The following is a 576,716-nucleotide window of genomic DNA, read 5'->3' as shown; positions in this document are numbered from 1 at the left end:
AGCTGGGCGTGGTGGCACACCCCTGTAATCCCAGTTCTTGGGAGGTTGAGACAGGAGAAGCCAAAGTTCAAAGCCAGCCTCAGCAACTTAGTGAGGCTACGAGTGATTTAGATCTGTGTCAAAAGAAAAAAATAAAATATGGCTGGGGGTGTAGCTCTGCAAGAAAGGAAAGCAATCTTTTCTATCAAGGTTACAAGCTCACATAGAGACTGGCAGGCTTCCATTTTGTAACTGTAGCTTAGGTATTCATTTCGTACATGCATCTGTGTTCCATTCCTGGATGTATTGGTTTTATGTTTCTCTTTTTATAAAATCTGCCCAGGGAAAACTAGCCAAACAGATTAGATCATGAAGTCCTACTCCAGCCAATAGGGCTTGGCACTGTGGCCTGTGTGATTATTAAATCAAGCATATCTACCACCTACATCACTAAGTAGCTGAGGCTGATCACGAACCATGATCTTCCTGTCTCAGCCTCCTGAATGCCGGATTACAAGCATGTGCCACCACACCCGGCTTAGCATTATCTTATTTTAAAGGCCGAATAATATTCCATTTTATACATCCAGCCCATTTTCTTTTTTTAAATTTTTTAAACAATTTTTTTATTGAACATAAATGGTATACATTTAAACTATACTTGGTGCCCTCTTCCCCCCGACCCCTATTTTCCCTTACCCCCTCCCACCAATGGTTGTCCATGTTAACCATGTCATATTCATAATTTTACACATATTCAGATCATTAATCAAGATCAGCCTTCCTCCTCTCCTATCTTTCCATTCAAACTTTGCTGATATTTCCCCTCCATTATCTGGAGTCCCACTGGTATCCTCTGTGTTTCCTAGTTTGGGCATATTAGAGGAAATATATGTACCTTCTCCTTCTGTGCTTGGCTGATCTCACTTAACATAATGTTCTCCAGGGCTTTCCATCTTCTTGCAAATGATATAATTTTGTTCTTCTTTATGGCTGAATAGAATTCCATTGTGTGTATTTCCCAAAGTTTTGCTTCTCTGTCTTGGCTATTGTGAATAATGCTTCAATATACACAGAAGTTCTGACAACTTTGAACATACTAATTTCAATTCTATTTTTTTTTTTTTTGGACACTGTGAATTGAAACTAGGGGCCTTCTAACTAGCTATATCTCTAGCCTTCTTTTTAACGTGTGTGTGTGTGTGTGTGTGTGTGTGTGTGTGTGTCGATCTGGGGATGGTACCCAGGAACATTTGACCTCCAAGCTACACCCCCTTCCCTATTTTTTATTCTTTATTTTGAAATAGGGTCTCATTAAGTTATGAAAGGCCTCACTAAGTAGCTGAGGTTGTCCGCAAACCGAGATCCTCCAGTCTCAGCCTCCCAAATTCTGGGATTACAAGCATGTGCCACTACATCTGGATTAACATTTTTATTTTGAAGCAGAGTCTCATTAAGTTGTTGAGGCTTGCTTAAAATCCATGATCCTCCTATCTCAGTCTCCCAAGTTCTAAGATTACAAGTATGCACCACAATGCCTGGTTCTTTTGGACATATACCACAAACTGGGGTTGCTGGAGCATATGGTAATTTATTTTTAGTTTTATAAAGAAAATAAATTTCATATTATTTTTGAAAGTAGCTTACTATGATACCAGGAAGATGGTGACTGAGAGAATCAGCACTTATGAGTCCTGCTGACACTTGATCTCCATTGCCTCAAAAACCAACATTCTACAAAGCCAGAAAATACTATCAGTAGAGGAATAAAAATTATAAATACAAGGGACAGAGAATAATATGATTAAAAGACCGACCAGAGAGTAGAAAATAAACCCACCTGCCTTGCAGCGGCAGGTGCCGCAGCAACACCATCTTGCCTCACAGCACTGGACTCCAGAGACTTTCAAAATGTAAAATAAGGACCTGAAGTGAGCAGCTGCAGATCAATGGGTTGTAAATCATCAGTTCTTCCTGCACAAATACCAGCAACAACTTCGAGCAGCTTAAGCTCATCATGCCCTCCAGGGATCCAGAGCAAAGCTCAACACCAGAAAGGAAACCTGTCAGCTTCTCGACTGAGGGTGCCATGGCAGCACCATTTTGCCAGCAGTGGCAGAGCTCACCACACCCATCAGAGATCCAGATCAAAATCATAAGTGAAACTGTGGTCCCCACAGAGAACTCCCAGTGCTGTTCCCCCTGGAACTCCTGCAGTGCAATAAACTTCCTGGGTCTGAGATTTTGCAGTTCAACCCACTGAAGGAGTAGTGGTGGCTGATATTACCACATCTTCCAGAGATCCAGAGCATCTCTCAATAACACCATAAGAGAAGTCGTTGTTCCCACAGGAAAAAGCCAAGTCCAGCACCCCCAGGGACTCATGCAGCCCTGATAAACTTCCTGGGTCTAAGAGTTTGTGGTACAACCTGGAGAGGTAGGAGTAGAGTCTGCTGTCTGACATAGCAGAGGCTCAGACAGACTCAGGCTCTGATCAGTGAAAAGTGTGGAGGAAGACCTATGCTCCACACTAGACCCAACTAGTAGGATCTCTGGGATCACTACAGACCTCCCAGTCATGGTAAATGGGGAGAAGTCAGACCAGCCCAGACCTAGCCATGGAGAACAGAGATTCCTCTGCTTACCTGCTGACACCTCTAAATTTCTACTACTAAGATTGGATCAGACATAATATCCACAAGGTACCAATACATTAGGAAAACAAGCCTGAGAACCCTGAAAATATGAGAACTAGGAACAGTGAAGAAATAAAGGAAATCATGAATACTGACCTACAAGAAATGCAAGAAGGAGAATTCTGAATTCTGATCTTCAATATGATGAAAGGCCTCAAAGCAAGTGTATAGGAAATGAAAGAGGAAATGGAAACACTAAAAAAGAATCAGAAAGAGGTCTGGAATGAAATAAAAGAGTCAATAAATAAAATGAAGACAGCAATAGAAATTCTTTAATATTAGATGAAAGGGAAAATAGAATATCACTGTTAGAAGACAGTTCATTCAAAACTGAGAGCACAGTCAACAGCATACAGATATCATTACAGCAACAAAACCTAAACATTCAACAATTATCGGATAATGTGAGACATCCTAATTTACAAAGAAAAGGTATTGAAGAAAAGATAGAGGTACAGACCAAGAGTATTCATAATCTTTTCAGAGAAATAATTTCAGAGAATTTTCCAAACATGGAAAGAGACTTGAACTTATGTGTTCAGGAGACATGCAGAACACCGTTAAGACAAGATCAAAGAATGACCTCCCCATGCCATGTAATAATCAAAATGACCAACAAAGAGGCCAAGAAAAGAATCTTAAAAGCAGTGAGAATTTAAAAATGGGAGACATATAGGGGAAAAATAATAGAAGTCACCCCGGACCAAACAACCCAAGTCATGAATGCCAGGAGAGACTGGTATGATGTGATTCAGACCCTGGAAGAAAACAACTTCCAACCAAAACTGCTATATCCAGAAAAGTTATTAATCAAAAGTGATGGAGAATAAAAGTGTTTTAAGATAAGCAGAATCTCAAAAAAATTCATGAATTTAAAGCCGACATAGAGAAAATACTTAAAGAAATAAACCATAAAGAAGAAAATAGAAACAACAGACTTCAGAACCAAAGAGATAAAGTTGATCAGTGGGGCATCTAAGTAAAAAAGAAATAATATTGTAGCAAACAGAAGATAGAACACAAAATGACAGAAAACAAAAATCATATTTCAATAATAACTCTGATGGCAAGGCCAGGTCTGGAGCCAGTGGGCTGGGCCCAGAGCCTGCTGCAGGGCAGGGCCAGGTCTGGAGCCAGTGGGCTGGGCCCTAGGGCCTGCCATGGGACAAGGCCAGGTCTGGAGCCAGCAAGGCTGGGCCTGGAGCCTGTTGTATGGCAGGCCTGGAACTGGAGCCTGCTTCACAGCAAAGGGCCAGCAGGTTTCTTCAGTTGTGTGGCCAGGAAGCACTAGAAGTTGCCGCTGCCTCACCTGATCTCTCAGCAGATTTCCAGATACAAGTGACCTCTATTTTTTTAAAAAATTGGTTGTGAATGGATCATTCTGTCAAAGTTACTCACCTTCTGGCTTTCAGGTTTTCAGTAAGTGGAAATAAGTGTGGAGAAATAGAAGCTCTAATACATTGTTGGTGGGATTGCAAGTTGGTGCAACCACTTTGGAGAACAGTATAGAAGATCCTCAGAAGAAGGAAAATGAATTTACCATATGATCCAGCAATACCACCTCTGGGTATCTACCCACAAGAATGAAAACCAAAATACCAAACTAACGCATGAACAACCATGTTCATAGCTGCACAGTTCATCATTGGCAAACTGTGAAACCAGCCAAGATGTCCTTCAGTGAATGAGTGGACTTCAAAACTATGGGATATGTACACAATGGAATTTTGCCCAGCCATAAGGGAGAACAAAATTATGGCATTTACAGTGAAATGTCACAAAAAATAAGAAATCAGATGCTTTTTTTGGGGGGTGGTACTGGGAATGGAACCCTTCTACCTCTGGGCTACACTCCCAGACCTATTTTATATTTTATTTGGAAACAGGGTCTCTTAAGCCAGCAAGGCTGGCTTCAAACCTGCGCAATCCTCCTGTCTACGCCTCCCAAGCACGGGGATTACAAGCATGAGCCACCACATCCTGCTCAGATTCTTTTCTTAATGTGCAAAATATTAGGGAGAAATAGGTAACAGGAGGAACTCTAGATGAAGAAGGGACTCTATAGAGGAGCAATGAAAGTGACATATATGAGGGGATAAGAGGGAGGATAAGGGAAACTCTTTAAAGCATATGATGTACTTAAACATATCAAAGTCAATCAGGAAGCCAAGCATTGGTAGGAGGGGAGGGGAGGGAATGGGTTAGAGATTGGGTAGGGGCTGATTTGGTGATGTGTGCATGTATATCTCCACAGGTTTTTTTTTTTTATCTCATTGAGATGTATGACTACAATGCACCAATAAAAACCTATTAAAAGCCTGGCATGGTGGTGCATGCTTGTAATCCATGTGCTTGGGAGTTGGAAATAGGAGGATTGCACAGGTTTGAAGCCAGCCTTGCTGGCTTAAGAGACCCTGTTTCCAAATAAAATATAAAATAGGTCTGGGTGTGTAGCTCAGAGGTAGAAAGGTTCCATTCACAATACCACCAAAAAAAAAGAAAACCTATTTAAAAAAATAATAACTCTGAACGTCAAAGGGCTTAACTCACTAATCAAAAGACAGACTGGCAATGGGATTAAAAAACATAAACCAAATATATGCTGCTTAAAAGAAACTCACTTTATAGCCAAACACATTTATAGACTGAAAGTGAAAGGATGGAAAAAGAATTATCATACTAATGGAGATGAAAAATGGGCAGGGGTAGCAACACTGCTATCAAACAAAACAGATTTTAAGCAAAAACACATCAGAAGAGACAAAGTAGGCCACTTCCTTTTATTAAAAGAAACAATCCTCCAAGAAGATATAATGATAGTAAATGTTTATGCCCCAAATGTGGGTGCACCCACATTTGTAAAACAAACCCTTCTGGACATCATATCTCAAATAGACCCAAATACAATAATATTGGGAGACTTCAACATACCTCTCACATCACTAGATTGATCTTCAAGAAAAAAAGGTGAGTAAAGACTCTTTAGAACTAAAGAAAACTATAAACCATATGGACCTAATAGACATATACAGAATATTTCAACCAGGAACAGCAGAATACACATTCTTCTCAGCAGCCCATGGAACCTTCTTCAAAATAGATCGTGTCCTGGGCCACAAAGCAAGCATCAGTAAATTCAAAAGATGTAATATAATTCCCTGCACCTTTTCGGAACACAATGAAATGAAAGTAGAAATCAACAACAGAAAGACCAAAAGAAACTATTTAAATACATGGAGACTGAATGATACAATATTAAATGATGAATGGGTAAGATCAGAAATAAGGGGAGAAATAAAGAAATTTCTGGAATTAAGTGAAAATAGAGACACAACTTACACAAATCTATTGGACACTTTGAAAGCAGCATTAAGAGGAAAGTTTATAGCATTGAGTGCTCACATAAGAAGAGCAGAGAGGTTGGGCATGGTGGCGCATGCTTGTAATCCCCATGCTTGGGAGGCGGAGACAGTAGGATCACGCTGGTTCGAAGGCAGCCGCGCTGGCTTAAGAGAACCTGTTTCCAAATAAAATAGGTCTGGGAGTGTAGCCCAGAGGTAGAAGGATTTCCAGGAACCCCAGCACCACCAAAAAAAAGGAACAGAGAGGCAACAAGTAAACCTAATGACACATCTCAAAGATCTATAAAGACTGCAACAATCTAATCCCAAAGCCAGCAGAAGGCAGGAAATTATTAAAATCAGAGGATAAATAAATAAAATAAAGAACAAAAAAAACAATTCAAAGGATCAACAACCAAAAAAAGCTGGTTCTTTGAAAGATTAATAAGATTGAAAAATCCCTGGCCAACCTAACCAAAGGAAAGAATCAACTCAAATTTTTAAAATCAGAAATGAAAAAGGAGACATCATCACAGAAAATGGGGAAATTCAACAGATTATCAGAAACTATTTTGAAAATTTATAGTCCAATAGACTGGAAAACATAGAAACAATTGATAGATTTCTAAGCACATATAACCTACCTAAATTGAACCAAGAGGATATAGCAAGCTTAAACCAACCAATAGCAAGCAAAGAAATAGAAACAGCAATAAAAATTCTGCCATCAAAGAAAATCCCAGGCCCTGATGGGTTTCCAGCTGAATTCTACAAAACCTTCAGTGAGGAACTAATCCCAATACTTCACAGCTTGTTCCATGAAACTGAAAGAGATGGAATTCTCCCAAATTTCTTCTATGAGGCCAGTATCATGTTAATCCCAAAACCAAACAAAGATACCTCAAGAAAAGAAAATTACAGACCAATATCTTTGATAAAAATGGTGCAAAAATTCTAAACAAAATCCAAGCTATACACATTCAAAACCATATCAAGAGAATTGTACACCATGACCAAGTCAGTTTCATCCCAGAAAAGCAAAGCTGGTTCAACATATGCAATCAATACATGTTATTAACCACATAAATAGAACTGAAGACAAAAGCCACATGATCATAGCAATAGATGCTAAAAAGCATTTCACAAAATCCAACACCAATTCATATTAAAAACACTGCAGAAAATTGGAATACAAGGAATGTATTTCAACATCATTAAGGCAATATACAATAAATCAAAAGCCAACATCATATTGAATAGTGAAAAACTGTAAGAATTTCCTTTAAAATCAAAAACAAGACAAGGATGCCATTATCACCACTCCTTTTCAATATAGTCCATGAGACTCTTGCCACAGCAATAAGATAAAAGAAGGAAATCAAATAAATTAAAATAGAAAGAGAGGAATTAAAACTATTCTTATTTGCAGATGACATGATCCTTTATCTAGAAGACCCAAAGAACTCAATCAAAAGACTAATGGAGCTGATTAACCAATTCAGCAAAGTTGCAGGATACAAAATCAATCTAAAGAAATCAGTTGCTTTTCTATATGCCAACAATGAATTCACAATGAAAGAAATAAACAATTCCATTCACTATAACCTCAAAACCAATAAAATACCTAGGAATAAACCTAACCAAAGACTTAAAAGACCTCTATAATGAAAACTATAAAACATTAAAGAAAGAAATTGAAGAAGACCTTGGAAGATGGAAAGAGCTCCCTTGCTCATGCATAGGCAGAATAAATATTATCAAAATGGCCATTCTGCCAAAACTGATCTATAGATTCAATGAAATTCCTATCAAAATATCAATGACATTCTTCATAGATCTAGAAAAATCAGTCATGAATTTTATATAAAGAAAAAAAGACCCAGAATAGCCAAAGCAATCCTCAGCAATAAGAACCATGCAAGAGGCATCACAATCCCTGACTTCAAATTATACTATAGAGCAATAGTAGTAAAACCAGCATGGCATTACCACAACAGTCATACAGACCAATGGAACAGAATAAAAGACACAGAAACAAACCCACACACCTATAGTCAATTAATCTTTGACAAAGGGGCCAAACTCATATGCTGGAGAAAAGACAGCCTTTTCAACAAATGGTGCTGAGAAAACTGGCTATCCATTTGTAGACAGATGGAACTAAATCCTTGCCTTTCACCATGAACAGTAATCAACTCAAGATTCATCAAAGACTTAGAAATTATACCAGAGACTGTGAAGTTATTAGAGGAGGGCATAGGCTCAACACTACAACATATAGGCACAGGCAGTAACATTCTCAACAAGATCTCCAAAACACAGGAAATTAAGGCAAGAATTAACAAGTGGGATGGCATCAAACTAAAAAGTTTCTGCTCATCCAAGGAAACGATCAAGAACCTAAAGAGAAAGCCTACAGAATGGGAGAAGATCTTTATCAGCCACCACTCTGATAGAGGGCTAATATCCAAAATATACGAAGAGCTCAAAAGACTCTACACTAGCAATACAAGTAATCCAATCAATAAATGGGCAACTGAAATGAATAGACACTTCACAAAAGAAGAGATACAAATGGCCAATAGATACATGAAAAGATGTTCAACATCATTAGCCATCAGGGAGATGCAAATCAAAACTACATTGAGATTCCATCTAACCCCAATCAGAGTGGCAAGCATAAAGAAATCAAATAACAACAAATGCTGGCTAGGATGTGGGGAAAGAGGAAATCTTTTACACTGTTGGTAAGAGTGCAAACTAGTTCAGCTGCTATGGAGATCAGTGTGGAGATTCCTTAGAAAACTGGGAATGGATCCACCATAAGATCGAGTTCTACCACTCCTGGATATCTTTCCAAAGGTGTTGAAATCAGAGAAACTACAATAACATTTGCATACCCATGTTCAGAGCAGCACAATTTGTAATAGCCAAAATATGGAACCAACTTAGGTCTCTATCAACAGATGAATGGATTACAACATTATGGGAAATATACACAATGGAATTCTACTCAGCTATAAAGAACAAAATCATATTATTCGCAAGAAGATGGAAAGACCTGCAGAACATTATGTTAAGTGAGATCAGCCAAGCACAGAAAGCAAAGGGAAATGTGTTTTATCTAATATGCCCAAACTAGGAATACCAGAGAGACTCCAGACAATGGAGGAGAAACTTCAGCAAAGCTAGAATGGAAGAGTAGGAGAGGAAGAAGGCTGAGGTTGATTAATGGAGGAGCTACATTTGAATATGTGTAAAAGTATGAATGTAGCATGTTCAACCTGGACACTCATTGTTGGGAAGGGGAAGGGAAATGAGTGCGGGGAGAGGATACCAAGCATACTCTGAATGTACACCATTTTCAATGTGATCCACTTAAAAATAAGTGGATCTCTTTTTCTCTTCATTCTAATCAACACTAGCTTTTCATTTTTATTTTGATAAAATAAAAATAGATACAAGGTGAGGCAGGTGTGGTGGCACATGCTTGTAAGCCCAGTACTTGGGAGGCTGAGACAGGAGGATTGTGAAAGTTTGAAGCCAGCCTCAGCTACTTAGTAAGACCCTGTTTCCAAATAAAAATATAAATAAAATAGGTCAGGAGTGTGGCCTGAAGGTAGAAGGCCCATCCCCAGTAACACACACACACACACACACACACACACACACACACACACACGTACAAGATAATATCTCATCTTGTTTTCAGTTTGCATTTCCTTAATGACTAGTAATACTGAGCATTTTAAATGTATTTGTTGGGGACAGATTCAAAATGGCGACTGAGGGACACAGCACTTCTCAGTAGTTGAAATAAATAAAGTTCAACTAACGAGAAAGCAGTGTCTCAACCAACAAAATAAATACAGCTCAGAACCAAAACTGACCCAGGAACCTTGGTGAAAGAAAACCAGAAACCTTGAACTGCAGGCGGGGGGGGGGGGGGGGGCTTGAGTTTCGGATCAGCTGCAGCCACAGCTGGGCTGCCAGCAGCCTGCTGCTACACAGGCTACCAGCCCAAACCAGCGCCCCGGGACCTGACTTACACCAACGTGGCAACAAAATCCAAACGCTCGCTTGTTCGGAGACCCAGGAGTTACCTCTGCATCTGACCAACAGCCGCCGGTAAGCCGCCCCGGGGCCCCAAGGCTCCACTCCTCCCAGTGCCCCCTGGGCTGCTACCATCTCCAGCCCAAGCCCAGCCCAGGCCCAGCACCGGCCCAGCTCCAGCCCAGCACCAGCAGGAACCTTCTCAGAGGCTGCAGCCTCAGGCACCAGCACAGCCCCCACCCAGCACTGGTGAAGCACCCTCACAGAGGCTACAGCCTTAGGCCCCAGCACAGACCTGGCCAAGGCCCAAACCTGTGCAGTCCCATCCGGACAACCCGAGGCACAGCCACAAGAAGGCCTGGCCCAACCCAACTACTGCAAAAAAAAAAAAAAATTCAGTAATTTTGACCTGCAAGAGTCTTTCCAACACCCACAAAAGGTGCCATATCGAGCAGCGGACCTAAAATGGATTTTGGGGAATGGCAACACTGGCAGCCCTGTGAACAAAGAGTCTGAAAGTGATCATAGAGCTTTGACATTCCAAACTTTGAGATTAGCCAAACTCCTGAGCTGCACTGTTGGCACAACAGAAGAGGCACCCACAGAGACACTGGGAAACCTGTAGGGTCCCCGACATAGACCTGGTATTTTCCCCAGAGAACCAGATATGGAAGAACTACCAGTCCATCAGAGCTTCTGATTGGGATGCCAGGTAACAGCTCGGGAGCCAGTGGGCATGCAGCGAGTGTCATTAGACACTGCAGCAACTGAGGGTGCCAGAGTCTGCACAGGGGAACACCTTTAACCCCACTGACACAGCAAGGGCGCTTAAGGTGTGAAATTTGCACAGAGCCACTCCATATGTTACTAAATACTAGGAATGTTTCCTTCTCTCTTTTTAAATTTTTTTTATTTTTTATTTTCATTTTTTTTTGTTGCCAATTTTTGTTTTATTGAGTTTTTTCAGTTTTTCAGGTTTTGGGGGGGATTATTCCTTTTTTTAAATTTTTTCCTTTCTTCTTTTTTTACTTTTATTTGGGTTTCTTGTATGTTTGGATCTTTCACTGTATATCACATGGTTGTTAGGTTGTTTTATTTTGTCTTTTGTCTATCCTGTTTACTCTCTTAACCATTGTTGTTCTCTTTTGGTGGTCCATTATTGTGTTGTCGAGGCTGCTGTTTATATTTGATGTATAATAATCTTTCTACCTTATTTTGTTACTTTATCCTTCTGAATGTGAGCCTCCCCCCAACTCCCTCTACAAAAGTCTACAATTCTGACTATCAACTAGCTTCCTTCAAATCTTTTCCCTTGTCCTCCAACTGTAACTCTTTCTTTAACACACAAAGTTTCTCACATTTCCTTACTTAAATATTCTGATAAATACAAGAGTCCTACTACCTAACCTTCTCCCATCCTCAACCTGACTCAACCCCATTATACTTAAATTCCTCCACAACCTAATTATATTCTCTACCTTACCTGATTCCTGCACCCATCACCCTAGCTACTCCACCATCACCCAATCCGTACCACTTCAATGGGAAGACAACAGAAGAACAGGCCTGAGAACGTTGAAAATATGAGAACCAGGAATAGTGGAGAAACAACAGAAGTCATGAATACTGACCTTCAAGAATTGCAAGAAGGGGAGTTCCAAATCTTGATCTACAATATGATGAAAGGATTTAAAACAAGTCTAGAGGAGATGAAAGATGAGTTAGAAACACTAAGAATCAGAAAGAGGTCTGGAATAAAATGAAAGAGTCAATAAGTGAAATGAAGACAGCAATAGAAAGAAATTCTGGAAGATTAGATGAAATGGAAAACAGAATATCAATGTTAGAAGACAGTACATCCAAAACTGAAAACATGGTCAGCGATATACAGAAATCTTTGCAGCAACAAAACCTAAACATCCAGCAAATATGGGATAATATGAAGCTTCCTAACTTACAGATAATAGGCATTGAAGAAGGGATAGAGGTACAGACCAAGGGCATCTGTAATCTCTTCAAAGAAATAATCCCAGAGAATTTTCCAAACATGGAAAGAGACTTGGATCTTCATTTCCAGGAGGCCTACAGAACACCATTGAGAAATGACCAAAGAAGGACCTCCCCACACCACATAATTACCAAAATGACCAACATAGAAGCCAAGGAAGGAATCCTAAAAGCAGTGAGAACAAAAGGACGGGTGACATATAGAGGCAAAACAATAAGAATCACCCCAGACTATACAACCCAGGTCAGGAATGCTAGAAGAGACTTGTACGATGTGATTCAGATCCTGGAAGAAAATAACTTCCAACCAAAACTAATCAATCTAGCAAAACTACTATTCAAAATCAATGGGGAAACAAAAGTGTTTCAGGATATACAGAATCTTAAAAAATTTATGAATTCAAAGCCTACACTGGAGAAAATTCTTAAAGAAACAAACCATAAAGAAGAAAAAAGAAGCAGACTTCAGAAGCAGAGAAGAGAGGAAGTTCATAACTGGGCCTTTTAAGTAAAGAAGAAACACCAAACCACCTAAGAGTAGACAGAACACAAAATGGCAGGAAACAAAAATTATATTTCTTTAATATCTCTTAATGTCAAAAGACTTAACTCACCAATCAAAAGACATAGAGTGGCAATGTGGATTAAGAAACATAATCCAAATATATGCTCTCTGCAAGAAACTCACCTTACAGCCAAAGACATTCAGACTGAAAATGAAAGGATGAAAAAAGATATACTATGCTACTGGAGACCAAAAAAGAGCAGGGGTAGCAACCCTGATATCCAACAAAACAGACTTTAAAACACATCAGAAGAGACAAATCAGGGCACTTCCTTTTACTAAAAGGAACAATACACCAAGAATATATAATGATAGTAAATATTTATGCCCAAAATATGGGTGCAACCACATTTGTAAAACAAACCCTTCTGGACATCAGATCACAAATAGACCCAAATACAATAATTCTGGGAGACTTTAATATGCCTCTCACACCAGTGGATCGATCTTCAAGGCAAAAAATGAGTAAAGACTCTTTAGAACTAAAGAAAACCATAAAACAAATGGACCTAATAGACATTTACAGAATATTTCAGCCAGAAACTACAGAATACACATTCTTCTCAGCAGCCCATGGAACCTTCTCCAAAGTAGACCACATCCTGGGACACAAAGAAAGTGCTAGAAAATTCAAAATATGTAATATAATTCCTTGCATCTTTTCAGACCACAATGGAATGAAAGTAGAAATCAACAACAGGACACTCAAAAGAAAGTATTCAAATACATGGAGATTGAATGATACACTATTGAGTGATGAATGGGTAAGAGCAGAAATTAGGAAAGAAATAAAGAAATTTATGGAAACAAATGAAAACAGAGACACAACCTACCAAAATCTATGGGACACTATGAAGGCAGTATTAAGAGGAAAGTTTATTGCATTGAGTGCCCACATAAGAAGGACAGAGAAACATCAAGTAAAGAACCTAATGACACAACTCAAGGACCTAGAAAGTCTGCAAGAGTCTATTCCCAAGGCCAGCAGAAGGCAAAAAATCATTAAAATTAGAGCAGAAATAAATGATGGAGAACAAAAATACAATTCAAAGAATCAATAAACAAAAAGTTGGTTCTTTGAAAAGATTAATAGAATTGATAAGCCCCTGGCCAACCTAACTAAAAGAAAAAGAGAATCAACTCAAATTATCAAAATTAGAAATGAAAAAGGAGATCTCACCACAGATAGTAAAGAAATTCAAAAGATTATCAGAAACTACTTCAAAAATTTATACTCCAATAGACTTGAAAACATGGAAGAAATTGATAGATTTCTAAGCACAGTTAACCTTCCTACACTCAGCCAAGAGGATATAGCAAGCCTAAACCAACCAATAGCAACCAAAGAAATAGAAATGGCAATAAAAATTCTTCCGCCAAAGAAAAGCCCAGGCCCAGATGGGTTTCCAGCTGAATTCTACAAAACTTTCAGTGAACAACTAATACCAATACTTCATAACTTGTTCCAGGAAATTGAAAGAGATGGAACTCTCCCAAATTCCTTCTATGAGGCCAGTATCACATTAATCCCCAAACCAAATAAAGATACCTCAAGAAAGGAAAACTACAGACCAATATCCTTACTGAACTGTTAAAGTTCTAAAAAAAAAAAAAAACACTAGCTATACACATTTAAAACTATATCAAGAGAATAATACATCATGACCAAGTTGGTTTCATCCCAAAAAAACAAGGCTGGTTCAACATACACAAATCAGTACATGTTATTCACCACATAAATAGAACCAAGAACAAAAACCACATCATCATAGCAATAGATGCTGAAAAAGCATTCAACAAAATCCAACACCCATTTATGTTAAAAACAGTACAGAAAATTGGGATAGAAGGAATGTACTTCAACATCATTAAGGCAATATACTGTAAACCCAAAGCCAACATTATATTGAATGGGGAAAAACTGCAAGAATTTCCGCTAAACGTCAGGAACAAGACAAGGATGCCCACTATCACCACTCCTTTTCAATATAGTCCTTGAGACCCTTGCCGCATCAATAAGACAAGAGAAGGAAATCGAAGGAATCCACATAGGAAGAGAGAAATTAAAATTATCCTTATTCGCAGATGACATGATCCTTTATCTGGAAGACCCAAAGAACTCAACCAAAAGACTTCTGGAGCTGATTGACAAATTCAGCAAAGTTGCAGGATACAAAATCAACCTAAAGAAATCAGTGGCTTTTCTTTACACCAACAATGAATCCACAATGAAAGAAACAAAGAAAACAATTCCATGCACTATAACCTCAAAACCAATTAAATACCTAGGAATAAACCTAACCCAAGATGTAAAAGACCTCTACAACAAAAACTATAAAACATTAAAGAAAGAAACTGAAGAAGACCTTGGAAGATGGAAAGATCTCCCGTGCTCATGGATAGGCAGAATAAATATCATCAAAATGGCCATTCTGCCAAAACTGATCTATAGATTCAATGCAATTCCCATTAAAATACCAGTGGCATTCTTCAGAGACCTAGAAAAATCAATCATGAACTTTATATGAAGAAAGAAAAGACCCAGAATAGCCAAAGCAATTCTCAGCAATAAGAAACATTCAGGAAGCATCACAATCACAGACTTCAAATTATACTATAAAGCAATAGTAGTAAAAACAGCATGATACTGGCACAATAACAGATACACTGACCAGTGGATTAGAATAGAAGATACAGAAACAAACCCACACATCTTTAGTCAATTATTCTTTGACAAAGGGGCCAAACTCATATGCTGGAGAAAAGACAGCCTTTTCAACAAATGGTGCTGGGAGAACTGGCTATCCATTTGTAGAAAGATGAATCTAAACCCCTATATCTCACCATGCACAGGAATCAACTCAAGATGGATCAAAGACTTGGAAATTAGACCTGAGACTGTGAAGTTAGTAGAGGAGAGCATAGGCTCAACACTACAGCATATTGGCACAGGCAGCAACTTTCTCAACAAAACCTCCAAAGCTCAGGAAATTAAAGCAAGGATTAACAAGTGGGATAGCATCAAACTAAAAAGTTTCTTCTCATCAAATGAAACTATCAATAACCTAAAGAGGAAGCCTACAGAATGGGAGAAGATCTTTACCAGCCACCATTTTGATAGGGGGCTAATATCCACAGTATACAAAGAGCTCAAAGGACTCTACACTAGCAAAACAAAAAACCCAATCGGTAAATGGGCACCCGAAATGAATAGACACTTCACAAAAGAAGAGATACAAGGGGCCAATAGATACATGAAAAGATATTCTACATCATTGGCCATCAGGGAGATGCAAATCAAAACTACACTGAGATTCCATCTAACCCCAGTCAGACTGGCAAGCAAAACTCTGGGAATTACACAATGGAATTCTATTCAGCCATAAAGAAGAACAAAATAATACTATTTGCAAGAAGATGGAAAGTCCTGGAGAGCATTATGTTAAGTGAGATCAGTCAAGCACAGAAGGAGAAGGTACATATGTTCCCTCTAATATGCCAAAACTAGGGAATGTAAAGGATACCAGTGGTACTCCAGGTAATGGAGGGGAAATACCAGCAAAGCTTGAATGGAAAGATAGGGGAGGAGGAAGGCTGATCTTGATTGATGAGGGTCTACATTTTAATATGTGTAAAATTATGAATATGGCATGGTTACCCTGGACAATTATTGGTGGGAGGGGGGAAGGGAAAACAAGGGCCGGGGGAGAGGGCACCAAGTATAGTTTAAATGTATACCATTTATGTTCAATAATAAATAAATAATAAATATTAAAAATTAAGACGCTATTCATTTCTGAGACAGAATCTGGCAAATTCCCAGGCTTATCAGGAGTGGCCTGGGAGGGATGCACAGACCTAACAAAGATGGGGCTTTAGTCATCTCAGGCCAAATGAAACCAGAACAGCTTTCTCTGTCTCTATCTCTCTCTGGTACTCCAGATTAAACTCAGAGGCACTCTACCTCAGAGTTACACCCCCAGCCCTATTTTAATTTTTTAATTAAACAAGGTCTTGCTAAGTTGCTGAGGCTGGCTTTGAACCTACAATTCTCCTGTCTCCAGCCTTCCAAGTACAGAGATTACAGACATGCGCCACTATGCCTCTGGCTTTTTGTTTTATATGCTAGGATTCAATGTAATATTTAGTTTGAAATAAAGTTTTAAAACCTTGACACCACATGATTTCCTTATTCCCAAGCAGTCCTCAAAGTTCTGCAGTTACAAGTACAGATGGAAGATGTTACAATGGACTTTCTTCAGTTTACAGTCATCTTTGTCAATAGGAATGTTTCCCAAAGCACATTCTTTGAAACTCTTTTTAATGTTCGTAGAAAGGGGTACTATGAGAATAAGTATGTTTCATAAGTTCTTCATAGAAGGACTTTTAAGAGCATCTGTATGTTTCTACACAACCTGGCGAGATACAAAAAGTACTTTTGTCCATATTTCTTTGCACTTTATCTTGTGTGACCTGATTCACAGCAAGCACCACCTTCTCACACTTTCCCACTATGATCCCAGAGGCTGGGGTTAAAGACATAGAAATTTGGTGGGGGGCTCACACCAGGGGCCATGTATAACTGGGGCATAACCTAGTGTATCCTAATACATCACCTACCAACTTATGGAAGCCAATATCAGATATTACACCTGAATTCATCTCCATCGCTCTTTGCAATATATATTAGCAAGCTTGGTTATATTCTCTTTTAAAGATCTCTATAAAGCAATCATCATTTTCCTTCTCACTGCTACTGGGTTAGTACAAGCTAACCCAGTACAAGTTAGTACAGGAGCTGCCCTGTGTACTCAGGAGGTTTCCAAGACCTCTGGTTCAATCAGACTCTCTCCCAGGAAACAAGCACATGAGGTATCTTCAGTGAGCATGTGAGGCTGAACGAGATGTGCTGTAAAGGTAGCTGGAGCTGCACACAAGGGGAACAGAGGGATGATGCCTGTGGGAGAAGGAGAGGAAAGTGGAACAAGGAGCAAGAAAACCAAATGACCATTGTGGACAGGGAGGAGGGGAAGGTCATCAAGGGATTTTATAATAATTCTGCAGAACTGTTTCATAAAAATAGGTCTCTTCAAAACTTGCAACCAGCATTATTATATTATTATTATTATTATTATTATTATTATTATTAATTATTATTTCTTCTCCTCCTCCTTTGTTGTACTGGGGATTTGTCATACAATGTGACCTTAATTGGAAATAAGGTTGTTGTAAATGTAAGTTAAAATGAGGTCATATTAAGTAAGGTGGACCTCTAATCTGACGTGACTGGTGTCTTCTTAAGAAGATGGCTGTTTTAAGTTGCTGAGACTGGCCTTGAACCTGTGATCATCCTGTTTTAGCCTTCCAAGGACTGGGATTATGGGCATCATGCCTGGCTAGAGGGTGGCTGTTTTAAGACTACATGGAAAAACACCACAGAGAGAAGACAGTTATCTGACTGTAGAGGCAAAGACTGGAGAGATGTATCTAAAATCTAAGGAATGTCCAGGATCCCTGGCAAGAGCAGAAGGTGAGGGCGGGTGGGGAGTGAATCCAGAGCCTTCTAAGCTATACCTCCAGCATTTTTCTGTGTGTGTGTGATACTGGGGGTGGATCCCAGGGTTTTTTCTACCTCCAAATAAATCTTTTCTTCTTTTTTCTCCTTTTAAGTTTATTTTTTTTCTGAGGTATTTTATCACAGGGGCAGAAAGCTAATCCACACAAACTTTAAAAGTATGGTAATTTCATCTGGGCATAGTGGCACATGCTTGTAATCCCAGCGCTTGAGAGGCTGAGACAGGAGGATAGCATAGGTTCGAAGCCAGCTTCCACAATTCAGTGTTAAGTAGGCACAGTAAAGAGGGGAGAGAGAGACCAGGGAGCACAGTGCCAGTTTTATTATGGTATTCTTGGGGATAGGAGCTGGACTGCTCCTGGAGACCTGCAAGTCCCTCTGAGGCTGGAGATGAAACACCTCTCTTCTTAAGGTTTACATCTTGGGGGTGGGACTATGTGTGGGAATGCCGCCCCTCTCGCAACATCGCCTAGCAGAGTCTCCTCCTCCTTCTCTAGGGTTCTGCCCCTGCAGCAAGTGGGGACCCAACTTGTCATCTGGGCCTTTTGGTGATAATGGGAGGAGATTCGAATCTTAAACTACTTCCTGTTGTCATGGGGCGTCGTAAAGGGGCCCCTCGGCCTGGACAGGTTGGGTCCTCCAGAAGTGGGCAGGTGGAAGTATTGCTGCAGTGTGAGTTGGAGGTTACCCTGGGCAGCTTGGTGATGTGTGCTCAAAAAGACTTTAGCAGACAAGGAGTTATGGCAGTATGGCATCCAAAGAGGGAGAGCACCGTAGTATGTAAACAAGTGGACCTGCTAAAATTAAAAAAAAAATCAAAGAGAATTATGCTGAGAAAAACTTAAGTTAGTAGGCCCCAACACTGTGCAAGAGAATTTTTCATGGGACTCTTGTAATGGAGCCCTTTTTAGCCCATTGGGGTCCCCCAGCAGTTTGGCTGTGGTAGGTGTGGTGAGGATCACTCCACTGTGGTTGGAGATGTTTTGGTTGAAGTGACTTGAGGAGGACTTGATCCCCTGGCTTAAGGAGCTTAACAGCAGGGTGTGGCACTGCTTCTTCAATTCCAGGTTGGGAAAGATACTGGTCAGCATGTTCCCTAAGAAGGTGCCTGAGAAAAGACATGTAAGAAAGATAGAAAGACAAAGGAGGGGGATCCGAAGGGAGAGTGTGATTAAGCAGGAAAGGGTCACCATATAGTAATTCAAAGGGGCTCATAAAGGTGGGGCTTCGAGGGCTGGCCCTTACATGGCCCAGAGCTAGTGGCAGGAGTTCAGGCCATGATACTTGCAGCTCTTGGATCTGGTCAGCTGAGGTGGGTGGCTGCAAGTCTCATAAGGCCTTGACCCGGTCAACAGTTAGTCCTCGGGTGTTTGGGGTGAGATGTAGGCCTAGATACTGTACCTCAGGCACTGATAACTGGGCTTTATGTGGGGCCACCCTGTAACCCCTGCTTCCAAGGAAATTAAGGAGAAGGGCAATGTGCCATTTGGACACTTCTAGGGAGGGACTACAAAGTAAAAGATCATCCACATATTGTAACAGAGAACTAGGCTCCAAGGGGCACTGGAGGAGCTCCTGTGCCAGAGCCTGTTCAAAGAGGTGTGGGCTATCTTGAAAACCCTGGGAGAGGGGCAGTCCAGGTAATTTGTTGAGCAACCTGGGTATCAGGCTTCTCCCAAGTGAAGGCAAAAAGGGGGTATGACTCAGGATGCAGAGAAACTGTATAAAACACGTTTTTTAAGTTGAAAACTGAGAAGTGGGTGGTATTGTGGAAATCTGAGATAAAGGGGTATAGAGATTAAAGACAACTGGGTGGATTGGGACCACCACATTATTAATTAAATGGAGATCCTAGACTAAATGATAAGTTCCATTAGGCTTTTTAGCTGGGAGAATGGGGGTATTATAAGGTGAATTAGTAGGGATAAGCAGCTCTTGGGCCAGGAGACAAGAAATAATGGATTTAAGCCCATGTCAGAAAAGGAGGGATATGGGAAACTGGGAGAGGGCAGGGGAAATAATGGGGTTATGTAGGACAATCCGGACCTGGGTGTGCTGGGTTGCCACAACTGGGGTGCTGGTATCCCATACTATAGGGTCAACCAAATCTATTGGAAGGGGAGGATTAGCTTCCCAGTTATCAACTGTAGCTGCAGCCATTAAGAGTATATTAGAGGGAACAGAAGCTGTGGGGAAATTAAATGAAAGTTCAGCCCCAATTTTGGTTAAAAAGTCTCTACCTAAAAGTGGGGTAGAACATGAAGGGATAATCAGGAAGGTTAACCATAAAGGTCTCTAAATGGCATAAAAGGGGGCCTGTAGTACATGGGCAAGAGAGCATGCCATCAATCCCCTGAACCGCGATTTGGAAAGGGAAACTAGGTCCTGAGAAGGAAGGGAAGACAGAGTAGGTAGTTTCTGTATCAATCAAGAAGATTGGCTTACCTGCTACCTGGAGAGTTACCCTGGGCTCAGCTTGAAGCCATAGTATCATGTGATTTTTCTTTTTGATTCCCTCACCCTTGTCATTATAATCCCAGTGGAGATCCTCAGAAGGAACTGCAGCTGTTCCGGTAGGGAGCTGTGGATTGGTTAGGTGAGCCTGATTGGCCCATTCCCTGACAGCCTTAAGAATACCATCTCGTTCATCTGGAGTTAAAGAAGAGGTTAAAATTACATGAGGATCCCACCAAGTTAGATCATATGCTTGTACAATATGTTGGAATTCCTTAATAAAACCAGAAGGACTGGTGGAAAAAGAACCCAGTCTCTTTTGAAGTTCAGCAAGGTCAGGAAGGAAAAAAGGAACATGGACATGGACCACGCCTTCTGCACCAGCCACCTCACAAAGCGGGGCCAAGAGAGAAGGGGGGGTCTCTGGAACAGGTGCGTGACCTACAGGGGTAGGTGAGGGGGAGGTAAGGGTTGGTCCTTTAAGGGAGAAAGGTGGGGGAGAAAGAAGTGGGTTAGAGTGGGAAGCTTCCCTGGAATAAGATGATGATTGTGATGGTAAGTAGAGGTCTTGTGGGTCAGGGTCATCAGGAAATGGGGCCTGCAACTCAGCCGGGTCAGACTCTGGCATCCACGTGTCATCACAGAATGGCGACCTTGAGTTAGCAGAATAGCAGGCCTGTGACCCAGAAAGGCCACCAGGTGGTGCCTGTGAGTTGCCACGTAGTGACCAAGATGGCAGCTGCAGCTGGCGGGAATCCCCAGCCAGCATGACTCGAGTAGTAGAGTCAGGAGGGACGGAAAGGGAAAGCCAAGAATGTATGAACAGAAAGGCCTGTATGTACAGAACCTCTGACCATTTACCTGCCCATTTGCAAGTTTCTGAGATCAGTCAACATTTTAAGATCTAACATACCCATCTCAGGCCACTGAGAACCATTACCCAACTCATAAGTGGTCCAGACTTTTGTACAGAAAAATATGAGCCGCTCGGAGCACAGTTCTCCGGATAAACCTAGAGTCTGGAGATTAACCAGAACACAGCCTAGTGCGGACTGGGAGTCTATTTTTGATGGCTGGCTTTCCCCCATGACTGGTCAGCAGGTGAGGATGAAAACAGGAATTTAGCATCCCAAGATCCTGCCTAACATCTGGAAACAACGTGGTTGTGTTAGAGAAGGACATCTCCATTCCCTTTTCACAACTGTAGGGCAGCCTGGCTACCCCCAGAGAACTTGGACACCAAATATTTGGGTTTATTCAACAACCATAAGCCCAAGTCTGGAAGAGGCTAAAAGCCAGAGCCCACTTGTCCAAGGAAAGTGAAGCTTACCACAGTGTAGTGTAATCAGCCAGTGCTGACTGAATTTGAAGTGCTGAGAGGCTGCAAAACTGGAGGCATGCTGTGGAGCTGTTGGGTGGAATTAGGGTTGGATGAGGTTTAAGATGGCCACCGGGGCTTGGCTGGGTGATATCCAAGATGGTGGCTGGCTCTCTGGGCTGGATAGAAGTCAAGATGGCCACTGGCTGATGCTATGAGGAGCATCTGGCCGGGTGGTAAGATGGCCACCAGCTCCCAGGGAAAGCGTGTGGCTGGGTAAGATGGTTACTGGCTCTCAGGGAGAGCATGCAGCTGGGAAGATGGCCACCAGCTCTCAGGAAGAGTGTGTGGCTGGAAAGATGGCCTCTGGCTCTCAGGCAGAGTGTGTGGCCGGGGAAGATGGCCGCTGGCTCTCCTGGAGAGTGCACGGCTGGCTGGGGAAGATGTGTTGCAGGGGATAGGTTGGGGGGGAAAGGTGCGTGGTGTGTGTGTGTGGAGAAGTAATCCCCCCACACACACTATCACACAGACAGACAAACAGAAAAACCGTGGATTCTTGTCCTAAGCTAAGAATAAGTATTCATCGCTTGGACAGCTGCTGAAGATTTAAAGAAGTTTATTAAAAAGATAGAAATATAGAGATAGTTACAGCCCTGTGCCAGAGAGGGGCACAGGGGGGGCAATTCGAATGAAAATGCCAAAGAACTCCAGTTTACTGAGTTTTTATCCTGTTTAAGTCCAGCAGGTCCCTTTGATTTTTGGAGATCATGTTACACCTTATCGCCAGCCCCTGTTCTGCTTCTGTTATCTCTCCAGCTGGGTTTATGGCCTAAAAGGGGGAAACATCTCTGTCTTCAAACACAGGCCCAGATTTATGGCCGGAGGGGGAGGCATCTCTATCTTCAAACACAGGCCCCCAAACTGTGTTAAATTGTTCTTAGGAATGCAAGGACATGTTGGCTAACCCTGGCTTTCTTAGTAAAGAAGATATCTTTCAAGGTTGGACATCTTTCCCAGTATTGATACATTAATACTTTTTTTCTTTCTTTTTAAACTCTCTTTCTAATACCAGTACATTCCCCCCTCTGTCTAGTAACTTCCTGACATCTGTCAGGCCAAAGGTAGGTACAGAAAATACATTTTTTTTACATGTACACTTTCATAAACATTTAACATGAGCTAATTTTTCATCAATGTCACCCCATTATTATTACATACATACATGTACCCCTAGCAAAGGAATTAGGGCGACGACTCATCGAGCTGCTTCGAAGCTGAACAGGGGCGATGTAAGGGGGCCCCGGCTTAGGGTACATATGTATGAAATTGGCATGGGGAGATCAGATGGGTCCATGTCGCATGTGTCTATGACCAGTCAAAGGCCTCGGTAGATGTCTGCCAGGTTTTGTCTGTCAGAAAGCTTTGATCCTATGAGATAATATTTATGATACAGGTTAATAACATAGCATTTAAATGAGAAATTAAAAATGTTTTGTTGATTTAAGCTGAAACATACAAAAGTGGGATGTATTAAGTTTATTTTGCATGTGAATCCAGAAATTAGTGTTGTGGAAACCTGAAATAGGCTTTGGAATAAAGATTTTAGACGATTTGATGAACACCAGGTCACCTGGACAAAACAGAATTTATCCTTTTCCTCTGGCATTGTTTGAAGTTTATTTAAAACTTATTGGTCAGCTGACAATAGGGTAACATTGGTATCTAGGACTATGTCCCAGTCAGAAAAGATCTAAAAGTTTCCCTTGGCATGAGTGAAACCAAGGTGCCCATTTTCATCTGGACGTGTCTCTAGATTGCTTGTGTGGTGGATTTAACAAGCTTTTGGAATTAATTTCCACGACTTAATTTATTTATCCTTCTTATTTTCCTATCCTGGTCCTTTGTTTTACTTAGGGACAACCTTAGGACAAACCTCACAACATGCTTTCTTAGTTTCACAAAACCTCCTTTCTCTGTATTGACCAACATATAAAGAAATACATCTATAGTCTTTCTAAATCTGCCTTTTGTTGTTACATATAAGCAAACCCAAAAAGAGCATATATTTAATGTTGTTCACATACCAGCAATCAAAAAAAACCATTTAAAAGACTTAAGTGTTACTTTAAACCTCATGAAGTTAATAGCATTTTAAAGCATTGCATTTAGCATTTTTAACTTAATTGAATTATAGATTACATGGAAAATTAAGACATTAGATAAATATCACTAGCACCTTAAAACCTTAATTTTGCAAAAGGAGTAATATTAAAGACAAGGTATATCCTATTTGACCACATACCTTAAAACTGTTGTAAATTACCACAGAAATTCACGACATCATAAAAGCATCCCTAGTGTCTTAAAAGATTGATTTTTTTCAAAGAAAATAACTTTATTTAATCACCTCTCACAGGAGTTTAATTGGACAACTTTTTGAAGTAACCATTTTAGCTAAGACTGATTGAAATAAAAATATCTTTGAGCAATAACTTTAGTGCAACCAGCAAAAGAAAGAAAAAAAACACTTTGTTATCAGAGGAGCTGAATTTTCTGGTGTGGCTAAGAACGTAGAATGGAAGGTCATTTTAAACACCTCTGCAGGCTGAGTAAACAGATGGCTCAGGGATGGTTTGTAAAGACTCCGCACCCTGGCTAAGCTTTTGGTCCTTGGGCCGGGAAGGAAGGACACTGCCTCAGATCTGGCCTCCGGGATTTCACTGCGTGATCACCTAGGGCTCTTTTAGTTAACTCAGGTGGTGGTAAGTGGGAGGACTCACTGGGAACATAGGTCTGAGGACCCCAATTCCCTCCAGAACTGGGGGCGCTCAGCCGTTTAATGGTCCCCCTTTGCACTGTGAGCCAGGCCTCAGAGGGCCTTTATGGCCTCCTGGTTGAGAGCATTTTCTCCAGAGTTGCACTTGCTTTTTCACCTTAAACAGACTTGAGCCTAGGCTTTTGCTAGCAGCCAGAATCCTTAAATGGCTTTTGTCCATCTATCTTTCCCTTTTCAAGTCTCTGTTAAACCAAATTGGCAGCCTGAAGTATTAGTCTGTCTGAGGATGGCCTTCCCTTCTACTGGGTAAAGAATTAATAACGTTAGCATCTATTCTTTTTGAGTAGGTGTTATAGCCTTATATTTAATCCTCATGAAAGAACTGCATGTGGACAGATCAAACCGTGAACTTTTTTTCTCCAGGCGGTCTGCGGCCCGCAGGCAAAACCAATTGGAAACTAATCTGGCAGCACTAAGACCCTGCGGATCCCAGGCTGCTAAAGCTGCACCTGCAATGCACTGGCTTTATCGTGGTTAGGCTCAAGAACTTTTGCCTTTTGCGAGTTGTTCCTTTCTAGCAAGGGGCTGGGGTCTACAAGTGGCACTGCCAGTTCCCCTGTGGGCATATTCTGTCTATCCTCTGATTCCCCATTTGTGGAGGCCGCAAAATAATCATCCCCCACTGCTTTAGCCTCTTTATATACCCTATCTCTTTTTATAGACGTCAGAGTTTGTTCAAGAAGTAATCTAACATCTCTCCAAGTAAGATCATACAACGAACTAAGTAACTTGAATGCCTTTATGTAATGGTCAGGGTCAGTAGTATAATTTCCCAAGTCCTTTTTAATCTCTTTTAATTCTGCTAGCAAGAAAGGCTGATGGACTCGCTTCGACCCGTTTCTCCCCCCTCCTATCTTCACAAGAGGAAACATCCCTCCTTGCCCCTGAGCCTCGGGCACCCCCTGGGTCTCCCGCATATCAGAGTTGCTATCCTGAGGTGGAGGGGCCTTCGTCTGGTTTGATCCCGTGGGCATGAGAGGGGGTCCTGTGGCTCCTATAAGGCCCTCTTCCTGATTGTTCTGTCCCGCTTGTGCCTTAGATTCTGTTTTAGTCAAAGTTGCCACAATAGCCTCAACCTTGCACCTTTTAAGTAGCTCTGGATGTTCCCGTAAGTAGAAAAACAATTGAATATAAGCTATCTCTGTCCATTTACCCTCTTTTCTACAGAATAGGTCCAATTGCCTTAAAATATTGTAATTGAGACTTCCCTGTGGGGGCCACGTGTCTTCGTCCCCTAGCGCATACTGCGGCCATACTTGGGTGCAAAAAAATATGAGAGCTTTCTTCTTTAGCATCTTAGGGTCACACTTCTCCCAATTTTGGAGAACACATGCGAGTGGAGATCCGGATTCCACCTTGGAGTGTTGAGAACCCATCTGAGAGGGAAAAGGGTGTGGTTTAGTGTCCTGTCTGAGCGGAGGTCGTCCCCTCCTCCCCCAGAGTTGTGCACTCAAACCGAAATATCCTGGCGTTTAGGACATGCTTGGAATCTCATTTTAAGACAGAGAAGTGTACGGTGCTTAGAAGGTTGTCCTCCTGACCCTGCACCCTGTGAAAGTGGGGGCCTAGAGGGTGGCCTCATTTCCCATGCTTTGCTGCCCACCGGGAGGGTCTTAAATGGGAAGAGGCTTTGCCACCCTTTCCCCTTGCCCATATTCCCCTGTCCGATCGAGCTGCTTGGCCCATTCTCTGTCCGGATGAAACTTCCTGTCCTAAAGCCATTGGTCCAGCTGTGGACGTCCAGCTGTCCCGTCCGTGGAGAAGCACGGGGCAGTACCTTCCACCAAAAACCGGAATGGATATGGAGATTTAGCCCCCTTACTCCTGTTCCATTTCCCGCACTTTCACAGTGCCCCCCTTTTCCCGATGGGGTGTCTACTGCCATTTTTCACCAAAAAAAAAAAAATGGTCTTATTACTGTGTTTTTCTGTATTCACTTCACTCATTCAAGGCCTAAAATTCCCGTGCCGGCCAGCAGCTGGGCGTTGCCTTTCTTTGAGCTGCCTCCTCCTCGGAGGGCCTTTCCATGCAAATTGAGCTTTCCCTGCCTGTTGAATGTCAAACAATTCCTGCTGAGTGCCTAGCAGACTTGCTTGACTGAAACTTTTCCCTCTTTTTGACCTCTTAAAAAAACTTAACCCTTCATGTTCCGAAATTTAGGACTATTACACGTGGCTCCAGTTGCCAATGGCAACGTTACCTAGATGCTGTCTCTAAAACAAAATGCGCTAGCTTATCTCCCTAGAATCTGTTTCAAACTACAGAAAAAAAAAAAAAAACTACCATCCCCTAGCTTGAGTCTCCTGTTTGGAGAGCTTTCTCAAGGTGGGCCATGGGCATTTTAGATTTAACTTTGTATAGGGATTTTAACAGTGTCCTATCCGTGATGTGGGCATAATAGATGGGCACTCATTGGGCCTGACAAGACAATAGCGGTTTCTGAGAAGCCTCAATAAGGACCAAGCACTGGCCCTGCACCCCCTACATAGGCATAGGCAGCAAAGATCTTACCCCCATAGGGTACGGATCTCAGATCGCATACTGGCCACCACTAAGCCTTGTAGTAGGCCGGGAGGAGGTTCTCAGTCCTCTATCATCCCCTACACTATTTAATGGGAAATTCTCCCTTCCCCTGGAGATTCTGCCGTAGCTAGGCCATGGCAGGGGGGTCTCCATGGTTCCAGAGAGCTCATTGGCGCCGGCAATCCAGTCATCCTCTGAGATCTGGTCCCATTTTAGGGAAGGTTACTGACCTTCAAGATGCAGTGGCTTTAGAACCACCGTCGGCTGGAGTCACCTGCAGCTGTAGATAGCCCCGCGTGGGCGCCAAATATGTTGCAGGGGATAGGTTGGGGGGGAAAGGTGCGTGGTGTGTGTGTGTGGAGAAGTAATCCCCCCCCCACTATCACACAGACAGACAAACAGAAAAACCGTGGATTCTTGTCCTAAGCTAGGAATAAGTATTCATCGCTTGGACAGCTGCTGAAGATTTAAAGAAGTTTATTAAAAAGATAGAAATATAGAGATAGTTACAGCCCTGTGCCAGAGAGGGGCACAGGGGGGCAATTCGAATGAAAATGCCAAAGAACTCCAGTTTACTGAGTTTTTATCCTGTTTAAGTCCAGCAGGTCCCTTTGATTTTTGGAGATCATGTTACACCTTATCGCCAGCCCCTGTTCTGCTTCTGTTATCTCTCCAGCTGGGTTTATGGCCTAAAAGGGGGAAACATCTCTGTCTTCAAACACAGGCCCAGATTTATGGCCGGAGGGGGAGGCATCTCTATCTTCAAACACAGGCCCCCAAACTGTGTTAAATTGTTCTTAGGAATGCAAGGACATGTTGGCTAACCCTGGCTTTCTTAGTAAAGAAGATATCTTTCAAGGTTGGACATCTTTCCCAGTATTGATACATTAATACTTTTTTTCTTTCTTTTTAAACTCTCTTTCTAATACCAGTACAAGATGGACGCTGGCTCTCAGACAGAGCATGTGGCTGGGGAAGATGGCTTCCGGCTCTCACAGAGAGTGTGCAGCCCGATGGCATCGTTATCAGGTGCACAGTACAAAAAAAAAAAAAAAAAAAAAAAAAAAACTGGCTGTCAGGCGCCTACCAGACGCTGAGGCCAGGCTACATGGTGTGTGCCCCCACAGGTCTGACTGAGCAGGTGGGATGGCCAGAGTCTTGGCCTGTGTCGGACAGGGAGTTTAAGAGTCTGGGAAGGGTGGGATGCCCAGCCAGAGGAAGCAGAGGGAACACAGAAAGGCTTATGGTCCCTGGTCTGGGCGGGCACGGGGCAGTGGCAGTTCCAAGGTGGTGGCAGTGTCCGGGTGGCGGCTGTTTCGTGGTGAAGGTCCAATGAAAAATCGGTGGGTGGGGTGGGTGCCGTCCAAGCAGATCCAAGTGCCTTGGGGGGTCCAGGCAGAGGTTTCTGCCAAGGCCACACAGAGTACTCCTCGGTAGCGGCGGTGGCAGGGAAAAAGAAGAAGAAGGAGAAGGAGAAGGAGAAGGAGAAGGAGAAGGAGAAGGAGAAGGAGAAGGAGAAGGAGGAGAAGGAGAAGGAGAAGAGGAGGAAGGGAGAGGGGGAGGGGGAGGGGGAGGAGGAGGAGGAGGAGAAGGAGAAGAAGAAATTTCAAAAATTTAATTAAATTAAAAAAATAGTAATATTCCCAGGGTCAGCACCAGATGTTAGGTAAGCACGGCACCAGATGTTAGGTAGGCACAATAAAGAGGCGAGAGAGACTAGGGAGCATTGTGGTCTTCTTGAGGATAGGGGCTGGACTGCTCCTGGAGACCTGCAAGTCCCCTCTGAGGCTGGAGAGGAAATGCCTCTCTTTTTAAGGTTTACGTCTTGGGGGTGGGACTATGTGTGGGAATGCCGCCCCTCTCGTGACATAGCCTAGCAGAGTCTCCTCCTCCTTCTCTAGGGTTCCTCCCCTGCAGGAAGTGGGGACCCGACATGTCACTTAGTGAGGCTCTCAGCAACTTAGTGAGACCCTATTTCCAAATAAAGTATAAAAATAGGTCTGGGAGTATAGCCCAGAGGTAGAAAAGTGCCTGGGTTCCACCCTCAGTACCAAAAAAAAAAAAAAAAAATTAAAAGAAAGTATGAAAATTTCAACTGGGCACAGTGGTGCAATACCTGTAATCCCAGCACTTGGAGGCTGAGGCAGGAGGACCATAGTTTCAAGATCAGCCTGCAGTAACTGAGTGAGACCTTGTTTATAAAGAATAAAATAGGGCTGGACATGGTGGTGCACCCTTGCAATCCCAGCATTTGGGAGACTGAGATAGGAGGATTGGGTTTGTGGACAGCCTCAGCTACTTAGTGAGGCACTTTGTATCTTAGTGAGACCCTGTTTCAAAAATAAAGAGTAGCTTGGAGGTAGAATGCTCCTGGGTTCAATCCCCAGCAACACACACACACACACACACACACACACACACTAAAACAGGGAGAAATAGGGATAAGAGCAGGAAGGAGACAAAGTATAACTTTTCATCTTCTATAGAGGTCAATGGATAATATCTATTTTTTTTGTGGTACTAGGGTTTCTGAAAGCCCTTCTACCTCCATGCTACACTCCCAGACCATATATATATATATATATTGAAACAGGGTCTCTGTGGCGCACGCTTATAATACCTGCACTTGGGAGGTGGAGACAGGAGGATTGAGCAGGTTCTAATTTTTTTAAATGGAGAAGGGAAAGAAATAACTAAATTCATGATTTCCTAAGGGAACAAAAATTGGGAGGTAGAAGTGTGAGGGCACGTTGTTTTTTATAAGCATTATAGGTATATTATTTAATCAAAAAGTAAAATGTTTTAAAATAAAAAATAAAATTATTTTTATTATCATCTCATCATCATTATTACTGTGGTACTGGGGTTTGGACCCAGGGGCATTCTACCTCCAAGGTATGCCCCCAGCCCTTTTTTATTCTTTATTGTGAAGCAGGAGCTCATTAAGTTGCAGAGGGTCTCACTAAGTAGCCGAGGCTGGCCACGAACCTGCGATCCTCCTGTCTCAGCCTCCCAAGTTCTGGGTTTACAAGTGTGTCACCATGCCAGGTGGAGCCCTTTCATTTCATTTCAGTCCCACACCTAGCAAAACTTTTGGTTGGAAACCACAGCCAGGTCGCACAAGTAGACAGAGTACAACTAAGTAAAAAATGCGAGTTTATGCACTGATGTGCACATTTGTTTTTCATCAATTTTATGTGCACTCGAGAAGAAGCATATGTCAACATGTATATGCTACAAAACTATAGCCATGGAAAATACCATATACTGAAGATCACAAAATTTTGACCTTGATAGAAACACAGGCCCTATTTATATTTATCAGATTCTCTCAAATAACAGATCGCTGCTTTCACTTCTTTCCTCTTTTTGCATTACCAAACTATCTTTCCTCAAGCTGGAGACTCTTCTCTCCTCATCTGGGGGGTGATGGCCATTGGCAATGTCTTCTATTGCCAATGTTGCGATTTCATTCATACAGTGTAAAATAGCAGGGGCAAGGGTTCTGGGGAAATAGCAAATAGTCATGATACAATATTGGAGAAATGTCATTGAACACATTCAGTAGAGACACTAAAAGGTAACACTTTAGGGATGTGATGAAATTGCGAGGCATTCTTGTAATTCCTGTAATTGGGAGGCTGAGACAGGAGGGTCACAGGTTCAAAGCCAGACTCAGCAATTAGTGAGACCCTGTTTCAAAATAAAACAGAGCTAGAGATATAGATCAGAGATAGAATGCCTATAGGTTCAATCTCCAGTAACACACATACACACACATACATACACAATATAATAATAATAATAATAATAATAATAATAATAATAATTTAAAAATGGAATTAAATTCACTCTAGAGACTCTTCAAGACTAATTCCCAAAGGCTTTAAAAACAATATTCAAAAAATTAAACTAACCTTCCAGTAACTTGCCTAATAACCAGAAAATATTTAATATTTTAAAAAAGGAATAAAACATTAAGTGCCAAACAATATAAAATTTACAACATTTATCATCCAACAAAAAATTACTAGAAATACAAGGAAGCCCAAATATGGGACCTATATAACCAGGAGAAAAGTCTGATAGAAATAGACTGGTAAATGAGATATGATATAATTAACAGGCTTGGGTGTTTTGGGGGGTTTTTTGTTGTTGTTGTTTTGTTTGTATGTGTGTGTGTGAGTGTGTAGTGCTGGAGATTGAAGCCAGGAACATTCTACCTTCAAGCTATACCCAAGCCTTATTTGTTATTATTTATTTTGAAATAGGGTCTCACTAAGTTGTGGAGGGCCTCACTAAGTAGCTGAGGCTGGCCATGAACCCATATCCTCCTGTCTCAGCCTCCCAAGTACTAGAATTACAAGTGTGCACCATCGTGTCCAGCTGGGCTAGGGTGTTAAACAGCTATCATAAGTATGAAATATATGGTCAAGGATTTAAAAAGACATACAAAACATGCTTAGGGGAGAAATGGAAGATATTAAAAAAAGAAACAAGTAGAGATAAAAATAAAATTTTAAAACTTCAATGAAAAAAATACTGTATGGTATTAACATACCACACATTGTAGAAGAAAAGATGAGAGAAATCAAAAGCATAATAAGTTTCTTGAAGCACAGATAAAAAAGACTGGGAAAAATGAACAGTGTCAGTGAGCTTTAGTCAGGAAGGTGACTAGCTGTATAACTGGACTATAAAAAGAAGAGAAAGAAGCAAAAAAAAATTTAAAGAAGTTTTGACCCCCAATTTTCCAAACTCCACACACATCAAAAACCCTTGTCCTAAAGTCAGTGAACCCTGAGCAAGGTGGTACACGCTTGTGATCCCAGCGCTTGGGAGGCTGAAACATAAAGATCGCATGGGTTCAAAGCCAGCTTCAGCTACTGATGGAGGCTCTCAGCAACTTAGTAACACTGTTTCCAAATAAGTTATAAAATGGGGCTGGGGGTGTAGCCCAGAGGTAGAAAGCCCCTGGGTTCTACCCCCTGGTACCACAGTCAATGAACAACAAACAGAATAAACAAATAATAATAAAATAATTGCTGTGATAAAATAATCACAGTAATGCATATCAGAATCAAATTTCTGAAACAAGTAATGAATAGAAAGTCTAATAAGCAGTTTGAGGAGAAATACAAAGACAAGAATTGCACATTTTTCCCCAGTGCTATAATTTGGATCTAGAATATCCCCAAGATCCCTGTGTTGAAGGCATGATCCCCAGCCTGTGGTACTATTAGGAGGTCGTTAAACCCTTAGAAAGTAGATCCCAGTTGAAGGAAGTTAGGTGACTGAGGACATACCCTTAGAATATATGGGCACTCTGACTCCTTCCTTTTTCTCTGTCTTGGCTTCCCAGCTGCCATGAAGAGCAGCTTCTTCCTCTACTGTTTCTGCCATGATATACTGAGCCCCTTAGGCAATGCAGCCAAGCCATCAGAGACTGAACTCTCTGAAACCATTAGTGAAAGTAAATCTTTCCTCTGCATACATTCTACCTCAGGTATTTTGTCACAGTAATGAGAAGCTGCCTAACATACTCAGGTATTTTTTTTTTGGTGGTACTGGGGTTCCTGGAAGCCCTTCTACTTCTTGACTACACTCCCAGACCTATTTTATATTTTTGAAACAGGGTCTCTTAAGCCAGTGCAGCTGGCTTCGAACCTGCGCGATCCTCCTGTCTTTGCCTCCCAAGTGCGGGGATTACAAGCGTGTGCCTCCATGCCTGGCTTCATACTCAGGTATTCTATATGCCAGAAAACATTGGAGCAACATGTTTACATCTTTTTTTTTTTTTTGTACCAGGAATGGAACCTAGGGACATTCTACCTCCGAGGTACACCTCCAGCCTTATTTTTTTAAATTTATTTTTATTGGTGCATTGTAATCATACATCACATTGGAATACAAGACTTGAGAGGATATACAAGCACACATCATCCAATTAGCCCTCATCCAGTCCCCATCCCATTCCCTCCCCCTCCCTCGATCCCATGATTGTTTGGTGATTAACTTTGATACATATGTTTATGTACCTCCTGCTTTTTAAAGAGGCTCCATCCTCCTCTATTCCATACCCTCTGATTGGTCACCTTAATTGCTTTGCTATAGGGCCCTTTCTATAGCTCGACCACTTCCTGTTGCCCCTTTCCTCCTAGTTATTGCTGATTAGGGGAAGCATCTGGTTTTAATTTTCTGCGATATTTCTCTGTGCATGCCACATTGCAAATACCGATCCTACTCTTGACGGCCCCAGTTGTGGCCTGGCTACCCAGTGGACTGATCCAGACCTTGCTGGCTCAAGCAGCGGCCTTGCCTCATGCGAGGAGGCCCCGGTTCTGGTCTTGCTGGCCCCGACACTGGCCTAACCCCTCAGCTGGCTCCGATTCCAGCCTCGGAGGCCCCAGCACTGGCCTATCTCACAGCAGGCTCCAATGTTAGCTGATGGCCCTGGCATCAGCCTAACCCCTCGGCAGGCTCCGATCCAGGCCTCGGAGGCCTCAGTAGCTGCCTTGCTTCATGGAAGGCTCCATGCCGGCCGCTGGCCTCGGCACTGGCCTAACCCCTTGGCAGGCTCTGATCCTGGCCTCTGAAACCCCAGCACCGGCCTTGCCTCATGGCAGGCTCTGATCCTGGCCTCACTGGCCCCAGCACTGGCCTAACCCCTCTGCAGGCTCCGATCCCGGCCTCGGAGACCTCAATAGCAGCCTTGCCTCACGGAAGGCTCCGATGCCAGCCTCACTGGCCTCAGCACTGGCCTAACCCCTTGGCAGGCTCCGATCCCGGCCTTGGAGGCCTCAATAGCAGCCTTGCCTCATGGAAGGCTCCGATGCTGGCCTCACTGGCCCCAGTACTGGCCTAACCCTTCAGCAGGCTCCGATCCCGGACTCAGAGGCCTCAATAGCGGCCTTGCCTCATGGAAGGCTCCAATGCCAGCCACTGGCCCCGGCAACGGCCTAACCCCTCATCAGGCTCTGATCCTGGCCTCGGAGGCCCCAGCACTGGCCTTGCCTCACGGCAGGCTCCGACCCCAGCCACGCTGGCCCTGGCACCGGCCTGACCCCTTGGCAGACTCTGATCCCGGCATCGGAAGCCCCAGCACTGACCTTGCCTCACGGCAGGCTCCGATGTTGGCCAATGGCCCCGGCACCGCTCCAGCCTTATTTTTATTATTTATTTTTGAAATAGGGTCTTAGTGAGTTGAAAAGGGTCTCACTAAGTAGCTGAGCCTGTCCTCAAACCGTGATCCTCCTGTCTCAGCCTCCCAAATGCTGAGATTACAAGCGTGCACTGCCACACCTGGCTGGAGCAACACCTTTAAAGCAATTAAAGAAAACACTGTTGGCCGGGCGTGGTGGCGCACACTTGTAATCCCCATGCTTGGGAGGCAGAGACAGGAGGATCGCACAGGTTTGAAGCCAGCCTCTCTGGTTTAAGAGACCCTGTTTCCAAATAAAATATTTAAAAAATAGGTCTGGGAGTGTAGCCCAAAGGTAGAAGGGTTTCCAGGAACCCCAGTACCACAAAAAAACCACAAACAAACAAACAAACAAACAAACAAACAAAAACACTGTTGACTGAGAGTTCTATAATTAATGAAAATGTCTTTCAAAAATGAAGACAAGAGATCTGGAGGAAGATGGTGACCGAGTAAAGCTTCTATCAACACTGCTGACACTCGATCTCCATAGTGGCAAAAATAATGCCTACTGCTATCAATAGAGAAATAAAAGCAATAAATACAAGAGACAGAAAAAAGGAAGAATAGAATAATCTGAGAAGCAGAGAAGAAAGCAGCCCGCCACAGAGGGGGCCACCACACCAATGCCACCGTGCCTTACAGAATCAGACTCCAGGGAAGATAAGGAGCTGAAGCGACCAGATGCAATCCAGGCAGATGTAATTCAGCAGTTCTTTCAGCACAAAGACAAGCTAAAAGTTTCAGCAGCCAAGCCCATCACCATCTCCAGGAATTCAGAGCAGAGCTCAAAGCAGAAGGGAGATGTGCCAGCCTTACTTCCGAGGGCGTGGCAGAGATGCCATATTGCCAGCAAGCCTGTGAGTTAACCACGCCCACGAAGGCTCCAGTGAACGCCAGCTGAGCACCACTACAATTGTAAGTGAAATGGCGGCCCCTACAGGAGAAATCCCAGCATTGCAACCACAAGGACTCAACCAGCTTTCATAAACTCTCTGGGTCTGAGTTCTTGTGGTTCAAGGCAGTACAGGAATAGGGGTGGCAGAAATTGCTGCCCTATAATTGCAGTTCCCTGAAGGAAAGCCCCCAGACCAGCGACCTCAGAGTCTGGCGCAGCTGCGACAAACTCCCTTGTTCTGAGACTTTGCAATACAACTCAGGGAAGGAGTGATGGCAGTGGGGATAACCACAGATAACCCCCCCCCCCCAGAGATCTAGAGTACAATAAGTGAAGTCCTAGTGAATTGGAAAAGAACTCAGAGAAGGCGGGAGTGGAATCTGCTGTTGATCTTATCAGAAGCCCAGACTGACTCAGGCTCAGACCAGTGGAAAGTGTAGGGGGAATCTTACACTTAACTCTAAACCCAGCAAGCAGGATTGCTGAGAACACCACAGACATTCCAATTGTGGGGAACAGGGAGAGGTCATAATAGCCCAGCCTGAGCTGTGTAGAATTGAGACCTCTACATTGAGTTTGGTTTCAGAGGAATACGATGCCAACAGAGGCAGGGAAAGACCTAGGCTCCAGGTCTGTGGAAAGCGTGGAGGGTGACCTTCACTCAATATTAATTCCAACGCCATTGATAGCCTCCATCTGCATAGACTGAAAAGACTCAGAGAATCAGACTCACAGAGGGAAAGGTGACCGTAGCAATCGATATCTACATAGAGAGAGACTGCTGAATTTGTTTGTAGTGTTGCATCAATTCATTGGTGGGATTGTTTGGTTTTTTTTTTTTCATTCTTTATTTTTATGTGTGTATACCTGATTGCTTTTTTGCTTTTTTTTTTTTCTGGAAGGGGTTTGTGGGTCCTTTGTTTTGTTTTTATGATTTTTGTTTTGCTGTGTTGTTTTTGTTTTTTTTTTAACCCTCTTATCAAATCCTCTCCTGCCAAGACTGCCTACTTCCTCTCAGCATCTGCGTGTGTGTGACACATAGTCAATTTGGTGATTAGCCCCGAGAGAGGGCGTCGTCTCTGGCCAAAAACTCCTCCACTTTTAGATATTCTTTCATAACTATTATTCTTTTGATAATGATTCTTATAACTCTCTACACGAATTGCTCCGGTGGTGTAAGATCAGGACTGTGAGAGAAACTGAGTCCATGAAAAACAAACTTTCTGGTAATTTGTCTAAGCCTCTAAACATCCTCGGCTTTGTTCAAATGGTAATAAAATCTAGTTAGAATTTAGATGCAGTGGCAGCATTCCAGTTAGTAATTACAAACGCAGATTTCCCCTCAATCTCTGACCTTCAACCTAATCACTAACTTACAAAAAGAGGCCCTAGAGGGGGAGGCTACCCGATGCCTCTATTTAACTCTTTGTGATCCTGCCCATTACAGGAAGACAAACGTTGGGTCTGACATCAAAGCAACCTAGTTTATGAGCAACTGATACTGCCCAATACAATGGAGCTGAAGGCTAGGAAGATTCTTGACCTTTACACCCAGTATGAGCCCTGCCCAAGATGGGGGAGGCGCCACGTGGCTAAGGAAAAGATATTGCAAAGGGTCTGGGACAGGAATATGGATTATTTATAAGGTGAATAGGTTTCTAATAGGCCTATCGTTTGAGGAAAAGTGTTCTGCAGCTAAGGAAGTATATCTAACAACTAAATCTAAAAACTACATGGTATTTTTGGTGTTTGTCTGCCAAACTGTGTTGTGAGTTCGCTTAAGCTTTCAGATTTTAGAAGGCAAGGTGAGCGAGACCTGGGAGAATTTTATCACATCCACCTGAATCACCACATCTCCCCATGCCTGCCATATGGACTGAGCCCTAAAGATGGAAAGTTCCAAAAAAGTTAAAGAAGATTCCCTGAGAGGCCTCCAAGCCCTGGGCATGCCTGTTTCTTCTGGAAGTTGCCCTTTGGAACTGCCTATCTGCAAGATCCGGGAGAAGATCCGGAGCTAATCTCTTGAAAGCCGAAGGCCAGACTAGTTTTTTTTTAACCTTTGTTTACATGTTATTCACTATTGTTTTACAGTGATTGCATTCACCTCTTTTTCTCTTATTATTAACTTTACTGGTGAAAGGTACAAATTTTTCTGGGTTCTTGTAATAAAGTGTCATTAGCTCAAGAAGCTCTTGTCCATGTCAGATTCTTTCCAGAAGCGCCATAAATAGGAACTTAAAGAAATTTATTTCCTAGAAGGGAAAGAATCGCTGCAGATAAGCGGCTGCAGTATGGTACCCTATCCTCCCCCATCTTTTCTGAGATTTTCAATCGCGAGTGGGATCACCCCAATCTCGACTGAGCCAGTTTGCGGCATTCTCCCAAGCTTCTTCCCTTGTATAAACCTACTCTATCCTCTCTCTCATCTATCTTTATTCTTCTTTTTATTGCTCCCTAGTCCTGTATTGAATCCAATTCATATCACAATACCAGAAACTATACATTGGTTACTAGAATTCTACTACATTGGTACTATCTCTAATCTCTAGTATATAATACATTTACAAACTCATATACTCATACGTATATACTATATTAACAAACTCATATACTCATACTATTGGACCCTATCTGACCTTACCCTATTCTTCCATTTACTCCCTTTCTTCCCTCCTTACTCAACCTTCACTGCTGATCACAACTTGCCCTTGAATATAGCAGCTGACACCTAGTGACTGAAAGAAATCTACCAAAAGCAACAGGTTCAAAACTTCTGAAATCATGGGAAACAAAAGAGCACTAGACTCCCACAACTCCACAATAACAGAACCTGATAACACAGAAATGCAGAGATTTTGAGAAGATCAAATCAAATGTAACTATATAAATAATTCAGGATTTAGAAAAGAATTTAGAGAGAGTCTGAAAGAAATAAAGCTGCAATCATTGAAGTAAAGGCATCAATTAAAACTATAAACAATCAATTAGACTACAAGAAGAATAGATGATCACTCCAAGAATGAATGCATAGTTCATAACATAAAAAAACAATTCATCAAGAGGAATTGACATTGAAGAAATATGGGCCCATTTTAAGAGAGCAAAGAATAATTGAAATAGAGGAGGGAAAAGAAGGTGAAACCAAAGGGATCAACATTATCTTCAAAGAAATAATAGCAGAAAAATTTCCAAACATAGAACATGAGGTCAATAAACAGGTTCAGGAAATGTATAGAACACCCTTTAGACAAGATCTGAGAAAGGGTTCCCCACTCCACATAATAATCAAAATGACCAATGTAGAAGCCAAAGAGAAAATCTTAAAGGCAACAAAAATAAAAGGCCAATTGACATTCAGAGGCAAACAAATTAGAATCACTCCAGATTTCCCAAACCAAGTCATGAAAGCCAAAAGGGCATGGAGTAACACATTCCAAACTCTGAAAGAAAACAACTTCCAGCCAAAAATTTCCTACCCAGCAAAAATATCTTTCAAATTAGATGGGGAAATAAGAAGCTTCCATGACAAACAGAACTGAAGGAATTTATGTTTTCAAAACCAGCACTAAAGAAAATACTCAAAGAGATTAACTCCAAAGAAGAAATAAGTAATACACGCCAGAACCAGAGAAACAAGAACTTTCATCCAGCAGACAACTAACCAAAAAAGAACAAACAGTCTTTAAAACAGAAATAAAATCTTAACATGTTAGGAATCAAAAATCATCTCTCAATAATCACACTGAATGTAAATGGCCTCAATTCCCCAATAAAAAGACAAAAAGTGGCAAAATGGATTAAAAACCAGAACCCATCAATCTGCTGCTTGCAAGAAACACACCTTACAAGTAAAGATAGAAAGAAACTTAAGGTAAAGGGCTGGAGCAAGGTAATCCATGCCAACGGAACTCGAAGGCAAGCTGGAGTAGCAACTATGATATTAGACAAGTTAGACTTCAAGCCCAAGCTAATTAGAAGAGACAAGAAGGTCAAGAGGAAATAACAATAATCAACATTTATGCCCCAAACATAGGTGCAGCTACTTTCATAAAACACTCTGTGACATTAAACTACACATAAATCCAAATACAATAATACTGAGAGACTTCAACACCCCTCTCATACCATTGGACAGATCATCTAGAAAAAAGGTCAGTAAAGATGCCTCAGAATTAAAGAACACCATTAATCAAATGGACCTATTGGACACATATAGATTATTTCACCCAACTACAGTGGAGTACACATTTTTCTCAGCTGCTCATGGAACCTTCTCCAAAATTGATCACATTCTGGAACACAAATGAGCACTAGCAAGTTCAAAAAATGTGACATGCTTCCCTGTGTCTTTTCAGACCATAATGGACTGAAGTTAGAAATCAACTATAAAAAGACCCAGAAAAACCACATGAACATGTGGAGACTGAACACCACACTGCTGAATGAAGAATGGGTCATAGAAGATGTAAGAGGTGAAATCAAGAAATTTCTAGAAATAAATGAAAATAAAGATACAACATATCAAAACCTCTGGGACACTTTGAAGACAATATTAAGAGGAAAATTTATAGCACTGAGTGCTCACATAAGAAAAACAGAAAATCTTCAAATAATGTAATGACACACCTCAAAGCCCTTGAAAAACAAGAACAATGTAATCCCAAAGCCAGTAGAAGACAGGAAATTATTAAAATCAGATCAGAAATTAATGAAGTACAGAATAAAAAATACAGAAAATCAACAAAACCAAAAGCTGGTTTCTCAAAAAAGTTAACATTATCGACAAAACACTAACCAGTCTACCTAAAAAAAAGAGAGAATCAACCCAAATTATGAATATAAGAAATGAAGAAGGAGATATTAATACTGACAGTGTATAAATCCAGAGGATTATCAGAATCTACTTTGAAAAACTATACTCCAACAAAATGGAAAATCTGGAGGAAACTGACAACTTTCTAGATAAATACAACCTTCCTAAACTGAGTCAAGAAGATATAGAACACTTAAACCAACCAATAACAGTCAAAGAGACTGAAACAGCAATAAAGAGCCTACAGTAAAAGAAAAGCCCAGGACCAGATGGTTTCCCAAGTGAATTCTATAAAACCTTTATAGAAGAGCTAATCCCAATACTCCTCAATCTATTTTGTGAAATGGGAAAAAAAAAAACGGAATTCTTCCAAATACATTCTATGAAGCTGATATCACACTAATACCAAAACCAAACAAAGGCAGTTCAAGGAAGAAGAACTACAGGCCTATATCTTTGATGAATTTGAATGCAAAACTGCTAAAAAAAAAAATACTAGCAACACCTATTCAAAAACACATAAAGAAAATCATACACCATGACCAGGTAGGGTTCATCCCAGGGATGCAAAGCTGGTTCAACATATGAAAATCAATCCATGTATTCATCATATAAACAGAACCAAGGACAAATATCACAAAATCATTTCAATAGACACTGAAAAAGCATTTGATAAAATTCAACAGCCATTTATGATAAAAAGCACTGCAGAGAATCGGAATAGAAGGAACATATCTCAACATCATAAAGGCAATCTACATTAAGCCCACAGCCACCATCATACTAAATGGGGAAAAACTTCAAGAATTGCCCCTAAAAAGAGGAACAAGACAAGAATGTCCATTATCACCACGTCTCTTCAATGTAGTACTTGAGACTCTAGCCAGAGCAATAAGGAAAGAGAAGGAAATCAAAGGAGTACAAATAGGAAAAGAAGAACTCAAACTTTCAATATTTGCAGATGACATGATACTATATTTAGAAAACTGAAAAAACTCAACCAAAAGGTTTAAAGAACTGATCAACAAATTCAGCAAAGTATCTGGATACAAAATCAAATCTTAAAAAAATCAGAAACTTTTCTGTAAACCAACCATAAGCCTACTGAAAAAGAAATTCAGAAAACACTTCCACTGAAGATCACCCCCCAAAAATAAAATACTTAGGGATAAACTTAACCAAGGAGGTGAAAGATTTCTACAAAGAAAATTATAAAACATTTAAAAACAAAATCGAAGATCTTAGAAGATGGAAAGATCTTCCATGTTAGGCAGAATAAATATGAAAATGGCCATCCTTTCAAAAGTGATCTACAGATTCAATGCAATTCCCTCTAAACTACCAAGATCATTCCCCACAGACATAGAAAAATCAGTCCTTAAATTTATCTGCAATAACAAAATGCCCAGAATAGCCAAGGTAGTTCTCAGCAACAAAAACCATGCAGAAACTATACTACAAAGCCATTGTAATAAAAAACAGCATGGTACTGGCAAAAAAAAACAAATACATAGACCAATGGAGCATAATAGAAGAACCAGAAACAAGTCCACACACTTTCAGCCAATTGATTTTTGACAAAGGGGCCAAAAACATACACTGGAAAAAAGATAGCCTGTTCAACAAATGGTGTTGGCAAAACTAGTTAACCATATGCAGAAAATTGGAAATTAGTCCCACTTTCTCACCCTGCACAAGAGTCAATTCAAGAGGATCAAAGACTTGGAAATCAAAGCAGAGACTGTGAAGCTCCTTGAAGAGGGCATAGGTCCAACACTGCAACACATAGGTACAGATAAACACTTTCTCAACAAGACCCCAAAGGCACAACAAATTAAAAGGCAAATCAACATGTGGTATTGCATGAAACTGAAGAGCTTCTGTTCAGCAAAGGAAACTTTCAAGAACCTCAATCGAGATCCAACACAATGGGAGAAGATTTTTGCCACCTACCCTCCGAGGACTAATATCTAGAATGTACAGGACTAATATCTAGAATGTACAGAGATCTCAAGAAACTCAACACTAAAAAAGACAAATCATCCAATAACAAAATGGGCAAGCAAACTAAATAGACACTTCACAAAAGAAGAAATTCAAATGGCCAATAAATGCATGAAGAAATGCTCAACATCATTGGCAATCAGAGAGATGCAAATCAAAACTACCCTGAGATTTCACCTAACTCCAACTAGAATGGCAATCGTTCAAAATACAAACAACAACAAATACCGGCAAGGTTGTGGAGAAGTGGGAACTCTAAAACATTGTTGGTGGGATTGAAAATTTGTGCAACCACTTTGGAAAACAGTATGGAGAATCCTCAGAAGAATGGGAACAAATCTACCATTTGATCCAGCAATACTACTTCTGAATATCAACCCAAAAGAAAGGAAACCAAACTACCAAACTAATGCATGTCTATCTATGCACAATTCACCATAGCCAAACTATGGAACCATCCAAGATATCCATCAACAGATGAGTGGATTACAAAACTGTGGGATATGTACACAATGGAATTTTACTCAGCCAATTAAAAAAACTCAATTACATCACTTTCAGAGAAATGGATGGAACTAATGGACATTATGCTAAGTGAGATTAGTCAGTTACAAAAAAATAAGAAATCAGATGTTTTCCCTAATATGTGAAAGCTAAGGAGAAATGGGTCATAGGAGGAACTCTAGATGAAAAAGGAAATCCTACAGAGGAGCAAACAAGACAACCTAAATGAGGGGATGGGAGGAGGAAAGAAGGAAATTCTCTAAAATATGCAATGTACTTAAACATATCGAAGTCAACCACTAAGCCAAGTAAAGGAAGGAGGGATGGGGAGGGAATGGGGTGGGAATTGGGTAGGGGTTAAATCGGTTATGTGTACATGTATGTACACACAGGTTTTTTAACCCAATATGATGTATGAATATAATGCACCAATAAAAAAAATTTTAAAACTTCAAAATTAAAAATAAAGTTTATATGGTGCACTGTATTTCTGCCTAAAACAGATCTTTGCCTTCATTCCAAGGAGTTAAGTATTTAAGTACCAAAAAGAAGCTTTATATCTTATAAAGTAGTGCTCTGCCCTATTCCTGCAAAGTATAGTGCAGTAAAAGTTTCTCAGTGTATATGAATTGATTTTTCTGAAGGAAAAATGCTCATAAACCTTGTCATCTTAAAATGTTATTTTCTCTAAAATAATTACAGAGAAAAATTTAAGGCGACAGGTTATATACAACATTCTTTCTACTTATATATTAGTAATGTGCTCAGTGACAAGATGGGAACTTCTTTGCAGCATTTTCATGAACACTAGTTTAATTTTTTTTTTTTTTGCAGTATTGTTGTGGAACCCAGGAGCATTCTACCTCCAAGCTACACCCCCAGCTATATTTTTTATTCTTTATTTTGAAACAGGGTCTCACTGAGTTTCAAAGGGCCTCACCAAGTAGCTGAGGCTGTCCACAAACTGTGATCCTCCAGTCTCAGCCTCCCAAGTACTGGGATTAGAAGCATGCTCACCACACCCGGCATGAACAAAATAATATATTTTGATCCAACCATATAATTAAATCTAAGTGGCCTAAAGACTCCAGATGTAAATCAGAGATTAGATATAATAAAAAACACAGCTATAGATACTTATATGAATTACTTTAAATATAAAGATATACGCCAGGCGTGGTGGCACACGCTTGTAATCCCCGAGCTTGGGAGGCGGAGACAGGAGGATCGTGCCGGTTCGAAGCCAGCCGCGCTGGCTTACGAGACCCTGTTTCAAAAAAAACAAAAACAAAAAATAGGTCTGGGAGTGTAGCCCGGAGGTAGATGGGCTTCCAGGAACCCCAGTACCACCAAAAATAAATAAATAAATAAATAAATAAATAAATAAATAAATAAATAAATATAAAGATATACACAATGGAATTCTATTCAGTAATAAAGAAGAACAAAATCATGTCATTTGTAAGAAGGCAGAAAGACCTGGAGAACACTATGTTAAGTGAGATTAGCCAAGCACAGAAAGAGAAGGGACTTATGTTTTCTCTAATATGCTCAAGCTAGCCAAGAAGAAAGGGTAGGGAAGACAGAAGGCTAAGGTTGATTAATGGAAAAGCAAGATTAGAATATGTGTATACATGTGAATATAACATTGTTAACTTGGTCACTCAGTATTGGGAGGGAGGGAAAAGGGGAAGAGGGAACCACATATTGTGTGAATATATGCCATTGTCAACATGATCCACATTATGATGTGAGACCATAGTGCACCAATAAAATAAAATTTTTTTAAGTTTTAAAAATTTGTAAAGAAGATGGCGAAGGAGAAAAGCGGGGCTTACGAGCCCCGCTAACAACCAATCTCTATTACCACAAAATCAGCACCTTTCATAGGCAGAAAACACCATCAGCAGAGAAACAAAAAATGTAATTTCAAGGGACAGAGAAAAAGAGGGCTGGAAAAAGAGACACCAGAAACCAGACCGCAGTGCTGCAGTCAGAGCCGCAGCGCAAAGCAGCGGGCACCATTTTCCCTTGCAGCACCAGGCTCCAGAGAGGAAGGGAACTCATAATGGAGCTCAGAGCCAAAGAGGAGATACGCTGGCCTCACGCCCGAGGACGTGGCAGCAGTGCCTTAAGGGCTGGCGGCAGTGGCGAGCTCACCAGATGGCATCAGACCAATGCACTCAACAGCCCAACAGGCTCCAGAGGAGAGCAGTGGACAGCGAGCCGAGGTGAGCCACTGCAGATCAGCCAGGAGGAATTCGGCAGATTTCTCAGTGCAGGGAGCATCTAAAGCTCCCAGAGGCTGGGCTCAGTACACCCTGCAGGGACTCAGAGCGAAGCTCAAAAACAAAAAAGAAATACGCCAGCCTCACGGCCGAGGGCATGACAGCGGTGCCATATTGCTACTGGCAGCAGCAGCAGCGAATTCACCGAGTCCACGACAGCTCCATCTGCGCACTCAACAACAGTGAGTCAAATTGTGGTACCTAGAGGAGAAATCCCAATACTGTACTCCCTGGGACTTGACCCAGTGGGGGAGTGGCGGTGACAGATATATCACACCATAGAAGAACACCCAACCTGGCACCCCCACATGGTCTAAAGCAGCCTTGATTGACTCCCTGGGTCTGAGACTCTGTGATACAACCCAGTAAAGGAGTAGTGGGGACCGAGATACCATAGACTCGAGATCCAGAGCACCTTAAGTGAAGTCGTAGTGATCCAGGGAAGAACCCAGAGAAGGCACAAACTTCTGAAATCATGGCAAAGAGAAATAACAATGGAGCAATGAATGCCCACAACCCCACAACATCAGAACCTGATAAAACAGAAATTCAGAGATTTCTAGAAGATCAAATCAGGAAAATAACTGTAGAAATAATAGAGGTGTTTTGAAAAGAATTCAGAGAGAGCCAAAGAGAGATAAAGGATGCAATTAATGAAGTAAAGGCCTCAATTCAAAGCACAAACAACCAATTAGACCACATGGAAAATAGAATCTCGCTCCTAGAAGATGATCATTCCAAAAATGAACACATAGTTTCTAAATTAGAAAAGAAAATCCAACAGCAGGAATCTGACATTGAAGAAATATGGGCCCATTTTAAGAGAGCTAACCTAAGAATTATTGGAATAGAGGAGAGAAAAGAAGGTGAAACCAAAGGGATCAACAATCTTTTCAAGGAAGTAATAGCAGAAAATTTTCCAAACGTAGAGCAAGAGGTCGATACACAGGTCCAGGAAACTTATAGAACTCCCTTTAGACAGAATCAGAGAAGAGGATCCCCACGCCACATAACTGTCAAAACGACCAATGTGGAAGCCAAGCAGAGAATCTTAAAGGCAACAAAAACAAAGGGCCAAGTGACATTCAGAGGCAAACCAATTAGAATCACTCCAGACTTCCCAAACCAAGTCATGAGAGCCAGAAGGGCTTGGAGTAACATATTCCAAACTCTGAAAGGAAACAACTTCCAGCCAAACATTTCCTACCCAGCAAAACTTTCTATCAAATTAGATGGGAAATGAAAAGCTTTCACGACAAACAGAAACTGAAGGAATTTATGTCTTCAAAACCAGCACTAGAGAAAATACTCAAAGAGATTAACTACAAAGAAGAAATAGTTTACTCAGCCATCAAAAAAAACTCAATTACATCATTTTCAGGGAAATGGATGGAGCTGGAGGACATTATGCTAAGTGAGATTAGTCAGGCACAAAAAATAAGAAATCAGATGCTTTCCCTAATATGTGAGAGTTAGGGAGAAATGGATCATAGGAGGAACTCTTGGAAGAGCATCAGTAACTTTTAACTCTGTTTACATTGTCTTTGGATATACAATATTTTTTTATTTTTTAAGGGAGTTTATTTACCCTTTTGTTGCCTGTGCCATTGAAATCATATCCAAGAAATCACTTCCAATTTCAATGTTGTGAAGTTTTATGACCCAGATTTTCTTCTAAAAGCTGATAGTATTAAGATTTATATTTAGGTCCTTTATCTATTTTGAGTTAATATTTGTATATGTGTTAGGTAAGGGTCCAATTTTATTATTTTTCATTTATTATTATTTTTCAAAAATATTTAGTTAAAAGACTAGTATTTCCTCCACCAAAAGTTCATGGAAACCTTGTCAAAAATAACTTGACAATGTATGGAAGAATTTATCTCTAGGCTTTTATTTAGCTCCAATGGTTTATATATCTGCCTTTAGAACAGTACTACACTGTTTCAATTATTGTAGCTTTATATGGTTTGAAATCAGAAAATATACATCTTCTAGCTTTGTTCTTCTTTGAGACTGTTTTGGGTATCTAGAGCCCATATTCCATATCAGGATAGATTTTTTTTCTGAAAAATAAATAAATAAATGTATGATAGTTTCACCTAAAAAAAAAAAAGAAAAAAAATATTCTCTGGTAAGAAAGAAAGCAAAAAGAAATATTGAAATGTTATCTTTAAGTCATCAAAAGTTTGGTACCAGACAAATGAAACTGTTATGTGAGATTATCAATGTTAATATTGTATAAATTGCTATAATACTAGATGTCAACCACTAAGCCAAGCGTGGGAAGGAGGGATGGGGAGGGAATGGGGTGGGGATCGGGTAGGGGCTAACTGGGCGATGTGTGCATGTATGTCTACAAAAGTATCTTATTTATACCACTATGATGTATGAATACATTGCACCAATAAAAAATAAATTTAAAAAAAAAAAGATTTATATTTAGGTCTTTTATCTATTTTGAGTTAATATTTGTATATGGGATTAGGTAAGGGTCCAATTTTATTCTTTTCCATGTAATATTATTTTTCAACAATATTTAGTTAAAAGATTATTATTTCCACCACCAAATGTTCGTGGAAACCTTGTCAAAAATAACTTGACAATATAGGGAAGAATTTAGCTATAGGCTTTTATTTAGCTCCAATGGTTTATATATCTGCCTTTAGAATAGTACTACACTGTTTCAATTATTGTAGCTGTATATGGTCTGAAATCAGAAAATATATATCTTCTAGCTTTGTTCTTTTTCAAGATCATTTTGGGTATCTAGAGTCCATATTCCATATTAGGATAGATTTTTTTTCTGAAAAATAAATATATAAATATATGATAGTTTCACCTAAAAAAAATAGAAAAAAAAATATTCTCTGGTAAGAAAGTAAAAAGAAATATTGAAATGTTATCTTTAAGTCATCAAAAGCTTGGCATCAGACAAATGAAACTGTTATGTGAGATTATCATTTTTAATTTTGGATAAATTGCTATAATACTAGATGTCAACCACTAAGCCAAGCATGGGAGGGAGGGATGGGGAGGGAATGGGGTGGGGATCGGGTGGGGGCTGACTGGGCGATGTGTGCATGTATGTCTACAAAAGTTTGTATCCCACTATGATGTATGAATACAGTGCACCAATAAAAAATTTAAAAAAAAAAAAAAAAAAAGAAGAAATAGGTAACACACACCAGAACCAGAGAAACAAGATTTTCCATCCAACAGACAACTAAGATTGGTTATCTGTGGAGATTCATTATTTATGTTAGTCTTTTACCTATCTCTAAATTGTATTGTTTGATTTTATTGTTGCTAATTTTTAGGATTTCTAGTTGGAATATTAATATACCTTCAGATATAGCATTTGGAAATATTTTATCCCATTCTATCAGTAACTTTTAACTCTGTTTACATTGTCTTTGGATATACAATATTTTTTTATTTTTTAGGGAGTTTGTATACCCTTTTGTTGCCTGTGCCATTGAAATAATATCCAAGAAATCACTGCCAATTTCAATGTTGTTAGGTTTTATGACCCAGATTTTCTTTTAAAAGTTATAGTATTAAGATATATATTAAGTCTTTTATCTATTTTGAGTTAATATTTGTATATGTGTTAGGTAAGGGTCCAATTTTATTCTTTTTCATGTAATTATTATTTTTCAACAATATTTAGTTAAAAGATTAGTACTTCCTCCACCAAATGTTCGTGGAAACCTTGTCAAAAATAACTTGACAATATATGGAAGAATTTATCTCTAGGCTTTTATTTAACTCCAATGGTTTATATATGTGCCTTTAGAACAGTACTACACTGTTTCAATTATTGTAGCTTTGTATGGTTTGAAATCAGAAAATATACATCTTCTAGCTTTGTTCTTCTTCGAGATTGTTTTGGGTATCTAGAGTCCATATTCCATATCAGGATAGATTTTTTCTGAAAAATAAATAAATAAATGTATGATAGTTTCACCTAAAAAAAAAAAGAAAAAATATTCTCTGGTAAGAAAGAAAGCAAAAAGAAATATTGAAATGTTATCTTTAAGTTATCAAAAGCTTGGTATCAGACAAATGAAACTGTTATGTGAGATTATCATAATTAATATTGGATAAATTGCTATAAAACTAGATGTCAACCACTAAGCCAAGAATGGGAAGGAGGGATGGGAGGGAATGGGGTGGGGATCGGGTAGGGGCTAACTGGGCGATGTGTGCATGTATGTCTACAAAAGTATTTTCTTTATACCATTATGATGTATGAATACATTGCACCAATAAAAATAACTTAAAAAAATTTGTAAAGATACAAATAAGTTAAAGACAAAAATATAATAAAAGACAGCTGGGTGTGGTGGTACATACCTGTAATCCCAGCAATTTGGCAAAAGGATTACAAATTCAAGGCCAGCCTCAGCAACCCAGGGAGACAATGTCTAAAAGTAAAACTTAAAAGGGCTGAGCATGTAGCTCAGTGGTAGAGAACCCCTGGGTTCAGTCCTCAATATCACACACACACACACACACACGCACGCACGCACGCACGCACGCACACACGCACACACGCACGCATGCACACCATATATATATATTATAGTTATATATAACTTAAATAAAATATCTATTATACATAGAAAAAGGCAAACCATATATACATTAATTTTTTAAAAATCATGAAACTAGGCACAATGGTGCATGCCTATAATCCCAGTATTTGGGAGACTGAGTCAGGATTGCAGGTTTGAGGCCCACCTCAGCAACTTAGTGAGACCCTATTTCAAAATGAAAATAAAATAGGACAGGGAATGTAGCTTGGAGGTAGAAGCCCCCTGAGTTCAATCCCCAATACCACAAGTTAATTAAGTAATAGAAAAGAAAGAAATCATGAATGCTTGCTTTGGCAGCACATATGCTAAACATGGAACAACACAGAGATCAGCATGACCCCTGCACAAGGATGACGTGTCAACTTATGAAGTGTTCCCTTTTTTAATGGAACCAACCTAGGCATCTGTCAATGAATGAATGGATTAAAAAACTGTGGGATAGCCGGGCATGGTGGTGCACGCTTGTAATCCCCATGCTTGGGAGCCTGAGACAGGAGGATCGCACGGGTTTGAAGCCAGCCTCAGCTACTTAGTGAGGCTCTCAGCAACTTAGTGAGACCCTGTTTCCAAATAAAATATTAAAAAGGTCTGGGAGTATAGCCCGGAGGTAGAAAGCCTCTGGATTCCATCCCCAGTACCACCAAAAAAAAAAAAAAGAAAAAAAAACCTGTGGGATATATATACAATGGGACTTTATTCCTCCACAAAGAAGAACAAAATTCTGTCATTTTCAGGAAAATGGATGGAACTTGAGAAAATTATGCTAAGTGAGATCAGTCGATCTGAGAAAGTCAAGGGCTGTATGTTTTCTCTCATATGTGGACATTAGAAATGATAAAAACAAAAAAGAGACTTTAGACAAAGAGGAGAGAGACTGGTAGAATAGTGAAGGGATCTGGGGATGGGAGAAAGGAGACTCATGAAGGAAACAGTTCAAATAATGCTATGTACATAAATAGAGCTCTCAACAGCAATTGCAACAATATGTATGGGAAGGGGAGGGAATGGGTAGGATCAGAAGGAAAACACACCAAGTACTATGTGCATGTATGTTTCTATCATTCTGACCTCAGTTTGATGTAATATACAATGCCAATGTGCCAATAAAAGTATATTTTTAAAAAATAAATCATGAGTTGTTATATTAATGTCAAAATATACTTCAGAGCATGGAATAAAGGTAGTAAGAAACATTTTATAATGATAAAGGGGTCAAGTTATTAAAAAGATTTAACAGGTTTAATGACTATGTACCTAAAATTAGAGCTTTAAAATATGTGAGCCCCAAACCAACAGAACTGAAAAAACCAGATCTATACTTCTATTCAACATTTTAGAAATTATTTAATAAAACAAATCAAATAAGTGTATCAAAAGTCTGGGAGAACTCTGAAAAACTTGGCTTTACCTGGGCATGATGGCAAACACCTGTAATCTTAGTACTTGGAAAGCTGAGTCAGGAGGATTGTAGGTTCAAGGACAGCCTCAGCAAGTAGTGAGATTCTCAGCAACCTAGAGAGATCCTGTTTCAAAACAAAACAAAACAAAGGACTGGGGGGATATATCTCAGAGGTAGAATGCTGCTGGGTTCAATCCCCAGTCCTCCCCTACCCCCCAAAAATTAACAAAACTTGCCTTGATATTTATATAGCACTGCGTCCAACTTCAGGAGAATATGCATTATTTTAAAATGCACATTGAAGCTGGGCGTGGTGGTGCACACTTGTAATCCCAGTACTTGGGAGGCTGAGACAGGAGGATTGCACAGGTTCGAAGCCAGCCTTAGCTGCTGAGTGTGGTTCTCAGCAACTTAGTGAGACCTTGTTTCCAAATAAAATATAAAATAGATCTGGGAGTGTAGCCCAGAGGTAGAAGGCTCCTGGGTTCCATCTCCCATGCCACCAAAAATAAAAATTAAAAGTAAAAATAAAATAAAACACACATCGAACATTTACCAAGAGAACAATTTCTAGGCCATGGCACAGGCTTGAAAAAAAGTATAAAGGATTAAAACCTTACAATTTATAATCTCGGACTACAAAGCCTTAAAGTGAAAATAAATAATAGAATGATAGCTGGGAAATCATGAGAAATTAAAAACTTATAGGTCAAAGAAGAAATCTGAAGGGAAATTAGCAAACATTTTGAATGAAATATAATTGAAAATAATCATACCAAAATGTATGATGTGTTTAGTGCACGCTCAGGAATGTTTACAGGACCATGCAGTGCCTCCAGGGCTTTCTCTCTCCCTAGGACAACCACGAGCAATTTTGAGATGTGGCTCCTCTCTCAGCTTGGACCTTTGGTGGACTCCAAAGAACAAAGTTTCTTTCTGAGCCACAACAGACTTAGAGCATGAACCAGAAACAAATCCTTGTTGTCTGAAGCCATGAAGATTTCAAGATCCTTTATTACCACTGCTTAATTTTGCTTTTCTAGAATTATAAATAAGTTTGTGAGACCCTGTTTCAAAATAAAAATAAAATAGGGATGGGGTGTAGCTTGGAGGTAGAATACCTCTGAGTTCCATCCACAGTACCACAATCAATCGACCAATCAATCAAGTAAGTTGGCACCTAAAATTGCTGAGACCACCAAGATGTGAGAAAACCCAAATCACATGAAAACTACTAACAGCTGATAGTAGACCATGCCATCTGAACATATATGCTAGCCAAGTCCACATACACATGTGAGTGTAGAAGTCATCTCAGAAATGAACCTCTAAGCTAGCCTAGTGGTGCACACCTGTAATCCCAATATTTGGAAGGCTGAGAAAGGAGGATCACAGGTTTGAGGACAGCCTCAGCAAGTAATGAGATTCCCATCAACCTAGGGAAACACTGTTTCAAAATAAAAATAAAAAATAGGGCCGGAGGAGTAACTTGGGGGTAGACTGCCTCTGAGGTCAATACCCAGTACCAAAACAAACAAACAAACAAACAAACAAATGAAATAAACCTCGAGCCCAGCTATTTACCAACACTCAATCATTGTGTTGTCTCATCCAAGGCCCAGATATCATGGAGCAAAGAGGTCTTTTTCTAGTCTAGTAGAAGTTTCTTCAAGGCCAGCCATATTCCATCTATTCTGAGAGGTAGCCTTGTATTCTTATGGTAAATGCTTTGCTATATCCCCAGCCCTATTTTTATTTATCTTAGTCAAAAGTAAGGGTTTACTTTAAGGAAGAGACAGGTGTGATGGCACACACCTAGCTATTCCTTATGGTAAAGTTTTAAATTTTGATAAAGTTAGCCCAAACTGGTTTCTATGACTTATAATCAAAGAGTCCTAAGTAGCACAAGTGGCAGTTTGGACCCACCAACAGTGGAATCCACAGAGAGACGAGCATAAGAGGACCCTTGGCCCTGGCTCCCTCTGACACAGGCAGCCCTGAACTGGGCAGCTCTTTGGTGAGGCCGGGAGGTTGGACATGAGCAAGTGGTGAGATGAGTCAGGGAAACTTGAGTTACTACTGTAAATGTGACCTTATTCATCCCCAGAACCTTGAGAGAGGCCTAAGGAAATCTGAATTCAGGGGGATAAATTGAAAAGAATTACAGAAACCTGTGACAATAGCAGGGCAGGCCCAAATCCAGAATGAGGAGAATATATATTATATACATACTATATATATATATATATATATATATATATATATATATATATATATATATATTGTTTTTTTAATAGCCATTTCAGGAAGAAACATAAGACCAACTGATTTTTCTGGCAGTGTGCTATGAAATGGCTAGCCAGGATTAAAAAAATCAATCAAAAACAGTTTTTCAGGAAAGCTTCTTGGTCCCAGAAGAAAGCTCAGGGAAGCCTCTGACCCCACTGCTAATCGGGGAGGGGAGGCAGCCCATGCTCTTGCTCATTCATTAAGCCTGACCTAAGCCTGGTCCTGTGGCCATCCAAGAGCCCATGGTGGATTGATTCTGTGATTAGATGAGGAGAAGAAGAAATCCTAAAAAGCCAGTGAGGGGCCCACACACCAGCCACAAACTCATTCTTAGCCAATGACCCCAGAGCTTCTTGTCCCTATGCTGTAGGCACACATATCCTCATAGAGAAGCAAATATATCCAGACACATGAGCCCTGATAAAAAGCTTCATATATCCTGATAGCAACAACAGATGGAAAACTGAATGGTTATTCCTGAACACTGGCATACTAGGGATCAGGACACAGCCTGTACCACTGATGTCAGGCCAGCCCCTGAGATTTCCGCTGCCTAATGAAATAGAATCAGAAGTTACATGGGTCATTTCCAGACAGTTGCTTTTAGACCCAGTTTGTGGTTTGATATTTCTCCTTTTTCTCAACCATGAGACTGGTAATGTTCCAAACAGATGCTGATCCATTAGCCTGTGCCCCAGGGTGAAAGGAGTACAAGCAGAGCTACGATGGCTTGCAATGAACATGAAGTGTTGTGAGAAATGATTTGGGAGGTCATTGTTTGTTATTCAGCACTAACTTGGCCTCTCCAGACTCTTACAGCCTGCAAGTTCATGAGCACTTGGGCTGAGATAGGGCATTTCTGGTCATCAGGAGGAAATCACAGGCTTCAGGGGATGACAGAGAAAGATCATAAAAAGAACTGGGGCAACCATCAGTAGACCAGAAACAAGATAAATGTAAGATCCTTAGGAAAGAGCACAATATGAGAAATACCCTGGAATAGCAAATCACTCACTTTTATACAAGTAAGAAAACAATGGGCTGATGAGATCTGGTAAATCAGAGGTTATATTAATGAAAGGGTTTGAGGGGATTGGAGATCTTCTTTGTTTCTTTTTTAGCTATGTTCTGAGCCAAAAGGAGAAAAGATCAAATGGTGACAAATTCATATGCATTCCCTGAAACCACTGTTGTTGTTCAATACAGTCTCTTTTTTTTAGTGTTGGCTACTGAATCCAGAACACTTTATCTCTGAGCTATATCCCCAACCATTATTATTATTATCATCATCATCATTACTACTACTACTACTACTACTACTACTATTACTACCACTTATTTAATTTTTAGGGGAGGCACTAGAGATTGAACCTAGAGTCATTCTACCTCCAAGCTTTGCCCCAGCCTGATTTTATTTCTTTACTTGGAAACAGGGTAATCATTAGGCTTCTGAGAGCTTTGCTAAGTTGCCAGGGTTGCCTTTGAACCTGTGATCCTCCTGTCTCAGCCTCCCATGTACTGGGATTACAAGCATATGCCATCATGCCTGGCAGAAGCCTTACTTTTAGCTCACTTTCTGGGACAAAAATTTTGCTCCTGAACCTTTGCTTGGGGGCATCAAAAGGCAAATATTGACAAATTTAGTTAAAGATTTAATTGCCTTTTATTTATGATGCATAAATTAGAGTATACTTCTAAGAATCATAAAAGCCAAATACAGTGTAAGAAGATCCTGTTTGTTTCTGGGGATTAAGTCCAGGGTCATTCTACCTCTGAGCTACACCCTCAGACCTTTTTATTGCTATGTTTCTGAGGCTGTCTTGAACCAGAGATCTTACTGTCTTAGCTTTCCAAAAGCTGGCATTCCAGGCATGTGCCACCATGCCCAGCGAGATTCTGTTTTCATCCTAGATTGCATATGACATGAGAGAAGAGTCCATGTTTGTTTTTTCACGTTAGAAATTCAGTTTTTTCCAGCACCACTTGTTAAAAAGATAAATCTTATCTTATTGGATTACCTTGGAACATATAAAAATATACTGATCATATTTATAGGCTTGTCTCTGAGCTTTCTATTTTGTTCTATTGATATATTCCTATCCTCATGTTAATACTACATTGTCTTGATTACTGAAGCTTTAGAGTATGTCTTAAATCAGGTAGTGTAAGCCCTGTGAATGTATGTTTTCTCAAAGTGGCTTTGACTATTTTAGGCCCTTTATGTTTCTCTATAAATTTTAGTATCTGCTTGCCAACTTCTATTTGGAAAATTGCTAAGATTTTGTGGGGGGGAGGGTCTGGGGATGGAAGCCAGGGGCGTTCTACCTCCAAGATACACCCCCTGCTCTATTTTTTATTCTTTTTATTTGAAACAGGGTCTCACTAAGTTGCAGAGTGCTTCACTAAGTAGCTGAGGCTGTCCGCAAACCGTGATCCTCCAGTCTCAGCCTCCCAAATGCTGGGATTACAAGCATGCACCACCACGCCCAGCTTGCTGAGATTTTTTTAAGGGTTGATGTGAAAGGAATTGAGACTTAACAATATCAAGTCTTTCTAATTCATAAATATGAAATATGTCTCTATTTAATTAAATCTTCTTTAACTTCTTTCAACAATATTTAAGTTTCCAGTGAACAAGTCCTACATTTCTTTTTGTTAGATATAATCCTAAGTGTTTTGAACTTTTGAATAATACTGTAAGTGGAATTGTTTTCTTAATTTCATTTTTTATTGATGCTGTCTTATATAAATAAAATTACCACAGTAGAATAACAATAGATAACAATAATGAATAGTACACTTTAAAAAAAACTAGAAGAAAGGATTTTGAAAGTTTTCATTATAAAGAACTGATAAATTTTTGAGGAGACAGATTTACTTAAACTGATTTAAACATCACACAATGTATATATGTATAACAACATTATATGGTGCCCTATTAACATGTATAGGTTTGTTTTTGTTTGCGGCACTGGGGATTGAACTCAGGAATATTCTACCTCCAAGCTACATTCCCAGCCTTATTTTTTATTCTTTGTTTTGAAATAGAGTCTCACTAAGTTGCAGAAGGCCTCACTAAGTAGCTGAGGCTGGCCACAAACTTGTGATCCTCTTGTCTCAGCCTCCCAATTACTAGGATTACAAACATGTACCATCATACCCAGATTAATATGTATAACTTTATGATTTTATAAATCAGCTTAATAATTTAATAAAATTTGATTTTATATTGACCTTGCATATTCTTGACTTTGCTCTTATACATATAGGTTATTAGTTTTAGTAGTTTTTTATATATTCCTTAAGATTTTTCTATATGTAAGATTATGTTATCAGCAAATAAACTCTTCTTCCCTTCTACTCTCTCTGTCTCTAGTGTCTTTTTATTTCACATTGAGCTAGCCAGAATCTCAGGGAGATCTTGAATAGAAGCCTGGAGAAGCCTGGAGAATGGCCTGCTCACCCAGCTCCTGACACTAAGGGGAGTGCTCCCCCATTCACCATTCAGTACAATGTTAATTGTCAGTTTTCAGAGATGTCCCTTCTCACGTTGAGGAAATTTGTTTTTTTTTTATCATGAATAGGTGTGAATATTATCAAATGCTTTTCTTCTGCATTTGTTGAGATAATATTTTGTCCACCATCTGATTATCATATTATTTGATTATATGCTGATATGCATATCACATTATGCTACATTAATTGACTGATATATTACATTGGTTGATTTTCCAATATTAAGCAACCTTGCACTTCTAGGAAAAACTCCACTTGGTCATGATGTGGAATCACATTTATATGTTGCCTACACCCATTTTATAATAGGCTGTTAAATACTTTTCCTCTATATTCATAAGGAATATTGGTCTATAGTTTGTCATTGTTGTCTTTTGGGGTTTTGTTTGGGGATTGAATCAGAGACATTCTACCTTTGAGTTACACCCTCAGACCTATTTTTTTTTTCATTTTAAAACAAGGTCTCACTAAGTTGTCAGGAGTCTTGTTAAGTTGCTGAGGCTGGCCTTGAACCTGTGATCTATTTCAGCCTCCTAAGTACGGGGATTACAGGTGTGCACCACTGAGCCTGGATCTTTTTTTTTTTCTATGATGTTTTTGAGTATGCATCACTTTTAGTTGGAAACAATATTATGTGTGCTCCTTGAGGTAAGAAATACAACAATGAATAATACAGGCATGATTCCTACCCTTAAGACTTGTTGCAAAAGTCATAAATTGTAAAAGAAAAGGAAATAAGTATATGTTTATTTATTTATTTATTTATTTATTTATTTATTGGTGCTGGAGATGGAACCCAGGGGCTTTCTACTCCCAGACCTATTTTATATTTTATTTGAAAACAGGATCTCACTAAGTTGCCGAGAACCTCCCTTACTAAGTAGCTGAGGCTGTCTTTGAACCTGTGCAATCCACCTGTCTCAGCCTCCCAAGTCCTGGGATTACAAGCATGCACCACTATGTCTGATTAAATATATGTATTTTTAAATGTGCAATTACAATGATGATAAACGCTAGAGAAGAAATAATGATCATATGTGACTTAGAAAGAGATGGAAACCAGGAAAGAGCAGCAGGAATGTATTTAAGGGGATGATAAAGGGAGAAGGGGTGTTGAAGTTTCAGACAGAGGTGACAGGGTGAACAAAGGCCTCAGACAGGAAAATCCTTGCTGTCATAGAGAAACTGCAAGAGGTGTGAGAGGCAGATAAGTAATAAGAATGATAATGAAGAAAAGAGAGTGGTTCAGGAAAGACATTTTAGGCCACTTCCCATAACACTTATTCTGAGTGTTATGGGAAGCCCTCAGTGCATTCAGTAAAAAGTGTAGTCAGCAGAGTAGAGCAGGCTTAATCATTTTCATTTTACAGATCATGTTACTGAAGCTCAGAGACATTGATTCACTCAAGATCACACAGTAAATGGCAGAGGGAAAAAAGATAATTCAACTCTTTGGACTTTATGTTCTGATTGTTCATCTTTTTGATGACCTCCACCAAATGCTGGGAACTCCAACTCAAATTTGTCATGTGTGCTGTTTATGGCCAATTTTCATAAAAGGCACATAGAGAAGAGAGACTGAAACTTGGTTATAACGAGGGCCGGCATCGTCTATGGATTTCATCTATCAATTCTGCCCCCTAACAGAACTAAGTACTTTTCAGGAAAAGAAGTAGATGAGTGAAAGAAGGAATCATTGTAAGAATTAATACTATAATAAAATTTTCTATTTCATGGCAAAATCAATTTTGGTATACCTCTTTAAGGTTTGCCATTCTCTAAAATGGCAACCCAGCATCAACATATGATGGCAGAAATTTAAGCACTGCAGGCATAACTAGATTAAGGATTTGTGTAAGTAGACAGAAACTGGTTGAAGGCAGGTGGAAACATGACTGGAAGAGGAGCTTCTGGGCAGGGAAGGAAGAGGGACTACTATTCAGTACTAAATAAAAGGACAGAAAACTAGGTGTTATATTGAGAAAATTTGGACTTTTTCAAATGCCACAAGGGTGCAAATTAGAGCAGTCACTATGGAGATCAGTGGGGAGATTCCTCAGAAAATTGGAAATGGATCCACCATATGATCCAGCTGTGTCACTCCTTGGTATTTTTCCAAAGGGACTAAAATTAGAATATTATAGTAATAGATGCATATCTATGTTTATAGCAGCACAACAACCTTGGGTCTACCAATAGATCAATGAAATACAAAGTTATGGAATATGCATACAATGGCATTTTACTCAGCAATAAAGAAGAACAAAATAATGTCACTTGCAGGAAAATGAATGGACCTGGAGAACATTGTGTTAAATGAGATCAGCCAGTTACATGAAGTGAAAGGTTATAGGTTTTCTCTCATATGTGGATGCTAGGGAGTAATTGGGGTACCAGAGGGACTTCAGATAATGGAGCAGAAACTGCAGTGGAGCCAGGGAGGTGGTCTAGGGGAAGGGGAGGGGAGAAGGAGGATCAATAAAGGAATCAATTCCACAGACATTATGTACATATGTGAGAATACCAACCAATGTCAATCTCAATATCCTTTGTGGGGAGGGGTAGAGAGGGATATGAGGGAAAGCTCCCCAAGGGCTGTGTGTATGTATGTCTCCATAACTATGAACTACATGATGATATGAGTCTATAAGACACCAATAATAGTATAAAAATGCTACAGGAAAAAAATGCCGCTCGGGTGTCATGAGGGAACTGGAGGAGAAGGACCATTGGTGGCATTCTAAAATGGTGACTTGCTTCTAAGGAGGCTTAGGCAAACAATGGAAAGCTACTGGACTAAAGGTCAGGAAATCTGGGGCTCTGGGAACCCTTCCACCCACTAAATGTGTCAACACAGGCAAGCTCTCTGGTCTCAGTGTTCTCACTTGTAAAGTAAGAGCTTAATAAGAGTTGGTCTCTAAAGTCCCATGCTACCATTCTAGAACACTTGGGGTTCATTTTTCTGATCTATGTACTCAAACTGCATGGCCATGTCTAATTCATCAAACCCAAAAGAAGTTTAACAATTATGTAGTGATCTTGAGGATAACCAACTAATCCAAGTGAAGGGCTGCCAAAATAATTTATTGAGTGCTTTGGATTACCACTAAAGCATGCTCGGATTCTGGCATCACTTTATCTATATATTAAATTTTCATTAAATACAACCTCAGAGCTTCAATATGTTTTTTCTTCCTGCAGAGTTGTCCCAACCCCTGTAACTTATTCCACTGTTAAGAATAAAGCCACCTATTGAGACATTTATGGGAGTTTGAAAATAGAAGTGGCATCTCGATTTCTTTTATTTTCACATCCTTTAAAATAGCTAACATTTATTGCAACCCCTTTAACACACATGCACACATACACACCTACACACACACACACACATTCATCAATACCTAGACCTCTTAACATTTAGTAAAAACTAAGCCTATTAAGGCGTCACCACACAGCATCTGAGAGAGTTCAAAGCCAAAAGACATGCATGAGTAAGGGATCAGTAGGGTGGGGTTATTTGTCTGAAAGACATAGTACTCTAATTAATATTTTAAAAGGTATAGCTTGGGCTCTGAGCAAAAGGAAAGTGTTCAGGGCCCAAAGAAGTAATTGAAGAAGTCAAAGTGTTGCTTGGATGGGAAGATAGTTTCTAATCTTGACTTCAGTGTCACTTTGTATGTTCTTAGATGATGTTACATTGACAACACTCAAGATTGATCTAGTTTAATGTGACTTAAAAACTTTTTCAAACGTCCTATGCACCTAAGCCTTAATTATAGAAGCCTGCCCACTACCAATTTCTGCAAGTTCTTATACATATGACTCAGGGTGGCTTTCATTCTTTGATGCATATAAGCATCTTCTGGCATGTGAGGAGTTATGTACCCACTCATCTGTAGAAACTAAAAGAGCAACATTATCAGGAGAGTGTTCACAGGCACAAATCTAAATACATGCTATAGAAGACAAATGAGATTCCATGCTCTCCTAGACATCTTAAGTATTCTGGGAAGCTTGTCACATGTACATTTTTAAACGAATTGCTTTCTTAATGCTCTGTGTATCACAGTTATAGATTTTTAGAAATTTTACTGATTCTCTTGATGAAGAGTTTAGCAAATGAAGAAATTGAAATTTAATTTCCAAATGGTTTGCCTCTAATTGCCTTTAGTTTTTTTTTTTTCCCCTCAATGTGTCCTGGTGCAATACCACAGAAAGCTTTAGAATCATAAGCTCTAGAAACATAAGCCAGCCACTTAATCACACAATAAGTGAATCACTGGCCTCTGGAGTAGCCAGGGAACCTGACCTGGAAATGCCTTTCCAAAGACTCTACTGGGAAATTCATTTATCTCCAGCTGCTTAAATCACTTCTCATCTAGCGGAAATTTTCAGGATGCTCTTCACAGCTATAAATTTCCAGTTTAGGATAGAAATGGATTGGCTACCACAACTGAACCTTCCAGGAAGTGGAAGAAGTTTTAGATACACTCTTTTCCTAAAACTAAAAGCTTTTCAAGGGCTTCATATTACAGGCTGCTCTCCCCCTACTCAGCAACAGTGCAAAGGTAGCTTATAAAATGCCAAGTAGCACAAGTTATCATTAGGTCAGGCTAGAAGCACAAACCTTAGACCTGGATTCAAATCCAGACTTCCAACTTCAGTTGTAAGCCCTGGGGAAAGTTCTTTATTCCCTGAGCTCTAGTCTCTTCATCTACACAACTGAGGAATCAAACAAGATAATATATAAAAAACATATAGCCTAGTTTTTGGAACACAGTGTACTTATTAAATGTTACCTATTAAAGTTGGGCTTGGTGGCTCAGGCTTGTAGTCCCAGTACTTGAGAAGCTGAGACAGGAGGATCTCAGGTTCTCAGCCAGCCTCAGCTACTTAGGCCCTCCACAACTTAGACCCTGTTTCAAAATAAAGAATAAAAAAATAGGGCTAGGCATATAGCTCAGAGATATAATTCCCCTGGGTTCCAGTCCCAGTTTTGCAAAAATAAATAAATTAATTAAATAAATGGTATCTATTAATGTTGGTGTCACTGCTGTTTTTTTCTAAGTTCTATCTACAAATTGTTCCATATTCCTCATAAGCAATGGAAGACTTTGGCTCTTATCAGTGGAAGGGAATCTTAAAATGTTGGCATCTAACTCTCTTAATTTATAGAGAAAGAAACATATATCTGTACAATAGCTTAGAGGTCACACTCTTGTCCAAGGTCACAAGGAAGTATTGGACCAGAACAGTAAAGTTGAAATCTCTGTATTTCCAGACTAGAGTTCATTGCAGTGCTCAAGTCTGGTAGTTCTTCAGTATATGTGAAATTTTTTGTCTTGATTTCATATTTTACCTGATGATTTATTGCTTTAGTTCTAGCTTCCTGACATGTGAACTTTAGGCAAATCAGCAATGGTCAGGAAAATATCTGAAAACCAGACAAAGTAACTAGACAAAAACCTAACTGGAAGAAAACATTTTGAAAATAGTGCAAAAAAGTGCAAAACTTTTTTTTTATGGTACTGGGGGTAGAACCCAGAGGCTTTCTACCTCCAAGATATACTCCCAGACCTTTTTTATATTTTATTTGGAAACAGTGTCTCACTAAGTTGCTGAAAGCCTCACTAAGTAGCTGAGGCTGGCTTCGGAACCGTGCGATCCTCCTATCTCAGCCCCCCAAGCGCGGGGATTACAAGCGTGCGCCACCACGCCCGGTCAAAACTTTGAATATAAATGCGAAGAAATAGTTCAGAACAATGTATTACTTGATAGTTTTATTTTTAATTTTCTAAAGTAATTTTTTCAGGAAAGGTAAAGTTGAATGTAAAGTCTGATATATACCCTTATACTTGTATGCACATTTATATGGAATAAGTACCCCTTATCTGAAATTTTTGGAACAGATGTATATTTTGGGTTTCTGATGTTTTTGGGTTTTGGAATACTTGCATATATATAACAAGATTTTAGAGCTAGGATCCAAGTCTAAATATGAAATTCATTTCCTGTATGTCTTACTCAAATAGGCTGAAGATAACTTTCTACAATTTTTTGAAACTATTTTATTTAAAGCAACAGTAGTAAAGTATTAAAAATAGTTTTAACAGCCATAGAATCATGAGATGTTAGTGAACTGGGGTGAGGCCTCACACAGTCTGTGCAGCCAGCTCCTCCATTACTGGGAGGCACTTGTAGTCTTCACCTTCTTCACACTTTACAGTCCATGTCTCCAAGCTAATATTAGCTCTTTTCTTGTCCGCTGTAATGCTAAGGATAGAGGCATCTTTTACACAGTCTTCTCCAAATATGTCCTGGAGCATGATCTTCAACCTCTTGCTGTAAACGTGCAGGTCACAAGGAGAAAGTATGTGATAATTTAAGAGTTTTTTTTTTTTTTGCAACTATTCCTGAGACCCGCTGGCCTTGTTCCAGTTTTTTATCTGCTAAAAAGCCCATAACATTGGCTAGTTTTTCCTCCTCTGAAGTTCAAGGTCACTGCCTCTGTGTTCCACCGATTATGAACCTCTATGTGAATATCATCATTACCTTTATATTCCCAAGTCAGTATTGTTTTCCATCTGGCCATTTCGTTCTGCTCTCCCTGGACTAAAATCATATGAGGTGGTTTCCAAGCACAAATAAATTCACCGGTTTGGTAGTAGTCTCTGTGAGCAGAGAAAGAAATGTAACCAACAGACATTTTCAGTGGTAACTTCTGTCCAGACACAGTAGTGATTTCTTTAGGTTCAGACATGCTCTTAAGGTTACTAATGTGTTTGAAAACAAAGGGATTATTGATGATCTGTTTTCAGATTTTGTCATTCATAGCATTTCGGTATGTCTGGTACACTGCCATATGCTTCTTGGCTAAAGATTATGTGTAGTATATTGGAATATCATGTAATTCTGGGTGATTCTGCCATTATTCATCTAGAATCAAGAGCAGCCCCTGGAGACCTTCCAAGTGTGAAGACAGGAATGAGTCCCCTGTCCCCTCTGTGTACAATATCTTGGAATCTTGCTTCTCCCTTTTCTCATTTTTCATGGATATGGGTCCCATATAAAGATTAGATGATAAGAATATCAGGTTTAATATTAGGAATTTCAGCTGCCACTAGTTGTCTATCTTCTTGACTTGAGAAATTGCCCGTATACATGTTTCACACCTGCAATATCAATCACAAACGTAATGACTCCCAGAGCATGGCCTGTGCACTAACACTGAAACTTGATTTCCACAACTTCTTTAACTTCATGAAAGTTGATAGTTTCAATTTTGTCCATATTTTCTTCCAAATGTGTTTCTATATACAGCAAGTTGTCTGCTGATATGTTAGTAACTTTGACATAATCTGAAAAAAGCCATCTATAAATAGCTTTTGTGGCATGAGTCATTATCTTTCTTCCTTTGACTTTGAATTACAGAATAATACATGATCTTCCTAGTTCTTGCCCAACTCCCAGGGGATGGACCAGGAGCTGGTTGCTCTCTTCTGCAGGAATTGTGGACATCCTGGAATTCTGAGGAGAAGCTTGGAACTGGGGACATGTCACTGGGCCTTTTTAAATTGAAAGCATACCCATGAGGAACTAAAAAAGGAAAAACTTTCACTAAGAGACAACTTCTGGCACTCAGGCACCCTTTATACAACATTTTAAGTAATTTTGTTCATAAAACAAAGTTTCATTACATGGAATTTTCATGTCAGTTCTTAAAAACATTGAAAGGTCTTGGAGCATTTCTGACTTGAGATATTTGGATTAGTGATGTTCAAGCTCACATTACAAAAGGAATTTTGGTTCCCTACCCTCCCTACATGTTTCAGCTAGATAAGAATAAAGATTTTGGAAGGGAAAAGGAGAGAGAGAAGAGAGAGAGAGGAGAGAGAGAGAGAGAGAGAGAGAGAGAGAGAGAGAGAGAGAGAGAGAGAGAGAGAGACTGGTATTGTTTTTCCTGGGACAGAAAAGTGTTTATAAGAAAGAGAAGACAGATGCCTCTTGGTTGGGTAATAGACAGTGCCTTCCCATTGTTGGGAGGACTCTGCTGAAGCCCAAAGCAGAAGAGGATATAAAGTAAATTATTTGTGCTTAAGCTGAGCCTTTTGTGTCTTGCTGATAGTTAGAACATGAAGCTGAGAGCTGAGGAGAAGCTAGGACTCCGCACCTTCCTCTCCCGTGCTAGATCAGCACTGGCTCAACTTGGTTCTCTTTTGCCTCTGGCCCCAGCCCTCAGTCAGCAACCCACCTCTGCTCTGGGGGAATGTGGCCCTGAGGCTTTCCTAGTCTATGTTTCCAAAGAAACTTTCTAGATACTTGACAACTATAATAACATGGCTATGGTTACTTGAATTATATTAAGTCAGACTTCTATTGTTATTTACACATGCAAAATGTGCCCACTAGAAGTAATATAAACTGAGACATGTTATATAGAGGAAAAACCGAGCAAGAGTGTAGCTCAGTGACAGAGCACCTGCTCAGCAGCATGAGGACCTGGGTTGCATGAACAGCACCATAAAAAGAATAAATACATGAATAAATAAATCCAATTCCAAAAGTTGATTTAAAAAAAAAACATGTCCTCTTTGCCCATAGTACTTGAATTCTTGCCTTTTCTGATTTGGAACTCCTTTATGTGGTCAATAGATATCTTCATTAAAATTATCATATAGTATTCCACAATATAAAAGTGTCATAATTGCCAGGCGTGGGGGTGCACGCTTGTAATTCCAGCACTTGGGAGGCAGAGACAGGAGGATCACACAGGTTCGAAGCCAACTTCAGTTACTTAGTGAGGCTCTCAGTAACTTAGTGAAACCCTGTTTCCAAATAAAGTATATAAAATAGGTCTTGGAGTATAGCTCGGTGGTAGAAAAGCCCCTGGGTTCTACCCCCAGTACCACCAAAAAATAAAGTGTTATAATATATTTAATCATTCTCTATTTGAGGAAAATATCTGCTTTTTTGATTTATTAGAAATAAAGCTACAATGACCATCCATATTCATTTGTTTTATGAACATATATGGACATTTTGTAAGTGTAAATTTGTAGAGGTGATATTAATAACCTCAAAGATATGCTTACCTTAAATTTGATTGATATTTCTTTTGGGAGGTTGCTGGGGAATGAACCCAAGGGTGTTCTACCTCTAAGCTATATTCACAGTTCTTTTTTATTTTTGAAACAGAGTCTCACTAAGTTACTGAGACTGGCTCTGAACCTGAGATCCTCCTGCCTCAGCCTCCCAAGTACTGGAATTATAGGTACTTGTATTTCCAATTATATCATACCTGGATAGATTGATATTCCTAATTATCATAAAACCAGCTTATTCACACCTCAAAAACTATGTATGGTTTTGCCCTGACAATACAGATATCATTCTATTAAATTTGGGGAGATTTGTGTGTATATGGTTCTAGAATAGAACCAAGGGTTTTGGACATGCTAAGCAAGTGCTCTACTACTGATATAAACTGCCAACCTTATTCTATTGAATTTTCAACAACCCAGTGGGTCATAAGGTGTTTCTCATGCATTTCTTTTACTTTTCCGATTAATTGTCATTTTTGGTTCCATTTGTTAAAATCTTTATTCTGAATTAATCATTTAATTAATGTAAAAGTATATTTTGGTAACTAAAAAGGCATGTCCTTAATTTTTCATTTTTTAACATTCTTTTGTTTTTCAGTGTATTTTCTCTTTGAACTCTAAAATCAGCTTTTTGAGTTTTATGAATTTCTTGTTATATTTTTAACCAAGATTAAATTGAATTAGTATATTAATTTGGAAAGTTGATATATTTTGGAAGCCTTCTTAGCCATCAGCTCTGAGGTAAGGTCACCTCAGTCCAGCTTGGGAGGAACACAAACTGCCCACCCAAGTAGAAATTTGTTTGCACTACAAAAAAGTTTCCAAAGAACAACTGAAACTGATAAGCAGGGACCATAAAAACTTCTTTATTTCTCAGAACTGTTTATCCTTCTTTCCTGATTCATCTATGACTTTCTTATTTTTCCCTGACTCATCTCAAGATTGCTTTGCTGTTTCCTGTGATTAATCGTTTTTTATAATTATTTGGTTAATACCCTCAATGAAAGAAAGACACTGGTAGAAGGAGAACAGAAGATCTCTATCTCCTCCCCACTTGCCCTATGCCTTTAATATTAAATCTGACTCCATTATTCATGTGAGATACTTCTGATCTCATCTCATCAGCACCTTTCCACAATAGAAATCTTTAGAATATTTAGTGTTTCATTCTGACATATTTTTTTCAGTTCTTTTTTATATCTTCAATAAAATCTTACAGCTCTCTTTACACAGACCATGAACAGTTCTTGTTGGTTTACTAGAGGATTAAAAAAAATCTATTTTGCACCTTTAGCAATCTAAAGTATACTAAGAATACTAAAGTATACTAAGTATACTAAAGTATACTAAGTAATCAAACTACACTAAGATTTTATCCCACTCTGGTTGGAATGGCAGTCATCAAGAATACAATTAACAATAAATTCAGTGAGGATCTGGGGGAATAAGAACACTTACATAGTGTTAGTGGGATTGTAAATTAGTACAACCCCTATGGAAATCAACATGGAGGCTCCTCAAAAGATGAGGAATGAAACCTCCACATGACCCATTAATGCTACTCCTCAGTACTTATTCAAAATAATTAAAGCCAGAATACTACAGTGGCACCCATGTTTATAGCAGCACAATTCACAATAGAAAAATTATAGAGCCAGCCTGGATATTCATCAATAGATGAGTGGATAAAGAAAATGTAGTATATATACACAATAGAGTTTTATTCAACCATAAAGAAGAATGAAATACATCATTTTCAGGAAAATGAGTGAAACTTGAGAGGATTATGTTAGGTAAAATAAGCCGAACCCAGAAAATTGGGGTTCATATGTTTTCTCTCATATGTAGCAACTAGAAAGGAAAAATAAAAAAGGGGGACAAAGAAAATCTCATGAAAATAGAAAGACCACCAGTTGAGTAGAAGAAGGAAACAGGCAAAGAAGGGGGGTGGGAGGGATGTGAGAAATAAGAGACCAAGTTATGTTAAATGTGTGTACTAATATGTATCAATGAACCTAGTATTATGTATAATTACAGTGCACCAGTTTTTTTAACAAAGTTTTTTTTAATAAAGGCTATATTGCTTCAAATAATCAACATTGCCATCTCTCTCCCTCTTCAGATAGCCCACATTCTCCCTGGAATGTGTATTTATTACTTTCCAAAATAAATCTTTGTCCATGTCTCTGACTAATTAATGTGTGCTATCACCCCTGACATCTCTGGTGACCAACATAAGGTTTTCAAAGGCATCGACTTTAATGTCCACTGCAATTACAATACCACTGAAAAGCAGATGAATGGCTCTGTTGACTGAATAACCAGATTTGTGAAAGTTGACTCAGTAACTCTGATGGCAGGCTTGGCAACAATGGCATAACAAAAGCTTCAGAAACATAGGAAAAAAAACTATCTACTGATGCTCATGTTCCTGGAGCCATGTTCTTAGCTTCCAACCTGACTGTAAAAAACACAACTCAATAACTGAGGCCAGTTTCTCTCTGTCTCCTTTAGGTCAGTTAGGATGAGACTTCTGATACCTGGCCGGGAAGGGGCAAGAACCCCTTGCCAGCCTGCAACAACTATAGAGGACAGATTTTTGCCCTTCAACAGACTTTAAGATTAAGGGATGGAGGTCTGAGGCGGGGGAATGACGAATAGAAGAAATAAATAGGTAGGAAGGAGCTATAAGGGAGAACAAGGAAAATACTACTTTAATATGAAAGCCTGTAACAAGGCCTTTAGACCCAAAAGTCCCTGAGAAATCTACAATGGACCCCGAGTACTGCTGACCATCCTTAGGGTAGTGTCTGTTCATCAGACAACAGATAAAGTAAAAGAGGACTTTCTTTGGGGAACTACTCAAGAGAGCAATCTCCTCAATATTGCTGGCTGTCCTTGAATTGTTTGGAAGGACAATTGATGATAAGACAGTGCAGGTCAGGACCAGGAACCCACTAAATCACCTTGTGACTATAGAAGTGAGATCATCTTCACATACCTCCTGCCCACTCCTCATGAAAGTCCCCCATAAAAGAAGAGTCCTGCACTCTCAAAGGGTCTCTCTCCTTGAGATGGCCTGCATTTTGAATGTATTTTTCCTCCTTTCCTAAATAAACCTCTGTCCATGTTTCTGAGGAAAAAAAGTCTACATTGCCACTGGAAATGGGATATTTATATATATATTTTATAGAGGAAAGTGTAATAGAAGGAAATGAAAGCAAGAGTTAAAAGCATAGGAGAGACAAGAAAAAGAAAACAAAAGGGGAAAATTAAATGATACAGAAGGAAGAGAGAAGATTGGATTTTTACTGAGGACCCATTATGTAACATGCCCTATGTTGGAAGTTTGCACAAGCACCATCGTTTGTACATTTCCATCCAGGCAGCTCATTTGAGGTGAAGTTTAGAAACCAGCAAAGAAGTGTGGGACAGGAATGGAGAGGGAACGGGTCTGGAAGGCAACCTGGGAACAGCTCCCAAATTCCACTCGCACCAGCTGTGTGATCTTGCTTCAATTACTTAAATTGCATTTCTCATTTATAAAACATGGGTAATAACTGCTTGGGTGATGGTGAGGATCAAGTGAAATCACACAAGCTCTGAAGTGGCTGCCATCTGAGTAGTTCTGCACAGACACCAGTTCCCACCCATGCGTGTCTCTTCTGACCCCACGGTCTTTCTTGCCCCCTGCACCAGGCTGCTGTGGAAATCCCCAAGTCTGCCAGGATGAAACAGAGCCTTAACAGTAATGTGTGATGAGATGTTTATTCCATGAGTGCATAACACACAGGAACACATACCAAAAATTCTTAAGAAACATGTTAGGAAAGACAGTTGTCAGGAGTTTCTATGTGAATCTACAAAAAAGTCACGTACGCCTGGAAAAAAAATTTTACCCATTACAAAAAGATGCATTGTTGAAATGTGGATCCTTATTTAATCCTAAAGCCTCAGTGAGAAACACCCTCTATTCCTACCAAACAATAGTGCCTTGTCTGGGAGACAATGCTGGCTACATAGCCCTGGAAAGCATCAAGTCCCCATGGCGATGGCAAAGGCTCCCTTGCGTGACACTGGAAGGCAAGAGCACCCGCAGACCCTCCCAAGAGGCCCTTCCCAGGGGACAGAACTGGCCCACGTCCTGGCTATGCCTTGTATTTTCCCAGGGGTTTGCACCCTCCAGGGAAATCGTGCTTACAAGATGTGAGAAAAAGAAGGAGTGAGAAAGACAAAAACAAAACCTTATTGAAATGCCCCATATGAATGTTCTCTTCTTGGGAGCATGCACATTTAGTCCCCCACACCTTTTATTCACAAAAGAAATGTGCAAGTCAGCCTGAATTCAAATTTTCTCTCTACGCAGCTGGTAGCTCGTGAGGGAATTTGCTCACCTCTCTGAGCCTCATTTTCTTTTCTGAAAAATGGGGCTAATAACACCGACCTCAGAAAATTGCTGTGAGGATTAAATCACACAAATAAAAAAATGTGCTCAATAAACCCCAGAATCATTCTTTCATCCTCAGGGAATTGCATTCAGAGCCCATGAATGTCTCCAGTTGTGCAAAGTTTCACTTTTCAAGGGGAAATTTGATTTCTGCAACAGCCAAATGTCATGACTGGGCCTAGAAAATAAGGTGTCTAATAATATGGGTGTTCTTTTTTTTTAAAATAGGGGGTCTCTCAAATACTGAGATTTGTTTCCATAAACTAACCGTGACCTCTTGGATCTATACTCAAATTTTATCCAGAAGCCAATTGCTTTTCTCCATCTTTTCTGCTACCTCTAGGTGAAATAAAAGCCATTGTCTTTTTTTTCTATATTTTTTGCAAATAGCCCCCAGATTGCTTTCCCTGCTTCCACTATATTGCCCTAAAAATATTATGAGCAATGGCAGTATCAGTGGAATAAATGTAGCCTGTCTCCAGAGGAATGCCTTGACCACCATTTACTGAATATTCATTTAGCCAACAAATACTTATGGTGCCTTGACTAGATGCCAGAATTGTTCAGGCTCTGGGGATGTAGAAATAAACACAACAGGCTTAAATTCCTCCTCCCCCCGGAGCATATATTCTTGAGGGATGCAATAACCAGTAAGCAAGCACAGAATAGGCCATGCCAGATGGTGATTGGGGAGAAAAATAATACAGATGAGGAGCACAGTGATCAGGCTCTTAGTCTAATGAAAACCAGGGGAGAATTTTTAAGGTAGAAGTGAACATGATCCAATTTACCATTTTGTTATTTTATTGTGGTACTGGGGGTTTAACACAGGGGTGCTCTATCTCCAAGCTCTACTTCTAGCCCTATTTATTTATTTATTTATTTATTTATTTATTTATTTATTTATTTATTTGTGGTACTGGTGTTCCTAGAAACCCTTCTACCTCTGGGATACCCTCCCAGACCTATTTTATATTTTTATTTGGAAACAGGGTCTCTTAAGCCAGCGAGGCTGGCTTCGAACCTACGCGATCCTCCTGTCTTTGCTTCCTAAGTGCGGGGATTACAAGCATGTGCCACCAAGCCCGGCTTATTTTTTATTTTGAAACAGGGTCTCACTAAGTTGCCCGAGGCTGGCCTCAAACCTATGATCCTCTTGACTCAGCCTCCCAAGTACTGGGATTACAAGCAACATACCGGGCTCAATTTACTATTTATTTATTGTGGTACTGGGGATGGAACCCAGGGGCATTCTATCTCTGAGATACACCTCTAGTCCTATATTTATTCTCTATTTTGAAACAGTCTCACTGAGTTGCAAAGGGCCTCACTAAGTAGCTGAGGCTGTACACTAACCATGATCCTCCTGTCTCAGCCTCCCAAATGCTGGGGTGGCAAGCGTGTGCCACCACACCCAGCTTCAATTTACTTTTTAAGTTATAATTTTGGCTACTCTGTGAAGCAGTGATTCTCAAACTGGAGCATGCACAGCATCACCTTGAAGGGCTTATTACAACAAACCCATCCCCAGAGTCTCTGATGGAGCAGGTCAATGTGCAGTGAGTTCCCAGGTGATTCTCATGCTGCTGACCATAGACTACCTGTAAGGAATAGAGAATAGTTTGCAGGAGGGATAATCATAGAGGCAGGGAAACAGGTGACAGGGCTATTGGCAGTAATCCAGGAAGAGGATGTTTATGGCTTTGATTAAATCAGGCAACAGCAAGAGAGAGTGAGAAGTGATTGGATTCTGGATACAATTTGAACATTGATCCAATGGGATTTGCTGAATTATCAGATGTGAAGCATTCATGAAAAAAACAAACGAATAAAAGATTTTTGATTAACCAACTAAATGAAGGGAGTTGCTACTATTGGGTGGAGGTGGGGAAAGAACTGAGGAATTTAGTTTGGGAACATTAAATTTGTTATATCTATTAAAAATACCCCAATGGATATGTCAAGTCAGCCTTTGTTTTAGAGGAATTGGGCATTCAGGGATGAGTTCTGGTCTAGAAATAGAAAAGCTAGGACTCTTAGCATACAGTAGGTGCCATAGAGACTGGCTGAGACCATCACTGAGAAATTAGAGACAGAGAAGAGGGTCCAGGGTTGAACTCTGAGTCAGTCCAAGGGTTGGAAGTCAGGGCAAGGAGAGGGGTTTGCAGTGAAACTCAGAAGTGGTCGGCGGGGCAAGAGGGAAACCTGGGCTGTGTGGTGCCAGCGTGTGAGGGAAAGCAAGGATTTCAGCAAGTTTAGGTTTATGGTCTACAAAGCTACCCTGTCCTCACAGTTGTTATCAGTGTCCACTACTGGCTACCTTGGAATGTGCCAAATTTTGAAGTGATTCTTTATGGATAAATTATTCCATCAAGGAAATATGGTCATTAGGACTGAACTAGCTTGCTTGCTTGCTTCTTTCTTGTCTTTGCAGTACTAGGGATAGAACCCATCTACTTCTGAACCTCTGAGCAACACCCCTGGCCCTATTTTGTATTCTATATTTTGTTTTTTTGTTTTTTAATTTTTTATTGGTGCACTGTATTCATACATCATAGTGGGATACAAAAAAACTTTTGTAGACATACACACACACATCACCCAGTCAACCCCCGCCCGATCCCCACCCCATTCGCCCCCATCCCTCCTTCCCATGTTTGGCTTAGTGGTTGACATCTAGTATTATAGCAATTTATCCAATATTAACGATGATAATCTCACAGAACAGTTTCATTTGTCTGATACCAAGCTTTTGATAACTTAAAGATAACATTTCAATATTTCTTTTTGCTTTCTTTCTTACCAGAGAATATTTTTTTCTTTTTTTTTAGGTGAAACTATCATATATTTATACATTTATTTTTCAGAAAAAATCTATCCTGATATGGAATATGGACTCTAGATACCCAAAACGATCTCGAAAAAGAACAAAGCTAGAAGATATATATTTTCTGATTTCAAACTATATAAAGCTACAATAATTGAAACAGTGTAGTACTGTTCTAAAGGCACATATATAAACCATTGGAGTTAAATAAAAGCCTAGAGATAAATTCTTCCATATATTGTCAAATTATTTTTGACAAAGTTTCCACGAACATTTGGTGGAGGCAATAATTATCTTTTAACTTAATATTGTTGAAAAATAATAATTACATGAAAAAGAATAAAATTGGACCCTTACCAAACACATATACAAATATTAACTCAAAATAGATAAAAGACCTAAATATATATCTTAATACTATAAACTTTTAGAAGAAAATCTGGGTCATAAAACCTCACAACATTTAAATTGGCAGTGATTTCTTGGATATGATTTCAATGGCACAGGCAACAAAAGGGTAAATAAACTCCCTAAAAAAATAAAAAAAAAACATTGTATATCCAAAGACAATGTAAACAGAGTTAAAAGTTACTGATAGGATGGGATAAAATATTTCCAAATGCCATATCTGAAGGTATATTAATATTCCATCTAGAAATCCTAAAAATTAGCAACAATAAAAGCAAAAATACAATTTAGAGATAGGTAAAAGACTAACATAAATAATGAATCTCCACAGATAACCAATCTTAGTTGTCTGTTGCATGGAAAATCTTGTTTCTCTGGTTCTGGTGTGTGTTACCTATTTCTTCTTTGTAGTTAATCTCTTTGAGTGTTTTCTCTAGCGCTGGTCTTGAAGACATAAATTCCTTCAGTTTCTGTTTGTTGTGGAAGCTTCGTATTTCCCCATCTAATTTGATAGAAAGTTTTGTTTTTGTTTTTGTTTTTGGTGGTACTGGGGTTCCTGGAAGCCCTTCTACCTCTGGGCTACACTCCCAGAACTATTTTTACATTTTTATTTGGAAACAGGGTCTCCTAAGCCAGCACGTGCGGCTGGCTTCGAACCTGCATGATCCTCCTGTCTCTGCCTCCCAAGCGCAGGGATTACAAGCGTGCGCCACCATGCCCGGCGTAATTTGATAGAAAGTTTTGCTGGGTAGGAAATTTTTGGCTGGAAGTTGTTTTCTTTCAGAGTTTGGAATATGTTACTCCAAGCCCTTCTGGCTCTCATGACTTGTTTTGGGAAGTCTGGAGTGATTCTAATTGGTTTGCCTCTGAATGTCACTTGGCCCTTTGTTTTTGTTGCCTTTAAGATTCTCTGCTTGGCTTCCACACTGGTCATTTTGACAATTATGTGGCGTGGGAATCCTCTTCTCGGATCCTGTCTAAAGGGAGTTCTATAAGTTTCCTGGACCTTTGTATTGACCTCTTGCTCTATGTTTGGAAAATTTTCTGCTATTACTTCCTCGAAGAGATTGTTGATCCCTTTGGTTTCACCTTCTTTTCCCTCCTCTATTACAATTATTCTTAAGTTAGCTCTCTTAAAATGGGCCCATATTTCTTCAATGTCAGATTCCTGCTGTCGGATATTTTTTTCTAAGTTAGAAACTATGATTTCATTTTTGGAGTGATCATCTTCTTTTTTGTGTGTGTGAGACCTATTTTATTTTTGGAAACAGGGTCTCCTAAGTCAGCGCGGCTGGCTTTGAACCTGCGTGATCCTCTTGTCTCTGCCTCCCAAGCGCGGGATTACAAGCGTGCGCCACCACGCCCGGCCCAGAGTGACCATCTTCTAAGAGCGAGATTCTATTCTCCATGTGGTCGTTTGTACTTTGAATTGAGGCCTTTACTTCATTAATTGCATCCTTTATCTCTTTTTGGCTCTCTCTGAATTCTTTTCAAAACACCTCTATTATTTCTACAGTTATTTTCCTGATTTGATCTTCTAGAAATCTCTGAATTTCTCTTTTATCGGGTTCTGATGTTGTGGGATTGTGGGCATTCATTGCTCCATTGTAATTCCTCTTTGCCATGATTTCTGAAGTTTGTGCCTTCTCTGGGTTCTTCCCTTGGGTCACTATGACTTCACTTAATGTGCTCTGGATCTCGAGTCTGTGGTATCTCAGTCCCCACTACTCCTTTACTGGGTTGTATCTCAGAGTTTCAGACCCAGGGAGTCAATCAAGGCTGCTTTAGACCATGGGGGGTGCCAGGTTGGGTGTTCTCCTATGGTGTGATATCTCTGCCACCGCCACTCCCCCACTGTGTCAAGTCCCTGGGAGTCAGTACTGGGATTTCTCCCCTGGAGCCCGCAATTTAACTCACTGTTCTTCAGTACGCAGATGGAGCTGTCGTGGACTCGGTGAATTCGCTGCTGCTGCCGCCGCCGCCGGTGGCAATATGGCGCTGCTGCCACACCCTCGGCCATGAAGCTGGCGTATTTCTTCTCTGGTTTTGAGTTCCGCTCTGAGTCCCTGCAGCATGTGCTGAGCCCAGCTATTGGAAGCTTTAGATGCTCCCTACGCCGAAAAATCTGCCAAATCCTGCCTAGCTGATCCGCAGTGGCTCACCTTGGCTCGCTGCCCGCCGCTCCTCTCTGGAGCCTGGTGGGCTGTTGAATGTGTTGGTCTGTACCCGTAGCCGTCCGGTGAACTCGCTGCTGCCACTGCCGCCAGCAGTAAGGCGCTGCTGCCGCGTCCTTGGCTGTGAGGCCGGTGTATCTCCTCTTTGGCTCTGAGCTCTGTTCTGAGACCCCTTCCTCTCTGGGGCTGGTGCTGCAAAAGAAGATGGCACCTGCTGCTCTGCGCTGCAGCTCCAGCCACAGCTCTGCAATCTGGTTTCTTTCTGGTGTCCCATTTTTCCAGCCCTCTTTTTCTCTGTCCCTTGTAGTTACATTTTTTGTTTGTTTGTTTGTTTCTCTGGTGATGGTGTTTTCTGGCTATGAAAGGCGCTGATTTTGTGGTAATAGAGATTGGTTGTTAGTGGGTCTCTAAGCCTCGCTTTTCTCAGTCACCATCTTCTGTATTCTATATTTTGAAACAGAGTCTCACTGAGTTGCAAAGGCCCTCACTAAGTAGCTGAGGCTGGCTGAAAATCACAATCCTCCTGTCTCAGCCTCTCAAATGCTGGGATTACAAGTGTGTGCCACCATACCTGGCTTCTTTTCTTCCTTCCTTCCTTCCTTCCTTCCCTCCTTCCTTCCTTCCTTCCTTCTTTCTTTTTTTTCCTTCCTTCTTAAAAACTTTTGAGCTGATTTTATTTATTTATTTTTGTGGTACTGCGGATTGAATCTGGGGCAGTCTACCACTGAACTACAACCTAGTCCTTTTTTATTATTTGTTTTGAAACAGAGTCTTCTTGCTAGGTTGCTGAGAGTCTTGATACATTGCTGAGGTTTTCCTCAAATGTATAATCCTCCTCTCTCAGCCTCCCAAGTATTGGGAGTACTGCTGAGATGATTTTGTTTTGCATCCCCAAAATACAGTCTTGGCTCAATTTAATTACCAAAATAGAATAGATATATTTTCTTTCACCATCAAGCATTCTGCCTCATTGACTCTTCCTTGAAGCAAATTGTTCAATTTTAAGATATTGACCTATAAATCTAAGTAGTTATATGTCTGGTCAGAGTGCTAGAAATTTGTGTGGATATATTTGATAAATGTTTTAGGAGGCACAGAATTTTTCCTGCTCTCTCCTTTTATTCTCTGGCAGTGGTTCTTGGAATTCTCTGGATATTCAGCAGTAAAAAACAAATTGTAACCAGGTGTAGTGGTGCATACCTATAATTCTAGTATTTAGGAAGCTGAGACAGGAGGACTGCGGGTTCAAGGCCAGCCTCAGCAGCTTAGTGAGACACTGCACAAAAGTAAAAAAAAAAAAAAAAAGAGCTGGGGGTGTAACTCAGAGCTAGAACACCCCTGGGTTCAATCCCCAGTACCAAAAATAATAACAACAATAAGAATAAGAAAAAGAAGAATTGTGAAATAAATACTTCAAATTGCCCCTTCAGTTCTGAGCTCTATGGCCTTTACTCTTGTTTTCAAAGTGCAGCAGGTTGGGGGCGCCCTGGCTGTAATGCTAAAAGGTCTGTGGAAGGCTTAGCCACCGGGCAGGGCTGGATTTGGTAGCGGTGGCAGTGAGCAAAAAAAAAACTGTATCTAGAGATCTTTCAGAAGCCTGAAGCTTTGTGGCTCCACCATCAAGGTTGGGATGTGGGTTATGTAGTGAGCTTGGGCTGGCCGAGCCACATAGAGCACAGGAGGGACCCAGCCCCAGAGCCCCCTGCTGCTCTCCCTAATGAGACCACTGAGGCTCACCAACATACTTTTTTAAAATTTTTTATTGGTGCATTATATTCATACATCATATTGGGGTAAAAAACTTGTGTGTACATACCTGTACACATGACTGATATGACCCCTACCCAGTTCCCATCCCGTTCCATCCACATCCCTCCTTCCCTTGCTTGGCTTAGTAATTGACTTCAATATGTTTAAGTATAATGTGTGTTTTAGAGATTTTCCTCTTACCCCCTCCTTTCTCCTCCTTTAGGTTGCCTTGTTTGCTCCTCTATAGGATTTCCTTTTTCAAGAGTTCCTCCTATGACCCATTCTCCCTAACTCTCACATATTAGGGAAAGCATCTGATTTCTTATTTTTTGTGACTGACTAATCTCACTTAGCATAATGTCCTCCAGTTCCATCCATTTCACTGAAAATGATATAATTGAGGTTTTTTTATTGGCTGAGTAAAATTCCACTGTGTACATATCCCACAGTTTTGTAATCCATTCATCTGTGGATGGACATCTTGACTGGTTCCATAGTTTGGCTATGGTGAATTGTGCAGCTATGAACATAGATACACATGGATTACATTGGTAGTTTGGCTTCCTATCTTTTGGATAGATACCCAGAAGTGGTATTGCTGGATCAAATGGTAGGTTTGTTCCCATTCTTCTGAGGATTCTCCATACTGTTTTCCAAAGTGGTTGCACTAATTTGCAGTCCCACCGACAATGTTTTAGAGTTCCCACTTCTCCACATCCTCGCCAGCATCTTTTGTTGTTTGTGTTTTGAATGATTGCCATTCTAGTAGGAGTTAGGTGAAATCTCAGGGTAGTTTTGATTTGCATCTCTCTGATTGCCAGTGATGTTGAGCATTTTTTCATGCATTTATTGGCCATCTGAATGTCTTCTTTTGTGAAGTGTCTATTTAGTTCATTTGCACATTTTGTTATTGGATGCTTTATTTTCTTAGTGTTGAGTTTCTTGAGTTCTCTGTATATTCTAGATATTAGTCCTCTATCAGAGGGGTAGGTGGCAAAAATCTTCTCCAATTGTGTTGGATCTCGATTGAGGTTTTTGATAGTTTCCTTTGCTGAACAGAAGCTCTTCAGTTTCATGCAACCCCACGTATTGATTCACCTTTTAATTTGTTGTGCTTCGGGGTCTTGTTGAGAAAGTATTTATCTGTGCCTATGTGTTGCAGTGTTGGACCTCCTTCAAGGAGCTTCAAGGTCTCTGGTTTGATTTCCAAGTCTTTGATCCATCTTGAATTGACTTTTGTACAGGGTGAGAAAGTGGGATTAATTTCCAATTATCTGCATATGGTTAACCAGTTTTGACAACACCATTTGTTGAACAAGCTATCTTTTTTCCAGTGTATTTTTTGGCCCCTTTGTCAAAAATCAATTGGCTGAAAGTGTGTGGACTTATTTCTGGGTCTTCTATTCTGCTCCATTGGTCTATGTATCTGGTTTTTTTCCAGTACCATGCTGTTTTTATTACAATGGCTTTGTAGTATAGTTTAAAGTCGGGTATTGTGATTCCTTCTGCATGGTTTTTGTTGCTGAGAACTACCTTGGCTATTCTGGGCTTTTTGTTATTGCAGGTAAATTTAAGGACTGATTTTTCTACGTCTGTGAGGAATGATCTTGGTAGTTTAATGGGCATTGCATTAAATCTGTAGATCACTTTTGGAAGGATGCCCATGTTAATGATATTTATTCTGCCAATCCATGAACATGGAAGGTCCTTCCATCTTCTAATATCTTCTTCGATGTCTTTTTTCAGTGTTTTATAATTTTCTTTGTAGAGATCTTTTACCTCCTTGGTCCAGTTTATTCCTAAGTATTTTATTTTTTTGTGGGAGATCCTGATTGGAAGTGTTTTCTGAATTTCTTTTTCAGTGGATTTATGGTTGGTGTACAAGAAAGCTTCTGATTTTTTAAGATTGATTTTGTATCCAGATACTTTGCTGAATTTGTTGATCAGTTCTCTAAGCCTTATGGTTGAATTTGTTCGGTTTTCTAAATATAGTATCATGTCATCTGCAAAATAGTGAAAGTTTGAGTTCTTCTTTTCCTATTTGTACTCCTTTGATTTCCTTTTCTTGCCTTATTGCTCTGGCTAGAGTCTCTAGTACTATATTGAAGAGAAGTGGTGATAATGGACATCCCTGTCTCATTCCTGTTTTTAGGGGGAATTCTTGAAGTTTTTCCCCATTTAATATGATGTCGGTGGTGGGCTTATTGTAGATTGCCTTAATAATGTTGAGATATATTCCTTCTATTCCACTTCTCTGCAGTGTTTTTATCATAAATGTATGTTGAATTTTATCAAATGCTTTTTCAGTGTCTATTGAAATGATTATGTGAGTTTTGTCCTTGGTTCTGTTTATATGATGAATTACATGGATTGATTTTCATATGTTGAACCAGCCTTGCATCCCTGGGATGAACCCTACCTGGTCATGATGTATGATTTTCTTGATGTGGTTTTGAATAGGTTTTGCTAGTATTTTGTTTAATAGTTTTGCATTCAAGTTCATCAGAGGTATAGACCTGTAGTTTTCCTTTCTTGAACTGTCTTTATTCAGTTTGGGTATTAGTGTGATGTTGGCTTCATAGAATGTATTTGGGAGAGTCCCGGTTTTTTCTATTTCATGAAATAGTTAGAGTAGTATTGGGGTTAGCTCTTATATAAAGGTCTTATAGAATTTACTTGGGAAACCATCTGGTCCTGGGCTTTTCTTTGATGGTAAGCTCTTTATTGCTGTTTCAATCTCTGTGATTGTTATTGGTTGGTTTAAGTGTTCTATATCTTCTTGACTCAGTTTGGGAAGGTTGTATTTATCTAAGAATTGTCAATTTCCTCCAGATTTTCCATTTTGTTGGAGTATAGTTTTTCAAAGCAGTTTCTGGTAATCCTCTGGATTTCTACACTGTCAGTAGCAATTTCTCCTTTTCCATCCCTTATCTTCATAATTTGGGTTGATTCTTTTTTTTTTTTTTTTTTTAGTTAGGTTGACTGGTGGTTTATATATCTTGTTACTTTTTTCAAGAAACCAGATTTTGGTTTTGTTGATTTTCTGTATTGTTTTTTTATTCTCTATTTCATTAATTTCTGCTCTAATTTTAATAATTTCCTGTCTTCTACTGGCTTTGGGGTTCAGTTGTTCTTGCTTTTCAAGGGCTTCGAGGTGTGGTGTTAGGTTATTTATTTGAAGATTTTCTGTTTTTCTTATGTGAGCACTCAGTGCTATAAATTTTCCTCTTAATACTGCCTTCAAAGTGTCCCAGAGGTTTTGATATGTTGTATCTTTATTTTCATTTGTTTCTAGAAATTTCTTGATTTCACCTCTTACATCTTCTATGACCCATTCTTCATTCAGAAGTGTGGTGTTGTTTCCACATGTTTATGTTGTTTTCTGGGTCTTCTTATAGTTGATTTCTAGTTTCATTCTTTTATGGTCTGAAATGACACAGGGACGTATGTAACATTTTTTAAAATTTGCTAGTGCTCATTTTGTGTCCCAGGATGTGATCTATTTTGGAGAAGGTTTCATGAGCAGCTGAGAAAAATGTAAACTCCACTGTAGTTGGGTAAAATATTCTATATGTGTCCAACAGGTCCATTTGGAAACAGGGTCTCCTCTTTTGGTTGTACAATAGGTACGTGAACAGCAGCAGAATAGATGGGTACCCAGGCACAGCCTTGGGACATGGGAAAGTATGAAACGTTCCTCTCCTTATTAGTGCCTATTGATTAAAAAACAATGGTGTGTGTGTGTGTGTGTGTGTGTATTTTTGGTGCTACTGGGGTTCCTGGAAGCCCTTCTACCTCCGGGCTACATTCCCAAACCTATTTTATATTTTTATTTGGAAACAGCGTCTCTTAAGCCAGCACGGCTGCCTTCACACCTGAGCTATCCTCCTGTCTCCACCTCCCAAGCATGGGGATTAAAAGCGTGCCCCACCACGCCTGGCCTACAACTGTGGAGATTCCTCTCCGGGACTTGGGAGGGAGAAACCTGAATTAATGACACACAGACAATTGCCTCTCATGCAACTGACAAAATTTATTCTCTAAAACTAAGTTTTTATACCCTTCTCCAGTTAGGTTAATTATCAAATCCTCATGGGAAAGAGTAAATACCAAAATACAATGGGGGGGGGTAAATTGCTAAGGTACAATCATAAGCAATACAAAAAGAACTTGTGAAACATTATAAGTCTTGTGATTAAGATCAGCCCCCTGCTCTCACTGGTGGGCCTTAGAGGGCAGATTCCAGAAAGGACAGGAATCACACCCAGAGTTTTTGGAGGATTCGACCTTTTTGTAGAATCTTCTTTAACTCTTTCGGAACCTTTCGTTCCTCAGGCTTCATCCATGTCCTCCATCATACAACAATGATGTATATTCATCAGAGAATATAATGCTTAGCATAGGATATTATTTTGATATTATATTAGTAGTTAATAATAAACTTCTGATCTTTTCCTTGGTTGCTTGTAAGAGGAAATGTTCCCTTGAAAAAGAAACTGACTATTTGTCACCTTGCCTTGATGCATTAGTTCTTTGTATACTTACTGATGTATTAATTCTGGAAAAATTGTAAGAGTAAAATGTAGCCAAAAAAGAAAGTATAAAATGCTTGCCAAAACCGAAAGTAGAGAGAGCAAAACTGGAAAGTAAATAGAGCAGCTTCACCCTTCATTGAGTCTGTGAGCTGTTTCTCCACTGGACTTCGCCAACTCCTCACCCCACCACTCATGGACCCCGACTCCTGCTAAGGCTGGACCCCAGGAGTAGAGTATTGGAGAAGTGCATTTGGAGGCAAAGAATGCTGCGGCCAAGTGAAAGGTTCAGGCAAAAGCCATATGGCAGAAACAGAAAGGCATAGATCACAGGTGAATTTCCTCTTATATAAAATTTGGGTCATTGGCAGGGGATGTAGCTCAGTGCAGAGCACTTGCCTAGTATGCAGGAGGCCCTGGTTCAATCCCCAACACTGCACCAAAACAAACACACAAAAATTTATTGCACACACAGGTAATAACTGTGCCTTTATGATAGGCTTCAATGATATCATTTATGCTAATTTAAAATCATGAAGCCTGATACTAGCAAGGGTTAAAAAGGCCTGGCCTCTCTGATATTAAGGAGGCTGAGGCAGGAGGATCACCAAGTTTAAGATCAGCATGGGCAATTGAGAAAGATCATGTATCAAACAAAAAACAAAAGGGGAAAATATGTAGCTCTGTGGTAAAGCTGAGGTTTCCCAGTTCCAGGAAAAATACTATTTTTTACTATTATAATCTCGGGGTGTGGAGAGGTGTGGGGGGGAATCACTTACCACAGCAATGCTATTCACTCTCAAGATGACCCCTAGGGGGCGCCCAAGGCCTTCCCTTCTCTATTACTTTTCGGACAATAGAATCTTCAAATTTATATGTAAGACGAAATGGAATGATTCCCAATGGCAACTGAGTCCTTTGTAGCAGGGACTGGAAAACCCAATGTGGTGAGTGTCAAACTTCAATGTGGACAGAATTACTTGAGCTTGTTGAAATGCAGACCCGCAGCTACCCAACCTTCAGAGATTCTAATTAGAGAACTAGCAAGGGGTCAGGGATTCGCCTTCTCCCACCCAGGTGATTCCAGTGTGTGTGTTTCCACACTCTCTAGTGTGAGAGAAATTGAAAAGTAGTAACTGCCCTACAACAAACATTCTCTTCCTCTTTCCTTCCTGGGGCCTTGGAATGAGTTTTGCTTCTCTTTCCGTCTCTCCCAGAGCCAGCCCTGGGCTTTCCTCGGCCGGAGGTGCCAGCAGGATCATCATGGTTCCACAGAACACACATGGGGACTGAGCTGGCTTGGCTAACGTTCACCTGTCTACACCAAATGAGACACAAAGTGGTGCCAGCCAGTCCACATCTGGCCCCAAACCTGCTCTGCTTGGCTGAACAGATTTGACCTACCCAGGGTTTAAATAAAATTTGAATTTGTTTCAAAATTTCAAACTAAGATGACTTCACATCCAAGCTCAGGTTTCCTACTTTTCTCAAACAATACAACCTGACACCTGGCCCTTCGTGCCCACAGAGCGGCCGCCTCCTTTAGAGGGGCATGGACGTTTGCCACTGGATCCTTCATTCTTTATTACCCCATAAGGAATGTGGATTCCCAATAAGGAATCAAAGCCAAGTGTCAGTTGCTATTTCTTCATGCTTACACAGGTGTTCTCCTGAAAGTTAAAGGAAATGAAATCTTTCTTTGGGAAATAAGGACATAGCAAGAGTCTAGCATTTTTCAGAAATAAATTTTGCCCTACTAGGTTCCTGCTTTCTATCTGACCTGACTCTCCTGCTTCTGTGGGTGTCAAGTGTGCTATCGCTGACCTACCTCTTAATCCAGAGGGGGAAAGTTGTCTTTATGTTTTAAAATGATGTGGCATACTATTTGACAGTAAAAGAGAGTGAATTACTAATGCATAAGAAAAAAATGAATTTCGAAAAGTAGGCTGAGCAAAGAAATCAGACACAAAAGCGTAATACTGATCATTTCATTTAGGTGAAATTCTAGAGAGGTAAAAACTAATCTGTACTAAGTAGATCACTGGTTTCCCTGGGCTGAGATTAGCTACAAAGAGCATGGGAAAGAATGTTTCTAGAATGATGGAAATGTTCTTCTACATCTCAATTGCAGTGGGGCTTATGTGCAGAAATACACATTTGTTAAAACCTATTGATCTGTATGTTTAAAAATATTTATTATTTGGTACTGGGGATTGAACTCAGGGGCATTCCACCTCAGGGCTACACTCCCAGTCCTATTTTATTTTATTTTATTATTTTTAAACAAGGTCTATCTAAGTTGCTAAGTTGCTGAGGCTGGCCTCGAACCTGCAACCTTCCTGTCTCAGCCTCTTAAGTACTGGGATTACAAGTGTGTACCACCATGCCCAGCATCAGAGTTATGCATTTTAAATAAAGCATTTTACAATACCAATTACTGGCTTTTTAAAAGTTTTCTAATAGGGCTGCCTGAATAAAGAGATGAAATAAAGCAGGACTTAGAGCTCTTTTCCATAAATCAGCACTGTAAATCTCCCACAGCAGGAAGCAGGACAAGATTCCGGACTTCAGGATTCATAAGCATCGTGAGGAATACTTAAATCTCCTGCAGACATTAATAACATGGCGGAGGCAGCAGGTGCGGCTGACAGTCGTGGTTGCAGAGCAGAGGCAGATGGGGTGGCTCGAGTTCCCAGGGGGCTGTAAAGTGCTCTTAGAGCTGCTCTTCAGGGCCTGTCTCTCTCCGGAGGAGGGAACATCAGTGCTGCCCTGGGACTGGACCTCTAGCCCGAGAGGCACTGGCAGAAAAGCGGGTTTTTCTTCCTTCCCTTCGTCGGTCTCCTCCTCTTCTCCCTTCTCTTCTTATTCCTTCTCTAGTCTCAAACTCAGGAACTTCAGCCTGTAAGAACATTTTGTATACATGGTGGACCACACTCCCTGAAGTCTGGTATCAGCAAATGCAGGCATCGTCCTGGGAGCCTTGCAGGTTTTCCTCCGACATGCAGGGCTTCCGTGTGTAGCCTTGGGCGTGTGCCAGGGGTGGCCACCATCCTGTTTTTCCTTCTATTTCGTGTGTTTCGTAGTCACGGTTGAGGAAAAAAAAAAAACAGTATTGGAAACACAATACTCTGACTTTATGGTGGGATTGGCCTACTTACGAGAAACAGAACGCTGAGTGCATTCAGGACTGAAGTATACTTACATGGGAGAAGGAACAGGTTGCTGTGGGTCCCCGCCAGGTCCTGCTCTGACCACTTCCACGAATGCTCCCTGGTCTCAGCAGCAGCACCAACATTTCTTAAAGGTTTTCCAAAGTACCTGTATCAGCCGGGCATGGTGGTGCACGCCTATGATCCCAGCACTTGGGAGGCTGAAACAACAGGATCACAGGTTCAAAGCCAGCCTCAGCAACTTATCTAGAATTTCAGCAACCTAGGGAGACTTCATTTCAAAAAAATAAAAAGATCTGGAGTGTTGCTTGGAAGTTGAAGCCTCTGGATTCAATCTCCAGTACAAAAACAAAAAAAAACAAAAACAAAAAAAAACCCAATTGTCTGTACCATTGTGCATTCCTACCAGCAGCTGTTCCTTATCTTCAACAGCACATGGTAATGCCAGTTTTTTTTTAAGTTATTCTGATTGGTGTAGTGTTATTTCATTGTGGTTTTATTACTTATTTATTATTTAGTAATACTAGGATTGAGCCCAGGAGCATTATGCCTTGGAGCCACAACACCAATCTTTTTGTTTTGTTTTTGAAACAGGATCTGGTTGGGTTTCTGAGAGTTGTTGGAGTTGGTCTCTGACCTGTGACAGTCCTGTCTCAGCCTCCTAGGTACTGGGATTACAGGCATGAGCCTCCACGCCTGGCTTCATTGTGGATTTCATTTACATTTTCCTAGCAATCAATGGTGTTGAGCATTTTTTTTATGTGCTTATTAGCTCTCCATATATCTCTTTGGCTCATTTTTTTTAAGTTAGGTCATGCAAAATAATCTAAATAAATTAGGTTATTGTCTTCCCTGTTGTTGAGTTTGATAGTTCTTTATATATTCTGGATACAAGATTATGGTCAAATGTTTTCTCCCAGTCTATAGCTTGTCTTTTCATTATTGTTAAAATTTAATTTAATTTCATTTTTTGCGGTATTGGAGATTGAACCCAGGGGCACTCTACCTTTGAGCTACACCTCCAGATCTATTTTTTTTTATTCTTTATTTTGAAACAGGATCTAAATTGTGGAGTGCCTCACTAAGTAGCTGAGGCTGGCTGCGAACCCATGATCCCCCTGTCTCAGCTCTCAAGTATAGGGATTACAAGTGTGTGCCACCCCACTGGCTAGAGCTTGTCTTTTCCTGCTTTTAGTACTATCTCCCACAGAGCAAAAAGTGTACTATTTATTTATTTATTTTGCAGGACTGGAGATTGAACCCAGGGGCATTCTATCTCTGAGCTACACCCACCCCCCAGCCCTATTTTTATTCCGTATTTTGAAACAAGGTCTCACTAAGTTGCTGAAACTGGCCACGAACCTGCAATTCTTCTATCTCAGCCTTTGGAGAACTGGGATTACTAGCGTGCACCACCACGCCCAGCAAAAGTTGTACAGTTGATAAAGTCTATTTTACAATTTTGTTTCTTTTTAATGGCTTGTTCTTTAAATATCCTACCTAAGACCTATTTGTGTAACTCATGGTCACAAACTGTGATTCATTTCAACTTAATTTTTATATATGGTACAAGTAATGATTCAAGCTTTATTTATTTGGAGTTAGGGGCATAGCTCAGTGGGAGAGCACTTACCTCACAGATTCAGTCCTAGATTCAGTCCTCAGCAACACACACACACACACACGCACAAACAGTATTTACTTATGTTTCTTCCAGTTATTCTTTGACTATGTATTTTGGATAATGTCCTTTTCAACCATTACTCGCTAATGTTTTCTCTTTGCTTCCTAAATGTGGCCAACACCAAGATTTTAATGCACATTTTTCTGATCCAGTTTTCATGCACTTGGACATAAATGTGTATCTGTAAACTATATATAGTATATTTAACATGTTTTAAAACTTATCCATCTTGATACATGTAGATCTAATTTGCTCCTTTTATATCTTTTCATTAACTTTTTTTTCCATTGGAGATTGTACCCAGGGGTTGTCTACTTCTGACTAAACCTCAACCCTTTTTGTTTTGAAACAGGGTCTGCTAAGTTGCTGAGACTGACCTCAAACCTACAATCCTCCTGTCTCAGCCTCCCAAGTACTGGGACTACAGGAGTATGCCACCACACTTGGCTTAGTTTATTCCTTTAAATGTCATGTAATGTTGCATCAGATGAGTATGTCACCCTTACTTACTCATCTCTTTATTGACGAATGTTATGGTAGAATCCTTTTTTTTTTTTTTTTTTTTTTTTTTGCAGTTCTGGGGATGAAACCCAGGTGCAGTCTACCTCCAAGCTACACCCCCGGTCCTACTTTTTTTAGTCTTTTTAGTTTTCTTTGAAACAGGGTCTCACTGAGTTGCAAAGGGTTGCTATGTAGCTGAGGTTGTTCGTAAACCACGAGCCTCTAGTCTTCACCTTCTGAATGCTGGGATTACAAGCATGTGCCACCATGCCCGGCTTCCTTTTTTTTTTTTCCTAGTAAAAACACTGCTACAGTAAGCATTTCTGTACATGTTTTTTTGTGCCCACGCAAGAGTTTGTGTAGTATATATAACAAAAAAAAATACAATTGCTAGCTATTAGGATGTAGCTTGTACTAAAATGACTGAACCTATTGAAAATCCCACAACAAAGAGTGATCTGCCACCCTAGAAATTTCACAAGACTCTGAAATTATTGCTAACATTATAGCATAAAATAGTTTCATTGTATTAAAAAAATTGCATTCTGGAGGGCTCACCACCTTTACTGAGTAAAACCACTTCTGCTTATTCAAAAAAAATCACTTGATTATCAGTATGATCTAATTTCATTTTATTGTCAGTTTTTAAATTGGTCTTTTCTCTAAGTCTTCTCTTCACATAATTTTTAAATTATTTTTTGTGTGTGGTACTAGGGGTAGAACCCAGAAGCTTTCTACCTTTGGGCTATACTCCCAGACCTATTTTATACTTTATTTGGAGACACGGTCTCACTAAGTTGCTGAGAGCCTCACTAAGTAGCTGAGGCTGGCTTCGAACCTGTGCGATCCTCCTGTCTCAGCCTCCCAAGCGTGGGGATTACAAGCGTGTGCCACCATGCCCAGCAAGTTTTTAATTTTGATGAAGATATTTTCCCATATTTTCTATATAGAACTTTGTGTATCTTGTGTTTAATTATATTTCAGTCTGAGCTCATAAAGGATATTTTTCTATATTTTTATAATTTCTCCATATGTAATTTTTCAGTTGAGTATTTTCCCAAGGTTAAGGCTATGAGAGAAAATTTTCATCCAGTGACATATACAAATCACAAGTATATAGTTTTATTGGTTTTAGCAAATATGCTCTCGCAGCCCCCACCTCAATCAAAATACAGAGCGTTTAGCTCCCTAGAAACGTTCCATGTTGGCCAGGTGTGGTGGCGCACACTTGTAATCTCAGCATTCAGGAGGCTGAGACCAGAGGATCACAGTTTGCAGACAGCCTCAGCTACTTAGCGAGGCCCTCTGCAATTTAGTGAGACCCAGTTTCAAAATAAAAGAATAAAAAATAGGACAGGGGGTGTAGCTTGAAAGAGGATCGCGGTTCGCAGACAGCCTCAGCTACTTAGTGAGGCCCTCTGCCACTTAATGAGACCCTGTTTCAAAAATAAAGAATAAAAAATAGGGCTGGGGTTATAGCTCTGAGGTAGAATTCCCTGGGTTCTTTCCCATACCTGCAAAATTTAAAAAAAACACACACACACAAAAAAAAAACGGTCCCATGTGCCCTCTCTGCTCAGCCCCTGCCCTGAGCCACCGCTGATCTGGTTTTGTTTCCTCCTATCATAGTTTAGACTTGCCAATCTACAAACTCATCAAATGTGAATAGAATCATAGTGTCTACTCTGTCTGATCTGGCCTTTTCCATTTTAGGATAATAGTTCAAGATTTACTTATATCACTGCATGTGACAGTGGTTCATTGTCTTATTGCTGAGTAGTTCCATTGTATGGATGTATCAGTTTGTCTTGCTAATGGACATTTTTTTTTTTTTTTACCAAAACCTGGTGTCTGCCCCAATTTGCCAAATCAAAGCATGGGGACAGGCCTTTGGGAAGAAGGAATAAGAAATATATTGATTTGCTAGCAAATCGTAGAAACCAGTGAACTTTAGAGTTTGGGAACAAGCCCTGGATCTTCCCCAAACAAAGGAATCAAGTCCTTTTTTAGACTTAGTTCTTCAGGCTCATGCTGGTGTCTTATCAGAAGGGACCCAGTTCATGTCTAAGTCTTTCTTGAGTCAGTTCTTATTCAGATCCATAGGCCAGCGTCATGCTGTGGTGTTTGTGAGAGGGGACACAGTTCATATTCAAGTCTTCCTTGAGTCAGTTTTTATTCAGATCCATAGATGCCTGGTCCCCTTCCTTCCATCAGTATTTGGACAAGAACATGTTTTTTTATAACAAGGGTGAAGGAAATGGGGAGGCCTAATGTTAACTTTGAAACAGAACCTCTTTTAGCTGCCAGAGTTGGAAGCAGGCCCCCATTACAATTTGAGCTGATTCCAATATGGGGCTGTTATGGGTAAATTTTCTATGAGCATTTGCATACAAGGATTTTTTTTTCCCCTGCAGTACTGGTGATAGAACCCAGGGGCACTCTACCTCAGAGCTACACCCCCAGCCCTATTTTTTATTCTTTATTTTTGAAACAGGGTCTCACTAAGTGGCAGAGGGCCTCACTAAGTAGTTGAGGATGTCTGCGAACCGTGATCCTCCTGTCTCAGCCTCCCGAATACTGGGATTACAGGCATGTGCCTCCATGCCCAGCCCCATACATGGATTTCTGTGGACTTAATTTTTCTCTTCCCTTGTTAAAAACCTAGGTGTGGACTTTCAGGGCCGCTGCTTGGGTTTGGGTTCACAGGTGACAGTCAGTAGGCACTGGCAGGATAAAATTGTACTTGCTGAATGATTCTCATTGTGCTCTTCGGTTTTCTCTGCTTCTTGCTTCCCAGCCTCCTTCCAATTCACTTCCATCAAGGCCAACAGATGTAACAGTGACACAGTTCTAGATTGTCAGATTGGAGTCTGAGAGCCCTTCAGCTTGGAAAACTCTTTTATAAGGCAACCATTTTCAACATTTGCTGAAGGAGTAGAACTTATTTTTCAATACACTCTTCTGAAGAGTCTTATATTAAAATGCTTTTTACATAGCCAAGCCTGGTGGCACACACTTGTAATTCCAGCATTTGAGAAGCTGAGACAGGAGGATCGAAGGTTCCCGACCAGCCTCAGCTATTTAGGCCCTCTGTAACTTAGTGAGACACTCTTCTAAAATACAGAAAGATAGAGATACCCAGCCCCTTGAACTTCATCTAAGTGAATGCACATCCTGAATTTTTTATAAAATATCTTATAATTTTTTGTAATGATAACTAACTTTGAGTATGTTATTTAAGATGCAAGATATTATTTCCAGCAAGATATTCTTCCTGAAGATCAGAGAGTTGAACCACAATCTGTGTTTAGCTCCTGAAGTTTCTCTGGAAGAATGATAGTAGTCTCGTCAGCTGGTTCTAACTGACTTGCACCAGACTATCTCTGAAAATCTCTGTTCAGTTCTTGTCTGAGACTTGTAAATCATGGATCCAGCTCAGTTTCAAAGGGACACAGTGATCATCTGGGCTGATTTTCAGTTCAACTTCTCATTTCATTCGTCTTCTCCCTCAGACCCTGCAGGCAGGACCTTTATTATCTCACCAAATGAACTTTATGTTGTAGAGCAAATATGGGGTTCCAAGTGTCATAAATGATAAATCAAGTGCTTGAAACCAGAGCAATCAATAACCTTTTTCAAATACACAATAGAAAAAAATCAATAAGTCTGCTTATTTCTCTCTCCTATGCATTTTTCCTCACCAATCAGCTTTTTGGTCTGTTTAACTATTCATAGAACTTTGCTTGATCTGCAGTGTCAAACACCCTTTTTTTCTGACAGTTCAAATAGAACATTATGAAAGATACTTGTCTGTGTTATCTAATTTCCTGATCGTTCTTATTGTGACATCCTGTAAGAACTGCAAAATCATGGTCACATAGCAATATGATGATGCCATTTCTTAATCATTTCCCCCTCAAAAAATATATTTTTATACAAAGGTAGAAAGCAGTCAGAGGATTATAGAATTTTAAAGTAAGACAAGGCCTTTCAAATAGTATTGAGCCCAACACCTGTATTTTATTTATTTATTTATTTATTTATTTATTTATTTATTTTTGTGGTACAGGGTTCCTGGAAGCCCTTCTACCTCTGAGCTACACTCCCAGACCTATTTTTTATATTTTTATTTGGAAACAGGGTCTCTTAAGCCAGCGCGGCTGGCTTCGAACCTGCGCGATCCTCCTGTCTTCGCCTTCCAAGCGTGGGGATTACAAACGTGCGCCACCATGCCCGGCCAATACCTGTATTTTAAAGCTGAGTAAAATACAGAAGAGACAGTACAAATGTCTAATGCAAGATCCTCCAACATTCTTCAAAATATCATTGTGTCCCAAAAAGCTACAGCAGCTTCTAAACATATCCCAGCTCACTGCTAAGTTTTGGCTTTCTTCTCTCTCACATATCAACAATTAATCCTCAGGCTTTACCTATTCCACCATATTGTAGCCCATCACTGTCTGCAGTTTATTTTATTTTTTATTTATTTTTTATTTTTTTGGTGGTACTGGGGTTCCTGGAAGCCCTTCTACCTCCGGGCTACACTCCCAGACCTATTTTTACATTTTAATTTGGAAACAGGGTCTCCTAAGCCAGCGCACGCGGCTGGCTTTGAACCTGCGTGATCTTCCTGTCTCTGCCTCACAAGCGCGAGGATTACAAGCGTGCGCCACCATGCCCGGCTTGCTGTCTGCAGTTTAAAATCCACACTGCTGCCGGGTGTGATGGCTCACGTTTGTAATCCCAGCGCTTGGGAGGCTGAAACAGGATAATCCCACAGGTTCGAAGCCAGCTTCAGCTACTTAGTGAGGCTCTCAGCAACTTAGTGGGACCCTGTTTCCAAATAAAGTATTTAAAAAATAGGTCTGGGAGTATAGCTCAGAGGTAGACAATCCCCTGGGTTCCACCCCCAGTACCATAAAAAAATAAATAAAAATAAAATAAAATCCACACTGCTGAGCTTGGGGAAAGACATTTATGGGATCAATAATGCCTAGCTTCCTTCATTCTATACCTCCAACAAATGGCAGACCACTTGCAATTATTTTAATAGGCCATGTTCTTTCTGGATTTTAGCTCCACCATGTACTGGTGTCTTCAGCATACATCTGTTTCTGCTCTTCCCGCATCTGTTTACCTACTAGGGTCTCTTTGCCCATTAGTTCTCAGCTAAGTTATCCTACCCCTCAACCCATTCTGACTTGGGCTCCCTTTTATTTTTATTCCTCACAGTACCCACAGTTCCCACGGTAACTCTTTTTCTGTTATTGCACTCAGGACATGGTTGTGACGGTCAGGTAGCTTAAAATCCATATTTGGAGCTTGGGAGGCTGACAGAGGAGCATGACAGGTTCAGGGCCAATGCATGGTAACTTAGCAAGACCCTGTTTCAAAATGAAAAATAAAGCCTGGTGTGGTGGTGCCCGTTTGTAATCCCAGTACATAGAAGGCTGAAACAGGAGGATCACAGGTTTGTGGCCAGCCTCAGCAACTTAGTGAGGTCCTCCGCAACTAGTGACACCCTGTTTTAAAAGAAAGAATAAAAAATTTGTCTGGGGGTGTATCTCAGAGGTAGATATGCCCTTGGGTTAAATCCCTAGTACCACAGAAAATAAATAAACAAATAAAAATAAAAAATAAAATGGGCTGGGGGTGTAGCTCAGAAGTAGATCCCCAGTCAGCGCCCCCACCAAAATCCATATTTGGCCTGTAAGTTCCTTTGATGACAAATTGTATCTTGTGCCCAGCAAATAATAATAATAAAGTTATTATTATATGATAATAAATGTAGTAAAAATATAATAAATAATAATATAGTTATTATGATGACGATGCACTCAATAATGCATAATAGTAACAATAATAACAATAGTTACTTTATATTACTTATTGTGTTAGACACTATATGAATGTATCATCTCCATTATCAATACTGTTTTCGTAAGGCTTAATTTATGTGATCTTATCTAAACCACAGTGCTCACATACTTGATCAAACACAATATGTTGCTATTATTAAGGAATTTGTTAGTTGAGATTACATTTTAAAATGGTAGACTTTGAGGAAGGCAGATTTCCCTCGGCATCACAGTGGGCTTCATCCCTAGTTGAGGCTCCTAGAAAAATACTGACCTCCCCTGAAAAAGAGGAAATTCTGCCAGTTTCCATAAAATATGGTCTCAGAGAATAATTGTTAAATGAACACCATTTAGAAATGATGTCTGGGCCTAATTGGCTGATGGTTTCAAGATGAAAGCTAATCTCACTGTAGTTTCCCAGCACAAGTGGCCTAGAACTGTTAAGAGCATTTCTAAGAACTCATGAAGACAGGCTAGGAGGGGCGTGTTCTCTACCTGCTAGAAGAACACTGCGTGATGTTTGCTTCCCCAGTCGGTGATTACACTTGTTAGTTCTAATAGTAGACTAGACCTCTGGTCTTTGTGCTGAAGGATGATGTAAGTGTGGTAGGAACAATAAGCAGATGGAATTAGGAGAAAAATCCTGGCAGCTTAAACTCTGGGAAGAGAAATAAGAACTTTCTCAGGGGAACTGAATCTTAGGAACATCTTCAGTGTGTCTACTAATGGTAGAAGCGTTCAGGCCAGTGGACGCTATGGAGTAAAAAGAAGGTTCTGTTCCCCTGTATTACAGGTAATCATGACTTTTAGTTTGGCTCCTGTACTTTGAGAGGAATAATTGGGACAAAGGTCTCTGCCAGTGGCTTCTAATGCTGAGGTATGAGTGATCTTCATTGTCTCGACCCTTTAGTAAAATCTAAGCACGCAGAGGATTGCAGTGGCGGGGCCCCAGGCACCAAGGAGAGGGAGTGTGTAAACTTTTGTGTAGCTGTGGCAAAATGCCAGCGATAAATCAGCTGAAAGGAGAAAAGGTTTGTCTTGGCTTCTGCTTCCAGTGTGCCACAACCATGCTGCCTCGACCTGTTGCTGTGGGCCTGTGGCGAGCTGAGTAGCAGGGTGAGGATAATGGGGTGGAAAGAAGCTACTCAGCTCCTGGTGGTCAGGAGCACCGGCCCGAGTACCCCCACCAGGCACGCCCCCAGTGACTTCGCCTCCTTCTACGAGGCCTCCTCACGTTTCTACCATATTGCAATGGGGCCACTGGCTGGTGACCAAACATTGGAAAGCACAGGGGACTCTGGGGGACAAGTAAGATCAACCATAGCAGGCAGTGAAAGCACATGGAAAGAAATGAATAACTGGAAGCAAACAGAGGCTAGGACAGCATTCAGAAGGAAATGAGATACCAGGGCATAATGGTGCAAGCCTATTCCCAGGGCTGGGGAGGCTGAGACAGGAGGATCTAGGTTGGAGGCCAGCCTCAGCAATTTAGTGAGACACTATTTCAAGATAAAAATTAGAGAAATGACCTCAAGTGTAACTTGGAGTTAGAATGCCCCTGGGTTTAATCCCCAGTACCATACACGCATACACACAAAAAAAGGAATTAGGAGTACTGTGTCCTGAGAACCACTGTCCAGAATCACAGAAGGCCTGGGACATCTTACCATTTGAGGAGAAGAACTCAAGTATGATCAAGGACTACCTGGGATGCCCAGAGACCTTGGGGACAGTCTAAGTAGATAAAAACACAGAGAATAAGTTAAGATGACTACTGGACCAAGAAGCAGAACTCTGTATAATATCCTTGTCTCATTCCACTGCAGTGCACACATACAAAAAACAACAACAAAAGCTCTTCCACCAGGAGATGCACAGAGAAAGACAGAGAAGGGAGAGAATATTCCACCACAGGCAGAAAAGAATTCTTTTCTACCCATGATCTTAACTCTCTACTTTATAACCAAAAAACTCTTCCAATCTTTTTCTTCCATAATCAAGGATAATAACGCCTACTATGCAAGATTGTTAAGAGAATTAGAGCTGCCTTTCATAATGTTTAGCATAAGTAGATACTCAATGAATGCTACCTATTATATAAAATAATGCTACCTATTATATAAAATAGAATAAATTTTTCCTTAAAAAAATGTGTTCTTGGGAGACTGAGATAGGAGGATCACAGGTTCAATTCCAATCTCCACAGTGTAGCAAGACCCTGAGCAATGTAGCAAGACCCTATTTCAAAATAAGAAATTAAAATGGCTGTGGGTGCTCAAAGGTAGAATTGTCCCTGACATTTTTTACCAGAAGTAAAAATATGCAACCTGGCTTTTCAAGTAGGAAGGAAGCCAAAGGAATAAGAAACACCTTTCTTTACTTCTTTTTGGAGGTGATTTCTTTCTGCACTTTTGGATGATTAATTAAAATAACAGCAGCAACAACAAAAAGAGTAAATAAAGGAAGAACCAAACACTGTGGGCTGTCGGGAAAATGGATGTAAATGCTGGGATTTGGAGGCTTCTGTCCCAGGTGGGCTCATCATCCTCAAATTCACCAGGCCAGACCACCACGGTTCAAACACTCATTCTTCTTTTTTTTATTTCTGCTCTACTTCCCTCCTTGTTGGAGCGGTAATGCTGGCCAACCTTTTCCATTAGCTTGAGCAGCTATTAAAACTCATCTATTAAAATTCACTTCCCCACAAAGCTAATGAGTAATTCTCTGCCTAAACCTTTTAGGGTTGCGGTAAGGATTAAGTTAAAGTGAGCGTGAGGAAGGTCTGTGCAGGCTGCTTGCTGGGAGGGAGCACAGAGGAGTGGATGGAACATGCCCTCAGAGTCAGAACTCTTCTTGGGTTAAAGTCTTCCGATCGTTTCCTTTGCACCTATTCTTGTTTAAAACAGTACATTCGGGAGGCTGAGACCAGAGGATCGCGGTTCTCGGACAGCCTCAGCTACTTAGTGAGGCCCCTGCAACTCAGTGAGACCCTATTTCAAAATGAAGAATAAAAAAAAACAGGGCAGCCGGGCGTGGTGGCGCACGCTTGTAATCCCCGCGCTTGGGAGGCAGAGACAGGAGGATCGCGCAGGTTCGAAGCTAGCCCCGCGCGCTGGCTTAGGAGACCCTGTTTCCAAATAAAAATGCAAAAAAATAGGTCTGGGAGTGTAGCCCGGAGGTAGAAGGGCTTCCAGGAACCCCAGTACCACCAAAAAAAAAAAAAAAAACAGGGCAGAGGGTGTAGCTCTGAGGTCGAATGCCCCTGGGTTCCATTCCCAGACCTGCAAAAAAGAAGGAAGGAAGGAAGGAAGGAAGGAAGGAAGGAAGGAAGGAAGGAAGGAAGGAAGGAAGGTGAACCAGGTGTGGTGGAACACGCTGTAATCCCAGTACTTGAGAGGCTGAGACAGAAAAAAATTACAGGTTTGAGGCCAGCCTCAGCAACTTAGTGAAGCTTTTTTTTTTTTTTTTTTCAAAATAAAGAATAAAATAGGGCTGGAAGTGTAGTAAGAGGTAGAGCACTCCGGGGTTCAATCCCCAGTATAAAATAATATAATAATAACTAATAATAATAATAAATAACAAAAACAACACTTTTTTGGATGGCTTTCACCCCATTGATTAAATTTTTACTGTACCTGTATTAGTTTATATGTATCAGTCAACATTCATGTGGATCTTAAGAAGCATGATTTTTTTTTTAGTTTAGAAGTAAGGAATCCAGGGGTCCCAGAAGTTAAATCACACAGCCAAAAAGCGATGCAGTCGAGATTTTAAGCTAATTCCACTGACTCCAAAAGTCACGCTACTTAATGTGTTCTTATAAAATGCGATTTTAAACTTTAAAGCGTTATGATGCTGTTGGCAAACATTATTCTACTTTAAAAGGTGGTTTGTTTTGAAAGAGAGTCTCACTAAGTTGTTGAGGGCCTCACTAAATTGCGGAGACTGTCCGTGAACTTGTGATCCTCTTGTCTCAGCCTCGCAAATACTGGGGTTGTAAGGGTACACCACACCCCCAGCTATGTTTATACGTTTTATGAGGGTGATTCGTGTATATGTTGGGTAATGATCAAATCAATGTAATTAGCATAAATGTTTATCATTTCTTTATGGTGAATACATTCAAAATCCTCCTCTGACTCTTTGAGACACACAGTGCATTGCTGCTAACTGTACTCACCCTACTGTGCAATAGAACATCAGAACTTACTCCTCCCACCCACATTGTCCCCATTACCAGCCTCTCAATCCCCTCTCCCCAGCCCCTGATTACCAATACTCTACTCTCAACTTCTATGAGATCACCTTTTTTCTTTTATTAAAACACGTTTTGACGGGCGTGGTGGCGCACACTTGTAATCCCCGCGCTTGGGAGGCGGAGACAGGAGGATCACGCAGGTTCAAAGCCAGTCGCGTGTGCTGGCTTAGGAGACCCTGTTTCCAAATAAAAATGTAAAAATAGGTTTGGAAGTATAGCCCGGAGGTAGAAGGGCTTCCAGGAACCCCAGTACCACAAAAAAAAAAAAAAACAAAAACAAAAAACACCACGTTTTATTATTTTATCTGTATTTGCTTTTATTGGTGCAGTAAAATCTCACATCACAATGTAAGTCATGTTGACAATGACATACATGCACACAAGCACTTGGTGCCCCCAGATCAGCTTTTTAAATTTTTTTATTTTTATTTATTTATTTTGGGATTAGGAATTGAACTCATAAGAATTCTGCCTCTGAGCTACACCCCCAGTTCTATTTTTGTTGTTGTTTTGTTTTGAAATAAGTTTTTGCTAAGTTGTGGAGGGCCTTGCTAACCATGCTGAGGCTGGCTGAGAACCTGAATCCTCCTGTCTCAATCTCCCAAGTACTAGGAATATAAAGATGTGCTGCCATGCTCAGCTCCTATTCCTGTTTACTTATTTATTTATTTATTTATTTATTTATTTATTTATTTTTGTGATGCTGAGGATTGAACCCAAGACTGAAACTATTTTCATTTTTATGTTAAAACTGAGTCTCAGTGGTTGCTAAGGGCCTTTCTGATTTGCTCAGGCTGGCTTCCGACCTGCGATTCTCCCCGTCACCCTCCCAGGTACTGGGATTACAAACATGCGCTACCATGTCCACCTGAGATCAGCTTTTTTACATTCCGTATATGATGAAATCAGGTAATTTTTAAGTCAGAAAATCATTTTATTTCATTTAGTGAGTAACCATCACACACACACATTGTGTGTGGGGGGGTGGAGTGGGGGGGTGTCTGTGTGTGTTTTATAGGAACTGAACCCATTGGCATTCCAACCTCTGAGTGTCATCCCCAACTCTCTTTATATTTTTTATTTGAAACAGGGTCTTGCTAAGTTACCATGTGCTGGTCTCCAACCTGGGATCCTCCTGTATCGGCCTCCCAAGTACTGGGATTGCACGTATGCATCACCATGCCCAGCTTCACACATTGTATTTGACACAGTAGGAAATGAGATTTAATTAGGAGGGAGGACCACAGGGATATGCAAAGTAGAGCACGTTCTAGTGCAATGCTGAGGTGAAGCCAACTCTGGAGGCTCAATCATAAAGTTGTTTTACAGAGGATTTTGGAAGGTTCCAAACAAAGAAGGTTCAATGGGAGAAGTGGGCAGAGTATTAGACATGCTCAGTGGTCTGTTTCAACTCCAAAAAGATGAACAGCAGAAAGAAGAGGACTAATATTTATGAGCAACCATGACATGTCAAGTACAGTCATGTTGCCTAGAGCAGAGCGCCCCACATCCAGTTAGCAGACATTTGTTGTTGTTGTTGTTGTTGTTATTTTGGTACTGGGGATTAAACCCAGGGGCATTCTACCTCTGAGCTACATCCCCAGGCTTTTTATTATTTTTCTTCTTCTTCTTCTTCTTCTTCTTCTTCTTCTTCTTCTTCTTCTTCTTCTTCTTCTTCTTCTTCTTCTTCTTCTTCTTCTTCTTCTTCTTCTTCTTCTTCTTCTTCTTCTTCTTCTTCTCTCTCTCTCTCTCTCTCTCTCTCTCTCTCTCTCTCTCTCTCTCTCTCTCTCTCTCTCTCTCTCTCTCCAGTATTGGGGATTGAACCCAGGAACATTCTACCTCCAAGCTATATCCCCAGCCCTATTTTTTGTTCTTTTTTATTTATTTATTTATTTTTTGGTGGTACTGGGGGTGGAACCCAGAGGCTTCCTACCTCTGGCCTATACTTTCAGACCTATTTTATATTTTATTCGGAAACAGGGTTTCATTAAGTTGCTGAGAGCCTCATTCAGTAGCTGAGGCTGGCTTTGAACCTGTGCCACCCTCCTGTCTCAGCCTCCCAAGCATGGGATTACAAGCGTGGGCCACCATGCCCAGTTTATTCTTTATTTTGAAACAAGTTTTCACTGAGTTGCAAAGGACCTCACTAAGTAGCTGAGGCTGTCCACAAGCCAAGATCCTCCTGTCTCAGCCTCCCGAATGCTGGAATTAAAAGTGTACTCCACCATGCCTGGCTCCCAGCCCTTTCTTTTTTTTTTTTTTTTTTTTTTTTTTTTTTGGTGGTACTGGGGTTCCTGGAAGCCCTTCTACCTCCGGGCTACACTCCCAGACCTATTTTTACATTTGTATTTGGAAACAGGGTCTCCTAAGCCAGCGCGCGGGGCTGGCTTTGAACCTGCGTGATCCTCCTGTCTCTGCCTCCCAAGCGCGGGGATTACAAGCATGCGCCACCACGCCCGGCGCTCCCAGCCCTTTCTAAATGCTTTGCTTTGAAACAGGGCCTTGCTGAGTTGTGGAGAGCCTTATTAAGTGCTAAGTCTGGCCTCAAACCTACAATCCTCCTGTCTCAGCCTCCCAAGTACTGGGATTACAGGCTTGTGCCACTGCACCTAGCTGGTTTTTTTTTAATCACCTCAGGTGCATATTTGTAATAATATCACAAGTTAATCCCAAGTCTTTCACTCTGAAGTGTCACCACCATATTCCTGATTTATCTCCTATTCCAAATTATTTCCAGTAAACTAAATATTTGCCACTGGAGATACTGTTACAGCCAAACACATTTGTCATCCCCCCCATAAGCTATTATAAACACATCATCATGATATCAAAGCAGTTAATTTATCATTGCTTTAAAAAAGCAAATATTATACTGCTATTTTAAGCTATACTTTCAATTTCAGCTGATTTATTTATTTATTATACTTTTCTTATAACTCATCTTTAAGTTTCAAAGTTAATTTAATTGCAAACTCAGACAATACAAATATATGAAGCAAAATATGTTCACCTTCCTCATTGCCCCCATCTCAGCCTTACCACGCTCTCTCCTCTAAATTAACCACCACAACTAATTAGATAGAGATTCTAGATTTTTCTATGTATGGCTAAATAGAAAGATATGTAGGTAGGTAAGTACATGTATAATGCATATAGTTTCACACATACATATAATTTTGTTTCGTGTGTGTGTGTGTGTGTGTGTGTGTGTGTGTGTGTGTGTGTGTGTTATATTGGGGAATTGAGCCTGGGTATTCTTCCTACAAGCTACACCCCAGCCTTTTCTATTTTTCTATTATTTATTTTGAAACAGGATTTCACAAAGTCACTGAGGGCCTTGGCTAAGTTGCTGAGGCTGGCCTCAAACTTTCAATTCTCCTATCTAAGCCTCCCAAGTAATGGGATTACAGATGCGCACCACCACACCTGGCTTATTTCTAATTGTTTCTTATGGATAGATAGATGATAGATAGATAGATAGATAGATAGATAGATAGATATATGATTAGCCAGCAGGACTGAGTTTAGATGATCCCAATTTTGTTGGTGACAACCAAAGCATCAGGAGCCTTCTCTTTATCAGGCCTGGGCAGGGTGTTGACCTTTGCAGTATCAATAGTATCGATGTCACGGAGCTTCTCCGAAGCCCACTTTGTCTAGAGCAGTTGTTCTTGACATCCACAAGGAACACAGTATGTTGTCACCTCCTATCTCCTTCAGAGTGAACTCAGTGATCGGGGTACTTGATGGCACAGGGCCCAGCTTGTCGCTCCTGGGGCTCTCTGCAGGTGTCTGGGCTGCTTCCAGAGTCGCCTTGTCTTGGGCCTCTGAGAGTGGAGGACAGACAGGCCTTTCATCATTGTCTTCTTGGCGTGCAATTCCTTTGCTTTGGAAATGGCAGGCACTTCCTGCTTTGTTTTCAGCACCACCTAGATAAAAATGATCCTCCACTCTCTCCCTCCCCTTCCCTCCCCTTCCCTGCCCTTCTCTTTCCTTTTATTTATTTTTGATACTAGAGATTTAGCCCAGGGGCATTCTACCTCTGAGCTACACCCCCAGCCCTATATTTTTTTGAAACGGGGTCTCTCTAAGTTGCTGAGACTGGTCTCAACCCTGTAATCTTCCTATCTCAGGATCCCCAATCCTGGGATTACAGGAGTGTGCCTCTGCACCTGGCTTTGTACAAATATTTTTTATGAAACTTGCTTTAATCTACCCCCAAAAGCAGGGCCATTCTGGCTTCAGAATAATGTCCTCCGCATCATGTACTACAAAAGAGGAGGTGCACACAGGACAATGAGCACCAAAACGCACTTACTTATCGCACTGTTTTCTCCCTTAATTTGATTGCTGCAAAGCTATCAAAGAAACTGCCTAGAAAATAGGAAGTAAATTTAGTGTAGCTGGAGAGCGGAAAGACATCGAGAGATCAGAGCATCTCTCCTCTGTTTAACATCAAGACAATAGGACATTAGCAGGAATAGCCACGTGGTTCCCTCTTTCTTTGCCTGCTCACTCACAAAACCTCTTCTTTGGTACAAATACAGATGGACAGCCAGTCCACAAAAGATGAACTGATAAATAGAACTGGAAGTGTAGCCTGCATGGAGTTCTGCAGTCAATTTGGGAGGAGATGCTGATGGCTTACCAAATTTTATGAATTATTAAATTCCATGGGTCTCCTCCAAGGTGGTGATATCAAGTCTCCAGCACACTTCTGAATGGTTCCTTCTCTCTGCCAGGAGAGCCCTCGTAGATACTATTTTATCTTTGCTTCTACAGCAGTTCCTCTTTCCATGAATGGAAGTTTCCATAAAATTCAGTGTTCTGCTCAAATCTGCCTACTTCAAATGCACACCATCTCATGGAGAACGCTCTCTTTTTTGCAATCACAGCACAAGTTACCCGTACCAAGCACTTGCCAAATGCGTAAGCATTTGTGAACCATATTGGCATTGTCTAAGGGGATTTCATTTTCACCAGTTTTGCTTCTTCATTCCCTATGATACAAACTTTCTTTGGGCTTTGCTCTATGTTTTAGAAAGTTCAGGCGGTTTCTAGAAGGTTTCCTCAAGAATCAGCTCATAAAAGTATATTCTCAGTAGGGTATACCTGTAATCCCAGTATTTGGAAGGCTGAGACAGGAGGATTGCAGGTTTGAGTACAACTTCAGCACATAGGGAGACTCTCATCAACCTAGAGAGACCCTGTTTCAAAATAAAAATAAAATAAATCTAGAAGTATAGCTCAGAAGTACAATATCCCAGTACCACACAAAAAGTATATTTTCTATCCGTTTAACCAAACAGTTAATGATTATATGTAATATATATATATTATATATATATATATATGATATATATATATATCATATATATATACACACACACATACATACAATTCTAAATGAGTACTATATGACTTAATCTAATTAAGATGGGGTTTCTGTGAAAATCTTTCTTCTGTCAGAGCGCAGTGGTTAAACTGCTGTACTCACATTCCAGCAAGCCCATTTCTTCCCATTGCTTGATAATTTACATTATTAGATACACCATTCCTGTCATCTCTGGATACAAGAACAATTTTATGGTTTTCTATTGTGTAGCTTTTATTTTACTTTTTATTTTTTATTTTTATTTATTTATTTATTTATTTATTTATTTATTTATTTATTTTGGTGGTACTGGGGTTCCTGGAAGCCCTTCTACCTCCGTGCTACACTCCCAGACCTATTTTATATTTTTGAAGCAGGGTCTCTTACGCCAGCGTGGCTGGCTTCGAACCTGCATGATCCTCCTGTCTCCGTCTCCCAAGCACGGGGATTACAAGCGTGCACCACCACGCCCAGCTTTGTGTAGCTTTTTATGTAGCTATATGTAGACACTCTAAGGGGAAAAAACAAATTCTAGATAATTTCTTCTTCAAGTTATGTTCTTATTTATTTAGTTAGTTAGTTTTGCGGGTCTGGGGGTGGAACACAGGGGCATTCGACCTCTGAGCTATTTTTTATTCTTTATTTTGAAACAGGGTCTCACTGAGTTGCAGAGGGCCTCACTAAGTAGCTGAGGCTGTCCGCGAACCGCGATACTCTGGTCTCAGCCTCCCGAATGCTGGGATTACAAGCATTTGCCACCACGCCTGGCTAAGTTATGTTTTTTAAACCTTCTTGCTGAAAATAAATCACAAGCCAGACACAGTGGTACCCATTTATAATCCTGGTACTTGGAAGGCTGAAACAAGAGGATCGAAAGTTTGAGGCAAGCCTCAGCAACTTAGCAAGACCCTGTTTCAGAATAAAACATAAGGAAAGCTAGGGGTATACCTCAGTGGTAGAGTTTCCCTGAGTTCAGTCTCAAGTAAAACCACTAACAACAATAATTGATGATGATGATGATGATGATGATGATGATGATGATGATGATGATGGAGCCAGGTGTGTGGCACACACTTGTAATCCCAGCATTTGGGAGGCTGAGACAGAAGGATCGTGGTTGGAGTACAGCCTCAGCTACTACTTAATGAGGCCATTTGCAACTCAGTGAGATTCTGTTTCAAAATAAAGAATAGAAAATAGGGCTGAGAGTGTAGCTCAGAGGTAGAATGCCCCTCAGTTCTATCCCTAGTGTTGCAGGAGGATAGGTTGGGGGGGGGGGGGGAAGGTGTGTGGTGTGAAATAATCCCCCACCACCACCAAACACACAGAGACACACAGAAAAACAGTGGATTCTTGTCCTAAGCTAAGAATAAGTATTCATCGCTTGGACAGCTGCTGCAGATTTAAAGAAGTTTATTAAAAGGATAGAAATATAGAGATAGTTAAAGCCCTGTGCCGGAGGAGACACAGGGGGGCAATTCGACCGAAAATGCCAACAAATTCCAGTTTCCTGAATTTTTTATATTGTCTAAGTCCAGCAGGTCCCTTTGATTTTTGGAGATCATGTTACACCTTATCGCCAGCCCCGGCTCTGCTTCTGTTATCTCTCCAGCCGAATTTATGGCCTAAAGGGGGAGACATCTCTGTCTCCAAACACAGGCCCAGATTTATGGCCTGGGAGGGAGGCATCTCTGTCTCCAGACACAGGTTTTTACCTTTCATCTTTTCCCCCACAATGTGTTAAATTGTTCTTAGGAATGCAAGGACATGTTGGCTAACCCTGGCTTTCTTAGTAAAGACGATATGTTTCAAGGTTGGACATCTTTCCCAGGACTGATACATTAATACTTTTTAAACTCTCTTCCCAATACCAGTACACTAGTACTTCAGAAAATAACAACAACAACAACAGCAGCAGCAGTAAGATTTATTCCCTCCCAGTTTCTTCAGTGTAAACTTGTACAGTCTCTCTGAAGTAAGAAACCATAATTTTTAAAAACTGTTTAAAAAAGTGAATTGGGGTTTCCAGAGTAGGATGATTAACTGAGTGGGATTTAGGGCTGACATGTAGCGACTGCATGTTGTGAGAGACGTTCTGATTTAATGGGCAGTCCCCTCCTCCCCCGTTGGAACTGGGGAGTAAAGATAGAACTGCTGGGTTCCATCAGCACACAGGTGGCGTGCATTAAATGGAGAGCCTGCTGTCTATCTCAGGGCCTTTGCGTGAACTGCAATACAGTCACAGTTCAAAACCAGGCTTTGGTTCAGCTAATGCAGAATCGTTTTTTCCAGCTTTGATTCCACTTCTTGTGTGTCTGTATGGTACATAAAATACATGAGCTTACAACACACACACACACACACACACATACACACACACACACACACACACACAAACACACACACACACATGCTCTAAATGATTATATAAGACTTAAGATTGAGTTTCTGGACTTCCGGGAAGATGGCGACCAAGAAAAGCGGGGCTTAAGAGCCCTGCTAACAACCAATCTCCATTACCACAAAATCAGCGCCTTTCATAGCCAGAAAACACCATCAGCAGAGAAACAAAAAAATCACCAGGCTCCAGAGAGAAAGTGGTCTGAGAACAGAGCTCATAGCCACAGAGGAGATACACCGGCCTCTCGCCTGAGGACGCGGCAGCAGCGCCATACTGCCGGCGGCAGCGGCGAGTTCACCGGACGGCTACAGCAAGCCGAGGTGAGCTGCTGCGGAACAGCCAGGCGGGATTTTTCAGCGCAGGGAACATCTAAAGCTCCCAGTGGCTGAGCTCAGCACACGCTGCAAGAACTCAGAGTGGAATTCAAAACCAAGAAGAAATAAGCCAGCCTCACGGCCGAGGGTGTAGCAGTGGCGCCATATTGCCACCGGCAGCAGCAGCAGTGAATTCAACGAGTCCAGTACAGCTACATCTGCGAACTCAAGAACAGTGAGTCAAATTGCGGGCCACAGAGGAGAAATCCCAGTACTGTACTTCCTGGGACTTGACCCAGTGGGGGAGTGGCGGTGGCTGAGATATCACACCATAGGAGAATGTGCAACCTGGCACCCCCCCATAGTTTAAAGCAGCCTCTATCGACTCCCTGGGTCGGAGACTCTGTGATACAACCCAGTAAAGGAGTAGTGGGGTCTGAGATACTACAGACTCGAGATCCAGAACACCTTAAGTAAAGTCATAGTGACCCAAGGGAAGAACCCAGAGAAGGCACAAACTTCCGAAATCATGGGAAAGAGGAATAACAATGGAGCAATGAATGCCCACAACCCCACAACATCAGAACCCAATAAAACAGAAAATCAGAGATTTCTAGAACATCAAATCAGGAAAATAACTGTAGAAATAGTAGAGGTGCTTCAAAAAGAACTCAGAGAGAGCCAAAAAGAGATAAAGGATGCAATTAATGAAGTAAAGACCTCAATTCAAAGCACAAACAACCAATTAGACCACATGGAGAACAGAATCTCGCTCTTAGAAGATGATCATTCCAAAAATGAACACATAGTTTCTAATCTAAAAAAAAAAAATATCCAACAGCAGGAATCTGACATTGAAGAAATATGGGCCCATTTTAAGAGAGCTAACCTAAGAATAATTGGAATAGAGGAGGGAAAAGAAAGTGAAACCAAAGGGATCAACAATCTCTTCAAGGAAGTAATAGCAGAAAATTTTCCAAACATAGAGCAAGAGGTTGATACACAGGTCCAGGAAACTTATAGAACTCCCTTTAGACAGGATCGGAGAAGAGGATCCCCACGCCACATAATTGTCAAAATGACCAATGTGGAAGCCAAGCAGAGAATCTTAAAGGCAACAAAAACAAAGGGCCAAGTGACATTCAGAGGCAAACCAATTAGAATCACTCCAGACTTCCCAAACCAAGTCATGAGAGCCAGAAGGGCTTGGAGTAACATATTCCAAACTCTGGAAGAAAACAACTTCCAGCCAAAAATTTCCTACCCAGCAAAACTTTCTATCAAATTAGATGGAAAAATAAGAAGCTTTCACGACAAACAGAAACTGAAGGAATTTATGTCTTCAAAACCGGCGCTAGAGAAAATACTCAAAGAGATTAACTACAAAGAAGAAATAGGTAACACACACCAGAACCAGAGAAACAAGATTTTCCATCCAACAGACAAATAAGATTGGTTATCTGTGGAGATTCATTATTTATGTTAGTCTTTTACCTATCTCTAAATTGTATTGTTTGCCTTCATTGTTAATTTTTAGGATTTCTAGTTGGAATATTAATATACCTTCAGATATAGCATTTGGAAATATTTTATCCAATTCTATTAGTAACTTTTAACTCTGTTTACATTGTCTTTGGATATACAATATTTTTTTTATTTTTAGGGAGTTTGTATACTCTTCTGTTGCCTGTGCCATTGAAATCATATCCAAGAAATCACTGCCAATTTCAATGTTGTGAGGTTTTATGACCCAGATTTTCTCCTAAAAGTTTATAGTCTTAAGATTTATATTTAGGTCTTTTATCTATTTTGAGTTAATACTTGTATATGGGATTAGGTAAGGGTCCAATTTTATTCTTTTCCATGTAAGTATTATTTTTCAACAATATTTAGTTAAAATATTATTATTTCCACCACCAAATGTTCATGGAAACCTTGTCAAAAATAACTTGATAATATAGGGAAGAATTTATCTCTAGGCTTTTATTTAACTCCAGTGGTTTATATATCTGCCTTTAGAACAATACTACACTGTTTCAATTACTGTAGCTTTATATGGTTTGAAATCAGAAAATATATATCTTCTAGCTTTGTTCTTTTTCAAGATCATTTTGGGTATCTAGAATCCATATTCCATATTAGGATAGATTTTTTTCTGAAAAATAAATATATAAATATATGATAGTTTCACCTAAAAAAAATAGAAAAAAAATATTCTCTGGTAAGAAAGAAAGCAAAAAGAAATATTGAAATGTTATCTTTAAGTCATCAAAAGCTTGGAATCAGACAAATGAAACTGTTATGTGAGATTATCATTTTTAATTTTGGATAAATTGCTATAATACTAGATGTCAACCACTAAGCCAAGCATGGGAAGGAAGGATGGGGAGGGGATGGGATGGGGATCGGGTGGGGGCTGACTGGGCGAAGTGTGCATGTATGTCTACAAAAGTTTGTATCCCACTATGATGTATGAATACAGTGCACCAATAAAATAAATAAATAAAGTAAAAAAAAAAAGATTGAGTTTCTGTGATAATCTTTCTTCTGTCAGAGCACGGTTGTTAAACTGCTATCGTCACATTCCAGCATGCCCATTTCTTCTATTGCTTGACAATTTACATTGTTAGATTACATTATTTCAATGTTTTCCTGTCATCATTGGATACAAGAACAATTTTATAGTTTTTTAATGTGTAGCTTTTATGTTGCTATATGTAGGGGGAAGCACATTCTAGATAATTTCTCCTTCACATTATGCTGTTTAAACAAATCATAAGCCAGTGCAGTGGAACAAACCTGTAATTCTAGCTACTTGGCAGGCTGAAGCAGGAGGATCACAAATTCAAGGCCGCCTGGACAACATGGTGAGACCCTGTCTCAAAATTAAAATAATCTTTAAAAAGTGTTAGGTATGTAGCTCAGTGGTAGAGAGATTTGGCCACCAGTACTGCAAAAAATAAAATTAGGTAATAAAATAAATCACAAAAAAGTCGGGCGTGGTGACGCACACTTGTAATCCCAGCATTTGGGAGGCTGAGACTGGAGGATCGCGGTTCACGGTCAGTCTCAGCTACTTGGTGAGGCCCTGTTTCCAAATAAAGAACAAAACATAGGGTTGGGGGTGTAGCTCAGAGCTAGAATGCCCCTGGGTTTCGTCCCCAGTACCATAATAAATAAATTTTAAAAATCACAGAAAAACACTTGTTTCTTTTGTGAAATCATACCACCATTTCACTTTCTCTCTCTCTCTCTCTCTCTCTCTATATATATATATATATATATATATATATATATATATATATCATATATATCATATATATGATAGATATATATGATATATATATGATATATATGATAAATGTATGTATATGTTTATTTATTTTTATTTTTACACATATTTATTCATATTTATTTATTTGTTTATTTTTGTGTGTGTGGCACTGAGGAGTGAATACAGGGATATTCTACTACTGAGCTACACCCCCAGCCCTATTTATTTTCTATTTTGAAATAGGATATCACTTAGTTATTGCACACTGAACCTGCAATCCTCCTCTCAGTTTCCCAGGTACGGAGATCACAGGCGTGCAGCTCCACTATTTATTGGATTATAGTTGACAGGATTTAACAGACTCTATGTATTCAAGGGCTTTAATTTTTCTGGTTTTGAATAAATAAAAGTGACTCCAAAGTTCTCTGGCCTATGAATGCTTGTCATTTTATATGATGCCTTTTTTTTTTTTTTTTTTTTTTTTTTTGGTGGTGGTACTGGGGTTCCTGAAAGCCCTTTTACCTCCGGGCTATACTCCCAAACCTATTTTTATACTTTTTATTTGGAAACAGGGTCTCTTAAGCCAGCATGGTCCTCCTGTCTCCACCTCCTAAGCACTAGGATTACAAGCATGCGCCACCACACCTGGCTCAATTTTGACTTTTGAGGACTTTAAGGCTGGTGTTCATGAAAATCACGTTGTTTAGGGAGAAAATGCAATTAACCAATACTGAGCATTTATGTTTCAACATGACATAATGATTCTCTAATTATTAGTCATTCTGTGTGATAAGACCCATTAGGCTGGTGTCTTGTGTGGGAAGCCATTAAGGTTTTCCCCTAAAAGAATATTTCTGACTTAGCTGACTGTCCTTCTCCCAGAGTCAACAAGGTTTGGGGTTATGGAAAGTTCAAAGTAAAAGGTTTGAAAGAAGATCAGGTGGTGATGTTCAAAATAAAAGGTCTGAGAGAAGATCAGATGGTGATGGCACAAGGGTATTGATTAACCAACCTGTAATGTATGTGCTTTGGATTGGTCTCTATTGTATTCCGGTGGTGATAGCACAAGGATGTTGATTGACCTGTAACTCCCCCCAGGAGTGGAGAGGCCAGGAGAGAGAGAGATGATATTGACCCAGAAGTAGGCGTCGGCCAGTAGGTCGGCCAGTAGAGATATTGACCCAGGAGCAGGAGCCGGCCAGTAGAGATAGTAGGCTGGTGATCCCCCCATGTTAGAATTAATAAAACATTCTTGGAATCAAATTCTTAGAGTTGAATTCTCCATCCTCATGCCTCTTTTCAGAACCCATACTTTTGCTGGCTGGCTCCAGCAGTCTTGGTCTACAAGGGCTGCTATAACAAAAACAGAGTAAACTGGGTAGCTTACACACAATAGTAATTTTTTTCCCTAACAATTCTGAGGACTGGAAAGTCCAAGATCAAATCACCCGTAAATACCTCCGGAAACAGATGGTTCTTTTAACTGTGGACTCAAAAAGAGGGAGGAAAAAGGCATCTCCCTGGGTCTTTTTCATAAAGGTACTAATCCCATTCCTGAGTGTGCTTAATCCCCTCCCAAAGCTTTCATCTTCTAATACCATCACATTGGGGATTAGGTTTCAACATATGAATTTGGGGGCGAGGACAAAAACATTCATTCTGTAGCAGTAAGATAGTAATGCACCCACATGTAGGGCATCTTCATTCCAAAGCTGTGCTTTTCCTCTTGTCACTTGGATGTAAGCGCTACCTCATACAGATGTACAGGTCTGACTACCCCCCTTATCCAAAATGCTTGAAACCAGAATTGTTTGAATTTTGGATGAGTTTTTGTATATAAAAATGATATTTGGGGGGATAGGACCGAGGTATAAACATGAAGCTCATTTATGTTTCATAAATACCCTATCCATATCACCCGAGCATAATTTTTTAATAAATTTTTATTGGTGCATTGTAGTCATATATCTCAATGGGGAAAAAATACTTGTGGAGATATACATGCATACATCACCCAATCAGCCCCTACCCAATCTCTACCCCTTCCCTCCCCCTCACTCCTACCCATGCTTGGCTTCCTGATTGACTTTGATGTGTTTAAGTACATCATGTGCTTTAAAGAGTTTCCCTTATCCATCCTCTTATCCCCCTCAGATAGGTCATCTTCATTGCTCCTCTACAGGGTCCCTTCTTCATCTAGATTTTCTCCTGTTACCCATTTCTCCTTAATATTTTGCACATTAAGAAAAGCATATGATTTTTTGTGACATTTCACTGTAAATGACATAATTTTGTTCTCCCTTATGGCTGAGCAAAATTCCATTGTGTACATATCCCATAGTTTTGAAGTCCACTCATTCACTGGAGAACATCTTGGCTGATTCCACAGTTTGGCAATGATGAACTGTATAGCTATGAACATAGTTGTTCATGCATTAGTTTGGTATTTTTGTTTTCATTCTTTTTAGTAGATATGCAGAGGTGATATTGCTGGATCATATGGTAAGTTCGTTTTCCTTCTTCTAAAGATCTTCTCTACTGTTCTCCAAAATGGTTGCACCAACTTGCAAATCCACCAACAATGTATTAGAGCTTCTATTTCTCCACACTTATTCCCAATTACTGAAAACCTGAAAGCCAGAAGGTGAGTAACTTTGACAGGATGATCCACTCACAACCAATTTTTTTTTTTAAATAGAGGTCACTTGGGTCTGGAAATCTACTGAAAGATTAGGAAAGGCAGAGGCAGCTTCTATTGGTTCCTGGCCACACAGTTAAAGAAACCCATTGGCCCTTTGTTGTGAAGCTGGTACCAGTTCCAGGCCTGCCACACAACAGGCTCCGGGCCTGGCCTCGGTGGCTCGAGACCCAACCTCCGACCTTGCCACCCTGCAGTCTCTGGTTACTGCTGTTGTAGGCATGAGGTTTACAGAAGTTCCTATTTTCTGCCATACATATATATATATATATATATATATATATATATATATATATATATATATATTTAGGAGAAAACAGCACGTGTCATTGCAGAAGCTGGAAGCTGAGTGCCCAATTCCCTAGCATCAGTGGATTTTACCTCCCCACTGAAAGGGGAGGCTCACAGCCTCACCATGGAGAGCGGGATCCACTGCTCCAAGCATACCCTGACCCCCAGCACGGCACAGAGGAGCGCAGCAGCCTAGAGCTGAGGTCTCCCAGGGCCTCTGGCCCAGTGAATCAGTCCAGCGGGAGGGGCTCCCTCCGACTTGCTCCGGACATTTTTCTTACATAGTATGTTGTCCAGAATTCCTGCACATGTGTGGCAAGAGCAGTCTACTTTTGGGGAGATATTTTCAAAAATTTAAGGTAGATTGGATTGGATCTGTCTGCCTCTCCCGAATAATGGCCACCGCCACTACCGCCATTTTGGTCCATCTCCGCAAAACGTTTTTTTACATAGTATGTTGTTCAGAGTTCCTGAACATGTGAGGCAGGAACAGTTTACTTTTGGAGAGATTTCTTCAAAAATTCTAGGTGGATTTGGTTGAATCTCTCTGCCTCTCCTGAATAATGGCCACCACCGCCTTCTTGGTCTCTCCTAGAGTTTGTTGTTGTTAAGTATTTCTGTGCGTGTGTGGCAGGAGCAGTCTGATTTCTGATCTCTTCTGGGATATTCCTCCAAAAATCACTTTTCTTGCAGTGATGGGTGCCGCACTGCCGTCTTGTCTGTAATTCCGCCATTTTCCACTTTCTCTCCTATATTTCAGATAGAAAGTCATGACTGGAAATGTTTCTGTGTGTTGTCCCATTCAGCTATTAAATCAAAATCTGTTGTTCAGGGTTTCTCAAGGGGATGCATATCCTATTCACCTGCTATGGTTGTGGTCGCCGCTGCAGCTGCAACTGCAGCCGCCACCATCTTCCTCCCTCTTCAATATTTTTTAATAAAAGAAAACAGTACGTATCTATTGCAGGAGTTGGGGGAGTTAGGAGCAATGTGTTTTTTCCCCCCGCCAAGAGCGGAGGCTCACAGCTCACCACTGAGAGCGGGTTCTGCTGCTCTGATCGCATCCAGCCCCAGCGCTGCACAGAGGAGCATAGCGGCCATTGGCTCCCAGGACGCATGGTGCTGGCCGATTCGACTATGAAGAGCTCCATCTGACGTGCCCCCAACATTTTTCTTACATAGTATGTTGTCCAGAGTTCCTGAGCATGTGGGACAGGTGCAGTCTTCTTTCGGAGAGATTTCCTCAAAAGTTCAGGGTGGATTAGAATGAATCTACCTGCCTCTCCCCGATACTGGCCATTGGCCCTCCTCCCGAGCATTTTTCTTACATAGTATGTTGTCCTGACCATGTGGAGCATGAGCAGTCCTTTTTGGAGGGAGATTTCTCCAACAGTTCAAGGCTGCCATCTTCCTGGAACTCCTCATAATTTTATATTATAATTTTGTGCAAGAAGAAAAGTATCAAGGCATGGAATTTTCCACATGCAGTATTGTGGTGGTGCTTAAAACGTTTTCTATCAGAGCATTTGGGTTTTGTATTTTCAGATGAGGAACATTCAACCTGCATTAATTTTTAGCAAACCTGGAGCTTAGCACAGTGCCTGGCATACACATATTGGAAAACTAATCTTCTTCCACAATACACACACAAACACACACACACACACACACACACACACACACACTGATGCTCATATGCACACATGGCTGCTTGCACAGTCTCTATAGACTAGAACACTGATCTCAAACTAATCTGCTCTTTCAGATTTTCTATTCCTCTGCTTTATTCCTTTAGAATGAATCATTATCAGTTGGACCATTGCCAAGTATGATTTGCATGTTGGTCTAGGGCAGTTGCTCCCAAACATGGCCATGTGTTAAAAATACCTGGGAAACTTTGTGAAAATTCTTATTTCTGGTCATATCCCACCTCAGATAGCATCTGTAGGATGAGACCCAAGCATTATATTTCTAATGCTTCCCCAGTGGTTCTCATAGGCTGCCAACATTAAGCACTGCAGAGTTGAGATTCTCTTTCAGTAAGTGGAAGAAAATTATGAGCATCGTAAATACAAAGACAGCATCTGGTGTGGTGGGAAGAATGCTTGGATCTAAGCTCCAACTTTATTTCAAGCTGGACAGTGTTCCAGCTCTACCTGTGGCTGTGTAAAAGCCAGCCCCACCCTCCATTCTGCTCAGAAATCCCACAGTGAGGACTGCAAACAGTGGGCAGTGGGCACGGCTTATCTCTGTTCTACAGTGTCTGGGGTCTTTACTGCGAAGACTGGACTCATCTGGAGGCTTCCTGGCTACTGTTTGGGGAGCCCAAGCTGGGGTGAATGGGCCCAGAAGACACTGTGGACTGTGAGGCCTCTCCAAGCAGTGGGGCTTCCTCACAGCACGAGAGTTGGACTTTTTCCACAGGAATATAGAACTTCAAAAGCAAGTGTCTCAGTCAAGGTAGAAGCTGCATGACCTTCTACAACTGAGCCTTGGGAGCCTCATTGCATCACTTCTGAGCACCTTTTTAATGGAAGCAGTTAATGCCTGTCTGGACGCAAGTAGAAGGAATGTAGAGCTCACCTCTGGCTGTCGGGAGTATCTGAGAATTTATGGCCATGTTCTTTTTTTTTTTTTTTGGTGGTGGTGGTGTCATTGGAGATTGCATCCAGGAACATTCTACCTCCTACCTATACCCCTTTCTCTTTCTCTCTCTCTCTCTCTCTCTCTCTCTCTCTCTCTCTCTCTCTCTCCCACACAGACACACAAAAGACACCAGGGGCATTCTACCTCCAAACTACACTCTTAGCCATACTTTATTTTTTTATGTGGAAACTCACTAAGTTGCTGAGAGTATCGCTAAGTTGCTGAGGCTGGCTTCGAACCTGCAATCCACCTATCTCAGCTAAGTACTATGATTACAGGTGTGTACCACCATGCCTGGCTTCATATTCTGTTTTGAAACAGAGTCTCACTAGGTTGCTGAGAATATGGCTAAATTTCTGAGACTGGTCTTGAACCTGTAATCCCCTGTCTCAGCCTCTCAGGTGTGCACCTCCGCCAGGCCTGGCTTATGACCATATTCTAATATTTGCACAGAGAGGTTACATTCAGCCCCAGTTTGCCCCTGGTAATAGTTATCCATTGCTCCAAATAACAAATTGTCATAAAACATAATGGTTTAAGTAAAGACAGGTTTATTATCATATAGCTTCTGTAGGCCAGGGGTCAGGCATGGCTCTGCTGACTTCTGTCCTTCAGGCTCTCCCAACAACTATAATCAAGGCTTCACTGGAAAAGATGCACTTCCAATTTCGTGTGGCTGTTGGTAAGATTCAGTTCTTTGTCACACAGCCCTCCCAATATGGTGGTCTGAAAACTGCAAAGTAATTGAGAGGGTCTCTCTGAAGGTAGAAATCATAGTCTTTTCTAACTTAATCGCACAGTGATTTCCCATCCACTTTGCTGTGTTCTCTCTAGACCTGTCGGAGCAGGTCAATACGTCTGGTCCACACTCTGGGGAGAGAATTAGACAAGAGTACGAATAGCAGGAGGTGGGGATCTTTGGGAACATTTATAAGAGTCAGTCTGCCAAACTTTTCTCTAAAATGGAATATTAACCAGGTCTCACCATACTCTCAAAGTTTTTTTTTTTTTACTAAAATCCAATAATTTGGCATATTCCACAGTGTATTTAAAGAATCATGTCACTGTACAAAGGTAAGTAAGTTTAGGGCTGGGGACGTGGCTCAGTGGTAGAGTGCTTGCCTAGCGTGCAGATTCTATCCCCAACAGCGCACGCGCGCGCGCACACACACACACACACACACACACACACAGAGTACCTTTCAACAGAGAATGTGTTATGAGTCTCCCAGAAAAGTCTTTCCCCTAAGAGGGTGCTAGCTCTCAGTGTGAGCTGGTACATTTGAATGGGGAAAAGAAAATTTAAGTTCTTTTGAATCAGTGAATCCTCTGATTTTCTTTTAATTTACAGCTCTCTAACACTGTTCAAATAAAAAAATGGTCACATTCCTAGGACAAATAGAATTATTTTTATTAAAAGCATTTGCTAATGCTTAGATCTGTCGTATCTTGTACATTTCCAAAGCAAACCAAGCAAAAGGTCAACGTGAATCTTCTTATGAATCAAATCCTGAAATGTTCACATCTTACAAAGGCCAGTCTTTAGATAAAACTGCTGAGAAATTCTTGTTTTTAAAAACAATGCTTTTGAGTTCTTGGCTTGAAAGAATTTTTGATGGCCAGGAAATATTGACTAGTGTATTTATATGTGTGCCTATTTTTAAAAAATAAATGAGTGATTCACTTTTTCGTAATCACATAGTTGTATTTGTACATGTCAAATAAAATTAACAAAGTGTTATATAAGAAAACGTTTAAAACCCTTTGCTTAAATCAGACACAATGGCTTGTAATCTCAGTAGTTGGGAGGCTGAGACAGGAGGATCTCAGGTTTAAGGCCAGCCTCAACACATTAGTGAGACCCTCAGAGACTTAGCTAGGCCCTGTTTGAAAATAAAAGACTTGGGAGAGTAGCTCAGAGGTTGAATGTCTCTGGGTTCAGCGGGGTGTAGTAGGTGGTACGTACCCATAATTCCAGTGCTTGCAAGGCTGAGACAGGAGGATCACAGGTGGCTAACCTCAGCAACTTAGTAAGGCCCTCTACAACTTAGTGAGACCCTGTTTCAAAAGAGAAAGAAAGGAAGAAAAAAGAAAGAGAGAGAGAAAGAAAGAGGAAGAACAAAAGAAAGAAAGAAAGAAAGAAAGAAAGAAAGAAAGAAAGAAAGAAAGAAAGAAAGAAAGAAAGAAAGAGAAAGAGAGAAGAAAAACATAAGACTGGGAGTATAGCTCAGAGGTAGAATGCTCCTGGGTTCCATTTCCAGTAACACACACACACACACACACACACACACACACACACACACACAGTCTCTGGGTTCAATCCCCAGTACAAAAAACGAAAACCTGTACTTATTCGAAAAATTTTATACTTAATAAGATATAAAAACAAAGGCTGAGCCTTTTTCATCCCACCTCCTGTTAGCACAGTCTCTTTTGGTTAGAGCCACCTCAAATCCGCACTGGCCCCTGATTCCTCTGTGGGTTTGAGAACTTGTCTCAGACAATTGCCAAATAAATGATGAAAAAATTGACAGCTTAATGGCTAAATTTGTGGCTTATAAAATGATTAATTTAATAAATGTGGTTTTGAGATCAGTTTAAAATCTTCTCAAACTACCTAATTTCAGAAACTTGAGCTCAGTGACAATAGAATCTTTGGCGGTCTGGACACATCAGCAAAAAAACTTCCAAGTCTCACCCATCTGAATAAAAGTAGAAATGATCTGAAAGATATCAGCATCTTGGAAACTTTGAAAAGGTTGGATTGTCTGAAATGCCTGCACCTACATCCAGAAGGAGTAAAGAGAGAGAATCTCCCAGCTTCTGCCCCAGCTGACCTCCCTGGAATGGCTGGACCAAGTGGACCAGGAAGCCCTAGTGGAGATGCAGAAGTAGGAGGGTAGATGAAGAGCAGGAGGACAAAGAATGAGGTGAGGGAGAGAAGGGGGATGAGGATGGTGAGGAGGAATGGGTTTTAAATGTTCATATATACATATATATTATATTTTTTACACAGTCTTGTTCTTTTTTGGTACTGGACATTGAACTCAGGGCTTTCTACTTCTGCATTACACCTCCCAGCTCTTTATATTTTTATTTTGGAACAGAGTTTTGCTAAGTTGCTGAAGCTGGCCTCAAATCTGCAATCTCCCTGTCTCCACCTTATATTTATTTTTAAATTATATATAAGAACATAAAATTTGGGACTGAGAAGCTGGATGTGGTGGCACACGCCTGTAACACCAGTGCTTGGGATGCTTGAGATAGGAGAATCTCAAGTTCAAGGCCAGTCTCAGACACTTAGGGAGACCCTGTTTTCAAAAAAAAAAAAAAATAGGGCTGCAGGTATAGGTTGAAGGTAGAGTGCCTCTGGGTTTATTCCCTAGACTGACTCTCTCTCTCTCCTCTCTCTCTCTCTCTCTCTCTCTCTCTCTCTCTCTCACACACACACACACACACACACACACACACACACACACACACGAATATTGGGACTGGGAACATGACTCAGTGGTAGAGCCTTTGTTTTACATCTACAGTAAAATAAATAAATAAAAAATAAATAAAGTTAAAATTAAAACTAAGTTGCTGAGGGTCTTGCTACATTGCTGAGGCTGTCGTCAAACCTGTGATCCCTCTGTTTGAGCCTCCTTAGGTACTAGGATTATAGGCTTGTGCCACCACACCTAACTCAAGCTCAGAGTTTTACCCCAGGTGCTCTGTATTTTTCAGAGGTGAGGCTCACAAGGAGGAAGAAATACCAATGGTGAGAAGCATGTTTTAAAGAGGTCTTCCAAATATTATAGCAAAAGAATAAGAGAGAGACCAGCAAAGGAAATGAGATTAGAAACAGTTACATGGATTTTTGTGAGAGGAAGAAGGCAAAAAGCAAAGTCTGTGAAAGAAGGATTCAAAGAATGATTACATATCTCTAGGCTAAGTCCATTATGCAGCTCCCAGAGAGCCCTTCCATTTAATACAGCTCAGCACATTGCCGAGTGAGTGGATGGACCAGGGGGCCGAGAATTCATAAATAAATGAACAGCTTCGCCAAAGAAGCCCTCCGCTGCCTGTGCTTGCAGGTGAAGCGAGCAGACGGCTTTCATAATTTAAAAACGTGATATACTTCACTTCACCAGGCAACGAAGGACAGGGTGGAGCCCAAGGCTCTCATCATGTTAAGACCAGGGTAGATGTTCACAGAGGATAGAGTCAAGGTTCTCTTAAGAAAAGGAGGATGGCCTGGTAACCTCACTGAGTGTGGGAGCAAGTTGGAGGAAAACCTTCAGGTCAGGGTTTAGCCTTGAGCTGTGCATGCTTGCAGATATTTGGAGGAGCTTTTCTGGACTCCTGGACAGCAAGAAACTATAGCTTGAGAAATAACCTTTTTGGTCCTCTAACTCTACCCATTTTAGAGAAACCTGCCTCTCAGAGAACGTTTGTAATAGTCTTTACCCCCAACCAAAACTACCTCCCAAAACCGTTTTCTGCTTCCCAGTATCCTCCCCTCTTTGTTCCCTCCCCCCTCCCCTCCCCCACCCTCCCTTTTCTCTTTTCTCCTTTTTTATACCTTCTATTTAATTTCCCCTTATTATTTCTCCTTCCTATCTTCCTTTCTTTCTGTAATTAATTAAATTACAGTTAATACAAATGATAGTTGACTTAAATGAGATACCAAAAGAGAAAATTGAGCCAGGCGTGGTGCTGCACACTTGTAATCCCAACATTGGGAAGGCTGAGATCAGAAGGATCGCGGTTCGCAGACAGCCTCAGCTACTTAGTGAGGCTCTGCAACTCAGTGAAACCTGGTAATAAAGAATAAAAAACAGGAATAGGGGTGTAACTTGGAGGTAGAATGCCCCTGGGTTCCATCCCCAATACAATAAATAAATAAATAAGAAAGAAAGAAAGAAAGAAAGAAAGAAAGAGAAAATTGTATCCCAGGACTTGGGAGGCTATCATACAAGGATCATGGGTTTGAGGCCAGCCTCAACAACTTAGTGAGACTATTTCAAAATAAGAAATAAAAGCCAGGCGTGGTGGTGCACGCTTGTAATCCCAGCATTCGGAAGGCTGAGACCTGGAGGATCACGGTTCGCAGACAGCCTCAGCTACTTAGTGAGGCCCTCTGCAACTCAGTGAGACCCGGTTTCAAAATAAAGAATAAAAAATAGGGCAGGGGGTATAGGTCAGAGGTCAAATGCCCCTGGATTCCATCCCCAGACCCACAAAATAAATAAATAAATAAATAAAAAGGGCTCAGAAGTAGAATGCCCTAGTGCCTAAATAAAAATAAAAACTATGCTTTAGAGAGGAGCAGTAAATGGGGAAATAATAATTTGCAGAGAAATCATTTGAATGGATCATCTGAGAAAAGTTCTAGAAAATAGGACCAAGGAAAGGAATTGCAGGTAGGAAATACCAGACCAAATGTGCAAAGGAATGGGCTGGCTGTCTAGGGCATCAGCTGCTTAGTGTGGTGAGAGTAAATGATGTGATGGGTACGGGCGGGGGGCGACACTGGAAAACTGACATGGACCAGATTTTGAAAAGGCTTATGCCTGACACTGTCAACGGCAGTTCCCAAATGTGAACACCGCTGCCTCCCTTGTAAACGTGCAAACATTCAAGCTGGCCCACCCTTGTTTCCATCTTACATACATAAATTCATATACTTCTCTCTATGTCTGAGTCATACTGGATGATGCCAGCCATGGTGATTGAGGCTGCCACCTTTAGGTGGTCCTGCCCCTGTGGCTTAACAAAAGTAATGTAATGGTGACACTATTTTAAAATAAAAAATAAAAAATGATTGGAGGTTTAGCTCAGAGGTAGAATGATGTCCCTGGGTTCAATTACCAGTACAAAAAAAGAGAACAAAATGTTGATATAAATCAGATTTAACAACAAATCCCGTTATGACTGGTACCTCTCTGGGTCACATGTTTGTATGTGGGGGACCATAGGAATGAATGTCTGTTTATTGGGGGTGGCCTTTTGACTTATTTATTGCCCCCTGTCATTACAATGAAATATAATGAAATCAAAGAGCAACAGCTCAGTGTATGGAAGAATTTTATACAGGAATTTGATGCAATCAGATTGGCATTCTAGAAAGAAAAATGAAAACAGTAGAGAACAGTAACTTTAGCTGAATTTACATTCAGATTTTAGAGCTGAAGCCTTTATAAGTTATAAATCCTTAAATCATTACAACTACAACAGGAAAGGAAAATATCTTGACACACATTAAAAGTATGAAGGCTTAATATTAGTGAAACTGAGTAAACACCAAAACGGCTTCCAAAAGGAATTCCAAAAGTAATTCCAAAAAATTCCCTACCCATTCATCATCAACAAGGGAGTTGATAGGCATCTGGATGATAGCCTGGATTGACTGCCCAGACCTGTGAATTTTTTTTCTTCCTTCTTTTTTTTTTTTTTTTAATTTATTTTTTATTGGTGCAATGTATTCATACATCATAGTGGTATAAAGAAAATACTTTTGTAGACATACATGCACATATCGCCCAGTTAGCCCCTACCCAATCCCCACCCCATTCCCTCCCCATCCCTCCTTCCCATGCTTGGCTTAGTAGTTGACATCTAGTATTATAGCAATTTATACAATATTAACATTGATAATCTCACATAACAGTTTCATTTGTCTGGTACCAAACTCTTGATGACTTAAAGATAACATTTCAATATTTCTTTTTGCTTTCTTTCTTACCAGAGAATATTTTTTTCTTTTTTTTTTTTAGGTAAAACTATCATACATTTATTAATTTATTTTTCAGAAAAAATCTATCCTGATATGGAATATGGACTCTAGATACCCAAAACAATCTCAAAGAAGAACAAAGCTAGAAGATGTATATTTTCTGATTTCAAACCATATAAAGCTACAATAATTGAAACAGTGTAGTACTGTTCTAAAGGCAGATATATAAACCATTGGAGCTAAATAAAAGCCTAGAGATAAATTCTTCCAAACATTGACAAGTTATTTTTGACAAGGTTTCCATGAAGTTTTGGTGGAGGAAATACTAGTCTTTTAACCAAATATTGTTGAAAAATAATAATAAATGAAAAAGAATAAAATTGGACCGTTACCTAACACATATACAAATATTAACTCAAAATAGATAAAAGACCTAAATATAAATCTTAATACTATAAGCTTTTAGAAGAAAATCTGGGTTATAAAACCTCACAACATTGAAATTGGAAGTGATTTCTTGGATATGATTTCAATTGCACAGGCAACAAAAGGGTAAATAAACTCCCTAAAAAATAAAAAAAATATTGTATATCCAAAGACAATGTAAACAGAGTTAAAAGTATGACCCATTTCTCCCTAACTCTCACATATTAGGGAAAGCATCTGATTTCTTATTTTTTGTGCCTGACTAATCTCACTTAGCATAATGTCCTCCAGTTCCATCCATTTCCCTGAAAATGATGTAATTGAGTTTTTTTTGATGGCTGAGTAAAATTCCATTGTGTACATATCCCACAGTTTTGTAATCCATTCGTCTGTTGATGGACATCTTGGCTGGTTCCATAGTTTGGCTATGGTGAATTGTGCAGCTATGAACATAGATACACATGGATTAGTTTGGTAGTTTGGTTTCTTTTCTTTTGGGTAGATACCCAACAGTGGTATTGCTGGATCAAATGGTAGATTTGTTCCCATTCTTCTGAGGATTCTCCATACTGTTTTCCAAAGTGGTTGCACTAATTTGCAATCCCACCAACAATGTCTTAGAGTTCCCACTTCTCCACATCCTCGCCAGCATCTGTTGTTGTTCGTGTTTTGAATGATGGCCATTCTAGTTGGAGTTAGGTGAAATCTCAGGGTAGTTTTGATTTGCATCTCTCTGATTGCCAGTGATGTTGAGCATTTTTTCATGCATTTATTGGCCATTTGAATTTCTTCTTTTGTGAAGTGTCTATTTAGTTCATTTGCCCATTTTGTTATTGGATGTTTTGTTTTCTTAGTGTTGAGTTTCTTGAGTTCTCTGTATATTCTAGATATTAGTCCTCTATCAGTGGTGTAGGTGGCAAAAATCTTCTCCCATTCTGTTGGCTCTCGATTGAGATTCTTGATAGTTTCCTTTGCTGAACAGAAGCTCTTCAGTTTCATGCAATCCCATGTATTGATTCTCCTTTTAATTTGCTGTGCCTTTGGGGTCTTGTTGAGGAAATGTTTGTCTGTGCCTATGTGTTGTAGTGTTGGACCTATGCCCTCTTCAAGGAGCTTCAAAGTCTCTGGTTTAATTTCCAAGTCTTTGATCCATCGTGAGTTGACTTTTGTACAGGGTGAAAAAGTGGGATTAACATCCAATTTTCTGCATATGGTTAACCAGTTTTGCCAACACCATTTGTTGAAGAGGCTATCTTTTTTCCAGTGTATGTTTTTGGCCTCTTTGTCAAAAATCAATTGGCTGAAAGTGTGTGGACTTGTTTCTGGGTCTTCTATTCTGCTCCACTGGTCTATATATCTGTTCTTTTGCCAGTACCATGCTGTTTTTATTACAATGGCTTTGTAGTATAGTTTAAAGTCAGGTATTGTGATTCCTCCTGCGTGGTTTTTGTTACTGAGAACTACCTTGGCTATTCTGGGCTTTTTGTTATTCCAGATAAATTTAAGGACTGATTTTTCTATGTCTGTGAGGAATGATCTTGGTAGTTTAATGGGCATTGCATTAAATCTGTAGATCACTTTTGGGAGGATGGCCATTTTAATGATATTTATTCTGCCAATCCATGAACATGGAAGGTCTTTCCATCTTCTAAGATCTTCTTCGATTTCTTTTTTCAGTGTTTTATAATTTTCTTTGTAGAGATCTTTTACCTCCTTGGTCAAGTTTATTCCTAGGTATTTTATTTTTTTGTGGGAGATCCTGAGTGGAAGTGTTTTCTGAATTTCTTTTTCAGTGGATTTATGGTTGGTGTACAGGAAAGCTTCTGATTTTTTAAGATTGATTTTGTATCCAGATACTTTGCTGAATTTGTTGATCAGTTCTATAAGCCTTTTGGTTGAGTTTGTTGGGTTTTCTAAATATAGTATCATGTCATCTGCAAATAGTGATAGCTTAAGTTCTTCTTTTCCTATTTGTACTCCTTTGATTTCCTTTTCTTGCCTTATTGCTCTGGCTAGAGTCTCTAGTACTATATTGAAGAGAAGTGGTGATAGTGGACATCCTTGTCTCGTTCCAGTTTTTAGGGGGAATTCTTGAAGTTTTTCCCCATTTAATATGATGTTGGCAGTGGGCTTATTGTAGATTGCCTTAATAATGTTGAGATATGTTCCTTCTATTCCAATTCTCTGCAGTGTTTTTATCATAAATGGATGTTGAATTTTATCAAATGCTTTTTCAGCATCTATTGAGATGATCATGTGGTTTTTGTCTTTGATTCTGTTTATATGATGAATTACATGGATTGATTTTCGTATATTGAACCAGCCTTGCATCCCTGGGATGAACCCTACCTGGTCATGGTGAATGATTTTCTTGATGTGGTTTTGAATGCGTGTTGCTAGTATTTTGTTTAATAGTTTTGCATCCAAGTTCATCAGAGATATAGGCCTGTAGTTTTCCTTCCTTGAACTGTCTTTATTCGGTTTGGGTATTAGTGTGATGTTGGCTTCATAGAATGTATTTGGGAGAGTCCCGGTTTTTTCTATTTCCCGAAATAGTTTGAGTAGTATTGGGATTAGTTCTCCTATAAAGGTTTTATAGAATTCACTTGGGAAACCATCTGGTCCTGGGCTTTTCTTTGATGGTAGGCTCTTTATTGCTATTACAATCTCTTTGATTGTTATTGGTTGGTTTAAGTGTTCTATATCTTCTTGACTCAGTTTAGGAAGGTTGTATTTATCTAGGAAGTTGTCGATTTCCTCCAGATTTTCCATTTTGTTGGAGTATAGTTTTTCAAAGTAGTTTCTGATAATCCTCTGGATTTCTACGCTGTCAGTAGTAATGTCTCCTTTTTCATCCCTTATCTTCATAATTTGGGTTGATTCTCTCTTTTTTTTAGTTAGGTTGGCTAGTGGTTTATCAATCTTGTTAATTTTTTCAAGAAACCAGCTTTTGGTTTTGTTGATTTTCTGTATTGTTTTTTTATTCTCTATTTCGTTAATTTCTGCTCTAATTTTAATAATTTCCCGTCTTCTGCTGGCTTTGGGGTTCAATTGTTCCTGCTTTTCAAGGGCTTTGAGGTGTGTCATAAGGCTATTTATTTGAAGATTTTCTATTTTTCTTATGTGAGCACTCAGTGCTATAAATTTTCCTCTTAATACTGCCTTCAAAGTGTCCCAGAGGTTTTGATATGTTGTTTCTTTATTTTCATTTGTTTCTAGAAATTTCTTGATTTCACCTCTTACATCTTCTATGAACCATTCTTCATTCAGAAGTGTGGTGTTCAGTCTCCACATGTTTATGTTGTTTCTCTGGGTCTTCTTATAGTTGATTTCTAGTTTCATTCCATTATGGTCTGAAATGACACAGGGAAGTATGTAACATTTTTTAAATTTGCTAGTGCTCATTTTGTGTCCCAGGATGTGATCTATTTTGGAGAAGGTTCCATGAGCAGCTGAGAAAAATGTAAACTCTGCTGTAGTTGGGTGAAATATTCTATATGTGTCCAACAGGTCCATTTGGTTAATGGTGTTCTTTAGTTCTGAGACATCTTTACTGACCCTTTGTCTGGACGATCGGTCTAGTATTGTGAGAGGTGTGTTGAAGTCTCCCAGTATTATTGTGTTGGGATTTATGTGTGACTTCATATCACAAAGAGTTTGATTTATGAAAGTAGCTGCCCCTATGTTTGGGGCATAGATGTTGATTATTGTTATTTCCTCTTGCTGGACTATTCCTTTTACCAGTAAGATGTGACCTTCTTTGTCTCTTCTAATAAGTTTGGGTTTGAAGTCTAACTTGTCTGATATCATAGTTGCTAATCCTGCTTGTCTTCGAGTGCCATTAGCATGGATTACCTTGCTCCAGCCCTTTACCTTGAGTTTGTTCCTATCTTTACTTGTAAGGTGTGTTTCTTGTAAGCAGCAGATGGATGGATTCTGGCTTTTAATCCATTTTGCCACTTTATGTCTTTTTATTGGGGAGTTGAGGCCGTTTACATTCAGTGTGATTATAGAGAGATAATTTTTAATTCCCAACATGTTAAGATCTTATTTCTGTTTAAGATACTGTTTATTCTTCTTTGCTTAGTTGCCTGCTGGATGGGACTTCTTGTTTCTTTGGTTCTGGCGTGTATTACCCATTTCCTCTTTGCAGTTAATCTCCTTGAGTATTTTCTCTAGCGCTGGTTTTGAAGACATAAATTCCTTCAGTTGCTGTTTGTCATGGAAGCTTCTTATTTCCCCATCTAATTTGATGGATAGTTTTGCTGGGTAGGAAATTTTTGGCTGGAAGTTGTTTTCTTTCAGAGTTTGGAATATGTTACTCCAAGCCCTTCTGGCTTTCATAACTTGGTTTGGGAAGTCTGGAGTGATTCTAATTGGTTTGCCTCTGTATGTCACGTGGCCTTTTGTTTTTGTTGCCTTTAAGATTCTCTCCTTGGCTTCCACATTAGTCATTTTGACAATTATGTGGCGTGGGGATCCTCTTCTCTGATCCTGTCTAAAGGGAGTTCTATAAGTTTCCTGAACCTGTGTATCGACCTCTTGCTCTATGTTTGGAAAATTTTCTGCTATTACTTCCTTGAAGAGATTGTTGATCCCTTTGGTTTCACCTTCTTTTCCCTCCTCTATTCCAATTATTCTTAGGTTAGCTCTCTTGAAATGGGCCCATATTTCTTCAATGTCAGATTCCTGCTGTCGGGGTTTTTTTTCTAAATTAGAAACTATGCGTTCATTTTTAGAATGATCATCTTCAAGAAGCGAGATTCTATTCTCCATGTGGTCTAATCTGTTGTTTATACTTTGAATTGAGGCCTTTACTTCATTAATTGCATCCTTTATCTCTTATTGACTCTCTCTAAATTCTTTTCGAAAGTCCTCTATTATTTCTAAAGTTATTTTCCTAATTTGATCTTCTAGAGATCTTTGGGTTTCTGTGTTATCAGATTCTGATGGTGTGGGGTTGTTGGCATTCACTGCTCCATTGTTATTTCTCTTTCCCATGATTTTGGAAGTTTGTGCCTTCTCTGGATTCTTCCCTGAGTCACTACAAGTTCACTTAAGATGCTCTGGATCTCGTGTCTGTGGTATCTCAGTCACCACTACTCCTTAACTGGGTTGTATCACAAAGTCTCAGACCCAGGGAGTCAATTAAGGCTGCTTAGACCGTGGGGAGTGCCAAGTTGGGCGTTCTCCAGTGGGGAGTTGTGACTATGGTATGATATCTCTGCCACTGCCACTCCCCCACTGGGCTGCACTGCTAAAATCTCCGACCCAGGGAGACTATCTGCGCAAGTCCCTGGGAGTGCAGTACTGGGATTTCTCCCCTAGGGGCCGCAATTTGACTCACGGTTATTGAGTGCGCTGATGGAGCTGTAGTGAACTCGGTGGATTCGCTGCTGCCGCCACTGGCAATTTGGCACCACTGCCACGGCGTATTTCTTCTCTGGTTTTGAACTCCGCTCTGAGTCCTTGCCAGTTGTGCTGTGCCCGGCCCTTGGGAGCTTTAGATGTTCCCGTTGCCGCCAGCAGTAAGATGCTGCTTCTGCGTCCTAGGCCGCGAGGCCAAAGTACCTCCTTTCTGGATTTGAGCTCTGTTTTGAGTCTCCCTCCTCTCTGGAGCCTGGTGCTGCTAGGGGAGATGTAGGCCGCGCCGCTCTGGCCGCTCTGCGCCGCGGCTCTGGCTGCTCTGCACCGCGGGTCTGGCCACTCCGGCCGCTCCGGCCGTTCCGCGATGCAACTCTGGCTGCTCAGGCTGTTCTGCCCACTCCGCTCCGGCTGTTCTGGCCGCTCTGCTCGGCTACTCTGGCCGCTCCACTCCGCGGCTCCGGCCACTCCGCGCCGCCGCTCCAGCCGCTCCACTCCGCGGCTCCGGCCACTCCGCGCCTCCGCTCCAGCCAATCCGTGCTGTGGCTCTGGCTGCTCCGGCTATTCTGGCCGCTCCGCTTGGCTGTTCTGGCCGCTCTGCTCGGCTGCTCTGAACCGCGGCTTCGGCTGCTCTGCACCGCAGGTCTGGTCACTCCAGCCGCTCTGGCGGTTCTGCTACGCGGCAGGCCGCTCCACTCTGCGGCTCCCCCCAATCCGCGCTGCGGCTCTGGCCGCTCCGCGCCGCGCGGGCGCGGCGCTTCGGGCTGGTTTTTTTTCTGGTGTCTTGTTTTTCCAGCCCTTTTTCTCTGTCCCTTGTAGTTACCGTTTTTATTTTTTTGCTGGTGGTGTTTTCTGGCTCTGAAAGGCGCTGGTTTTGTGGTAGTAGAGTTGGATTGTTAGCGGGACTTGTAAGTGCCGCTTTCCTCCGTCGCCATCTTCCCGGAAGCATCTCTGTGTCGCTTTACCTCAAGAAGTATCCATTTTCTGCCACCTGGTTGGGTCTTCTCTCTGACTCTCCCATCTACCCCCTCGAGAGTTATTTCTCTCCTCATTTCAAACCCCGCAAGTGAACCATTGCCCCTGTGGCTCGGGGCCCCACCTTCAGGCCAACATTCCCTCCTGCCAGGCCATCAGGGAACTTTCCCATGACAATATCATTCCTAAACGGAATTTTGCTGCAAGTTGTAAACTCATAACATTTTCACCTCAAATACAAATATTGTGTTTGTATAATGATATTTGTCAGAATGAATAATGACAGGTGCATAAAAACCTGGTCATCCAGCCCAAAGTGGAGCATTGCCTGTGATCCACTTTATCTCCAGAGTTCCCATGGGGTCAGCCTGGGCTGTTTCAGGCTGGCATTCAATTCCAGCAGTTCCTGCATCATTGACTCCAAGGGCACTTCATAGATATATATTCATACTAGGGATTGAACACAGAAGCACTCTTAAACTCTGAGCTAGACCCCCTACCCCTCATTTTTAACTTTCAAAATAGGGTCTTACTAGATTGCTGAGGCTGGCCTCAAGCCTGTGATCCTCCTGCCTCAGGCTTCTGAATGCTAGGATTACAGGCGTGCACCACCACAAGATCCCAATGGGACTCCTAATGAGCATTCTGTACATGAACCTTCATCAGGTGCCCTCTTTCCCCCAAACTCACTGGCCTAGGAAGTACAGTAGTTGGCTATGACTGCATTAATGGTGAATAACAACTTCAAGATGCTCAGTGGCATATAACAACAGACATTCTTTGCTCATTGGTTTGAAGATCAGTTAACCTCAGCTGGGTTGTGGATCTTGACTGGGTTCACCTGGGCTTGGCTCTAGGCCTCAGCTAGGTTTCAAGTCTGCTCCACTAGTCTTTCATTCTGAAAAGCCTACAGGAGCTACTGTTCCTATGAGGAAACAGAAGAGTTGGAGGATTGGCATAAATCCTAAGACTTCAGCTCAGACCTGAAACTGCCACTACTATTTGTATTTCATTGGCCAAAATGAGTTACAAGGCCAAGCTCAATATCTCTGAAGATTAGATGTATACTCCATGCATACCAACTAAAGAGAAGAATGAACAACTTTGAGTAAAGAATGCTGTCTAAACAAGCATCTTGAGAAATGGGCCGATTTTCCTAAAGCCAAGGAACCTCTTGGTGAAGGGGAGTGGAAGTCAACATCCTTCTTGAAGTTCAAAATTACTAAAGCATGGCCGAGCATGGTGGCACACACTTGTAATCCCCGCACTTGGGAGGCTGAGACAGGAGGATCGCACAGGTTTGAAGCCAGCCTCAGCTACTTAGTGAGGCTCTCAGCAACTTGGTGAGACCTTGTTTCCAAATTAAATATAAAATAGGTCTGGGAGTATAGCCTGGAGATAGAAAGCCCATGGGTTCCAGCCCCAGTACCACAAAAAAAAATTACTAAATCACGGGCCAGATGTTGTGGTGCATGCTTGTAATCCCAGGACATGGGAGGCTGAGACAAGAGGATCACAGGTTCACAGCCAGACTCAGCTACTTAGTGAGGCCCTCCACAAGTTAGTGAGACCCTGTTTTAAAATAAAGAATAAAAAATAATGCTGGGGTGTCACTTGGAGGTAGATGCCCCTGGATTCAATTTCTAGTACCACAAAAAAAATTGCTAAAGCACTTTAGCAATTATTGGGATAGATGGGCAGGGTCCTAACCAAGGGAGGTGCAGGAAGGGTAAGAAAGTCCCCTGATATGAGCATTCATCCTTAGAAAGAGATGGGATTGGTGAAAGCTAATTTTATGCACATGTTTAGATGTTTAGTTTCTACTAGACTGCTACCTGAAAAAGGACAAATGGTCCTCTCTATGTGTGTGAACAATCCCTGAAAGAGATTTGTTGCTAGGGGTGCTGACATATGTGTCACCCTGCACCCCAGCAGAGAGAAAGGCTGGTATAAATGTGGACTTGTACATCATGTATCCACAAGGACATCACTGGGCAATGGAAGACCCACTAAGATTCTGGCAAAATTTCCCTTTCTGCTCTTTTGAAGCAATAATAAGCAAGACTGACTCCTTAGACATAGTGAACACCACACTCCTTGGGTACCTGGCCTTAGCAAAGGGACTTAGCAGCAAAGATGTATGCATGTGCAACAAACACGAGAGTTTTCATCTCAGAGGTGTTGGAATATAAAGTAATCTAAATGATTTTTCATGCCAAGTATAAAGAAGCTAATCATATTGGTTAGGTAGAAATAAACAGGACGTTGTCCCTTCCCTCTAAGATTTTAGTCTTTATGGGAAGATATGTAAAACAAGGATACAAGTTTAGCTATTTAGCCTCTCTTCTGCAATTTTAGGGTATGGTGTATCTTCCCTTTGTGTAATACTTGTTTAGCAGGCCGAATGTGCAAGAGAGCCAGATCTAGCATGCGGTATCATGCCAATGTCAGCACTCCCTAGAGGAGAGAGATTGCAGTGTCTGATGATCTAGCATCAACTCCCATATTGCAACACCACACACAAGCTGGAAGACTTGCCAACTTGTAAGAGAGTACCTGACATTTCAAAATGTATATCTCCGGGCAAAGCTCAGTGCTGAGGACTGACACCAGGTGGAAATAATTGCCCTCATCAGAGTATGCAAGTCACTGTTGTGCTCTGTGGATTAAGTTAGGATTTTAGCATTAGAAAAAGATATGTGAAGATAAAGGTGATGTTAGTGTTAGTTCCCAATTTTCTACATATGGTTAACCAGTTTTGCCAACACCATTTGTTGTTGAACAGGCTATCTTTTTTCCAGTGTATGTTTTTGGCCCCTTTTTAGCAAAGGAAACTGTCAAGAACCTCAATCGAGAGCCAACAGAATGGGAGAAGATTTTTGCCACCTACACCTCTGATAGAGGACAAATATCTAAAATATACAGAGAACTCAAGAAGCTCAACACTAAGAAAACAAAGCATCCAATAATAAAATGGGCAAGAGAACTAAACAGACCACAAAAGAAAAAATTCAAATGGCCAATAAATGCATGAAAAAATGCTCAACGTCACTGGCAATCAGAGAGCTGCAAATCAAAACTAACCTAAGATTTCACCTAACTCCAACTAGACTGGCAATCATTCAAAACAAACAACAGATGCTGGCAAGGATGTGGAGAAGTGGGAACTCTAAAACATTGTTGGTGGGAATGCAAATTAGTGCAACCACTTTGGAAAACATTATGGAGAATCCTCAGAAGAATGGGAACAAATCTACTATTTGATCCAGCAATACCACTTCTGGATATCTACCCAAAAGATAGGAAGCCAAACTACCAAAGTAATGCATGTGCATCTATGTTCATAGCTGCACAATTCACCATAGCCAAACTATGGAACCAGACAAGATGTCCATCAACAGATGAATGGATTACAAAACTGTGGGATATGTACACAATGGAATTTTACTCAGCCAATAAAAAAAACTCAATTACATCATTTTCAGCGAAATGGATGGAACTGGAGGACATTATGCTAAGTGAGATTAGTCAGTCACAAAAAATAAGAAATCAGATGCTTTCCTTAATATGTGAGAGTTAGGGAGAATGGGTCATAGGAGGAACTCTTGAAAAAGGAAATCCTATAGAGGAGCAAACAAGACAATCTAAAGGAGGAGAAAGGAAGGAGGAAGAGGAAAATCTCTAAAACACACAATGTACTTAAACATATCGAAGTCAGCCACTAAGCCAAGCAAGGGAAGGAGGGACGGGGAGGGAATGGGGTGGGAATTGGATAGGGGTTAAATCAGTGATGTGTACAGGTATGTACACACAAGATTTTTTTACCCCAATATGATGTATGAATATAATGCACCAATAAAAAAATTTTAAAAAGACCCCGTTTCAAAATAAAAATAAAATAGGGCCATGGTTATAGCTTGGAGGTAAATGCATGGGGTTCAGTCCCCAGTAAAACAGACAGACAGACAAACAGACACACTTACATACACACACACACACACACACACACACACACACACACACACAGAAATGGCAGAATACTTAAGGTTTATGTATATAAATGTATTGCCTCTGGTTTCTACTGGAAAACACTCATTAGAATCTTGAGAAATTAGATCCCTAAACTGCATATGGATTACTTATTAATGTAGTTATTTAATAAAAATGTAAAAATTATGGGTCTTGGGATTCTTACTGAATCAGTAATCAAATTGCTGTTACTTATGAAAATTATCTGCTTGAAAATTTCTGGAGGCTGCTGTCAGACACCATAAATTACCATGAAAAATTAAGTAACCAAGGGTGTATTCATGGAAATTAATATTTTTAAAATAGAGTTGTGATAAGAAACAATAACCTTTATTTGGGGCACATATACTTTTTCAAAATAAATAATATTTTAGTGCATTTTTATGTTTCTTTTTAATGAGCCAGTACTGATACATTATTATTACTATCTAAAGCCCATAGTTTATAGTAGGGTTAATTCTTTGTGTTGTATAATATGTGGGTTTTGAAAAATTTATAATGGCATATTTCTACCACGATGATGTTATATAGAAAAATCTCACTGCTCTAAATACCCCCTGTGCTCAACACATTCAGGCCTCCCCCACACCCCTGGTAGCTATTGATCTCTTTACTGTATCTGTGGCTTTGCCTTTTCCAGAGTGTTATCCATATAGTTCATTTATATAGTAGCCTTTTTTTTGGGGGGGGGGTACTAGGGATTGAACCTAGGGGCACTCTACCTCTGAGCTGCACTCCCAGTCTTATTTTATTTTATTTTATTTTGAAACAGGATCTTACTAACACATCACATATTCATGACACTGGCCATGAACATGTGATTCTTCTGTCTCAGCTTCCCAAGTCCTGGGTACAAGTAAGGAGACTTTTTGAGTAGGCTTCTTTTACTTAACAATACGCATTTAAATTACTCCATGTCTTTTATGGCTTGATAGCTCATTTCTTCTTAGTGTTGAATAACTTAACTTCTTGTGTGGATGTAACACAATTGTTTATCCATTCACCTACTGAAGGACAGTTTGGTTGCTTCCAGCTTTTAGCAATTTTAGCAATAAACCTGCCATAAGCACTCATGTGCAGGTTTTGTGTGGACATAGCTTTTCAATTAATTTGGATAAATACCTTCAAGAGGGATTTCTGGGTCATACAGTAAAACTATTTTTAGTTTTCTAAGAAACAGTCTTTCAAAGTGTCTGGACTATTTTGCATTCCCACCAGCAGTGAATGAGCAGAGCATTCCAGTTGCTCCACGTTCTTATCAGCATTTGGTGTTGTCAGCATTCTGAATGTGGGTCATTCCAAAGTGCTAGTTTTTGTTAATTAATTAATTAATTTATTTATTTATTTATTTATTTGCAGGTCTGGGGATAGAACCCAGGAGTGTCTGACTTTCGAGCTACACCCCCTGCCCTATTTTTTATTCTTTATTTTGAAACAGGGTCTCTCTGGAGGTATTTCTTTGTTATTTTAAAATTGTATTTCCTTCATGGTATAGGATGCAGAGCAATTTTTAATATGTTTAATTGTCATTTGTAAATATTTATTTATTTATTTATTTATTTATTTTGTAGTGCTTGGGCTCAAAACCAGGGCCTTGTGTATACCTAGGTAACTGCTCTTCTACTGAATAATATCCCCAACTCTATATATCTTCTTTAGTAAGAAAAATCTTCCTTGGTGTTCCGATTTCTTACCCATTTTTAGATTGAGTTGCCTGTTTACTTATTAAATTTTCATGGTTCCTTATGCATTTGCAGTGCTAGTTCCTTATCAGATATATGTTTTGAAAATATTTTCTCCCTATCTCTGGCTTATCTTTTAATTCAACAATATTAATTTCAGAGAAAATGTTCTTTCTCTCCAAATACATTATTTAAATATTAAATGCTTTTAAAAGCATTAGGCATACATCTATCATGTCAACATAAGAAATAATTCAGTTATGGTTATATATAATTACATACATCTCAATCAGACCACATAGTGTCTTTAAATAGGCTATTGTGTCCCAGTCTGTAGGACAGTGCTGTTGAGAAATCTAAACACGCCACACATGCCAGGACAAGAAATAAACACATGACTTTACCATCCTCTCTAGGAGGCTCTATAGCATTAGAAAAAAAAACAAAAACCACTACAAAAGCAAAGTGCTAGTCATTGCCTCGGCGGGGAAGGCAAGGCAGCCAGGAGACTTTGGCTTGTGTTCTGCAGCGAAGACTAGGCCCACTGCTCTTGGGGACAGTGCTTGGTCCATATGTAAAGCGGCCACTGGGCCAGAGGAGGCAGCCAGCGCCTTCTGCCCTCAAAAAATTCAGTCCATCTTTGCCTTTTAAAAATACTTGCCTTGAGCGGGGATCACAAGTGGCGCACACTTGTGATCCCCGCACTTGGGAGGCTGAGACAGGAGGATCGCGCAGATTTGAAGCTTGCCTCAGCTACTTGGTGAGGCTCTCAGCAACTTAGTGAGACCCTGTTTCCAAGTAAAGTATAAAATAGGTCTGGGAGTATTGCCCAGAGGTAGAAAAGCCCCTGGGTTCCACCCCCAGTAACACACACACACACACACACACACACACACACACACACACACTCATCTTTCCCCTTTTCCTAACAACCTCTGTGTAATACTGCAGGTTGTGAGCCACCAGAGTCAGCCAATGTGCCTGGTCAGGACTGGGGCTTAGACGCAGTGCATGGGAGCTGCAGTTTCCTGTTCTGCCAAGGCCACTCCTAGAGAAAATGTTTTAATTTTAACAAAATCCAACTTTTTTTTCATGGATTGTGCTTTGGGAGTTGTATCTAAAATGTCATTGTCAGTCCCCATGTTACCTGGATTTTCTAATAAACATATTTTTGTTGTGATAAAATATACATAATATTTTTCATTTTAATTCATTTTAGATGTATAGTTCAATGGCATTAAGTACACTCACATTGTTAGTCACCTAACAAGTGTATCTTTAATTATTTACTGGAGAGCCAGGCGTGGTGGCACATGCTTTTAATCCAGCACAAAGGGAAGCTGAGACAGGAGGATCACGGGTTCATGGCCAGCTTCAGCTACCATGAGGCCCTCTGCAACTTAGTGAGACCCTAAGAATAAAAAAATAGGACTGGGGCTGTAGCTCAGAGGTAGAATGCCCCTAGGTTCAATCTCCAGTTCCTCGGGGGAAAGAAAACTTAATGGGCTTTAAAAATTCATAAATAAAATAGGTCCATTGTAGCAGGGCATGGTGGTGCACCCCTGTAATCTCAGTACTTGGAAGGTTGAAACAGGAAGATTGCAGATTCAAGGCTATCCTCAGCAACATAGCAAGACTATCAGTAACCTAGTGAGACCTTGTTTCAAAACCAACAATATATAAAGGCTCAGAGGTAGAATGCCTCTGGGTTCAATCCCCAGTACCAACAAATAAATAAACAAACAAACAAAGAAAACAAACAAAACCTCAGAGTGAAATAGGTTCATTTTGGGAATTCTGGTGTTGTTACTGTTTTTCTGGTACTGAGGATTAAACCCAGAAAAATTCTACTTCTGAGCTACACTTCTAGACCTATTTTATTTTGAAACAGTCTCACTAAGTTGCTGAGAGTACTACCATGCCCAGCATAAATAAGTTTATTTTTCCCATATCCTCCTCCTCCTCCTCCTCCTCCTCCTCCTCTTCCTCCTCTGCCTCCTCTTCATCCTCCTCCTCCTCCTTCTGTAGCACTGGGGATTGAACTCAGGGACATTATACTTCTGAGCTACACCTCCAGCCCTATTTTATGTTTTTATTTTAAAATAGGGTCTCACTAAGTTGCAGAGGGTCTCACCAAGTTGCTTAGGCTGGCTATAAACCTGTGATCTTCCTGTCTCAGCCTCCCATATACTGGGATTACAAGCATGCACCACCATGCCCAGCTTCATTTTGTTTTGTTTTGGTTTTTTTGGTACTGGAGATTGAACCCAGGGGCCATTCTACCTTTGAGCAACACTCCCCACCCAGCCAAATTTTTAAAAATTTTGAAAGAGTCTCACTAAGCTGTTGAGAGTCTTGCTAAATTGTTGAGGCTGACCTGGAACCTGGGATCCTCCTGTCTTAGCACAGGCATATGGCACCATGCCAGGCTATGAGACCATTCATTTTGAAACTCAAAAAAATACAGAAGCATAGCCAGGCATGTTGTCACATGTCTATACTCCCTGCTACTTGGGAGGCTGAGACAGGAGGATTGATTGAGCCCATGGTGAGACTCTGTCTCAAAGAAAAACAAGAATAAAAATTCAGAACAGAAAACATTAAATAAAAGTCACCTACAATCCCCCTTCTGAGAGCTATAACTATTTATAATTTGGTGAACAGTTTTACAACATACACATACTTTCATATATATTTTAAAAACATAATTACAATTTTTCACATTGTTTAATATCTACTTTTTCATTTAAAATTACTTTATTTTATACAGTATTTCCATTATCATTAGGTATTTTATATAGCATAACTATAATTATTCAAAGTTATTTCATATTCCATCATAAAGATATAGAGTAATATATATAAGCCAGTTCTCTAATATTTGACCCTTGGGTTGTTTCCATATTCTGTGTAATATATTTTAGTTGTGGTAAATAACTTCACAAATAAACATTTGCTCACATCCTGACTATATTATTCAGATAAATTTTTAGAAATATCATTAGAAGCCAGGCATGGTGGTGCATGCTTGTAAGCCCAGTACTAGGGAGGTTGAGACAGGAGGATCGCAGGTTCATAGTCAGCCTCAGCTACTTAGTGAGGCCCTCTGCAACTCAATGAGACTCTGTTTCAAAATAAAGAATAAAAAAATAGCACTTGGAGTAGAGCTGAGAGGTAGAATGCCCCTGAATTCAATCCTCAGCACCACAAAAAAATAAATAAATAAGAAATATCATTAGAAGGTTAAAAAAAACATGTATATTCTTTAGGATTATTTTTTAACTGTTGACAGATTTCTTTCAAGAAAATGAGGCCAATTTATAAGAATATGGCTCTTTCTTTACACTATCACCAATGCTTGACAATTAATTTAAAAAGAAAAATCAATCCCCACCAAACAAAATGCCTTTATGCAGTTTGCAAGATGAGACACTACAAGGGAAGGACCAAGGAAATAAAACATTGTAAGAAGTCTAAGTGAATTTTAGGTATCTTAATTTTTCTCAGACTTTGTTAAAATGTGCAGGCATGTACCTGTTGGCTCACAGCTATTGACATGATCTCCATGCAGACAGACACTGAGTCACATGCTTACTCATGTCAAACAGCTCACCAGAATTCGTATAAAAAATAAGCGTGATGCTGATGAAGAAGCCCATTTTGATAACCTCAACCTTGGGCAAATTAAGAAGCTTGGCTTGTATACTACATATTGTTAATTAGCAAAAACATAATCCCATGTTGGAGACTGTTCACAGCGCATCCTTTCTGTTTGCACTGATGTGACATTTGCGTGGTGCTATAGTAAAATAAGTGATTTCAGCCAGGCATGGTGGCGCATGCCTGTAATCCCAGTACTTGGGAGGCTGAGACAGAAGGATCACAGGTTCCTGGCCAGCTTCAGCAACTTAGCAAAACCCTCCACAACTTTCTAAATAAAAAATAACATAAGAGCTGGGTGTGGTGGTGCACACTTGTAATCCTAGAATTTGGGAGGTTGAGACAGGAGGATCATAAGTTCACAGCCAACCTCAGCTACTTAGTGACACCCTTTTCAAAATAAAGAATTAAAAATAGGGCTGGAGATGTAGCTCAAAGGTAGCATGCCCATGGGTTCCATGCCCAATACCACATAAATAAATGTTTAAATTAAATTATGTAGTGCTGGGGTGTGGCTCAGAGGCAGAAAGCCCCTAGGCTCAACCCCCAGGACCACACACACACACACACACACACACACACACACACACACACACACACTGACTGCCATGAAATATATGAGATTGTGCCCCTCCTTCTTTAGATTGGACAAACTACACCTAAGCTGGAAATCTTTTTACTTAGAAAAGATTATTATGGAGAAATATGCAAGCTTCTTTCTTATTAACCTGAATCTGAAGTTAGTATTTTTTTTAAATGTTATAAGATCCTCCAAAATTGGAACTACGATTGAAATGAATGACTTGGTAATACTCAAGCACCTGCTTTCCCCTGTCATTTCGCTGCCTGGGGGGCATAGTTGCTGAAGCTGCACCTCTTACCATCCCAAAGGCACCACAGGTGGTCTACAAATGCTGGGTCTAGGAGGCCCCTCCAGAAACAAGGCCTTCATCATTTTGTCATAATGACCAGGGTGTGGTAAAAGGGTGGTGTTTTACTTACCGTATTCAAATCAAAATTCCCCCAATATATCTAAGATTAACATGCCTCATTATGTCGTTCAGCTGCTTGACACTACAACATATTTGAATGTACACACATATTTTTCTCCCATCCTCAGTAGAGCTAAATTATGATATCCCTGCTTGGGAAGCAGCAATTTGCCATTTCTACTACCTCTCATGGAGATTTATACCTCTCCCCTCCTTCTGGTCACATGATCTTGAAGTGAGGTATGGTCATGGGACTTGCCTTGGCCAATAAAACCTAAGTGGAGGTGAATGTGTCTCTCTCACCAGGAAACATTTAAGTGATGAGTACACTCCAGTCTTCTTTTTGCACAGCCACAGCTATAGATGATACAGGGCATTAGTCTGGGATTCCAGAGGGAAAGACCTCCTATTGATGTGCAATGGACAGGTGGCATCAGGAAGAGATACAATTCTGTTTGAAACCATTTAGGGCTAGGGGATGTTTATTATTGCAGCAGAATGTATCCCATTTAACAAATTGTACATAGGACTTGTGCACATGTTCATTATTTACTATACGAGCCCCCAGTCAGAACTTATTTTTTAAAACAGTACTAGAGCTGAGTGTGGTAGTACATACCTGTAATCCCAGTACTTGGGAGACTGAGACTGGAGGATTGCAGGTTTGAGGGCAGCATCAGCCATTTAGTGAGGCCTTCTGCAATTTAGCATCACACAACAAAAAAACAAAACAAAAACAAACAAATGGTACTGGAGAATGAACACAGGTCCTCTCTCATCTAGGCAAGTGCTCTCCCACTGAGCTACATTCCCAGCCCAATCAGAATGTTTCTTATTCTGTAAGTGTGGTCCCAGGCCTAAATATATTTTTCTGCTTCCTTGTCTACCTTCTGTCACTTCTTGTTCCTGCAGAGTGAGGTTGCTCCTTCTGAGCTCCAACCTCTACTAACTCTGCAGACAAATCCTATGTGTAATTTCTGTCTGCCAAACATTTTAGCAGCACTCTTGGATTCCACACAGCTGGTTCCTGCATTTGCTGTAGCAATATAAACTCTACCTCCCCTGTTCTGTTCCCTCCAATAGCCCTGCATGGTCATAGCTCCTGCTGAGCCCTGTGAATGATGCGTTAGAGCCACAGCTGTACCTTCAGGCTGGGTCCTGGCCCTGGAAGGGCTCCTGCAGTGCACACCTAGCATCCTCCTGTGCTTTTGGTCTGGGGCTTGGCTTCTCTTTGCCTGCCCTGTGCTACTAGGTAGCATCTCTTCCAGACTGAACACCAAGTGAGCAGTAAGTGGCTGGGTGGGAGGAATGAGATACCAAGATGATGAACCCAGTAGGGTCTGGTAGGTGTATAGAATTCAGGAGTTAAGATGAAGAAACAGGACTATCTCTCCTCTATGTTTTGGTAGCTTTCCAAGTTAAATATAAATTATGATATGGGTCTTCTGTCCCACTCATTACATTTCTGTTAGGAATATCGATTCTGGTATTCAAAATAGGAGTGTTTAGCTGGGCGTGGTGGTGCACACTTGTAATCCCCGCGCTTGGGAGGCGGAGACAGGAGGATTGCGCTGTTTCGAAGCCAGCCTCACTGGCTTAGGAGACCCTGTTTCCAAATAAAATATAAAATAGATCTGGGAGTGTAGCCCGGAGGTAGAAGGGTTTCCAGGAACCCGAGTACCACCAAAAATAAATAAATAAATAAATAAATAAATAAATAAATAAATAAAATAGGAGTGTTTGTGATAATACAATTTATAATAAAAGAAAAGTCAATACTTAAATGTTCACTGATGAAAGGTGAATAAAAACTACCAATTGCTTGTGTAATTAAATAACAGCATATTATAAAGTATGTAACAATAAGAAAAAGCTCAGTAGATTACCAAGTGAAAAGAGTAGAAATCCAACAATGATAAGTAACCCAAATGATGTTAACATGAAAAAAGTCAGAGTTACTGTGCATGGCAAGTAGACAGTGATATATGGTAAAATATCTATCATGCTGGGCTTCAAAATACTTTTACTTTCTTCATTTATGCATTTTTGTATTTCCAAAATTTTCTATAATAAACACATTTTTAATCACAAAATAATAATAATTTTGATATGGTCTCAGCTATTATACTGAGGTTGGAGATGACTGTGCTGTGTTGTAAGTTTGTGTGTGTGTGTGTGTGTGTGTGTGTGTGTGTGTGTGTGTGTGTGTGTGTTACTGGGCATTGAATTCAGGGTCACTCTACATCCAACCTACACTCCCAGCCTTTTTTTTTTTTTTTTTTTTATGGTACTGGGGATGGAACCCAGGTGGCATTCTACCTCTTAGCTACACCCCCATACCTATTTTATGTTATTTTTTATTTTGAAACAGGGTCTCACTAAGCTGCTGAGTGCCTCATTAAGTTGCTGAGGCTGACCTTGAACCTGTGATCCTCCTGTCTCAGCCTACCAAGTACTAGGACATGTGTCACCATACTTTGCTCCCCAGCCAATTTTATTTTTTTACTTTGAAATAGGGTATCCTTGAGTTGCTGATAGTGTTGCTTAATTACTTTGTCCTGGCCTTGAACTCTTTGATCCTCCTGTCTCAGCCTCCCACATCTTGGGATCACAGGTATGCACCATTGCCCCGGGCTCCAGGTTTTTTCTTTTGTTCTTTCTTTCCTTCTTTCTTTTTCTTTTTCTTTCTTTCCTTTTTTTTTTTTTTTTTTTTTTGTGGTACTGGGGTTTCTGGAAACCCGTCTACCTCCAGGCTACACTCCCTGACCTATTTTTATATTTTTTTTATTTGGAAACAGGGTTTCTTAAGCCAGCAAGGCTGGCTTCAAATCTGCGCGATCCTCCTGTCTCCACCTCCTAAGCGTGGAGATTACAAGCGTGTGCCACCGCACCTGGCCCAGGTGTTTTTTTTTTTTTTTTTTTTTTTTTTTTTTTTTTTTTTTTTACTGATCTCATTCTACTTTTCACAGGAGAATTTAATGAAATCTCTACATACCACAATTACTATACAAAACAAAACAAAATAGGGAACGTTCCAGAAACATTTTTGTGAGGATATTTTATCATTCTAGAAGCAAGATTCATATTTCTGAAATTTCATGGTTTAATATAAACAAACTCTCAGCTGGGCACCGTGGCACAGTTCTATAATCCTAGTACTTGGGAGGTTGAGACAAGAGGATCCCAGGTTTGAGGTCAGCTCAGACTAATTGAGTAAGACCCTAAAAGGCTACAATGTAGCTCAGTGGCATTCTGCTTTTGAGTTCAACACCTAGCACAAAAAAAGAAAAACCTTACCTGTGGACAAATATTTGGAACAATATATCCATTTGGGTTTCTTTTTTTTTTTAAGCCTCCAAAAGTTTTTATTTGAAGAATAAACAAAAAAATAGAAATTGTTAACTTTAAAGTTTGGGGAAACTAGATTTAAGTAAATCAAAAACTGGAAATAACTAAGCTGAGTCTGCCTATAATGGAAGAAAAGAATTGTCCAGCTCAGGCTCCTTTTGCCAGCTTCCTGCAATGAGCACATAGGGCCATTTGGTGCCCTGGACAAGTGTGGCCACCTCCAGTTCCTGGGACTGATCCAAGGCTCCCCAGTTCTAGCCCTGCTTTCCTTCCCTCCTTTCCTCCCCCTTTCCCTCCCTCCCTCCCTTCTTTCTATTTCTTTCTTTTTGTCCCCCACCCCCTGTGGTATGGTACTGGGGATGGAACTTAGAGACATTCTACCTCTGAGCTGTAACTTCAGACTTATTTTATCTTTTTTTAAATTTTTTATTGGTGCACTGTATTCATACATCATAGTGGGATACAAAAAACTTTTGTAGACATACATGCACACATCGCCCAGCCAGCCCCCACCTGATACCCACCCCATTCCCTCCCCATCCCTCCTTCCCATGCTTGGCTTAGTGGTTAACATCTAGTATTATAGCAATTTATCCAAAATTAAAAATGATAATCTCACATAACAGTTTCATTTGTCTGATAGCAAGCTTTTGATAACTTAAAGATAACATTTCAATATTTCTTTTGGCTTTCTTTCTTACCAGAAAATATTTTTTCTTTTTTTTTTAGGTGAAACTATCATATATTTATATATTTCTTTTTTAGAAAAAAATCTATCCTAATATGGAATATGGACTCTAGATACCCAAAACGATCTCAAAAGGGACAAAGCTAGAAGATATATATTTTCTGCTTTCAAACCATATAAAGCTACAATAATTGAAACACTGTAGTACTGTTCTAAAGGCAGATATATAAACCATTGGAGTTAAATAAAAGCCTAGAGATAAATTCTTCCATATATTGTCAAGTTATTTTTGACAAGGTTTCCATGAACATTTGGTGGAGGAAATAATAATCTTTTAACTAAATATTGTTGAAAAATAATAATTACATGAAAAAGAATAAAATTGGACCCTTACCTAATCCCATATACAAATATTAACTCAAAATAGATAAAAGACCTAAATATAAATCTTAATACTATAAACTTTTAGAAGAAAATCTGGGTCATAAAATCTCACAACATTTAAATTGGCAGTGATTTCTTGGATATGATTTCAATGTCACAGGCAACAGAAGAGTATACAAACTCCCTAAAAAAATAAAAAAAATATATTGTATATCCAAAGACAATGTAAACAGAGTTAAAAGTTACTGATAGGATGGGATAAAATATTTCCAAATGCTATATCTGAAGGTATATTTATATTCCAACTAGAAATCCTCAAAATTAACAACAATCAAAGCAAACAATACAATTTAGAGATAGGTAAAAGACTAACATAAATAATAAATCTCCACAGATAACTAATCTTAGTTATCTGTCGGATGGAAAATCTTGTTTCTCTGGTTCTGGTGTGTGTTACCTATTTCTTCTTTGTAGTTAATCTCTTTGAGTATTTTCTCTAGCGCTGGTTTTGAAGACAAATTCCTTCAGTTTCTGTTTGTCATGGAAGCTTCTTATTTCTCCATCTAATTTGATAGAAAGTTTTGCTGGGTAGGAAATTTTTGGCTGGAAGTTGTTTTGTTTCAGAGTTTGGATTATTTAACTCCAAGCCCTTCTCGCTCTCATGACTTGGTTTGGGAAGTCTGGAGTGATTCTAATTGGTTTGCCTTTGAATGTCACTTGGCCCTTTGTTTTTGTTGCCTTTAAGATTCTCTGCTTGGCTTCCAAATTGGTCATTTTGACAATTATGTGGCATGGGGATCCTCTTCTCCAGTCCTGTCTAAAGGGAGTTCTGTTAGTTTCCTGGACCTGTGTATTGACTTCTTGCTCTACATTTGGAAAATTTTCTGCTATTACTTCCTTGAAGAGATTGTTTATCCCTTTGGTTTCACCTTCTTTTCCCTCCTTTATTCCAATTATTCTCAGGTTAGCTCTCTTAAAATGGGCCCATATTTCTTCAATGTCAGATTCCTGCTGTCGGATATTTTTTTCTAGATTAGAAATTATGCATTCATTTTTGGAGTGATCATCTTCTAAGAGTGAGATTCTATTCTCCATGTGGTCTAATTGGTTGTTTGTACTTTGAATTGAGGCCTTTACTTCATTAATTGCATCCTTTATCTCTTTTTGGCTCTCTCTGAATTCTTTTCGAAACACCTCTATTATTTCTACAGTTATTTTCCTGATTTGATCTTCTAGAAATCTCTGAATTCCTGTTTTATCGGGTTCTGATGTTGTGGGGTTGTGGGCATTCATTGCTCCATTCTTATTCCTCTTTCCCATGATTTCGGAGTTTGTGCCTTCTCTGGGTTCTTCCCTTGGGTCACTACGACTTCACTCAAGGTTCTGGATCTCGAGTCTGTGGTATCTCAGTCACCACTACTCCTTTACTGGGTTGTATCGCAAAGTCTCAGACCTAGGGAGTCAATAGAGGCTGCTTTAGACTATGGGGGTGCCAGGTTGCGCGTTCTCCTATGGTGTGATATCTCTGCCACCGCCACTCCCCCACTGGGTCAAGTCCCTGGGAGTGCAGTACTGGGATTTCTCCTTTGGGGCCTGCAATTTGACTCACTGTTGTTGAATACACAGATGGAGCTGTCATGGACTCGGTGAATTCGCTGCTGCTGCCGCTGGTGGCAATATGGCACCGCTGCTGCACCCTCGGCTGTGAGGCTGGCGTATTTCTTCTCTGGTTTTGAGCCCTGCAGGGTGTGCTGAGCCCAGCCACTGGGAGCTTTAGATGCTTCCTGTGCCGAAAAATCTGCCGAATCCCACCGGGCTGTTCCACAGCGGCTCTTCTTGGCTCGCTGTCCGCCAATCTGCTCTGGAGCCTGGTGGGCTGTTCAGCTCGCCGCTCCCGCTGGCAGTAAGGCGCTGCTGCTGCGTCCTTGGCCATGAGGCCTGCGTATGTCCTTTGTGGCTCTGAGCTCTGTTATGAAACCCCCTCTTCTCTGGGGCTGGTGATTTTTTTGTTTCTCTGGTGATGGTGTTTTCTGGCTATGAAAGGCGCTGATTTTGTGGTAATAGAGATTGGTTGTTAGCGGGGCTCTTAGGCACCACTTTTCTCAGTCGCCATCTTCCCGGAAGTCCCCAATCTCTCTTTTTTTTTAATAGGGCCTCACTGGAGAAGAAGAAAATGGCGACTGAGGGACACAGCACTTCTCAGTAGCTAAAACAAATAAAGTTCAACTACTTAGAAGGCAGTGTCTTAATCAACAAAATAAATACATCCCAGGAACCAAACAGATCCAGGTACCTCGGCTGAAACCCTGAACTCGAGATCCACTGGAAAAAAAAAAAAAAGAAGAGGAAGAAAGAAGAACAAAGATTGGGCATCAGACCTACTGCAGATACAACCGGGCCGCTACAGGTGGGCAGCCCAAACTGCACTCCCTAGTCCTGACTGATGCCACCTTGGCAAAATAACCCGAGACTGAAAACGGTCATAAAGCCTCATCTTAAGCAGCAAGCGGTGCCCACGCCAGAATCCTGTGCCCTTGGCGCAGATGCCTGGATCAAGGAAGCCAGGTACCTAAGTGCATCCAGGGAAGCCACGGGTCCTAGCATGCGCCCCAAGTCCAACACTGGCCCTAGACATCTGTCCCATGCCCCAGAACCCAGCACTGTCCTTATGCACCCTGTCTGCACCCCAGGACCCCAGCTAGTTGTCTGTCCCTGCGCCCCCCTCACCCCTAAACTCGGCGCTCACCTTGTGCACCTAGTCCCCACACCCCGCCCAAGCCCAGACACTTACCCTACCAGCCGGCTTGTTTCCCAGGCGGGCGGCCAAAGATCTGTGCACCCTTGAGATTCCCTTGGGCGCCCAGCTTGTATGCACCGCTGGATCCAGAAACCATTGCTGGACATTGCGCTGCAGCCTGCACCCCTGGACCAGTGTGAGCCTACCCTGCATCCCTGCCCACTGCTGGGAGTTTCCGCCCGCCCTGCAGCTGGAGACTCAGTTCTAGTCTAGAGCACAGCCCAGTGCACCCTGGTGGTGCCTAAAACCAGGCACTAGGCATCTGCACCCACTCACACCGGGGTCCAGTAATAGCAGTGCACCCAGCACTCTGGAAACTGGCAGTGCTCTGGCATTAAGTGTGTGTCCAGGGACCAGCAACCCTTTGACCAGGATACATCTTGGGACCACACCAGCTAGCCCAGTTAGAATTTCCAGAGGCACAGGAAAATTCATCGAGACGCAATATCTGCACGGGACCTCAAGGGGTAGTTCCAAGTCTACTTTGGACATCCTCCACTCCTGCTGTAGGGAAGCACAGGACTGAGTCTAGGGTGGTGAGTGCAGAGGCGCTGACTACAAGTTGGAAATACACAGAACCTGGGAATTGTACAGAATTTATTAACAGTGACACCAGACATCCTGACATATAACCCAAAGCACTCAAAGGAAAGAAAGGTGACCAAACACCCAGAGAGTGACTTAAGAAGAGGAAAATAGAGTACAAAGAAAATTAAGAGACATTGGTTTATATTCTGAAAACTACCACAACAATCAGACATTCAAATATTATATGGACCTGACCCCATATTCATAAATAAGTAGGACTGTTTTTTTCTTTTGTTCTTGATGTTCTGTTGTGCTTTTTTTATATTGCTTTTGTTTTGTTATGATTGTTGCTGTTTTGGTTTTTTGTTCCATCCTTCTTTTACCTTTACTTGTTGTTTTGTTATATTGATAGTTGAGTTTGCTTTGTTTTCTGGTTTCACTCAGCCACTAGTTCCTTTTATTTTATTCTTGTCCTTTTTTCCTCTTTCAAACTCTTTCTTTTCTTTTTTCTTTTTCCTTTTTTGGTTGTTTTTTTCTTTCTTTCTTTTATTACATAATAGTTAGGCTTGGTATCTTGTGTTGATATTTCATTTATGTTTGTTTGCTCTTTCCCACACCCCACTTACAAACTTACCCAAACTAACCTATCTACTCTTTTCCCCCAAAACTTTTCCCCATATTATATCTGCTTGTTTAATACTCAAAGTATTTCATATCTCCATACTTACTCTACTAACTACAAGAGTCCTACTAATTAACTCTCTCTCATTCTCAGCAAGATATTACCTTATCATACTTAAAGTCTTTCTCAACCTAAACATATCCTCTACCTAATCCAACTCCTTTCCCCATCACCCCAGCTCCTCCCACATCACACAACCCTCAACATTGGAAAAGCTCTGCTGACCAGCCTATACCTCTAAACTCCTAATACTAAGATTGTCTATACATAATACTCACAAACGATGGGTAGAAATCAGAAAAACAGGACAGAGAACACTATAAATACGAGAAACAGGAATAATGAAGAGACAACAGAAATCATGAATACTGACCTACAAGAAATGCAAGAAGGGGAGATCAGAATCTTGATTTACAATATGATGAAAGGATTTAAAACAAGTCTAGAGGAGGTAAAAGATGAGTTAGAAACACTAAGAAAGAATCAGAAAGCAGTCTGGAATGAAATGAAAGAGTCAATAAGTGAAATGAAGACAGCAATAGAAAGAAATTCTGGAAGATTAGATGAAATGGAAAACAGAATATCACTGTTAGAAAACAGTACATCCAAAACTGAAAACACGGTCAGCGATATACAGAAATCTTTACAGCAACAAAACCTAAACATCCAGCATATATGGGATAATATGAAGCTTCCTAACTTATGGATAATAGACATTGAAGAAGGGATAGAGGTATAGATCAAGGGCATATGTAACCTCTTCAAAGAAATAATCTCAGAGAATTTTCCAAATATGAAAAGAGACTTGGTTCTTCATGTCCAGGAGGTATACAGAACTCCATTGAGACAGGACCAAATAAGGACCTCCCCATGCCACATAATAACCAAAATGACCAAAATAGAGGCCAAGGAAGAAATCCTAAAAGCAGTGAGAACAAAAGGACGGGTGACATATAAGGAAAACAATAAGAATCACCCCAGACTATACAACTCAGGTCAGGAATGCTAGGAGAGATTGGTACGATGTGACTCAGACCCTGGAAGAAAATAACTTCCAACCAAAACTAATCAATCCAGAAAAACTACTATTCAAAATCAATGGTGAAACAAAAGTATTTCAGGATAAACAGAATCTTAAAAAATTTATGAATTCAAAGCCTACACTAGAAAAAAATTCTTAAAGAAATAAACCATAAAGAAGAAAAAAGAGGCAGACTTCAGAACCAGGGAAGAGAGGAATATCATATCTGGGCCATTTAAGAAAAGAAGAAACACCAAACCACCTAAGAGTAGACAGAACACAAAATGGCAGAAAACAAAAATCATATTTTATTAATATCTCTTAACATCAAAGGACTTAACTCACCAATCAAAAGACATAGACTGGCAATGTGGATTAAGAAACATAATCCAAATATATGCTGTCTGCAAGAAACTCACCTTACAGCCAAAGACATTCACAGACTGAAAGTGAAAGGATGGAAAAAGATATACCATGCTATTGGTGACCAAAAAAGATCAGGGGTAGCAACCCTGATATCCAACAAAACAGACTTTAAACTAAAACACATCAAAAGAGACAAATCAGGGCACTTCCTTTTATTAAAAGGAACAATACACCAAGAAGATATAATTATAGTAAATAGGGGACTTCTGGGAAGATGGCGACTGAAAAAAGTGGGGCATAAGAGCCCCGCTAACAACCAATCTCCATTACCACAAAATCAGTGCCTTTTATAGCCAGAAAACACCATCACCAGAGGAAAAAAAAAATCACCAGGCTCCAGAGAGGAAGGGGACTCAGAACGGAGCTCAGAGCCACAGAGGAGATACACCGGCCTCACGCCCAAGGACGCGGAAGCAGTGCCTTACTGCTGGCGGCAGTGGCGAAGTCACCAGACAGCTACAGCGAGCCGAGGTGAGCCACTGTGGAACAGCCAGGTGGGATTTTTTGGCAGAGGGAGCATCTAAAGCTCCCAGTGGCTGAGCTCAGCACACACTACAGGAACTCAGAGCGGAGCTCAAAATCAGAGAAGAAATACGCCAGCCTCATGGCCGAGGGTGCAGCAGCGGCGCCATATTGCCACCGGCAGCAGAAGCAGCAAATTCACCGAGTCCACTACAGCTCCATCTGCATACTCAACAACAGTGAGTCAAATTGTGGGCCCCAGAGGAGAAATCCCAGTACAGCACCCCCAGGGACTTGACCCAGTGGGGGAGTGGCGGTGGCAGAGATATCACACCATAGGAAAACGCCCAACATGGCACCCCCCATAGTCTAAAGCAGCCTCTATCGACACCCTGGGTCTGAGATTCTGTGATACAACCTGGTAAAGGAGTAGTGGGGACTAGGATACCACAGACTTGAGATCCAGAGCACCTTAAGTGAAGTCGTAGTGACCCAAGGGAAGAACCCAGAGAAGGCACAAACTTCCGAAATCATGGGAAAGAGCAATGAATGCCCACAACCCCACAACATCAGAACCCGATAAAACAGGAATTCAGAGATTTCTAGAAGATCAAATCAGGAAAATAACTGTAGAAATAATAGAGGTGTTTTGAAAAGAATTCAGAGAGAGCCAAAAAGAGATAAAGGATGCAATTAATGAAGTAAAGGCCTCAATTCAAAGTACAAACAACCAATTAGACCACATGGAGAATAGAATCTCGCTCTTAGAAGATGATCAATCCAAAAATAAACACATAGTTTCTAATCTAGAAAAAAATATCCAACAGCAGGAATCTGACATTGAAGAAATATGGGCCCATTTTAAGAGAGCTAACCTGAGAATAATTGGAATAAAGGAGGGAAAAGAAGGTGAAACCAAAGGGATAAACAATCTCTTCAAGGAAGTAGTAGCAGAAAATTTTCCAAACGTAGAACAAGAGGTCAATACACAGGTCCAGGAAACTTACAGAACTCCCTTGAGACAGGACCAGAGAAGAGGATCCCCATGCCACATAATTGTCAAAATGACCAATTTGGAAGCCAAGCAGAGAATCTTAAAGGCAACAAAAACAAAGGGCCAAGTGACATTCAGAGGCAAACCAATTAGAATCACTCCAGACTTCCCAAACCAAGTCATGAGAGCGAGAAAGGCTTGGAGTAACATAATCCAAACTCTGAAACAAAACAACTTCCAGCCAAAAATTTCCTACCCAGGAAAACTTTCTATCAAATTAGATGGGGAAATACGAAGCTTCCATGACAAACAGAAACTGAAGGAATTTGTCTTCAAAACCAGCGCTAGAGAAAATACTCAAAGAGATTAACTACAAAGAAGAAATAGGTAACACACACCAGAACCGGAGAAACAAGATTTTCTATCCAACGGATAACTAAGATTAGTTATCTGTGGAGATTTATTATTTATGTTAGTCTTTTACCTATCTCTAAATTGTATTGTTTGCTTTGATTGTTGTTAATTTTGAGGATTTCTAGTTGGAATATAAATATACCTTCAGATATAGCATTTGGAAATATTTTATCCCATCCTATCAGTAACTTTTAACTCTGTTTACATTGTCTTTGGATATACAATATATTTTTTTTATTTTTTTAGGGAGTTTGTATACTCTTCTGTTGCCTGTGACATTGAAATCATATCCAAGAAATCACTACCAATTTAAATGTTGTGAGGTTTTATGACCCAGATTTTCTTCTAAAAGTTTATAGTATTAAGATTTATATTAAGGTCTTTTATCTATTTTGAGTTAATATTTGTTTATGGTGTTAGGTAAGGGTCTAATTTTATTCTTTTTCATGTAATTATTATTTTTTTAACAATATTTAGTTAAAAGATTATTATTTCCCCCACCAAATGTTCGTGGAAACCTTGTCAAAAATAACTTGACGCTGGGCGTGGTGGCGCACGCTTGTAATCCCCGCGCTTGGGAGGCGGAGACAGGAGGATCGCGCAGGTTCGAAGCCAGCCGTGCTGGCGTAAGAGACCCTGTTTCAAAAATATAAAATAGGTTTGGGAGTGTAGCCCAGAGGAAGAAGGGCTTCCAGGAACCCCAGTGCCACCAAAAAAATAAAGAAATAAAAATAAAAATAAAATAACTTGACAATATATGGAAGAGTTTATCTCTAGGCTTTTATTTAACTCCAATGGTTTATATATCTGCCTTTAGAACAGTACTACAGTGTTTCAATTATTGTAGCTTTATATGGTTTGAAAGCAGAAAATATATATCTTCTAGCTTTGTTCTTTTTTGAGATCATTTTGGGTATCTAGAGTCCATATTCCATATTATGATAGATTTTTTCTGAAAAATAAATATATAAATATATGATAGTTTCACCTAAAAAAAAGAAAAAAATATTTTCTGGTAAGAAAGAAAGCCAAAAGAAATATTGAAATGTTATCTTTAAGTTATCAAAAGCTTGGTATCAGACAAAAAAACTGTTATGTGAGATTATCATCGTTAATTTTGAATAAATTGCTTTAATACTAGATGTTAACCACTAAGCCAAGCATGGGAAGGAGGGATGGGGAGGGAATGGGGTGGGTATCAGGTGGGGGCTGGCTGGGCGATGTGTGCATGTATGTCTACAAAAGTTTTTTGTATCCCACTATGATGTATGAATACAGTGCACCAATAAAAAATTAAAAAAAATAATGATAGTAAATATGCCCCAAATGTGGGTGCAACCACATTTGTAAAACAAACCCTTCTGGACATCAGATCACAAATAGACCCAAATACAATAATTCTGGGAGACTTTAATATGCCTCTCACACCACTGGATTGATCTTCAAGGCAAAAGATGAGTAAAGACTCTTTAGAACTAAAGGAAACCATAAAACAAATGGACCTAATAGACATTTACAGAATATTTAAGCCAGGAACTACAGAATACACATTCTTATCAGCAGCCCATGGAACCTTCTCCAAAGTAGACCACATCCTGGGACACAAAGAAAGTGCCAGCAAATTCAAAAGATGTAATATAATTCCTTACATCTTTTCAGACCACACTGGAATGAAAGTAGAAATCAACAACAGGACACTCAAAAGAAAGTATTCAAATACATGGAGATTAAATGATACACTATTGAATGATGAATGGGTAAGAACAGAAATTAGGGAAGAAATAAAAAAATTTATGGAAACAAATGAAAACAGAGATACAACCTACCAAAATCTATGGGACACTATGAAGGCAGTATTAAGAGGAAAGTTTATTGCATTGAGTGCCCACATAAGAAGGACAGAGAACCTCCAAGTAAAGAACCTAATGACACAACTCAAGGACCTAGAAAGACTGCAAAAGTCTATTCCCAAAGCCAGCAGAAGGCAAGAACTTATTAAAATTAGAGCAGAAATAAATGAAATAGAGAACAAAAACAATTCAAAGAAGCAATAAAAAAGCTGGTTCTTTGAAAAGATTAATAGAATTGATAAACCCCTGGCCAACCTGACCAAAAGAAAAAGAGAATCAACTCAAATTATCAAAATTAGAAATGAAAAAGGAGATATCACCACAGATAGTGAAGAAATTCAAAAGATTATCAGAAACTACTTCAAAAATTTATACTCCAATAGACTTGAAAACATGGAAGAAATTGATAGATTTCTAAGCACAGTTAACCTTCCTACACTCAGCCAGGAGGATATAGCAAGCCTAAACCAACCAATAGCAACCAAAGAAAAAGAAATGGCAATAAAAATTCTTCCACCAAGGAAAAGCCCAGGCCCAGATGGGTTTCCAGCTGAATTTTACAAAACCTTCAGTGAACAACTAATATCAATACTTCATAACTTGTTCCAGGAAATTGAAAGAGATGGAACTCTCCCAAATTCCTTCTATGAGGCCAGTATCACATTAATCCCCAAACCAAATAAAGATACCTCAAGAAAGGAAAACTACAGACCAATATCCTTACTGAACATAGATGCAAAAATTCTAAGCAAAATACTAGCTATACGCATTCAAAACTATATCAAGAGAATAATACATCATGACCAAGTTGGTTTCATCCCAGAAAAACAAGGCTGGTTCAACATACTCAAGTCAAGGCATGTTATTCACCACATAAATAGAACCAAGAACAAAAACCACATCATCATAGCAATAGATGCTGAAAAAGCATTCAACAAAATCCAACACCCATTTATGTTAAAAAAAACTGCAGAAAATTGAAATAGAAGGAACGTACCTCAACATCATTAAGGCAATATAACGTAAACCCAAAGCCGACATTGTAATGAATGGGGAAAAACTGCAAGAATTTCCTCTAAAGTCAGGAACAAGACAAGGATGCCCACTATCACCACTCCTTTTCAATATAGTCCTTGAGATCCTTGCCGCATCAATAAGACAAGAGAAGGAAATCGAAGGAATCCACTTAGGAAGAGAGGAATTAAAATTATCCTTATTCACAGATGACATGATCCTTTATCTGGAAGACCCAAAAAAACTCAACCAAAAGACTTCTGGATCTGATTGACAAATTCAGCAAAGTCGCAGGATACAAAATCAACCTAAAGAAATCAGTGGCTTTTTTTTTACGCCAACAATGAATCCACAATGAAAGAAACAGAGAAAACAATTTCATGCACTATAACCTCAAAACCAATAAAATACCTAGGAATAAACCTAACCCAAGATGTAAAAGACCTCTACAACAAAAACTATAAAACATTAAAGAAAGAAACTGAAGAAGACCTTGGAAGGTGGAAAGATCTCCTGTGCTCATGGATAGGCAGAATAAATATCATCAAAATGGCCATTCTACCAAAACTGATCTGTAGATTCAAAATACCAGCAACATTCTTCAGAGACCTAGAAAAATCAATCATGAACTTTATATGGAGAAAGAAAAGACCCAGAATAGCCAGAGCAATTCTCAGCAACAAGAAACATGCAGGAGGCATCACAATCCCAGACTTCAAATTATACTATAGAGCAATAGTAGTAAAAAAAACAGCATGGTACTGGCACAATAACAGATACACTGACCAGTGATTTAGAATAGAAGATACAGAAACAAACCCACACATCTTTAGTCAATTATTCTTTGACAAAGAGGCCAAACTCATATGCTGGAGAAAAGACAGCCTTTTCAACAAATGGTGCTGGGAGAACTGGCTATCCATTTGTAGAAAGATGAATCTAAACCCCTATATGTCACCATGCACAGGAATTAACTCAAGATGGATCAAAGACTTAGAAATTAGACCTGAGACTGTGAAGTTAGTAGAGGAGAGCATAGGCTCAACACTACAGCATATTGGCACAGGCAGTAACTTTCTCAACAAAACCTCCAAAGCTCAGGAAATTAAAGCAAGAATTAAAAAGTGGGATAGCATCAAACCAAAATTTTCCTCTCATCAAAGGAAACCATCAGTAACCTAAAGAGGAAGCCTACAGAATGGGAAAAGATCTTTACCAGCCACCACTCTGATAGGGGGCTAATATCCAGAATATACAAAGAGCTCAAAAGACTCTACACTAGCAGAACAAATAACCCAATCAAGAAATGGGCAAATGAACTAAATAGACACTTCACAAAAGAAGAGATACAAAGGGCCAATAGATACATGAAAAGATGTTCTACATCATTGGCCATCAGGGAGATGCAAATCAAAACTACACTGAGATTCCATCTAACCCCAGTCAGAGTGGCAAGCGTAAAGAAATCAAATAACAACAAATGCTGGCGAGAATGTGGGAAAAGTGGAACTCTTTTACACTGTTGGTGGGAACGCAAACTAGTTCAGTCACTATGGAGATCTGTATGGAGATTCCTAAGAAAGTTAGAAATAGATCCACCATACGATCCAGCTCTACCACTTCTGGATATTTTTCCAAAAGGGTTGAATCCAGAGAACTATAGCAACATATACTCTAGGAATACAAAGAATTTAAAGAATGTTTAGCATCTGCAGAGTGAAGTTTTAAAAATACATATAGAATAAGCTTAAGATATATATATTATATATATATGTAGATAGATACACACATGTATATGTATGTATATATAGATAGATAGATAGATAGATAGATAGATAGATATAGATAGATAGATAGATAGATAGATATAGTGGTGTGTATGTGTGTTATTAGGGATGGAACCCAGAAACATTCTACTTCTGAGCTATACCCCTAGTAGTATTTTTTTCATTTTTTTTATTTTGTTTTTTTTGTTTTTTTGGTGGTACTGGGGTTCCTGGAAGCCCTTCTACGTCCGGGCTACACTCCCAGACCTCTTTTTACATTTTATATTTGGAAACAGGGTCTCCTAAGCCAGCGCGCGCGGCTGGCTTCGAACCTGCGCGATCCTCCTGTCTCTGCCTCCCAAGCGCGGGGATTACAAGCGTGCGCCACCACGCCCGGCCATTTTTTTTTTTTTTTTTTGAAATGGGGTCTCACTAACTTGCAGAGAGCCTCACTAAGTTGCTAAAGCCGGCTGCAAACTTTTAATCCTTCTGTCTCAGCCTCCCAAGTACTGGGATTACAGGTGTGTGCTATCATGCCCATCTAAGATACACTTAAACTATGATGTCTAGTGTATTTGTATTAAAAGAAAGCCTAGAGGATTTTGGATTTTTCTATCAAGCAAACCTTTATCAAGCAGACTTTTCACTGAATTTTCAGTTTTATGAGATTCCCACAAAATAAAATGACTTTCAACTTCTTTAACTTATTTGGGACATTGAGGCATACAGTTTATTAATAGTGATTACCATGATTTGTAGATAGATGCATAGGTTTATAAAAAAATTCTGATATTGTTAAAGCCTGAAGTAGTTCTCCAGGTCTGGTGGCACATACCTAAAATCCCAGCTATTGGAAGGCTGAGACAGGAGGATCACAGGTTCAAGGCTAGCCTCTGCAACTTAGCAAGGCTCTTGGCAACTTAACAAGAACCTATTTCAACATAAAAAATAACAGGTGTTGGAGGTGTAGCTCAAAGGTAGAATAACTAGTACCAAAAAGAAAGAAAAAAAGAAGGTGAAAATAAAGTTGGGGGTATAGCTCAGAGATAGAATGCACCTGGGTTCAATTCCTAGTACAATTTAAAAAAATGACTAGAATAGTTTTTTAATAATGAATAAAATGCAAGACTATAGTTAGAAAAAAATCAATCTTTTTTTTACCTAAAGTGATTCATATTTATGTGTGTGTACATGTATGTAAGAGAATATGGGGTTTGAACCCAGGGGCTTGCACATGCTTGGGAGGCAATCTACTACTAAGCTACATTCCCAGCCCTTTTAAAGCTTTTTTTTTTTTTTTTTTTTTTTTTTTTACTTTGAGACAGGGTTTTTCTAAGTTGCTCAACCTGACCTCAAATGCTTTCACTTCCCAAGGAGCTGCCAACATTATATATATATGGTTTGGTGCTGCGTATTGAACCCAGGGGCATTCTACTTCTAAGATATGCCCCCAGACCTTATTATTTCTTATTTTTGAAACAGTGCCTTGCTAAATTGCTGAGGATGGCCTTGAACCTGTGATTCTCTTACTCAGCCTCCCAAATACTGGGATTACAGGTGTGTACCACCATGCCCAGCTCAATCCATAACTTTTAAACCAGTAGTTGTGGCTTAGCAAAGGTGGAAAAACAAGAATTCTCATGCACTGCTGGTGGGTATAAATTGCTATCAACTTTCTGGAGAAAAATTTGGCACCATTTATCAAAAAAGCCTTAAAAAGTTTCTTTGCTTTGATCTAGCAGTTCTATTCTGTGCAATTTATATTTTTATGGAGATGAGCACTATGATTTATATACAAGGATTGTTTGGTACAGCATCATTTATAATGAAAAAGAATTGGGAATGACATAAATGTCTAATAATACAGTATTGTTTGAACAGATTATCATAAATTCAAACAGTAGAACACTATACAGGCACTAAAGTAATTTCTGAAGCATGTTTAATAAATTAAAAAATATGAGAAAAGCAAAGAACTAAATACCCAAATATCTATTATAAAGGTAGCACAGAACTGGGAACAAACATACATCAATAATGGACTATTTATTAAACTGTAGGGAATCTGTTATAGGATACTACATAGTGTCCAAAAGAACAAGTGGCTGGGTGTGGTCGCACAAATGTGTAATCCTAGTGCTTGGAAGACTGAGCCAGGAGGATCTCATGTTCAATACTAGCCTCAGCAACTTAGCTCAGCAACCTAGCGAGCCCTGTTTCAAAAATTACAAAGGCCTGGGGTTGTAGCTCAGAGGTAGAATGCCCCTGGATTCAACCCCCAGTACCTAAAACAAAAACACAAAGAACAAGTGCATGATATGGACCTATCTCTGATACACTAGATATGGGGAAAGCAAATACAGCCAAGGTTGTAGAGTATGCTACCATTTGTAAACTAAAATAAATTGATTTTGGTGCTTGGGATTAAATCTAAGATCACATACATGCTAGGCAAGTGCTCTACCACTGAGCTACATCCGCAGCACTAAAAGAGATAGTTAGGTCTAAGTTTCTGGGAGGCTGCCAAAAAATTTAGTAATATCAATTCCCTCTGGGGAGGTGAGAGGTGGGTCAGGTGGGAGTGAGACTACTTGTTGTATAAAATTAAATAAAAATTTAAGAAAATAATGAGGGGAAAGGGAGATGAAGACTGCTTACAGGTCTGGAGGACAGAAAGTAGAGACAGGAAGTTGGCTTTCTATTTGTGAGCACTGAGGCTAGGAACAGCCCATTCCTACACAACACCAGCCTTACTTCCCAGTTGGAGTTAGAAATTATGACTGAATTATCCACCTAATGGCTGAAGCCTGTACATATCATTAGCTTTATTACTGTAACTCCATTGTTCTTAATTTTGCCTGCACCTGAGGACATAAAAAATACTAAATATATGCCAATCCCCACTCCAGACCAATTAAATCCAAACATCTGGGGTGAACCCAGCCTCCAGAGATGTTTAAAGGATCCCGGATGAGCCTGATGTGCAGCCATGGGACACAGCACCATTTTATTTTTATTTTTGAGGTCTGATCTTATTTCTTTCACTTAATTCTTATTTCTAACTGGAATCAGAAGTGGAAGCTCTCAGGGAGGATGGCCTGTACTCTTGGCAGCCGGTTCTGGGCATTTTTATTTGGCTTCCTTTATTCTTTTGGTCAAAAGTTGAGCATATTCTGTAGCCTCTTCCTTGTTTTTCTTAGTATGCTGTTTCTTCAGAGCTGTATGCCAGTGTTTGTGTTGCAGGACACATGGAGTAACAAGACCTTGAATCTCGTGTGCTTTGGTCCTTGGGTTTCTTACCTTCCTGGTTTAAGGACTTTCTGATAATATATTGGTGGATATCATCTTCTCTGAAGAAATGGAAGACTGCAGAATCTGCTAGCTGTTTTGGGCCCCGGGCGATGAGGCACAGTGGTATCTGTCAGTCCAGGAATCAATCTCTGTCTGTCTGTCTGTCTCCCTCTCTGACAATAATCAAGTTGATTGGTATCCACAATGCAACCCTGAACAGATGTGCTCTTTCTCTCCAGCTCCTTGGTCTATGACAGGAATGCCCCTTACTCAGCAGCAGGCAAACATGGCCTTGGGCCAAGACACAGAGCTGCGTGGGGAAACCTCGTTTGTCACTCTCTCCACTGATGCGGACCTTAGCCCTTCCACTCTTCATTTGGACCTTCAGCAGCAACATCTGTGGCCATACACCTCTCATAAAAAGTACAAAGTTTGCGTCCATCATCCACTTCCATGAGTTTCTGGCAGCTGGTGGCTGGGAAGAAGATATTCAGCTACGTCTTGGTGCCCACACCATTGTTTTAATCTCGGGCTTTGATCTGATTGAAAATGCAAATCCACGCCAGGCATGGTGGTGCACTCTTGTAATCACCATGCTTGGGAGGTGGAGACAGGCGGATCGAGCAGGTTCGAAGCCAGCCTCGCTGGCTTAAGAGACCCAGTTTCCAAATAAAAATAGAAAAAAATAGGTGTCTGGGAGTGTAGCCTGGAGGTAGAAGGGTTTCTGGGAACCCCAATACCACCAAAAAAGAAAAAAGAAAGAAAAAAGAAAATGCAAATCTGACTGCCAGAGTCCTGCATTTATTATCAGTGGGTTATGGGCTGCCTGAGAAAGATTAAGTAAACACTGATCCAAAAGAGGTGAGTATAATTTCCCTCATCCCAATGCTGGCCTCACTTGCTTGACCTCTGAGCTCCAACCCCAGGCCCAGGGCAGATTATGAAGCCAGGAAAACTGGAAACCAAATATAACCTCTCAGAACTAGTTTGGTTTAAAGGAAGGGGCATCAGGGGGAAAAAATTGTAAGAAAACTTGAGATCTCGTCCCTCTGCCACTTCCTGGCATTCTCCAACCTACACTCCCAGCTCTTTTTAATTTTTGTTTTGAAACAGGGCCTTGCTAGGTTGCTGAGAGCCTTGCTTTGTTGCTGAGACTGTCCTAGAACCTGTGATCCTCCTGTCTCGGTCTCCCAAGTACTGGGATTACAGGCCTGCACCACCACACCTGGTTTCTTAGGTCTCTTTAGCCCACAGTTTTTGCTTTTTGTTTATTGTTGCTGTTGTTGTTTGGTTGTTAGTCTTTTGAGAGTCTCACTATGTTGGCCAGGCTGGCCTTGAATCCTGGGCCTAAGCAGTCGCCCTGCCTCAGCCTCTCAAGTGGCTGGGAGTACCAGGACACACCACTGTATCTGGCAGTGCTGCCTTTGACTCAGTGGTGCTTTCTAAACATTTTCAATGAGCTGCCAAAACTTAATCATGAGAAACACATAAAAATCTGGATTTCAATTCATGGTCAAAATCTCAAAATCCCATGCCTACCTTCTCAGATAGTAATGCTTCCAACAAGCTTGGGTTATTCCCCATTTCTGCATCATCTGGACCATTGTATACTCCCCATTTAATAGCAGGTTTACCTATAGACATTGGAGGGGGCCTCTCATCTAAGACAGCGGGAAGAGAACTGGGTTTAGAACTAAGTGTGGCAGGATGACCAAGGCAAATGATTTATTTCTCATTCTTTATTTCTATGTTTCTGAATTAAATAATCATTTATCCCATTACACACATCTCCCTTTAATGATTTTCATGTAAATTTCAAAAAGGTCAAGATTATCTAGGTGGGGTGTGTGCTTATAATCCCTATACTTAGGAGGCTGAGACAGGATTGCAGGTTTGAGGCCAGCCTCAGCTATTCCAAAATGAAAAATAAAATAGGGCTGGAAGGTGTAGCTCCAAGGTAAATGCCCTTGGGTTCAATTTGCAGTCACATACATATAGAAAAGATTTTTCTTTTTTTAAATTTCTGCATCCAACACCTAGAAGAGCACCTGAGGTGTAATAGATGCTTAATAAATACTTGCTGGATGAATGAAAATTAGATCTTTTTGTTTTTGTGCATCTGTTTTGGTACTGAAAATTGGACCTTCAGGCAATTCTAACTTGTAAGCTACAACTCCAACCCTTTTGCTTTGTTTTATTTTTGTGGCATTAGTGATTGAAACCCAGAGTAATTCTACCTCTGAGGTATGCCCTCGGCCACTAAGTGGCTGAGGGCCTCACTAAAGTGCTAGGCCTGGCCTGAAACCTTTCATCTTTCTGTCTCAGGCTCCCAAATACTGGGACTATAGGTGTGTACCAACCATGCCTGACTCTTATTAATTTTTTTTTGTGGTGCTGGGTATTGAACCTAGGGGCATCTATGTCTGAGCTACACCCCCAGCCCTATTTATTTATTTATTTATTTATTTATTTATTTATTTATTTCAGTACTGGGGATGGAACCCAGGGGCATTCTATCTCCAAGCTATACCCCCAACCCTATTTTTTATACTTTATTTTGAAACAGGGTCTCATGGAGTTGCCAAGAGCCTTGTTAAGTAGCTGAGGCTGGCCTCAAACCGTGATCCTCCTGTCTCAGCCTCCCTGGGATTATAAGCGTGCACCACCACTTCTGGCTTTTTATTTTTAATTTGAAAACAGATTCTTCCTAACTTGCTGAGAGCCTTGCTAAGTTGCTGAGGCTGGCCTCAAACCTGCTATCCTCTTGTTTCAGTCTCCCAAGTACTGGGATTATAGGCATGAGCAACCATGCCCAGCTTATTATTTATTTATTTATTTATTTATTTATTTATTTATTTGTGGTACTGGGGTTCCTGGAAGCCCTTCTACCTCAGGGATACACTCCCATGGGCTACACTCCCAGACCTATTTTTTACTTTTGTATGTGGAAACAGGGTCTCTTAAGCCAGTGAGGCTGGCTCCGAACCAGCGCGATACTCCTGTCTACGCCTCCCAAGTGCAGGGATTACAAGCATGCGCCGCCACGCCTGGCTTATTTTTTAATTTTGAAACAGGGTCGTACTAAGTTGCTGAAGATCTGTCTGGATTGCTGAGGCTGGCCTCAAGGCTGCTCTCCTGTCTCAGCTTCCCTAGTACTGAGATTATAGGTGTGTGCCACCATGCCCAGCTGAAAATTAGATCTACTAATAAAAGTAATCACATTTTTGGCCTCATGGCCTCTCCCCACCCCCTTAGCCAGTGGTATCCACCAAAGTAAAATGTTCTTCAGCAATATACCTCAAAAACCTTGCTCAAATGAGCTCACCAAGGAAAATCTGCCATGACTAAGATACCAAGAAAGCCAGAATGGAACATTGTTCAAAACCCAGGTGAAACATGCACTAATTCCACCTATATCAACTTCTCAGGAAAGCTGATAGTCCTGCTATAAATTCATTTCAGGCCTGTTATACCTTAGAGATCATGACACAAGTACAAGTTCTTAATTGCTCAATGTGTGATAAAGTAATGAATCGCAGCACATGTTGATGCAAAACATGTAAAAGTCCATTATTCTGCTTTATCAGTGATGGAAATAGTCTTCAATGTGTCTTTTCAGATAATTGCTATCCTTGTACATTTTCCTACCTGCTGTTCTAAATTTTATCAAGATGTTAGAAACCTAGTAGCTTTTCAGTTTGGGATAAATACAAAATTCCCCTTCAGACCACAGAATTAAAAATAACTCTCATTTTATTTTTCCTTTCCTTTTCTATTTCGTAGGCCCACCAAAAGCCATTTGAGGCATGGAATCTCCATTAGGTGAGATTGTTAGTGTGAGTTCGTCTTTCAATCCTTGTACACATTTCTAGACATCAGATTACTAGTGAGTCCTTTGGACAATATGAAATGGAGCTAGAGGAGGGTAAGGATGGTGAGGAATTGTGTCTGTTTTCTTTAGCTTAGGCTCAGATGAGGCTCAGTTCATAACTGTTGGTCATCTCCCTTCTATTTAAAATTTGATAATTTGCTCTTCATAATTTGCATTAATTTTGACTTTCAAAGTATCGTATCACTTTAATTTGCATTGTTTTGAGTGTGTGTGTTCTGTTAAAATTTACACCCAACCCCAGTGCTTTACCCCATGTAGCCCTGGTATAGAAGTTGTGATTGTGTTGGCATGCAAACGGAGAACTTGTCACTCTAAGGAAGGAATGAAATGCATGTGTGTATGTGTGTGGGGGGGACTACTTATTCTTTATAGCTTAAACATAATAATTATTGATGCTTGTGGAGCTGGAACAAATGACCTTCACTGAGAAATCACTGACAGTCCAAATAAAAGCAGTAGAAACTTCCACAACCTTTCCAGAAATACATGGTATCAGAAGATCAAACCAAAGAAAATAATGAGGAAAATATAGAAAACATCATTGTGAGGCTCCCTATTTGGCTTAAATTTAGAAGCAAACACTGGCTAGTCATGTTGGTGCACATTTGTAATCCTAGTCCTTTGAAGGCTGAGACATGAGAATCACAGGTTTAAGGCTAGTGTCAGCAATTTAGTGAGGCCCTCTGCAACTCAGTGAGAACTTGTTTCCAAAGAAAAAATAAAACAGGGCTGGGAGCCGGGCGTGGTGGTGCACACTTGTAATTCCAGTACTTGGGAGGCTGAGACAGGAGGATTGCACAGGTTCAAAGCCAGCCTCAGCTATTTAGTGAGGCTCTCAGCAATTTAGTGACCCTTTTCCCAAATAAAATATAAAATAGGTCTAGGAGTGTAGCCAGGAGGTAGAAAGCCCCTGGGGTTCCATCCTCAGTACCACAAAAAAGCAAAACAAAACAAAACAAAAACAACAAAAACAAACAAACAAACAAAGGCTGTGGTTATAGCCTAAAGGTAGAATGCCCCTGGGTTCAATTCCCAATAACACACACACACACACACACACACACACACACACACACACACACAGGGGGAGGGGAGGGAAAGGAGAAGGAGGGGGAGGAAGAGATCTAAGATGGTGATCAAGAAGAAAACACTGGGGGATGGAGATGTAACTCAGAAGTAAAATGCAGGTTTTAAACCTCTGAGATACATGCCTACCCCTATTTTATTTTTTTTAACAAATTTTTTATTGATGGTTTTTTAACAAATTTTTTAACAATTTAAAAAAAATTAAAAACAAATTTAAAACAAATTTAAACAAATTTAAAAAAATTTTAACAAATTTTTTATTTATTATTTTATTTCAACCTGAAAGTGGGATGGCAAAGTGGGATGGTGACCACGAGCGAATGGGGTGTGTGTGTATATGTGTGCAGGGAGGAACCTACAATCCTGTCTCAGTCTCCAAGGACTTGGATTACAGGCATGTACCTCCAAACCCAGCTAATACTATTTTTTCAGTCCTAGGGGCTGAATCCAGGGGTGCCCTTTTGCTGAGCTACATTTCCAACCCTTTTTATTTTTTTATTTATTTTTTTTTTGTGGGTCTGGGGATGGAACCCAGGGGCATTTGACCTCCGAGCTACACCCCCTACCCTGTTTTTTATTCTTTATTTTGAAACAGGGTCTCATTAAGTTGTGGAGGGCCTCACTAAGTAGCTGAGGCTGTCTGTGAACCATGATCCTTTGGCCTCAGTCTCCCGAATGCTGGGATTACAAGCGTGCGCCACCACGCCCGACTTTCCAACCTTTTTTATTTTGAGACAAAATTTCACCAAATTGTCCAGGCTGGAGTTTTTTTTTTTTTTTTTTTTTTTTTTTGTGGTACTGGGGTTCCTGGAAATCCTCCTACCTCTGGGCTACACTCCCAGACCTATTTTTTTTTATACTTTTTTATTTGGAAACAGGGTCTCTAAAGCCAGTGCGGCTGGCTTAGAACCTGTGTGATCCTCCTGTCTCCACCTCCCAAGTGCGGGGATTACAAGCATGTGCCACCATGCCTGGCCCAGGCTGGATTTGAATTTGCTATCTTCCTATCTTAGCCTCCTAAATTGCTGGGATTACAGGCTTGTAAGATTGTACCTGGATTAATTTAAAAATAACTGTGAGCCGGGTGTTGTGGCGCATGCTTGTAATCCCAGCATTCAGGAGGCTGAGACCAGAGGATCATAGTTCGCGGACAGCCTCAGGTACTTAGTGAGGCCCTCTGCAATTTAGTGAGAACGTGCTTCAAAATTAAGAATATGAAATAGGGCAGAGGATGTAGCTCAGAGGTCGAATGCTCCTGGGTTCCATCCCCAGACACACACAGACACACACACACACACACACCTGTGAGCACATATCCATCCATCCATCCATTCATCCATTTACTTTTCTTTCTTTTCTTTTCTTTCTTTTTCTTTCTTCCTTTCCTCCCATCTGGTTAGTGTTTTAGGGCCTTCCAGTCTAGTGGGACATTGGTGGCCTTTAAACTGTGAAGCACTATGCTTCTCATGAGAACACTAACCTTGGCTAGGCATAAAATAGATGGAATAGTCAGAGATCAGCTGGGTGCGTTTTTTGGAGAAAAGGAAAAGGTAAAGGAAAGATGTCACCAAAGTACACTGCTTCATCTAGGATATCTTTTAGGTGCTTTTTAATGTGGACATTTTATGTTTCAAAAGAAAACATTGTGCTTCTCACCAGGTTTTTCATTTTCAACATGATGGCCCTGAAACCTTCCTTTTCCCACACAACTCGGCCTAACATCATAATCTTTTTGCTGTTATGTACATCTTACTCTAGGTGGCGCCATTTACAACTCTCAGGCTTTTCCTGGGTCTTCATCTCTCCTGAGGAGCAAGTCCATTTTATTTCTTGGTCAGACAGCCCTGTAGGCGACTCTGCACAGAGAAGTGCTCATCCTGCTCTGGTTGGATCTGCAATGGTTTAGGCTGATTTTGGGTGACCATACTCCTCTGGGTTACTCCGAATGAAAGGCTTCTTGGAATACTGCTCCCCTGAACTCCACTAGCATTCTATTCTTTATACATTAGCTTAGCAGTGAAAGCTTCTCATTTTGTATTGTTTATTCTTTTATGCATGTGGACTGTCTGCCCAAATAGATTATAAAGTCTTTAAGGGCTTTGTATGCCTCAGGCACCTGGCATAACACACTTCCTGGGACAAGCAGTCTGCCGAGTGTTTAGTGTTTGTCAGCCCTGGAGGGGGAGTCATTCTTTTGTTTATTCATCATTGACTGGTGATCTGCTCTAGGCGAACACTCTTTGGGGTGTCTTGAAAACAGGTCCCTGCTCTCAAGCAGCTCCTAATCAAGTTCAGGGAAGACACATGCTAGGAAGCAACGTGCTAGACTTTGGGAACAGGAGAGGTACCGTATATGACCTGTGTGTTGGATTACCCCTGCAGGCCTGTCCTTCTCCAGGTCCCTGTAGATGAGCTCTGCCTTTTTACTCTCTGATTGCAGAATTACTCCTTGATATAGGAAATATGCCTTTCAGTGTTTTCTTTCATTTTAAATATCCCCATCTCCAAATGCCATAGAAGAGGTAAGAATGTTTCATTTTTTTCTCTGGATTTCTATTTTCTTAGGTTTTTGTGGTTTTCTTTGTAGCTTTCTGGTAATTGCCCTAGATTTTTCAAAATGATTTATCATCTCATTCCCTGTCTGGGGGGTGCTTTTAAGTGATATAGATACATGCTTATTGGAAACCTTTTTTTTTTTTTATTGTACTGGGGATTGAACCTAGGAGTAGCCTACCTCTGAGCTACACCCCTCAGGCCCTTTAAAATTTTTGAAATGGGGTCTTGTTAAGTTTCTGAGGGTCTCTTTGTTTTGCTGAGGCTGGCCTCAAGCCTGTGATTCCCCTCCAGTTTCAGCCTCATAAGTACTGTGAGCCACCATGCCCAGCTCTATTCATTATTTAAGGTGTATCCACATGCTCCCTTTCCTACAGTCTTTTCTAATCCTCCTAAATGGAATTATTTGTTACATTTTATACTTTTATATCATTATTTCTACCCCAAACGTTAATACAAATTGGTTTAGTCTTGTCTTTTATTATAGCTGTTCAGTCTCCTTATGGTTTAAGACTATAAGCCTGTTGAGGGTAAAAGACCACATTGTATTCATCTTAGTATCTCTTTCTGCAACTTTGCCTTAGCTGTTTACACATAGCAGGCAATGAATAAATGTTTGTTGATTTAATGAACTGGGATTGTGTAACATGATCCATGTTTAGTTGCATAATTGAGTATATTCTTTTAAAACACACTCAAAAAAACGTCAGTAGTCTCTTCACAGATTTTGTTTGTTTGACTTAGGTTGTAGGAATATTTACTTGGCAAATTCTCTTCAGATACTCCGAAAGGGTTTTTGGAGAGATCTAGGCCCAGGTTTGGAATGTTCTCTTCCTGTTTCCTTCTTGCTGCCCATATATAGTGTTACCACTGTACAGTGGTAGTCTCCCTTCCCTCCTGATTTCTTCCCAATGCATACCATAGAGTCCTATTGATTTATTGTAACCATTTAAATACATACCTGCTAAGTGCCCAAGTGACAAAACAGACTGAATGTATTTGTAATCTGCTGAAACAGTGTGATTCCTTTATCAACTATCAGGTCAACACAGCCAAAGCATATTATATAGTAGACTGATGGCACATTTTCAAAGATATTTTCAAAAGTCTAAGGATCCTAAGCTAGAAAACCAGAGACTTAAAACTTGCTGTCAGTTTGCTTTCCAGTTTGTGCCTCTCCAATATTCCTATACAGATACATATGTCAGAGGGTACAAACATCACTTTTCCCCTGAAGCAATTTTACATTTCTGCCTTTTGAATTTTAATCTTTAGTTTCTTTAGTCACTTAATTTAAAATTGTAATTTCATAGCATGTCTAGTGGCTTTGTAGGTATTTACATAAAAGGGGTGAGGTTTGCCTTTGGTCTCTTGGCCAAGGTGAAATGTAATCATTTTCTAGGCTAAATATCTATTTAAAAACAGACCCTGAAATGTAGTTTATGTTTTGACGACTTGATCTGAGTCTTGGCTCTCTGTGTGTGTATGCTGGTGTGTGTGTGTGTGTGTGTGTGTGTGTGTGTGTGTAGAGGAGGGGGAGGAAGAAATATGGTAAGTCAAAGGAGGAAGACACACACTTGCAGTTCAAGAACCCTGTGTACGTTCTTGTTCTTGATTTGTAGTGACAGTACAATCTTGACCTTACACTGCAGTCTGGATCAGCAGGTTGCACCAGGGACAACTCAAGAGAAAACATAAAATATGAAACGGCGAATCTCTTCATAAAACACAATTTACTCTGAAGGCCTCAGGATCTAGGGAGGCAGGAAGCAGTAGGACCCTCACCTATCTATTAAACCAAACCCAACCTGAAGGAGCAAGATTTTTTTTTTTTTTTGCTATTCATTAGTAGTGTATTTTAACAAAATATGCAAACAGCATTTTAAAGCCTCAATGAAAGGTGGGAAGCCAAACAGCTAGAAAACAATTTTGCTTCGGCCTTCTTGGTTTCCCCCTTATTTTATTTTCTTTCGATTTATTCCGCACTGTTTTGCATTTGCCCAGAAGTCATCCATAATTCAAGCTCGGCCCAGAAGGGTAAATTCGATTACTTGGCCGTGACACATCCTGTGCCTTTTCGAAAACCTGGAAACGTGTAAAACTAAACAAAAACAACCTTAATGGCACGAAAAGTTGGACCGTATCCGGAGGCTCCGGGAAACTTGTGCAGCCTCGTTTTCCGCTCGGGATTTAGATTTCTATCTCCAGGAGCCCGGAGGGCAGGCTGGGGCGGGCGGCGCGCCGGGGTGCCCTGGGCGCCCGCGGGGCTAGGGTCCCGGCGCGGGTTCCGCGCCGCCATGTTCCGCGCTCCCGGCGGCGGGGGCGGAGCTCGGAGCCGCCCGCCAGGCGCCCGCCGGGACGCCGCGGCCGCGAGCCGGGAAAGGCCTCCGGGGGGCGGGGCCGCCCTAGGCGTCCCGCCCCGCCCCGCCGGCCCCGCCCCGCCGGCCCCGCCCCGCCAGGCCCCGCCCCGCCAGGCCCCGCCCCGCCAGGCCCCGCCCCGCCGGCCCCGCCCCGCCAGGCCCCGCCCCGCTCCGCCGGCCGCTCCAGTTCCGAGCGCGGAGGGCGCGTGTGCGGCGGCGGCTCGGAGGGCGCGAGCGGCAGCGGAGAGCGGCAGCAGCACCGCGGCGGCGCCGCCCAGCGCAGCCCAGCCGCCGCCCGGCCTGGCCGCCCGCGCCGCCCTCTCTGCCGACGCCGCCGGGCGGCCGGGCTCCGCGGCCAGCGCCGCCTCGGGGAGCGCGGGCGGAGGGCGAGCGCGCGGGGCGGCGGCTGCAGCGCGCACCTCGGAAGATGACTCTGGAGTCCATCATGGCGTGCTGCCTGAGCGAGGAGGCCAAGGAGGCCCGGCGGATCAACGACGAGATCGAGCGGCAGCTCCGCAGGGACAAGCGGGACGCCCGGCGGGAGCTCAAGCTGCTGCTGCTGGGTGAGTGGCCGCCCGCCCGCCGGGCCCGGCTGGCCCCCGCTCCGGCCCCCGCTCCGGCCCCCGCTCCGGCTCCCGCTCCCGCTCCGGCTCGGGCTCGGCTCCTGCCGCCCGGCTCCGGCGCCCGGCTCGGCCTGCGGGCTCGGCGGGCCGGGGGCGGCGCTCCGGCCTTTGTGCCCCGCGTCCTGGGCTCGGGGGCGACGGTGGGCCGGGGGCAGGCTCGATTGCACTCTCCAGGGGCGATGACGAGGAAACCGAGTGGTTGGCTCCGAGGAAAGGGGGCTTGTGCCCGGGGCGGGCGGGGGTCGCGGGGGCCGCGCCGGGAGGGCCGCGCGGAGCCGGGCGGGGGTCACGGCGCCGCCCGCACCGGGCCCGCAGGACCAGGACCGGGCCGGGGACCGCGGCTGGGGCTGTTGACAGCCTAGGGTATCTTTTGTTTCCGGAGGCAACCCAGATGTAGGCCTGAATTCACTGTAGTTACGACTGAAAACCAGTGCAGCCTCTCAATTACTCTCCTGGAAACAAATAGAAACCTTTTGTTTAAAACGGACAATTTTAATATCTTTGGAATTTGGGCTCGAAAGAAAACGGAAGCACACACAAAATTTCCCTCTGATCTCCCAAACGAAGGAATGAAAGAAAACCCAGTATTTTTGCTTTAACACTAAGTTAGCAAGAAAATAGCGCTTCTTGAATAGGAATTCTATTGATGATTATTTATGATTGTTCAGAATCTAGCTAGCGATCAGGGGTGAGCTACAAAAGCCAGCTATTGTGGTAGGAAGAAGCAAACTGCTTTGCAGTAACAGGCCTGAAAAATGTCCGTACGAGTGTGCTACATATTTGCGTGTGTAATAAATGCATTTCTCAGACATTTCTGTGAGAAAAGAATACTGTGGGTTCGGAATTGGGAACCACATCTTATCTGGAGCATTCCATCTGCTGGCCAGGGAACCCATTGCCTTTGGGACTGAACTGCTTAGGTACTGGATCATTTAGGAATAATGATCACAGACAGTTAGAAATGGTTAACTCACATGCCATGATTTAGGTCTTTGTTTTGAAACCTGATTAGATAGATGTGCACAAAGAACATAGGCAAAAAACTGAATGAAAGAGGTGGGCTTCAGGGGGCAATGGAGCCAGGGGAGGGGAAAACTGCAATTGGAAAGTGAAGGCCCTTTTTGTTTTTTCTTCCTCAGTTCTCATTTTGCACTACTTCTAATGGCTGAAATCGTGCAGGTGAATGTGTTTTTTGGATTTTCAGGATTGAGAAGAAAATAGCTGAAGAAATATATAGTGTTCAAGTACAAGATGAAAGGGAAAAGCATATGTTTTAGAGAGACTTGCTTTATGACCTGAGTTCCCTTTTGCCTTGTTGACTCTTACTGTTTGGCTGTGAACAGGGCCTTTGAGGTCCCTTTAACCAACCCTATTTGAATGTGACAGTTCTTGGTATTCCAGCAGCTATGAGTTAGAGCTCAGGGGAGTTTGTCAAAGGATCTTGGTTTAAATGTCTAAGAGGAGAAAATCTGTATAGATGCTAAATTACATAGTGTATGTTTAAAATAGCGCACTGCTTTTAAAAATGAACTTGGAGATGATTTTGTAAGGAAAAAATGTAGAGTAAACCAGTTTTACTGCTAAAGCGGACGAAGTGTGGACAGCTTTTTTTCTTTTTCTTGTTACATGTTTGAGCCAGAGTTTAATACAGCCCCACCTCGTCCCTCCAATATGGTCTACTAGAAGTGCTAGAAAAAATGGCATTAACTTAATACCCACATTCATGAGTAACTTTTAAAAATTATATAGCTTTTGGTCAGAAACATGATCCCTGGACAGCATGAAAGAACTGCTACTGCTTCCCCTGCTAGATGTGTTGCTTTTGTAACATAACTACTATAGTTCCTACACTGTTTATATAGTAATGATACGTACTAAATAGAGAAAGAGGGGGACCGAGAGTGTGAGTGTGTGTGTAGGTGTGTGATTTCACAAATTTTGGGGTCTAGGAGGAAAGTGAGGGTTGACTTAAGCAAGGGGGATATGAGATATTGGGGAAAGTTCTGAGGAGTGTCAGGAGAGCTGCTTTGGGAATTGATTAAATTTTTTGGCTCCTTCATTTAAGTGACACTTCTTATGTGTCATTTTGTAGTTTTAAATTTTTGCGACACACACACACACACACACACACACACACACACACACATATCTTTTTTTTTTTGGTTCAATCTAGGGATTGAACCCAGATGCATTCTACCTTGAAGTTACATCCCAGAGTCTCACTACTTGCTGAGACTGTCCTTGACCCTTTGGTCCTCTCATCTCAGTTTCCCAAGTGCTGGTATTACAGGCTTGTACCACCATGCCGGGCTTTAGATTTGCTAATATTTTTTAACAACTTCTGTTTGTTTGTTTTTTTTAAGTACTGGGAATTGAACTCACAATAACTGGAATCCTTAACAAAAATTATTATTTGCCCAGCAAACCTATCATGTTTCTTTTGGCCATATATTTTTCTCCCTGACACACTGATCAACCCTGATCAAAGTCATTTTTTCTGGAACTGAGGATGGAACCCAGGGGCATTGTACCTTCGAGCTATACCCCCCAGCCCTATTTTTTAGTCTTTTTATTTTCATTTTTATTTTTTTGCAGCACTGGGGATGGAACCCAGGGGCATTCTTCCTTTGAGCTACACCCCCAGACCTATATTTTTATTCTTTATTTTGAAGCAGGGTCTCAGTGAGTTGTAAAAAGCCTAAGTAGCTGAGGCTGTCCATAAACCACAGTCCTCCTGTCTCAGCCTCCCAAATGCTGGGATTACAAGTGTATGCCACCATGCTGGGCTAGTCTTTAGTTTTTGAAACAGGGTCTCACTGAGTTGTGATCAAAATCAATTTTTATTTTTTAATTTTTTTTAATTTATTTTTTGGTGGTCCTGGGGGTAGAACCCAGAGGCTTTCTACATCCGGGCTATACTCCCAGATCTTTTTTTTTTTTTTAATTTTATTTGGAAACAGGGTCCCACTAAGTTGCTGAGAGCCTCACAAAGTAGCTGAGGCTGACTTCGAACCTGTGTGATCCTCCTGTCTCAGCCTCCCAAGTGTGGGGATTACAAGCGTGTGCCACCACGCCCGGCCAAAATCAATTTTTAGTATTCTCTTGAGTATAGGTGAACACCAAACATATTTTTCTGATTTCCCCATACAGTTACATGAGATAAACTATAGTGATACAGAATAAGATGGATTGTTTTTAATATGAGGAGAGTAGCTTAGTACTGAAAAGTGTGCGGTGTAGAGCAGTTAGGGACGCGGATGGCTGGGCTACCCCGGCCACTTAGACTGAGTGGAGGCTCCTCCCTCTGCTCTTCAGTGCAGTTCATTAGGAAGAGTGGGCCTGTTAATGGAGAAGAGTGGGTAGGCTCATTGCCTCAGCTAACTTAGTGGCTGTCTAGGGTGGCTGCTCAGAACCCTAGAATGAAAGCCTTCCTTTAAGTAGTCCTAATAACAGCTTCTCCCTGGAAATACCAAAATACGGTGTTGATGTTGCTGCTTTAAGGACTGACAGTTTTACTTATTTATCTATTTATTTATTTTGCTATTCTTTTAGCTTCCAAGTGTTGAATATGTTTCTAAATATCAGGATTTATGTACCTCATTTTCTTTTTTGAAACAAAATACTTATAATTTATATCTGAAAATCAAAGTGGGAACATCCCTCATAAAAATCAAAACTGTAGCTCTGATCATAAAGCCTTTGATAACAAAGCCTTCAGAATAAGATTTTGCACTGAACTATATAGATTCAGTGTCTACCTGTGCTTGTATGTTATTTCTTCAGATGGGAACTTAGGTCCAAATTAAAACCCTTTTGAACAGTGAAATTTTTTTTTGTGAATCTACTCAAATATTTTCAAACATTTAGAAAAGAGAACCAGGAGAACAATTTAGTGTAGCCATTTTGTTTACAAAAAGAGATAGCTTATGTTCAGTTTTCAGAAGTACCTAATAAATGTAGTTATAATATTTATTACAGATGAATTTTTTTAGGACCCAAATCAGCTTTTGCAATTGTGAGGCTACATGCTATGCTAAACTTAGCAGAAAAAAAGGAACATATTTTTTTTCATGATCCAGGCAAACTTATACTTGAAAAGAAATTAACAAAATTTTCCAAGGATGGCTTTGATTCTGACATCCATACCAATTTTTCGTGAAGGGAAGTTATTAGTGCTGCTGATATAATTGGAAATGTTGATTGGGTGTTGTAGAGAGAAAATAAAGAGCTCAAAGGGTATGTCTTAGAAGAGAGAGAAGCCATTTTAAGAAGGTTAGGATTGTTTTCTCACTAAGAAGGTGGAGAGAATCTGTTTCCTCAAGAACCAGGGTATTGACTTGAGAGATATACAGGTATTTGTAGCAACAAATTTAAAGTCATTTCCTGGTTGAAGAGGGAGGCAATGACATTTTTCAAAGGGAAACTTTTATAATAGCTTTTAAGTAATGTTAAGATCTCTGCAGAATTAATCCTAGGGAAGTGTGAAATAGCAAAGAAGGTGAAATGTGTGATTCTTGGTAATTAAATCTGGCAGCAATTGACTACAGTAAACAGCGAACATTTTCCCTTGTTCTGCCGAATGGAGTAACATTAAAGAAAGAGCTGTTCTCAGACCCAAAAATGCTGTTTTTATGAGCAGCTGTTACTAATAAAATTATAGTTAGTTGTTCGAAAATCATCTTTGATTTGTTACCTTACTGATATCTAACACAATAAAATGAAGAAAAGGACCTCTGCTTACTGAGAAAACGAGTTAGCAAACCCTACATCGTCATGAATCAGCTCATTACAAACAAAAATATGTGTAAATATTATGAATGCTCAAGGCCCCAAACAATTTGAAGCATAGCTCTGTGGTTATTCTGTATAGCTGGCCATTATTTCTGAAATCAGCAGTGTAATTTGTTAAGTCTTTATGGTTAGATTAATTTGTTCGATGCTGGAGATAGAACTCTGGGCCTTGTGTATGCGAAGTACTTGCCCTGCCATTGACCTACACCCCTGCTCCTTAATGGTTAGTGTGTGTGTGTGTGTGTGTGTGTGTGTGTGTGTGTGTGTGTGTTATGGTACTTGGGGTTGAACCTAGGACTGCTTTACCATTGGGTGTTACCCCCCTGCTCTTGATATTTTTTTTTTTCTGAAACATGGTCTCACTAAATTTCTGCATGCTGGCCTTTAACCTGCGATCCTCCTGTCTCAGTCTCCCAAGTACTGGAATTATAGTGTAGCTATACAGTACAATAAAGTAATGGGAGTATAGCCTTGGCCACTGCACCCTGCCATAGTTAAAATTTAAAGAACAATTACTATTATTAAAAAATAAAATGGCACAGATGTCTCAAAATCATTTATTCAATAAATCCTTGTCAGTGACTGGAAAGTAAACATTTCTTCTAAATTTTCTTAGCAAGCACACCTTAAGGAACTCTTGTGTACAAAATACTGGTCAAATGGACAGATATAAAGCACCTACTATGTGCAAAACAAATATGCTGTGTGAAACACTTTTTATTTCTTATTTGCTAGGGGGAAGGACCTAGAGCATTTTTTACAGGCTTCATAGCTGTCACTCAGGGACTGATATGACCTTCTGACTGAACCTTCCTGGTTTTGGCGTTTCTGTGGACTCTTCATACAGAGAAAATGACAAAATAGTCTGAAGGCCATCATAGGAGCGTTCCAGGGGTTTATACAAGTGGGGAAAGCAGATGATCTTAGAATTTGAATTCCTAAACTGGGCATGGTGGCACAGGTTTATAATCCCAGTATTTGGGAGGCTGAGGCAGGAGGATTATAGGTTCTTGGCCAGGCTCAGCAATTCAGTGAGACTTTGTTTAAAAATAAAGAATAAAAATAGAGCTGGGGTGTAGCTCAGAAGTAGAATACCCCTGGGTTCAAAAAATTTTTTTGAATTTCTAAATTTATATGCATTATTTTCTTGGGAGTGTGTCATTTTCTTGCCCTTTTTTTTTTTTTTGTAGTACTGGGGTTCCTGGAAGCCCTTATATATCTGGGCTACACTCCCAGACCTATTTTTTTTTTTTTTTGAAACAGGCTCTTAAGCCAGCACGGCTGGCCTGGAACCTGCGCGATCCTCCTGTCTCCGCCTACCAAGCCCGGGGATTACAAGAGTGCGCCACCACGCCCGGCATTTTCTTGCCTTTAATTGTAAGAAACTATGACCACTTGCCTTATGTTTCAGACTGGATTGGAGGTTCCATGAGGGCAAAGATCGGCTCTTGCTTCCTTATTGTATCCCGACATTACACAATGCCTAGTTGATTTCACAGTGATTGTATTGTCAGGGACTAGGAGTGTGTGAGCAGCTGGATTCCCAAAAGAAAGTAATGGGAGGAAGTGAATTTAAACGCCTTGCTTTCTTTTAACGGGTGTCATCCACGTGTTCTCCGTTTTCCACTCCTCTTTGCTGTTTTGTGGGTCACCTGGGGCGCAGTTAAAGGAATTTTGTTTTAGAGATGGAATAGCTTTGGCCTCTTTGCCTGCCTCTTATTTTTTCTCTAGGAAGGATGTTTCAGTTGAACATGCTCATATTGTTTCATATTGAAAAGCCAAGTGCAGTGGACCCAGCCACCCAGTGGAAAGCTGCCAGACACACAGTCCTTTGAAACCTGGAAACTCCATGTACCTTCAGCACAGGATTAGTCTTGGACTGTGAACAATGTGATTGCTTTAGAAATAAAGTAGTTGTTTCAAGAAAGCGTATGATGGGTTGTGGTGAGGTTGGGAACTAAAATGTTATTAATGTCATTATATTCTTGAAACATCACATAAGGTAACAGTAATTGATCCACAAATTAAAGGAAAAGAGGTGGAGCGAGACTTTTTGGCTTTGTTGCAGGAAGTGACTAGTGATGCTTAGAAGTATCCTGTGTATCTCTCTTGACTGTGTTTCCTTTTGGAGAACTGGAATTGTGAATTCATTATCTTTTCCAAGATTGTGGCTTTTTGTTTTTTCTTTTTTTGATTACCACTTACTAATAAATCAAAATAGAATTTGTTTTGAAATGTTTTCCACCATTTTTGTTTCTAATTTACAGTTCCTTTGTTGTAGGGGCACCTTTTACCACCATATATTTTTTGGTGACTTGCAGTTGTCTAGTTGTTTTTAAAGAGAAAAGCTTCAGTGATTTTTGCCTCTCCATGATTCAGGCTTCTCACCTTTTGTTGCAGGTAACCCCCAGGGCCCTTCCATGTAAATACTACTCACTGACTTATTGTCCCATTGCATCTTCCTTAAACAGGACCAAGAGAGATTCCTCATTCTCTGCTTGCACATTTCTTTACGATTTAGAGAACTTCCAAGTTGGTGCTTCTGTCCGACATCATGTGGCGGTGAGCTGGTCAGAGGGGAAGTTGGATGCTTTAATACTTTAAACGAAAGGGATTTGTGAATGTGGGTATAGGAGCCCATCAACTTTCTTTTGCAGTACTTAACTTTAGTTCTGCCAGCAAAATCTGTTGTTGCCAAATGAAATTTTAAATTTATCCTTTTCCAGAGGGCAGGAACTTGAGATTGGTTCATGATTACCAGCAGAGAGTTAGTGAGCCAGTGCTGGGTAATGTAATGGGCCACTGGGTTACAAAATAGGATGCAGCGCATTTGCCGAAAGGGGAGAAGGTCCCATCGGCTGTAGGCATGTGTGGAGTAATAGCGCATCTTCATTTAACGATTTGAATGTGCTGATCTCAGTTACTTATGAGCCTTAATGATATCTTTTTCGGATTGCATTTCCATACAGAGCATCAAGAGGATGGTAGTAACAGCTTCCTTTTCTATACTTTTAACATAGGTTTAGTTTGTTTATTTATTTATTTTACGGTAAAGATGCAATGATACTTTCAAAGCATGTGAATTGGCATTTTAGGACCTACACTTTGCAGAGTGCCTTCAGTATATTATTACATTCTTTCTGCAGATGCAAATGCAATTTTTCTCTTGTCCTGGAGAACTGACCCATTTCCTGTGACTTGTTCTAATAATACAAGATGACTCTGATTCTTGTTCATAGTTTGTCCTTAAAAGAATTCCAGGATATTAAGTGTTTAACTCTCTTGGCTCTCTTATGCGATACATTTTTGAGAATTGATAAACTCTATGATGATTAAAGAACAATGGGAGACTGGTTTTGTGAAAGTTTATTTGACTAAATAATTAAACATGCCTTGTGGCTATAAATTCTGGATTAGTTATGTATATCTTTTCTAAAACCTGTGACTGAGAGTTTGTCTCTTGTTCCTGCCCTACCTCTTTCAGTTTTGCCCCCACAGAGCTAACCTTAGGGTGTTTTTATTTGCTTTTTCCTATGGAAACCCATAGAATAAAGAGATTGGGTGAAATGATCTCATAAGGGCTTTGGAACTTTTTCTGCTTCTCCTCTGCAGCTTTGGCGTCTCGGCCACTTTCTTCCCAAACACATCCCTGTGGTGGTGCACAGAGGCACTGGCCCTGGCTCTGAGTGCCCTGCCGGCAGGCAGCGTTGCAAGTTCTGGGGCGGGGTGCTGTGAGTGAAGCCTTGGCAAGTCTGCCCAGAGCTCCCCTCCTCCTGCCTGGCTTGCTGCTGATAGTTACACTGTCTTCACAGGGAATGGTATCAAAACCCTCCTGTCATATCAGCATGGGTCTCTTGCTTCCTGCAGGAAGCGTGATATCCTGGGAGGCGCTGAGCTGGAGCCAGAGGCTCTGTGTCTGGGCGCTGCTGTCTTCAGGCCTGTCTTTTCTCAGACACCCTTAGCCATCTTCCTTTGACTAACTCTGGTGTTTTTTGTTTGTTTGTCTTACCTGGGCTTTCAGCATTGCTTTTTATTTGCCTACAAATCTCTGCCTGCCAGTCCGGCCTGCTGTCCCATTGAGGCAGGCTGGTTGGCCATGTGAGCCTGGGCACCAAGAGGCCCCATCCACCAAAGCAAACTCATTTGGTGAGCTGCTTTGTATATGGAGCTAGGAAGTCCCTTTCAGGAAAGATTCAGGAGTAAGCATAGGCTCATTTGTTTACTTCTATCTCTGTGCCCATGTTTTCTTGGGGCTTTCATTGAAACCAGAAAAAACATACATGCCATAGATCCAGAGGTAAAGAATTGTTATACTTTTTATTTTTATTTATTTATTTATTTTGCTGTATTGCGGATGGAACCCAGGGGCATTCTACCTCTGAGCGACACCCTCAGCTCTATTTATTTTGAAATCGTCTCACTGAGTTGTAAAGGGCCTCACTAAGTAACTGAGGCTGGCTTCGAACTTACACAATCCTCTTGTCTCAGCCTCTCAAATGCTGGGATTACAAGCATGCGCCACCATGCCAGGCCCACTTTTTTTGTTTTAAAGCATAAGTAAAAGTCTGACCTCTGACCTATCCTTGGCTGGCATGACCCTGGTCAGCGGAATGTTAAGAAAGTCACTTCCCGTGTCCCTTGTTGGCATCTGAAGAAAGGATTGTAGCCAAAGAAGGAATAGCAGGGCTCTCCCCTGAGGTCTGGAGAAATGCTGCAAAGCGAGCGGGATTCTGCTGAAGGTGTCAGGCGGGCTGTTGGCATAGCAGCGCCCCTGCTTTCCTCAGGCCCATTGCCTCTTCCTTATCTTATCAGCATTAGGCTTCTGTACCTTGATCTGAGATTTGGAGCTGGACAGGTGCCGGGGAAAGGAGAGCTCTCTAGGGTGACAGAGTAATGGGGAGTCTGTGGGACTTGGAGGGTAAGGGGGTGCTGTTGCCAGTGGAGGTGGTGTGGTCTTGTCTGCCAGGCTCTGGGAGGAAGGAGAAGGGCACAGGAGAAGTACCATGCCTTTGCCTGGTGTAGTCAGAAGGACCAGGTCAGGGCCACTTCCTCTGCCTGCTCCTCCATGTGCTAGTCTCTTCAGCCTCTCAGTCACACCCACTGTGCGACTCTTCTCCCAGCTGGTGGCTGGGAGATGAGAGGATAGAAGTCCGGGCTGGATGGGAGGGGCCATGTTGCTGCGGGTTAGATAGACCAAGCCTGGAGTCTAGTGCAACAGAGTCCAGAAGAACCACTCACCTATTAGAAACAAAGTTCACAGCACAGCTCCTCCCTGGCTTTTCCCCTCCTGTCAGCTGTTTCAGGTGATCCAAGGCATCTATTGCTGTCTTGAGAACTCTGCTCATCTGGTGGTAGTTTCTGTGATGTCTCTAGAGACATGCTTCTCCAGGGAAACCTGTTTTCAACTGACTAGCTTCTACTACAATGGAGTGCCTTTTAGTTGCCCAGGGCGATAAGTAGATGAGCAATATCATGCCATAGTCTTGCCAGCTTGGTTCATACAAAGGTGGAGAGGCGTGTACTGTAGAAATAACTACAGTTTCTTTTAGCAGAGAAGAGGCACCTTTCAACTGGGCCATCACATCCCAGCCCAGCAGTAGACTTTTTTCTAAGTTTAGAGTATGTGTGAAGACTGAACCCAGGGCCCAAGCAGGCACTGCTACTGAGCTGTACTTTCAGCTATACTTTTTCTTTGTTTTTTTTTTTTTTTTTTTTTTTCAGTACTGAGGGTGGAATACAGGGACATTTTACCTCTGAGCTACACCTTTAGCTCTTATTTTTTATTCTTTATCTTGAAACAGGGTTTCACTGAGTTGCAAAGGGCCTCACTAAGTAGCTGAGATTGTCCACAAACTGCAATCCTCCTGTTTCAGCCTCCCAAATGCTGGAATTACAAGCGTGCACCACCACGCCCGGCTTCAGCTATACCATTTTTTTCCCCCCTAAGATTTTTAAAAGTTCCTGATGCCTAATTACAACCAACATTTAAAATGGAGTTACATTTGTCTACAATATCAACCTAAAATAATTTCTTGACTCAAAATGTGGGCAAATATATTTTGAAGAAGTTGAATAATTTTGAATAATTTGAGAGAACTAGTGGATTTTATCCAAAAAAGAAAAAAATTGATATATGAAATCAGTCTCTTTTTATTAGCAATCACTTCCTGATGGCTCATGAACTAATCAGCTGCCATATGCTGGCTCCATTTGGAGCCAGGCTTGGCTCCTGACACTGAATCTAGAGGGGGCAGGATCTTGCTGTGTTCAAGGGCTGATGGCCTCTGAACATTCTCGTTTCTCCTGTTGTTCCATGGGTCATTTAGGATGTTCTCTAAACCACATTAGAAACAACTAACAGTTTTTTTCTTTCTGGCACTGAGGACTGAACCCAGGGGCACTTTAGTACTATGTTCTATATTCCTTTCCCTTTTAATTCTTTAAAAAATTTTGAGAGTGTCTTGCTAAATTCTTCAGGCTGGCCTGGAATCTGTGTTCCTCCTGCCTCAGCCTCCTGAGTTGGTGGAATTAGAGGTGTGTGTCACTGTGCCCGGCCTGATAAACAATTTCAGACATGTACCACTTTTTGTGGAGACAATTCCTATACATTAACTGTCTTTGGGAGAAGATGCCTATATGTTGCTTTACCAGTTACTGACAAAGTTTGTATTTCTTTATCCATATGATTATTGGCAAAGAATTGCATTTTAGTAGAAATAATAGGACTTCATCTCTTTAGGGAAATCTCATCTCCAAATGTATTTTCAGGAAGAATACCAGCTTTGTCCTTTGAGAAACATTTTCTGAGGGCTTTTGACTCCAGGCCATGCTTGTAGTGGAGATAGAAACTGTCATCTAGAGTTTGTCTAAATCCCTAGAGTCTAGCTGTGAATCCTTGCTCAAATTACATTGTATCTTTTCCAGAGTTAATTAATGTGTTGTACATCCCTAGTCTTGAGTCATGAAGTTGCCTAATTTATTTTTTCTAATAAAAATATTCTTCCTTTATATTATATAATTTATCTTGAAGAGTATGGTCTGCCCTAAATTTATATTTTATTTTGCATTTTGTAATGAAATAAAGAGTACTTGATACACACACATGCACACACACGTAGACTTTTCATTCATTCTCTGGTGGTATGATTGTTTCTAAAATAGAAAAAAAGAGCTGGGTGTGTGCACATGCTTGTAATCCCAGCATTTGGGAGGCTGAGACAGGAGGATCTGGGTTCCCAGCCAGCCTCGGGTACTTAGGCCCTTTGCAACTCAGTGACATCTTGCTTCAAAACAAAAAATAAAAAATAGGGCTGGGGGCGTAGCTCAGAGGTAGAATGTCCCTGGGTTCTATCCTCTGTAACACCCCCCCTCCCCCAAGTAAATGAATAAAACAGAAAAAAGTTTAATAATGAGAAAACTGTTATATTTAATAGTCCAAGTTTGAGTCAAGAAAAAGTCTTAAGTTTTTCTCCACTCAAGAATTTTCTTACATTCTTAAGAAATACATTGCAAGTTTTCATGCTGACTTTTGAAAAATAAAAGGCCCATTCTGTTATTTAATTATATTACTTTTTGTTTTGTTTTGAAAATAACTCTAGTACAATTTTGGAAAGGGTTTAAATAACCCTAAGTTATCCAAAAGTGTCAATCTAACTTAAACCATGATCTTTTTCTTTTCTTTCTTTCTTTTTTTTTTTGTGGTACTGGGGATAGAACAGGGGGCATTCTACCTCTGAGCTACACCCCAGTCCTATTTTTTATTCTTTATTTTGAAACGGGGTCTCATTGAGTTGCAAAGGGCCTCACTAAGTAGCTGAGGCTGTCCTTAAACCATGATCCTCCTGTCTCAGCCTCCTGAATGCTGGGATTACAAGTGTGCGCCACCAGGACCACTCCATCTTTTTCTGAATTCTATTCCTTTCTAGTCTGCTTAATTTTTCTGTTTCTTATGTAGGGGTAATCATGCTATACAATTTAATACTATGTTTTGAGCATTTTCAATGTGGCTATCTAGGGTTCATATTAACATTTGAAAATCTACATGATATTCTATTGAGGATGTATGCTAGTTTGTTCACTCAGTCCTTTTTTGGACATTAGGTTTTACTCAGTGTTTCTATTTGAAAAATAATGCTGTGATGAAGTTCTTGGTGGTTAGCTTCTTAAAACAAATACATGGTTTTGTTGGGATAAATTCGGAGATAATCCTATTTCTAGGTAAGAAGAGAAGAAAAAATTTTGACTCTTGTTTACACATACATACCTAAGACTTTATAAAATGATGGTGTATGATTTGTAACATCATGAGCAATATTAGAGTATCAATAAGTTAGCAAAAAATGGCACAAAATTTTAAAATTTGCATTCATTTGATCACTGGTAAGAATGATCACTTCCCCATATGTTTGTTTTTAGTAGAATTTCTTACTTTGTTAGTTGTCTATTCATTTCTTTTGCCTGTTTATGAGATCCAAACATACAAATGAAACCGGCTAATTGTCATGTTTACTGCAATTAACTTAACCCCAGTCTGTTCTTTTTTTTTGTTTTTGCATTATTTAATACAGAAGTTTTTTTATTATTATCAAGCCAAATCTGTTGATCTTTTGCTATTCTATTTAAAATAAAAACCTTCATCTGCTTTAGATACTCCATGAAAGCCAAATTTACTGCTGTTTTCATAGACAAAACAAGATTGAATGTAGTGTGTTACACCTCACCATTGTATGATTTCCCTTCCTCTGTATTCAGTCTCATTGGTGGCATTCTCCCACCAAGCTGTATCCTCAGCCCTATTTTATTTTTTATTTTGAAACAAGGTCTCACTAAGTTCCTGAGGCTGTCCTTGAATCTGGGATCCTCCTTCCAAGTTCTAGGATTGCAGGTATGTGCCACTGCACCCACCTGATTCTTTTTCTTTCAAAATGAGAATGAGGTGTGCATATAAATTACACCATCACAGTATACAACATAAAATGTTCTATATGTAATTGGCTTTTTTCATTGAGTAATGTGTAGTGGATATCTTGCCTTGTTAATATAATTTTGTTGCATCCTATGTATGATGTTTTAGTGTCCGAATGTTTTTTGTTTTCTTTTGGCAGTGTCTGGACTTAAACATAGGTCCTTGAGCATTTTAGGCAAACCCTACCACTGGGCTATATCCTCAGCCTCCAGTGAACTTTGAGTCGTACAGAAGGTGTGATATTGCCAGCTTACACCAGCTCATAAAAGCCAGTTGTATACATTTTTTTCCTCATCTTTATATTCAGTGACTTTGCTTTGGAAGCTTGAAATTAGCAACACTGACAGTATTTATACCCCTTAAATTGGCAAAAACTGCAATTCAGTATTCCCCTAACTCCCACCCCCTCAGAGAACTAGTTTTTAAATATTTATCAATATACCACTGTTTATACCCTCCCCTGTTGATAAATACTTAGATTCCATTAAGAACATGTTATAACCAGTGCTACAGTGAACATTGTACAGGATACATCTTTGTGTATGAGCCTCCTTGAGGTAAGTTTCTCTGAGTTGGCTTATCAGCCAGTGATAGGCTTGCTCAAGTTTTGATACTACCACTTTACATTTCATTACCACTCGGTATTTCAGAAAGGTTGTATTGGCTTACTTCCCCATGTATAGTTTATAGTTTGGTCCATTTAACCATCAATGGGCCATGCTTTTCTGATGGGCAAAAATAATCTTGTGTTGATTTGTATTTTATTGGGTTTATTTCTTTTATGTAGTCTTTGTTTTTTTCCTAAACAACCTACAGAAAAACTATAACAAAGGCTTAAATTAGGGTATCTTAAAAAACCACTTTAAACTTCCATATTACTAACATGTATTAGTATGAGTTTGATATTTCTATAAGGATGGAAGCTGGGCATGGTGGTGCATGCCTATAGTCCCAGTACTTAAGAGGCTGAGACAGGAGGATAGCAGGTTCAAAAGCAGCCTCAGCAATGGAATAAGACTTTCAGCAATGTAGCAAGACTCTATTTCAAAAGCAAAAAAAGGCTAGGGGTATAGGTTGAAGGATAGTCTACAAATATCGCCCCCTATCCAAAGGCTGAAATCTGCAGGAAAAAAACAAGAACAGATTAGATGATAAGCTTGCATATACAGAAAATTGTACCAAAGCACACAAAAAATTTAAGTCTAATTTCTGTCTGTTTTTCCTTTGTTGCTTGCACTTTTGGTGTCATACATAAGAAACCATCATTAAACCCAGGATCTTGTGATTTGCCTTTGTTTTCTACTAAGAGTTTTGTAATTAGGTATTACATGTAAGTATTTGATCCAGATTGAATCTATTTTTATATCTGGTGTGAAGAGTTCTAACTTCATTCTTTTGCATATGGGTGATCCGTTTGTTCCAGGCTTATTGTGTTATGCTTTCTCAATGTTATTGCATTAAAATTCTCCAATTATTTAGTTTAATATTTGCTTGATTTGAATTAGAAATATTTAGTTTTGCATTTTCTATTTGTTCCTATATAATGTTTCTATATCTTTACAGGTATCTTAAAGTTATGATTTTTATTTTTATTTTTGATCTAGTTTTTTTTTGTGTAGTATTGGGAACTGAACCCAGGAGCATTCTACCTCTGACCTATACCACCACTCTTTTTACTTCTTGTTTTAAAAGTCTTAGTAAGTTTCTGAGAGTCTTGGTAAGTTGCTGAGGCTGGTCTTAAACCTGTGATCCTCCTGTCTCTGCCTCCCAAGTATGGATATTACAGGCATGTGCCACCATGCCTGGCTTTAGATTGTTTAAGATAGTTTAAATTTTTCCAAATGGTTGTAGTATTGTTTTTTCAACATTATTTACCTAGCACGTAATTTTTTTTTCTGGTACTGAGGATTGAACCATGCGGGCTATACCCCTCAGCCCTATTTTTTTTTATTTTTATTATTTTGAAACAGAGTCTCACTAAGTTGTGGAGGGCCTCACTAAGTAGCTGTGATCCTCCTGTCTCAGCCTCCCAAGTACTGGGATAAAAAGCCTGTACCACCATGCCTGGATTATAGTAATTTTTTAAAATTTACTTATTTATTTATTTATTCATTTATTTATATTTTTGCAATTCTAGGGATGGAACACATGGACATTCTACCTTTGAGTTACATCCTCATCCCTATTTTTTTATTCTTTAATTTGAAACAGGTTCTCACTGAGTTGCAAAGGGCCTCACTAAGTAGCTGAGGCTGTCCTCGAACGAAATCCTCCTGTCTCAGCCTCCCAAATGCTGGGATAACAAGTGTGTGCCATCACGCCGGGCTTCTGTCATGTAATTTTGACAGATGGTTTCCTGTACTGTTTTTACTTTTTGGCATTGTAGCTTAATAGGTCATTTTTGTTTTATTGATACATAAACATATATATGAATATATAACAAAAATATATGTATAATAAAATTACAAATGAGTATTATTTATTTTTGTTTTTATTACTTACATTTACTGGTGATCTTATTTATATTATGTGTGATTCTGCCAAGTAATGAGAATTGTGCTAAAAGTTTTCCATTACTTTACTATTGATCGCAGTTTGTCCTATTTCTAGAAATTTTTTCTTTTAATATATGTGTGTACTCTGTTTTGAGATACATTAAAACTCCATGAGAATTAAAACATCATCATCATGACATTACCTTTTTATGTAAGTAAATGATGTTCTATTTTGAATTCAACTCTTTGGGTATTAATATTGTTCCTTTGTTTCTATTTGCTTGATGTATCTCTCCCATTTATTTTCAACTATTTTTTTAATTGATTTTTTTTAATGGTACTGAGGATGGAACCCAGAGGCATTCTACCTCCCAGTGATGCCCTCCAGCCCTTTTCTTTCTTTCTTTCTTTCTTTCTTTCTTTCTTTCTTTCTTTCTTTCTTTCTTTCTTTCTTTCTTTCTTTCTTCTTTCTGTACTGAGGGTGGAATGCAGAGGCTTTCTATCTCCAGGCTATACTCCCAGACCTATTTTATACTTTATTTGGAAACAGGGTCTCACTAAGTTGTTGAGAGCCTCACTTAAGTAGCTGAGGCTGGCTTGGAACCTGTGTGATTCTCCTGTCTCAGCCTCCCCAAGCGTGGGGATTACATAAGTGTGCCACCATGCCCGGCTTCAGCTTTTTTTTTTTCTTTTGGGTACTGGCGCTTGAACCTCTGGGCATTCTACCTCCAAGCTACACCTTTTATATGTTTTTAAAAATTTGAGACAGAGTCTTGCTAAATTTCTGAGGCTGGCCTTGAACCTGTGATTTTTCTATCTCAGCCTCTCAAGTACTGAGATTATAGGTGTATACTACCGTGTCTAGCTGTTTCGTCTATTCTAATTTCTTTAATGTTGCTACTCCGAGAGTTTTGTTCCTTTTTTAATCTAAGCCTGAGAGTCTTTTCCTTAGATATTTTTTTCCTGCTTATATGTGTTGGCACATACAGTTTTCTTTTCCTTTTCATCTGAGTTCTATCCCTCATTCTTTGATTTCTTGCCCTCTCTCGCTGCTCCTCTCTCTTCTTTCATCCATTTTCCCCTCTTTTCTCTCTCGCCTTCCTTTGGCATTTGGTTTGTATTGGGTTTGTTGTGTTTTCTACTCTGGTAATTTGAAAGGTGTGTACTGTACTTTTAATCTTCCTATTTTGGTAGCTTATATAACTTTTCGTAGTAGCATTCAAGTTGTTTCTCAGCTTATCTGCTTCAGAGGAGAAATAATATTCATTGTGTTTTTTCTATACATAGTGGAGAAACTTGTTCACCTATACAGGGGTTGCAGACTTTTTTATGTAAATGTTTTTGGTTTTTCAGGGCATATGGTCTCTGTTACAACTATTCAGCTCTACCATAAACACTTTGTTAATGAATGGGTATGGCTGTGTTCAAATAAAATTTTATTTACAAAAGCAGGCACCCAGCTGGATTTGACATGCCGGCTATAATTTATCAACCCTTGATCTATATTTCTAACATTCTCTGTTTTCCATGATATTTTATTTGCATATTAGGAACTTTTTTGTTCCTGTTGACATTGACAATAACAGGCTTAAAACAATTCTTTTAATCTTAGTGATTAGTAATAACATTAGCATATTTTAACTTACACATTTTTTGTGGTACTGAGGATGGAACTGAGGGCCATTCTACCTCTGAGCTACACTCTCTGCCCTATTTTACTTATTTATTTTTATTTTGAAACAGGGTCTCATAAGTTACTGAGGCTGGCTTAGACAGAACCTGTGATCCTGTCTCACCCCCCCACCCCCAAGTACTGATTACAAGTACTGATTACAAGTGGGTGCCACCAAGCCTGGCTCACATATTTTATGTAACAGTCTTCTCAGAGACAACCATAAATGTATCGAATGCCTCAGCTACTTAGTGAGGCCTCCCACAACTTAGTGAACCATTTCAAAATAAAGAATAAAATGTAGGGCTGGGGGTGTAGCTCAGAGGTTGAATGTACAGAAAAACAAAACAAAACATAAAGTTGTGAATGGCTAAGGACATTTTATTGAAGCCTGTCCCTGTGTCTTGTGGATGGTCATTGAAAGGCTAAATATAAAGAAATCTGAAATTACCTTAGTTTGAGTAGAAAGAGGGTATTTGTGTCAAATGGAACAAGAGGCATCTGGGGTACTTCAGAGACCATTTCCATATTCATCGTGTTAATCCACATTTCCTCTGATCTGCACTCCCCCTTGGTTACAGCTTCTGACTGTTCACACACATCTGCTCTCCTAACCCTGTAGCGCTTTGTCTTCTCCCTCTCCCCTACTCTCCGTCTTCAGCTCTTCTGTCTTTGCACACACAAAGTTCACATTTGATCTTGAGGCCTGTGTGATACTTAAAAGTTTAGAAAATGATTCTCTAGTTGTTCAGAATTTTATACATAGAGTTTGTTTTCACACAAATAAAACTCTAAAACTTAAACCTTTGATTTCATATTGAATACCTGGGATAAAGCAAGGGAATCATTTTGAGCCTAACAAACCTCTTTCAGTATGTTATGTATAGCTGCTACAATACATAACCATGTACCCCTGCTCCTTAAGTTTAGTATGTATGTGCCTGTAGTTAAAACATATAGCACTAATTCTGTGGTTTTTGTTTTTGGAATTGGGAATTGAATGCAGGGGTATTCCACCTCCAGGGTACACTTCCAGCCTTTTTTATTTTTATTTTTTTATGTTGAAACAAAGTCTTGCTAAATTGCTGAGCCTGGTCTCTAACCTATGATTCTTGTCTCAGCCTCCCAAGTACTGGGATTACAGCTGTGCTCTACCACATCTGACTTAATTTTGTGTTTAGATGAATGCTTATTAGATATTTCTTCTTTTTCCTTTTCTTTTTTTTCTTATTTTGATCTTGGTCATTGAATCCAGGGGTGCTCTACTACTCAGTTACCTTCTCAGCCCTTTTTATTGTTTAAAGTTTGAGACAAGACATTGCTAAGTTGCCCAGGCTGGTCTTGAAGTTGTGATCTTCTTGCCTCAGCTTCCCTCGTAGCTGGAATAACAAGTTTGTGCCACTGTACCTGATTCAATTTCTTTGTTTTTGTTTATTTTTCTTCACATATGAGTTGGTTGTTTTATACTTTCAGATAGACTTGTTACAGGTGATCAACTAGTAATTTATTTGTTGAGTTCTGTGTAACTGAGAACACCTTTCTGTGGCATTCACAAATCAACAACTACTTGCATGGATATAGAATGGTTGGATTAATCTCTTTTCTATCCACATGGCCTGCCACATGGTAGATGTTTCTCCATTGTTTCCTGACATCCAAATTTGATGAGAAGTCTGAATATTTTTTTCTTTGTGATTTGATTTGTTTGTTTCTATAACATGGAAGCATAACAACTTTATCAGGTTATGCTTCAGTGTTTTATATTTTTTATTATTTATCTTGAAATACTCTGAACCCATTCCATCTGTATATTTTTCTTTTATTTCAAGGATTTCTGCCAATTAATCATTGGCTATATTATTTTTATTCCACAGGAAATTTTTTTTCTCTCTAGGCATATCAGTCATTTCTAATTGGATTTCTGTTGTTTTCCTACCAAAGCTGTCAACTTCTCTCTTAATGGCTTCATCTCTGTTTTTTTCCTTGTATGACTTGTTCACATCTTCACTCTGCTTCTCTGATTTGGCAGTGTTGGCATAAAAATATCAAGCTACAGTAATTAGATGTTGAATGAATGAAGTGCCTGCAGTATCTTCTTGATGCTTCAAATCCATTTTAAGTTCTGAAATGCTATTTCTCCCCCTCATTTCCTCTCTTACCTCAGATAATTTTTTTTCATTTTCTTCTCTTTGTAATCTTTTTCAACAGCCTACATTTTATTGAATTTTCTTGATATAGTACAAAGCAGTTACAGTATTTTTTCTTTAATTTTCTGGAATAAATCTTTCAAAGGAAACTCTTTTTTGCAGGTTCTGTGCTTTGCTTTCATTTTTGTTCAGGAATGTTCCAGAATTTGTTGGGCTTTACTATTTGTCCAAAAATATTGCAGTGGAATCCCATTGACTTCCTTCCATGTTTGTCTTTGGTCTGTTTGTATCTCCCTTAGCACTTGAGTGAGAATGTTGGAAGATGATGGTAGACTTTCTGTCTTTATTTGCAGTGGGGGCTTTATGGCAGTGGCCACATTGGCCTGTGAACATGCTTTTCCATGTTGTTGCACCTTCTAACTAATTCCTTTTGTTTCTCCTCCTCTGGGTGAGCTGGCCATTTGATGAGAAATAGTTCAGAACAGCCTCACTGTTTGGGGGCTTTTTTTTGTTGTTGTTGTCCTCTGCATCTCTTGGTGTTTTTTCTGTCCCCCCCTCCCTTAGGCCACTTTGCAGAGTAGGTTTGCTTCAGCCCTCAGCCCTTCCAGTTAATGTCAGGCCAGAGGAAAAACTGGATGCACTAGTTGTATAGTTTGACTTTAGCTCCTTCACAACTAGACTAGCCAGGGATGTGTATTTCAATGAGATGTCACTTTTGTCTTCAAGTTGGGGGATGCCAGTGAGTTTGTGAGGGCCTTTGTCCCATGCTTCCCTCAATGCTGCACTGTCTGTATGAGCAGAAGAGCTACATGTTGGCTTCCTGCAGGTTCGTTCTTATTTGGTCCATTTGTGTTACTTCTGGTTGTACCTCCTGTTGTTATAAATGTAGGTGAGGTTTATCTCTCTACTTTTTCTCTTTTTGTTCATTTTGAGGGGTAGAAGTTTTTTTTCTTCTAAAAATTTTTAAATTGATACTTTATTTGTACATACTTATAGGGGCACAATATAATAATTTGATACTTATATTACAGCATGTAATGATCAAGTTAGCTGACTTAGCATTTAACAGCACTTTGCCATCTTTCCAGGAAGTCTGCTTTAGAATCTTGATGATTATAATTAACACAAGTCCTTCATAGAGAGTTATAATTATAGAATTGCAGTGAAGCATGTGCTATAAAGTCCAAGTGTTCATGCCATATTTGATTTGCCTCTGTAACACACGCAATTTGTTGTTAGTCTATCCCCCATATAGTCAGTGGTGGGAATATAATCTCCCAGGAGGAATTAATTCTGTCTTCAGTCATTTATGTTTGTTAGAAAACTTTAATATATTGAGCTGAATCTGTCCTGTAACTAGCTAGCTTCAGGTTCCATCCCTTGGGGACATTGGAACCCACGGGAACACATCTAATTGCCTAAATAATTGAAGTTGGTCACACAATACTCCTGGGACCTTCTTCCTTCTTTATGTGAACTATCACAAGTTTTCCATTATCTCATAAAGTAGGAATCAAGTTTTGTCTCTTATTATCATAGCCCCTCTTCTCTAAAAACAAATAACATTCCCCAAAACAAACACCCATAATGGAACCTAACGCTTTAGGTATGGTTTGGTGAAGTCAGAGTAAATAATGTATTTGCATTTTTTCCTCAACTGAGACAACATGATTAAAAAAATATGTGTCTTTTGTCCAAATAAATCATCCCAAGAAGCATATAACAATTTTGAGTGCAAAGGACTCTTCATAACTTCTCTGCTAGCCCTCTGATTATTCATGTTATTTCATTTTTCTCAATACAGTGCTATATTGCAATTCTGTTTTTGATCTGTGAATATTCACACAATTCTCTACATTTTTCCATTTCTCTTTTTTTTTTTGGTGGTACTGGGGTTCCTGGAAGCCCTTCTACCTCCGGGCTATGCTCCCAGATCTATTTTTACATTTTTATTTGGAAACAGGGTCTCCTAAGCCAGCGCGCATGGCTGGCTTCAAACCTGTGTGATCCTCCTGTCTCTGCCTCCCAAGCGCGGGGATTACTAGCCTGAGCCACCACGCCCACCCGGCCTCCATTTCCCTTTTATCACGTATTTGCATGATATTTTCCCCCCAAATTCCCGAGAGTAATTTTTCTTACTGAATTTCATTCTTATTCTTTGGGAACATCCTTCCAAGGTCAAGTTCATTTAAACTGTATTTCCAAATTCTAGCATTTGTTATCCTATTCAGTTTGTTTGAGGAAATAAATGGGCCTATTACAATAGGACTCATAAAGAATTATGCCAGGTTATTATTATTTTTGTTCATATATCACTAAAGATATAGAAGGCCCAGGATTTCAGGATGGATGCCCATAATTTCATCATTCAGTATAAATCTTCAGTTGATTCCAAATCTTTGGTTATAACTTTGTTAAAAGTATTTTGGTATAGTAATAGGTATAAAACCAAAAGTATTTGACTTCAGGGTTTGTGGTATATTGGTGTAAAGGGAATAGAGAAATCAAGAGAGGGAGGGATACTTGCCCTTCTTGCTGTGGGCTGTTCTCCAGTCGGCAGGGGCATCAGTTTGGCCTGCTTGAGTGGGCCTCTCACACATCCCAGTTTTGGTGGTGGCAGATGGTGGTCCCTGGTATTGCACATTTTTGGTGGGCTCCTTTAACTCTCTCCTTATATCCTGAAGTTCAGGATGCCATTTAGTTTTGAATGGCCATTAATTTATTTTATTTTACTTTTTGGTGGTACTGGGGATGGAACCCAGGGGGCTTCTACCTCTGGGCTAAACTCCCAGACCTATTTTATATTTTATTTGGAAACAGGGTCTCTTAAGCCAGCTGAGGCTGGATTCAAACCTGCATGATCCTCCTGTCTCAGCCTCCCAAGCTCGGGGATTACAAGCGTGAGCAGCCATGCCCGGCTATTGAATGGCCATTATTAAGGAGGGAAGAAGTATTTTCTTTTTCCTTTTCCTTTGTGAATTCTAATTTCTGTGTAGAAGGAAAGGGGAACTTTACAAGAAGCAAGTTTTATCAATTTTACAGGCAAATTCATTTAATCTTCTTCCCCCATCAGAAAAGTGATTCTTAAAGAGAAAATCAACTTATAAATCCACATATTTTATCTTGCAGAATTTGACAACATGCCCCCACATCTTTAACACTAACATTAGCTAGTGTCAGTGTTTAAGTTTCTGTTAGGAAATTGGATAGTTGAGTGAAAGTTGCATTGTTCATTGTTTGTTTATGTAATATAACATAAACTAAGTTCTAGTTGGATGTTGGAGGTGGTGGTAACACCATGGATTTCATCCCCAGTCCCAAACAAACAAATAACAAACTATAACAACAAACCAACCAAAACCTTTAAAGGAGGATTACAGGTTTGTGGCCTGCCTCTGCAACTTAGTGAGACCCTGTTTCAGAATAATAAATAAATAAATAAATAGAATAGAATAGGGGTGGAGTTCAGAAGTGGAACACCCCTGGGTTTAATCTCTAGTACCAAACAACAACAAAACTGTTTTCTTCTAGCAGAAAATCTGAGAAGGGATAATGCCTTCTCTTGCCCGATTTCTCAACAGAGGTTAGCTAAGGATGTTGCCTTTTTCTACAACCTTCAGCAGAGAGATGATTCTGAAGATTTGAGCACGTTACCTCTAGAAAGGTACTTTTTTCCTGTGCTCTCTGTATGGCGAGTCTTCTTTTGGCTTAAGTGCATCTTACTATCATTGTTTTGAGTCTCACCTGGTTGGAAAATGAGCTTATTGCTTGTAATCAGTGCTATCACTAAATTGATTTCTTTATTAACTTGGCAATTTACCAGAATGTTTTCTTTTCTAACTGAATAATTATAGCTAGTTGAAATGCCTGAAGCCATTTTTGTTTTCTTCTCTCTCACCCATGACAACTCTTCCAAAAGATTTTGGCTATCATACCAGTGTTTAAAAATTTTTCTGTGCCTGGTTTCACAATGGGATCAGTGTCTTAAATCCCGTTAGTGTGAACTAAATTTTGTATATCTTTTTGGGGATTTCAAACCTTTGAAAGTCAAACCTGAGGTGTTTTTTTTTTTTTTTTTTTTTTTTTTTGGGTGGGTCTGGGAATGGAACCCAGGGCATTCGACCTCTGAGCCTTGCCCTATTTTTTATTCTTTATTGTGAAACCAGGTCTCACTGAGTTGCAGAGGGCCTCACTAAGTAGCTGAGGCTGTCCGCAAACTTCGATTCTCCAGTCTCACCCTCCCAAATGCTGGGATTACAAGCGTGCGCCACCATGCCTGGCTAAACCCGAGTTTTTAGTATGTGTTGACTGCCAGCGTTAAATTATGGCCCCATTCCAATACAAGCAGAATCTTAGAGGGTGAGATGGATAGAGAAGCAGTCCTGACTTACCAGAATGTTGTTCTAGGAGCTTCCTTTGTTGTAAATGTGCTGCTTGTATAATTTCAATCATCAAGGCTCCCTTTAAGAAAATATGTGGTTGTACCGACATTTGCTTTGAGCAAATGAAGCATAGTTCATATCTGTTGAAGTTGAAATTAATAATGCATGGTTACATGAGCATTTTTCTTTAGCCCTCTTTGTGTGTTCTTGCATACGGATATTTAGAACCCATGGTAAATCAGATGGTGCAGAGGCTGTTTCATTTTTTTTTCTTCTGTCTTCCCTGTTTTCTAGTGGGTGGCTTGCTTCAGTAGGCGAGTGCAGTGAATAAATTTATCAGCATCAGAATCTGTATTTATAAAATTATATTTTTTATTAAAATGAAATATTTGAGTTTAAAAGTTTTCATTTTCAGAAATATTGTTTTTAAAACAAATAACCCCCCCCAACTTTTGGATTGTGTTTTACTGTGTTTTCAAGTATTCTTTTACTTCTGAAAAAGAAAGAGAAGGAAAAATATTAGTACTGATTCTTTTGTTGGTATTTTTTTGCCTTTTAGACTCTATGATGAATAGGCTAGAGGCAAACATCATTTCTTTTGAAACTGTAAAAACATAGTTTCTGTACTATTGCTTTTTAGGTACAAAGCTAGTCTGGTTTCTGAATGTAAAACCAGTCAACAGAATAGCCCTGGACTGTACAGCACGATGGACCTGCTGCATGGGCCAAGTACTCTGGCAGAGCTCAGCAATTGCAGGTCGCAGAGAGTGCTTGGCTCATCTCGCATTCTCATGAAGAATAACATTACACACAGCACTTAATCGCGCTAGAAAAGAACTGAAAAGTACAGGCCAAGGAACATATCCAGTAACCTCATGTGATCTTTTACCCCTCCACGCCAAGGCCATATCTCTGAGGTTAAGAAAATTGCACATTACGTTGCAAAATATTCCACTTGTGAATTAGAAGAGAATTATCAAATATGACTTACTTCAGATTATTTTAAGTTAGTGCACATATGTACACATCTAAATTTCCATAACTTTGCTGTAAATTTACAGCAGGTAGATTTCAGGAACCATAGGCATTATTTTTAAAACTATGATAATTTGAAAATAAAAGCACTCTCCTGCTTTCCATGATGGTCAGGAATGTTTTATTCATGGGATTGCAGATGATATATCTTTTGGCAGTACCTGTACTGACAACAGGGCAGAAAAAGCTCAGTATTACTCCATATTGTTTGGTGAAATTTTTTCCTGTAAGTTTTTATTTTTTAATATGTGTTTTTAGGAGACAAAAGAAAATTTCTTTTTGTTGGTTTGTATTGGTGGAAAAACAGTCCTACTAAATTGGGATCTTATGGGGCAATATATTACTTTTTTATTGACATAATTGCAGGCAGATAAAAATGTGTAATTGGATTTCTTATTATATACACATAATAGATTTGGTTTATATCTTAACTGTTATGTGAAATTAGCTGACAGGTTAGAACAAATTTATGGGAGCAGAACTGGCATAGGTACCTATATATCCTTGTATTTAACAAACCCAACTTCCCCAAACTCCTCAAAATACCTGTTTATGACAGTTTTTCTCTGGTAATAAGCCCAGACATTTAATAAAGGGCATGATTAGCACTCAGGCTCTCAAAGTCTATTTATGACCCTCTGCAGGAAGAAGTTAACATAGCAAGCCTGCTTATAAGATTGACTCTTGGCTGGTATCTGGGAATTTGGGTTCCTGGAGAATTTCTACCACTCCCAGAACTGATCAGTGCAACTCATGGTGCCTAAATTTTTTGTGTAAGCAATGTGGCTCATCCTGAGCACCTGTTTTCCTTTTGGGAGCCTGAAATTTTGGTAGGTGCTAGGCAGATGGTCCCTGTGTGCCTGACTCTTGCTAAACACTTTGAACTTCTAGGTCCAGGTGAACTTTGGTAGACAGCATTACATATGTGTTGTCACAGCTGGCTGTTGGGGACATTATGTATATTTTATGTGATTCCACTGGGAGAGGATCTGTGGAAGTTTACATCTGTTTTTTTTTTTTTTTTGGACTTCTCCCATGCACCTTTTCCCTTTGCTGATTTTGCTTTACTATCATAAATTGTAGCCACATGCAAAGTTCTGTGGGTCTGCTAAGGGGCTTAGCCCCAACCCCACATCACTTTCTGAAGGTTCCCACCTGGTGATTGTGGAGTTGGCATTGTACCCGGACCCATGCCCTCCTGCACCAGACTTGTTGGGAGGAGCATATAGATGACGTTGAAGATATCAAATCACTATCCTAATGGACAGGGGTATTATTATTGTTGTTGTTTTGCTTTTCCCATATGTTTTGTTCACTGACATGAGTCAGACATTGTTTTGCACACAGAAAATCCAGTTATTTACTCTTCAGTCAATTTAAGCCTCATTCTCCACATTGGGTTATCAACCCACTACGGGCCCAGTTGGCCTGAGCTTTTGCAAAAGCCACAGACAGTGAGAAGGCAAGCTAGACACTAACTCCCCACCTTCCTCCATTCTTTGTGCTGACCTCAGGTTACTTTTCTTTAACTCTGTTGATTATAGTTGTCAATAGCTCAGGTGATTATTTCTCATTAGTTGCAAAGTAAAGGCTGGATACCTTCATCTGTCAGTCAAGGGTGTCTGATCTCACCCTCCCTTTCTAGCCTCACTTCCTGTCTGCCGCCACGTGTCTGACACTGGCTAACCTTGGACACCAGCCCTTCTCCTTCACACTGGTCCTCTCCATTCCTTACCACCAGCCCTAGCGCACCTCTTCTTCCCTGTTTACATCCCACTCATGCTTCAAAGCTTATTTCAGATCTTTTCACTGCCTTGGGGCCTCGAGGTGGCATCCCTTTTGTTCTCTTATGTTTGTGTTTGTCATATATCTGTGTTTATTGAGTATGTATGTGCAGGAAGAATAGGTGGTCAGTGGAGAAATGAGAGCTGATGGAGAATGCCAATAGAGGTGCCTTATTCAGCCTGCTTGGGGGGTGAGGGGGCTGAGCAGCCAGGGATGAAGCCTGGGGAGATGCTCTGGGAGACCCTGTCAAGTGGCATTTGTCAAACTTTAATGTGCAATAGAATGCACATTAAATAAACTCTGTTAAAATACAGGTTTAGACTCAGGTCTGGGTAGAGACTTGATTTTCTCTTAAGCTCTTGGATGCTGCTGCTGCTGCTGTTGGTTAAGGGTCCTCATTTTGGAGAACAGGGATACTATAGGGTTGTTCTATTTGAAGCGTGAGGGAGCTCCAGATGGTCATTAGTTGAAGCGCTCTGTGTTAACTCCTGCTACCTTTGGCTTGTCAAATGGCCATCCCTGACTGAGAAGAAGGTCCTTAGGCACCTGCAGTTGGAAGTCAGCTTTGGGCACCTTGGACAAAGGTAGCCCCATTTTAATTATAGTTACTTATACACATCTCTTCCTCTAACCAGATCCCTGGAGGTAGGATATGTAACACAACTTCTTCCCTAGTAGCATTTAGCACACACCTTATGCTTTGGTACTTGCTCAGTAAGTGAGTGGGTTGCCGCTGCTTTCCCCCTTGTCACAGGAGCAGTTTGTGGTGTGATCCAGGAACAAACTCAAGCTTGTCATTCTGAATCTCAGTGCCTGAGATAAAGATTCTACCATAGAAAAGAGCCTCCTTTCTGGTTCTACATCTCTGAAGCTGCCAAAAGTTTTTATCCTCCTGGGCTAGAGTTAGCAGGTACATGAGAGAGTGGGTTGTCATTGAAGAAAGCAAAAAGTATCCCTTCAAGAAGTTCTGAGTTCTATTTAATTTTAAGTGGAAAACAGAGAAGTAAACTCAAGAGAAGGAATTCTGAGGAGAATTTCTTAGTCTTTCTTGAAAGCCCTTTCTCACTCCTTGAGGGATTTCTGTACTTGTGTTTTATGCATTGCTTTTTATTTTGCTGGGTTTCCTATATGCTGGACAAAACTCTGGTTTTCTTTTTTCCTTTTTTTGGGGGGGGGGGACTGGGGATGGAACCCAGGGGCATTCTACCTCCGAGCTATAACCCCAGCCCTATTTTTTATTCTTTATTTTTTTAAATAGGGTCTTACTGAGTTGCAAAGAGCCTTACTAAGTAGTTCCTGAGGCTGTCCTTGAACCATGATCCTCCTGTCTCAGCCTCCCTAATGCTGGGATTACAAGCGTGTGCCACCATGCCCGGCCCAAAACTCTGGTTTTCTAATCATAAACGATTAAATATCTTTGACCAGGTTGCTGAATTTGCCCCACATTAAGAAAATTTATTAGTCCATTGTAATCACACATCATAATAAAGTTGAGAGTGATAGACATACACTCCAGCAGTTGGTGAGCTTTCCCGCCCTCACTGGCTTCCTCCCCTCCCCTTACATTGCTGTTGAAGTTGGCATTGGTAATTTTGTATATGTACATGGTGTCAAGTCAAGTGTTTCCTTCATCAACTCTCCCTCCCTCCATCCACCTTCCTCCCCTACACCCCCTTCTTCACTCCACTGCGGATTCTCCTTTGTCTAGAGTCTTTTGTTATCCCAGTTTCTTCCTAGTTTCCACATATGAGGAAAACATGTAACACTTTATTTTTTGTCACTGGCTGATCTAACTTAGTGTAATATTCTCTAGTTCCATCCATTTTTTCCTGCAAGTAACATAATTTTGTTCTTCTTTGTAGCTGAGTAGAATTCCACTGTGTATATCCTATAATTTCATAATCCATTCATCTGTTGATGGAACACCTGAACTACGTGAACTGGTTTCATAATTTGGCTATTGTGAATTGTGCTGCTATAAACATGGATGGTAAGGGAATGGTTAGTAAAACAGTGGTAAGTTTAAGGGATGGACACTGACAGTTGTCAGTTTTTCTCCATTCTTAATTTCATATATCTCTTCTTATTTTCAGTTTATATAAATTATAGGTTCAGATTCTCAGATAAAGGTATACAATAAGAAGGATTGGGAGAGTAGTGTGGTGGTAATGCTCCCCTGGGTTCAAAACCTAGCACTAAATAAAAAAACATCACTGTCAGCTATAGGAATTCTTCCACAGGCAAGATTGTGGGCTGGCATGATCAGGGACTCTCACAAAGAATGGACAGCATTCTGGTTCATCCTTGAAAAGTAGGCTGGCCTGGAAAGAGCTGCAGGGAGATCAAGGATCTTGATGCCATTATTTTCCTTAGTACCCAAGGTCTGCTTTGGTGCCCAGATGGGGCCTGATGTTAGTGGAAGATACCTGCCAACCAAATGAGAATTCTTGATTCTTTTTCTGCCTTTTTTGGGGGGGCAGGTCTGGAGATGGAACCCAGGGACATTCGACCTCCAAGCTACACCCCCTGCCCTATTTCTTATTCTTTATTTTGAAACCGGGTCTCACTAAGTTGCAGAGGTCTCACTAAGTAGCTGAGGCTGTCCGCAAACCACGATCCTCCAGTCTCAGCCTCCCAAATGCTGGGATTACAAGCGTGTGCCACCACACCCAGCTTTCTGCTTATTTTTTTAATGTTATTCTTTTGTGTTCTTCTCTTTGACTCTGTAAACATGTTATTTTAAATATACATTTATTAATCCTGGGGATTGAACCCAAGGATTTTCTAACTTTGAGCTTCATTCCCATCCCTATTTTATTTTATTATTATTATTTTTGAAACAAGGTCACACTAAGTTGCTGAGGCTAGCTGTGAACCAGGGATCCTGCTGTCTCAGTTTCCCAAGTACTAGGATTACAGGTGTGTGTCACTATGCCTGGTTTATTTTAAATATACTTGTTTTGGTACATTAAAATCTTAAATCTTTTTGAAGTTCAGAGTGATAGGGATATATATGCCCATAGCTGTAAATATTTAAAATATTAATTTCATTGTTGACTGTGCTTCTTTCTGGCCTTAGACCACCAGTATAATCTCTATCTATTCTTTTTGAAAAGTGACCTAGAAGAATAAATGCTAAGGGACCTTTCTCTATTAGAATGCTTGGGGAGGAAATGTGTCTTCTTTAGATTCTTTCTCATCACTCACTGATCAGTTGTGTGGGATGATTGACTGTTCACACCAAAGGAAGGCAAAGCAAAGAGTGCCAGTCATAGGAAAGTTGTATCAAGTTTTTTTTTCCTTCTTCTTCTTTAATATTGACAGGCTTTTATCCTCTTTAGGAATATACAAGTATTATTTTCTGTTATGTTCTTCCACCTGTATTTTATTTGAAACAATATATATCTTTTCTGTTTTTTTTTTTAGACTGGGTCTTGCTCAGGCTTGCTTCAGACTCTGGTCCTCCTTTCTCAGCCTCCTGAGTAGCTGGGATTACAGATGAGTGCCACCATGCCCAACCTTTATTTCAAGCATAGAAAATTGGGATGAAATAAGCATACATTCTCCATCTTAGTGGCGTGAAGAGGTTATGTGACCTTCTAGAGTACAATCTTCCTAATTCGGATCTTAGTCCTAACAGCAGTCTTGTAAAGTTGGTTAAATTTAAGGTCTCAAGCCTTGGTTTATTTATAAACTAAGGAGAATACCTTTTCTAATTGAGTTGTTGGAAAGTATAAATACAATGATGAGGCAAGCACATGAGGGAGACATGATAAATATTTCTATCCTCTGACCTGAGAGTCCAACTCAGTCCATGGCTTCTTAAAAGAGTACAAGCCAGGCGTGGTGGCGCATGCTTGTTATCCCAGTACTTGGAAGAATCACAGGTTTTGCGGCCAGCTTCAGTTACTTAGTGAGGTCCTCCACAACTTAGTGAGACCCTATTTCAAAATAAAGAATAAAATAATAGGGCTGGGGGTGTAGTGCAGAGATAGAATGCCCCTGGGTTCAATTCCCAATACTGCCAAAAAAAAAAAACCCAAAACCAAACAAAGAGGTATAGAAATACAAAGTAAAATTCCTTTTTATAATCTTAAGTGATTGAGAGTACTTTGTGATCATTGATGCCAACTTTTCTAAGAGCATTGTAATCATCCACTGTTTGGGGATATTTCTTGGTGCTGTAACCAACACTTAGAGGCCCTCCTTTCTGTTTCACATCAAAACCCAAGACCCTTGATTCTTAGTGTAGAAATGGTTATTAGTTCATAAATACCTTTATTTAATTTCTTTAGTACATTCTGAAAGAGTTTCTTGTGGTCTGATACTTCATCTCACAAAACTGTTGCAGAGTTTTGAATTTTATTTCTGGTGCTCAGGATTGAATCCAGGGCTCTGCTTCTGCTAATAAGCACATGCCCCACCACTGAGCTCTACCCTGGCTCCTTTGTTTTGTTTTTAATCTTGCTTTTGTTCTGACTGGTGTGTCTGTCCTGATTGGTAGGTATGTACTGTTTGGTTCTAAAATATTTTGAGTCTCACTGGAGATTACATATCCTTAGAAAACATTTCTGTATGAGGATTTTAGGGTGTATTTTTTTTAAGGGAAAAGGTTATTCTAGTAAATTCTATCACATTAAAAGATGAATAGTAAAGAATTTGCTGGTTTTCTGTTTATGATTCTCTCTGAGCAAACATTTAGTTATTTTCTAAAATAGTCTTAAGTTAATGCTAATGGAACTATGTATTATCAGTCCCACACTGCAAGGCCAATCATCAGTGTGTAATCTTAGGAGAATCATGCTTGTTGGTGTAATCCATGTCAGCAGGGTGACACATTATAATTATGTATTCATTTTCGCTTAGTCTTCTAGTCTTGTGCATGTCTCATCAAATAAGATTCTTTATTATAGTCGAGGTTATTTTAGTGGCAACCACTTTTACTTGAATTGACAAAAAATAAAAACAAACAGCACTCCTTATCTTGGGGCCACAGGTCTTCCCTCAGACATAAATGTGGTTCAGCGCCCTCTACACAATCCTTTTTAATGATATGCGTGCAGACATTTAACAGAGCCTTTTGTTTCTCTGTCTCAAGTGTTGGATCATTAGATTTACCCATGTTTTTTTGTGCTTTTCTAAATTCTACTGGCATAGAATTTTGGTTTTGTTTTCCATAGGTCTATATTTGGTTTTGAACACTTGTGTGTACCAAAGGGCCAGTAGTTGTGGTGGTAGATTAGCGACGCTATTTATCATTGCTTTACTTCTCTTAGTTGTCCGTCCGTTCGTTCTTTCTTTCTCTCTTTCTCTCTCCCTCCCCCCCTCTCTTTTCTCTTTCTCTCTTTCTTTCTTTCTTTCTTTCTTTCTTTCTTTCTTTCTTTCTTTCTTTCTTTCTTTCTTTCTTTCATTCATTCATTTCCTTGAACTGGAGATTGAACCCAGGAGCATTCTACCTCCGAGTTATACCCCCAGCCCTATTTTTATTCTTTATTTTGAAACAGGGTCAAACTGTGTTCCCATGGGCCTCACTATGTAGCTGAGGCTAGCTGCAAACCTGGACCCTACCTTTTGTCTCAGCCCCCCAAGTACTGGGTTTACCAATCCTCCTATCTCAGCTTCCAAAGTACTGGAATTAACAAGCATGTGCCAACCACGCCTGGCTTTCTCAGTTGTAATTTAATGTGATATCTCACATTGTGGTCGCTAGTGCCTTAGGTTCTTTAATATATGAACATAATATTAAATGGTTTTCTTAAATATGTTTTGTTCTATATGTTCTACAAGAGCATTTCTCTGTTAATATGTGTTTTTGGTCTTTTCTTTTCTTTCTTTTTTTTTGGTAGTACTGGGGTTCCTGGAAACCCTTCTACCTCCGGGCTACTCTCCCAGACCTATTTTATGTTTTTATTAGGAAACAGGGTCTCTTAAGCCAGGGAGGCTGGCTTCCAACCAGTGTGATCCTCCTGTCTTCGCCTCCAAAGTGCAGGGATTACAAGCGTGCGCCACCATGCCCAGCTGTTTTTGGTATTTTCTAAGCAAGTTCCCCCCTAAGTCTGTCTGTCCCTCAGTATTTCCTTCCTTTTAGGGTATTGTTCTATTTAGCTATATGCCCCCAGATCCCCCACCCCTTGTTTTGAAACTAGGTTTCCCTAAGGTAGCACACATTGCCACAACCTAAGATGTGCCTGTCTCACACCCTTCCAAGTGCTATGGCTACAGTGCCTGCCGCCATGCCTGCCTAAGAGTTTCTTTAGTTGCATTCTAAATCTGTTTTGGCTCAAGGAAGCCTACATACTCATTTATGAAGTGTTACCTTAGATTAGAGTTTTAATAACATTTTTCCTCTACCAGGGAATTATACAGTGTTATAGGAAATTGCTCTTTTCTCATTTTCATTGATTTCCAATTTTCTGTATTTGGTGATTTTTCTGTAGGGTAGTGAATGAAATTTGATTTTAGAGTTGGCTTAGAGCTAAATTAAGTTAACTTGCATTGAACTTTTTTTTTTTACCGATGAATATTTTTTTTATTGGTGCACTGTATTCATACATCATAATGGTATAAAGAAAATACTTTTGTAGACATACATGCACACATCACCCAGTTAGCCCCTACCCGATTCCCACCCTGTTCCTTCCCCATCCCTCCTTCCCATGCTTGGCTTAGTGGTTGACATCTAGTATTATAGCAATTTATCCAATATTAATGATGATAATTTCACATAACAGTTTCATTTGTCTGATACTAAGCTTTTGATGACTTAACGATAACATTTCAATATTTCTTTTTGCTTTCTTTCTTACCAGAGAATATTTTTTCTTTTTTTTAGGTGAAACTATCATACATTTATGTATTTATTTTTCAGAAAAAATCTATCCTAATATGGAATATGGACTCTAGATACCCAAAACAATCTCGAAGAAGAACAAAGCTAGAAGTTGTATATTTTCTGATTTCAAATTATATAAAGCTACAATAATTGAAACAGTGTAGTTTTGTTCTAAAGGCAGATATATAAACCATTGGAGTTAAATCAAAGCCAAGACATAAATTCTTCCATATATTGTTATTTTTGACAAGGTTTTCATGAACATTTGGTGGAGGAAATAATAATCTTTTAACTAAATATTGCTGAAAAATAATAATTACATGAAAAAGAATAAAATTGGACCCTTACCTAACACCATATACAAATATTAACTCAAAATAGATAAAAGACCTAAATATAAGTGTTAAGACTATAAACTTTTAGAAGAAAATCTGGGTCATAAAATCTCACAACATTGAAATTGGCAGTGATTTCTTGGATATGATTTCAGTGTCACAGGCAACAGAAGGGTAAACAAACTCCCTAAAAAATAAAAAAATATTGTATATCCAAAGACAATGTAAACAGAGTTAAAAGTTACTGATAGAATGGGATGAAATATTTCCAAATGCTATATCTGAAGGTATATTAATATTCCAACTAGAAATCCTCAAAATTAGCAACAATAAAAGCAAACAATACAATTTAGAGATAGGTAAAAGACTAACATAAATAATAAATCTCCACAGATAACCAATCTTAGTTGTCTGTTGGATGGAAAATCTTGTTTCTCTGGTTCTGGTGTGTGTTACCTAATTCTTCTTTGTAGTTAATCTCTTTGAGTATTTTCTCTAGTTCTGGTTTTGAAGACAAATTCCTTTAGTTTCTGTTTGTCGTGGAAGCTTCTTATTTCCCCATCTAATTTGATAGAAAGTGTTGCTGGGTAGGAAATTTTTGGCTGGAAGTTGTTTTCTTTCAGAGTTTGGATTATGTTACTCCAAGCCCTTCTGGCTCTCATGACTTGGTTTGGGAAGTCTGGAGTGGTTCTAATTGGTTTGCCTTTGAATGTCACTTGGCCCTTTGTTTTTGTTGCCTTTAAGATTCTCTGCTTGGCTTCCACATTGGTCATTTTGACAATTATGTGGCATGGGGATCCTCTTCTTGGATTCTGTCTAAAGGGAGTTCTATAAGTTTCCTGGACCTGTGTATCGACCTCTTGCTCTATGTTTGGAAAATTTTCTGCTCTTACTTCCTTGAAGAGATTGTTGATCCCTTTAGTTTCACCTTCTTTTCCCTCCTGTATTTCAATTATTCTTAGGTTAGCTCTCTTAAAATGGGCCCATATTTCTTCAATGTCAGATTCCTGCTGTCGGGTTTTTTTTCCTAAATTAGAAACTATGCGTTCATTTTTTGAATGATTATCTTCTAGGAGCGAGATTCTATTCTCCATGTGGTCTAATCGGTTGTTTGTACTTTGAATTGAGACCTTTACTTCATTAATTGCATCCTTTATCTCTTTTTGGCTCTCTCTGAATTCTTTTCAAAACACCTTTATTATTTCTACAGTTATTTTCCTGATTTGATCTTCTAGAAGTCTCTGGATTTCTGTTTTATCAGTTCTGATGTTGTGGGGTTGTGGGCATTCATTGCTTTTTGTTATTCCTCTTTCCCATGATTTCGGAGTTTGTGCCTTCTCTGGGTTCTTCCCTGGGTCACTACGACTTCACTTAAGGTGCTCTGGATCTCGAGTCAGTGGTCTCTCAGTCCCCACTACTCCTTTACTGGGTTGTATCGAAGAGTCTCAGACCCAGGGAGTCAATCAAGGCTGCTTTAGACTATGGGGGGTGCCAGGTTGGCCGTTCTCCTATGGTGTGATATCTCTGCCACCGCCACTCCCCCACTGGGTCAAGTCCCTGGGAGTACAGTACTGGGATTTCTCCTCTAGGGGCCACAATTTGACTCACGGTTGTTGTGTGCGCAGATGGAGCTGTAGTGGACTTGGTGAATTCGCTGCTGCTGCCTCTGCCGCCGTTGGCAATATTGTGCTGCTGCCACGCCCTCGGCTGTGAGGTTGGCGTATTTCTTTTCTGTTTTTGAGCTCCGCTCTGAGTCCCTGCAGGGTGTGCTGTGCCCAGCCTCTGGGAGCTTTAGATGCTCCCTGCGCCGAGAAATCTGCCGAATTCCTCCCGGCTGATCCGCAGCGGCTCACCTCGGCTCTCTGTCTGCCTCTTCTGTCTGGAGCCTGGTGGGCTGTTGACTGCGTTGGTCTGGTGCCATCCGGTGAGTTTGCCGCTGCCGCTGGCAGTAAGGCGCTATTGCCACGTCCTCAGGCGTGAGGCCGGCATATCTCCTTTGTGGCTCTGAGCTCCATTCTGAGTTCCGCTCCTCTCTGGAGTCTGGTGTTGCAAGGGAAAATGGCGCCCGCCGCTTCGCGCCGCCACTTCAGCTGCAGCACTGCGGTCTGGTTTCTTTCTGGAGTCTCGTTTTTCCAGCCCTCTCTTTCTCTGTCCCTTGTAATTACGTTTTTTGTTTCTCTGCTGATGGTGTTTTCTGGCTATGAAAGGCGCTGATTTTGTGGTAATAGAGATTGGTTGTTAGCGGGGCTCGTAAGCCCCACTTTTCTCCGTCGCCATCTTCCCGGAAGTAGTCTGCATTGAATTTTAATGAGCTTCTAATTCAAGACAAAGGTGCTATGTTTAATGTATGTGTAAGGTTTCTACTAAAAGAGCCAGATATTTTAGAGCTTCAGTAAGAACAAATCATTTCTTCATTTTTCTTTTTCATCTATGTATTCTCAGCTCCTAGGACAGTGTTAGGCCCAACATGGAGGCTCAGTAAATATTTGCTGAAATGAATAGCTCCCTGTAGAGTTGCCTGAGTCTTTCCTTTGTCTGGTCACTTGGCAAGAGGATGAAGCCTTTCTACTGATTTTGCCTTTGGAAGCTTAATTCCTTGGTTCTTGTGCTGATTGGCATTATATAATCTTTCCAGTATTGGAGAATATTTTCTGTGACAGCTGACTTCTCAGGGTGAATGAATTTCTCTATCAGCTGTTGAAGTTCTGAGTTTGGGTTTAGAAAAATGCAGAAACATTTGTCCATTAAGCCTAAAGAGAATGTTTAGCAGAAGAGAGGGGAAGTATTTAAATCAGAAAAATTTAGTTGCTATTTCAGTTCCTTCTTAGCCATCCAGGCTAGTTCTAACAGGAGGATGGAGCAAATTCTTTCTTTAGATAATTGGAATTGCATCTTGTAGGCCAATATTTTTATTTATTTATTTATTTATTTATTTATTTTTTTGGTACTGGGGATTGGCCTCTGGGAGTTCTACCTCTAAACTACAGCCACAGCTCTATTTTATTTTTATTTTAAAATAAGATCTTAGTAAGTTGCTGAAGGTCTAAGACTGAGGTTGACTATAAATCTGCAATAATCCTGTCTCAGTTTCCCAAATACTGGGATTACAGGTGTGTACCACCACATCAGGCTGCTGATATTATTTTGCTTGCTGATTCTGTTTGCATTTTAAAAGAGGACAATTCTAAATATGTATAGGTAGTCTTTTTAAGTGCCAAATTCATGGCCCTCCATTACAAATATATCTTTTTCTTCAAGTCTTATTGTAGTAATTCCCTTTTCTTTGCTTTTTCTTTTCTTTTCTTTCTTTTTTTTTTTTTTGTGGTACTGGGGATGGAACCCATGGGGGCATTCTACCTCCAAGCTATGCCCTCAACCCTATTTTTTAGTCTTTTTTATTTTTCAAAACAGGGTCTCATTGAGCTGCAAAAGGCTTCCCTAAGTAGCTGAGGCTGTCCCAGAACCACGGTCCTCAGGTCTGTGCCTCCTGAATGCTGGGATTACATGCATGTGCCACCACGCCTGGCTTGTAGTAATTCTTAAGTGCAGTTGGTAAACACTTTGTTTGGTCTCTGGTTTTATACAATTCAAAATAGTACTGATAATTCTTTTCAACAGTGGTCATATGAATCTCATTAACATTTCAGCTATTTAATTAATATTAGTTAATTAATTTTGTGGTACTGAGGATTGAGCCTAGGGGATCTCTACCACTGAGACACATTCCCATCCCTAGTTTTATTTTGAAATAGGGTCTCACTAAGTTGCCACACGTTGGTCTTGAACCTGCAATCCTCCCCTCTCACTTCCCTGGATTTACAGGTGTGCACCACTTGCCAGGCAACATTTTGATTTAGTTTATCTTATGTGGTCTGTACTTTTTGTTCATATTTGTACAACAGTAGGAAGTAATTTGTTAATAATGGCATTTAGCAGAGAAGTTGAAGACATGGCCACGAAGGGAGTGGTATTTTTTGTGTATTTTCTATAAAATCGTATTCATCTGTTTGCAGTGACAGTCCAAATGTGAGAGTAAGAGGGAGTGTGGAGAACGGGGACATAGTTTCCTTCTCCTGTAAGAATTACTGTGCAGCATTACTACTAATCAAGGGTGCTGTTCAGAGTTAGGCAGCAGTATATACAGCTTGTGATTTGGATAGCATAGAACTCAATTCTCACTTTGAATCTGCTCTGAAAGTAGATGCAGGCGTAAAGGGGCAGGCTGAGAGATGCTTGTGCCTTTTCTGGATTTGGCGGCTGCTCTTGCTGGTGAACTGTGAGTGTATTATCAGTGAGTGGGAATGCCAGAGGCAGCCTGCCACAGGAAGCCAGGCAGCCTGACCCTGCCCTTCCTGCTTAGTAAATGGGCACTAGCTGCTGTACAGGCTTTGGAGGGCTGAGCCTTCTGGTCCTGGGCCCCAGCCAGAGTGTGTGCTTGGGGGATCCAGGGGAGGGAGAGGGGCGGAGCTGGAGGAGAATTGATAGATTGATTCTGCTGGCTGTTGTTAGTGCCTTCAGTTAAAGAAATGCAGCAGTTCTTCCTTTCAGCTGATTCCTTGGCCTAAGTCACCCAGTGCAGTTTATCTTCTTTCTAAGGAAGTCACTAACCATATTTATTAGCAGCATAATGATCATTTACATGAGACTCTGCAAACTCTCCTCTTGGGACACCATTTGAGATAGGACACGGAGGTGCCCAGGGACTGCCTTTGCTCTCAGGGTGCCTGTGATTAATGGCTTGGCATGATTACACTGCATATCTGGGTCTCCAGGGAGGATATAGGCCACTTCCAGCCTTCAGTTGCAGACTCTATTGATGTGGCACATCAGCCTCCTGCTTGGGCACCTTGTGTGGGGAATCAGGTCAGGGCAGCTCCTGACTACAGGAAGCAGGTTCTGTAGTGAGCAAACACCTCATTTTACCTATTTGTATACCTGTACTTACCTGGAGCAATATGGGTGCCTGGCCCTGAAGGAGAAAGGCCACAGAGGGTGGAAGGAGGAGGTAGCTCGGAGACAGAATTTCAGCAGCAAGAAGTAGAGCTCCAGGTTGCACTTCCACTGAGCCTTCAAGAATCTCTGGAGAAGCCAGGATCCGTGGCATGCACCTGTAATCCCAGAGATTAAAACAAAGTACAGGCTTGAATCTGGATTCTGAGAAATATAGAGATTACAGAATTTAATTTTATGTGCATGAGCAAGGGGCCACACCTGCAGCCCCTTTTATTTTATTTACTTATTTTTGTTTTTAAACAGGGTCTCGCTCATGTTGCTGAGGGTCTTGCTACCTTGCTGAGGCTGGCCTTAAACCTGCAGTCCTGTTTCAGTCTCCAGTAGCTGGAATTACAGGCGCACATACATGGTCAGGTGTATGGTGAGTACTTTGTATCCATCAACATCAGTTTTACAGCTCTGTAATAGGGTAATATGAGCTGCGGTTCCACTCCTACCCCAGGTCAAAGATTTAGTCCAGTAAATTATGTCTCACTTATGTAAGTCTGCAGTGAGTTTTATCCATATTGGGGACTTAACAAACCATGAGGCATCTGTTACTGCTGAGAATATTCAAACCAGGCATGGTGGTGCATGCCTGTACTTGGGAGGCTAAGACAGGAGGATCGCAGGTTTGAGGCCAGGCCCAGCAATTTAGCAAGACTCCATCTCTAAATAAAAAATAAAATAGTGCGGAGGGTGTGGGCTTGAAGGTAGAATGCCCCTGAGTTCAATCCCCAGTACTCCCCTACACACACACACACACACACACACACACACACACACACACACACACGAATATTCAAAAGGAGAAAGCTAATTCTAGGCTTAATCCTATGACTATATGTGGACCATATTTAGGCCCAGAATCATAAAGCTGCCAAGATTTAATACAATATGGGAAGGCCTTGGATTTTTTTCAAGTGGGGGTTTTGTCATTATAGGTGGTGAAATTAATTTTTTTGTGTGTACATGTGTTTGATACTATACCCCCAGCCATTTTTACATTTTATTTTGAAATTGGGTCTTGCTAGGTTTTTGGGAGTCTTACTGCATTGCTGAGACTGGTCTTGAACCTGCGATTGATCCTCCTGTCTCAGTTTCCCAAGTACTACATTGCCTAGCTAAGTTACTGTTTTTTTTTTAATTGTGTACTTTTATTGGTACATCATAATGTAAATTATGTTGACAAATGATATACATGCACACAACACTTAATGGCCCCCTTACCTCCCTGTTTCTTCCCTCCCAATACAGAGTATCAAAATTGACATTGATATATCCATGCATATAAACAAAGTTGATGGTAGTATTTTCATGAAAGTCTATGAATGGAAGAAGATCTTTACCAGCTATTCCTCTGACAGAGGGCTAATATCTAGAATATACAAAGAACTTAAAAGACTTTACACTAGAAAAACACATAACTCAACCAGAAATGGGGAACCGAATTGAATATACATTCACAAGAGATACAAATGGCCAGTAGATAAATGAAAAAAATATTCAACATCATTAGCAATCAAGGAGATACAAATCATTTCATCTACCCTTACCATGGTAACAAAAACAAAACAAACAACAAACCATGGTAAGGGTAGGTGAAATGTCCCACAAAGCTAGGAAGAAATACTATCAGATTCGTAGGTTTCTTATAAATAGAAACAAGCAGAATGATAAGGCTGAGTCCTTTAATGAATAATAATATATTCTTGATATCTAGAAATAACTACAGATATTCAGCATATTTGAGTTTTCAGAGCAGCTACATTAATGGAAAATTATAAAATGTTTTCTCACTTTTAAGGATTGTATCATAGACTTTTATACCTAATTAGAACATGATGTTATTAACTCATTTTAATTCTATATAAATTATTTCAAAATGATATTTTACATTTATGTGTTTATAAAGTTAAATTGTACTTTCATTTTTCTTGTTGACAAATTTCATTTTTCTTGTTGACAAATTTCAAGCAATAACATGAATATCTTATGATAAATTATAATTTTCTGCACTTACACTTTTTTCTTATTAGATTAGTACACATAAATTAACAGGGTATATATATGCATTTTTTCTTTGTTTACACTGTAGACAAATGCTAAAATATCTGATACAGTTTTTATATATTTGTCAACTGTTAGTATTTTTTGACAGCTAATTAAAAGTATGAATACTCAAGCTTGCTTGCTTGCTTGCTTGCTTATTTATTTATTTATTTATTTATTTATTTATTTATTTATGGTATTGGGGATGGAACCCAGGGGCATTCTACCTCCAAGTTACACCCTTAGTCCTGTTGTTTATTCTTTATTTTGAAACTGGGTTTCACTGAGTTGCAGAGGGCCTCACTAAGTAGCTGAGGCTGTGGACCGGGATCCTCTGGTCTCAGCCTCCCAAATGCTGGGATTACAAGCGTGCCCCACCATGCCTTGCTGAAATATTTTCTGTTTTGCTTAAAATTTGCTAGGCTTTGAGAAGTCAGATAAATTATTTTCATACCATTTTAAGAGTGTACTTGAACAAAAAAAATTAAAAAATATTTTTAGGCTGATTACCCAAAAAGCCCAAGCGGACTAAAAAATTATCACAAATGTAGAAGTTGGGCGTGGTGGTACAGGCTTGTAATTCCAGTGCTTGGGAGGCTGAGACAGGAGGACCCTCAGCTACTTAGTGATGCTCTCAGCAACTCAGATTCTGTTTCTAAATAAAGTATAAAAAAAGGTCTAGGAGTATAGCCCAGAGGTAGAAAAGCCCCTGGGTTTTACCCTCAGTATTATCCCCATCCCCCCAAAAAATGATCACAAATGTAAATGTTTCTTAGTTGTTTTTTTTTTTTTTCTCAGAATAAAAATTCTGCATATAAGGTGGCATAACATTTGATGACTGTGGTCTTTCCAGCCCTGACTAACTCATACAAATGCCAGAAGCCCAATAGAAAGCTTCACTTTTATTATGGAAATTAAAGTAATTGACTAGCTGGCTCTAATTGTTTCTTGGGTGGCCTTGCTATGTAGAGGGAAATGATAGAAAAAGTGAGGAGAGGTAAAATTAGAGGGAAGGGATTCTGAAAGGAGCTGAATGGCGGTGTCCTGGTGGGATACTGGGGGAGCAGAATCTTCAAATCTTTGGCTAATCCTATCTCCTGGAGTGGTTGGTGTGCTGGTGCTCTTGAGGACTGTGGTGTTTATTGTTGATAATATGACTGACTTTAGACCTTTTCAGATGTCTGTGGCGTGTCCATTCCACAGTGGTTTCTGCCTCTTAGTGTGTCCTGTCTGCAGTGGTGAAAAGCATCTCTGAAAGGAAGAGTACGGCAGAAAACAGGTCGGCTTTGGTGTAGGACCAGTTGAGGCTAAAGTAACCACAAAAGCCACCTGAGCAGCCCAATCCCACCAGCTCCTCCCGCCCTTGCTCTCAAGGATCCTCTGAGGGAACAAGTGATATGTCAATTGCAAATGGCAAATATCCTCAAACTAGAATAGAAGCAGTTTTGCTGCCAAGATCGATTCTTTTGCTTTATGTGGCTTCATTGTGGATACTGGAGTGCAGATGCTGTCTGTAAGCTGAGTGTGTAAGTTGGCCTTGAAATCTGAAATTAATGGGACTCTGTATTTGATACATTTTGAAGGAATTTCATTTGGCATTGAGATAAATGACTCCAGTAAAGATTTTTATTTTGCACATATAAAAAAGGTCAACACAGAGTTATGCAAGGAATGCCTTTTTAGGTCATGTGTGTCCAAGAAAGCAGGCAAATAACATCTCCTCTGAGAGGGAGGAAATGTTTATTAGCATGCTGTCACTGCACTAACTTATGAAACTATTTTGCAGGGAAGCAAGCATGGTTAGTTTACCAATGATTAGTTAGGCAAAATGTTAGATTATAACATCCTGTTATACTTAATTTGTTGTGTCTAAGGACAGAAGATCTGTTAACATTAGATTCGCATATATGTGTGCTCACACATATATGCATATATATGTAAATATATATGTGTGTATACACATGTATATATCTGTGTGTGTATGCACATACACAGGTTTTTGAGAATAATAGAGAGTGTAACAAATCTGGTGTTTTTGGGAAGGAATCAAGAAAAGGATCTAAAGAGACCTTTTTTAATTTTGGTGAAGCTGGAGATCAAACCCAGGAAGAGACTTAATTTTCAATAAAAATCCTGCAATTCTACAAGGCACTGGATACCTGTACAATTAAGGCACTGCTCAGTGGTTGTAATAAATCTTTCCAGCTTTATTATAAGTATACCGTGCACATATGTGGGCATGAAGTTCTTATTACCTTTTGTATGTAACTATCAAACCAGAGTACATGTAAATTTAATAATGATTTTTAAGAAATCTCAGACTTAACTGAGCTCATTTATGAAATTTGAAGATTATTTCCTGAAGAGTATATATATATATTACACTCAAGACCAAAAAGAGTACATAACAGGGGGAAGGTTGTGTTGGTATTAATTTGTACAGATGTGTTGTCAGCTGTAAAACTAGATTAAAAGAAAATTAATAATCATTTATCAAGCAGTGTTTTAGCAGGCTGCTGGTAGCAGAAGTATGCACTATATTTGGCTTCAGCAAGGAGGAAACTGGCTCCGGCTTCTCTGGGGTTCTTTTGCCTCAGGTTCTCAGCATGGTGTTCCTGCCAGGCTTCCAGCTCCACAGCCAGGTGCCCCCAAACCAGACAGGTCTCTCAACAACTTCCTCAAGGCCTTCCAACATGCTGCCACGCCCAGTATCCGTGTTCACTCCCTCCTGGGGCCTCATAACTGCCTCACAGGTCAGCCAGTTGCCTAGAGAATTGTACTACAGTGATGGTCCCACTCAGGGCAGCATGGTGGGGGGAGGGGGAAGGAGAGGGGGAGCAAGGGAGAGATCGAAGGCTGCTGTTCAGAATTAAAGGGGAATGGATGTTGGGTAGGCAACCAGAAGTATCTGCTTTTATAAACAGAAAATAGTGGAAAAGATTGGTTTTTTAAAAATTATAAAATGTGTCTAACAATGATTTTTCCTTTTCTTTTTCTTTTGTGGGTCTGGGGATGGAACCCAGAGGCATTCGACCTCCAAGGTACACCCCCTGCCCTCTTTTTTATTTTGAAACAGGTTCTAAGTTGCGGAGGGCCTCACTAAGTAGCTGAGGCTGTTGTGAACCGTGATCTTCTGGTCTCAACCTCCTTAATGCTGGGATTACAAGTGTGCGCTACCTGGATGAAATACTTGGTTTTCAAGTATACTTTCTTTTTTTCTTTGCAGTGTTGGGGATTGAACCCATGGCCTTGCTCATGCTAGGGAAGTAGTTTACCAACGAGCTACGCCCCTAGCCCTCTCAGTTTACTTTTAAAAGATAACATATTCTAGTTTTTGTAAAGGGATGATACCCTTTGGTAACATATAAGCATTTTAAATCCTAAACAGAGCAGTTATCCAGGAATTCTTAAGTAGATTCTGGCCTAGGGTTGGGATTGATTATCATTTTATCTTTATTTCTAAGAATAATGGAGTTCTAAATGCATAGCTAATAGTCATTGTTGATCATAGGACAACTACTGCTACCCTTGCTAAATCTCATGAAGTAATATCTGGACACAATATTGTACTTTGAAGAAGGTTCTTCCTGTGGATGGAGTAGCAGTTAGTAAATGAGGAAGGTGTTACTGTGTGTTCATTGCCCCTTTAAAGCATGATTTTTTTTGCATTGTTGGGGATCAAACCCAGGGTCTCACACATACTAAGCACTCACTCTACCACTCATTTATACCCCTACCCATAAGGCATGTGAAAAAAACATTTCTTTTGGTGCTACTGGAGATTGAACCCACACTTCTTGTCCTGAAAATGGAACAAGATGGAATTTAAAACCAGATTTTTCTGGCCCTGGATCACATGTTTCTCATATGTTACACTTAAGAAAGATGAGAAATAGCATTTCTGTCCTCTGTTGATGGAAAGATACTGGGTAAAGCCTTGGGTGGGTTCACTGATATGCTCTGAAATGCCTTTGGGTTTAGAAATGCCTTGGGAGTAGAACAGAAGCTGTACTATTTTCCTTATAGCAAAGACTAAAGGAAGTTCTGTCCTGCTCCCCCCAGTTGATTCGTCCCTTGGCAGCCAGGGAGAGCACAGGCAACTGTATTGCTTTCTGCTGAGAACCTGCTGGGGCTTTTCTGCGTCCCTGTGAGTAGTAGAGGACCCATGGCCTGGTAATCTGTCTAGCTGTGTCCCTTTGTTCTCTGACATCATCTCCGTCGGTTCCTTTCTTCAATGACTGCTCCTTTCTCCCTCCTCCTTGCTGTTCCTTGAGCCCATCAGCCTCTCTTCAGGGACTCTGACCTTGAGGTCTGTCTATCCTGGGTTGCTTCTCCCACCTGGAATCAGCGTAGCTCATTCCCTCTTCTCTTGTAAGCCTCGGTGAGAACTTCCCTGACTACCACTCCCCATGGCATGGCCTTTCCATCTCAGTGTTTTATATCCTGTGGATTTATTTTGTCTAATATCTGTCTCCACCCTACTAGAAGTTTCATGAGAGGTTTGTTTTTCTATTTTGTGTATTGCTAGATCCCAAGTACAGTAGTCCTCCCTTAGCCACAGTTTCACTTCCTGCAGTGTTTGTTACCTGTGGTCAACTACTATCTGAAAAATATTAGGTGGAAAATTTCAGAAATACAAAACTTAAAGTTTTAAATAATTTTTAACTTATTTTAATTGTTATATTTTATAATTTCTGTCAATCTTTTACTGTGCTTAGACTATAAATGAAATGTTATCCTAAGCATGTGTGCATAAAAGGAACTATTTAGGGTTTGGTACGATCCATAGTTTTAGGGACCCATTGGAGGGTCTTTTTTATGGTACTGGTTATTGAACTCAGGGCATCGCACATACTAGGCAAACACACACACACACACACACACACACACACACACACACACACACACATATATATATCCTCAGTCTTCCAGTCTTCCACTGGGGTCTTGAAACCTCCGTGAGAGAAGACTGCTATATCTAGAACAAGACCTGCTACAATGTAGAGGCTTAGTAAATCTTGCTGACTGAAGGAATAAGTGAATGACTCATAGACAGTTTAGGACTGTGGTGTTGATTGAACAGGTGGACTGCTGAGAGATGCTCACAAGGACATGGCATTACTTAATTGCAAAACCTTTCGGTACTTCTCTTAAGGTGGTGGTATCCAGTCCTCTTCTGTCATCAAAAGAGTAGACTGGAGTATCTGGATTCATTCAGCCTGTGTTACTCTAATATTCCTCAGAATGTGAGAATTATATAGAATTCTCAACTCTAACAATCTTTTCAGCCTTGCTGACCTTCTGGCATTTCAGAATGCTAGAGACTTCCATGTGCCAAAGACTCTGCAGATCCAGGGGGCACTCAAGACCATTTGGCACTGTTATCGTCTGTGTGGTCCTGCTTGCAGATGATAAGCCCAAAGCTATAAAGCATAACTTCTTATGAAATCAGTGTTGTTTTTTTCTGGCCCAACAGCACAATGACAGACAGAGAGTACATGTGGATAGAAAGGAAGAGCAAATGACCTTCGAGTTTCAGACCAGACTAAAGATGCACATGGTGGTGGTATTTACCAGCATTGCGGCTCTTAGCCCTTTGCACCTTGAATTCTTTGAGGACTTTCCGTCACTCTAGAACTTTTGCTGGTGTGTGTGCTCTATGCCAGGTGTTGTGCCAAATGCTGGGAATGCCCTGGCAAGGAAAAGTAAGATCCACATCCACATGGTACATCCACATCCTACTTCCAAACAAGTAGGGAAAACAGACACGAGAACACACATTATTAATTTAAAAAACATGATCAAAACTCTGAAAAAAAAACCACGCATGCACACACACAATGTAAGAAAGACTACTGGTGGGAGGGCCAGGGAGACCTCTCTTGGAAACTTATACTTAAAAGTTTGACCTCTGAGTAGGCCTAAGAGCTCCTGATTTATTATTTTGTAGTTTCATTAGTAACTGTGACAGCTGGCCCCAGTGCCAAGTCTCTATGTCAGGGTATGCACTATTAAGTTCAGTGGGACTCAAAGGGTACTTGGAGAATGACTGTTTCTGTTAGGCTAATAGTGTTGCTCAGAGCAATAGGATTCTGTCAGATTTGAAGTCTGTGTGCAAATAGCTCCTATGACCAGGACATCCAGCAGCTAGGGAAAAGGTGGTGGTGGCTATAATTTCTATGACTGAAGAACAAATATTGAGTGGAATTTTAAACTATGGCAATGTAGGAATTCTACAAAGTTGCAACAGCAGCGGTGGAGGTGGATTACACTCTTTTTGGTTAAGATGTCTTTCTGACTGCTTCAAACTATCTGATGTAGGTGGGGGAGAGAAGGAAAAAAAGTCTTCATGTTTATATTCAGAAAAATACAAAGTTCATTAAATTTGGAGCGAATGACACTTGATTTTAAAAACTATGCTTGTACTACTCTGGCAACACCCAGTTGATTGCAGTGTTTTATTTGTGAGGGTAACACCTTGTACTTATTAACAGTATGTAATATTTAAATGGCACACAACTGTCCTGCACTCTGTGGATTACAAGATTCGGGATTTCTTTAGTCTCTTCCATTATACAATGATGTGAACTTTCCTATTAGGAAAACCAAAGCAAAACAGAGCTCCACAGGCACCTTCAAATACCTTTTGGAGGAACTTGGGTAGTGTCCATGCCATAGATTGCCATTTTTCTGCTGTAGCATGGGGTTCGCCACTGTGAGTCAACTTTGGCTTTGTAGTTCTCTGCCTTTCTTTCCTCAGCTCTTAAATGTTTGAATCTATATTTGAGGATTGCTCTGTTACGGCCTCAGGAACTTGGTGGATTTGTTGATTACAGTACTAGTGAACTAGGCAGCTGCTGTTTCTGGCTCTGCTCTCTGCCTTGTAAAGCAGAGGTTCTCAAAGTGTGGAGTGGATCCCTCCTCAGAGTACCTGCTACAGATTTATAGGGATACTTCTGTTAAAACTGCAGGTTTCTGGGCCCAAGCCCAAAGCTGCTGAAGAAGCGGCAGCTCTATGATCCCAACGGGGATGGGTAATCACAGCTCACTTCCCACAGGTCCTTGGGTGCATAATTATCACCACTTCCTCCACACATTTGAACATTATTGTGGTAGTTCTGTAATGGCAGAGAGCATTAGAAGCTCACACATGTCCACTCTAGTGCTGTGGCTAGCACTTATAATTTTTATTAACTGAAAATTGACTTACAGCTGGGGTTATTATTTATTTTTCTTTCAAAACTTGACCAGTTTTAATCGTCTGTGGTGGTGCACACCTGTAATCCCACTACTTTGGAAGCTGAGATGGGTTCCAGACCAGCCTTAGCAACTTAGCAAGACTTGCAGTAATATGGTGAGAACTTATTTTTAAACAAAACAAAACAGGGCTGGAGGAGTAGCTCAGAGATAGAATGTCTCTAGATTCAATCCTCAGTACCACCAAAAAACAGCAAACAAACAAACAAACAAAAAACCCCAGTCTTTTTACTAATGATTACTCATAATGTACCTCTCTATTCTCCATGGGCCAAGTAGTAGAGATGCAAAGTTATATAAAGGGAATTTTTGTCAAGGTATTTTAAAAAACATTTTTAAGACAATAAAGGCTTATATATTTGTATAAAGCTTCTAAAGAGAATTAAAAAAATATTCCTTTGGGAATCTTATTTCTTCGGGACTTTGCTGCTTAGGCCCATAAGCTCTGTTAGACATGTCTTAGTAACCAAGAGGTATAGTTCAACTGAGATCCAGAAACTTTCTGCCAATGCTTCATATGGCTAGTTGACCAGATTCATCTACCTGATTTTTCCTTCTCCCAAATTCTACTGGCATATACAGCAAAGATCCAGGATGACTGTGGAGAAGCAGAAAATGGTCTTTGGATAAAAGGTTCCATCTTTCATATCTGTGTCCCCCAGTACTCAATAAAATGCCTGATGCATCTGGGTGTGGTGGTATACCCCTTTAATTCCAGTATTGGGAGGCCGAGACAGGAAGATTGCAGGTTTGAAAACACCCTCAGCAATGTAGCTAGACTCTTAGAAACCTTAGAAAGACCCTGTTTCAAAACAAAATATAAAAAGGGCCGGGGTATAGCTCAGAGGTAGAGTACCTCTAGCTTCCACCCCAGGACCACACACACAAAAGCCTGCTATACCTGCAGTTGTGTGTGTTTTTTTAAATTTAAAAAATTTTTAATTTTATTGCAGACTTTTTCTAGGATAAGGTCAGACTGATTTCCCTGCAGAGTTTACCCCACCATGGGAGTGGAATGGTGTGAATGATCATTTGAGTCACTAATACCTCCTGCTAAACAGGCCAGTGGTGATGATTTTTATCTATAGGTCATTAATTCATTTGCTGTGTTTCCATAAAATATCAGAAAATGAGCGTGGCTGCTAAAAAATAAGCCAAACTCAGTGCCTCAGGCAGGGAAACCTTGAGGGAAAGCAGCCAAGGGCACAGCCTGATGGAAGGAGTCAGGCAGACAGCTCTTTGGGGAGGCCCAGGGCCGTACCAGGCCTCTTAGTGTTCAGGGGAGGAGGCATCCTGCAAGCCGAGAAGGAGAGTGCTGTGCCTACCCAGAGAGGAACTCGGGAGAGAACAAGTGATACAGAATTGCGTTCAAACAAGCCCCTTACAATACTTTTTGGTAGCACGAGGTGCCTACTAATAGGTCAACCTTTAAATAGTGATACAGTTGCTTTCTATGAATATGCTGCTGATGTTTGGCACCCCATAAATATATACAACATAAATGTTACACAGGTTCATACTGTTGTATGGAATTACCTGCCAAGTTTGAAACAAAATGCCTGTTCCTATGTAGGCAGTGTTTGCACAATTTCTTTGTTCCTTTCTGCACAGTACAGCAGTATGCTGGATACCATAAATATTTGAAAAGTTTAAGTGCATTGATATATTGGTGCCAGTGAGAGACTCATGTATGTATTTTACTCTGGTGCTTTAAAAATAACATTTAACTTGACTTTTACCAACTTGTATTGGATTGGTTTACTTTTTTAAGCAGAACTTAAAAAAATTGGATACAGTTAGAGAATTCAGTAATGAGTGCAGCTTTTACTGCCATGCAATGAACATTTGGTGGCATTTTTGTGACTTTGAAACTTTAAGGTTCTGTAAATGCCTCCAAAAAAGCTTTTATTAAGTTTCACACTGCTTTTTAGGGAAGACAATTGTGGATTTGAATAATAATTCTAATTCAGGTGGGTGCTATGGAGCAAACTTGTAGTCCTAGCTACTTTGGAGGTTAAGGCAGGAAAATCTCAAGTTTGAGGCTTGCCTGGGCAACGTATCAAGGCCTTGTCTCAAAATAAAAAAATTAGAAAGGGCCAAGAACGTAACCCAGTGTTATAGCACCCCTGGTTTAATCTCAACTGCAAGAAAAAAAAAAAGTAATTTATGACTTTATTCTTTATTCTGCCAACACCAAGGAAAGGCATAGTGAAAATTTATTTGCTTGTGGACAGTTAACATGATTGGTCCTTAACTTGCCCACTTCTTAGGTAAGAAGATTCATTTAAAATTCAAATTCCCGCTAGGCGCAGGGAGGCTGAGACAGGAGGATCTCAGTTCATAGACAGCCTCAGCTACTTAGTGAGACCCTTTGCAACTCAGTGAGACCCTGTTTCAAAAAAAAAAAAAAATAGGGCTAGAAGTGTAGCTTGGAGTGTATCCCCTGGGTTCTATCCCCAATACTGCTGTTAAAAGAAAGAAAGAAAGAAAAAAAAAAGGTCAGGCAGTTGACTAGCTGTATGGTAGGGGTGTGTGATTATCATCAAGGTAAAACTGACCAGCAGAGGAAAAATCCAGCAGCTTCCTACTTTTCTGTGCAACGGGAAAAACGTTCTGAAGCAACAATGACTATTTGGTTAATAAGTTCTTGAGAAGTGCCCAATAGCTTTTTCTTAAGTGTAGAGATACAAGAAACGACCATGAAATAGGAAAGAAATTAAATTTCAGATCAAGTTAGCAAAATGAGAGGGATATATTAGTCACCTCAGCCCACTGAACTTCTATTGTATAGGAAACAGAATATACCTCCTGGGAATGGATCCATACTTGTGAATTTACTTGATTCACAGGAAATGTCATTTTGGTACCTCAGCATTTACATTACATCTCCTTCATTCCCACTAGCCCTGCAGGGCTGGAGCCATCCCTTGTGTGACTGGACTTTATATTCAGTATCTTTAAACTGCCTGTAGTATCCACAGCCTCTCCTAAAGGAAAAGTTCAGAAGCGAATTTCCAAAAAGGCAAACGTCTTACCATCATGAACAAAAGGAGTGCTTTTATCTCTTTTGGCTCTCTTATTTTTTTTTTTTTCTGTAGTATTAGGGATTAAACTCAGGGGCATTCTACCTCTGAGCTATGCCCCCAGCCCTAATTTTTATTTTGTAAGAGGGTCTCACTAAGCTGTAGAGGACCTCACCAAGTTGCTGAGGCTGGCCTCAAACCTGGATCTTCCTATCTCAGCCTCCCAAGTATTGGGATTACAGGCTTGCACCACTATGCTTGGCAAATTGTATGTATGTATGTTTGTATGTATTTATGTGTGTATGTGTGTATGTAATGTAATGGGGATTGAAGATGGGGTATTCTACTTCTGAAGTACAACCCCAGTCCTATTTTTATTTTTTATTTTGAAACAGAGTCTCACTAAATTGTCAGGGCCTTGCTACACTGATGAGGCTGGCCTGGAACCTGTGTTCCTTTTCTCTCAGCCTTTCATGTACCAGGATTACAGGCATGCACCACCATGTATTTAAAAGGTGGTGTAGGTCCTTTTAGCTCACCACTAACTTTCAAATAGCTATTTTTGTAAGTGTGTAGGAGTCTAGTAATATTCTTTTGGTTAGAAATCATTTTAAGTTTAAATCTGTAATTTAGCATGAATTAAGCATGCAAAAGCAAATGAGATAAACATCTTTAGATTCTAGAGAATAAAATCCATGTAACTATGAGAGGTGGAACTGGAAACATTCCTAGGGTTTGGGGAAGAAGTTTTAAAGACACCAAGTTTCCATGTTTCTGTCTGTGTGTGTATGTTCCATATGTATTCAAATGTGGGAGTATTCCTTTCAGAATTCTAGAATTCATGATTTTGTGATATAGTTATACAATGATTCATATAAAGCATCTTTTTAAAAAATTAGATTTTGGATAAATTGTTAATTAGGGCTTTTTTAAATAGCAAAGTGGTATCTTTTGGCATTGCTTCAATTGTCTGTGGTAAGGTATAGGTTGCATATTGCTGGCCAGTGTTTTGTTTATTTTTCCTGATACTGTGGATTGAACGCAGGGGGAATTCTATCTCTGAGCTACCGTCTCAGCCCTTTATTTAATTTCGAAAGAGAGTCTTGCTAAATTGCAGAGGATCTTGCTAAGTTGCTGAGACTGACTTTGAACCTGAGAACCTCATGTCTCAATCTCCCATGTGCTGGGATTATAGGTGTGTGCCACTGTGCCCTGCTTGCCAAAATATCTTAAATTAATAAGACCTAATTCAGAATTGTAATCAAAGAAGAGGCTTTTTAAAAGAGTTTTCAGAAGCTGGGCGTGGTAGTGCACGCTTGTAATCCCAGCATTTGGGAGGCTGAGACTGGAGGATCATGGTTCTCAGACAGCCTCAGCTAATTAATGAGGCTATTTGCAACCCATCTTCAAAAATAATAAAAAAAGAGGTCTGGGTGTGTACCTCAGAGGTAGATTACTTATGGGTTCCATCCCCAGTAGTATCCCCCCCCCCAAAAAAAAATTCTAGAATCTTAATTATAACAAAATTTTGTAGCAATAGTACCCTTGACCAATTTTTCTGTTGAGTATTGTCTGTCTTCACTTTGTACATTTTTTTTTTTTTTAGTTTTGACTAGATTCTTAATAATGCGTAGGACCTGAATAAATACAGCTCAATGCCTGGTCTTCACTTATTATGACTAATTTGAAACGCTTGGTTCCGGAAATGCAAGGTCTAGTGTTACTCAGCACCAATTTAAAAGTGCCAAGGACTATGCTGTGCGCTTTACATGCGTTGTCTCATTTTGCCTACGCAGCCCCCAGCAAAGGAGGCGGCAGTGTTCCTGTTGTACAGTTTGGGAAACAGAGGTCAGAGAGCTTCAGTAACTGCTGAGGCCCAAGGTTGTACACCCAAGGTTATGCTGCAAGGGAAGGAGCTGCACAGGGCTTAAATTTCATGTCGTTTCAACCCAACACCTTTGCTCCTCTGTGTAGGTAGCACTGCTTCTCCTGTACCTATGTCTATTTAGTGCATTGATTTATCTCCAGGGACAAGCAACTTTTTCTCTCCTAGGGGTTTTAACCAATTTTCTGTTTTGTCACATTGCCAAGTACATAATTTAAGGTTGCATATGTTTTCTTTATAGTTTATCTACATGTGCTTGTTGATTTCCAGCATATGAACATTAACAAAAGTCCAAGAAGCTCCATCATAGCAAGTGTGTGTATAGAGGAAAAAGAGACAGGCTAGCCACGTTAATGAGTATCTTCGCCCACGTTAATGGTATCTTCGCCCAGTGGTTGCACACTTTGGAGCTTTTTGGGCCTCAGAATTCTTTTTATTGGCTTAATTGTTTAGTTTAATAACTCTTCCCTTGTGCTTTGTATCAGTATGCACACCAGATAGTATTGAGGCCATTCAAATGTAGTTTTGATTAACAAACAAACAAACACCAAATGGACATAAATCCCAGCTAGTTCAGGTGATAGCAAATAGTTGTTTCATTTTTTCTTTAAGTGAAAATGAAGCAAACTAAAGTGTGATATAATTTTGAGTATTTAATGGAGGAGTGTAAGATAAGAGAACCCATTTGACTCTGAGGTTTGAGCCAGGTTCACTGATGTGTAGGATGCTGCTTCCTTCTACAGGAGGTGAACATTGCTGAGCTTGGGGCACTGATTTCCTCCCAAGGACTTCCTGAAAGGGGAAATTTTGACTTTTTTGTTTGAATACTCTAAATGCCTGTGAATTGAACAGTGGCCACAGCAATTGGTTCCTGGTTCTGCAGGAAGTAATATTTACATAATCATCATGTTGTAGATGCAGCTAAATGGTGTACTGGTTACTACACAAGTCAAGCAAGACATAATTATGAGTGCAGAAAAAAACCCAGTTACTCGAGGTTTTAAACCTAGCAATGTGGAGGGAGTGGGAGAGTGTATGGTGAGGTGGCCAGAGAGAAAGAGGTAAAGGCAGAGGGACATGCTGGGATGCAACTTTCCTTTTCTTTCATGGCGGGATGTCAAGATACTGTGTAATGCTGGTGAAACAAGGAACAGCTAACCAACTGAAGAGCTAAAAATAGCAAAATCAAGAAAAATGGGCAAATTAGAGGTGAAGTAAGTGTGAATGAGTTATATATGGGGGAGGCAGTAAGTCAATAGATACTGTCAGAGGCTGACAAATCAAGAAGAGATGGAAGCCTATTATTAAGCTGATAACCACAGAAAGACAGTGAAAGCAATAATAATGGAAGGAAGTGGAAATGGGGAGCAAAGGCCCTGAGATTCTTTCCACTTATTACCATGGGGCTGCTTGAGAAAATGAACTGCACATGCATTACTTTTAAAATAATTTGAGAAAAGAGTATTCCAGCAATTGTGGATGTATGGAGTCCTATTATACTCTGTGATTATTAGGCTGCCAGGATCTGCCATTGCCAGTGTACAGGGTGTTAGTTCCCAGAGGATCAGGACAGTGCTGAGTTGGAGTGGGGTAACAAATAACTTATTCCTACAATCCTACTCAGGTATTCAACTGGCTTGTTGGGATCCTTCTTCCGGTGTTGGGATACCAGAGCCATTCTTCAGAGAGGACACCTCTGTTGCCTTTGTTTTCTCTGATCCGAGGACTGGCTGAGCTTGGGGCACTGATTTCCTCCCAAGGACTTCCTGAAAGGGGAAATTTTGACTTTTTTGTTTGAACACTCTAAATGCCTGTGGATTGAACAGTGGCCACAGCAATTGGTTTTTTCAAGAAGGGACTTGGTTTGGTTTTGACCTTGGGAAGCCAGGATTATTGTGTTCATGGCCCCTCCAGGTGGGTAGTCAAGGAAGAATCATGCTGAGGTGTGAGCCTTGATGACTGATAATTTGGTTGTGTGGTCACTTAGCCTGTGGTTGTAGAGGCAGCAGTGCCTGGTGGTGATGGGGAGACCTCTGTGGGGGTAACTGCCAACAGCTCAAGGAAGCACCATGGCTTAGGAGGGCTCCTAAATAGACTCCTGTACATGTGTGTCTCTTTTTATCTCTAGAGAGCTAGAGGGCTTAATTTTTAAACAATCCCATTTTTTTTTTAAATAGAAGAGAGGAGAAGGGGGTGCTGTGGGATCCCCAGAAGTTGAAAAATCCTGCTCAATGATCATAGCTACAGATTTTTCTATCAGATATGATTTGTTGTTGATGTAGTCTAGAACTTGCAAAATGAAATGCCTCTGGGATTCAGGCGGGTCATTTTAGCTGGGAGACATTGTTTGGGTGGGGCTTTGACCAGCTAAAATCTCATGGTTCACTGAATTCCTTACTCAGCTTCGAATGTTGCCTTGTAGGAAGAGCAGGTTTTTAGGGTTGCCAGAGCTTCTAGTTTTTCCAGAAAAACAAAAAAATCTGTTTTTTTAAAAATGTGAAATCTCTTGGATTTTAAATGTTGCTAACTAGTTGAAAAAATTTATACTATGGTACAGAATTTTAAAATAAGCCTGTTCAGTGGATAAAGTTCTTAGTCCTCAAGTTGTTAACATTTGGTTAGGATTCTTTTTTTTTTTTTTTTTAATTGTTTTGGTACTGGGGTTTGAACCTGCAAGCTTTCTACCTCTGAGCGATATCCCCAGGCCTTTTATTTTTTTATTTTGAAATAGGGTCTCTAAGCTGCTGAGGGTCTCATTAAGTTGCTGAGGTTGGCCTTGAACCTGCAATCCTCCTGTTTCACTCTCCTAAGTACTAGGATTATAGGCATGTACCACCTTGCAGGGCTTAAGATTCTTAACTTTTGACCTCTAACTGTTCTCATATCACCATTGAAAATGAACTGAGCATCTACTGAGTTCTTTATATTTTATGTGGTCCCCAAAACATCTAAAGAGGCTTTAAAAAGCATATATAATTTGTGTGAATTAGAAGTAAGTGGGGAAAAAAATCAAAACAGCTCTAGGATAATAAGAGCCAGAATAAAGTGATGTTGTACACACATTTGTAGACATTTCAGTGCACTTCATATGGTGCATTGAGCTTTCTGGCAACTTGTACAACACAGAAAGCTTACCAGTCTTGTAGCCTTCTTGAGACATACTGTGTAACAGAGCCTCAGCTCTCCCTGATGCCAAGATCAGAAGGCCAGCTCTCGGAAGAACACACCAAATCACAAGGGACAAGACCCTCACTGTAGTGCAAGTCTTGTAGAATTGTTCTTCCTATTGCCCTCTAGTAAAAGGCTAATAATAACCGTGTAGCTTAGAAGATGAGATGGCAGAGGTGCTGAGCTACAGGCCAGAGCCTTCTGGCAGTCTGACTTAAGTTGGTTGGGAGGACCCCAGCAGAGGATGTGGGTGGTGGGTAAGAGACAGTAATTAAGGGCCCAGGTCTGGAAACAGAGGGCCTAGCTTGGTCCTGGCACCATCACTCACTGGTGTGAGACTTTGGGTGAGCAGCTTTATTTTCCCAAGCCACAGTTTCCTCATCTGCAGAATGTGACCCCTCTCATAGGAGAGTTGTGAGGCCTGATTTAGTTTGAATAAAGTATCTGTGAATTAGAGACATTGCTAGTAATAGACACTTGTCAAAATAATTTAAATATTATTATCCAAGATTTATTTACAGCAGTTAATTTTTTTTTCTGTTTGACACAATCCATAATGTTATTTTATTTGATTCTTGGTCACCCAAATGTGTCCAGTTAACTGTGTTCAAAGTATATTGCAGCATTCTGTTCCATGAGATGGCCCTTGCAGGGAACGCTTCATTTGTGTTAATCAGGTATAAGCACAGCGTTAGTCAGAGAACCCCTCAGGCCATCTGAGTTCAGAGGGCCTGTCATACTGGGCCTATACTGAACTAAGACCTCATAGACCATGAACCCCTTTATATGTTTGTGGGCTAGATTTTTATAGTTTGAATAATTCCAGACATTGTACAAGAACATTTTAACCTATGTAACAAAATACAGTGAGGATGTACCTGAGTATTTTATATGAATCTTTATTAGAGAGAGTAGAACAGTTAGCCATGCTTTGCAATTTGTAGTAATTAAACCGTACCATGGTAATTTAGGTTGGGCTTTCATAGGCATATTTTATCATCACAGAGTACTCTTGGTTGGCCTGGGGTTATACAGAGGTGTAGTTCTGTGCAGGCAGATTGGGTGCTAGGCACCCTCCCATTCCAGTTGAAAGAGCAAACCTTGGAGCAGAGTACCTGAGTCCCACCATTAGTGGCCACTGTGGCTTTTAGGCAGTTAAGTGGCCTCTTTGTGCCTAGGTTTTGTTAGTCTGTCAATTGTGTTTGATTGTACTAGTTCCTCCTGGATAAAGAGATTACACAAGTGACTGGCACATAGCAGGTGAAGTACGTGTGTGTATGTTTAATCATGGATCTCTCTTGGAACAATCAGTGTTAAAGATTTTAGGAAAGCTGTCTGGTCAGGCTTGGGCATGAGGCCTGCTTTTTCAGAATAGAGTACAGTGGGACTGTGCATGTGGGGATAGGCACTCTTTAACTGTAGGAGAGTCTGTGCCTCTTTAGCCTCTGGCTGTGGAGATGGGTGGTGGGAGAGTCCTTGTTTCAGATTTAGAAATTGGAAGCTCAGAGGCAGCTTCATCTGCAGCTTCTTGGTCTGTGATTAATGGCACGTTCTTTATTCTCTTAAAGTTTTTTTTTTTTCTTCCCCCTGGTCTGTAACCTTTCATTCTTAGTATGTTCTGAATTTTTATCCATGTGGGAAGCACTGGCAGGATGTGATGGTCTGGTGAGTAAGTTAAAGTCTAAAATGTTATTAAAAATTTATGGAGATGGAAATATAACTACTAAATGTTATTGACTTTATTTACATAGGAATCCAAATATTGGTATTTATCCTATGAAAAAATTGAATTTTACCATATTATCTTAAAAGAGCCCAGTGTAGACTTTCATTAACCGTTCAATTATTTTGTTTCCTGGGAATCTTTACTACTGAGCCTGAACTTCCAGATAACACATTCACTGGGTCACCAGCCCTGGCCCTCTAATACCTGGCATCCGTCAGTGTTGCCCTGGATCTCTGTGCCTGTGAACTCTTCCTAGTGAGCCTCTGCGTTTGTGCTGTGGCACTTGCTCATACACGTTAGCCCTCTGCAGGGAGCCCTCAGCACAGTTAGCTGGACCCTGGCCTCCAGGTGGCCACAGGGGACCAGGAGGGAACCTGGCAGCAGAGCCAGGTCTCTGCCCACTTGTGTCTGAAATGGGTGTATGACATCATGACTCTCTTTAGGAGTTTATTTAATATTTTTCTTATTTTTATTTTTTTATTTTTTTTTAAATTTTATTTTATTGGTGCACTGTATTCATACATCATAGTGGGATACAAACTTTTGTAGACATACATGCACACATCGCCCAGTAAGCCCCCACCCGATCCCCACCCCATTCTCTCCCCATCCCTCCCTCCCATGCTTGGCTTAGTGGTTGACATCTAGTATTATAGCAATTTATCCAAAATTAAAAATGATAATCTCACATAACAGTTTCATTTGTCTGATACCAAGCTTTTGATGACTTAAAGATAACATTTCAATATTTCTTTTTGCTTTCTTTCTTACCAGAGAATATATTTTTCTTTTTTTTAGGTGAAACTATCATATATTTATTTTTCAGAAAAAAATCTATCCTGATATGGAATATGGACTCTAGATACCCAAAACAATCTCGAAGCAAAAACAAAGCTAGAAGATGTATATTTTCTGATTTCAAACCATATAAAGCTACAATAATTGAAACAGTGTAGTACTGTTCTAAAGGCAGATATATAGACCATTGGAGTTAAATACAAGCCTAGAGCTAACTTCTTCCCTATATTGTCAAGTTATTTTTGACAAGGTTTCCATGAAGATTTGGTGGTGGAAATAATAATCTTTTAACTAAATATTGTTGAAAAATAATAATTACATGGAAAAGAATAAAATTGGACCCTTACCTAATCCCACATACAAGTATTAACTCAAACTAGATAAAAGACCTAAATATAAATCTTAAGACTATAAACTTTTAGGAGAAAATCTGGGTCATAAAACCTCACAACATTGAAATTGGCAGTGATTTCTTGGATATGATTTCAATGGCACAGGCAACAGAAGAATATACAAACTCCCTAAAAAGTAAAAGAAAATATTGTATATCCAAAGACAATGTAAACAGAGTTAAAAGTTACTAATAGAATTGGATAAAATATTTCCAAATGCTATATCTGAAGGTATATTAATATTCCAACTAGAAATCCTAAAAAATAACAACAATAAAGGCAAACAATACAATTTAGAGATAGGTAAAAGACTAACATAAATAATGAATCTCCACAGATAACCAATCTTAGTTGTCTGTTGGATGGAGAATCTTGTTTCTCTGGTTCTGGTGAGTGTTACCTATTTCTTCTTTGTAGTTAATCTCTTTGAGTATTTTCTCTAGCGCTGGTTTTGAAGACATAAATTCCTTCAGTTTCTGTTTGTCATGGAAGCTTCGTATTTCCCCATCTAATTTGATAGAAAGTTTTGCTGGATAGGAAATTTTTGGCTGGAAGTTGTTTTCTTTCAGAGTTTGGAATATGTTACTCCAAGCCCTTCTGGCTCTCATGACTTGGTTTGGGAAATCTGGAGTGATTCTAATTGGTTTGCCTCTGAATGTCACTTGGCCCTTTGTTTTTGTTGCCTTTAAGATTCTCTGCTTGGCTTGCACATTGGTCATTTTGACAATTATATGGCGTGGGGATCCTCTTCTCGGATCCTGTCTAAAGGGAGTTCTATAAGTTTCCTGGATCTGTGAATCAACCTCTTGCTCTATATTTGGAAAATTTTCTGCTATTACTTCCTTGAAGAGATTGTTGATCCCTTTGGTTTCACTTTCTTTTCCCTCCTCTATTCCAATTATTCTTAGGTTAGCTCTCTTAAGATGGGCCCATATTTCTTCAATGTCAGATTCCTGCTGTTGGATATCTTTTTCTAGATTAGAAACTATGCATTCATTTTTGGATTGCTCATCTTCTAAGAGCGAGATTCTGTTCTCCATGTGGTCTAATCGGTTGTTTGTGCTTTGAATTGAGGCCTTTACTTCATTAATTGCATCCTTTATCTCTTTTTGGCTCTCTCTGAGTTCTTTTCGAAGCACCTCTATTATTTCTACAGTTATTTTCCTGATTTGATCTTCTAGAAATCTCTGATTTTCTGTTTTATCAGGTTCTGATGTTGTGGGGTTGTGCACATTCATTACTTCAGTGTTATTCCTCTTTCCCATGATTTCGGAGGTTTGTGCCTTCTCTGGGTTCTTCCCTTGGGTCACTATGGCTTCACTTAAGGTGCTCTGGATCTCGAGTCTGTATTATCTCAGACCCTACTACTTCTTTACTGGGTTGTATCACAGAGTCTCCGACCCAGGGAGTCGATAGAGGCTGCTTTAAACTATGGGGGGTGCCAGGTTGCACGCTCTCCTATGGTGTGATATCTCTGCCACCACCACTCCCTCACTGGGTCAAGTCCCAGGAGGCACAATACTGGGATTTCTCCTCTGTGGCCCGCAATTTGACTCACTGTTCTTGAGTACGTAGATGTAGCTGTACTGGACTCGGTGAATTCACTGCTGCTGCCGCCGCCGGTGGCAATATGGCGCCTCTGCCACGTCCTCGGCCATGAGGCTGGCGTATTTTTTCTTCTCTGGTTTTGATTTCCACTCTGAATCCCTGCAGCGTGTGCTGAGCTCAGCCACTGGGAGTTTTAAATGCTGTCTGCGCCGAAAGATCCCGCCTGGCTGTTCCGCATCGGCTCACCTCGGCTTGCTGTAGCCGTCCGCTGAGTTCGCCGCTGCCGCCGGCAGTATGGCGCTGCTGCCGCGTCCTCGGGCTCTTGTGTCTCCTCTGTGGCCCTGAGCTCTGTTCTCAGTCCGCTTTCTCTCTGGAGCCTGGTGGTTTTTTTGTTTTTCTGGTGATGGTGTTTTCTGGCTATGAAAGGCGCTCTTTTTGTGGTAATGGAGATTGGTTGTTAGCGGGACTCTTAAGCCCCGCTTTTCTTGGTCGCCATCTTCCCGGAAGTCCCAATATTTTTCTTAAATAAAAAATTTTGGCCATTCTCACCCATTTTTTCTTCACATGAAATTTAGAATAATTTTGTCAACTTCTAAAAAAATTCCGTTGGTAATTTGAATGTGATTGTGCTAAATATATAGATTAATTTTGAGAAAATTTACACTTTCACAACATGGTATGCCTTGCCTTTTTTTTTTCTTTTTTAAATGCCTTCTTTTTTTTTAACCTCAGTGAGTGAAATTTCATACTTTTATTTTTATAGGTCCTACACATTTCCTGTTCAGTTTATTTCTAGATATTTTAGATTTTGCTTTTGATTGCTGTAGTGAATAGACTATTCTTAAATTATATCTTGTAACTGGTGTTGGCTGATTATAGAAAAGCTGTTGATTTTGTACATTCATAAGTATGCTTATGAAGTCTGTTTACTGAATTGCCTGAAAATGGTAACTGATGTCGCCTGTATTTTTTGTGTTCATAAAAAACACAACAATAGGAGAAGAAACTGAGGCTTTTTTAAAATTCTGTTTTAGACTGAAGCACACTCAGGGTCTTTGTTTTTATGTGTTGTTGTATCCCTTGCTCCTACCTCAGGACTTACTATGGAAAATACTTGATATTTGTAGAATATTTCTTCTATCATAGTTTTCAGTTTTTTGTTTCTAAGAAAATTAATTATATCATCCTCAATTTGTAATAATTTTGTTTCCTTATTAGTATTTTCCTCTTCCATTTTAATTTATATCTTATTATTTTGTCTAACTATCGTCATAATTATAGAGGTCCTGAATTTAATGGGCCTCCTTTTAGTCTGTCACCGTTAAGAGTTTAAGATTATCATAATTACTTTTGTTTCTGATTTACTAGATTTATTTTGCATTTGCTACATATATGTTGAGATGATTATTTGTTTCTCCAACTTTGATTTATGTGATAACTTCTATTTTTATATATTCTAATATTAAGTATTCTTGAGTCACTAGACTATTCCCTGTTATAAGAATATATTACTGAGTTTAACTTGCTTATCTTATGACTTGTTTCTACTCATGAACTATATTTTTTATTTTTATTTGTTCTGCAAACATGGTAAAATGTTTGTTTCATTTTTATGTATGAGTTACTTGGTCTTCGAATTTTTGGTAGAACTTATGTATAAAACTTATATACCAGTGGCAGTATTCTATTTATTCTTTCTTATTAATACTGTACAAGCATTTGTAGGAAGAAAGTTTAAAATGTAACAGATAACCAGTAAGGAGGCAAATTACCTAATTTTTACTCTCTAGTGAAAAGCACTTATAGGTGTTTATGTCCTTCTAAACATTTTTCCTTTGCATAAACATGTATATGAATATTAATAAATTACATAGCTTGTTTTAGCAAATGTTATCCTATGTGCTATTTGTAACATTTTTAACATCTTTCTACATAACTATAATAAATCATCATTTTAATGAGTTAGTTGCATAGTATTTCATCATATAAATATATAGTTGTTTTACCTGTTCTCTATAAATGAATATTTTGATTGTTTTCAATTTGGTTTACTATGTAAAATGTTGAGTGATTATTCCTGTATAGACATCTTTGCTTATTTATCTAAGTTTCTTTCTTTTTTGGGCAAATTCTGCAAATGTAGTTATTAGATCAAAATGTAATGAATACTTTTAGTACACATTTTGTCAAATTACCTTCCAGAAGCGTCTAATTTACAAGGTGTGAGGATAGCATTTACCTTTAACTACCATTCATTTATGAAAGGAAATAACTTGGTGATAATTTAGCATGTGGCCATAGGAGGAGTTTAAATAGCTTCTTCAGTGGTGATAGGTGGTTAGGAACTGTGTGGCTGAGGTAGGAGTCCAATTCATGCAATTTGAATTTTCTCTCCTATTTCCATGGTACTTAGTCTTCTGTTTCATAAACTTTTGTCTGTCTGAACTTATTAATATGGTAGCCGCTCATCTTGTGTGGCAGTTGAAATTTAAATTAATTAAAATTAAATACAAATTAAAAATTCAATTCCTCAGTTCCACCACATTTCATATGCTCAATAGGCACATGTGGCTATTTTTATTACAACACGTAGATAAAAGTTAGATAAAGATCATGTGGCTGGGCATACTGGCACATACTTGTAATTCCAGGATCTGAGAGGCTGAAATAGGAGGATTTGCAGGTTCAAGGCTAGCCTCAACAATTTAATGAGATCTTTAGCAATTTAGTAAGACTCTATTTCAAAATAAAAAGGGCTGGAAGTTTTGCTTGTAGGTAAAATACCCCTATTCAATTCTCACTACCCCCCCTCCCCCCCAAAAAAAGATCATGTACATCATTGAGGAAATTTCTATTTGACAAACATGGAATTATTGAAATCTGAAAAATAGTGAGTATAAGCTCCCCCCACCCCAAGCCATATGCTAGCACATTTTAGTAGATGTATATGCTCTAGATTTAGAAAGATAGTTCTGAAAGCACTGTTCAAGAAATGGGGCAATGATGTTAGGCCCAATTTTTAAAAATGAATTTTGGTCACTTGATCCTCTACAGTAGGGATATGACTACACAGTGGAACTCATTCACTGTAAGGTTTGGATGAGTTTGAGTTTGAATGGAGGACTATCCAGAACAAGAATGTCTCTCTGCTTTTGTCTTTACTTTTTCTTTCTTTCTTTCTTTCTTTTTTTCTCTCTGTGTGTATGATCTCTCATCCAAAGGCAATATGTATTCCTAAAGATGTACTTCAGGACTTGCAGCCGAATAGGAGGAGGGCAAACCCTGCTATCACCCCAAGTTTTGACTGTGGCCTTCACTACTGCTTTGGACAGGCTCTTGAGTGTCTCTCTTATTGGTGTGTAATTGGGCCTCTTGATAACTTTTTGATAACACTGGGTGAAGTGGAGAAGAATACTTATGCCCAGGGCAGAGGTGATACAGGTTAGCAATATGTCAACAATCATCGGGTGGAGTAAAGTAGATAATGATTTGTGACTCTCTCTGCTTTTATAACAAAGTTCAAACCTATAGCTCATAGAAGACTTGAATCACGAACCAGAGAGACAAGTACTGGGTCTCTGCATGTATGGAGAGCATACCTGAGACTGAGAGCACACTAATCCTTTTGCCTTATGGTTAGTAGGTGCTCAGTCCATGCCCAATGACGTTAAAGCAGTGCTTTCACAAGTTTAAAGAACTGTCTCAGATTACTTGGAAAATCATTAGGAATGAATTGTCGATGTGGCCTAGAAAGTATGCTGGGATGTTTTCCAGTGTTGCTTAAACTATTGAAAAAACATTTTTGATGTGTGGTATATAAAATTCTTAGTATGTTAGTAAGGCTTATAGTAAACTTATACTGTTACTACATAGGTAACATATATTAGTATAATCTGCGTTTACACATAGTTGTATAATCTTTCTGCTTCCGCTTTTTTTCTCCTTCACTGAAGGAAAGATTTGAACATTTTGTTACATAAGGACAGGGGCCTTATGGACATCTATATTTTATGACTTTTTCTGTTTACAAGTGGACCTTCATTTTATTCTTCAGTATCAGGAAATGGTAAATCGGTAGGCGCATCAGACTAATTGTAGAGGAAGGCAAGAGCTTGGGCAGTAAACAAGCTAATTCCTGAGTTTAAATTGGAAACTTTGATGATTGCATTAACTTTCAGTCCAGCAGAAATTCTTAAATTGCTGCTTTGGGGCCCTGGGTGGTAATTCGGGTGTGTTAGGAAATTACAGGGAATCACAGGAGTGTGAAGTCATTAGGAGCACCACAGTTGTATTTCCCACCTGCAGGTGGCAAGGCCAGAGGGAGCCTCAGGGTTGACAAAGAGGGGGCAGGCTACTTGGCCCATTCTGAAGAAGTTACTGCCTCTCCTGGGGCTTAGGAAATGGTGGCTCTAGGGCATGTGCAGACCAATGGTGATTCTCGAAGAGTACACCTAAATTTCTTCTGGGACAAAATGATTCTTAGCAAATATTTTGAATCACAATGAGCCTTGTGCTCTGCACTCAGGTGTTTGGGGAGCAGAGTGTGTCTACCGTGGTTACACATCCGTAGCTGCGTTTGCTGGGGTTTGCCTTTGCTGGTGCCGTGAATTCATGATCCTCATGCTCACCGGAGGGGATTTCTCATAGAGTCTCCACATTTAGAGGTCAGTCACCCAGTGAACGCTGGCTCTAGGGTTCTTCCTGACTTCTCTTTAAGAGGCCCTGCAGATTAGTGTCTGCTCTGACAAGCAGCATTGTCTTCCCTTTGGATTGGTACACTGATGAAGATTAATTTTGAATGAAATGTAATTGGAGGCCAATTACATCTGATGGCTAGACCTATTAGGACAGAGCAGTGTTGTTGACTGGGAAATGGAAAGCATTTGAGATAGTGTCTGGGAAATATATTAAATGTGTCCAGTGTCACTGCCTTGTCTAATGGCCCAATTTAGATGACGTTTTCCTTTGCTATTGCATTAGATTGTTCCAGATAGACTTTGGAGTCCAAGAGGAAGGAAACTGTATGGTAAATGAACACGTAGACATCTTAATACATTTATTATCATTTGTGTAAAGAATTTGAAACGATTTATAACCTTTAAATTTTTATTCTAGAGAAAAAAGGAGAATTCACCTTTTGAGTTAGTATTTCATTTAGCATGTTAGGACCTGATTTAATCTGAAGTGGGCCTAAAATAATGTATCATGCTAAGCAAACAACATTCTTGGAGTCATTCTGTCTTTTTATCTGCCTTTTTACAGTTTTATTTCTTTAGTTTTGAAATTGAGATATAATTTATATAACATAAGATTTACCATTTATTCAACTGTGTGTGTATGTGGTAGTGGGGGTGGAACGCAGGGGGCCTTTTACCCGTGGGCTACTACATCCCCAGACCTATTTTATATTTTATTTGGAAAAAAGGTCTCACTAAGTCTCTGAGAGCCTCACTAGGTTTCCGAGGCTGGCTTTGAAATTGTGCTTCCTCTATCTCAGCCTCCAAAATACTGGGATTGTAAACCTGTGCCACCATGCCTGGCTCCTCAGTGGTTTTTAAAAGTATACTAATTACTGAATTATAAAGTGCAAAGGCAAAGTATGTAATTCAGTGGTAACCACTGAATTGTATAACCGTCACTGTTGTCTAATTCCAGAATGTCCCATCAGCTCAAGAGGAAATGCATGTGTGCTAGCAGTCATGCCCCGCTCCTCCCTACCCCTGATAACCACTAAATGACTTTCTATGCCTTTGGTCTTGCCTATTCTGAACGTTTCACATGAGTGGAATCAAAGTGTGTGGCTTTTGGTGTCTGCCTACCTTGAAAACTGTAATGTTTTCACCATAAGGTTTGTCTACCCATGGTGTAGAGTGGCTAAAAAGGGGTAACTTTGACTACAGGGAAGGCAGGAACAGAGATCTGCCAATAAGATAAGTAGCTGGACTTTTTTTTTTTTTTTTTTTTTTTTTTGCGGTCCTGGGGATGAAACCCAGGGGCATTTGACCTCTGAGCTACACCCCCTGCTCTATTTTTTTATTCTTTATTTTTGAAACAGGGTCTCACTAAGTTGCAGAGGGCCTCACTAAGTAGCTGAGGCTGTTGGTGAACCGCGATCCTCTGGTCTCAGCCTCCCGAATTCTGGGATTACAAGCGTGTGCCACCACGCCCAGCAAGCAGCTGGATTTTGATGGAAAGGGCTGATGAAATATGGCTGTAGCCTCTCGATTGCACAGATGAAAACACCTAACGCTGTAGCAAGGGACATGGGCCTTTGGTATTGTGACTAGGTTGAACCTGAGGTAAGGAATAGACTCTTTGCCCAACATGGGAAGCTGTTGTCAGATCACCAGGGCTGTCCGTTCACCAGGGACCCAAGGTGGCTTCCCACTCTGCCACACTGGTGTGGTGTCTTTCTTCCTGAGGGGTAGTTAAGGTTGAAAATAATGGCTTACCTTTGCTTCAGATTTCCTGTGAAGGTAAAAGTCCATGTTTTGAAAAGCAGAAAGAATTTTCCTCAGAGTGACTGTGTAAGAGAGGTCCAAGTGGCAGTTGAAGAGTGGCCCCGATCTACACCAGCGAGGGCGCAGGGCCGGACTTGCAGTCGACCGTGGCAGATGCAGTGGTCAAGACTGGGAGCTTGGCCACAGCAAAAGGCTTTTGACCTCTGCTGAGAAAGTATATCCAGCTACTGGACAGGAAGAATCTGGTGGAGAGAGGATGGTGGTGTCTGTAGCCCATCTACTGTGCCAAAGATTAGTGCTGGGAAAAAAGTCCCTTCGAGAAGCAACTTGGTAGTCACAGGCCAAATCACAATTTCATTGCCTCTTCCTCCTTGTGGTTTTATTTAGTGTTGAATTTCCTGACTTTATGGTGAATGAACTCTGTTTTAATGTTTATTAATGCCCTATTTACTTTCCTTTGGGCGAGGTTTTGACTAGAAATAAGATTTATTGTCTCTGCTCTAGTAAACCAAGCCCAAGAGAAATGAGGTTTATTCTTTAGGAGATCATAATTACCCTAAGAAGTTTAAAGTATGCTTTTCAACTTTGTAAAATTCTGTTATGAAGATAAACATATGTAATGAAATATTCTGCATATAAGTAGTAAGTTCCTAATAAAATATAATTTAGATAGGCTTTTATGGTTTGCTAAAATAACATTGCTACAATAGCCTTTTGGAGATGTAATTGACATACAGGAAGCATATGGGATTTTGATGTTTTTATTATTTATATGTACACCTGAAACCATCACTATCATCAAGATAATAAACATGTCATCAAAACCACAAGTCACCTGTGCCCCTTCATAACTGTCCCTTACTCAACCGATCTGATTCCTACAGTACACACTGGTTTGAATGCAGTATTTGACACCAGTGGGACCATGCAGTATGTCCACTTTTGTCTTGCCTTTTTTGACTCAGTAAAATCACTTTGTTGAGATGTATCCATGGTATTGTGTGTATTGAGAGTTTTTTCTCTCTCTCTCACTTTTTTTTTTTTTGCTGAGACATATTCTCTTGTTGGATAATATCACATTATTTTCATCTAGATTTTTTTCATACAGATGATCCTATCATCTGTGAATAAAGGCTTCTTCCTTTTCTTTTTTAAAATTTTTATTGGTGCATTATATTCATATATCATATTGGGGTAAGAAACTTGTGTGTACATACATGTACACACGGCTGCTTCCTTTTCAATCTGCATGCTTGCATTTCTTATTCTTTTCTTATTGCACTGGCTTGAACTTCCCATGTATGCATTGTTAGTTGAAATGATAAGAAAGGTCATCTTCATTATATTCAGTCTTTTCCATTGTGCTGGTATGTTTTCTATAGATCCTCTTTGTCAGGTTGGGGATGTCCTCTTATCTTCCTAGTTTGCTGGGAGTTCTTATGAGGAATAGATGTGGGATCTTTTTAAATGCTTCCTTTGTGTCTGTTGAGATGATCATATGTTGATCATATGTTTTGTCTTTTATTACTTTAAGTGGTGAATTACTAATTCACCACTTTTTTCCCCTTTAGTCTAACTTTTCCTTTCTCTGATGTATTGAGAGTTTAATTTGTCCATTAGTGTCTTAAGGTAGAAATAGGAGAAATAGGGCTTTGATCTGCCACTGACTTACTTTCCTTCTTTTTTTTTTCTTTTTTCTTTTTTCTTTTTTTCTTTTTCTTTTTTGGTGGTACTGAGGTTCCTGGAAACCCTTCTACCTCTGGGCTACACTCCCAGACTTATTTTATACTTTTTATTTGGAAACAGGGTCTCTGACTCCGCCTTTCAAGCACGGGGATTACAAGCGTGCGCCACATGCCCGGCTCTTTCTTTTTTTAAATGTAGGTATTTGGTGCTACTGTTTTCCATGTAAGTGAGCACATTTTGTGTGAATCCTTTTAAACTTATCAAGATGGTTTTGTAGCTCAGAAGATGGTCAATCTTAATATTTCTTGTGCACTTGAAAATATCTATTTTGTTAAACGGAGAAGTGTTCTAAAATGTCAATTAGGCAAAAATGTTTGCTAGTGTTGCTTAAGTCCTCTACATCTTTGAAGGTGTTCTTTTTAATTAATTATTGAAAAAGGGATATTGAAATCTCTAGTATAGTTGGGGGCTTGCTTACCTACTCTTTCTTATATTTTGAAGCTCTGTTATTGGGTACATAAACATTTACAATTGTTATATTCTTTTGATAAGGGGTTATGAAATGATCTTCTATAATATTGATATCTGTATTATATTTAATCTACTCTGATAATATATCCACATTAGTTTTTTTTGACTAGTGTTATATTGTGTCTCTTCCGTCCTTTCACTTTTAAACCATTTATTTATTTATTTATTTTGGTGGCGCTGGGGGTGGAACCCAGAGGCTTTCTACCTCCAGGCTATACTCCCAGACCGTTTTATAGTTTATTTGGAAACAGGGTCTCACTAAGTTGCTGAGAGCCTCACTAAGTAGCAGAGGCTGGATTTGAACCTGTGTGATCCTCCTCCTGTCTCAGCCTCCCAAGCGCTGGGATTACAAGCGTGCGCCACCACGCCCGGCTTCTTTGGCTGTTTTTAAGATCTTCCTTCCATCTTTTCCTTTCTTTTTCTGGGAATGAAACTCAGAAGCATTCTGCTTCTTGGCTACACCAACCCAGTTTTGTTTTATTTTGAAATGGGCCTTGATAAGTTTCTTGAGTCTGGCTTAGAACCTGTGATTCTCCTGTCTTAGCCTCCCAAGTACTGGAATAATAGGTGTGTGCCACCTTGCCTGTGGTAGGATTTTCTTCTTATCACTGGTTTTTGGCAGTTTGAATCTAAACCTCCTGTGTAATTTTGTTTCTTTTGCTTGATGTTGAGGGTCTTAGATCATTGGTAGATTTTTCAGATATCTCTACAGATGCTTTATTTTTATGTGTCTGTCCTCTAGATTTTCAGTATGCTATCTAGCTTGACATTAGTTCCACACATCACTGAGAGTGCTTATTTTCTTCCAGGCGTTTTTTCTCTGTGCCTCATTTTTTATTATTTCCATCGCTGTATTTAAGGATCACATATGTTTTCTTCTTGGTCTCATCTGTTATTATTTCCATCCGTTGTACTTTTTGTTTTAGATACTGTATTTTTAATCACTAGAGGTTTCATTTGGGTCTTTTTTCATATGCTCCTTTCTTTGTTCTTTATGTTCGTGTTTTCCTCTACATTCTTGAGCTGGTAGAACATAATTAGCTTTTTAAAAAACATCCTGTCTGCTAATTCCAACATCCTTGTCTTTTGGGGACTTTAATTTTTTGAGGTTTCTCATGGTTTTAGGCCATCTTTTCTCATTTCCTTATTTATTTAGTAGTTTGGAATAGGATGCCAGACATTGTGAGTCTTACCTTCTTGGTTGTTAGTATTCTTGGATTTCTTTGAATAGTGATGAACTTAGGTCTGTCGTGCTTGTAGTTTTCTTGGGAACAGTCTGATAATGTTTAGGCTTGTTTTGGGCAAGCTTACAGAAGCCTGTATTCAGTGGTTCCATAAGCTTCACTGCTGTTGGGACACCTTTCTGAAAACACAGTGACCCTTTGTGACAGGGTGGGGGATGAGAATCTGTGTGAACTTTGGGCATTGTTCAGACTGTATTTTCCCACGTTTCCTTCCCAGGCCTCATGGAGTTTCACCCCACTCATTCCTTTGTTCTCAGATGACTCCAGAGCTGAAGGTTCAAGTGTGTGTCCCTCTGCGTGCTGCCAGGGCTTTCTCTCTGCACCTCTCTCCTCTCCAGCTCTGCTCTTCAGCTTTCCTGAGTTCCTCCTGTGCTACTCTTTCACCCCAGTGAGAGCACTGGTTGTGTTGGGGAGCCTCTTTGTCATCTTGTGTAGAAACTGCTTCCAAGAAGCAGTTTGGGGTCAGTCATAGGATTTACCTCGCTGTATCTCTGTGCTGCTTACTGTCTAATGTCTTGAAACAATTGTTTTGTTTCATTTGAATTTTTTAAAAGTTGTTTTCCATTGTTTTAAGTGAATGAGTATAAATTAACTCTAATATTGTCAGTTAGGTTGTAAAAAGCATTTACTTTGTTAATTTTAAGTATAAGAATATCACCAGACATTTTTAAAAGGAAGAGCAGTGTGTGTGTGTGTGTGTGTGTGTGTGTGTGTGTGTGTGTGGTCTTGGGGAATGAACCCAGGGCCCTTCTACCTCTGAACTGCATCTTCAGTCTCAGCCTTCCAAGTAGTGGGATTATATGTGTGCAGCACCATACGTGGCTAGGAAAAGAAATTTACACCATTCTTCTGTTTGTTGGAATCTGAACTATGAGTTGCAGATAATAAGACGTACTAAAGTTATTTCATATAGAGAATGGTCTCATGCTTTATGAAATGGTTGTTTGTACAAAATGATTTCGAGGCTTTGTATGCTCATTAGCTTTAAAAGATAGCCATGAAAACTTCAGGAAAGAAAATGAACTCTTAAAAAAAAGTTTCTTATTCCTGCACTTGTTCTAGTGCTAGTGAAGAGAAGGTTCATGTAACGGGCTGAACTGACACAGGATTCTTTATAGTCCTAATTTTTCTAGGTTCTTCCATTTTTACAGAGGATGGAACTGTATGTTTTTATGTTTTATGATCTGGCTGACCTGCCTTTGGGCCCTTGCTGATCCTGGAGCTGCTGCCCCTCCCGTAGCTCCCCTGTGAGCTTGCCTTTCATAAGCAAGCCAGTCAATCCAGAGTCCCACCTGTGGCTGCAGCCTTTAGCCTTCTCACAGGCTGAGCCCTCACCACCTGCTGTAATGTCATTGCAGGGGGAAGGACCAGGCAACTAAGGACAAATCCTACACCCCAGAGTCCACTTCTACATCTCCCTACTCGGCCTTGCCTGTGTCTTCAAGGCTGTGGGTCAAGCTTCCCCTTTTCTCTGCCATGGCCAGCCCTGGTCCTTCACTTGTGGCCTCCATGCTATGGCAGGACCCCTCTTGGGAACCATGGGTCACAAACCAGCTTTTCAATATAGTCATCTCCTGACCTTTTGGCTCCATCATCCCTGAATAAAAACAAAATCTAGGTATATTTTAAAGCATTGGAAAATTGTATTCAAATGTATTAAATTTATTTCTCAGAATAATCAATCCAAATGTATTACGATAAACTTAGGACTTGACTTAGGAAAAGAAAGGGATGTCTGTCATAGTCAACTAATGTCAGTTTATTTGCTATTCTTTTATTTTTGTTTTTGTTTTTTTTTCAGTGCTGGGGATTGAACCCAGGGTCTTGCCTGTGCTAAGCAAATGCTCTACCACTGAGTATAACCAAAGCTTTTTTCAAATTTTTATTTTGAGCTAGAATCTCCCTAAGTTGCCGAGGTTGATTTCAAATTTGCAATGCTCCTGCCTTATCCTCCTAAACAGCTAGGAGTACAGGTATTATACACCATGTCTGGCTAGTCTCTTGCTTTTCCGAGGGCCTTGGAATGGAAGGAAATAGAGAAAATGAAGGAAAAAGATTCACGTAGAAAACAGGATGATTTCATAGAACATGTTAAGTGGAATTAAACTTTTCTTAACCCTGCTAACAATGATGATAATGATAATAAAACCTAAAGTGGCACCCATTTGCTTCTCAAATGTCTACAAGGTTAATAATTAGTATATTCCAACTGAGTCAATAAATTTATTCTTACTTGAAGAAAAAAAGAAAATAAATGGCATTGAATGAAGAGGCAAGGAGCCCACCTTTGCCCTGCTTTTGGACGGGCAGACAGTGCCGCAGTGCCATGTAGCCCCCATGCCTCTCTTGGACAGTTTAGGGCTGAGGCTTGGAAGGGCTGCATGCGCACTGGGCCCAGAATCATGTGTGTTCTTTGGCTCTCAGTCTTGACAGTCTTAGTTTTCAAAAGTTCGCTGTAGAAAATTGACTGGCATATAGTTGGATTTATCAGCAGTTATTCAGAGAGAGATTCCTTCAACTTAAAAAACACAACAACATTTTCTTTTGAGTGTGTATGTGTGTTGCTGGGAATAGAGCCCGTAGAGCATTCTACCATCAAGACTGATTTTATTTTTGACTTGGAAACAGCTTATTTTGCCGAGAGCCTTGCCAAGTTGCTGAGGCTATCCTCGAACCTGGGAGCTTCCATGGTGTGCACCATCATGCTGAACTTTCCTTTGAATAATTTTTAAGTACCAGATATCATGCAGAAAGAGAAAAAGTGATTCCTAGTAATAGAAATAGAAATAGAAATTCCTAGTAATAGAAATAAAAATAAGGAATTAAGTATTCAAGGAAAGAAATATGCTTTGCTGTAATGTTTTGATAAAAACATTCAAAATTGCCAGGTGTGGTATCCCGCGCTTGTAATCCAAGTGCTTGGGAGACTAAGACAAGAAGATCACAGGTTTTTTTAATTTTATTTTTTTTGTGTGTGTGGTACTGGGGATGGAATCCAGGGGCATTCTACCTCTGAGCTCCACATCCGCCCTATTTTTTATTCTTTATTTTGAAACAGGGCCTCACTGAGTTGCAAAGGGCCTCATTAAGTAGCTAAGGCTGTCCGTGAACTGAGATCTTCCTGTCTCAGCCTCGCAAATGCTGAGATTTCAAACGTGTGCCACCCTGCCCAGCTAGGATCACATGTTTGAGGCCAGCTTGAGGTAAGCATCAGCACTTTAGCAAGGCCAGCCCTTAGCCACTTGGTAAACACCTGGTTCAAAATAAGAAAATAAAATAGGCCTGGGGATATAGCTGGGAGGTAGAATAGCCCTCCTGGGTTCAGTTGCTAGTGCCAGTAGATAAAAATAAAACTGACATGCTGTTTCCTCAAAAACCCACATTTGTGCAAATTAAAATTTTTGAATGATACTGTAGAAAGTTTTATCTGCAGAACTATTTTTGCAAAGTTTCGAGTTGCAATGACAATGTTTTTATATCAAGATTTACTTGTATTTTTTTAGAGATTTTGAATATCATACATTCTGTGAGCTAAAACATAAAAAAGATGTATAGCATAAATACAACATGATTAACCTGGACACTCTCTATTGCGGGAGGGAGGGAAAGGGAGGGGGAAAGGCATGAAGCACAATGTAAATGTACACCACTCTCAATATGTTCCATTTATAAAAAAAAAAAGGGCAGGAGATTTTTAAAACTAATAATTTTAGAGATAATTGATTTTTTGAATTAGAATATACCAGAAGGAACAAAATATTTTATTATAGACAAAATTGGAAAACTTAGATGAAGTAATAAGTCTCTGGAATGACAGAATGGTATGAATAGAACAAGCAAAGTTTTACAAAGTAAATTTCTTGTTATATGGAGAAGTGAGATCTCTTTGATGTGTGAAGAATCACCTAGAAAGCTGATTAAACATTGAATTCTGTGAGACTGTCCCTGCAGGATTCCACTGCAAGGTGTTTGTGCACCACACCTTTGAAAAACGACATTGAGGTTTATATTACATGTACAACCAAGTGTTTATTTCTTTTTTATTTCTCTTTTCAGTGAACTATCGTAGTACTTAGCACTGATAATAGTTTGAGTTGGGAGAATGGGGAAATCACAAGCCAGAGGGTTTACAGGGCTTGCAAACTGCCAGTCTGTGGGTTGAAATCGGTTACCGGGTGTTTGGCTTTGCAGAGCTGGTGGCTTCTTTCCTCCTCCTTACAGTTGATTGACCACAATCCTCTGTCCCCACTGTTTCCTGTTGTCCTGGAACTGCTTTCATGGCTTCCTGCATTTGCCTGATTTGCCTGGTTGTTGGTGGCATTAGATTGTCAGTGACCTTAGAGGACCTTGGTGACAGACATCTTGGCCAAAAACTGATGTCCCAGTTAAAAATTATATCCCTTACCTTAGTAAACATTTTCACCTAAGTTGATTTCTTAAACATTTTATCAATTTCATAACCTCTAAATGAAGTCCTAAACTTTTCATATTACTGAATAGACCAAAGTAATTTATAATATTTTGCAATCAGAAAATCATTTATTGTTCTTTTAGCAGTGTATTTTTTTCAGCTTGGGGCTATAGATGTACTTTTCTAGTTTTGTTTTTTTAAGTACCTACCTTAAGTTTTTTAAGGTAGTCTTTTATTTTCTTTGTATTGATAGTAGGATACCACCAAGGCAAAGCCCATAGGATAAAGTAGATTTTTATTTGTTTTGTGGTATTGGGGGTGAAATCCAGGGGCTTTTCTACCTCCGGGCTATACTCACAGACCTATTTTAAACTTTATTTGGAAACAGTCTTACTAGTTGCTGAGAGCCTCACTAAGTAGCTGAAGCTGGCTTCGAACCTGTGTGATCCTCCTGTCTCAGCCTCCCAAGCGATGGGATAGATTTATTCATAAGAGTTTTAATTTCTTAAAACTTAAGTTTTAAGTTCTGGAAATATACATTTTTTTTCTCTATTTTGATACTAGAGTTCAAACTTTGGGGCAATCTACTCTGAGCTACATGCTCAGCCCTTTCTATTTTTTTATTTTTGAAACAGGGTCTTGCTAAATTGCGGAGGCTGGTCTCAAACTTTGGAAGCTTCCTGTCTCAGTCTCTCAAGTACTGGAATTACAGGTGTATGCCACCAAACCCAGCTCCTTAAAGAGAGTTTGAGAAGTAATGAAAACTTAATATCCAGTATTTACTGATAATTTACTGTGTTCCAGATACAATACAATATTTGTTTTTAATCCCCTCCAACAAGTTTAGCAGATAATATTCCTGTTATAAGCATGAGGAAACAGATGCTTGGAAATGTTTGTCTACAGTGCTTTTATAAAGACAAGGGTTGTGTGACAAAATCTGTGAAGGTTACTGTAGAATAATAGTGTAACATTTGATCTTGTAAGAAAGGGCCTATTTAAAATGTGGCTTCAAGATGTCATGTGATGTAAGTTGCCATGAGACGGCTGTGTCATATAGACAGCATGGCTGCAGAAATACTGTTTATGTGGTGTTAAGTGCCTGCCTAGAATAGCCTGTCCTCTTCTCTCACTGCATTCGGCCACTGAGCTCCCAGAGTCTCCTTGCTCCAGCAGGTGCAGAGTGGAACTGCTCCTTGTTCATCCTGCAGTGCTAGTGGCCTGCTGAAAGCCATGTTCGGTAAGAGTGGCTTCATGATGTCTGCAGTCCCCTTGGCCTCACCATTTCAGCTTGCAGACATCTTCCCTTTTTCTCGCTCAGGTTACTCACAAAATCCCATTGCTTCTGTGAATTTGACCTAGTTGGACAAGAACAAGCGAATCCCCCATGCTCCACCAGTGCCCTTGCCATTAAGTGCTTCCTGTGCACAGATGCTGGTGTCCCTTTCCATGCGCAGTGCGGGCTGTTGTATGTTGTGCTCCCTTAGAGACAGGAGCAAGGGCTGTATCTTTTGTGGATTTTTTTTTTTTTTTTTTTTTTTTTTTTTTTTACACAGCCAGCACTTATTTAAATGATTATTTTGTCCCCACCAATACTCACAAAAGAGGCTACAAAGTTAGCTGTCATCTCCATTTTAAGTGAGTGATTCCCAACGCAGTTCCGGTTGCTTGGCCACATTCCTTTCTCAAAACCTTGAGTAAATGATAGCTCCCTGAGTATGACCTTTTGTATCATTTTATTTCTTTCCTTCATTTTTTTTTTTTTTAATGGTGCTGGGGATTAAATCCAGGGACTTTCTACCTCTGAGGTATACCTTCAGCCCTATTTTATTTTTTAATTTTGGAACAGAGTCTCACTAAGTTTCTGAAGCTGGCCATGAACCTGTGATCCTCCTGTCTCTGTCTCCTAAGTACTGGGATTATAAGCATGTACCACTATGCCTGGCTTCATTTCATTTCTATAGAATAATACAGGAATTATAGACTTCTTTTAGCTTCTGTCTTGAAGAAAGTAGAAAGCTGGTCGCTGGGGCCCAGCTGTGCATGGGAAGGGCTCTTCTTCATTGTGGAGTACACACTTTGTATGCAGAGGCAGTGGACCCCTCTGCTTCTATGTCCCAGTGCTGTTTTTCCACTGACAGAATAAAGTGAAAGGGTATTTTCTTTCCTTGCCCTTCATGGGACAACCAGTATTCTGGTTCAGCAACTGCTGCAGATTTCAAACACTCTTTGCTAATGTAAAGTGTGTCATGCCTCACCTTGAACTATTTCAGCTGAAAACTAGAATTCAGAATGCTGAGAAGACTCCACAACTGAGCAGCACTACTCTAAGAGGGTATATTGTCTGCCCCAGGAATACATTCTCATAGAATGTATGGCTTTGAGAGTTACACTGTAAGGAAGATATTTATCTCTGGTGTTTGAAACTACTTTCTCAGCTCTTTGTATGCTTCTAGGACATAAGAAAGGAAATGGGCATTTGTATTGTATTGTATAGGATCATGACAGTCACAGCTGGATGGTGGGTTTTTTTTTTTTTGGTACTATAGATTGAACTCAGGGGCATTCTACCTTCAGGCTACACCTCTTTTTTATTTGTTTGTTTGTTTATTTAGTTCTGTGGATTGAATCCAGGAACATTTTATACTCCCCGTCCTTTAAAAAAATGTTTTATTCTTTTTTTTTAAATATTGAAACAGGATTTTACTGCCTGCTTAGGCTGTCTTTGAACTTGCAATCCTCCTGTCTCATCCTCCCAAGAACTGGGATTACAGGCATGTGCCACCATGCCTGGCTTTGGACCTATTTTTTTTTTTTTTTTTTTGGTGGTGCTAGAGATTGAACCCAGGACATTCTACCTCTGAGCTACACTGCCAGCCTGATTTTTTATTCTTTAATTTTGAAAAGGGTCTTACTAAGTTTTGGAGGGCCTCACTAAGTTGCTGAGGCTGGCCCTGAGCCCAGATCTCTTATCTTGGCCTCCCAAGTACTGGGATTACAAGCATGCACCATCATGTCTAGCATAAAATTCTACAATTAATCAAGAGTTTTTTTTTTTCTAGTACTTACCATTTTTCACCCTCTCTTTGGAGACTCTACATTTCTGCTTTCATTTTGGGTGCTTGTAAGCTTAAGATGGAATGATATTGGATTTCTATATGTGATAGTAAATTTTATAACTTTATAAGGGTGTTGGGAGAATTGTTAGTTAATATACATAAATCACTTTAGAATAAGGCCTGATAAGTTGGAAGATCTTAATACACATTGTTATTACTATTTAATAATGAAAAAAGATAAAATCTGTTATTGAAAAATTACAACGAGAAATAAAAAAAATATTTTACAGGAAGCATGTGATAGGAATAAGCTGTACCCTATTCCTGGACTATGGTTGAGAAATCGCCATGGCAGGACTTACCCACAGAAGAAGGGAACATTACCTCTTGGTCTTGAATGTTAGCCTGTCAATCAGCTGTATGTGATAATGATTTAATTTAAGCTTTTTTAAAGTACTGAGCAAAATTCACCAAATATTATTAATTGCTGTTTTACAGGTTTGTTTTGCTTCTGAGTAGAAATCCAGTATAGTTCTAAGTATACAAGTTTTTAAATGCAGTTGAATAATTTTCATGTTTTTCTCTCATGCCTTAGTAGTGTAGTAAAGAGTCTAGAAACCGTTTTATTTCACTTACTTGGAGCAACTGCTGCAGATTTCAAACATTCTTTGCTAATGTAAAGTGTGTCATGCCTCACCTTAAACTATTTCAGGCTTATTATCTGTTGAGCTAGTAGACCTAGTTTAATAGAAATCATGCAATGGTCAGGAAAAAACTTAATGAGAATTGAGCTTATAGTCAGTCTGCTAATATAGAATTTTCTCTGGACTCCACTATTGCCTTTCTCAGAAGGGCTTTGTTATTATGTTGGTGGTCAACATAGGAATGACTGGTGGCATTTTGTCAGCTTAATGGAAGTGTGGCAAGAATCAAGAGATGCTAATGTCAGGCCTTTTTTTTTTTTTTTTTTTTTACCATCAGCCAGCTGTGTGATCTAGTCTGGTCTCTTAATGTCTGTGTACCTCAGTTTATATGTCTGTAATAAGTTTGAGGTTGAGGATCTTGAGGCCTTTGTGGCTCTGGGATTCTTAATTTTGTCTCAGGAGTTCTAATGCTCTTTGAATGTGGCACACTTTTTTGAGGGCTGATCAGAATTAATTAGGATTTGATGTTGAACCATCCAGGAACTTCTGAGGCATGGGGAAGGCCACAGAGCTGGCATGTTCACTGTGTTATTTAGCCCAATGCTTGAAATCTTTCTCCTCTTTTTTTTCAGGTATCAGGTGCTTCTTAAGCACAAGTTCAGGTTGCAGTGCTCTCTGTTCTTTTGTTCCTTTGGCTGCTGTCTGTAGTGTATTGTAGTTACAGTAACATACCTTTCCTTTCTTGATACTGTGTGACAAGAGGGACGCTTTCCCTTCCCTATAATTCTCTAAACATCATTTGGCCTGTGAGTGAACTGTACAAATTAGGAAGAAAAATGATAAAATATTCTAGACAGGAAGGAAATTTGACTACAGTTCCTGTTTGAGTGGAACCCAGCTGACCCCTGTCTCAGTGATAATATTACCATTTTCTGGTAGATGTCTAAGGCAAGCAAAAGGTGAAACTGGACTTTTTAGGATCATAAACCAAGGTGTTAACATTTAGATCTTTAGTGTGTCCCAAAGACTCATGTATTGGAGGCTGGTCTTTACCTTTAAGAGGTGGGCCCTAGTGGGAAGGCATTATTAGGTTTCTGGAGGCATGCCCTGGCGGAGGGGATATTGGGACCATGATGTGTCCTCCCCCCATCCCTACCCCTCTGCTTCCCTGCTGTTATGTGGTGAACAACTTTGTTCCACCCCACACTTCTGGCTATGATGTTCTGTCTCACTGCAGGCCCCAAAGTAACAGAGCCAACTGACTATGGACTGGAAACTCAAAATCCATGAGACAAAATAAGCCTTTTCTCCTTTAGGTTGATTTATCTCAGGTATTTTGTCAGGACAAGTGATGGAAAGTTGACTAACATACAAGTTGATAAGGAAATGAAACATTTTTTTCATAATGTAGTTTCAAAAGCATCTTAAATCTTTTATGGAAGAAAACATAATGTTTTATGTCATTCAGGTAAGTGGGACATGAGAGATTGGTAAGTTTTTTAATTTGGCAAGAACAGAGATTTAAACATTTGTGAGACTGAAGAAAGAGAAGAGCCTAATAGGTTATTCTTTAGCAGTGCATGTGTGTGTAGGACAGTAAACTCTCAGGGCCAAATTGGGTTTTAAATGAGGGATTGTGCCAGTGGCTCTAGCTGGGCCACTCCTCTGGAGTTCATTGTAGTTGTTACTTGGTTCAGTATCATTGAAGCCAGCTGTATTCGATTTGCTTCCTTCATTTTGATAGCCACAACATTTATTATCTATTCAAACACTGGCAAATTAAATACCATAAGAACATTACTTAACAGAGCAGTCACAGATGAACTATTTTTTCTTTTGTTTTAAGAAAGAAAAGAAGGCCTGCCGCTGGGTTTGGGTGTGCATAGCTTCATTGCACAGTAGTGTTTTGGTGAGGCTTTTCCAGGCCCTTGGAGCCATTTTTAATTCTAGCTCATCCTTTCAGTTGTGTACACTGCAAACTAGCCTGTGTTAGAATCTTTTGTGGGAAAGGTCAAAGGGGGAAACATGCCTTTCCTCCATACAGTGTTTTGTACTCTTATTTGCACCAACTTTTGGGTATTTTAAAGATACTGAACTAGTTTCAAAGCATACTAATCTTTCTATAGCATAAGTACAGAAATAATATCAACATCCAGAGGTGATTTTGTTGAGAGACAGCCAGGAATAATTAGGGGTTCTTGCATTTTGAAGCGCATTAGAACCATCTCCAGCATGTGTGGAAATATATCTGGCTTTGTATTGGCAGGAGCAGGCCCCATTGGCCCATCCCAAATAGGCTAGAATATCTTCCAGATTAGCACTTAAAGGCTTTGCCTTACGTAACCTCTTGGTGCCCATTTCTTTACCTCCAGATTATTAGCAGTAATTTTCTTCTGGTAGGTTTTATTGCGACAATGCAAATGGAATGTAACACAATACAACTTTTATTGGAGTGTAATATTTTGCCTGTATTCTAACTTTAAAACAAGTTTATTTATTTTTTGGTGGTACTGGGGGTGAAACCCAGAGGCTTTCTACCTCCGGGCTGTACTCCCAGACCTAATATGTGTGTGTGTGTGTGTGTGTGCACACACACATATATATGTATATATGTTTGGAAACAGGGTCTCACTAAGTTGCTGAGAGCCTCACTTAAGTAGCTGAGTGAGGCTGGCTTCAAACCTGTGTCATCCTGTCTCTGTCTCCCAAGCCTGGTGATTTGTAAGCATGCGCCACCATGCCCGACTGAAAACAAGTTTTTTGTTTAAATGTATTAAAACCTCCATATCTTTTTTATGGGATTGAACCGATAAATAGTCTATCTCTGAACTATATCTTCAGCTTGATTTTTATTTCTTACTTAGAAACAGGGTCTCACTAATTTTTTTTTTTTCTTTTTTTTGGTGGTACTGGAGTTCCTGGAAGCCCTTCTACCTCCGGCCTACACTCCCAGACCTACTTTTATACTTTTTTATTTGGAAACAGGGTCTCTTAAGCCAGCGCGGCTGGCTTTGAACCTTTGCCATCTTCCTGTCTCCATCTCCCAAGCGCAGGGATTACAGCATGCGCCACCACACCCGGCTTGGGCCTCACTAATTTGCTGGGAGACTTGTTCAGTTGCCGAGGCTGGCTTTGAACCTGTGATCCTTCTGTCTCGGCCTCTCAAGTACTGGGATTACAAGCATATCATGTCATGCCTGGCTTATGTAGTGAGTTAAAGAGGAGAATTGCTCATTTTGATAGGGTTCTCAAAAATATACTTATTTGCTTTCTCTGCTTTTCTCTTTAGATATGTTTTTCATGTTTTCCCAGTCTAATTTCTGTCTTTGGTTAACTATCACTAGCATGAAACCTGATATTTTGTATTCTTTATTAATGGACTTATTTGAAATTTACCCATGAATTGTTAAACTACACATAGAGTGAAACAAATCTTGGTTTAATAGTCAAGTAATGCATTTCTGATTTAGCTTGTAAACAGAATTTGGAAGTCACTAAAAAAGTTAAATACTTAGTGGCTACTTCATATTGAAATTTGAGACTGAAGAATAACTGTATAGAAGCTAATACAGCCAGACATGGTGGTGCATGACTATCTCTGTACTTGAGAGCCTGAGACAATAGGATTATAGGTTTGAGACAAGCACATGCTAATTTAACAAGATTCTGTTTCAAAACAAAAAATAAAAAGGGTTGGGTCAGAGGTAAAATGCCCCTGGGTTCAAACCCTAGTACCACCAAAAAAAAAAAAAAAAAAAGAAAAAAAAAACTTTCTGGCGCCGGGCGTGGTGGCGCACGCTTGTAATCGCTGCGCTTGGGAGGCGGAGACAGGAGGATCGCGCAGGTTCGAAGCCAGCCGTGCTGGCGTAAGAGACCCTGTTTCAAAAAAAAAAAAATATAAAATAGGTCTGGGAGTGTAGCCCAGAGGAAGAAGGGCTTCCAGGAACCCCAGTACCACCAAAAAAAAAAAAAAAAAAAACTTTCTGGCAGGCGTGGTGCCGCACGCTTGTAATCCCCGCGCTTGGGAGGTGGAGACGAGGATCACATAGGTTCAAAACCAGCCACGCTGGCTTTAGAGACTCTGTTTCCAAATAAAAAAGTATAAAAATGGGTCTGGGAGTGAAGCCCAGAGGTAGAAGGGTTTCCAGAAAAAAAAAAAAAAAAAACAACTTTCTGTACTTTAATTTTTAAAAAATTTCTTAACCATTTGAGCATAGAGAATCATAAGGGTAGCTGATGTGACAGGCTGTGGAGTTCATCTACACAGTCTCCTCTTATTAAAGGACTCAATTCTCTGGCACCCAGGTTGAGAGGTTTATTCCAACCATGATGGGGAATGAGTTGGGCTTTACATAGAGAGGCCAACCTGTCTATATGGTAACATTTTAGGTCAATAGCTCAAAAAATAAGCTTTGAGGCTGGGATGCTAATTCATCTTGTATAACTTGTGAAGAGTCTGTGGATGTATTTGGGAACAATGAGTTCAAACATCTACAGCAATGGCTGATATATTAAAATAACTGAATGAAAGTGGACCTGGTTAAAATGGAATATGTTTGACATTCATATTTTATAAATATGCCTTAAAATATACTGTGGTAGAAATATAGAATATTGACCTTAGCCTCTTGGTGCTTTTTTTTTAAAATCTTGACTAAAGATCATAGTTTTTATTGACAACACAGGTTGTTTTTGGTACTGAGGATTAAAACCCAGGGGCAGTCTGCCTCTGAGCTAAACCCCAATTCCTATTTATTTTTTATTCTGAAACAAAGTCTAAGTTGCTGAGGGTCTTGCTAAGTTACCCAGGGTGGTTTTGAACTTGTGATCCTCCTGTCTCAGCCTTCTAAATATTGGGATTACAGAAGTGTACCACTGTGCCCAGCTGACAGCATAGTATTTTTAATAGCTATCAGCATTCTCTTTTATAGATGTACTTGGTTTATTATATGAAGGCCCTATTTATTTAGGTATTTCCAGTTTGTACCTACTGCTTTGTTATTGACTGTTTCTCCTCAGTCATGAGAATATTGTAATGACTGTCCCTGTTTATATATCTTTTCACACTAGTTAACTGGTTCTTCCATAAAATATTTGTTAAAAAATATGGACATGCATGCACATGTTAAAAAATTTCAAGTAGCACAGAGATAAAATGAGAAGCAAAAACTTCTGTCTTCTCATTTCCTCTCTAGAGATAACCCCTTGTAAATGTTTTCTTGTTTATCCATAAGGATGTTTTTGTTTTTAATACCCAGAAGGCAGCCATTGGCATTTCAGTCAATGGACAATAAGGTGCTGGGAATATAGCTGTATGTCCAGTGGAAAAGACTTCTTGAGCAAATGGCTGCAAGGCTGTGTGCATTTCAAGGATGGGATGAGAATACTATGTTCGAATGTGTTTTCCTGCATCAGGTAGTGACAACCATCTGGTGCGGAGGCACAGAAGCAGATCAAGAAAGGACAAGCAGGGAGAAGTGAGCAAGCTTAATGCACTGCAGAGAGGGAATGAGGCAGTCCCTGACATGGAAAGTTCCCTTTTTGTAAGGACTTGAGAGGCTGATGATGAGTTTAAACTGACCAACATATGAATATGAGTTCAATGGAGTCAGTTCTAATTGCCTGCAGAGGAGCAGTTTCAGGAAGGGAACCTAGTGAGGACATTACAGTTTGTAGTTTAAACCAGATATGATGAGGTTGTTTAATAAGGGAAGAGCCAGGGTAAATAGGAAGGTACATCTGTAAGAAATAAAATACAGGAAGAGGTGATCCAGAGAGATTGTATTATACTAGATGGGGTACAGCTTGGCTACTTCTTCCAAGGTTCAAGACCAAAACCAGATTGCAGGGAATTCAAGAGCTGAGCAGAGAGTAGGATTCTGAACCAAGGCCCAGCCTCCTTTGAATCTGAATATGAATGATGTAGAAAATATAGGAAGATTTCCTGCCTGCAAGAATTTGTATGAGTATCTTAATGTTTTTCTTTAAAAATATAATAAGGTTAGATGTGAGATCTAACCTGTCATCCCAGTACTTGGCAGGCCAAGATAGGAGATTGTAGGTTCAAGGCCAAGCTCAGCAACTTGGTGAGGCCCTCTGCAATTTAGTGACCATGTTTCAAAATAAAAAATAAAAAGGGCTGGGAGTATATAGCTCAGGGGCAGAATTTCTCTGGTACAATCCCCAGTAAACCCCCCCACCCAAAAAAAAAAAGCTCCTAGTGCTGAGAGACCTGGTATTGCCCCCACATTGTCCCCTGTAGACAGAGCACTAGCTTCTTTTCCTCTAAGAGACCTGCTGTGGCCAAAGGAGAGATAATGGGCACGGGGGAGGGGGGTAGCCCTGCATCAGCTGCTGTCACCTCCCCCTCGCTCTATCCAGAGGAGGCTTTTAGACTTGCTTGTTTTGGAGGGTCAGTTCTGAGTGACCTTGGGCTCCTGGTTTGCTCTCCCATTTAGTTTGTTCTCTTTGGGGAGCCCTTCTCTAGCCCCAGGCCCAGAAGCATTCCTAAGCCCCTGTCCTGAGAGTCTCAGATTTTGAACCTGTCATGGGAATTCACCTTGCTCCCCTGTGGCCCTGCCCTGCTCTTTCTCATTTCTAGCTGGAGGGACTGAAGCCTCACTTCCTTGCCTGGGCCGAGCTATCTTGGCTTCTGGCCTCAGGGCTATGGCTGTGGCTCAGTGGCATGGTGGTACACACCCCTGTGTCATAGAGTTGGGTAGACCTGGGTTAAAACACCAGCTTTGCCACTCAGTGTTCAGTGGGTTCCATCCCAAGATATTTAACCTCTCGGTGGTACTGTCCTCGTTTTCTATTTTAATACTATGAATTTCCTGTGTGACTGTTATCACAAGAAGATGTCTGCTTCAGGAAACATGGAGGCACTGATTTAAAATGCGGGTTTGAGGTGTATGTGAGATTCTCTTGGGGAGACCCCAGGCACCAGAAAGAGGCCATATTAATTTTGGAGAGGTGTACATCTGTATCACAGCATCATGTGCAGAGGAATAAATTTTGATAGTCAGTATGCATTCCACTTTTTAGTATATTTTTAGGGTGCTGGTAGTTTCTATGTCCAAGCTACACTCCCAGCCATATTTTTTTTAATTTATTTTTTATTTTTTTTATTTTTTTGGTGGTACTGGGGTTCCTGGAAGCCCTTCTACCTCCGGGCTACACTCCCAGACCTATTTTTACATTTTTATATTTGGAAACAGGGTATCCTAAGCCAACGCGCGCGGCTGGCTTCGAACCTGCGCGATCCTCCTGTCTCTGCCTCCCAAGCGCGGGGATTACAAGTGTGTGCCACCACGCCCGGCTCCCAGCCATATTTTATTTTTCTATTTTGAAACAGAGTTTTGCTAAGTTGCTAAGGCTGGTTTCAAACCTCTGATCCCCTGTCTCATGCTCCTAAATACTGGGATTAAAGGCATATGCCACCATGTCTGGCCCATGCATCCCATATTGGATGTATCAGACAAAGCTGTGGGCTTTTTTTTTTTGGTGGTGGTGGTTCTGATTATTGAGCCCAGGGACGCTCTACCTCCAACCAGCACCCCCCAGACATATATATAGTGGTACTGGGGATGGAACCCAGGGGCCTTCTATCTCTGGGCTACACTCCCAGACCCATTTTATATTTTTTATTTGGAAACAGGGTCTCTTAAGCCACCTGAGGCTGGCTTCGAACCTGCGCGATCCTCCTGCTCCGCCTCCTAAGCTCAGGGATTACAAGTGGTGCCACCACGCCTGGCACCTTTTATATTTTTTAATTTTGAAACAAGGTCTCACTAAGTTACCACATACTGGCTTCGAATCTGTGATCTTCCTGTCTGAGCTTCCTGAGTACTTGGATTACAGGTGTGTGCTACCAGGCCTGGTGGAGCTGTGAGTTCTTGATCTGGTGCTGTGCAGTTTGGGCCTCTGTGTGTCCTGAAGTTCTAGGTTTAGGTTGCTGTGGGATTATTTATGCCAAATAGTAATCTCCAAATACTAGCAGCACCTCCCCTCTCCTAACCCCCCTCTGGCTGCAAAGTGAGGAAACAAATTTTTCCTTGAAAGGTTACTATAAGGATGAGTGACATGATTTGGGTCTAGCCATAATGTATACTTGGTAAACACAGTAGTGGTCATCTTTTTTTTTTTTTGTTCTTTGTCTGCTTGTTAGGACCCTGTGCAAAACCTTGCGTCCTAGGGGCCTAAACCAGCATAGCGTACTGGCCCTGGGCTGTCTTCTGGTTCTGTCTAGCCCCTGTAGCTCACCTTCCTGTGTAGTTCCATGTCAGGCCTGAGCTTTCCTTCCCTGTCTGGAAAAGGATCAAGACATTCCTGGCTAATGAGCATCAGTGGTTCATGTCCAGGGTTAGAAGACTAAACTGAAGTCTAGTGGGAGGGAAGATTTGGCCGTGCGCAACTCCTTATCAGCTTAAAATGAGTGGTTTAAGTATTTTATTACAGTGAGGCCCTCTGTGGATTTTAGTGTAAATTCCCATTTTGCTTATTATTCATATATGATGAATATGTTAATTTATTCACAAATATCCTTATTTAATTCAAAACCATCAATTTATGCTTTTTAGAATCATTATGATGGGTACAAGAGATACTCAGAAATGAATGTTAATAACAGTAACTAACATCTCTCTACCACTGCCTTGTGACAGATTATCTGGTAGGCATTTTACATATGTTCGTTCATTAAATCTTCAGTAACAATTTTTAAAGTGTCTTTGTGTCCTCATTTTCCAGAAAATTAAGTTGCTTGAGGCCACACAGGACTCAGGTAGCAGAGCTGGACTGTGAACATTTACCGTGTGGCTCTAATACCTGTGTTCTTGCTTTTGCCATGGACCCACAGTGTTGGCATGGCTGGCAGCTGGCTAGACATCAGCGGTCTCAGGCTCTATCCAAGAACTCTGGAAGGGGCATTTTAGTAGTATTCTCAGTCAAGTTTTAGAAACATCGCTCTGACTCTTACCTTACCGTTACTCCAGCTGTAAGAGCTGTTTAGCATTGGGTAAAATAAGTGGTCATTTAGACACTTGTAAACTATATCATGTGCGCCTTGATCACAACTGGCCTCTTGGCATTTACGTAAATAGGAAGAATACCAACTGAATGGTCCCCAGACTTTCTCATGCCCTATACTTTGGTCTCTTGTTGCATGTCCCCCCCCCCCCCCCAGCCCCCTAACACATACACATGTACACATCCAGGCCTGGTTAACTTTTGCAAGGTATAGTAACTTTAATGAAGTTACTGGCACAGAATAGAGTCGCAGCTGTATCATGACTTTTTCATCTTGTGTTTCTTCCTTTCAGGTTGGGGTCCACCCTAAAGCTGGTGTCCCTGGGAGTGCAGGCCAGTCGTGGCACACTTGCTTGCCATCTGGTGGAAATAACCCCGGCAGGCTAGTCCCTGCCCTCTGCCCATTCCATAAATAAATGTCTTTCTTGTTACATAAGTAATTACGATCCAAGTGTAATCACATAATAGACATAGAAGGAGCAGCCAACCAGCCTCAGGGAGTTGGCCAACTTGAAGGACAAGAATGAGGGAGGTTTTGCCAGGCAGAAAGGTTAGGTAGGGGAAAAGGAAATAGGAAGTAAAAAAAAAGTCTGTAGACCTGAAAGAGGCAGGCTTGTTTTGGGGGAGAAATGGGTGTAGCTGAGGCTGTGAGAGGGCAGCTGAGGCTACATTGTGAATAGCCTTTTTACCTTAATAACAGACTTTTATGATGAGCAGTCATTCTGCTTAGGGTTTTACTTATATTTCATCCTCAAAGCCTTTGAGATAGGCGTGGTCTTCATTCTGCAGCAAGGACAGCTAGTGACACTAATGGGAGAGGGGAGGTAGAGGTTGTTCAGAACCACACAACGAGCAGCAGTGGTTGGGTTTGTCTGAGACCCTGGGGCATCCATTTAGCAGCTATTTAAAAGTCATCATAGCCGGGCGTGGTGGCGCACTCACTTGGGAGGCGAAGACAGGAGGATCACACAGGTTCGAAGCCAGCCTTGCTGGCTTAAGAGACCCTGTTTCCAAACAAAATATAAAATAGGTCTGGGAGTGTAGCCCGGAGGTAGAAGGGTTCCATCCCCAGTACCACCCACCCACCCCCCAAAAAAAAGTCATCATAAATGTACTGTTTACTGTGTAAAGAGGACAGTCAACACAAATATTGAATAGTGCAGGTTTTATGCTGTTGTAGTATTTATCAAGAGGTAGGCTTTTCCAGCAATCCAGTGGTGGTACTGCTGGGCGCATATGTTCAAGTTTTGTTTTGTTGTAGTACTGGGGATTGAACTTAGGAATTCTACCTCTGATCTACAACCTGAGCCCCATTTATTTTTTATTTTTATTTTGAAACAGGGTGTCACTAAGTTGCGGATGGCCTTTCTAAATTTTAGAGGCTGGCTACAAACCTGTGATCCTCCTATCTCAGCCTCCAAAGTACTGAGATACAAGTGTGCTCCACCACACCCAGTGATTTGTGGGGTTTGTATGCCCATTAGGGCTATAACAGGACCTCCCCTTGATTGGGTTTCCTTTGCCTTGGTGTTCTGGGGGTATCTTGAAATGTAGACTCTTTTTTTTTTTTTTTTTTTTTGCTGTGTTGGGGGTTGAACCCAGGGGTATTCTACCTCTGAGCTCCACCCCCAGCTCCTTGATTGATTGATTGATTGATTGGGTCTGGGGATGGAAACCATGGGCATTCGACCTCCGAGCTATACCCCTGCCCTAGTTTTTATTCTTTATTTTGAGACAGGGTCTCACTAAGTTGCAGAAGGCCTCACTAAGTAGCTGAGGCTGTCCATGAACTGCGATCCTCTGGTCTCAGCCTCCTGAATGCTGGGATTACAAGTGTGTGCCACCATGCCTGGCGAAATGTGGACTCTTATGAAGAAAATGCAAGCTGGGCATGGTGGTGCATGCCTATAATTCCAGTATTTGGGAGACTGAGACAAGGGGCGGTTGCAGGTTTGAGGGCATAGTTTGTGATAATTGAGCGAGATCCTGTTTCAAAATAATAAAATAAAATTGGGCTGGGGAGTGTAGTTTGGAGGTAGAATGTTCCTGGGTTCAATCCTCTGTACCCCCCGCCCCCTACACACACAAAGAAAAAAAAAAAGAAATAAAATACAGGATACATAAAATGTCATGGGAAAGAAGTTGGTTCTGCTTCTTCTCAATTCTTTACTGACATGGTGGTTACTCTGCTGTTTAGTTGATGATGGTGTGATAGTATCTTAGTTCAAGAGAAAAATTTCTTTTGTCCAAGGAAAAATACTAATTAAGGATATTTTGTTTGCCTTCAAATTCCTAGGGGCTTTGTTTTCTAAACACACCAGGCTTCATAAAGATATTCTGTTTTCTTTGGCTTTTTATGACACCAGCTAGCACATGGTTGCTGTTTTGGAATTAGTGATGTCTCCTTCTCAGCACCTGGTCCCCTCTCCTCTGCATTAATGTTCTTTTTGACATTTTGTATCAGTTTGCTCTCCTTCTAGCACTTTATTCTGTGAACTCTTCCAGGAATGATTCTTAAGCCATCTCCCTTCACTGACAACAGCAAGACATGCTAGCATCTTCTGTTTGGCCTAAGAAATATATGCAATTCAGGATGTGTGGTAACTTGTGTGAGTGGTGGGAAAATTAGTTATGAGGATGTAAACTTGGGTAATTCACATAGCTTCAGTAGACCTAGGTTTCCTCATTTGTAAATGAGAAGATAGGTCTAGAGTTTTAAGATAAAACCTTTAGGGTTCTCCTAAATGAGGCCTAGTGTTTATGTTTGTAAGGGAATTTCACCACCAGTTCTTGGCCATCTTTATATTTAATAGTTTTTTTTAATACTTTTATAAATTTAACTGTATTACTTATTTTTCTCATTTATAGTTTATTAATAGCTTTAATGAATTGTGAGTGCCAGATTAATTAGATCACATGTAATTAGGACAATCATTTCTTCCCCCTAAGATTTATTTTCCATTCTTGAGTATGCAGATTACCTCTAACATAGGTAATTCAGCAGTTTACAGTGTTTTCTAAGGTAACTCAGCATTTTAAAGCATTTTCTATAGTACAGAAGCCACCTCTGTCTTCCTAATAAACATTTTGCACTTTCTTGAAAAGCTACATGAATTAAACAGAGAGAGCAGTTTGGCCTAGGTTTTGTATGTGATCATAACTCTGGCCAAAGTGACCTAAGACAGTAAATTTAGTTTAGTGGTAACAAGGCTTTGTGGAGTTTAAGAAAATCTGTTTTCTGTTTATTTTCTTATTTTTTTACTTTTTTTCTTATTTTTTTTACTTATTTTCTTACTTTTCGAGTAAAACAGCTTTACAGTCACTTCATATCTGCTTTGAGTGCCAAGTTTTCAAAGCTGGCAAGTCGATTTTCATTAAAATGCTCTTATCTCTTTTGTGAAGGTGCCATATTAAACATGTAATAGAAAGTCAGGCTTATCTGATGGATAGTCCCCAATTAATAGCCCAAGAATCAATTTGTATTTGGCTTTGCAGTATGTTTTTGTACTCACAATTGAGTATGGGTGTGTCTGATATTCTCGGAATTTACATTACTTCAAACAAATAAGGAAGTCTAACTGTGAAGACAGACCCAGAAGGAACTGGAAAGCTGAACAGACAGACCTTTGTCCTTTACAGCTGCCTTCTGAATTCTCCTCTTTGGTGGGCAGAGATCCTCCACATTCTGAGGTAGAAAATTCCACCCAAGCAGAATGGCCTTCCCTCTGTTCCTTTGCCATCTTTTGAACTGTGTCCTTCCAGGAGTTGGGTGCTTAGTAAACTTTACACTTTGAATAACTGAATTATTTAGGGTTCTTGACACACCTACCACCAAGTAGGTAATTATGAAATGGTAGCTGCTTTAAAGAGGCAGTGTGTCATTTTATGTTCACTGCTGGACTGCACTTTGCAGCTTATCCCACACTGGACAAGCTATGTTGTTATATTGTATAAAGGGCCCTGTAAAACTCTATTTGCCCTGAAACATCTTCTGTACCTCCTGACCAGGAGGAGCCTTAGAAGATGTGTTGTGGAATGGCAAATTCAAGGGAGCAACAGCAATAGTTTGATGTCTGGTCCAGAGGAGAGTAGGTTGGATGAGGCAGCTCAATGAAGCATGGATGCTGATTATCTTCAAAGAATGGGCTGAATGAGGAGCTACATCTGGTATGCACAGCTTCATAAAACAGCCTCTGGATGATTGAGCCAGTGACTCTGTCTGACTGAAGATTTGTAAGCCCTATTAGAATAATTATAAAATGCTGTTTTTGCAGACTTCGATGATGTGTATTTTGTGTATGAATCAGCATATTTTGAATAGGTTTCATTTGTTCATACTGTCTGCCTGTTTTCTAATATGTGAGGAACATATATTTTCTTACTATTGAATGTTCTTCTTACTTTTATTCTGGTACTTGCCTAATTTGATATGGGGCAGCTTTAAAATAAGTTATTTATCCTCATGATAAAGGCACTTTCTTTGTCTCTACTGGCATAGTAGGAGAAAATTAAACTTTAGTTAAGGATGGTCTTGCATGTGCATACTAGAGACTTTTATCTTTATGGAAAGAGACAACTGAATATATTGAGTCTTTGTCCTTATTGCATGCATGGAAGAATTATGGCCCTGATTATTTATGTGACTATTCAAAGTTAGATAGTTTAATGGCAGAAAAGGTGCTACCATTTCTAGTGTTCTTTCCACTGTAACATATCATCTTATGTTTGACCAATATAATGTATCATACCTTTTTTTTTCAAGATACAAGTGACATGTGAGGCCATTAGTCTCATGTACTGACTGGAATTAGTGGAACTTCTACAAATAATGTCCTAGTCATAGACATTGTTCCTAACCACTATTAAGTCACCAGTCTTTAGCTGTTATCTACTGTTGTGCTTGACAGTGTCTTTAGTCACCTGGCTTTTTCATTGTTAAGAAGAAACTGTAACCCAGATAGGTAAATTGAATCATTCATAGTCATATAATCAGATGGTTAGTAATTGAATCCAAGTGCAACAGATTTCTTGGATTAGTAAAGACTTTTTAAAATTTAATAGGTGCTTATTAGAAATTTCCACCATGCCTGGCATAAAGAGGAAAATAGCATCACCTATATTCATACAACCCAAACACAGCCAAGGTTCACATTTTAGTAAATTTCTTTTTGTGCCTTTATATTTTTGAGAATTTTGTATGCATGAATTGAGGGGTGGGCAGGCAAAATAATGATTTGCTAACTACTTTTTTTTTTAAATCTTTGTGCAAAGTGTGGAGGTCAAGGATTATTATTAATCTTTATTGTGGCAATTTATTTTCTTCTTTTGATGAGTTTCCCAGGATACCTATTGGGAATGACTTATTCTTTTGTGTTTTCTTTGATTAGAAGAGAGGCTAATAATTTGAGGGCTATCATTTTAATCCAGCATGTTAGTTCACTTTATGGTCTACTTAGCCATCCGTTTGAAAATGCACCATGGTGCTCATAAAGTGGAGTGATGGATCACCGCAGAATTAACAAGGAAAGTAATCCAAAATACATTCTACCAGGGAAGCCTGTCTTATGTGTAACTCACTAGCCAGTCATTCCTTTACAGAATATTTGACCACCTTTTGGCATTTTCTTGTGTATTTTATCTCATTATCATATTTTATCTTCAGAAGACCAGGTCATGAAGTTGGAATAGGGCTCTAAACCGCCTCAAATTTGAAGACCATAGTCTTGTAGTTCTTTTGTCAATTTGGTTACACAAAGATTAAAGTCCTCTGGAAGTGGGGGGGGGGTAGGTGGAATGTATATTATTTTCATTTTCTCTTTAATAGTTGTTTTTTTCATTTTACAAAATAATACCTCTTCAGTTTGTTAAGTTGGAAAAACTCAAGCTAGCAATAGAGAAAAAAGAGAAGTTGTTCATCCTTTTACCCAAAGATAACCAATTTTAGCACTGTATCTTTTCTCCCTCCTGCTTTATATGTAATATTGTATGTGAATTTTTAAGAACAAGTATGATACTTACATAAGGATTTATAATCCACACTTTCCATTTGGAATGAGTATGTTATAAATGTTTTCATATTAAGATTATTTTCATGGCTGTGTGGTCTCTCATCATCTGAATGGGTTATTATTTTACTATCCCAATTGTTGAATGTTTTAATCTTTTGATGTGTTCAATTAACTATGGTATATATACCCTACAGTTGATATTTTCAAAATATGTAACTATTAATTTGGGAAAACTTGCTAAGAGTAGAATTTTTAGGGCGGAGTGTATGCAGTATTTTAAGATGTGACAGTTATTGTTGAATTTTCATTATTAGTGTATAGAATGCCAGATTTTCCCTAGATTTCAGAATCCTTAATATAATCACTTAAAAACTTATTGCTAGTTTAATATGTGAAAAAATTACATCATTGCCATTTGAATTGTTATCTTAATACTAGCAGGTTTAAATTATTTAAAATTGGTTGTTAATTTTTTTCCGATTGCCTTTTTGTTACTGGGAGATTTTTCTTTTTTATATAATTTTCAAATTCTTTGTATGCCTTTATATATTCCATTTGTAGTACTCTACAGTTTTGAAGATATCATTTGTTGCAAGAGTTCATTTACCTTTTAGAGTTTCTTCCACAGTGAAAGCTGACATAAAAGTAGGTTTTCTCTGGTCTCCTGTTTTTGTGTACTTATCTTACTTATGACCTGATCAATTATCTAGTAGTGAATTAGACTTTTTATTTTCTTTTATGATGACATAATAAGGTATTACATGAAAAAGGACACATAGTACATGATATGAACTCGTTCTCATCCTTATAATTTGACAGTGGAGGTGCCAGTCCAGGGCCTGAATGATATATGCCACTTCTGGGGTGTGTTTCCCCCCTGAGCTCTTCCTCTGTAACATGTACACCCTGAGGACTAGTAGGACTAGTACTAGTGTTGGTAATCGTATTCATCTCATATCCTATGCTCTTTGATTTCCTATTTTATTTATTTATTTATTTATTTATTTTTTAATTGGTGCATTGAAATCATATATTACATTGGAGTACAAGACTTGAGAGGATATACAAGCACACACCATCCAATTAGCCCTCATCCAGCCCCCATCCTATTCCCTTCCCTTCCCTCGCTCCCATGCTTGTTTGGTGATTAACTTTGACACATTTGTTTATGTACCTCCTGAGTTTTAAAGAGGCTCCATCCTCCCCTATTCCATACCCTTTGATTGGTCACCTTAGTTGCTTCACTATAGGGCCCTTTCTATAGCTTGATCTCTTCCTGTTGCCCCTTTCCTCCTAGTTATTGCTGATTAGGGGAAGCATCTGATTTTTATTTTCTGTGATATTTCTCTGTGCATGCCGCATTGCAAGTAGCGATCCCACTCTTGACGGCCTCAGTAGTGGCCTGGCTACCCGGTGCACTGATCCAGACCTCGCTGGCTCCAGCAGTGGCCTTGCCTCATGGGAGGCCCTGATTCTGGTCTCGCTGGCCCCGACACCAGCCTAACCCCTCAGCTGGCTCCCATCCTGGCCTCGGAGGCCCCAGTAGCAGCCTTGCCTCACGGCAGGCTCCGATCCCAGCCTCAGAGGCCCCAGTAGCAGCCTTGCCTCACAGCAGGCTCTGATGCCGGCCATTGGCCGCGGCACCAGCCTAACCCCTCGGCAGGCTCTTATCCTGGTCTCGGAGGCCCTAGCGCCGGCCTTGCTTTATGGCAGACTCCGATGCTGGCCTCGCTGGCCCCAGCACTGGCCTAACCCCTTGGCAGGCTCCGATCCTGGCCTCGGAGGCCTTGGTAGCGGCCTTGCCTCACGGAAGGCTCTGATGCTGGCCGCTGGCCCTGGCACCGGCCTAACCCCTCGGCAGGCTCCTATCCAGGCCTCAGAGACCCCAGCACCGGCCTTTCCTCACAGTGATCTCCGATCCTGGCCTTGCTGGCCCTGGCACTGGCCTAACCCCTTGGCAGGCTCCAATCCAGGCCTCAAAGGCCCCAGCACCAGCCTTTCCTCACGGTGAGCTCTGATCCTGGCCTTGCTGGCCCTGGCACTGGCCTAACCCCTCGGCAGGATCCAATCCTGGCCTTGGAGGCCTCAGTAGAGGCCTTGCCCCACGGAAGGCTTCGATCCCGGCCTCACTGGTCCCAGCATCGGCCTAACCCCTCGGCAGGCTCTAATCTCGGCCTCGGAGCCCCCAGTAGTAGCCTTGCCTCACGGCAGGCTCCAATATTGGTCCCGACACCGGCCTAACCCCTCAGCAGGCTCCGATCCTGGCCTTGAAGGCCCCAGCACCGGCCTTGCCTCATGGCACGCTCCGATCCCGGCCTCACTAGCCCCAGTACCAGCCTAACCCCTCGGCAGGCTCCGATCCCGGCCTCGGAGCACTGGCCTTGCCTCATGGCAGGCTTCAATCCCAGCTTTGCTGTGTCCGTCGCCGGCCTCACCCCTTGGCAGGCTCCAATCCGAGCACCCTCTTCTCCCAACCAATTGTCCCACATTCTCGAGGGTGCATGGTGGTAACATTCTGCCTCTGGGGTTATTATTTCAAAGGTTCCAGGTGTAATGCATCAGATCTCTGCCTCCCCTGAGTAGTGGCCACTGCCATTGCCACTGCCTCCACCATTTCAAATCCTTCCCAAGCTCTTTTTCCACTCTGAATGTTGTCCAGTGTTCCTAAGCATGCGCGATGGTAGCATTCGACATTTGGTGTAATTTCTCCAAAAAAATAAGGTTGGTAGGATCTGATTTCTGCTTCTCCTGAATGCTAGTCTCCACCGCCATCGCGGAGACCGCTTTCAACACCGCCTTTCTCCTTGGTCTCCTCTAAACTCTCTCCTTACAGGTGATGTCCAAGCTTCTTAACAATATAGAGAAACAGCAGTCCTCCTTCACGGGGAATTTTTCCATAAGTTCCAGTGCATTTGGATAAGTTTTATCTGCATCTCCAGTGTCCTGGCATCTGCCACGGCTTTCTTAACCCCTCACCGATATTTTTTCTTTTTCTTTTTCTTTTTCTTTTTCTTTTTCTTTTTCTTTTTCTTTTTCTTTTTCCTTTTCCTTTCCTTTTTTTTTTTTTTTTTAAAAATAAGACAGTATATGTGGTTTGAGGAGGTAATGGGATCAGGCACTCAGTAGCACTGTGACCCGGTCGGTTTCCCCATGGGTCCAGCGTGCTCCGCACTACTCCGCCTGGGGCCCAGAGTCCTGCGACCCGGGCCCCGGCTGTTCTGGGGCCCAGCGTGCCCCGCCCGACCCCTGCCTGGGACCTAGCGTCTTACTGTGCCTGGCTTCTCCAGGGGTCTGGTGTGCTACGCGTGGTCCAGCCCGGGGCCCAGAGTCCCGTGACCCGGGCCCCGGCTGGCATGCCCCGCGTGACCCCTGCCCGGGACCCAGGGTACTGGGCCCGGTTTCTCCAGGGGTCTGGCATGCTACACGTGGTCCGGCCCAGGGCCCAGAGTCCCGCGACCCAGGCCCTGGCTGGCGTGCCCCCTTTCGTTTTTTAAAGGTACTTCTTTAACCCTTTCCATTCCAGGATATTATTAATAAGATAGTCATGTGCATGTCCCAGTTTACCTAGGACTTTGGTGGTCTATACTTAGTATCCTAGCAAAATTTTTAATAGTGCCCTTTTACTCTCAAGTTACCCTTTAGGGTTGATAAATTATGTGGTTGTCCTGATCCTTAACTATCAAGACATCATAAATGTAAAGTATACCAATTGGGCACTTCTCTGGTTTGGTTTAAAAAAATGTGTGTGTGGGGTAGGACTCAAGCTTGCCATGTGTTTTTATATGTTTAATATGCAAATGAGTTCAATTGTCATGTCTCAAAATACCCAGCATATGACTACAAAATATTTTGCTTATAGTATTACATACTTGATTATGAAGACTTAGTCATTCTTATTGGACAGAATAATTAATTGGTCTAAAATTAGCGTGAGCCAGGTGTAGTGGTACACACTTGTAATATCAGTACTTGGGAGGCTGAGACAGGAAGAGCCTAGGTTTAAGGATAGCCTTAACAGGTAGTGAAACTCTCATAAAATAATAACATAAAATAAGGTAAAATGGCTGGTAGTGGAGCTTAGAGGTAAAATGTCCTTGGGATCAATCCTCAGTGCCACACAAAAAAGGGTGAAATTAAAGTTCCATAATGATTTTTCTTCTAAATTGATTACCTATTATGGTGAATGATTTGTGATTTAATATTGATTTTGGGGGATGAATTGGGATAAGAAAGTGTGTGTGGGGGGCTTACTTAATGTTTTGGCTTAATTATGCTTTATGATTTTCCAAGGTGGTAAAATTATAAGACTTTGACACTAAGTAGTAATTGAGGATATGACCTGTTCCTTCTGAAGTCTTAATTAACTTTAGTAAAAATAAAATGATGTTCAATAAGGTGACTGAAATATTATTTGGGAGGGTTGAAGAAACTTGTTTAGTTCTTTGTGTTGTGCAATCACAATTTTTTGCTCAAACTAAAGGTACGTGGCTCATATCTAGCTAATGCATCAATTAACAGAATTTGGAAATTTACTTCTGGCCCAGTGGAGGTTCTGAGGCAGAGTACAATGACTATTGCCATAAAATACCTAATGTGTACACTTACTCAGAATTTTTGGAATCTTCCTCATCCTTCATTCCTTTATAGTTTAGGGATGTGTGGCAGCAGACCTGATACAGGAAAGCTTTAGGGAGGTCAGTGACCCTGGAAGGCAAGATCACCTCGATTTCATGTCTCCTAGGGCAGCCTAGGCAGGTCTTCATACCAGGAACCCACCTGGGCTGCTCACTCCTCCTTCATACAATTGTTTCTATGCTCAGGGCCAGCCCTCTCCCTTCCCCAGCCCTGCTTCTTCCACTGCACCTGGAGCTTTGCATCAGCTAGTGTTTGAGAAGCTTCTGGCCATGCCTTGAGCATTCAGTTGGGTATGCTTAGTTAGCAGTGGTTTTCTCCCACATCACCAGGAGGATGACTTCCAGACCACACTTGTACACTCTGCAGATGAATGCATTTACCAGAACAGCATGGGGAAGTGGCTCGTCAGCTTCACCCTCACACCAGATTTCCTTTTTTGATCCCTGATGGGGCTAAAGGTGCTACGATTTCCCCCCTCTTCCAGGTTGCAGCTGTGATGTTCTCTTACACTCCTCTTCCTCCTTCACCACAGCCATGTTTTGCTTGTTCTTTTAGTCTTAAGTCCTTCTTTTTGCTCAGTTTTCATCACACAGATTCAGGCTCATACTTCCTGCCTGCACCTTTGTAAGAGCATTTCTTTGTTTTGTGTCTTCCTTGTAAAACTGAATTATCCATTTGTGCTATGCCTCTATCTTCTTAAGGGACTTCTAGGAAGGAGTCATTCCTGCTCAGAAATTTTCAGCCACACCTCATAGGCTGTTGACTCTGGCATGTGTTAAGTGGAAAAAGAACAAAGCAACTACACCAAGGTCATATATAAATATATACTTTGAAATCAAAGGGAGAGGGAATGCACTTAGCAGTAAGTTTATCTAGCAGAGCAATCTGATTATTTTGACCAGTTAGCTGTTTGATATCCCCATTAGAAGTTTCATTACCCAGATGAAAATGTTCAAAAATTGATTGTTATAATGCTTGCACGTATCTGTGAATATACTGAAACCCATCGAGCTGTATACATGGAATGTATAAGTTGTAGAGTATGTGAATTAAATCTCAGTAACACTATTTTAAAATTGCCCATACTTTATAAAATTTCTGTTTGCTCTTATAGTACAATGTAAATAACAACAGCTCAATCACCTCAGCAATAATGTGTTCTTAAGAAGACTACACCATCAGGGGAAATTTCTCTACTTCATTTAATATTCAGCTGGCTATTTAATTTAATATGTGGTGTATTCACAGGTATGGTGGCACATGTCTGTAATCCCACTACTTGGGAGACTGAGACAGGAGGATCACCTGTTTAAGACCAGCCTACGCAACTTAGACCTTGTTTCCAAATAAAAAATCAAATAGGGTGGGGAGTGTAGCTTGGAGCTAGAATGCCTCTGAATTCAGTACCCCCCCCCCAAAAAAAAAAATCAAAAAGAAAAAAAAAAGAAAAAGTTGATGGTGAGTAGCATTGGAAAAGCTGTATGTAGACAACAAGATGCAAGCCATTATTGTAGTGCCTGTATTAGGCTACAGCTTTTGATTTTTAGGCCCTTCGCCTCCTCTTTGTGTGTGTGTATATGCGCACATGTATGTGTCAGTAAGAGATTTTTACAAGTGCTAGAAAATAACTCCACTAAGCAGGACCTAGAGATTCACTGTTTTCTTTTTTAATATTTAAATATTGTACATTCAGTTAATATAGCTTCTATCAATTCCAGTATTGGTTCAAGTAAGTAAGCACAGTCTTTTTGAGGCACTACTTTCATGGCATGCTTTAATACTTTTCTGTGGTGAATCATTTTAGGGAAAATGTTGCATATAAAACAGTTTCTGTTCTTTTTTTATTTTTTCTTCTGAACCATATCTTTATTTGGTAAGTAATTTATTTTTGTTAAATAAATTTTCACTGAAATAAAACACATAGAAAAATACACAAGTAAAAGAATTCATATAATTGAGTATTTTGACAAAGTGAAACTATTTGTGTAATTCTTAATGAAATTAAGGAATAGAACATTATTAGCATATAAGAAATTTCTGCTTGTCCCACCTTGTCATCAATTTTCATTATTAAGAATATTTCATCACATTAATATATATCTATGTATATATATGTGTGTGTGTGTTAATTTATCCCTACTTTGAAGAGTAAGTTGTATCTGGCATTGGGCTACTATTTATCTTTTTTAATTTTTAATGTTTTTTTTTTTTTTTGGAGGTACTGGGGTTCCTGGAAGCCCTTCTACCTCTGGGCTACACTCCCAGACCTATTTTTACATTTTTATTTGGAAACAGGGTCTCCTAAGCCAGCGCGCGCGGCTGGCTTCGAACCTGCGTGATCCTCCTGTCTCTGTCTCCCAAGCGCGGGGATTATAAGCGTGCGCCACCACGCCCGGCCTTAATGTTTAATTTTTAATATTTTTATTGGTGCATTGTAATCATACATCACATTGGAATACAAGACTTGAGGATATACAAGCACACATCATCCAATTATCCCTCATCCAATCCCCATCCCATGCTTGATTGGTGATCATCTTTGATATATTTGTTTACATACCTCCTGAGTTTTAAAGAGGTTCCATCCTCCCCCATCCCATTCCCTCTGATTGGTCACCTTAATTGCTTCGCTATAGGGCCCTTTCTATAACTCAACCTTCTCCTGTTACCCCTTTCCTCCTAGTTTTTGCTAATTAGGGGAAGCATCTGGTTTTTATTTTCTGTGATATTTCTCTGTGCATGCCGTTGCAAGTTATGATCCCACTCTTGATGGCACCCGTAGTGGCCTGGCCACCCGGAGGACTCTGATCCCAACCTCGCTGGCCCTCACACCGGCCTAACCCCTCGGTTGGCTCCAATCCTGGCCTCAGAGGCCCCAGCACTGGCCTTGCCTCAAGGCAGGCTCCAATCCCAGCTTTGCTGACCCTGGCACCGGCCTAACCCCTCGGCAGGTTCCAATCCTGGCCTCGGAGGCCCCAGCACCAGCCTTGCCTCACAGCAGGCTCTGATCCCAGCCTCGCTGGACCTGGTACTAGCCTTACACCTCGGCGTGCTCCAATTCAGGCCACGGAAGCCCCAGTACCAGCCTTGCCTCGCAGCAGGCGACAATCCCAGCCTCACTGGCCCTGGCACCAGCCTAACCCCTCGGCAGGCTCTGATCCCGGCCTCGGAGGCCCCACCACCGGCCTTGCCTCACGGCAGGCTTCGATCCCGGCCTCACTGGTCCTGGCACCGGCCTAACCCCTTGGCAGACTGATCCCAGCCTCAGAGGATTCAGTAGCGGCCTTGCCTCATGGCAGGCTCCGATAACGGCCTTGCTGGCCCCGGCACCGGCCTTGCCTCACGGCAGGCGACAATCCCAGCCTCACTGGCTCCAGCACCGGCCTCACCCCTCGGCGGGCTTCGATGCCAGCCTCGGAGGCCCCAGCACCGGCCTTGCCTCATGGCAGGCTCTGATCCCGGCCTCACTGGCTCCAGCACCGGCCTAACCCCTCAGCATGCTCTGATCCAGGCCTCCGAGGCCCAAGCACTGGCCTTGCCTTGCAGCAGGCCCCGAATCTAACCTCGCTGGCTCTAGCACCGGCCTAACCCTTCGGCAGGCTCTAATTCCGGCCTCAGAGGCCTCAGTAGCGGCCTTGCCTCACGGCAGGCTCCAATCTTGGCCTCGCTAGCCCTGGCACCAGCCTTACCCCTTGGAAGCCTCTGATCCAGGCCTTGGAGGCCCCAGCACCATCCTTGCCTCACAGCAGGCTCTGATCCTGGCCTCGCTGGCCCCAGCACCAGCTTAACCCCTCGCAGGCTCCGGTCCCGGCCTCAGAGGTCTCAGTAGTGGCCTTGCCTCAAGGCAGGCTCCGATCCCGGCCTCGGAGGCCTCAGTAGTGGCCTTGCCTGACGGCAGGCTCCGATCTCGTCCTCGCTAGCCCCAGCACCGGCCTTACCCCTCGGCAGGCTCTGATCCAGGCCTTGGAAGCCCCAGCACTGGCCTTGCCTCATGGCAGGCTCCGATCCTGGGCTCACTGGCCCCGACACTGGCCTAACCCCTTGGCAGGCTCTGATCCCAGCCTCAGAGGCCTCAGTAGTGGCCTTGCCTCACTGCAGGCTCCAATGCTTGGCCACTGGCCCCAGCACCAGCCTAACCTCTCAGCAGGCTCCGATCCCGGCCTCGGCGGCCCCAGCACCGGCCTTGCCTCATGGCAGGCTTCGATCCTGGCCTCGCTGGCTCCGGCACTGAACTAACCCCTCGGCAGGTTCGATCCCGGCCTCGCTTGCCCCAGCAATGTCCTAACCCCTCAGCAGGCTCCGATCCTGGCCTTGGAGGCCTCAGTAGTGGCCTTGCCTCCCGGAAGGCTCCGATGCCAGCCACTGGCCCCGGCACAGGCCTAACTTCTGTTATTTTTTATTTATAACACTTTTACTTACATAGACTCAAATGTTATATTGGTTTATTATCAGGTCAGTTTATTAAAAAGTTACATCTGAGCCGGGCGCAGTGGCACACACTTGTATTCCCAGCATTTGGAGGCTGAGACAGGAGGACCCAGGTTTGCCGGCAGCCTCACCTACTACTTAGTGAGGCCCTTTGCAACTCAGTGAGACCCTGTTTCAAAATAAAGAATAAAAAAATAGGACTTGGGGTGTAGCTTTGAGGTAGAATGCCCCTGGGTTCCATCCCCAGTACTGCCCCCCCCAAAAAAAAAAGTCACATCTGGATATATGCTACCATAATTCGGACAGCATTGGTCTTAGAACAAGAGACGCTTAGATTAAATCAAGACAGTAACTGGAGCCACTTCTCCTTTATCAGTCAAATGGAGGAAGTCATTGTGTATACAAGTCTTACTGAACATTAGTGAAAATCACAAATGTATTTTCTTGACTATTACCTCCTTAATAAACAAATCCGGAGCTGGGTGTGGTGGCGCATGCTTGTAATCCCCGTGCTTGGGAGGCTGAGACAGGAGGATCACGCAGGTTTTAAGCCAGCCTCAGCTACTTAGTGAGGCTCTCAGCAACTTAGTGAGACCCTGTTTCCAAATAAAATATAAAATGGGTCTGGGAGTATAGCCCGGAGGTAGAAAGCCTCTGGGTTCTACCCCCAGTACCACCAAAAAAAAAAAAAAAAAAAAAAAGCAAATCTGGTCATAAGGCTGTCTTCTTTTCTCTTTTTCTATATGGCTATATATTCCTAGATGCCATCCTTCTGAGGAAAGAGTATTCTTTGCAAGAAGAAGGCATATTTCCTTGGGCAGTATACTTAACAGTAAGGATAATCCCAGCATTTGGAAGGCTGAGACAAAGGGGATTGCAGGTTAGAGGATAGTCTCAGCAACTTAGTGAGGCCCCCTGAAACTTATCCTCAGTAGTTGGAAGAGAGAAAGGTACTTCTTGAGGCAAAGGTAGACCACTGCTATTTCTGAAAAAAGTAATTGGGAAAAGGCTGGCTCTGCTCTCATTCTGTTGAATGTCTGTAACTGCCACTGGTTTGAATGCTGGAGAAACATATGGCCATCAAGCAAAATAAATTACAGGGCAGAATTTAAATTAGTGAAACAAACCGTTGGGCAACTTTTTTAACTGGCTGGAGAAATTTTCTTGACATCAATTGGTGGAGCCAGATGTTGCCTCTCACTTTGAATAGCACATGTGAATGCCCAAAGAAGCGTCATTGGATTGCTTTGGAGTTAATCAAATCTAAAACAACAGAGGCATTTATAAGTTCCCTGAGCATTGACTACTACAAAGGGACCACTTCTTTCCTGCAGTGGTAAACATTCTTCTTTAAAAAAAAAAGGCTGAATCTTAAAAAATTATTATTTTTATGCTTCTAGAGGAAGTGAGAACCCAAATGGTTTTCTAATGCATCTCTCCATAACATAGTTATTTGATCCTCCAAATGGTTATTTGATCCTCCAAATTAGCCATTTGGAAATGATTCATTTCAAGAGTCCTTGCTCTTAGTTATTAGCATTATTAGTGCTAATAATGAGACCTCCAGTAACTACTTTTGTTTTTGACCAACATTTCTCCCAAGAGAGGTTTTTAAAATGTGGATAATGCTTAGATTTAAGGTATAGATTTTTAACTAAAGCTAAGATGCTGTAGGAAAAAGTTGATTTCTAAAAGTTCCCATTAAATCAATAGCCGCTCTATGGGTTTCTGTTTAGTGTAACCTCTTGTTTTCCATAATGTGTTCTAATTTCTATATCCTTTCTTAATTTTATGCCTATCAGGCATACTTGCAACATACACAAATCCTTCTTGGTATTCTCATTGTCATTATTTAAAGTGATTGGGGCAAAATTTGCTAAAAAAAAAAGCATGCCATGTTCTGCAATCTGAAAATGGTATTTTGTGAGACATTCCAGATCATCGTTTCTGTTAATTGGGATAGTACTTGGCTCACTCCCTTTCTAGCATCTTAATTCCCCTACCTCAAAAGATAATTATTTTTACATGCCCAAAGTGAAGAGCCATATGAGTAAAAGAAAAAGAAAATCTTAACATATTAACCTCCAGATGAGACTACTGTGATTTCAGTCAATTCATTCAAATTAATATTTGAATATATGGTAAATAATTTGTAAAATATTTCTTGCTTCATGAGAAATATAATTAAATATTTTAAGGGCTGTACAACCACATACAGAAAAGAGGAATAGTCATAAAGTCTGAAAGCCAGAGAGAACCGGTGAGGTTATGAGGCCTGCTTGCTCACCTGTAGCCCTGGGAGACCAGGTGGTGCTGTGCAGGTCTTTGTCCCCAGTGGTGCAGTGCTGGGAGGGCCCTGACTCAAGCTGATGATCTTGTCATGCCACATACCTGAGGCCTGTGAAAGAAGGTGGACAGTGGCATTTCAGACCCATCTTGAGCATTTCCCTCCACTACGAGTTTAATTTGTTGCTCTCCTTTAGGAGGACCATGTGAGCATTCTATTCCGAGGAAGTATTTACAAGTATAATGAGGACTGCATGGTGCTTTTCCAATTTGCATCGCATCATTTCCCATCCACTGCAGTTTTACACTTTGCAGTTTATGTTTGTATGTGACCTGGAAATTTGGATTGTGTATGTTCATGTTTTTTATTATTGGGAAAAAAATCATTGTTAAAATCTGTGGGTGTATATTTACGCTGAAGGGTTGCCATTTCTTAAAATATTGTATTATGACTGGGTATTTTTATGATATCTTCATGTATGCCAAATACTGCTCAGTGAAGGTCCCAATTTTCTCTGAAGAAGTATGTATATAGAAGTGGTACACTTTTGTAAAATAAGTGTATATACACATGTGTGTGCACGTGTAACTTAAAGACACCCAAATTTAATATGTTTTATTTAGCTAAGCAGATTTATCTCATAGGAAGTAAAATACTGCCCCATCTTTGCAGTCTGCTCTGAGTCATCCATTGGTCTAAGGACGCATTCATGGACATGTCCTTGCCTTTGTTTAAAATGTAGGACACAAATTACATCTTTGGTGTCATGGGTATCCTCCACAGCAATGCAGCAAACCTCATGGGTGTACAAAAAGTCCTTTCAGTTGGAATAAACACACAATGTACTCTGACTCCCCAAGCCCTTTCCTCTTCGGACTTCTCTAAGAATATAGCTACCCAAGCCAGAAGTCTATGCGTTCTTCCTCTTTCATTTTCCCTCTTTGCCACTTACATCTTATATGTTTCTGATCTAAGCTGGGCCACTTGTTTGTCTTCTCTCAATGCTTGTCTCAGTTACCGGAGTCTTTTACTTGCAACACTCTACTATCTTGTCCTTATGGCCCATTATAACTGACCATCTCAGGTCTCTGGTTAAAAACTGTCTGGTATACTTAGAATGAAGTCCAAACTTGCTTCCCGAATTCTAGCACTCCATGTGACTTGGCCCCTGGGTCCGCAGCCAACACGACTATACTTTCTCCACCACCCACCATGCCTCCTCTGCCACGGTGTGTCTCTTGTACCTCTGTACCGACTAAACATTTTCACCTTGGCCTCCATGTTAGCTGGTCTGTGCTCTGCAATGCTCTTTCTTTCTTTCTTTCTTTCTTTCTTTCTTTCTTTCTTTCTTTCTTTTTTTTTCCTCTTTTGATTGGATCTTGGATCTTTAGCTGTTAGCTTCAGTGTAACCTTCCTGAAAATATTCCAGAATGTTCAAATTTTAGAAGCATTTTCTATAATAAGTCTTTAAAGCTTTTATAAATAAAAAATTTAGTATATGAGGATACAAGATCCAGAGCTCTGAACTGATAGGAGGCCTTGATAGTTTCTAGTTCATCTTCTTCCTAATTAGCTGTCAACCAGCAGAATCCTTTAAGAGTCACTTCTCTCCTTTGGAAAACCAGTGAGTTTAGGGTTTTTCAAAATGCATCCAGACAGAGAAGAGAGTGAACATGTGCTCCTGGGGAAAGGAGGAGATGGGTATGCCTAGCAGGCTGGTGCAAAGTACCAGTGCCTCATGTGTACTTCTCTTCTCCAAGTACTGTGTGTGCGTGCGTGTGTGGGGGCTGCTGGCTATTGAACCTAGAGTCATTCTATTTCCAAGCTGCATCCTCAGCCCTATTTTATTTTATTTGTTTTTAATTTGGAAACAGGGTCTAAGTTGCCGAGAGCTTCCACAAATTGTTGAGGCTGGCTTTATAACTGGGATCCTTCTGTCTTAGCCTCCCAAGTAGTGGGATTACAGGCATGGGCCACCATGCTTAGCTTCTCTAAACAATACTAATGTTAGTTTTAAAATTAAAAAATTATAATTTTTACACCATAAAATTCACTGTTTCAAAGTGTACAATTTTGTGGTTTTCAGTATATTCAGAAGGTTGTGCAACCAACTGCTGTTACTTTTTTTTTTTTTTTTTTTTGCGGGTCTGGGGGTGGAATCCAGGGGCATTCAACAGCCGAGCTACACCCGCTGTTCTTTTTTTATTCTTTATTTTGAAACAGGGTCTCATTGAGTTACGGAGGGCCTCACTAAATAGCTGAGGCTGCGAACTGCCATCCTCCGGGCTCAGCCTCCAGAATGCTGGGATTACAAGTGTGTGCCACCACGCCCGGTTGTGGTTACTTTTTAATACACAAATGTTCGCCATGGACACACTAAGAAAAAGCTCTTGCACCATTAAGTAACCTTGAAAGGACTATCAGGTGACTTTTCTAAGTATATAACCATTTTGAGAAATCCAAGGCTATCTTCCAAATACATTCAATAAGTAATTAAAATGTCAATGCATCTTGCCTGTCTTTCCCTTAAAAACAGCTTACCTGATTTAATAGGTATTAATAGTTCTAGTTACTACTGACTTCCCTGTCCATTGAGTTTCTTCTCATAGTTGGTGATACTAAGTTCAGTTAGTTCATTTCTCTGCTACACTCGTTGAACTAACGAGGACCTTCTGCCAGGTCACGCTGGGAATAAAAAGGTTAAGTGTACTCAACCCTTGCCTTCAAAGCATAATGTTTCAGAGCTGCTGAGTTTCAAATGCAGGTTGCCTAAATGAGTAAAATGTGCAGACAGCTGAAGCCATGGAAATAGATATAGCTCAGAATGTGCACAACACATGGGTTGTGTTTGACTCAGTGTTAAGTCACTTTTTATCTCAGTTTTATTAATTCTTTGCAGGTGTGGGTTAATGATGTGCTCATGGGTAGCAAATTTGTCCTTGGAATATCTAGTTCTACTTTATCCAAGTTTATGTGGAAGTAGCCCAAGTTCCACTTTGGTGGTGCTGAGATTCCATATATCAGCCTCTTGGGCTAAATATACGGACTTGAAGTACGGTTGCTTGAGTAATAGCTCCGTGAGACTTGGGTTTTGTTCTTATCCATTCTTATCTGGGTGCTGGCCAATAAAGAGAGCCGGGCAGGGCATTTGGCTGGAGCCTTCACATTCATTAAGGGTTTCAGATGTGGCCTCTGATGGTATGACAATATCTCCAAATACAGTCATGAAAGGCCCTGGCAGGTTGAAATGAATATATTCATTGTATAGCTTTAAATACCACAGTTTTTGTTACTCTATTTTGGCATTTCTTATTTTTCCTGGAAACCTCAAAAAGAAAAAAAAAAAGAAAAAGAAAAAATGGAAGTGGTGTGGGCCTCCCTCAGGCTGTGAGAGGCCCTGTGAAGGTTATTTTCTGCCTCTGTTAAGGATACAAAGCACAACCCAGGTGGCCCCTTGGAGTGCCTGGTAGCATCAGTGGCTGTTTTGCAGGGCTCTCAAATGAGTAGGGGCACCAAAATTGTTCTGAGCAGCTTTCTGCAGTACTCGCATATGTGGATTGTCCTTGGTAGCTCTTTTGAGTCTAAGTCAGTGTGAGAGAAGGAACTGAGTCTGATTGCTTTTAACAATAAATGCTAATTCCTTACCATTAAGAAGACAACCTATGGGGTTGGAGGTGTAGTTCATTGATAGAGAGCTCTTGCCTGAGAACCCAGCAAGGTCCTGGGTTCAATCCCCAGTACTCTGTAAAACAAAACAAAACAATAAGTATGACTGCATTTATTTCTGTTTTTATGGTACTCAGGATTGAACCCAGGGCCTCATGTCTATAATGCAACTTAAAATGTTTTTTACATTGTTTCAAATATTTTTTATACTAACCATGAGTAGATTATTTATTTATTTATTTATTGGTACTGGGATTGAACCAAGGAGTGTTCTACCTCTGAGGTAGAACCGGCACCCCAGGGCTGTAGTCAAATCCGGTTTATGATATTTTTTTTTTATTGTGGATAGGAGAAGTATATTGCCCTGGATTTGGGCAGCTGTGGGGCTGAAAGTCATGCCAGACTGGGGCTGCACCTCTGAAGACCACTTTGAGCCCTGGGGTGCTGGTGCTTCCCACATCATCTCGGCCGCGTTGCCTCACCTGTTCTGGACCTTTTGTTTTCTTTGGAATGAGGATAAAGACACCTATGTCACAGATTACTGAGAGGATAAAATGACTATGTTTCAAAGTGCTTGGCAAAGCTGATAGTGTTGAATGCAAATTTTCTTTCTATTTTGTTTATAAGAAAGGGGGCATTCAGGAGGTATAAGCCAGCGTATACCTTGTCTGTACTGGAGATTATTTTTCAAGTGTGTGTACGTTTTTGTATGCACAGGTGCATGTTCTCTGGCTGATAAGTACAGTGTTTATTAGCACTCTTGGGGAGCTAGCAGCCCTGGATTCCAGTTGGGCCTTTGTCATTTTTTTTCCTCTGGGCAACACCTGTTTCTTCATCTGAATAGGCCTCCATAATGATAAGAGTGAACTACTGGGTAGAATGCACTTTATAAATTAGAAGAGTACTATGTAATCAGATCTTTAGAGAAAGGACAGGAGTTAAGAGAGGGTACTCTCCACTTCCTTGCCCTCTCTGTTCGTTTATCTTATTATCTTTTGCTTTTCTGAAGTAGTCAGAGTTCTAGCAGTAAACATATAGCACATTCCAACTTGTTGACTGAGAAGTTAGAGACTTTTTACAAATTTGGGTACCAGGTATAGGTAGGGCTGACAAGAGCCAGGCAAAGATAGTGAGAAACCACTGGACCCCAGAGAAGGCAGCTGGCTGGAGGAGCCCACCCAACAGGGGCTGTGGCCTTCTAAAGGGCACATAGCACACATGTGGTCCTGCAGCAGGGAGGGAGCTGAGGGAATAGGGGTCCTCCCTCCTTCTCCTGTTCTCTGGCCTCCACCTCCCATCTGTTAGGGTAAAACCCCCAAGCAGAGGACAGAGGAGAAGAGAGCTCCTGATGAAACCCATACTGAGGCACTGGCCAAGATCAGGGGGAAAAGGGGGTCCTTGGGTTTGTTTCTAGCAATAGGAAATACCTTCCTTTAAAGTTGAGTTTTAAAAATTCATTCTTTTCCCCTCTTATTTCCTCCCAGTTCATTAATTGGTCACATATTCTGCCCATATTTGGAGTCTGCATTAGTGTGATGCTCAGTGTGTGGGCCATGTCCAGAGCCTTGGTAAATAAATCCAAAGGGATGTTAAGCATTGGCTGCTTGTGCCCAACGTGATTTAAATGAAACTGTAAGCCAATATAGTTTATTTTTCATCTGTGACACTCTTAGGTTTTTAACTTACTTTTTAATTTTCTATTGGTGCATTGTAGTCATACATCTTAATGGAATACAAAGATGGTAGAGGGTTACATGCATACATCACTCATTTTTAAATTTAGGGGTGAACACATAATTTCTCAAATGACCAGAGAAACAGGGCCCTCCTATCTGATTCTCTTCGCTTGCTTTTTTTATACCATTAATTCCACAAATTAAGATCTTTTTTGTTTTTTGTTATGGAAAAAATTTACAGATTCTGGTTGGTTAGGACCTCCCAAATTGGCTCCAGGATAGTGATAATAAACACCCAAGCAATTTTGGGGATTTGTTTTTCTTTACGGTCTTTTAATTGCTTAAAGAGACTGGTTTCTTTAAATTGCTAATTAATAATGAGAAATCATCTTTAGCTTTATTTCTACTGGAGATGCTACTTTTCACATGTCTTAATGTGTTTCTCCAATATGCATGGTTGAGATTATGAATACTCATTTTGAACTCTGTAGATTAATCCTATTTAAATGGGCAAAACCAGGCCTGGTAGCCAAGCCTTTAGTTCTAGCTGCTTGAGTTTCTCTAATTCAAGAGTTCCAGACCAGGATAAGCAACATAGCAAGAGTCTGTCTCAAGGGAAAAAAAAATTATATTTCAAGGAATTCCATATAATCTTATTAAAAGTTATAGGAAAGTGATAAAGGAGTCATCTGCTGGACACTGGGGCTAGAAATCTTATTGTCGAAATGTCCAAGGGTTCCATACTTACCAAGACATCTGCAGTCATTTAAGAGTGCTTCCATGAAAACTATAATACTTATTTAAATTTTTGCGATTGCTTATAAAGATAGTAATGAAATCCAGCCATTAGAAGAACAAAATGAAATTAGGACAGACGCTATAGTCCTAGCTTTGCGTTCCTTCTCTCTCCTTGCCCTTCCTTTTCAAACATTTCCCCCAATCTCATGGGGAGGAAAGGACATTGAGGACCCTGGTTACAAGGCCATTCTGTGTTTCATTCTATTCTCTTATTAATTAATTAATTAATTAATTTATTTATTTATTGGCGGTACTGGGGTTCCTGGAAATCCTTCTCCGGGCTACATACCCAGACCTAGTTTGTATTTTTATTTGGAAACAGGGCCTCTTAAGCCAGCAAGGCTGGCATCGAACCAGCGTGATCCTCCTGTCTCCACCTCCCAAGCATGGGGATTACAAGCATGCGCCACCACGCCCAGCTGTTCTCTCATATTTAATATTCAAATTAGAATTTAATTTTCTTTACATTGTTCTGGGAAGGCAAAGATGTTTATTGTTTTGGAGATCCCAAGGAAGCTTGAAAAAATGAAAGAGAAAATATATGAAAAAAATACCACTTTTAGATAATGAAACTTTTAGACTGAATTTTTAGCTTCATTGTAGAATAAATATGGTGAGATTCAGTGAAATCATTTCATCTTCTAACTGGAATCTGTTAGGGATTATTTTCAGGCTTATTATAGTGAAGAGGGAAAAAATGAGGTGGCACAGAAGAAAAAAATTCAACAACAAAATATTTATTACCAGTCGGCGGAGGGAAGAAAGCCACTGGGTCTTCCCTGATTTAGGTGGTTCTGTGGAGTGACTCATTCAGTCAGTCTCTTTGGAAATAAATATAATGGATGCTTTCTTGTCTAGAAAACGGTGGTGGTTCTTGTCTTTCCCAGGATATTATACTCTCCTTATACCCAATTTTAAAATTAGAGAAAATGTCTAGAAATGTTCGGGTCCCTGTCTCTTATCTCTCTCTGAATAGCATTTGTATAAATGGATTGTAATTTCCAGATCCAAATCCTGACTAAACAACACAGAGAATCCTGGAAGCATTTCAAATATTCTCCAGGGAAGAGAGCTTTATCAAGTTTGTATTATGTTCAAAAGATGCTGTTGTCATTGTTTCTACGAGATACATGGTTACAAATCACTCTCAAAATTCCACGCCTGGTGGCTTCCAAATATGTGATAATTTTTTTAAAATGCCATTTGCCTTTGAAATGGACTCTTGTTTTGTCTAATTTTGCTGAGTGTTTGCTTTGGTGGAATACCCACTTGTAGCGATGCCCCTCTCAGAGATGAGAGGATGTGAGGTGGGGATGTGATGTCACAGCTCAGCCCCTGTGTCTAGTTCAATTATTGGGAGACTGAGAAGATGTCACAGTCTAACGTATACTGTTGTCTGTCATTTCAGGGACAGGAGAGAGTGGCAAGAGTACGTTCATCAAACAGATGAGAATCATCCATGGGTCAGGATACTCGGATGAAGACAAGAGGGGCTTCACCAAGCTGGTGTACCAGAACATCTTCACAGCCATGCAGGCCATGATTCGAGCTATGGACACACTCAAGATCCCATACAAGTATGAGCACAATAAGGTAGGTGAGGCTTCTCACTGGAGCAGCTGGCAAAGTGGTCCACAGAAATGCAGTCATATGAATGATCTCTTGATGTGTCTGGAGTACACAGTGAGGTTTTTCTTTTTTGAGGGGGCGGTGTCTGGGGATGGAACCCAGAGGCACTTGACTCCGAGCTACACCCCCTGCCCAATTTTTTTATTCTTTATTTTGAAACAGGGTCTCACTGAGTTGCGAAGGGCCTCACTAAGTAGCTGAGGCTGTCCACGAACTGCAGTCTTCCTCTCTCAGCCTCCCAAATGCTGGGATTACAAAGCATACACCACTGCGCCAGCTTACAGTGGGTTTTTGAAACATAAATTTTCCATTTCATCCAGTTGGGACATTCGGTGAGCCATAAGTGATGTTTGTTTATTAGTGTCCTTTGCTTAGAAGTTTATTTTTATTAGTGCATTGTAATTATATATAATAGTGGAATTTATAGCGATACATTCATATATACATCTAGCATTTTTTTGTCTCTTCTTAAACCTTTAAACAACTGGAATTGTGTTATAGTGATACTGGTGAAAGACATACTTAAGTGTTTGATAATAAATATGTAGAGGATTAAAATTTAGGGGAGCACTTTGCATCAAGGAGATAGTTTTAAAGAGCCAAACAAGGTGGCCAAAGTGAGGGAGTTGGAAGAGGTGGCGGCCTTGCTTCAACCCCCACTCTTTGTACTTCCTTGAAAAAGGAACGAAATTGGCTTGAGACCATTTTGTCTGGTTTAATTTTGAATTTCGTGACTTCCTTTCAGTAGTGCCGCAGGCTTCACTTTATTTCAAAATAGGCCCATCTGTCACTTCCGATAACCTTTCCAACATGTTTCCCTACAATTGTGTATAAGTAATGGAAACTTATAAAATGACTTAGGAAGGATTAGGAGAAAATAATGCAAATGTTCAGCCTTTTAGAAACAAGTAATCTTTTCTAATATCCAGCATTATTGTTTTGTTTAAATAGAAAAGTCCTCCCCCCCTTCCCAAATTAAATACTAATTGCTCACCCCGTACATATTGTAGAGACGAGCTCTGCAGTAAGGTGGGTGCATCTGCAGGTGTGTCTGTGCTTGAGTTTATGCTGCAGTGGCTCTGTAGAAAGCCCATAGGCAGAGAGGCTGGAGCTATGCTCATGGTATGGCAGCCTGCACAGGGGCCTCGGCCTGAGGGAAGGGTAATAGTCTATTAGGAGTTTGTGGAAATGTTTTTATAGTCTGCTTTCTTCCCTTCCCATTGATCATTCCCCTGTGTACATCTTCCTTGTGTGCAGTCTTTGTTCCTTAGGGCTTTTAGGTGCTGATCTCATAGTAATCCTCACCATTTGTTGATGAAACACTGCATTTGTACCTATAATTAATTACTTTAGATCCATCAGTGAGAACTTTCATTCTCTCAGTACTCTTGATAAAAGAGGTTTTCATTCACCATGACCAGTAGGTAATAGCAAAAAGTTGATGTGGTCAGTGTGACTTAAAAATTGAGATTTAACTCACAAAAATAAATTTGTGGATAAAATAAGGAATTCTCTATACCTTTATTCTCTTCTACTATCCAAAGGATTCTAAATATATCAAATTATCTTAAAATAAGGCATATTTTTCTTTTTTCTTGGTTGGTTTCTTCAATTTCACTGGTACTTTCTTATACTGTCACACTTGGTTTTCCAAAGGCAATAGAGTCTCCATCAGTAACAAAGAGACCTTCTGCAAGGAAATCTCCCTGCTTCCATTCTCAAGAGTTAAAAGAGCTGGGAAAGATTCACGACCCAGAAGTATGATACCTGAACCATAGCAAGTCTTAGGAAATCTCAATGTAGAGTTTTTAAAATAGGTGACATACTTGTTTCCTTGTTATTGAGAGAAAATTTTGTTGAAGGAAGATTTATTTTCTTTAGATACTACTCACTTTCCCAATCAATAATCAATTGATAGTATAATGAATTTCTGGCTGAGTTACCATGTGTGTTATATATATTATTTTTTACACATGCACACAGAAACACTTGTCACTTTACATGTAATAATTGAAATATGCCACCTAAATTTTACAAAAATTCTTCTTAGATGCTTCAAAAGAATCTTTCAGGATCTTTTTCTGATGTTATATTTTATAGAAAGATCATTTGTTATAGTCATATAGATATAGAAGAAAGGGTAGAATTTATGCCTTGTTCACATAACATATAGAGGAATATTTCACATTTTGTATTTTCTGAGCGCTTCATGTAAATAGATTTTACATGCACCCACTGGAGCCTTAAATGTATTTTACTTGCACCCACTGGAGCCTTAAATGTATCTTGGGATTTGACCAAGTGGCAAAAACTTAATCCCTTTTATCAAAAGTCAAATACTATTTGGTTAAAAATTGACACCATAAAAGTTGTAATAATATCAATTTTTTCAGATAAAAATTATGCTATGAAATCTTCCCATGTCTCTTGGCCAGTGAATAGAGTACCTAATATTGTGACATCGGTATGTGAGGACCTTCAAATTCCTCATTTGTATAATCTCCTTTAATTTACAATATAAAGTATTTTTATATTTGTTTCAGTTGTTTTCTAAATCATATACATATCATTCATTGGCTTGCAGACTCTGCCCACTGCTTGCTTTTGTTAAAGCTGATTAAGTAAATAATGTCTTCTCCTTCCTGTTCAGCTCAGCTGCCACTTCCTCCAAGAGTTCCTTCTCTACCCTCTCCCACGCCATAGTGCTAAGGAATCCCACTCCCTATTAGCATGGGGGAATATTTATATGAATTGTCTAGCTTTTGTTCAACATCTTGATCCAACCAAGATGTTAATCTTACTTTCCGGACTGGATTCTTAGCTCCTTGAAAGTAAATCTCACATAAGTTCCATCTTTGTATTATTCCTTATGTCTGACATCGTGTCTTACGCATAGTGGGGCTCAAAAAATAGTCACTTTATGAACAGGTAAGTCATTTGTAAGTTTAAAACAACTGAAAATCTTTGATGACCCTAAAGTTGTTTAAATGATTATTCAAATGAATAGTTGAAGTCTGTGCATAGCAGAATAAATGCTGCATGTTGTCACGGATGCAGAGGCTTAATTAGACCTAAGCAGATATTTGTAATCCAGAAATGGGAAAGCATATACACGAAGGAGGAGCACGTTGGGAAGAAGGCTGATTGGAATAAATGTTCAGAGAAGAGAATGTGCATGTTATATAGAAATTGGCCAATTTAGCTTGAGCAGAATTCTTAGAGAACTAGAAAATGGCTTAGGCTGTGTTTATGAAATATTTTTAATCTAGACCAAATTTGAATTTTTATTTTCTGGTGTTTATGATTTTAATATTTGATGAAAATATTTTATATTTTGTTTAGCATTTTCTACAGAAATTTCTGGTTAAAGATATATGCTCTATATTTTAGAAATAGTCTAAAGATTGTGGTATGAATTTGATTTATAATTACTGGAAGCAGTACATTCTGATTTATATGTTGAGACATGAAAGATATACGTAACCAGGAACAATTGTTTTGTTAAAAAAAAATAAAAGAAAACCTTCTGACCTTCTGTAGAGCTGGTGTGGCAGTGCATGCCTTTAATCCCAGTACTTGGGAGGCTGAGACCAGAGGATCACAAGTTGGAGGCCAGCCCGAGCAATTTAGTGAGATCATCCTGTTTCAAATTATTAAAAAAGGGCTGGGGTTACAACTCAGTGGTATAGCAACTTTGGGTTTAATGTGGGGCAACACACACCACCACCACCACCAACAACAACAACTTTTTTGCACCTGCCATCGTGTTGGCCAAAACCTGTTGGTTGGTAGGAACATAAACACAAAACACATTTCCATTGTTGCCCAACATATCTTCAAACTTACTTTTTTTTTTTTTTTTTACAAAGCAAAGGATAGTTTACAAATTATACATGCTGTTTGATTCTGGAAAATTGTCCAGTTTTGTTTGTGAAATTGTAGCTTTAGGAATTCCACACCAGAATGTTGGGATTTCCTTTGTTCTCACTTACACATTTGCTTAAGTTGCTTAGGTTTTTTAAGCCTTACTGATGACCTGACAGGAAGGGGCCATGGACAGGGGGAGTCCAGGCCACAGGCTATGGACCAAAAGTTCTCTCATTATCTGCTATTTTGTAAACCTTACCTGCTTCTAGGGAGTGCAGACTCAGACAGGAGCTTCTAATAAATTGCATTAATTTGCAAACATGTACCAAAATCAAGATGAATTCTTTCCAAGTATGTATCCATTATCCTACTTTTGGACTTTCTTTGCCAAACAAGTAAGGCTTATAGGTGAGCTGCTTGGAGTCAGCTGAAGTGAGAGAACACTTATATTCTAGGGCTTTTGAATATATTGTAAGCTAGGGTTTGTTTATTTATTTCCAAATATTAGTTTGCTTTTTTCCTGACACAACCTTTGATAAAAGGGATTAAGTTTTTGCCACTTGGTCAAATCCCAAAATACATTTAAGGCTCCAGTGGGTGCAAGGCATTTGATCATGAGATTACTCTGTCATTTCTTACTTTCCAAAAGGATGAATTTTCATCACTTTTACTTTGTGGCTTCCTATCTTACACAGGCATCCTCCTCTGATTTTTCTTTGCCTTGGCACTGAATTCAACCCTTAATAAAAAGATATCGAGTGTCGTGATATTAATATGACCAGGCAACTGTCTTGAGTTAGAGCTTGGTCAAGCTTACAGGGTTTTGAACCCTGACTCTTACATATGTATTGTCTGTACCTGACAGTGGGTGTCCTCCCTGCATCACCATTTCTAGTTATTTCATATGTGCCTGCCTTGTTTTCACAATCAGATTGCAAATTACCTCACAGTAAGCAAGAGATCTTATAATTGGCTCCCCCAAACATGACAGGAGCATCATAGACCTTTTGCTCATCTATAGTTTACTCCTGATAGCAGATCCTGGTACAATTGTGAAATAACTTGTGATTTCTGTCACTGTGAAATGAGTGTTCTGAGGGCAGTGCCAAAGTGTCAGTAGTCTTTGCCCCCTTGACCTTTCCCCAGAAGAGGAAACAATCAGAGTCAGTGCTTCTTCATGCATGATCTTAAGACAGCTATCCAGGAGAGTTCAGCGTCCAGTTAATACCGAGCAGCTTCATCTCTCCTTTTATTTTGCAAGTTGAGCATTCTTAACCTGAAAATCCAAAATCTGGAACTTTTTGGACACTGACATGACAATGCATGTGGAAAATTCTGCACTGTGAAACTTTGTTTTATGAAAAAAATTACTAGAGATATTGTATGAAATTATATGCCCCATATATATGTGGTATATATGAACCATAAATAAATTCTGTGTTCAAACTTGGGTCCCTTCCCTAAGATGCTTCTTTAGTATATGAAATATTCCAAAATCCAAAAGAATCTGAAATCTAAAACAGTTCCAATCCCGATCCTTTCAGATAAGGGATGCACAACCAGTAAGTAGCTTCTACTTTTGGACCCTGCCATCCGATGGCCAGGGCTCTGCAACATCGGGCTACAGCTGCCTTTGACTAACCCTCTAGGAGTTTTGAGGATTGACTCCTGCATCTCCTCCTCCTTGGGTTAGAGGGGCAACAGTATACCTTGTCCTCTCCAAACAGCTCTAGGAGAGGACTTGTCACAGAAGAGACCTTGCTAAACATGTCTTCCCAAATTTTCTCTACTTCCTGAATAAAATCTCAGATTCTAGAACTGTTTTTATTACTCACCCCCCAAAGCAGCCAAGATTCTCAAGATATGAACTTATATTCCTGTTTTTGTTCAATTAAATAAGACATTACTACTTTTTTCAGCATGAGAATTTTCTTTGTTTACACAAAGCCAGGAGGCTAATTTCATTTTAATATTTTCTACTTGTCTAATAAGCACACAGTAAGGGCAGAATAAATATGTATTTTTAGTCAGGCATGACGACACACATCTGTAATCCCAGACTTGGGGTTGAGATAGGAGGATCTCAGGTTTGAAGCTAGCCTCAGCAACATAGCAAGACCCTCAGTGTTTTTGTGAGATTCTGTTACAAAATAAAAAGTAAATAAATATAAAGGGCTGGGGGTGTAACTTGGAGATAGACTGCTCCTGGGTTCAATCCCTTGTACCATTAGGGGTGTGCGTGGGTGCGTGCGTGCGTGCGTGCGCGTGTGTGTGTTCATCTGAAGGAGTCAGTAAGGGTTCTTCAATTCATATGCTACAGAAGCCAACACTGCCCAACTTAAGCAGAAACATAGCTTATGGAAATATGAATTCATGGGGATGTCTGAGAAGCTGAAAGACTGGCTTTTTTAAGCCAGGGCCTGGGATGCTTATCTGTGAGATCATTTGAACTCTCGCCAATTTCAATTTTCTGTCACTTAGGACTCAATTCCTGGGCAGGGTGCTTGCATGGTCTGGATAGGTTTCTCTGCTAGCTCTTAGGACAGGGGAAGGTTGAGTAGTGTGGTGGACATAGTCCTTGGGAGAAGTTCCGGTACAGTGAGTGGAAGAAGGGAAAGGAGGTGGGTATTAATCACAGATCTCTACTGCAAAAACAGTCAATGTATAACCTAAAATGATACATGAATTCTCTATAAAAGCAAGCTTTTTAGTTTTGTTTAGCATTTGCTAAGCTTGTCCTAAAATGTGGTTTCTTAATCTGGAGTTGGGGTTAGTACTTTTAGTATCAGTTATACATGAAGTAGATAGCTGAGTTTGAGCCCAAGTATTGAATTTTGAGCAACCTTGGACTTTTCACATTTCTTCTTTAAGCCTCAGTTTCTTTACTCTCTCAGCCTGAATGTCCTAATTTATAAAGATTATAAATGAAAATTATTTTAAGTGTAAAATAATAGTGTATTTTAAGTGTAAAATATTATACATGCAAATGTCTTATAAATGAGTTTTGGAAGTTAGCTGGGTGTAGTGTTGCACACTTGTAATCTCAGTACCTGGGAGGATGAGACAAGGGGATCAAAGATTTTCAGCCAGCCTCAGTAACCAAGTGACTTAGTGAGGCCCGCAACTTAGTGAGACCCTGTTTCAGAATAAAAAATAAAATAGGGCTGGGGGTATAGCTCAAAGGTAGAATGCCCCCTGGGTTAAATTCCCCATACCACATTTAAAAAAAAAAAAAGTACCCTAAAAAAAAAGTTTGGAAGTTACAAGAAGATGAATTGTCCTCATGGAATGGATACGCACATCATTAAGTATAAAATAAAAAGGTATCCAAGGAAGACTCCTCAGGACGATAGTCATTCAAATGGGATACTAAGGGAGGTAGAGGAATCTCCTTATCTGGTTGTGTTAAAAAATAGAACATATTTTTTTTTTTTTTGCCGGGCATGGTGGCGCACGCTTATAGTCCCTGTGCTTGTGAGGTAGAGACAGGAGGATTGCGCAGGTTCGAAGCCAGCCGCGCTGGCGTAAGAGACCCTGTTTCAAAAATACAAAATAGGTCTGGGAGTGTAGCCTGGAGGTAGAAGGTCTTCCAGGAACCCAGTACCACCAAAAAAAATAAAAATTAAAAAAAAAGAACATTTTTATCATGTGAAATTCTTTAAAGCAATTTTGCTAAAATAAAGCAGAGGGTGGACTAGACAATCCTTGACACCCTTTCTGACACTATATTTCTTCATGTGGACCCTTTAGTTACAAAATTCTAACAGAGCAATGAAGCTGTGGTTAAAACTATTGTTATAGTTTTTCTCAATTTATTTATTTATTTATTTTTTTGGTGGTACTGGGGATGGAACCCAGAGGCTTTCTACCTCCGGGCTATACTCCCAGACCTTTTTAAAAATATTTTATTTGGGCCGGGCGTGGTGGCGCACGCTTGTAATCCCCGCGCTTGGGAGGCGGAGACAGGAGGATCGCGCAGGTTCGAAGCCAGCCGCGCTGGCGTAAGAGACCCTGTTTCAAAAATATAAAATAGGTCTGGGAGCGTAGCCCGGAGGTAGAAGGGCTTCCAGGAACCCCAGTACCACCAAAAAAAAAAAAAAAAAATTTTTATATATATATATATATATATATATATATATATAAAATTTTTTTTTTTTTTTTTTTTGGGAAACAGGGTCTCACTGAGTTGCTGAAAGCCTCAGTAAGTAGCTGAGGCTGGCATCGAACCCGTGCGATCCTCCTGTCTCAGCCTCCCAAGAGCGGAGATTACAAGTGTGCGCCACCACGCCCAGCTCTCCTGTTATAGTTTTTAATCCTTGCTAGAAATTTTTGTTCATTCAAAGGAACCAAAGCAAACCAAAAATGGTAAATAACATTTCTTTCCACATTGGTCTCTAGTGCAGAGGAGGAACTTTGTCTCTTTGCTTCTAAATCTCATAAGATATTAAAATGCTGGTATTGGTGCTAGGGTAGAGTATTTTTAGTGTTCAGAGTTCAATATAAAATGCAGCCTTTGTGGAGGGTGTTGGTCAGTGATTTCGGTTGCATTGCTGACTACTGAGTATCATAGATAGCCTGCTACTTGCACTTTTACCGATCTTTGAGAGTTTTCTGTTTTTTTTTTTTTTGTTGTTGTTGTTAAATAGATAATTTATATAGAGCAACTGAGGGACTTTTCTTGGCCAATTTAACATATCAGCGATCATTTTCTGAGGTTGGTTGACCACTTTACTCTCTCTTTTTTTGTGTGTGTGTGTGTCTGGGGATGGAACCCAGGGGCATTCGACCTCCGGGCTACACCCCCTGCCCTGTTTTTTATTCTTTATTTTTAAACAGGCTCTCACTAAGTTCTGGAGGGCTGCACTAAGTAGCTGAGGCTGTCCGTTAACCACCATCCTCCGGTCTCAGCCTCCTGAATGCTGGGATTACAAGCGTGTGCCACCATGCCTGGTTTACTTTACTGTCTCTTTACTGACTCTAGCTAGGAGTTAAGTTGCCACTGAGTCTTTAGTAACTAATCAGCTTTTAAAAATTGCTACTGTTTCTTTTTTTAATATCTTGCAAATATATCCTAGCCACATTTTCTTCTTCTCATGCTACGCTTGTTCCATAGCACTTCTTTATTCATTTTATTCATGACAGCCACATAAAAATAGAAGATGAATATGAGAATTTTTTTATTTCCCTTTCTTGGCTAAAATTAATCTGTAATCCCAAGGAATGCCACAGCACTTATCTAGGATGAGTATCTGAGTTCATTTTCATGAGTGGAAGACTCAAAGACCAGCAGCAGACTGAGGCTTGCCCCCCCTTTGTAATTATTATTGAGGTACAACTTACATCCAGAAAAGTATACAGTCCTGGGTATTCTTCCATTGTGAACACTTTGCATCTGTATCTGATCTGGATCAGTAGGACTAGAGCTTCCAAAGTTCTTCATGCTCCATTTTAACCAATATTTCAAGCTCCAAAGGTGATCGCTGTCTTGGCTTCTAATAACATTTAATTTTGCTAGTGGTTAAGCTTGGCATAAATGGAAGTATACAGAAGTTACTCCTTTGTATTAGGTTTATTTCTATCAATATTATGTTTGTGGAATCCACTCACGCTGCTACTTATAAATCACATATTCTCATCCCTGTTAGTAATGTCTGATAGAACTTTTTCTGGTGATGAAAAAATACTTTCTATCTGTCCTGTTCTTTGCAGTAGTCAGTAATCATATGCACCTATTGAATTCATCCAATGTTGGTAGTGTGACTAACTGAATTTTTACTTTGTATTTAATCTTAATAATATACATTTAAATTCACAGGTGACTAACAGCTACTGTATTTGATAGCACAGTTGTATAACATTCCATTTAATGAATATGCTACATTTTATATATGCTATTATTTATAAATTAAATTAATGGGTGTTTTTGGTGATTACAAATAACAAACAATTTTGTATTTGTCTTTTGGTGAAGAGAAGCATGTATTTTTGTAGAGTATAAATCTAAAACGTGAAATTGGTAAGTCAGAAGGTATGTACATGGTCATTTTGGGTATAAGATATTGCCAAAGAGTTTTTTAGAATGTACTAAATTACAGTTCCTCTGTCTATGAGAGTTTTGTTGCTCCTCATCCTTGACAACACTGGGAATGAATAAGCGGTTTATTTCAGCTATTCTGGTGACTGATAGTGCTGACAGTATTGGTTATTTTACCTTTTTATTCTTTTTGCTCTGGTGTTGTCTGATTTCTTACTGTTTTGCATTTCTTTTTTTTTCTTCTCTGTACTGAGGGTGGAACCCAGAGCATTCTACCTCCAAGCTACACCTTCAACCCTAGTTTTTATTTTTTATTTGGAAACAGGGTCTTACTGAGTTGCAGAGGGCCTCACTAAGTAGTAGCTGAGGCTGTCTCAGACCATGATCCTCCTATCTCAGCCTGCCAAGTGCTGGGGTTACAATCTTGAACCACCACACCTGGCTTAGTTTGCATTTCTTTATACATTAAGGATACAAGTCTCTGTTGAGTAAATGTATTTCAAATACCTTTTCCACTTTGTGGTTTATTTTATTTTTATTTTTGTGTTTCTGAGGTTTTAACCCAGAGACATTCTACCTTTGAGCTGTACCCCCAGTCCTTTTATTTATTTATTTTTTTCTTTGCTTATTTTGTTTTGAAACAGGGTCTCACTAGGTTGTTGAGAGTATCACTATGTTGCTAAGGCTGTCCTCAGACCTGTGATCCTTCTATCTCAGCCTCTCAAGTACTGGTATTATAAGAGTGCACCACCACATCTAGTTTACAATTTTCTTTTTTTTTTTTCTTTCCTTTTTTTTTTTTTTTTTTTTGGTGGTACTGGGGTTCCTGGAAGCCCTTCTACGTTCAAGCTACACTCCCAGGTCTATTTTATGCTTTTTATTTGGATACAGGGTCTCTTAAGCCAGCACAGCTGGCTTAGAACCTGCACGATTCTCCTGTCTCCGCCTTCCAAGCGCGGGGATTGCAAGTGTGTGCCACCACGTCCAGCATATATTTTTCTTTCTTGATATTGATCCTGCAGGGAGATAAGTCAAGTTCCCCTACTTGTGCCACTCATAACTTTTTTTTGACTTTTATTTTCTTAGTGAACCTTCTAGTGAAAGAAAATTATTAATACAGTCTACTTTATCATTTTCTATCTCTTCTAATTAGTGCTTTTTGTACCTTTTAAAATCCACTTTGCCTACTTTAATGTTATATAAATGGTATTTTGTTTTTTCTCCCCTAAATCTTTTATTTGCTTTTTACATTTATATCTAAACTCTATTTTGGCTGGATTGTAGAATATGGTGTGAAATAGAAATCAGATTTTTATCTTTTATATTGGTATCTAAATATTGGGATGTTAACCCAACTCAGTTATTAAAATGGCCACTCTTTACCTAGGGCAATGTAGCACCAGCTTTTTGACAAATGTGTGAGTTTGTTTCTGGACTTGTTATTCTGATTCATTGGCCTGTTTCATGTATCTTTGCATCAGTAGTAGACTCTTAGTGACTAAGCTTTGAGATGAGTTTTATGCTGGGCAGTATATAATCCTGCTTTGCATTTCTTTAAGACTGCACATGAACTAACTTTATTCTCTGTTTTTACAGTTACTTTTAAGGGAGACCATTTAAAAAAAAAATCTAGTGGGTATATTTTCTGTAGTAAACACAAGCAAGCATTTACTCATTCTCTGTAACACAAACTTTTTATTTGAGGCCTCAAATTATTATCTTATTCAGCATGTCAGCTACATAACTCAGTATAAAGACATATTTTTTCTAGATTAATAACATAGCTTCTCCCCAGCCCTGGTACTAGGGATTGTATCCCAGACGTGCTTTATTGTTGAGTTACATCCCTAGCCATTTTTTTTATTATATTTTGAGACAGAGGCTCGCCAAATCACCCAGGCTGGCCTGATCTTGCCCTCCTTCTGCCTGGGCCTCCTGAATAGTTGGGGTTACAGGTGTGAGCACTGTGCCTGGTATAACATGACATTTTTAAGCAATCAGTTACAACATGTGTGAAAGATGATGGAGCTGTTGTGTGGCTTCATTATTCAGTGGGAGCCTGTCACTTTTTACACTCAGGTTTTGTGTCACAAGCATTGGCTCTAGACTCTAGAATGTAGTGGGGATCTACCAGCTTCCTCTTCTACCAGTCCCCTTTGTGCCAGCATGGCTCTGCACCATCTTGGTGCCAGAGTTCCTTCTTGTTTTCTGTCTTTACAAAGCCTAGCATTTAGATTAAACTGTCTTGGATTTTCTCTTCATTTGTGATCACTAGCTGTTGTAGAAATAGATAATTGTGGCTCAGTGTGAGAGCTAATGCTAAGTAGGAAGATAATGAAAGCAGTTTTTGCCCTTTTGTTTACTACTGTACTTTCTCCTACCACGTGAAATTTTTATTTATTTGTAGTGCAGGCAATGGGGAGCAACTTATTTTGGTGAAATAGGGGTATTAAGCATAGACTTAACTATATACATGAATCCACACACAAATGTACACACTCAAGTCTGATTGTCCCAAGCTTCAGCAATAATCTGTGGACATTATTATGTAAGTGCCCCCCCCAAAAAAAAAAAAAAAAAAAGATGGGAGACCAGTGTGCTCTCCATGTTGTGCACGGGCAGTGGCAACTTTTACATTATGCTTCCTCAGCATGTGCTTTGAGGCCTGTATGCATTGTGGCCCATCTCATCTGAAAGTAACTTAGCTCTTCTTAAGCTCAGCCATGTTCTCTGCATCCAGAGATCAGTTCATCTTGAGCTAATCTGCATGGTTTAAAACTGGATGAAAGGAAGAGCGTTAACACTTGAGGGCAGAGGTGATTTCTTTATTATTTAAACCTAGAAATCTAGCATAGGATTTGACACGCAGTTTTACTCTGTTGAATGAAGGAAGGAACAAATAATTATTTACCATTACATAAGACTAAATAATTATTTACCATGGTCTAAAACTACAGTTGTTAGAGCCAGACACAACTTGATTTAAAACATATCTCAACAATAAAATAGAATTGCTGTGTGATATTGAGCAAGTTAATCTCTCTGAATTATAAGTTCTGTATCTATAAAATGGTGTTGATTATAATGACTACCATAACTGTGTTGTGAGAATTTACTATGAAAAAAGTGAAAATATTGTCCATTGTTACATGGAGACCATGGCTTTTTGTTTAATTATTCAACTACTGTTTACTGAGTTCCTCCTGTATGCTACCTGGTGTTAGTTAACAGTAACCTATTTGGCTCTTTTTTTTTTTTTTTAAATAAAGAAAACATTGAGTTATTTAAGAAATGGTACTGATTTGTCCAAACACATGAGAGGACTTTGCTCTAGCAACTTCTCCCAAAACTGTTTCAGCTGGTCAGACTGACCTGAGCAGGATGTGCAGGAACTGGACAACCACCATCTAAAACACAGGTGGCCTAATGTAACACATTTTAGTAGGGTTATGAAGCTGGTCATTGGGCTGTTCTTTGTTAACTTCTGGCAAAGCATCAGATGAATACTTTCCTTGTTCTTTTAAACCAAGTGATGCATGATTTCCCTCCTTTAATTTTAAAGCACTGCATCTATTTTCTGTTAGTGAAGCGGACTATAATTTGCTGGAACCAAGAAAAGTGAGTGCTTACTGGTGACCAAGTGAGCACGAGTGCCGCCAGCATGCCTCTCTCTCGCTCTCACACCAGTGGGGAGGCCATCCCTAAGACACGCTCCCTGTTTGCTAGTGTAGAAACTTAGGGTAGGGCTTGCTTAGTATTTGTCCAAGTAATACTTTATCTGAACAACGTGTATCAAAGGCTAAAATCTTATTTGTGAGAAACTGTAGTTTTATTCTTCACTAGCTTGTTTTACCCTAAGTCAACCTACACCTGCTCCATAATTGTGCTTTTAAATAGTGTGTTGATAATGTACTCAGGATGTTCATGAGTGCTTTTATCCAAATTTGACTATCGACAAAGAAAAGTACTTAAAAATGAGCATCACTTTTGTGTTATTTTATGGTATGCAAGATGCTTTCCTTTAGAAGGGAATAAAATACTTCATTAGAAGTTGTGATAATTACTTTTGGCTGTTATAGTATAAACTCGTTTGAACACACTTATTTTTACTAATTTTATGTTTCTTGAAGTTAACTTGTTAAGATGCCTTTGAGTTGTTGACACGGGGATTATAAGATTATGTACCAGGCATGGTGGTGCACAGGTTTAATCCCAATACTTAGGAGGCTGACACAGGAGGATCACAGTCTTGAGGCCAGTGTCAGAAGCTTAGCAAGGCCCTTAGCAACTTAGCAAGACCAAGTTACAAAAAATAGCATAAAATAAAAGAAGGCTGGGGATGTAGCTCAGAGGTAGAATGCTTCTAGGTTCAAACCTCAGTACCTCCCCTCCCCACTATATACACTATGGTAATACACTTTTCATACAATCTTATATTAATTGTATAAAATAAAAAACAAAGAGTAGCATTATTGGCATATGTTAAGAAACTTGGTACCATTGCTGATAAGTACGATGATGTTAGATTGTACAGTAGTGTTGTATTAATTGGTAGGTTTTCTGTTTCTGTGAATGTCCATGCTTCCTCTGTGGTAAAAAGTATAATGGTTTAAACTAAAAGGAGGAGCAGATGGAGTGCTTTACACATTGGCATGTCTGCGAGGTGGTGAAAAGCCTTTAAAGCACTGGTCCATGGTGAGAGAGTTCGCTTATGGAAGTGATTGTTTTCCTTGAGCATCCTTTTTTTCTAGAGGGGTCTTGCTGTGCTGCAGGCTAGTCTCTAACTCGTGGACTCAGTGATCCTCCCGCCTTGGCCTCCCTAAGTAGCTAGGACTACAGGTGTCCACGGCCACACACAGCTTTCTTTCTTTTCTTTTCTTTTTGGTGGTACTAAGAGTTGAACCAGGGACATTCTACCTCTGAGCTACCCTCTCAGCCTTATTTTTTATTCTTTATTTTGAAACAGGGCCGCACTAAGTAGCTGAGGCTGGCCAAGAACATGTGATCTTTCTTTCTGTCTCGGCCTCCCAAGTACTAGATTACAAGTGTGTGTCACCATGCCTGGTTTTATTTCTTATTTTGAAATAGGGTCTCACTAAGTTGCAGAGGGCCTCACTAAGTAGCTGAGACTGGCTGTGAACCTGTGATCCTTCTGTCTCAGCTTTCCAAGCACTAGGATTACAAGCGTGCTCTCCCATGCCGTGCTCAATAGTGGTTTTGTGGAAGCAGTGATATGGCCTCTGGTGGGACCCAGCATCTAGAATGAGCTTTGTGGGTTGTTCATCCTGCTGAGGTCAGAGGACACTGACTGAACCCTGGTAGTGACGGTATATTGTTATCTTGACTCCATGGTGTTTGCTAGTTAAAGGGGACAGCTAGTTCCACAGGAGAGAGGTAGCCTTTGCAAACATTTCTGACCCAACCCACAGTCAGGTTTTTCTTTAATATACTCAGAAGTGTGTAGTAGGGAGTAAATAGTACTCTACAGTATTCTGATTTTACAAATGAAACATTTAAATCACATGCCCCTATTCACTCAAATCTGAAGTTTATGGAGATGGATTTTAAAACCAGATTGCACTTAATAAATGGCAGCTCCTCTGCTTGACTCTGCAAGCACCTTTGGCCTCTGGAACCACTCACATGTGATTTCCTTGTGGGAGGAAGTAGAGGTACCTGCAGCGGCCTGTTTGTCTTTCCCTCACCTCAGCCAGATAAATCCTGAGACAGAATACCATATATTGGCCCAGTCAAGACTGCTGTGTTGTCAGGACCTGACAAGCACCCATCCTGTGGGTTCAGTAAATGTTGTAAAATAGATGAATCAAAGTTTATTTAGACGAGAGAGTTGATCATATGCTACTGCTATTACCATGCTTATTTCAAACTCAAGTTTTATAACTATCCATTGGACTCTTGCTTCTTAACTCTGCCTCTATTTCATTTTTACTTTCAATTAATGCACACATTTAATAGTCAAGTAATTAAAAAGAAAACACTAACCAATTTGCATTATTTATGTGGCCAGAGGAAATACAAAATTTTCGCTTTGCTTATGGGGCAAGACACACAACAAAATTATTTCTTTAACTTGTAGTCAAGGCAAAGTTTTGCACATGAAAGTATATGTATTATTCTTCATTCCTTTTGTAAGTTCCCTTTCTTTAGCCTCTTACCTGCCAATCTGGGTTGGTGAAATATAGTGATATATCTGGCAGTGTTGAGTATCTATGTTCTGACAATTTCCCATGGAGAGATCTTTTTTAGAAGCTAGGGAAGGTGGCTGAGCTACTGTTGCAGTGTTGGGCTGCCATTGGGCTTTGATCTATTGCTACAAATGACATCATGACAAAACTCTTTTTAGTCAGAAATCAACAAATCCATTCAAAAACTTACGCTGCAGACACCTAGCTATAAAAATTAAGAAACCTGCTTGTTTTCATAAGGACTAGATATCTTTTCTTTTTCCAAACTACAAATACTTTTTTTCTCTCCTACTTGAAATTCAACCTAGGGATGCTCTACCACTGAGCTACATCCCTTGTACTTTCTTTTTTATTTTGAAACGTAGGCTCTTAAGTTGCTGGGGCTAGACTTTAACTTGGAATCTTTCAGCCTTAGCCTCCCAAGTTGCTGGGATTACAGGCGTACACCAGCATACCCAGCTAAGAAATATAGAGAGGTGAATGTGGTCACTGCAAAAAAAAAGAAAATTTAGACAACATAGAAAAAACAAAGAACAAAGTAAAAATTACTTGTAGTTACACTATGTGAAAAGCCACTTTATATATGTACATATACTTTGATGTAGCTAGGCACATATAAATGTAGATTCACTATCCCATATTCAAATTGCTTAAAATAATTTATGAACTAAGAAAACTTCTTTTTTAAGTCAGGAGTGGTGGCACATGTTTGTAATCCCAGTACTTGGGAGGCTGAGAGGAGGATCACAGGTTTGCAGCCAGCCTCAGTTTAGTGAGGTCCTCAGCAACTTAGTGAGATCTTGTTTCAAAATAAAGAATAAAAGCCAGGCGTGGTGGTGCACACTTGTAATCCCAGGATTTAGGAGGCTGAGACCCAAGGATCACGGTTCGCAGACAGCCTCAGCTACTTAGGCCCTCTGCAACTCAGTGAGACCCGGTTTCAAAATAAAAAATTAAAAAATAGGGCAGGGGCTGTAGTTTGAAGGTCAAATGCCCCTGGGTTCCATCCCCAGACCCACAAAAAATTAAAGAAAGGAAGAAAGAAAGAATTAAAGAATAAAAAATAGGGTTGGGGATGTAGCTCAGAGGTAGAATGACCCTGAGTTCAATCCCCAGTACCTAAACAAACAAACAAACTTTTTCTAGGTTTTAGAAAGATAATATAAGAATTACACAGAATATTTTATAAAGCTTTCACTGGGATTTGTGGTAGTACCCTGTAATGAAATATATTAATATTTCACCTTCAAAATATGTCAGTATTTATAACTAGTGGAATAAATTTTATAATTAGCTTTGCAGCAGGCCATGTTTTCCCATAAATGAATTATAAGAAATCTTTCAGTTGTTGGAAATGTTAGAATTTCAGATTACAAATGAGGAAAAGTGGACCTGTGCTTGAATGTTGTTTATATTTTATCAGGTCCAGGTTGAGCATTCCATAATTCAGAAAAGCCAAAACTCAGATCCAGAATCTGAATCTCTTTGAATGCCAGCGTGATGCCACAAGTAGAGAACTCTACACGTGATTCCATGTGATGATGGGCGTAGTCAAGCATACATGAATTTCATATTTGGGCTTGTATTCCATTTCTAAGATATCTTACTTATTATGTATATGAAAAAAAATCCCAAATCCCAAAAAATCCAAAATTGGAATTACTTTTTGTCCTAAACTTTTTTGGACAGGGGTTACTTAGCCTGGAAATAACCAAACTTTTTTTCCCCTCACTTGTCTTTCACCTATTACCATAGTGGATATCCTTGTAAAACAACTTTCTTGAAATGGAATTGCACATTTTTAATGCATTTGATAAAGATTATAGCCAAACAGAATGATCATACCAAGATTACAGTGTAGGATCTGGCCTTGCCTGGTTTGACAACATCTTTGCAAATCTTGAGTTTTATTAATGTTTTAAATCGTTCCAATCTGCCAAACATGGTGGAGCCGGTTTATAATTCCAGTACTTGGGAGGCTGAGACAGGAGAATTGCAGGTTTGAGGCCAGCCTCAACAACTTATAGAAACCCTGATTCAAAATAAAAATTATTCTCAAGTTTGGGAGTGTACTCTTGTAATATCAGCATTTAGAAGGCTGAGACAGGAGGATTGTGGTTTGCAGCCAGCCTCATCTTCATAGTGAGGCCCTCCGCAATTTAGTGAAATCTTGTTTCAAAATAAATAATAAAAAATCGGGCTGGGGATGCAGCTCAGAGGTAGAATGCCCCTGGGTTCAATTTCCAGTACCACAAAAAATAAAAAAATAAAAATAAAAAGGGCTGAGAAACCTGTTTCAAAATTAAAATTAAATAAAGAGGTATAATGCTCCTGGATTCATTTTCCAGTACCAAAAAAAAAAAAAAAAAATCCAATCTTATAGGTAAACGTGATACTTTACTAAATGCTGATGATGTAGTTTATTTCACATGTGTTTGGTTATAGAATATTGTCTAGATTCATTCAAAGATTGTGACATTTTCAAATCATTATTGTAGGGCTGGTGGTAATCTACCTTGTTTTGGGAGCTGTTTATGGTTATGTCAGGGGTGATCATTTACACTGGCTATTTCATTTAAAAAATAATCTCTCTTTTTTTTTTTTGCGGGTCTGAGGATGGAACCCAGAGGCATTTGACCTCCAAGCTACACCCCCTGCCCAATTTTTTTTTGGGGGGTACTGGGGTTCCTGGAAACCCTTCTACTTCTGGGCTACACTCCCAGACTTATTTTATATTTTTATTTGGAAACAGGGTCTCTTAAGTCAGTGAGGCTGGCTTCGAACCTGTGCGATCCAACTGTCTCTGTCTCCCAAGCGCGGGGATTTTAAGCGTGTGCCACCACGCCCAGCCAAAAAAATAATCTTTCATTTAAAAGCAATATTGTGACAAAGAGCAAATTTTCTCTGTAGTTGTCAGCAAACTCCAGCCAGACATGTGTTTAATCTGTGGCTGGCCATTGGTCTCATTCGCAGATGTGGGTCATCAGAGGGTCCTCTAGTTTCTTTTCAAATAGATAAACATTGCAGTGCATACCATGAAAGGGATCTTTCAAAATCACTTGGGCAGAAATTTTCTGAGCATGAAACTGGTACTCAGAACTATTCTCAGAAAAAGGGCTCAGTTTGAATTTTCATCAACCTGTACACACAAATGAGCCATCTGTGTCCCGAGCTCCCGTGCAGCTTACTCATGTACAGTTTTCTGACAATGTAAAAATAATAACGGCCACAATACTTTTTGAAAAATAAGAATTTTGAAGTCTTATTATTTCAGCCTGCAGGGTTTGAAAAGATTTCCCCTAAGTTTGTGCTGGTGAGCTTTGGAATCATTTGGGGAACTTAATTACCATAAGTACCATTACACCAGAACCCTGTGATCAGAGACCCAAATCCAGCAGGTCTTAGATTGTCTTTGGAAGAGGTTAGCCCAGCTCTGATTTTAAATTATTAGAACAATCATACTAATTATAAAAGTGTTTTATAGTTATAAGTATTCTAGCCTGGTGTGGTGGTACATGCCTGTAAGCCCAGTACTTGGGAGACTGAGACAGGAGCATTGCAGGTTTGAGGACAAGCCTAGCAAGTGTGAGGCTCTCATCAACCTAGAGAGACCCTGTTTCAAAAAAAAAAATTTAAAAAAAATTAAAAAAAAATAGAGTTGGGGGTGTAGCTCAGAGGTAGAATGCCCCTGGGTTTAATCCCCAGTAACTAGCGCGCGCGCGCGCACACACACACACACACACACACACACACACACACGGTATTCTTATTATAGTAACAGTTCAAATGATTGTAAAAATTTGTTAGTGGTACTTTTATGAATGTCTTAAATGTACAGTATCTGAAGAGATTAGTCAAAGTTTTATATTCAGTGAATGAGGAACTTTGGTTTCTTAATTATTTGGCTGTTTTTTTTTTTGGTAATAGAGAATGAGTACTTGAAATAAGTGCTCTTAACTTTGGAACACAGGTAGAGAAATTATTTTGTGAGAGAAGAATAGCTTTCTTTAGTTGAACAGAATACCACAAACTAAAACTTTGCTACTGATCACGATGCTATAGTTTATTGTATCATGCATTTCATTTTCTTACTGTTTTGTGTGTATGTGTGTCTTTCTTTGTATGTTTTCTTTGAAATGAGCCTGTGTTGAGTCCAGCAGTTTCCTCAGAAGATCCTATTGAAAAAATTGTTCTGACCAATTATTCAAGAAAATAGAGTGCTATGCCATTATGAAATAGGCTGATGTAGTTCAGCATCTTGGAGTCCAAAGAACCTCAAAAGAATGTCAGGCTACCCCTTAAATTTGGTTCATCCCCAAGGACTTGCTAATTATTTGACCCAAGCACTAATTATTGGGAACCTTGTTTGGAAAATATAAACAAGTGTGAACTTCTATCAACTCCATCACTCAGATCCCTCTGTGTTCTAGAATTTGAATATTTATGGCCACCATAGTCAGCTGTTTACTAACCTAAAAGGCAAAGTATGCCAAGCTTCCCATCAAGGTATAAATGGGATATATCATTAGTCTCCCACAGACTTGCTTCAGCAGCATTCCCCCACTCCTCTTTCTCTTTCTTTGGTACTGGGAATTGAACTCAGTGGCTTTCTACTTCCAAGCTACACCCATAGCCCTTTTAATTTACTTACTTTTATCTTGATAATGGGTCTCACTGAGTTGCTGAGACTGGCCTTGAACCTACAATTCTCTTGTCTTAGACTCCCAAGTACTGGGATTACACACATGTGCTGCAAGACCTGCCTCTACTTTGTCTTTTATCTTGTCAGACATGTTTGGCTAAAAAGCCAAATTACTCAAATTGATAAATTTTTAAAAATCTCATTCTGTAAGGACATTTACATTTTCCCTTCTGTTTGAAAATGACTTAACAGGACTTTGTGGGGTTTTTGTTATTATTGTTTTTATTTTATTGCTTCCCTAAAACATGGCAGGTGTGTTTAAGCCTGGCTGGTAGGTGTGAGGAAGCGGAGAAACAGGTTTTTAGGTGGCCAGAAGCCATGCATGATCCTAGAATGGCTGTCAGAAAACTGATGGTTCACTTTTAGACAGTTTTTTGTCTCCCTTAAAAATAAGGAATGTAAGGTATATTCATTCACTTAAGCTTCAACCATTGGTTCACACTAGGAAGGCTGTGTTAGGGGTTCTTTTGCTTCCCACCCTGTGAGTCCCAGCTTCTCACAGGCTGTACTCCAGGTGGAGCCTCTGTGGCCCAGGCACCAGAGTCCCTGGGGGAAGGGAAGAGAATGATCATCTAAGGAGAGCCTCACTGTCTTCAGGCTGCGTATCCTTACTCTGTAAGATGCCCCAGGAGCTTATGTTCCTGCTAGGGACCTATTTTACCCCTCACCTTTCCTGCTTCTGCCTTTTCCCTTCATAAAAAGAAATCAAAGCTTTGTGAGATGAGATAATGTGGGCTTGGGGAGTCCCTGGAATTTGTCAGTTGGGCCACCTGGCTCTTGGGTACATGCTCCATCAGTCTGCTTGGGCACTCTAGCTCTATCCTTGCAGCCTGCAGCCTGTGACCAAGTCCACCTATATGGAGTGGAACTTGGCATTTTTGTCCGTTTCTTATTCACAAGTTCCTGATCCTACCACCTTGAGTTGACCTTTCTTCTCATGACCTCTGACCGGTATAGCTCAAGGTGCATTCAGCCTCATCCTGATTAGCTGAGATGCTGCCCACTGCTTCCTGGCTGAGCTCATCTCTCTACCCTAGACTACAATGTCTGCCTGGAGATTGATGACAGCTATGGATTTAACTTTTTCTTGTGGAAGGTTTGTGATACTGAGGCCTGGGCCAGATTGCAGATTATTAAAGCAGAAACTCAAGACTGCACATTGAAGTGGTAAATGAAGTAAAACAGATGTGAAATAGGTTAATTTAAGTGACCATGGCTCATGGTTGGGAAGCAGTCCGACTGACTGGGCACACCTCTGGGCCAACAAGGACTAACCTAGGTATTATTTTGCAGTCTCCATTCAGGTTTATCCACCACCCAGCCCCAACCAACTGATTACTAATTTTTCTTCTATTTCAGTTTTATAAACCCCATTTTGAGATCTGCAGTCAGAACTCATCATCAGTGACATTTTGTATATTATTATTAAATCATTTTGATACCCTTTTTTAACATTCTTTTTTTTTTCTTTCTTGCAATTTTAAAGCAAACATTTGGCTGGATAGTGACCCTTGCCTGTAACCCCAATACTTGGGAGGCTGAAACAGCAGGATCACAGGTTCAAGGCCAGCCTCAGCAACTTCAAAATAAAAAATAAAAAGGGCTGGGGGTATAGTTGAGAGGTAGAATGCCTCTGGGTTCAACCGTAATACCCACCTTCAAAAACTAAATAAATAAAGGTAAACATTTTGGGTAATGTGCCATGTTAGACCAAGCACCTCAGCTTTGACTAGAAGAAGCTGTTGGAAAATTGCTCTCAATTTAGCATGGCATATCCTGGTCATGTAAGTTGGCAACAAGGGCATGATGACTAGTATCACAGTATTGAGAAGCATGCTTGTTAAAACTGCCCCAAGTATGAGAGGATGGTATTTTTCATAAGTTAAGGTATATTATTTGGAAATTAATTATGATGATAGCAAGTAGAAAGCAAACAAACAGTCCTTAAAGATAGATTTTTCTATGTATCTGGATTTTGTTTTAGGTGTAAAAGTATTCTTAGAGTTTCATTTTGCTTTATTCCATGAGTCATACTAAGTTTAATGCTGAGGTAGGTATTTTTAACCCCATATACCCTAAGTTAAGTAACTTGCTTCAGTCTGCATGTTTTTGCCCTCCCCAAATTCACATGGTGAGATCCTAAGCCCAAGGCAATGGTGTTTGGAACTGGGGCCTTTGGGAGGTGATAGGGTTATGAGGATAGACCCTTCATGAGTGGAATTACTGCCCAATAAAATCAGCCCAAGGGGGCTCCTTTACTGCTTTCCAGCTATGGGGCACAGCAAAGTAGGTGGCACTATCTCTGAGCCAGGAGGTAACCCTCCCCAGCACTCAGTCTGCTCGCTCCTCTACCTTGGGCTTCCCAGGCTCCAGAGCTATGCAGAACAAGTGTTTATAATGCAGGCCACCACTTTACAGTATTTTATTGTCGCTGCACAAGTGGACTATGATGGTAACTAGACTGAAGTTGCAAAAGTATGGAACTAATGGATTCAAACCAGAATTTCAAGGGTAGCTATGCAAGGAATACAGAGGTGTGAGTAAGGTATGGTCTGTGCCTCCAAGTAGTGTTTCATTTGGTGAGGATCATGGCCATTTGCCAGATACTTAGGGAGCTGAGAGTGGCTCTGCCTGAGGAGGAGGATGCAGAATGGGCTCTGCAGGTGGTTTCTGTACTAGTCCTGACATGGGAAGGCTTGGACAAGTGATTGAGAACGGAGAAAGGGTTGAGCAAAGGTGCAGAATAACAAAGTACAGGCCCCTTCCTGAAAAGCTAGGGGTATTTGGAGATGAAACAGCAAAGTGGGGCAGAGTTTATGGGAGGCAAGGCTGTAAAGGCACAGGGGAAATAGATGTGAAAAGACTCAAGTCTCAGGTTGATTCTAACCACCACAGATGGGACTGCCCAGAGCCCTTTGAGAAGGAGAGGGAAGTGATGGGATTTCTTGTTCTTAGAATATACGCAGGGGGTGCTGGGATGTGACAGGTGGCTGTGTCTGGAAGCAGGAGATGCACTTGAGAAGTAGATGAAGAGGATCCCAATAGAGACCAGGGATTGGAGTGAAAGAGAGCTTGGAGACTGGGGAGAAATGGTGGTTTGGGGAAACCAGAAGCAGGATTCCAAAAGGCATTTCTATTTTGGCTTGCTTGCTTGTTTGTTTGTTTGTTTGTTTGTTTTTCACTTAAAGGAGAGATGTGTTTGTGGGTGACTGATGATTTGCTGGTAAAGGGAAACTGTTGATAGTATAGAAAAACATAAAAGTTGTACAGAAGCAAGACACCACACCCATAGCTTTGAAACTATTGGAAGTAAAGAGAGAATTGCTGAAGTTTTACATACTTTTTTGTTTTTTAGTTTTACGGTATTGGGGATGGCATTCTACTTCCGAGCTATACCCCCAGCCCTATTATTTTATTCTTTATTTTGAAACAGGGTCTCACTGAGTTGCTAAGGGCCTCACTAAGTAGCTGAGGCTGGCCTTGAATCTGTGGTCCTCCTGTCTCAGCCTCCCAAATGCTGGGATTACAATGGTGTGCCACCAATTGCTGAAGTTAAAGTCTTTGAGTAAAAGAAGGCAGTTTTTAGCAAACAGCCTTGATCAACTTTGAACTGGTAGACAGGACCCTCTTCCAAGAAAAAGGGAAGTAAACATGGAGGGTGGGATTGGGGAAAAAATAAAGGAAAAACTGTGGAATGTAATGATCAGGAATTAGGGAAAAGGAATGAAACTGAAGTAAAAGAAAATAATTCCTGTGCAAGACTGTGACCCCACTATCTACCTACCCACAGGTAGATATAATCAGCCTGTCTTCCTGGGCAGTGAGAGTCTATGTCTTCACCCCACAATTTTCCATAGTAGTGGAGAACAGGTATATCATGAGTAATTAAAATTTCCAGCTAGACTCTAAATCTCATTCTAACAGTGTGTTTCTACTGCAGTAAAGCATTTTAGTGCCCTTGCTGCAATTGTCAGAAGGCTCTTTTTGGCCATCGTTTTTGCACATGTGGTTTTATCAGAATGTGGAATACCCATGGCCACCACAGCCTATGCCCTGGACATGTCAGAGACCCCAGGACCACTGACTAACATAGTAAACTCTGCTAGGCCAGTGAACCCTGATTCATTCAAGAAATAGCTGTGAGAGCAGAGCATGGTGGTGCACGCTTGTAATCCCAGTACTTGGGAGGCTAAGACAGGAGGATCATGGTTCACAGAACAGCCCAGTTACTTAGTGAGGCCCTCTGCAACGTAGTGAGACCCTGTTTCAAAATAAAAAATAGGGCTGGGGATGTAGATCAGAGGTAGAATGCCCCTGGGTTCAATCCCTAGGACCATAAAAGGAAGGGAGGGAGAGAGACAAAAAGAGGCAGGGAGGAAGAAAGAGGGAGAGAGGAAAGGAGAAAGAGAAGGAAGGAAGGAAGGAAGGAAGGAAGGAAGGAAGGAAGGAAGGAAGGAAGGAAGGGCTGTGAGAAGTCTGCCAAGCTATGGAAGAGCGGGTCCTGGCAGGCCTGAACACATCCTGCAGTGGGCATTGAAGTGTAGGATCACCTCTTGTTCCTGCTGAGTGGGCAGCACCCAGCACACTTCATGAACATAGCACATGCTTGATGCATGTCTGTTAGGTAAGCATGCAGTTGGAGCTCATGCAGCTTGCAGACACTTCTCCACCGTTTTTTGGGGGACCAGTCACATTGTCTTTTGATCCTATGCTTCCTCCACGTTCCCTCTGCACTGCTTTTGCCTGTGCTGTCCACTACCCATTCTCCCAGATTCTTTTATGAGATGCTTCCATATGATCTTATTTCTTTCTTCCTCACTATTTACCCCATTTTGTGATTATATATGCTAATGTGATTCTTTGAATAATTCCTGTCTCTTTCATCAAGCAGTATAATAGTATCTGTTCACTAATATGTGTCCAGGACCTAGAATAGTACTTGGTAAAAAGCAGGATTTACACACACACACACACACACACACACACACACACACACACACACACACACTGCAGTTTTGAATACCATCTTTTATAATAGGAAAAACTTGGAAATTACCCAAATATCTATCAATAAGGAAGTAGTTTAATTTATGGTGTAGCCACTCTGGAATTCTGTACAGTTGAAATAAATAATAAAGTATATTTATATGTACTAATCTGGAAAGTCATACATGAATGTTTATTATTATTTTTAAAAAGCAAGTTGTAAACTATTATGTATAATTCTGTTTCATAAAATATGTATACAAGAAGCCGGGATTGGTGGTGCACGCTTGTAATCCCCACGCTTGGGAGGCAGAGACAGGAGGATGGCGCAGGCTAGAAGCCAGCTGTGCTGGCTTAAGAGACCCTGTTTCAAAATAAAAATATAAAAAATAGGTGTCTGGGAGTGTAGCCCGGAGGTAGAAGGGTTTCCAGGAACCCCAGTACCACCAAAAAAAAAAAAGTATATAAGAAAGAATTAAAACCCCCAAATGTATATATTACAAATGAATGCAAAAAACAATGGATATACAGAAAACTCCTTTTTATACTTTTATTAGCTCATCGTAATTACATATCATAGTGCAAGTCAAAGTGATGCAAACATATATGCACATATCATTTGTATTTCCTTCCGCATCTCCCATCCTGCACAGTTAGTGAGATTGGTAGTGATACCTTCATATGTGGAAGTAGGTAACATTATTTGAGCTGTTTCTTTCCTCAGTTCTCCTTTTTCTGCGCTCAGCTGCTCACCTCTAATCCCCTTCCACTATTCTTCTGGTCTCTTTGTTTTGTGACCTGTTTGTTTCTTACTTTCGCTTTAGCTCCTGTATGTGAGAGAAAACATATGACCTTGACTTTCTGAGATTGGTTGATCTTACTTAGCAAAATATTCTCTAGTTCCATCCATTTTCCTGCAAATGACTTAATTATGTTTTTTATGGCTGAGTAATACTCCATTGTGTGTGTGTGTGTGTGTGTGTGTGTGTGTGTGTGTGTGTTGCATATTCTTTATCCATTCAGCTTTGTGTATGTGCAAGCTGGGGATTGAACCCAAGGGCATTCTACTTTTAAGCGACACACAGCCCTATTTTATCTATTTTATTTTTTATTTTGAAACAGGATCTTACTAAGTTGCTGAGGTTGACTTTGAAACTTCAATCCTCCTATCTCAGCCTCCCAAGGATTATAGGCTTGAGCCACCACACTCAGCTCCAGTCATCTCCATAATTTATTTCTGAGTTGTAGAATCAGGATTATTTCTTTTGTATATCATTTGTTTTATATAGATTTTGCATGCTATAAATTTTATTTTCTGTCTTTTTTTCATCCCTCTTTTCATGCAAGGTATTTAATGGGCACCTATGTGCCAAGCATTGGACTAAACATACATAACTAAGAAGTTAACTGCTCTTGAAATGCTAAGTGCTAGCTGGAGGCACAATTAAGGATATGGGCAGCTTATAATACAGTGTTATGAGTATTACCAGAGGAGAAACTACAGCATACCCTGGACAGGCAATGGCCCAAGTAGGGTACAGACTGGGATGCTCCGTAGCACTTTTTTTTTTTTTTTTTTGCTAAGGATATTATTGAGTGCCTATTGTATGGAAAACTTAAGGCTGATTAAGCACAGACATTGTCCCCCAGGAATTCATAAAGTACTGGAAAGGAATGATAGCAAGTGTGTTCTGCATTGTGGCTTTTATTAGCATTAAGCCACAGTAATGCACAGCAAGCTGAGGTAATGACGTTGGACTGGAAAGAAAGAGGGAGCCTGGCTGGGGCCATCCAGTGACCCAGCGGCTGGCCTTTCCTGGGTGTTGAAGAGTGACTGTGCCTTGTTCTAAGGACGCCACTTTCCAGAGACTAGGGGATGTGATGACTCTAAAGCAGTTTTCTCATCCTCCTTGACCCTCCTTACCATACATTTTCCTTATTCTAAACAAAAGCTCTCTGGTTGCATTTTCCCCCCTCTCCATTATTACTATTGTAATGATGGTAATTTCTGAAATAAAGTAATGAGTTTCCATGGATAACTGGGATCACAGGGAGTAAGGCAGAAGCCCCAGTTCTTTGCAGCCTCTCCGTGGGCCTGGTGGGCCTGGGCACTTGTAGGAGCCACCCAGGTCCTCAGGGCCCCACGTTACAAAGCTCTCTCTTGGTGTTTCAATCATAGAAAATGAATCAGGAGTGTAAAGAGGAGATGGCGTTAATGAGCGTCTCAGGGCCGTACCCCAGGAAGCTCTGCCTGCTGTTGCTGTTGCATCGGCTCATCTAGCCTTGGCATGAGCCCAGTGGCTCCAAGCAAGCTGACTGAGGGCAGACCAAGAGGACTGCCTCCCCTGCGAGCTTCACAGACAAAGTTGGATTTGCCATTCAGAGTTGGCCAATTCTCAACCTTTTGAACTACAGACCTGACAGTCTTTGCTGATCACAGAAAGCCCTGGCTTGCTCCCTATGCTCTGGGCAAAGATTTAATAGCTTTGCCCTGCTGCAGGGAGGCTTCATGTTACTAAGACTTTATTATTATTACAAAACATGCAATGGAGCTTTATTATAAATAATTAAAAACCCTTGACAAAGAAAGTGAGCTGAGCACATTTTGTGATCCAGTAAATTGATTTTCTCCTGCACTACGGTCATTGGTTAGCCCACTAATCCCCCAAACTCCACCATGAACAATGGGCAGCTCTGTTCTGGAGAAAATTACCCAGGTTTGGCATGGATGCCTGCTTTGTGATGAGGCATGGGGAGGGAGGAGGTTGGCTGGGGGTTTCTACCAGTCTCAAATAGGACTTTAGTGTGCTTCCCTTTGCAATTAAGTATCATTTTAATAAACAGACATGTTTAGTGCTTAGTGATACAGATAACTTCTGGAAGACAAAGCACAGCTGCTTTTAAGATGTGTCATATATTATTTTCCTCTTTGAAGACAGAAAGTTAAGGAACTGAAAAACTGACTCCAAGGCTGGAAGGTATCAGTCAAATCCACTATGTGTTTATGTGCAGAATAAATTGAGGTTATGAAATGAATAAGTATGTTATGGTTTGTGCACTTGAACTAGTTTCTTCATTGAATTAATGGAGTGATAAATAAGAAGTTAAAAAAGGGCTGTTTTTGATTAAAAACTAGAGGAGAGCTGGGTGTGGTGGTTCATGCTTGTAATCCCAGCATTTTGGAGCCTGAGACAGGAGGATTTGCGGTTCATGTTCAGCCTCATGTACTTAGTGAGGCCCTTTGCAACTCGGTGAGACCCTGTTTCAAAATAAAGAATAAAAAATAAAGCTGGGGGTTTAGCTCAGAGATAGAATGCCCCTGGGTTCCATCCCCAGTACTTCAAAACAAAACAAAACAACCCCCCCCTCTCACACACACAAATTTAGAAGAGATGAAATGCAATGAATGTCCCTTGTTTGGATTTTGATTTGACCAAGAAAAACAACAAAAAAAATTTTTTTTTTGGGGGGGGTCTCAGTAAGTTATTGAAACTGGTCTTGAACCTACAATCCTCTTATGCCACCATGGCCAACCAACAAAAAAATTTTTTTTAAAAATAGCAAGATAACTTCTAGGTAAATCAGTGAGATTTGGATGTGATCCAGGCATAGCAATAACTTACTCTTAGTTTCATTTTTCCATGACAGTAATTTGTTGGTTGTTTAAGAAAGTGCCCATAATTTTTAGAGACACATATTAAAGCAGGTAGAGGTAAATGGCAGGACAAATGGGACTTCGGGGAAAAAATAAAGGGTAGAATGAAGGAAACAAATATCACAAGGCAGTAAAATATTGATAATTGTTAAAAGAGTTTATTGTGGGTTTATTTTATCATCTTCTAAACTATTATATATGGTTGTAGTTTTTCATACTGAATATTTAAACATGGCTGAGTTCTGAGTTCTCTAGAAGGAAATAGCTTTTAATTTATTATGTTATAAGTATTCTAACTTAGCTTCTTTGATGATAAATTTTGGCTTAAAATGAGGATAATGTATTAACTACATAAACTATAGAACCTACACACACACACACACACACACACACACACACACACACACAATGATTTGTGTGTAAAAGCTGTGAACAGGTTTCTGTCCAGCATATCTTCTACCACTGTATAAGCAGAAGCACAAATGTATTTTCCAATTTGGTTATTTTCTGTTCTTTACCCAATTTTCTTTCTTACCTTGTTATTTCTCTTGCAGAGGAAGGGAGAAGGGTAAAGAGCTGTACTCACCGTCAGGTTGTGCTGCACTCCAAGTCCTTCTGCCCCAGCTTTCCCAGGCTCTCAAACCAAGGCTAGAAACCAAGGGCTGTTTTCTCTGGACTGGGACTGTCTTTACTGCTCTCCTCAGCCCTGACCTCCATGTAATCAGTCAGGGAGCAACAGGATCGGACAGTGGCTAATGATGATGCAGGCAGATTCCCCACCACCAAGATGTGGCCCTGAAGACCACCTTAACAGCGGTGAGCTTGGGCCAGTCACACAGAGTCTCTGCGCTTCACTTTCCTCCTCTGTTCATAGGGAAAGATGAGCCAGGCGTGGTGGTGCACACTTGTAATCCCTGCTCTTGGGAGGGGAGACAGGAGGATCGTGTAGGTTCAAAGCCAGTTGCACTGGCTTAAGAGATCCTATTTCCAAATTAAAAAAAAAAATTATGTATGTATGTGTATGTATGTATGTATGTATGTATGTATGTATGTATGTATGTATGAATGGGAGTGTAGCCCGGAGTGGGTTTCCAGGAACCCCAGTACCACCAGAAAAAAAGGGAAAGGTGATCACCAGTATGTAACTCACAGGGTGAGGATAAAATGGAGTAGTCCATGTGAACAAATGCAATGCTTTGCACAGAATCAGTTTTTGCTATCCTTCCTTTCCTTTCTCTCTCTCTCCCTCTCTCTCTCTCCTTTCTTCCTTCCCTCCTTCCCAGGGATTGAACCCAGGGCCATTCTACCTCTGAGCTATACCCCCAGCCCTGTTTTGTATTCTTTATTTTAAAACAGTGCCTCACTGAGTAGCTGAGGCTATGATGCTGCAGTCCTCTTGTCTCATCCTCCCAAGTACTGGGATTACAAGCATGTGTCACCACTCAGCCCTTCTCTCTTAGTTTCTAAGTTATGTGTTATTTTATTTTCTAAAAGATACTTTATTGGGGTTGGAAGTGTAGCTCAGTTGTAGAATGCATGCTCTGGGTTCAGTCTGCAAAACCCAAACCCCCAAAATCCCCCACTTTAATGAGGTATAATTGGCATTCTTTTTAAGTTTATTGTATACATAGACATTTAAAAAAATAATGCTTATATGATTAATGAACACAATAATTGTTATTTATCCTCAATTCACAAACTATTGGGTCCATTCAAAAGTATCCTGTAACAGCATTGCTGCTGGCCATATTGTCCCTTCCTATTTGTTTTGAAATTAAGCCTTTTAAACTCTGTTTTTCAGATGTAGCACCCTCTCTGTGTGGCATAGTTAACATATGGAAGTACAAGAGATGGCATCACATTCTGGAAGGGACAAGGTACTTAGACAATAGCCACACCTGGGTGGGCTTTGCTATTTTTTTGCCATTATAGATCATTTCTCTAGGCCACTTCTTCCTCAGTGCTAAAATGAGAAGCACAGTATGCTGCCTCTGAGGGCTGTCCTGAGAGTCAGGGAGGTTGTCAGCCTGCATGCAGTGCCCCGGCAAGCATCCTTATGTGGAGAGTTTAGCACAGTGTTCTGAAGTGAGAGAGGGAGGAGGAGGTGACAGACAAGACTTGGGTCCCTGTGGAGAGATCAGAGTCACCTGCAGCTGAGCAGTCTCATGGACCTGGTTCCCTTAAATTCTTAAGACTCTGTGTAGACAAGAACCTCACATTTACTTACAGCTTGTACTTGTGTGATTTACTCCTTCACTTGTTAACCTCATAACCCAGCTGGAACAGAGAGATTTCTAAGCCTCTAGGTTATTCATACAGTGTGAATTTTACCCTCATATGATTAAGGAATTGGCTCAAACAATTAAAAAAAAAAAACCTTTGACATTTCAGTGGAGCTTTCTTGTATGTAGCATTTAAATAGGCATATGTCCTTTACATTTCTCCTTAATTTACTTCTATTGAAGAGGTTAAAAAAGAAAAAAACTTTGAGGTAATTTTTTTCTATGGAACATAAGAGCTTTTTTTTTTTTTAAAGTAATTTATATTATTAACTGCTTTACAGAAGGGATCATTCAGTGTTGTTAATTTCACAGATTTTTATCTGTGCCCATAAATGAAGCATTATCCTAGTAAGAATGGCTGGATATGTTTATTTCCACATCAGTAATGCCACAGAATACAACCCAGAACATGTTGATATCAGTAATAATTTTGGCTTTGGTTTTTAACAAAACAATGCTCATGGCTGTTGTTAAAAATCACTCTTTGCAACATTGAGGGACTTTATATCTCTGAAATCCACTCTTATAAGAAAGAAAGAACATCATATCACACTGAACTGAGCCCTGATCTGTAAGAACCCAGTGCCCATGTGATGCAGGCCAGCATTGAACCTGTGAGAGGTTGATGGCCATGTCTCCTTTTATTTTCTATTCGATCAGTTTGTTGGGTATGGGAAGAACTGTGAGCCTGCTTTAATGTCCTGTGTCATACTGCAAGGTGGGGAAGTGCTGAAGGGGCCAGGAAGGGGGAAGGTGCACTGACCAGCCATATGGTTAAGCACATAGGTCTCAGGTGTGACAGATAACATTTAAGAGCGCTCTATGAACTTAAAAAATCTGTTTACAAGGCAGGATGTGTGAATCCCCAGATGCTAATGAAGGGCATTTGGAACTACACTCTAGTACATTTAAAAGAGTAACATAATTTGGTGTTTCAGACCTATTAGGAAGAGAAAAAAAAAGGTGGAGGCTTTCTGAGTACAGAATCTTGGCTTCTGAAAAAAGGCAGGATTTGGTGAAATTAGTAATTAAAGCTTATTTCTCATCTTGTTTCATGCCCTGGGCAATGACCTGGCTTCAGTCCTTCAGAGGAGTTTGTCTACAAGGTTCATTTGCTCTGAGTCTAAAGGTGCTTGGAAGGGAGAGAACAGGATGTGAAATGAAAGGAAGGGAATTCTGAAGTATGCTTTAACCAAATCACGCTGAAAAAATAAATAGCACTGCACGTAAGAACATGTTTGTATTCCTGGCCTGGAGATCTGTTAGAGGAACTAGTGTGCTTTTCCCACTCTGACCTCACTATCCAGCTGGGCAAGCACAGCAGAAGGACGATGCCCCTTTCTTCCTATACTTGGGTTCTGCGAGTGGACCTTACAGGACCTGAGGCTGGAGTGCGGAGGAAGGCACACAGGTCACATTCACAGAATACGATCATATAAAGACAGAGCAATGGCAGTATGTCCTGAGAGTTGTAAAATGAACTTAAATACCAAATGCTCTCTCAAATATGAATGTTGGGGCAAAGTGAGAGAATTGCTATATTTTTAAAATTTTAAATTAAAATACTATTTTCTTCACATCTAGCCAACCTGTCTTGGGTAAGGGAGAGAATCCCACAACTACATACAGACATATAGAAACTATTTCAACTTAGAGAAAAGATTAGAAATGCTGCTTATCAATAAGGAGAGAGAGAGAGAGAGAGAGAGAGAGAGAGAGAGAGAGAGAGGGAGAGAAGGGAGGGAGGGAAGGAACACTAGCTAAAGAAGCTTTAATAAGGCTGGCCAGTGAGAATAGGCAAGGTAGGAAAATTTTGTTGGGAATATGTATGATGATAAATGAATGGCAAAATGGTTACAGTAAAGAAATCATAATAAGGAAAATTAAAGCTGCTTATTTTTGCTGAAATGCTGACGTTCATGCATTTTATCTTTTACATATTATGTGAATTAGAAAGTTAAAGAAGCTCTGAAAGAATGACAAATGAAGTGAAAAACGGATTATGAAAATTGAAAGCATTCTTTTCTTGTATGAGGACTTTGAGAGATTCCATATCTCTAGGCAAATGATTCCAGCATGAAGATGTTGGTTTTTTGAAAACTGAATCTAATCATGTTTTTGAATTTATCTAATTCCATGAATTTATCTAATCATGTTTTTGAATTTATCTAATTCCATGTGTTTTTGGCAGGATTCCTATTACTAGAACAATGCTGTTTTATATCATATTTCTACTTCTTATTTTTCTTTGTTACCTCAGTTTTCAGGATGAAATAAGGTCATCTAGGAAATGGTAGTTATAGAAGCTTTCCCAGGTACAGCTTCAGTAATGCTGGATGGCTTGAGCAAATTTGATGAAACTTCTCATCAGAATCTCATGTTAGGGATCTAACAGAGCTGCGGAGGATTGTAGAAAAAGTAAGGTGTTATTGTCTAGCAAAATGACCAACACAAAATGTGTGTACATAGGCAATTGTATTGGGGATAGAATGAAGACACATTGTAATTTGGTGGTACTGGGGTTCCTGGAAGCCCTTCTACCTCCAGGCTGCACTCCCAGACCTATTTTTATATTTTTATTTGGAAACAGGTCTCTTAAGCCAGTGAGACTGGCTTCGAACCTTGGCCATCCTCCTGTCTCCGCCTCCCAAGCAGAGGGATTACAAGTGTGCGCGACCACGCCCGCCTATTTTAAGTGTTTTAACTTGGCAGGTGATGCATGCCTGTAATCCTTGTACTTGGGAGGCCTCCAGAGACAGGAGGATCGCAGGTTGAAGGACAGTCTCATCAAGTGGCGAGACTCTCAGCAACCTAATGTTTTGTTTCAATCAAAAAATAAAAAATTAAAAGGGCTGGGTGTGTAGCTTGTGGGTAGAATGTCCCTGGGTTCAACCAACAGTACTGGGGAAAAAACTTAAGTGCTTTAAGTAAAGATTTTTAATAAAAATTAGAATAAAGTGGAAAACCCACAAATAAAGCAATCCATATCATTTTGAAGATAAGTTTCTATGTGTTATGAAAGGTAGATAAAGGGAACATTTAAGTTGTAGTTTTTCTTATTTTAATAGTTCAGTATTTATGATTTGGTGTGTTATAGAATTTCTGCATGTAGACTTAATACAAATGACTTTGACAGAAACATTATTTCACAACTGGAAAATTATTCTAGTGATCAAGGCAAAAACTTTAAATCGGATCAAATGGCAATTCATTAAAATTTCTAGGCAATGGCGGCTTAAGATTTTGGGGGGAAATTAACAAAAGAACTAGTAAAGAAATAGTAAATCGGGCCTGGTGGTGCACGCTTGTAATCCCAGTACTTGGGAGGCCGGGACAGAAGGATTGCACAGGTTCAAAGCCAGCCTCAGCTACTTAGTGAAGCTCTCAGCAACATAGTGAGACTCTGTTTCCAAATAAAATATAAAATAGATCTGGGAGTGTAGCCCAGAGATAGAAAGCCCCTGGATTCCATCCCCCAGCACCACAAATAAATTAATAAATTAATAGTAATACATTGGGTTAGAGATAAAATTTTTTTCTTTTTTCTTTCTTTATTTTCCTCCCTCCCTCCCTCCCTCCCTCTCTCCCTCCCTCCCTCCCTTCTTCCTTCCTTTCTTTCGTACTGGGGTTCCTGGAAACCGTTCTACCTTCGGGATACACTCCCAGACCCATTTTTATATTTTTATTTGGAAACAGGGTATCTTAAGCCAGCAAGGCTGTCTTCGAATCTGCACGATCCTCCTGTCTCCGCCTCCCAAGTGCGGGGATTACAAGCATGCACCACCACACCTGGCCTAAAAATTTCTTTTAACAGATAGGAGAAACTATTGTAATATGGACTCATCAGAGATTAGGCCAATAAAGGGAATAGAAAAAAATAAAACAAGCATTTCTGTCTAGGATCAAGACCTAACATTAACAGCAAATTGGAAGTGAATTTGCAGTGTTGCTTGGGGTCTGGAAGGATCAGCACTGTATTAGGAATCCCTGGGGTAATGAAAACACTTGGAATAGCCACATTTCCAGACAGAGTTCAGATGCTAGCAATGGATCAGAACTGAAAAATATCCTTACAAAAGATTAGACAGGCTGGGTGTGGTGGCGCACGCTTGTAATCCCAGCATTCGGGAGACTGAGACCAGAGGATCATGGTTTGTGGACAGCCTCAGCTACTTAGTGATGCCCTACATAACTCAGTGAGATCCTGTTTCAAAATAAAGAATAAAAAACAAAAATTAGGGCAGGGGGTGTAGTGAAGTCGAATGCCCCTGGGTTCCATTCCCCCCAGATCTGCAAAAAAAAAAAAAAAAAAAAAAAAAAAAAAAAAGACAGGATTAAGGAACTTTTTGAAATGTGTAAATTCAATAGGTATATCTACCAAAGTAAAGTGAGAGGAATCAAATGATAATATACGGTGTAGAAACTAGGCATAAAGAATGTAGAATGACAAGGGGAGGTTAAGCTTACAGGAAGCATATAAAATGTTTCTGATTTTCTAATTGGATTCTATACTTAGTGCTGAAAAGGAAATCACTCTATTATGCTCCCCTGATTTCTGTTTCCAGGGAGCAAATGGCTTTAGTTCCAGTTGCATTAACACTTAAGGGACTTCACAGGCTAATTGTTACTGAATAATCTAGATGCTCCCACTCTGCTGCTGCTCTGACTTACAGGAATGATTGTTTTCCTCATCATTCTTGTAAACCCAGCTGAAGATTTCTTTCCAAAAGCTCACATTGTTTTCAGTGACCAACATGCAGAATAAACAGACTCAGTATCAATTTTTTCTAGATTCAGAGTACTCTTTTTTTTTTAAGGTTAAGAATTCCAGAAGTCATCTAAGAAATAGCATTCTGAAACCTGTAGAGTAGCAGGATGAATATTATCAGCATTCTGGAATTGGTATTCTCAACCTTTTTAATTGTTTTATTATTTTCTTTTAAGTTTTTTTCCCCCTGTGGTACTGGGGGTGGAACCCAGAGACTTTTTCTACCTCCAGACTGTATTTGGAAACAGGGTCTCACTAAGTTGCTGAAAGCCTCACAAGTAGCTGAGGCTGGCTTTGAACCTGTGTGATCCTCCTGTCTCAGCCTCCCAAGCGCTGGGATTACAAGCATGCACCACCATGCACAGCTTTAACCTTTTCATCTTAGCATTTCTTTATATTCTTAAGAATTGTTGTAGGTCCCAAGTGGGCTTTTTTTATTCATATGAACTATCTCTTTTGATAATTGCCATATTTTATAAATCAAAATTGAGACTTTATCAAAACAAAATGCAAGCACATACTCCATGAGCTGTTGTAAGGACAGCATCATCACACATAGGCCTCTGGAAACCCTGCACAGTCACTTGAGGATGCGAGAAGAAAGCAAACAGCATGTTTCATTGTTAGTGTGTAGGTCATGAGGCCACTCGCCTTCCTGAAGGTCTCCGCCATCTGTGGGCATACCTGGATCACACCCTCAAACTACTGATACAGAGTGCTCAGAAATAGGATTATTACACAAGCCAGTCCTTAGCTTGTAATCAGTCTCCCATACATGCTTATATGAGGGGTGTGGATGAAATTATAAAAATCAGTAAAAGTGCAACAGAGGAACTGGAAAATACTACTAAATATAAGTGTATAACATTCATAAATGTCATATAACTTCTTAATTATATATTATGCATTTATATAAATATATGATTTTGTGTGTGTGTGTGTGTGTGTGTGTGTGTGTGTGTGTGGTACTGGGGTTCCTGGAAGCCCTTCTACCTCCGGGCTACACTCCCAGACTTATTTTTTATATTTTTATTTGGAAACAGGTCTCTTAAGCCAGCGCTGCTGGCTTCGAACCTGCGCGATCCTCCTGTCTCCGCCTCCCAAGCACGGGGATTACAAGCGTGCACCACCACGCCGGCTAAATATATGATTTTTATCACACTTATATACATTATGGTATCTTAATATAGGTAATATGTTATTGAACATATATAATTTCTATTTTATTAACAATTATACATTAAGTTATTATAACACAAGGTTACTACTTATATTTTAAATCTATTAATATCACATATTATAAGGAATAGGTAATATAAAGAATAACAACATGAACATTTTTCTTCAGCTGGGAGGATTATAGGATTAATATTCTCTGACTCCGTAGCCATGACAGTTGGAAGTAGATTGACAGTATACTCCAGCAAAATGCCATCAGCATAGCTGATGTTCCTTACCAATGTCCATGGACACAAAACTATAATGAAAACTGTTTCCTGTTGACTTTGGGACAGATAGAGATGTAGAGAGTAAGCGGGACGTGGTGGCACACGCTTGTAATCCCAGTATTTGGGAGGCTGAAACAAGAGGATCGCGGTTTGTGGACAGCCTCGCTACTTAGCAAGGCCCTTTGCAACTAACTCAATGAGACCCTGTTTCAAAATAAAGAATTAAAAACATAGGGCTGGGAATGTATCTCGGAGGTAGAATGCCCCTGGGTTCAATCCCCAGTACTGCCTTTAAAAAAATGAAAGGAAAGAAAAAAAGAAATGTAGAGAGTAAAATAAAGAAATAAACAGACTGAAATAAGCAATTTTCAAGACTAATAGTTTAGAGAATCCTAAAAGTGTCACGGTCTCTGCTGCTGTCTGTCTCTGCCTCTTTTAATTATAGACGGAATGAACAGATAAAATTGCTTTGATGTCTTTTCCTTCAAATTCAGGTGATATGTTTCCGTTGTAGTAATGCTAAGTGGATCTGCCAGCAGTTTGGAATCATGGTTCATTTATTTGTTATGTTATCAGTCACTGTGAGCCCAAAGCTGCAAGGCAAAGGTGATGTGAACCTCCCTGAGGTTTTTATTTTTTTGGATGGCTGATATGCTGAGTTTTAAAAACCATGGCTTGAAGCAAGCAGTTAAAATTTTCATGTCTCCCTGCTTCTCTGCAGCATTTTCTTTGTGGTGATTTTTGAGCCACAGAAAAAATTCTTTTCACACTAAAATTTATTTCACATCATTTGCTCTTGATTTATCTTGTCAACATTTTATTATCAGATGATAGAAATTTGACTGTCTCTTCAACTAAAGTCTTTCTTCCTAAATAGACCCCTTTATTTTAAGTCAACAGAACCGTTTATAAAAATAATTCAAGCCAGGCGTGGTGGCTCAGGCTTGTAATCCCAGTATTTGGGAGACTGAGACAGGAGGGTTGCAGGTTCACAGCCAGCCTCAACTACTTAGTGAGACTCTCCACAGCTTAGTGTGATCCTATTTTAAAATAAATAATAAAAAAATAGGGCTGGGGTTTATAGCTCAGAGATAGAATTCCTCTGGTTTAATCCCCAGTAATGCTAAAAACAACAACAACAATAATAATTCAGAGCTCATTCTAGGAGCCTATGGGACATTCTTTTGAACTCAAAAATTTCGTAATGCTCCCACTCTCTGAGAGAAATGTCAGAATGTTCACGATTAACCAGTAAGTTACTTTTGCTGTTTGCTGGAGTGTGATCACCACTAAACATTTTAGCTTATTACAGCTGTAATAAAATTATTTTATGATGGGCTTCTCTAGATTTTTTTAATTTTAAAAATAAAAAATGACACTGCCTTTTTTTTTTTGAAGATTTAAAGAAGTTTATTAAAAAGATAGAAATACAGAAAATAGAAATACAGCCCCATGCCAAAATGGCATGGGGGGGTGACTCGGAATGAGTACACCACTACACTGCCTTCTTTCTAAATGCTGTTTTCTAACATTATAATAGATCACTAAAGTATATTAAAGTTTAAACCTTAAGGGCAAGATTTTTGCGTTCTTTAATGTCAGCGTTTATTGAGTCTGTATCAAGTTTCAACAAAAGGCATACAGCTAAGGTGATAATGCCACTTTTTTGTCCTTGTTCATTTCTCTTTGTTTCTTTTCTAGTTCTCTTATTTCTGTTAAAAAAAACAACAGTAGTTTTAGGGAAGTATAAACTGTCCAAAATCATGAGTGATTTTAGTGAGTTTGGAAAATAGCTTTTCTTTTACATCTTGACTGAGAAAGTAACTTTGAATTTGATGGCCAATATTTTCAAAATCAGAAACGGAACAGATAGTCTTTTTTACATTTTGCCTCCATTTCTGAATTCAGTTGCTAAAACACAGTTAACTCTCGGGAGAGTTGTGCTGGACAGGGAAGGCCTGCTTGGGCTTTGCTCGTTTATTTGTTTGCTTTTCTCCCCTCCTAACAATAGGAAAAAACAGTTTATTAAAATCTGCTGGACTCATACTTCTCAGTAAAACTCTGGGAGAATTGGAGTTTGCACCTGGGGTTTTGTTTTCACCCTCATTTTTATTTTGTTGTGGCATTTCCTGGCTGCTGTGTGCACCCTGACTTCTGAACACAAGCAGAGTTTACACTGCCATCAGAGTACTCAAAAGTACAGGCCCTAGGAGGCTCAGAAAGAGCCAAAGCCTGACCACATCTCCACATTCCAGAGCTCCAGTTCTCGAAGCTATACAACGAAGGAGTGGAACCAAAATACCTCTAAGACTCACCAACTCTTTTATTGTTATAATGATAATAATCTGACTTTGGACAGCTTGAAACAGCTCTGGAATTTCTGTGATTTTGTTTAGATTTTAGAAATTCTGCTAGTAGGTACCATTATTTTCTCCATTTTGTACATAAAACCTTAAGAAGTTGTTGGACTTATTTATTTTTTTTAATGAAGATCACAAGTTAGTAGCTGTCTGATATTAATAATTTTTCCCTACTGTGCTCTTGCTTCTCAAAAGAGGGAAAAGCCAATGGCTGCCATTTTTATTGAGGGTTTGCTATACGCTAGGCTGGGGGTCAGCCACTTCAAGTACAAAGCCCTGTGATGAAATAATACTCTTCCATTTTTATACAGAAAGAAACTGAAGCTCACAGGTTAATGAATTTGTCCAAGAACCAATCACTGGTAAATGGTGGAAAAAGATTTGCATCAACAGCTGCTGTTACTAAGTTTTCACTTTTATATGTTCCCTGAGAGATCTCAGTTTTTGAGGGCCTGCTTGGGAAAGAAAGGAGTAGGAATAGGAGGGATATATTTCTTCTATCAGCTTTTGTGTTTGTAGCTGCCCCCACAACATCTGTGTTTGTGGATCAGAGGTTTTATGCAAGAAGGCAGGAATGGACACTAATGAGTTTTTTCCTTGATGTTAGGGACTGGAAGTCCTACCAGATGCATTCTGGATCAAATAAGGAACAGGGTTGAGTGTATTTCTAATGTCAGGATCACTTTGATGGTAAATAGACAGGTTAGATGGACCCAGAATTTTAAAATTGCACTGAAGCCATGATTCTCAAATTATGCATTAGCACCTCTTGGGACCTGAACTTGTTAGAAATGCAGTCTCAGGGACCCCACTCAGACCCATAAGATAGAAAACCCAGGAGTGTGGCTCAGGAGTCATCAAGCCTGCAAGGAGTTTTTGGTGCAAATATAGATTTGAGGATTAGAGAATAGTAACCTGGCTGGCTACAGGGAAAGAATACTGGTAATTAAAAGGGACTCTTAAAAACCGGGATTAAAAAAAATATTACTTTTGCCTTGTACAGTTGAACTCAGCATACATATGATTACTACTTCCCTGTCTCCTCTTCTTCCTCCTCTTCTTCCTCCTCCTCCTCTTCTTCCTCTTCCTCCTCTTCTTCCTCTTCCTCCTCTTCTTCCTCTTCCTCCTCCTTCTTCTTCATTCTTTTGTAAATGAACAGCCTAAATGTAAAACATTTGCCACTGGTCCCAAACACATTTACTGTAGTGTGGAATTAAGAGCGCAAATCCTTCAGAGGAGTGATTCAAGTATAAGAAATCTTGACAGAAGGCTTTATTGAATTCCTCCTATTTAAAATACTTTCTCGCCGGGCGTGGTGGCGCACGCTTGTAATCCCCGCACTTGGGAGGCAGAGACAGGAGGATCGCGCAGGTTCGAAGCCAGCCGCGCTGGATTAGGAGACCCTGTTTCCAAAAATAAAATAGGTCTGGGAGTGTAGCCCGGAGATAGACGGGCTTCCAGGAAACCCAGTACCACCACCAAAAAAAAAAAAAAAAAAAAAAATACTTTCTCTTTTCCTGGAAGCAGCTGACATATTTTTTCCTTTATGAACAGCATAGAGAACAGAAATATAATGCAATCTTTTGCCCTTAAAGAAAACAGAACCAAAGATAGAACATAGATTGTAGCCAGTGTCACGAGGCAGTGAATATTTCTGACTTTCATTTTGAGGAATCTTCATAGACATCATTCATTTAAGAACTAAGGTGTGATACCCAGTCTCAGGCATCAAAACAGTACATCCTCTTCAAAGTTTCTCTCTCTCTCTCTGACCTCTGACTCCTGGTAGGGATTGTCAGTTTCTGACCTGGTTCTTAACTCAAGGTGCTTTTGGGTCAAGCAGTTGTTCCCTAGTAATAGTAGGTGTTTGTAGTTCAGGGACTGCCTACAGAAATTAAGACTGTATTGGAGAGGGGAGGATTGAAATGCCAACCATATTTTAAGTCACAGCCCATCCTTCTTTTTGGGTGAGTGAGGGGCATGGTCTTGTAATTGAACCCAGGGCATTGAGCATGCTAAGCCAGTGCTGTACCTTGGAGTTACATCCTTAACCCAAGGCTGTCTTCCTTAAGAGCAGCCTTCACCTTATCCCTGGAGATAGAATTGTAACATTTAGCCTTAGTGTGCAGAACATTCTGTAGGCATCTCTGGTCTTTGCAGCCAGGAAGAACTCAGATTCTTAATTTATTACTGGCCATGATGGAAAGTTTTGCTTTTATGGAAGTTTGCATTATTCATTGTTTTCTTTCATGTTGCAAAATGTTTTCCCTCTTGAAGTAAACCCACTTTTGGTTTCCTAATCATTTGCCTTTTCTCTTGCTCTGAAATACAGCAGAATAAAGATGTTGGGCAGAATGGCCAGCAGACTAGAAGCAGCTGGTACAGAGCAGTCCCAAAGGCAGCTGGCTCTAAGACAGATTGGATGAGAAAAAGCCTTCACATCCCCACAGGCACTTGCCAGAAGCAAGTGCTAGAGGAGTCACCTATACAACTTAGTGGAGAGAACGTTGTTTTCTGTCCCAATTCCAACCCCAAGAGTGTTTTTGATGCTACAGAAGTATAGCTCTGAGCACGCGCTTGGGTTGCCTGGCTCTCGCTGGCAGCTGTCATGTGGTGTGGTCTGCTTCTCGCTTAGAGCAGCCATTTATTCAGAGACTTTTACTGTAGACTGGACATGTCTGCTTTGTGGACATACCATCAGGTCAATGAGAATATCCTCTTCTCTTCAGTTGAATGCATTTTCCTCAAATATGAAAATTTTGAAAGACTTTGAGAGCCAGTAAACAGCGTTCTGCAAATTTGGTATTTTCTATGTCATACATTATCAAGAACTCAGATTCTGCTTTGAATATAGCATCTTAATATGTTACTTTGAATAACAATGTTTTAATTTATTTTCTTGATCATTTCTGTAACTACTTTGGTGCACCTGCTTTGTAGTGAGATAGGCAGAGAGCAGGAACTGGACAGTTTGGGGTGACAGTAGACGAAGAGTAGTCCTTCTCAGATCCACAAGTGGTCCACAGACTGAGTGCAGAAACAAGCATAATAAAACCCAGGCCTTAGAGCCAGCCCCTTCTTTCTTTCTGTGAGGGTCAACCCAACCGCTATTCCTCAAAAGACTGAAAAAGTACTTGGCCCCAATTCTTTGATTCTTTTCTCTGAACCATGCAATGAAAATTTAGGTGTACAAAGCACCTGGATCTTTGTGATGCTGCCGAAACTATCCTGCAACTCCCATGTGTAGCATGATGCCTCTTCCCTGGCCAGTGGCAGGGGCTTTGCTAGTTGGGGCATGAGTGGAGAGTCTGGGTGAAGACAAGGCTATGTATAATCAAAAATGAATAGATGAAAGTAGCATTTTAGTTAACAATGGAAATTAGATGGGGAAAACATTTTCCAGCTTATATTTCTGGCTTTTACATTTTCTCCCCAGTCACTTAAACATCTTTTTTGTTTTATTAATCATTATTGTTCTCTTATAAGATGGTTTCTTGGCTTATAAAGTGTGAACTGAAGCATTTACATTTTTATTCCAAGAAATTGCTTTTGTTCCTCAGAAGGGTTCTAACTCTGAACATGTCTTTGACATATATGTATCGTAAGAACAATAGACTTAGTGATGTAGAAATTATTAAAGAATTAAATATTCATTAGCTTCAGTCTAAATCAGTATCACGTTTCTACATATCTCTGTCTGTATGAAAGTACTTTAAAATAAATTTCTCTTTTACAAAAAGAAATCAGAAAGTATAGACAAGTAAAAGAAGAAAATTTCTATCATATATTACTTACTAATAGGCTTACCATGAATATTTCTGAAATACTATTCTTCCAGGTTTTTTCCTACATCTTTTCTCTCTCTCAACGGAATTGTATTTCCTCAATTTCATGAACCCATGTGAGCACCTCACTGTATCATTTGGCCACATTCTCCAGTGCTGCCTGGTGGCTGTGCACTCTCTCATGGAATGGGCAGTTTATATAGTCCACCTGGCTTATTGGACATTTAATTTGTTTTTTGGTGATTCACCGTTATAAGCAGTGCTGTGGTTAATTTGTGTGTGTGTGTGTGTGTGTATGTGTGTGTGTGTGTGTGTGTGTGTGTGTGTGTGTGTGTGGTACTGGGGTTCCTGGAAACACTTTTACTTCTGAGGTACACTCCCAGACCCATTTTTATATTTTTTTAAATTTGGAAACAGGGTCTCTTAAGCCAGTGCGGCTGGCTTTGAACCTGTGCGATCCTCCTGCCTCCGCCTCCCAACCGCGGGGATTACAAGTGTGCCCCACCATGTCCAGCTGTAGTGAAATTTTTGAAGACCTTATATGCTGGCTTGATTGCAGCTTTTACATAGTTTGAGAAAACACTTAGAAGTATTAATTGCAGGGTCTAAAGCTTTGGTTGAACTTCTCTCCAGGATGGCTTATTTTTCTAGATCTCTGGGTTCATCTTATACCATTTAAATATAAGATCTGGAACAGTTCTCCTTTTCCATTTGTGTATAATGTTTCCTACATTTGGGGAAAGAGAATAGAATATCAAATCAACTCACATCCCAGCAGGATCTGTGTTTCAATAACACTGTGTATAAAGGCATGGCAATAAACCCACCCTTCCCTTTAAAAGAATTCTTGGTAAAAGATTCAATCAGCAACATTGTTCAGAGCATGAATCTTTTGCACACCTTTTTTTGTGGTGTCTGAAAATCTCAGTGAAACAATAATTAATTGGCTGTTACTGAAAGGGCCAACCAACTTTTTCCATCTGTTTAAAAATCAGCCACAGGGATAATGTTCTTGATTCACTTCTGAGCTTCTGCTTTGGGTCAGGCAGGGGTGTGTGTGTTGGGACATGTGTGTGAAGAAACCAGACAGTGGTTCCTGCCTTGTGCAGCTGCCTTTATAGTGTGTGTCCATGTGGAGACAATAAATAATCAGTACAATGATGTACATGGCATCTTAGAAAATCATCCATGTATGGTAACAAAAATGAGTAGTGGTATAAAGGGTATGGGACATGTGGTATACAGTGAAGGTAGCCTCACTTTGGCCAAGATCTCCAGAAAGGGAAGAGTAAAGCAGAGGGAGCTTGCTGACCTATATGATAAGCCTGGCAGGATGTACCAAAATCAAGGCCCTGAAGCAGAGATATGCCATAGTCCAGGACTTCAAGGAGATGTTCCTAGCCTCTAAGAATACCTGGAAGCACAAACCTAGAGTGTATTTAGTCCTAATTCCTACCTTGATCTTGCTCCTCCAAAGTACTGTCTGTGGGCAGCCACAAGCCCATCATGCAGGACCCGACCCTGGGGAGCATGCCCTTTTCATGCAGTGAAAAGTACAGAGCACACTCCCATGCATATCCACATTGGCAGGGCTAAACACACAAAATGAATTGGTTCCCAGAGGAGCAAAATGCTCTCCATGATGAACAGCAATTCTTTTTCACATGCCGATGAATAAAGTATGGGGTACCATGTGAAATTAATGAAATAGGATTTTAAAAATGAAAATATGGCCCACTAAAACATCTATACTACTGGCAGTCATCTGAATGGTGTAAAAAAAAGGTTTAAATCATTCCCTTTGGAGTTCAGTAGAACTCTAAAAAATTGCTAGGAATCTCTGAGTACTAAAGGATCAGCCAGGATATCTTTCTGAACTCAGGTTTTACAGTGGAGGACACTGAGGCTCAGGCACTTGGGTTACTTTTTCCCACGCTGGTATGAACCACCTTTGAGTTTTTCTAAGTTGATTCACTGACTGGTCCATGAAGCTGCTTCCTTTCTGGGCAGGTCTATTCCAGGGCCACTGTATTTCCATCAGGGGTGGATTGAATTTATTCCTAAATTCTGTCAAGTATGAGATAATTAATATCCTATCACCTTTCCTTGAAGTAATCATTGATTTTCTACTCTTCATTGTGCTATGTGGACACTACATGAATTACTGAACTTTGTGGTTTCCTTGAAGGAAAAGCTAATGTACGAAAACCAGACAGGGCTTTTTCATTGACTGGGATTTTTCAAGTCCAGCCATATACTAGAACCCAAAGAGCAGAATTTACCTTCAGCTTGGAATTAGTTAAATGAGATTTTTCAGATCTGGTCTGATTTGTTTATAGACATGACTTAAATCTTCTGACTCTGGTCAAGAGGATCTCAGGTTCAAGGCCAGTCTCAGCAACTTAGCAATACCCTCAGAAAGTTAGTGAGACCCTGTTTCAAAATTAAAAAAGGGCTGGGTTATAACTCAGAAGTAGAATTCCTTGGGTTAAGTCCCCAGAAAAATAAATAAATAATATTCTTGATGCTTTATTTATTTTTTTTTACTGGAGATTGATCCCAAAACCAAGATAAACTTGCTCATATCACATAGCATGTAAGGCACAGAGGTGACATCCAAACCATGGCTATTTTGAATTAAGTACCTAATTTCCTAGTTATCTTTTTCTTCTTCCCTTGATGCTATTGCCTCTGGCCATTTTCCCTAGGTTAAATTTTAAAAATAATTGAACCGGATTTAATTTTTGTGGATGGGTTTGAAAGGGTTTCCAAATCAGAAATTTTCTCCACTCCTTTGCATAATTCCTCCTAGAGAGCTAAAACTTCATATGTCTCATATCCCTGGGAACTGGCAATCAAGGTAGAGACTAAACAAAAACAGCCCATCACTGAAAAATTATTTATTGAACATAACACAATGTTCTAAAGACTGTGCTGGGTGCTGAGGTTAGAAGGAAGAGTGAAACCTTCCTTTTTGTCCTTAACAGAACATCCAGTCGGTGGAAAGGGGGTGGAAATGGGGACGTGGTAATTAGAAGTGGGGCGAAGTAGCCAGGTGTGGTAGCACATGCCTGTAATCCTAGTACTTGGGAGGCTAAGACAAAAGGATCCCAGATTTGCTGCTAGCCTCAACAACTTAGGAAGACCCTGTTTCAAAACAAAAAGAATAAAATAAAGCCTGAAGGTATAGCTTAAAGGTAGAATGCCCTGAGTTTCATTTTCCAATACCGCTATAATTAATAAGATAGGTTGTACTCAGAGATAGAATGCCCCTGGGTTCAGTCCCCATCCTATTATTACCCCCCCTCACATACCAGAAGTATGGTGAACTAGTGAAAGGGGGAATTAAAGGATGTGACAAAGGGTTCGAAATCAAGCTTTAGTCAGTGGAATGAACTGAAGTACGGGGGTGAGCTTGTTTGAGGGAGTAGACCTTGAACTTTGGGATAATAAATGGAAAATTATAATAACCAAGAGAAGTGAGCCTTGCAGATGAAGCTGATTTGAAAGATAATGCAGGAGTCTCAACACATGTATAGAATTCATGCTTAAAAATATATTAACTTGTCAACTAACAGTTTAGCTCCAGGTTTCAAGTGTCCCATGAAGAGAACTTTTGGGCTTTTACCTAATCTCTTCATCTCGTGGGGCATTGAAGGAGCTGCTTTTGTTTCTGAAATTGTTGTACATGGCATTCATGGTGCTAAGACAAATCTCATGGGAAACCAATATAATAATAAGCTTCATAATAGCAGTTCTTTGACATGGAATAGGGAGCCTAGGCAAATTATATGAGAGCACAGACCATTTGAATATTCATGGAAGGGAGATGGTCTGTAGAACAAAGCATGGGAAGCGTCAGACAGCATGGAAAGATGTTGCAGTGACTGCAGCTGCCCATTCATCCGGAGCTTTCCAGTCCTTGGGAGTGTCAGTGTTGAAAATGGCTCATCTCTCGAGGCTTTCACGGAGGAGCTTTTTGGCTTGCATGTTGAAAATCAATCTAGCTGAAAGGACTTAGTGTATTTTATTTATGATATCATAGGCATGAAAATCTATTTTAATTGATATTTCCTCATTTACTGTGTGTGGAGGACATGGGCCTTTTAAGGTTCTGTTTTGTGGTCAAGAGGTAATGAAAGTCAAGTTGAGGGTCCAGCTGTTGCAGCTCACATGCCTGGAGCTCTCCACAGTTTTTGCTTCCCTGAGATAGAAATTGAAGCCTGTCCTCTAATTTGTGTTGGAGTGACCTGGGGCAAGGCCCGCCTTTTTCTGATAAGTAGGAATACCAACATTATTCATTTTTAGGGTTATTGGGAAGCTCAAAAGAGATGAAGATCAAAAGACAATTAATGTGTAGCACTTAGGATAATGCCTGGCACCTGGTAAATAAATCCCTTCAGAATCATAGCCAGAAACTCTGAGTTTAGGAGAGTCCTGGAAAAGAGATCCATTTGCTTCTCCTCATCTTAGAGTTACAACCACAGCAGCAGTGGCAATGAGAATAGACCCGGGTTGAGCAGGGAAAGGGGTGAGTGCCCTCTGAATCTTAGTTTATTAGTGCTTTACAACCACTGTCAAGAGGAAGTTTTTGTCTTTCTCTGGGAGAGGAGAGTTAAACACTTTGCCTAAACTTCCCCAGACAGACAGGGGTGTGGCTACTGCTAAAAAGTTAACACAGGCCTGTCTGAAAAGTCTTTTCTCAGTAGTATTTCTGCCCATAGAAACCAGAGCTCTGTGTCCTGTCCTTTTCCCTAGGGCAGGAGACCAGACACTCCTTCCAAGGACCCTCCAGGGAGTCTGCCATCTGTGTCAGTGCTTGCTGAGCCTGGGGTCTGCCACGTCCCCTTGCCAGTTCTCTTAACATCTCAGAGGCTATTAAAGACACAATCAGTAGTTGTAGATCATGCTTATTGAGTGGTGTAAGTGGCAAATGTTATTTTTTATTTCTAGCCATGATAGAAGGTGCCTTTTAAAATATGAAGTGAATAATAACCTGGTGACATGCAGATGTGGCAGAACATTGTGCAGATGGCCTGTGGGTGACATATACCTCTCAATGTATGGGTTTCTCTATTTTTTTTTTTTTTAAATTGCCAAACTCTTCCTTCTGCTTCTGGTGAAAAACAGCAGCTGGAGAGTTAGAGTAGCCAGTCTGATTGTAGGTATGGCAGCAGATGAGTCTTCTTAATCTGACTTCTCTGAACCTCTGCTGAGCAGCAAGGCCCTCCTTGCTGTAAAGTCACTCCCTGTGACGGATACACATTGTGTACAAAAGCAAAGTGTAAAGGGATGCCTTCACAGCATGGGGTTTCTGGCATTTACCTGATTGCCAGGAAAGGGGGGGAGCAGTTTATGAGTCTAGTTTCTGAAGCTTTTTAGTGGCATTAAATTTTTGTCCCTGATCTGTGAGAGTGCAAATTTTCCAAGGCATCTCTCCATTCCCAAGAGCTTTATGGAGATCATATTTTTGGGAAGCCGATCCATAAAGTAATTAGAAGATGAGTTGATGGACCTGCCTCTAGCGATCACCCAGGCTCTTAGCCTAATAGCTAGTCTGCCTGGCTGGTGGCTCTGTGCCACTGCATATGGCTGGTGAGAAGTTAAATAATATTTCTATGTTTCCTTATTCTTTTTTTTTTTTTTTTGGCTCTGGGGATGGAACCCAGCAGCATTTGACCTTCGAGCTACACCCCTGCCCTGTTTTTTTATTTTTTATTTTGAAACAGGGTCTCACTAAGTTGCAGAGGGCCTCACTAAGTAGTAGCTGAGGATGTCCGCGAACCACAATCCTCTGGTCTCAGCCTCTCTAATGCTGGGATTACAAACGTGTACCACCATGCCCAGCTTATGTTTTCTTATTCTAAAGGCACAGGTGTGAGTTAATGTAACTGTTGGTCCTTTGACTGTCTACATTCTTGGAGGCTGTGCAGATAGGGTTTAGTTTCTGACTAAGCTTATGCCTGTAATCTCAATACTTGGGAGACTGAGAAAGGATCACAGGTTTGAGAACAGCCTCTGCATTTTTAGGATGTAGGATAGCCAGCTGATCAATGTTAGATTCCCAGAGTGTGAAGGAAGTTAGTTATTTGAAACCACAGTGAAGTCTTCTCTCTCTCTTTTGTTGTATGCATAAAGTTTGCTTCAGGCCAACTGATAATTTGGTTTTCAGTAATCTCAGCTGGTCAGATAATCAAAGGAAGCTGCCTGGAGAGGTGGGAGGAGTGCTCACTGTCCCACCCTCCCTGTGTGGGGGAGAGGGTTAAAGTGTAGATATTTTGCTTAGTGTCAGCAGAAGTGGTGACTACCAAGTTCAAGGGGTTTTGAGGGACATGGAGAAAGACCCTTGCCCCATATGCGCTCTTAGGACAACTTGAAATGACCAGTTCCTTCCTTCCTTCCTCTATCTATCTATCTATCTATCTATCCATCCATCTATCTATCTATCCATCTATCTTTCATGGTACTGGGGGTGGAACCCAGGGACTTTTCTACCTCCGGGCTATACTACCAGACCTATTATTTATACTTTATTTGGAAATAGAGTCTCACTAAGTAGCTGAGGCTGGCTTTGAGCCTGTGCCATCCTCCTGTCTCACCCTCCCAAGCACTGGGATTACAAGCATCTGCCACCACGCCCAGCCAGTGCCTTTCTTTTAAAGCTTTTAGCATCTAATTTCATCCCAAAATCTGAGACTAGTGAGCTAAAGGGGAATTAATATATAGAGATGGGATGAGAGGTAAGAGGAAAAGAGAGTTGAGACCTGAGCCACCACCCTGCAAATCCATGCCTTGCATACAATAACAGGTAGCAGGTTCCAGAGAAGGAAGTAGACCCATAAGGACTTATTTTGCCTTCTTCCTGAGCCTAGTAGATTCATGAAGTGCCCATTGCAGCCTGGCTGTTTTCTGTACTTGAGAAAAAGGGGTGACAGGCGGCTTTAGATGTATTAGGGAGAACCACCATGATCATGATCTGGACATGAATGTGCCAGATGTTTTGTGATGCACTTCGTCTTCTGAATACCTAGGGTAAGAGCTGCTTTTGGATGCCTTGCATCCCTGTGCCTGGCCCAGGAGCAGTCTTGTGGCTGACCTTTCTTGTATTCCTCCACACATCATTTCTTCTTCCTGCCTCCCTTCTTCCTACCTTCCCTCTTTCCTTCCTCCTACCCCTTCTACCTGTCCTTTTAGACTTCAAGAAACGCCACTGAAACAAAACTGTCTGCCAACAAACTCCAAAATGCATTATTTGCACTAAAACAGAAGGAACTTAGGGATTGGATCTCAATCCCTATTTAGGGCAAAATTTTAATCTCCTGGGAGTTCTGAAAATAAATATAAAATAGGCATTTGTCATTAGCCCTGTCAGAGAATACATAGGCATTTTCCTTGTGGGTAAAGTTAAGCCTCAAAAAGGGTAACAGAGTCAGGCATGGTGGTGCACACCTGTAATTCCAGTACTTGGAAGGTTGAGACAGAAGGAGCACAGGTTGAAGCCTCTGCAATGTAGTGAGAAGCTCTTCAAATAGTGAGACTCTATTTCAAAACAACAGAAAAAGGACTGGTGATAACTCCAAGGTAGACTGTCCCTGGGTTCCAGGGTGACAGATGTAAGGTTCATTTCCTTTATGTACCCATCTACTCATTAGGTATCCATTGGTATGTATACCTTGGAGTAAAAACAGAGAAAGATACTTAAATATGTGGGGGAACAGCTGCTCACCACTGCTGTTTCTTTTCTGCAGCTAGTTTGGTCTAAGTGTGATGTTTTGAGTGTTGTAACATCCTCAGGATTAAACCCCAGGGGATGAATACAAAACCTTATTCTCTTGTACTTTCCAATACATTCTTCCTTCCAGCAAAGCAACTTGCTTACACTTTCCTCCCTCCAGTGCCCTGTGGGAATATTCTCATGACCTGGAATATCCTCTCTCTCCTTTCCAAGCCAGATCTTCCTTCTGCCAAACTCCACCTTGGACTTTTTGTTCTTTTTGCATTAGTTCTATCTAACCTCTGGGAAAGTGCACTGTCCATCTGCCAGACCTTCAGGTGTGTTGTGTTGGCTTCTCAGTTGCTTTCTTGTGCATGTGTATTTTACCTAGACAGAGGCCAGGAGCCAGAAGCCTTACTAGTCTTCCTATGTGTCCTGCTCTGTGTTTCTATTCTCTGGGCCTCAGTGTCCTTATCTGTGAAGTGGAAGACAGCCTCTCCCATGCCAATCCCACACATTTTTGGTGTGTAGTTGTTAGTTAGAGGTTTGGAATGTATACCTTAATGAATCATATGATTATACTATGAATTTCCTGAAGTCAAGAAAAGGTGTGTTTTTTTGTTTTTTTGTTTTGTTTTGTTTTGTTTTGAGGGTACTTGGGTTCCTGGAAACCCTTCTGCCTCTGGCCTATACTCCCAGACCAATTTTATACATTTTATTTGGAAACGGGGTCTCTTAAGTGAGGCTGGCTTCGAACCTGCGTGACCCTCCTGTCTCTGCCTTCCAAGCGCGCGGATTACAGGCGTGTGCTACCACACCTGGCTAAGAAAAGCTTTTATATAGTAGAGCTGTATCCCATGCACATTTAGCACATGGCAGATTTGAATATCATGCAGTCTCCCCAACCAAGCCTTAGCTTCTGTTTTTCCAGGGAAGTGAATGCTATAGCTGAAATTCAAACAGAACATAAGAGATGATTATTTCTGGGCTTAGCTTCTAAGAATACAGATCACAGTGGTGATTTGGCAGTGACGTTTGGACTTTTCACAGGTAATTTTGACTGGATGTAATTTTTGAATGCTGGCTTTACTAGCACCCATTTGCATCATCATATGTCACCTAGTTTCGATACTCAGTTCAGTGTCAAGTGGATGCTAAAGAAATACTGAATAGTATAAAATATAGTAGGTTATAAGATTGACAAGTATAGCATTTGCCATTCAGGAAAATTTGGTTATTCTATTATTTGATTTGCAGGAACTACTAAAACATATTCCTTATTAGCCCTGGAATAAAATAAAAACCTAAATTCAGTACATGAGATCATTTAGGGCATAGGCAGTGTTTTGTCCAGCGTTTCAATCACTTTCTTGCATATGGCCATTTATGGAAACGCACACACACACACCCTGGGGAAAGTCCAGTGTTGCTCAGATTAAAAAAAAAAAAAAACCAAAATAACCTTCTTCAATTGTCCTATAGAAGGACTTTTTTCTTTTACTGGCACTGGTCACTGATAATAAACAACGATAAGTATTATATTTGTCTACTCAGATAACAAAACTTTATAGTCCTGTAAATCAGATGAGATTTTTTTTTTTTTAATAGCACCCTTTGAACTCATATCAGGGAGCTGACTGTAGTGGAGTCAAAATGTGAGAGGAAAGCCATTTGAGGATGCAGAGAGTAGCCACAGTGAATACCCTGCCCGGCTGTTGAAGACCCATCTGAGACTAATAACAGACCCCCCCCACACACACACACCCACACACACAAAACAACATAAAACTTATGGTGACTTGAGAATAGGGAAAAGTTTATTAGTCAATCTGACTGTTTTGAAAATGACTTTTCTTAGCTCTACAGTTAATCCGTTTTACCAAGGAGACCTCTAGTCTGGCTACTCTTATTCTTGGTAACTAAGCATAATAAGGGTTGAGTATACCTATCTCAAATCCTGAGAAACACAAGTGTTTCGGATTGTGAAATTGTTTAGGTTATGGAGTATTTGCATATATGTAATTAGATATCTTGGGGATGGAACCCAAGTTAATCATGAAATTCATTTATGCTTCATATACACCTGTACACATACATATCCTGAGATTGAGCCCAGTGTCTTGCATGTTACGCAAAAGCTCTACTACTGAGCTGTATCCCCAACCCTTCTGCACCATGTTTTTAATAATTTTGTTCATGAATTAAAGTTTCATAGTGTGGAATTTTCCACGTGATGTCATGAAAAGTTTCAGAATTTGGAGCATTTTGGATTTGGGGGTTAGGAATGCATACCTTGAGCAGGTGACAGTGGTGATTTTGACTTTGGAGGGAGGAATATAGTGCCAGGTAAAGGACAGTCATTTCTCTTCTGGGGAACCCAGGAGACTCTCTCTTAAAATAGAATAAAGCCAGGTGTGTTGGCACACACTTGTAGTTCCAGGTACTCAGGAGACTGAGGCAGGAGGTTTGAAAGTTTGAGACCAACCTGGGCAACTTAATGAGGCCATGTTTCAAATTAAAAAATGAAAAAGGGCTGGGTATGTAGCTCAGTGATAGAGGCCCCTGGGTTCAATCCCTTGTAACACACATACACACAAGAACACACACACACACACACACACACACACATATTCATCACATACATACACACATACTTTTATGGGTGAATTGTAATCTCACATTATAATGTAGTTCTGAGTAATAGTGACAAAAAGAAATTAAATGTCTTTTCTCAGTTCTATAGCTACAATCTAAAACCTTTAATATAGTGTATGTTACAGGCATAATTTTTTTAATTAGAAAAGCTAAGTATTTAAATTTAAAAATATTTATCTTTTCTATTAATACAGAGTTTTCTGTGTACAGTGCAAGGTGTTGTCACAAATGTATTCACAAGCTGGATTTGGTGGCACATACCTGTAATCTCAGTACTTAGGAGGCTGAGACAGGAGGATTACAGGTTCAAAGCCAGGCTCAGCAACTTGTGAGGCCATCAGCAACTTATCAAGACCCTGTTTCAAAAAAAATAAAACAAAACAAAAATAACTACTTGCAGGTGTGGCACTCCGGATTCAATCCCTGGTTCCAAAAAAAGAAAAGAAAAAAGAACCCCTTAAAACAAAAAACTAAAATGGGGCTGTGGGTGCAACTCAGAGGTAAAATGCCCCTGGGTTCAATCACCAGCACCACAGGAAAAACAAATGTATTTACCATGCTACCACTGGCATCATCAAAATGTACAGAATTTCTGTTGTCCTAAAATGTTCTTGTGTCCTTGGAATTCATCTCCATCCCTTGGCAGCTAATTGCTTTTGTAACTGTAAAGCCCTTTTGCCTGTTTCTTGTATTCCACAGGACTGGAGTCCTACCTGTGTATCATTTGTGTCAGGCTTCCTACACTCAGCAGAATGTTCCTTAGGTCTTTTATGTACTGTGTGTATCACGGCAATGGTTTCACTTTTCCTTGCCTTAGTATTTCATTTGAAATGTAGCAAAGTATAGTCATTCATCTCTTGTTAGATATTTGAATCAGATGTAGCTTTGACTTAGCAAGTATTTCTCTTAAGGAAAGTATCTCTGTAGTAAGGCCTAGCCATTGGTAGTAAAAATTCTTGCACCAAAAAAGGCATTTCACGCTGCTTTCTTTGAATTCATTTATATGTAACAAATGTGTCAATACCACATAACATAATTAGCTTCAAAAGAAATTATTAAAAAATTATCCCCATTAGTTGATTAAGCTCTCATAGTTATCTTGACTAATAAAATTTTTTTTATCCTAGTCTTAAAAACTATTATAGTGCAAATTATCTTAGATTTATTGAAAAAAACCAAGAGATGAAAGGAACCAGGTATCTAACCTGTTCTAGCTGTGCTGTTTCTTACAGGTGATTGAAAGATCTCAAAGACAAAATTTCTACCATCAAGGCACTGCCTCTTCTATGCACGTAGATACTTGAGTTATAAATTTTTCACACATGCATATCTGTCATCTAAATCTTAAATATTATCAGAGCTCACTCACTGTGGCTTGTGTGGCCTGAGAAGGCTAGTGGCAGAGACTTTGTGTTGGGCCTCAGTGAATCAGGACGTGGGGTGCAGTCCTGGAAGGGCAATAATAATCCTTCAGTGGAGATCAAATCATGGCCTTTTTATGGGGCCTCTGTCATAAAGTTCTATAAGTAGGAAATGGCCAAAGTAGAGAATATGTTATAGGCTACCCTGTGAAGTTTGGATTTTATTATAGATGCATTTGAGAGCTATTATAAAGGTTTTAATAGGACAGTGATGTCATTAGTGTTTAAGATTAATTTCTGTCTTTATTTCCATGTTTATATATAGCCAATGTGGTTGCTTACCAATTCAGGTAACTAAATTATTCCAAGAGGGAATAATTCAAAATTCTCCAGAAGCTTATTACATGTAATTAGCCTTTTTGACCCAACTGATTATGCTCCTATATACCCTGTCTTCTTTAATAAGTATTTTATATGTCCCTGAAATACTGTGATAAATGCAAGAAACTGTGACCTGTTAATTTTATCATTCTTCTTTTGTTATTTTCTGCTTAAACACTTAGGTATTGGGACTAGTTATTCCCACTGTGAAAGAAAATGGGTTAATATTGAAAAAGAGCAAGAAATATAATTTCCTGACTTCATTTAATCATTCTTGTCCTACAAATCACACAGCTAAACTTCCTCTCCAGAATGTCAATTCTCTGTCACTTTTTTCCAGTTGAAATGTTGATAGAATGAGTAGTTTCTCACATGAGTAGTTTACTTAGAAGTAAAATTTGATATCAATTATATATTGATAGTGACAGTAGGGTAACTGACAATATACATAATATGAACTATATGGATGGTGTACATAAGTATAGTTTTTATCTTGAATTGAGTTGCATATTTAAAACTCATTTTGAGAAATGTCATTATTCAAGAGGAAATTTAAAATGCTTTCTTATTAAAGGTACGACTGTTAATCAAATTAAGCCACAAATCATTAAATCTCCTCTGATTCATAAAGTTTGGTCTGTTTCAATAAGGATTAATGTTTTTTATTTGAAAAATATTGTTGTAGGTACATAAAGTGTGACTATCAACATTAAACAACAAAAATGTTTGGCTTGGATGGAGTAGATTATTTTAAAGAGCTGACCTGAGATTAAAGTGATTTAGGAATATGATTTGCTATTCTTTCTGTTATTAAGTATGTATCTGTTGTTTCCTGTGGTATATTTGTATACTAAATACTATGAAATATATTCATGGCTGAAGTAAATCTTAAGATATCCTGATGATTTTCCTTGTTGCAAGGAAAGAGGTCAGAATATTGGTAACTCATACCTATTATTACCCTTGAGCAAGATTGATGTTACTGAGGTCCTTGAAAAGGGCTGATATTTATGCTTGTGGCTGGTAGATTTTTGCCTAGATATATATTGCAAAGCTTAATTATTAGTCTACATTAAGTGATTTTTTTCCCCTAGCCTATGAATGATGGGACTTTGAAAGGGTTTTATTCCTGGATGTCCTTTTAGACCTGTCTATATCTTCTTCCATCTTAATATAGTAAAGAATAATCCAGTTTTAAATAATCCAGCTCCTTGTGGCATGCAGCCTTAGTGCATTAGTCCAGTGAGAACTGTTTCCCTGCCTATGTGCTTCTGCGTGTGTCAGGCCTTTTTGTCTCTCTTCCCTCTGGTCTCAAAGGAAGGCTGCCTTTGTCCTCCCAAGGGCCTTTTCAAGGTGGGTTTGAGTCCAAGCATGCTTTCCTTCTGTACACTTTGCTCCATCTGCGCAACGTGAGGTTTGGTTCACATGCATACATAAACTTAATAAGTGATTGGACTGCAACATTTAAAACTAATCAATTTATAGTGTTTATTTTTTTAATTTTTTGAGCCTGGGAGTTATACCTCTGACCTACACCCCCAGCCCTAATTTGTTTTTTATTTTGAAACAGTCTTGCTAAGTTAACAAATGCTAGTCTTGGACCTGTGATCCTCCTGTCTCAGCCTCCCAAATATGAGGATTATGGGCTTGTGCCACTATGCCCGGATCAATTAATAATGTTTTATTAGGGCACTACTATATGCCAACGGCACAACTCTAAAACTAATTTGGGATTCTTTATCTCTTATACTCTGTCATGACCCAAACACAATTTTTAAGTGGTTTATAAGGAGCACAGTAATGTAAATTAGAAGTAGTTTAGAAAAGGAAAACAAGGACATCTGGGAAGATGGCGACCGAGAAAAGCAGCATTTACAAGTCCTGCTAACACTCGATCTCTATTGCCACAAAATCAGTGCTTTACATAGCCAGAAAACACTAATAGCAGAGAAATAAAAACTGTAAATACAAGGAACAGAGAAAAAGACGACTAAAAGAACAACCAGGGACCAGTAAAGAAACCAGCCTGCACTGCAGTAGCTGATGCGCCACGCTGGCGCCATATTGCCTCACAGTACCAGGCTCCAGAGAGGAAAAGGTAAACAAGGAGCTGAAGTGAGCAGCTGCAGATCATTCAGGTGTAATTCAGCAGTTCTTTCAGCGCAAAGACCATCTAAAACTTTCAGCGGCCAACCTCATCATGCGCTCCAGGGATTCAGAGCAGGGCTCAAAACCAGAAAAGAAATAAGCCAGCCTCACGGCCGATTGTGTTGCAACAGTGCCATATTGTCAGAGGCTGCAGTGAGTTCACCAGGCCTGTGACAGCTCCAGGTCAGCTTGCACAACAACAGTAAGTGAAATTGCGATACCCAAGGAGAAATCCCAGCACTGCACCCCCAGGGACTTGTGCAGCTTTGATAAACTCTCTGGGTCTGGACTTTGCAGTCCAACCCAGTGAAAGAGTAGTGGTGGCAGAGATACCACAGCCTAGTCACAGATCCCCATGGGAAAACACTTAGCCCGGTGCTCCCAAGGTCTTGCACAGCCTTGACTAACTCCCTGGGTCTGAGACTTTGCGATACAACCTAGTAAAGGTGTAGTGGCGGCTGAAATTACCACAAACTCCAGAGATCTAGAGCACCATAAGTGAAGTCCTGGTGACCCATAGAAGGCATAAACTTCTGAAGTCATGGGAATGAGGAACAACAAGGGAGCAATGAGCTCTCACAACCCCATAATATAAGAACCTGATAACACAGAAATGCAGAGATCTCCAGAAGATCAAATCAGGAATGTAACTGTAGAAGTAATATAGGACTTTCAAAAAGAATTTAGAGAGACTCTCAAAGAAATAAAGGATGGAATCATTGAAGTAAGGGCATCAATTCAAACTATAAACAATTGATTAGACCACATGGAGAATAGAATCTCGTTCCTAGAAGATGAACACTCCAAAAACGAACCCATAGTTTATAACTTAGAAAAAACAATTCCACAGCAGGAATTGTACATTGAAGAAATATGGGCCCATTTTAAGAGAGCTAACCTAAGAATAACTGGAATAGAAAAGGGAAAAGAAGGTGAAACCAAAAGGATCAATAATCTCTTCAAAGAAATAATAGCAGAAAATTTTCCAGACATAGAGCAAGAGGTCAATACCCAGGTCCAGGAAACATATAGAACTCCCTTTAGATGGGATCAGAGAAAAGGTTCCCCACGCCACTTAATTGTCAAAATGACCAATGTAGAAGCCAAGCAGAGAATCTTAAAGGCAACAAAAACAAAAGGACAAGTGACACTCAGAGGCAAACCAGTTAGAATCACTCCAGATTTCTCAGACCAAGTCATGAGCACCAGAAGGGCCTGAAGTAACATATTCCAAACTGTGAAAGAAAACAACTTCCAGCCAAAAATTTCCTACCCAGCAAAACTTTGTATCAAATTAGATGGGGAAATAAGAAGCTTCCATGACAAACAGAAACTGAAGAGATTTATGTCTTCAAAACCAGCAATAGAGAAAATAATCAAAGAGATTAACTACAAAGAAGAAATAGGTAATACATGCCAAAACCAGAGAAACAAGAATTTCCATCCAGCAGACAACTAAGCAAAGAAGAATAAACAGTATTTCAAACAGAAATAAAATCTTAACATGTTAGGAATTAAAAATTATCTCTCAATAATCACACCGAATGTAAATGGCCTCAATTCTCCAATATAAATATATAAAGTGGCAAAGGGCGTGGTGGTGCACACTTGTAATCCCTGTGCTTGGGAGGCGGGAGGCTGAGACAGGAGGATCACACAGGTTCAAAGTTAACCTCAGCTACTATGTGAGGCTCTCAGCAATTTAGTAAGACCCTATGTCCAAATAAAGTATAAAATAGGTCTGGGAGTATAGCATGGAGGTAGAAAAGGCACTGGGTGGTTCCATCCCCAGTATCACACACACACACACACACACACACACACACACACACACACACACAAACCATCCAACCAAACAAACAAACAAAAACCAGAATCCATTATCTGCTGCTTGCAAGAAACACACTTTACAAGTAAAGATAGTAGTAAATTTAAGATAAAGGGCTGGAGCAAGGTAATTAATGGTAACAGAACTCGAAGGCAAGCAGGAGTAGCAATTATGATATCAGACAAGTTAGACTTCAAGCCCAAGCTTATTAGAAATGACAAGGTCTGATTTTACTGGTAAAAGGAACAATCCAGCAAGAGGAAATAACAATAATCAACATTTATGCTCCAAACATAGGTGTAGCTACTTTCACAAAACAAACTCTTTGTGACATTAAGTCACACACATAAATTCCAATACAGTAATACTAGGAGACTTCATACCTCTCACAACATTAGAACAATCTTCCAGACAAAAGATCAGTAAAGATGCCTCAGACCTAAAGAACACCATTAATCAAATGGACCTGTTGGACACATATAGAATATTTCACCCAACTACAGTGGAGTTTACATTTTTCTTAGCTGCTAAAGGAACCGTCTCCAAAATAGATCACATCCTGGGCCATAAAATGAGCATTAGCTAATTCAAAAAATGTTGCACACTTTTCCTGTGTCGTTTCAGACCACAGTGAAATGAAACTAGAAATCAACTATCAAAAGACCCAGAGAAACCACATAAACATGTGGAGATTGAACACCATACTTCTGAATAAAGAATGGGTCATAGAAGATGTAAGGAGTGAAATCAAGAAATTTCTAGAAACGAACGAAAATAGAGATACAAAGTATCAAAAACCTCTGGTCTACATTGAAAGCAGTATTAAGAGGAAAATTTGCAGCACTGAGTGCTCACATATGAAAAACAGAAAATCTTCAAATAAATAAGCTAACAACACATCTAAAAGCCCTTGAAAAACAGGAATAGTCTAACCCCAAAGCCAGTAGAAGACAGAAAGTTCTTGAAATTAGAGCAGAAATTAAAGAAGTAGTGAATAAAAATACAATACAGAAAATCAACAAAACCAGAAGCTGGTTCTCAAAAAAATTAACAAGATAGATAAACCTCTAGCCACCCTAACTAAAAAAGAGAGAGAATCAACCCATATTATGAAGATAAGAGATGAAAAAGGAGACATTACTACTAACAGTGTAGAAATTCAGAGGATTATCAGAAACTACTTTAAAAAACTATACTCCAACAAAATGGAATATCTGGAGGAAATTGACAACTTTTTATGTAAATACAACCTTCCTAAACTGAGTAAAGAAGATATAGAAAATTTAAACCAACCAATAGCAATGAAAGATTGAAACAGCAATAAAGAGTTTACCATCAAAGAAAACCCCAGGATCAAGTGGTTTTCAAAGTGAGTTCTATAAAACCTTAATAGAAGAGCTAACCCCAATATTCCTCAAATTATTTCATGAAATAGAAAATAGTGGGACTCTTCCAAAATACATTTTATGAAGCCAACATCGCACTAATACCCAAACCGAATAAAGCCGGTTCAAGGAAGGAAAACTACAGGCATATATCTTTGATGAACTTGGATGCAAAAATACTAAACAAAATTCTAGCAACACACATTCAAAACCACATAAAGAAAATCATACACCATGACCAGGTAGGGTTCATCCCAGGGATGCAAGGCTGGTTCTGTAATTATTTCAGTTGCTTAGCTTTAGGGTAGAAGGCCTAAAAGAGAAAGCTGAAGTAACAATCTCCAACAGTCTTGCAAAACTGCCAAAAACTTACTTTCTAGAACATTCCTAGAATGATGCCCTACTTCAATAGCTTGAGACAAACAAAAACTTGATGGCCAGATCATAACCTTGTAAAAATGAAATAATAGGAAGAGCTGAGTTTCATTTAAGAAGTTGGCTCTCCCAACAGAATGGGAGAAGATTTTTGCCACCTACCCCTCCGATAGAGGACTAATACCTAGAATATACAAAGAACTCATTAAACTCAACACTAACAAAACAAGTAATCCAATCAAAAAATGGGCAAACGAACTAAATAGACACTTCATGAAAGAAGAAATTCAAATGGCCAATAAATGCATAAAAATATGCTCAACATCATTGGCAATCAGAGAGATGCAAATCAAAACTACCCTGAGATTTCACCTAACTCCAACTAGAATGGCAATCATTCAAAACACGAACAACAAATGCTGGAGAGGGTGCAGAGACGTGAGAACTCTTAAACATTGTTGGTGGGATTGCAAATTAGTGCAACCACTTTGGAAAACAGCATGGCGAATTCTCAGAAGAATGGGAACAAATCTATCATTTGATTCAGCAATACCACTTCTGGGTTTCTACCCAAAAGAAAGGAAACCAAACTAATACATGTGTATCTATGTTCATAGCTGCACAATTCACCATAGCCAAACTATGGAACCAGCCAAGATGTCCATCAACAGATGAATGGATTACAAAACTGTGGGATATGTACACAATGGAACTTTACTTAGCCATTAAAAAAACCCACCCACAATTACATCATATTCATGGAAATAGATGGAACTGGAGGACATTATGCTAAATGAGATTAGTCAGTCACAAAACATAAGAAATCGGATGGTTTCTCTAATATGTGAAAGCTAAGCAGAAATGGGTCATAGGAGGAACTCTAGATGAAAAAGGAAATCCTGTAGAGGAGCAAACAAGACAACCTAAATGAGGGGATGGGGGGGGAGAAAATCCTCTAAAACACACAATGTACTTAAACATATCGAAGTCAACCGCTAAGCCAAACATGGGAGGGAGGGATGGGGAGATATTGGGGTGGGAACTGGATAGGGGCTAAATGGGTATTGTGTACATGTATGTCCACACAAGTTTTTTTTTTTTTTACTGCATTATGATCTATTAATATAATGTACCAAGAAAAAAGAAAAAAAACCTGAATAAATGAAAATAATATTTGTGATGCAAGGAATTTTGGAATCTGGCTCTTACTTCTATGAAATTTTCTATTTACTTGAGGGGCTACAGATAAATAATGAAACCAACAAGGGAAGTCCTGATGTGATGATTTGCGCAGTGCTTGCTCTCTGAGGTTAGAATTTCTGGGAGATTGAATGCTTAGATAAGTTTATTAAAAAGATAGGGTTTGAACAGGTCTGGAAGTGGAGTTAGGAGGACGAGAAAGGTTAATATCTACATAGGTGGGAGATATGGAAGGGACATTAAGCGCATTCTCTTTTACCGAGACGTTCTTCTTTATTTTTATATTTTATATTTTTTTTAACTCTTGGGTTCTAACTCAGGGCCTCTTGCTTGCTAGACAGGTAGTCTGTTATTAAGCCATGTACCCCCAACCCTGGGAACTCAGTTTTCAACTTGAGTATTCATCAAACTCAGAAAATAACCTGTTTTAAAATTCAGTATGGAGAACTCCTTTTATTTTCAGTTTAAGATTACAAAGAGCCAGCCGTGGTGGTGCATACTTGTAATCCCAGCATTTGGCAGGCTGAGACCAGAGGATCACGGTTCGCTGACAGCCTCAACTACTTAGTGAGACCCTCCACAACTCAATGAGACCCTGTTTCAAAATAAAGAATAAAAAATTGGGCAGGAAGTGTAGCTTGGAGGTCGAATGCCTCTGCGTTCCATCCCCAGACCTGCAAAAAAAAAAAAAAAAAGATTACAAAGCATAAATATATATTTTATCTGTTTTAGAAAACTTATTAGCTGGGTGTGCTGGCAAGCACTTGTAATCCCTTTGCTTGGGAGGCTTAGACAGGAGGATCGCACAGGTTCGAAGCCAGCCTCAGCTACTGAGTGAGGCTCTCAAGCAACTTAGTGAAACCCTGCTTCCAAATAAAATATAAAATAGGTCTGGGAGCATAGCCCGGAGGTAGAAAGCCTCTGGGTTCCACCCCCAGTAATATATATATATATATATATAATTATTATTATTATTAAGACAGGCGTGGTGGTGCACACTTGTAATCCCCATGCTTGGGAGGAGGAGATAGGAGGATCGCGCAGTTTCGAAGTCAGCCGCGCTGGCTTAAGAGACCCTGTTTCCAAATAAAAAATATAAAATAGGTCTGGGAGTGTACCCCAGACGTAGAAGGGTTTCCAGGAACCCTAGTACCACCAAAACACAAAAACAAAAAAACTTAATATATATCATGAATAAAATTTTAAATCTAATTTATTAACTTTTTAGAAAATATACTCTAGATGACTATTATCTTTCCAAAGTAGACATTCTATGCATCCACTTTAGAAGTTTGCATTTTAAAATTAGATAAAACATTGATTGAATTTCAAATCAGCTAATTTCTTTTTTAATTTTTTATTGGTGCATTATATTCATGCATAATAATGGGATAAAAAACTTGTGTGTACATACATGTACACATCACTGATTTAACCCCTACCCAATTACCACCCCATTCCTTACCCATCCCTCCTTCTCTTGCTTGGCTTAGTGGTTTAAGTACATTGTGTGTTTTAGAGAATTTCCTTCTTCTACCCTCCCATCTCCTCATTTAGGTTGTCTTGTTTGCTCCCCTATAGGATTTCCTTTTTCACATCAGCTAATTTCTAAGCTTATATTTATTTTCAATTCAAAAGAGTGCTGCTTAATTTACATTTTAAGAACTATACAATTTTTGTATCTTTTTTATAACTCATTGCTGTATGAAACTGTGAAGTAATTGTGTGGAATTTCTAGAGAAGTATTCCTAAGGGGGTTATTTTGTCCATTTGTATGATTAATATAGACCATTTATAATTAATATGTACCATTTGATAATTTGTTTAGCCATAACAGTAAGTAAGGAACAAGGATATTTCAGATGACCATCTTGAGCATGATATGGTTTTATTTATATGTATTTTTTTAGTTTTTAATCACTTCCTAACTTATTTTATATACTAGTGGTAAATAATGATTATGAAATGGAATTAATCAAATGTGATTGCTTCCTTTTTTCTAGGGATATTAGAATCTAGTATATTTGCCTGTGTTCCTGGTGAACCTCATATAAACCAGTATAGTAACTTTTCGTTTTAATGTATACAGTTAACTTTTTTTTTGGGGGGGGGGCACTGAGGTTCCTGGAAGCCCTTCTATATCCGGGCTACACTCCCAGACCTACTTTTTTATTTTTGGAAACAGGGTCTCTTAAGCCAGTGTAGCTGGCTTCGAACCTGCGCGATCCTCCTGTCTCCACCTCCCAAGCGTGGGGATTACAAGCGTGCGCCACCACACCCAGCTACAGTTAACTTTTTATCTATATCTTTGGATTTACCCAGTTACAGATTGAATATATTTAGGAAAAAAATTCATCTGTATTGAACACATATTATTGTGTTATTATTTCCCAAGCAGTTCAGTATAACAATTATTCACATAGCATTTACATCATATTAGTTATTATAATCTATAGATAATATTAATTATACTGGAGGATATGCAAATACTCTACTATTTTTTATGAGTGACTTGAACTTCTGTGAATTGTGCCATCCAAGAGGAGTCTGGGAACCAATTTCATCCAGATACTGAGAGATGGTTGGAGATTTCTGTTTTAACAGTAGGCTTTCCAAAGTTAGAGATATCTTAATCATTTATTCTTACCTGAAGTAGTACCTGACATGGAGTAAATCTTCAGTAACCATTTTCTGAATGAATGGGTTAATAGGGATTGCTAAACCACCCTCACCCAAATCTTTATCATTTTGCAGAACTTTCTGACTCAGTATTTCATAGACTCATAGAATAGTGGAGCTGGAACAATCATTAAGGTGATATGATTTTATTTTATATGAATGGGAGAGAGGAGAGAGAGAAAGAGAGTTGGGGGGGGGGCGAGCGAGCTTGTGTGTGAGTGAGCACACATGTGAGCGCTGACTTGCCAGATGACACAGCCAAGGTTTGGCAGAACTGAGTGCCTGTTCTCCTGACACTCCTGCCAGTGTGCTTGACCATGCTGCCATCTCTCTAACAATTAAATCTGTTATGTGGTTGGCCATGCTGCTTTTTACACATACTACACTGAGGGACTTTGCTTCTTGGTACAGTGTCTAACTGGGTTATTCTGGGAACAACGTTTTAACATCGAATGTAACCCAAAGTTCTTGATGTTTCATGCTGCAGATGATAGGATGCAAATAGTTTTCTTGCTATAAAGTTTAGTAAGTTCATAAAATATATGTAGGAGAAGTGACTCTTTTATTTTCATGATATTATGGAAACTACATGCAGTTTCTTGAAAAGGTATTCCAAAAAGTGTACTCATTTTCAACTGACATTTTTGGTGCTAGGGATTGAACCCATCATGTGCTAGGCATGGGCTGTATCACTGGGTTATAGTCTCAGCCCTTTGTGCTGACACTTGACCTGATGGTTCACTTTTCAGATAAGTAGAGTTGAATAGGAAAGTGAGTTGCTAAGTTAAAAGAAATACATCAATAGATTACTGACAAATGTAGAGATGTCTCAGGTTTTAATAAATTTGGTGCCATTTGCAGCTTAAAGTAAAAAGTTAATTTTTATTTATGGGGAAAATTTGAATTTCTTTATGGGGAAAATTTGAATTTATTTTGGGGAAAATTTGAATAATAATGTAGGGGGGTGTAATTCTGAATTCCAACAAGGGGACACTTACAGTGCCCTGGAGTAATGTTTATTTACAAAGATATGAGTGTAGGAACCAACAGGGAGATTTGGTGATGTAGTAGCAGATAAATTTGTCTCTCCTGTGTGTGAAAGGACAATTACCAGACCTGGAAAAGAGCGTATTAGTTTCCTATTGTTGCTATGAGAATCACTATTGACTCAGCAGTGTAAGGCAACACAGGACTTGTGGAAGGCCATACAGGCCAAGCTGAACGCACAGGCTGTATTTTTTTTTGGAGATTCTGGGGGAGAATTGCTTTGCCAGCTTCTGGGGACATTTCATGGCTTCCTCCACCTTCCCAACCAGCGGCAGTATCAGGTCCCTCTAACACTGCATTACTTCCCTCCTTCCCTTTTCCATTTGTGGACCCTTGTCCTTGATGTAATCACCCTTATGATTACATCAGACCCATTTAGATAATCCTGTATAATCTCCCACTTTTTGTTTGTGTGTGGTACTGGGGTTACTGGAAACCCTTCCACCTCTGGGTTACACTCCCAGACCTATTTTATATTTTTATTTGGAAACAGGGTCTCTTAAGCCAGCGAGGCTGGCTTCGAACCTGTGCTATCCGCCTATCTCTGCCTCCCAAGCGCGGGGATTATACCCGGGAATCTCCAACTTTTAAAGTCAGCTGAGTAGCAACCTTCATTTCATCAGTAGCCTCAGTATCCCTGACCATGTAAAGTAATGTATTCACAGACTCCGAGGAGTGGGATTTGAATATCTGCCAGGGACCATTATTCTGCCTGCCACAGAGTAGGAAATGAGTTTGTTGCCTTAAGCAGAGTTAAACTCCAGTTGGTAACATATCCAACCCCATGTGGAAGGAGGCAGAGAAATTTAATTAACCTCCCTTATCCAAGGATACACATTCCAAGATTAAGACTAATGCCAAGTCCTTTATATACTGTGTTTTTTCCTATGTGCCCTACATTATTACCACATAGTACCAACGTTAATCTGTTCTTCTGTGTTTAATGCTTCAATGACTGCTACTGGATGGGTAGCATATACAGCATGGATACACTGCACAAAGGAATGATTCATATCCCAGGAAGGACAGAACTGAACAGTTCATCATGAGATTTAGAACAGTCTACAACTTAAAACTTGTTAATTGTTTATTTCTGGAATTTTTATTTAATATTTTTAGATAATGGGTAACTGAAATGGCAGAAAGTGAAACTGCATATAAGGGGAGACTGCTACAAATGTTCTGGTTTCTAATTTTCTGCCAAGGTTTTCAGTTGGCTGAATGGAGCTGAAAGGCAGAGGATGCAGGGATGTTGTTCATGTTTTGTGGTCCATATAAAGATCAGGTGGAGGAGGAGAAGCAGCAACCAGGAAGAAAATACTGAAGCTGTCTTATACAGGAACAAACTGTATGAGACATGTATCTTGTTTATCTGTCTGTCTCTGTCTCTCTCTATCTCTTTCCCTCTCCCTCTCTTCCCTCCTCTCTTTTTGAAATGAGGTCTCACTATGTTGTCCAGTTTGTTCTGGAACTTTTGGGCTCAAGTGATCCTTCCGCCTCCACCTCCTGAGTTCTGGGATTACAGCTTCATTCTGGCTCTTGATCCCAAAAGGCTATTCGAGTATAATTTTCTGAATGATCACTTTTAATGAGATGCCCATCATCAAGGCTAGAAGTTAGGATAGGAGAGGCCATATCATTTAGTTTTACATTTCATCCTGACTTTGTTTTCCATTACTACAAAATGTACTTCAAGTACTTAGTAAAGTCTTCTTTAAATGACTGCACCTTTTGTTAGCTTCATGCTGTTGATTAAGAAAAGATTCATGTGAGGCAGGTGCAGTTATTCACACCTGTAATCCATTACTTGAGAGGTTGACACAGAAGGATCACAGGTTCGAGGCCACCACATGGTAACTTTGCAAGACTTTGTTCAAAATAAAATAAAGACTGGGGATATAGTTCAGACATTGCGAGGTTTCTGCTGCGCTCCTGCTTCCTCAGCCTGTTGCTGGCATTTGTTGAAGTCTCACAAAGGATTCTCAAGATGGTTTCTCTTCCTTCGTTGACACAGTCCAGGAGCATCATAACATGGTTTTCCTTGATGTGTGTGTATGTGGGGGGAGAAATTGTCACATGTGGGGCAGGACAAGTCTTCCATGAGCAGATACTGCCCATTGAGTTGCAGAATACTTAACATTTATGATTCCTAACTATTTAATGCCACTAGCATTCCACAGTCATTGTAGCAACCAAAATACCCCCTGGAAGTCAGCTTCCATTGAAAACCCCTATCCATGAGGAGTGTGGTCTTTAGAGTTAGATAGCTTTCCTGAACTTGGGCATATTACTTTCTCCCAAACCTGGTTTTCTCATGTATAAATCAAATCAAGGATAATAATGTCAGCTTCTCCGGGTTTAGGTTGTTTTGATGATCAGGGATTTGAGGAGCCTTCCTAGAGCACCTGTGGCATGGAAACCTCAGAAATCCAGGTTGTCCAGCCCCAGGACTGAGGTCACATGGAAAACAGATGCTGATGGAGTTTGCTTTGCTCCCTAAGCTGGTGGACCCTGGCTAATGCCCTTCACCTGGCTTGTCCCTGGCCCTGTGCTACAATACTGAGAAATACCTAGGGGAGCCTTGGTAGGAAATCTTAGTCTAGAAATATTTTATGGTGTCTCTTAAAAGAGGAATACTAGAGAGTTAGCTTCCTTTGAATAATTTTGCGTGAAACCACACCTAAATAATTTCTTTTATACCCTTCCTGATATAAAGGATAAATTACAGATGTCTGTGCATTTATTTAGGGTTTTTTTTCTTTGCTCAAGAGTTAAATGTTTTTTACCACTACATTCTTTACTAAATCCAGCACAAAGATCATGATTTTGCTAGCTCACAAGTGGCTTGCTGAGGCCAAGAAGTGCTTTCCTTTCTGAGGCCCAGAATTGCTGCAAGGTAGGTTCGCATTCATCCTGCACAGCTGGCTTCAGACTTCACTGCAATCTCTCTGGTTGCTGCTAGCCTAAAGGCACTTTAGTTTTGTTTTTTTTTAAATCATGGTTTCCATTGAAAAAGTGCCTTATATAGTCTGCTCAAATCTACAAACTAATGAACTGATATCAAATTAAGCTAATTTTCTTAAGCACTGAGTTCTCTTCAACTCTGGGTCTTACAGTCACCATTGCTTAGCCCACCATTGTTCCTTTAAAACAGAGATTCCAAATTATGCAAAAGAGGTAGGTTTTTTAAAATACTGTTTTCTGGTTTCATACTAATGGCTTATTAAGCTGGACATGCTTTTTATTATATTCTATGTAGCCCACAGTATGGGATCGATTCAGTGAAATTACTAAGTGTATCATTCTTTCTTTTTTTTTTTTTTTTTTTTGGTGGTACTGGGGGTGGAACCCAGAGGCTTTCTACCTCTGGGCTATACTCCCAGACCTTTTTTATATTTTATTTGGAAACAGGGTCTCACTAAGTTGCTGAGAGCCTCACTAAGTAGCTTAGGCTGGCTTCAAACCTGTGCTATCTTCTTGTCTCAGCCTCCCAAGCATGGGGATTACAAGCGTGCGCCACCACGCCCGGCTAGTGTATCATTATTTCACCTTTATCTTCTGTAGGCAAAACAAAACAGATCCATGAAAGAAATGAGTAGGATAACTCTTCTAAATGTACTGTAAAGATGTATGTATATTAGCTTTTAGTTTCTGGGCTTTGTTCTGTTTTTCATCAGCGTGAAATATCACCATCCTGTCAGAATAGCAAGGCAAGAAGGGAGGTCTTTTACTCACAGGGAATGGAGAAAAGCTTCTGGGAGTTGGGTTTAGAGCAGGTGTTGACACTCACACGGCTGATGTCAATGTGGAGGAACATTTTGGGTCGGAGCCGACCTAACACTGTGGTTGATGTATGTGTAGGGCAACCACTGGTTGATGTATAGGGAAAAGGAGCAAAATAATCTGAGAAGCAGGGATTTATAGAGGTGGAAAGAAAGACACTGACAGAATTTGGAACATCAGGAAGAAGTCCAGGAAAGGAGTGAATTGACTCAAGATGGCCATAGGCTCTAAGTCTAGAAGAGTACTGGAGATGTGGAGGACTTGGGTTTGCCTGCATACAGGTGCCTGTTGTAGCCTAGAGAATGGCCAAGGTGGTGAAATTAGCTGGCACAAGAGAAGATGCTGGGCTGGGCTTAGAGTCCTAGGGAATGATTGCACCCAGGGCTCGGTAAACAGGAAAAGCAGCTGAGGGGAGAATGGAGGCCGGCTAGAGAGGCTGGGTGAGAGCCAGGCTGCATTGCTAAGAAGAAAGGAAGGACTTGTGGTCTCATATGTAGAGACTGAGAAAAGCAGGGGAGGGTGGGGGGAGACTCAGCGCATTGAGAGATAGTGACTAAGAGTTAAGTGAAGACTCCAGTCCCTGGTCTTGTAGTGAAGTGAGAGTCACTCCAGATGGTTCAGAGAATCTTATTTTTTTTAGGAGCAGAGAGCCCTATCTTCTTTGAATCTCTCACTGCTATGGATATAGAACAGCAACTTCCTAGCTGGATCAGGCTGAATATTGTGTTGAAAACCCCTCCCAGGTTACATGGTCAAAGTTCCGTCTCTGAATGAGATCAATGCTAGAGGGTAAAACACAGAATTTACACTGCTGTTGGTTGGGAAGACTGGATGGGAGCCGAAAACCATTTCTTTGCTGAGTTTCTACATCTTCCTGTGTGTCACTTGCCAAGGTTGGGGTGAGCAAAGTGTGTAGCTGGGGAAAGCAGCAAGGGTAGATTCAGAAGGAGGTTTGTGTCTATATGGTGGCACACATCTTTAATCCCAGTACTTGGGAGGCTGAGGCTGGAGGGTCACAGGTTTGAGACCAGCCTGAGCAACTTAAGACTCTCAGCAACCTAGAGAGACCCTGGTTTAAAAAAAAAAAAAAAAAAGCGTTGGGAATGTAGCTCAAAGGTAAATGCTGCAGCAGTAACTTTCTTACTTGTTGCTTACTCTTATCCATGGGCTCTTTGTAAATCAGGGACTGGAACAAACAGAGCTGACAGCTTTGTTTAAAAAACCTTTTGGAGAGTTTGTAAGAAAAAAAAGCCTGATGCTATGTGAAACATGTAACCTCAATTCAGAAGTAAGTGAAAAAAAATTTTTTTCTTTCCATCTCAGCATGCTTTACCTATAAAATTTTTTTATTAAGTTAAACAGGAGAAAAAAAATGGGCTTTTAAGGATTATAAAGCTCTTTTCATTTTTTTTAATTAACAGGCATTTTAACATTCAGGACAGAAATTTAAGTGGACTCTCTGTTCCTCTCTTTCTTCTTTCCTTCCTTCTCTTTTCTATCCTCTCCGTCCTTTTAGTTTGAAGTACAGTGTGTGCTAATATACATGATCTGCATCCCTGCAGGTAAAACCAAGATCTCATATAAGAAGCATGATATTGCTTAAAAAAAAAAAAAATGGCTTGCCGGGCATGGTGACACATACTTGTAATCCCCACACTTGGGAGGCAGAGACAGGAGGATCGCGCAAGTTCGAAGCCAGCCGCACATTCTGGCTTAGGAGACCCTGTTTCCAAATAAAAATGTAAAAATAGGTCTGGGAGTGTAGCCCAGAGGTAGAAGGGCTTCCAGGAACCCCAGTACCACCAAAAAAAAAAAGGCTTTTCAGTGAGCTGAGCTGAGCCGAGCACTATGGATCTCCAAGTCAAGAGATCTAGGTCGAGTCCTAGAAGGCTGTTGAAAGCAATTGAATTTCACAACAGAGCACTCCATGTTTGGTCAAGAAAAGGTCCTGAGGCAGCAAATCCTAATGCCAGCATGGTGAACACTCAACCAGTTCCGTGGTGGGGTTTTTACTCCCTTGAGCCCTATTGGGTTTGTATGTCCCTCCTCTCCGTGGCCTGGCCTGCCCTGCTGACCTTGACACCCTCCCATGGAATTAGAGGCAATAGTGTCTGTTGCCCATAGGGTAGTGACAGAGAGACTGGAAGAGGCAGAGGGAAGTCCAGACCACTCTTTATCTCCCAGTTTCACAGACCCTTCCACGCTTCACAAAGTTCCCTTTCATCTACATAAAGAAATACTTAGAAGAATGGCTGGTATGAGGTTCCGTTTAAATAGTTCTCTTATTTATTTCATATTGTTTTTGCGAGGTTAAACAATGAAATAATAATCAAGGCTTCACTGGTACACAGGCTGATTATTTCTGGAATAATTATGAATTGGCCTGTTGAGAAGACCCACTTAGAAAGTACTTAAAATATATATCATAAAATTACTTTCAAAGTAATGATGTAAAGAAGTCCCTGTAAATTGGAAAGGAAGTCATTCCACATTCTTTTTCTTCTTTTGAAAGAGTTCCATTGGTGTATAACGCCCAATGTCTTGAGAGAAAAAAATACATCGTAAGAGAAATAAGACTTTTCTTCATCAGAAAATAATCTTAGATGTTACCTGCTGCCAGTTGTAAATTATTGTGTATAAAATGCTGATATTACTTACTCACTTAATTGAAGAAAAAAATCTTTATTTTCCCAGTTTGTTAAAAGATTGTTAATCTACTTAATTTCTTGTAAACACACACAACCATCTTCCTTAATATGTAAATATATAACATGTATTATTTATAACATATATAAACATGTATGTAAAGCCTCTACTTTCTTCTCTGTTTGCATTTAAAGTTTTCATCTCTCTCTGCACTTGGCTTTCATAGGGACAGAGTCCCAAGTCACACGCTAAGACTCTAGACATTTATTCAGTGCCTCCAGAGTTGGAGGATCCCTGTTGGATAAAATAAACCATATCCATAGATCATAGCTCTGCTCACACCAATCAGAAAATAAAACTATTTGTGTTAGCCCAGGTATACTTTTCACTGAAAAACTGGTACTACCCATGCCAGAATATAAAGCAAATATAAATGAAGTTTGCATCATTATTCACTCATTTAATAAATATTTGGCAAGTAAAGTCCAGGAGCCAAGCCTGTGAGAGAAATTTAACTATGCCCCATGTTATTTTTCTTTTTCTTTTTGGCTAGAGGCATGCACATGCATATATATGCATATATATGTATATATATATATACATATATATATGTGTGTGTGTGTGTGTGTGTGTGTGTGTGTGTGTGTATGCCAAAGTTTGTACAAAAGATCAGAATTAAATTTTTTTTCTGTATTTAATGCAAACACAAAATATCTATAGGTGCTTTTGACTCACCACATTGTGGCTCTCCTATTATAGCCAGTTGTGACATTTAAGGCAAATGACTTAAGAAAAAAAGAATGGGCTCTTCTTTAGGTTCACTTTATTGCATTTTTATAGGTAGATAGGTAGTGGTACTTTTACTAGGAAATTAAAGCTCAGCTTATGTCCTTAAATGTTTTAATAAATTAACATTACTAGTTATGGCATTTGGTGTTTTTTTTTTTTTTGCCTTAAGTAATCATGTTTGTTTCTGAATGTTTAATTATGGGATTTTTATTCCATGATAGACATGTTCTGTGCTTTCATCAAATATAGACCTCATTCCAAAGAGGTCAAAGAGGGGAAAAAAAGGTGAGCTGATGAGCTAATTAATAGGTATTGCAAGCAAATCAAAATGAAAGCCTGGAAAATTATTCTTTGAGGAGCTCTGACTTAAAACATAGCTTATATCTCTAGCCAAGAAGCACAGACACTTTAGTTTGATTTTATTGATGTTTGTTTTTTACAAAAGTGAACTTTTTCTAAAGCTGTTCGTTGGTCTTTTACTAGATTCTTTTAATCTCTTTTACTTGTATCCTCTATAATTGCTTTTGCTTTCAGAATTCTAATTTTTCTCCATTCTTACTATATCAATTTTCATCTCCTATTTCCCTTCGAAAAATTTTCATTTGGATGCCATCTGACCATTCTTGTGATTTAAAATTGTATGATTTATTTTAGACTGAAACAAGGTAGCAATGCTCTTTTAACATGATGTCACTGAAGTCATTTCTAGGACAAGAGAAAAAATCAGTAACCCATAAACCATCTGTAGATCTTTATCAAATATTCTCTCTTCCGATCTTAAAGTGTCAATTTCCCAGAAAGACTGATTATTCCGTAAAAATGTGTATGTCTGTGTGCACACATGTACTTTCTGTTAAGTTTTTTTTATTACATACAGAACCCTGAACTACCAGGCAAGCATATTTTGCATGTTGTAATTATATCATCTTAATAGTAAAGCAGGATGGTTGCTGTTGTCTTGCATACCATACCATGCTATAAATTAAACGGCTGTACACCATAGCCTCTGTAGATTGCCTTAAGTATGCCACTGCAGCAGAGTTCACATTTTGTGATTACACTGGTTATAGCATACAGAGAGGAAATATGCTTGACTTGCCCTCATCTCCTTAAAAGGCATTTAGATATTTGTTCATGAATGAGCAGGGCAGCCCAGGGCTGAGAAAATAGTACATTTGAACATTGTACTGATTTGCTTCTGGCTTTAGGGGCTATTTAAATGAAAGAGTAAAAACATGAGCAAACCAAACCTGAAGCAGTTAATGAACAGATAAGTCCCTGAGCATACACATCACTGCCACTTAACCCGTGTTTAGCTTTTTCCTATCCTCAGTCTTCTGTTTTCATTTCTTTCTAACATTGCCTGATAATTATTCTAGCATTTCTTTATAGAATTTTGATTTTAAAATTGATGTGACCTATAATTCCTAAGAAGTAAGTAGTGGTGGGGCATCAATTATATTAAGTCTAAATTGAAGTTGATATGTTCTTATTTCTCCTGAGACAGTGTTCATTAGCCATTGCATTTTTAATAACCTTTTAAACACATTAATTTATGGATTAAAAGTTACTGGGGGGAAAAAGATGGACCCGAGTACTTTTCCAGAAGCTAACTCTGGGTTTACATGTTAAGAGTTATAAAAATACACTTATATGAAATAATGTTCCTTTATCTTATGTTTCAGGATAAAAATAAAAAAGAAGTTCTTCTAGTCTGGGTTCTGAACTCATAAATTATGTTTTCCTATAGGAACAGCTCTATGAACCTATACTCATTTTTCCCTATAGCAATAGCTTGTTGTTATAATGTTGGCAGATTTCAGCATATTCTGTCCTTTTGCCTGCAGGTGCTCCAAAATTCATTTAGGTGGTTTATGTAATAGAGGAAAGATTCTTAGAAATAGGACAGGGTGGATATAAGGTAATTGCTTTTTTTTTTTTTTTTCCCGAGGAAATAGTGTCTTTGGATTTTTTGTAGTTATTTCAAAAAGATCCTAAATTGAAATTTAATGGAATAATAGGACACATAAGAGTAGCCACTGTTCCGTATTATACTCAGCACATCTGTATCTGTGACCTGTGGTTGTACATATAGGTTTATTTTTCAAATTGCTGATTGATCAAGGCTTGGCACAAAATCAAAAATCACTGTGATGCTGCTGATGCATTTGTACTCTCAGAAAGACTCATATTTTTTTTTAAGAGAATGGACTCCTTGGTTTGCTTTCATGGTAAATGGTTTTGGAAATAAGTTATGCTCACACCAAAGTCAGGATCTGAAAATTCATTCAGGAATACACGTAATAGTAACAATAGTAGTAATAATACACCACAAGGCACCTTGTGCTCAGCATCAGTTGCTATAAGCTCTGTAATCCCTTTGAGATAATATCTATTCTTATATCCTAACTTTCAGATTAAGAGCTAAGAAGTTTATAATATGCCCTATGAGCTACATGGGCATAACTCTAGTTCAGAGTTGACTTTTGACGCATTCTGCCAACATGGTCTTTTCTGTTCTTTTGAATGGAAAGGCCCATAAAACAGGAAAAAGGTATCTCATATACTCATATACTTAAATTTTTCTTTCTATTGATATAGCTTGTTTGAAAACACATTTTATTCACTATTGTCTCTTTATTGTTTTTCTAAAATTCAATTTTCATAGAAAGAGAAGAGGGAAAATAGGTAGTCTTTTTTTTTTTTTTAATCTGTTCTGCTTGAAGGTGTGTGCTGAGAAAGCCACAGTTTTTTCAGGTGCCTTATCACTGACTCCCAGGGTATAAATGCTTCAACCTGATTTTGTCTGTTTCCTCACTGGTGGAATGAAGGTGAAGTCATCTATACCCTGGCATAGCGTACTAGTGAGAGATTGATGTCAAAATTACCCAGCTCTTTAGAGAATGTATAATTACAAATAACAAAGCCAAGGTTATAATTGTAAATATGAAACAATATCAGATATTGAAATACCTTAGTAGTCTCAATAGGCGTTAATTTCAAAGGACAAAGCAGATGAGTAGGGAGCAAGGGTGCTGTACAAGGAATCATTGTCACTCCAAAGTTGAGCATGGATGCTTTCTGGAGATGCAGTGAAGGGCTGGAGGAGCCAACCTTTAAATCCTGTCTTATCAGAGGCTCATGTCTTCAGGGTGTGAAAGCAAGTAGCACACACACTATTTAGCAAGCCTGGGGCTCTGGGGTCTAGGCAGGCAGAGCAGATTGGCTATTTGTTGCTATGGTTATTCTACCACTGAACAATTCTACCACTCAACTTCTTGCTTGGCCACAGCACATATACTTGGAACTCCTAAGTGTAGGCAAAGGAAGGACTGTCCTAAATGGGTGCAGTGGTCAGGTGCCATAGAGATACATGGCACCCCTGGCAGTGTGGGCAGAGTGTCTTCTGTGTGCACTACCAGAGCACATGAGTGCAGGCCCACCAATCCTGCCTTAGTCTTTGAAATCTTGGCACTTTCCCATTTTGTGTTCTTTTTCATCAAGTGTGAACTCCTGGTTCTATGGCAGCAGTTGATCACCCTTACAAATAATCTGTGGCAAAATCTCATTTTCCATATCCTATTGACTTTGGCACCTGCTCTGTTTACCTAAGCACTTAGTTGATAAGAACAGGAATCTTTACTGATTTTTACCCAGAGCTGGGAGAGAAAAACCTTTTAAGCCAAAAAAAATAAACTTCCTCTGAAACAATACATTGAGAGCAAGGTGCTGGCTCAGTTGGTTTCAGGGTGAGCACTGCATGAGTCTGGGAAATGGTAGGGCTCAGAAAGAGGAGGTTTTCAGCAATCAGAAGTAAAGCAAACACAATTAAAGGAGGCAGAGCAAACCTCCCACAATATGCTGCTTCCAGCATTTCTGATAACCTCCCGAATGGGGTTGTACTGGAAGGGAGTTGTCAAGATGGAACTAACAGGAGGGACCGTGCAGGGGAACAGTTAGTAGAGCAAAGACACATAGCAGATGCTTAGAGAACAAATAGAAGGGTGATACGAAAATGGTCTCCATGTCATTTACCCATTCCACTGACTTTGGGTCCTTTTCATTGCACTTGGTAAGGACAAGAATGACCCCAGAACATAGGCTCTGCTCTACTTTCTGGAAACCCAAGGTCTTTGCTCCCTACATGGAACTACCCATAATATTGAGAAAATGACACACACTAGTAGACTTAATCATTGAATACTCTTAAGTTCCCTGAGAGGAAAGGAAACACATCTTACATGAAAGGCATTGTGTTTCATGTGAGGTTTACTCCAAAAACTCCCAAACAATGAGGAAAAACAGATTTTGATATGAAAACCTAGCTCTCTTGTTCTTTTTTCCTCAGATTTTAGGTCATTGTACAGGTTGGCTGGGTTTTCCTTCCTCATTTTGAAAATATTGTTTAGTAAAATAATTACGTATTGGTAGATTCATAAAGGTTTGTATGGAAAGGGGAGATATGAAGGCCTGGGAACAGATGACATCTTCTGTTTTCTTCCATATTTATTATTTATTATATATTAAATATTTATTGATTATTTACAAGGTGCCAGACAAGTCAGTAGGAGAGAGAAGGGAGAAAAGAAAGTGGTGGTCCTTGTTCCCAAGGAACTCATGAGCCTGGTATGAGGTGGAGGTAGAGTGGAGATACCCCCTGTGCTGTGGGAGTGAAGAGACAGGAGTGACAGTGCACAGAAGGAGGGTCAGGAAGGACTTCAGAGAGAAGATGGATTCGAGTTGAGTTGTGAAGAGCACATGGCAGGTTGTAGGGATGGATGAGGGCATGCGAGTTAAAGAGGACCTCAACAAGTGGAAGTGTGGAGGTCTAAACAGGTTTGCAAGGTTTAGGGAACAGAGAGGAAGTCTAAGTGGCTAAGATTAAAGAGCCAGAGGTATGAGTGAGGAGCCTTGGAAGTTTCACAGGGTTCCAATTAGAACACTTTGTCTTCTGGATCATGGGGAGGGTTTTAGGCAGGTAATAATGACTGGATTTATTTATTTTTATATATTCATTTATTTTTATTTTTATGGTACTGGGGATTGAACCCAGGGGCATTCTACCTTCAATCTATAGTGTCAGCCTTATTTCATATTTTTATTTGAAACACAATCTTGCTAGGTTGACGAGAGTCTCACTACTTGCTGAGGTTGTCCTCAAACCTACAATCCTCCTGTCTCAGCCTCCCAAGTATGGGGATTTCAGGTATGCGCCACCATGCCGGGCTTCAATGGCTGGATTTATGTTCACTGGAAATCATCCTTTTGTAATGGAGTGTGGATTTGAGAGGATTGTTCGTATAGCATGAGGTTGATCACAGAAGCTATTGCTGTGGTTCATGTGGGCAGGACTGAGGTCTGGACTCAAGATGATGGAGAGGAGGCAATGAGAGATAAGAGGGTGATCAAATAATATGTAATAGCTTAGTAGAAGTTGGGGGCTGTTGAAGGCAGAGAGGAGCCAAGATCATCCAGCGTTTTCAGCTTTGAGTGGCCCAGTGAGTGAGGCCCCATTGACTCTGACAGCCCAAAAGGAGGAAGACCAGCTCTGGGGAGTGTAGAAGACAGAGGAGGGTCATGTTAGGACTTGTTAGGATAGAAGGTGTCTGTGGCCACAGGCATAGCAGACATTTGGAGGTCCTGGCCTGGTGCTTAGGTGAGAAGCTTGTCTAGAAAGGTAAGGTGCTACTGGCATCATAGAGCAAGTAAAAAGTAGCAGCAGAAAGACACAAGACATAGCTTTAGTCACAGTGGTCAGTGTCCTTGATTACTGCAAAGAAGGCAGGTAAGAGAACGGATGTGGGCCATTGCATTTGATCATCTCAGTCAGCTCTGGCTATGTGGCATTGCAGTGGAGATGGAAGACAAGTCCAAAGACTGGCAGCTGAGAAGTGGGAAATGGGTTGAAAGGCCAGCATACATGGCCATTTTCCTTCAAGTGGGCTGGAGAGGACTCAGAAAGCACTGGCCAGTCTGGGGTCTGTGGGATCAGGGATAGACCAAGGTTTTATCCATAGGCTCCACATGGCCACTCATGGGGTTTCCAAAGACTATTCATTATTTCTGTGTTTTAAGTAGTTTTAGGATATTTGTTTTGAGCATCACATTTTAATTCAGCCGTCCCTGCAGTGAAGTATTATGTTCCTTTCTGGAAAACCCTTGGGAGTCATCAGTCATCCTTCTGTGATGTCCTTTGCTGTTGGTTAGAGCAGGGGGTGCGATCCTGTGACTCATGCCTTCTCATTCACAGCCTGCTGAGCAATGCACTCGGTACCCCTGCTTATAAAGTATGCTGAGGATGTTGTCACTGAGCTTGAATTTTCCTCAATGGGGCTGGATTCCTGTCACACACGCTTGTTTTCATGCCATGCAATGAAACATTTGTCCTTTTTTCTGTTATACACTACTATCTTCTCTTAACATAATTGCATTGTGCTGCTGTATATTTACCTCTGGTTCCAAGTTGGAGATTTAATGTTTCTGGAGTTCTTTTTCTTTTTTCAACAAAGAATCTCTTGGAAGGTCTTCCATCCCTAGGTTCTATCTGAACTACCTTAAGGGAAGCCACAAACCAGCCACATTATAACTTGGGAGGCATGTGTTAGCTGTGGTGAAGGCCAATGCCCACAGCCCTCTGAAGGATGAAGGCTCTGCACTCTGGATAGACAGTTTCTTGTTCCCACCATACTAGTTGTCATCACAGAAGGCAATGGGGCTAGTTGTTATGGTACTGCCCTGGCCAGGCCAACTCTGGAAGAGATAGCAAGCTGCCAGCTTTTTTGCAGTTGGCCAGGAATCTGTATCCTGGCAGTCTGTTGGGGGAAACAAGCCAATTTGGGGTTTGGAATGCTCCCTCAGAGATGCAAGCAGTGGAGTTGTTTGTTAAGAGAGTTGCCTATAAGACTTGAATGAAATGGCTTGAAGATCCATGAGCATGGTTTGGTTTTCGACACATTAAAGCAGGCAGTTTGCTTGGGAAGTGAAAGAGGCCCCCTTTCTCATGGGTCCATAAGTTCTTTGCATCTTAATTGATCATGGAACTTATAATCTTAACTCCTCACTTTCAGGTTCAGTAAGGTGGAAGAATATGTGAAAACTGTAGAAAATTGTTAGACATTAATTGATCATGGAACTCATAATCTTAACTCCTCACTTTCAGGTTCAGTAAGGGGGAAGTATATGTGAAAACTGCAGAAAATTGTTGTTAGACATTGTTGGAGAAAGCATTGTCCTGAGACTTTTGGGGGTAGCTTAATGATGACCCTAATGAAACAGTCAGGTAGGGCCATTCTCATTGTTCAAGATGGAGAAAGTAAAGCCAACAGTCTCTTATGTGATTTGTCTGAGGTCCTATGTGGCTGGTTCTCAAATACAGGCTATCCAAAATGCCTATATTGCCTAACAGGTAAAATAAAATGGGCTTAAAGGATAGACACTGAAATGGCATTTTTGCAAATGAAAAAATGGCAGCTCAGGCTCCTGGCAGGAGGGTTGCATAAAGGTGCTTCTTTCTAGCTAAAAAGGCATGCAGCTTGGTGAATAGGATGCCAATTGGATTCTGAGTCCCCCAGTGTGACCTCCACTGTGTGTACCTTTGTATCACAAGGTACAGAATTCAAAACCATACACAGAGAGCCTACACAGACTTAGGTCCTGACAGTGGACCACTTTGCAGATATTGGCATCCAGTTAGGCAGATCCTTTTTTTTTCTTTTTTAATCTCCCCATTCTTCTTTCCCAAGCTTTAAACAAAAGTTCATCATTGAAGAACTAATTATTAGTGCCCCACTTTAACTTAAGGAACTGTATTTAACTGTTCTTAAGGTACTGTATTTTTTAAACCATTTCTCTCTCCCTACAAATTTTACTACCCACCCTTCCTTTCTGATATCTGCTATAGCAAATCATAGGGCAACATGCTACAGCCCACAGGACGTGGTGTGTAGAGGAGCTATTTCCTCTTCCAGTTCCTCCAGTTATTCCCACCGTGTTTTACGTGGCACTGGCAACAGGAAGGCACATTGAATAGCCGTGCTGAAAAGGCACTTTGTTGTTTATTTTATCACTGTGGGTTTGTCTCTGCCCAATAATTAGTGTTTCCGGCTTTCTGTATTTATTTGCCAAAACATTTGCAAGACTTTGTGAACAAATAAGGGATGTTTCTAGACGTCACAGACCACTGCCTCATAGGCTGAGCAAACTCTTGGCCATCTGAGTTTTGGGGGATAGATTTGCTCAGGAAAAAAATATCCTACTAAAGGGAAAGTCTTCTAAATCCTGGGCCTGGTGTTGGGGATAGCTCAGTGACTGCAGTTCCAGGAAGGTTGATGTTGTGCAGTGTTACTTTCAGGACAGGATGGGTCATTGTTAAGGTGGGTATTGAGATGGAGAGGCCATGGTGGTTCTGAAAGAGCCAGCTACAGGCCAATCTGAATTCTATCATGACAGAGTCCTGAGCTTCAGCTCTCTCATCTGTAATACAAAATACTCACATTTGCCTATTCTGACTAATAGGATTGTGATTGAGGGTTAGAAAATGTATGTAAAAGTGCTTTGTTGAGCTGGGCACACGCTTGTAATCCCAGCACTTGGGAGGTTGAGACCGGAGTATCACACAGGTTCAGAGCTAGCCTCAGCTACTTAGAGTGAGGCTCTCAGCAACTTGGTGAGACCCTGTTTCCAAATAAAATATAAAATAGGTCTGGGAGTATAGTCCAGAAGTAGAAAGCCTCTGAGTTCTACCCCCAGTACCACCCTCCCCCCCCCAAAAAAAAAAGTGCTTTGTTAATTCTAAAACATTAAACATTATACAAATGTTATTTGTATTAGGCTGTAAGGATGCAGTTCTCCAAAGGAGGATTTACAAAGCCTTGCTTTACTCTATGTAGGTTAAAAGGGGCATATGCTTTACTCCCTGCTGCAGATGGTAAGCATCCAGCAATCCCATGCCCCTCTGTAACCTGCCCTGCCCTTTTAACCTGTCGTCGCTCTGTTCACATTTTCAGAGGTCTTCTCATCCTACCTGGGACAGCCCAGGCTTCTTTGGATCCATTGTGCACCATAGTCTTTTACTTACTTACTTACTCACTCACTCACTCACTCACCACAATCAGCCAGCTTGTTTCTTTAGCTTAGCAAAAAAACAACCCAGATCCCTGCAGGTCTGCAGGTGAGTGGAGTGGCCAGCCAAGATGGTCTGATGAGCTGGCAGCAGACTGCAGGGTGTGTCCCTGGCAGGAGGGCAATTGCCACTGGCTTCAGCCAGTGTTCTGCAGTGCCCTGTAAAATAAAGGCCCTGACTTCCACGTTTCTTGATCTATCAGGAAAAGGTAGAAGTCTGGACTTTTAATGGGGAATTTTCCCATTTTTTAAGGTTGTAGTATTTTAAAAATAATTTTAATGCAAGTCAACAGTGTGTGGCCAATCAACAGGCATTTTGCCCACAGATAGCTGGCTTGTGTCTGTCTTCAGGTGGCTAAGCAATTGTTACCTGGGTCTTCCTTCTCAAAGGATAGTCACATCACTACAGTCAGCGTTTGCCTCCTGTCTGCTTGACTCTGGTTTTGCTTAGCCTTGTTTCCCTTGTCTGCTGTAGCAGAGTTCCTACTGTGAGCACATAGCTCACTCTTCAGCTGACAGTGAAATTTTTAGGACCTTCTTAATTTACGCTATACAAGACCTTTCTGCTCCTGAGGATCCCTGTGCTAGATCCTGCAAGATACCACTAACTCTTCATCCTTTCCAAATTCCTTATTTCTTACAAAATTGTACACTTAAGTATTTTTGCTTCTTTCAGCATTTGTAATATTTTATTGGTGCATTGTAGTCATACATCTTAATGGTATACAAGATGATGGAGGCATAGGTGCACACGTTACTCATTTAGCCCTTTCTCAATTCCCACCCCCCCCCTTCTCATGTCTGTCTTAGTGATTGACTTTAATGTTTGTGAATGTACATCATGTGCATTAGGGAGTTCTCCTCTTACCCCCTCCCATCACCCTCAGGTCACCTTATTTACTCATCTGTTGATGGATATCATCTGGTTCCATAGTTTGGCAATTGTGAATTCTGTGGCTATATACATAGATATAAATGCATTAGTTTGGTAGTTTTGTTTCCAATCTTTTGGATACCATCACAATACCTGACTTCAACAAAAAAATAACTCGGCATAGTGTTGGCACAAAAACAGACACATAGAAAAAATCCACACACTTACAGTCAATTGATTTTTGACAAAAGAGCCAAAAACATACACCGAGAAAAAAGTAGCCTCTTCAACAAATAATGTTGCCAAACAGGCTAACCATATACAGAAAAATGGAAATAAACTCCATTTTCTCACCCTGCACAAGTGTCAATAAAAGATGGATCAAAGACTTGGAAATTAGACCAGAGACCATGCAGTTCTTTGAAGAGGGCAGAGGTCCAAAACTTCAACACATAGGCACAGGTAAAAACTTTTTCAACAAGACCCCAAAGACACAAGAAATTAAAGGGGGAGGATCAATATATGGGACTGCATTAAACTAAAAAGTTTCTGTGCAGCAAAGGAAACTTTCAAGAATCTCCATAGAGAGCCTACAGAATAGAAGAAAATTTTTGTCAACTACTCCTTCAATAGAAGACTAATATCTAGAATATATAGAAAACTCAGGAAATTTACCACTAAACAACCCAATTTAAAAAATCAACAAGTAAGCTAAATAGACACCTTTTCAGCATTTCTGGATGAGAAGGTCATCTTTTCTTATCATAGAGAGATTGATACTGTGAGAATAGAGAGAGCTTTGATACTGTGATGAATGTGAGTCATAATTATGCTCATGTACTTGAAATTAGGTCCTTTCAGGTAACTTTGGGGGTTTAAGTGTTAACATAACCCTACTCAGAGGAAACTACTTTAAAAAACAGAATTAGCCACAAAGGAGCTGGGTATGGTGGTACATACCTGTAATTCCAGTACTTGGGAGTTTAGACAGAAGGATTACAGGTTTGAGGCCAACCTTAGCAATTTAGGGAGATTCTTAGCAACTTGGCAAGACTCTGTTTCAAAATAAAAAAAATTAAAAAAAAAAAAAGCTGGAGTTATATCATGAGGTAGAATGTCCCTGGGTACAATCCCCAGTACCAACAAAACCAAAAACAAAAGTAGCCACAAAGGAACTCAGTGCGCTTTCTAATATGTTTTGCTCGCACATACCCTAACCTACCTTTCTTCTTGATGCCAGATGGTATGTAAGGAATTTGCATTATTCCATCTCAAGTTTATAATAAAGTAATAAACTGAAGGAATTTGCCATAGAGAATTTTGTTTAAAAAAAGGAGGTCCAGCTTCAGCTGAAGTTCAATAATTGCCTCTGACACCTGCCAGTGGCAGGTTACATCACCAGTGAAAGAAGTCAAGCCAGTAACATTTGAGATCTTCTGACACATAGTAGAATGAAAAACACCTGCAAAAATGGCTTGTCTTAAAATCGCTAGTTTTTTTGAGTTATATTTCAAACCAGTCAGTCGGGAAATACTAAAAAAAAGAGTAACACTTCACACTTTAGAAACATTTTGATGCGGTGGTTTGCTAAATCCCCATAGTTTCATAGTTTTTTGGTAATATTTCTAAAATCCAAAATAAAGATTTCTGATTTTATTTTATATATTATAAATCAGCCAATTCAGAGAATGCAGATCACTTGTCCAGGAGTGTATAGATAACAGACAACGTATTGAGATTCTAATTAATGACATCTGCTTTTAATTCTGTAATTTGTGATTTTCATAATATTAAAGATCTTTCACTTAGCAGTTGGTTATAATCTAGACTCTTCCAATTAGAACTTATTCCATTGGCTTATTCCTGTGTGTTTGTCACTGGTTAAAACACAGATGTCAGTAGGAGACATAACCTAAAGATCTGTTTCAGTGAAATTAATCTTCATTTTCCCCTTAGACTTGATGTTAAGAGTGGAAGGGTCCAGAGTGGGTGGAAGGGTTGAAGAAGGGGACAAGAAACTTGTTACATCTTTTAGTGTGCCTTGGTCTTGTCCACTTGCCCAGAAGTGGGATCATTATTTTATAGGTAAGATTCTTTGTGTTTTTCATTGTTTTCTGACAGATGAAGGATAAAGGGAGGCATCTGTGCATATAACTTTTTGGGGAACAGGAAATCATAACATGAGGTTGGTATTCTCCTTCATGTCTTAAGAACCCAAAATCCTGGGATCTTTGTAAATTTTTTCAAAAAGGAATTGAGACCAGACCTGAGAGGCTATCCCTTACTATATTTTTTACAAGATGCAGGAGAGTAATTTGGCACCAGTTAGATTCTGCCAGAATGGTGAAGTGTGGTTAGTACTTCACAAGAATTTTCTGAGTTATAGGGAGATCTTGATATACTAGGGATGCCACACACACAGAGAACTCACTACAGACTAATCGTGGCCACAATGTGGGCTCTGAAATGGAGCTACAAGTGGAAGCTGAAGGGTTTATGTGGCTTTAATCTGATGACTAAACCATGGCACAGCCCAGGCAGAAAACATACCCAGGAATGGCTGTTCAAACTGTACCAAAAAAGAAATTATAGGATGGCCTGCTAGTTCAACTTCATGTGTGTATTTGTTACAATCCCTAATAGATTTTTAATCTGTGTTTTTTTAGATTTTGCATTCACTTCTTTTTACTTGTACCTGGTAAACCAATTCCAGAAGGTCGATATCCTCTGACTTCATAGGGCAAATGTACCAAACCATTGTATCCAGAAGACCACATGGTTCTGCTCAGTGCCCCTTTGGTGAATCTGACCTTGCAGGACTTAGAGCTGGTGGCCTTTATTAGCAGCAAAAGATTTCCCCAGTCATTTGGGAATCACTTTGGTGGGATCTTTGTGTGAGGAAGAAAGAAATAACTTTTAAAAAGGCTTGACTTCCCTGCTGGGCAGAGACTTGAATTTTTCACCTTTAACTTTCTTATCCATTCACTAGTTCCCAGCCTCTGTAGCCTCCTTTCTGTCCCTAGAACACTGGAGCCTGGAGCCATCCTCCAGATCACTCCCTGCTCACTCCCTCACCTCCTTCAAGAACAAGGAAAACAGGCCAGAAAGAGGAGCAAGAAGATGGCCTCATCTTGTTTCTTGCCAAACTGATGTTTAAGGATGGGTCATATTGGTCTTGGATAATAGTCTTTTAACTTAGTAAAACCCTGTTTTTAAAGACTCTTCAAAATTTTATTCTTAAAATAACAACAATGCATTAAGGGAAAAACAGGATTAGATCACAGATAATTTAATCTATGTGTGTTTTTTCTTCTGCATATTTTTTCTGCAGATGTCCATTGTAAAAGTTTTGAGCTCAAAGCTCAAAGGTTTTACTGTCTGCCATTTGAGCCCAATCAGCAGGGTTGGAGGGACTGGAATTGGAAGAGATAGGGATATAGTCTGGCTAATTTATTTATTTATTTATTTATTTATTTATTTATTTATTTATTTATGTACTGGGGACAGAACCCAGGAGCATTGTCTCTCTGAGCTGTACCCTATCCCTATTTTTTAGTCTTTTTTAAATTTTTGAAACAGGGTCTCACTGAGTTGCAAAGGACCTCTCTAAATAGATGAAGCTGTCAGCAAACTGCAATCCTCCTGTCTCCGCCTCCAGAATGCTGGGATTACAAGTGTGTGCCACCATGCCTGGCTGTTTTTATTTATTTTTGCTGGTATTGCTATAGGTTAGGATGGTGCATCTAATAATGAATATCTTTGTGTTGAGTTTATGTCTAATATTTCAAGCATACTGGCGGAAGACATGTATATCTATAAGAACCTTGCATGAATACCTGGGGGTCTTTGATGCCTTAGAAGAGCTGTCTGGTTAAGACTGAGAGTACCCCAAGGCTCTAGGTACAGCAGCTTGTGGGTAATTAGGTGGATGTCCTAATGTCTTAGTATCCTTGGCCTTGGAAAGCACACTCTAAGCGTGAGGGCATGTGTTTCTTAACTTTCTGCCCCTCAAGGCATTCTTCAACAAAGCATCTCCAAAATATAGCAGCTAAAAGCCCAAATCTCTAGTCGATGCCTGTCCTCAAATATTAGTCCCCAAATATTTCTGCACTTTAGCCAGTAGCACACCTAGGTGGATTTTGATGAGAACTGGTTCATTTTCTTAGCTCAGGAATGTTGTGTGTTGAGCCTGTATCCTCCTTTTCACACTGTCCTGCTGGGATTGATCTGCCCGGGGAGGGAACTCATTTGATGGATTCAGTTCAGCTTTCCTTACTGCGGCCTGGGCTGTAGCAGCCCTGCAGCCTGGGCTGTAGCTCCCATCTTGGTACGAGGCTGGAAGATACCATGGCCCCCATGTGAGTACAGTTGGGATGAAAACTGGGGAAGGCATAATGGGCTGGTGATGTTGCAGTTCCGATGCAACCTCTGTGAGAGCTGGAAGGCAGTGAGGACTGCAACTTATTGTAATATCTTGGAGCAGAGAACTCCCCCTAGGGGAATGCATTTAATTGAAAACTAAACTTCTCGGCCACAAAATCATTAAATAATACCTTATGCACCTGCGGATAAGTGAAAAAGCTATTCTCATTGTTAATAATTTGGCATATATTTTACAAAACTTTCTGATAAACAAAACTGAAGCTGTGGGTTTGGGCAGCAGAGGGCACTCCCAGCTTGAAAACAGAGTAGAATAACTTTGCCTCACCAAGAAACCACTGTGCATTCCTACCAAGAACTTACTAATGACTCAGTTTCTCCTTGCTTTTAAAAATGAAACTTGAGGCTAGCATGGTAGTGCACACTTGTACAGGACTTGGGAAGCTGAGACAGAAGGATCACAGGTACTTGGCCTCCGCTACTTAGCGAGGCCCCCTGCAACTTAGACCCTGTTTCAAAATAAACAACAAAAAATAAGGCTGAGGATTAGCTCAGAGGTAGAATACTCCTGGGTCCAATCCTCAGTACAACAGCCCCCCCCCCAAAAAAAAAAAAACGAGAGAGAGAGAGAGAGAGAGAGAGAGAGAGAGAGAGGAGAAAAGAAACTTCAGTGTTAGAAGCTACGCCTGGTCAGTGTTTCATGTGCTGAAGGTCATATGTTAGTAGACTTTTACCAATGTCAAAGTGTATTTTGTGTATTTTGAAAAGAAAAGCATAATTTACATATATTTGTTTTACTTACTCATTTTATTTATGTGTTTAATTACTTATAGTAATTAAGCAGTTTACCAAAGGTACAACCTTGATCAACCTACAACAAATTATAAAGATTATTGTTGATTCTGTTTTTATAAAAATTCTAGGATGAAGTAATTTGGAGGCAAAGAGCAAAAAAGAACATTAGAATAAAATATAATGCCTTCTCTGAGACATATACCTGAAAGGAACATTTATACCAAATTGCAGTGATTTTTGCCAAATTTATTGAATGAAAATTGCAGAATGATGATTGTTCCGTTGCCAATCATTTCTCTGTGGCCATGCTGTTTTAAATATATGCTGAGAGCATTGGGCTTTTTTCCTCCCATTTACCCTTGCAGGAAATGTCAATGCAAAAAATGACTCCAGTGTGAGATGCTGGATAATTTTTTATTTAAATGTTTCCAATGTCTATTTTTAATGCCAGCCTCTCACCAAAAAGCAGTTAAGAGAGGTTCTGTAATATGTGTGTTATATGTATAGAATTTTTTTAACATCAGCATAAACTCCCTTAGGGGGCAGAAAATATTATTGAAATTTCTTTTTGTACATTTGTCTGTGTTTCTATCCAATTTTGGTTGGGCTTAGTTTTTAGAGCATATGAATGCATGAGGCATAATGTCTGGAGTCCATTCGTAAAAGCACAGGCTCAGCAGCCATCAAAGTCATGCTGTTTACCATCTCCCAGAGCATGCTTAATACTCCTTCATATTGCACAGGGGGCCTGGCCTGCTTTCCCTGCCTGCCTCTCTGTTCATCTTTCTTCAGTGTGCTCACTCAGAGAACACAAGAATATGAATTGTGATCCTGGGCTCAAAGACAAAAGAACTGCCCTGTCAGCTCTAAAAAGGTACTCAGATTACTCCGCTCTCAAGAGTAACATGTTTGTGTTAGTGATGCAAGACTGATAACCCACCTACTTATGTTTTTGTTTTAAAATATTTGATTTATTCATAAGAATCGACATTAACATAGACAAGTTAAAAAGCAATCAAATGCACTTATCTACACCAAATATCCAATCCAAGAATGAAAACAGAGATAATAACTTCCATCTACCTACATGTTGATTCATTCATTTTTGAAGGCGATAATATTCTATTTAGAAGCATATGAATTCTTTCATACCACCAGACTGTGTTTTTAAAAACTCATTATTCAGTCAACCAATTACCGAGTCCACTATGAATCCAAAATGGCAGAGGAAGAAATGTAACATTTTCTTAAGAAATGAAACATAGACGACTTGAGCATTTACAGAGAAAAGTGTCCGGGTTCCCAGACAGGAAAAATGAATTAAAGATGAATCACTGAATCATTTGGAAAGGTTATAGTCTCCAGCTACTGGTGAAGAAAATAAAACAGACAGTCAAAAGTTGAACTTGGCCTTCTCAAAAATCTCAGAAGTGTTCAAAAACAAAGCTCTCTGTCATTGTAACTTGGGCACAGACATGCCATAGTATTAGGGAAGACATTTTTGGGTTAATGTTCAAATTAAAGACATAGTTCTTGTGTATTTTTTTAGCTCTATTATGGCAAAGGTGAGAATAACATTCTGGTTTTTAACCTACTTTGGAGTTAGTTATTTTTATGTAGAAAGCCTGGACCACACCAAAATCTAACCAGTTGTTTTCTCCATGCCCAGTAGAACCACTCTAGCCATCAAAATGGAACCTGCCTGCCCTTTGCTGCTTCTTAGTTCATGGAGCTTTGTTCATTAATGGCATTTAGTGACATTTCAGGGAAGTTATCACATCATTTTACTGCTATCAGTCCTTGGCAGTCTCTGGAAGATTTCAGTACCACAGGGTAGCTAGCACATGGCCAGAAATTAAATGTGGTCCTTTTTGGGAAACATGTACAAGACTGAGCATCCCTAACCCAAAAATCTTAAATCCAAAATTCTCCCAAATCTGAAACTTATAAAGTAACTACATGGTACCACAAGTGGACTATTGCATGCCATAAAACTTTGTTTCATGTATAAAATTATTTAAAATACTGTATAAAATAACCTCAGGATATGTAGATAAAGTGTATATGAAACATAAATGAATTTGTATCTTTAGACTTGGGTCCTATCCACATGGCTTCTGCCATAATGGTGAGGACACCACAGGACAAAACAATCAGACCAGTCTGTCACAGACTTGAACCTACAAAATTGTGAACCAAAATAACCTTTTTCTCTGTAGAAGTTAAGTATCTCAGGTATTTTGTTATAGAGACAAGAAGCTATGCCAGCCTTCTATAATTATCTAGGTACCAAACAAGTTAATGAAGGATTATCTCAAGTAAGATAGGATGCCCATCCTATGCTACTATAAGACAATTGACAAGGTATTAAGAGGTCGTCATCAGTCAAATCTAACTTCTAGTTTGGTTAGCACACAGCCAGAAAGAACTTTGATTATTCACAGGTTGCTGCCATAGCAGCTAATAAGAAATTGCTTTCACTATGCTGTTCACAGTAGACGGAGCCTGAGAAATAGAAACAAAATTTCTAGAGCAACAGGGAAGAGGAAGGAACATTTTTTCTTTCTTAACTTTTTTCTCTTCTTCCTTCCTTTCCTCTTTCTCTCTCTTTTGGCTAAGTTGCCCAAGCTGGCAAGTGATCCTCCTTGAGTCCTGGGATTACAGAAGTGTAATACCACACCCAGTTTAATCCATATACCTCTTAAGGAGTCATCTCTCAGAAAAAGAAAGCTTTTTTTTATAGTAGGATTTTCATTCTCTTTTAAGAGTCTCAAGTGTTATCTAGACATTACTTTCTGTTCAGAATTTCCATTGAAAATCTTAGCTGTAGCTGAGTAAATATTGTTGGGGCTCTATTAATCAGAAAATACTGGTAAATATTAATATAAAAATTAAAAGTTACCAATATCCCATTGAGTAAAATTACTCTTTTTTAAAAATTAAATTTAGCCAGGTATGGTGGCACAAGATTGTACTTGGGAGACTGAGACAAGAGGATTGTGGGTTTGTGGCTAGCCTCAGCAACCTAGGAAGGCCCTCCACAACTTAATGAGACCCTGTTTCAATATAAAAAACAAAATACAGCTGGGGGTATAGCTTAGAGGTAGAATGCCCCTGAATTCAATTCTCAATTCAACCAAAAAAATTAATTTTTTAACTGGGACATAAAATTGTACATATTAATGGGGTAATATGTGACGCTTTTATACATATATATTGTATAATGTTCAAATCAGGTTAAGCACATCTGTCTCCTCAAGCATGATTTATCTTATCTATAGGCTGAACTGTTTAATGACATCTTCTTCTTCTTCTTCTTCTTCTTCTTCTTCTTCTTCTTCTGCTTCTGCTTCTGCTTCTGCTTCTGCTTCTGCTTCTCCTTCTCCTTCTCCTTCTCCTTCTCCTCTTTCCTTCTTCCTTCTGCTTTTTTCTTTCTTCTTCTTTCTTCTTCTGTGCAGAAGATGGAACCCAGAGGCTTCTACCTTCAGGCTCTACTCTCAGACCTATGTTCTATTTTATTTGCAAACAGGGTCTCACTAAGTTGCTGAGTGCCAATTAAGTAGCTGAGGCTGGCTTTGAACCTGTGCTATCCTCCTGTCTTAGCCTCCCAAGTACTAGGATTACAAGTGTGCGCCTCCATGGCTGGCTCTTCTATTTTTTTTTTTAAATGTATAGTACGTATAATCATCAATTGCCACCTTACTGTATGGACCAGGGCGTCTTGCTGCTATAGAAGTGTGTCTTAGTACACATTCACCAGCCTGTCCCTACCCTTTCCTCTCCCAGGCCTCTGGTGACCACCATTTTACTCTCAACTTCTTTTTAAATTTCACATATAAGAACATGTGGTACTTGTCTCTCTTTACCTCACTTGTTTGACTTACCACAATGATCCATGTTTTACTTAATCTAATTTTCCATCCATGTTGTTGCACATGACAAGATTTTATTCTTTATTGTGGCTAAGGAGTATCCTATTGTGTATATGTACCGCATTTTCTTTACCCATTCATCTTATGGTGGCCACTTAGATTGCCTATTTCTTGGTTATTGTGTCTAGTGCTACAGTGAACATGAGAATAGATGTCTTGTTGGCATTATGATTTTAGTTTTTAGGTTTTTTTTAGATTCCGGAAACCAGAAACTTATTTTTTTTTTATGAGAATCATATTGAAAATGGCATACATTTAGATAGTGCTTGGTGCCCAACCTCTCTCCCCTGCTTCCCCTTCCCCCCCTCCCAACAATGACTGTCCAGGTTGACCATGCTACATTTATTGCTACATTCATACTTTTACACATATTGAATGTAGCCCCTCCATTAAACAACCTCAACATTCTTCCTCTACAACTCTTTCATTCTAGCTTTGCTGAGGTTTTCCCTCCATTATTTGGAGTCTCTCTTATATCCCCAGTACCCCCTAGTTTGGGCATATTAGATAAAACATATGTCCTTTCTTTTTCTGTGCTTGGCTGATCTCATGTAACATAATGTTCTGCAGGTCTTTCCATCTTCTTGTGAATGACATGTGTGTATTTCCCATAATTTTGCAATCCATTCATCTGTTGATGGAGACCTAGGTTGGTTCCATATTTTGGCTATTACAAATTGTACTGCTGTGAACATGGGTATGCAAATGTTACTGTAGTTCTCTGATTTCTTTTTTTTTTAAATATTTATTTTTAATTGGTGCACTGTATTCATACATCATAGTGGGATACATACTTTTGTAGACATACATGTACACATTGCCCAGTCAGCCCCCACCCGATCCCCACCCCGTTCTCTCCCTATACCCCCCTTCTATGCTTGGCTTAGTAGTTGACATCTAGTATTATAGCAATTTATCCAAAATTAAAAATGATAATCTCACATAACAGTTTCATTTGTCTGATACCAAGCTTTTGATGACTTAAAGATATCATTTCAATATTTCTTTTTGCTTTCTTTCTTACCAGAGAATCTATTTTTTCTATTTTTTAGGTGAAACTATCATATATTTATATATTTATTTTTCAGAAAAAAAAATCTATCCTAATATGGAATATGGATTCTAGGTACCCACAACGATCTTGAAAAAGAACAAAGCTAGAAGATATATATTTTCTGATTTCAAACCATATAAAGCTACAATAATTGAAACAGTGTAGTACTATTCTAAAGGCAGATATATAAACCATTGGAGTTAAATAAAAGCCTAGAGCTAAATTCTTCCCTATATTGTCAAGTTATTTTTGACAAGGTTTCCACGAACATTTGGTGGTAGAAATAATAATCTTTTAACTAAATATTGTTGAAAAATAATAATTACATGGAAAAGAATAAAATTGGACCCTTACCTAATCCCATATACAAATATTAACTAAAAATAGATAAAAGACCTAAATATAAATCTTAAGACTATAAACTTTTAGGAGAAAATCTGGGTCATAAAACCTCACAACATTGAAATTGGCAGTGATTTCTTGGTTATGATTTCAATGGCACCGGCAACAGAAGAGTATACAAACTCCCTAAAAAATAAAAAACATATTGTATATCCAAAGACAATGTAAACAGAGTTAACAGTTACTAATAGAATGGGATAAAATATTTCCAAATGCTATATCTGAAGGTATATTAATATTCCAACTAGAAATCCTAAAAATTAACAACAATAAAGGCAAACAATACCCTTTAGAGATAGGTAACAGACTAATATAAATAATGAATCTCCACAGATAACCAATCTTAGTTGTCTGTTGGATGGAAAATCTTGTTTCTCTAGTTCTGATGTGTGTTACCTATTTCTTCTTTGTAGTTAATCTCTTTGAGTATTTTCTCTAGTGCTGGTTTTGAAGACATAAATTCCTTCAGTTTCTGTTTGTCATGGAAGCTTCTTATTTCTCCATCTAATTTGATAGAAAGTTTTGCTGGGTAGGGAATTTTTGGCTGGAAGTTGTTTTCTTTCAAAATTGGGAATATGTTACTCCAAGCCCTTCTGGCTCTCATGACTTGGTTTGGGAAGTCTGGAGTGATTCTAATTGGTTTGCCTCTGAATGTCACTTGGCCCTTTGCTTTTGTTGCCTTTAAGATTCTCTGCTTGGTTTCCACATTGGTCATTTTGATAATTATGTGGCGTGGGGATCCTCTTCTCCGATCCTGTCTAAAGGGAGTTCTATAAGTTTCCTGGACCTGCGTATCGACCTCTTGCTCTATGTCTGGAAAATTTTCTGCTATTACTTCCTTGAAGAGATTGTTGATCCCTTTGGTTTCACTTTCTTTTCCCTCCTCTATTCCAATTATTCTTAGGTTAGCTCTCTTAAAATGGGCCCATATTTCTTCAATATTAGATTCCTGCTGTCGGATATTTTTTCCTAGATTAGAAACTATGCGTTCATTTTTGGAATGATCATCTTCTAAGAGCGAGATTCTGTTCTCCATGTGTTCTAATCGGTTGTTTGTGCTTTGAATTGAGGCCTTTACTTCATTAATTGCATCCTTTATCTCTTTTTGGCTCTCTCTGAGTTCTTTTTGAAGCACCTCTATTATTTCTACAGTTATTTTCCTGATTTGATCTTCTAGAAATCTTTGATTTTCTGTTTTATCGGGTTCTGATGTTGTGGGGTTGTGAGCATTCATTGCTCCAGTATTATTCCTCTTTCCCATGATTTCGGAAGTTTGTGCCTTCTCTGGGTTCTTCCCTTGGGTCCCTATGACTTCACTTAAGGTGTTCTGGATCTCGAGTCAGTAGTATCTCAGACCCCACTACTCCTTTACTGGGTTGTATCACAGAGTCTCCGACCCAGAGAGTCGATAGAGGCTGCTTTAGACTGTGTGGGGTGCCAGGTTGCACGTTCTCCTATGGTGTGATATCACTGCCACCGCCCCTCTCCCACTGGGTCAAGTCCCAGTGAGTACAGTACTGGGATTTCTCCGCTGTGGCCCGCAATTTGACTCACTGTTCTTGAGTACGCAGATGTAGCTGTAGTGAATTCGGTGCTGCTTCCGCCGGTGGCAATATGGCGCCGCTGCTACGCCCTCGGCTGTTGGGCTGACGTTTTTTTTCTTTCTTGGTTTTGATTTCCACTCTGAATCCCTGCAGCGTGTGCTGAGCTCAGACACTGGGAGCTTTAGATGTCCTCTGCGCCGAGAAATCCCGCCTGGCTGTTCCGCAGCGGCTCCCCTCGGATTGCTGTGGCCATCCCGTGAATTCGCTGGTGCCGCCGGCAGTATGGCGCTGCTGCCGCGTCTGCCGCGTCCTCGGGCATGAGGATCTCCTCTGTGGCTCTGTTCTCAGTCCGCTTTCTCTCTGGAGCCTGGTGATTTTTTTTGTTTCTCTGGTGATGTTGTTTTCTGGCTTTGAAAGGCGCTGATTTTGTGGTAATGGATATTTGTTGTTAGCGGGGCTCTTAAGCCCCGCTTTTCTCGGTCGCCATCTTCCCGGAAGTCCCCTCTGATTTCAACCCCTTTGGAAAGATACCCAGGAGTGGTAGAGCCAGATCATATGGTGGATCCATCCCATTCTCTAGGGAATCCTCACACTGATCTCTTTAGTGGCTGAACTAGTTTGCACTCCCAACAGTGTCGAAGAATTCCTCTTTCCCCACATCCTTACAAGCACTTGTTGTTATTTGATTTCTTTATGCTTGCTACTCTGATTGGAGTTAGATGGAATCTCAGCATAGTTTTGATTTGCATCTCCCTGATGGCTAATGATATTGAACATCTTTTCATGTATCTATTGGCCATTTGTATCTCTTCTTTTGTGAAGTGTCTATTCAATTCAGTTGCCCATTTCTTGATGGGGTTATTTGTTTTACTAGTATAGAGTCTTTTGAGCTCGTTGTATATCCTGGTTATTAGCCCTTTATCAGAGTGGTGTCTGGTAAAGATCTCCCATTCTGTAGGCTTTCTCTTTAGGTTTTGATGGTTTCCTTTGATGAGCAGAAACTTTAGTTTAATGCCATCGCACTTGTTAATTCTTGCTTTAATTTCCTGTGCTTTGGAGATCTTGTTGAGAAAGTTACTGCCTATGCCTATATGTTGGAGTGGTGAGCCTATACCCTCTAGTAGCTTCATAGTCTCTGGTCAAATTTCCACATCTTTGATCCATCTCAAGTTGATGCCTGTGCACAGTTAGAGATAAAGGATTTAGTTCCATCTTTCTACAAATGGATAGCTCGTTCTCCTAGCACCATTTGTTGAAAAGGTTGTCTTTTCTTCAGCATATGAGTTTGACCCCTTTGTCAGAGATCAATTGACTATAAGTGTGTGGATTTATTTCTGTATCTTCTCTTCTGTCCCATTGTTCTGTATGCCTGCATTACCATGCTGTTTTTACCACTATTGCTCTGTAGTATATATATATATATATATATTTTTTTTTTTGGTGGTACTGGGGTTCCTGGAAGCCTTTCTACCTCTGTGATATACTCCCACAGGCTACACTCCCAGACCTATTTTTTTAACTTTTTTATGTGGAAACAGGGTCTCTTAAGCCAGCGAGGCTGGCTCTGAATCAGCACGATCCTCCTGTCTCCGCCTCCCAAGCGTGGGGATTACAAGCGTGCGCCACCATGCCCGGCTGTAGTATATATAATTTGAAGTCAGGGATTGTGATGCCTCCTGCATGGTTCTTATTGCTGATAATGGCTTTGGCTTTTTTTTTTGTTTGTTTGTTTTTAGATTTAAACCCAATAGTTGTATCATATGGTAGTTCTATTTTTTATTTTTGGAGGAATCTCCATGCTTTTTTCATAATGGCTGTACTTGTTACATTTAAACCAACAGTATACAAGGGTTCCCTTTTCTCCACATCCTTGACAGCACTTGTTTCCTTTAGTAATTTTAATAATAGCTGTTGCTACTGGGGTGAAGTGATAATCTGATGTGCATTTTCCTTATGATTAGTAATGTTGAACATTTTTCCATATATCTGTTGGATATTTGTCTTTTGAGAAATGTCTATTTAGGTCTGTTGCCATTTTTTAAAACTGGTCTAATTTTTGCTGTTGAATTTTTAAAGTTCCTTAAATATCTGAATTATCAATTTTGTCAGTTGTATATTTTGCAAATATTTTCTCTTTCTTTAGATTGTCTCATTACTGTTTTTCTTTTGCTATGTAGAAGCTCTTTAGTTTGTTTTAATCTCATTTGTCTATATTTGCTTTTGTTTTATATATTTTTAGGGTCTTCTCCAAGATATCTTTGCCCATTCCAAACTCCTGAATCATTTTTTCTGTTTTCTTATAGTTTTTAAAGCTTAAATCTTTAATCCATTCACTTTTGTACTTGGTGAAAGATAGGCTTGTAGTTTCATTTTTCTGCACATGAATACCAATTTTCTCAGCACCATCTACTGAAAAGATTGTCCTTTCTTCAATGTGTGTTTTTAGTATTTTTGTTGGAAATCAATTGGCTATATATGTGTGTGGGTTTACTTCTTGGCTCCCTATTCTGTTTCATTGGTCTATGTGTCTATACTTATGTCAGTACCATGGTATTTTGATTACTACAGCTTTGTAGCACGGTTTCAAGTTAGGTAATGGAATGCCTCCTGCTTTTATTCTTTTTTTTTTTCTCAAGATGACTTTAACTATTCAGGGCTATAATCAATCTTAATATTTTGCCATATTTCTTTTGGGAATTTATGCTCATAGATTTAAAAATTAAAATTGTCTTACTACTTTATAATCTAGTTTTTGGTGCCATATATATTCTTAGTATCTTTTCATGTCACTTAAATATATTTAGAAGAATTTGATGCTTTTTTTAGAATAATGATTTTATTACTTTTTTGGAAAATGTTATTTTTAAAAATACAGTCATTATGCCGGGCGTGGTGGCACACGCTTGTAATCCCCACGCTTGGAAGGCAGAGACAGGAGGATCGCGCAGGTTCGAAGCCAGCCGCGCGCGCTGGCTTAGGAGACCCTGTTTCTAAATAAAAATATAAAATATGTCTGGGAGTGTAGCCCGGAGGTAGGAGGGCTTCCAGGAACCCCAGTACCACAGTCATTATGAAGGAGCAACTTTAAAAAGTTACACAGAATCCTACCCCTGAGAAACAGCTTCATTAGTATTTGGTGAACATCATTCCATATAGATAAAAAAAAATGGATCGATCTTTTCAGTTACTTTAATATAGATATTGTTATTTAGCTTATTTTTACTTGAATAAGAAGTATTAGAAAGAAACTAAGGAATACTAAAGAAGAGTTACTGAATTTCAGGTACTACTTCTTCACAAAGGAAATCGCTTTTTCTAAAAGTTTCCCTTCACTTAAAAATAAACAATGAGCTAGGCATGGTGGCGCACGCTTGTAATCCCAGCATTGGGGAGTCTGAGACAGGAAAATTGCAGTTCAACAGCCTCAGCTCCTACTTAATGAGGCCCTTTGCAACTCAGTGAGACCCTGTTTCAAAATAGAGAGTAAAAAATAGGGCTGGGAATGCCTCTTAGGAGGTAGAATGACCCTAAGTTTCACCCCTCATACCACAAAATAAATGAATGAATGAATGAATGAATGAATGAATGCTGATAGAAAACGTACTTTCAGAATTATTTAGGATTATACATTTTAATTTACAGGTAACCTATTTACTCACTGACATGAAAGAACATTGGGAAACTTATTATGTTCTTTTCCTCTATTCCAAGTTTCAATATGTAATGGTTATATTACTGCTTTGATGTCAAGATGAATATTAACAGTATATTTTATAAACATGATTTTCTTACTTTAATTTTAGTGTTATAGATAAGAGATTTCTGAGGAGTTTAATACAGTTTAAAAGTAATAGCATATATATAAACTCTATGTGGTAGTTTATAGGTTCAGTGCATTCTGCTAGATTTAATAGATACGGGAGTTACTAGTAGTTCTTTTCTTAGTTGGAACTTAATCATACATCCTACATTTTGTTTTTATTCTTGTGAGCACAGTGGATGCCTGCCAATTCTCCACCATCTTCTGGCATTGGTGAGTAAGGGACTGAGATGATGAGATTTTTATCCCTAGAAGCTGCCTTGCTTTTTCTGCTTAGGGCTTTGGTGTATAAATTTTAAGAAGAAATGAAACAGACTTTTTCTAACAGAATAATAATTGCCTTAACAGCGATGTTTTTTAGGCAGTGTTTTCTCTGCTCTAAAAAATCTACACGAAAGTCTACGGTTAAATACTGTCACTATTCCCTCTAATTTCAAGAATTTGACCAAGTAATATAGTCAAAGAATACCGGAAAGAATATTGGATTTTCTTGGAACTAGAGGATAGAGTCATTGGGATCAGGAAATAAGGGTTTTTAGAAGAAAAAATATGTAGAAAAAGGTTTTGCTGGCATAATTTCTTATGCCTGGTTGCTTCCATCCAAGTCATATTTTCAACCACAGTTCTCTCAATACAATGGCCTAGTCTTGTTATTTTTGCTCTTAAGTTTATAATAGTGAAGTCTCAGATCTCAGATTTATTTTATTCTTTCATCCTTTTTTAAATTATGTTACTCCAAACCTATTTTGTGGTCACTTTTGGAAACATTCCTACTATACCAAGGATCCAGAATAATGATCTTCAGCTTTATCTAAAACACATACACAGGGCTGATGGTGTAGCTAAGATGTAGAGGGCATGCTTAGCATATGCAAAGCACTGTGTTTACTCCAGCACTAAAAGGAAAAGCCACCCACAAATAACTTTTGCTTGTGTCTTCATTGTTAGTATATTACAGTGATGCAAGCACTCTGGAGCCTTACTGGGTTGAATCTTGGCTCTGCCATTTTTAAGCTGAGTGACCTCAGGAAAGTGACTTAATAGTCTTCCTTCTACCTTCAATTTTCTGAGCGTGATTGAGGCCAGTAATCTTAACTGCATTATTTTTATTGTAAAGATGACATGCTTACTCCACATAAAATGTTTTGCTTAGTCATGTTTTTTGATGGGCACAGGGTATGTGCCTATAATCCTAATACTTGGGAGACTGAAATGAATATCACAAGTTCAAGGCCAGCCTCAGCAACCTAACAGTACTGTATTTCAAAATTAAAAAATTACACGCTTGTAATTCCCCAAGCTTGGGAGGCTAAGACAGGAGGATCACATAGGATTGAAGCCAGCCTCAGCTACATAGTGAGACCCTTTTTCCAAATAAAATATAAAATAGGTCTGGGAGTATAGCCTGGAGGTAGAAAGCCTCTGTGTTCCACCCCCAGTACCACCAAATAAATAAATAAATAAATAAATAAAGCCATTAAGGTTTTCCCCTAAAATAATATTTCTGATTCAACTGACTGTCCTTTGCCCAGAGTCAACAAGGTTTGGGGTCATGGAAAGTTCAAAGTAAAAGGTCTGGGAGACAACCTCGTGATGGCACGAGGGTACTGATTAACCTACCTGTAATGTATGTGCTTTGGATTGGTCTTTATTCTATTCTGGTGGTGATAGCATGTAACTGTATAAATACCTCTAGGGAAATAAACCCATAGTTGGCCCAATAGAGAATATTGACCCAGGAGCAGTCATTGACCAGTAGAGATATTGACCCAGGAGCAGGGGTTGGCCAGTAGAGATAGTAGGCTGGTGTGCGCCGCCCCCCCCCCATGTTAGAATTAAAAAATTATTTCTTTATCTTCACGCCTCTCTTTGGGACCCATACTTTTGTCGGCTGGCTCCGGCAAAGACAGACAGACAGACAGACAGACAGACAGACAGAAAGAAAGAAAGAAAGAAAGAAAGAAAGAAAGAAAGAAAGAAAGAAGGAAAGAAAGAGGGAGGGAGGGAGGGAGGGGTGGGAGGGTATACTTGGAAGTAGAATACCTCTAAGTTCACTCTCAGTAAATCTCTCTTTCACACACACACACACACACACACACACACACACACACACACACTCAAGCTATTCTGTCCTTATTGTGTGTGTATCTTTGCACTATATAACATTTTTATCCAATTTGGTTTAGAATAGCACTATGCAAGTTATATACCTGTCCTGTCTGTTAATTTTTGTTTTGGTGTGCGTGTTTTGTGATACTGGAGATTGAATCCGTGGGCTTTCTTCCTCTGAACTACCTTCCCACCCCTATTTTATTCTTTATTCTGAAACGAGTTCTCACTGTGTTGTAGAGGGACTCACTGAGTTGCTGAGGCTGGCCTCAAACCCACTATCCTCCCAAGTACTAGGATTACAGGTATGTGCCACCAGGCCTGGCTCTGTCCATTGGTTGTGTTTGGTTTTGTTGGGTTTTGTTGGGTTTTTTGTTGTTGTTGTTTGCGGTACTGGGGATGGAACCCAGGGGCATTAGACCTCCAAGCTACACCCCCTGCCCTGTTTTTTTGTTCTTTATTTTGAAACAGGGTCTCACTGAGTTACAGAGGGCCTCACTAAGTAGCTGAGGCTGTCCATGAACTGTGATCCTCTGGTCTCAACCTCGAATGCTGGGATTACAAGCATGAGCCACCACGCCTGGCTCTGTCCATTTGTATTTTAAATCTTTAGATTTATTTAATTTATTTACCCTGCTAGTTATTTCTAGTCTGAAGAGTTAGTTGTGATTGTGTAAAATACATGGTTGTCATTTGATTTTATTTTTGGTAGAAGTAAGACTGTAACTTAGCAACCAAAAAAAAGGAACTCTTATCCCTCTGTAATATATAATCCTGCTAATCTGAAGCTGAAAACTCAACCATGATAATGACAGAACTTCCTGTGGAATCCTCTTAAAACTTAGTTCAAAGATCCAAACGTCATCTTCACTATTGCCATCACCCATCAGGTTTGTCAACAACAGCAAAAAGCCAGATTTAATGTGGTGTGTGGGTGTTTGTCCAAGGGCTGTTGTTACTACCAGCTACATGGGAAGAAAAAAATTGCTAATCTTGTAGAAGTCAGAAGTTACTACCTTTTCAGCGCCTGCTGACATCTCTGTACTCTTGCCTGCATCTGTGCCCAGAATCTGACTGCCTCCAGACATTTTAAGTAATTGTAGGACAGGCCCAGGCTTTGTCCTCACAATCAGGTTTGCAGTTCTTTTTAATAAATAAGCCCGGGCCAGGCATGGTGGCGCACACTTGTAATCCCTGCGCTTGGGAGGCAGAGACAGGAGGATCACGCAGGTTCAAAGCCAGCCGCACTGGCTTAAGAGACCCTGTTTCCAAAAAATAAAAAAGTATAAAATAGTTCTGGGAGTGGAGCCCGGAAGTAGAGGGCTTCCAAAAACCCCAGTACCACCAAAAATAAATAAATAAATAAAATTTAAAAAATAAAAAATAAATAAAAAATCAGCCCGGGCTGTAAAATGTGATGCATTAAATTTGGCTAATTATGTAGATAGATCTCTACAGTGCTCTGTTAAATTCTTTTTTTTTTTTTTTTTTTTTTTTTTACAAAACCAGATAGAGTCATGGTGAATTTGGAAGAACAGTAAAAATTTAAATTATTTTTTACCAAACAAAATCCATCCAAGCCATAAAATTTGTTAAAGTCGATCAAAGTTTTTATCCACTGAGAATCACAAACCTTAAACAAATAAAGCAAACAATATGCCACTTTCATTTAACCTTTTTTTAGTGTATCATAATCAAAAGTCGTTGTAAAGTATAAGAACAAAAATGAGGATGTACAAAATGCTATGACTGAGCTCTTTCCATCAGAGCTCACCTTCATTAAGGCAAATTCAAGATTGCCCTCACTATTTCAACAGTTCAGATTTGTAGTTTATAGTGTGATGTTGTCATTTTTGTGCATCTGCTATAACTTATTTTCTATTTAGCATAGTGATAAATTTTGACATTCAGTTTCAAAACCTGATAATATTCATGGGTACCCAAAATTTAAGTGTATTTTTGAATTCTTAAAAGTATGTTTTTTATGTTGAAAAAAAAACCCAACACCGGTTTTTTCATGTGGTTTTAATTTTTTCATACTGTAGGAATTTTGGAAACTGCCTAAATGTTGGAAGAAAATATTTTTTCTAGAACAGCCAAGTCTTTCATACTTCATCTATTGGATCAGCTTTTCCTTGTGTTAGGAGATTCTATTTCTACAGGGGAAAAAAAGGGTAGTAACTAAAGGATTTACATGAACATTTGAAATTTGCCTTGTTTAGCCAGTTGCCTTCTTAGCAGTAGAATGCAAGATTTAAATAAGTGGATGCAGCCAGGCACAGTGGTGCATGCCTGTAATTCTCACACTTGGGAGGCTGAGACAAGAGGATCGCAGGTTTGAAGCCAGCCTCAGCAACTTAGCAAGACCCTGTTTCAAAATAAAAAGGGCTGTCAGTGTGGCTCATAGTTACAATGTCCCTGAGTTCAGTCCCCAGTACCTCCTCCACCACAAAGGTTGATGCATGTCCAGACTCACTACAGAAAGAGGAATAGTGGATCTTGCTTGGTGTCTATAGCCATTGTTAGGTTTTAGGCAAGGTGCTACAGGAAACTTCTCAATTCCCAATTTGTCTTTAGCATAGCATCTGTGAAGGTGGATACTAAATTATAAATCTGAGATACATACATTTATCTTTTCAAGAACTATTCACATCTGTACATGGCCACAAGCAGAGGTATGAACTAGATAACCTTAGAAAGCAAAAAGGTTTTCACACATTTGAAGTGCATAGTAACCAACTCACCAATTGTTTTTTACTTCTGAGACAGGTACCTAAAACACAGGCATTCCAAACAACTGAAGTCCCCTTCTGGAATTGAACTGCCCTAGAAAGAGAGGCTTTCAGAGAAAGTTTAGCTAGGGTAATTTAAAAAATAAAATAAAGCAAAAATAATACCCATCAGTGAATAAGTAGCCATTCTTTTGTGTAGCTACTGCAAATGCTGCTTGAGTCAGAGAAGTCTCTATGCACTGGCTCAGCTGGCCCCTTCCCTGCAAGCCTGTTATTAGTCTGGGCAGTGCCCTCATATGAAACAGAAAAGGCCATGCAGTGAGTGGCCTTAGCCATGCAACCTGGCCAGCAGGCAGGACCCCGTTTCTACTTCCCAAGGCATGGGCCTTGTGCAGTGAATAACCTGACAACTACTGAAGGTGCTCTCGCTCACCCGTCTCTTCCTCCTGGACATCTCGGGTATAAATGTGGAAATGGGTGTGTGACCAGCTCTTGAGATGATTTGCAAATATTTCCCACTGTGAGCATTTTGGGGATACCTTTAAATTGAACCATATTTTTATATGTCCTTCTCTACATTCTTTTTTTTTAAAAAATTTCTTTCTATAAATATAGCTCTCTAATCCTTTGCATTTTGGTATTGCCTAATGCACCTACCATAGAAGAATAGTTGGTACATGTAGGAAATACACCATTAACCTTAACATGACAGGGGATAGATAATTATCTACCTGTCATTCTAGGCTCCAGTAATCCCCAGGTCTTCTAAATTTCTCCTCCTCCTCCTCCTCCTCCTCCACCTCCTCCTCCTCCTCCTCCTCCTCCTCCTCCTCCTCCTCCTCCTCCTCCTCCTCCTCTTCTTCTTCTTCTTCTTCTTCTTCTTCTTCTTCTTCTTCTTCTTCTTCTTCTTCTTCGTACTGGGTATTGAACTCAGGAGCATTCCTTCTGTGAACTACAACCACAGCCCTTTTTACTTTCTATTTTATAACATGTTCTCCCTAAATCACTGAGGATCTTGCTGAGTTGCTGAAGCTGCCCTTGAACCGGTGATCCTCCTGTCTCAGCTGCCCAAGTACTAAAATTAAAGTTTTCTTTGTAGATTCCTTGTTCTCTCATTCAGATAAACTACGGTGTTGCCATATACTTTGATTCCAAACATTCTTGCCCGGAATCTTCATCCAGGTGTATGTCATATCCTTGTCTTCCTATGGGGGGTAGTGCACTTCAGCATAGTACTGTGGAACTGCATCTCTATCTTTGTCATAACTTTCAAACTACTTCACTTTGTGAATAACTGAAGCAAGAGCTTTGTGACTGACATCTGGATTTAAGGGAAAAAATATGCTGGTAGGTGAAGCTTAGCCTGTATTTACTTTGCACCTTTTCTAATTTCCCTACATTATGAATTAGTAAGCCAGAAGCAGAAGACACTTTAAAATGAACAGTACAGTTAGACATGAGGGTAAATGTGTAGAGAACATTGAAAAGCATAAGATTTAGTCTTTAATTTTTTGTCTGATTTTTTTTTTTTTTTTGGGTGGGTACTGTGGATGGAACCCTTCTACCTCTGGGCTACACTCCCAGACCTATTTTATATTTTTTTTTAAATTTGGAAACAGGGTCTCGTAAGCCAGCACAGCTGGCATCAAACCTGCGCGATCCTCCTGTCTCTGCCTCCCAAGTGCAGGGATTACAAGTGTGCGCCACCATGCCCTACTATTTTTGTCTGAATTTTAATTCAGAGTTTTTGTGCTGTATATTGAAAAGTAGAAAACATTAGATCAGGAAAAGAAAGATAAAGAAGGAAAGACAAGGAAAGGAAGGAAGAAAGGAAAGAGGGAGGGAAAGGGAAAAAAAGAAAAGAAAAAAGTCCTGTAATGGCTGTCCTAGGTGGGGAATGAGTTTAAATTTCTGCAAAGTATGTCTTTGGCCTACATGTGCTATATCCTTCGAATTAACCCAGCGGAGAGGCCTCTCAGTTGAGAAGAACACGTGATACTGAGCCAGTGGAGGATTCTAATGCTACTTAATGCATTCTGAGATATGAGCTGGTGAGAGTAATTACATACAACTAGTTTAGGTCACATGAGACCCTGACATTGTTAGGAAATTGAAGAGAAGATGCATGAATACATCAAAATATTCATGAATACTTATTGCCTACAGCTCATCCATTTCTTAAAGATTTACTTTTAAGATAAGATTTCACAAAAGCAGGAACAGTGTTTTTGTGGCCAGATAAGATGTAATCTCTGTATCCCAGTTTCCATTATATCACCTGGCCAGTTTTACAGGCACACTATTAATACCAAGATGCTCAGTGTGATTCTAGCAACAAAACTAAATACAAATACATGGAATATATGAGACACATACTTCTGTCACATTGAAAGTGGGTGTCTTGTGGTTCTCAGAACACTGTCTAGTAATTTTCTGCTGTACTATATTTAGCTGAGGCTTTATAATACAGAGATACCAATTAATAATTCTTCCACTTCTTGGTGGCTGAGCATCATAGATATTATATCAGAAAACATCCTTCATAATATAAATAGGAATTTTTATGTTACATTAAGGAAGGTAGGTTCTGCTGCTAATATGGTAGAGGCATTGCACCAAAAAGGTTGGTGTTTGTCATCCACATCTGTTATGTACCCACCATATAAAAACCATAGTCTGAGGGACACATTAGGAGAATTAAAACATGAGGCAAAATTTCTGCCTAGGTTCTTTGAGTTTTGGGTGAAGCATATACTTGATTACTAGAGCAGTTAAACCTTCCTGGTCAATCTCCAAAAAAATCTTTATTAGAGTTTCAAAACATTCTTCATAGCTTGCTTTTGCTCACACGCTTTCTCTTCATCTCCCCATCCCCCCTCGATTTCTCGCTTGAACAGAAGAATTTCTGATGTTCCTTGCTTCTTTCCCCTTATATACTCTTAATCCAACTGTTAACCATTGTCTTTCAAAAGGAATACAAACTTTCTTCTCTACCCATTTCTGATTTTGGAGTGGCAAACCACTAAATCCACAGAGTGCACTGTTAACTGAGTAGTACAGTGCAAACTATTTAAAAACATACACACATTCATAAATGTTACTTTGGCTTTTATTTAAATCATACTTGATAAAAATTTTTGAGTCCTTTGCAATTTATCTTAATGTTTTAAAAGTTGTATCCTTTATGAAAATAATCCAGTGGTTAAGTTCTCAGTTCAGTTTAAGTCAGTACTTATTTTTAACATTTCATAAATAAAAGAGCATCACACAAGATATTCAACTGTAAAAGAACATGTAGGAAGAAACCACATCATTGGCTGTGCTTACTAAATCGTGATACTCATTTTCAATCCTGCCACCAAATATGCACAGGTTTTTAGTTGAAACTTTGCTAGTAAATTTCCATCTTTAGTGTTATCAGTCAGCCCTTAATTCACCTAGTAGAAAGGTACTGCATTATTTATGCCTAACAAATGAGTTAAAAACCCCAATGAAACTTTTTTTTAAAGGATTTATGTTCAGAGTCTTTAGCTTACACACATTCCCTCTCCCCTCCCCAATATAACACCTTCCAGTGGCTTTGTCAATAAAATCATATCACAGTGCAAACATTTCCAAGAATCCATCTTTACCATCAAAATGCTTTTTCCAAGTCAGATTCCAGTTTAGTGTCCTGTAACTTAGACCCTATTTAAATGAAAAAATCTGGGAGTGTGGCTTAATGGTAGAATGCCCTTGGGTTCAATCCTGACCAATACACAAGTTGGAGGGTGGGGGGGTTCTACAGCATGAGCTTGGCCTTAAATGTAAAGATCAAGTATTTTTATTGTTTTAATAAAAACTCTTTCAGAAATATTACTCCTTCAGCCCCTTTTTTATACACACACACAGACACACACACCTACAGTGATGGTTTAAAATGGTTTTATAATTATTCCCTTTCTCATTATAATTTGTCAAATTATACTCATGAGGACTCTTCAGGAACCTCCTGTCTTTCCCTCAGGACTCCTGGATACCACCTGTGACCATTAGACTTTATGCATTAACTAAGACAAAGCCTAATATCATTCTCATTTGCAGATTAAACACATAGATTTTGATAGCATCTTTCTGTACCCCAGGAATGTTCATGGGTCCACTACTAGTTCAGAGATCAAGGTCACAGTGTAGAACACTTTCCAGATCAATTAATTCAGAATCTCCCAATGGACCAGTGGACCTGTGATGTGATTTTTTTGTTTTTGGGTGTTTGTATTTTTTTTTTTTTAGCTCCCCAGATTTTGCTAATGTTCACCCAAACTCATCTGAAACTGGAGTTCAGACCAACCACCTGGAGATCTTGTCAGCCTGGAGATTCATAATTGGACATGCAGTGAGGCCTAATCAACCACATGTCTTACAAGCTTTCAGAGCCTGCCTGCGGTGGACTTCACCTCTTAGAGCAAGGGTGCCATTAGCCCATCATGTTCTGTTTTGTTCTCGGGCACTCAAGGCTGCTGGTGGGCCATGGGGCTCTGTCAACAGGGCTCATGTTTGTCATGTCCTCCTATATTATTGCTGCTGTGTTGCATGGAATTTTATTGTGAACAAAAATAACACTTTCCTTATTTGTGAAACCAAGATAGTTGTTAAATGTGTTCTTGACTTCTGTGCTTTATCTGTTGAGCAAAGAGGGAACAATAACATGGTTTGGGCTCCTCACTGCAAGGTGAACTTACGCTTTTGTGGAGAAGTCAGGAATTACAGAATAGCTACATCAAAAAAATTTTAATTAGAGATGGGAAGGAGAGGAATCACAAGCATAAGTCATTGACGATATGGGTGGGAATTTCTATTTTCTTATTTCTAGCTCCAAGCAATTGTGACCTTTACATAAGAATAATAAATTTTGAATAAAATTAATACTCTTATGACTATAAATTGTTCCTTATATCCTGATTTGGTATTTAGCTTGTACCCACTGATAACACAATATACTAATGTTTGCTTCCTTAGTGCTGAGGATTTAATCCAAGGCCTTATGCGTCTAGACAAGTAGTCTGCCACTGAGCCACACCTCTAGATCCTCCAGTGTTAAACCATTTAAAAGGATACCATTAATGCTGCTTCCTCCAGTTCCTAGAGTGATCCAATGGACCCTGATTCTGACTTAGGACACCTTGGCCTCTACATGATCCAGCACCTCAAAGGTTTATGAGGTAGAAGGAATGACTAGGACCCTGATTGTTGTTTCTTTGGTGTCTGTGCCATATCACTGGTTAAATATTTTAATTTCACCCCAAGTTACACCAGAGTATGTAATCATAAGAACAAGACATCTTAGCCATTATTGAATCCAATAACCAAGTTACAGAATCCCTTCATATACAAAGGTTAAGAGACTAGTCTCAGGTGATACCAGAAACCCAGTAGACTCCTTATTTCCTGGGCAGTATTGCTTCCTCTGTTCAGTACTGGTTTATATCTTCAGTGTTCTATCCAGCCATCTAAGATCACATTTCTGGACAAACATATCAGTAAAGAAGATATCTCATTTTTGTTGTACGAGTAGTTATTGATCTGGCACTAACATTGTGGTAGGCTGCTGTGAGAAATATATCAAACAGTTTCTGACATAATACAACTGACATTATTAGAAATTCTGTAGTCACAGACATACAGCAGCTAAGTAGAAGTGCTAGGCAATGTATAGCTTGGTGCCCAGTGAGTGCATCATGAAGGTCATCAGTGGTAGAGAAGATAAGAATAATTGGGGATGTTTTAAGTGGGAGCTGGATCAGCCAGTAGTCTGGTTTTGAACTTTGATCTCCTGTCTCAGCCTCCTAAATACTAGGATTATAAGTGTGTGCCACCACACCCAACTGAAAGATTAATATCTTCTTTAACTCATATTTTTCTATTAAGAGATAGGTTTAATTACAGGTGTTCATGCTCTGGAAAGTTTGATATTACCTACTATCAAGTAAAAGGAATTTTAAAATGTGTGACTTGTATGTAAATGGTGCCCATAGTGAAAGTTGTCCTATTGGACGTTCCTTGATTGCAAGCACAGAAGAGATTTGTGAGAGGTCAACTTCCTTCTGAGAGGCAGTTTCTCAATTGGTTTCTTGGAGTGAAGATCAGAATGTTATCAGAAATGGACAGTAGCTCAGATGACAGTGAGAAGGAAATAGGAGCTTAGAATTTAGAAATAAAACTAAAACTTTTCAGAAACATAAATATAGCCACATAAAAGAGGCAATATGCATTTTTATCTTCCTGAAAAAGCAGTGTGAATTGGTATATTTTTTGAGTTATGTAAAGATATATTTGGTTTGTTGTATTTCATGACCAGTGTATATATCACCAGTCACTTAAGCTTTTTATGGGAAACTCACCAGAAATAAAGGGAAAGGACATATGGCAATGTAATTACTTGGTAAAATCTTCATGCACATGTACTTGGGTGTCTTAGATAAGGTTTTAATTAGGTTGTGGTCTTCACATGTTTTGAAAACTCAGCATTGAGATGAATTCAATTTGATGAGATTTGGGCTTTTTTGTAGAGAAAACAGTGCTTTTTTATGTCACCCTAAGTCAACATGCTTCTAGTTGAAGAACAATTAATAACAATAAAATAATTTCCAATGATTAGAATGTTTATATAACATGTAATTTAAAAATTTAAGACTACATTTCCTTGAGGTATAAAACTGATAGTGATACATACAGCATGTTGGTAGGAACCATAGACATTATTTTATAAATTTTGAAACAGTTCCCTAAGGTTTATTGAATACACAAAGTATAAGTGAATATATTTCTCCATTGGGTCAGACCTGAAGTACAAACTGAGGTTCACTTCTATTTACTGACCCATTTATGTGTGCTTATTTTTATGCTGCTTTACGTGTATTATTATGTTTAGTCTTTATTGCAATGCTGTGAAGTTAAGGAAGCCCCAGAGTAAGCCAGTGCAGCATGGCTGAGCTCCATGTGTTTGACCTCAATGCCACAGGCCCGACCATGCACCAGACACCCCTAATATCCCAATCATGCAGGACCTTTGGTATCTGATATATGCTTTGATTCTCTTGGTTTGATTGATGTGTATTAGAACTCAGAACACAAGCAGGTAGGGCATAAATTAAAGGGCTAATGAGGCCAAAACATAGGAAGGTTCTAGCTGTTTACTTGTTAATGAATCCTAGCAAAGAAGCTAAGAAAATGGCATGCTGGTGGGAATCAGATCTCAGGTGATCCTCCTTGCATCATATGTGAGATACACAAGCCTTCTTGTCACACAAAGGATGTAAGAGTTACACACCAGTACACAGTTTTCCCTGTACAAAGTTGTACAGGGAGTTGGGGGTTTAGGCAGGCATCAACTCAAATGACTTCAGAGTCAGGCAGGGAAAACGAGTCTGGCCAGGTTCTGTTCTTTTTACATAGCAAAGTTTTTTGCATTGTAAACATAGAATATGCTTGCATTTCATTATAAATTAGGTGCTTTTTCATTATTCTCCACAATGTGGGAAACATTTGATAGCCTGCTTTTCTCCAGTGACAGCCCCTTGTTTTCTTGGGATATAGGCAGTGTTGCTAGGTCAGGTTTATCAAAAGAAGTCTCTCTCTGCCTGAGATACAGATACTTGGAGTTTATACCTATTGTCCCAGTGTCCCACCATTTTAACATTTGTCCCAATTTTTTTACTTTTAATAAAGTGTTCTTATTAATAGTTTCATTAAAATAAGCAAGGACAGATTTGATAGGCCTTTGCTTTTTATTTCCAAGATCCTGCTTGTGTACAGTTAAACAAATTTCTCGCTTTACCACTTAGTTAAATCCAAAACTTGTTTCAGCTCGTTGCCACATCCTTTCCAAATACAATATTAAGTACATCTCCTTTTCAAAGACAGTATGTGACATTTCTGCCAAAATGGAGTAAGCTCTGATAATGAAGACACCAAGACTTTCTAGTGTCAAAGGTAGTGGGGTGGCATGTGGTACTGCTGCCTGTGCTGGCCACCTGTATCAGCCATCCTGCTGTGCTCTGCAGGCTGTGAGGTCCACAAATGCACCAGGCCAGCAGGAAGCAGTATCCATGGGAAGTTTTGTTACATGTATATAAAATACCTGTGGAAAATCAAGGCTGAGCGATCTTAACCATGGTGATTGGAACCTTTTTGCTCCAGTGACTTTATCATTTACTACTTGGTACAAATCTAGAATTTTTTTCATTTATAATGCTTTTTATTTTGAAACAAATTTTTTGACCAAATAAGCTTTAAATAACATTAAACAGCAAGTTTAACAAAAAATTAAAATTTTTATTTCTCAAGAAAGTCAATGATAATGTCTAACTTGTATAAAAATTGTTTGTTGATATAAAATATCCATCATTATAGACATAGTGATGACCTCAACCACATATAAATATATGGATCCTCAACCACATATAAATATATGGATCTTCTGAAAAAAATGATCCATATCCATTTCTAAAGTTAGCTGGTATTTTGAGAAGACCATGTCAAAGGATAATATGTTAGCTTGTGCAGCTGTAGAAAATGAATTTTCACATTATTCTTTGGAAGTATGACTTTTCATTTAGATCAAGTGACTTTCCTTCTAAACTAATTGAGTTCATTTTTATTCTAAGTGGTCTTATGCTCGTATAAAAAAATAAAGCAATAGCTATTAACTTATTAACTCCTTTAAGTGGAAGACAACTTTGCAAATGATTTAATGGTTTATTCTTTCCCTATTAATTCATAGACTTAAAAATTGAAGATCTTTGAAGTTCATGTTGAGAAAGTGAAACACCTAACATGGTTTTGAATGTTATAGTAAATACTTTTTTAAAAATGCTTTAAAAGTCAGTGTTAAAAATAAAAGTATTTTGTGGTAATGATATGAAATAGTTCTTGATGGAGAATAGTGACATGGTAAGCACTGTATTAAATTAAGTCTATGGATCAGAAATGTATTTGAAATTAGTTATGGCTTATATATAAGTCACAGTTACGTCAAAATAAGCTTCAATAACCAACATTTGTGAATTTCACCTTTGAAAAGTATTTGTAAATGAGTAATATTCACTGATATAGAAAGTTTCTATGAAAACTGAAGGAAGTTATCATTCAGTTTTCTTACCTGTAATCTTTCTAAAATTTGATTTCTTATCAAAGTAATAAATTATATAACCTCATTTTTAAAACTTGCCTCGTGAGAAGTGGGTTCTCTTATTTCATTAATTCCTACTCAAAGTCTGAGTATTTCCTTACTCATTTATTTATTTATTTATTTATTTATTTATTTATTTATTTATTTTTGTGGGTCTGGGGATGGAACCCAGGAGCATTTGACCTCCGAACTATACCCCCTGCCCTATTTTTTAATTCTTTATTTTGAAACCAGGTCTCACTGAATTGCAGAGGGCCTCACTAAGTAGCTGAGGCTGTCCACGAACCGCAATCCTCCAGGTCTCAGCCTCCCGAATGCTGGGATTACAAGCGTGTACCACCACGCCTGGCTCCCTTACTCTTTTTTATAGGGCAAACGGCTATCATGGCTGTTGGTTTTTTTTCATATTTTTACTAAAGGAGCAGTTTCTGGTTCTAGGAGTTAAATGGACAATTAGGAAAGGAGTTTGGAAAGATCCTTTCCTTCCCCAGAATTTGGGGAAAGGGAGCCTTTCCCTTTCCATTTTTCTGCACCCAGTTTCTGGACTGTCTGAGGCTATAGTGGTTAGAATCATAGGGGATATTCCAGAAAGACCATAACTCCTATCCTGGACCCCAAACACTGGAGCACCTGGCCCTCCCTTGTTTAATTTGTCTGTTTTAGCTTTATCTGAAAATCTACCAAGCTGAGCAGAGAAATCTTTGTCTACTGTTCCTATTGTCAAAATAAATAAATAAATTAATTAATTCCCAAGCTAGCAGCAACATATTCCTCTGGTTAATAAGATTGTAGGTACACAGACATTACAAAGAGCTAAAATGATTAGATTTTTCTGAGAGGTAATATCAGGAAGTGAAGCACATATAATAGGTGACCTCAGAAATGACGATGATGTGAAGCCATAGAGCCAGCATTTACGTATTATGCTGGAGTGGGGAGAATCAGTCAGCAAGTTGTTTCCTTTGTGTAAAATCAGCCCCCAGTTGGTTGTTGATGGTCTTAGCCCCCGGTCAGTGTTTTTAAAGTGTAATCTACTCATATACCAGTCTCATCAACAAATTGAAGGGAAGAGAGCCTCTGAAGTCAAACAGGTTTGAGAAATCCAGCATCTCTAACCCTAAATCAAAGCTCATAGGTTCCCAGCACCATTCCTTCATAAAGCATTTGAGCTCTGCAGTATGGATATCTGTTTCACATTTTTTTTCTTTTTTTTTTTCCGGGTCTAGGGATGGAACACAGGGGCATTTGACCTCCGAGCTACACCCCCTGCCCTATTTTTTATTCTTTAATTTGAAACCAGGTCTCACTAGTTGCAAAGAGCCTCACTGAGTAGCTGAGGCTGTCTGCGAACCGCAATCCTCTGGTCTCAGCCTCCCAAATGCTGGGATTACAAGTGTGCGCCACCACACCACGCATCTGTTTCATTTCTTACAACCATCATTCTCCACTCTTATCCTATTTTAATTTCAGAATCCATTTGTCAATCAGTAGCTATTAAAATCCCAACTGATTAATGCTCTACAAATATTCTTTGACGGCAACTATACAGATATTTCCTAATTATTTTTAATCTCAATGAATATGCATATCTCTAAAAGAAACTTCCTTTCCAGTTTCTTTTTTATCACATTGTATCTTTGTATAAACTCTGAAAGTTTTTTGGTAGTGCTTATATGACACACACACACACACACACACACACACACACACACACAGATACCACCATAATAATCATAAAAGATTCTAAGTAGGACTTCACAGAGTACAAAATTTTACCTTATATCCTAAAATTTTACAGACCTGAGGACAAGATTCTTTGTAATGGAACTGTCATTACAAACTACTTGGTGTATGTCATTAGTGCTACATCAAGCATCTGACTTACAGTGCCATCAGTACTTGTTATTATGATATAACAGATGAACATGAAATTAGGAAAAAGATAAGCAAACAACTAAATAGAAGAATGTTTACATGGAAAATTATAGTGATAAGGCCAACAGAGAGATTGAATTCTTTGAGCAGAAAAAATATTTTAAATGGTAAAGGAGGACTGTTTCCTCGAGGGAATCTATTCTATGTTAGAATAAACAAATATAGCCTATAGGGAGGCAAAACCAAAATAAGAAAAATATATCCAGCAAATGTTTTTTGGGGGAAGCCAGATGTTATGGAATAGCTTTATAATTCTAGTACTTGGGAGTCTGAGACAGGAGAATCGCAGGTTCATAGTCAGTCTCAACTATTTGGTGAGACCCTCCGCAACTTAGACCCTGTTTCAAAATAAAGAATAAAAAAATAGGGCTGGGAATTTAGCTCAGAGGTAGAATGCTCCTGGGTTCAATCCCCAGTACTGCAAAAAAAAAAAAGGTTTTTTTGGAACCTAACTCGGTGTGCCTTATCAGTTGCTGTGGAAAATACCATAACAGAAATAAAAAGTGAAAGTCTAGTGATAGAGGAGCAGATTTAACAATGCGTCTATCAAATTGTAAAGTATTCATGTAAATAGAATCGAATAAACTTATCTAACACTTGATATTAAAACTTGATATTAGAATTAACATAAATTCCCTACTTTATCAATGTGTCTAGTGCATTGCCTTACTCATGAGAGATAAATATTTTTGAAGTAATTATTGATTATAATTTGGAGATACCACAATATTTCATAGTATTAACAATACTTCCTCAAGCATTTTAGTAACATCTCTCTTAATTTTCCTAATATTCCTACAATAATTTGTTACCCACATCTTTCAGATGTGGGCACAGGCTCAAGGACAGGGGAATAACCTGCCCAAAGACTTAGGGCTGGTACTTGACAAAGTTATGATTGAAACCTGGTTTGGTTCCAGGCATTGTCTAGTTCTTCTTCCTCTCTATATTATGGTTCCCTGAATTGTTCAATGAGAGACTCCATTTCCACCTAATATCAAAGGAGATGGGCGCTTAGCAAGGAAGAATCAGTAGATGATCCGTACCGCTACAGAATTCCATGCAGACCTGTAATCTTCACGAAGGGCTTCAAAAGGCCATGAGATGTAGTATTTTATCATTTTGCTGAGCTATGAGTTGAATCATAAGCAGAGATAGGCTGTTGATGGAAATGAGTCATTCAGTCTTAACCTAGCCAGCAGCAGCTCAGTGTGACTTTGTTGTTCTTTGTCATTTATGCAGTAATACCCATTAAAAAATAAAGCAGCAGTAACTCACTGTATATGAACCTAGAAGAAGGTCAGCTGTTCAGGCTATGATGAAGTCAGGAAGGTGAAGCAGCCTGATAAATGACAGTTGGTGTCTAGGTTTTCTGCAAGAAATTTTATGCTGTGGGGTATTTGCAAATTTGAGGACTCAGAGGTCCAAGTAACCACTAAGGGCATCTAGAATGTTATGTCACATTTGAGCAAATTAAGACTTGGAGATTTGCCCAAGGTCACAGAAGCTAGTAGGTATGTACCATGGTTTATGTTTTGTTATTTTTTCTTTTGTTTTTGCCCATTTTTTGTAGTACTGGGGATTGAACCCAGTGACATTCTACCTCCTAGCTAAACCTTCAGCCCTGTTTTTTATTCTTGATTTTGAAACAGGGTCTCACTAAGTTGCCAAGGGCCTCACTAAGTAGTTGAGGCTGGCTGTGATCCTCCTGTCTCAGCCTCCCAAATACTTGGATTACAAACATGTGCTACCATAACCAGCTCTTTTTGTCTTACAAATAACTAGTAGCTTTAGCTGCCAACTCCTCCTTTAAATATTTTACTTGCATTCTTTAATCATTTACAGTAAATGCTGTTATTACTCCTCTTTAACAGATTGGGAGGGTGAGACAATTCTGAAGTAAAGGTTTTGAGATGTTAAGTAGCTTGTACAAGGTCAGAATTGGATGGAGGTGGAATTATAACACAACCTCTGGCCTTAGGGTCCACCCTTATACTCTACTTTCTTTGAGCAGAAGAAAACAAAACAAGAAAGGGGTGGGGTTTTTTTAAATTTTATTTTAGTGTTTGTAGTTTTTTCTTTAGAATCAAAAGCCAAATGGAATAGGCCAAGAAACAAGAAAAAGAAAAGGTAAAAAGACTTGAGCCTCGGCTGAGAATTAGAACAGACTCTGGTGGTGGTTCCCAGCATTTCTGATTCATAGGTCTGCATTGGGCACCCCTTCAAACAGAACAGGCCTAATGAGCTGAATATTTGCTTGTAAGAGCTTCAGTAAATGTGGAAGTTACCATTTGGTTTTCTACTTATGTAGTGTAGGAAACAGAATAAGTGTAACATTCCAGTCTAAAGCCACCTTGAGCTGTTAATGAGTTTTTGGAAATCCTTCCAAAGTGACTGTGGGATCTTACTTATTCCATCTGAAAGCTTGGCCTTCGAAGGGCAAGGTAAGACCCACTGTGGTCAGATCTCAATTCCTCCTTCACAGAAGCAACCATGGAAATATCAACACATCTAAGATTTACCCAAATTTTATGACCATTGAGTCATAAAAATAAGACATTACCACATTGGCACATCTTGTGGTTTCCATGTGGTCTTTCCCTAGAATCCTGCCAGAGTTCCTTAGAGTACCTACTTATTCTCACAGTGTTCCTTCTAGGCTTGCCACCAGCTTGCTAAGAATTCTGAAAGCCAGCATTCAGCATTAAAGATTTCCACCCAGTGTGCTCAACTGTAACTTAAAATGAGTAAAATTATATTTTATATTTCATTTATGTACCAGTATTAGGAATGGCCTAGGAAGATTTGAGAAAGAAGCTCTGATTATTAATATATATTTCAAAAATTGAGTTATAGAAGATGGAGCTCAGAGTTGTAAAAGGGAAGGGCTGCTGTGGCCAGGTTACTGCCCAGAATCAGGCAGCTATTATAATGTAAAACACCCTAGCTAAAAGTAATTAGCAAGTTGGATAGGGAGTTGGAACTTTGGACTTTTACATTCTAAAGACAGGTTTGCATATTCTGTAAGAGGATAGGAGGAGGGGATTGACTTTTCACAAAAGGAGAACAGATACCATGTGAATGTTCTGGTTTAAACAAAGAAACCTAGGACCAACAGGTAGAAATTAAGGGGATGAACTTTACCTAGGTCAGAATTACATAGGAGAGCAAGATGGAGGATGTCATATCTATCAAAGGCTGTTTTGTATTTTGCATTTCAATGACTTCATTCCGGGCCACCCCCTCATACTATCCCTGGATAGTATGGGGCTGTAACTGTATTCTTAATTTCTGTCTTTGTAATAATCTGTCTTTGTATTAAACTCATTTAAATCTTCAGCAAGAGTGCGGGCTATTGCATGTTTATCCTTAGTCTGGACAAGAACCTGTGGTTACGGGAATAATCTCCAGGAGTCTTACTGGGGTCCCTGGAGACAGTTTCCCCAAACGGTCACAGTCACCCCAAACTGTAACAATTTATATGGTTAACTCACACCTATTCTGCTTTTCTACAGTTTTCAAAGTAGAAAGGAATTGACTTGTTATGTATGTATGTATGTATTTTTGGTGGTATTGGAGATGGAATCAGGGTCTTCTACCTCTAGGCTACACTACCAGACCTATTTTATATTTTTTTTATTTGGAAACAGGATCTCTTAAACCAGCCTGCGTGATCCTACTGTCTCAGCCTCCCAAGCGCAAGGATTACAAGCTTGCGCCAGCACGCCTTTATGCTACGGTTTATTTATGCTACGGTTATTTAAGCTACTGTTTGGGGGGTGAGGGTTACCGTTTAGGGGAAACTGTCCCCAGAGATCTTTGTTAGACCCCTGGGAATAATTTCCCAATAAAACCAAAAAAATCCCCCCAAAACAGGAAAACCGCGGGTTCTTGTCCTGAGCTAAGGATAAATACACATTAGCCCAGACTCTTGCTGAAGATTTAAAGAAGTTTATTAAAAAGATAAAAAATACAGAAGATAGTTATAGCCCCACGGCATGGGGGGGGGGGTTTCGAGTGAATGCCCCACCAAAGATACAACATGTGGACCAGGTCTTTTATACCCATGACCTCTATCTTGTTTATGTAATTCTGACATAGTAAATGTCCAGTAAGGTTCCTTCCTTACCCTGTAAGGTACCTCCCCCGGCAAGGTGTCTCCTTTCATGAAGGTCAATCCTCTCCTCCCATCCTAGCTAGATTATTATGTAAATCTGTCTTTAGAAAGAGGAAGCCCTAGCTCCCCTCTCCTATGGACTTGCTAATGACTTTTAGCTAAATCAGTCTAAGTTTAAGTAGCTGTTTGCTTCCTGACCAAAACCAAGAACAAGTCTTTCACTGATTTGCTCCTCACCCAATTTCTGGAATATCTTTTGTGTGTGTGTGGTATTGGGGTTCCTGGAAGCCCTTCCGGGCTACACTCCCAGACCTATTTTATATTTTTTTATTTGGAAACCGGGTCTCTTAAGCCAGCAAGGCTGGCTCTGAACCAGCACAATCCTCCTGTCTCCGCCTCCCAAGCTAGGGGATTACAAGCCTGCGCCACCATGCCCGCGTTGAAATATCTTAAGAATTAGAGCTTTTTCAAATCTTCCTAGGCAGGCCGGGCGTGGTGGCGCAGGCTTGTAATCCCCACGCTTGGGAGGCAGAGACAGGAGGATCGCGCAGGTTCGAAGCTAGCCCCGCGCGCTGGCTTAGGAGACCCTGTTTCCAAATAAAAATGCAAAAATAGGTCTGGGAGTGTAGCCCGGAGGTAGAAGGGCTTCCAGGAACCCCAGTACCGCAAAAAAAAAAAAAAAAAAAAAACCAAACAAATCTTCCTAGGCCATTCCCAATACTGGTGCAATTTATATTATTGAAAGAGACTTCATCATAGTTAGCCTTTTTATTAATAATTACTTAATTTAGCATAATTTAAATAATTTTTACGATTTCACCTTTGACATTTAGGCAAATTAAAAAAGGTCCAATTTATCTTTCTACTCTAATGGACTAAAAAATTTCTTTCAATGTGCAGAATATTTTTTACAAAAGAATTAAGAATATTGCTTTTCCTTTGGGGACATTTATATCAACAGTTATATAATCTGTATATTTTTTAATCCTTTCATACTTTTAAATAACTTAAAGAATCTCAGATGAAAGCTCTTACATAAATGCAAATTACAGTTGATTGTGTTTGAATGTCATTTTTCAAAACAGCAAGGATAGAATTATTAGCTAAGAAGTTCTGCCCTGGGCAAAGGCAATATGGCGATTAGTTGTGCATTCAAGGCAGTATTCTTTCTTAGGTGATGCAGGTTGACTGTTATGGTTTCATCACTGAAACAAATACAGCATTCACTATAGAAGTTTAACTTCCTCACAAGACTAGAGGTTTTACTGCAGTTAAAAGGAAGTGGTGGTGTGTGTACTTTGTCCCCTAGCTTTTTGTTCATGCCCCTCCCCCAAGTCTCCTATGCATCTTTACCCACAGGCTGACTCCTGCCTTCTCTCCTACACCTCATTGGCTTCTTTTATGCTGCTTTGTGCTTGTTTATGTATGAATATAACTATATCCTGTCCTGTCTTTTCAGCTATTATTTGAAATAGTTGAGTTGCCTTATCTTATGGACAGGGAAAATTGACTTATATGGAGAGAAAGTGGTTTCTCCTGAGGGTTATGGCTTTTGTTATATGTAAAACCATATCTAGAAGCTAAATGTCCTGATTTCTAGCCTAGTTCAATTTCCACTCTGCTTTTCTTGCATCTTTCACTCAGCAAATATTTATTGAACATCTAGTAGGTGTCGAGCACTTTGCTAGGTCCTGATAATGCAACATGGAGCCTATCTTGAACTTATACTATGACTAGGGAGGAAAATACTAGCAAACATTACATAAATATGTGGATGCCAACTACTGAACTAATAAGCACTGTTAAGAATTAAGCAATTCTATGAAAGTAGGTAATGGATGGAAGATTGCATTGAGAAACTTTGATTTCTAGGATTTGGCATCATATTTATACATATTTTTAAATGCAGTTAAATTGGACAAATGTTTGTTTTATGTACACTCTGTCCTGAGCCCAAAAAGAAATAAGAACTTGTCAACTACAACTCTTTCTATTGTAGAAGAGGGAAAACTTAAGACTATTACAAATATAAGTCTTGTGGTTCAAAAGACACAAAGATCACACATACGCACACACACATATGCATGTATGTATATTTTTTTGAGAAGAGAAATATTAGAAGGAACTTTCTGTAAGAGATAACATTTGATACAGCTCTTTGAAGAACAAACAGAAAAGAAGAGGGAAGGCATTTTTAGCACAAGAAAAAGCAAGCAGAGATAGTACAAATAGGAAATACTTTCCTGTTTCAGAACAGGATCTTTATGGAAAGTTCCAACTTCATACACCATTGAGCGCATTGCTAGTATTTAAATACCCTTAGAGTCAGCTGGAATTAAGGATGGAAATATGAATATTCTCTCTTGTTCCTACTCCTGGAATGTATAAGCCTGTGCTTTGTGTGCCAGCTGTAGAAACTGCTACACACGTGCTACACCTCATGCAGGCATCACACCCTAATTGCATGGTACCTCAGTGAAGACCAGTACACATTAAATCACAACTGTGGTTTTAATGTGGAATGCTGTTTTCTGTGGAAACAACAGAATCAGAAACTGAACTCTCCAAATGCCCTCACCTGGCATACTGTAGTGAGTATCAAATTCATTTTGGAAAAACTACCTGCACCAACCTTTGCCACCCTTAACCTTTTTTCAGCCAGTTCTCCTTGTACATAGTGGAATGGTTTAACTAAATATTATTGTAGTAAAGTACTGGAAGATTTTTCACTCACCAGCATGCGTTAGCAGGTCCCCACAGTGCCGCCTACTGCGTTCCAGGTTCTGTGCAGGAACTTGCTGTTACTGGTAAAGCTCATTAGGGGAGCAAGTGGAGAAGAATCTTTTAAAACAAATGTTGCAAACAAGTGGCCCCCACTCCAACTCAGGAATAGTTAGGCTTTATTTATCTCTTAAAGGGCTGCCAAGAATTAAAATCAAGTATCTTCTAAAGATTTGGCTTTGGGACTTACTTTGGATCTGGCCACAATCAGTCTATATTTCGAAGGGCAGCAGTTATTTGGAGCCAGATAGAATCTGCCTTCCTTAATTAGAGAATGTATTTCCCAGTGTGACACAGTCCCCATCACTCCATAGTACCTAAGGCTAGTTATTTTACTCATTTCTGTGATTTCCTGGCCCATAACATGTGAATGGCCCCTGTTATGACTGTTCCCACTGTGGGCTTCTTCTCTTTGGTCTCTAGTAGCAATTCAGTGTCCAACTAGGCAAATTCAGTTATGATCACATGAGTTTATATCTGTGTGATACATTACCACTTGCAATGGTTATCAATTTGTCACATGTATCAGAATCATCCAGAGGTCTTCCAAAACAGGGATTCTGAGCTTTATACCCAGACTTTTTGATTCTGTAGGACTAAGGTGACCTCACTGGATCTGTATTTCTAGCAAATCCCCAGACATCACTGATAAAGCTGGTTTGTAAACCTCTCTCAAGATTCACTTACAAAACAGTACTGTATCTGACTTGTACAAAGCCATATGAGGTTGGGAGTGTGTGTGGGGTGAATGTTTTCTAACAGAAATAACATTTGAAAAGATTAAGCCCCTTATCTAGGATCATAAGAAGAGGCAGGTAGATTCCAAACTATGGCTTTAGACTCCATCAAGCAGGAAAATACCTACATACATCCCTGCTTCACAGGTATCATCAAGAGAACCCAATCACAGAGTTGTAGCCAGGGGTAGGGGGAGATCTAATTTAGTATTATACTAGGGGTGATCCCTGCCATATCTCAGGACACAGAGTTAGAACGTGTTTATATTAGTGAGAAGGGCAGAAAGGGAATGGTTGAAACCTGATGGTAGGCATGCCTGCTGAAGTGGGGCAGAGTGGAGGAAGTCCCATATACTTGGTAGAGGGACAGTTCTGCGGGCAGAACAGATGGATCCAGCATGGGCGTTGAATCCAGAAGTACAACATGAAGTAACAGCAAAGCATGGAGCCCTGGGGACTCCCGAGGGAGCTCTGGTTCTGGAAGGTGCATCTCAGAAGGGTCTAGGATTGAGGCAGGCCCCACCTGGGGTGGGTTCAACAGCAGGATTCCAGGCTGGTGAAACTGCTGCTGGGTTAACAAGGCAGCTTCCTAGACTGGGACTAACTACAGAAAGCAACCACAGGGATTCACTTTTATATCTGGGTACAGAATGGAGTTAGGGCTTCTTCATTGCCAGATTTGATTGTCATGGTCAGAGCAGAACTAAAAAGGGGATTTTTTAAGTCTCAAGTATGTTGAACTTCTTAAAACCTTAAGTCAAAATTAGTCCACTGAAAAGAGGCCCCTTTTAATTAGGGGAGAAGAAGAAAGGTAGAGATTACAAGACTTAAATTGATTAAATTTATTAAAATTCTGACTGCTTATATTCTGTCAGGTAAATAATTTGGCCATGATGTAATCATGATAGCCATTCACTAACCTTGTTTAAAAGCTTGTATTTCTGTGCAAAATCAAGGCTGTTTCCATAATTACCAGCCATCTGCTTCCAATTTCCAAGTTAATTACTTATTATATTTGTTTATTTGCATATTTATATGTATGTCTAATTTGCACATATTACATTCAATGAAAATGAATTTGATTGGGATTTTAGACAGTGGTATATTCTGGTTAATTTGAGAATAAATAAAAATTTCTAGTAAAAATAAGACATTGTTATTTCAACTTTGTTGAAAAGAATATTTAAATATCTTTAATTCTTTCCTGCTAAGTATAGTATGATGAAAATAACAAAGAGCCTTTACATTATAAAAACTTGAGTGGAGTCTTCAATCTAATAATGTAATAAATCAGATATTAATATTTCAGAGTTGAGTATGGTGGTACGTGCCTATAATCCCAGTTACTTGGGAGACTGAGGCAAGTAGGATCACAAGTTTGAGATCAGCCTGGGCAATAGTGAGACCCTGTCTCCCTAAAATGAAGATGGATGGAGATGTGACTTATTGGCAGAGCACTTGTCTGTGATTCACAAGGTCCTTGGTTCGATCCCCAGTATTATAAATCAAATAATAAATAAATAAGTGTTAAATAATAAATATTTTGGAAGTTGGGATGTATAAGTCTGGAGGGGGACTTTTTTTTTGCGGATCTAGGGATGGAACCCAGAGGCATTTGACCTCCAAGCTACACCCCCTGCCCAATTTTTTATTCTTTATTTGAAACAGGGTCCCACTGAGTTGCAGAGACTCAGTAAGTAGCTGAGGCTGTCCATGAACCACGATCCTCCAGTCTCAGCCTCCCAAATGCTGGGATTACAAGTGTGCGCCACCACTCCCGGCTCGGAGGGGGACTTTTTATTGTTCTAATTAAGTCATTAATATTAACTATTCTTCTGATAGTTTTAAACCCTAATCTTAAGGCAAACTGTAAAAACTAATCCTGATAAGTTGAGAGTTCTGATTGAGTTTTTGCTAAGGCATATAACACTCATGGGCTGAGTATGGTATATGTTATATTATAATAAGCTGTAAGCAAAGAGGTGATGATTAGTTAATATTAATAGTTTTAGAATTAAAACTAAACAATGTATGCCTAACCTGCCATCCTCATTGTTCTGGTGGGACAGGTGAGCACTTTTGCTAGTTCCCTGTAATCAACTTTCAGTAGCCTCAGGGTTCCCTCTAGAGGGGAAAGTTTGGATCCAAGTTGTCTCTGAGAAAAACAAAAAAATAAGAGGCATTACTTCATGACAAACCAGTTTGAAAACCAGTCTATGAAGGAAGATATTACTTGAATTATGCATAGTGTAAACCAGAGGCAGTTTGTAAATTATACATACTATACACCAGCAGTGGCAAGAGGAAGTAATAAAAGGAGTATTAAAACTGCTGCTTTGTTTTCTTTTTGTTAAACAGGCTCATGCACAATTAGTTCGAGAAGTTGATGTGGAAAAGGTGTCTGCTTTTGAGAATCCATATGTAGATGCAATAAAGAGTTTGTGGAATGATCCTGGAATCCAGGAATGCTATGATAGACGACGAGAATATCAATTGTCTGACTCTACCAAATAGTGAGTATCCAGCCAGGAGGCCTGTGCAGTCTTTCTCTTTACTTTCATGTGACTATGCTCTATGATCATTATAACTTCTGTATTTTGTGCCATGTATATAGCAATCAAACTTTAAAGTTAGGATATATTGTAATCTTGTGTCAAGATTGTAAAACTAGACTCTGTTGTAAGATAATGGAACCACAAGTCAGAAGAATATATCTTGTACTATTTTCTCTTTGAAAAGCAAACAGAAGATTCTGAGACTCTGATTTTACCACCTTGTCTCCTCCCCCAAATTATAAACCCACCAACCAAACATACCATTTTGACTTGAAATCTTGTAATAATTTTTATATAAATTCAGTTCTTATTCATGTACAGAAAATACCTACTACACACATTAGAGATTGCAAATAAAAATGTGATGGTGACTTCCTAAGACATGAGACTTCTTAGTTTCTACTTTTCAGACCCAGAACCTTGATTGTTTTTCAAGAATCACTGTTATGTTGATAATGCATCTTTTTGCATGAAAATTACATGTAAGTCTTAATTTTCCATGCATTAAAAAATTATTTTGTGAGCTGTCAGTTAAACTTGTTGTGTTCTGGAAAGATTTGTATCCTAGAGAGATCTGGTAATTTTCTAGATTAAATCTTGCCTAACAGAAAGAAAGTAAAGATTTTAGCAGTCATTGGATTAATGTAATCAATGTAATCAGCAATCTAGATGATCAGTAACTTGAAAAAGAGTATTTTGGTTTGGGGGATTTGTTTTGGTAATATTTAGCCTGGTTTATGTCTCTTATGTTAACCCAACATTTCCCTCTGCTTTGGTTCTGGATAGACAGAAGAATGGGTGGAAAATATTCAGCAGCTTTAGTCCAGTTCATCTAATAAAGTGACCCAGTGGATGTTAGTAGGGCCTTGAGGAAAATAAGAAGCCCCAGTGGGCTGATTGATGTCACTCAGCAAGGCATCTAAGACCCAAGAGCTGTGCACTCTGTTTGCTTTTTCTCTTCCAGGCATTTGTGTAAGTTATGATTCAGATCACTCATAGAAATGTTGCCTGTTCAAAATAGGTTCTGTATTCTTATGGTAAGTTTTAATACATAATGCTGGAATGTGACAAAATACTCCATGTTGATTGTATTTTAACCAACATTAACCCCCGTAAGAGCCTGTGGAGTATGTGCTTTCCTCGTTCTTTTTCTTCTTCCTCCTTCCACACATCCACATCACTCTTTTGCTCTCAGTTTCTCTCCTCTGCTATGCTGCTCACCTTTCTTTACCTCTTCTTCCCATTCCCCCTTTCCCCTCTCTCCTGAGCTCCCACTATGTAAGTTTCTGTGAGTACAGAGATGGAAAAGATGCATTCAGTTCTTGTGTGTTCCAAATCCTGCCCCTCCACCTTTGACCAGCTGCTGCCACTTGCCTGCCCCCTCTGTCCTCCTGTTTTCTTTGCATTTCAGATTTCACACTCACCCCCCATGTTGCTGTTGTGTTGTACCCATCCTCCCTATTCTTGCTCATTATGTCTCCTCCTCTCTGCTTGTTTATCTTCCACCCTCATCTTCCATTCTCTCTGGTTCTCCTTTAACTCCTTTCTACTTTGCTACTATGATTCCTTTAATAAAGCAAACTCTGCCTTTTATATTTATTTTAAACCCTATCTTCTCTTCTCCATATTCATCACCTATAATTATTCTTACTACAAAGAGGTCTTGCTGGTGGGGAAGCAGAACTCTAATATCTTATAATTATGTGTTTGCAGAGGTCAGGCTCCCCTGAGAAACCTGGTTTGCTTGTTGTCCTGGGATGGATGCTCTGAGAGATTTCCTTTGCATGAGGACACCTGTGTTAGCTCCCAAAAATGTGGTCTTGAGACAAGCATCTGTCACCTCTTATGACATTCCTCCAGATTAGATTTGTAGGTTATTACTTAGGATGAGAATGGATGTTACCATATCCACTTCCTTTGGAGTAAAGAGCTATTCTGGATAGTTCTCCATGCCTTGTTCAGGGCTATGATACTCAGAAATGTGTTGGACACATTGCTTCTGATGAACCCAGACCACCATATAGGGAACCTGAAACAGGTTGGTCCCAACCCAAGTTCCATAACTAGTTTTCTATAACTAGTTCCACTCTTCCCCAGTGGGGATTAGGAGAAGTTGATTTTCTAATTTACACATATGTGGCCACATACAACTAATATATGTATATATACCTAATTATTTTCTAACCATATTTTTATATTGAAGTAATAAAGCAAATTTTAACATGTCCTTATATGTTTAGACATTTTTTTTAATAAAGCATTTTTCTACATAGTATATTATACATGCTTAGTCTGCTTCTCTATAGCTGTGACCAGAACACCTAATAAGAACAACCTAGAGGAGGAAAGGTTTATTGGACTCATGGCTTTAGAGATTCAGTCCATGGTTGGCTGGCTCCAAGGCAGAATACCATGGCAGCACAGAAACAGCTAGACCTGACTGACCATCCTCAGGGCTCTACCCCCAGTGGTTCACCTCCCCCAGCAGTGCCACACCTGCAGGCTTTAACACATGAGCTCTTGGGTATCGTTCCAGATCCAAACCATAACATACAGCATTATACCTACAATTAGTAGTCAGTACTCAGTTCTTCTTTGCATTCTATACTCAGTTCATATTCAGATTTCTCTAAGTCTTCCAGAGGTCCTTTACAGGTGGTAGATTTTAGGACTGCACATTGCTTGTCAAGTCTCCTAGGGCTCCTTTAGTCTAGTAAAGACCTGCTTTGTATTTCACTAGCATGCTGAAGAGATTGGCCTGGATTTGCCTGATTGCTTCACAGTGCAATTTAGCTTGCCTCCCCATCCCATGGATTTATTATAAACTGGAAGTTAAATTAAAGCCATGATGAAATTCAAGATAGAATTCACTGTAAGCAATATTGAGCCCTGGCTTACCCATCTTTGAAGGGAAGATTTACCACGATGTTTGTGCAGTGGCCTCTGCCTTGATCATGGTTTCTCTTTTCTTTCTTGTAATGTTACTTTGTTACCAAACAATTTCCAGTTCTCCATCAACTCTTCACCTAATGCTTTTAATTCCAATTGGTACTCTTTCCTGATTTAATAATTCCACTGGGATTTATAAAAGGACAGTCTTCTACTTGTATCACTTGATCTACATTGACATGCTTCTGTGGAGTAGAAGGTCCTTAACAGATGCTATTTGATTCCCTTGAAATACGTTTCCTACTGGAAAGCTATTTGCTTCAATTATTTGTTCAAAATCATAGTTTGTTGCTTAAGATGGTGACTATATTATTTATGCTTTTATGATCCAAACCAGGATACCCTGAGAAGGGAGGGGACCCTACTCATAATTATACTGAAACAGCAAGCCAAACTGGGACTCTCTGGGACAGGCAGGGGTACTTGGACACCTTTGCTAAATGAAACCAGGAAGTTTGCTCAGTTCCCTTCATTTTCTCCAGAATGTAGTGTTTATTGCAAAGAGAGTAGAATGAATTGATTGCTGCCAGTTGCTGAAGGGGCTGTACATGAAGCCTGAGTTCACTGGCCTGTTTCTGGTCTCTCAGGGATGTGATAGAACTCTGGCTAGACCCATGCCTAAGCAGGTTGAGATAGAACTCTGGCTAGACCCATGCCTAAGCAACCTGCTGACCCACCTTAATCCTTCTGGGCCAGGAGGCCTGAGAAGGGACTCACCCTATTCTTCCCGATCTTTGTGCTGGCACTTTACCTTTCCCTTAGCCAGGGGACCCTCCCAATGCAGAGACAGGACCTGCGGCACCTTGGGGTCACTCATGACTGCCATGTCTTCCCCATCTCCGAACTGCTCACTATAGATGCTTCCTAACTGCAGATCTAGTACTGCTGAGGTAGCAGTACATCTAGCAAACAACACTGAGCTCATATTCACAGAGAAATTCAAGGTCATTCCTTTCTCTGTATTTGAGATAACTGTAACCTCTTTTCTGACATTTTTTGGTGTTCCTTGGTGGATCCTGTGGGCTTTTATTGTGTTGTTTTGTAGTACTGGGGATTGAACACAGGGGCATTCTAACTCTGAGCTCTACCCACAGCCCTTTTTACTTATTAAATTACTACCCACTGGCCTCTAACCTGGGGGTCTCCTGTGTCAACCTCCCAAGTATTGAGATTACTGGCTTGCGCCACCGTGCCTAGCTGGATCCTAAATATTTTAACTGGCCTCCTTCCTTCATTTTAGATTTCCATGCCATTGTTTCTCTTCTTATAACTAAAATAAAACATAATTCATTGATATTCTGAACCTAATATACTTTTTTCTCCTTCTCTACCCACTCCTAATTTATTACCCAGTATTACCCCCCACAGAGTTCTGATCTTAACACCAACTTCTCTGAGTGCTTACTCTCTCTTTTGGCAGTTCTTCATTCTAGGTTTAAGGTATCATTCTAGGTATCAAATTTCGAATGGTGTGAGAATTGGGGCCTGCCAGGTACAAGTCTGCTTAAGGATGCAGTGTAACAAGTATTCTTCCTAGAACCTGGTTTGTAAGATTCTGTGTAAATCACATGTCAAGAACACTAAGAGCAGAGGATAGGCATGATTTTCTTTGTTTTCTATCTAACTCCTGTTCATCCTTCAAGACCCATTCAAGTAAATTACCCTCTGAAAGTCTTGCCCAATATGAAAGATAAGTCACTGTGTCACCTATTTTAACACTTCTATGTATCTCTACTATATTTGTTTTCATATTTATTAACATGTCACTCTCTGCTATCAGTGCCTAACAGTGATTGCTGTTGTTTGACCTTCACAAACAATTGTTTCACAAAATAATAGGTAAGTAATTTCTACCATTTCCATGACCCTGGTATAAGCTCAGTCTCCCTTTAGCCATTGTGGATGAGCTATGAAGTTCCAGAGAGGAAGGCATTCAAGGCTCTTTTCTTGCTGTGTTCAAAGATCTGGGATGTGAAAAGCTGTTATCAAAAACAATTATAGCTTGCTATTTACTGAACACTTACTATGTTTTACATCCTATGCTTAATTATTCACATTCTTTATTTGGTCTAATCCTCAAAGCACCCCTGAAATGGTGAATATTTCTTATTCTCCCCTTCTAATAGAAAAGAAAATTATGTCTTAGAAAGATTGAGTAATTTGTTCACCATCACATAGTTATTGATTAGTAGTAGGAGAAATTCATTTGAATTTGCTTTCCTGAGCCCATTTTTAACCACAGAGAAACAACCTCACAGAGGATTGAATGGGTGGGAGAAAGACAGACTCAAGACAGATAATTGACAGAAAATGATAGACTAATAGATAAATACCTATGATTAGGTGCTTTATGAGCACTTACCACAAAACATACACATTATTTATTTGTCTTAATCAGCATTGTGTACAGGTATTTTTCTATTTTTAAGGTCAAGGGGAAAATTAGATCAAATTTAGTAGAAAACAAACTCAGCATATTTTTGGTCATCATCATGAAAACTTAGCCATGTTTAGCCAAGCATCAGGAAATAGAAATGTCCTGGTCACACATGATTCAGAAGTTATTTCTAGATGTTAGACACTGTCCCCAACCCTGTAATTTTTTTTACCAAAGCCTCGATTAAGGACACAATAACTTGATTTGAACTTTCCTTTTTCTGCCTTGATTATCCAACTTGCTCTCATATTATACAATCTTATAGCTCAAAGAACAGCAGCAATGGTAGAAACAAAGAGTTGAGAAATCCCACAAAATGGGATATACAGTTTGGAATGTTTGCAAGTGACTATAATTTGGTGCATTCTTCCAATTCTGTATAATGAAAGAACAATGAACATTCTAAGATCCTAGAGAGTTTTGTATACTCCTATATTAACATTTTTGTTACATATAAAAATCCTGAAGGCTTTGAATATCTTTAGATAAAGAGCACAATTAACAGATGGGCAGTAGGTTTGTTTTATTTTTTCTGGGTTCACCACCTGCTTTAATATAGTGAGACATCAGGTCAGACGAGTTCACTTCCTACAGTACTAAAAGCTCCCTGACATTAGCCAGAGAACACAAATCTCAATCACATTGGCATATAGAAAAAAAAAAATAAAAAAATAAAAAAAATCTCCCACTGCAGGCTTTTGCTGAAGATTTCTCTATCCTTAGTCACTCAAAGAGACCAACAAAACCTAATGTCACTTGACTGAACTTTTTTCTAGGGAGGTCAGAAATCTTTTTGAAATTTCCACATGGTCCAGAGTCCCTAAGTCCAAAGTATATGAAGAAATTATCCTTTTGACATAGGTCAGCATTGGGGTCTGCTTTTAACCTCATGCCTACAGTTTTAAGTGAATCTGATCATGGCTAGGCAGTATATTTTGTGCTGTGCTGAATTTAGAATGCAAAAGGAACCACAGAGTTCAGATAGCACATCTTTCTGATTTCAGACTGAATCCTTGAGGAAGTTGCCTTGCTAAAGATTTGCCAACTAATGAGTCAAACTCTTGAACCCCGTGGTGTGTTGGTTTGACTCTTCTTGCCATCCTGAGTTTTCCCTTTATCTGATGGTCTAAAGTCCATGCAAGCCTGCTCTAGGATTTTGAAGGCAGGAAAGTCCATTGTATGGTGGAACTCTTGGACCAAGGAGTAGATGAAATTCCCTCTGGGGCTTCACTGAATAAGCCTTGCTTTCCCTAGAAGTGGTGCATGATATGTAAGTTCTTAAGTCCTTTGATTCACTGCAGTAGACTACCTTTATCTGAGAAATCATTATCTTATGCAGCCAAGGAAAAACGTGGCACCCTTAAATTTGCCTGAAAATGTAATGAACAGAAAAATTATTCTCTCCATGGTATAAAGTTACTAAAATTGCTATCTTTAGCTTAGAAGAGGGCATTGATCATGAATTTGTTTGTTCTTTTTAAAAAAGCAACAATAATATAGGTGGAATACCCCAGGGTTTAATCTCCAGTACCATAGAACAAAAACAAAGAAGGCAACAGTAACATGGCTGCCATTTTTTTTCTATTTGAGTGACATATTCTTTTCCTGTTTTGATATCTAATAAGCCACATGTCCTAGTAGATTTAAAAAAAAAAATCTCCTTTTACAAGAGTAGAACAAAACAAAAATGCTGCATTTGTCTTCCTTACTGAACTCTGATCATTTTAAGGGATGGTCATTATTATTTTCTTTTCAGAGTGCTTAGAGATCAAAGAGATGGGAAAGTCTTAGATGTGCTTAACAGTCCTCTAACCTGAGCAGTGTGGAATGAGGGAAGGGCTGGGATGAGCTCCTGCTGGCAGTCATTCGCTGCCTGACAGGGCGCTTGGGTGTGAAAGGCAGACTTCAGTCTGTCAGCTACCTGTTCACGTGTTAGCAGGACTTTTGAACCTTCAATGGTTGGTCTTTCTGCAGTCCTTTTCACAGTTCTCACTTAGGAGGATGTGCCCAACTAAAACCAGCAGTGCTGTGACCATAGCACTGGGTCAGCAAACTGCAGGACAAACTCAACCCACTGCCTATTTTTAAATAAAGTTTTATTGGAACACAGTGGTTTGTATTCATTTCTACTGTCGGTTGCTGCTTTTGCATTCAAAAGCAGGATCAAACAACTGGAGCAGAACCAGACAGCCCACAAGTATAAAATATTCACATATGCACATAAAATTTCAAACTCCTCCTGTAGACAAAACCAGCACTGTGCTTCCACCCTTGAGACAGAACCTAGCTTAAGACTCTGGTGTTGTGAATTAACCCAGAGATAACTTTTAGAATGTACAGAGAATGGATGCCCTACATTCCTTCAGCTGTCCTCTAGAAATTCTGCTTTGCCCCATGAAACTTGTCATATGAAGTGAGCTGCAGAGAACTTTATATTGTATTTCCTGGCAGTACTTAAAATGCTCATGGAGCTGATTTGGCCTCTGGGAGCCAGGATCATGTCCCTGTGTCATGGCTTTTGCTCCACCTTGGTTTCTGGTGCTTAGCTGCCCCTGGCTAAAGAGGGTAAGACAGCACTTAGCCATCATTGGAAGCAAGGTAGGATGGACAGGCTTTTGTCAGGGCTAATAGAACATGGACCTGACTAGATGCCAGCCCACCTTCAGGCACAGGTGGTCTGGAAACCTTTCTGTCTTCACACAACCTTGGGTCACTGAGCTTCCCTTTTGACTTCTGCCTACCAAGAAGCTTTTGGATACTGACTGCCTGACTGATGTTCTTATTCTTAGAACTACATCTTGTCAGTTTCCATTAACAAGTTGAATTTGGTCTGTAGTTAGTTCATGTAAGAGTCCATATGGAAGGTTCAGATCTACGGAACCAATATCAAAGCTATGGTAACATGACCATGGGCGACTGGGTTAAATGAGTGACCTGCTCACAGCTGGTTCCTTGCTGTCATCACTGGAGCCTCTCTTGTAACCCACATCAAATCTGCCTTGCAGGTGGTTATCTGTAGCCCAGTTTTCTTCACTGCTGAGTACAGCCTTCTTGAGGACAGGATCTTGTCTTTTGTTTGTTTGTTTGTTTGCTTGTTTGCTTTTTCCTTCCCTTGTTCGTGATCAGTGCTAAGCATCTTATATAGCTTATTGTGGGCCCTCAGTAAAAGCTAGTGAGTGAATGAGTGATGAAAGAATAAGGAAATGTTATGTCTTTTCCACCACCCCCCCCCACCTTTTTTTTTTTTTTTTTTTTTTTGCGGTACTGGGGATAGAACCCAGGAGCATTCTGCCTCAGAGCTACACCCTCATCCTGATTTTCTTATTCTTTCTTTTGAAACAGGGTCTCACTGAGTTGCAGAGGGCATCACTAAGTAGCTGAGGCTGTCCATGAACCATGATCCTCTGGTCTTAGCCTCCCGAATGCTGGGATTACAAGCGTGCGCCACCACACCCGGCTCTCTCCCCCTCTCTTATCTCTTCTTTTCTACCTGCTCAAATTCCATTCTGTCTGCACATTGAAACTCATCCCCCACCTCTTCTGCACACTATTCTCTAGTGACTGCAGTTCATAATCATCTCTTCTTATTGCATTCATAGTTAGCAGCTCACAATTTGGCACTTAATTGTTTCTTAATTGATTCATCTGTGCTATCTTTGCTTCTCAGATAGTCTGATGTCCCTAAGGGCAAAGAATATATTTTAACGTATATTGTGCCAGCTTCCTGTGCCAGCTCCCCCTTCATCCAACACACACTGCATTAGAATTTATCATATAACAGATTTTCAACAAATAGGTGTAAATCAACTGAATTAAGCAATGCCATTGCATTGCAAGACAGGCAGGCTAAGCTAAAAATCAGTCTTCTGATATTTCTTGATGTTTTAGAATTGTTTCAAAATTAGTTAACAGCCTTGAGAGTTCTCTTTTGAAAATGAATAAATTAACAAAGCCAGACAGGAAAATTGCAAAAGGCCTTCTTTCTGTCTCTCTCCCTTTTTCTCATTCTCCCTTCGCTTTCTGTTTTATATGCTGTTTTTAGTGTTGTTGTCTTCAGAAGCTATGTTGCTATTGCTGGTCTTGAGCCCCTGGGCTCAATCACTTCTCCTACCCCAGCCTCCTAAGTAGTTGGAATTATAGGCACATACCAGTGTACCAGCTTGTGTTTGTTTTTAATTATAAGAGACTGATTAATTTGTTTGACCAAGGCACTAGAGAATCTATTACTCTGAGTCCAGACCTGGCTCTGACCTGGGGCCTACCTCATAAGCACACAACTCTCCACATATATGACACAAAGTATTGAAACTAGTGAGCAACTAAAGTATAGGATTTTTTAAGGAGTTACCCAGTTTAGTTTTAAAAAAATTATTTTCTGAATTAGCTTAATTCTTTGGTAAGGCAAAGTTGAAATGTATAATACCTAAAACTTCTTGTCCCTTGAGCAGTTTTCATAAATTTGGGATTGTGACTCACTTGCTACTGCTTGGTAATCTTTGTTTTATACCTGGAGTTTTATATTAAATGCAAATAACGTTATTGGATATGTGTGGTACTGGGAATTGAACCCAGGCGTGTTCTGCCTCTGAGCTACACCCTCACCCTATTTGATTTTTCTCTTTTGAAAGAGGGTCTCACTAAATTGTAAAGCATCTCACTATGTTGCCGAGGCCAGACTCAAACCTGTGATCCTCCTGTCTCAGTGTCTCAAGTACTGGGATTACAGGTATGTGCTATCATGCCCTGCTCAAATAACTCTATAAATAAATTACCTGTAATAAATGTTTCCCCTGCTCAAACTCCCATTATGGTGTGCCCAGTGTTACAGAGGAAAAAGGAAAGTTAGTTTGGTCTCCACAGAATGAGCTCTTCATAGACAGAGTTGTTTGTGTAGTGAGTAATTTATGCAGCTAACCAGACTAACCAGATTACCGGCCAACTGAGGCCTAACCCAAGAGGAAGGGAATTGGCTGGGTTAAGGAACCAAAACATCTTCCTGACTCTTCCTTCAGGATAACAATTTTGCAAAACTGTTACTTCTCCGATTTTTTTCTTTTAAGTTCTCTTCAACATATTTTTCCCCCTTTGAATCTTTGTGGTTGATGCAGCAATAACACAGTCATGTGTTTCTGGTTTCTCCTTAGCTTCTGCTTTTGACAGTGTCAAAAAGATCTCATGGCTTTAGCGTTCACCTCCCCAGAGACTGTTCCTCTCACAATGAGGTCTTACATTTTTTTAATGAAGTCGACCTAGTTTTTCTAACCTTCTTTTTAATAATTAAAAATGTGAAAACCTACCCAAAGATGATTTTCTGTGCCATAACTTCATCTTAATATTGGATTTGAACTGCAAATCTATTATAAATGCAGCCTCACCATCAGAGGCCCCTACACAGGGCTTGAAGAGCCCTCAGCCCATGCCCAGTAATATGCTGCACTTACCTCATTTATGTTTGGTTGGGTTTGTATCAAATGTTAGAGATTTCTTTTTTTCGTTTAATTACCACAAATACTTTTTTCTCTTCTGATATAATTGCTGACGACTGTATTCTTTTTTCCTCTCTTCCTTCCTTCCTTCCTTCCTTCCTTTCTTTCTTTCTTTCTTTCTTTCTTTCTTTTTTTCTTTCTTTCTTTCGCAGTACTGGGGATGGTAGAGACATTCTACTTCCAAATTACACCCTCAGTCCTATTTTGTATTTTTTTTGTGTGTGGGGGGGGGTTTGAAATTGAAGCCAGAGGCATTCAACCACCGAGCTACACCCTCTGCCCTATTTTTTATTCTTTATTTTGAAACTGGGTCTCACTGAGTTGCAAAGAGCCTCACTAAGTAGCTGATGCTGGGATTACAAGTGTGCGCCACCGTGCCTGGCTTTTATTCCTTATTTTGAAACAGGCTCTCACTGAGTTGCAAAGGGCTTAAGTAGCTGAGGCTGTCCTAGAGCCGCAATCCTACTGTCTCAGCCTCCCGAATACTGGGATTACACGCGTGTGCCACCACACCTGGCTTGACTGTATATTTCTAATCTGTTTTAAAACCTTTTAACCTCAGCTATCATGTGGTATATTTTACTTGTCAAACCATAGTTCTAAATTTTGTTTTGTGTTTTCTTCATCTTAAAAATACCAAAGCTGCTAGGCATTGTGATGCATGCCTGTAATCCCAGTACTTGGGAGACTAAGACAGGAGGACCACACACACTTAGCGAGAACTCATTTCAAACTAACAAATAAAAAAGTGCTGGAGGTACAGCTGAAAAACAGAATACCCCTGGGTGTTCAGTCTCCAGTACCATGTGTGCATGTGTACACACACACACACACACACACACACACACAGCCTTTGGATTTTTCATTTCTTTGCTACTTTTGAGTTCTATTTCAATTACCCCTTTAATCATATAGGTAGTAGAGTTTTCTTTTTAAACAGATTTTTAAAAATAAATACTCATTACATATCAAATTGGAGCATAAATTAAATTTTGAAGGTCAACTCAAAATTGTTATTGACAAACACTTGTCGAAATCAAAGAACCATTCGAATCTTTTTTAAACATGTCCAAGATAGACAAAAATGTCATTATTTAACATGATATGGGCTTGTTTTAGTGAAGTTTAAAACTTTACCATCTACTTTTAATCATTAACATATTAGTTTAAGCCAGGCAAAATGGTGCATGTCTGTAATCCCAGTACTTGGGAGGCCAAAACAGGAAGATCACAGGTTTAAGGCCAGTCTCAGCAACCTAGTGAGACCCTGTTTCAAAATAAAAAATAAAATAAGACTAAGGATGTAGGTCAGAGGTAGAACCCTTCTGGGTTTAATCTTCAGTCACACACACACACACACACACACACACACACACACACACACACCGTATTTCTGCAGCCACAGATGATCCTGAGGTTTAATGTGTAAAAGTATGGAATAGTTATAAAATGCAAACATTGGCCTGATTTTCTTAAGTTTTTCTTTAACTCACTCATACTACAGAGTAGTCTTTTGTGGATTATCACCAAGGAGAAACTGGGGAAAAGATTCCCAGAAAAATGACTGTATCCAAAATATAGAAATGTTTATTTCATCCCTAATAAATTTCAGCATTTCTCCTTTCTATATAGACCTTTTCTTCCAAGTTGGCAAACTCCTTGCATATCTATTGAGCCTTTATGTCCTTAGCGTCCTTAGCATCTACAATACTGTCATGGTCAAATGTGTTGAAAACCAGGTCACTGGGTTTTGCTCATGGTAGGAAAGAAGTGTTCTAAATATTACTATATGAGTTGCATTTCTTTTTTTTTTAGTTCTGGAATTGAACCAGGGATCATTCTCCATCTGAGCTACATCTCCAGCCCTTTTGAGCTTTTATTTTGAAACAGGGTCTTTAAGTTGCTGGTGCTGGCCTTGAATCAAGTACTGAGATTACAGACATGTGTCACTATATTCGACTTTATGAGTCTTTTTGTTGTCTCACTTTTCATTGAAAACCTCAAAAATCTGTTTATTCCTTTAAAGAGATTGTATCAAAAATGTCTGGATTAGACAGTTCCCAGAATCTGAATCTTGAGGATGATAAGTATAAAACAGACATGCAAATTATATCACTCTTTGGCCAGGACTCCAAGAAGAGCAGAAAGCACATGTACTAAATGAGGTTAAATTAGTGACGCCTTTCCTTTCTGTGTTGTATTTAAACTTTTCAGAGGCATCTTAATTCAGAATTTAGTTTTTACATAACACAGACCATAATAACCCTGAGAGGTAATTATATAAAGATGGACAGTAAGTCAGGCAGGGTGGCATATGCCTGTAGTTCCAGTACATGGGAGGTAGCTGAGGCATGAATATTTCAAGTTCAAGACCAGCCTCAGCAACCTAGTGAGACCCTTGGCAACCTAGCAAGACCCTTTTCAAAAATTTTTTTTAAAAGAGTGTGGGGTATTGCTCAAAAGTAGAATGCCCCTGGCTTTTAATCACCAGTATTTTTTTTCTTAATTAGTAGATAATACCCTCCCTACTCTTGTGTTTCCTTCTATAGGCTTTACCTATAGTGGCTTTCTATTTTTTATTTATTTTTTGTGTTACTGGGGTTCCTGGAAGCACTTCTACCTCCGGGCTACACTTCCAGACTTATTTTATATTTTTATTTGGAAACAGGGTCTCTTAAACCAGTGCAGCTGACTTCGAACATGCGCGATCCTCCTGTCTCCACCTCCCGAGCACGGGGATTACAAGCGTGCGCCACCACGCCCAGCTACCTATAGTGGCTTTCTAAACCACTATAGCTTCCATAAAATAGTTTTGAGTGACCTGTTTAGAACCTGGCAAGGACAGAGCTGGTCATGGGTCCTGACCACTGAGTTTGAAATCCACAACTAACTGGGCAAACACATGTGGAAGAATGTTGGGATTTTTTTTTATTATCAGGTATCAATTTTCAGCTATTAAAAGTCTCAGTGTGAGGCAGAGACAGGACCAAAGCCAGCCGCGCGCGCTGGCTTAGGAGACCCTGTTTCCAAATAAAAATATAAAAATAGGTCTGGGAGTGTAGCTCAGAGGTAGAAGGGCTTCCAGGAACCCCATTACCACCAAAAAGAGGGGAAAAAAAGCCACTCACAAGAACCATTACTGTTCCCTTTTATGATTCAACCAGCCTGCCTTCCTTCCTTCCTTCCTTCCTTCCTTTTTCCCATGGTAATGTGGATTAAACTCAGAGGCATTCTACCTATGAGCTATACCCCTAGACTTTTTTTGTTGTTTTGAAATACAATCTCGATAGGTTGCTGAGAATCCCTCTACTTATTTATTTAAATAAATAAATAAATAAATAAATAAATAAATGTCTCAGTGCAGTGGAAAATCATCAAGTCTCCATAAGGGATTGGAGTAAGGTGAGTTTAAATGGCTAAACCTCTGTGTTCTAGAGCACTCTTAAGCATGGCTTGCCTCCTGATAATTAAGCCCCATGTTTACCGTGGCAGCTTTTCTCCCTGACATCAGTATAGACTCTGCTACCAGGCACTTGTTATACATATATTGCCTTGGAAATGTACCTGTGCCTATCACCATAGCAACACCCTAAGAATGACCTCAGCAGCTACTTGGAATCATTCTTACAAAACAAAATATTGGCTATAATTAACCATCTGAATTTACTCTGCAACATAAATTTGTTCAGGCCTCAATTATTTTTAAACGATATAATGAATGGAATAATCCAACATGCGCCCATCCCCCATACTCCACCAAAGTTTTTCCTTAGAATATGAAATTCTTGAATGGAAAGTACAATTTAAAGATTATTGTATTACCTTTTCTAAAAATGTGACAAGCATCAATGAACGAGGATGCACACTGATCTTACCACACTAGAAATCCATTTCTAAGGGAACAAAGAGGCTTTCTCCTTTAAGCAAATGTGAAATGCAGAAAGTATCCTGTGTCTGTTCTCCACATTTTTTGAACCCAGGTTGAGAAAGAAGGGTGAGACCAGGGGTTCTGCAGGCAGAAAGTCTCTCTGGTCTCTCTCTCCTTCCCTCCAGGAAAGAGAACACTTTTTGGTTGTCTCTGTGTTTCACCTGCTTCACATATTGTATCATCAATGCCATGTAGCTACTGAGCCACCCAGACCTTCTCTTAAGAGAAAATGGTTGGTGTGTCTTTTGTTTAGTCAGGAGTTTGTTGTTGTTTTTCTTTTTCTTGTTTAGGAATGTGTTGGTTTGCTTTGGTTTTGATTCTGGATGCTGTGTTCTGCAACTAGCAAAAAGGCATACAGTTCCTTTCAGCGCTTTTCTTTTGTTAAATTAGATTAATATTTTACTCTATGTGAGTCTTTCTTTCCACCATCCAGCTAAAACAAAGGCAAAAGGAATGTCAAGAAAGCGCTGTCTCTTAAGTTAATCAGAAATGTAGGTGGCGGACTTCCGGGAAGATGGCGACTGAGAAAAGCAGAGCTTAAGAGCCCCGCTGACAACCAATCTTTATTACCACAAAATCAGCGCCTTTCATAGCCAGAAAACGCCATCACCAGAGAAACAAAAAAATGTAACTACAAGAGACAGAGAAAAAGAGGACTGGCAAAACGGGACACCAGAAAGAAACCAGACTGCAGTGCTGCGGACAGAGCCACGGCGCGGAGCGGTGGGCTCCATCTTCTCTTGCAGCAACAGCCCCAGAGAGGAGGGAGACTCAGAACAGAGCTCAGAACCACAGAGGAGATATGCTGGCCTCACGGCCGAGGACACGACAGCAGCCTTACTGCCGGTGCAGCGGCGAGTTCACCGGACGGCACCAGACCAACGCACTCAACAGCCTACCAGGATCCAGAGAGGAGCGGCGGACAGCGTGCCGAGGTGAGCCGCTGCGGAACAGCCGGGTAGGATTCGGCAGATTTCTCGGTGTAGGGAGCATCTAAAGCTCCCAGTGGCTGGGCTCAGAGCACGCTGCAGGGACTCAGAGCGGAGCTCAAAACCAGAGAAGAAATACGCCAGCCTCACGGCCGAGGGCGTGACAGCAGCGCCATATTGCTACCAGCAGCAGCAGCAGCAGCGAATTCACCGAGTTCACTACAGCTCCATCTGCGCACTCAACAACCGTGAGTCAAATTGTGGGCCCCATAGGAGAAATGCCAGTACCGTATTCCCAGTGACTTGATCCAGTGGGGGAGTGGTGGTGGCAGAGATATCACACCATAGCAGAACGCCCAACCTGGCACCACCCAGGGTCTAAAGCAGCCTCTATTGACTCCCTGGGTCTGAGACTCTGCGATACAACCCAGTAAAGGAGTAGTGGGGTCTGAGATACCACAGACTCGAGATCCAGAGCACCATAAGTGAAGTCATAGTGACCCAAGGGAAGAACCCAGAGAAGGCACAAACTTCCGAAATCATGGGAAAGAGGAATAACAATGGAGCAATGAATGCCCACAACCCCACAACATCAGAACCCGATAAAACAGAAATCCAGAGATTTCTAGAAGATCAAATCAGGAAAATGTAGAAATAATAGAGGTGTTTCAAAAAGAATTCAGAGAGAGCCAAAAAGAGATAAAGGATGCAATTAATGAAGTAAAGGCCTCAATTCAAAGCACAAATAACCGATTAGACCACATGGAGAATAGAATCTCGCTCTTAGAAGATGAGCAATCCAAAAATGAACGCATAGTTTCTAATCTAGAAAAAAATATCCGACAGCAGGAATCTGATATTGAAGAAATATGGGCTCATTTTAAGAGAGCTAACCTAAGAATAATTGGAATAGAGGAGGGAAAAGAAAGTGAGACCAAAGGGATCAACAATCTCTTCAAGGAAGTAATAGCAGAAAATTTTCCAAACATAGAGCAAGAGGTCAATACAAAGGTCCAGGAAACTTATAGAACTCCCTTTAGACAGGATCGGAGAAGAGGATCCCCACGCCACATAACTGTCAAAATGACCAATGTGGAAGCCAAGCAGAGAATCTTAAAGGCAACAAAAACAAAGGACCAAGTGACATTCAAAGGCAAACCAATTAGAATCACTCCAGACTTCCCAAACCAAGTCATGAGAGCCAGAAGCGCTTGGAGTAACATATTCCAAACTCTGAAAGAAAACAACTTCCAGCCAAAAATTTCCTACCCAGCAAAACGTTCTATCAAATTAGATGGGGAAATAAGAAGCTTCCACGACAAACAGAAACTGAAGGAATTTATGTCTTCAAAACCAGCGCTAGAGAAAATACTCAAAGAGATTAACTACAAAGAAGAAATAGGTAACACACACCAGAACCAGAGAAACAAGATTTTCCATCCAACAGACAACTAAGATTAGTTATCTGTGGAGATTCATTATTTATGTTAGTCTTATACCTATCTCTAAATTGTATTGTTTTCTTTTATTGTCATTTATTTTTAGGATTTCTAGTTGGAATATCAATATACTTTCAGATATAGCATTTGGAAATATTTTATCCCATTCTATCAGTAACTTTTAACTCTGTTTCCATTGTCTTTGGATCTACTATATATATTTTTTTGTTTGTTTGTTTGTTTGTTTGTTTTTAGGGAGTTTGTATACCCTTCTGTTGCCTGTGCCCTTGAAATCATATCCAAGAAATCACTGCCAATTTCAATGTTGTGAGGTTTTATGACCCAGATTTTCTTCTAAAAGTTTATAGTCTTAAGATATATATTTAGGTCTTTTATCTATTTTGAGTTAATATTTGTATATGTGTTAGGTAAGGGTCCAATTTTATTCTTTTTCATGTAATTATTATTTTTCAACAATATTTAAAAGATTATTATTTTCTCCACCAAATGTTCGTGGAAACCTTGTCAAAAATAACTTGACAATATATGGAAGAATTTATCTCTAGGCTTTTATTTAACTCCAATGGTTTATATATGTGCCTTTAGAACAGTACTACACTGTTTCAATTATTGTAACTTAATATAAGTTTGAAATCAGAAAATATGTATCTTCTAGCTTTGTTCTTTTTCAAGATCGTTTTGGGTATCTAGAGTCCATATTCCATATTAGGATAGATTTTTTTTTAAAAAATAAATATATAAATATATGATAGTTTCACCTAAAAAAAAATATTCTCTGGTAAGAAAGCAAAAAGAAATATTGAAATGTTATCTTTAAGTTATCCAAAGCTTGGTATCAGACCAATGAAACTGTTATGTGAGATTATCATTTTTAATTTTGGATAAATTACTATAATACTAGATATCAACCACTAAGCCAAGCATGGGAAGGTGGGATGGGGCGGGAATGTTGTGGGGATCGGGTGGGGGCTGACTGGGTGATGTGTGCATGTATGTCTACAAAAGTTTTTTTGTATCCCACTATGATGTATGAATACAGTGCACTAATAAAAAATTTAAAAAAAGAAATGTAGGTGGCATCTTTAAAGACTCTTTCATTGCCATGAAAGAGATTGGTACCTCAACGGTGAACAGGCAGTCTTACTTATGATCCTGTATATCCTTTTCATTGAGAAGAAGCAAAAGAGATGAAGAAAGAGTATTCTTGCAAAATCCATTGTTGTAGGGATTTGATTAGTATCTCAGTAGTACTCTGGATTAACAGATAGATACCACTGTTGGAATAGTTTTTTGGAGGATCTCTATACCTTTCTAAGTGGTTCTGCCGCTGCAAATGTATACCCCAATCCTCTGTTAATCAAGCATGCTTTTCAGGGAGCTCAGTGAATCCTTCTAAATAAGAGGGAAGCTTTCAATGTTCCTACCTTGTAGTGTGACAGATAATTTCCTACTTCACATGCTACTTCTTTAAATTCTCCTTGGCAAATGAACATCTGTGCTTTAAAATGGAGTGGCAACAAGCTTGGTTCATCTTTAGGAAACAGAAAGACACATTTCCCTCAATCCCAGGAGCACCTAAGCACCTTGTATACACGAAATAACGCCAGGCGTGGTAGTGGTGGTACACACTTGTAATCCCCATGCTTGGGAGATGGAGACAGGAGAATCACACAGGTTCGAAGCTAGCCGCACTGGCTTAAGAGACCCTGTTTCCCAATAAAAAAAAGTATAAAAATAAGTCTGGGAGTGTAGCCCAGAGGTAGAAGGGTTTCCAGGAACCCTGTACCACAAAAAAAAAGAATTAGCCAGCCTCCATTCTGGCCTCTGTCTAAGGTATTAAGTAATTTAAATGGGCAGTGTGTTTCTAAGCAAGCTTGCCAGTGTAAACTGCAAGGTCTTTGAGTCCTCTGACATAAATTCTTGTATATAGTAGTTAAATAAGTGATGACTTTGTGGATTTCAAAGTATTATGTTTGTGTTTCCTAAATTAAAGGGCTTGATAAGTCAGAAAACTCCATCTGTATGGAGTAGCCAGTTGATTTTGTATAAATAATGTGGTGATCTGGTTTATCTATAGAACAGGATACAATGCAATTCCCAAAACATGGGCTTGTTTGACCCTATTTGACAACCCTAAGACCAGGACAAGATATTTACTAAAATTTTGGTTTCAGTCCATTTTTGCTATTCATATTCTCCCAGCCTCCTCCTTTTTTTTTATCCTCCAGCCAGTTTTATATAATTAAAAATATGAGACTGGTTCTGTTAGTTGGTAGAATGCTTATTGCCAGCTAGAGTATTGTCAGAGTATCTGAGATAAGGCACTTAGAATATGAGCTAGTTGGCTTGCAGTGGAAAATTTCTAGGTGGGTACATTTTTTTCTTACAGAATTGATATACCTCCAAAGATGCAATAATTATATTTCTTTGTGTATTGATTGAGTGAGTGATTTTGTGTGTGGTGGTGGGGGATTTACTGGGGAATTGAACCATTCTACCTCTGACCTACACTCCCAGCCCTATTCCATTTTTATTTTTGAAACATAGTCTCACTTGGTTGATGAGAGTTTCACTATTTGCTGAGGCTATCCTTGAGCCTGTAATCCTTCTGTCTAAGCCTCCCATGTACTGAAATTACAGGTATGAGCCACCATGCTCAACTTAATTAAAGTCAGTCTTTATGATTCTAGGTAATCTTACATAGACTTAACATATTTCTTATAATAAACTCACATTTAAGGATATTATTCATATGGAAATACCACTTGTAAAAAATGGTACATAAAGAATACTCAACGCCAAGCAGAGTGGCAAATGTGTATAATTTCAATACTTGGGAAGCTAAGACAAGAGGAGCACAGGTTCAAGGCCACCCTCAGCAACTTAGTGTGATCCTGTTCCAAAATAGAAGCTAAGCCGGGCATGGTGGCACACACTTGTAATTCCAGTACTTGGGAGAGTGAGATGGAAGGATTGCAGGTTCATGGCCAGCCACAGCTACTTAGTGTAGTGAGGCCTTCTGAAACTTAGTGAGACCCTGTTTCAAAATAAAGAATAAAAATAGGGCTGGGGAGATAGTTCGGAGGTAGACTGTCCCTGGGTTTGATTCACAGTACCATTAATTAGTTAATTCATTTTAAAAAGCTAAAAAGGACCAGAGGTGTAGCTCAGAGGTAGAATTCTTTGGGCTCATTAGGTGTGGTGGCGCCCGCTTATAATCCCCACGCTTGGGAGGCAGAGACAGGAGGATTGCGCTGTTTCGGAGCCAGCTGCGCTGACTTAAGAGACCCTGTTTCCAACTAAAAAAATATATATGTATAATAGGTCTGGGAGTGTAGCCCGGAGGTAGAAGGGCTTCCAGGAACCCCAGTACCACCAAAAAAAGAAAAAAAGAATTCTCTGGGCTCAATCCCCAGTAGCCCACTACCCCCACCCAGCAAAATGCTCAACAACTAAATCTCATAGGAAATCCATTCATCCAACAAATGTTCATGAAGTACTATTTATCTGACATAAAGCAGAAATAAAGATGGGTTAAACAGAGCCCGTACTCGGGACAGATCACATCAGCTATATATTTCTGTACTGCTGAGTTAGAACTGTTGTGCACCAACCACCTCGTTATCTATCTCAGAAGTTGCCATCTTCTCAGTGGTGATCATAAAGGAGCCCAAGAGCTTACTCTTTCCAATTCTGTTTGTGATTCCACCCTTTCTCTAAATCTTACCCACAAACCAGTCACTTTCTAGTTGTGTATTTTGAAACCAGGTCTTTGCTCCCTCCTCTTTGGGTCAGAGGAGAGCATAGTTAGTCTTTGAAATCATTATGATACCACCTGGAACAGCTATTTTCACCTGATTGTCCTTAATTCTATCATATTATGTTATTCTCAATGTTGCAAATTATGCTTTATACTTGGAGAAAATGAAATCTGAATGGAATAGAAGGTTTGGGAAATTACAAAATGTTATTGATGGAGAATGTGTTGTTGCCAGGGGCAACAAAAGGCAGTTTTTTGGCTTTGGTTGAACAGTTCTGCTTTCTGATTGATATAACTACTTGAGTATATACATGTGAAAAAATCACATAGATCAATTACCCCCAGATATATATACTGGATTCCTCAGCATTTTCACAACTATAATCTAAAGAACTGACCATGTAACTTATAGGAAGGAAGATTTATTTCCTCACAGTTTTCTTTGGAGATGCCGGGATTTAGTCCCTGTGAGGCCAGAGACCATAAATCTCAGGGCCTGGTGACAATAATCAGAGAGACCCCAAGGCTTTGCTCTCATATCATGGAGACTGGAAATAAGAGAGAAAGAGAAAGGAAGAGGAGCCATATATGACCACACGGCTGCAGCTCCAAGGACTCAACCTTCTTCAGCACACCCTACTGGCCTAGGCCACCACCCAGATAGATCTGTTGCAATGGATGCATCCATTGCTGGGATTATAGCTCTCATGACTTAACTATACCAACTTTGATATTAATGAATGAACTCTTTAGAGAGCATTCTATATCTAACTATAACGTATACCTACATATATGATATACATATATATGCATGCCTATCTATGCATATATATACTACACATGCACACACACACGCCTATAACAGTGAGTGAATGGCAGGTAAGGTTTTAGTTTAGTTAACAGTGTTGTATTGATGTCAGATTCCTGGTTTTGATAATGTACAATGAGTTTCTAAGATGTTACCATCAGGGGAAGCTGAGTGAAAGATACAGGAGAATTCTCTATAATATTTTTGTAACTTCTTGGAAGTCTAAAATTATTTAAAATGTTTTTTAAGGGAATGGAAAAGTATCATTAACCAGATAAATTTAAAGTTAAGATATGGTGTCTAAACAGCTTGACTCTCTGACTTTAGACATTATCATGAATGATTTTATATGTTAATCAGAAATGACTTAACTTTTGGACAGAATTGAGAACACTGTATCTTAGGGGTATAAGAAAATTCATTTCAGGAAAAGACTGATATTATACAAAAGAAAGAAAAAAGACAAGAAGAGAAATATCCTGATCTTGTGTGCAGCTCTGTCACTTATTTCTAAAAACTAAATTTGTTTGTATTTCTACAAAGTATTTGTTTTACACTCCTGCTTTACCAACCAGACCTGCTAAAACAAGTGGAAGATAGGAGACTAATTTGGATTTCTTATCTTTTCTTACCACCCTCTTTACTTTATGTATGAGTTCTAATTCATAGTAAGAGGAGAAATGAGAAATATGGTGAGTAGGTAATACACAAATGGGTAACCTTCCTTTGAGTAATGGAAAGTTGGAAGGTTGGTGTTATCCTGCTTTCCAAACTTCTCTCTCACTTTCTGATACTCTTCTTTTTCTTCTCCACATCTCTCAGGACTCATTCTGCCCTTACCTCCCACAGACTTGGGATTCACTCACATTCTCCTTGTCTTTCCTCCTCCAGCTATCTGAATGACTTGGATCGCGTAGCCGACCCTTCCTACCTACCTACGCAACAAGACGTGCTGAGAGTTCGAGTCCCCACCACCGGGATCATCGAGTACCCCTTTGACTTACAAAGTGTCATTTTCAGGTAGTAACCAAGTTCATGACACCTTTCTTCCCAACTTTTATGCCTTGAGTACATTTGGTAAACTAAAAATAGTGAAGTCATGTAGGGCTTAAAACAGTATAGTCTTGTGAATTATTATCATTAGATGCACAGATAATATATTCTTGAAAAAGAAAGCAGAAGAAAGAAGTACTGGGAGTATCTCCTTTCAATTTAAATTACCAAGCAATTAATGAAATGTTAGTTTGCTGGTAGTCAGATGAAATTAGTTACTCAAACATTGGTCCTAAATATATTCTTTAAATCACTTCAACTATATATTTAGAGAGTGTATTTTTAGAATTACATAACATGTGATTGATTTTATGACCCTATCAATAAAAGAAATCATGTTTTCCAAAACTTTCACATTGATATTTCCACCAATTTCTCTGGTACCAATGTAAATTTTTTCATTGGCAATAAAAATACATGATATATATTCATAAAATAAATGGCCTGAAACTTTTAAGAAGTCGTGATTTTGAAAGTGAGCAAATTAACCTAGTCTAGATTAAAATTTTATTACCTTGTTTTTCACTACTGCTGTTCTGTTTAGATAGTACTTCAACAGAAACATTCTGGGTGTTTTTTTTTTTTTTTAAGATGACAAAAAATAAACAATACTGATGTACTTTCACTTAATCTCTTATTACACAATCATTCTGTTGTACTTTTAGTTAGAATACAAACCACATGGTGCTTGGAGGAAGGAAGTCTTGTGTGACTCTGAGCTGAGTTCCTCAGGAGAGCCCATTGAAGATGGGTATGTACAGCACCGGGTTATGAAGGAGGAGTTAAAGGGCTCCTCCTACCTAACTCTGCTTTGTGACTCAGGTTAACAGGTGCTCTCTCTTTTCGTGCCAAAGCACCATTTTCTGTGCTAATCATTCTCTGCACCTGTGGTCAAATCTTGCCACCACTCACTGCTGTAAAACACATGACTATTAAGTGGGTGGCATTTTGAAAATATTTTTAATCCTCAGTTTTATCTATAAAATGGTTGCATTAGATGATCCCCAAGGTTCTTTTTATGGCTCCAGTATTCTGTATTACTTAACATTTTGAGTTTACAACATTTGAAGATCTTTAGTTTGAGATACTTAAACATCTTTTTATAACTATATCAATATTTTCAGAAAATATATAACATTTCATGAGGATTTTTTTTAATTTTTTTTTATTGGTGCATTATATTCATACAACTTATTGGGGTAAAAAAACTTGTGTGTACAAACATGTACTCATCGCTGATTTAACCCCTACCCAAATCCCACCCCATTCCCTCCCCGTCCCTCCCTCCCTTGCTTGGCTTAGTGATTGACTTCGATATGTTTAAGTACATTGTGTGCTTTAGAGATTTTCCTCTTCCCCCCTCCTTTCTCCTCCTTTAGGTTGTCTTGTTTGCTCCTCTTTTCTCCCTAACTCTCACATATTAGGGAAAGCATCTGATTTCTTATTTTTTGTGCCTGACTTATCTCACTTAGCATAATGTCCTCCAGTTCCATCTATTTCCCTGAAAATGACATAATTGGGTTTTTTTTGATGGCTGAGTAAAATTCCATTGTGTACATATCCCACAGTTTTGTAATCCATTCATCTGTTGATGGACATCTTGGCTGATTCCATAGTTTGGCTATGGTGAATTGTGCAGCCATGAACATAGATACACATGCATTAGTTTAGTAGTTTGGTTTCCCTTCTTTTGGGTAGATACCCAGAAGTGGTATTGCTGGATCAAATGGTAGATTTGTTCCCATTCTTCAGAGGATTCTCCATACTGTTTTCCAAAGTGGTTGCACTAATTTGCAATCCCACCAACAATGTCTTAGAGTTCCCACTTCTCCACATCCTCGCCAGCATCTGTTGTTGTTTGTATTTTGAATGATGGCCATTCTAGTTGGAGTTAGGTGAAATCTCAGGGTAGTTTTGATTTGCATCTCTCTGATTGCCAGTGATGTTGAGCATTTTTTCATGCATTTATTGGCCATTTGAATTTCTTCTTTTGTGAAGTGTCTATTTAGTTCATTTGCCCATTTTGTTATTGGATGCTTTGTTTTCTTAGTGTTGAGTTTCTTGAGTTCTCTGTATATTCTTGATATTAGTCCTCTATCAGTGGTGTAGGTGGCAAAAATCTTCTCCCATTCAGTTGGCTCTCGATTGAGGCTCTTGATAGTTTCCTTTGCTGAACAGAAGCTCTTCAGTTTCATGCAATCCCATGTATTGATTCTCCTTTTGTCCAAATTAGTCATTTTGACAATTTTGTGGCGTGGGGATCCTCTTCTCCGATCCTGTCTAAAGGGAGTTCTATAAGTTTCCTGGACCTTTGTATCGACCTCTTGCTCTATGTTTGGAAAATTTTCTGCTATTACTTCCTTGAAGAGATTGTTGATCCCTTTGGTCTCACTTTCTTTTCCCTCCTCTATTCCAATTATTCTTAGGTTAGCTCTCTTGAAATGGGCCCATATTTCTTCAATGTCAGATTCCTGCTGTTGGTTTTTTTTTTTCTAAATTAGAAACTATGCGTTCATTTTTGGAATGATCATCTTCAAGAAGCGAGATTCTATTCTCCATGTGGTCTAATCTGCTGTTTATACTTTGAATTGAGGTCTTTACTTCATTAATTGCATCCTTTATCTCTTTTTGACTCTCCCTAAATTCTTTTCGAAAGTCATCTATTATTTTCTAAAGTTATTTTCCTAATTTGATCTTCTAGAAATCTCTGAATTTCTGTTTTATCAGGTTCTGATATTGTGGGGTTGTGGGCATTCACTGCTCCATTGTTATTTCTCTTTCCCATGATTTTGGAAGTTTGTGCCTTCTCTAGGTTCTTCCCTGAGTCACTACGAGTTCACTTAAGATGCTCTGGATCTCAAGTCTGTGGTATCTCAGTCACCACTACTCCTTTACTGGGTTGTATCACAAAGTCTCAGACCCAGGGAGTCAATTGAGGCTGCTTAGACCGTGGGGGGTGCCAAGTTGGGCGTTCTCCAGTGGGGAGTTGTGACTATGGTATGATATCTCTGCCACTGCCACTCCCCCACTGGGCTGCACTGCTAAAATCTCCGACCCAGGGAGACTATCTGCGCAAGTCCCTGGGAATGCAGTACTGGGATTTCTCCCCTAGGGGCCGCAATTTGACTCACGGTTGTTGAGTGCACTGATGGAGCTGTATAGAACTCGATGGATTCGCTGCCGCTGCCACTGGCAATATGGCACCAGTGCCACGCCCTCAGCCGTGATGCAGCGTATTTCTTCTCTGGTTTTGAGCTCTGCTCTGAGTCCTTGCCAGGTGTGCTGTGTCCGGCCCTTGGGAGCTTTAGATGTTCCCTGTGCCAACAAAACTGCTGACTGCCGCCCAGCTGTTCAGCATCTGCTCACCTCGGCTCACTGTCCACCCCTTCTCCCTGGAGCCTGGTGGCTGGTTGAGTGCGTTGGTCTTAAGCTGTCCGGGACTTGTAAGTGCCGCTTTCCTCAGTCGCCATCTTCCTGGAAGTCTCATGAGGATTTTCTTATTCTCAATACTTCAGAATAAGTTCTGAAACAAGATTATTATTACATCTTAATTTCTCCACATTTTTGGCACAAGCTTTTGAAGGATATTTTCTGCACTATAGTAATAACAATGACTTAGAAGTATAATATCCTGCCACCACCAAAAGCATTGTGTGGGACCAAATGTGAAAGGATTTCATGTAAACTAGTAGTATATTATTCATATGATGGTGTTAGGGAAGAGCCAACATTTTAGTATTTCTTGAGCTAAGGATTCCAGTTTTGATGTCTGTAGTTCACAGGCCTCCTCGACCTACTGTTTGCCCCTTGGATCTCTCTTTGGTGCCTTTGAAGCCTTTCAGAAGCAGTCACTGGATGGCTCTTAGACTGGAATTGATACTGGGAGGCAGAAAAACATCAAAACAACTGTAGTTAGCAACAACTGCTAAAAGACCCCTTCTCTCAAATTTTTATACTTCAACCTCTGGTTCTCTGAAAGTGTTCTTCCCTATGAATATTGTATCTATTTCAGTCAAGATATTGAGCTGGATGTGGTAGCCCACACTTGTAATCGTAGCATCCAGGAGGTAGAGATGGGAGGATTACAGTTCATGGACAGCCTTAGCTACTTAACAAGGCCCTTCGTAACTCAATGAGACCCTGTTTCAAAAAGTAAAAAAAGACTAAAAAATAGGGCTGGGGTGTAGCTCGGAGGAACCATGCCCCTGGGTTTCATCCCCAGTACCAGAGAAAGGGAAAAAAAAAAGATACAGATTTGAGGAAACTTTGATTCGGTGCCAATAACTTTTACACATTTTCATATATGCATTGACATTCAAATTTACTGAGGTCGGTGTTGTTGTCTGAGTTACTATTCAGCACACATTTGAACCTGACTGTTGAACCTGGAAATGGTTCTGATGATAGCATCTTGTAGCAGCTTGAACATTTTATTTATACCAGGTTAGCGAGTTGGTTTGTGTACAATGCTAATTGTACCATATTGTTTGACATGGCTGGACCTGTCCCAACTTATTGCCACAATTGAGAGGAAAAAGAAGCCCCAAATGCTTACCCTGATGATGGGGCAGGAGTAAAGTGTGAATTTAGTGGAGGCATTTTACCACTCATCTTGAGATGAATAGCATCTTACATCCTTTCAGTGTATGTGTTCTTAGGAAATATTTGAGGGTTTTTGTTGTGATTTTAGAGAAAAGAATCTCAATTTCAGTATTTGCCAGTTGCGTCTAACACAGATGAAACTCAATTGGGTAACTAATACCCATAATAATTTATTACCCAAAATCTTTGACTTTCTGTTAAGTAACAGAAAATTAGTGAATATTCAATAAATTACTTGGAAGACCATTGTTTTTCAAGAGAACATTTTTTAAGTTTGCAGTAGTACTATATATTATTTTTAAGTTTTTATTTATGTGTTATTAATATGAGTATTATTGATCTTGCAGGATGGTTGATGTAGGGGGCCAAAGGTCAGAGAGAAGAAAATGGATACACTGCTTTGAAAATGTCACCTCTATCATGTTTCTAGTAGCACTTAGTGAATATGATCAAGTTCTTGTGGAGTCAGACAATGAGGTAAGTACTCTTTGGTCTTTGGTTGGGCAGTAAATTATCATTTTATTATATGATAGACATAAGTGACAGGAAGTAGGGTGTGGGACACAGGGTCTGCTGACTTCATTGCTTTCTTGGCCATTGATTTTAGTATTTTTAAAATAATTGATATTAACCCCGTTGAACCACTTCATACACTGAGAGTGGTCCGATCCTCTGTCAGAGTTATGAACAGTTCTGTGTATACTAGTTAAATCCTGTTTGTTGCCTTCAACACTGCAGAGGTTCCAGAAAAGAAAATCACATGAAAATCCCTAAGTTAATCATCAGCTCATTCTATAGTTTTCTTCCCACAGGATAAAATCAAGAGTGTTGGAGTGAGTCACCCTGTTTTGTTTTGTTTACATTTTGTTTAAATCACTGTTTGTGTGATGGGTGGGTCCCAAAGAGTACTGTGAACTTCTCTTGGCAAATGTGAGTAACTTTGCAGCTGGGCTCTAAATCAATTCATTGCAGAGCCTGCAAAGGGTCTTGGTGACAGGGCCTTTCTGCTCGTAGAAAATTCTGTAGACTATTGCATAATTTTGCCTCCACCAAGCGGGGAGCAATTTGAAGAAGTGCTCTTAATCCACCTGTCCAGAGGACTGATTCAGTATTTTGATCTCTTTCCTATCACAGCAAAGCATAAGAGGTATAAATAGAGATTTTGAGGATGGTAAAGGCTTGATGAGTCAGAGTTGACTATGAAGGATAATTAAGGGGTATAGAAAGCTATGCCTTTGAGCTAGAGTTCTGCCTGTGAGTGAGAATGGAGAAGATGCCTTGATAATCCTGTCAAAGGCAAAGTTGCAGACAAATATGTCAATAAATATTAGATATCCTTTTGGTAGGGTAGGAATGAAGAGAAAGAAGTGAGATATACCAAAAAGCTAATTAAAATAAGACCTCACATATTAAAATAGAGTTACAGCACTGCACATTTTTTAGAAACTGTGTAGTTAAGGATTATCTATTCATTTGTCTTTTTTTCTAGCTCACCAGTATATGAGCTTTTGAGTCAAGTAACGACATTTTTTATAAGAATAAGGCTTCTTGCTGGGCATGGTGGCATATGCTTGTAATCTCCGTGCTTGGGAGGTGGAGGCAGGAGGATTGCCCAGGTTCGAAGTCAGCCGTGCTGGCTTAAGAGATCCTGTTTCCAAATACAAAGTTATAAAATAGGTCTGGAAGTGTAGCCTGGAGGTAGAAGGGCTTCCAGGAACCCCAGTACCACCAAAAAAAAAAAAAAAAAAAGAGGCTTCTTTATCAGCTAACTACCCTCTTGCTATAAAGCCAAGTACCTAAAAACAAGCTAAAATATATGCTAGCTATCAAAATACAATTAAGCTATTGTTATGAGAATGTAGTTATGATATATCATTTCTGTCTTTATATTAATGCCCACTTGTTATTCTTTAGTCGTTAGATGTTATTTTTTTAATTTAGATTTCTTTGTATGTTGAATGAAGGTAAAAATACTTTGATGGCTTGCCTACTATATTGTGGGTACCAGAAATCTAAAGAGATATAAATTGGAGGGCAAAATTAACTTTGCTTTAAAGGACCTTTAAAAAGAGAGATTTTTGTCAGAATAAAATATATGGGAGAAAGGAAGCCTTTGTTTTATAGATCATCATTTCTAATATTTAGTTTGCTACCCATTGAAAGAGAATTTAAATGTTATCACCTATCACCTACACAGAAGACATAAGAAGCATAGGTAATTTTATTTCTATGTTTACATCATAGCTAGAAGATTTTTTTTTTTTTTTTTTTTTTTTTTGTGTGTGGTACTGGGGTTCCTGGAAACCCTTCTACCTCCTGTTACACTTCCAGATCTATTTTTTTTTATACTTTTATTTGGAAACAGGGTCTCTTAAGCCAGCAAGGCTGGCTTCGAAACCTGCATGATCCTCCTGTCTCCACCTCCCAAGCGCGGGGATTACAAGCATGCGCCACCACACCTAGCACTAGAAGAAGAGAATTATTTATTAGTACACATTTCATACAAGTTAAATGCATTGTGCCTGTAAAGAAATACATGGCCAGCCTTGGCAACTTAGTGAGACTCTAACAACCTAGCACGACACTGTTTCAAAACAAAAAATAAGAGTCTGGGGTTGTAGCTCAGACGTAGATTACTCCCTGTGTTCAAATCCTCAGTTACACACACACACATAGGAAAGAAATATGTGATCTGCTGGCAGGGGCCCATGCCTGTAATCCTAGTACTTGGGAAGTTGAGACAGGAGGATCATAGGTTCAACATCAGCATGTGGTAAGTTAGCAAGACCCCATTTCAATGTTAAAAAAAAATTGTAAAGAACTGAGGGTATAATTCAGAGGTAGAATGTCTCTGGTTTCAATTTCTAGTGTCATCAAAAAGGAGAAAAAAAAAGGAAGGGAGGGAAGGAGGGAAAGACTTGATATTATTTAATGATAATCAGTTTATTTCTTTAAAACTGGTCAAATAGAAAAGAAAGATTTTTGGATAACTCATTAGTTAAGTCTAGCACATGAATCCAGTTTTTCAGTTTATCTGGACATTACAGGTCATTCTATTTTTTTACTTGACATTGTTAATAGATCAGATTTTTATAGAAAATAGTATCAAGTATAATAGCATTGTTTTGACTTTGATTATCAGATGTCATAATTAAAGTTTCCATAGTAACTTGCCAGTTAGTGTATAGTTACTAAGTAAGTCTAAAAATATTGTCCCAGTTCCTGTGATTTTTAAGGTGATGGATTATGCAACAGACTAAAATAATAAATCTATCATTTCTTCATTAGAATTCTCTAATCGCCTGTGGATATTTTGAAAGCCTAAGTTATAACTGTGTGAGATAAAACTCATACCCAGGTGTTATTGTGTTCTCAAACCTCCCTCACTTCAAGCCTGGTATTGGAGATGGTCTTAAACATAAAAACAAGGGAAGTGCAGCTAGCCATCTATTCTTTCCATGATAGCCATAGCCTGCACTGTTGATAATTAGGAGACACCATCAAAAAGTAGTTGTTAATATTGGAGCATGTTGAATGATCTTTTTTTTCCAGGTATATTAACATACAAAAGTGTCATTGTCTAAGGAAATTTAAAATGAAATTCTAGTTTCCACAGATTTTCTGGCTTTGGTGCAACAAAGCTGAAATAGACTTCCAAGATATTTTGTTCTTGAGTTTGAAGTTTGTTCATAACTTTTATCTAGAGCAGACATTGCTGTGCTTCCTTGGTACATATTTGTGAGAAAAACCTGGGAATGAATTCTGATGGCCTCTCTTTATCCTGGGGGGAACTATGGAAAATGCATTGCAGACTACAAGCAAAAGCTGCTAAAGAAGTAATTTAGATAATTGCTTTTAATATTTCCAAAATTTTATATATTATTCCTCATAACTGTACATAGGTCTGCTTTTGTCTCTCCAGATTCTCAGCCTTCCTATTGTTTGGGGAATGATTTTCTGTCTTTTCTCTTTTGTCTCCAAAGAAGGAAATGCTTTGTCAAATGCTGGGCTGGAGTAACAGGTTATAAACAGTGATGATTTGTGTACTCTTTTCCATCTTATTTTCCCCAGGTCAGTACCAGCATGAAGCCAACTCTTCTGCTAGGTTCCTGTCATGGGTACAATATTTTGGTGCCCCTGACAGGTGAGACCATGCAATAAGGCATCCACATAGCATACTTCAATTCATCATTGATATCCAAACACTCCCTTTTAATCTTTATTTTTCTGGCTATTTCATAAATATTTGAGATGCTTTCTCAGACACTGCCTCAGAGACTATCTTCCATACCAAGGTCTTTATAGACTCTCAAAGATATGAGACCTTATCTTCTCCATTATTTTAAAGAAAACATGAACATCTAACTTATAAATACTCTTTAAATAGTCATGATGAATTATTATAATTGTATTAAAGTATCAGATAGCTCCCCACACACACCTAGGCCTTCCTTTGTTCAACATGAACTTCCCAACACTGATTCTTAATCAGTGTTGTAATTTGTAATCCCTGCGCTAGGGAGAGGCAGAGACAAGAGGATCGCACAGGTTTGAAGCCAGCCGCGCTGGCTTGAGAGACCCTGTTTCCAAATAAAAAATATAAAAATAGGTCTGGGAGTGTAGCCCAGAGGTAGAAAGGGCTTCCAAGAACCCCAGTACCACCAAATATATATATATATATATATATATATATATATATATATATATATATATATATATCTCCTATCGGACATGTTGACGCACACTTGTAATCCCAGTACTTGGGATGTTGAGACAGGAGGATCACACAGGTTCAAAGCCAGCCTCAGCTACTTAGTGAGGCTCTCAGCAACTTAGTGAGACCCTGTTTCCAAATAAAATGTAAAATAGGTCTGGGAGTATAGCCTGGAGGTAGAAAGCCTCTGGGTTCCACCCCCAGTACCACCAAAATCAAAAAACATATATCCTTCAAACCTTAGAGTTGTTCAGTTAATAAAGTAAGAGGATAGATATTTTTAATACCTGTTTGAAACTTATTTTAAACCTATTATTCACTTGGATCTACCACCTGGCCCCCTGTGAAGGGAGCCAGTCAGGTTTGCGGGTTTGTTTTATAATGATCAGTGTGAGTCCCTGGCCATGGTCCCCGATCTTTGTCCTTCTAACCCAGCTCTTTCCCCTTACCACTGAGTGTTCTCTGAGAAGTTAGCAGCTTAGATGAAACAGAAGCAAGAAGAACTGTCAGACAGCCAGGAGCATGAGGAAGAAAGAAAAGTCTTCCCTTCCAAGAAGGCACTGAAATTCTTCTCTCTTCCTCTAAGTTCTTATATTCACAGACAGTAGTGGACTAGCCAGAGAGCCTTTACCAGAAATTCAGAATCCCTGTATTTTTCATTACATTTTGAACTCTTTTAAAGTCCAAAATATGGATCTCCTGGTACTTCTGTTCTGGGTCTTTAAACGGAGCCATTTTGAAGTCATTCAACTGGAACCAAAGTCTGAACATTTTATTTAAAAGTGTGAAACATGTACTCTGTTCTGTTCTAAAAACTGAGTGAGCTTTTGAGAATTTCTTCAGATAACATTCAGCATTGCAGGGAAAACAGACTAAAAAATTGAGGAGAAAAAATTCAAACTCCAAAGGAAAGACTTAAAGGAAACTTACAAGGTTAAATTAAGACCTTAGGTTAAAACAGCCAGTCTCTGATCACTAATTGGATTGATTTTAACCCTGTTTTATTGGTTCTTAATTAAATTATGCCTTTGGTACACTTGGCTCAAACTTATGACCTGATTAACAAGGATATTCCTGAAAATCACTCTGCTTTTTGTATATTTAACCTCTTTCCCATTTCCTCATTCCCTTGTTTGTTGAGCTGTTTGTCCTTTTTTATATGCCTCCAACCCCTCTCATTCCTGTCAGCTTTTCTATTTCTTCATTACTATACTCCTTCTTTACCCCCTCCCCATACTGGGAATTGAACCCAGGGCCTCACATGCTGGGGGAGTGCTCTGCAAAGGAACGTTTCTGATCACCATTTGAGCTTGAACCAAAGACTTGGATTTACAGCTATTAAGAGTATTTAGGACTTCCTGGAAGATGGCGATGGAGAAAAGCGGGGCTTACGAGCCCCGCTAAAAACCAATCTCTATTACCACAAAATCAGCGCCTTTCATAACCAGAAAACACCATCAGCAGAGAAACAACAAATGTAATTTCAAGGGACAGAAAAAAGAGGGCTGGAAAACGAGACACCAGAAACCAGACCACAGTGCTGCAGCCGGAGCCGCGGCACGAAACGGCAGACGCCATTTTCCCTTGCAGCACCAGGCTCCAGAGAGGAAGGGAATTCATAACGGAGCTCAGAGCCACAGAGGAGATACACCGGCCTCACACCCGAGGACACAGCAGCAGCGAGCTCACCAGACGGCACCAGACCAACACACTCAACAGCCCACCAGGCTCCAGAGAGGAGCGGTGGACAGCGAGCCAAGGTGAGCCGCTGCAGATCAGCCAGGAGGAATTCGGCAGATTTCTCGGCGCAGGGAGCATCTAAAGCTCCCAGAGGCTGGGCTCAGCACACCCTGCAGGGACTCAGAGTGGAGTTCAAAAACAGAAAAGAAATACGCAAGCCTCACGGCAAAGGGCATGGCAGCAGCGCCATATTGCTACCAGTGACAGCAGCAGCGAATTCACCGAGTCCACTACAGCTCCATCTACGCACTCAACAACACTGAGTCAAATTGTGGCCCCTAGAGGAGAAATCCCAGTACTGTACTCCCAGGGACTTGACCCAGCGGGGGAGTGGCGGTGGCAGAGATATCACACCATAGGAGAACGCCCAGCCTGGCACCCCCACATGGTCTAAAGCAGCCTCGAGTGCCTCCCTGGGTCTGAGACTCTGCGATACAAGCCAGTAAAGGAGTAGTGGGGACCGAGATACCACAGACTCGAGATCCAGAGCACCTTAAGTGAAGTCATAGTGACCCAGGGAAGAACCCAGAGAAGGCACAAATTTCCGAAATCATGGAAAAGAAGAATAACAATAGAGCAATGAATGCCAACAACCCCACAATATCAGAACCTGATAAAACAGAAATTCAGAGATTTCTAGAAGATCAAATCAGGAAAATGTAGAAATAATAGAGGTGTTTCGAAAAGAATTCAGAGAGAGCCAAAAAGAGATAAAGGATGCAATTAATGAAGTAAAGGCCTCAATTCAAAGCACAAATAACCGATTAGACCACATGGAGAATAGAATCTCGCTCTTAGAAGATGAGCAATCCAAAAATGAACACATAGTTTCTAATCTAGAAAAAAATATCCGACAGCAGGAATCTGACATTGAAGAAATATGGGCCCATTTTAAGAGAGCTAACCTGAGAATAATTGGAATAAAGGAGGGAAAAGAAGGTGAAACCAAAGGGATCAACAATCTCTTCAAGGAAGTAATAGCAGAAAATTTTCCAAACATAGAGCAAGAGGTCAATACAAAGGTCCAGGAAACTTATAGAACTCACTTTAGACAGGATCAGAGAAGAGGATCCCCACGCCACATAACTGTCAAAATGACCAATGTGGAAGCCAAGCAGAGAATCTTAAAGGCAACAAAAACAGAGGGCCAAGTGACATTCAGAGGCAAACCAATTAGAATCACTCCAGACTTCCCAAACCAAGTCATGAGAGCCAGAAGCGCTTGGAGTAACATATTCCAAACTCTGAAAGAAAACAACTTCCAGCCAAAAATTTCCTACCCAGCAACACTTTCTATCAAATTAGATGGGAAAATAAGAAGCTTCCACGACAAACAGAAACTGAAGGAATTTATGTCTTCAAAACCAGCACTAGAGAAAATACTCAAAGAGATTAACTACAAAGAAGAAATAGGTAACACACACCAGAACCAGAGAAACAAGATTTTCCATCCAACAGACAACTAAGATTGGTTATCTGTGGAGATTCATTATTTATGTTAGTCTTTTATCTATCTCTAAATTGTATTGCTTTTATTTGTTGCTAATTTTGAGGATTTCTAGTTGGAATATTAATATACCTTCAGATATAGCATTTGGAAATATTTTATCCCATTCTATCAGTAACTTTTAACTCTGTTTACACTGTCTTTGGATATATAATTTTTTTTATTTTTTAGGGAGTTTATTTACCCTTTTGTTGCCTGTGCCATTGAAATCATATCCAAGAAATCACTGCCAATTTCAATGTTGTGAGGTTTTATGACCCAGATTTTCTTCTAAAAGTTTATAGTCTTAAGATATATATTTAGGTCTTTTATCTATTTTGAGTTAATATTTGTATATGTGTTAGGTAAGGGTCCAATTTTATTCTTTTTCATGTAATTATTATTTTTCAACAATATTTAGTTAAAAGATTATTATTTTCTTTCTTTTTTTTTTTTTTTTTTTTTTGGTGGTACTGGGGTTCCTGGAAGCCCTTCTACCTCCGGGCTACACTCCCAGACCTCTTTTTACATTTTATATTTGGAAACAGGGTCTCCTAAGCCAGCGCGCGTGGCTGGCTTCGAACGTGCGCCATCCTCCTGTCTCTGCCTCCCAAGCGCGGGGATTACAAGCGTGCGCCACCACGCCCGGCAAAAGATTATTATTTTCTCCACCAAATGTTCGTGGAAACCTTGTCAAAAATAACTTGACAATATATGGAAGAATTTATCCCTAGGCTTTTATTTAACTCCAATGGTTTATATATCTGCCTTTAGAACAGTACTATACTCTTTCAATTAATTTAGCTTTATATGGTTTGAAATCAGAAAATATACATCTTCTAGCTTTATTCTTCTTCGAGATTGTTTTGGGTATCTAGAGTCCATATTCCATATCAGGATAGATTTTTTCTGAAAAATAAATAAATAAATGTATGATAGTTTCACTAAAAAAAAAAGAAAAAAATATTCTCTGGTAAGAAAGAAAGGAAAAAGAAATATTGAAATGTTATCTTTAAGTCATCAAAAGCTTGGTATCAGACAAATGAAACTGTTATGTGAGATTATCATCGTTAATAATGGATAAATTGCTATAAAACTAGATTTCAACCACTAAGCCAAGCATGGGAAGGAGGGATGGGGAGGGAATGGGGTGGGGATCGGGTAGGGGCTAACTGGGCAATGTGTGCATGTATGTCTACAAAAGTATTTTCTTTATACCATTATGATGTATGAATACATCCCACTATCTTTTGCTACAGATTTTAAAACTTGTTATAAAATATACATATACCCAAACAGTACACAAATAAAAACACATATAACACAGTGATGTTTTGCAAAGCAAACATCTGTATACAGACAGCACTCTTAACAAGAAATAGAACTGCCAAGACCACTGACATCTGTTTGCACCTCCACTCACACATATGAACTTCAATAACTAAGGTAATGGTTTTGCTGGGGGTTTTGTTGTTTTTCTTTCCTTTTTTCTTTGATTTAATATTTATATATGCATCCCCAAACAGTATGGTTTAGTTTTAATTTATGCTTAACGTTTGTTTGTGTATGGTATTGGGGATTGAACACAGGGACATTCTACCTCCCACCTATATCCCCTATTTTATTTTTTATTTTGAGACAGGGTCTCTTAAGTTACTTAGGGGCTTCACTAAGTTCTTGAGGCTGGTCTGAAACCTGCGATCTTCCTAGCTTACCCTCTAAAGTACTGGGATTATAGGCATGGGCCTCTAAAAATAAAATAAGCCCCAGCTTATTATGCATTACATTTTGAACTCTGCTTAACTTTTATACCAAAAGAGTCAGGTAGTACATTTTTAAAGTTTGTATAAATAGTGTCTTAATTTGAACTTTTATGTGAAGCATAATAAAGATAATGTTTTTTGTGTGGTTTCTTTAGCTTAGTTATGTGTTTGTAAGGTATAATAATTGTAATCTGCATAGTTAATTCATTTACACTGTCATATAGAATTGTACTATGTGAAAATACTACTGCAGTTTGTCCATATTACTATTCATAGGTTTTGGGTGTATTTCCATTCTGGGGCTATTTCAAACAATGCTGCTGTCAGTATTCACATACATGTCTCTTGGTACACATGGGTACATATTTCTGGTGGATATATACTTAGGAATAGAATTTCAATCACATAGAATATGCATATTTTAAAATCACCAGTTTTTATAATAATTTTAGCATATAGGAGACCAAATTGGTTCTTCAGAATTTTCTTGGTTGCTCTTGGTCCTTTACTCTTTCACTTGAATTTTTTAAGATCAGTGTATTAAATTATAAAAAAATAAAAATTACAGTTGGAATTTAAATAGCCATAGAGATTTGAAATTAGTTTTAAAACTTTACAGTATTGAGTTTTACTACCTATGAATGTGATGTGTGGTAGTTCACCACTTGTCATTTGAGAACATTACTTGTCATTGTGTGTGGTCGGAGTTTGTAAATACTCCTCCACGCATGCTTGAAATTAGCTGGGTGATGTGTGCATTTATGTCTACACAAATTTTTACCCCATTATGATGTATCAATACAATGCACCAATAAAAATTTTTTAATTAAACAAGTAAAATAAAAATTAATATAAAAAGAGAAATTAGTATGCCAGGTGTGTTGGCACATGCTTGTTATCCCCGCACTTGGGAGGCGGAGACAGGAGGATCGGGATGGTTCGGAGCCAGCCTTGCTGGCTTAAGAGACCCTGTTTCCAAATAAAAATAAATAAAAACAAAACAAACAAATATATATATATTAGATCTGGGAGTGTAGCCCATAGGTAGAAGGGCTTCCAGGAACCCCAGTACCAACAACAACAACAATAAAAAAAATTAGTATTTCACATTTGGGGGTACAGGGTTCTACATTACATCTATATAGACAAACCATATTGATTGAATCATTCAAATCTTTTTTCTTATCTGCTTGTTTGTTGTTGACAATTACTGTCAATTACTAATAGTACTGGTTTTTTTTTTTTTTTTTTTTTTTGGTGGTGGTGGTACTGGGGTTCCTGGAAACCCGTCTACCTCCGGGCTACACTCCCAGACCTATTTTATAATTTTTTAATTTGGAAACAGGATCTTTTAAGCCAGCGTGGCTGGCTTCGAACCTCCGTAATCATCCTGTCTCTGCCTCCCAAACGTGGGGGATTACAAGCGTGTGCCACCACACCCGGCTAATAATGTTTTTATTGACATGAATATATAGAAAAGCAAACCAGTTATTACTGCTGAGTCATCACAAAGTGGCGTTGGGGCCTCACCATTTACCTCAAGAAATGGATGCACCCGAAGTCTGTTCCCTGTGATGGTTCACAAGGAGTGTAAATGTCACTGCTGTTGATATTGGCTGTATTTGTTTCTGAGGGTTTCTGCAGCAAATTACCATAAATTCAATGGCATACAACAGCAGGAATGTAGACTCTCACCATTCTGATGGTTAGGAGTCTGACCTGGAGATGTCAGTAGGACTGATATCCTTGAAAAGACCCTAGGGGGAGAATTATTTTGTCTTGCAGCTTCTGGTGACCTTTGCTCTCTTCTTGTTGACTGGCTTAAATTCATTCTCTCCCTCTGTCTTCACATGGCCTTCTCTGTGTCTGTTTCTTCTCTTCATCTCTTGTTGGATATAGTGCCTACCAAGTAATCCACGATATCCTTACTGCAGAGACCCTTTTGACAAGTAGGGTCTCCTTCATTCATGGTCAGCTTTTAAATTCCAGTTAGCATACCAGGCCTGGTGGCACATGCCTGCAATCCCAGTACTTAAGAGGCTGAAACAGGAGGATTTTAAGTTCAAGGCCAACCTCAGCAACTTAGCAAGGCCCTCTGCAACTTAATGAAACTCTATTTCAAAATAAATAATAAAAAAAGGCTGGGGTGTAGATCAGAAATAGAATGCCACTGGGTTTAATCTCCAGTACTACAAAAAGAAAAAAACAAAACAAAAAAAATGGCATTAGCTCTCATAGTGGTAAGAATTTGCTTTTTTCTGATTATAATCAGGTCAAGTGTTTTGTCAGTGGCTGTTTAAGTATTGTCACTTTTCTATTGATCTTCCTTTTTTTTATTATAAATGTAAAGGAGTTCTTTCCAAATTATTGTTACTATTTCTACTACAGGACCTGTTTTTTCACTACCCTGAATAGTGTCTTGATATAGCCCAATGTATTAGTGTTGTGAAATCCTTTCCAATGCCTTTTTTTTTTCTTAGTACTGAGGATGTAATGCAGGGACATTCTACCTCTGAGCTATACCCCTAGCCCTATTTTATTTTTATTTGAAACAGAGTCTCACTAAGTTGCTGAGGCTGGCATCAAACCTGCAATCCTCCTGTCTGAGCCTCCCAAGTACTAGGATGATACCAGCATTTCAGTATCCATATTGAACCTATAACCATCCAACCTATAACCACCAGCATGTGACTTGTCTCTAATATTTAAATCACTTGGGTAGGAATTATCCACATATAATTCAGGAACTGTGGGGAAAATTGAAGTATACTAAATTGTTATTTTAAGATATGATTCTCTTAAATATAATAAAAAATCTGTAAAATTAAAATTACATATGATATATATCAAGTTACTCTGCCAGTCTGTGTCATAAAAATATTTTGTGCAACTTGGTTGGTTCATAAAAGTATAAAAAAAAATCTCTTCCAGAGAAAAGGTCTTCTCACTTTTTTAATTTTTGTGGAAAAATTAAAATTCTGAAGAACCAAATGTGGGTTTTCCCTCCTTGATAGCTGTCCTCTTTTTAACTCTCCCACTTTGGTTTTAAAATGGTCTCCTTCCTCTTTGAATTCTTGATACCTTCTTTTTCTATTCTCTGATTTTATTACTATAGCACAGTTAGGAATTTGAAATTTTTATATATTCCTGAAAAATTACAGTACCTTTGTTTATCAATAAAAAGAATTCTTTTTTTTTCTTTTTTTTTTTTTTTTTTGGTGGTACTCGGGTGAAACCCAGGGGTGTTTCTACCTCCGGGCTACACTCCCAGCCCTATTTTATATTTTATTTGGAAACAGGGTCTCACTAAGTTGCTGTGGCCTCACTCAGTAGCTGAGGCTGGCTTCGAACTTGCGTGATCCTCCTGTCTCAGCCTCCCAAGTGCAGGGATTACAAGCGTGCGCCACCATGCCCAGCTAAAAGAATTCTTTTTTAGAGTTAGAGAGGTGCTGTGCTAAAATAACATGGTGAATGTGAGCAGCAAAACAGGGCAATGGTGCCCTGCCTCTGGCTCTGGTTGGCAGAGGAAAGAAAGGCTCTGGTGGCTGTCCTTGGTGGCAGGGACTGAGCTACAGGACAGGCTGGGGCATGAGGAGGTGGAGACCAACCTAGGGAGTTGAGAGCATCCTGAGAAACAGAATCTGGAGGCCAGCTGTATCAGAAGAAGAAAGTGTGAAATTAGCTTTTTTTTTTTTTAAAGTAGAAGCATATTGACAAAGATTCATATGCCATAAAATTCACCCTTTAAAAATATATCAGTGATTTACTATATTCATAGAATCACGCAGTCATCGTTGTTTCAGGGGCCCCTTTGGACTCCTAGAAATGTTACAATGTGGTGTAGCCACAAGTTCTTGTTCTGAGCTATGTGTAGAAAACAATAGCCCAAACTCCCATGAGCTTAAGCAGTTTTTTTATTATTATAAAGATGAAAGAATAGGACAGAGTTAATAAAGCCCTATACCAGAGGTAGTATTGGGGGGGGGGTGACTTGAAAAGAAGTCACCAAGTTTTTTCTGGACCCAGGACATTTTATACCAAATCTTCTGACCAGACTAGATCCATCCTTTCTCTGGGCAGGCCTTTTGTTGTTGGTGGTGGTTTGTTTGTTTGTTTGTTTGTTTGTTTGTTTGTTTGTTTGGCTTTTTTGGTGGTATGGGGTTCCTGGAAACCCTTCTACCTTCGGGCTACACTCCTAGACCTAGTGTGTGTGTGTGTGTGTGTGTGTGTGTGTGTGTGTGTGTGTGTGTGTGTGTGCTTTTTTTTTTTTTTTAATTTGGAAACAGGGTCTCTCAAGCCAGTGCAGCTGGCTTCAAACCTGAGTGATCCTCCTGTCTAGGGATTCCATTCTGTAGATCTGCCCTGTCTCTGGCACAGACCCCCAGCCTTTTGTTACACCTCAAAATGTGTTAGTTGATTATCGGAGTCTGGGATCTCTTGGAGGCTCATGGCATCCTCCCACATCCTTGGAGAAGTTCGTTTATCTTTAAAACATTTTGAAGCCCTTTCCCAATACTGGTACATTTCCTACTGTCCATTACCCACACACAGGAACAGCTTTTCCCACTGCAGACATCCTGAACCAGGGTAATACATTTGTAAGAAGCAGTGAAACCAAATACACTTGCTTTGCCTCTGTGATCACGAGAGACACTGACCTGCAGTTTTGTTTTCTTGTAATGTCTTTGTCTGATGTTGATATTCAGGTAACACTGGCTTCAGAGAATTGATTTGGAGGTATTCCCTCTGCTTCTATCTTCTGAAAGAAATTCCAGAGAATTGATATAATTTCGTCTTTAAATGTGTGGTAGCATTTACCAGTGAAGCCATCTGGTTTCACTGGTAAAATGCTATTTTCTGTTTTGGAAGGTTATTATGTTGATTCAATTTCTTCAATGGATACAGGCTATTCAGAGTACCATTTTTTTTTTTGACAAATTGTATCTTCCAGGTTATTGTTCATTTCACCTAAATTATCTAATTTACAGGGATGGAATTGGTTATAGTGTTCTTTACCTGTGGAGGTGGGAGGTGTTGAACCCAGGGGCATTCTACCTCTGAGCTACACCCCCAGCCCTTTTTTATTTTATTTTGTTTTGTTTTGGAAACAGGATCTCACTAAGCTTATTTGGAAACAGGATCTCACTAAATTGCTGAGGCTGGCTTCAAACCTGTGATCCTCCTCTCTTAGCCTCCCAAATTCTGGGATTACTGGTATGTGCCATCATGCCTGGCTCATTTTAATTTAATTTAAAAAACGAATTAATTTCTATGGAATTTTTGATCCATGTCTTATATAGATGTATATTGTCTAATCTATTAAGTGTTTAGATTTTTTGACTAATATAAGTCTATACTTAAACAGTAAACTGCTAAGTAGCATAAATATTTTATTTTTTTCTTTTTGTGGTACTGAAGGTGGAACCCAGGGTCTTTCCACCTCCAGGCTATACTCCCAGACCTACTTTATATTTTATTTGGAAACAGAGTCTCAGTAAGTTGCTGAGTGTTTCACTAAGTAGCTGAGGCTGGCTTCGAACCTGAGCGATCCTCTTGTCTCAGCCTCCCAAGGGCCGAGATTACAAGTGTGCACCACCATGCTCGAGAGTATAAGTATTTTATAATTACAAAATAATTTAATTTTTCTCTCTCGTCCCTTATATGATATATTGTTTATTATTATTTTGAGCAGTTATCTAACAGATAAAAGATGAGAAAAATAAAAGTTTTTGTTTTAGCTTATTCTTCCTCTGTTTCCCTTTCTCTTTTTATATAGATCTAAATTTCTGGTATTTACCATTTCTCTTCTCTCTAATGAATATATTTTACTAGTTCTTTTCTTTTTTTTTTTTTTTTTTTTGGATCTGAAGGTGGAACGCAGAGGCATTTGACCTCCGAGCTACACCCCCTGCCCTATTTTTTAATTCGTTACTTGGAAACAGGGTCTCACTAAGTAGCTGAGGCTGTCCATGAACCTCGATCCTCTGGTCTCAGCCTCCCGAATGCTGGGATTACAAGTGTGCACCACCACACCTGGCTATCTTTCACTATTTCTTGCAGGGCTGGAAGGTGTAGCTCAGTGGTAGAGGCTTGCCTATAATGCACGAAGTCCTAGGCTTGATCCCTAGCATCCCTAGTACTGAAAAAAACATAGGCATGGCAGCAAATTCTCTCCAGTTTTGTTTGTCTGCAAAAACAAGGACAGTTTCATAGGTACAGAAATCTAGGTTTGGTAGGGTTTTTTTTTCTCTCAGCACTCAATATTTCACTCCATTCTCTTCCTGTTTACATGGTTTCTGAGAAGTTAGGTGTAATTTTTAACTTTGACTGTATAGTTAAGGTATTTTGGGGGTGACGGGGTCTGGCTTTTTTCAAAAATTTTTCTTTATGCTAGATTTTTCTACAGTTTGAAAATAATAGGCCTAGGTATAGTTATTAGGGGTAAGGGGTAGTCATTTATGCTACTTGGTGTTTCTGAGCTTTCTGGATCTATAGTTTTGTGTCTGACATCAATTTTCGGGGAATTCTCAGGAATTGTTGTTTCAACTGTTTCTTCTGTTCCTTTCTCTGGTATTTTTTTCTCCTGGCATTTTCATTACACATGTGTTAAAACTTTTGTAGTTATTCCATAGTTCTTTAATATTCTCTTTTTTTAAACTTTTATACTTTTTCCCTCTTTGTCATTTAAGTTTTGAAAGTTTGTACTAAATTTTTCTCAAACTCAGCAGTTCTTTTTTCAGCTATGTTCAATCACTTAATCAAAGGCATTTTTTATTTTCATTACTGTGGGTTTTCTTTTTTTAAATCTCTATCCTTTAGTTTTTATCCCTTCTTAGAATTTCTGACTCTGCTTACATTGCCCATCTGTTCTTCTACACTTTGTACTCTAGCATCGAGCCCTTAGCATACTCACTCGTGGCTGTTCTAAGTTCTTGCTCTGATGAGTACTAACATTTGCTGCATCCAAGTCTGGCTCTGATGCTCGCTTTGTGTCTTCAAGCTGCAATTCTTTACCTTGTAGTATACCTTTTAACCCTTTTTTCTTGATGACTATTGTTGATGTGATGGGTGAAAGAAATTTACACAGAGCCTTTACAGTATGGTGGTGAGGTGAGAGGAAGGGGGTTTTCTGTAGTCCCATGATCAAATCTGTTAGTGAGCCTGCTCATCTGGTCTGTGAACTTCATAAGGGTTTCTCAGTCTCACCCCCACTCTGCTACGTGGGATAGGATGGCTAGTGTGTGCTAAAGTTAAATACAGTAATGTACCATACCACATTGACAGATTGCATATGGTGGTCCAGTAAGATTATAATGGTGCTAATTCCTATTGCTTAGTAATTTTGCTTTACCTTTAATATGTTTAGATACATAAATACGTAGGGTTTCTTTTTTTTTTTTTTTTTACAGTTGCCTACAGTATTTAGTGTCATTTTATAGGCTGAGAGCAATAGGCTATGCCGTATAGCTTAGGTATGTTGTAGACTATCACATTGGGGTTGTGTGAGTATATTCTATGAAGTTCACACAATGATGAAGTAATTTTACAATACATTTCTTAGACTGTATCCCATTGTTGAGTATCATATTACTGCTTTCTTTCTTTCTTTTTGGGAGGGGGTTACTAGAGATTGAACTCAAGGGCATTCTACCTCCAAGCTACACCCCCAGCCCTATTTTATTTTTATTTTGAAACAGGGTCTTGCTGGGTTGATGAGAGTCTCACTTCTTGCTAAGGTTGTCCTCCAGCCCGTGATCCTCCTGTTTCAGCCTCCCAAGCACTGGGATCACAGGTGTATACCACCATGCCTAGTATAATATGACTATTTTCTTCACTCACGTGGAAGGCTAAAGTTGGCTGGAGTTGGTTATTTCTCCTCCAGGTCAGTTAGGCTTTGATTAAACCTGAATAGTTTAGGTCTGATAAAACAATTTATCTTGAGGATAGGCCTTATTAAGATAAGCAAAACCTTTTTATATATTTCAGAATGATTTCTCCCCCTTCCTGCCCAAACATGAGGGGATTTTTTTCCCCTGATATTTATTTAAATATTACAGTTGCATACATACTGACTGAAAGTTCAAAATAAAATTGTTAGTGGAGATTATCTCCAACTAGCTGGTATAAAGGTAGTCTTGATTTTATGTTCCATTTATTTTATATATCTGCATTTTCTAATTTTTCCATGAACATATATGTATAATGTGGATTAAAGACATGATAGATATTTAAAAAGCTAAATTAAGAAATACGTTAGAAAGTTTATCACTTAAAATTTAGTTAAATAAAAGTAAACTTTTTAGGCTGTTTTCTCTTTTTTTTTTTTTTTTTTTTTTTTTTGGTGGTACTGGGGTTCCTGGAAGCCCTTCTACCTCTGGGCTACACTCCCACAGGCTACACTCCCAGACCTAGTTTTTAACTTTATGTGGAAACAGGGTCTCTTAAACCAGCGAGGCTGGCTCCGAACCAGCGTGATCCTCCTGTCTCTGCCTCCCAAGCGCGGGGATTACAAGCGTGCGCCACCACGCCCGGCTGTTTTCTCTTTTTCTAATTGCTTTCAGAAGGGTAAGATAGAGATACTAGTGAATGAAGAAATAATTACAAATTTCTAGCCAAAGAAGCCTAGTAGTATTAGAAAACATCCATTTCCTGCCAGTCTACTGAGAATGTCTTCAAAACAGAGGTGCCCTTTTGAAATAATGCAAACTAAGGAGCATTGAAATAAGGGAGATGGTTTCATGAGGTCAGGATTTATCTCAGCACTGTTTGTTCATTGCAGATGGGACAAAGACAAAGCATCTAAAAACAAGATAAACAAAAGCCCCCGGCATTTGCAGGTTATTCAGTAAACATGCTGAGACCCAAACCAGGGAGCTTGGACTACTTGGGAAGCTAGATTTAACCAGTCTGGGGTCTTTCTTTATTTTATTTATTTATTATTATTTAGTTATTTTCTCTTTTCTTTCTTTCTTTCTTTCTTTTTTTTTTTTTTTTTTTTTTTTTTCCTGCAGTTCTGGGGATGGAACCCAGGGGCATTTTTTAGTCTTCAGTTTTTGAAACAGAGTCTCACTGAGTTGCGGAGGGCCTTGCTAAGTAGCTGAGGCTGTCCAGGAACCACAATCCTCCAGTCTCAGCCTCCCAAAATTGAGAGAGAGACAGAGACAGAGAGAAGCGAGCTGAGGAGGTGAGAGGGGAGGAGAGAAGAAAGAGAGAAATTTGTGTTTCAGCAGAAACAACATTTTGTAAAACTTAACATCATTATCAGTAGCTCTTTTATTCTCTAGAATAATAGCATGTATGTGCTTCGGAGATATCTGTTCTTCAGAGAGATAAGAACAGATGGGGATGTGGCTGCATTCTCAAGTGTCCTCTGCTGCCTCTGTTAAATTTGCTGCAGTGGCATCTCTAGCATGTTTTCACACGTGAACCAATGGAGAAAAGCAGTATTTTTTTTTTTCTTGGTACTGGGGATTAAACTCAGGCTCATTCTACCTCTAAGTTACACCCTCAGCTCTTTTTGTTTCTATTTTATTATTTTGAAATAGGGTTTCACCAAGTTACTGAGATTCTTGCTAAATTGCCACATCTGGCCTCAAGCCTGTGATATCTTCTTTCTTAGCCACCCAAGTGTTGGAATTATAGGCATGCACTGCAACATCTAGCTAGTAGTAATTTCTTGAATTAGCAGTTGATATAATGTGAATTGTCACTTTAAAAAGGAATTGAAAACAAGGATTTCTTTATGGAGCTTTGGGCACTGTAATGTACCACCTCTAAAGTAAGCAAGGAAATAGGAGGAGTCAAATCTGGTTGAATTGCAACTCTACCCATCTCCAGCTGGGTAATCTTAACATGCTAGTATCTCTGTGACACCCTTGTAATGTATATAATTAGGATAATGTTTTCTTATTGTTGTGAGGATTATTAAAACAGATAATACACAAGCTTTCTGAAACACATAGACATTTAGGAAATAATATTCCATGTCATTAGTAATTTTAATGATGAAAATGCTTGTTTTAATTTCTAAACATCTATGGCTAATTTAGTTGTTTTGTTTTTTGGTGTGTGTATGTGTGAGTATATATTACTGGAAATTGAACTCAGGGGCATTCTAACTATAAGCCAGCTATACCCCTGGCTTTTTTTTTGTTGTTATTGTTTTGTTTTTTTGTTAATCTTTCATTTTGAAACAGTCTTGCTAGATTGTTGAGTTTCCTTATGATACTGGGGCTGTCTTCAAACTTGGAATCCTCCTGGTTCAGCCTCCCAAGTATTGAGATTACAGGTATGTACCACTACACCTAACTCTAATTTAGTCTTCCCCTGTCTTCACAACATCACACACTATTTTATTTATATTTATTTTAATGTGCTTTTATTGATGCATTATAGTCTCATATCATAATGTAAATCATGTTGACAGTGACATAATGCACACAGTACTTAGTGGGCCTCCCTCCTCCCCATTTCCCCCCTTACTAATACAGAGTCCTAAGATTGGTGTTGGTATATTCATATATGTACACATTGTCATTGGTAATATCCATTAATGAACCTCAGTCTTCTCCTCCCCTTTCCTTAGACCACCTCCCTGGCTCCACTGAGGTTTCGCCTCTATTATCTATCTGGAATCCCTCTTATATCCTAATTACTCCCTAGCTTGTGCATATTAGAGAAAACATATGACTCTTCACTTTCTGTGATTGGCTAATCTACACGTAATGTTCTCCAGGTCCTTCCATTTTGTTTTACAAGTGACATGATTTTGTTAATTTTTTTTATTGCTGAATAGAATTCCATTTTGTATAGTTTTCATAATTTTGTAACCCATTCATCTGTTGATGGACACCTAGGTTGGAGCCATCATTTGGCTATTGTGAATTGTGTGCTATGAACATGGGTATGCTTATATTACTATAGGTCTCTGGTTTCACCCTCTTTGGAAAGATACCCTGGAGTGTTATAGCCAGATCATATCATGGATCCATTCCCAGTTTTCTAAGGAATCTCCATATTGATCTCCATAGCAGCTAAACTAGATTGCAATCCCACCAACAGTGGGAGATACAAACGACTAAACCCAATATTTCACAAGTTATTCTGTGAAATCAAAAGATATGGCATTCTTCCAAACTCTTTGTACAAAGCCAGTATCCCATTAGTACCAAAACCAAACAAAGATAACTCAAAAAATCTCCACCCTTGCCAAGGATGTAGGGAAATAGGAACAGACCAATATAATTGATGAACATAGGTACAAAATTCTAAACAAAATACTAGCCATATGCATTCAAAACCACATCAAGAAAATTGTTCACTACAGCAAGGCTGGTTCAACATATGCAAATCAATACATGTTACTCACCACATATCTTTGTAGAATTCAGCTGGAAATGCATCTGGACCTGACTTTTCTTTGATGATAGATTTTTATTTTTATTACTGTTTCTATCTCGTTTCTTGCTATTGGTCAGTTAAGTTTTCTATATCTTCTTGGTTCAATTTAGGTAGGTTGTAGGTATCCAGAAATCTATTGATTTCTTCCATGTTTTCCAGTTTATTGGAATATAAATTTTCCAAATAGTTTCTGATGATCCTCTGAATTTCCTCACTGTCTGTGGTAATGTCTCCTTTTTCATTTCTAATTTTAATAATTTGGGTTGATTTTCTTTTTTAAGTTAGCTAGGAGTTTGTCAGTCTTGTTAATCTTTTCTAATTTTGTTTTTTTAAGAGAACTCTTTGATTTGACATTTTTGCTAGTGTAAGAAGACTTAATTATTATTTATTAAGTAGAGATTAAAATATGGGGAATGTTATTTGTGTAAATGCTAAACATTATAGAAGCTTCTGATTAAGAAAATTCCTGTTAGAATAATAGGAATGAAAGGTTTAAAACAAAAACAGGGGAACTAAAAGCAACATGACTTTTAAGATACATACTGTTAACATATCAATAACACATTTGTTACCTGTTCACAGGTTTTATCATGACAGTTGTATTAGTCATGACTTTGTGGTTAAAGAAAGACAAAAATTCTCACACACTTAAGTACATCTAACAGTGTAGCCAGGAAGTACCAGGGGGTCATCCTAAACTAGAAGTTTGGTTGGAACTCTCTTTCTCTTCTACTTCTCTTTGACTCAGACAGTCCTGAGTCATGTCTCCTCAGCCTACTAACCTGAGAATACAGGGAGTTTCCACTCCACTATGGTGTGGATGTGCTCGAGTGTCTCCCCAAGAGTTCATGTGTTTGAAGCTTGGTCACCAGTGTGGTGCTATTAAGGGATGGTGGAACCTTTCAGAAATAGAGTCTAGTGGAAGGTGGCTGCTAGGTTATTGGTGGGCTGCTCTTGGAGGGATTCATTAACTAGTCTCACAAAGTGACTTAGTTTCTGCAAGGCTGGACAAGGACAAGTCCCTCCCTTCTCCCCAGCTCCTGTCTTGCCAGTGTGATCTCTCCTTTTAACACATGTTCTTTTTCATGATGCCATCTGCCTTTATGCGGCAGAGTCAAGGGAACCTTTATCAGAGGCTGAATTGATAGGGCCACCCAATATGGCACTTCATCCTCCAAAACTTGGCTAAATAAACCTGTTTTTCTTGATAAAAGTTTCCAGCCTACAATATTTTGTTATAGCAATGAAAAACAGACTGATCCACACTCCAACTCCAAATTACAAAGTCAGGGAGGGGAAATATATTACTGGGATTGTTACTATGTAAGTTCACATTGATCCAGTGGCAAAGGTCAGGAGGTATTTTTAAGAGACTCTGAGTCAAGGAGGCGAGCACACCTACAGAAAGACCAGCCACTGTTACAGTGTGTTTTTAAATCGTAGGCTTCACACATGAGTGAGCTGGAACCATTGTTAGGTTTTGAGTTCTATATAGTGGGTAACAAAAAGCATCTGAAAACAATAGAATAGAATGGATTTAAGTGAAATTGAGTGGAAAATACCAAAGGCTCCATCAGGAGAATTTTTAGACCATGTACTATACAAAATGTATATGTTAAGGTGGTAAGGTGGGTTATAATCTTTAAAGTCTACAGTGCACTTCACTTGAAAACTACTACTGTCAGTGGGAAGGAAATCTGCTTGTAGGGTTTTTTGTCTTTTGGGCCACCTACTCTCTGTGACCCAGTTTAAGGTAAAGGTAATTTACAGAAACAGCCGTCACCATACCTTCAGCTCAGCTTAGAATCCGGCCACTTCATGTGCAGTGGCAGAAGCCCCTATGCTGGATTTACTACACTGCTGTCACCATCTTCAGAATTGTCAAACAAGAGCATCATGTTCTCCCTTTGCTTGAACTCTGCAGATTTTGTAGCTGGTCTTGTTCTCTAAACCCTGAACTGGGAGATGTTCAGTTAGATTTCCTTGCTCCCATGCCAAAGAGCTGTGGCTGTCTTAGGCTATTGCCTGTGCTCACACAGCCCATGATACTCACAAGAGGCATGTCTTTCATTCTTTGTTACACCGAGTTTCAACTGATGTCTCTTAGTTGTATTTCCCTTTGAAAGATACATATATATTTTTGGTGGGGGTGGTACTGGGGTTCCTGGAAGCCCTTCTACCTCTGGCTACACTCCCAGACCTATTTTATTTTTGGAAACAGGGTCTCTTAAGCCAATGCAGCTGGCTTCGAACCTACGCGATCCTCCTGTCTCCACCTCCCAAGCATGGGGATTACAAGCGTGCGCCACCACGCCCGGCGAAAGATAATTTTATAAATTTCCTTTCCCCAGTGAATTTGCAGCCTGTTGATGCATCTGTAATTAGCCACTTATTTTCCTGCCTCACTCTCCCAGTGATGCCAGGCCAATATGCCCAATGAGGACATTCAGAACTGATCACTAAAGCCATGGTAGCCCACACTTTGAATTTAATGTATGTCCTATTTCCCTGTCCCCTAATATCCCACATCCCATAAGTAGCCTGTCTCTTTACCAAAAGGGGAGAGACAGCATAGAATCTGAAAGGACATGCATTGAGCCTGTATGTCCATTAAACTAAGTTTATATCACATGGGGCTCATGATGCAGTGCCTCCCTTACTCATATTAGAGTCACCCTCTGAGATGGGGTAACCAGTAGAGTACCAGCCATGCCTTTAAATGGAATAACTGGGTTAAAAAGGATCTAAGTAATATAATTTTGCTTCATGATTGAGTCCCCAAATTGCCCAGCCCTCGGGAAGAGCCTCTTTGGCACAGACATACATATATGCAGCCTTTTGCTTCCATTTTGTTTTAATCCATCATTCACTAAAATGACCAGAGGCCCATGCTCATGTTCAGTTCCTCTCCCACTGAGTCAGGAGGGAGGTCTTGCCAGAGGTCTTGTTCTGGGACTTGTCAAACTGAGAAGAAGAGCTAACACGTTGGAGCCATCTGGCTAAGTGATTCATGGGCTGGAATTTCAGAAGCTAGCTCACATAAAAGTAGAGCTGCTTCCAAAAGGAAAGACAGAATGAAAAACACCAGGGGGAGGAGGATCCTTCTGACAAAGGCCTGTTGTTGACACTCATAATAAGCTCCCTGCTTTGTTTTATTTTTTAAGTCTGGCCAGCTTTGACTGGCTTCAGTTGAGATTATAGGTTTTTGGGGTGTGTGTGTGTGTGTGTGTGTGTGTGTGTGTGTCTGTCTGTCTGTCTGTCTGTCTGTCTGTCTGTCTGTCTGTCTTGGGATGGGAAGTCAAGTCTTAACCTACCTATCTTTCCACAAATCTTCCAGGTATTCCAGGTACCTGGCACATTATGAATTCACCGACATCTAATTGGATAAATCTCATTCTGTTATTAGCCAGTAAATGAATGTTCATCATTAGATTTTGTTTCTTTCTTTTTTCATCTACAAAGGATATATTTTTTAAAGGTAAAGATAAATTTCAAGCCTAATTTTTATTCTCTCTCTCCCCCCTGCCAAAGTTAATTTTTAATTCTTAGTATTCCAGGCTATATGCTAAATTCTAAAACTAGCCTGAGATTTCCCAAATTGTGCCCGTCATTCTGTGACCAGTGTTCATTATCATAAGGAAAAGCTAGTGCTCATTGCTGTCATTACCCGAATGCTCGATCCCCATTATACTTCAGCTTGGTGTTTTGCACTGTGACATCTCACTTGAATATCAAGCTTAGGGGACACATGCTTATCTTTTCATTGACTATCATATGCCAGAAAAATCCAGGGATAAATATTTACTGAACACAGTAAAGATCTAGGCTAGCCATCTTTCATAATTGAGGTAGTTGAGGCCTTCTTTTAATAGACTTAGCCATGGTTAACCCTTTCCATTAACAATCCCAGTAAAAAGTACAAAGAATTGTAAAGGTACAGTTTCATGTGGTGTGTGCATGTCTATCACTGTGAAATACATTAGGCTGTGAGACTACAATGCACTAATAAAAGTATACTAAAAAAAGAAGAAGCAGCAGCTCTGACTCTGAGCTGAGAATGTATCTCAGTGGTAGAGCACTTGCCTAGCATGTACAAGGCTCTGGGTTCCATCTCTAGTACTGCCAAAAAATAAAAATAAAAGGTGCTCCAACTCTGGAGCCAGACCACATTGTTCTAAATTCCAGATCTACTACTGTCCTTGAGCTATTGAAAGGACTCAATAACTTTATATATGGAAATATTTAGCATAGTTACTGACACATAGTTATTACTCTTACGTGATTATTCATATTACATGATGATGATTCCTAATCCAGTAGAGGCTAATACACTCCTTTAGAAATTTGCTATTTAAGCCGGGGGTGGTGGCGCACGCTTGTAATCTCCATGCTTGGGAGGCTGAGACAGGAGGATTGCGCAGGTTCAAAGCCAGCCTCAGCTACTTAGGCTCTCAGCAATTTAGTGAGACCCTGTTTCCAAATAAAATATAAAATAGGTCTGGGAGTATAGCTCGGAGGTATAAAGCCTCTGGGTTCCACCCCCAGTACCACCAAAAAAAAAAAAAAAAGAGAGAGAGAAATTTGCTATTTAGCTCAGGCTCTGCATAAAAGCTATAATCTCAAAACAGTAACACTCAGTAAATTATCTATATTTAAGAATATCTTAAGATACCTATACAGAAGGGGCAGGTGGTGGTGATCGGGCACTATGACTTCAAGATTCCATCTTCTTGATTGTCAAGATGGGCTTTGTGGCGCATGCTTGTAATCCCTGCACTTGGGAGGCTGAGACAGGAGGATCGCGCCTCGCTGGCTTAAGAACCCTGTTTCCAAATAAAATATAAAATAGGTCTGGGAGTGTAGCCTGGAGGGAGAAGAGCTTCCAGTACCAAAAAATAAAAAATAAAAAAAAAAAGATGAGCTTGGAGAAATAAAGAAGTGGAAAGGTTTTGCATGTGAAAACAGACCACCTTCACATTAAATTAATTCTCCTTTAGGCAACTCTGTGATATTAAGTTACTCTCATTGTTTGTATTGAGTTGTGTGTTGCTAGAAATTTAACCTAGAGACATTCTACCTCTTGAGCTATATCTTCAACTCATTTTTATTTTGAAACAGGCTCTCACTAAGTTATTGCATGTGGTGGCCTTGAAACCTGTAAGCCTCCTGTCTCAGCCTCCTAAGTACTGAAATCCTGTGCGCCACTGTGCCTGGCTTGAGTACTTAATCTTATAATATGCAATAGGACAGAGAGTATTTCAGAAAGAAAAGGCAGTAGAAGAACTTATTAAAATGTAAAGTTAGTTTAATTATTTTTTTGTTAGGGTCAGCCATACTTTTTGTAGCTCCCCAGAGAGGCTTCACATAGGCATGTTGTTGCAAAGGGCTTTCACTGGAAAGTGGTCATTCTTTACAGAGTGCCCTGTCTTTCTGGGCAAGGCCATGCTAGCTATCACTAGTGCAGACTGTGCTTGGGCCATGAGCTGTGGCAGAAAAACCATGTACACTTATACTCCAGGTGTATGAAAACCTTGTCTGATGTCCCCCTCCACACATCCCACTGTGCTGAGCCCAGCCTGGACCGGAGCAGACATTTTCACATTAAATAAGTGCATTTCTTCCTTCTGGAATGAAGTCAAAGTAAAGCAAAGACACAGAAGTCTCATCAAGTATGTACTTTTTATTAGTCAAAAATCACAAGGGACAGCTGGGCATGGTGGCGCACACTTGTAATCCCAGTACTTGAGAGGCTGAGATAGGAGAATCTGGGTTTCCAGCCAGCCTCAGTTACTTAGTGAGGCTCTCTGCAAATTAGTGAGATTCTGTTTAAAAATAAAAAATAAAAAATAGGGCAGGGGGTGTAACTCGAGGTAGAATGTTTCTGGGTTCAATCCTCAGTACTTCAAAAAAGAAAAAAAAATCACAAGGGACAAAGATGTTGATTTTATTTTTCTCCTGGGTTCTATTAAAAGTGCACATTGCCCCTTTGAGGGTGCCTTGACAGTTATCAAAAGTAGTTCACTCTTTCCAGAGTATGTTTTACAAGCTAATGATATATGTGAACTATGTATAAGCCACTGAAAAACAAGAAAGTGTTAAGGGGATTTTAAGGAAACAGAAGTTTTTCTTGTCTAAAAACAGACTTCATTTTACATTTTTCACTGACATGAATTCCTCTTTTAAAATGCACAAAGCATAAAATTTACTGTTTTATAAGGATAGTGTGCCATTCTGAAGTTGTTTTTTTTTTTTTTTTGCAACTGTCACCAGTGCCTGTCTTCAGAACTTTATCATCCTCCCAAACTGAAATCCATACCCATTACATGATGATTCTGCCCCCAACTACCACCATTGTTTCTGCATCTATGACCTTGACTACTCTGGTACCTCATGTAGGTGGAATTTGTCCTTTTGTGGTTGGCTTATTTTACTCAGCATGATTTCTTCAAGAGTCTTCTATTTTGTGGCATGTGTTAGGATTTCATTTCTTTTGGAGGTTGAATAATATTCCATTGTGGGTACATATACCACATTTTATTCATTCATCCATCCATGGGCCTTTTGGCTTGTATAAGCATGGCTGCATAAATGTCTCTTTGCATTCCTATTTTCATTTCTTTTGGACATGTATCCAAAAGTAGAAATGCTTGATTGCATAGTAATTCTATGTTTGTACTGTTGTTCATAGAACTGTATTGCTTTACATTTCTACCATCAATATATGAGTTCCAGTTTCTCTACTTCCTTGCCAGCACTTATTATTTTCTTTCTTTTAAAAATAGTTGTCCTTAAGTATGAAGTAGTATCTGATTATGGCTTTGATTTTCATAGTTACTACTAATGATTAGTTATGCTGAGCATCTTTTCATGTGCTTATTGGTTATTTTTATAACTTGTTAGGAAAATGTCTGTGCAAGTTCTTTGCCCATTTTTGAATCAGCTAGGTTTTTTTGAATTATCATATATTCTAGACATTAATAATTTGTAGATTTGTAGATTTTTTCCACTTCATAGATACCTCTTTAAATTATTATTTTTTAATATACAGTGGCATTCAGTTGCATATTAGTAAAGAGATTGATTTTCATGTGAAGTCAGAGAGAATGAGCAATATATACTTTGGATGTCTTCCAGCCCTTGTTGTTGGTTTTTGGGTTTTCTTTTTTTCTTTTGTTTGGTTAATTGGTTTTCTCTATCACTTCTGTAAATGGAATTTTTTTTTGTCAGCCATTGTCCACTAGGTGGTACTCTAACTACAGCACGAAGTTTACTTGCATAAAGCTGAAGGTGAATTCCAGAGTTGTCTCAAAAAAGACTTTTGCTTCACAAAAATGTGAAAATTATGTTACTTTGGACAAACTAGTCACATTTATAGGATGTTAGCCCTGAAGGTTAGCGTTTACCGATTTCATCCTCCTTGTTCACTGCCAAAACTGGATCCACTGAGGTTAAATGACTTGCCTAAGGTCATACCTTCTGGTTACTGATAAAGCCAGGCTTCAGTGCAAGGCTTTTATTCCCAGTTTGGTTCTCACTCTGATTCCCTTTGTTGCCACTGCTTACAACTAACAAGTCTTCCCAGAGAATCTAGTGTATGCTGGAGCCCGGTTAATATAATTTTGTCCATGATAAAGGAAACTGTAGAATAGTGAGCAAAATACTGTTTCTTTTTTGAAAGATCTTTGAATTACAGATTAGGAAATCAAAATTCTACAAACATATATTTTAAGAAAATAATTTAATTTCTGTGACTTGATACTCTTTAATTTTATTTATTTATTTATTTGTTTATTTATTTATTTATTTAAGGTGGTACTGGGGATTAAACCCAAGGATATTTCACCTCCAAGCTATACCCCCAAGCCTTACTTTATCATTTTATTTTTTTACTTTACAGGTAGTGCTGCGGCCTTGCTAAATTGCTGAAGCTATCCTCAAACCTGTGGTCCTCCTATCTCAGCCTCCCATACTAGGATTACAGGCATGTGTCACTGCATGCAGCTGATACTCTTACCTTTAAATGAAGAGATTGCAATAAATGTAAACAGATGATCTTCAAGTTTTATAATATGTAAAAATTTATTTCTTCAGCTTTGAGACTGAAAGCCTGAAGCTTCTTTGATTCAGTCTTTCTTGTTTCAGGCATAGCTTTGTATTTCTTCTTCTCTCTCTCTCTCTGTGTGTGTATATATATATATATATATATATATATATATATATATTTTTTTTTTTTTTTTTTTTTTTGGATGGTACTAGGAATGGAACCAAGGGGCCTTCTACCTCTGGGCTACACTCCCAGGAAACAGGGTCTCTTAAACCAGTTGAGGCTGGCTTCGAACCCGCCTCCCAAGCGCAGGGATTACAAGTGTATGCCACCACGCCCGGCATGTAGTCATACATCTTAATGGGGTAAAAACTTACATTTTGCCAGGCTTGGTGGCACACACTTGTAATCCCAGCATTTGGAAGGCTGAGACCAGAGGATCACGGTTCACGGACAGTCCCAGCTACTTAGCGAGGCCCTCCATAACTTAGTGAGACCCTGTTTCAAAATAAAAAATAGGGCTGCGGGTATAACTCGGAGGTTGAATGCCCCTGGCTTAATCCCCAGACCTGCCAAAAAAAAAAAAAAAAGTACTTCTTTTTTATCATAAATAGATGGAAATTTCCATTTCCCTTTTCTCATGGTATAGGATAAAATCTATAGACCAACTCACCAAGTTTTAGTAAGTTTTTTTTTACAACTTCCACAACCGTTAGTACTAAACATTCTCAATAATCCATAAGCATTCAATAAAAACAAAACAGCTAGCAAAATAGAAGTATTCTATAGCAGTGCAGTGCATTTGCAGAAAGTATCAAAATAGCATTTCTTTTTTGTTTTCTTTTTTTTTTTTTTTTTTTTTTGCGGGTCTGGGGATGGAACCCAGGGGCATTCGACCTCCAAGCTACACCCCCTGCCCTATTTTTTTTTTTTTATTCTTTATTTTGAAACCGGGTCTCACTAAGTTGCAGAGGGCCTCACTAAGTAGCTGAGGCTGTCCACGAACCGCGATCCTCAGGTCTCAGCCTCCCGAATGCTGGGATTACAAACGTGCGCGACCACGCCCAGCTCCAAAATAGCATTTCTGTGAGGTATTTACATAGGCTTCCAGAGCAGCCTGCCTTGCTATCATTTACTGGTATTCACACTCGGTGTCTCACCTGTCTCTCCCTAGGTAAACTGCCTCTGCATGACCGATGTGCTGTGCTTTTCATTCTATGTCTGTCTGTCTGCAGAATCTTCTCATCAGACAGGACATTCCCCACTTTGTACAGCTTGGGGGTGTCCAAGTAACAATTTTGATTTGCCCCTCTTATAAATGTAAATGGTAACTCTTCACATTTGACCTATCACACCACAGTAATCTCTCACCAAATGCAGAGTTATCCTCCTGAAAAGTATAGCAGTTAGCAAAATCACAAATAACAGAGTCATTGCCTCACAAACACAGGTGTGTGTGTGTGTTGGGGGGGGTGCTCCATTTAAATATCTACAACATCTTCACAGCACCTAACAGTTCCAGAACACAGTGATGCCAATACCCCGTTGCTTTTTAATGCATTACTTACTCAGTAACTCACTTATCAATCTAAGGTTTGCTTTAGAGATCATTTCCTCTTAAAAGTTTCTCTGGTCCTTTTGTGGCACTAATCTTTCCTTTATTTCATTCTTCCAGTAATTACAAAATATCTGTGTTAATTGTCTGGCCTTTGCACAAGTTATCCTGGGGTTAAGACCATGAAGGAAAGAACATGCACTAGTCCAGTCTCTGCACCATTCCAAAGACCTGCCACATGTTCTGTAGTTGGGAGATTCATTGTGAGAAAATTGAATGTAGCAAAATTATTTTTAAAAAGATTTTGGACTGTTAGGCATGGTGGCACTCACTTGTAATCACAGCATTTGGGAGGCTGAGACAGGAGGATCACGGTTTGATGACAGCCTCAGGTACTTCATGAGATGCTTTGCAACTCAATGAGACCCTGCTTCAAAATAAAGAATAAAATATAAAGCTGAGGGTGAAGCTCAGGTGGAATGCCCTGGGTTCTACCCCAGCACTGAAAAAAAAAAAAAAATTTTTGGACTCATCACATTCACTTAACATAAAAAAAAATGAATGAAAATATTTTCCAGTTCCTAACTGAAGGGATATAAAATTAGTTTAATAAAGTTTTTAAGGATATTTTAAAACTAAGATTGTTATTTTGCAGAATGCCATTGGGTTCAGATCAATATTGATAATAAAAATTTGCTGATACTATTTAAACATATAACAGTCTCCGTTGGGAACAATTTTGGATTATCCCTCAAATTTTTAAATACACATATCTGTTTGCCTTAGTAGCTGTATTTGTTTGTGCACATTTGTATCAAAAAAATAGTACAGAGTTCGAAAAGACTAGTAAAAAACAAAATGAACATCAAGGTGATTGATTCAGAAAGTTATTCCAACTCTTCGAAAATATATTGGCCAAACCAGGCATGGTAGCACACATCTGTAATCCTCGGGAGGATTACTTGAGAGACTGAGAAGGATCATAGGTTTCTAGGCCAGCCTCAGCAACTTAGCAAGGACCTAGTGAGACCCTGTTCCAAAATAGGGCTGGCAATGTATCTCAGAGGTAGAAAGCCCCTGGACTCCATCCCCGGTACTACAAAATATTTATTTTATGTATAATATGCTTTGATAATCTTCTGTATCAGCACATGTAAATCTGGCCTATAGTCTAATTCTAGAACAGTACACTGAGAAGAGCAATGTATAGCCTATACATACAGATGGTTCAGTTTAACTAAAAATCATTTATACCTAAATACATACTATATACTTGTGTATATAACATTTTCTGAAATGATATAGGAGAAGTGGAAGATAACATGATTCTGCAATAAAAGGGATTCCTACTTTTCTCTATATATTTTGAATTGGATTTATCTTTTGTTTAGCTAGCAATTTAGTTTCAAACTTAGTTAACTGTTAAAACACAGATCTGTCAGCTAAGCGTGGTGGTTCACACTTGTAATCCCAGCATCCCAACATTTGGGAGGCTGAGACCCGACGAGTTCACGGACAGCTTCAGCTACTTAGTGAGACCCTGTTTCAAAATAAAGAATAAAAAATAGGGCAGGGGTAGTAGCTCAGAGGTCAAATGCCTCTGGGTTCCATCCCCAGACCCGCAAAAGGAAAAAAACCACACACTAACAGATCTGTCATATATATCATTTGTGCTATCTAAATGTGCTATCTAATTCTCATGCTTGAGATTATGTGTGATACTGTCCAGGGCTTTGAATTCAGGTGTTGTTTTAACACTCATATGTTGATGACTTTGTTGAGTAACCTTATGAAAAATCGTATCTAAAGCATATACAAACTATTTAAGAGGAAGGCTAATTTGAAGATGAGTAAAAAGTCAAAAGCAAATCCTTGTGTGGGACAATATGCAGAGAATTAAAGATAGCCTGACTGCCTGAGTAAATCAACCTTTTACTTGAGATTTCTAGATAAACTTTTCTTAGAATTTTGCTTTTAAGAATATACTTGGATTCAGCAGGCTTAGAAGGAATCAAAACTGTTGAAAGGTGATATTTATATGTTGGGAAGAGTTAATGTTCCTTGACTGGAGAGTTCAAAAGAAGAGCTTTCAGTATTATTAGCGCTAGATATTGGACTGTTGGAAGCTGAAAAAACTATTGATGTCAGTGTCAGGTTGCTGTGCAGTGCCTGAAAGTAAAGAACACTGATGTTGCTGTATTTACATAGCTAGGAAAAGCCAGAAAGACACAGTTCCGGTGAGATGTTATGATGCTGGCTAGTGGCTTGGTAATGGTGGTAGAAAATATTATAGTATTTATTTTCTACACTGCTAAAAATTGGAGAGTTGAGCCATTGAGTGTAGATGCTGAGCTCTAAGAAATACAGATATGAAGATCATATTAATTTTCTTTCCAGTAGGAAGTGTTTATGAACTGGGCATGAGAAGGAGAGACAGTGAGAAAAAATAGAAAGTGACTTATTGATGTGAAGAGTAATGGTGGAAAAAGTTCAGGCCTTGTTAGTAGTGCTTATATGGGGACAGATCTTCATCTGTTGGAAGACAGCATGACAGATTTTTTAACATGGTTTTGTTTTAACAAAAACAAGTCTCAAAAGTTCCACTTCACTGGGCTAATTTCATGGGAATTCTTTGTCTTCTTAAGATCTCATCAACTTAAGTTGATGTCTGAACTTTGAAATAGGAACTCGATCCTTTAAGGTTTTGATCCCTGGTGAATGGCAAAGCTTGGCATAGAGATAGGGAGGGGGCTGTTATCAGTGCTCTGGAGCAAGTTTTGAGAAGGCAGGTGAAAACAGACTGGAGAGAACAGGGTGCTTATTAGGGTAGGATTGGATAGGTCTCACAGGAAGGAGAGTAACTGAATCATAGAACTTTACAGCCAGAAAGGATTTTAGTTACCTTTCTCATTTTACTGATAAGGAAACTTTAAGTTCAGAATTGAAAGGGAAATGAGGCCACTATCCCCTCCCAAATAAATTTTTCCTTAAAGAATGTATTACGTAGGGGATAACTCCGCTGCCATAATGAAGAATTCTGAAATACAATGGCTTAAAGAATGTAGACCTTAGTTCCTCTTTAAGGAAGGGTTCCAGTTCTGCAGAACAACTCTGTTCCTTGTGGCCAAGTGAGAAGCCAGGCTCCCTCAAGCCATCACTCTATCACTCCCTAGGGCGTGACTGCCACGTGGCCCTTGTTCTCTGTCTACCTGGGGCTTTAAGTTCATCCACATGGATTCTGGATCCACAGTTATTTCTCAGGCTACCATTCTATTAGAGTGGCTCTACCTTATCTGCAGTTTTGCTTCAGGTAGATGATTTCCATTGCCCACCATCAACCAAATATTAAGTGGAAAATTCCAGAAATAAGCAACTTAAAAGTTTTAGTTAATTTATGAACAGTATTGTCATCATTGTTCCATTTTATTAGTAGTATGTTTAATCTCTTACTGTGCCTAACTCATCATTGGCATGTATATACAGATTGAGTGTCCCTTATCTAAAATACTTGGGATCAGAAATGTTTGGGTTGTCTGTTTTAGGATTTAGGACTACTAAATGAGATTTCTTGGGGATGGGATCCAAGTCTGAATATGAAATTCACATATATTTTATATATACCCTACATATATAGCCTGTAGATGATTTTATATAGTATTTTAAGTGTGTCTCCCCTGAAGGAGACATTCAAGTACACAGGCCTCTACAGTGCCCTGTGGCAAAAAAGCATTTCTATAGCAGCAAGTAAGGTGCCACAGGAACAGAACCAGGGCACTCATCTAGAGCTACCCAGCCCCGAGGAAGGGGAGGCACACCGAGGTGGACGCCTGACAACAAACAGATGGGGATTTCCCAGCCAAGAGACCAAAGCATACTTTCTCTCAGAGGCCAAATACAGGACTTCGGTTTGGTGTCTACACACTTCTCTGGTATCATTTCTTAGTACTCCACTCATCAGGGCTTATAGGGAAAGACGGAAATTATGCTTTCAAGATAATTTTTTCCCTCAACTTTGGCATATAAAATCAATTCCAACACGCAAGAAGAAAAAGTGATTTTAAAGATAAAGTTGTGATGGGACATTTTGCTTTTACTATCAAATTAGGAAATGATTGTTACATTCGGTAAGCACACAGAATAATTTAATATTATTCACTGTCTTGTGAACTTTTTAATCAGATAGATATATTGGTCTTTTGGAGAAGAATATGCAGTGCTCTTTCTGTTGTTCACATTGTACAAGAATGGTCTTAGGAAGCATGCTAAAAATAATAACCATGATCACAGACTGATACCAAGTTAGTATTTCTAGACCTCTCTAAGGCAAAGCGTAGTTCCCCTGCATTTTAAGTGTTGTTTAAATGACCCTACCATTCTCCATCATACCTAATTATATCAACACACTCCTGAGGACTCTTAAACTGTATGTAAATTTGGAGCCATCTAATTTCAGTTTTACTATATGAAAGTTTATGTCCTCTCTCCAATTAAAATTCAACTCTTGGTCTTAATCCCTCACCATTGTGAAGGCAGAGATGCCTGAGAGCCACCCATAGGCATTGAGAGTGTGACTGACTTTCACAAAGACATAAGAAACCTGGTTAGACACTGAGAGAAGTAAATGCTAAGATACGCCTCCGTAGCTATTTCTATCTTACCCTGAACCTTTTTCTTCAAAATGTGTTAATGTTTCTGTGCATGTGCGCGTGGATACCACCTCCCAGCCATGACACTGAGCAACCTCAGAGTCTGAGCAATATAGCTTCAGAGCTGGACATATATTCCCAACTACTCATTTATTTAAAACATCTTCAGTGAAGGCAACTAAATGTTCAACTAAAAGAATGCTAATTTTGAAATTGCCCCAAACTTCAAAATTTTTTTTAATTTAAAAGACAAAATCCACCTGGGTGTGGTAGTGCACACTTGTAATCCCAGTACTTGGAAGGCTGAGACAGGATTGTAGGTTTGAAGCTAGGCTCAGCAAGTTAGTGAGGCTCTCAGCAACATAGCAAGACCCTGTTTTCAAATAAAAAGTAAATAATTCTGGGGGTCTATCCCAGAGGTAGAAGGCCCCTAGGTTCCATCCCCAGTACTGGATTCACACACACACACACACACACACACACACACACACACACACACACACACACACCAAAATTCAGAGGCAGAAGAACAGCTGTGGATGTGTACAAATACTCCAGCATTAGTTAATAGACATGGTTTTCTCTACCGAAGCAAGGAAACACAGAGCCTTGAAGCAAAGGTTGGGGAAACTGAGTTACAGTCTTGGCTTCTCCAGAAGAAGCCCACACTTTGTGAGTTTGGGAGCAAGATCTTGGACCTCTGCGGGTTGCTACCCGCCCATTGTAGAAAGGAGGTCGGATCTATATGAACTCAACTTTCCCTCCTAGCTTCATTCCTTAATACTTGGATGGGAGTGTAAAGCCCTTGTTCCGATTTCTTCTATCAGACTCTCTCAGCCTGGCAATTGCATTTATTTAGCAAACTTACTGAGTACCTACTCTGCCTGCCCAGAGAAAAATATTGCAACATGGGAATTAAACACTTTTTAATTTGCTGTAGTCTCATTATTGATTCTTTTCCTACTAAGGCTCTAAATGAAACATAGGAACTCATTTTAATCTTTGCAAATTTTCAAGCTTCCCAGTTTTTATTGTACTTTTAATGTTCCTGCCATTGTTACAACAGTTTTGCCTAGAGAGCTCTCTACACATGTTTATTTTGTTATCTGTTTGATTCATCTACAGACAAATATACTTGCCATAGTGATTCATTTACAAGCAAATACATATTTTTAAATGAGGTTTTTTTTCCCACTGTGTGCTTGCTAAGACTTAGAGAAAGTTATTTTTGACATCCAGTTTGTGGGAAGCATTTATAAGCACTGTTTGACAGATGAATATCTATCACACAACCTGCAATTGGGTGTCTGCAGCCATGGGGTACCTCATTTCAGATTCATTTTTATGTTTTCCTCAGCAGGGTCACAGTTCTGAGTTCTTGTTAGAATGGATATAACTCCACAATGGTGATACGAGGTTTTTTGTTGTTGTTTCTTTTGGAGGTCTCTCTGTTCCTTGCTTTGGTTCAAAGCAAGGAACCTTGCTTTGGTTCAAAGCAAGGAACCTTGCTTTGGTAACAGCCTTTAACTTAAAATTACCAGAAGTGAAAGGTCTTTCTCATTTATTACTAAGAAGGAAGAGCTGTTGACTCAGATTATCCTTTCTGATATCCACAGGGGGGCAGCATTGCTTTGAATTAAGGTCTAAGCTATCTATCTTCCTTATCCCCAGCCAATTTACCCACCCCATTATAAAATTTCTACCTACCTCTAGGCTAACCATAGTTATTCATTGAGCTTTCTGAAACATTCAGCTATCATAAAAGATTACATATAAATTTTGCTTATGTGAAGACTATATCTTCTGCTTGTTCATTTTACTACTTACATGCCATATAGTTAGTTTTAATACAGGATGACTTCAGACAGACGTACATTTTCAGTTAGAGAAGCCATTTAACCCACCTTGGAGTGTTTCTACCCCTTTGACAATACTATAGGGAAAGCATAAGATTATTGCAGATCTTAGCAAGTCAGGATTACAAAGAAAGCTGGGCCAAATCTCCCAGAAATCAAGGTATTGGGCAGTGGTTTGGGGGAAAATGGATTCTTTCTTACTCCCAAGGCCTGAAATAATATTGGAAGCAGATGCTAATGGCCCCTTTAATCATCTTTTATTGTAAAATGGGATTCCATTGATTCTACATCATGGTTGCCATTTAGCATGTGAAGAAGGGAAAGATTTTTAAAGTAGTACACCAGAATGGAAGAACTTGCAAACAAAACAGTGCTGAATCTCCACTTATTAGACTCACAAGTAGGTATCATTTAAATCCTGCACAGTAGCTGGGCATCATTTAGATATATGTACATTTTCACCTTTGTTAAGAATGTGCAACAAAAATTTGTTGATCACCTGCTACAGCAAGCCGAGACTTGAGTTTTGTGAGAGAGTATGACTTAAGACAGAGCTAAACCCTCCAGGAAGCTCACTGTCCTTCGTGCTGAGACAGCATTTACACAACTAGTGGAGATGAGCATCACAGGGTGTTAACAAATTACACATGATGTAAAGGAGGGAGAGATTTTTCCCGAGTGTGATTACTGAGGCTTAAGGAAGAGGTGGAAAGAAAGACGTTGAAACCAAAAGATACAGGCACATTCAGGGATAGTCAAGCTGTTCCCATTGTCTGGAGAGTAGGGCTTATGGGCTCAGCTTCTATGTACTGTCTTGGAAGTCATCTTAACTAGTTAATGTCATTTCTTTTTCTAAGTTGCATAATAATGTAAGCCTGAAAATTACTCGTGGTATTATATTATCACAAAACATGCATCTGTACTGAAAGTGTACCAACTTTTGGGGGTTTTTGGGGGGGTGGTTCTGGGGTTCCTGTAAGTCCTACCTCCGGGCTACACTCCCAGACCTATTTTATATTTTTATTTGGAAATGGTCTCCTAAGCTGGTCTCCGAATCAGCGCGATTCTCCTGTTTCTACTCCCAAGCGCGGGGATTACAAACGTGCACTACCACGCCCGGCGTACCAACTTTTTTTGTCTGTTGTTCCATAAACAGTGTACTATAACTTTTTTTTTATTGGCAGGTCTGGGGATGGAAACCAGGGGCATTTAACCTCCAAGCTACACCCCCTGCCCTATTTTTTTTTATTATTCTTTATTTTGAAACAGGGTCTCACTAAGTTGTGGAGGACCTCACTAAGTAGCTGAGGCTGTCCGCGAACTGCGATCCGGTCTCAGCCTCCCTATAACTTTTTACATACCAGTTATATTGCATTAGGTATTATAGTTAATCTAGGTATGATTCAAAGTATATCAAATGATATGTAGGTTAGATATAAATGCCACATTTTATATATGGGTGGCTTTTTAAATATGGGTGAATTTGGGCTTCTGTTAGGGGGTCCTAAATCCAATTCCCTGTGGCTATTGAGGATAAATACAAATGTTGGTGAAGTGTCTCAGTGCGCATCAGAAACGTCCATACATGAACTTTTCCAGGAAGCCTAAAAAAAAAAGGAAGAATAAGAAGGCTTCACCAGTATATTTAAAGCTCTCTGCCTATTTTCTTTAAAAGCAATTATCTGTGAAAAGAACTTCATAACCAGGGCCAACTGGGGTGAATTGCCCGATCCTCACTATGTGAAGGTCCCATTGGTATAACTCATTGTTTCTGGACAGTTAACTCTCTTTCTCCATAAGGAACTGGTACTAGTGGTGTTCTGACTGGGCTCCAAGAAGGAAGGGGGCCTAGGCAGCCAGGGAGATAAAACTCAGAAACACAGAAGCATTGAGCAACTGGGGACAGAGTGGAGAATGGATCCACACCTTCCTCAGTGCTCATACTGAGAACATAGAAAGTGGAGATGAGGGCAGAGCCAAGCTGGTAGCCAGGCCTGTTGGATATAGTCACTCACTAGAAATATGACAAGCCAGGATCCAAGTAAGGAACATGCCTCCCCTCAGCTACCCCCCTAGCCTTCCCCGGCCTGTGCTGAGGAGGTCTTCATGCCTGTGCTCAACTTCTTTGCGCTGGTGGAATTGGGCTTGTAATAACAGAAGCATTCTTGACCCATCACCTGGACTGGCTCAAGCACTGGTGTGTAGACCATGTGGTGCACTTGACTCCCATCCCAGTGGTCCAGCGTCCACTTAGAAACTCTTGTCATTTGTAGTTTCTTTGTAACTTACTACACATTTGTTATCTGCATAATGTGCCACTGATTTCCATTGACAAGAGAGGTTGACATTTTCTGCCTAGAACTAGGAAGGGCTGGTATTTAAGAAAGTTTAATAACATTTCCTTTTATCTAGTGATTTCAAAGATTCCCTAGCCCTAGAGTTACAGATTTACTACTCTGCCTCCTGGAGTAGCCTGCATAAAACGAATCTTTCTTCTGTCACCCTCCACAGTTGTCTTAATGAAAGGTGATTTGTGCCCTGCATTTACTGTAGTACGTAGTTAAGGCATCAGACTCTACAGAGCTTCACTCTTGTCCCTAAAAGTTAATTGGGAATATCAGAGGAGGAGCAAGTGCTGGGAAAATCTTTTTCCATTTCCAAACAATAGTGAATCCTTTGATCTTCTCAGGGTAATTTTAGGAGAGCCTCCACCCTTTAGTTATTTTCATTGCCTGAGTTTTTGACTTTCAGTACTGTAAATGATAGTTTTTGAAAAAGATACTACCTGAAGTGCAATGAGATTTAGATTTAAAATAAAAGGTGAATATTGAAGTAATCCATTTAAAATAATAACTGAAAGCACTGATGCTATTAGGTGTTTTTTGTTTGTTTGTTTGTTTGTTTTTTGTTTTGTTTTGTTTTCAGTACTAGGGATGGAACCCAGGGGCTTTATACCTCCAACTACACCCTCAGCTCTATTTTTTTATTCTCTATTTTGAAACAGAGTCTAACTGAGTTGCAAAGGGCCTTGCTAAATAGCTAGGCTGTCCACTAACCGCGATCCTCCTGTCTCTGCCTCCCAAATTCTGGGATTACAAGTATGTGCCACGACACCTGGCTGCTATTAGTTCTTTAGCTGGATTTTATTTCATCTTAAAATGTTAATTGGACAGGCCTCCAAATCAGGGAAGTAGAGCCCAGAGAGTGAAAGGGCTTCCCGCACAGTGTCTTTGCACCAGGTTGACAACTAAGCTCCTGATTGCCTTGGCTGTGTGCCACATGGTCCAGCTAGATCTGGATGTGAGGAATGTGCACCAGCATCTTAAACATGTGTACTTTTAATAAGAATTAATTTCTTTAAAATCCCTGCCCATTGATAACATCCAGTATGGCTTAGTAGGCTTAATAAACTTAAGCCTTTATTTCACAGGGTCATGTGAATGGATTGAAGTAACACATGGACCTCTTAGAACAGAGGAAATGTTCAAGAAATGATGTCCTGCTGGGGAGTCCTGAGCAGCAGACACGTTCCTGCAGTCAGGAAGCCCATGTCTGGCTGCTTCTCTCCTGCCTCTCCTGTTGTCTCGTGGGTGCTATGGATGGGCACATGCAGCCTTCCTGTTTTCCCAGAATACCTACAGTTTTCAGGTTTCCTTCTATACATCGTCCCAGTCGATACCTGTTTCTCATTAAAATTAGGGCCATTGGACATTCCCTGCTGGCCTTGCTAATCTTATAAGCTAATGTTGATGAAAATGATAATGGCTGAAACCAGGGCAGTATCTTGCTGTAAAATGTCAAGTCTCTAGCTGAAAAGATTTGATGCTGTTTAGAGCAATGAGGATGTCTTCTTAAAATCTCCTTTTCAATCTCCTTTTCTTCTTACTGATCTCCTTCAGGATGAAAGGTCTTCTCTTTAGTGGAGTATTCAGGAGCAGAGCGGGGATTAAAGCTCCGGTTCTTTCCCTGACGTGTATCAGCTCTGCACGATGATGCTCCCAGCAGTGAGCCTTTTGGTTTTTATATTACTCTTTAAATGTAGATAGATGTCTTGTCAACTCAGTTCATTTACTCAGGCAGTCCATGTTCCTCTTAAAAATACACGTTCCTCATTAAATAGGTAAAAGGTCACGGAATAGAGGAGAAGATCTTCCTCATTCCACTCTACTTTTGCCATTCTCAAACTTGGGTAACTATTCGACCAGTTGTGTACGTATTTTCCCAGAACTTGATTTTTTGCACATGAACACGTATGTCTGTTTGGGTTTTTTTTCCAAGTAACTAGCAGGTAAAACAAAGAGTACTTTCTCAGCCACCGCCCTTCAAGGTTCTGAGGGCCAGAGGCACCACCCTCAGGGACAGCACGACCCTCAGAGCCTGAAAGGTTGGCTTTCCAGCCCTTCTGGAGAGCTTACCACCCTCATCTACCAGAATGCTCCAGACTGTATCTGGTGCATATTTACACTAAACAAGAGTTGTTGCCATTAATATTGTTAAAATTTATGTGACATATATAATAAACTCATATAGCCAAAAATACACATCAGAGATGTAAATATTGCATTATGTGTTGTTCCTAAAAACAAGAAGACTACAAAGAAAAAATTGTCACATAGCAAATTATTACTACTTAGAAATATAATATACCAACCTCACTTAAGAGGATTTATATGCAGATTATCTTATGAGTTCTTCATGAGAAAATGTTTAAGCCAACAGGTAACATCTGCATCTTCCTTGATTTTCTTATCACTCCATACTTTATCTGCTTAGTGTTGTCCTTCAATACCAAAGTTGCTGTGATTCCTTATTATTCCATTTTTACCTGTTTGTTTCTTCTTAGTGCAAATTCTAGCCATATGCTTGCAGTCTAGAAGAAGAGGTAGAAGAAAAGAAAAGAGAAACCAAGAGAGAGTGGCAAAAGCTGCAGGCAGACAAAGGTCCAGGGCCCCCAATAGGGCTCAGCACATACACTATGTAGAGCTTATCTCTGGGCACAAGGCAAACCCATCTCTTATCCCACTGATATCCCCCTATCCTGTTGGCCAAAGACCCAGCCAGCCATGTGTTTCTGGGCCCGGGTCATACGGACTCATCCATAAAAGCATTTTCAGGCAATAAAGGAAGTTCTTTACTGAACTGGTTAAAGTTTCTTCATTTCACCCATGTTTTTCCAGACTGACTTTCCTGACATTGCACACCTGGAATTTGATCAGATTCAGTCTGATGTATTACTGTGTATGTGATTGGTGTGTGTAGGGAGATCAAGTTTTCCTGAGTCCTTTTCAGGGTATTCACATATTCTAATTCAGTTGTAATATCCAAGCCTGTTTTCTTTTTAATTCCTTACCTCCACAGCCCCAAATTCAGTTTTTATTTCTCTTTATCCAGAGTCCTTAGTACTCTGGCCAAGTCACAGATCATCCACTGTAGAACCAGAAGGGGAACAAGCAAGACAAAAGAAGCTGACATCCAAGCACGCTGTGCTGCTTGCAGATAGCTACATTTCAGCTAGTATAGTTTGCAGAATACTTTTGGGGGCTGAGCTATTGCTTACAGTCCCAAGCTAGCTAGTGCATGAAACGGAGCTGGCATTAAAGGAAAGACCACTAGGAAACTGGAATCTGATGTTTGTCATAGAGTAGAAAGAACTGTTTTCTGAGAAAGGCCTTAGAAATATCAAAGCTATTTTCATCTTATTTCAAACATTCTTCAGATATCTTCTCTGAAACGCCCAAAATTCAAAATGACAGGTTAGTAAGAAAAATTTAAATAATGATTAATGACTTCAATATATGAAAAAGCATACAAATACATATAAAAATAAGAGCAAAAAAAATATGAGCAAGCAGTTTTTATGGACAGAGGCATGAGAAAGAGTTCACAAGAAGAGAAAAAGCCACAGGCTGGCAGATCTACTGATTTGCTCAACTGGACTGCTTCTCAAGGAAGCCTAGACCTAGACTGTGAGCTCTCAGTTTTTCACCTTGTGTATCGTGTGATGTGTTATTTCATACCACATGTAGTTTGATATGGAGATTTTGAAAGGGCTGAACTCTTGGTGTAGAGGGAATGGTAAGATGAGCATGTTTGCACATCACTAGGAGGTGTGTAAGTTAGTTTGCTCCATATACAAAGCTGTGTAGTACACATTGTGTATGCCACAATGCCCAATTAAATCAGTGTCTTAACTATGGAAAAAAATGTTTTTTCTCCTATTAGTTCCAGTGAAAATAAAGAAATTATAGTCACCAATTTGGGAAAGCTTAAATTATGGGAAGCACAATGGTCATGAGATTCAGTCAAGAAGAAATGAAAACAACACTGACTGAGGGAAGTAACTTGCCTCCTAGATACTTAGTAGAGGGAAAGAAGTGATGACAAAAGTAACATGCAGGCATGACAGCCCATACCTGTAAGCCCAGTGTTTGGGAGGCTAAAGACAAAGAGTCTCCGGTTCAATGACGACCTCAGCAATGTAGCAAGATATTTAGCAGCCTAGTCAGACCCTGTTTCAAAACAAAAAAATAAAAAAAGGACTGGTTATAGCTGGGAAGTAGAATGTCCCTGCATTTAATCCCCAGTACCCCCCCAAAAGGTGTGTGTGTGTGTGTGTGTGTGTATACATACATAAACATACAGAGAGAAAGGTGTAGGTTGGTTTTAGGACTACTACTAGATTTACGTTTGCAGCATTACAGCAATTTTTAAAAGGTGGTAGGGATAGTTGCTTTGGCCATGAGACATCACATGGTCTGTCTTGATCTTAGGGTGGAACTGCCCTGAGTTGTCACAGAATAGTGGAAGTGGATGGAGAACAAAGATAGGAGAGAATGTTCATTGAATTGAAAAGGTAGTGTCATGTTTACATATAGAAGGAATTTATGTACATACATTGAGGATAGACTTTGGATCACTGGCACATAAACATAAAATAAGTAGGATATGACAGATAGTAAAATTTCCAAAGAGATCATGGTGAGACAGACTTTAAAAGGAGTTTGTTGGTCACTTGACTGAACTAGAATACTAGAAAATTTCAAAAGAAGCATGGTGGCATAGCTTTAACCCCAGGACTTGGGAGACCAGCAGGAACTTGGCGAAACCCTGTTTCAAAATAAAAAATAAATAGGGCTGAGGTGTAGCTCAGAGGTAGAATGCCCCTGTATTCAACACCAGTGGTGCCCCCCAAAAGAAGCAGCAGCAGTCCTCTCTTCTCTTAAGTTCTAGCACTGGGGGGTCCACATCAAGAGGGTTTGTCTCCTCTCGCTATTGCCGTGACTCGGGGCTCTCCATGGTTTTTCTGTCCCTCCAACCTCTCTTTCTGTTGTTGTCTTTTTCTCCCCATAGCACACTCTGGTTTATACCAGTTCACTTTAGGAGGGCCTCGTCTGTGACCTCATCTCTGCCTAGACCTGGAGGTAATAGGCAAATATGTTCTAATTCTTTGCTTTTCCAAACATCCTGTGCAGGTAGAATGCACTGACGCATATGCCAAAACTGTAATATTAAAACCTTCCAGAGCTATCTTCAAGCCTAGAGAACATGTCAGATGTGATGGCAAATAATTGCTTGCAAAGATTTGCAAAGACTAAGAAAATCATCAAGGAAATACTGTGTGTCCAGCTGAGTTTGGTCCACCTCCTCTCTATTCCTTGTGTCTGGTTTGGTTAGCTGAAAAGCCATCTTCTTATTCAGCTGCTCCATTTGTCTGCTTTGTCTGTTGTTTTCTTGTTTTGCTCTGGAGTTGAGAGTTTTGAGTACTTATAGAGGTTTTGAAGCTGTTCCTCATTAACATGTAGAAAATCTTAAGAAGAAACATTCTCCACTTAAGTGAAATTGGCAGAGACGCGGGTGGTCTTTTAGTTTCTTATCCAACAAGTGTGTTTGGACTTGAGATCGTAGGTAGAAGAGTCATGTGCAACTCCAGAAAATGGAAAGATATCCCTGACTTTACTACTTGACCATCTCACATAAGCACATGGCCTCAACGAGAGCTCCTGAGATAGCAGCTTTGCCATCAGTGACTTTTGCTGCCATTGAACGCTCTCGTATGCTCAGATGATAGCAAGGGGCTTTGTGTGCACTGTCTCATTCTGTCTTCTCAAAGCCTGTTGTGAGATATGAGGCTGAGGCACAGAGCCATGATTCAGAGGACATCCCTGGCTCACAGCCCTCACCCTTTAACACAGGGGCACACTGCCATATCAGCATCCTTTTCTTGCCAGTCTGCGGTGCATTCCTGCAAATTCCTCTGCTTTTTTTTCTCTTATCCCCTCCCCTCCTTTTTCTTTCCCCTCCCTTGCAATAGGAATTTTGTACAAAATATGTTTTGAAAGCTCCTAGTGTTGACCTCAGATAGAAAGAAGACAACAATATCCTGCTGGAGATACAAAGTCAAACACAGCAAGCTTTTTCCTAAGTTTTCAAAGGAGGAAAGAAATATGCAAAAGACCAGGCTTGCAAATTTTTTCCATAAAGCTTTGGAGTAATTTGTCTTTTGAGTTGTTGCATTTCTCTTCCCAGTACACATAGGTAAATGAAATAAATATCAGAAGAGTTTGTTCCTAACTCCTTGATAGGGGCTGAGTTTAAAGTATCAAATATTTGATAAGCTAGACTTGTTAATTTTGAGATAAATTTTACATTATTGACCATTTTATAAATAATAAAAGGCAATTTATCTTGCTCTTTTAATCATAATCTTTAACATTTTATAAGGTGTTTTTTAGTGAGTTGTGTCTGAGAAGAGACAGTGAAGCTTGTAGCAATTAGAAGTAAAGAATAGCATATAAAATGCAGTCCTATATGAATTTTCAAAGCATAAAACCTCTTTATTCTGATGGTTGCCTCTTCTTGGCAATATCCTAAGAAAAAATGGTGTTGATGAAAATGGTGTCTGGTGTGAGTGTTTTTCATCATGTGCAGTGTGCAAGGAAGCCCTCCCAGCTACTAGGCATTGCACGAGTGTGAGTGTAGACAGTCCTGAAGCCCCATAAACCATGTGCTTTCCCCTTCAGTGGAGTGATCTACTCCATGGGCATGCTCCTGTATTCATCCATGTCTGTGTACCTGGACCTCACGCATTTAGTAGAATGTATGGCCTGGCCTTTTTTTTTAATTATTATTATTTTTTATTTTTGGTGGTACTGGGGTTCCTGGAAACCCTTCTTCCTCCGGGCTACACTCCCAGACCTACTTTATACTTTTTTTATTTGGAAACAGGGTCTCTTAAGCCAGCAAGGCTGGCTTCGAACCTGCGTGATCCTCCTGTCTCCACCGCCCAAGCGCGGGGATTACAAGTGTGCGCCACCACGCCCGGCATTTTTTATTTTCTTTATGGAAATCTTAAGAGAAAAAAGGTCATAGAATTGTGAACACAGAAATTAAGAACACAGAACCATAGCCACCTGCATGCCTCTGACACTGTTTAGTGAGACCACATCACCCAGAGCCTTCGTGTCTAGAAAGTCTCATCCAGGTTCCCCTGGAATCCTCTTGCCTCCTGTGACAGCCAAAAACAACTGATAAATGACTGCCAGGCCTAGGTGATGAGGTGCTTTGACAGCCTGCATGTTTATTTCTTCAGTGTCTAGTTTTGTATTTAAGGGCTGCATTCTAGATCTTATGGGGAATGTGATTCAGTGTGGTTAATCTGATATTAACAAAAAAAATATCAAGGATAGGCAGGCCAGTTGATAGCTTGTATCAGGTGAAAGGATAAAAGGTCTTATCTAAATTTGCCCTTTGTTTAAAAAAATAAAATGAGTGAGCTTTGTGAGAAGAGTACATGCTTATTGGCAAGATAATGAGGAGTTCAGGAGTTATCAGAATGGATGCTCAGATCTCTAGTTTAATTCTTACTGTTGACAGAGAGAAGTACCATCTCAGCAGAGAAGGATAAGAAAAGACAGCTTGTGAGCAAACCTTAGCTTCTGAGGGCAGGAAAGCTGCAAATACAGAGACATGAAATATCGTCTATTAGTCCCTTTGGTAATGTTTTAATGTATGATTTGGGCCAGGCTGTAGACTGGGACAGCCAGATCCCACTTGGAGTCTTAGACTGTGTCAACTGGACATTACTGTTTTCTCCATCAGAGGTACATTTGCACCCAAACCCAAAGGGAGGCAGATCTGTGCGTCTTGGTGCACTGCACTTAGCAGACACAGAGCTGACACAAGTGTTCTTCATGGGACTTAACATGTTTTTGCTGTCCTTGCCTCAGCGATGTGGTGCAAATAAGAACAAAACGCTTCCCATTCTTAGACTTTTTGTACTTAATGCACAAGTTCCAGAGATCAGAAGCCCTGGTGAACCATTTTATTCAGAATTTCACAGACATCCTTCAAAGGGCTTTAGATTTATAATTTTCCTTTGAGTTTGCTTTTCCTCCTTGTAATCTCCCACTCATTGTGCCAAGATTCACCTCAAAACGGCCTTTGCTTTCAAGCCTTCTCTGACCCACGCTCCTTTGTGCTTTTCCTTCCCATAAGGCCCCAGCCCCTCCCTCCCTGCTGTGGGCCCCCATGTGGCACTGGAATTGCATGTCGGCATGCCAGTCTCCTCTGGTCTAGGACAGGTCTCCTTGCCAACACTTTTGTCCTATGTCTGGAAAGTACTCACTGTGTGTCCACTAAGTGGTGGCCAGGCAGGAGTAAGCAGCACAACAGGTGTTAGGGTGGAGAAGAGGCAGCCCAGGACTCCAGGAGGGCCTGGAAGGGTTAGGAGCAAGGAGCACTGCAGGTCAGAAAGCTGCTTCTGTGGCAGTGACAGTGGAGAAGGAAGTACGTGGGAAGGGGCTCAGATCAAAGATGTGCACAGGGGTCAGGCCATACCACACTGAACACAAGGCCCAAACCTGGAGCTTTACTTGTGGGCAGCATTAGTGACTCACATGTTAGCTAGAAAAAGCAGTTAATTTTGGAGAATAGCACTCTTGAGAACTGGATTGTTAAAAGTAAGAGGTATAGGAACTTGCGTTTGCGGCTCTAACAGGGCTTTCTGATGACTGCTCAGGGGAAGGTGCTCATAGGCCACACCATCCTGCTTGAGTTTACAGACAGGTGGCAGGGAGCCTTCTTGCATCTCACCAGAGTCATGGATGCGGGTAAATACGTCTGCCTAGTTGAGTGTGACCCCTTTTCTGATTCCAGCCCATGGGACCAGTGGCTCGCCTCTCAGTGTGGGCTGGGCAAGTCTGCATTCCCATGGCCACACGTACAAGGCAGGTGACCAGACAGACGCCATGGTGACTTACACCTGGCTGGTCCTTAGTCTCTGGGCCCTATTAGGCCCCATCTGTCTCTCTGTCCCTGTTCTAAGGTCAGGAATAACCTTCACTGGGTTCGGGAGAGGGGGGCAGAAGGCATAGTCATGACAAGAAATCAGAGACTTCATTGGGCCCAGACTTGGAGCAGGCCATCCTGTTAACAAGGAGTCATGTGTGAAACAGTAAGTGTCCTCTGTATCCTCTCAGATTCTCTTATCCACCTCCCAACTGTGAAAACCCTAAGGAAAGGAGGGTATGAGATTAATACTACCTCCAGACTGCCTTGTCTTCAGAGTGGACAAGCCTCCCGCTGTCCTACCCTTGCTTGCACATGTGTTTCAAATGTTGCCCTTCTGTTTCCCTCCTCAAAACCCCATGCTCTGGCAGACTATTAAAAAGCAAATGCACAGAGTTCCCTGGGGTGGGCCGTTGCCTCCCTGATTTGGTTTTTCAGAGCATAATAGATTACACCTTACACTCTGTATGTACATTCTACTACTTGTGAGGCTTATAGAAATCTCTTTAGGATCCATCTTTAGGCTTTGATGCAGAGAAAATCTGTTTGTAAATGTGGGGATGGGATGGCATGAGGAATTCCCATTGCAGAATGAGAAACAAATCTCATAGCATAAAGGAAGGATCCTAACTCTGGGGGAAAAGAACAAAGTCATCACAGTTAAAATCTTATGTCAGAACTCAGACACTCACTGACATAGCAACTTGCACTTCTTACACAGAGACTGGGTTGAGCATCCCCCTCCTCTTGCCTTCTTCAGCTTCCTCCTCAGCATGTGGCTGTGATGGCAACTGTCAGCATCTCCAAGAGGCCTTTTAGAAGTGCCCCATGCTGAAGGAATTCATGTCCTAACAAGGACCCCAGGTTTCACAGTGACACTGGCTTTGGAGATGCTGGTCTTTGGCACAGAGCATCCACGTCCTTCTGGGGCTGGTGAAAATGCCAGATCAACAGCCCCCCTCTGAGGGTCTGTTTGGTTGTGTTTGTTGAAGGCCCCAAATTGCTGATGCCACCTCCCTTCTCTGCTCTCTAGCTTTCCTCCACTAAGCTGCAACCCACCTGGCACTTGGCGATGGGGGAATATCCTAGAGCAACCACGAAATGCATATTTAACTGAAACTTTGTAATACAGGCCAAGAGCAGGCTCTGCTTCCAGGGTGGCCCTGAACACAGCAGCAGCAATGCTGGCCCAAGAGAGACTCTTCTGTCCATTGTCCTGCAGGGCTGGTGCAAGGCCAACTCCTGACAGAGATTGGGGACCATTCAGTACTAAAACTCTTGGTCAGACTCCTGACACACCTTCCTCTGTGGCTGCAGCCAAGACCCTCTTCCTGCCTCCACCCAGAGTCAGCCACTCACCCCAAGGGAGGCCCACCAGAGAAGGCCAGCATGAGCCATGCCCACCTGAGTGTGAAGGAAGAGGGTACCTTTCCAGTGGAGATGCACAGTGGACACCCAGGTGCCCAGGCCCACCTATTAGACCAGATCCTTCAAAGGCTACAGTGTGGCTTTCTAGAATTTCTCTGATAGTAAGGGGAAAAAATGTTAACTCTCCCATCAAGGATATTACTAACTAATTAACTTCCTTTAGATTTTTTTCTTAATTATTTCAGTTGTTAGGGCCTTTGATGTTCTTCAGTACCAGAATTCTCAGTCTATCAAATCTGAAACTGTGAGACATCATCTCAGAATTTTATTTCCAAGGATTCAGATTTTACAACTGGGTATGATAACCAGTCAAAGGCATGCAGACAGAAAAGACATGTGTAAAGGTTGCATGTGTTATTTATGTAAACCAGAAGTGTATGCAGTACTATACACTGTCTCTTGAGTCATCAAGTCATCTGCCGCTGTATCAGCCCACATGTTTCATCAGTGTTTAATTATCTAAGCAATTGCAGTCATAAAAATTAACAGGTTGGAGAAATTGGTGACAATCCACTTTACTGATTTTTGGGAAAGAGCTGCTTTAGAAAAGTGTGTCTTTTCAACTTGACTTGAATTGGCATGCTTTATAGAGAAAAGAAGAGGCCATGTTCAGGATACAGAAGATTGTATTTAGCCGAGTGTGGTGGTGCACACTTGTAATCCCAGCGCTTGGGAGGCTGAGACAGGAGGATCGCACAGGTTCAAAGCCAGCCTCAGCTACTTAGTGAGGCTCTCAGCAACTTAGTGAGACCCTGTTTCCAAATAAAGTATAAAATAGGTCTGGGAGTGTAGCCCTGAGGTAGAAAGCCTCTGGGTTCCACCCCCAGTATCACCAAAAAAAAAAAGATTGTATTTGGTAAGTGAATTTCCAAGAGGTTTCCTGGGACAGCAGGCAGCAGCTGTGCAGAAGCGCACTTTTCCCGAGCCCTGTGAACGTGAGGGCGTGCCCTGCAATAAGAAGGGGAAAGCAAGCAGAGACTATAGCAGTGAGCCCCCGGACTTCGTCAGCATCATCCCTCAAGCACCATTCATTCATTTCCTTTATAAGTTGAAGGGGGGATGTATCCAGACATATCAGCTGGAAATTTTTAGAAGCAGCAGAAAAATACAGCTTGAACTAACTCAAAAAATAAAAGACATGTATTAATTGACATTACTGAAAAAAATCAAAAGCAGAGCCAAGGCCAGACATGGTGTAAGCAAGCAGATAGAACCAGGCGAATTGGACCACTGCTTCTCTTTGTTTCAAGGCAGATGCTGAGGTAGTCATTCCTCTTCCACATTCTTCATGAAAGCAAAGCTCTCTCTTTTGAAGTTCCTGCAAAAGTCCTGGAGTTGACTGGCCCAGTTGAGATGCTTGACTACACCGATTACCATAAACCAGGGGAGGGGAGCCCTCATGACACAGGCCCAGGTCAGAGCCCAGCCCTGCACTGGCCCATGTAGCAGGTTTAAACCACACAGCCACCCTTTATAAAAGCAGCAGAGTGGGCTCTATCCCAGGCAGGCTTTTCCATTAACATGTGGAAGGAGGTTGGAAAGTGTAGTCTTACTATTTGTGTCCAGAATGAAACTTGTACATACACCACGGTTCTTCCATCCTGGGGGAAAAAGGAAGTCCCCAGGTCTGTCGCCTTTCCCCCAGGTCATAGGGTGGGAGTGATGTTGAGAGTGTCTGTGAGAGAAGTTGCCGGTAAGGAGAAAAGAAAGGAGCTGTGAGGCTGTCACACAAGAGTGTGATCCACACCTGGAAGAACATGTTCCATACAGAGCAAGCTGACTCATTTTCTTGAGAGTCCAGTTAGGGGTTGTGGTACCAAAGCAGGCTTAAAAGTACAGCCTAAAATGAGGACACCTTCACACAGGTGTGAGACTTGTAGCTCAAGATAATTACTGTATAGCACCACAGATATGTATGAAGACTGTAGTGAAACATCAGGAAAAAGTGTGTGCTATGAATAAGATACTATGATCTTAAAACATTTTCCCCTATGGGTTTGCTTATCAAGGGGGTGGGTGGATGTTTACATATAGTAGTAATCCTAGACATATAAATGTGCTTTGGGCAAATAATTAAGTAACATCATTTTGAATGTTTAAATAGAGTCCATTGTGAAGCTCCAAATAAATATAGGTTTGGAAATGCAAAATGAAGCCTGGGTGTATTTAGTGATGAATGAATAACTTTTGGTGGAAATTTATAGCAGCATATAAGATACAACATGACTGTCTAGTCTTTATTTTCTCTTTCACCCTTAAAAGTTATTTTACAGGCCAGGCATGGTGGCACACGTTTGTAATCCCAGCACTTGGGAGGCTGAGACAGGAGTTTCACACAGGTTTGAAGCCAGCCTCAACTATTTAGTGAGGCTCTCAGCAACTTAGTGAGACCCTGTTTCCAAATAAAGTATAAGATAGGTCTGGGAGTATAGCCCAGAGGTAGAAAAGCTCCTGGGTTCCACCCCCAGTACCACAAAAAAAAAAAACCAGTTATTCACTAGAATATTATTCTTTTCTGCTTGTCATCCTGAGCATTTGTTTAATGAAAACAGCCAGAGTATATCATGAATCATTTGCATAAAAATCCTGACAAGTCCAGTTGGACACACACAGAAGATGGTTTGGATTTACAAAATAAACACACATTCATAGATTGAGTGATCACATAACTCAACTCACTACTTCTTTTTCTAATGATCTTTTTTTCAGAACCGAATGGAGGAAAGCAAAGCACTCTTTAGAACAATTATCACGTATCCCTGGTTCCAGAACTCCTCGGTCATTCTGTTCTTAAACAAGAAAGATCTTCTAGAGGAGAAAATTATGTATTCCCACCTAGTTGACTACTTCCCAGAATATGATGGTAAGTGAGCACTCCTGAGCTGATCCAGTAGCGAAGATGGCTTTTGCCTGCCAACACCAGTGCCAGCGTTAGCCTGCTGCAATCTACCGTGCCATGGAGCCCAGTTCTGTGATTGCCACAGTATGAGTTACTGTGTACACTCTCTTGTAATGACACAGAATATCTTATTCCCCAATGCTAAAATTTATATAAAAAGAAAACAACTTTCCCCATATGTTTTGAGGTTTTTTTTTTGTTTTTTTTTTTTTTTTTTTGGTGGTACTGGGGTTCCTGGAAGCCCTTCTACCTCTGGGCTACACTCCCAGACCTATTTTTATATTTTTATTTAGAAACAGGGTCTCCTAAGCCAGCGCGCGCGCGGCTGGCTTCCAGCCTGCGCAATCCTCCTGTCTCCGCCTCCCAAGCGCGGGGATTACAAGCGTGCCCCACCACGCCCGGCATGTTTTGAGTTTTGAAATAACCAGATGAGGGGAAAGAGTAGTCCAGGGGTTTTGCCCAATTGTGGATCAGCCCTTACAGTTCCAACTTCTTTCCCTCCCTTTCATTTGGTTACAACCCACCTCAGCCTTTTTCTGGGACAAGAACATTTTGTGGTCCAGAGCTTGTCTCTGAAGTCAGTCTACCCAGGTTCAAATCCCAGCTCTGACATTGCTTGTAGAATGGTAATCAAAGTTGCTTGATTTTTCTGGGCCTTTGTACCAAACTCATGCTATTGATTTATAGACTGTAATAGATGACATATGTTAATATTTAGCATGAATATTCAGGAAACACTTGCTTTGGGGGAACTTTGGCCAAAGGAAGTCCCGCCATCCTTGGTGATAACAGCTGTCCTCTAAGGCCTTAGCACAGCACTTAGGATCTCCAACACCTACTTAGTACTCACATAGCTTCCTGGTATTTATTTAACCCTTGTGCTATATCTTGCCATCCCCAACTTTACTATGAATTTTGAACAAGCAGACATACAAACCACTCTGGGAAACACTTGTTAATTGATTGAACAAATCCTCATCCAGCTCCTCTAATACAGATGATGCACAGCCACTGTACTGTGGGGGTCCAGGTCTTGATTAGGAAGCATGAACTATGGCCTGCCACCTGGCTTAATAGGTTTTTTGAGAGACAACTACACCCATTCCTGTGGCTGCTTTCATACAATCCCCAAGTGACAGAGTTTGGATGGTCTGCAGACGCCTAAAATATTTAGTCTTTGGCCTTTTACAGAGAGAGTTCCAGTCCCTGGTGCAGATGGTAGTTAAGAGCCTAGACTTCAAACTTCTCCAAGTTCAAGTATCACTGCTCCCTGGGTGTGTTGCTTTGGACCAGTTTATATAACTGCTCCTTAGTTTCTTTCCAAGTAAAAGAGAATTGAATGGAGTCATATGTAATTCACTTAATATAGTACCTGGCCCAGAGAAGACCAAGCCTGAAAGTACCTGTTGTAGAGGTATATACAACAGCAGAACAGACTTATTTCTAAGATTACATTTATCCACAGAAAATATCCAGGATGGATATCAGTTCAACAGTGTTTCTGTACTTTTGAAAGCCCCCTAGAAAATAATTCTTTAAAAACTAAGATTAACTTTGGCTTCATAGCTTTCTATGATGATACAAACACACTAGGGATGGAGGTTTAATCAGCTTTTTATTACACACACATTTGGCTCAGTGCTGGCTCATCGAAAGAAAATACTTATTTAATACTCTGGAGTTCCTCTCTCAAATGATATAAGCATTGAAGGTTGGTGAATTCATAATATATATGTTTGGGGATATTACCAGGTATTGGAGACAGTGTGTTTGTTACTGGTATCCTTTTCCAAGTACATTTTTCTTTGTGCTTTGCTTTTCTTTTAAAGATAAATACACTCTTAGCCTAAACTGCAGTTTCTTTTTACTCCCTCTGATTTACCACTAGCCTGGAAATATAAATGCCTAAGACTGAATGAATCCCTTGGCATGCCTGAGGAACATGTGTAAGTGGCTTTGTGTGCAGTTCAGTCTCCCCCAGGCACCAGCTAGTTCTTTCAACACAGATCTGCCTCAAGAGCTGGGTGTGAAGCACCTGGCTTACACCTAAACATACTTGTTCGCTTGCCTCACACACCCAAAAGGAGAGTCTTCATAATTTTTTTCAGAACTCGGTGAGACTCCTTGCACAGAAAATGACTGCTCCATACTAGACAGCACATCTCCCATTCAGTGAGCTCAAGTCTCCTGAGACTCCCTGCCCAGTGGCAGCCAGCAGCCCCACACACAGCAGTCTTCTGCAAGACTCCTTTCCATGCCGAGTGATTGCAGAACAGTTCTTTGTCCGATAATTCCCCCAGATTTCCCATCACTGTGAGCATTTCCTGTCCAATATGTGCCCACTGTGAATGTTTTGAAATCTGAGGTTTTCTACTGTTAGCCTCCCACGTTGGACACATAGCCCCATAGGAAACACAGCCATGAAAAATGGAGAAAGACGCTGATTCAGTTATTCTCAAAGCAAACGCAGCTGTTGTTTCATGAGACTCAAAGCCCTTGTTAGATGAGCTGAGACTGAAAACAATCTAGACCCACTCCACAGTCATGGTTTTGTAATAAGCGTGTTTATAGTATTATAAATTTCACACATCCACATTTCTGCACATACAAGGTCTTAATCATAATGAATACCATTTCTACATTTCCCTTCAGGATGGGAAATTACCATTTCCACATGGACTTAAAATTGCAAAATTGTTCATAGAGACTATGGAATTTTGTTCCTGCAATGTTTCTGAATGATTTCTTTGTAGTTTATATTTATTCAGATAACATAATTTATGCTTAAAAACAACACACTCCAAGTACACCTCAGTAAAATTGAATCTAGTTCTAATATTCTGTAGGATAAATAAAAAAGAAAGTTATAGTTCCTTCCTTCCCAAATACGGTAAGTATAAAATCATATTCATCAGCTATAAGCCAGAAATAGTAATTAGTCTCTAGTTTTAAATATTTTTATTTACTGCCTTGGAACTAGCAAATTAACCATAGTATATTGAAAAGGATAGAATATTAAATACATATGTAATACATAAAAACATCTTGATAATTTGCCGGAGCCAGCTGGCAAAAGTACGGGTTCCAAAGAGAGGCATGAGGATGAAAGAATTTTTAATTCTATTGTGGGGGTGGCCGCCAGCCTACTCTCTCTACTGGCAGACCCCTGCTCCTGGGTCACTATCTCTACTGGTCGACCTACTGGCCAATGCCTATTTCTGGGTCAATATCATCTCCTGGCCGACAATGGGTATATTTTTCTAGAGGTATTTATACAGTTCCAGGTCAGTCAACATCCTCGTGCTATCACCACCAGAATATAATACAGAATATATACGGAATATAATATAATATAATTGGTCTGTACCAATCCAAAGCACATACATTACAAGTAGGTTAATCAATACCCTCGTGCCATCACCACCTGATCTTCTCTCAGATCTTTTACTCTGAACTTTCCATAACCCCAAACCTTGTTGACTCTGGGCGAAGGACAGTCAGCTGAGTCAGAAGTATTCTTTTAGGGGAAAACCTTAATGGATTCCCACAATAATTATATAAATGCTGTTTTTAATTGGAGTACTTTTTATTTAATATGATGCCATCCTTTTAATCACTGACAGATATTTCAGTTCTGGGCACCTAAATCAAAAATTCAAACATTACTTATGTTAATTTTACAAATAGAAAAATCTACTTTTTTTTTTTCCTGTAGTACTGGGGATTGCACCCCCAGGGCTCTCCAAGCTATACTCAGATTTTTTTGATTTTTTTGTTTTGAAACAACATCTAGCCAGGTTGCTGAGAGTCTTGCTATGTTGCTAAAGCTGACCTTAAACCTGTGATCCTCTTTTCTCAGCCTCCCATATACTGGAATTACAGGTGTGCACCACTACATCCAACTAAAAAATAAACCTACTTGTTTTCATAGAGCTTTTCTTCTAACTTCTGTGTTGTATATAAGCTCAAAGAAGTGACCCAACTTGGTAATAAGGTTGATTTGGGTGTTTTGAAGTTAGGACTGTCTTCAAAATATTGACTGACTTAAGATGCTTTTTTTATTTGAAATGGTGGTCAGAGCCAGGGTAGCACATGTCTATAGATTATAATCCAAGTACTTGGAAGGATAAGACAGAAGAATTGCAAGTACATGGCCAGTCTCTACAATTTAGTGAGACCCTGTTTCAAAACAAACAAACAAAAAACAAAAAACAAAAATAGGGCTGGGTTGTAGCTTAGAGGCAGAATGACCCTAGAATCAATCAGAAAGGAAGGAAGGGAGGGAGGAAGGAAGTCAGACCATCAGCAGACTTCTCAAAGTTTTCTTTATCCTAGCCTGTAGACAACAAGAATATTGACAGGAAAAAAAAAAAGACCAACAACAACACTGAGACTGTAGCTCCTGATATCTGGAAGATGGTGGTGTTTTGTTACTAATTTACAAGAATAAGTTTTAAATTAACATATTTATCAGAATCCATTAAATAAGCCCTTTACAACTTTATTGAGATATGATTAATATAGGAAATAATTTATCCATCAAAGTGTACAATTGTTTTTAATATGTTACATTATTATTACGTTATGATAAAAATCATATATGTACATTTATATATATAGCCATCTTAATAATTTTTAACATGGCAAATTTCATGTCACTAGTTACATTTGCAATATGATGTAAACATCAGTAGTATTCTCAAAATGATTTTTCAGCCCCAGTTCTTACCTCCTCCCTCACCTCTGGCAGCCCTTACTTCACTGTTTCTACAAATCTGCCTATTCCAGGTACATCTACTTATAAGTAGAATCGTACAGTATTGGTTCATGTCTGGTTTATTTTACTTACTATGTTTCCAAGGTTCATATATCTGACAGCATCTATCAGAACTTCATTCCTTTTTATCATTTTGTAATGTTCATTGTATAGATTGATCACCTTTGGATAATCATTCATCAGCTAATGGACACTTGGATAGTTTCCTCCTATTGGCTGTTGTAACTAATACTGCCATAACATTGATCTGTGAGAGAACCTGCTCTCAGTTCCTTTAGATACATACTTATGAAGAGACTGGCTGGATCATATGGGAATTTTGCCTTCAGCTTTTTTTTTTTTTTATTGGTGCACTGTATTCATACATCATAATAGGATAAAAAAAAAAAACTTTTGTAGACATACATGCACACATCACACAGTTAGCCCCTACCCGATCCCCACCCCGTTCCCTTCCCATACCTCCTTCCCATGCTTGGCTTAGTGGTTGACATCTAGTATTATAGCAATTTGTCCAAAATTAACAATGATATCTCACATAACAGTTTCATTTGTCTGATACCAAGCTTTTGATGACTTAAAGATAACATTTCAATATTTCTTTTTGCTTTCTTTCTTACCAGAGAATATTTTTTTGTTATTTTTAGGTGAAACTATCATACATTTTTTTATTTATTTTTCAGAAAAAATCTATCCTAATATGGAATATGGACTCTAGATACCCAAAACGATCACGAAAAAGAACAAATCTAGAAGATATATATTTTCTGATTTCAAACCATATAAAGCTACAATAATTGAAACAGTGTAGTACTTTTATAAAAGCAGATATATAAAACAATGGAGTTAAATAAAAGCCTAGAGATAAATTCTTCCATATATTGTCAAGTTATTTTTGACAAGGTTTCCACAAACATTTGGTGGAGGAAGTACTAATCTTTTAACTAAATAGTGTTGAAAAATAATAATTACAATAATTACATGAAAAAGAATAAAATTGGACCCTTACCTAACACCATATACAAATACTAACTCAAAATAGATAAAAAACCTAAATATAAATCTTAAGATTATAAACTTTTAGAAGAAAATTTGGGTCATAAAACCTCACAACATTGAAATTGGCAGTGATTTCTTGGATATGATTTCAATGGCACAGGCAACAGAAGGGTAAACAAACTCCCTAAAAGATAAAAAAAAATATTGTATATCCAAAGACAATATAAACAGAGTTAAAAGTTACTGATAGAATGGGATAAAATATTTCCAAATGCTATATCTGAAGGTATATTAATATTCCAACTAGAAATCCTCAAAATTAGCAACAATAAAAGCAAGCAATACAATTTAGAGATAGGTAAAAGACTAACATAAATAATGAATCTCCAGAGATAACCAATCTTAGTTGTCTGTTGGATGGAAACTCTTGTTTCTCTGGTTCTGGTGTGTGTTACCTATTTCTTCTTTGTAGTTAATCTCTTTGAGTATTTTCTCTAGCACTGGTTTTGAAGACATAAATTCCTTCAGTTTCTGTTTGTCATGGAAGCTTCTTATTTCCCCATCTAATTTGATAGAAAGTGTTGCTGGGTAGGAAATTTTTGGCTGGAAGTTGTTTTCTTTCAGAGTTTGGAATATGTTACTCCAAGCCCTTCTGGCTCTCATGACTTGATTTGGGAAGTCTGGAGTGATTCTAGTTGGTTTTCCTCTGAGTGTCACTTGGCCTTTTGTTTTTGTTGCCTTTATGATTCTCTGCTTGGCTTTAACATTGTTCGTTTTGACAGTTATGTGGCGTGGGGATCCTCTTCTCCGATCCTGTCTAAAGGGAGTCCTATAAGTTTCCTGGACCTGTGTATCGACCTCTTGCTCTACGTTTGGAAAATTTTGTGCTCTTACTTCCTTGAAGAGATTGTTGATCCCTTTGGTTTCACCTTCTTTTCCCTCCTCTATTCCAATAATTCTTAGGTTAGCTCTCTTAAAATGGGCCCATATTTCTTCAATGTCAGATTCCTGCTGTCGGATTTTTTTTTCTAAATTAGAAACTATGCATTCATTTTTGGAGTGATCATCTCTAAGAGCGAGATTCTATTCTCTATGTGGTCTAATCGGTTGTTTGTACTTTGAATTGAGGCCTTTACTTCATTATTTGCATCCTTTATCTCTTTTTGGCTCTCTCTGAATTATTTACGAAACACCTCTATTATTTCTACAGTTATTTTCCTGATTTGATGTTCTAGAAATCTCTGAATTCCTGTTTTATCGGGTTCTGATGTTGTGGGGTTGTAGGCATTCATTGCTCCATTGTTATTCCTCTTTCCCATGATTTTGGGCGTTTGTGCCTTCTCTGGGTTCTTCCCTTGGGTCACTTCGACTTCACTTAAGGTGCTCTGGATCTCAAGTCTGTGGTATCTCAGTCCCCACTACTCCTTTACTAGGTTGTATCGCAGAGTCTCAGACCCAGGGAGTCAATCGAGACTGCTTTAGACCATGGGGGAAGCCAGGTTGGGCGTTCTCCTACGGTGTGATATCTCTGCCACCGCCACTCCCCCACTGGGTCAAGTCCCTAGGAGTGCAGTACTGGGATTTCTCCTCTAGGGGCCCCAATTTGACTCACTGTTGTTGAGTGCGCTGATGGAGCTGTAGTGGACTTGGTGAATTCGCTGCTGCTGCCGCCAGTGGCAATATGACGCTGCTGCCACGCCCTCGGCCGTGAGGCTGGCATATTTCTTCTCTGGTTTTGAGGTTTGCTCTGAGTCCCTGCAGGGTGTGCTGAGCCCAGCCCCTGGGAGCTTTAGATGCTCCCTGCACCAAAAAATCTGCCGAATTCTGCCCAACTGTTCTGCAGCGGCTCACCTCAGCTCGCTGTCCGCCACTCCTTTCTGGAGCCTGGTGGGCTATTGAGTGCATTGGTCTGGTGCTGTTCGGTGAACTCAGGTGTGAGGCCAGCCTATCTCCTCTGTGGCTCTGAGCTCCGTTCTGAGTCCCCCTCCTCTCTGGGGCCTGGTGCTGCAAGGGAAGATGGCGCCCGTGCCTCTTCGTGCCGCGGCTACTGCCGCAGCACTGCAGTCTGGTTTCTTTCTGGTGTCTCGTTTTTCTAGCCCTCTTTTTCTCTGACCCTTGTAATTACATTTTTTGTTTCTCTGCTGATTTTTCTGGTTATGAAAGGCGCTGATTTTGTGGTAATAGAGATTGGTTGTTAGCAGGGCTGTAAGCCCCGCTTTTCTCCGTTGCCATCTTCCCGGAAGTCCTGCCTTCAGCTTTTTGAGGAACCGGCTGTTTTGCCAGTGGCTGCATGGTTGTGCATGCCCACCCACAGTGCAAAAGGGTACATTGACTTCTCCACATCTCTCCAATTTCCAGTTATTTTTAAATATACCCATTCTGGTAGATTGGAACGGATAGTTCATTGTAATTTTAATTGGCATTTTCTTACATGAGCGCTTTTTTTTTTTTTTTTTGGTGGTACTGGGGTTCCTGGAAGCCCTTCTACCTCCGGGCTACACTCCCAGACCTATTTTTACATTTTTATTTGGAAATAGGGTCTCCTAAGCCAGCGTGCGTGGCTGGCTTCGAACCTGCGCGATCCTCCTGTCTCTGCCTCCCAAGCGCGGGGATTACAAGCGTGCGCCACCACGCCCGGCGCATTTTCTTACATGAGCAGAATTAAACACTTTTTCCTCTGCTTATTGGTCCTTTGTAGATCTTGGGGGTAGGGGGTACTGCAGATTGAACCCAGGGACATGCTACCTTTGAAACAGGATCTTTCCTAAGTTGCTAAAGACCTTGCTAAATTGCTGAGATTGGCTTAGAACCTGCAATCCTCCTGCCTCAGCCTCCCAGGTACAGGGTTTACAAATGTGTGCCACCACACCCAGCTGTATATCTTCTTTGAAAGAAATGCATATTAAAGTCTTTTGCTTATTTTTTCATTTGGTTGTTTGCCTTTTTGTTCAGTTGCAGGACTCCTTTTTATATTATAGATCCTAAATTCTTATCGCATACGTGATATGCACATATTTTCTCCTATTTTATAGGTTGCCTTCATTTTCTTGATAATGTCCTTTGGTACACAAAAGTTTTTAACTCTGACAAAATCCAACTTATTTCTTCTTTTGCTGGCTATTTTTTGGTATCATATCTGAGTATATCGTAAAACTATTATGTAGGTTTTAATTTGTCCTGATAAATATATCCTTTTTTTGTATGTGTGGTACTGGGGTTCCTGGAAGCCCTTCTATATCCAGGCTACACTCCCAGACCTATTTTTTTTAGTTTTGGAAACAGGGTCTCAAGCCAGTGCGGCTGGCTTCGAACCTGCACGATCCTCCTGTCTCCGCCTCCCAAACGCGGTGATTATAAGCGTGTGCCACCACGCCCGGCGTTATATCACAGTCCTTATTCAAAACTTCTAGAATAATTCTCAGTACATAATTGAGTCTGAATAAATGTAAAAAAAAAAATGCAAACTAGCTGGGCATGGTGGTGCATGCCTATGATCCTGGTGCTTGGGAGGCTGAGACAGGAGGAGTGCAGGTTTAAAGACAATGCACAATTTAGCAAGATCCTTTTTTAAAATAAAAAGTAAACTAGGGCTGAGGATGTTGCTCAGAGGTAGAATCCTCCCCACCCCTGGGGTCCAATCCTCAGTAACACACACACACACACACACACACACACACACACACACACACACACACGGAAAGGAAACCACAAACCATCTTTTACTCTATGCATAGTGAATTGGCTGTGTGAAGGTATCATGTCCTCAGCTATACCAGATGTCTGACAAGTTAAACTGCAGAGAGCTGCTGTAGGCCTGACCTTAAGGAATGGGTGTTCTCTTAAGTGAGATTTCAGTCTGAGAACGCAAAATGATCTATCATGTCAAGTCTGTAGGGGGCAGGTTAACAAGCCTGGGGCCATGGTGTGTACACACTTGTTATATAGCTGAAACCACTGGTAACTGTGAAACAGAAGTCGCTGTCGGTCCTGTTCCAGTTAGCATTCTCACTGCTCTAAACAAATCTGATCGCACTACTGAAAGGAAAGAAGGTTTATTTTGTTTCTTGGAGATTCTGGAGTCGGTACATGTGAGGCCAGGGTTTGGAGCTCAGGGCATAGCACTGGAAAGCAGAGAGAGAGAGTGAGAGAGAGCACACAGGCTCTGCTCTCACATCATGGAGGCTGGAAGTAAGAGGGCAAGCAAGCAAGGGGATCCTAAGGCCACACCCAGAGACCCCTCCTCCAGCTACACCCCACCAGCCTAGGTGACCACCCAGTAAGCCCATTACAGTGCATTGGCCTATTGGTGAAATCACAACCTCCTGACTCCATTACATCAGCTCTGAACACCATTAAATGATCTCTTCAGGGGATAATCTGTATCTAACTACAACACTCCCCTCCTAAAGAGCCTCCTCTTCATTTGAAATTAAATTGAAGAAATCAATTTGGCCTGGACCTCAAGTCATCTGTCGGTTTGCACCTGTCCACATTTTGTGGGTGAGTGGTCGATGGATGGATGCCCAAACTAGTAAATAGGCAAGTACAGTAATAAGAGATAACACACAGTTGCATTGGGAAACATGCTTATAACAGATCACATCTGCAGTATAAATTAGTCTTCCTTGATGATGATATAACAAATACTTACTGAACGAGGATGAACAAATGCATTAGTGGATCAGTGACAGACTGTCCCTCTCCTCCCTTGGCCAACAGGACCCCAGAGAGATGCACAGGCAGCTCGAGAATTCATCCTGAAGATGTTCGTGGACCTGAACCCAGACAGTGACAAAATTATCTACTCCCACTTCACGTGTGCCACAGACACCGAGAACATCCGCTTTGTCTTCGCAGCCGTCAAGGACACCATCCTCCAGCTGAACCTGAAGGAGTACAATCTGGTGTAGCCGTGCCTCCCGGAAACTGCCCTCCCCTTCCCTGGTGGGCCATTGCAGATGTACAAGAGGGACTGTGTTTCTGTGGAAAACAATTTGCATAATACTAATTTATTGCCGTCCTGGACTCTGTGTGAGTGTGTCCACAGAGTTTGTAGTAAATATTATGATTTTATTTAAACTATTCAGAGGAAGAAAAAAAAAAAAAGGATGCTGAAGTACAGTCCCAGCACATTTCCTCTCTATTTTTTTTTTAGGCAAAACCTTGTGACTCAATGTATTTTAAATTCTCAGTCATGCACTCACAGAGATAAGTCAGTCTCTCTCTCTCTCTCTCTCTCTCTCTCTCTCTCTCTCTCTCTCTCTCTCTCTCTCCTACTGAGAAAAACAATGCTGATTTCCTTTTCTCCTAGTCCACACCTCTCTCCTGATATTTTTTCCCCCCAGGTTACAACAGCCTTTACTCCTAGTTCCATTCTTGGTCAAGTTTTTCTCTCGAATGATAACAGTCAGGACAATGTCATTCGATTTAAGCCATCCTACATCAGCTTAACACTTTGTAGTTTTTGCTGAAGGATTACATGTATTACTACTATGGTTTTAAATGTATTGCTCTGGATACACATCCTGTGTTTGCTCTGTAGTATATATATTGTCTTGTCTTGGTTTGGACTGGGACAGTGGTGGCCCGTTGAAGTTAAGTACCATTTCTTTTGGTTTTGACCTCAGCCACAGTTTGATTGCTTGGAGAAATGCACAGAAGTCAGAGGGCATGGCCAAAGACACACAGAGGAGCCCTTTCTTTTGAAATCCATGTGCCATTGTCCTTCTCTTCCTTGCTTCATTTTCCCCACTCTTTCTCCAAATCACAGATGCCAAAAAAATATGCCAACAAACACTACATTCCCCCGATGGCTGCTACCCAAAACACTTTCAGAGGATGCTCTTTATTCTATTTTTTGGTTCCAGCTTTTCAGTTTTTTCTTTCTTTTTTCTTTGTGTTTGGGCCACAATTTTTAAATGATTTTTATTATGGGTGTGTGTTGCCAAAGCTGGCTTTTTTTAAAGCAAAACGAGTTAAGAGCTTAAACAATAAAAGCCAGGGTCTTAAATGTAAGAGAGGAAAACTGTGAAGCCTCGGATGACTGGCTGAGAATAAACCTGAAACACCAATTGCCAAAACAATTGGTCCCTGTAAATTTGATCATCATGATCCATTTTTTCTTTGCCCTTAAGATTGCATTGTGTAGTGTCCGCGTCCCATGTTGAGCATCCAAATCAGCAACGTAGGAAAGTATCCTGTGTGTTTTATCATGAAATCTGCTTATATCTCTTTATTGGAAGCCAGTTTTACTCATTCTTTATGTAATTTCAAGTAAGTCTGCCAAGAACATTGTTTGATAGTATTATCTTGACACCTTTAATTTGAAAAAAAAAAAAAGTGACTGCTGGTTTAACTACCGTCAGGACCTTCTTGAACTGGTGACTGGTTAAGTTGAACCTAAGGACAATTTGTGGACTTAAAAGTAACCTCTCAGTGTCCCGTTGAACATGTATTTATGTAACTGAACCTACTAGGGGAGATGTTTGGAAGTCTGTATGTGCAATTTTCCAACAAATGCGAAAAATACAGCACATGTATCAATGAGCTTCTGTCAAGCAGCTTAAAGTGAAATGTGATTTAAGAAAACAAAAAGCTGCTGGGAAGTTAGTAGACGGCCATGATGCTAGTCTCAGTACTATTTGGCACTAGTCTAAACTTGCATATAAGTCACTTTTTTGGAATAACAAAGGGGAAGGAGAAAATTAACAGCTTGTAGATGATGGGTACCAAAGTTGCTGAATAGTAAGAAATGTTCTCATTTTTACTCTCCCAGCTTGGAACAACACAGGTTACTTTTTTCCCTTGCTCAGAAAGCACCTGTAATTTAATTAACAGACAGCCTATAGGTGTAGTGCAGTTCTGAATGCTCTCATCGTTGTACATACATCTCTCTTGATAATGCAGCATCCATACTGGCTTTGTAATCATTCATTTTTGGCAGATTGAATGTGCTGTATTGATATGTATCTATGTAATTGTATTGTATGTCTTATAGCTAATTCACATTTTGAATAATGTTATTTTATTTACTTTTTTAAGAGAGGAGAATGTAAATTTGTCAGTTTATTTCTGACTAGGGATATTTTTTTCCATTTAGAAAAGAAGAAAAAACCTTACTATAGTACAGAGCGGTACTAGCATCGTGCTGTATAAAATCATTTGCACATTCCTGAATAGAGGTATACTGATTATAAGACCCAAAGGTAATTTCATAGCAAAATACATTAAACCAGATGGAGCTTTTATACAAACATGGAAAACAACTTTGTAGAACTTTTGCCATTTGATCTAGGATTGGAATATGAGCTTTTATACAATTCATATTCTTATTTGGCAAATGCAGTTTAGTATTACCTCTCTGATGGCCTTTATTAGAAAGGCAGTTTTAGAAGCTATTGTGATCCACTAAGGAAACGTTTTAACAGCTAGAGACCACTGCTTGCCTGAAAGGGCGATCTTAAATTTGGTGCAGAAAAAAAAGTAAACAACAACATTTGATGGCCTACAGTGTGTATAGAGAAAACCTCATCACAAGATCATAAGTGTTACAGTTTTAGGGAATCAAGATATTCTATTTAATAGAGCTATAGTAGATGTAGTCGATTAAACCTGATCTCAAAGCTTGAAGAAGCTGAGCAAAACAGGGAAAGATTGCTATATTTGTCTTCATGAAACTGGGATGGAATTAGCTATGCAGAATTGAGGTTTATGGCTTCGCTGCCCATCCTGGGGTGCATGACAGGATCCCTTCTTTTGAGAAAGGAAAAAATTGATCACCCTAGACACAGTGATGCATAGAACCTAGTTGTATCCACACTAGTCAAAGCTAAAGGAATTTTTGTTGTTGTTTCTTTGTCCGGGGTTTTATTGAGGGGCTAGGGGTGGGAAGGGATTCTTTTCAGTTTTGTATAAAAACAAAGTTTACTTATACTTTCTATTCTATTGTGATTGTAAACATTCTAAGCGTGTGCCACTGGGCTCCTGTTATTGATGCTCTAGGTAATGGAGGCTTGTGGCGAGTTTTATGGTGACTTGGGCATGACTTATTCAAAATCACAAAACACAGAGACCTTTCTGCAGCACACCAAGGCAAGCAGCCATTTCATGACTCACCTACACGCTGCAGTGTACCAGTTTACAGATCATCCCCTACCCCCTTCTTTTTTCCGCCTGATGCGCAGTTCCAACCCACAGAGAATTCCTTACTTGTAAATTGGAGGTTTCTACTATGCCTTACAGAGCTTAAATTCAGAAGTTTGTGCCTCATATCTAAAACAAAGGGAAATAACACACCCAATTAAAAGTCAGTAAATCCCATAGAGGTTAGTGGGATTTTCTTTTTCTCTCTTGATATTTCCATGTAAAGAGCTCTGTTGAATGTCACATGAAAAGACTGGAAAAAAATCTTAGGAACCTGCATATGTTGTTTACTAGCAGATGACATCTACAAAAGGTATTCAAAGAACACCTGAAACTTACTTTTTTGCCAGATTAACTAGCAGGCCTAATATCTTAAAAAGGTAAATCAGCTAAAGGGCAATTTACATTTTGTACTTTAGACTAACTTGATTGTCAAAGTGTACGAACTGTAATTTAAAAATTTATACTGCCACATGATTGTAAATTTTAGTTGTCTTAAGTTAGGAATTGGTGGAAAACTATTTATGCTGGATTTGGGTCAAAATGGCTTTATTATTTGCAAAAAAATAAAAATAATAATGGGAAGAAAGGGCTGCATAAATAGATACTGCAAGACTCAGAGATTGGTTGGAAGTTCCCCTCAGATTACCCTCGATTTCCCTTTGTTTTCACTTTCTCAAAAAGAACGAATGAAATGAAATATAGCAGAATGTTAACCCATATAAAAATAAAGTGTACCCAAATATTGTAATGTATATCGCTGCTCTTCTTAAATTTCAATTCTTAAAATCCTTTAAACAACTTAATTGGCAATTAATAACATCTTGATTGATACAAATAAAGTGTGCTTGGTATACATTCATATTTTTTTTCCAAAAACATGCCTTTGGTTGGAAACACACACACACAAATTAAAGCTAATAACATTATATGTTTATCTCCACATATTCCCAGCATATGTAGCGTTAATAGATCTGTCCTGGTACCTGTGTCTTTGAGATTTCATTTGGTTTCATCAAATTAGGAAAAGAAATGATGTGGTTGTGTATGATTAGCTAGATATTTTTGGAGCCAGACACCTGCTATTTAGATTACTTTAGTACAGAGTCTAACGTCTCACAGAATAATCCATTTCCTGCTCTCTTCTCTACTACCACTGACCTATTAATAACACTTGCATTTAGAACCATATGTTCAAAATACGCTTACACACCTAGACATGGTAGGTGCTCAGACATTAATTTCCTCCTCACCTTCCTCCTCTACCATGTAACCTCCCTTTGCCCATATGATTCCATCCCAATCATCAGTAACTTACATGTTATGAAAACAGCTAGTGGGTAAATTGGATCTTACTTGGATAAAGAAATTCTGACTTTTAAAGATGCTTTGGTGAGACATGAAAAAATAACAGGGAGGAAGGCATTCTTCAGTAGAGTATTTTTAGGTTTAAGAAAAAAAGATGGAAAACTATTGTGTACCATTGTCCAGGTGACTTGGATTGAAACACATGTTTTTGGTGGATTTCTTTTCCTCAAAAGAACACTAAATGCAACCTCTTGCTGGCTTCCTCACCCGTCATCACGTTGGAAACCCTGACTAGACCTATGTATTTAGGGAGTTTTGTCAGAAAAAATTTTTAACTTGCAGTATTTAAAAGAATCATATTTACTGTTCTTAAAATGTCATTCAAATGCATGTATTGTCTATTGTTTGGGGATGGGAACTAGTTTTGCAAAAACACCTAATGTTGTATAATAATGCCCCAATGATCTTGCTGGTTAAAAATACAGTATTTTTGGCCATAATTTTGTACTACAGTATTCTTCATTGAGTTTTGCTTCCCTTGAAGTTGCCTAAGCCCTTCTCAGATTGCTTTTTTACCATAAAGCATACTGGAATACAGTTTTGCCTCCTTAAGATACTTTATGGTGCATATGCATTTTTCCAAAGTAGATAGGTTGCAGAAACACACATAAAACTTTTTCCAATCTGTGGATAATAGAAATGTCAGTCTCCTGTAGTGGGAATATTATTGGTAGTACTTATCAAATTTTCTCAAAAAAAAAAAAAAAACTTACCCAAACTTAAGTTCTTATCAGCTGCTTTCAAATGTAAGTAGCTGTTCAGTAAATACAAGGAGCCCTCTGCAATCTGAGGCAATCTTCTGATTAGTAAAAATAGAACCCTCACACTGCCCCCCTTGCACACTGGACACGGGGCAGGTGCTTGGCTTAGTTTTCCTCATTTGATTGCTGGTAATGAGCAAGTAGCTTTCACATGGAACCAAGACCTGGCACAAGTGTTCTTTATGTCTCTGACCTCTTACAAATAACACAGCTTGGATTCTGAGGTCTGCTAAAAACTAGTTTCTCTTTTTCTAGGAATTGTATAGAATAGGGTTGATGGTGGCAGGTGTTTTTCTAGTAAAGAGGTGCTTATGTGGTGACTTAAACCCACAACCAGCCGGGCGTGGTGGCGCACGCTTGTAATCCCCGCGCTTGGGAGGCAGAGACAGGAGGATCGCGCAGGTTCGAAGCCAGCCGCGCACGCTGGCTTAGGAGACCCTGTTTCCAAATTAAAAAATGTAAAAATAGGTCTGGGAGTGTAGCCCGGAGGTAGAAGGGCTTCCAGGAACCCCAGTACCACCAAAAAAAAAAAAAACAACAACAACAACAAAAAACCCACAACCAAACCAAACCCTGCTTCTGCCACTTGGAACCTAGTGCCAGTTGAGCACTACTTACGAAATGTGCATCTCTTGAGTGCTCTTCCATGCAAATACTTTAGAGAAGAGAGTGCTATTTTCATTTAAAAGCCTCCAGTTTGAAGCTCTCCCTGCATGTTTCAGGGAGCATTTTCAGTCTTAATGTGCCCCCTCTATTTTTGGCGGTGGTAGTAATGGTACTAGGAATTAGACCCAGGAGCATTCTACTTTCAGTCTACACCCCCCCCAGGCCTTTTTATATTTTATTTTGAAACAAGGTCATGCTAAGTTACCATGCACTGGCCTTAAACCTGCAATCCTCATATGTCCACCTCCAAGTTTTACAGGTGTAAACCTCCAAGGATTACAGGTGTGCACCTCCATTTCCAGTTACAGGTCTGTGCAAAGCAAAGGCCTGCTTGTAACATGTAATTCTCTTTAAATTCCAAGGTGCCTAGAGAGTGCTGAAAAGTTTTCCTTTGAATTTCATGTTCAAGACTATTGAAACTTGATCTAATGGTTGTTTTCGCTTCCTATTTTCCCCAAAAATGCAAAGGCCAAAATATTTTTCTGTTCCATAAGCCTGAGGATAAAATAAGTCAACTTCCCTCTTTAGTTAATGAAGGCAGTTATACTGAACTTTGTTAACAAAGAGGTCTCTGGCAAGGCTCCCCAGTTGCATGCTCTCAGATGCCCTAGAGGAAGTGTTTTTGCAGCTCACAGGACTAGATCTGTCCTGTAGAGATAGAGTGCCTCAAGGACCCTTGTGACTTTCATTCTGTTTTCTTTGGTTTGCCCAGTATACTTGTAGATCTTCAAAGCATCTTTAGAAGAGGAACAAGAAAAGATAGGGAAGCAAGGCTTGGCAAACCCTAGACACTTGCAAATGAAACCTCCAGATTACAAATCACTGGAAGGCTAACAGATTCTAATGTCATTGTGTGTTCCTGCTCTGGAATGACCTCTACTGGGCAGGCATACCTATTAGGAATCCCTGGACCACCCATCAACATAAGATCCAGTCAAGGTACCAGCGGGGACACACACAGTTACGTTCTCAGATTAGTACCACCTTAGGAAAAGGGGCCTGCTTTCTTTTTGTGTGTTACAAAAAGCCAAATCCACTGATATCCTGGCAAATAGAAGAGAGAGGAGAGGATGAGGTAATGATTTTTAGTGTACATGGTATAAATACTCCCACTACGCCCAAGATAAAGACACCAATGTGATGGAAAGATGCTGACAGTGGGCTGTCTCAAGCTGCCCCTGCATGTCGTATTCAGGCTGTTTACACAGGACCTTCAGCCTGTCTGCAAGCTTGAAAGTGTCAGCAGACCAAGCCTACCTGGCTTGTTCCATCCCTCCCTTAATGACCTGGATTACCAAAAATTTAACTGCCAACCATATTCAAGTTGGGCTGAAACTAGTGACAGCTATACCAGAAATGCAAAAATATTCGCTCTCATAATGAATGGCAAGAATGGATACCAGGTACTTGAAGCTGGAGTGTAAGAATGCAAAACCAGTTTGAACATTAGCCTACTATGTGTATGTGTGCATGTGTGCCTGTGTGTGTGTGTGGGGGGGGGGGGTTCTTAGCATCTCCAAGCAGCTCAATTGTTGCTACACAAAAAGAAAAGGACCATACAAATGTTTATTTCATTTGGAAAGACTAATCCAAATCTTTTTAAAAACATAATCTTTATACTCACGTGGTTAAGCATGTAGAATCTAAACATAATGTAATCTCGGCATACATGCAGATATACATGTGCAGATATGCATGAATGTTCATCATGAGACTTCCTTTCCTGTGGTTGTCATAAGAATATTAACTCAGGAAACAGTCTTTGTTTTGACACACTTGAGATCCTTGTCTCAAGGATCATAAAATACACTGCTGACATTTATTTGAAGTTTTTTTTCTTACCAGTCTTTCTAGGTGTCATCTTTTCAAAAACTCTTCCCTAATCTAGGAAAAGAATACATATATCAAATTTTAGTTAAAAATGGTGGAAAGGGACAGCAAAAGTAGGATGGGGCTTCAAGATCCCAGAGTGATGAGAGTTATGTCTCCAGCAGACAGGGAAGAAGGTCTGAGAGAAGGTGCAGAGGCTGAGTGGAATCTCTGTCTCTAGTGGCCAGGCCTGCAGGTTTTAGGTGCACAGGCTCTGCAGGTGTCTGTTTCCATTGATGAGATAGGTCTCTGTCTAGATTGCTTGCTCTGCACCAAGGATGATGAATTCCCAGAATGCCAGGCACAGTCCATGCAAATGCTTGCACAGAACCAAAAACTCAAATATGCAGAGTTTTTGGACTGCTCTTGGGTTATGACTCAGAATTTCTAAGGATGCCTGCCTTTCCATATTCATTGGTCCACACTGAAGGTGCAGATAGCTCTGTAGGTTAGGAGCTGCCTGCATCCTTCTAGCATTCTCTAGACATAGACTAGAAATCAGAAGCAATTCTCAACCAGTGAGGGACAGCAGGTGGTGCATACATACTCCAGCTCAGTCCTCAGTGGGCCTGAGACTTATTCTACACAGTCTCTCAGTTCCCAACAGGACAGAGCCCCAGTTGCAGATAGTGTTCTATTCTCATTAATGCATTCTTTGTTGCCTTCTCTCTTTAGCTCACACTTCAAACCCTTCACTGTGCTTTTTGACATCACTTCTAAAAAACAAAAACATAAAAAGTTGCAATTTAGTAATAGTATGTCAGGAACAATAAACTGAGAAAGTGAGATTTCAGCTCTTGATGAAATGGGACTTTAAAAGCAGTTCTCTAGAAAAAGGCTTTCTTCCATGCAAAAAGAAAGAAACCCTACTATGCCACTATTTTATTAGTAATTGTATCAGAATATACTGTTCCAAACTGTGCTACAACACAATTCTTTACATGGAGTCTGCTCTGGGGGAAATCCCAACTCAGACACTGAGGATCAACAGATGGCTTTCACGTGTGGGGAAGTAGCCACAGGGACTGGTCAGGTCAACAGGATAAGGCAAAGTCACCACTGGTCATCACTGAGGCTAATGGACTTGAGTTGAATGGACTCCCGGCTGCAGCTCATGGCTGAAGTCTAAGATTTAACAACTGGCCCCAAGTAGAAAAGGAACTTGCCGCAAAAGCCCATAATAATCACAACAAAAATTATACATCTCCTGCAAGCAGCTACTGCTATAACATCTTTTAAAGATAGTTAACTATTGTTGCCGGGCGTTGGTGGCACACACTTGTAATCCCTGCACTTGGGAGGCAGAGACAGTAAGATCGTGCAGTAGGATCGCACAGGTTCGAAGCCAGCCTCTCTGGCTTAAGAGACCCTGTTTCCAAATAAAAGTATATTTTAAAAAAATAGGTCTGGGAGTGTAGTCCAGAGGAAGAAGGGTTTCCAGGAACCCCAGTACCACCACCACCACCCCCAAAAAATAGTAATTATTGTTATTTGCTGAAGGAAAGTCATCTAGACATTTCAGGTTTTATTTCATTCTGCGTAGAAGGATTCTATACTCCTTTCCTCTTCCTGCCCAGCCCTGGCCTTTGGCTCCTGGATAAGCCTCCCTGTGAGACCTGACTAGTCAATCCCAGAGGTGCTCAGCAGCCACCTCCTTGGAGACTCCTGGCAATTTAGTCTTGTCCCTGGGGGCAGAGGATGGTACTGATATAGTTAGAGGCAGGGAGGAAAGAAGAAAGAATGCTCATCAGAGATTGGCACATATGGTGACATTTGATTGTTGGGAGAAAGAGAAAAGAGAACATGCATTTAAAAAAGTAAAGAAATTTTATCCAGGCTGTGTTCTGAAAGAGCATATCTTCCTTTAAAAAAAGTTCTTCAAGCCGGGCGTGGTGGCGCACGCTTGTAATCCCCGCTTGGGAGGCGGAGACAGGAGGATCACGCTGGTTCGGAGCCAGCCTCGCTGGCTTAAGAGACTCTGTTTCCACATAAAAATGTTAAAAAAATAGGTCTGGGAGTGTAGCCCGTTGGAGTGTAGCCCGGAGGTAGAAGGGCTTCCAGGAACCCCAGTACCACCAAAAAAAAAAAAAAAAAAAAAATTAAAAAAAATTAAAAAAAAGTTCTTCAAATTTTTGATGATTAATAACGTCAGGAGCAATAAATTGAGAAAAAAGAGATTTCTGCTCTTGATGAAATGGGACTTTAAAAGCAGTTTTCTAGAAAAAGGCTTTCTTCCATGCAAAAAGAAAAAACCTACTATGCCACTGTTTTATTAGTAATAGCATCAGAATATATTGCTCCAAAATATGCTGGAATTTACCAAAATTTTACTTAACTGCCTTAATCCTTTATTAACTACATCCTTGGACTAGACCAAAGGAATGATTTTTTTGAGTGGGAGCTACAATGCCTATATATTTTGAGATGTCCTAAAGCTAAATAAAATTGTATTTAAAACCAAATGTTGCTATTTTTTCAGAAAGCACTGTCAGGATTCCAAATTACTTCATAAGACTGACTTTTTTTTACCCAAATACTTTTGCTAGGCATAATTCTATAAAGAGAATGAAAAGATATTTACAGAAAGAAAGAAACAGCAAAATCTATTGATGGCTTAATATATTTAAGGGAAAAGTTATTCAAAGACATACATATAAAAAATGTGTGCCCTTATTTTCTGGAACTTGGGGTGAAACTCAGGTATTTGAGGAAATTTTTAAGGTATACTGTATGCTCTTGTGGAATTTGGCACTGAAAATTTTAATGGTTTTTAAAATGAGTGATTTAGCCGGGCATGGTGGCACATGCTTGTAATCCCTGCGCTTGGGAGGCGGAAACAGGAGGATCATGCAGGTTCAAAGCCAGCCGTGCTGGCTTAAGAGACCCTGTTTCCAAATAAAAAAGTATAAAATATGTCTGGGAGTGTAGTCCGGAGGTAGAAGGTTTTCCAGGAACCCCAGTACCACACACACACACAAAAGAGTGATTCAAAGCCAGGCGTGGTGGCACATGCTTGTAATCAAGTCCAGCATTTGGGAGGCTGAGACAGGAGGATCAAGATTTGGGGACAGCCTCAGCTACTTAGTGAGGCCCTTTGCAACTCAGTGAGACTCTGTTTCAAAAAAAATAGAGAATAAAAAATAGAGCTGGAGGTATAGCTTGAAGGTAGAATGCCCCTTTTTTTTCAGTACTGACAAAAAAAAGTGATTCAGGAAAATCTCAGACAAAATCAACTTTTCCCATTTTACTTATTCCCCTGCCTCCATGTTACAATTTCTTGAAACTGTCAGATTGGGTAAGAAAGCTATATCCAAAATATGTATTTATAAGAAACATACAAATAAAAAAGTAAAAGGAGACATACAGTTTCTGGCGTGACGTGTAAAGAGCTTGATGTCCGCACTCTGTTAAAAGCCTGAACTGACAAACAAGCAATTTTTAGATCTGTCAGAAAAAAGAGGCCAAAGCCAATCACTGCTGACCCCCAAACTGGAGAGAAAACACATAGGACACTGGAGAATCACACCTTCCCAGAGCAAAAGCCATGGGAGGCAGCGCAGAAACAAATGATGACTTGTTAGAGAATCTGTGTGGACAGTGTCTGAGTTAAAAACTCACAGGAAAGTTGGGCATGGTGGCACACGCTTCTAATTCCAGTACTTGGAAGACTGAGACTGGAGAATTGCAGGCTTGAGGGCAGCCTCAGCGAGTGGTAAGACTCATCAACCTAAGGAGACCCTGTTTCAAAATAAAAATAAGAAATGGGACTGAGATAAAATGCTCCTGGGTTAAATACCCTGTGCCACAAAAAAGAAAAAGAAAAAAGAAAGAAGAAAGAAAGAAAGAAAGAAAGAAAGAAAGAAAGAAAGAAAGAAAGAAAGAAAGAATAGGAAGAATGAAAGAATGAAAGAAAAAGAAAGAGAGAAAGAAAGGGAAGGAAGGAAGGAAGGAAGAAGGAAGGAAGGAAGGAAGGAAGGAAGGAAGGAAGGAAGAAGGAAGGAAGGGAGGAAGGAAACCTCAAGGAGAAGCCAGGCACAATGGCACATGCCTGTAATCCCAGTACTTGGGAGACTGAGACAGAAGGATTGTAGACATGAGGCCAACCTTAGCAACTTAGTGAGGCACTCTGCAACTTAGGAAGACACTGTTTCAATGTAAAAAAAAATGATAAAAAAGGGATGAGGGTGTATCTCTGAAGTAGAATGCCCCTGAGATTAATCCTCAGTACAAAAAAAAAAAAAAAAAAAAAACCTCAAAACAAGCTGGCCACAGTGGTGCATGCCTATGATCCAGTACTTGGGAGGCTGAGATAAGAGGATTGGCAGGCTTGAGGTTATCTTAAGCTACTTAGCAAGCCTTTCAGCAATTTATCCCTTATTCCTAAATTAAATAAATAAATATATAAATAAGATGGCTTGCTTGGAATGTAGGTCAGTGGCAGAGAAACACTGGGTAACACACACACACACACACACACACACACACACACACACACACACACTCCAGTATCAAAATAATAATAAAGCTCAAGCAAGGGGGCTCACGTTTTTTGATGAGTTTTATTCTGGGCATGTCTCTACCATGTTCTCACTCTGAAGTTCAGAAAAGCATCCCTTCCAGCTGTGGGAAGGAATGAGGGGAAAATAACCATTTTGGTGTATGTCAGAACAACTTGTCCTTCTTTATAAGTTCTTTTTGAGCCTATTGGGGTTTTATCAGAGGCCAAGAACCTTAGAAAGAGGAAAATGGCCACCTCGGCAGCCTTGTGGCCATCCTGTCCCACCCAAGGCAGGGAAATGCTGAGAGGCACTTGTGAGGTTCACAGAGGCACAGACTCACTGAAAGACTGATATCTAATCAGAAACAATAGACTACTCCCCCATGCATTACCTCCACATCATTTAAGGTCTATTTACTAGAGTTTCTTTTCACTAGTGCATCATGAACAGCTTTCAATAAAAAATTACAAGGCATACTGAAAGAAATAAAAGGCCCACCATTTGAAGAAACAGAGCAATCATCAGAACCAAACTAAGCTATAGCAAAAATGTCAGAAGCAAGAGAATGGGAATTTGAAACAACCATGATTGAATGCAAAGGCCTTAATGCAAAAACAGATGGACAATGAAAGCATAACAATGAAAATAATAAGGAAAATAAAGAAGAAACACTAAAACTCAAAAGTTCTATAACAGGAATTAATAATACCTTTGATGGGCTCATTCATAGAGTGAGTTTGCTTAAGAAAAGTGTAGTGTTGAAATTGAGTCGGGGGTTGCAAAGGAGGCAAAATCCAGCAAATGAGTGTGATGCCAGGCCCCTTTTATTAAAGGTCTGCCCTCCCAGTCGAGGTCTGCAGACCAATATTGGGGGGAGGGGGACTTTTGGTCAGCAGAATCCTGCCAAGAGAGGACTGAGGGTCTTTATGTAGCCAGGGTCTTGGGGCGGGGCTAGCAAGGTGGGAGAATGCCAGTCCTTTCACAACATCTGGAATCTGACCCATGACAGCTGGTCTTCTCGTGACATCTGGAGTCTGCCCCATCTCCACTTCTGGCTTCCGGAGTTCCGCCTCCTGTTCCAGCTGCAGGGTCCTGTGAGGGGAGGAGGAGGGACCCAACCTATCACCCCGGCCTTTTAGTGATATTTGTCGATAGCCAAGTCAATAACTACTTCCTGCTGTCAGAGGGGCCATCATTATAGGGGCCCCTTGGCCAGGAGAGGTCAGGTTATTTGGAAGTGGGCAGGTGGAAATATGGCTGCAGCAGGAGTTGACTGAAGGTTACCCTGGACAGCTCAGTAATGCACTAATGCACGTTTGAATAAACTTTAGCAGGCAAGGGGCTATCAAAAAGAAAAGGCAAACTGGGCGTGGTGGCGCATGCTTGTAATCCCCATGCTTGGGAGGTGGAAACAGGAGGATCACTCTGGTCCAGAGCCAGCCTCGCTGGCTTAAGAGACCCTATTTCCAAATAAAAAGTATAAAATAGGTCTGGGAGTATAGCCTTGGAGGTAGAAGGGCTTCCGGGAACCCCAGTACCACCAAAAAAAAAAAAAAAAAGAGAAGAAAAGAAAAGAAAAGGCAAATTATAATAATGGGTCCCAGGAGGGGAAGGAGCCAAGCAGCTACAGGCCCTTGAAACAATTCCAGATATGAGGTAGAGTGTTGATATCATGTTTTTAGGTCCTCTCTTAACCTAGTTTGGACATTTTCCTCCACTAGACCAAATTTGTTAATGTAATAGCAGCATTTTTCCCTGAGAAAGAAACAAACGCCACCTTTTTCAGCAGTAAGTAAATCCAAAGCCCATCTATTTTGGAGGGCTACCCGAGCAAGGGAGGTAATTTGTCACTGAAGCGAGGCCAAAGAGGAGGTTGTAGATTCAAGAGCCACCTGAAGTCACCTTTACTTGGGTTAGGTAATATGGGTCAGTCTGGTCAAATGGAAAACATGGTATTGGGAGAGGAGCATCAGTAACAGATTTTTTTCTTCTAAAAGCTTATAGTATTAAGATTTATATTTAGGTCTTTTATCTATTTTGAGTTAATATTTGTCTATGTGTTAGATAAGGGTCCAATTTTATTCTTTTTCATTTATTATTATTTTTCAACAATATTTAGTTAAAAGACTAGTATTTCCTCCACCAAAAGTTCATGGAAACCTTGTCAAAAATAACTTGACAATGTATGGAAGAATTTATCTCTAGGCTTTTATTTAGCTCCAATGGTTTATATATCTGCCTTTAGAACAGTACTACACTGTTTCAATTATTGTAGCTTTATATGGTTTGAAATCAGAAAACATACATCTTCTAGCTTTGTTCTCCTTTGAGACTGTTTTGGGTATCTAGAGTCCATATTCCATATCAGGATAGATTTTTTCTGAAAAATAAATAAATAAATGTATGATAGTTTCACCTTAAAAAAAAAAAGAAAAAATATTCTCTGGTAAGAAAGAAAGCAAAAAGAAATATTGAAATGTTATCTTTAAGTCATCAAAAGTTTGGTACCAGACAAATGAAACTGTTATGTGAGATTATCAATGTTAATATTGTATAAATTGTTATAATACTAGATGTCAACCAGTAAGCCAAGCGTGGGAAGGAGGGATGGGGAGGGAATGGGGTGGGGATCGTGGTAGGGGCTAACTGGGCGAGATGTGCATGTATGTCTACAAAAGTATTTTCTTTATACCACTATGATGTATAAATACATTGCACCAATAAAAAATAAATTAAAAAAAAAAATAAATAAATAAATTATACAAGGTGGGGCAGGCTAGCTACCCTCTCTGGGAGTTGGTCTCCTAAAAAAAAAAAAAAAAAAAAAAACAGATTTTTTTTTTTTTTTTTTTTTTGGTGGTACTGGGGGTGGAACCCAGAGGCTTTCTACCTCCGGGCTATACTCCCAGACCTTTTTTATATTTTATTTGGAAACAGGGTCTCACTAAGTTGCTGAGAGCCTCACTAAGTAGCTGAGGCTGGCTTTGAACCCGTGCGATTCTTCTGTCTCAGCCTCCCAAGCTCGGGGATTACAAGCGTGCGCCACTACGCCCAGCTATCAGTAACAGATTTTAGAGAGAATTCAATACTTATGGCTGTCTGGCATCCAGGGAGAGGGAGGGAAGGAGAGAGGGAGAGGGAGAGGGAGAGGGAGAGGGAGAGGGAGAGGGAGAGGGAGAGGGAGAGGGAGAGGGAGAGAGAGAGAGAGAGAGAGAAGAGAAGAGAAGAGGAGAGGAGAGGAGAGGAGAGGAGAGGAGAGGAGAGGAGAGGAGAGGAGAGGAGAAGAGAAGAGAGATTCCACCTTGTGGTTTTGTGGAGGGGGTAAATAGGTCTACTGTGCTGTGAATTTTCAGACATAAAGAGATGGGCCTGCTGAAATAAAAATATTAAAGAGAATTATGCCAAGAAAAATGGAGCTTAGTGGGCCGCAACACTGCACAGGAGAATTTGTCTTGAGGCTGTTGTAATGGAGCCTATTTTAGCTGAGTAAGGTGATGCCAGTTGGGGTTCCCCAGCAGACTGGCCACAGTATGTGTGGTGAGGATCACTGTAAAAGGCTCAGTCCACCATGGTTGGAGATGTTTTGGTTGAAGCGACTTGAGAAGGACTTTCCCTCCTGGCTTAAGGGCCTTGGCTGCTGGGTATGAAACTGCTTCTTCGGATCCAGGTTGGGGAATATATCAGTCAGCGTGTTTCCAAAGGAGATGCCTGGGAAAAGACAAGTAAGGGAGATAGGAAGCCAAGGGAGGGGGAATCTGAAGGGAGAGAGTAATTAAACAAAAAAACCCGACCATACAGCAATTCAAAGGGACTCATGAAGGTCGGGCTTCGAGGGGTGGACTGTATGCAGGAGAGAGCCAGTGGTAGGAGTTTGGGCCATGGCACCCACAGCTCCAGGGGAAGTTTTGTTAGATGGTTTTTAAGAATCTTATTCATTTTTTCTACCTTTCCTGATGACAGTAGTTGATATGGAATGTGGAGCTTCCAAGAAATGCCAAGGGCCTGTGCCACCTGTTGAGTAACATTAGAAATAAAAGCTGGTCCATTATCAGACTGTAAAGAATTAGGGAGTCCAAACCGAGGGATGATGTCCAAGCATAGAGCATTGGCCACCATGCTAGCTGTCTCGTCCTTTGAAGGGAAAGCCTCTACCCAAACTGTTAGGGTGTCAACAATGGTAAGAAGTTATTTTAGTTTTTTTGTGAGAGGGCATATGGGTGAAATCATTTTGACTGTCTTGTCCTGGTAAATGTCCTCTCATTTGGTGGGTAGGAAAAGAGGGATGTAGGCCACCTTGGGGAGAAACAGTGGCGCAAATAGAAGAGGGGGCACTGACTTTACTAATCAGTTCTTGCAGGAGGGGAGAATAAAACAAGGGGTTTAGGAAATGTTTTTTTTAATTTTTAAAATTATTTTTATTTTTTACTGGTGCACTGTATTCATACATCATAATGGGATAAAAAAAAAAACTTTTGTAGACATACATGCACACATCGCCCAGTTAGCCCCTACCCAACCCCCACCCCATTTCCTCCACATCCCTCCTTCTCATGCTTGGCTTAGTGGTTGACATCTAGTATTATAGCAATTTATCCAATATTAACAATGATAATCTCACATAACAGTTTCATCTGTCTGATACCAAGCTTTTGATAACTTAAAGATAACATTTCAATATTTCTTTTTGCTTTCTTTCTTACCAGAGAATATTTTTTTTACTTTAGGTGAAACTATCATACATTTATTTATTTATTTTTCAGAAAAAATCTATCCTAATATGGAATATGGACTCTAGATACCCAAAACGATCTCGAAAAAGAACAAATCTAGAAGATGTATATTTTCTGATTTCAAACCATATAAAGCTACAATAATTGAAACAGTGTAGTACTGTTATAAAAGCAGATATATAAAACAATGGAGTTAAATAAAAGCCTAGAGATAAATTCTTCCATATATTGTCAAGTTATTTTTGACAAGGTTTCCATGAACATTTGGTGGAAGAAATAATAATCTTTTAAATAAATATTGTTGAAAAATAATAATTACATGAAAAAGAATAAAATTGGACCCTTACCTAACACCATATACAAATACTAACTCAAAATAGATAAAAGACCTAAATATAAATCTTAAGATTATAAACTTTTAGAAGAAAATCTGAGTCATAAAACCTCACAACATTGAAATTGGCAGTGATTTCTTGGATATGATTTCAATGGCACAGGCAACAGAAGGGTAAACAAACTCCCTAAAAGATAAAAAAAAATATTGTATATCCAAAGACAATATAAACAGAGTTAAAAGTTACTGATAGAATGGGATAAAATATTTCCAAATGCTATATCTGAAGGTATATTAATATTCCAACTAGAAATTCTCAAAATTAGCAACAATAAAAGCAAGCAATACAATTTAGAGATAGGTAAAAGACTAACATAAATAATGACTCTCCAGAGATAACCAATCTTAGTTGTCTGTTGGATGGAAACTCTTGTTTCTCTGGTTCTGGTGTGTGTTACCTATTTCTTCTTTGTAGTTAATCTCTTTGAGTATTTTCTCTAGCACTGGTTTTGAAGACATAAATTCCTCCAGTTTCTGTTTGTCATGGAAGCTTCTTATTTCCCCATCTAATTTGATAGAAAGTGTTGCTGGGTAGGAAATTTTTGGCTGGAAGTTGTTTTCTTTCAGAGTTTAGAATATGTTACTCCAAGCCCTTCTGGCTCTCATGACTTGATTTGGGAAGTCTGGAGTGATTCTAGTTGGTTTTCCTCTGAGTGTCACTTGGCCTTTTGTTTTTGTTGCCTTTATGATTCTCTGCTTGGCTTTCACATTGTTCGTTTTGACAATTATGTGGCGTGGGGATCCTCTTCTCCAATCCTGTCTAAAGGGAGTCCTGGACCTGTGTATCGACCTCTTGCTCTGTTTGGAAAATTTTGTGCTCTTCTTTCCTTGAAAAGATTGTTGATCCCTTTGGTTTCACTTTCTTTTCCCTCCTGTATTCCAATTATTCTCAGGTTAGCTCTCTTAAAATGGGCCCATATTTCTTCAATGTCAGATTCCTGCTGTCGGATTTTTTTTTTCTAAATTAGAAAGTATGCGTTCAGCAGGGCGTGGTGGCACATGCTTGTAATCCCCGCGCTTGGGAGGCAGAGACAGGAGGATCATGCTGGTTCGGAGCCAGCCTCGCTGGCTTAAGAGACCCTGTTTCCACATAAAGTTAAAAAATAGGTCTGGGAGTGTAGCCTGTGGGAGTGTAGCCCAGAGGTAGAAGGGCTTCCAGGAAGCCCAGTACCACCAAAAAAAAAAAAAAAAGAAGAAGAAGAAGAAGAAGAAGAAGAAGAAAGAAAGAAAGAAAGAAAGAAAGAAAGAAAGTATGCATTCATTTTTGGAGTGATCATCTCTAAGAGTGAGATTCTATTCTCCATGTGGTGTAATCAGTTCTTTGTACTTTGAGTTGAGACCTTTACTTCATTAATTGCATCCTTTATCTCTTTTTGGCTTTCTCTGAATTCTTTTAGAAACACCTCTATTATTTCTACAGTTATTTTCCTGATTTGATCTTCTAGAAATCTCTGAATTTCTGTTTTATCAGGTTCTGATGTGTGGGGTTGTGGGCATTCATTGCTCCATTGTTATTCCTCTTTCCCATGATTTTGGAAGTTTGTGCCTTCTCTGGGTTCTTCCCTTGGGTCACTACGACTTCACTTAAAGTGCTCTGGATCTCGAGTCTGTGGTATCTCAGTCCCCACTACTCCTTTACTGTGCTGTATCACAGAGTCTCAGACCCAGGGAGTCAATCGAGGCTGCTTTAGACCATGGTGGGTGCCAGGTTGGGTGTTCTCCTATGGTGTGATATCTCTGCCACTACCACTCCCCCACTGGTCAAGTCCCTGGGAGTGCAGTGCTGGGATTTCTCCTCTAGGGGCCGAAATTTGACTCATTGTTGTTGAGTGCACTGATGGAGCTGTAGTGGACTCGGTGAATTCGCTGCTTCTGCCGCTGGTGGCAATATGGCGCCGCTGTCACGCCCTCGGCTGTGAGGCTGACGTATTTCTTCTCTTGTTTTGAGCTCCTCTCTGAGTCCCTGCCGGGTTGCTGAGCCCTGCCCCTGGGAGATTTACATGTTCCCTGTGCCAAAATATTTGCCGAAATCTGCCAGGCTGTTCCGCAGTGGTTCACCTCGGCTCACTGTCTGCTGCTCCTCTCTGGAGCCTGGTGGGCTGTTGAGTGTGTTGGTCTGGAGCCGTCCAGTGAACTTGCTGCTGCTGCCGGCAGTAAGGCACTGCTGCCGCGTCCTTGGGCGTGAGGCCAGCATATCTCCTCTGTGGCTCTGAGCTCCGTTCTGAGTCCCCCTCCTCTCTGGGGCCTGGTGCTGCAAGAGAAGATGGCACCCGCGCCTCTTTGCACTGTGGCTCTGGCCGCAGCACTGCAGTCTGGTTTCTTTCTGGTGGCTCATTTTTCCAGCCCTCTTTTTCTCTGTTTCTTGTAATTACATTTTTTGTTCCTCTGCTGATTGTGTTTTCAGGCTATGAAAGGTGCTGATTTTGTGGTAATTGAGATTGGTTGTTAGCAGGGCTCATTAGCCCCACTTTTCTCCCTCGCCATCTTCCTGGAAGTCCATCTAGGAAATGTTTAAGTGCTGTAAGTCCAATGTATAGGGAATTATGTATCTGGTTAATTACCGCTTTGGCCTGAGTCTTGGGCAGGGCAATTTTGTTCTGTATTATAAGTCATTCTCTGTGCAGTATGCCCCTAGTTAGATCAAGTGTTTTTGTTCTGCCAGGCTATGGTTAGGCATCATTGTGGGAAGAGTTAAAAATAATACAGGGGTCGGTGGGCATGGTTGGGTTTGTTGTGACAGCTGTCTTGCCATATAATCGCTTTATTATTTCCTTTGGCCACCTGGTCATTGTCTGTAACAACAACCATAAAACATATATTGGGGGAAATGAAAGCAGTGGGGAAATGAAATGAAAGTTTGGCCTCAACTTTGGTTAAAAAGTCTCTACCTAAAAGAGGGATAGAGCGGGAAGGGATAATCAGAAATGAATGGAGGCCGGGCGTGGTGGCGCACACTTGTAATCCCCGCGCTTGGGAGGCGGAGACAGGAGGATCGCGCAGGTTTGAAGCCAGCCACGCTGGCATAAGAGACCCTGTTTCAAAAATATAAAAAATAGGTCTGGGAGTGTAGCCCGGAGGTAGAAGGGCTTCCAGGAACCCTAGTACCACAAAAAAAAAAAAAGAAATGAATGGGCAACTATAATGTTTTGCAAATGGCAAATAAGGGGGTCTGTAGTGCATGGGCAGGAGGGCTTACCATCAATCCCTTGTACCAAGATTGGAAAAGGAAAACTGGGACCTGAAAAGGAAGGACTGAGTAGGTAGCTTTCGTGTCAACCAAAAAGGAGATTGGCTTACCCACTACCTTGAAAGCTACCCTGGGCTTGGCAAAGGTGATTGGAATTGATGAGTCCAGAAGCCATCAGTCTTTGGCCAGGCCAAGTAGGGTCAGCGGCAAGGCCTGGCCTGGAAGGGTAGTCCCCCTGCATTGACGGACCTGGCGCTCACTGCTTTTCCAAGGGAAATCACTTTTCCAGTGGCCCTCCTGGCCACATACTGGGCATGGTCTGTTTGTGGGCATTGGCTGAGGGTAGTGCTTAGCCCAGTGTCCTGCCTTGCCACACTTGAAGCAGGTTCATGGAGGTAGTTGTCTTTGCTGTCCTCTGCCCATAGGTGGCGCTCATTGTCCAGAGGGCTGAGCCAGCACTGCCAGCCTCAGGGCTGCTACCAAGGCAAGGGCTTACAAATCTTCCTTTTGGCAGAGCCAGATTGCATGTTCCACTTCAGCCTGTTCCTCTTGGGAATTAAAAACTTTAAATGCCTTGTTCACCAAATCTTGAATAGGGATCTGAGGGCCATCCTCTGCCTTTTAAATTTTTTTCCTGAATGTCAGGGCTGACTGCCTAGTGAAATGTGTTGCCAACACCACATATCTCACCTCAGTAGATTGATCTAAGTGAGATAGAGGGTGAAAGCCTCCTGCAACCAATTAAGAAAAATGTCTGGGTTTTCATCTGGACCTTGGGTGATTTCCTTAGGTTTATAGTAGTTAACTGCCTTATGGGAAGCAGCCTGCATGCCGTCAAGAAGGCATAGGATCATATGGTCTCTCTTATTTAATCCCTCACCCCCACCATTTGAGACTGGCTAGTAAACCCAATGGGGATCTTCAGAAAGTACCACAGCCACTCCAGTAGGGAAGGCATGGTTAGTCAAATGGGCCTGGTTGGCCCATTCTTGGGTAGCCTTTAAGATATGATCCTATTCATCAGAAGTTAAGGCAGAGGTTAAAATAACATGAAAATCCCACCATGTGAGATTGTATGTTTGAATATATTGGAATTCTTTAATGAAACCGGATGGATTGGTGGAAAAAGAACGCAATTTTTTTTTCAATTTAAGCAAGGTCCAGGAGGGAGAAAGGGACATGGACACCACAGACCATGCCTCTGCACCTGCCACCTCATGGAGCAGGGCCAAGAGAGAAGGGGGTTCCTTGGAGTGGGTATGGTGACTTACAGGGGAAGGCGAGGGGGAGGTAAGGGTTGGTTTCTTGAGGGAGGACAGCAGAAGGGGAAATAAGCAGCTTAGGGTGAGAGGCCATCTTAGAGTAGGATGGTGGTTGGGGTGGTGAGGAGAGATCCTGGAGATGAGGAGTGGAATCTGAAGATGGTGCCTGTAACTTAGCAAAGTCAAAAGATGGCAACTGTGACTCAGCAGAATTAGAAAATGGCAGCTGACAGGGGAGAGGGGTCAGTTTGGGAGGTGTCCCATGCCAGTGGAACTCAGGCAGTGGAACATTGGAGACAAGGGAGGGACGAGAGCACAGGGAAAAGAAAGCCTGGACATAAAAGACTTCTGGCCATTTACCAGACTGCTTGCAATTACCAGACTGCTTACAAAAGTTGCTGAAATTGGTCAGGATATTAAAATCCAGAGTTCCATTTTTAGGGCACCAAGAATTTTGGTTTCCTATGTCTAGTCCATGGGCAAGAATGAAGAACAGGAGACAGGCACCCCTGTTATCCTGATCAACATCTGGGAAATGGGGCCAAAAGGATGGGAGGGACATCACTCCCTTCTCAGGGCTGGAGGAACCAAGAGAACAGGAGGGATGCCTCCACTCCCTTCTCAAGGCCAGAGGAGGACAATCTGGTTGTCCTGAGGCAACTCTGATGCAGGCGTGTTTGGACAGAGAAGCCGGAGGCAATTACCCACTAATCAGAGGAGGGAAGGGAACTCACCCTGTCTGAGAGTGGTCAGTCCAATTAAGGATTAGAGAGTCCAGGTTCCTGAGAGTAAAGAGGAGGGCTCCTTTCAGGGGCCCAGTGGAACCACCAGGGAGTCACAGGGGATCCAGGAGGGTCCAGGTTTGGCACCAGATGTAATGTTGAAATTTAGTTGTGGGTCACAAATGAGGCAAAATCTAGCAAAGGAATGTGATACCAGGCCCTTTTTATTAAAGGTCTGTCCTCCCAGTCGAGGTCTGCAGACCAATATTGGGAGAAAGGGGGCTATTAGTCAGCAGAGTCTCACTACAGAGAGGAAGTGAGGATATTTATGTAGCCAGGTCATGGGGTGGGGCTAGGAAGGTGGGAGAATGCCAGTCCTCTTGTGACATCTGGGGTCTTACCTGTGACATCTGGTCTTCTTGCCACATCTGAAGTCTGCCCCATCTCCATTTCTGGCTTTTGGAGTTCTGCCTCCTGTCCCAGGTGCAGGGTCCTATGAGGGAAGGGACCCTACCTATCAAAAAGAATCTTTGAGTTTGAGGATATGTCAGCAGAAACTTCAAAAACCAAAGAAGAAAACAGGGGAAAAAACTAAAAACAAGATTTTGTTTCTGAGCTATTTCCTTAACTGACACAGCCTAAAAATCTAGCTTTCTGAGAGTAAAATTTTAGCCTAATCAATGAACTTTTTCCAAATTTCTCCCAATTTCTTACTGAATAAAGATAAATTTCATTATTGCAAAAGTTGAACATGTATCTAACATATGAATCTTGAATATAAACTTTGTGGCTGGATGACTGGTCCAAGAATTCCAAAGTGGAACAGAATATTCAAGAACTATATAGTAACTATGAAAGATATAATGTACATGTAATAAGAAAATGAGAGGAAAAAAATAGGATATTTTAAGCAGTAATGACTGACAATTTACCAAATAATGTTAGACACCAAACCACAGATCCAACAAACTCAGGGAACCAAGCAGAGTAATGCCCAAAACAAAAACAAACAATAGTAAAAACCTTAGGCACATCATTTCAAACTCCAGAAAATCAAAGATAAAAAAAATCTTGAGAGAATCCAGAGGAAAAACATAAAACACACTGTACATGTATAGGAGCAGAGATCAGAATTACACCTGACTTCTTCCTAGAAACCATAAAAGCAAGAAGAGAGTGGAGGAAGTATTCAAAGTGTTAAAAGTTGGGGGGAAAAGCCCTAGAAATCTATATCCTATGAAGTTATCCTTTGAAAGTTATAGAGAAACATTTTCTTAAACAAATAATGAGAGATTTTTTTTTTACCAGTAACCTGCCTTGCAAAAGATGTTAAAAGAAGTTCTCCAGATAAAAGTGGAACTGTGATAGCATAATTTTCCTTCAAAGATTCTTATATCCTGAACCTTAGAACCTGTAAACATGTTATGTTACATGCAATGAGAAATTAAGTTTAGTAATCAGTGACCTTAAGATAGAGAGATTATCTTGGATAATCCAGGTAGAGGTAGACCCAATATAATCACCAGGGTCCTAAAAAGTGGAAGTGGGAGGCAGAGGAAGTGTTAGTGTGATAAGAGGAGTCAGCTGGCCATTGCTGGCTTTGAATGTGAAAGAGACCATGAACTAAAGAATCCTGGCACCCTCTAGAACCTGGGAAAGGCAAGGAAATAGATTTTCCTTTAGAACATCCAGGAAGAAATGAAGTCCTGCCCAGACCTTGATTTTAACCCAGTGAAACCTATGTCAGACTTCTGATCATGAGAATTGTAAAATAATAGATTTGCATTGTTTTCTTTGTGTATGTGTGTGCGGTGGGGGTTACTGAAGACTGAACCTAGGGGCATTCTACCTCTGAGATATGCTCCCAGTCCTTTTTATTTTTTTGAAGCAGAATCTTGCTAAGTTGCTGAGGGTTTAACTAAATTGCTGAGGCTGGCCTCAAACCTGCGATCCTTCTGTCTCAGCATCCCAAGTAGTTGTGCTCCACTACATCTAGCAATTTGCATTGTTTTAAGGCAATAATTTTGTGCTTATTTGTTATAGCAGCTATAGGAAACTAGTACAGCATCAGAAAAGCTATTTAAATTACCATGTGGTTGTCTACAGCAAAATACTAACTGGCAAGACTCTTCCCAGAACAAAAATGATGATAGTCAACTGATGATTTGTGTCTTTTTAGAACCTTCCAAATAACTCTTGGTGAAAAATCTTGTTATAGGAGCTATTTCATTAAGAAAACCTTCCAGTTCAGAGAAATGAAGTCATATTTCTTGGCATTTCTTGCCTCTCACTTGACCCCAATTATGATATTCTTTCAGTCAAACGTTCTTTCAAGCTGAAGGCTTAAAAGCGGAGATGGCCTGGAGATTTCTCCTGAGTGCCACACTGAGAATCTCCCTTCCTTCTCACAGGCCAGTTAGTCTAGGGTGAAGTTCACAAGGTTGCTGAGGCTAACAATGAACCTGCAATCCTCCTGTCTCAACCTCCCAAGTACTGAGATTACACACGTGCCAACACACCCAACTGATAAATATGCCTTGAGAAAATAAAATGAGGTGGACAGCAAAGTGTGCAAAGCACATTCTTTAATTGGTAAATATTGTTATGGTTTTGACTTAGAATATTCCCTAGATCTCATACTGTAAACAAGTCAGCTATGTTGGAGGGAGGGCTTGGTTGCAGAGGAGGTGTCCCTAAGGGTGTGACCATGGTGACTATATATATGCCCCTCTTCTCTCTCTCTCTCTCTCTCTCTCTCTCTCTCTCTCTGACTTCCAGGTTGAGAACAATATCCCTCTGCTCTTCCATTCATTCTATCATCTATCTATCTATCTATCATCTGTCTATCTATCTATCATAATCATCTATCTAATCTATCATCTTTCACCCTCTCTTTCCTGCCTCCACGTCCTCAGTTTCACAGATTTCACTTAGCCCAATATGGACAGAAACCTCCAGAATCATGAGCAAATGAATCTTTTTTCTTCTAAGTTGTAATCATCAGGTATTTGGGGAAACAGCATTGAGAATGCTGACTGAAACAAGTACCTTTGAGTAATGATGAAGCATCAAATGGACCAAGTTTACACTGATTGGATTCACCCTCCCCCTACCATGGCAAAAGCCTGGCTCTCAGCTAAACTTACATGATGCACTTTTAATCCTTTCTTCCCTGATGTCAGTTATCTAATAAAACTTAAGTGGATAGAAGAATCAATACTTTCCTTTTTGGGCATATTATTTGTTCCATATTTTACCTCTTGAAATGCAGTCATCCTGAATATAAATGTAAACTTTTTCTTTCTCATTAATTTCCCTAGTTGACATAGCCCAAAATTAGGCTCTTTGGGAAGAAAAACTTAGCCTAATCAATAAACTTGTTTCAAATTTCTCCCAGCGTTCTATTGAGCAGAAGGTTAGATTTTATTATTATGAATTTTGCACTAGACATGTGTTCAACATATGCAATTCAAATAACGACTTCCAAACTGGGCTTAATCTAGAAAGCATTTAAAGGCAAAGGTCAGAAGAGTCAGGGAGATACTGATAGTGATGGTAAAAGTTCATGCTTTGATTATAATTTCTAACTCCTCTCTTTTCTAGTGGAAGTGAGCCTCCATGGATAAAGAATTCATGTCATTGGGACTTTTAGGGCAGAGAACAGACTAGATATGACTATGTTTCTTTCTTATCTACAATAAATCTATTCCCATGTTCTTTTTCACACAGATCACATCTTCAAAGGTATGAGCATCTCATCTTTTGAATACAAATTTAAGAAGACTGAATGTACTTGTGGTTTAAATGCCTTTTTATAACCAGTTCTGCTGCATTTAGAAAATTTGGAGGAGCATTGTAATCCTTTTAATACACACACAGCTGAACTGACACTCTGGATAAATCAAAGTTTCTTAGGAGTGTTAGAAACAGATCTTGTGGCATGTACCACTTTTTTCCTGCCATCCACACCGATACAAACCCCACATACAAATTCTAATCATGATACAGTGAAAAAGTCACATCTCTGGCAAACTCAGCCACACAGAACACAATCTTAAATCTGAAAGAAAAATAAATCCCTGGAACCCAAGGAAATATAACAAAAGAGAGATAGCAAAGCGTGAGTTCTTGGAGTTCTCAATCCTATGGACTCTTACTCTATAGAGTGATGATATGACTATGTGGTGGTTAAGAGCTTTGACTGCTATCTTATGGCCCAGGTGGATTCCAGGGTTTTGTTTCTAATTAACCAATCATATGGTAAACTATGCATAACCACTCTATAGCTCTTTTGAACTGTAAAATAGGGGTGACAATAGTGCTGACAGCTTACGACTGCTATGTAAATTAAGTGAGATATAATAAAACAGGCATTTACCACCCTGTCTACCCATTACAATTACTTCATAGATATTAGTTTCTATTAGAATAGCTCAAAAAAATGAAGAAAAATTGTAAACGAACCCAAATCCACAGCAAACTGGGACATTTATTATAGCAAAATATCTCTGCCCATCTCAAGAGTTCTGTGACTATTGATGTCATTGATGTATTGGAGCAAAGAACAATAATTATCTTCCACAAAGAGAATTGAGATCATCAAGAAAACTAGATGAACCTCAAGAAACTCCTTTTTTTTTTTGTGGTACTGGGAATGAAATCCAGGAGAATTCTACCTCCAAGCTACATCCCCAAGACCCATTTTTTATTCTTTATTTTGTAACAGGGTCTCACTGAATTGAATAGGGTCTCACTAAATAGCTGAGACTGTCCTTGAACCATGATTCTCCTGTCTCGGCCTCCCAAATGCTGGGATTACAAGCATGCACCATCACACCCAGCCCAAGAAACCATTTTTAAGATAGTAGAAAAGTTAGAAAATCTTTTCACTGTATTATTTTTTATCATCAAAAGAGAAGTTCAAGCCAGGTGTGGTGGTGCACGCTTGTAATCCCAGGAGGATTGTGGTTTGCATACAGCCTCGGCTACATAGCAAGCCCTTTTGCAACTCAGTGAGACCCTGTTTCAAAAATAAATAAATAAAAAAGACTAAAAAATAGGGTTTGGGGTCTAGCTCAGAGGTATAATGCCCCTGGATTTCATCCCCAACACACACACACACACACACACACACACACACACACACACACACACACAGAACATACTTGAAGTTTGACCAAAATCTATTTTATCAACATCTGCAATATGCATCTGGGAAGATGGAATATGCATTCCTTTCCCTGTTCCTTTCACCAAGTGCATTTAAAATTCCTGGTCGTTATATACAAAATAAATATAAGACTCTTAAAATAGAGAAAAGGAGGAGCCGGGCATGGTGGCACACACTTGTAATCCCAGCATTCCGGAGGCTGAGACATGAGGGTCGCAGTTCGCGGACAGCCTCAGCTACTTAGAGAGGCCCTCTGCAACTCAGTGAGACCCGATTTCAAAACAAAGAACAAAAAATGGGGCAGGAAGTGTAGCTCAGAGGTCGAATGCCCCTGGGTTCCATCCCCAGACCCGCAAAAAGAGAGAGAGAGAGAGAGAGAGAGAGAGAGAGAGAGAGAGAGAGAGAGAGAGAGAGAGAGAGAGGAACCAGCTAGACTTCTGGACCTGAGAACTAACACAATGATGGGTTTCCTGTCTTTTTGCTTCATACATTTTAGACTTGAAGCAGAAGAAATGCACAGCCCAGGAATACTAATAAGTACAGATTAAAAAGGTTCCAACAAAAGTTGACTCTATGCAAAAAGACCAAAAAAAAAAAAAAATCAGCAGCCTAGCAATACAGAATGCTTTTAACTTTTAGAAAATAAGTGCTCTACTTTAGCCAAACATCACAAATAAATTGTGGCACCTCTCCCACCCATACCAGAAAATGTCTGGGCAGCCCACATTTCCACCCTCACAAGGCTGCAGTGAAGCACTCACTACTTCCAACAAAGCATCGGAGAGACTGAGCAGGGAGCTAAGACGCCCACTCTGCCTAGCTAGTAATAAGTCCCCTAAACTTCATGGTGTCCATGGAGAATACACGGAGAGCCTGGACATCCAGCCCCACCCAGCAGTAACAAAATGCCTCTCCTCTCCATGCTGGGTAGAATCATAAGAGGCACAAAAGAGAGGCCTCACTGTTGTCCAGCAGTAATGAGGCCACCTTAACCACAGTGTCAGTGATGACCATGTGGGGAAACATGACTCCCAGGCTTGGCCAGAAGTAAAGGAAAGTGTCTGTCCCAAGGTGTCAACGTGGGCCAGTCAAGAAGCTGGACGCGTACTTGGGCTAACAGGACCAAGGTGGTACTTCCTTACCTGCTGGAGTAGTGTAGGGCCAGCAAAAAAGTTTTACAAGATTCCACAGACTCTTAATATAACGTGAAAATGTCCAGCTTTTACTTGAAACTCCCCATCATGCTAAGAACTAGAAATATCTCAAAATAAATGAATATAACAATTAGCAGATGCCAGCACAAAGATGACAGAGATGTTGGAATTATAGCAATTTTAAAGCATCAAAGATGGAAATGCTCCAATTGCGATTACAAAGATGCTTACATTGAGTGCAAAACTACAAATCTCAGGAAAGAAAGAAAAAGCCTCTGGAAAGAAATATAAAATACTTAGAAAAAATTAAAATATTACAACTTAAAATTATAATAACTGACCGGGCCTGGTGACACATGTTTGTAATCCCAGCATTCGGGAGGCTGAGACAGGAGGATCACGGTTTGCGGCCAGCCTGAGCTACTTAGTGAGATTTTTGCAACTCAGTGAGACCCTGTTTCAAAATAAAGAATTAAGAAAAAGGTCTGGGGATGTAGCTCAGGAGGTAGAATGCCCCTGGGTTCCATCCTCAGTACTGCAAAAAAAAAAGAAATTATATGTGTATATATATATATATATATATATATTATATATGAAATATATAATATATATTTGAAATATATAATATATATTTGAAATATATAATATATATTTGAATATATATATATATATATATATATATATATATATATATATATATTGAGCCAGCAATGCAATTGATGGGCTGAATAACAGAATAGTGTTTGGAGGAGTGGATCAGTGATAGAGCACAGGCTCAGCATGCAACAAGCCCTGGATTCCATCCCTAGCATGCGCACATGCACACACAAACAAAAAAGAAAGGAAGGTATAAAAAATAAAACTCCTCCTATAACTAATATGTTACAGAAAAACATCAATTACATTTCTAAATACTAATAGTGAAAACCAAAATCAAAATTATAATACCATTTACAATAATTGAAAAAAATAAAAATAATTAGATGTGAATCCAACAAAGTGCATTCAGGATTTATTTGCTGAACACTATAAAATATATTCAGGACTTTTTGCTGAAAACTACAAAATAAAATTCTAAAAAAATGGAGGGATAGACCAAGCTTGTGAATTGGAAGACTCAACATAATAAAGATGTCAATCCTCCCCAGATTGATATGTAGGCTTAACCGAATTTCTATTAGAATCCCAGCAAATAAAATTCTTGTACAAACAAGATTTTTCTTATTGAAATGATAGAATAGCAAAAAAAGAAATAGCTTAAATATTTTAAATATAATTAAATATATCCATTATATAAAATATGTATGAATCAAATATTTTACATACATATTTATTTTTAGGTGATTTTTAGCTTAATATTTTTGAAAATAAAAATATCAGCCATACCACCCTGAACGTGCCTGATCTTGTTTGATCTTGTAAGCTAAGCAAGGTTGCCCCTGGTTAGTGAGTGGGAAAATAAAAAGAAAGTGAGAGAAATCAATCTACCAAATTTCAAAACTGATTATGTATCCACAGTAATCAAGATTATGTAGTATTAATGAAGAGACAGACATATAGAGCAACAAAAGAGAAGAGAATCCAGAAACTGACCACACAAATAGACCTAATTAATTTTTTGCAGTTCTAGAGATGGAACCCAGGGACAGTCTACCTCCAAGCTACACCCCTATTTTTTTATTCTTTATTTTGAAACAGGGTCTAACTGAGTTGTGGAGGGCCTCAATAAGCAGCTGAGGTTATCCTCGAACCACAATCCTCCTGTCTCAGCCTCCCAAATGCTGGGATTACAAGTGTGCACCACCACACCTGGCTCCAAATTAATTTAAAAAAATTTATGTGGATCATATTGAAAATGGCATACATTAAGACTGTGTTTGGTGCCTTCTCCTCCCTCACTTCCCCTTCCCCCTTCCCAACAAGGAGTGTCCAGGTTGACCATGTTCATTCATACATTTACACATATTCCAATGTAGCTCCTCCATTAATCAACCTCAGCCTTCTTCCTCTCCTACCCTTCCATTATAGCTTTGCTAGGGTTTTCCCTCCATTATTTTGGAGTCCCTCTGGTGTTCCTAATAGTCATAGTTTGGGCATATTTGAAAAAACATATGTCCCTTCTCTTTCTGTGCTTGGCTGATCTCACTTAACACAATGTTCTCCAGATCTTTACATCTTCTTGCTTATGATATGATTTTCTTCTTCTTTACAGATGAGTAGAATTACATTGTATGTATTTCCCATAATTTTGCAATCCATTTACCTGTTAATGGAGACCTAAGTTGGTTCCATATTTTGGCTATTACGGATTGTGCTGCTATGAACATAGGTTTGCATATGTTACTGTAGTTCTCTGATTTCAACCTCTTTGGAAAGGTACCCAGGAGTGGTATAGCTGGATCATAGGGTGGATTTATTTTCAGTTTTCTAAGGAATCTTCACACTGATCTCCATAGCGGCTGAACTAGTTTGCACTCCCACTAGCAGTGTAAAAGAGTTCCTACTTCCCCACATCCTTGCCAGCATTTGTTGTTATTTGATTTTCTTTATGTTTGCCACTCTAAGACCTTGGAAAATGGAAGGCTCTCCCTTGCTCATGGATGGACAGAATAAATATCAAAATGGCCATTCTGCCAAAAGTGATCTACAGATTCAATGCGATTCCTATCAAAATACCAACGACATTTTTCATAGAGCTAGAAAAATCAGCCATAAATTTTATAAAGAGAAAGAAAAGACCCAGAATAGCCAAAGCAATCCTCAGCAATTAGGACAGATATGGATATTAATATGGATAATAATTTATTTCATTGTGGGTTCATTGTTGGCATATAGAAAAGCAACTGATTTCTTTAGATTAATTTTGTATCCTTCAACATTGCTGAATTGGTTAACCTGCTCCAGTAATCTTTTGGTTGAGTTCTTTGGGTCTTCTAGGTAAAGGGTTATGTCGTCTGCAAATAAGGATAGTTTTAATTCCTCTCTTCCTAATTTAATTCCTTTGATTTCCTTCTCTTGTCTTATTGCTGTGGCAAGTCTTGAGGACTATATTGAAAAGGAGTGGTGATAGTGGACATCGTTGTCTTATTCCTGAATTTAGAGGAAATTCTTTCAGTCTTTCCCCATTCAATATGATGTTGGCTTTGGGCTTATTGTATATTGCCTTAATGATGTTGAAATACATTCCTTCTATTCCAATTTTTTGCAGTGTTAAAAAACATGAATGGGTGTTGGATTTTGTCAAATGCTTTTCAGCATCTATTGATATAATCATGTGGTTTTTGGTCTCAGTTCTATTTATGTGGTGAATAACATGTACTGATTTGCATATGTTGAAACAGCCTTGCTTTACTGGGATGAAACCGACTTGGTCATGGTGTACAATTCTCTTGATAAGGTTTTGAATGTGTATAGCTAATATTTTGTTTAGAATTTTTGCATCTATGTTCATCAAGGATATTGGTTTGTAATTTTCTTTTTTTGAGGTATCTTTATTTGATTTTGGGATTAATGTGATACTGGCCTCATAGAAGGAATTTGGGAGAATCCCATCTCTTAATTTTCTGGAACAAGTTGTGAAGTATTGGGATTAGTTCTTCACTTAAGGTTTTGTAGAATTCAACTGGAATCCTGTCAGGGCCTGGGCTTTTCTTTGATGGCAGAATTTCTATTGCTGTTTCTATTTCTTTGCTTGCTATTGGTTGGTTTAAGCTTGCTATGTCCTCTTGGTTCAATTTGGGTAGTTCATATGTGCTTAGAAGTCTATCAGTTTCTTCCATGTTTTCCAGTCTATTGGAGTATAAATTTTCAAAATAGTTTCTGATAAACCTTTTAATTTATCCACTGTCTGTGGTGATGTCTTCTTTTTCACTTCTGATTTTAATAATTTGAGTTGATTGTCTATTTCTTTTGGTTAATTGGCCAGGGAGGTGTTAATTTTATTAATATTTTCAAAGAACCAGCTTTTTGTTTTGTTGATTCTTTGAATTGTTTTTAATTCTCTATTTCACTTATTTCTACTCTGATTTTAATAATTTCCTGCCTTCGGCTGGCTTTGGGATTAGACTGTTGCAGTCTTTGTAGGTTCTTGAGATATGTCATTAGGTTGTTTACTTGGTGACTCTCTGTTCTTCTTATGTGGGCACTCAATGCTATACACTTTCTTCTTAACATTGCCTTTAAAGTGTCCCATAGATTTTGGTAAGGTGTGTCTCTCTTTTCATTTAATTCCAGGAATTTATTTCTTCCCTTATTTCTTATCTTACCCACTCATTATTCAATAGTATATAATTCAATCTCCATGTATTTAAATAGTTTATTTTGGTCTTCCTGTTGTTTATTTCTACTTTCATTCCATTGTGGTCTAAAAAGATGCAGGGAATTATATTGCATCGTTTGAATTTGTTGGTGCTTGCTTTGTGGCTCAGGATCTGATCTATTTTGGAGAAGGTTCCATGGGCTGCTGAGAAGAATGTGTATTCTGCTGTTCCTGGTTGAAATATTCTCTATATGTCTATTAGGTCCATTTGGTTTATAGTTTTCTTTAGTTCTGAAGAGTCTTTACTCATCTTTTGCCTTGAAGATCTATTTAGTGGTGTGAGAGGTGTGTTGAAATCTCCCAATGTTATTGTATTTGGGCCTATTTGAGATCTGACATCCTGAAGGATTTTTTTTTTTTTTACAAATGTGGGTGCACCCACATTTGAGTCATAAACATTTACTATCATTATACCTTCTTGGTGGATTGTTACTTTAATAAAAGGAAGTGCCTTGCTTCATCTTTTCTTTTTTTTATATTACTAATAACTTTTTTATTATTTATTTATTTATTTATTTATTTTTTAATTTATTTTTTTATTGGTGCATTATATTCATACAACTTATTGGGGTAAAAAACTTGTGTGTATAAACATGTACTCATCACTGATTTAACCCCTACCTAAATACCACCCCATTCCCTCCCCGTCCCTCCCTTCCTTGCTTGGCTTAGTGATTGACTTCGATATGTTTAAGTACATTGTGTGCTTTAGAGATTTTTCTCTTCCCCCTCCTTTCTCTTCCTTTAGGTTATCTTGTTTGCTCCTCTTTTCTCCCTAACTCTCACATATTAGGGAAAGCATCTGATTTCTTATTTTTTGTGACTGACTAATCTCACTTAGCATAATGTCCTCCAGTTCCATCCATTTCCCTGGAAATGACATAATTGAGTTTTTTTTGATGGCTGAGTAAAATTCCATTGTGTACATATCCCACAGTTTTGTAATCCATTCATCTGTTGATGGACATCTTGGCTGGTTCCATAGTTTGGCTATGGTGAATTGTGCAGCTATGAACATAGATACACATGCATTAGTTTGGTAGTTTGGTTTCTTTTCTTTTGGGTAGATACCCAACAGTGGTATTGCTGGATCAAATGGTAGGTGTGTTCCCATTCTTCTGAGGATTCTCCATACTGTTTTCCAAAGTGGTTGCACTAATTTGCAATCCCACAAACAATGTCTTAGAGTTCCCACTTCTCCACATCCTCGCCAGCATCTGTTGTTGTTTGTGTTTTGAATGATTGCCATTCTAGTTGGAGTTAGGTGAAATCTCAGGGTAGTTTTGATTTGCATCTCTCTGATTGCCAGTGATGTTGAGCATTTTTTCATGCATTTATTGGCCATTTGAATTTCTTCTTTTGTGAAGTGTCTATTTAGTTCATTTGCCCATTTTGTTATTGGATGTTTTGTTTTCTTAGTGTTGAGTTTCTTGAGTTCTCTGTATATTCTAGATATTAGTCCTCTATCGGAGGGGTAGGTGGCAAAAATCTTCTCCCATTCTGTTGGCTCTCGATTGAGGTTCTTGATAGTTTCCTTTGCTGAACAGAAGCTCTTCAGTTTCATGCAATCCCATGTATTGATTCTCCTTTTAATTTGTTGTGCCTTTGGGGTCTTATTGAGGAAATGTTTGTCTGTGCCTATGTGTTGTAGTGTTGGACCTATGCCCTCTTCAAGGAGCTTCAAAGTCTCTGGTTTAATTTCCAAGTCTTTGATCCATCGTGAGTTGACTTTCGTACAGGGTGAAAAAGTGGGATTAACATCCAGTTTTCTGCATATGGTTAACCAGTTTTGCCAACACTATTTGTTGAAGAAGCTATCTTTTTTCCAGTGTATGTTTTTGGCCCCTTTGTCAAAAATCAATTGGCTGAAAGTGTGTGGGCTTGTTTCTGGGTCTTCTATTCTGCTCCATTGGTCTATATATCTGTTCTTTTGCCAGTACCATGCTGTTTTTATTACAATGGCTTTGTAGTATAGTTTAAAGTCAGGTATTGTGATTCCTCCTGCGTGGTTTTTGTTACTGAGAACTACCTTGGCTATTCTGGGCTTTTTGTTATTCCAGATAAATTTAAGGACTGATTTTTCTATGTCTGTGAGGAATGATCTTGGTAGTTTAATGCGCATTGCATTAAATATGTAGACCACTTTTGGGAGGATGGCCATTTTAATGATATTTATTCTGTCAATCCATGAACATGGAAGATCTTTCCATCTTCTAAGATCTTCTTCGATTTCTTTTTTCAGTGTTTTATAATTTTCTTTGTAGAGATCTTTTACCTCCTTGGTCAAATTTATTCCTAGGTATTTTATTTTTTTGTGGGAGATCCTGAGTGGAAGTGTTTTCTGAATTTCTTTTTCAGTGGATTTATGGTTGGTGTACAGGAAAGCTTCTGATTTTTTAAGATTGATTTTGTATCCAGATACTTTGCTGAATTTGTTGATCAGTTCTATAAGCCTTTTGGTTGAGTTTGTTGGGTTTTCTAAATATAGTATCATGTTATCAGCAAATAGTGAAAGCTTAAGTTCTTCTTTTCCTATTTGTACTCCTTTGATTTCCTTTTCTTGCCTTATTGCTCTGGCTAGAGTCTCTAGTACTATATTGAAGAGAAGTGGTGATAGTGGACATCCTTGTCTCATTCCAGTTTTTAGGGGAAATTCTTGAAGTTTTTCCCCATTTAATATGATGCTGGCAGTGGGCTTGTTGTAGATTGCCTTAATAATGTTGAGATATGTTCCTTCTATTCCAATTCTCTGCAGTGTTTTTATCATAAATGGATGTTGAATTTTATCAAATGCTTTTTCAGCATCTATTGAGATGATCATGTGGTTTTTGTCTTTGATTCTGTTTATATGATGAATTACATGGATTGATTTTCGTATATTGAACCAGCCTTGCATCCCTGGGATGAACCCTACCTGGTCGTGATGAATGATTTTCTTGATGTGGTTTTGAATACGTGTTGCTAGTATTTTGTTTAATAGTTTTGCATCCAAGTTAATCAGAGATATAGGTCTGTAGTTTTCCTTCCTTGAACTGTCTTTATTCGGTTTGGGTATTAGTGTGATGTTGGCTTCATAGAATGTATTTGGGAGAGTCCCGGTTTTTTCTATTTCCCGAAATAGTTTGAGTAGTATTGGGATTAGCTCTTCTACAAAGGTTTTATAGAATTCACTTGAGAAACCATCTGTTCCTGGGCTTTTCTTTGATGGTAAGCTCTTTATTGCTGTTTCAATCTCTTTGATTGTTATTGGTTGGTTTAAGTGTTCTATATCTTCTTGACTCAGTTTAGGAAGGTTGTATTTATCTAGGAAGTTGTTGATTTCCTCCAGATTTTCCATTTTGTTGAAGTATAGTTTTTCAAAGTAGTTTCTGATAATCCTCTGGATTTCTACACTGTCAGTAGTAATGTCTCCTTTTTCATCCCTTATCCTCATAATTTGGGTTGATTCTCTCTTTTTTTTAGTTAGGTTGGCCAGTGGTTTATCAATCTTGTTAATCTTTTCAAGAAACCAGCTTTTGGTTTTGTTGATTTTCTGTATTGTTTTTTTATTCTCTATTTCATTAATTTCTGCTCTAATTTTAATAATTTCCCGTCTTCTGCTGGCTTTGGGGTTCAATTGTTCCTGCTTTTCAAGGGCTTTGAGGTGTGTTGTAAGGCTATTTATTTGAAGATTTTCTGTTTTTCTTATGTGAGCACTCAGTGCTATAAATACTGCCTTCAAAGTGTCCCAGAGGTTTTGATATGTTGTTTCTTTATTTTCATTTGTTTCTAGAAATTTCTTGATTTCACCTCTTACATCTTCTATGACCCATTCTTCATTCAGAAGTGTGGTGTTCAGCCTCCACATGTTTATGTTGTTTCTTTGGGTCTTCTTATAGTTGATTTCTAGTTTCATTCCATTATGGTCTGAAATGACACAGGGAAGTATGTAACATTTTTTAAATTTGCTAGTGCTCATTTTGTGTCCCAGGATGTGATCTATTTTGGAGAAGGTTCCATGAGCAGCTGAGAAAAATGTGAACTCTGCTGTAGTTGGGTGAAATATTCTATATGTGTCCAACAGGTCCATTTGGTTAATGGTGTTCTTTAGTTCTGAGACATCTTTACTGACCCTTTGTCTGGAAGATCGGTCTAGTATTGTGAGAGGTGTGTTGAAGTCTCCCAGTATTATTGTGTTGGGATTTATGTGTGACTTCATGTCACAAAGAGTTTGATTTATGAAAGTAGCTGCCCCTATGTTTGGGGCATAGATGTTGATTATTGTTATTTCCTCTTGCTGGACTATTCCTTTTACCAGTAAAATGTGACCTTCTTTGTCTCTTCTAATAAGTTTGGGGTTGAAGTCTAACTTGTCTGATATCATAGTTGCTACTCCTGCTTGTCTTCGAGTACCATTAGCATGGATAACCTTGCTCCAGCCCTTTACCTTGAGTTTGTTCCTATCTTTACTTGTAAGGTGTGTTTCTTGTAAGCAGCAGATGGATGGATTCTGGCTTTTAATCCATTTTGCCACTTTATGTCTTTTTATTGGGGAGTTGAGGCCGTTTACATTCAGTGTGATTATAGAGAGATAAATTTTAATTCCCAACATGTTAAGATCTTATTTCTGTTTGAGATACTGTTTATTCTTCTTTGCTTAGTTGTCTGCTGGATGGGAATTCTTGTTTCTTTGGTTCTGGCGTGTATTACCCATTTCCTCTTTGCAGTTAATCTCCTTGAGTACTTTCTCTAGCGCTGGTTTTGAAGACATAAATTCCTTCAGTTGCTGTTTGTCATGGAAGCTTCTTATTTCCCCATCTAATTTGATGGATAGTTTTGCTGGGTAGGAAATTTTTGGCTGGAAGTTGTTTTCTTTCAGAGTTTGGAATATGTTACTCCATGCCCTTCTGGCTTTCATAACTTGGTTTGGGAAGTCTGGAGTGATTCTAATTGGTTTGCCTCTGTATGTCACGTGGCCTTTTGTTTTTGTTGCCTTTAAGATTCTCTCCTTGGCTTCCACATTAGTCATTTTGACAATTATGTGGTGTGGGGACCCTCTTCTTTGATCCTGTCTAAAGGGAGTTCTATAAGTTTCCTGGACCTGTGTATCAACCTCTTGCTCTATATTTGGAAAATTTTCTGCTATTACTTCCTTGAAGAGATTGTTGATCCCTTTGGTTTCACCTTCTTTTCCCTCCTCTATTCCAATTATTCTTAGGTTAGCTCTCTTGAAATGGGCCCATATTTCTTCAATGTCAGATTCCTGCTGTCGGGTTTTTTTTTCTAGATTAGAAACTATGCGTTCATTTTTGGAATGGTCATCTTCAAGAAGCGAGATTCTATCCTCCATGAGGTCTAATCTGTTGTTTATACTTTGAATTGAAGGCTTCACTTCATTAATTGCATCCTTTATCTCTTTTTGACTCTCTCTAAATTCTTTTCGAAAGTCCTCTATTATTTCAAGAGTTATTTTTCTAATTTGATCTTCTAGAGATCTTTGGATTTCTGTGTTATCAGATTCTGATGTTGTGGGGTTGTGGGCATTCACTGCTCCATTGTTATTTCTCTTTCCCATGATTTTGGAAGTTTGTGCCTTCTCTGGGTTCTTCCCTGAGTCACTACGAGTTCACTTAAGATGTTCTGGATCTCGAGTCTGTGGTATCTCAGTCACCACTACTCCTTTACTGAGTTGTATCACAAAGTCTCAGACCCAGGGAGTCAATTGAGGCTGCTTAGACCGTGGGGGGTGCCAAGATGGGTGTTCTCTAGCGGGGAGTTGTGACTATGGTATGATATCTCTGCCACTGCCACTCCCCCACTGGGCTGCACTGCTAAAATCTCCAACCCAGGGAGACTATCTGCGCAAGTCCCTGGGAGTGCAGTACTGGGATTTCTCCCCTTGGGGCCACAATTTGACTCACGTTTGTTGAGTGCGCTGATGGAGCTGTAGTGAACTCGGTGGATTTGCTGCTGCCGCCACTGGCAATATGGCACCACTGCCACGCCCTCGGCCGTGATGTGGCCTATTTCTTCTCTGGTTTTGAGCTCCGCTGAGTCCCTGCCAGGTGTGCTGTGCCCGGCCCTTGGGAGCTTTAGACGCTCCTTGCACCGGAGAAACTGCAGACTGCCGCCCGGCTATTCAGCAGCGGCTTACCTTGGCTCGCTGTCCACCCCTCCTCTCAGGCGTCTGGTGGCTGGTTGTGTGGGTTGGTCTAGGGCCGTCTGGTGAATTCGCCGCTGCCGCCAGCAGTAAGACGCTGCTTCTGCATCCTAGGCCGCGAGGCCAGAGTACCTCCTCTCTGGATTTGAGCTCTGTTTTGAGTCTCCCTCCTCTCTGGAGCCTGGTGCTGCTAGGGGAGATGTAAGCTGCGCCGCTCCGGCTGCTCTGCACTGTGGCTCAGGCTGCTCCGCACCACGGGTCTGGCCGCTCTGGCCTCTCTGGCTGCTCTGCACCGCGGATCCGGCTGCTCCGCACTGCGGGTCTGGCCACTCCGGCCTTTCCAGCGGTTCCGCGAAGCGGTTCTGGCTGCTCCAGCTGTTCTGGCCGCTCCTCTCCGGCTGCTCTGGCCGCTCCTCTCTGGCTGGTCTGGCCGCTCCGCTCGGCTGCTCCGGCCACCCCGCTTCGTGCTGCGGCTCTGACTTCTCTGCGCTGCGGCTCTGGCTGCTCCGGCTCCTCCGGCCGCTCCGCGCCGCGGCGGGCGCAGCCCTTCGGGCTGGTTTTTTTCTGGTATCTTGTTTTTCCAGCCCTTTTTCTCTGTCCCTTGTATTTACCGTTTTTATTTCTTTGCTGGTGGTGTTTTCTGGCTCTGAAAGGCGCTGGTTTTGTGGTAATAGAGTTCGATTGTTAGCAGGACTTGTAAGTGCCGCTTTCCTCGGTCGCCATCTTACCGGAAGTCCTAATCTCATCTTTTCTTATGTGTCTGTTTTGTTGGATATCAGCATTGCTACCCCTGCCTGTTTTTGGTCTCCATTAGCATGATAAATCTTTTTCTATCCTTTCACTTTCAGTCTGTGAATGTCTTTGGCTGTTAGGCAAAGCATATATTTGGCAAGCAGCATATATTTGATTATGTTTTTTAATCCACATTGCCAGTGTATGTCTTTTGATGGGAGAGTTAAGTCCTTTGACGTTCAGAGTTATTATTGAAACATGATTTTTGTTTCCTGTCATTTTGTATTCTATTTTCTGTTTGGTACAATGTTATTTCTTTTTTACTTAGATGCCCTGCTGATAAACTTCCTCTCTTCTCTGGTTCTGAAATTTGCCTCATTTTTCTTCTTTATGATTTATTTCCTTAAGTATTTTCTCTAGTGTTGGCTTTGTATCCATGAATTTTTGAGATTCTGCTTATCCTGAAACACTTTCGTTTCTCCATCAATTTTTAATAATAAGACTGCAGATATAGCAGTCTTGGTTGGAAGTTGTTTTCTTCCAGGATCTGGATCACATCATACCAGTCTCTCCTGGCATTCATGACTTGTGTTGTATAGTCTGGGGTGATTTTTATTGTTTTGCCTCTATGTGTCACTCATTATTTTGTTCTCAGTTATTTTAAGATTATTTCCTTGTCCTCTATGTTGATCATTTTGATTATTACATGGCATGAGGAGATCCTTCTTTGATCTTGTCTTAATGGTGTTCTATATGTGTCCTGAACTTGTAAGTCCAAGTCTCTTTCCACATTTGGAAAATTCTCTGAAATTATTTATCTGAAGAGATTACAAATATTTTTGGTCTGTACCTCTATCCTTTCTTCAATGCTTTTATCCATAAGTTAGGATGTTTCATATTGTCCCATAGTTGTTGGATGTTTAGGTTTTATTGCTGTAATGACTTTTGTATGCTGTTGACCGTGCTTTCAGTTTTGAATGAACTGTCTTCTAACAGTGATATTCTATTTTTCATTTCATCTAATTTTCCAGAATTTCTTTCTATTGATGTCTTCATTTCATTTATTGACTCTTTCATTTCATTCCAGACCTTTTTCTGATTCTTTCTTAGTGTCTCCATTTCCTCTTTTGTTTGCTGTACACTTGCTTTGAGGCCTTGTACCTTTCATCATATTGGAGTTCAGGATTTGGAATTCTCCTTCTTGTAATTCTTGTAGGTCAGTATGCGTTATTTCCATTATTTCTTCACTGTTCCTAGTTCTCATATTTTCAGGGTTCTCAGGCTTGTTTTCCTGATGTCTTGGCATCTTGTTTTTTGTGGGTATTATGTCTAATCCAATCTTAGTAGTAGAGATTTAGAGGTGTCAGCATGTAAGTGTGCTGGTATTGGGAAATTATTTCAAAATGTATTTTAAAAATAGCGTTGATATTAATGTGCTTGTATTAGAAAATGAATTCAAAATGTATTTGAAAATAGGTCTGGTATTAGAAAGCTGGGAGATAGGGAAGGCATTCAGACAAGGGAAGAGATCCTGCAGAATTCCAGGCACCAAGGGTGATTAGCAAGACAATAGAGATAACCCCAGGGCCCTTTTTCCTTATAAAGATAAGATTTTCCAAGGATGTTGGAGGATGCCATAAACCTTCAAGAAATCCCAGACTTTGATGATCAATTTATACATTTTGGGTGTAACAAAAGGCTTGGAGTATGTACTGGAGACAGGGCAGACCTACAGGAAGGAATCCCTACATCAAAAGATTTATCCCAGAAGGGGTGGTTCTAGTTATGTTAGAAGATTATTGGTATAAAATGTTCTGTGCCCCAAAACCTCTGGTGACTTCTTAAGTCACCCCCCCCATACTCTCTCTGATATAGGGCTTTATTAAGCTGTCCTATCTTTTTGTCTTTGTAATAATAAAATAGTCTAAGCTTACAGCAAGAGTTCAGGCTATTGTTTTAAACACATAGTTCAGAACAAGAACCCACAGCTACATCTCTTACTGATACAGTTTGGGAGCCAAACAGGGCCCCTGTAACAGTTCCTCCACTGTAACAGTAAGCAGTGCTTTTTTTAATTGTAAGGGTTGGGTAATAGGGGAGGAGCTGAGGTGATGGGTACAGGAGTTGTGTATAGAATATGATTAGGTTGAGTAAGAATTTAAGTATAATAAGGTAGTATCTGGTTGAGAATGAGAGAAGGTTAGATAGTAGGACTCTTGTAGTTAGTAGAGTATTTAAGTATGGATATATTGAATACCTTGAATATAAAACAAGGAGATACAGTAAGGGAAAAAAGAAAAGTTTTGAAAGAAGAGAGTATATAGGCTAGAGTCAGGAAGCTTGTAAAAGGAATGGGGGAAGGAGCAAATAAACATAAATAAATTAACAAAACAAGTTACAAAAACTAAAAATTATAAATCAAAGACAAAAAAAGAAAAAAGCATAAAAATGAGAAAAAAAATGAAAAAAATAAAGGACAAAAATAAAATAAAATCAAAAGAACTAGCAACAGTGTGAGAGAAACACAAAAACAAACAAACAAACAAAAAAGAAAAGAAACTAGTCCTATTAATTTACATATATAGGGCCAGGCCTATAAAATATCTTTATGTCTGTTCTCTGTATTATGCTCTGTATCCTACTGTCAGCTTTTGAACCCACTCTCTGAGTGCTTTAGCCCCTCTCTCACCTTTGACAGCTTTGTGTTTAGGTGTCTCAGCATTGGGATCACTGTTAAAATGAGTTCTGTGTAAGTCCAGGGTTCTGTGTTTTTCCACCCTGTACTCCACGCGCCCTCAAGCCTCTGCAATCTCTGCCTTGGGCTCAGGCCCTCTTTTCTGTGCCTGAGCTTCCTTGCATAGAGCGTCCAGTGTAGTCTGTGACCTTGTGCAGGTACCACCTTGAGCACCTTTCCTGTGTCTCTGGGGTTTTAAATGGACTAGCCCCAGGGTCTCACAGCTGATCTGGGCAGTCTTCCACCGAGTACCGAGTAACACAAGCGGTTGCATGGTCTTGCTGCAGGGTCTCTGGAGGGTTCACTGTGGGTGCCACCTCTGGTGAGCACATGTGCTTTTGGATCTTTTTCTGCATCCCTGAAGCATAGAGCCAGTTGCTTAAGATGTTGGAGCTCTGTGGCCACTTTCAAGTTCTTGGATTATTTTTCTGGATTTCTTGGGGCTGCCGTGCTGGTGTCAGCCAGAACTAGGACTTGCAATTTGGACTCAAGGCCCATGATGGCGCCGGTGACTGAGCAGCAGCAGGTCTGTCGTGCGCTCAGGCTTTTTGCAGTGGATCTTGCTGTTCAGAGTACTGGATATCTTCCACTGTGGATCCTGCTTCTGTTTTTGTTTGTGAGGTTTGTCAAGACACTGCCTTCTTGGTAGTTGAACTTTATTTGTTTCAGTTACTGAGATGTGCTGCATCCCACAGTCACTATTTTTCCAAAGTGTAAAAGCAATTTTAATGAATGAAAAATAAGACAGTATTTTCAACGAATGGTGCTGGAGCAATTGGATAGATCAAGATCCCCTACCTCCCCAATCATTAATCACTGTCATTGTCCTTTATAAAAATTAATTAAACCACTTTGGAAAACAGTATGGAGAATCCTCAGAAGAATGGGAACAAATTTACCATTTGATCCAGCAATACCACTTCTGGGTATCTACCCAAAAGATAGGAAACCAAACTACAAAACTAATGCATGTGAATCTATGTTCATAGCTGCACAATTCACCATAGCCAAACTATGGAACCAGCCAAGATATCTATCAACAGATGAATGGATTACAAAACTGTGGGATATGTACACAATGGAATTTTACTCAGCCATTAAAAAAACTCAATTACATCATTTTCAGGGAAATGGATGGAACTTGACATTATGCTAAGTAAGATTAGTCAGTCACAAAAAATAAGAAATCAGATGTTTTTCCTAATATGTGAGAGCTAGGGAGAAATGGGTCATAGGAGGAAATCCTATAGAGGAGCAAACAAGACAACCTAAAGGAGGAGAAAGGAGGGGGGAAGAGGAAAATCTCTAAAATACACAATGTACTTAAACATATCAAAGTCAACCACTAAGTCAAGCATGGGAAGAACGGACGGGGAGGGAATGGGGTGGGAATTGAGTTGGGGTTAAATCAGTGATATGTACATGTATGTACACACAAGTTTTTTTTTTACCCCAATATGATGTATAATAAACCAATAAAAATTTTAAGAAATTAATTAAGTTTAATTAATTTTTAAATGCCCAGAAAACACCTGCTTATTTTTCTTCTTTCTTTCTTCCTTCCTTTCTCTTTCTTTCTTGCTTTCTTCTTTCTTTCTTTCTTTCTTTCTTTCTTTCTTTCTTTCTTTCTTTCTTCTTTTTTTTACTGTGTGCCAGTCAGAGTAGGATATTGTAGGAATTTGGAGTCAGGCATCACCTGATCTAGGTGGATTTCTGGGACTAATCCAAGAGACACATCTTATGGCAAAGCCAAACACAGTTGTGGCCATTGTATCTAAATGTCTCCTCACCATGAAGGAGGGGCCAGGCTGCACTTCAGTGGTAGAGTGCTTGGCTAGCACATGCAAGGCCAATCCCCCAGCACTGGCAAAAAATAATAAATAAAAAAGCTGTTGCGGTATATGTCTATAATCCCAGTACTTGTATGACTGGGATGGGAGGATCACAAGTTTTAGGCTAGTCTCAACAACTTAGTGAGATGTTCAAAATAAGAAAAAAATATATTTTAAAGGACTATGAGTGTAGCTTAGTGGTAAGAGCACCCCTGGGTTCAATCCCCAATACCATCACCAAAAAAATAAGAAAGAAATCCCAGATTTAAGTTGAGCATGGTGACACGCACTTGTAATCCCCACGATTGGGAGGCTGAAACAGGAGGATCACACATATTAGAAGCCAGTCTCAGCTACTGAGTGAGGCTCTCAGCAACTTAGTGAGACACTGTTCACAAATAAAGTATAAAATAGGTTGGAGTATAACCCGGAGGTAGAAAAGCCCCTGGGTTCCACCCCAGTACCCCCCCCCACACACACACACACAAAGAAATCCTAGATTTACTCACTGTAAAGGGCCAGCCAGAGAGAGGGTTTCAGGTATGAATCAATAAGCAACCCCAGAGGGATGGGTGGGAGTGAAGGCACCGAGGCTCCTGCAGCACTGAGCTGGGCTGCCCTCCCCTTCCCTGGAGTGTCCTGGACCTTGAGCACTGTGGACACCGCTTGTGGCCCCCACTTGGAATGCTGGTGAAATGTGTGGCTTGCTTCTGGCCAGCAGAAGGTGGCAGGGTGGTGTGATGGCCTCACAGAGGTCAAGGCATTGTACTGCGGGTCACCTGGCCGGGAGTTCCTGGCAGCTCCCAGATACGGAGAGAGGGTTATGGCCAGGAGTCAGCAAAAAGCCAGGGACCCAGTATAACCTGAAGGGGAGGAATTTTCCCAACAACCCGAGTGAGCATGGCAGCGGGTGCTCAGTGGAGCCTCCCGATGAGAACGCAGGCCTACCGACGCCCTGGGTTTGTAGCTCTGTGCCCCCCTGCACAAGAGGCCAGTGAGCAGTGCTGAGATCCCCAGAAACCAAGAGCTGATGAGGCCATTTGTTCCACAGGAACAGAAGCAATGCAGATGGGGTGGAACTGAGTGAAGTTGAAATCCTGAGTCTGTGGAGGAGACCAGGAGTTCCAGCCTCACCTATTCCTGGTTTGAAGACTGCTAGGAAAGCTCACCTTCCATCTCCCAAGAGCCCCAGAGAAATTCTTATTCTCTTTGTTGTTAATTTGTTTTGGTTTTGTTTTGGTGTGATACTGGAGATTAAATCCAGGGTTGTTCTACCTCTGAACTGTACCCCCAGCCCTTTTCATGTTTTAGTTTGAAACAGGATCTTACTAAATTGCTGAGGATGGCCTCAAACCTGCAATCCTTCTGTCTCAGTGCTGGGATTACAGGAATGTGCCATTATACCTGGCCTACTTCTCATTAGGTTTTTTTTTTTTTTTTTGTGGGTCTGGGGATGGAACCCAGGGGTATTTGACCTCCAAGCTACACTCCCTGTCCTATTTTTTATTCTTTATTTTGAAACAGGGTCTCACTAAGTTGCGGAGGGCCTCACTAAGTAGCTGAGGCTGTCCATGAACCGTGATCCTCCAGTCTCAGCCTCCTGAATGCTGGGATTACAAGCGTGCACCACCACACCCAGCTGCTTCTCATTAGTTTTGACTGGGTCACATACCCACTCATCCATTAAGCCAATGGTGATACCTGATTGGCAAGGATGACTCACAGTCCCACCATGGAGCTAGGAATAGAATCAACTTCACCCAGAATGCAGGGCTGAGGGTGAGGAAAGGGGCATTTCCTAGGGGGCTGTGGGTGTTTATCTTCAAACATGGAGAGAACAACCCTTCTCACACTCCTCTGCCATGGGACTGTGCTGCTCTTCCTTGCCCCTAGCTCTTGGCTGGGCTAGGTTAATCCATGTTATCTACAAAGCAGAGGCCAAGGCAAGACTAAGCCTGCAAGGGTCTCACTGGGGGATGAGCCCGTGTGGATAAAATTAGGGGAAGTTGGGACAGCCATTGGGGAATAATGTCAGTCCAATCCCGAGTAAAAGACTGAGAGAAAGTCAGGTAGAAGTGTCCATAAAGGATCAGCTGAGCATCCGGGGGACACCTGGGCCAAAGAGGCTAAGGATGAAGTCCACATCTTCTGATAGAAGTCTGCCTAGTATCTAGTTTGTGGGTCAAGTGTGGTGGTACACACTTATAATCCCAGTACTTGGGAGGCTGAGACAAGAGGATTTCTGGTTCATGGCCAGCCTTTGCTACTTAGCGAGACCCTGTTTCAAACTAAAAAAAAATAAAAATAAGACTGGGGTTGTATCTCAGAGGTACAATGCCCCTGGGTTCAATCCCCAGCGACACACACACACACACACACACACACACACACACACACACTATCCAGTCTGTGGCCTCAGCACAAACTCAGCAATGGATTTCAGAGTGCACTAGTGGGCCCTCAATGAACCACAACCATGTTTTCTGCCTTTAGGTTCCATGTGGTAGGTTCCTTTGTTCACCATACTTGATCTAATCTAGATGCAGCAGAAAGGAAGTTCTGTCACTCTGGGAGTGCCGTCTGGACTTCTGTGCAGGAGGACAGTCTACCTACTGAATGGGAAGGACCATAAAAGGGGGTGCAGGAGACACAGCCAATAGCCAGAACCTCTGAAGACACATGAGTGATGCTCTATGCCCTCCAGCCTAGCAATGTAGGAGCAAGCCCAGAAAATCCTGCCGAAGTCACCCAACCAGCTCGCAGGGTGGTGAGAAACAGTAGGCGTCGCTGTAAACCACTAAGTTTAGGGGCAATTCTTATATAGCAATAATTAATTTAAACAAAAATAAAGGTGGCCTGTTCTTGGGTGGCCTAGACGCAGCATGCATCCACTATGTCATTACTGAAGAGCATCAAGGGGGGCAGAAAGCAGTGGCGCCATGTTTCTGAATACAGCTCCAAGCAACTCAAGAGGACAGTGGAGCGCCAGCCTCAGGGCCTTAGGGGCGAGCTGCATCTACCCCCACTCCGTGGGCCTACACTAGGTTCATGTAGGGCCACAATTCTCAACTTTGCATATAGATTGGGGCCATCTTAAAAATATACTGATGAAATTGGTCTGGACTACAGTCTGATCATCAGATGTTTTTAAAAGGTCCCCTGTAGTGCTGCACACCTGCTCCCAAAGCCTGGGAGGCTGAAACGAAGGATCACAGGTTCATGGCCAGCCTCAGCAATTTAGCGAGGCCCTCAGCACTTAGTGAAACCCTTTTTCAAAATAAACAATAAAAAAGTGCTGGTGGTGTAGCTCAAAAGTAGGATACTCCTAGGTTCAATCATCAGCACAAAAACATAAAAATAAAAGCTCCCCAGTGACTAAAGTGCTGCAAAGCTGACCGCCACTGACTTAAATGTTTCTTTGCATATTTTCTACCATCCCAGATTCTTTTTTCTTTGTGTGATGGTAAAATGTTTTGTTTATTGTTTTCCTTGGACCCAGAAGCATTTTATCTCTGAGCTATACCCCAGCTGTTTTTTATTATTTATTTTGAATCAGGGTCTCACTAAGTTGCTAAAGGGTTCACTAAGATGCTGAGGTTGGCCTCAAACCTGCAATCCTCCTGTCTCAGTCTCCCAGGGACTGGGATTACAGGCATGCTCCACTAAACCTAGCCAATCCCACCTTTTGAGACCAAGTGCTGGCTCATATGCAGACCAGGATCCAGGAGACCTCGTGCTCTCCACCACCAGCTCTGTACTCCCTCTTCTCTGCCTGGCGGGTGCTGCCAGGCCTCCTTCCCTGCATTTTATGACTATACAACATACTTTGCTCTCTGTTACCCAAGGTTCCTGTGTCATCAGTGCCTGCACTCTCTGGTTTCAGTGTTAAGCTACTTGGATGGCTGTTCTTGCTCTTTGTTCTTTCCATATATGGTTCTGGGGAACGAGCCCAGGGCTGTACAGCCTCTGAGCTATACTACCAGCCCTATTTTATTTATTTTACTTTTTGGACAAGGGTCTCACCATGGTGCAGAGGGCCTCTCTGAGTTGCAATCCTCCTGTTTTAGCCTCGGCGCACTAGGACCACGCCAGGCCACCTTGCTCTTTGCAGCATACAGAAAGTCAATTTCCATTTCTTGGCTTCACTTTCCTTGTCTTTGAACTAAAGGCTCTATCCTGTAATTCCACTCATTTTCTGTATTTATCACCTGATCTCTTTTATTTGATTTTTGCTCTGTTTTCTATGATAGGAGAGGAAATGACAATATCAAAATACCAACTTTATTTGGCTTTATGGGAATAGCAGAGAGCCAAAAGTCACTTTCATCAAAATTCTGTGCGGATATTAAATGTATTCCTGGTTGCATTTATTGTCAACCTCAGCGAACAACTGGCAATTTAAAATGTTTGCTCAGTGCCAGGAGAAGATACAGGGAAAAGCAGTCATGTGGGAAGGGAAACACTCTGTTCTCGGCTTCTCTCCACTGTCTATTTGCAAATGACTTCACTCCCCATAGAGCAGTGGGTCCAGGTTCCTACACTTGCTTAGTCCACATCAAAGACAGCCTTTCTTTAACTCCTATGTAATCCTAGAGGATAAACAATGGTGCCTTATTTTGAGGAGACATGCTCACACGAAAATATGCTAAAAAATTAAGGATAAATTATTAGCATGAATGATTCTCCAGAAAGACTCGTTATATGAAATAGGTGTCAACTACCAATAAATGGGGAAAGGTTTTTATTCAATGTTATAAAAAATGTCACAATCTTTCTGGCCTCCAGCCACATCTGCCTCCCTTCCTTCCCCAATCCTCAAATCTTATTTATTTATTTACTTATTTATTTAGTGCTGGGAGGGAACCAGGGCCTCACATATTCTAATCATGCACTCTTCTACTGTGCTGTCTATTCAGTAGCTATTGGTGGCTTACATCTAAAGTCTCCTTATTGCTGAACACTGCTGTATCTCTCTGCCCCTCTGGTAACAAATGCACACACACTCTTGTGGCACATGCCTAGAATCCCAGCTACATGGGAGCCCAAGCCAGAGGGATCACAAATTCAAGCCCAGACAGAACAACTTGGCCCTGTCTCAAAATAAAATAAAAAGACTGGGGTGTATATCAGTGGTAGGAGCCCCTGGGTCTAATCCCTAGTACCCCTGCCCCCTGAAATGCATTTTTAAACAAGGTCATGAGTTTTGGGGTTCAAACAGTTTTCTCAGGCTCCTCCTCACCCTCCCACTCCCAGTGAGAGGCAGCCAGATTGCTGCCAGCAGTGAGACCCTGAAAGATTCAAGACCCTTGGTTGAGTGTACTGCAGCATGCCTGTGATCTCAGTATTTGGGAGGCCAAGGCAGGAGGATCACAAGTTCAAGGCCACCCTCAGCAACTTAGGAAGACTCTTAGCAACTTAGTGAGACCCTGTTTCAAAGAGAAAAAGAGCGAGTGTTTTAGCTTAGAGGTAGAATTCCCCTGGATCCAATCCCCAGTAAACACACACACACACACACACACACACACACACACACACACACGCACACACACTAGACCTTCACAAGAAACAATGAGCTTGCCTACAAACAACCTAAAGATCCAGAAATCTTTGCACGGAGGAGAGGAAAGGCTGGTTCTAAAAGGGTCGAGTGGTATTTCTAGATTCTGGCACAGAATTGTGGTTAAAGAGTTCCTGGTGTGTTTCAGCAGTTGGCTTCACTCCTTAAATGCATTTGATGGTTGAAGCTCAAGGAAGAATGGTTGAAACGGAGTCCAAATAATCATTGCTGAGTTTATACAACAGGAAAAAGGAACAGCTGAGATCCATTTATGAAGTGCAATTGGAAATCTGCTGAGAGTGAGTGACTGAGAGAACTGTATTGCCAAATATGGGGAGACTGAAATGGTTTTTACATTCTGCTCTTTTGCCCTGGAAATCCAAGTCTCTATTTTTCAGGGAGGAAAAAGAAAATAACCCAGCACACATAAATGTGCATTATGGGGAGCCTCTCTAGTCATTCTCCGTTCCGCTACCCATTGAAACACAGGGGCTCCTTGAGAATGTTCAGTGTAATCAGAAGCTGATCAACATGTCCAACTCCAGAGAACCTTGAGAGAACAATTTTACCCAAGCACATGCCCAGAGCCATGAGCTCAGACAGATTCACCAGTCTGTAGGCTGAATTTCAGACAAGGACCTTGGGACACCCAACAGAGTGTGTTTAAAAATAGCTGGGAGCCTGGAGGTGCAGCCCAGGGCATAGCTCACGTTAGCATGTGCCAGTCCCTGGGTTTCATCCCTACTAGCACACATGTACACACACACACACACACACACACACACACACACACACACCACCACCACCACCACCACCACCACCACCACCACTAACTACTACTACTGGTGAGTATTGGGGTGGGAAGCATGGGTTATTTTATTGTATCTCATTAACTTCTAATCACCCACAAAGAGCCTTTTATGGGTACTAGGTATTGAATTCAAGGGTATTCTACCTTTGAGCTATACCCCAGCCCTATTTTATTTTTTATTTTGCAACAGGATCTTGCTAAGTTGCTGAGGGTGATCTCAAACCTATGTTCCTCCTTTCTCAACTTCACAAGCACCAGGATTGTGAGCATGTGCCACCATGCCCAGAGCCTTTGATAAAGTAGGCTGTTGCAGGAGATGCAATGAGAACCTGCTTCATAAAGACAAACATTTCACAGTATTTCAGAAGCCAAGACATTTCTGCTTGATTTCTGTCATCAGCCTTCACTGCATGTAGATTAATAACAGTCATGCAAATAATCAAACAATAAAATATTTTTGAGCTCAATACTTTAAGATTTTGTATTTCTGTACTTGAGTCCCAGTTATACAACCACCTAAGTAGCTATGTAGCATTAAGCAAGTGCTATAAACTCTTGGAGACTCAGTTTATTTATCTGTATAATGAGACAATTTATAGCATTTAACTAACAGTGTTATTGAAAGAATTAAATAGTATAATGTATATGAATATATTAGTATAACAAGTAGCATATTATGAATATTAAATAGATGTTCTTTGTTTTCCTACTAATATTATAAATTTGAGTTATATAAGCCAGACATGGTGGTACACACCTGTAATTTCAGTACTTAGGAGGCTGAAACAATAGGATTATAGGTTCAGGCCAGCCTCAGCAAGTAGAGGGATTCTCAGCAACCTATCGAGATTGTATTTCAAAACAACAAAAAAAGTCTAGGGGTATAGCTCATAGGTAGAATGCCTCTGAGTTTAATCCCCATTACCATGGGAAAAAGGAAGGAAGGAAGGAAGGAAGGAAGGAAGGAAGGCTGGTTGAATCATAAAAGGGAACAGTAATGGTTCTTGTGAGTGGCTTTTTTTCCCCTCTTTTTGGTGGTACTGGGGTTCCTGGAAGCCCTTCTACCTCTGGGCTATATTCCCAGACCTATTTTATATTTTTATTTGGAAACAGGGTCTCTTAAGCCAGCATGGCTGGCTTTGAACCTGTGCGATCCTCCTGTCTCCGCCTCCCAAGCATGGGGATTACAAGCGTGCGCCATCACACCCAGCATGAGTAGCTCTTCGTATAAAGATTTATTGGAATCTAATTTACATAGAATAAAATTCACCTGCTTCAAGTGCACAATTCAGTACTTTTCAGCATTTAACATTAGTAGAGTTTTACAACCATCACCATAATCTAATTTTAATATATCACCCGCAAACCCATACCTTTTAGCTAGTATTTCTTAAGCTTCACCCTCACCCCTGGTCTCTGGCAAGCAAACGTTTCCTTTCTATCTCTATGGCTTTGCCTGTTCTTATCCTCAAACATACCTGGAATCCCATAATATATAGTCCTTTATTTCTGGTATATGGCTTGTCCGCCATTTAACTTTACATGAACAGGCCAAAGAAAAACCACAGGATTTTCTGTCAGCTGTATCTCAGTGGTTGAATTTGAAAGGGTCCACAGCGCTCTGAGAAGGGAGCCGCTGAGCACCACGCGAAGTCTCAGCAGCACTAAGCAAATAACGCCGCTGCTAGAGCATGTTCCTGCCTAGCAGCCTTTCCTTGTTCATTTGTTTTTTCTGGATCCCGTCCTCAACGTTTGGCTCCATCATGAAAAGCCTCCTTCCAACCACCAATGTCCTCAACTCTGGCCAGGGCCTGACGTTTGCTCCCACCGCAGAGTCATGAGTGTGCCCCCTCTGGGAGGCCATGCGCCAGTGGGGAGGCAGGTATTGAGACCCGAAGGACACTGGGAACCTGAGAGTGCAGGATGGAGCTCACGTGTCGGTCAGGACTCGGTTTCAAATGTGACCCAAGCACAGTTGTCTTACTCAGGGGTCCAGTGGGAAACACGGGGCTCTCAGATGGGCTAACCAAGGGGAGCTTAAAAGAGGGATTGTCTTAAAAGTGTGGGGAAATCAGAACTTCCTGTGAGTTCTGTGGGTGAGCAGTCATAGGGGATGAGGACTGAGCTCCAGGCACCTGTACCTCAAACTTTCCAGGGTTTGTCCCTAATTCCTGAGGGTGGGGAGCTCCACTGGTCTGCATCCCAAGGGCAGGAGATGGACAAAGGCTGCTGTTTGAGGGTGACATGCAGACTGAGCCCCCCAAGGTGCAGGATGGAGCTGGGGCGGGAAGAGCAGGGTAGTACCATGGGTCTAAGGCCTCCTTTTATACCCTTGCCCTGGGCTGACTGATGTTGCGGTGGGTCTGGGAGAAGCAAAGGGAAACTAACAAATGATGCAGACACCCCAGCTAGCAACATAGGAGCCACTACCAACGTGAGGCCTGAAGGCCAAGGAAAGGGCAACTTCCAGAGCCTTGTGGATGTAGGAGAAGGGGGAGCAGTGCCAACCCCAGGGGAAGCACAGCTAGGGAGCCAGAGTTGTTTAAACTCACTTAAGCCAGCTGCGGCAGTACAAGCCCGGGAGGCCGAGGCAGGAGGACCTCAGGGTCCAGGCCAGTCTCAACAACTTACCGAGAGCCTGTTTCAAAATAAAAAATAAAAAGGGCTTGAGGGTGTAACTCAGAAGTAGAATATAGAATGCCCCTGGGTTCTATCCTTAGTACTACAAAAAAGTCCTGATCATAAATGACTATGTTATTTATGTGTTTACTATCCTCTACTTTTGAGAATATATGCCTTTTACTTATAAAAAGAAAGTTTATTGTATATCAATATGTCATGTTAAGCTGGCAGCAGCCTTGTCCCTCTTGTGTTTACTGTGTATCTTGTTTTCATCATTTCCCGTTTGATTTAACCTTGTGTTCTTTTGTTAATAAGGTACTAGGAGCAATAGTTGCATTATTTTGTGCAACATATACATATATATTTGAGCAATACAGCCTAGGTATATAGTAGGCTGTATCATCTAGGTTTGTACAAGTGCAACATTATATGTATATGTATATGTATATGTATATGTATATGTATATGTATATGTAGTGTGTAAGTGTACTCTGCCATGTTTTCACAACAATTAACTATTTAATGCATTTATTTCTTCCTTCCTTTTTTTTGGTAGTAGGGATTGAACCCAGGAACATTCTACCTCTGAGGTACACCCCTAACCTTTTTATATTTTTATTTTAAGACAGGGTTTTTCTAAGTTGCTGAGGCTGACCATGAACCTGTGATCCTCCTATCTCAACCTCCCAAGTACTGGGATTATAAGTGTACATCAACACACCCAGCTTACTTAATGCATTTCTTAGAGTGTGTGTGTCTCTCTCTCCTCCCTCGTTAAGTGATACAGAGCTACTTTGATAGATATATAAAGAGGGATATGTTAGGGGAATTGGCTCACATGACTATAGGTCATGCAGTTCCACCTGCATGTTGGAGGACAGGGAAGCTGGTTGCTGGCTTGTTTCAAGTCTGAAAGCCTCGGAACCAGGGAAGCCTCCTGCCAGTCCTGGAGGAGAAAGGCTGGAGAGCCTGGGGTTCTGATGTCCAAGCAGGAGAGGAAGGGTGCCAGCTCCAGAAGAGAGAGAGTGAACTCTTCTGTGTCGGGGCCTGCTCGGCTAGACCGGGATGGGGCGGTGGCTCAAGATGGCGCCTAGGCATGTAGCCAAGTCACAAGGCTCACGAGGCTAGCAGTGCCCTGACCCTGCGCAGTGAACCCTATCAGGCACCCTACGGATGATCAGTGACGCAGCGCCTTGTGCTACCACCAGCCCACCTATGAGAGGGTTAGAAATGCGCATGCCCTAGCTGTGGGAAGCTTGGGGTTGGTGGAGTGATGAGGGAGGGGTTATGAGACTGATATATATTTGCCTGCTGTGCGCATAGAAGGAGAAGCATTAAAGAGGAAGCATCATCAACAGACTCGGCGTTTGTGTCTTCTTTCCCAGGGCTCTGCAGGACGGAGCCTTAGGGACGCGACACTTCTGTCTTTGGCCTTTTTGTTCCTTCCCATCCCTCAGCCAATTGGTTGGTGTTCACCCACACTGAGAGCTGATCTTCCTTATTCAGTCCACTGATTCAAGTACTAATCTCATCCTCGGGAGCACATATCCAGACATAATGCTTACCAGCTATCTGAGTTTTCCTTAGTCCAGTCAAGCTGGTACCTGCAACTGACTATCACACAGCATGTATCAGAACTGTGGTCCTTTTTATGGCTGAATAATATGCCATTGTATGTTTATCCACATTTGTTTATCTATTTATTTGTGGTACTTGGCATTAATCCCCAAGGGAGTTCTACCTCTGAGCTACATCTTCAGTCCTTTTTATTTTGTATTTTGAAATAGAGTCTTGCTAAGATGATGAGGCTGTCCTTGAGCCTGCAATCCTCCTGTTTCAGCCTCCCAAGTACTGGGATTACAAAGTGCACCACCATGGAGTCTATATATATTCTGAATAATAAACTCTAATGGAATATTTTCTTCAATCCTGCATCCTGCCTGCCTGCCTTCCTTTCTTTCCTGCTGGGGAGCGAACCTAGAGGTGTTCTATCTCCAAGCTACACCCCTAGCCTTTTTTATTTTGAAACAGGATCTTGCTAAACGTCTCACCCAATTGCTGTCTTATCCTCCTCAATATGAGGATTCCAGGAAATGTAGCACAGCACCTAGTTGCTTTTTACTTTCTTAATAGTTCTCTTTGATGCACAAGTCTTCAGTTTTGATGGAGTCCAATTCATCTGTGCTTGCTTTGGCCTCATAGCTAAGAGACCATTGCCTAATCCAAGGTCATGAAGGTTTCTGCCTGTGTTTTCTTCTAAGAGTTTCATACTTTTAACACTTCTAATTAAGTCTCTGATTCACTTTGAGTTAGCTTTTTATATAGGGTGAGAAGTAAGGGTAGTTTAACATTTAAAATGTTTTAGTTTTAAATGGTTATATAAGTGCCCACCTAATGCACTCATTTTTGCCTCTTGACACATACAGCCTAAACTGTTTACTACCTGAAGAAGTTCGCCAGCTCCTTTGGCCAGGTGCAGTCTTTGCAAAGAGAGTGTTTAATAAATGTTTAATGGATAGATTCATTCAACAAATGTTTACAAACCTTCCACTGAATATAAAGCACTTACCAAAGTGTTATGGGGAAGAGGAAGGGTTTCAAAGATGAATGAGAATTCATTAAGGTCTTTATTTAACTTATTACATCTAAGAAATTAATTTTATCTTGCTGAGAAGATACCAAATGCTGGGGATTAAAAGTTCTCCTGTGTAAGCCAAGCGTGGTATAATCCTAGTACTTGGGAGCCTGAGACAGGAGCACAACAGGTTCGAGAACAGCCTCAGCAACTTACTGAAATTCTTATCAACCTAGCGAGACTCTGTTTCAAAATAAAAAATAAAATAGCTGAGAGTGTAGTTTAGAGGTAGATCCCCAGCACCACGTAATTCTTCTGAGTAAAGGTCAGTTTTGAATGGTGACAAAAGCTAAGACATAAGATTGACCTCAAATTGTTTTTAGAAAGAGACATAATAAATTTAGAAAGATACATACCATACTATGAGCATGTGCCCACATGCATGCACACACGTACATTTCTTCTTCTTTGGAAAATTCTAGAAAAATTAACAGAAGTTGGCAAACCACCAAAGAAAACTGGAATTGCTGTCACCGGGGAAGAAAAAAGCAATAGCAACACACAGGAAATGCTTTTTACCCTATTTTGTTGCTGTTAATAGGAGAAGTCTTGTGAAGGCAGTAAAGAGAGGATGCTATTGCCTGTTGTGGATCTAAGAATTTAAATTAAAATACTCTTGTAACAGGAAGCTTCGTAACAAGGTTCAAATCGAGGACCTGTTAGGCAAAAGAAGAAATGCATAATACACCCTAAGTATGTGTACCGCAAACAACCCTTCTATTGGGAAACGCACTTCCAGATGCTCATTCTCTCATTAGTATGTTCAATCTCTAACTTGCACAGGAGTCGCTGGAAAGTCTTATAAATTGCAGATTTTGATCTAATAAATCTGTGAGGAGCCTGTAATTTTGTATTTCTAAGAAGGTCTGCTGACCACACTTTCAATAGTAAAGTCTTAACTCACTCATCCTTCTTATCACTCAGAAATCAGCTGTTTTCTTGTTGCTTTATCCATTTTAATGTGTGATTATAAAATCTAAATCATATTGACTACATGCCTACGGGTATGATTAGAATGACCCAGGATACCTGTAATATTCTTGTAAATGTTTTTCTCACTAGAATCAAATAATGAAGAAACCAATAAATAAGTGGAAACTGGGTTATTCTATAAGTGGTCTGAACTTGTCTGAAAATCAATGGTACAACAAACAAATAGGCAGAAGGATTATTCTAGATTAAAGAGACTAAGAAAATAACAACCAAGTGCAGTGCATAAGTCTTGATTATATCCTAGATTTAAAATACAAACAGCTTTATAAGAGATATTTTTGAGACAAATGGGTAAATTTAAATATGAATTACATATTAAGGTATGTTATGGAATTTAAAATTTCCTAGGCATACTCATACTAGCTCTTTGTAAGATAATGTTCTTGACAGCGTTGATTTAATTATTTGTAGGAGAATAGCTGTGACATCTGCAATTTGCTTTCAAATAGTTCAGAAAATGGATTTTTTTGGGGTTCCTAGAAATCCTTCTACCTTCGGGCTACACTCCCAGACCTATGTTATATTTTTATTTGGAAACAGGGTCTCTTAGCCAGCAAGGTTGGCTTCGAACCTGTGCGATCCTCCTATCTCTGCTTCCCAAGTGTGGGGATTACAAATGTGTGCCACCATGCCCGGCCAGAAAATAGATATTTTGAGAGAATAAGACAAAAAACAAAGTAAATATGGGAGAATATGTTAACAATCTGTAAATGTAGGTAAAGAATTCACAAACATTTGTTGTTATGTTTGAGAAATGTCCAGATAAAAAGTTGGGAAAATGTTAGTCATAGTAGAGTTATAGCACAACAGCTGACTTTTTCTTTTATTTCAAAGTATTCTAAAAAATGACAATTTCCAAGAAAGAGGCAAATGAACTAGTGTACTTAAGAAAATGTTTCTAATAGAAAACATATGTTCTCAGTCTAAAGAGCTTCTGTCTTCCATGATTCCAAATCCCATAGAGCTTTGGAAGCCCATAGAAGCCCTCAGAGCACTTTTGGGGTCTTTCCTACATAAGCATTTCAAATGTATCGATAAACCTGTCTTTCTGGACTAGAAATCCCATTAGAAAAGACAGCAAGTCCTACTCATTTCTACGACCTTGCCATAGAACCCAATGACCACTTGTTGAAGAAGGTATAAATTGACTGACAGGCCTTGTTAGGGCGGTTTGGAAGATAGCCTTGGAACCAAACTCAGGATATGAAATCAGAAATAATCCTGGTTGAAGACACGTGCTACTAGGGAATAGTCTGTACCTAGCTGAGTTAGCTCCTCACAGGCACAGTGGGGTCATTAAACCTGCCAGACTTGTTTGCATGAGCAAATAAGTCATTTGGACACAGTTCCTTATAAAGCACTTAGTAACTTCAGGATCCGAGGCAATGTGTCATGGATACACAATAAACACAGAGCCAAAGAAAAGAAAGATGGTGGCCACTGGGAAAGCAAGCCACTCGTTCAAATAATCATTCAGTAGAAACAAAAAACACTCTGAAGAGATGGCTTTGGATTTGATTACGTAATAATATACCAGGATCTCTGAGTTCTTCAATTCTACTGAGCAAATGCTAAAATGTTCCACCTTATTCTCAGGGCCCTTCTCTTCTATTTCTTCAGATTCAACTAAATATTTTTGGCTCTTAATAGTCAACTGAGGCCATTTAAAAGGGAGGCAGCTTGTAGTGACAACTAGTTTAAGTGCTTAACACAAGGATTTTTCTATATATCAATAGTATTTTATAAATTTTCTGCATCTAAAATAGTGTACTAATGCATGCATTTTTTAAAAAAAATATGACCACAAGTCCTTAAATAGTAACCAAAAATATTCAAGATCATCCGGGAAAGGAAGTCTGGCACAAAGTCAAACCAAAATATGATCCTGTGCCAATGCAAAAAGACATATTTGCTCATTTTTGTTGAGTATAATTGCTTCCTGGTCCATGCTCAGCTTATTCTTGTGACAAAGTAGGAAGAATTACCATTAGCCTTTGTTACAGAAGTTATTAAAACTGTTTTTGAAATATCAGAGTACAAGCCAGGCATGGTGGCACACACTTGTAATCCCAGTACTTGGGAGGCTGAGACAGAAGGATCACTGTTTACGGCCAGCCTCAGCTACTTAGTGAGGCCCCTGCAATTTAGTGAGATCCTGTTTCAAAATAAATAGCCGGGCGTGGTGGCAGACGCTTGTAATCCCAGCATTTGGGAGACTGAGACAGGAGGATCACAATTCGCGGACAGCCTCAGCATTATTTCCAGGAAGATGATATGAATTGATTTTGAACACAGAGATGCAGTTCAGACACCTGGACTTTAATGAAAAAGAGAAAAACATTCAAAGCTGGGTAGAGTGGTCCAGGCCTGTAGTCCTATGGACTAGGGAGGCTGAGGCTGAGGCTGAGGCTGAGGCTGAGGCAGGATGGGGGCAACTTTGTGGCCATTCTGAGCAACCCAGGTGAGGAAGTGAGACTGTCTCAGAGGGAAGGGAGAGGGAGAGAGAATTTGATTCTAAGTGAAAGGTACTAGGACTGGTTTATGGATTCATTGATTTCCAGTTCTATCACCCTCCAGTTCTGTGGCAAGGTCATGTAACCTTTCTGTGCTTTGGTTACCTCATCTGTTGCGAGGCTTACCTGAACGTATCTCTGCAAAGTCACTATTTTGAGGCAGGACTCAGTTTCCTTAGCCTCATAGAACCTGTATTCCATGAGCTCATGCCTGCCATCTTTTGGGTAAGTTTCCTCCAACATAGAAAAGAAACATCTTGCTTTTCTTCTCTCCACTCTCTTCTCCAGAATCTTCAGTGCTTTGGGGCGTGTGTGTGTGTGTGTGTGTGTGTGTGTGTGTGTGTTCCCATGCATTGTAGGATTTCAGCAGCAGCCCAGTTGCAGTAGCCTCTTTCTTGTTGTGGCTTCCCAATGTATCTCCAGAGATTGGCAGATACCCCCTGAGGGGAGGCTGGGAACCAGGGTCAGACTTCCTTGCCTGTGGGAGGAAGGATTGTGTCTCTATTTGCTGAGCACATGGGGTTCTTGGATTGTTCTGGGTAAGATATTTCCAGGCCAATAATCTGAGCTCTGCAATATATGTAACTTTGTTTTTATATCTAAACTATTTTTTTCTTGAGACTTTCTAGACAAGCAAGTCAATGCCCAGTACACTCCGTGCAGCCAGGCCCTTCCCAGTCGGTTCACAGTCTCTCACGTTTTTCCTTTGACCTAAGTTCCAGAGGAAGGGAAAGGCGGGGAGGCCAGGTGAAGCCTGATCCAGACACTGTCTGTTAATCTTGGTCATCTCTTCTCTATGGCAACTGCTGAAATGCTCAAGTCATTTTCTTGGTGCTGAGCACAATTAGCTCTCCCTATCTGTGGGTTCTGCATCCATGAGTCCAACCAAGTGTGGGCCAAAAATATTCAACAAAAATAAATAGCATCTGGACTGAGCATGTATAGGCTTTGTCCTTGTCATTATTCTCTGGGTAATAGGGTATAATAACCATTTGCACAGTATTTACATTGTATGAGGTATTAAGTAATCTGGAGATGATTTAAAGCATAGGGGAAGCTAGGCGTGGTGGCACACGCTTGTAATCCCCGCGCTTGGGAGGCTGAGACAGGAGGATCACACGGGTTCGAAGCCAGCCTCAGCAACTTAGTGAGACCCTGTTTCCAAATAAAATATTTAAAAAGAGTTCTGGGAATATAGCCTGGAGGTAGAAAAGCCCCTGGGTTCCACCCTCAATACAACAAAAAATAAATAAAGGATACGGGAAGATGTGCATAGGTCCAAACAAATCCTATGCCATTTTAGATAAGGGACTTGAACATTCTTGGATTTTGGTAACTGAGTGTCCTAGAGGCCCCTGTGCCCTGCCACCTACCTCGATACCTCTCTTAGGGGAGATATGACAGCTTCCAGGTATTTCTCCCACTGAGAGAAAGGAAAGAGTTCACGCTCTGCACAGTTATATGGAATAAACCCGGCATTAAGTGGCAACTACAGACGGCACAAAGAGAAGTTTCAGTAAACAAATTCAGAGTTTTGATTTGCACGTGTTAAATTAGGATGCGTCTTGGACATCTAAGCCAACACATCAAGAAGGTGGCAGAAGTCAGGGTCAAAGTTAAGATTTGGAGTCTGGGTGGGGTGAAGTAATTGATTAAATGACAGTTTTTTTTTATTGGTGCACTGTATTCATACATCACAGTGGAATACAAACTTTTGTAGACATACATGCACACATCACCAAGTCAGCCCCCACCCAATCCCCACCCCATTCTCTCCCCATCCCTCCTTCCCATGCTTGGCTTAGTGGTTGACATCTAGTATTATAGCAATTTATCCAAATTAAAAATGATAATTTCACATAACAGTTTGATTTGTCTGATACCAAGCTTTTGATGACTTAAAAATAACATTTCAATATTTCTTTTTGCTTTCTTTCTTACCAGAGAATATTTTTTTTCTATTTTCTTAGGTGAAACTATGATATATTTATATATTTATTTTTCAGAAAAAAATCTATCCTAATATGGAATATGGACTCTAGATACCCAAAACAATCTTGAAAAAGAACAAAGCTAGAAGATATATATTTTCTGATTTCAAACCATATAAAGCTACAATAATTGAAACAGTGTAGTACTGTTCTAAAGGCAGACATATAAACCATTGAAGTTAAATAAAAGCCTAGAGCTAAATTCTTCCCTATATTGTCAAGTTATTTTTGACAAGGTTTCCATGAACATTTGGTGGTAGAAATAATAATCTTTTAACTAAATATTGTTGAAAAATAATACTTACATGGAAAAGAATAAAATTGGACCCTTACCTAATCCCATATACAAATATTAACTAAAAATAGATAAAAGACCTAAATATAAATCTTAAGACTATAAACTTTTAGAAGAAAATCTGGGTCATAAAACCTCACAACATTTAAATTGGCAGTGATTTCTTGGATATGATTTCAATGGCACAGGCAACAGAAGAGTATACAAACTCCCTAAAAAAAAAATATTGTATATCCAAAGACAATGTAAACAGAGTTAACAGTTACTAATAGAATGGGATAAAATATTTCCAAATGCTATATCTGAAGGTATATTAATATTCCAACTAGAAATCCTAAAAATTAACAACAATAAAGGCAAACAATACCATTTAGAGATAGGTAAAAGACTAACATAAATAATGAATCTCCACAGATAACCAATCTTAGTTGTCTGTTGGATGGAAAATCTTGTTTCTCTGGTTCTGGTGTGTGTTACCTATTTCTTCTTTGTAGATAATCTCTTTGAGTATTTTCTCTAGCGCTGGTTTTGAAGACATAAATTCCTTCAGTTTCTGTTTGTCATGGAAGCTTCTAATTTTTCCATCTAATTTGATGGATAGTTTTGCTGGGTAGGAGATTTTTGGCTGGAAGTTGTTTTCTTTCAGAGTTTGGAATATGTTACTCCAAGCCCTTCTGGCTCTCATGACTTGATTTGGGAAGTCTGGAGTGATTCTAATTGGTTTGCCTCTGAATGTCACTTGGTCCTTTGTTTTTGTTGCCTTTAAGATTCTCTGCTTGGCTTCCACATTGGTCATTTTGACAATTATGTGGTGTGGGTATCCTCTTCTCCAATCCTGTCTAAAGGGAGTTCTATAAGTTTCCTGGATCTGCTATTACTTCCTTGAAGAGATTGTTGATCCCTTTGGTTTCACTTTCTTTTCCCTCCTCTATTCCAATTATTCTTAGGTTAGCTCTCTTAAAATGGGCCCATATTTCTTCAATGTCAGATTCCTGCTGTTGGATATTTTTTTCTAGATTAGAAACTATGCATTCATTTTTGGAATGATCATCTTCTAAGAGCGAGATTCTGTTCTCCATGTGGTCTAATCGGTTGTTCATGCTTTGAATTGAGGCCTTTACTTCATTAATTGCATCCTTTATCTCTTTTTGGCTCTCTCTGAATTCTTTTCGAAGCACCTCTATTATTTCTACAGTTATTTTCCTGATTTGATCTTCTAGAAATCTCTGATTTTCTGTTTTATCGGGTTCTGATGTGTGGGGTTGTGGGCATTCATTGCTCCAGTGTTATTCCTCTTTCCCATGATTTCGGAAGTTTGTGCCTTCTCTGGGTTCTTCCCTTGGGTCACTATGGCTTCACTTAAGGTGTTCTGGATCTTGAGTCAGTAGTATCTCAGACCCCACTACTCCTTTACTGGGTTGTATCACAGAGTCTCCGACCCAGAGAGTCGATAGAGGCTGCTTTAGACTGTGGGGGGTGCCAGGTTGCACGTTCTCCTATGGTGTGATATCTCTGCCACCGCCCCTCCCCCACTGGGTCAAGTCCCAGGAAGTACAGTACTGGGATTTCTCCTCTGTGGCCCGCAATTTGACTCACTGTTTTTGAGTATGCAGATGTAGCTGTACTGGACTCGGTGAATTCACTGCTGCTGCCACCAGTGGCAATATGGCGCCGCTGCCACGCCCTCGGCCGTGATTCTTGCGTATTTTTTCTTCTCTGGTTTTGATTTCCACTCTGAATCCCTGCAGCGTGTGCTGAGCTCAGCCACTGGGAGCTTTAGATGCTCCCTGCGCAGAAAGATCCCGCCTGGCTGTTCCGCAGCGGCTCACCTCGGCTTGCTGTAGCCGTCCGGTGAATTTGCTGCTGCCGCCGGCAGTATGGCGCTGCTGCGTCTTCGGGCATGAGGCCGGTGTATCTCCTCTGTGGCTCTGAGCTCTGTTCTCAGTCTGCTTTCTCTCTGGAGGCTGGTGATTTTTTTGTTTCTCTGATGATGGTGTTTTCTGCCTATGAAAGGCGCTGATTTTGTGGTAATGGAGATTGGTTGTTAGCGGGGCTCTTAAGCCCCGCTTTTCTCGGTTGCCATCTTCCCGGAAGTCTCCCTGTAGGCCAAAATGACAGTTTATATGGAAGAATAAATCAACTGTATCTGAGCACAGCTAAGAAGCATTCAATAATACTGAGAAGTGAGCTATCTTAGTAGATATTAAAACATTCCCCAAGCTCTGTAATCAAATCAAGGTAATGCCGATAGAGTGAATAGCTCTAGGGGACAGTATAGACGCTAGGTGATGAATCTTGGTTAAGAGAAGAGCACACTATATATGACGAAGGTTGAAGTCTCATTAATTAGAAAGATGAGAGAACGCTCAGTAAATGATGTTAATACAACTGGCCGTCCACCTGGAAGAGAATAAATTTGGTCTCTTATCTTACACACTTTACAAAAAATAAACACCACCAGATGGATTAAAATACTTAAGTGCTAAAAACAAAATAAGGAATAGTGGTGACAGAAAAACCCACGATACTGCATGAGCAATCTAGAAATGGAGAGACCATCTTACAAAGACTGAAACTCTGGGAGCTCTGCAAGAAAATAGAGATACATGGCTATAAACAAACATTTTATATGGCAAAAAGTTCATTAAAATGATATAGAACAAATAATATATTTGCAAGTTTGTAGTCCAGATAAGAAAGAGCTGCTATGCAATACTGAAGAGCTTACAGATTGTCAAAAAAGATACAAACGACCCAACTTTTAAAAATGAGCAAAGGATGTGAGTGGATAATCACAGGGTACAAATACAAATGTTAGCAAGCATATGAAGACACATTTAAATTCATGAATTGCCAGGAAAAGGAACCCAACGCTTTAATATTATTTTATTCCTTGCAGGCTGCCAAATAATAATGAGCAATATTTATTGCTGGTAGGGAGGTAGGAAGATGGGTATTCATATTTTTGGCAGAAACTGAGGTTGTTTTAGTCTTTTTTGAAAGAAATCTGGCCACATCTATTAAAGTAAGAAATGTGTGTATCCTTCAATACAGCAACCACTTTCCTGAGCATCTAGCTCATAAAAATAGTAACACTAGTGCATGAAGATTTATATACAAAGATGTTGTTATAGATGTAGTTTTTGTGGTAAAAAGCTAGAAATAAAAGTGAATGCTCTTCAAGGAAGAAACATTGGATAATATATGTTCCTTTTACATTATGGGATATTATGCAGCCATTAAAGAAATAAAAGAGAAGTAGAGTAATTTTCTTAAAAAGATTTTTACAAGGTATTCTTGAATGAGAAGACAAAATAGGCCATTGTAATGTGGTTCCATTTTAAAACTAACAGTGACAAACTCATGTCACATATGTGTGTATATATACATATATATTACATATAATTATATGTATATAAACATAATAGGCCAGGAGTGGTGGCACCCACTTGTAATCCCAGTACTTGGGAGGCTGAGACAGGATTGTAGATTCATGGCCAGCCTCAGGTACTTAGTGAAGCCCTCTGCAATTTAGTGAGAACTTCTTTCAAAATAAAGAATAAAAAATAGGGCTGAAGGTGGAGCTCAGAGATAGAATGCCCCTGGGTTCAGTCTCTAGTACCACAAATATAAATTATATATATAATTATAATGAACACATTTATACATGTATATTAGTGTATATTTATAGATGTATATTTGTATATTTATGCTTATATGTGATTATAATAGCATAAGAAAGTAAAGAAGACAAATGCAAGAGGTTATCAACATCTGATCCTTCAAGAAGGGATGACCTGAGTCAAAGGGGAAGCTTAAGCAAAAATGAAAAGAAAACAGCAAAATAAACTCCAAATTTCTCACCTTAAGGATGTCTATTTCTTAAATTTTTGAGATCCTCAGTTCCCACGAAAAGTCAGATTCAGAAACGAACAATGGCGACCCCTGCCCACTAACCCCTACTCCCCATCAGGTGTGTTTGAAGACAGACTTCATTGTCTGTAATTCCAGAAAAGTAGAAGTTATGCAACACACCATTTCTGGGCTTCAGATAGAGAATATTTTGAAGCAACATTTTGACATGTTGATTGCCTTAGAAAAACAGATGTGGAGTACAACCAAGTACCAGCCACAATTATTACTAATTCATCTGAATACCCATCATTACTCTGTCAGCCCTCACCGACCAAACTGCAGACGATGGGGAGGATATTAGAGCAAGGGGGAAAGGACTCAAATCATCTTAGAGAACACACTGGGCTCTGAAAATTGAATAAAAATTGGGAACATGTTGGACCCAGAAAAATAAATTAGAAAAATTGGGACCATTTCTACCAATCCATTTGGGATATGGCCAACTGGTGTTCATACATACAAGCAAAACAAAAGTTTTATAAAACAGTAATACAAGCAGTGTACTTTGACATGTTCTGATTACAGTTTATTGATTATCTTTAAAATTCTGATCATTTGATGAAGGAAACAGTTTAAATAATACTATGCTCATATATGAAATTATCAATACCAATTTTAGTTACTTGTATGGGGAAGAAGAGGGGTGGAGTGGGGTCTGCAGGAAAACGCACCAATGCTGTGTGCATGTATGTACCTATCATTTTATATCTCTTTATGACGTATACTTACAATGCACCAGTAAAAGTATATTTTTATAAAAAGTACTAGTCATAATCCAAGAACGAGTTACAACTCCAGTGTGAAAAAAACCAACCTAGAACAGAAGAGGTGCATAGTAGTAGTGATATTTGAACTTTGTGAACTTTCTCAGGGTCATAATTGTATGTTACTTGTTGAAATTCTTTTTATTTTTTGTGATACTGGGGATTGAACCCAGGGAGCATTCTACCTCCAAGCTACAACTCCAGCTTTCCTCCTCCTCCTCCTCCTCCTCCACCTCCTCCTCCTCCTCTTTCATCCCCTTCTTTTTTTTGAAACAGAGTCTTGCTAGGTTACTGAGAGCCTCACTAGGTTGTTGAGGGTGGTCTTCAAACTTGCAATTCTCCTTCCTAGTACTCATTGAAATTCTAAAGGTGGTACATTTCTTAAAAAAGAGCAGCATCTTCTTGGCCCTTGCAGTCAATTTCCTTGGAGTTAGTTCTGAACTAGACACAGGACGTCATTCTCTAAGGGAGTGAATTGCAAGGTGGAAGGCACACAGCCACCAATCCTTTCTAAGTCCTATAGTCCTTGTAGACGTGTATATTGATTTTTCACTGTCTTCAGCCCTGAGGACTATTTTTTCCTCTCCTCTCAGATGAATTCTTTTGTTTTTTATTTCAATTTTTATTCAGTCCATGAAAATTTGCTATTCTAAAAATAGTGGGAAAAATGAGAGAGAGGGGAAGAGGCAGAGAAAGCTTCCACGCATGAGTAACTCATGGATTGGAAGAAACAGCCAGGTGAAATAGGGTGAGATGCTGAAGTCAGAGGAAAGAAGAGGAAAGAAGTGTTCAATAAGCAGAGAAAGATGGGTCTAACTGAGGTGGGGTGGAGAGGAGATGCTCTTGGTAAACAAATGACCTAACTTTGCCTGGGATGGGGAACATCCAGGTCGCCTTCTCTCACCCAGGCAAAGTTAGGAAAACAGACAGGTATATTTGTCTGGAGTCCCGGGAGAGGGAGCAGAAGGGAGAAGTTCGAGAAGGGTCCACGGTGTGTGTTGGAGGCTCCAGGAGCCATGGCATGACTGTGCTCTCCCTGGGAAGCAGAGAGGGGCAGGTTCAGGTTTCAGGGTCTCAGTCTGACTTCTTTCCAGTAGGCTGTAGTGCTGCCTGCAGTCTGGAATAGTCTTGCTCTCCGCATCCTTGGTGCCTGGTCCAGGGGCTGGCATGGACTCAATGATGGTTCACTTCAGAGGAATGCCAGACAATTAGCTCAGCCTGCAGCTAGCACTTGGCAGGCATCTGAAACCCATGTCTCGTCCTGAGCTCTATTCTGCAAAAGAAGCATGGAGTTTCAACATTCTTTGGAGTAATTTAGGAAAGCAGAGATTTTTTTCACTAAGAATTCTTTTCATTCCCTTCCTGGAAAAAATGTTTTAAAGAAATTCATAACCGAATGATTTTAATCCCCCCCCCCCAGATCCTAAGGACAAGTAAAATAGACAAACTACCAAAGACAAGAAATCACTGACTTCTGACACCCCAGTTTTACAGTTCTCTCCTCCAGCTGCTGGTGCTCAGTAATGACATTATAAAATAAAATAAAATAATTTTTATTTTTATTTTTTGGTACTGGGGGTTGAAGCCAGGGGCATTCTACCTCAGTTACACCCCAGACCTCAACTCTTTTTAATTTTTTTATTTTGAAACAGGGTCTCGCTAAGTTGCTGAGGGGTTCACTAAATTGCTGAGGCTGGCCTCAAGCCTGGAATCCTCTGTCTCAGCCTCCATAGAACTGAGATTATAGGTGTGCACTATACCTATTACAATACATTTATTTATTTATTTATTTTTTTTTTTGTGGTACTGTGGATGGAACCCAGGGGCTTTCTACCTCCGGGCTATACTCTCAGACCTATTTTGTACTTTATTTGGAAACAGGGTCTCACTAAGTTGCTGAGAGCCTCACTAAGTAGCTGAGGCTGGCTTCGAACCTGTGTGATCCTCCTGTCTCAGCCTCCCAAGTGCTGGGATTATAAGTGTGCACGACCATGTCCGGCCTACCACAATATTTATAGAAATATGAAAACCAAAGAAATAACTGAAGGTGAGAGTTGACTCAGTCTTTTGAATTTATTCTAGTTCATTTCTTTCATTTCACAGGGAAAAGTGGGACCTAAATAAGATTGAGTTGCCCCAAACAATTTTCTATGAGACAGTTAAAATCAACCAAACAGCCATGACTCTGAGCAACTTACCTTTTTGGTCTTTGTGCCTTCAGCCTCTTAAAGATGCAGATGTGTATCGTCATGATAAAATCTGTATTGTACTGCTTATATTTGTGTATCTTGCCCTTTTCATGTCTTTTGACAATTCTCAAGTCTTTCATGGTTATTCTGTATAGTCATGCAATCCTTAGCACTGGGAATGCATTCTCAGAAACATGGAGCTGGATGACCTCCTTGGTGTGTGAACACCATGCAGGATGTAGACAAACTGAGCTGGCTGTGCCGCCACTCAGCAACGCGACCCTGTGGGACCGCCGTGGCACGTGCAGCCTGTCACTGACCAGAACGTCGCTATGCGGTGCCTGATTGTAGGACTATATAACCGCGCCCTCTATGGATAATTTATCGACCCATTCCCTGTTGTTGACATTTGGGTTGTTTTGAATTTTTGTTGTCCTTAAAAATTAAAAATCTTTGCCTATCAATCACGAGGGGCTTCTGTCTGACTCTTTCTTATGGGAGGGATTATTGATTTGATCAAAGAGGATGGATACATGTAGGGCTGTTGATATCTACCACCAAGTTAACCAGCTCCACAAAGTGATGCAGACTCACCATAATCTACATGTTGTATAATGTTTGAAGTCTTAGCTACTTGTGACCTAACAGGTCAGTTGTTCCAATGAATTTAAAGTTCATATTTACTGTAGTTTGAATTATTTAAAAATATTAATTGGCCAGGTATGGTGGCAGGTGTCACCTCACCCAGCTCAAGAGATCCCATTCTTAAATTGTGAAAGAATCTTAATTGCTAAACGAGACACAGGTGACTAAATGGCAAGGATCAAATTAGAAATGTCCAGAAGTTGTCTCGTAGGAGTCATTGTTACTGTCAATTTATGCCTATAATGAAATTAAATACAGTCAAACATTTCAGAATGTATGTGCATTTGAAGCCAGGTGTGATGACACACACCTGTAATTCCAGTACTTGAACAGCCTCAGCCATGTAACCAGGCTCTCGGCAACCTACAGAGACCCTGTTTCAAAACAGAAAATGAAAAGGCCTGGGGGTGTAGCTCAGAGGTAGACACCCCTGGATTCAATCCCCAGTACCCTTCCCACACACGAACATATGTGTTCGTTTTTAAGGCCTGATTAGTCTATGACAGCCAGAATGTACCACGATGCCAAGTTGCTTATGTAGGGACACAAACCACACCAGTCTATGCTGCTGGCACTTCAGGCTCCACGTCTGCTCTTCATAGAGGAAGCATTAGCTAATTGCCTAATGCCACAGAGTGTGGACTCTGTGTACACTGAAGGGAAGGAGAAGGACAATCTCTGCTGTGGCCAGCAGGATCCCCTCCCTCCTGCCTCAAAAATCTACATAGACAAAAGCCTATGTGCATTCTCTGCTGTTTGAGTTGCCTCTTAAATTTTGCTTTTATTAAGGCTGCTCAAACATGATTCCGACGTTCTAGGAGCCAGGCCAAGCGGCGGTGCGGACACACCTTACCAAGGCTTCAGGGCTGGGGCAGGGAAGCTGCCAGGTGTGCTGGGAAGACTTGCCAGCCCTTCTAAAGAGCAGGAGTCTTTCCCATCACAAAATGCAAAGCAGCAGGTCGCTTATCGCCCCCTCAACCCCCTCATCCGGTGCTGTAGGAAGAGCGGGGAGGATATTTACCCTCCGCTCGCTCACTGAGCCGCCGTCCACGGTCTGCCCCGCAGTCGGCGCCTCGGGCCCAGGGCACCGCGCAGGCGGGTCGGGGCGCGCCCGGCTCCAGCCCAGCGCCCGCGGGGCTGCGGCGCCCGAGAGGGAAGGAGCGGCCCCGGAGCCCGGGTGTGTGCCGGGAGGCTGGGGTCGGAGCCTCAGCTTCGGTGAGGGCGGGAGCTCAGCGCCCGCCCGGCCCGCGCGCCGCGGCTGAGGCTGGGAGTTGGCAGAACGCACCTGTCGGGACCCGGGTCTGGCAGGAAGGAGCGCGCCCGGCCACCTTGGCGGAGCCCCGCCGGCCGCAGGTGCCGCTCCCAGGCCGCGCCCCGCCCCGCCGCGGGCCAGCTCCGGCCCCGGCCCCGGCGCTGGGCAGCTCGGGCCGCGCCCTCGGCGGGCCCGCCCCGCTCCGCCCCGCGCCGCGGGAGCCTCTCCGCTCGCCTGGGGCCGGGGTCACTGTTGGGGAGCGGGGGACTCCCCAGGCAGGCCAGCCAAGCCCGGTGCCTCCGACTCTCGCCGTGCTCACCCCGGCACCGACGCCAACTTTTCACGCGTAGCCGGGAGTCCTGCCCCGGTGCGGGGGCGCGATCTCCCGCAGAGTGGGGCCGGGTGAGTACGGCCGGGTGCACTGGAGGCTCCCCGCTTGGGATTCGCCCCCGGGAGCCAGGTCTCTTACTCCGAAACCCAAACCCGCCCAGGCGCTTTCTCTCCAGACCGCTGTGCCCGCGGGGGCCGGCCCCGAGCGCCGCCGCCCCGTCGGTGCTGCGCGCAGCATGGCCGGCTGCTGCTGCCTGTCGGCGGAGGAGAAGGAGTCCAAGCGCATCAGCGCTGAGATCGAGCGCCAGCTTCGCCGAGACAAGAAGGATGCGCGCCGCGAGCTCAAGCTGCTACTGCTCGGTGAGTGGCGACGCCCGTCCCTGAGCTCCCCCAGCCCCTGAGACCCCGACCCTCGCGGGTATGGAGCCCGCGGGTGCAGCGCCGCGTCCAGCTCACCCCTTCGGGGGTCGCGGATGCGCACAACTTGGGACCTCGCGCGTGTCCTTTGCTCTTCTGGCCCAGCCACTGTCGAAGGCATCCCTTTCCCCTACTTCAAAACGGGCTGGGAGAGTTGACCTGCTTTCCCTCATCTGTTTGGGTTTCCCTAAAGCCTCGCCCACCCCTTCCCCTCCTCTCCCGCGGCCAGGGCACAGCTTCTGCAGAACCCCAGCTTGGATGTGGGTGCGGATCAGTGGCGGGGAGCCTCCTGAGCCACGTCTCAGGTTCAGCTGTAGCTCTGGTCTGCACGTGTTCGGTCCTAAATAAAGTACTGGGAACCAGCACCAGGTGCTGCGCCTTGTGGAGGGCTTTCTGGGCCTCACATTTCAGAGAATTAAAAATGGAGGCCCAGAAAGTCAACGAACTTGCCCTGGTTGAGGAAAGGCAAGCAGGCGCCGGCCTCTCTTCTGACTCTTGTGACCTCTGGTGGGTCCCAGCGCAGGCCTTTGCGTGTGCAGCAGAGACCCCTCCCTGGCCCAGCTTGGCTGGCCTGTGCTCGCTTTTAAGGTCCACTCAGCTTTGCTGCCCTGCTTGTCTGCAGCGGTCATTCAGAAACAGAAAGAAAACGAGTTAAGGAGCCCAATATATGGCTTAGACAAGGGTCCCACTTTTTCAGACCTAGGAATGCATCAGTCCATTCACTCTTGGAGGAATAGTTACTGTTTTCTTTTTTCACATTGAAAGATCCATTTCCCCCCCTGTAAATAACCACAAGTATTTCAACTTTTCCTTTTATCCCTCCCAGGCAGGAATCTTCTCTTTATGGTCTGTTCATGTATTCTTTAATATATGTAGTCACGCTCCAGGAAGCTTCAAGGAAGGGCGGCTTGCTCTAGTTTCACATAGAAGGCTTCCAGTCATACTGCCTTCATACCCAGGCAAAGGAGCATTCATCCCTGGGGGCTTGGGGGTCTGGCTTGAGCCAGAGCAAGAAGTCTGCAAGGCCAAGTGGGGTGACCACCCAGAGTCCACACAGCTTTCCTTCCCTCCCAAGTCCTGGATGGAATTCACAGCCCAGAGGACCTGCTCAGCGCCTGCCATGGCCAGAGCTCACCCAGCGGTCACCCAGGGCCTGATCCTGACTGGCCAAGGGGCTGCTGGATAGCAAGGTTGTGGAGCGGCAGAGAAGACAGGCTGGGGCCATGGGTGTGCCATGGAGAGAGAGGGGCCAGCTGGGGAGGGAAGGGACTCTGTGCTGGGCAGGGCTGCTCCTCTGTGTCTGACCCACAGCTTTGGGGGATCTAAGGATTCTAAGCTGAACTTGATTTCTCAGGCTGTCATAAAGCTCCACTATTTAAGGGAGGAGGATTGTGCGATTGTTTGTTCACTGGATTAACACTTTTCAGTAATTAAGCAAGTCTGTACTCTTGCCCCAGGCCCCAAGTGCCAGAGGTGGGCCTGGCTTTTGCTGTCTACTTTTTATTCTCAAGAACAGGCTGAACCCTAGTTCATCTTGAAATACTTAGGTTTGCATCCTTGTGTGAAGTGTGGTCTAGAATACACCCAGAGTTTGGCGGACGCTGGCTCTTGGTGTGAACAACGATGCAGCAGGTCTAGCCATACTGCACTGGTGATGCCCTTTCACTTGATGTAAAATGTGTGCAATTGCACTCAAATGAAAGGAAGGATTTGGGGGTAAATTGTTTGCCCTGAGTGTCAAGTTTAGTCTAGGCAACCAGAGAGCCTTCTTAACTCCCAGTCTCTTGCCTGACCTTTGCCCAAACTCTCCAAGCCCCTCGAACCCCTGACTTTCTGGGGCTCCCATTTCATTATGCTCCCCCTGAGACTAACAAATAATCTCAGTAAAAAAATTTTTTGTTAAAAAATGCAGTTTGAAAAGTGGGCTATGGGCTGGGCAAGGTGGCACTCACTTGTAATCCCCCTGCTTGGGAGGCAGAGACAGGAGGATCATGCAGGTTCAAAGCCAGCCTCGCTGGCTTAAGAGACCCTGTTTCCAAATAAAAAAAAGTACAAAAATAGGTCTGGGAGTGTAGCCCAGAAGTAGAAGGGTTTCCAGGAACCCCAGTACCACCAAAAAAAAAAAAAAAAGTGGGCTGTGGTGGCACACATCTGTAATCCCAGTACTCAGGAGGCTGAGACAGAAGGATCACAGGTTCAAGGCTGGCCTCAGCAACTTAGCAAGACCATGTTTTAAAATAAAATATAAACGCTGGGTGAGGTGGCACACGCTTATAATCCCAGTACTTGGGAGGCTGAGATAGAAGGATTGTTCAGGTTCAAATCTAGCCTCAGCTACTTAGTGAGGCTCTCAGCAACTTAGTGAGACCCTGTTCCCAAATAAAATATAAAATAGGTTGGGGGTATAACCCAGAGGTAGGAGACCCCTGGGTTTCATCTCTTGTAACACACACACACACACACACACACACACACACACACACACACACACATTTAAATTAAAACTAAAATAGGGCAGGGTTGTACCTCAAAGGTAGAATACATCTGAGTTCAATCACCAGTACCATAATGATGATGATGATGATGATGATGATGATGATAAAGGGCTAGGGGTGCAGAATGTCTCTAGGTTCAGCCACCAGCCTCAAAAAAGGGGAAGTTCCAAACTAGAACCCCAAAGTTGGGCTTTATAAACTTCTGATTTATTTAGATCTTTAAGGGAATAGGGCACAGTCCATTTCTCCTCAAGATAAAAGAAGAGGCAATGACTCAGAAGATACAGGAAAAGGGAAGGGCGTGTGCTGTTTTCTCTTGAAGTCATAGTTTGAATGAAAAATTCACCAGTCTCTACAGTGGGTGGGTTAGACCATCTGCAGCTCTGATACCTCAGACGAAGACTCTCTTTTGCCAGTGGAGTTTGGAGAACCATGTAGGGTGCAGAATGGTCCCAAAGGCCGCTAAGTCTTTCACATTGAAACATGCTTTTGCAGCAGGAATGAGGGTGTCTCCACAGCTCACGCAGTGGAGCAGTATACTGTTTATATTTAATAAAATTGTGGGTCACTGTCAGTGCCTGGTTGAGGCTAGCAGCTGTAAGATGTCACTGTGCCCCCTTATTAGGAGAGGAGGAATATAAAGGATATGGTTGAGTTTAGTACAAATTCCTTATCACTTTTTTTATAAAAGTAGGACAAAAAGAAGTTTTGATAAGAACACACATGGGCAATATTTGGTGAAGGAAGAAAGTGGAGAAAGAAAGTCCCTAGCTTTCTTTGGGGGAAATGTGGTCTTTCATTGATTTTAGTGTCAAACAAAGCTTGGTGAAATGTTGCTTGCTAAGTGGGCTGAGTGTCTTTAGTAACTCTGAATGCTATTCTTTGGAGGCAGTCCTCATCTTGGAACCCTCTAGAAGGAAGGGAAGTGGGTTACTTATGCTAGTTACATCGTCTTGCTAGGGCTGTTGTAGTAAAAGACCACACTCTGGGAGGCTTAAGCAGCGAAAATTGCTTTTTTCACAATCTGAAGGCTGGAGACCGGAGGCTCAAGATCAAGTGCTGGCAGGTTGGGTCTTCGGGGCCTCTCTCGTTGGCTTGCATACTGTCCTCACATGGCTTGTCTTCTGTGCAGACACATCCCCTGTGTCTCTTCCTCTTACAAGAACACTTGTAGGAACTCTTTATCTTAATCACCTTTTTAAAGAGCGTATCTCCAAATACATTCTGAAGTGTGGTGTTTGGGACGTCAGCATGTGAATTTTGGCTGCAAGACACGACTCAGTAACATTGGTAGAAGATAAAAATGCAGATTTTGGGTCCAGACTCAGCCTGGGTTCAAACCTAGCTCCACTATTTCTTGTCTGTAGGATAATTTCTCTGAGATTTTTCTGGCAGTAAGGGCTCAAGAAATGTCAGCTATCATTGTTTCTTTTTTTGAGTATTTTCAGGCAGTAGCGGAATGTCATTTTCCATTTGAGTTGGCCAGTTATAGGTTGCATAGCAATTTGTCTAAACCGTCCTGGTAGTGTGTTAGCAGAAATATTATCTGGGAGTTTTTCTTGGAGTTTCTGAGCTATAAATTGATTTTTAGAATGTTCTTGCTTAAACCAGCATTGAAAGTCTGGGTCCTAAAAGTTTTATTGGATTAACTATCATGTTCCCAGCAGGAAGTCCATTAGAGGAAATGGCACAGATAATATGGGTTTCTTGGTTAGAAATTGACAGGATTTTCCAGATCCGTGAACAGGAAATGGTAAGTATGTCCATGTTCCCGTGGCTTAGTTCAATGCAGTAACTTTTCCAAAGGACCAGGCATAGAGCTCAGTATAGGGATGGGCCAGTTCACAAGTAACTGCTATATGGAAGGTGCTCCCAAAAGCTTAACAGAGATTAAGAGGCCATTCAGGCAGAGTGTGAAGGAAAGCCTCTGGTCATCTGAGTTGGGCATGGTGGCACACACTTTTGATCCCAGTACTTGAGAGGCTGAGACAGGAAGATCGTGGTTCAAGGACAGCTTCAGCTACTTAGTGAGGCCCTTAGAAGCTTAATGAGACCCTGTTTCAAAACAAAGAATTAAAAAATAGGGCTGGGGGTGTAGCTCAGAGGTACGATGCCCCCTGGGTTTCATCCCCAGTAGCCCCCCCCACACACACACACACACACAATCCCAGGAGTGTAGGATGCTAACCACCATCCCCATGCTGGAGAGACTCTTCATGTGTGCAAGAATCTGTCCAAGGGAAATTTCCTGAGGATAGTAAATGATGTTCTAAGGATCTAGAATAATGTGAGAGAACCCGTAGGGGCAAAATTATCTTGAGTTTTTGTGTTTCATCTTGACCAAATGGTCAAGTATGTGAGTATTGTGTTCATTATAAAATAGATGTGGCAAAAATGTAAGCTTTTTTTTTTTTTTTTTTTTTTTTTGGTGGTACTGGGGGTGGAACCCAGAGGCTTTCTACCTCCGGATTATACTCCCAGACCTATTTTATATTTTATTTGGAAACAGGGTCTCACTAAATTGCTGAGAGCCTCATTAAGTAGCTGAGGCTGGCTTTGAACCTGCGCAATCCTCCTTTCTCAGCCTCCCAAGCGTGGGGATTACAAGCGTGTACCACCATGCCCAGCAAATGCAAACATTTTTATGTGAACAAGATGGCTCAGAAAGGGGGATTGTATGGCTTTATCTTCCTGGCTGGAAGAAGCGAACCTCACCAGGTAGCTTGCTTCCACAATAGCAAACCAGTCCCTGGACACCTCCAAAGAGGCAGATGCCAGGCCTTCTGCTTCTTTCTGCCTGTAAGTGGATACAGAACCTTTTGAAACAATAACTTGCCCTTGACACATTTCCAAATAAATTCTATTGAGGTATTTTACATATGAAAAATTACTAATCTTAATTTGTACAAATCAATGCATTTTGGCAAATGTGAGCAACTGTGTAAACACAATTATGACCTAGGATATCTCCGTCCATCACCCCAAAGTTCCCTGAGTTTCTTTGCACTCATTCTGCTGTCTCATATCTTTTGTTCTTAACTTCTAATTTGAAAATGTTTTAGATGCATAAAAGTGTAATAATTAGAACATATAATCTACATAGGCACATTCTTTTCCCAGTTCACTTATTATTGGATTTTACTTCCACTTTTTTTCTCATTCAGGTGCTATCTTTGGGTTCCCCCACCCTCTCTGAAATGTTTATACACATTATGGCCTTTACCTCTAACAACTTAAGTAAGTTTGCCCTAAAAATAGGTACAATGTTCTATATAAGCACAGTCTACTCATGAAACTTCAGTCCTTGGGAAACACGGTTTGTGTACCATCTCCTACCCATATTTCAGTTTTGGCCATTGGCCCAAGAATGTCCTCAGTGGCATTTCCTCATTTCTGGAAC

General features: G+C 40.0%; 2 protein-coding genes across 2 annotated transcripts in view; both read left to right on the top strand.

Annotated features, from left to right (window-relative positions):
* Nucleotides 1-168,402: 168,402 nt before the first annotated feature.
* LOC308272353 (guanine nucleotide-binding protein G(q) subunit alpha) lies at nt 168,403-499,123 on the top strand (the record flags this gene model as incomplete). Its single annotated transcript, XM_080709121.1, has 7 exons — nt 168,403-168,538; nt 281,848-282,032; nt 408,012-408,166; nt 430,857-430,985; nt 435,968-436,097; nt 488,248-488,401; nt 498,933-499,123. The coding sequence occupies 7 exons, from the start codon at nt 168,403-168,405 to the stop codon at nt 499,121-499,123; spliced, it is 1,080 nt and encodes a 359-aa protein (XP_080565247.1).
* A 71,517-nt stretch (nt 499,124-570,640) lies between these two features.
* LOC308272354 (guanine nucleotide-binding protein subunit alpha-14) overlaps nt 570,641-576,716 on the top strand; it is a gene marked incomplete at both ends in the record, with an annotated part of 196,267 nt that continues 190,191 nt past the window's right edge. Inside the window, one exon of the mRNA XM_080709122.1 lies at nt 570,641-570,764. Within this exon, the coding sequence (XP_080565248.1) occupies nt 570,641-570,764 (124 nt within the window). The remainder of the gene's footprint in view (nt 570,765-576,716) is intronic.

This window comes from Muscardinus avellanarius (genome assembly GCF_963383645.1).
Source record: "Muscardinus avellanarius genome assembly, chromosome: 13".
NCBI classification, from domain to species: Eukaryota; Metazoa; Chordata; class Mammalia; order Rodentia; family Gliridae; genus Muscardinus; species Muscardinus avellanarius.
The sequence above is the reverse complement of the archived record's forward strand: the minus strand, read 5'-3'. Positions and strand labels throughout refer to the sequence as shown.